The sequence below is a fragment of the Gopherus evgoodei genome, chromosome 4 (assembly GCF_007399415.2).
Source record: "Gopherus evgoodei ecotype Sinaloan lineage chromosome 4, rGopEvg1_v1.p, whole genome shotgun sequence".
NCBI lineage: Eukaryota > Metazoa > Chordata > Testudines > Testudinidae > Gopherus > Gopherus evgoodei.
This window is the reverse complement of record NC_044325.1, coordinates 143,891,029-144,353,969: the sequence shown is the minus strand read 5'-3', so window position 1 is coordinate 144,353,969 and position 462,941 is coordinate 143,891,029. Positions and strand designations below refer to the sequence as shown.

The following is a 462,941-nucleotide window of genomic DNA, read 5'->3' as shown; positions in this document are numbered from 1 at the left end:
ACTGCCTTATACTTTTTGTTGGCTAGTCAATGTAGTGCTGGTTAAAGGGAGGGAAGAATAGCACTGATTAGAGGCAAGTACAGGCAGGCACAAAGCAATCTCACACCCCCGCAACAGGTTTGTCAGCACCTTCAATCTCCTGCTGTTCCTGGCAGGAGCTCCAGAGGGGCTATGCCAGTGCTCTTTAGTTCTATTTTAGAAGACGCTCTTCTATTTAACAGTTAATCCCTCCTTCCACTCCCTGTTTTAGGCAAAGAATGGGATTCTTACCAGCAGTACTCTCTCCTATTTAATCCAGCGCCTCTTGTCTGGAGTAATGTTTTCCCTTGAGTTAAAGCACTGTTTATGAGGTATTTAAATAACACTGGTCTGCAGTTTTTGAGAAGTTGTCTGCTTCAGAGATAAAGTGTGCTATTTATTATGTATTTTGATATGCTGAATTCAAATATGACAATTAAAACAACTGATTGGCTACTGTTTCTAAGATATTTAAGTTTTTACATTTTATGTCTATGTATATTGTGTAGATAGTAGATTTTTAATCATAAATTGTAAACCTAGGTCTTTTCATGTGTTTATGGTTGCTTTACATGATAATATTTCACCTGTCCTGTTTATGTAACACTTTAAAAATCAGCAAAAGGGTTATATAAATAAAATTATTATGAAACAAAAGGCAAAAAACTATTATGTACGTAGTTTAGTCCTATTCAGTGTCTACTTGGCACTTCTTGGCTTGTCTCTTGTATTCATTAAATGTCCAGCAATAGTCTGCAAGCATTGATGGGCTCCATTTGCCCTGACAGCGTTTCTCCATTGTTGCAATGTCCTGGTGAAATCGCTGGCCGTGCTCGTGGCTCACAGCTCCGCAGTTCAGTGGAAAAAAATCTAGATGAGAGTGCAAAAAATGTATCTTTAGTGACATGTTGCAACCAAGGCTTTTGTATGCCTTGAGGAGGTTTTCCACCAACAATCTGTAGTTGTGTGCCTTGTTGTTTCCGAGAAAATTTATTGCCACTAACTGGTAGGCTTTCCATGCCGTCTTTTCCTTTCCATGCAGTGCATGGTCAAATGCATCATCTCGAAGAAGTTCATGAATCTGAGGACCAACAAAGACACCTTCCTTTATCTTAGCTTCACTTAACCTTGGAAATTTTCCACGGAGGTACTTGAAAACTGCTTGTGTTTTGTCAGTGGCCTTGACAAAGTTCTTCATCAGACCCAGTTTGATGTGTAAGGATGGTAACAAAATCTTCCTTGATTCAACAAGTGGTGGATGCTGAAAACTTTTCCTCCCAGGCTCCAATGACTATCGGAGTGGCCAATCTTTCTTGATGTAGTGGGGATCTCTTGCACGACTACCCCATTCGCAGAGAAAACAGCAGTACTTTGTGTATCCAGTCTGCAGACCAAGCAAGAGAGCAACAACCTTCAAATCGCCACAAAGCTGCCACTGATGTTGGTCATAGTTTATGCACCTCAAAAGTTGTTTCATGTTGTCATAGGTTTCCTTCATATGGACTGCATGACCAACTGGAATTGATAGCAAAACATTGCCATTATGCAGCAAAACAGCTTTAAGACTTGTCTTCGATGAATCAATGAACACTCTCCACTCATCTGGATCGTGAACAATGTTGCAGGCTGCCATCACACCATCGACGTTGTTGCAGGCTACAAGATCACCTTCCATGAAGAAGAATGGGACAAGATCCTTCTGACTGTCACGGAACATGGAAACCCTAACATCACCTGCCAGGAGATTCCACTGCTGTAGTCTGGAGCCCAACAGCTCTGCCTTACTCTTGGGTAGTTCCAAATCCCTGACAAGGTCATTCAGTTCGCCTTGTGTTATGAGGTGTGGTTCAGAGGAGGAGGATGGGAGAAAATGTGGGTCCTGTGACATTGATGGTTCAGGACCAAAAGTTTCATCCTCTTCCTCTTCCTCGTCTGACTCAAGTGAGAATGATTCTGGTGCATCAGGAACTGGCAGTCCTTCTCCGTGGGGTACTGGGCGTATAGCTGATGGAATGTTTGGATAATGTACAGTCCACTTTTTCTTCTTTGCCACACCTTTCCCAACTGGAGGCACCATGCAGAAGTAACAATTGCTGGTATGATCTGTTGGCTCTTTCCAAATCATTGGCACTGCAAAAGGCATAGATTTCCTTTTCCTGTTCAACCACTGGCGAAGATTTGTTGCACGAGTGTTGCAGCATATGTGTGGGGCCCACCTCTTGTCCTGATCTCCAATTTTGCAGCCAAAAGAAAGGTGATAGGCTTTCTTAACCATAGTGGTTGTACTGTGCTTTTGTGATGCAAAAGTCAGTTCACCACAAACATAGCAGAAGTTATCTGCACTGTTCACACAAGTATGAGGCATCTCTACTCACTTTGGCTAAACAGAAATGTGTCCCTTTGCAAAATCAAACACTGACAAATAAGAGAGCACGACACTGTATGATTTCTAGAGCTGATATAGGGCAATTTGTTCAGCAGAGTGATGTAAGCTTCGTTATGATTGCATCATCCATGACTTCTAGGAATAACATGATGCAATTCATATCATGTATGACGCAATACCAGCTTCAGATTGCATCATTCATTGTTTTGCCTAAAAAGCAAATACTGTCCAAACCCAGTCATAGATTTATTCATAGATCCAGTCAAAGATGTATTTTAGTCATTTCTGGTTTAAATTGAGATCCCTTCCCTTTATAACTCACTTATCCTCCGCCATTCCCAAGTTAAGGGTCGTATATACTGACCCAATAGCATATCTTGAAAACTAGAGCCAATCAATAATTTTAAGCATCATTTTCGTTCTCAGTGACCCAGAATTAGTAAAGTTGGGCTACATTTATTTCAGAAGCATTTTGGCTGTAGAGCAGTGTAATTAGTTACATGTTTCAAACTACCTCCTAGGAGATGGATATACGGAGTCCCCAAAGAGATGGTTGACATAAGATAAACCCCTGGAGTGCCGTGGGGAGAACAATGGCTTTGTGATTCAGGCAGGGGACTGGGAGTCAGGAAATGAGTGTTTCTTTCCACTCTGCTGTCAGTTCTCCAACAGACTGGTCATGTGGATTTGAGTAAGTCTGACTCTTTCTGTGCCTCAGGTTCCTAGTGTCTAACCCGGATATAAGACCAAAGTACCTTCCTTCCTGGGAGGTGCAGGGATAAGTCTATTAATGTCTGTGTTGCGTTTCAATGGGCACCGGCAATGAACCCAACCCCACTGTGAGTTATAAACTGCTTTCCTGGGAATAGTCAGTTTTACTGGTAGTATTTGTTGCAGGGCCAGCAGGGGAAAGTGCACCTGAGACTCATGTATGAACACAGAAATCACCCTCTCTAGGTTGGGTTTGATCTCAGCTGACACTGATCTGACAAAGGTCTGTAGAGACACATTTCTGCCATGCAGTTAACTCAAAACAATCAAACTAGATGTGTAAACCATGTAGCCTGGTAGCTCAAATGCTTCCCTAGAGCTCCCTGCCCTGGTTTTGGTCAGCACAGCCACCTGCTCGCTCTCTCTTCCCTCTTTGAAGCCTGGTGTATCTAACTGCTGACAATAGGTATCAGCAGTAGATGCAGCTGAACCAATGTTGAGCATGGTTAACTGTAAATATTACTGAGGCAAATTGTGGTTTTGGTACCATTTCAGAAACTATGGTCATTGTCAGCAATGAGTAGCTTTCTTAAATGGCCATGGCCAGAGAGTGACACCTTTCTTTGCAGGGCTTTCAGCCTAAAGAAGCTTCCTGATCTGCCCGGCAGCACTTTAATGTCGGGAGTGAAGACATACCCACAGTCTCTCTCATCTCCAATAAAACACAAAAGCAACAAAAGATCTGAGATACCAAAATCTAACAGCACTGTGGATTTGTTCCTTTGCTGACTGCTTCCTGATAAAAGGTTTTAGCTTTGGAGCATGCAGGTATTTGGCAGAGATGCATACGTTACACAATGTTTGTGTCTGTACTGCAGTGGGAAATGGAATGGCTTCATTTAGATGGGAATGCGTGACACTTGTCCACAGAAATGCCAAAAGAATTGTGATTTTTAAGCAAGATGAAATGGGAAAAATGGGAGGGGAAGTGCAAAGAAGTTTCCTATGTAATGTGAAGATGCTGAAGTTTGAATTTGGGAGGAGACAGAAACCGCATAGTTGGCAAAATTCATGGCCGATATAAATTGGCTTCGCCCTAGTGAAGTTAGAGCTGTGCCTATTTACACCAGCTGAGAATTTGGCCCTGTATTCACAGTATAGCAAAACAGGCCATCATAGGTGTAGTAGGAAGGGAGAGCCTAAAACATGATGCCTGGTATCAGAGCCCTGCGCTAAAGCAGTAGTCAGGCCCTGCTGATATAAAGCAAAATTAACAAAAGTGATCTGGCCCTGTTATAATATATGCCTGCTTGCAAGTTCACAGAACCTCAAAGAACCGGGCTGATATTGCAAAATCACACACATTCCTAAGAAGTGACAGGACACTCACAGAAACACATTCCAGAAGGGTGGTACCAGAACACCTCATATCAAGTATGCTACAAATGCACTCCCCAAAGATAAAAGGAACATACTGACCCCTCCTAGACGGATAAGGAGATAAGGTCAGGATGACACTGATGGAAAGACGTGTTTGATTGAACCAGCACATACAAGGTAAAGGGTGGTAACTAACCATGTCAGAGGAGCAATACTTAATGTGTTTCTATCGGTGTACAAAGAAGGGTCTCAGAGGGAGTGTCTTTGTCTGGCCAAGGAGGAAATGGAAAGTCATAAGAATGGCCATAAGGGGTCAGACCAAAGATCCATCTGGGCCACTATCCTGTCTTCCAACAATGGCCAATGCCAGGTGCCCCAGAAGGAATTAACAGAACAGGTCATCATCAAGTGATCTAAACCCTGTCTCCCATTCCCAGCTTCTGGCGAACAGGCTAGAGACACCATCCCTATCCATCCTGTCTAATAGTCATTGATAGACCTATCCTCCATGAACTTATCTAGTTATTTTGAATCAACATCTTCTGGCAAGGTGTTCCACAGGAGATAGCTTGGTGGTTTGCGCATTGGCCTGCTAAACCCAGGGTTGTGAGTTCAATCCTAGAAGGGGCCATTTAGGGATCTGGGGCAAAAATCTGTGTGGGGATTGGTCCTGCTTTGAGCAGAGGGTTGGACTAAATGACCTCCTGAGGTCCCTTGCAACTCTGATATTCTAGGTTGACTGTGCATTGTGTGAAAAAATACTTCCCTTTGTCTGTTTTAAATCTCCTGCCTATTGAAGTCCTGCCATTCACTGAGCCGGTCTATTGTTATAGGCATAAATATGCTAGCGTAACTGTAGACATTGATCTGGGGAGCTAGGACCATGCTTTGTCAACAATAAACCTGGCTAAATGCCTTTGCTACTGAAATGGGGCTGTGGTTTTATTGGGGAATTTGATCGAGGTCTGCTGTGTCCCCTCGCTGCACAGAGCTGGGACAACACACTGAAAGAAACACACAGCCAACAATAGGCAGCCTACCCTGCCATAAGTGGGTAAAGCCCACTTTGATCACAGCAGCCAACAGCATGTGCTTTATGGTAGCTCCTTTCAGAAAGAGTCCCTGCCCTCCCTTGCTTGGCTGTGTTCTCCTTGCATGGCAGGCCTTCTCCCCCAGCACCTGTCATCAACGCTGTCTTACATTCTGTTCAACTCCCCCAAACCCACTGCCTCAGGACTTGGCCATGCTAGAGTTGCACCATGAGCTGGCTCTTTCCTGCTCCTCCATTGTGCATTTAAAACAAAGCAGCACTGATCTGCACGTTTTCTTCCCCTGGGTACTTGGCCAGTTTTAATTCTGGCCTCTCCTGCCCCTGGCTCTCTCCCATTGGCATTACTCCTGCACCAGCCTGCAGTACAGGCAATGCCCATGGACCCATCCCAGTCAAGGTTCACAAGGGATCCATCAAGACAAGCTCAGGTAGGATCCACTGCACCTGACCCAAATAAGTTCACATACACAGAATGGAAGCAGGGCCTCAGATAAGCCATCGCTACCGGACACTGGGTGAGGCTACTTAGATTTTTGGTCGGACACAAGGCATTTGGTGTAGCATTGGGGTAGGTACCAATGCACCACATAGGATACTTCTCCCCACCCTCATTAGCAAAGGAACTGAAATATCAAAACCAAAAATCTTCAGGCTGTATTTTCCAAAAAAGCGCAGCATGCGGAGTGGTGTATATGGGATGCTGAGCACTTTTGAAAAACTGACCCTTACTTTGGTGCTTAAACAGGAGCCAAATTCTTTTGAAAAATCAATTGCAGGGGCTGAGATTTTAGTCTGGCTGGCCCCCAGGTGGTGATGAATTTTCAGAGTAGCTCTTCTTGATATAACATTTAGCTCTGCAGCACGCAGACCTTTGGCAGAGACCTGGACAATGAAAGCCTTACATAAGGTTTCTGTATGCTCAGAAATGGAATGATCTCATTTAGCAGGGGACAGCAATGGATAAATATCTGCCCTCCTACACGGTGTTTCCTTTGGCAAAAGTGCAAACTGGAAGAAAAGCTGAGGTCACTGCAGACTGCATCTGCGGACACAATTGTCAGCTCGGGAGGTCCAAAAGGTTGTGGGTTTTTTTGCATTTGGGTGCTGGCAGCGTTTACCAAGCCAAGATCAGAGAAAAGCTATAACCTTGGGAGTTTAATACAAGCCTGGACTGGCAAGTATTAGTTTTTAAAAACCTTGCAGGCCCCGACTTCCTGCACTCACGGTGCCAGAGCGGGGATTCAGTCTTGACAATTGTGGTATGGAAAGTGCTATGCTAAAGAAGTAGGTGCTTGGGAGGGCCAATATCAAGGGGTGGCACTTCGGCCACTACTGGGGAGGCACGTCCGGGTCTTTGGTGGCAATTTGGCGGCGGGTCCCTCAGTCTCTGTTGGAATGAAGGACCTGCCGACAAAGGGTGGAGTGGTGCGATCGTGCTGCCATGGATTTTTTTTTTTTTTTTGTCGCTTGGGGCAACAGAAAACCTGGAGCCGGCCCTGCTACTGTTTTAAGTATTGTGAAACATGAAGGGGAGGCAGAGTTTCAAACACTCCATAGGATTCATTTGCAAATCATAACCTTGTACTCTATGCAAACCTAGTTATGTACATAGCTCATTGTGCGGAGACGACTCAAAGAGCCACCCTTAGCACTGACGCAAACAAGACACGATTGTGATGGAAATAGTGTGTAAGGCTTTCATTTTCCATGTCTCTGCCAGAGGTCTGTATGCTGGCTATCCTACCTTGTGCAGGGCTGTGTTTGTGACCAAGAAGATGGGAAGAAGCATAGTGCGGCACAGGTCCAACCACATGTTCCTGCCCCTGGAAATGCCCCCAAGAGACACTATACAGGAAATCCCTGCAGGGATGCATCAGAGTGATCAGATCCATGGACTGTTTGGCTGAGAAGCAGAGAGATGAATTTGGTCCCGCCTAGGGTGACCAGATGTCCCAATTTTATAGAGACAGTCCCAATTTTGGGGTCTTTTTCTTATATAGGCTCCTATTACTTCCCCCCATCATTCTGATTTTTCACACTTGCTGTCTGGTCACCTTAGTCCAGCCTCATGAATCCAGCCATCCACACACAGGTGCTACACCACTATTTGACTCTGGCTGTAGGGATAATAACTGAGCCCTTAGGTTTCACATCTGAGGTTGGGCCATAAGTGCAGATTGAAACAAAGAACAAGTAACTGACATGAATAGGGTGACTGAGCACCAGCATCCTCAAAGTGTTATATCAGGGCAATAAAAGACTCTTGGGTTAATCAGTGATGACACAGGAGGAAGATGAGTGCAACAAAGTGTGGAATCGCAATGAAATGTGCTATTGGTTGAACAATAGAAAATGTTGCTGAATTTCTCATTAGATCTTTAAGGAAAATTAAACTTAGTTCACTACAATGTATTGCAGTGAGCAAGACACTAAAAGGGCTCTGTTGTCCCATGATTTTTAGCAAGTCATTTTGCTCCTTCAAAGAGTTTTTCTTGAATATGGGGAGAGCAGTTCTAGAAAAGCTCCACGGCAAGCTCGAAGGACCGTACACTCACAGAAGCCAGGAGCCATACTCCTCTATTACTGAAGGAACCAGATTCATATGAGCAACTGACCAGGCCTAGTAGGTTGTCATATCCCATTCATCCCCTGCAGTGAGTACAGGCTTGTTTTAGGAAATCCTCCAGTATCCTGTTGTTATAAATAGAAAGCTGTGTCAAGTACAGTCACAATCGAAATGTGTTGTGACTTGTTATGTAAACATTAGCAGAATTCTATGCTGGGAAGAGTTGGAGGGTCTGCTGTAAAAAGTCAAAATAAAGGGGTCCCTGAATTGAAAAAGTAATTCCTGGGGCGGTTCTTCCCACAACCGCTAGATTTCTCCACTTCTGGCAAAGATGCTCAGATATTGGAACTATTTCACAGGTAACAAAGGGATAAGGCCAGAGCACAGAGACAGGCCCTCTGCTACCTGCCTTACACATAGTCACACCAAGCTCTATGTATGTATGTGCACCAATAACCAAAACTTCTGTTAGCCCAAAGGATCAGTACAGTCTTATCTCCACCAGACTGCGATTATACAGGCTTCCAGGGCGAGTTTGTAAGATGATGAATGCACTCTCATAGCATACACAGTATAACCTTCCAAACTCATTTCAGGTGCTAATTAGACACAAAACCAAGAACTGAGACCCAATCCTGCTGCCCTTACTCACATGAATCATCCTAGTGACAAACCTTCTCTTGTTTGTGTCAGTGCTAGGTGTGGCTCTAAGTCATCGCCACACAATGAGCTATGTACATAACTAGTTTTGCATAGTTAGAGTATTAGGTTACGATTTGCACAAATGAATCCTAGGGAGTGTTTGAATCTCTGCCTCCCTTTTATGTTTCACAATACTTAAGACAATAGCCAGCCCTCAAGCAAAGTACCCGGAAATTAGTTGTTTTCCTGAGATTTTTTTCCCATTCAAAACTGTCATTTTCCAGACTGGACTATGACAAACCACACACGCTGCCTGAAATAAAGCATTCTTCCATGGTAACAAATGCTTTGCAGACCACAACCCACTGATTTCTTTTTAATTCTCCCAGATCAACTGACATACACAAACAGGAAACTGTCCCTGCCTATATGATCTCAAACAGACCAAAAACAATGACGAGTCTGGTGGCACCTTAAAGACTAAGATTTATTTGAGAATAAGCTTTCCTAGGTAAAAACCCAACTTCTTCAGATGCATGACAAACACTTATTCACAGTTGAAAACGTCAGCTTCTCTGCGAGGTGTGTCTGGCTCAGATAGTGATGACGTTTTCAAACTCAGTTTCTCAGAACAGGCACAGCAGGAAGTATGAACTCATTTGTTATCAATGGGAAACAGCTTATCTATGCATTCCTAATGGCTTATTTTCACTTGAAGTATAGCAGGGACTAGCTAGAGCTTCATAATAAAACTACCCTGTAGATGTTAAAATGGCAACATTAATGCCAGTAACTCTTGTGTGGTTCTAGGGGAAGTTTCAATTTGCAAAACAAAAACAAAACTCACAGCTGGTAGTCCCAGCAGTAACCAGGGACTGGATGGGCCATGGACATGGAGCTCCCATCTCACTTAAGGTCATCCCTACAGGGCAGGATTTAGGACATGTTGCCAGGGGCAGCGTGGGGAAGCTTATGGTGATGCTACCTCTACTGTACTTGTGTTGAGAATAACGAACTTCCCTCTCCAGGCCAGGCCATGTAACATTTCAATAGTAATGAACAAGTCACCTACTTCACTTCCCTCCCCATCTGTTCAGCTCCAGCCTGCTTCTGAACCTTGACCCAGTAGTTATATGCCACCATGATGAATGATGAATAAATACCTGACAGATATGAAAGCTCTTTGGGGCTGGGACAGACTCTTGATTTTCATCATGTACAACACTGAGCAAATAGTTGACAAAAAATCCACCTTGCTGCCATTCTGGACCCTGAGTCTGATTAATTAGTGATGTTTATACTACCAGGATTCAGCCCAGTTCACACAAGCATACATCAACGTCAAACAATGAGGAGTCCTTGTGGCACCTTAAAGACAAACACATTTATTTGGACATAAACTTTTGTGGGCTATAACCCACTTCATCAGATGCATGGAGTGGAAAATCACTAGGCATGTAAAAGAAAAGATGAGAGTTGCCTTACCAAGCGTGGGGGTCAGTGCTAACAAGGCCAATGCAGTTAGGGGGATGTGGCCCATTCCCAACAGTTGACAAGAAGGGGTGAATATCAACAGAGGGAAAATTACTTTTTGTAGAGCTATAGCAGACTGTAGTCATAGAATGTGCCACACACTCTCAAAGAAACTGTGGAACTACCTGATCGACATCCTGTGCAGCAAACAGGAGAAGGTCAAGAATGAGCTCTCAAAACTGGAGACTCTCATAAAAAAACAACCTTCCACACAAACTTCCTCGTGGCTGGACTTTACAAAAACTAGACAAGCCATTTACAACACACACTTTGCTTCTCTACAGAGGAAAAAGGACACTATCTAAGCTCCTACATGCCACAAGGGGCCACAGCAGAGGTACCCTTAACTCACTCAACAGTATTGTTAATCTATCCAGCTATACTCTTAGCCCGGCAGAAGAATCGGTCCTATCTTGAGGCCTCTCCTTCTGCCTCACCACTTCCAAGAACATGATACTGTTCTGTGGTGACCTGGAATCCTACTTTCACCGTCTCTGACTGAAGGAATATTTCCACCACACTACTGAATAGGGTGACCAGATCGCAAGAGTGAAATATCAGGACACATTGGGCGAGTGGGGGAGAGACGATGATGACAACAGACACAGGTGCACAGAGCCATGAGAGGGCTCTAGGAAGCTGCAAGAGGGGTTGTACGGCCCCTGCTGCAGCCCGCACTACAAGCCACAGGGCAAGGACTCATGGCCCCAGCTCCAGCCCCCAGTAGAACCACAGGGTCAGGGGCACAAGGCTCCGGCTCCAGCTCCCGGCTGAAGCTGCAGGACAGGGGCGCAGGATTCTGGTTGCAAAGTCAGATCCAGTTGCATGGCAGGGGAGTGAAGGGTCCCAGTTCTAGCTCTGGCTCCAGCTGCAGTCACAGAGGGGAGGCCCCCAGTCCTGCCTTCAGCCCCAGCTTCAGCCACTGACAGCTGAAGCAAACTACATCACAGAGGTCTGGAATCAGTGAGTCTAAATTATAGACTTAGTCATAATACATATTTAAACATACAGATTTATTTATACACTAAACAAACAACAGGGGTAAAGGGCAGGGTTTTTTATTTAGTCAATAAATCAGCTTCCCAATTTGCATATCTCTCAGATATGCCAGAAGTCTAGTACTTTTTGGCTGACTTTGCCATAGACATAACTTGCTTCTGGGCAATCACAAAGCTGTAGAAGTCCTAGCAACTCATCCGGAAATTCATTTTGACAAAGTTCACGCCGCACCAAGTCTATGCTGCTTTGGTTCCGGACATCAGTCCATGCACTTTTCATGACTGAAAATACATGTTCTTAGTATGCATTGCTTATGAGTATACTGAGCACGTATGACACCAGCTTTGCCATGTTCAGGAATTCAGTGCTACTGTCCTTGTTTCTCAGCACTTGAGACCAGAGTTCCCCAACTGAATAGTTTCCAGGCTCCAACTTGGAGTTAATGTCTTTGATGATACAGTATTCATCATAGAGTTGATCAAGATCCACTGTTTTCTGAAGGTTTACAGCTGTCATGGCTGCAGACAGATCCTTGAATTCGAATACCCAATTAACTTTGATGTTCAAGCACTGGGTATTGAACAAGTAGCCAGCTGTTGAAAAATCAAACCATTTCTCCAAATATAGGATCAACACATTGTAAAATTTCATGAAGTCTTTCTGGAGACATGCAGCATCTCAGTTAATGCACTTTCAACTCTGGCGCCAAATAATATGTTGTTTTTCCATTGCTGAAGTTTAATTCTCAGAGTATTCATTATGGCATACAGTTCACCTGCTATCATACTCTCATTTTGCAAACAGAGCACAGTATCATTGAAGATTTTTCAGGACATTCTGCAGGAAAAACAGATGAACCTCAACTTTGCTTGGCCCCTCACCTTGTTCACCATTTTCCCTGTCCGAGAACACCATCCATAGAAATTTTGGACACTTCCCACTGCCCAGAGAAACAAAGTAGCACTTAACAGCCTGCCACATATTTACAAGCCTGTTTACAGCTGGGAAAAGACTCAACCAGCTTGTAAAGTGGCATATTTCATATGCACAAAGTCAAACATATCCTTCAATGCTGCTATTCTCTTAGCAGAACTGCTGAAATGATTGAACATCTTAATTACCAGAGTCTCAATGTCAGTTTGTAGGGTATTGCTGCCATGTTTCACGGTGTTGTGCACAACATGAGCAGGGCAGTTTGCTGACAAGATATTTTCATTTTGTTTTTTTAAATTCTGGTACACTGATTGTCGCTTTTCATAATTCACATTTGCATTATCAGCACAGTAGGAAGACACTTTGTTTAGGTCTAGTTTGTGTGTCTCAAGTTTTTCAAGTAATGCATTGCTTATTGCCTCTGTGGTCTCTTCGCTTTGCTCATAGAAGTCTAACAGTTTATCCTGGACCCCATGTTCAGGTGTCCAGTATCTCAATGATAAGGGGAAAGTTTTCACATTGCCCTTGTTAGATGCGTCTGTGGCAACAGAGAAATAGGGACTATTTGGCTTGCTGAGGTCTTTTAAAAATTTTGTTGAGAACGGTGACAGCACATTTTTGATCAATGCCTCCGCTTTAGTCCAGCCACAGCTGACGTGCTTTGCAATCGTTGAATCTGGATACAAGGTAGGTGCGAGTTTAAGTTCACAATCACATGAGCGATAGGAGTGTTGATGGACTACTGTGTGGTAAACTTGAGTTAGCTCAGTAGCGATAACCTTGTTATTGAAGGATTCATTTGGCTTGCTGAAAAAATGTGAGACCAGGGTATTGCTCTTGTCAGTCTGGGTGTTTTGTCCATGATTTTTTGATTCAGCATGATGCTTAACATCAGACTCACCACCATGGCAAATGGTAAATTCCTTCCTGCATGCTTTACAAAAGGCTTTTGAATCATACTCATAGGATTTCCAAATCCAGGTGTAAGTGGCTTCCCATTCTGTCCTGTATCTGCACTGTCTTTTTTGTTTTTTGGTAGTTGGCTCCTCCCTTGCTGTTGCCATTTCAGGTGGGGGTTTTGGCTGAAGACCGTTGGCTAGATAGCTAGCCATTGAAAAGAACTGTATAGTCTCTGTGCTTCTTACATGTTATTACATGCCCACTGTAGTTTGTCTTACGGTATGCACTGTGGTTCAGGACTGTAAACTACCGTAAATTTGCGGTACACTGGAAAACAACCTGAAAAAACAAAAATGCCAGTAGATAACCGATCACAGTCAGTTTTAATGGGACATTACCAATCAACTAATTTTCTATTTCACTACCAAATGCAAAATTTTACCTGAATATTGGGACAATGGTGTCCCAATTGTACACAGGAGTGGCGCCAGGGTTTTTGGTGCCCTAGGCAGGGGTCCTTCTGCGCTCCCGGTCTTTGGGGCACTTCAGTGGCGGGTCCCGGAGCGAGTGAAGGACCCATAGCAGAATTGCCGCCGAAGACCCGGAGCGTGGAAGGACCTCCCGCCACCGAATTGCCGCCGAAGACATAGAGCGCGGAAGGACCCCCCGCCGCCGAATTGCCGCCGAGGGCCGCAAAATGCCACCCTCCCAAATCCTGGCACCCTAGGCGACAGCCTAGGTCACCTAAATGGAAGCGCCGGCCCTGTTTATACATTAAGCAGATGTGCGCTGCCAAGCGCAATCCCTGCTTGCTAATGTGGGTAAGTGAACTGGGCAGCAGTCTAGCAGTGCTCAGCCCCAGCCTGCCCTGTGTAGAATCAATATGTGCAGAGGCAGGTGCCTCCTTTCCTTGGATCTGCCATGAACAAGGTGGACTGGTCTGCACACACTCTGCTGGGGAGGAGGATGCAGCCTTTGACACTTACCTCAGGGTCCTGCCAGCTGCTTCCTGGGAGCCACCTCAAGTAAGCATTGCTGGGAGTGGTGCTACAGCTACATAGCTGCAGCTCTGCTGCTGCAGCAGCACCATAGTGTAGACACTTTCTACATCAACGGAAGGGGGCTTTCCAGCACTCTAGTAAACCACTTCCCAGTGTGGGGACAGCTAGGTTACTGGAAGAATTCTTCTGTCGACCTAGTTGTGTCTACACCAGGGTCTAGGTTGGCTTAATTACAGTGCTATGTGGTGTGAAAAATTCACACCTCTAAGAGATCTAAGTCAAACTACATTTTAAATGTAGACCAGGGCTATGCCAGAGAAAAGAGCATAAGAATGACCATACTGGGTCAGACCAAAGGTCCATCTAGCCCAGTATCCTGTCTTCCAACAGTGGCCAATGCTAGGTGCTTCAGACGGAATGAACAGAACAGGTAAACATCAAGTGATCCATCCCCTGTTGCCCATTCCCAGCTTCTGGCAAACAGAGTCTAGAGACATCACCTCTGCCCATCCTGGCTAATAGCCATTGATGGACCTGTCCTCCATGAACTTAGCTAGTTCTTTTTTGAACCCTGTTATAGTCTTGGCCTTCACAACATCCTCTGGCAAGGAGTTCCACAGGTTGATTGTGCATTGTGCACAACAGGATATTTTGCCATTGTGCCTTTAATACTGTCTCCTTGAGAAACCCTCAGCTTTTCTGAACTCCTACTTCTCTTAAGGTTTCCTCCCACCCCATTTTATTCCCTACACATTCTGAGTTTGTTGAAATCTGCTTTTTTTTGAAGTGCACTGTCCTTATTCTGCTGGTGTCATTCTTTCCTTTCTTTAGTCTTCACCTTCACAGCATCCCATGGCAAAGAGTTCCACAGATTGATTGTGTGAAGAAATCCTTCCTTTTGTTTGTTTTAAACCTGCTGCCTATTCATTTCATTTGGTGACCTCTAGTTCTAAAACTAGACAGAATAGCTAGTCCTTTCACCACTAAAGTCTGGAGTGACTATCTGGAAGGCTCAGGCTTATGACCCACTTAGGACATTATAGTGACTAAAACCTAGAGGCAGAGTGCTTAGTACTGTGAGTGGGTCCACTGACTTTCAGTGGGACTACTCACAGGAGTAAAGTTACTCACATGTGCATTTGCAGGATCAGGCCTTCAATTATTACCAGTCACTGAACACAAGTTTGTCCAATTAACAGCTTTGCTTAAGATCAGATTGCAACTTGCCCTTGTGGAAGGATGCTGGTGGAGGCAGAAAACCTTTCCCCAATGAAGCCCTGCCAAATGGCCAGCCATAGTCACTGCATTTGAGGGACCACAGGGACTGATCCCTCTGTGCACAGCCCAGGAAGATAAATCTCCTCAAAGGAAGAGAAGAAGAAGGACTAGAGCAGGCTAAGCACAGGACTAGGGCTAGCAGGTTTATCTGCTAGTTCACAGATGGATTGTGTCTCTCCATGGTGAAATCCCTTGCTGAGCTCCCATAGGGGTGTTTCAGCTCTATGTATCTACTCAGAACTGAGTTATAAAGGCACAAACTAGCCCTTCATAGCCAAGTATTGTAAATTAATAGATTACATATCTGTTGCCCTTTCATCAATCTGAGCAACATTTCATTCGATGAGAAGAGTGACATGGCGCCTGTAGAAATCATTAGCAGAGAGAACAGGAGTACATGTGGCACCTTAGAGACTAACTGAAATAAATTTGTTAGTCTCTAAGGTGCCACAAGTACTCCTGTTCTTTTTGCGGATACGGACTAACATGGCTGCTACTCTGAAACCTGTCATTAGCAGAGAGTGTGTTGTTAAAAAGAGAGGTGGCAGTTATTTCACTGCACTGCGCTACTACAATCTTATTTAGAAGAATATTACATTAATGACAGACAATGAAAGTATGGAGAGTCGCAGATTAGGATGAAACATAAAAGAGAGTCGAGGGTGCAGTGGTTAAGGTGCTAGCATAGGACTTGGGAGACCCAGCTTCCCTGCTCCATCACAGACCTTGGGTAAACCATTTAAGGCTCAGATCTATCAGCATTTTCTTGAGCCTGAAGTGCAGTGCATCTGTAGTCATCCACACCTATTTACAACAAAGCTACTCTATTAGTTTTAATTATTCAGATACATTCCTCTCCCATGCTCCCTAAACAGTCACATCTTGGTACAGTCAGTAACAAAGAAACTGCTCAGTTCCCTATTGTGATACACAGATGTTTTTTGTTTCTCTCTCCTCCTGTTATTTCCTTAGGAAGGATACTTTAATATTATACAGCGCGTGTTTACTCTGACCAGCGAATCTATGGCGCTGGACACAATTTGTATGAAATAAACTTGGCTCTTAATTATTATTAGTTAGATATCACCAGTGCATGCAGTACACGAGGAAAGACCAACTAACTGAATAACATTATTCCTCAAAATCCACTTATGGATTCCTAGCAAGAGTAAAGAATTTTTGTCCTACTGAAAGCCTCATTTTCTGTTGCTAGTTCAGATTCTCTGCTGACCTGTGTCAGAACAGAAAAAAATATTTTTATTTGCCTTCTGGTTTTGTAGCCTTTAGGGATTAGATCTTAAAGATTTTGTTTGTTTGTTTCTTGTTTTTCATCCAACAAACAAAAAGGCTGGAAACTTACTTTTAAAAAAAATGCAAATTAAGATTGTCCTGTAGTCCAAGGAGGACCCATAACAAATCAGAACTTAAGCACAATACCAAATATCACAAGGCTTATGATAAAACTTCATCTCCTGTGCTATTAGGACAATTTAAACCAGTGAGATTTGACTATTTCTAATGTAAATTTTAATACTAGGATCTTCATATTCTGATTCCTGCATTCGGTTTCAAACTTGAGAAATGGTTTGTTTTGTTTTCACAAGCTCTAAGGGAAAGCATAAGGCAAACCCTCACCCCCAATAGTGGCTGTTGTGCTTAGAAAAGGGAAATTTGAATCAGGGCTCCTCAAATCCATTTCTGGTTCTGCCACTGATTTATTATGTGGTCTTGGAGAAATTACTTTACCTTTCCCCATCTGTATAATTATGATTTATTCTTTGTAATATAGCAGTAATACAGAGCCTCTAACTAGCCCCTGTGTGCTTGGGATACTGGATCTAATAATGCTTAGCTACTTCTCAGGCATACTGTGAGGATATAAACCTTGTAAAATGTTTTGAGATTCTTTGAAGAAAAATGCTATACATGTTTAAAGATATAGTGATGAGTGTGATGTAACTGTCTGGACATATAGTGATGCAAACCATTATTACTGTTCCAATACATGCACTAAGACGGTTAGATGATCTTAAAAATACTTACTCAAATACAATTTGATGAATTTTATGCCACTTAACTTTTTATAAATATTTTAAAAAAATCTATGTGAAATCTTTTACAAAATGTTTACTGTAAAAATCTGATGTATTTTTGTAATTTATTTCTGAGGTGAAACAAAAATATTGCTGGAATCCAGAGACTGAATCAACATATTACTACTTGGATGACTTTTTTGGCCATGGGGTAGTTGAGAGGATTCCTGAAACCTCCTAGCCACAAAGTGACCAACATTTTGCATTCAAAATTCATCAAAACCAATCAGGAAGAAAAGTTTTATTCAATCTTTTTAGGTGTCATTAATATCAGAGCTGTAAAGCCAAGGAAAGAATGGTAGTTATTTCTGAAGAAAAGTAATTTTGATATATTCTTGTCTAATAAATATTTATATAGCTATCCAAGGTGTTGGAACTAATCACTCTAGTTTTCCTGTAAAAGGGCAAATTTATCGTGGTTTTATTTCAAGCTCAGAAATGTAGCATACACAGTACTGCGATATTTCAGTTCAAGAGACAGATTCAAATAGACATTTTCATAAGGTCACAGTAAAACTTCATAGCATAGTACTACTCCAAGAAGTGATGATATAAAATGTTTCATGTTCTTACTCAGGAGTTGTGCTCACTGCAGACTGAGTTGGAGTGTGACTCGCCCCTTAATATAAAGATAAACCCAAATCTGTTGCAGGCAGAGACAAAGGCAAGTGGCTTGGTGCTGGTCTCCCCTTCCTGAGCCCGCCCTGCCCAGCTCCCTTCTCCGCAGCTTTGCCCCAAACTCTTCCCCCCTGAGAGTCCTCCCCTTTGGCCACTAGGTTTCACACCTGCTTGGCCAGGAGCCCCCCCAGAGGGACCTGCCAGAGGGGACCAGGTGAGTCCCAGCAGTGCTTACCTGGAGCGGCTCCCAGGAAGCATCCAGAAGGCAGGTCCCTCTGGCTCCTAGGGTCGAGCGGGTTGGGTCAGGTTGAGGGGAGCGGTGGGGGCAGGGGTGGGGAGGGCTCTCTGCCCCCCCGTCACCACTGATGGCATCTACAAGCCCTCTCCCCGCTGCAGGATGCAGCGGAGTGGAGACCTCTTCGCCATCTCTGTGTGCCTGTGCCCGGCTGCACTGCCCCAAGGCCCCCCAGGAGGAGAGGTGAGTGGTGCCAGCTTGCCATGGTCCCCCCAATATCAGGACAAAGTGCGTCCCAACCAATGTAAGGTTGGGACGCGGGACAAGTCCCCTAAAATCGGGGGAGGAAAGTGGACGGTGGAAGCATGTGACTAAGAGAACCAGGCAGAGGAAAAGACGGGCCAGTGAAGGAGAAATAGAACTCAGGAACAGGTTTGCAGAGTTGAAAAATGAAGAAGGGGCACAGCAGGAGGTTGCTGAAGGAGAGAGGGCAAGGAAAAAGAGAAGAGCTGTTAGTCCTACAGGAGGAGGGGAGGAGTCAATGGAGGCAACACCAAATATAAGTCCCAGGAGGATTGCAAGGGTGAATAGGAATCGAGAGGACTTGCAGCCAGTGGGTGCAAGGGATAGACTGGAGAATCACACTGTCACCAGGAAAAGGCAGGTCTACGTGATTGGAGGCTCCTTACTGAGATGAATAGACAGGCCTGTAACTAGAGAGGATCAGGAGAACAGAAGGGTGTGCTGTCTGCCGGGTGCTAAGATACAGGATGTGGACCTGAGGCTGAAAAGGATCCTAGCGGGAGCGGGAAAGAATCCATTGATTGTCCTTCATGTGGGAAAGAACGATATGGCTAGATTCTCGCTGGAATGTATCAAGGGAGACTATGCCAGACTAGAGAAGACGCTTAAGGAAATCGAGGCTCAGGTGATCTTCAGTGGGATTCTGCCAGTTCCTAGAGAAGGGCAACAAAGGTGTGACAAGATTATGGCGATCAACAGATGGCTCAGGCAGTGGTGCTATAAGGAGGGCTTTGGGATGTACGGCCATTGGGAAGCATTTATGGACAGAAGACTGTTCTCTCAGGATGGACTTCACTTGAGTAAGGAGGGAAATAGACTTCTAGGATGGAGGCTCGCTCAACTGATTAAGAGAGCTTTAAACTAGGAATTTGAGGGAGATGGTTGGGAGATGTCCAGGAGATCTCCATGCCGGAATTTAACCTTGAGAGGGAAGTAAACAAAGTAAGAGGGGATGCAGCCATGGACAGAAGAATTGACATAAGGAGGAAGGGTAGTGTAGATACCAGACTAACAGGTGATGCTGGTGGTAGAATGTCTGTGCCTAACAGGGTAAAGAATGTCAGTGAAGCCAAACAGCAAAAATTAAGATGTCTGTACACTAATGCGAAGAGCCTAGGTAACAAAATGGAGGAACTAGAGCTACTGGTGCAGGAAGTGAAACCGGATATTATAAGGATAACAGAAACATGGTGGAATTGTAGTCATGACTGGAGTACAGGTATTGAAGGCTATGTGCTGTTTAGGAAAGACAGAAATAAAGGCAAAGGTGGTGGAGTAGCATTGTACATCAATGAGGAGGTTAACTGTAAAGAAATAAGAAGTGAAGGAATGGACAAGACAGAGTCTGTCTGGGCAAAAATCACACTAGGAAAGAAAGCTATTAGAGCCTCCCCTGAGATAGTACTTGGGGTGTGCTACAGACCGCCGGGATCTGATTTGGATATGGATAGAGACCTCTTTAATGTTTTTAATGAAGTAAACAGTAATGGGAAATGTGTGATCATGGGAGACTTTAACTTCCCAGATATAGACTGGAGGACAAGTGCTAGCAAGAATTATAGGGCTCAGATTTTTCTGGATGTGATAGCAGATGGATTTCTTCACCAAGTAGTTGAAGAACCAACAAGAGAGGATGCCATTTTAGATTTGGTTTTGGTGAGAAGTGAGGACCTCATAGAAGAAATGGTTGTAGGGGACAACTTTGGTTCGAGTGATCATGAACTAATTCAGTTCAAACTAGATGGAAGGATAAACAAAAATAGATCTGGGACTAGGGTTTTTGACTTCTCAAGGGCTAACTTTAAAGAATTAAGGAAATTAGTTAGGGAAGTGGATTGGACTGAAGAACTTGTGGATCTAAATGCGGAGGAGGCCTGGAATTACTTTAAGTAGCAGCTGCAGAAACTGTCAGAAGCCTGCATCCCAAGAAAGGGGGAAAAAACCATAGGCAGGAGTTGTAGACCAAGCTGGATGAGCAAGCATCTCAGAGAGGTGATTAAGAAAAAGCAGAAAGCCTACAAGGAGTGGAAGAAGGGTGGGATTAGCAAGGAAAGCTACCTTAGTGAGGTCAGAACACGAAGGGATAAAGTGAGAAAGGCTAAAAGCCATGTAGAGTTGGACCTTGCAAAGGGAATTAAAACCAATAGTAAAAGGTTCTATAGCCATATAAATAAGAAGAAAACAAAGAAAGAAGAAGTGGGACCACTAAACACTGAGGATGGAATGGAGGTTAAGGATAACCTAGGCATGGCCCAATATCTAAAGAAGTACTTTGCCTCAGTCTTTAATAAGGCTAATGAGGAGATTAGGGATAATGGAAGGATGACAAACGGGAATGAGGATATGGAGGTGGATATTACCACATCTGAGGTAGAAGCCAAACTTGAACAGCTTAATGGGACAAAATCGGAGGGCCCAGACAATCTTCATCCAAGAATATTAAAGGAACTGGTGCATGAAATTGCAAGCCCATTAGCAAGAATATTTAATGAATCGATAAACTCAGGGGTTGTACCGTACTACTGGAGAATTGCTAACATAGTTCCTATCTTTAAGAAAGGGAAAAAAGTGATCCGAGTAACTATAGGCCTGTTAGTTTGACATCTGTAGTATGTAAGGTCTTGGAAAAAATTTTGAAGGAAAAAGTAGTTAAGGACATTGAGGTCAATGGTAATTGGGACAAATTACAACATGGTTTTACTAAAGGTAGATCGTGCCAAACCAACCTGATCTCTTTCTTTGAGAAGGTGACAGATTATTTAGACAAAGGAAATGCAGTAGACCTAATTTACCTCGATTTCAGTAAGGCATTTGACACGGTTTCACATGAGGAATTATTAGTTAAATTGGAAAAGATGGGGATCAATATGAAAATTGAAAGGTGGATAAGGAACTGGTTAAAGGGGAGACTCCAATGGGTGGTACTGAAGGGTAAACTGTCAGGCTGGAAGGAGGTTACTAGTGGAGTTCCTCAAGGATCAGTTTTGGGACCAATCTTATTTAACCTTTTTATTACTGACCTTGGCACAAAAAGCGGGAATGTGCTAATAAAGTTTGCGGATGACACAAAGCTGGGGGGTATTGCTAACACAGAGAAGGACCGGGATATCATACAGGAAGATCTGGATGACCTTGTAAACTGGAGCAATAGTAATAGGATGAAATTTAATAGTGAAAAGTGCAAGGTCATACACTTAGGGATTAATAATAAGAATTTTAGATATACATTGGAGACATATCAGTTGGAAGCAACAGAGGAGGAGAAGGACCTTGGAGTATTGGTTGATCACAGGATGACTATGAGCCACCAATGTGATACGGCCATTAAAAGAGCTAATGCAGTTTTAGGATGCATCAGGCGAGGTATTTCCAGCAAAGATAAGGAGGTGTTAGTACTGTTATATAAGGCACTGGTGAGACCTCATCTGGAATACTGTGTGCAGTTCTGGTCTCCCATGTTTAAGAAGGATGAATTCAAACTGGAACAGTTTCAGAGACGGGCTACTAGGATGATCCGAGGAATGGAAAACCTGTCATATGAAAGGAAACTCAAAGAGCTTGGCTTGTTTAGCCTAGCGAAAAGAAGGCTGAGGGGGGACATGCTTGCTCTTTATAAATATATCAGAGGGATTAATATTAGGGAGGGAGAGGAATTATTTAAGCTTAGTACCAATGTAGACACAAGAACAAATGGGTATAAACTGGACACTAGGAAGTTTAGACTTGAAATTAGACGAAGGTTTCTAACCATTAGAGGAGTGAAGTTCTGGAACAGCCTTCCAAGGGGAGTAGGGGGGGCAAAAGACATATCTGGCTTTAAGACTAAGCTGGATAGCTAAATTTTGGCAATTGATCTTTGATTATCAGCAGATAAGTATGCCCAGTGGTCTATGATGGGATGTTAGATAGGATGGGATTTGAGTTACTGCAAAGAATTCTTTCCTGAGTGCTGGCTGGTGAGTCTTGCCCACGTGCTCAGGGTTTAGCTGATCGCCATATTTGGGGTTGGGAAGGAATTTTCCTCCAGGGCAGATTGGCAGAGGCCCTGGAGGTTTTTCACCTTCCTCTGCAGCGTGGGGCATGGGTCACCTGCTGGTGGATTCTCTGCAGCTTGAGGTCTTCAAACCACAATTTGAAGATTTCAATAACTCGGACATAGGTTAGGGGGTTGTTATAGAAGTGGATGGGTAGGGTTCTGTGGCCTGCTTTGTGCAGGAGGTCAGACTAGATGACCATATTGGTCCCTTCTGACCCTAAAGTCTATGAGTCTATGAGTCTGGTCACCCTACCACTGAACAGCACACTAACCCACAGAAACCTTCCTACCAACTCTACAAGATGAAGGATTCTGCATGGACTCCTGACAGTTGAAACAATAGACTGGACTTCTACATGGAGTGCTTCCGTCGACGTGCATGAGCTGAAATTGTGGAAAAGCAACATCACTTGCCCCATAACCTCAGCTGTGTAGAACACAACACCATCCACAGCCTCAGAAACAACTCTGACGTTATAATAAAAAAGGCTGACAAAGACAGTGCTGTCATCATGAATAGGTCGGAGTATGAATGAGAGGCTGCTAGGCAGCTCTCTGACACCATATTCTACAGGCTTTTACCCTCTGATCCCACTGAGAAGTACTAAAAGAAACTGCATCTTTTGCTCAAGAAACTTCCTGAAGCAGCACAGGAAAAAATCTACACAGACACACCCCTAGAGCCCCAACCAGGGGTATTCTATCTGCTACCCAAAATCCATAAACCTGGGAATCCTGGACACCCCATCATCTCAGGCACTGGCACCCTAACAGCAGGATTGTCTGGCTATGTGGACTTTCTCCTCAGGCCCTGTGCTACCAGCACTCCCAGCTGTCTTCAAGACACCATTAAATTCTGAGGAAACTACAATCAATTGATGATCTTCCAGAAAACACCATCATAGCCACTATGGATGTAGAAGCCCTCTACACCAACATTCCACACAAAGATGGATTACAAGCCATCAGGAACAGCATTCCCAATACTATCACAGCAAATCTGGTGGCTGAACTTTGTGACTTTGTCCTCACCCACAACTATTTCAGATTTGGGGACGATTTGTACCTTAAAGTCAGCGGCACTGCTATTGGTACCCGCATGGCCCCATAGTATGTCAACATTTTTACGGCTGACTTAGAACAACACTTCCTCAGCTCTCGTCCCCTCGCACCCCTACTTGCACTACACTGATGACATCTTCTTCATCTGGGAAGGAGGCCATGGGAAGGAGGCCCTGGAAGAATTCCACCAGGACTTCAACAATTTCCACCCCATCATTAACCTCAGCCTGGACCAGTCCACATAAGAGATCCACTTTCTGGACACTACAGTACAAATAAGCGATGGCCAAATAAACACCACCCTATACTGGAAACCTGCTGACTGCTATACTTACCTATATGCTTCCAGTTTTTATCCAGACCACATCACACAATCCATTGTCTACAGCCAAGCCTTCAGACACCTACAGGATCTCTATCAAGCTTTCTTAAAACTACAGTACCCACCTGGGGAAGTGAAGAAATAGATTGGCAGAGCCAGAAGGGTATCCAGAAGTCACTTACTACAGGACAGGCCCAGCAAAGAAAGTAAGAGAACACCACTAGCCATCACCTACAGCCCCCAACTAAAACCTTTCCAGTGCATCATCACCTCCCACTTGGTAAGGCAACTCCCATCTTTTCATTGCTGTATATTTATAGCTGCTTCCTGTATTTTTCACTCTATGTGTCTGATGAAGTGTGTTTTAGCCTAATAAAGCTTATGCCCAAATAAATTTCTTAGTCTCTAAGGTGCAACAAGGACTCCCCATAGTTTTTACTGATACAGACTAACATGGCTACTCCTCTGAAACCTATCAATGTCAAACACATTTAGAATATTCCATTGATATCACAGATGGCAGTGAATGGTCAGTCAGGAAAGGTAACAGTGACAAACCATTTTAAACAGGAACAGCAAAGTGAAATGGGCTAGAGATTGTATCCCTCTATTTAACCACATTTATTTCTTACACTTCAGAGGCGTAGAAAAATTAGCACATGGGGCTGCTTGTGGAGTGAAGTATTATTCAATACCAGTAAGGGGGACGGGATTGGATCCGGAAGAGTGGGGTGGGTAGTGCACAAAATGATTCTCAGAGCGGCCTCTAGTGGTAGATGGGCACACAGAGAAGATCACATTGCCTACCTTCATCCAGGATAGCACAGGAAAGCAGCTGTGATGAGAAGTAAGAGGCTGTGGGTCAAATTCAACTCAGTCTCTGCAATTAGAGAGACTGCCTTGGTGTGTGCGCATGTTGCAATGTGATGCTGCAGAGTACAGGTGAGACAAGCAGCCAGAACTCCCTAAGCACAGCTAACAGCCAGAGACACAGCTTGGATGTGCTGAATCACTAACTTCTGGGCTGAGCTCCTAAGGATCCCCGGGGTGGATTTAAATTCCTGCTTCTTGACACTACCAGCTCTCCCAACAGCAAGTCACCCCCCGCCCCGCTTTGTGAGCTCAGTAGTCCTCCCAGGTTCAAGGAAATAGAAGCTTCCCCCGCCTATAAAGGCTGAGTCTGCATGTTATTTCTCTGCTGCTGTTCTTTTTCCATTAGGTGCTCCTGGCTTTATACAGCTAAGGTTTCTCACTGGAGGAGACTACAGCACCGTTACATTTCTGGCGTAGGGACAATCATAAGTGATGTTATTCTCAGATTTCAGATTAGCAGCCGTGTTAGTCTGTATTGGCAAAAAGAACAGGAGTACTTGTGGCATCTGAGAGACTAACAAATTTATTTGAGCATAAGCTCTCGTGGGCTACAGCCCACTTCATCAGATGCATGTAGTGGAAAATACAGTAGGAAGATATATATATACACACACAGAGAACATGAAACAATGGTGGGTGTTACCATACATACACTAAAGAGAGTGATCAGTTAAGGTGAGCTATTATCAGCAGGAGAGAAAAAGAACTGTTTGTAGTGGTAATGAAAATGGCCCTTTTCCAGCAAGTGTCAAGGAGATGTAAGGAACTGGGGTGGGGGGAGGAGATAAGTATTAGGATATAGATATTCAGGCCTGTCTGCAAAGGCCTATCCTTTAAGAATTTAGGTGTATTCTTGTCACTTAGCTAGTTATAGAGGTATAAAAGAAAGAATCAAAATCACTGTCTGTGTAATGGCCTTCTCTTACTGTGACAGGCTAAGGCCTTCAGCTAAGATGTAGTTAGGCAGGCATATGCTGGGAAGTGTATGGTCCCATCCTCACATTTCAAACTAGTCACATTGAAATAAGGTGCTATTGGGAATATAATCCTGTCCTGATATTCCTATCACCTCCAGGCCACGTCCAGACTAGGGTATTAAAATTGGTTTTAGATACGCAACTTCAGCTACAGGAATAACGTAGCTGAAGTCGAATTTCTAAAATCAAGGTACTCACCCGTCTGGACGGCGCGGCATCGATGTCCGCGGCTCTCCGTGTCGATTCCAGAACTCCGTTCGGGTTGATGGAGTTCTGGAATCGATGTAAGTGCGCTCGGGGATCGATACATCGCGTCCAGACTAGACGCGATATATCGATCCCTGAGCAATCGATTTTAACCTGCCGATGCCGCGGGTTAGTCTGGACGTGAGCCCAGAGAAAGAGAAGAGCCTAGAAGATGTAAAAGGAAACTTAGTTTGATCGCATCCTGTCTGGCAAGAACTCACTTATCAATAGACACAGCTGGAAAACCTTTATGTCTGTATAGATGTAGTTGTGAAATCCTCACTTCTGTATTGTTTTGTATGTTTATTTGCATGGTCTCTGTCTGGTTCAGTAATTGTTTCTGTCTGCTGTATAATTCATTTGTTGGGTGTAAACCAATTAAGGTGGTGGAATATAATTGGTTAAATAACCATGTTACAATATGTTAGGATTGGTTAGTTAATTTTCAGTAAAATGATTGGTTAAAGAATAGCTAAGCAAAACTCAGGTTTTGCTATAAAGTCTGCAGTCAATCAGGAAGTGGAGGGGGGAATGGGAACTGGGACTGGGACTGGGACTGGAGGAATTGGGATCATGTTTTACTAAAGGGGGAAATGGGAACAGGGGATGAGAACAGGAACAGGGATGCAGGCAAGACTCTGTGGTGTCAGAGCTGGGAAGGGAGACACTAAGGAAGGAAACTGGAATCATGCTTGCTGAAAGTTCACCCCAATAAACATCGAATTGTTTGCGCCTTTGGACTTTGGGTATTGTTGCTCTCTGTTCATGCGAGAAGGCCCAGGGAAGTGGGAGGGTGAAGGAATAAGCCCCCTAACAATAAGCCTGGGGAATTTTTTAGTCTCTAAGGTGCCACAAGTACTCTTGTTATTTTCAGAGCAGCACTATGCTAACCCTTCCTGATCAAAGCCTCCACTGCAGCAATGATTTCTGCAACAGAAGCATTTACCAACCATCTTTCCTACTTATCCTGTTGGCCAAATTAATCCCTGCTGTCCCCCCAGGAATGTAGCTGAATCCGTGACACCTCTGGGTCCATCAACAGTGGTAAAAAAAAATTAGAAACTGGCAGGCTCCCCTTATTCCACAGGACAAGCTTCCCTTCCACTACCTTGCCAGTTCAATTCAACCCTGAGCACCCTAGGTGTGAGGGGAAGGGTCAGTCTCCCTGGGCTCTCTCAGACTAATCATTGGGCTGTAGAAGAAGGAGGAATTAGTTCTTCACTCTCAGTGAAACGATCCTTTAAACCCTCTGGGCATCTCCCTGCCTTACAGCCAAAGGGACAAAGTTATAAAAACAGACAAGTGGCAGTTATTATAATTTTATTGTAGCCCTGCAGGGCAGGAATAGTCACTTGATCACAAAGGCATAGGTTAGAGAACAGCCCTATCATTTATTGGGGCAATGGCTCAGACCATTGCTTCTCTACATTTGAGATTGTATCATCTACTCCTAATGTGTGTGTGGCTGAGTACAGCTATAAAAGTGCCATGGGTGATAACAAATTTCAAAAATAGCTCTGTTTAGTTTGGCAAGGCTGACTGTCCCTAAAAGGAAGCATCCTGCTGACTTTGTAATTGAGCAGACAAGGCAGAGAATAGGCTTTTTTTAGCCTCTGCACATTTTTAGAGTGGTGCAGGAATTTATTAAGATCACTGTTCTTAAGGTGTGTGGAAATCGGGCAGTTAAATACCCATTCACCACTTTGAATGTGTATATTGGTGCACTGAAGTTAAATGTAAGCAGCAATTGTGGGATGTCTGCAAAGTTGAAGTTACTTTTCAGTTTCCTTTTGCATAGGATCTGAAACTCGTATCAACTGACAGTTTGCTTCCATGCTACTTGGTTAACTTACCCTAAGTAAAACCAAATCTCAGTTCAATCCTTCACTATAACCCCTAAAACCTGAGGACCTGAAATCCCTACTTTATCATCAAGTGGAAAATGAAATTTGTGAAATTCAAGGGGAAAGAACAAAAAATCCTAAAAAACAGTGCCCAAGAAGGATTTACTGCCTATTAGCTATATTAGCAAGTTCTATGAAATCAGTAAGAATCATCCTTTGTGTAATGTAATTATATGAACTGCATCCAAAGGGGAGACAGTTTGTCACAATATGGCTCACAGGTCTCAGCTATTCTTTCTGACTTTAGCTCCTGCTTCAGCGTCTCACTCTCCAGATACACAGGTTTCGCACTTCCAGCAGAGTTTTCAGTTTCTCCAGAGGCACACCGCACTCTGTTAACTCTTAGCTCTCAGGAACCATCTCACACACAGCAGAAGTGCTTCACTTTTTCTGTAAATCAAAGCGGGAAAATGCTTATGCGGCAGAAGAGAAGGACTTGTCCTATCAAGTATGCTTGGTCCTTTTTGAGTCTGAACCATCATCCAGTGTGTTACATGGATCTGCCTCAGGGCCTGAACATGCTGCACACCTTCACATTCTATTCAATTCTACAGAAACTGACACTGCTAAGCAACAGTGATGACATTTTGAGCAACATAAGGTTGGGGCACATAGATTATAAACACATTGGGCAGGAACCAGCCTTCTTTTACATAGAGCTGAGCACGCTGCAATATCTCACTAATTAGTAACACATACTTGAATTGCCTAGAAAACCTGACTGTTTGTAATAGGGAAGTTTTCCTCCAGTTGTGGTTTTTACCCACCAAATTTTACTTTTTTGCATGGAGCAGCTGCTATCAAAGGAAGAAAGCTTTTTTAAAAATAGGAGATGGGTGTAGTGAGAGATGATTTGTTTTGTTTTCAGATAAATATGTTTTTTCACCATATGGTATATCAATGGCACATGTCCCAACCCAATCACAAAGACCTCATGAAGTTAAGTCTATGCTTCATTAAATCAAAGCATGGTTACTACTATTCTTTATATTAGAAATTGGGCAGGGTGCATCAAGCAACCCAACTTGACAGTGATACTTACACTTTGGTAATGCCGTCCAGCTGCCATCCGATAAACAAGTAATACTAAATCTGTCTGTTGCAGGCAGGAGGGAATGGCTTGAAAACTGGTACCCAGGAGAGCATTTGAAAGAAATGGTTTCATTAACAGTGTACGACATTTTTTCATCCAATGCATTGACCATGCTTCCATTTTGCACCTCTGGCTTCACACACCCAACTGAAAAGAAAATGCAGAAGAGAAGGCAGTTCATTGAGAGGAGCAGATGCACTGTGAATGCTGGTTATTGCTCGAAATGGAGGAGAACAGATACACCCAAGACCCTTTACCAACAGTTTATTTCACTGCAGTTGTTTTGGTTTATGAACAACCCATAAAACCAGCTACCCTGTGAATCTCTCTCTCAATGGAGAAAAAGGGTCCATGATTGAGTGTGGAGCCAACACTGAAGTGAATTGGAATAGCAGGTGTTCAGCACCTTTCAGGATTCAGCTCAGAGTGACTATCAAGTGATCCAATCAACACCTTCAATGAGGCATTAGATTCCAGTCCCAACATTTGAGTTAAACATAGAAATCCCATCCAGTGTTTTACACGACTGGCATTTCATGGAGGTGTCACCAGCTGGGCCAGCAGAGCACAGATGCTTTCTTGGGATCGCTAACATGCAGTTTGTTCTGTGCACACTTGTGGTAAAAACCTCTTCCTTTTATTGCAGTCGGGCTCCTCTGCAGCAAGGGACAAGTGCAATGGAAGTCACCTGGGCTTCTCACTGGTGGAATGAAGAGCAGAACTTGCTCCTTAACACTGTCTTACACTCCTATAGTGACTTTCATCTTGAAGGATCCCAGAGGGCTTTTCCAGATACTATACGGATTTGCACTTTACAGAGCCCCTTTCCCACTGAAATGCAGCCTCTTCTAGGGCAAGGGACAGTATCCAAGCAGACAGAGGTTCATGTTAAGTCTGAGACAAGGAACAACCAAAGCTAGTGCACTTATGGCAGCTGACCTATTTGACAGGCAACTCACACTGAAAACTGTGCCACACAGGGACACCAGACTAAAGCTTAACCTCTTCCTAGAATTTTTTTTAAAGGAAATAGTCTCCAGGGGCATTTGTAGCAAATAGTTTCTTCCTGCACTGGATTTTCAGTTACAATGGGACTACTGCCAGGTTATTGCCACTTTTTGGAGTCAGGCTGTTCCACAAACTCCCTGATGTCACATCCAGACGGCGCCACATATCTAAAGGGATGATACTAGGAGAGCTGAGTTGGGAAACCAGAAACCTGGAGATGGATGACAGGCTGACAATATCCTGAACAAACCATGTGGAATTAAGATTAATTTAATTCAATGAAGTTTCATCTTATTGAATCAGGGTTAATACCTTTGGCGTCCATTGAATTAAAACGCAGTTGTGAATGTGTAGTGGCATTGCATGTACCTTCTCTAGAGGGAGGAGGATGCTCGTGTACTTCCTCCCTTATCAGCCTTTGAAGCCAGCCCCCAGAGAGGTGCATATACCAGTTCAAACTGGAGTCTCCAGGGACCAACAAAGAAAGTATTTTTGGATAATTAGCTTGGTTTTTTTAACAGCCTCAGGGTTTTCTTCCTGATCCAGCAAATGGATAGGACTCCATGTCCATGGAGGACCCCAATCCTTTGGAAAGGCTTGGAAAGATCAGGTGCTTCTTCTGAGCTAGAGCTGTGATGAATTAATAACCAGAAGGAATCCCCCTTGGGTGGCAGGTGAAGGACTATGCCTACCAGAATCCAGAGATGTGATGGGGTTAAATATTGGAAAGTTTTAGCATGCATGTTGTTCTCTCTATAATGCTTTTTAAACTTAAAAATAAGGTAGACCTGCATAGAAGAACTGTGTGGTATGTATAACTGTAGCAATTATACCTAATTATACCTATATTAAAAATCTTCTGAAGAGAAAATAAGCAGGTGTCCCTGGGCAACCTGTCTGTGATGGGAAATACATGGTGAAAGGAGGGTACTGTGCTGCCTGGATATCTCCAGTCAGAAGGGACAGAGACATGGGTCTTCATCCAATAAGCAACAGCTGAGGGGCTCTGACCTTTATACCTTCACCTACATGGAGCTAGGGTAATCAGGGAACAGACACTGCCCTAGTGAAAAGAACAGGAATACCAGTGGACACTGCTATTCAAAAGATCCTGTCTTGCATACATGGGGCTCATACATTCCACAAGTGCAATCTGTGTAGACAATCATGCAAAGAACATTTAACACCAGTTACACTGCAGCATCTCCAGTCATGGACTGCTCTTAAAACAATTAAAGTGAGCTTACATTCACATTCCTGCTTTTGAGGTCTTTATATTACGCAGTGAAGTTAGCAACCCACCAAACCATGCCTCTGAAAGCCTCAATCCTAGTTGTTAAACAGATGCTACTAACCTCTGCATTCAGGGGCAGGTACACTCCACTCTCCATTGACATTATCTTTCATTGTACAATGAATAGAGGCCTTTCCAGTAAGGGAGAAGCCCTGGTCACATCTGTAAATTACTGCTGAGCTAATGGAAAACTCTTGTTCATCCTGACCAGTATGGGATCCATAGGTGATATCAGGAGGTGGAAGACAAGGTATTGCTGAAGCAAAGAATGTCAACATGAAAATTAAAGGTTAAGTTGAAGGTGAACTGAAGAGAGTTTCACTAAGAAAGTTGTCTCAGATCCTCCCAGAAAGTTATTTAGCCATATGGAAGGGTACTTAATGTTGCATTTTAACATTTGAAGCAATGTCCCTTTCAGATTCTGAAGGTTTTTCTGCTTTTAGGCTTGACCCAATCCAGTACGTCCATTGCTCAAGGAGGATGCTCCATAAAACATAAGCTCTGGAAGATGACCTTACCAGAGCGTGCCCGCTCCCAACATTAGCCTCAGGGAGCCAGAACCTCCTCCCCAGCATCTCTAGAGGTCATGTTGTTCCACTAGCAAAAAACTAAGCTAGGACATTGCTTGTAGCAGCAGCTGATTCTAGAAACTGGACATCAGCAGCATGATTGACAGACCAAGCCCAGAAAGCATCCAATAAATCAAATTAAGGTAGAGACAAATTAATTGGGATTCATTCCAAAAGAGCCTCAGATTTTAAGTGAATGGTCAGATTTGGGAAGGGTCAAAACTTCTTGAAGTCATTATCATGCCTTTCACTTAGCGAACAGCAGGATTACACAGATACAATAGTGAAGAGGTGCCATGAGGCCTGTTGGATTATGAATATTAAACAGTGGCAGGTGAACAATCTAGAGGGGACTTTGTTTGTAAGCATTGATTCTGTAGGAGTCATCCAAACACCATGGTGAACCACAGTATGATTTCATTCTCTCCCTAACCAAACATACATCCTCAAGTTTTAACTCTTATTTAGATTAAAAGATGTAAGAACAGACTCCTCTGTAGCACCAACTATGCTGCATCATCTCCAGAGGTGAACTGTTCTTAAAATAGTTTACCTTGGCAAACTGGAACCTCCTTATCCCAATCAACTCCATCTCCCGCAAGCACACATTGGGTGGAAATCGGTCCAATTAATCTGTAACTAAAGAAAGAAAAAAGGTTCAGGTTTGTTACTGAAGTAAGCAAAGAACTAGGTTATAGATCAGAAAGATGGAAAACGGTTTCTTTATGCCAGTAGATGGAGACAAATGATTGATCAGGATCATTTCTGCTATAAAACATGATATGTCTAACACCATGAGACCAAGGAACACCAAGTAATTAAAGGCAATCTAGAGCTATATACTGTTAGCAAGAGAGTGCCCTCACGTCTCGTCTACACTAGGGAACGCTTGTTAATTCTCTGCAAAGGGGAACACGTGATCCTTCTTCTAAACTGGAGATACAAGTAGTAAGGAGTGCAAATATCTCTAACGGGGAAGAGGGCTCTAATCATCCCTGCTATAGAACTTAATAAATGCCCAGGAAATCATGTTATTTTAGACACGACTGGTCTGCTCACAGTGCTTTCATGTGGAAAAAGGGTTTGGCCTTGCTGGGTAGGAGGCTGTGCCTCATCTGATGTTTCTAAGATGTAGGAGAGTGAAATGAGAGCTGCCGCCATTCTACACCTTAGAATTACTATGTTTTTATCTGCAACAGTACTACACACCTCTTCTTGGAATGCCCAGGTGTTACCCCAGTTGTCAATGACTCAGCTTAAGGAGCTCCCCTTACCTTTCCACCCCAGCAATGTTTTGTAAAATAAAAATCAGACCTAAAAACAACTCATCCTGACAGAAGTGATGGGGAGAAGTCAGCTGCCCTAAGTTATCACCCACCTGACCCCATCACCCTTCCATATTCAAACCAGAGCATCTTAACTGTCCAAGACCTACCAGTACCCTTAAACCCAGGGAACTCATGGGCCTGCATAAATTCAAGGCCTTCAGTCCATGTAGGCTACTGCAAAGAAACCCTACCTCCACAAATCCTTCAACTGTGGATCATCCTACTTCACCCAGAAGGCAGGCTGACAACCAGTCCACAGAAAAAGGCATTTAACTTGCACGGGGTTTGGTGAGCCAGCCACCATCAGGGAGTTAGCTCCCCCACCATCTCTCCTCACTCAGACTGGGGGTCACCTTCCATCCAGAGCCATCTGACTCCTCTTCCCAAAGGACTTAACCCCTGCTGCCAGGCCAAGCCCTCTAAAGTTTTGATATAGAGAAAAAACACCTGCACTTGTTGGTTGTGTTTTTTAGTCCCCATACAATGCAATCTATTCAGTTATCTCAACACCCAGAAAGCACCTGCTCAGTGAAATGAGGCTGCAACCCATTTATGATTCCCCAAGGCTTGTCAGATAACCCATATGGACAAAAGCAACAACTGAACCTGACACTGCCCTGGTAACTATTGATGAATAGGAAGAAGGCTCCTTCTAGCTGGTGCTACCTTTTATGGGCAATATTCTGTCCCACAATCCCAGCACCAATTCAAGATGCTAGGACTGACCAATAACCATCCGTGTAACGCAACATAGATGGTACTGATCAGCAAGTGTCACATTGCCCTTCAGGTCAGGCTTTCCCTTATGACTCATGATCCAGCAGCTGCTGGGATGACTCGCTGAAGGTTTGGGCTGGAATTTCCAAAAGCATCTGAGTGAGTTAGGTGCCCATCTCCCACCAAAGGACAGTCATAAATAGGTAGCTAGCATCCTTCAACTCCTTTGAAAGTCATAGGTGTAATTCTTAACAAGGGCCCAGCCTATAGCCACAGATGTATAGCACATGACTCACTTATGTTCTTGAAGTTAAGCAGCCTTTCTAGTCTCATTTTGCCAGACTTCACCAGTAGTTTTACAGCAGTCTAGGTTCTGTTAATTAGTTAAAAGAAGCAACTTGCCACTCACTCTTCATTACAGGAGGAGTTTGCTGTTGCACCAAACCAGAGACTGATTAAATCAGCTCTGCCATTTTTTAGTTCTAGTGGTTTACATGGTCTTCCTAGAAGGAAACAAGACTAATATTAGTGTCATCTCATGTGACCTTAATGGGATAAAGAAAAAGGGATATGGTAACTTGCTCCCCCTAACATAGCAAATACTATGGCAGAACAAGCCAATGGTCTAATCCAGTGGTTAACCTTTTCTGAGTTAAGAACCCATTTGTAAATCGGTATGGCCTGTCATGACTCAGTAAATAGTGTATGCATGGAGGCCCTGAGATGGTTTTAGTCAGGTCCTATATCTCAGGAGGGTTAGGCCCTGCCTGGCACTCACCCCACAGTTTCTGTGCCAAGGGGTTTGATGAGCTGGTGTCTGCTTCAGTTGTTGCAACCTCCAGGATTGTAACATCACTACAGTTTGGCCCCCGCCTCTCGACTGGATCAAATTTGTCTGAGTGGAGTTGTGACCTGGCTCCTGGGGTTGCAGTGCCACTCAGATTTGACCTATCCATAATGGCACTTTAGCCACTGACCCAACAGGGCCCTTGCCCGGGGATCCTGGCCCATTGGGTGCCTCCCAGAAAATGAGTGTCCCTGTACCCCAACCCACTACATGCACCCACCCAGCGCTCCTGCTGGGGAGTGGGTGCAGGGGCTTGCAGGAGTGCCGGGTGGGCAGGGCAAGTCTCCATGCCCTGACCCCGCTCTCTGGCTGGAGTGCCCGAGGAGGAAGATGGGGATACTGCAGGGTAGAAGGAGTGGGAAGGGACTCCACCCCCCGTTGCTCTGGCCCATGGCTCCACAAACCCCGAATTTGCCTCTGCGTACCCAGGCTGCTATCATGACGGCTGGGCCAAACCTGAGTGGCACTGGAATCCTGGTGGTTGTAGCATCCAGAGCAGGGCGGTGAGCCACAGGAGCTGCCATGTGACCCTTGGAAACAAAGCTTCTGGCAACCCTATTTTATGTCCCAACCCACAGGCTGAGAAATCCTCATCTAGTCTTATCTCCTTTCTGACAACGGCCAGCCACAGAAGTTACAGATAAACCTGTAAAACCTACATTATGGATAATTATGCCCACAGGTGGCCAGGGGGAAGATTTCTCCTAATCCCACAGTTAATAGTTCCCCTCATATCCTAAAGAGGAGTAAAACTATAAGCCAATGAAATTATCCTAAATGCATTTATTTATATTGCCAAATTAAGACCCAGATCCTGAAACAATCACATGCATAACTATATTCAGCTGGGTAAATCCATTGATTTATATGGGATAGTTTATAAGTGACATTAAAAACAGTTTTAAGTGTTTGCATGTCAAAAGTTTGAGTCTCTCATCCTTCTTTGAATTCTACCAAGCTCCTTACTTCAAAGTCTCATGGCAATGAGTTCCATAGATTAATTATGCATTTTGTCAAGCAATTTCCTGTTATCAGTCCCACTGAATCCTGAGTTTAGGCAAATAAAAATTGCCTTTTCCTCATTTAAGCTCAATGACAGATATTCTCCTTGCCCCCTACGACAAGAATATCCTGAAAATTATTTGTGATGCTTTCTTCCTTTGTAGAAATAAGCTTTCATTAGTGATGAACACTATCAGAAATTCACCATTGCTACATGGAATTCAAAACAGAATGACTGTATCCATGTAAAGTTAGAACTTCTCTCTTGATTCAGGGAAGGCACAAAAGTTGCCTTCTGTCTATTAAGGAGCTGACTCTGCAGAACACTACTGCACATGCTAACGGCCCAATGACTTCTTGCAATTAGTCACATGCTTAAGTCTCCTGAAGGAGAGAGTACAAGTGCCAAAGGCTATGCAAGTAATTCCCATCAGTGTTATATAATAGTATATGGCTCGATAGTATTCATCACCATGTATTTCTGGCAGGTTTCCACACCCCATTTAGGGCTTATGTCCTACCCTGCGGTCCTGATTCCTTTGGTGTCAAGGTTTGGCACCATCAGCCATTTTGAATTTTTTTTATTACAGTATTTTTTACATATGAATGGGGGAATGTTGCATGCTTGTGCTTTGATACATTTAGTTGATTGTTTAGAGAAAAAGGTTGAAAGAATAGAGTAAGAAAGCGTAGGTCAGGTTTAGAGGAAAAAAGAAAAAAGGTTATTAAAGAGAAGAAAGATTGTTTGGTTAGGTTTAGTATGGAGCAATGACTTTTAAATAATAGAAAGAGGGAAAAATAAGCACAGGGCAAAGAAAAAAGGTTTTAGAAAATACAAAAAACAAAGCAATAAGAGGCTGTGTTACTGAACACATGAAGAGCGAAACATCCTACTCCAGCGACTGTCGGTAGTGAAATGTTAGCTGTTCTGTGTGGCGAACCTTGGGAGCTAGCCCCATCTTTCAGTGTTTTACAGCTATGTCACAGAATGCACTATTTGAACCAATCCTTTCATACCAAGATTCTAAAACGAGCCTTTCAGGAAATGATATTGCGAGGTGTACTATTTGAAAATTCTCTAGCCATTGAGCATTTGACCGTGTGTATAAAACCACATATTTTTGCGAATGGCATTTTTAAAACTAGTAGCCTAGACACAACAGCCATGTCCTTTTACAAGATGCCTACAGATGCCAAGAAGCTGGAATTGCCCATGGGTGTACCAGTTCACGTTCAGAAGAGAAGACTCATTTACACTTATTTTGCTAAAGAGGCAGACCAGCTGGTGAACCCTGCATCTCATTGAAATTGAATCCAACAGGAAGACTTTGTGGTCACGGCTAGTTGTAAAAGAGGAAAAGGAGTGCGTGTGAAAAATGTGTCGCCGCTTTGGAAGAAGTTGACTTGAAAGTAGAGGTAAGGCCCTTTTTATAACAAATTGATGAAAAATTACAAATGTTTTATAAATAATTTATGGTTAAATATTGTTTTTTATAGGTAGGAATGGAAGAAGAGTCTTTATATGAGGCCATGTCAACTGAGGGACTGTTGGAGGATAGCAATGTCGAGAACCAACCAATAGATGCAGAGTCATGGAAAGACAGCAACATTGTTACAGTAAAAGTGAAAGCTTTACCAATTGTGAAAAAATTACATTTATGTGTTTTTAAAATGATCTCACACACATGTGCACACAGCTGCAGCTCTGGGTGACGAGCAAGATGGGAGATAATGAGCCTCATACAGCACCTACTGCCTGCAGAAACTTTAGTCTAAGCACACATCACTGCCAGGCTGAACTAGTACTATTTTACTTCACCATTCCAGTCTCTCACTAACCTTTACCAAATTTGGTGCATTTCTACATATTGTATGAAAAAAAGTTTACTATTTTCCTCCAGTTGAGAGGCCTCAACTCCACCTTAAAATGGTTTTTCAACAATTTCCATTTCATAACCTCATTGTATGGAAAGTTGTGGGTAGAATCACTGCGTCGATGGAAACACTCTTCTGTCAACACAGCTTCTGCCTCTCAGGAAGACGGAGTAGATATTGGGTATGGCTACACTTACATTTGTACAGTGCTGGGAGTTACAGCTGTCTTCGTACAGGTGCGTAGGGAAAGCGCTGCAGTGTGGCCAAACCAACAGCTACCAGCGCTGCAGTGTGGCCACATTTGCAGTGCTGTTGGGAGTGGTGCATTGTGGGCAGCTATCCCACAGAGCACCTCGTCCCATTTTGGCGCTGTGGGTTGTGGGAAGGGGACGGAAGGGTGTGGGTCATTCTGCTTCCTGTCCCAACACCCTGTGGTGCATCACTACACATCCCAGCAGTTTGGCACCATTGTGAGTCTGCAGTGAGATTTCTGTTAGAAATGGAGCCCGAGCTGCTGAGCACTTTGCTGATGAATGTCGCCAGCACATCACGTTTGGCAGTTGAGCTATTCCTTCAGCTCCAAAGTGACAGTAAGGAGTCTGATGATATCAATTTGCCTGACGCGCGTGACAATAAATTGTTTGTGGTAGTAATGGACATGCTCAGCAGCGTGGAACGCCACCTTTGGGCTTGGGAAACAAGCACTGAGTGGTGGGATCACATCGTCCTGCAAGTCTGGGATGACGAGCAATGGCTGCAGAACTTTCGGATGAGAAAAGCCACTTTCATGGGACTGTGTGCTGAGCTCGCCCCAACCCTGCGGTGCAAGGACACGAGATTGAGAGCTGCCCTGTCAGTGGAGAAGCGGGTGGCTATTGCAATCTGGAAGATGGCAACTCCAGACAGCTACCGACCGGTCGCGAACCAGTTTGGAGTGGGAAAGTCGACTGTTGGAATAGTGTTGATGCAAGTTTGCAGGATCATTAATCGCATCCTGCTAAGAAGAACCGTGACTCTGGGGAACGTGTAGGACATTATGGATGGCTTTGCACAAATGGGTTTCCCTAACTGTGGAGGGGCGATAGATGGGATGCATATTCCTATTCTGGCACCACCCCACCTGGCATCCGAGTACATTAATTGGAAGGGGTATTTCTCTGTGGTTCTCCAAGCGCTTGTGGATCACCGTGGGCGTTTCATTGACATTTACACAGGATGGCCTAGAAAGGTGCATGATGCACGCATCTTTTGGAACAGTGCCCTGTTCAGGAAGCTGCAGGCTGGGACTTTTTTCCCAGATCACAAGATCACAGTAAGGGACATCGAAACGCCCATTGTGATCCTTGGACACCCCACTTACCTGTTAATGCCATGGCTCATGAAACCGTATACAGGGAAGCCTGACAGGAGCAAGGACCGGTTCAACTACAGGCTGAGCCGGTGAAGAATGACTGTGGAGTGTGCTTTTGGCTGTTTAAAAGGGTGCTGGAGATGTCTTTACGGGAAGCTAGACTTGGGGGAAAGCAGCATCCCTGCAGTTATATCCGCGTGCTGTACCCTCCATAATATTTGTGAAGGGAAGGGTGAAACATTCAGTGAGGAATGGACCTCCGAGGTTCAATTCCTGGAGGCTGAATTTGCACAGCCAGAGAGCAGGGCTACTAGAGAGGCCCAGCACAGGGCTACAAGGATTAGGGATGCCTTAAGGGAGCAATTTGAGGTTGAAAGCCAACAGTAATGTTTGGTGCCTTGCACGGGAGTGAAGTGAAGTGGTTACAATGATTTGCAGTGCCTGTTTTTCCCCTTGGGGTACAGTATGTTTCACTTTCTGCAATAATAAAAACTGTTTTAAAGGCCAAGAAATCATTTATTCAAAATCCAGTACATAAAAGGGCAGGGGGGTAGGGTGCTGACCTGTACATTCAGAGGTTTGAATATGTCCTGCCTGGATTGCTGTGCAATGCCTGCACACTTCAGGATTAATATGCTGCATGGTGATAGGGGTTGAGTGCATAGGGTAAGGGTCGTAGTTTTCAGGGCTGGTAAGTGAACATACAGGTGTTGGGGGGCAGCTGGCGGTGGCAAGAACCAGGATGCTGGAGAAGGGGGTTTTGAGCAAACACTGGGGCACAAGGGAAAGAGCTTTTGGCGGAGGGGGTTAGCGCGGTAGTGATCTGCCTGCATGGCTACGAGTGACTGCATACAGTCTGTTTGGAGCGCCAGGAGGCTTATCAGCTGCTTTGTGCTTTTCTTGGAAGCCAATTCCTTTCTTCTGCTTTGTGTTTCCCTCCACTGATGCTTTCTCTCTCTCCAGTCCTGCAGCCTCTTATTCTCTCTGGCACACTGATTCATAATTGCTTTCACCAAATCTTCTTTGCTTTTCCTTGGTTTCCTCCTCAAGTTCTGTAGTCTTTCAGCAGGCTGTGATAGGGCCGGAGGATTCAAGGACACTTAAAAAAAACAGAAATAGAAACATTTAAAACAGAGGCTGCATTGTTTATAACCACAGTGAAGGAGTTTGTAGACTATTTGTAGCATCATTTACACATAGCAAACATAGAAAGGCCAGAGCAGTGAAGACGTGGTGAGTAATGGGGAATGAGTGATTAATGAATCAATGTTTCTGCCACGACTCACCTGGGAAGGGGAGCTGCTTGAGTCAGGGCTCACTGGGGTTTCTGTGCATTGGGGAAAGCAGAGAGCAGTTGGGGGGGACCTGCACTGAACACTATCCCTAAATTCTCAACAGGGTTTCCTACTGCCAGATATATCACTGCTGCGTGTTACCTGGGAAGAGAGGGAGGGTCTTCTACAGCAATGTGGATTCCACCCTGGTCCCTATACAGCTTGCCTGTGTGCAGCAATGGTCCCCCCCCCCACCCCTCATGGCACAGTGGCGCAGATGTGTTAGCCTGACTGGGACAAGGACCACGGTGGCTCTCCCTATAAACTTGCGCAAGCACATTGCCCACGCTCTGGCTGAAACTTTTGAAGGGATTACCGAGGCCGATTACCACGACGTGATAGACCAAATCAATGGGCTATTCCACATCTAGGCATGCATGCTTGCAGCCATAAACCCCGCCCTCCTCCTCTCCCAAAACATTTCCATCCTTAAAATAAAAGCTGCTTACCAGGAACCCGCTCCTCTGCTTCTTCTTCACCAACAAGTTATAGCTGCTGCAACTGGCTAGCTTCCTCCTGGCTTGAGAAGAGCTCCTGGCTGCATGCCTCCTGGGACTCCGGGGTGTCTCCCACCACCTCAGTAGCCTCACTCTCAAGTTTCCTCTACACTCTCCCCCTCCTCTCCCTGCTCTGAACTCTCCATCGTGGTCCTTGGATTGGCAGTGGAGTCACACCCAGGTATCGCATCCAGCTCCTTGTAAAAACGGCAGGTCATGGGGGCAGCTCCTGAGCAGCAGTTTCCCTCACGGGCTTTGCAATAGGCACTCCACAGCTCCTTTACTTTAACCCTGCACTGCAACGCTTCCCGTTCATGGCCCCTTTGCAGCATGGACTTTGATATCTGGCCATAGGTATCAGAATTTCTACAGTTGGAGCACAGCTGTGACTGCACAGCTTCCTCACCCCAAACACTGATGAGGTCCTGCAGCTCGGAAGTGTTCCATGCTGGGGCTCATTTGGGGCATGGAGGCATGGTCAGTGATTGATTGATTGCACTCTACACCTGGCTGAGCAAACAGAAAGGGAATTTTTAAAATTCCCAGGGCATTTAAAGTGCAGGTCACCTGAGCCCAGGGCAGTGGAGTGCGAAACGATGAGCAGAGTGGCTGAAAAGGTATGCTGGTATACCTCCTAATACCCTGGAGGCCAACAACAGTGCTTTTGGTGGCCACACTTGATGAGCAGTGCTGCATCACCAGCGCTGGAATCGTTACAATCCAAGCAGACCAGGTGTACAAGTGTGGACACAGAGTGAGTTGCAAGTGTGCTTTGCAAGTGTGGACAGAGTGAGTTGCAGCGCTGTAACCGCATCACCAGTGCTGCAACTCTCCAGTGTAGCCAAGCCCATCAACAGGAAAGTCCTCTCCCATCGACTTAATGTCTTTACCAGACCCACTAAAATTGACACCGCTGCATCAATTGCAACCTTTGTCCTGCTTTCAGCCACTAGTGGTCTGACACCAACATAGCTCCATCAAGAGCTCAGCCGTAGACAGGAAAACTGCTATAAACTGCAGTTTGCACTAGTGCATTTTACACCTACCCATGCTTGAAAACATTAACCGCAGTAGTGCGAAACAAGGCTTAATTGGGCAAACCTGATGCTATCCTGGGGATTTGAACTGCTAACTGAAAATCAGGACACATCCCCACTGTAGCTGTGACCTTAGCCACAATGGGAAATTAAAACATCTAAATCCAGACACATCCTTCAGGTAATCTGAGCAAAGGCAAAGCTTCATTAGATTAAACATCTTCGCAGTTTCTAATGAGTATCAGAAATCTGTTTCTATCACATAGGGTATGTCTACACTATAGGATTATTCCAATTTTACAGAAATCTGTTTTGTAAAACACATTGTATAAAGTTGAGTGCACGTGGCCACGCTAAGCACATTAATTCGGTGGTGTGCGTTCATGTACTGAGGCTAGGATCGATTTCCAGAGCATTGCACTGTGGGTAGCTATCCCATAGTTCCTGCAGTCTCCCTTGCCCATTGGAATTATGAATTGAGATCCAAATGCATGATGAGGCCAAAACAGTGTCGCAGGTGATTCTAGGTAAATGTCGTCACTCAATCCGTCCTCCGTGAAAGCAATGGCAGACAATCATTTCCTGTCCTTTTCCCCTGGATTGCCCTGGCAGACGCCATAGCAACCATAGAGCCTGTTTGGCCATTTGTCACTGTCACGGTATGTTTACTGGATGCTGCTGACAGAGGCGGTACTGTAGCGCTACACAGCAGCACTCATTTGCCTTTGCAAGGTAGCAGAGACAGTTACCAGCCCTATATCACCATCTGCAATTGGAAATTGGCAATGACCATTACCAATCCTTTTGTACCGTCTGCTGCTGTCATGGATGCTCCTGGCTGGCCTCGCTGGCCAGGGGACATGGACAAAAATGAAAATGACTCCCCAGGTCATTCCTGTTTTTATGTTTTTGTCTAAATATAGAGTCAGTTCTGCCTAGAATATGGGGCAAGTCTACTAGAGAACCAGAAAGCACAGCCTCTCTGGGTCAGAGCGCCAGAGATCCCGCAGAAATGATGAGCTGCATGCCATTCTAGGGGGTGCCCCCGCAACAACCCCACCATTGCTTCCCTCCTTCCACACCCCTCCTGGGCAACTGTGGCAGTGTCCCCCTATCTGTGTGATGAAATAAGAAATACTGACTTTTTAGTGAGATAAAATGAGGGGGAGGTAGCCTCCCACTGCTATGATAGTCCAGGCAGTACAGAATCTTCATTAGACATGAAAGTGGGAGGGGGAGGAGCTCAGCCCCCAGTTGCTATGAGGAGGATGGTTTATAACCCTTTTGCACTGTCTGCTGGGAATGACCAGGAGTCATTCCCATTGTTGCCCAGGTGCCCCCGGCCAACCTCACCAAGGCCAGCCAGGAGCACTCACAGGATGATGAGGACGGTTTTCCGCCACTTTGTACTGTCTGCCATCAGGAAGGGAAGGGATGCTGCTGTTCAGCGCCGCAACACCGTGTCTACTAGCAACATGCAGTAGACATATGTTGACATTGAAAAAGGCGAGAAACGATTTTTTCCCCTTTTCTTTCATGGGGAGCGGGGGAGGAGGGGTAAATTGACAAGATATACCCCGAACTATCCGGACAATGTTTTTGACCCTTCAGGCATTGGGAGCTCAGCCAAGAATGCAAATGTTTTCTGGAGACTGCGGGATAGCTGGAGTCCTCAGTCCCCCCCTCCCTGAGTTTCCATTTGATTCTTTGGCTTCCTGTTAGGCTTGTCACGCAGCACTGTGTTGAGTCCCTGCTGTGGCCTCTGTCTGGAGATTTTTTCAAATGCTTTGGTGTTTCATCTTCTTGAACGGAGCTCTGATAGAACAGATTTGTCTCCCCATAAAGCAATCAGATCCAGTATCTCCTGTACAGTCCATGCTGATCAGTGCTCCACACTGGGCAAATAGGAAATGAAAGTCAAAAGTTCGCAGGGCTTTTCCTGTCTACCTGGCCAGTGTATCCGACTCCAGATTGCTGTCCAGAGTGGTCACAATGGTGCACTGTGGGATAGCTCCCGGAAGCCAATACCATCAAATTGCGGCCACACTAACCCTATTCCGAAATGGCAATACCAATTTGAGCACTACTCCCCTTGTCAGGGAGGAGTACAGATATTGATATTAAGAGCCCTTTATATCAATATAAAGGGCTTCATTGTGTGGACGAGTGCAGGGTTAATTCCGTTTAACACTGCTAAATTTGGTATAATCCCGTAGTGTAGACCAGGCCATAGATCCTAATCCTACTGTAACACAGGCAGGATTGAACCAACTGGCTGCTAGTGAAGGCTGTAGAGCAGATTCATTTTATGTCTCTAAATCGTCTTGGTGCCACTAGATGGGACAGACCACCACACCCTGGTGGTGTGTGGGTTACACTATCATGCTTGCATTCAGTTTGGATTGTATCTTGTAGTTTCCTGGCAGTGCATTGTTACAAGGCTGACAAAGCGCTACCCCTTGCTAGAAAAATCCATACCCTAGGAAATCATGAATTTTTTGCGGTGGGGGGAAGGGGTCCAAAAAGAACTACTAGTTTCATCTGCTCTGGAAAGCAGTGACCAGATCACAGTAGAGGGGTAGATTTCAAACACATTTTTACATTGCTATTGAGAGTCAGGATGCTATAGTCTTTGTACCATATTCCTTTTATTCAGAGAAAAAAAGATTTAAGTACAACCGAAATTCCAATTTTTTCCATTTGATAAATATGGAAGTTACCAAGTAAAAGTCTATACAAATAATTTATGTTTTCAATCCTACTGACAACACATCATTTGGTTATAAACACCTTTTCACAGCAGAGAATTATTTCATGAATGTAATAAGCTTGCTGTAAATGCTACCGAACTCGTTTTCAGCTACTGAAATGTTAAAATAAAGACATTTTGTTTAGGCACAGAATTACTGAAGAATTTGCTCACAAGTATAACCATTTTACTGATTACTTATCAGAAATGGCTCTTAAGGAAACAGGTCATTTATTTTGGCTCTCAATACAAACTTAAACAATTTGATAGCGTGGACTCTGAACACTTGAGTCTTACACACATCCATGCACTTCACTCTGGGATGCTACACTGAGGACATCCTGAACATAAGACTTGGGGTGAGAATAGTTTGAGGTTTCTGTTGTTTTTGGAGTTTCCTGGACACGAGAGCAAAGGAACACTGATTATTCTGGAGATTTTTTTTTTTTTTTTAATCAAAACAACTGAGGATAAATGTGAATTAACAAAAGCCTACAGCAGTTCTATGAGTATCTTTGGCATCATTAAATCTGTATTTTAAAAGGGATAATAAGTACTTCAAGACAGAAACCTCCAAATAGAAATCTCAACAGGCTCTTGCTTGCAACAGCAAAATCCACAATGCTGAATACAACCGTAGGAATCTGGGATCACAAGAGAAGTTTATTGCAATCATAGGAGGCTTCCCTCCGTTTTCTTCCAATTTCATCTTCACTGTCTGATGACTAAGTTAGTAGTCAGCACTGCCAGAATGATAGGCATCTTCCCTGCAAACCCAAAATAAAGACAGTTATAACCAAATAAAAAATGAATATTTGATTTCACTCCAGATGTTTATGAGTTTTTTCATTTTATGTTCTGTCTGAAAGATGTGTTTTGTTGATTTTAGAGTTATATTAACACAATTATAAACTAATTTCCAATTAAAGCAGAGTTCATGCTATTTCTTCTCTGAGGCCATGTCCAAAACTGAAAAGAGGCAGAAAAATCATGTAATCAAAGTTGGCAAACAGTGATAAGTTAGCTATTACATATCCTAAATACAGGAGAACTGGACTATCTATGCTCCCTTCTAGTGACGCTCAACCATTTAGAGCACTGGAAAGGCGAGGGGATCATCTGTAACATAACATGGTTTTAGGACATTAGTTTCTTCCACTGACTACTCACATTATACAAGAATCGTATTCAACTGTACACCCCAAGAATACCACATAGAGTACTGCTGAAAAGTCAGTAATCTGGTATGCTGACAGGACAGAAATTGATTTATATTATCTTAGAAATAAGATTGAAGTATACAGTATGAAAAGAAGCATGAGCAAAGGATGTTGATTCCCTACATTATTGCCGGGAACAGAGGGAAATGAGGTAGTGGTGTAGAACCTTTTTGTACAGTGCTTTTGGGCTGCCTGTGCAGAATTTTGGATCATTTATTCATTTTTATATCTGTACTGATTTTAAGTAATATTCTGAAAATTTAGTCTAATTGCTGAATTTACTAAGTTGTGCAAGAGTGACTATATGCAGTGAACCTCTGCCATGTTTCCACTCATTAGGCTGCTGAGGAGATGGGCTGAGGGTTAGATGGATATTTAAGGGCAACTCTTCATAGTATTACACACAAGTGCTACATTAAACATCCTTTGTTAAAGGAACATCAGGTCTGCAAAGTCAAGCACTCAGTTACAAAAGGCAATAATTAAGGGTGTCTGTACAACCTGAGTAGAGCCCTGTTATCCATAAGCATGGTGATCAGTCTTTAGTTATATGATCACTTGCTGTTTTCTCCCAACAGGACCCTTGCCTCACTCAGTGCATATGACAGATATTGCTCACTTAAGGAGCAGCTTATATTTTGTTTAGAAATATGCTTAGAAAAATAGATGACTAACAGGGGATATGATAGAAGTCTCCAAAAATCAAACGGTATGAACAAAGTGTTATTTACCTCCCCTCCCATAACACAAGAATCAGGAGTCACCCAATGAAATTAACAGGCAGCAGGTTTAGCACGAACACAGAGTCAACCTGTGGAACTTGTTGACAGGTCAAAAAAGTCTGACTGAGATCACAAAACAATTAGTTATGTCCATGGAGGATAGTTCCATCAATGGTCATTAGCCAAGATGCTTAGGGATGCAACCCCATGCTCTGGGTGTCAGCACACCTGCCAGCAGCTGAGACTGGGCAACAGGGGATCAGTCTCTTGATAATTGCCCTGTTCTGTTCATTACCTCTGAATCTACTCCCAGTGGCCACTGTCGAAAGACAGAATATTAGACTAGATGGACCATTGGTGTGACCCAGTATGGCCACTCTTATGTTTTCTCCTTGTTGTTCAGCTGTGACCCCAGCCTTATTTACTGCACACTCTTCAAACCCTGCTCTGAAGACAAACATATTAATTCTGTTTCTGAATCACTTGGCTAAACAGTTGTCACAGAACCCCTGTAAGATGAGAGTGTGGAAGTGCTGACAGGATTGGGGCTTGAGTTTCCACAGCTGCAGTGCTGGGTTTTGGGGAGGGTGGGGGGGGAAAGAAATGGTTCAGGCAATTAAGCATGTGCTAGTTTTGCTTTATGTAAGGTCAGGTTACTCAGCTTAGCAACACATTTGGCTGTAAAGATATAAAACAAAACAAAAGTAAAAAAAAAAAATTGTTCTATCCTGAACTTTCAGCATCCAGTACCAATCTCTGCACAACACAAGATGTCTTCCAGAAAAAGTAAGTACAACAAATATGGTATTCAGCAGCACACTTAGCATTTTTCTTAAAGCAGAATACATTTTCCTGGAATAGCAAAGTAGCATTACATGAAGCATGGTAGAGTTACAGAAAATAGTCCATTTAAATCACTTACAAGCTTCTACACTTTGCTGCTGGTAAAAAAGTTGAGATGGGATTCTAGAAAAGCCTCTATGTATAGTTAGCAAGTATCATTGCTTCAGAGCTGCACGAGTGCAGTTTTGGAGAGCCATGCCTTTGCTTTTTCCTGGCATCCAGGTATAAGAAAAGATGCAGGCTACTAAACTAAATAAAAATCAGGTAAAACCTCAGGATATATTAGTGCAGGCAGCAACGAACGACTATAGGAAAGAAAAGGTGGTGAACTACTCTGAAGAATTAGTGAGACATCAGGAGCTATTTTGGTAGAGTGAATCTTGAGAAAACTGAGGGAGGAGCAGGTCAGAGTATAACAGCCATTAACATCTGAAGGGTAAGGCTGTGTTTATTTTAGATAAAATGTGGTTTACAGGGTGCTTATGCATAGGGAAGCATGCTGCAGCTCACCGGCCTAGGAACATTCAGGAGAAGGCCATGGGGAGCGGTGTGAGCTCAGCATGTGGACTGGAGCACTATGAGCATGTGATAAACAAACCCATATATGGGTTTGTTTAACTCTAAATTGGTTAGAGGTTCATGTTATGTAAGTTGTTATATAAATTTCTTATATAAGCACCATGTGCTATAAAGTAGCAAGGGGAGGGGCTCCTTGCTGGAGGGACTCTGCCCAGTTCTTTGTACCAGGGGCTCTCTGTGCACATGTTGAATAAAGCTTTATTGAATTGAATCGAATCGCATTGGAGCGAAGTCCCATGATTTCTACTCAGCAGACTCACTGGGAACCACCAAATCCCAATACATCTTTGAATAAAGAGAACAAGGATCAATTGGTTCCCAACGTCCACTGGAAGGCAGGACAAAAAGTAATGGGCTTAACCTGCAGCAGGGATGATCTAGATTACATATTAGGAGAAACTGTAACGGAAGTTAAAGCACTGATTAAGCTTCCAAAAAAGGCTGTGGAATCCCCAACACGGGAATATTTTAAGAACAGATTGGACAAATATCTGTCAGGGAAGGTCTAGGTGTACTTGGTCCTGCCACAGCACAGGGGCTGGACTTAATGACCTCTTGAAGTCCCTTCCAGCCCTATATTTCTTTGATTCTTTAAGTCAAGCATCTGCCTCATAAGCTTTTATATGGCACTACTGCACAGAACATAATATGACAAGAGAAAAACTAGCTGCCTGGAGCAAATTCCTCACATACTGAAGCAGAGGGGAAAAAATGGTATGAGATTAAGAAAGTGGAACATTAAATATCTTACGCTATTACTGCATCTTACTATGTAAAATCTGTGCATTGAATTATTTTTAAAATTTAAGTTACTTACCTATAGCAATTATAGTACCAGTGTTCTGCTCTAGAAAGAAAAAAATGTAAGGTGAGCTGAAGTATGAAGTTATATGAATGCAAGCTAACTATAGGAATCCATTGATTCATATTGGTGCAACATTTAGTACCTTAAGCCACACAAATAAATAGATTCAAATTAATATCATGCAAATTACAGAACTGATAAACATATTGGAAACCACGATCTGATCCCCAGATAATCCAATATTGAAAGAAGAAAGGCAGCTTTTCCAGATATTCTATTACTTGTACATTGTAACAGAGGTATGACAGTCCTGAGAATTGATAGAGAAAAATCTTTAGAGGATTTTCCCTATTTTGAATGAATGCTCTCATTTGCAGAATTCTTATGCATACTCCTCAGACCAAAGCACCCTCCCCTCCAGATACTGCTGCATCTCATCTGCCAAATTCTGCACCAACCTGAAGAACACCCCTGGGGAACCTTGAAAGCTTGTCTGTCTCACCAACAGAAGTTGGTCCAATAAAAGATCTCACCCAGCTTGTCTCTCTAATATCCTGGGACCAACATGGCTACAACAAAACACTGCACACAAATTCTGCACTGGTCAGCCACATTTTTACCTACAGCAAAAGTCACTAGAGGTGGAGTGTCTGGATCAGCTACCATAAAACATGTAACCACAGGATTAGTGACATCAAGTTATCTGCCAACCTGTACTTACTTGGGAGTAGAGAAGCAGAAACAAGAGAAAAGTGGTATTTTTATTTTGATGCTCCTGCTGCGATTACCAGAGGATCAGTCAACTCAAACCTAACCATTACTTACTTACAGAACAAAAAGTGAACTGAGTAGACATCTCATCGGAGTGCAGTTTGACACCTGACTATCAGTTAAGTCTGTAGTTGCTTGTGCCATTATTGTGCAGAATTCAGATTGACAGTTTCATACACCTGGCATTTTATATAGATATATTGAGTGAGTGGGCATCAGCAGGTGGGTATTACCACACACAGAGCAGTGGGGGGAAAAAAGTAATGAAGGAAGAGATAGTTCTGGGTGGGAGACAAGACTACTACAGGGGTACAGAAATGTAATTCCAGCCTCAGGCTTATAATTTACACCTGAGCATATGAAGCATTCGGGTGACCACTACCGTACTTTATGAAGCACTGCATACACCTCTGCCCCGATACAACACGACCCGATATAACACGAATCCAGACATAACGTTGTAACGCAGTGCTCCGGAGGGGTGGGGCTGCGCACGCCAGTGGATCAAAGCAAGTTCGATATAACGTGTTTTCACCTATAATGCAGTAAGATTTTTTGGCTCCTGAGGACTGCGTTATATCAAGATAGAGGTGTGTTATGAAGTGAAGTGCAGTGCAATAATTGAATGTCCCATTTTGTAAATCAAAGCCTCTGCTATCCACCATGAGGATTCTAGGTATCTGAGCATAGTGGTTATTTTGCTCCCTTTATAGTCATCAGGTTTATTTGGGCTTTCTTTAGGGCCATTTGGGGTTCTGTTTAGAGTAGGTTCTGCATAAAAAGGAGACTTACAAGAGGATACGGAGCAACCCACTTATCTGAACCTGTGCTGGACAACGCCATGCCATGCATGGACAGATCTCAAAGGCAACAAGACAGCTAGAGCGATTTTATAATGTTAGCATGTTTTGTTGCAAACTAAAAAGCAGTCCGAAGATTGCTCTTTTCTTTCCCATTGAAGGATCAAGCACTACCTCCCCTAACACACTACTGAACTATGAAACACAGACAAGCTATTTTACCCATTTCATTTTCCTTAAGATTTCTGTTGAGTGTGCACAGTGACAAGTGTCCTCGTGCATTAGGTTTATTACTCTTACAGCCATGCCAACAACTAAGCCTTTGAACCATAAGCCATCTACTCCTACACAAAATAAATATCGTAGTAAAGTTTTCAAGATTGATTCTCTTTGGCCAAGTCACCATGCCTGGAGTGCCACACCCCCTTGGAGCCTGTGTCTATTCCCTTGCTTGGTATATGGTCCCCCCATTCTCTGACGCCATTCTCTAATCCCACCTCTCTCTCTCTAAACCTCCCTTCATTTGGGAGAGTGTACAACAAACCCCTGCCTCATGTTTCTTCACTCCAACACCATCCTTCACTCCCTCCAACCTGGTTTATCCCCTTCATTCCATCCCAACTTCTCTAACCAAGCTCTTTCATTGCTCCTTTCCAGACCAGTCTCAGGCCTGTACTTCACTCGATCCTCTCAAGACTGTTTAACCTGGGCATTTACAAGACTGTCACTCCTGGCTCTTTTTCCCTCTGGCTGCCTTGGCAGAGTCTCTTGCAGGTTCCATCTCTTCCTCTTGACTTTGGGTTCGCTCTGGACTCGTGCCCACAATGCTACGCAATGACCGGAGAAGCATATCAGCTGCCACTGGACGTGGTGTGAGGAACGCCAGGAGCTGGGAGTCCTGGTGCCACAGGTGACAAATACAGATCACACTATCATCAGAGAGCTAGAACCATACTGGAGAGGACCCTGAAGGATGCCATCTGCTGCCAATACGTGGAAAAAGCTGAAACAGAACCCAGACCAGGGCAAGACATTCGAGATGACGTGCAAGTGGGACCCCAGCAACCACTTCCTCCCTGGGGGCACAGGGCCCACCTCAACTGCATCCTTCTGAACGGGGCTGTCCAGCACGGGAATTGGGATAAGCGATGCAGGAAGTGTGGCTACGCCAACGAGATGCTACCCCACATCCTGTGTAGCAGTAAGACCCATTCAAGAGTTTAGCAGCTGTGATAATGCCATCCAAGATCGCCTGGCCAGGGCTACCCCACCACCCCTGGGGAAGGTTGCCGTGAACTCTGCCATCCCCGGAACAAACAGCCAACTGCGACTGGACATTGTCATTACCAACGAGGACTGGAAGAAGAAGATCATCATGGTGGACATCACAGCGCCCTTCAAGAACAGGACCCAGGCCTTCCACAATGCTTGAGTCCGAAAGGTACAGAAACACACCTCTCTGGCTGAAACCTTCAGCGCTAAGGGTTACCAGGTCCAGACACATGCACTGATCGTTGGAGCCACAGGCATCTGGGACACTAGTAATGAGTGAGTGCTAAGAGAATGCAGAATCGGTCAACGCATTCAGCTGATGTGGCAACTCAGTGTCAGATGCCATCAGGTGGTTGAGGGACATCTACATAGAATGCAACACTAGACATAGGCAATACCGGGAGAGATGAGCTGGAGTGCTCATGAGAAGTGCAGTCAGGAAAGTAACACATCCTTTCCTCATGGACTGTATTTTCTGAATGACCAACCAACTTAATTCTCAATTACTGAGGGACAATCACCACTCATTGATAAGTTTTGCTTTACACAACCAAATCTCTGTGCAACTTTTCATGAGTTATGTACTTGAGGATACGGATTCTAATATCTAAACTGTATTAAATCTATTCACCTAAATTTGGGTTATTGGTGACTTTGTGCTCGATGTATATATGAGTTTTAAAAACTGACTTTATATTTGTGGATAATCTAAGCACTATACCCAGATGATCACCCAGATGAGGTATTAGGAGTATTGTAAGCTAGACACGAGAAATAATTCTGCTCTAAACTGTGCTGATTAGACCTCAACTGGAGTATTGTGTTCAGTTCTGGGCACCACATTTCAGGAAATGTGGACAAACTGGAGAAAGTCCAGAGAAGAGAGACAAAAATGACTGAAGCTCTAGAAAACATGACCTATGAGGGAAGATTGATAAAATGGAGTGTGTTTAGTCTGGAGAAGAGAAGACAGAGGGAACATAACAGTTTTCAAGTACATAAAAAGGTTGTTACAAGGAGGAGGGAGAAAAATTGTTGTTCTTAACCTCTGAGGATAGGGCAAGAAGCAATGGGCTTAAATTGCAGCAAGGGCAGTTTATGTTGGACATCAGGAAAAAACTTCCTATCAGAGTGGTTAAGCACAGGAATAAATTGCGTAGGGAGGTTGTGAAATCTCCATCATGAGGGATTTTTAAGAGCAGGTTGGACAAACACCTGTCAGAGATGGTCTAGATAATACTTAATCCTGCCATGAATGCAGAGGACTAGACGAGACGACCTCTCGAGGTCCCTTCCAGTCTATGATTCTATATAGAGACACTTTTCCCAAACTATGTATAATAATTTTTTTTAACGTTAGCATTAATTTTTTGTGTGTATGCCTATGACAAAAATGGGACAGAAACACAAACTTTACATCATTCTAACATGGCTACTCTAAAGCAATAAGCTTCCTAAGTATTAGCATATAAAACGTTCAACACAACTGCTCATACTTACTGACACAGGTGGGCAAAGATGGAACCCATGAATTGTTAGCTTCACATTTAACTGAACTGCTACCAGTCAGAGTGTAGCCAGAATCACATTCAAATATTACGACATTTCCATATGAATAGTCAAGTCCAAACCCAGATTGCTTTTTTCCATTTTTGACTTCAGGCTCTCGACACCTGACCACTGAAAATTAAAAGTACCAGCATAAGATTGTATTGCAGAGGAAGCATCTTTTTTTGGGGGAGGGGAGTGGGGGGGGGGGGGGGCAAGAAGAGAAGAGGAGAGGAGAGGGGTAGAGGAAAGAAGAAAAAGCCCTGATACTTGACTACAAACAGGTAAGATATTTTAAAAAACACACAGTTTTACTACTTTGGATCTTTCCCTTTAAAAATATATGTTAGTCCATATACAGCACAGCACCTAACTGTATGGGTATCAGCTCTCCCCAGTAAACTGCATGAGTTCATCATCATTTTATGAAGCCATCAGGAATTTGGGTCAAGCTAGAAGAAACGTACATACAATGACATGCTGGAACTGAACTTCCCTGCTTTTGGGGGAGTTAATATTGAGTAGCGAGGTGACTAACCTGTCTAATGCCTCTGAAAAAGCCTCCATGAAAGCTGTTAGGCTGGGTAACTCAGCAAGAATAAAAACAAGTTGTTGCAGCTGCTTGAATACCAAGTACATAAAACGCATTGTTAACTAAATGCAATAGTGTGCATGAGCACTGCCATCGCCCAAATGAGGATTGTACAATGACTTTTATTTCCCCCTCCTAAGAACTCTATGGCTGTGATATGAACTCATAGAAGCCTGAGCCTTCACAGCCAGGGAGCCCTCCCAGAGAATTCTGAAAAATATGGTTCCCAAACAAACGATCCTGCTTGTAAGCCCCTCTCCCCATCCCCTTTAGCACTGAGTAGTAGGGTACTGGTATAAAAGCAAAACCTTAGTTGAAGAATTTATCTCCACCTAAAAAAAATATCAACTGTTTGTTACGTGAGAATTAACTGTGGTCTTGGAACACTGAAGGGAGACAAAAAATACAGGCTTGATTAGAGGCAAAATGGTTTCCAGGAATGATTTATGAAGTGTCCGTCATTCTTTACTTTTCCAACAGAAACTAGTTTTCATGATTATGTATTTAGTGGGACTAAGCACTAACTAAATTTCCTCAGGTTTATGGGTTTACTTAGCAATCAAAATATAGTTTTTCCTGGGAGGAGATAGTAGAATAAAAAGATAAAAAACAGATGCTACTAACCTTTGCATTCAGGGGCAGGCCCACTCCACTGTCCATTGACATTATCTTTTGTTGTACAATAAATGGAGGCCGCTCCAATAAGAGAGACGCCCTTCTCACATTTGTAAGTTACCGCTGAGCCATAGTAAAACTCTTGTTCACTCTGACCAGTATGGGATCCACGGATGATACCAGGAGGTGGAGGACAAGGTATTGCTGAAGCAAAGAATGTCAACATGAAAATTAAAGTTTCCATTGAAGGTGAACTGAAGAGAGTGTTTTCACTAAGAAAGTTGTCTCAGATCCCCCTAGAAAGCTATTTAGCCATTTGGAAAGGGACTTAACATTGCATTTTAACATTTGAAGCGAGACCCCTTTCAGATTCTGAAGATTTTTCTGCTTTTAGGCTTGACCCAACCCAGTACGTCCATTGCTCAAGGAGGATGATCCATAAAACACCAGCTCAGGAAGATATTAACAGAGCGTGCCCCTTCCCAACATTAGCCTCAGGGAGCCAGAACCTCTTCCCCACCATCTCTAGAGGTGGCGTTGTTCCGCCAACAGAAAACTAAGCTAGGACATTTCTTGCAGGAGCAGCTGATTCTAGACTGGATATCAGCAGAATGATTGACAGACCAAGCCCAGAAAGCATCCAAGAGATCAAAGTAAGTTAGAGGCAAATTGTGATTCACTCCAAAAGAGCCCCAGATTTTAATGGGCAGTCAGATTGGGGAAGGATCAAAACTTCTTAAAGTTGTTATCATGCCTTTTACTTAGGGCTTGGTTACCCTTGAAGATGTAGAGTGCCAGGAGTTAAACCGCCCTCAGAGACAGCAGCAGGGAAAGCGCTGCTGTGTGTGCACACTGTCAGCTGCAAGTGCAGAGGCGTGGCCACATTAGCAGCTCCTGCAATGCCACAGAGAGCTGTGAATTGTGGTAGCTATCCCAGTGTGCAAGTGGCTGCAGCGTACTTTTCAAGTGTGTGTGTGGGGAGCGTGACAGAGTATGTTGTGTGTATGTGGAGGGAGAGACTGTTTTGGAGGACAGAGTGTGTCAGCCTTCTGTCTTTAAATTCAGACAACAGCAGCAGGGGGATGGGGGAACCCTGATATCAGCCCCCACCCCCTGCCTCTCTCACATGCACACACCTGCCTCTGCAGCAGGAGCATTCCACAGTAATGTTTTGCTGTGAGTCCCGGAGCAGATATGCATGCTGGCTGTCAAAAATGGAGCTTTGAAAGGGAATATGCGCTTGCCTGCTGCCGAGTTCAAAACAAGGGATTATGGGATGTTTCTGGAGGCCAAGCACAGCACAGTAATGCAACATGTCTTCCACACTGACACCTTGGTGTTTCAGCCAGGATGCGGCAAGCTCTACGCTTCTCGTGGAGGTGGATTACCAGGGGTGCTCCAGCTGCAGAGTCCAGGCGCTCTAAATGCCTTGCCGGTGTGAATACCTCAGGCGTTAGGGTGCCAGGGACTAATTTAATGCTCTGTAACTTGCAAGTGGAGACAGGGCCTACACGATCAGCAGGATTACACAGATACAACAGCAAAGAGGAGCCATGAGGCCTGTTGGATTATGCATATTAAACAGTGCCAGGTGAACAATCTAAAAGGAACTTCTAAAAAAAAAAAAATTCTGTAGGAGTCATCCAAACACCATGGTGACCCACAGTATAATTTAATTCCTCCCTGCAACAAAACTTGTCCTTTGGATTAAATGCCAAAGTAAAAAGAGAGAGTCTCTTCTCAAGCACCAGCTATGCTGCATCATCTCCAGACATGAACTGTTCTTAAAACCATTAAATTAGTTTACCTTCACAATGTGGAAGCTCCTTATTCCAATCAACTTCATTTCCTACAGTCAAACATTGGGCAGAAGTCGTTCCAATTAATCTGTACCTAAAGAAAAAAATGTTAAAGTTTGTTACTCATGTAAGCAAAGAACCAGGTTACAGTCCAGAAATATGGAACATGGTTTCTTTCTGCCAGTAGGTGGAGACAAAACATTGGAAAAAGGTACACATTTAACACCATAGGACCAAGGAACACTAAGGCCAGGTCTACGCTACATATCTATATCAGCATATATACACATGGTTTCTGTCTGCCATCTTCCTGTGAGGAACAGTCACCCAACAGCAGTCATTGGGGCAACTAATGTAGTTTGAGAGAGAGCCAGGCAAGTTTATGAGTGCAATTATACGATGGCAGGGCTCAGCAACTCTGGGTTTTGTTTGTGTATGTGTTATGTTCCTAAAGGCTCATGTTTCAGGATTTCAGCCAGTCCCCTGCACCAGTCAGGAAGGGACTCCTTGACCCAATGTATTCTGAGCCAGAGATGGCCATGGCTGACAATGGGACAGTGGATGAGGAAGACCAGGAATCTGAAGTGGCATCAAGGACTCTCACTTCAGTGCTTGGCTTGCTGGTTCTTGCTCTCATGCTTAGGCTCTAGTATGTGGGGTTGTTAAGTAACTTCCCCCAGGTCAGTGGCAGTGTCATTGGGTTTTTTTTTGGCCTTCCTCTGTAGCATGTTAAGTGCACGTCACTTGCCAGGATTATCTCATCTCTCACTTCAACATCTCCCTGCCATGACAGAGGCACAAAGAATTTGTACATCTAAGGCCTCCTATTCTCTGCCCATGGCACATAATGGTGTAAGCTCCTGTGGGCTGTAGTATTTTAGACTGATTTTGGTTGAGTTTAGTATGTGGGTCCCTGGGGAGTGATGGTGGCCTGTGATATACAAGAGGTCAGACTGGAGGATCTGGTGGTCCCTTCTGGCCTTATGAGACCTCAAAAATCCAAAAAATGCAATGGAGCCACAAGTTCTTTTTGATTCCCCAAGGCTTGGCACATTAACCCATAGGGACAAAAGCAACAACTGCACTCTAGGCTATCCTGGGTAATACTGGCATCTACAAAGAAGGGATAAACAAATATTTGCTATTGGGGAGCAGGAAGAGGTCTGCTCCTACCTGGTGCTGCATTTTATGGGCAATATTCTGCCATTAGCTCCCAGTACCCAAACAGAAACCCCTGTAAAAAGGGAATGACGACACGGGTCAGTAAGTGCCACATGACCCCTGAGGTGGGACTCATGTCTCATGACCCACAACCCAACCCCTGCTGGATGATCCCCTGAGGGCACTAGGCTGGGATCTTCAAAAGCATCTGAGTGAGTTTGGTGCTCATCTCCCACTGAATGACAACTGTAGCTGGGTCGTTATCTTCCTTCAACTCCTTTGAAAAAAATCACAGGTTTTATAAAAGTCTACAGATTTATAGCACACCACTTGTGTTCTTGAAGTTAAGCAGGCTTTCCACTTTCATTTTCCCAGACTTTAGCAGCACTTTTATACCAGTCTAGGTTCTGTTAATTAGTCAAAAGAAGCAACTTCCACTCACCCTTCATTACAGGAGAAGGTTGCTGTTGCACCTAACCGGAGATCAGTTAAATCAACCCTGCCATTTTCTAGTTCCAGTGGTTTACATTGTTTTCCTAGAAGAGAAGAAGACTAATATTAGCGTTACCTCTTATAACCTTAATGGGAAAAAGCAGATATGCTAACTGGCACTCGCTAACATAGCAAATACCATGGGATATCAAAGCCAATGGTCTCGGAGTCCAGTATCTGTCCCAGATGACAGCAGGCAGCACCAAAGGCTACAGACGAAATCTTACAACTCACATTATGGGTAATTTTGTAATATGCCCATGAGCAGTGGAAGTGGGATGACGCTTCCTAATCCCACATGGACAGTGGTTGCCTTATATCCTGAATCAAGAGAGTTAAGATCCCCTTGCAGATTTAGTATAAGTGCAAATATTCATATTGTACATGTTAACACCCAGATCTCGAAAATTCACATGCAGAACCATATTCATGTGGTTAGATCCATTGACTTTAACTAGCAGCAATTACAAATAAAAAGCAACATAATACAGGGAAAAAATGGCATAAATTATGAAAGGTAAAAATTGATATGGGGAGCTAAAGACATCAGTGAAGGAGTCACAACTGGCATGGTTACAGACAATAAGAAGGTGGTTTTGACGTTCATTAGGAACAAAAGAAATCCTACTGTAAGAGAATGTACCCGTATCCATACCCTAGAGACTGCTGTAATAATCTCTGTACCAAGTATGCCTTGTGAGGTATCTGAAAGTTTATAATTTACTGGTCAATATTGTTCTGATAAAAGGTATGACAATAGTGTATGTGAAGTTATAAAATTTCCTTGTATGATAACTCATTTTGCAAACCACAGTACAAGTTGGCAAACAGCTCTGTCTCAAAGGAATGTGTGCTCTGCTTATTTTGCATATAAGCAGTCATCAAGCAGGAAGAAAAAACTGAAGAAAAGTAGCAGGGAAGATCTTTCCCTATAGACTTTTTGTCAGCTGGGAATGGTTTTCCAGGGGGCAAGACAGAAAATGAGGGATAAACACTCCGAGGCCTGGTCTACAATACGTATTTAAACCTATTTTAGCAGCGTTAAACCGATTTAACGCTGTACCCGTCCACACTACGAGGCCCTTTATATTGATATAAAGGGCTCTTTAAATCGGTTTCTGTACTCCTCCCCGAGACGAGTAGTGCTAAAATCGATATTACCATATCAGATTAGGGTTAGTGTGGCCGCAAATCGATGGTATTTGCCTCCGGGCGGTAAGCCACAGTGCACCACTGTGACTGCTCTGGACAGCACTCTCAACTCGGATGCAGTGGCCAGGTAAACAGGAAAAGCCCCGCGAAATTTTGATTTTCGTTTCCTGTTTGCCCAGCGTGGAGCTCTGATCAGCACAGGTGGTAATGCAGTCCCAAATCCAAAAAGAGCTCCAGCATGGACCATATGGGAGATACTGGATCTGATCACTGTATGGGGAAACAAATCTGTTCTATCAGAGCTCCGTTACAGAAGACGAAAAGCTAAAGCGTTTGAAAAAAAAAATCTACAGGCTACACAGTGCTGCGTGACAAGCGTAACGGGAAGCCAGAGACTCAAATGGACGCTCCTGGAGGGAGGGACAAGGTACTGAGGACTCCAGCTATCCCACAGTCCACAGCAGTCTCCGAAAGTATTTGCATTCTTGGCTGAGCACCCAATGCCTGTAGGTTCAAACACATTGTCCAGCGTGGTTCAGGGAATAGCTCCTCAATTTACTCCCCCTCACACGTGAAAGAAAACAGAAAGAAATCGTTTGACTTCTTTCAATGTCACCCTATGTCTACTGAATGCTGCTGGTAGACACGATGCTGCAGCAGTGGAAAGCAGTATCCGCTCCTCTCCCCTCCCTGGTGGCAGACGGTGCAGTAAGACTGGTAACTGTCCTTTTTAATCAATCCATGAGTGCTCCTGGCTGGCTTCAGGTGAGGCTGGCCGGGGGCGCCTGGGTGAAAATAGGAATGATTCTCGGTCATTCCCAGTAGATGGTACAGAACGGCTGGCAACTGTCTTCATCATAGTCACTGGGGGCTGAGCTCCATTGGCCCCCTCCCTTTCCTGTGTAAAGAAAAGATTCTGTACTGCCTGGACTATCATAGCAGCGGCATGCTGGGCTTCTCCCCCCGCCCCCCGCATGGCTTAATGTCCTGCCTGGACTGTCATAGCACAGGGAGGCTGCCTCCCCCATCATTTTATCTCACTAACAAGTCACTTTCTTATTCCTGCATTCTTTATAACTACATGACAGAAATGGGGGGGACACTGCCACGATAGCCCAGGAAGGTTGGGGGAGGAGGGGAGCAACAGGTGGGGTTGTTGCAGGGGCACCCCCCCGTGAATGGCATGTAGCTCATCATTTCTGCAGGATCTGACACAGAGCAGCTGTGCTCTGATACACTGCTTCTCTAGTACATTTGCCCCATATTCTAGGCAAGACTGATTCTATTTTTAGAAACCATAAAGGAGGGATTGACTCGAGGAGTCATTCCCAGTTTTGCTTTTGTGTCCCCAGCCGATCTCAGCCAAGGGCACCCATGATAGCAGCAGACAGCACAGAAGGACAGATAACGGTCATCTCATTGCCAAATTACACTGGCAGCAGACGGTACAGAATGACTGGTAACCATCTCTGCTATCATGCAAAAGCAAACGAATGCTGCTGCGTAGCGCTGGAGTGTCGCCTCTGTCTGTGGCATCCAATACACACATGGTGACTGTAAAAAAAAAAAAAAGCTGAACGGGCTCCATGGTTGCCATGCTATGGCATCTGCCAGGGCAATCCAGGGAAAAAGGGCGCAAAATGATTGTCTGCTGTTGCTTTCCCGGAGAAAGGAATGACTGATGACATTTACCCGGAACCATCCGCGACAATGATTTTTGCCCCATCAGCCACTGGGCTCTCAACCCAGAATTCTAAGGGGCGAGGGAGACTGCGGGAACTATGGGATAGCTATGGAATAGCTACCCACAGTGCAACACTCCGGAAATCGACGCTAGCCTCGGACCATGGATGCACACTGCTGAATTAATGCGCTTAGTGTGGCTGCGTGCACTCGACTTCATACAAACTGTTTTATAAAACCGGTTTATGTAAAGTCGGAATTATCCCGTAGTGTAGACGTACCCTCAGGAACCTCTCCTCCCTCTCACTCCGTCCATCAAATCACCATACTAGATGAGACAAAGGAAGCAGCCACTAATCTGAAGATGGGGTCCTCACTTAAGTTTGGTCACTAAGACTGCTGAGAGCATGTGGTAAGAAAACCTTTATTTTGAACTTAACATAGTTCATTAACTTGGTTACAAGAGAAGTCAAGATAAAACACAACTGGTGCCCATTTTGGACTTAAGCCTCATTACTTGCATTCACTTAAAATCTCTTTGTTATTAATAAACTAGTTTGATCCAATCCAGTGTGTTTAAATTGAAGTGTCTGTGAAACACTATTTGAGTAACAAGATGTGAGCATATTACTTCTACTGTAGAAATACAAACTTTATATACATTGTATTGCCCAGCCCTCTCCTGGACATTACAAGACACTCTTTTGGAGGGGAAAAAAATGCAATGAATACTAGGAGTTTGTTGGGGTCAACCTGCAGTATAACCAAGGCTGGTGAGAGCCAAGGTATGGCTGGCTGAGACATAGCTGGGAATGACTTGCACACTGGAGGCTGTTTGTGAGCAGTCCAGACTGGAGGCTACTGCAGCAAACCATTGTAAAGGGCACTCCAGATTAGAGGGAAGGGGTGACATTCTCATTAATCTGGATGATATATACACCTAGTAATGGTACAAACCTGTTTCTAAATGGAGATGGTAAAACAATTATGATGCAGGAAAGGCAGCAGTGTTCAATCAATATTTCCCTTTTGGAAAGAAGAATGACAACGTAGTCTCATCACAAGAGTACTATGAAGTACTTTCATGTCTATTAATAATTAAGTTGGAAGTTAAACTACATCTGCTAGGGATAAACATTGTTAAATCAAACTCTTGGGATAACTTGCATCCAAGCATCCTAAACAGTTGGCCAACAGATCTCTAGCCCACTGATTAACTCCTAATAAATCTTAGAATACCAGGAAATTCAAGAAGAATGGAAGAGCCCTGATCTTGAGCCAGTATTCAAAAAGAGCAAGCAGAAGTACCTAGGTAAACTATACACTAGTTAACATGATCTCACTCACAGGCATAATCATTTAAAAGGTATTCGTCAATTCCAAGGTCAAATCTATTCTGACCTCTTGTGCAATGCAGGGCAAAATTTTCCCAATTCATAAAGAATTAAGAACAGAAATATAATTCATATCAATCAATATGGTTTTATGGACAGTCAGGTTTGTTTGATAAACCTGACCTTGTTCTTTGAAGTTACAAATTTGTTTGATAAATGTAACTGATAATATACTTGGACTTAGTACCACACAACATTTTAATTAATAAATTAACACTTCAGTATCAATAGCGCACAAGTTAAATGGACTAAGAATTGGCTAAGACGGTGTGGTAATATCTTTTATTGAACCAACTTCTGCTGGTGAGACTTTCAACCTTGCACAGTGCTCTTCTTCAGGTTTGGAATACATTTCCCAGACCAAGAAGAGTAGTGCGTAAGCTCAAAAGCTTGCCAACAGAAGCTGGTCCAATAAACGATATTATCTCACCCACTTTGCCTCTCTAATATTCTGGGACTGACAATGGCTACACCACCACTGGATACAACTGACGTCTCAAAAAGCAGTCACCAACGGGAATCATCATCAAACAAGCATGTTTCTAGTAGGATTCTGCAGGGATCGGTACTAAACCTGATGCTAGTCAACATTTTAATCCGTTGTCTGGAAGTATACAAAATCACTTGTGATAAAATTCACAGATTACACACAGATTGAGGGAGTGATAAATGATGACAGGACAGTCCTGCAAAGCAATCTGGATCCCGTGGGACCGTTCAAACAAAAAGCATTCCAGTACCGTATAATGCAAAATTATACATATAAGCACAAGAAATGCAGGCCGTTGCTAGAGAATGGGGAAACTATATCCTGGGAAGCAGCAAGTCTGAAAAGAATTGAGGTCACAGCAGACAACCAGCTGAACATGAGCTCCCAGTGCGATCCTATGGCAAAGGACTAATGCGCTCCTTGATGAATTAACAGGGGAGCAGGAGTAGGAAGGTAATAGCAATGCTGTATACAGCACTGTTGAAACTCATACTGGAATACTGTACCCAGTTGTGGTGTCCACATTTTCAAAAAAGAGCCACAAAAAAAATATTCATGGGCCTGAGAAAATGCTGTCCAGTGAGAGACTTAAAGAGCTCAGTCTGTTTTAGCTTGTCAAGAGAGACTGAGGCAACGTGATTACAGCATCTGATGACCTTGTTGAGGAGAAGATACCAGGTACTAGAGGGCTCATCAATCTAGCAGAGAAAAGCAGATCAAGAACCAAGAGCTGGAAAGTGAAGCCAGACAAAATCAAAGTGAAAATAAGGCAAAAAAGCATTTAATAGTGAGGGTGACTAACCATTGGAACAAATTACCAGAGGAGGAAATGGCAGATTCTCAGTCTCTGCAAGTCTACAAATCAAGACTGAATGTCCTTCTAGAAGATATACTTTAGTCAAATACAAGTTTTTTGTATCAATAAAGGGTTAACTTGGTGAAATGTAAATAACTTGTGATGTAACAATCCCTTCTAACATTAAACACTATGAAGCAGCGGACTATTCACACGATCAACATCAAACACATTTGTGTTTGTCGGACCAGGTTCTTAATTCATCTTTTTTTTTAAATCTTACCATGTTCTTTGCTTCCATTTTGTGGCAGTATGTTCCACAGGCTCGTTATACATTCTGTAAATATTTGTTATTAATTTTCTTGATACGTGAATCCTGAATTTAGACACCTAAAACTTCATGTTCCTCGGTCAAGCTCTGTGGAAGAGCTTTTCTTTGCCCCTACAAGAGTTACTTGCAATGCTTTCTCCCACAGTAGACTTATTTCCACAAAGAGTGAACTGCATAAAAAAATTCACAATTATCTATATTGAACTCCATACAGAAAGTTATCTTTACATGGATACAGTATAACACTTTTTATGACTGTACTGGGAAAAAAAACCTCTCTCAAAACAGACAAAGCACGTAAAAATTGTGACCTATTTACAAAGGCCTGATCAATTCAGCAAAACAAGCCCTGCTGAAGTCACTCAGACTTAAGAACACACTAAGTGCTTTGCTGAATCAGGGCCTATATATAAAGTATTTTCTAAAAAGAGCAGGTCAGAGTAGGTGAGTCTAAGGTAAGGGTTGGCAACCTTTCAGAAGTGGTGTGCCAAGTCTTCATTTATTCACTCTAATTGAAGGTTTCAAATGCCAGTAATACATTTTAATGTTTTTAGAAGGCCTCTTTCTATGTCTATAATATATAACTAAACTATTGTTCTATGTAAAGTAAATAAGATTTTAAAAAGTTTAAGAAGCTTCAATTAAATTAAAATGCAGAGCCCCCCAGACTGGGCCAGGACCTGGACAGTGAGTGTGCCACTGAAAATCAGCTCAAGAGCCACATTTGGCATGCATGCCATAAAAGTTACCTACCCCTGGTATAAGACTATTCAGGAAAGGCCTATCAGTATGCAAAACTGAAAATTAAATCATAGTTTAAAACATATGCACAAGAAGGTAGAGTTACAGTTCATCAGCATCCAACTGTATATATCCTTACTAGTTACTGTAGTACTGCTTTTACTAGGCACTTCTAAAGACTATATATGCTACATTCCATGCAGATGAGGAAGCATGCAAAAGTTTTATTGTACTCTTAGCAATGAGACCAAGAGAAGTATTCTCTAAGTTTCATTATGAATTAGTATTTTGACCAAGTTTGTAACAACATTATTTAGTACTAGGTTTACTTTTAGTACAGTGAATTCAGTGTATTTCATTATCAGGGATAAAGCAACTAAAACTTTTCAAAGAAAGGCAGACACTTGCACAGTAAAGTTTTCTACTTATTGTAACAGGTTTTAGAGGAGTAGCCGTGTTAGTTTCTATCAGCTAAAACAACTAGGACTCCTTAGGGCACCTCAGAGACTAATAACTTTATTTGGGCATAAGCCTTCATGGGCTAAAACCCACTTCATCAGATGCATGGAGTAGAAAATACAGTAGAGAGGTATAAATACACAACATATGAAAAGATGGGAGTTGCCAATAGAAGAGAGATTCTTAACTGTGTCAAGATGGCTTGCACATCAATTGAAACGGAAAAGCAACAAAACTCATGGTCTTCTGACCATGTTGAGTTTGCAAGACATGTAACAAAAAGGAGACTTTCCAGAGCCCAAAATGTATCCTGGGCGACTGGAGTACTTCAGTGGGGTCCCAGCAGGATAGGAATCGTTCACTGCCCCAGGCAGCAGAGCGAAATTCAGCCGAGAAGAACAAACACAAACGCCCAGCACAAGGCTCTCGGAAGCGGGGGGGGGGGGGGGGGGGACGTGTCGCTGCGGAGCGGCTCAGGCCCTGCTCGCCCGCTCCTATCCACCGCGGGCGAGTCCGGCGCATCCCGGGTTGAGGGCTGGATAGGGCAGAGCCCAGCGCCAGGGATGCTGCAGTGGCAGCCCCACTTGAGCAATAGGACGGGGAGGCCCGGGGGAACCGCTGCGGCTCCGCTTCCCGCCTGGCACCGGTGGGGGGGAGGGGGATTGACAGGATTCTGTGTCTGGGCAGAGCCCACCCGCCGCCAGGCCCCCACTCACCGCGAGCCCCGGGCAGGGGCGGCAGCAGCAGCAGCAGCAGCAGCGCCAGGAGCCCGCGGGCGCCGGGCGGGCAGCGCGGAGCCGAGACCATGGCGGGGCCGATGGGAGAAGTCGCGGGGCTAAGGCGGCAGCGGCGAAGAAGCGGACCCACGATGATACAGTATCAGCTATATACCCGCAGCGTGTGACCCGGGACCTGGGGGCGGGGCTAATATTTGAAGGGGCGGGGTCTTCAGGCTGCGGGGCGGGGCCTTATAGCGGCCTGAGCCGGGGGGCGGGGCTGCGGTTTTAGCGCGGCGATCGGTGCCTGCTAGGTTCCGGGCTCCGCCGCTGCCGGTGTAACGTCAGTTTGAGCAACCCTCCCGTTTTGCAACTAGCTTCAGTTTCTGTCGCATAAGAAAAGTTACACCGGCAGCACCCGCCGCTCCCCGGGCTGCCCCGCCGCGTCGCTTCTCACGGGCAGACACGTCCCGGCTCTGTCCCCTGGCGGCCCGGCGCCACTTTTCCTGGCCCGGCGCTAGGGCCGAGGAGCCACGGGGATAAGCGCTGGGCACCAAGAACCCCACCCGGCCCGCTTTGTTTTCATAGCGGAGGAATCCGGCAGCCCGGACGAAATGCTGTTTGTTTAACTACGTATTTGCTCGCTTTGGCAGACTGGGCACACGCTATTTAATCCCGTACAGACATTGATGCCGCACCTGGAGACTGCGGTTGGCCAATACAAGGAAGCAGATAGCTAAGAATTTTTTTAATATAAATAAGCTACTTCCCCCTCTGCTTCTAGCGAATTTAACGCCCAGGTTACAACAACAGAGAGCTAGTGGAAGAAAGGGAACCCCCCGGGTGGTGGTGATTGAAGCAGCACTGGCATTTTCCCAGCATCTCAGTGTCTGTCATGGAGGAATCAGGCTCTAATCTCCGCGTACTGGGGCATTCCAAAGTGCTGTGTTTGCTGCTGATCCCACAAAAGGGGCTAAATCAGTGGTTCCCAAACTTTTGTATTGGTGACCCCCTTTCACACAGCAAGCCTCTGAGTGCAACTCCTCTTATACATTAATTATAATATAATATATATATGAATGAAACACTATTATAAATGATGTAGGAAACCAGGGTTTGGAGGCTGACAGCTCACAACCCCCGTGTAATGACCTTGTGACTCCCTGAGGGGTTATGACCCCACCCCCCAGTCTGAGAACCTCTGTGCTAAATCTGGAAATCATGCCTCAGTTTTTATTTGGGCAAGAATCATTGACTGCAATGGGTGTATAAAGAAGGATTGAGTGAAAAGCAAATGTAACCCACACACTTCTTGGGTGTGGTGTTCTCACCCCTCTAGTAGTACTGAGAAGACTTGGCCATGGCTACACTCACACTTTACAGCACTGCAACTTTCGCACTCAGGGGTGTGAAAAAACACCCCCCCCTGAGCGCTGCAAGATACAGTGCTGTAAAGCATCAGTGTAATCAGCGCTGCACGCTACACCCGTAAGAGATGTGGTTTACATGCAGCGCTGGGAGAGCTCTCTTCCAGCGCTGCCGCTTCGACTAACTCACACTTCACACTCACACTGGGGCAGTGCTTTGAAATTCCAAATGTAGCCATACCCACACTGAGTCTCTTCTACCACCTTAGCTAATAAGCTTTTAGCTCATGCAGTAGAGGCTTGTGAATTAGTAAACTCCACAGGTCCCAGGTTCAATCCTGCTTACCAACAATCGGGGTCTGTTGGTGTTACACAAAGACAGGAAGATTTGCCCCCAAAGTGTTTATTTACTGGGTCTCTGCAAATGGAAAACACATTGTCACTGAGAACATGATATTTATGCCATCCACATGTGGGTTAGGTGCTTGTCTAAGGGCTGGTCTACACTACGGGGGAAAATCGATCTTAGATACGCAACTTCAGCTCACGGCGTGGGATCGATGTCTGCGGCTCCCCCTGTCGATTCCGCAACTCCGTTCGGGTTGGTGGAGTTACGGAATCGATATAAGCGCATTCGGGGTTCGATATATCACGTCTAGATGAGACGCGATATATTGATCCCCGAGCAATTGATTGTAACCGGCCAATAGGGCAGGTAGTGAAGACGTACCCTAAGATGCACAAGCCGTCTGCTGCCAGAGGCTTGAGCCTGTGCAGCACTGCCGTTGCTTTCAGTGGGGCTCCATGCAACTACAGGGTCTGCTCACACAGTACAGTTTGCAGGAATTGTGCTCACATTTGTTTTGTTTTAAATAAAACAAACAAACAAACAAACCATATTTTATATGTCTCTTTTCTGCAGAACTCAGAGGAGGGTCATTACTGTGATCTGGCCACAAAGGCTAGCCACATTTAGTCAGGCAGAGTGTAACCTTGTAATTGTGAAATAAGGGGATATGGTGTCTGTTCACAGTTAGGGCACCTGTTCCCTTTATTTCTCACAGAGGGAGCTGCTGGTGACCCCTGTATGAGGGTGGCGATGTCTTTCTATTACAAAAGAGTCTTGTGAAGTTAGATTTTCTCAAACATTGCCATTGTTTGCAGAAGCCCTTTGAAATTCAGCAGGCAGAAAGCACTCAGGGTAGAGACGTGCCTTTTTTTGTGCCCCCTCCCAGGCAAGTCCATTCATGGTTGGCTGAGATAAAAATCACCACCAGTTCCCTTCGCTCACTTGCATCTCAAGAAAAACGTTTGCAGCCTGCCAAAAAAACCCTCCACAAATCTCTTAAGTCCTATACTATGCCACTACATCAGCAAGACACTTAACTAGGAATGCCTGGGAGCTGCAATGGGGTTGTGGCAAACACTGGATCTGGAGCCCCAACCAGCTCCCAGTTAGCACATGGGCCGTAGTAGAGCATCTCCCACTCTAGGGGCACCACACTAGGCAGGAGTAGGTATAAATGAGGAAGCCAGGCTTGGGCTATTCCCTAATCCTGCTGATGAGATGTATAAGGAGTTGTTATAGTTGTAAGCAATAAAATTTTCAAAAATACTAGGAAATTGTATACAGTAAGAAGTCCTGCAGCATATAGGGAGTGGAAGGGGAGTGGTATGGTCCCCAGAGGAATTCTTCCAGTGCAGGGAAAGCATATGCTGGCATATGCATCCCGAAAGCTGCCTCTCATGAAGCCCTTGGTGTAGGGTAGTGCCAAAGGCATGAAGAGAAGTGGCCAGAGCACTTCATACTTTGGAATTCTTGGCTGCAGGGAAACCCATTGGCAGCAGCAGTGGGAAAGCTGCTGAGGGTTATGCGGTGTTGTGACTATTCCAGGAACAGATGGGACCTGTGTGGGTGCGTAGTGCTTGAACATACACAGAAGGATGCACAGGCCCTCAAGTTTGAGGAGCCTGGAATCGGAGAGGTATAAAAAGGGCTTAAAGCCCTGACATCCTGGTCAGAGCCTTGTGTGCCACGCCTCTTGTGAGCGGCAGCACACAGCCTTGCTCCTATCTTTCAGTTGCAGCACTTCCTGTCAGTGAAGATTTGAACTGTTAGCGGTCATGACAAGGCATTTCTGTTCCACCTCTGAACACTCACCTTCTACATTAGTGGCTCTCATCCTTTCCAGACAACTGTACCCCTTTCAGGAGTCTGATTTTGTCATACATATCCCCAAGTTTCACCTCACTTAACTACTTGTTTAAAAAATCAGACAAAAATATAAGGCTGTCACAGCACACTACTACTGAAAAGTTGCTGACTTTCTCATTGTAACCATATAATTGTAAAATAAATCAATTAGAATATAAATATTTTATTTACATATCAGTGTATAGAATACAGAGCAATATCAACAAGTCATTGTCTGTATGAAATTTTAGTTTGTACCAACTGTGCTTGTGCTTTTTATGCAGCCTGTTGTAAAATTAGGCAACTATCTAGATGAGTTCATGTACTCGCTAGAAGACCTTTGTATACCCCAGGGGTATGCATACCCCTGGCTGAGAACCACTGTTCTACATCATCTAAGAGAAAACATACATTGAGGTTCCAAAGTAGCTTTTAGTTTTCCACAAAGGTATGTACACAGTCTGCTCCCTCCCCTCTCACACATTCCTAACACAGCTAAGTTCATGAAGGAGAATTCCATGTGTAAAATATTCACCAATCAGTCATTTTGAGCACCAGGTAGTTGATACTTTTTCTTTATATTTCTAGTTAGTTTTAATAAGGAACTTGGAATTCCATTGGCATTGAGGGCGTTCGGGGTCAGACTCTCAGGGATTGTCTATATTAGAAAGTTGTGCCAATTTAACTATACCAGCACAGATAGAGTCCCATAGTGTGGACTCAGTTATATCAATACAAAGCTGCTTATAGCCGTATAGCAAATCTCGTAAGGGAAGCGAATAAGTTATGTCACTATAACAGCATCCATATTAGAGATTTTACCAGTGTAATTATTCTGCTAAAACATCACACATCTAATGGAAATAGATATACCCGTCAAACTTTGGACGAAGCTGTAGTGCAATGTACACCTAGGGATTGGTGATGAGGTCAGTTGCCCTGAGTGCCAATTTCCAGGCAGTTTCCCACCTATCTCTCTCCTTAAATTTGTATCTTTGGCCTTTCACATAAAAATACATATTCCCAAAGCCACCATGTAAAAGGGAGATACTTGGACCATAATGCCCTTAGTTTACTGACCACTAGGGCAGACTGCAAGGCTCTTTTCCCCTATTTAGAAGAAGTTTTGGGACGGTTTTCAGAGTTCCAACCTTCTTAACATTTGTTTTTGCCACTGCACAGCAAAGAAACACCTGGAAGCAGGAGAGAAATTCATCTTACTTCACTGAACTCCCCCTAGCTGCAGTCTAGTGCACAGGACCAAAATTTAGTTGTTTAAAACAAACACACGGATAGGCCCCTGGTCTGCCCCATTATGTGGGGAGCCCTGTCGGGAGCAGGGATGTTGTGTGAGGGCCAAGGGAATAGGTGGAGATGTGGAGGAAACCAGGGTGGGGAGCATGTATATTCCTTCACTGATGTCTCCCCTGCTGTAGGGGGAGAGCTGCCTCTGTCTGACAAAGCCTGTATTATGAATGCCAGGATCTTCTGCAGAAGTCGCTCTGTGGCATCTCGCCTTGCCCGTTCACACCCTAACGGGAAGTGAGGGTGGGGAAAGGACTGCAGCTGCAGTCGATGCCATAGCACTGATCTCAGCTCTGAGCAGTGGGGATCTCCTTCCTCTGACAGCAATCCTGCAGGAGCCTGGCTAAACAGAACTGAGTCAACTTCTGACACATCATGTTACAAAAATCTCTCCACACTCGTAAAGATACTTATCTGCAAGAGGAAAGGAGAGAACTTCTTTCTGCTCTGTAAGCCGAGGTGAAAGTAAGCCGGTACGGGCTGGGACGGAGGACCGTTAAGACTGGCTGAGGGAGAGAGAAGCCTTCCCCCTGCATAAGAATACTTTAAACTCAGCTGTTCCCTGAGTGGTTCAGCCCTCAGGGTTAGGAGTGGTTTCTGGCATCCTTGTTAATTTCACGCACAGTAGCTGGGGGGAGTGGGGAGGGTGTGTTTGACCATGGCAGGGGCAGTCCTTATGTGCCCCCGGGGATGAGGAGATCTTGTCTCCAATACTAATATACACAACAAATACAAGCATTTGGCACAGCTTAAATCCAGAGCTAATAAAAGCAGGTGGAAGGGGAAAACTCACTGTCACATTGGTTTCTTGTCTCCTCCCTCCCCTTCCTCCAGCCAGGCTGCAGACAAGGCTCTGCATTCCTCCCCTCTACCCCCACAGGGGTTCTCCTCTAGGCTCTAGCTTGCAGCAGGGACACTGGCTGAGATGCCTGCTGTTGCTGCCTGCATAAGAACAGTTTAAACTCAGTTGTTCCCTCGACAGTTCAGCCCCCAGAGTTAGAAGTCGTTTCTGGCATCCTTGTTAATTTCACTCCCAGTTGTTTTTGGGGAAGGGGGGAGGGGAGGGTGTGTGTGACCATGGCAGGGGCAGTTCTTTTCTGCCCCCAGGATCAGGGGATCTCCTATACACAAAAAAAACCAATCAAAATCAGGAACCATTTTCAAGTTCAAATCTATCCCACTTCCTCCCCAGCAGAGGATCATGGTTCTGATGTCCAAACTGCTTGCAGATCTCTTTGAAATGTTACTGAACCGTGCAGGGAACAGCTGAGTTTAAACTGTTCTTATGCAGGAGGCAGGCTTCTCCCTCTCTCAGCTAGTCCCCCTGCTCCCTGCTGCAAGCTAGAGGGAAGCCCCTGCAGCTGCTGCTCAGTGCCAGGCAGGGAGAAAGCATGGAGCCTAGTGTCCGCAGTCTGGCTGGAGGAGGAGGAAAGACACGGAGAAAAATGTGACAGAGAGTTTTCACTTTTTCAGGCTTATTCCAATAGTAAAAAGTTTTATTACAGACAGTACTGGTAGTAATAGTAGCTTTATTTTCTCTATCTATGCCATGCAATGGGCGGGATCCATGAAGTACATAGGAGAGGTGGGTTGCTTGCGATTGGACCATATGGGAAAGAAATGTAAATTACTTTCACCCCTGCCCAAACCCCAGGGCTCCCAGCCACCTCTGCAGCTGGTAGCTCCAGGGGTGATTTAAAGGGCTCGGCTCCTAGCTTCAGCCAAATCCCTGAGCCCTTTAAATCCTGATTTAAAAGCCCCAGGATTTAAAGGCTCCACCTCTTCCGATAAGAGGCCATGCCTCTTCCGGTTGAGGCCACTCCCCCTCTGCAGGACTCTGGAGTACTGGCAAGTCCTTTAAGTTACTTTCACCCCTCTCTGTAAGCAGATAGTGATTAGATGAGAGCACAGGGCTAGATCTCAGCATCACTTTTAAACAGTTAATGAGACAGTTTGTTATTGCTAAATGAAACTCAATGCAGCTTGCAGTCACAAAAAAGGGTGTAAATAACATTTTAAATCTTTAAATCTTATAAGACACATAATAAAGTGTTTGATTATAAACACTTCCTCTCAGCAGCAGTGTGAGACATTTTCTGAACATAAAAAAAGCTTATTTTAAGATCTACAAAGACAGTTTTTGACAACTAAAATATAAAAAGGATGTAGGCACTAAACCACTGGGGAACTTATCAGGAGGACACTTTTGATCTTACTGCTTACTACTTATAAGAAAGTGCTGGAGGACTGTAAGGAAACAAACGTTATTTCTTATTCTCATATTGAGATAATTTTTAGCAATACAGTAGTGAATATTCTGAGTATCTTGGAACAACATGTAAATTCACATTACTTTTAATTTTCTCTTAGGGGAGACACACTAGATATCAAGCTTGTGCTAAGAATACACATTGTGGAGCAAGTAATAAAAGTTGGCTTTTTCCTGTAGTAACACTTCAAATTTACTCTCCATCTACAGATTTTTTTTTTTAAGAAAGGTCACATGAAAGCCAAAAATTTAACTGGGTTCAAAAAAAGAATGAGAAGTTCATGGAGGACAGCCAAGATGGCTAGGGATACAAACCCATGCTCTGAGTGTCTTTACTCTCTGACTGCTGACAGGGGATGATGGATCACTTGATAACGGCCCTGTTCTGTTCATTCCCTTTAAAGCACCTGGCTAGATGGGCCACTGATCTGACCCAGGATGGATGTTTTTATGAAGAATCTACGACATTCCACTTAGTGTCTGTCATCTTTACATTTGTGTTTAAAGAGTAATACGCACTCCATGATGGAAGCTTGTAAGTAGGGATCTGAAGAGGCTCTCGTGCTGTTCACTGTTAAAGCCACAACTCACAATCCAAACCATGCCACGCTCTGATGGTGACTATGTTCTTTAAGGGGAAATATTTAGTACTATGGAGGTGCCGAATAAGGAACAAGCTGCACGTTCAGAAGACCAAGCAATTTTCATGCTGCCAACTGCCTTGCTTGCTTCAGAAGCCATTTTCAAGGGCAACAGCAATGATCCACCTCTGGTCTTTCTGCTTTACTCAAATGCAGTGGATTCCTACCACAATTCCAGCTCAACAGAGGAATGAAGTTGTAGTGAAAGTAACAGTAGTTACCTGAGAGTGGGTCTATTTTCACTACAGAAATTTCAGTACAAATATACGACATTTATCTCCTAATTTTTCCATGATGTTCTTCCAGTGTCTGTTAATGTGTAAACCTCAGCCATCAGCCAGCATCGATCACTTATACTGCAAAAGGAAGATAAACAATCAAAATACTTATATACTTCAGTCTTACACGCATCTTTCTTTAGACTTCAAAGTATTCATTTGGACTAAACTTTTCATTGGTTGTACTTTTCAGTATTGTCAGGAACAAGTACTTGTTTTTGCATTATGTGTAACTGCATAGAACAAGAAACATTTTTAACTTATTTCAGGTTAAAGCAAACTTATGGTATTTTTTCTCAGTGCAAAATCCTAGAAAAAGCAGGACAAAACATGCATTCTGGATGTCACAGGGTTAGGGTTAATTTGTCAGCAGAGGTAGTAACTGCAAGGGACAAACAACAAAAAGTGACTGGTGACAAGTGTTGATAATTACACAAGCTAACTAAGGGATAACTAGGCTATCCATGAATCTGCTCTTCTCCCCATTGTAAAATAAAGCTGAGCTGAAACATTCCTCTAAACAGGGGCGGCTCCAGGCCCCAGCATGCCAAGCGTGCCCTTGGGGCGGCAAGCCGTGGGGGGCGCTCTCCCGGCGCCGCTGCCTTCAGAGGCTTCCCTGCCGAGGATCCACTGGTCCCATGGCTTTGGTGGACCTCCTGCAGGCGTGCCTACGGAGGGTCCGCTGGTCCCGTGGCTTTGGACCTCCCGCAGGCATGCCTGCAGGAGGTCCACCTAAGCCGTGGGACCAGTGGACCCTCTGCAGGCAAGCTGCCGAAGGCAGCCTGCCTGCCGTGCTTGGGGCAGCAAAATCCCTAGAGCCGCCCCTGCCTCTAGAAGTTCTGCTTTTCACCAGGAATGGACACCTACACAGATGTATATAGACAACATTTTTATAGTGGGATATTAGTTTCTTCAGTGTCTAGTCACATTGAATATTCTTATTTAACAATGGACCATGTGAATGCTAAGTAAAATACTGCATAGTCCTTATGAAGTCCACATGAGCTTCTTTATGATATATACTAAACACAATTAAGCAATTACTTTAGTTTACATACCTGTTTTAAAGGATCATTTACTGTAACTACATACTCAGAGCACCATATAATTCATTTGAGGAACTAGCACATGCAATGCTGCCTCCTTATAGATGAAATCTTGTATTTGCTTATAATCTTTCTGGTTTTATATATTTATTTTTCACCCAAAGAACAATATATGATTTTCTCCTTCATTCTTAATAGGGGACTATGGAAAGCTACTTGGAGCACATCACACCTGTTCTCTGCTCTCCACACTGGCTCAAAAGCAGTATAAGCTTGACTTGAAAAGCTAGAGGCCGAGGTCTGGGCGGGGGAGGGGTGCACCAAGGAGTGCAAGGCTCAGAGGGTTCATCTACACAGGGATAGAGGGCTTCTAGCATGGCCATGGCTGGCTCATGTCAGCTGACTCAGGCTTGGGGGGCTCAGGCTGCAGCCCAAGCTCTAGGACCTTCCCCCTTCACAGGGTCCGAGCCCAAGCCCAAACATCTATACAGCAATTTTTCAGCTCCAGAGCCTGAGCCCTGAGAACCCCAGTCAGCTTACCCAGGCTAGCCACCGGGTTTTTTTATTCTTTTGTAGACATTCCCAGAGAGAGCTTGGGAAGCAGGGCAGGCACTCACCTTGGCATGGCAGGCTAAGGAAATGGTCAGGGCAGTGTCCCTGGTCCTGATTCCCTACCCTGGGGACCCTGAGCAACCGCTTGCCCAGCTCCCAGCCTCTTGCTCTGGAGAGGAAATGCCGGCCCCCCTCACAATGATGTGGCTTTGCCCAGCCCAGTTCCATTCCCTGCCTCCAGGTACGTCCTCACCCTAATGCCCAGGGGGTGGGGACGCAGGAAGAGCAAACTCTGGGCTGCCCTATTTCACACTCTCCCCAGGCACTGAGGAAGTATTGTCTGTGGGGGGGAGGACATAGATCAGCCCCCACAATATTTCCACTGCAGAGGTGCGAGCCCTCACTTGCCCTCCAGTTTCATCACCCTAGTACTGCTTTCCTATAGAATACTGGATCACATTCAAGGTTTCTGTCCTTATCTTCAAGGCACTCCATGGCCTGAGCCCAGGATATCTACAGCACTGCCTAAGGCCCCAGGACAAAAATCATGTTTGACAATTACGCTCCTCTCTACAATAAACATCAAGCTCCTTTGCATGGGAGACGTAACTTTCTCTGGGGCCGGGCTGAGACTGCGCAATGAACTCCCCCAGAAACAACACAAACCTTATCACCTTCCACTCCAAGTGAAAGATGCATTTCTTTGACCTGCCCTCTCTAACAGATACATAACAGAATGCACGTTAAAAAGCCACCACATATGCTCCCCGCCCTCCAGCGAAAACCAACCAAAAAAAGACTGGACTTGTTTCTCCCCTTGGGGAGAGGATCAGAGAATAAAAACCACATGACAGACATTAGTCATGATGCTTAACGTGCTAGCGGAAGGTGCTCAGATATGATGTTGATAAGCATGGTATAAGAACCTATATCATAACAGAAGTAATGAAATGGAAATAATGTTTATATTAGACAAATACCTGTTTTCAACATACTGCATTTAACAGACAAAGCACACAAAGCATTCAAGTTTGTTGTGGTTGCAGAAAAAACATAGAATGCAGTGTTTTAGTAGATAATCAAATAATATTACATGAAATATTTTTGCATGCAGTGTAGTTGTAGCTCTCTTAGTCCCAGGATATTAGAGAGACAAGGTAGGGAAGGTAATATCTTTTATCGGACCTACTTCTGTTGATGAGAGAGACAAGCTTTCCAGCCACACAGCGCTCATCCACCTTCTCTCTCTAATGAAATATTTTGGAAGAAAAAGAAATAACCCATAGAAGTAATTTATATTCTCAATTTATATTTAATATTGTAAACTTCTACCCTACTCTCTCAGATGACATTTAAACAGAAGACCACCACACCACTTGCATAGTTTTGGGTACAGGAAAATATTTTTCTATAAAAATACATACCTTTGAAGATCAAATTACTTTCTGTTTTACTCATCTGCAAATCATGTTCTGTTGTAATGTGATGATTTCGGGAATCCAGATTTACACTGTAAGAACTAAATAGCAAGAAAGGAGACAACATTTGCTGATTAAATATTTTCACATAACAAGCAAATTGAATTTAAAGTTGTTGTTTTTTAAAAATATGGAGCCTTTTTATAAAACTAGAACTGTATAAAGAAAAAATTGGAGGCTGAATATTAGGAAAATATTTTGATTCTAAAATGTATTAACCAGTGGAATTCTCTACCAAGCGCTGTGGTAGAAGCATTGCTGTTTTGGAATTTTACAGCTAGCAAGAACAAGATACTTAAACATTGTTTCCTTCTGTAAAATGCTGCTCAAAATAAAACAAACCATATTTGCAAAATCTTATGTCCCTTATACTTTCAAGAACATAAAAAATTCTCACAAGGCTTAAGTTTTAACAATGCAGAAAAACAATATTCAGCATCAGGCATTTAATTTTTAGGTGCATGTGTGTACCCTTTATCATTGTCCTTCACCAAGAAGGGTAAGTAAATTTCACAAAACAAGCAATATTCCCACAGAGAGTCACTTCTGTATAATTTATCTTGCAGACTCAACAGCTCAAAGAAAGCAAGAACAGATTAGTATTTAATTTTCTTTTTTTGTCTGATGAGCATATGTTTTGCTGCCTATATTCTGCCAGCAATATACAAACAAGACTGCAGTAATCACATATAAGTTGGTCCTCTTTCAATACTGTTCACAGTGAAATTCTAGCACCCACTAGATTTCATAGCATGGAACAAATTGCACATGTCAACGTGATACATGTGAGTCAACAACATTGGATCACTTCTACTACAGTAAAAGCCCATTTCTGCGGGTGAGTATCTTCACTTATGAACTGCCAGCACTGGATATTTTATTCAAATAACATTGCAAACTGGGCTTCTGAATATAAAGCTTATCTTAACCAAGCTACCTGCTTGATGATTATGACAAAATGGATCAGGATTGCATGAACGTAAACTTCACTCCCATGGGATAAAGTCCAATAGTCCACACTATTAAATAAGCCTCCTTAAAAACACTTACTCACATCCAGGTACATGCAAGAAAAGAAACTCTTCTGCAGTAATGAAATGCCATGAGAAGAAGTTGAAAATTAGTAAAGAATAAAAAAAAAATCTTTGGCTAGCTTACCAGTGTTTCTTTTTGTATATTCCAATACAAATAAAAACGACAACAAAACCTTGAAGGAAAAAAAGAGCAGGTATCAGGCAACGAAGTTATATTTTATTTAACATTTTGGTAAACACAACTAGCAAACTTCACAGATACGTAGAAGGGAAAAGCCCCTCTTGTATCCCAGATCAAAAATCATGAGAAGCCCTTATTTATCCAGGAACTGGTTCTGATGTTAGATCTCCCAATTTATCACATCTTGAATTTGTTGATACACGGTTAATGTTTACATTTTTAGCTTATTCAGAATAATGTTTAGTACTCAGTCTATTTTATATTCAAGATGTTCAAGCTTTACATTATTTGTTTCCCTTCAAGCGCTTCCAGCTATTTAAGGAATTTTCTCGACCAAATAGTCATAGGATATATGCTTATGTCCAAGTTTTAGTCTGGCTTACTTAATTTCTTCCTTGACTGATGAAATATTTTAAAAGAATAAATAAAAATTAGAAAATGAATCCATCCACATGTGTCAGATTCTCAATTTTGAACTTGCAAATGAAAACCTCTAATCAGATTGGGCCAGTTAAAACTACATTTAAATTCTGCTCTTAAGATTTCAGCACAGTTTTCCCTGATTAGCACACAGGGATTGTTACACCTTAGAACCAATCAACAGGAATACAGACTGCACAGTAATTTGGGTTTGCATATTCTCAGTCCACATGGATCAGGAAAACTGCTAGAAACCTGCTTCTAACAGCCGCCTCTAGCATGGCTGTGCTCCAATCACACAGGGACTATATCCACTGCTTGACAAAGCTGTTCTATGGCGCCAATTTAACAAGTCACTTAAACACAAACTTAAAGCACATACTTAATTCTGATTGACTTCAGTGGGATTTATATATACGCTTAAGTGTTTTGATGAATGGGGGCCTATACAGTTGAAAAACCGTTCACAAGGTGAAGCTACTACAGCCTTTGTGGGTATTCTCTAGGAAAGGGTTGCACATGTGTTCAGAATTTGCTAACATGACGACTAAACACCCACGCTCTGGTAAGTGGAGCCCTTTGCACTGCAGACTGACTAACTGAATGGTCGGAACTTCATTTATATAAGTAACAACTTTCTTATTCCCACAATGCTAGACTGTCAAATCCAACCTAGAAAGGGCTTGCTTGGATCTTCTGACAATTTCCCTTCCTGGCTTCTATCCTTTCCATTGTTGCTGAGCACCAGACAAATACACAGTCCTAAGCATGGAGGAAGTATTCTCACCCAAGACAGAACTACTGAAGTGAAACTTTTCTTGAGGGAGCAGGGGGAAATGTGATTCTTCACATCCCTTCTGTTCCCAAATATTGTGCACACAAAATTAAGACAGAAATCACAGCAGGTTTCTTAGCTCAGGAAAATATTGTGAATAAATTACAAGCCTACGCACAAACAAAATAACTAAGAGTATTAATACAGGCATCTCTCCAGGGAATGGCAGTGCAATCTCAATCATGGGAATAAATTTTACATGGCACCAGAGGGAGAAAAAGTTAATCAGTGGCAGAGAAATTCAAGAATCCTAAATTCAAGGACCTTTAGGAGTTAAGCAGGGGAAAAAATGAGATAGAGGAAATATAATACTAAAATAGCTTGGACTGTGGACCTCAAAACACAGTCATAGCTTTACCATATCTAATTATTTTTTCAGTATTAAGTTACTTACCAATACCAATACCAATGGCAATGCCGTTGCTGATGCCGATGCCGATGGCAATGCCAATGCCAATGCCGATGGCAATGCTGATAGCAATGGCGATGGTGATGGCAATAACAATAGCGATGGCGATGGCGGTGCCGATGACTAAGCTGATGACTAAGCCGATGACTAAGCTGATGACTAAGCCGATGACTAAGCCGATGCTGATGCGTATATCAACGCCAGGCGCTAAAGAGAACAAAAATGTGAGCTAAAATATGAAACCATATTCATGTCAATAACCTACAGGAACTCATCCACAATCCATGCATATGAAGCCATACTTAGTACCCTAAGGCCTGGTCTACACTACACGTTCAGGTCGAATTCATCAGCGCTAAATCAAAGTAAGCCTGCACTCTGCCACACAATGAAGACATTTACTTCAACATATAGGGCTCTTAATATCGATATCTGTACTCCTCCCCAATGAGGGAAGCAGGGCTGAAATCGACATTGCTGGTTCGCATTAGGGTTAGTGTGGACGCAATTTGATGGTATTGGCCTCCGGGAGCTATCCCACAGTGCACCATTGTGACCGGTCTGGACAGCAATCTGAACTCGGATGCACTGGGCAGGTAGACAAGAAAAGCCCTGGGAACTTCTGAATTTCATTTCCTGTTTGCCCAGCGTGGAGACCTGATCAGCACAGGTAACCATGCTGTTCGAGAATCGAAAAAGAGCTCCAGCATGGACTGTACAGGAGATACTTGATCTGATCGCTGTATGGGGAGAAGATTCCATGTTAGCAGAACTACATTCCAAAAGACGGAATGCCAAAACATTTGAAAAAGTCTCCAAGGGCATGATAGAGAGAGGACACAATAGGGACTCGTTACAGTGCCGCATGAAAGTTAAGGAGCTCAGGCAAGCGTACCAGAAAACCAAAGAAGCAAACGGATGGTCTGGTGCAGAGCTGCATGCAATTCTAGGGGAGGCCACTATCCCACCCCTGACCATGGATTCCGAGGAGAGGGTACTCTCAGGCTATGTCTTCACTACCCGCCGTATCGGCGGGTAGCGATCAATTTCTCGGGGATCGATATATCGCTTCTCATCTACACATGATATATCGATCCCCGAACGCGCTCCTGTCTACTCCAGAACTCCACCAATGTGAACGGCGGTAGCGGAGTCGACAGGGGGAGCCGCAGATGCTAATCCCGTGCCGTGAGGACGGTAGGTAAATCGATCTAAGATACTTTGACTTCAGCTATGTTATTCACATAGCTGAAGTTGCGTATCTTAGATCGATCCCCTCCCCTAGTGTAGACCAGCCCTCAGACATGCCTGAGGATTTTGCGGACGGGGAAGATGATGATGATGAGGACGACGAGCTTGTGGAGGGCACACAGCACACCATTCTCCTCAACAGCCAGGATCTTTTTCTCAGTCTGACTGAAGTAGCCTTCCAACCCTCACAAAGAGGTATCCCATGAAGCCATGGAAGGGACCTCTGGTGAGTGTACCTTTGTAAATATTACACATGGTTTAAAAGCAAACTTTTTTAAAGATTAATTTGCCCTGAGGACTTGGGATGCATTCACGACCAGTACAGCTACTGGAAAAGTCTGTTAACTTGTCTGGGGACGGAGTGGAAATCCTCCAGGGACATCTGCATGAAGCTCTCCTGGAGGTACTCCAAAAGCCTGTGCAGAAGGTTTCTGGGTAGGGCAGCCTTATTCCATCCTCCATGGTACTACACCATACTAATAGCAAGTAATCCAGTATCATTGCATGACAAAGCATGGCAGCGTAAGGTCCCGGTACTTGCTGGCATTCAAGCAACATCAGTTCTTTATCTTGCTGTGTTTTCCTCAGGAGAGTGATATCATTCATGGTAACCTGGTTGAAATACAGGAATTTTAATTAAGGGGACAGAGGTGGCTGTTCCTATAGGGCTGTTTGCCTGTGGCTGAAAAGAAATCCTTCTTTGCAGTTAGCCAAGCAGGGGGTGGGGCTGTGGGGCGGGGATGGGGTATTGGCACTGAGCTGTTTGCGTTTGGCTAGCAGGGATCTTCCCTGATACCAGCCTCGCGGTGGGGGGAGGGGTAAAGTGATCATCCCAGGGAATTAGTTGGGTTTCTGCTGCTGCACATTAACACAAAAACCACAGCACTCAACAGGCTTTGCTTGGTATGGGAAAGGAGGGCACTGCTTTTACGAAGATTGCAGAAGCCGAAAGACAATGGCTTACAATGGCCGCATGCAAGCTGAATTCTGTTGCCCAGCCCTGCTTCCGTGATCTCCAACACCAAAGCCACAGGAACTCAATATTAAGATGCAAAATGCGACCTTGTACCGAAATCACATGTGCTATGTAATGTGAATAGTGTTGTCCACCGTGAAAGAGTACACAGACTGTTCTGTAAAATGTATCTTTTTAAATACTTCTCTCCCTTTTTTCCCTCCTGCAGCTGCAAATTTTTCAAGCCTCCCTCCTCCGTCCCAAAGGCTATCTCAGATAAGGCGGTGAAAAAAACACACGTGAGATGAAATGTTCTCTGAAATCACGAAATCGACTCGCAGTGAAAGAGCTCATTTGAATGAGCGGAAGGACACAGTATCACAGTACAGGAAAGCGGCCAACAAACGCGAGGACAGAAGGGACGAACGCGAGGACAGAAGGGACGAACGCGAGGACAGAAGGGACGAACGCGATGAGAGGTGGTGGAAGGAAGATCAGAGGAGGCAGATACAATGCTGCAACTACTGTGGGATTAAACGGACATGCTCCAGCATCTGGTGGAGCTTCAGGAATGGCAGCATGATCACAGACTGCTGCTGCAGCCCCTCTATAACCGCCCTCCCCTCTTCCCATGTTCCATAGCCTCCTTGTCCAGATGCTCAAGAACGCAGTGGGGGCGGGAGTGAGGAGGGAGGAGAGGCTCCATGCACCCTGCCACTCCATCCCAGTGGGCAGCCCAAGCAAAAGGCTGTCATTCAACAAGTTTTGAAGTGGTTTTTTCCTTTCTTCCCTCCTTCCCTCCTCCGACACCCCACCCAGGCTACCTTGTCAGTTCTCTCCCTATTTTTACAAACAATTAATAAAGAATACATGGTTTTTAAATGATAGTGACTTTATTTCCTTTGAAAGCAAGCTGTGATTGAAGCGGGGAGGGTGCATGGCTTACAGGGAATGAGTCAATCAAGGGGGCAGGTTTTCATCAAGGAGAAACAAACAGAACTCTCACACCATAGCCTGGCCAGTCATGAAACTGGTTTCAAAGCTTCTCTGACGCACAGCGCTTCCTGGTGTGCTCTTCTAACTGCCCTGGTGTCTGGCTGCATGTAATCAGAAGCCAGGTGATTTGCCTCAACCTCTCACCCCATCATAAACGTCTCCCCCTTCCTCTCACAGAGATTGTGGAGCACACAGCAAGCAACAATAACAATGGGAATATAGGCTTGGCTGAGGTCTGAGCGAGTCAGTAAAGTGCACCAGCAACTCTTTAAATGTCCAAATGTACATTCTACCAGCATTCTGCACTTGCTCAGCCTATAGTTGAACAGTTCCTGACTACTGTCCAGGCCGCCTGTGTATGGCTTCATGAGCCATGGCATTAAGGGGTAGGCTGGGTCCCCAAGGATAACTATAGGCATTTCAACATCCCCAATGGTTATTTTCTGGTCTGGGAAGTAAATCCCTTGCTGCAGCCATTTAAACAGAGTAATGTTCTTGAAGATGCGAGCATCATGAACCCTTCCCAGCCATCCCACATTGATGTTGGTGAAATGTCCCTTGTGATCCACCAGTGGTTGCAGCACCATTGAAAAGTACCCCTTGTGGTTTACGTACTGGCTGCCCTGGTGCTCTGGTGTCAAGGAGAGATCTGGAATCCATCTATCACCTCGCCACAGTTAGGGAACCCCATTGCAGCAAAGCCATCCACTATGACCTGCACATTTCCCAGAGTCACTACCTTTGGTAGCAGCAGCTCAGTGATTGCTTTGGCTACTTGCAACACAGCAGCTCCCACAGTAGATTTGCCCACTCTAAATTGATTCCTGACTGACCAGTAGCTGTCTGGCATTGCAAGCTTCCACAGGGCTGTCGCCATTCGCTTCTCAACTGTGAAGGCTGCTCTCATTTTGGTGTCTTTGCACTTCAGGGCAGGGGAAAGCAAGTCACAAAGTTCCATGAAAGTGGCCCTATGCATACGAAAGTTTTGCAGCCCCTGGGAATTGTCCCACACCTGCAATACTATGCGGTCCCACCTGTCTGTGCTTGTTTCCTGGGCCCAGAATTGGCATTCCATGGCATGAACCTGCCCCTTTAACACCATGATCTCCAAAGTGCCAGTGCACATGGTTTGAGAGAATTCTGTGTCCACGTCCTCATCACTCTCGTCGCCGCGCTGCCGCCTCCTCCTCGCCTGGTTTTGCAGGTTCTGGTTCAGCATAAACTGCACGATCGTGTGCGAGGTGTTCACAATGTTCGTGGCTGCTGTGTTGAGCTGAGCGGGCTCCATCCTTGCCGTGGTATGGCATCTGCACAGGTAACCCAGGAAAAGAGGCGCGAAACAGTTGTCTGCCATTGCTTTCACAGAGGGAGGGGGGAAAGGAAGAGGGGGCCTGATGACATGTACCCAGAACCATCCGCAACAATGTTTTTTGCCCCATCAGGCATTGGGATCTCAACCCAGAATTCCAGTGGTTGGAGGAGACTGCGGGAACTATGGGATAGCTATGGGATGTCTACTTCCAGTTCAATGCTCTGGAAGTCAGCGCTAGCCTCGGTACTATGGAGGCACACCGCCGAATTAGTGTGCTTAGTGTGGCTGCATGCACTCGACTTTATACAATCTGTTTCCAAAAATCGATTTCTGTAAAATCGGAGTAATCCCGTAGTGTAGACATACCCTAAATAATAGCAGATATGAATGAAAAATTAATGCAGTCACATAAAACACCACATTGTAAAATGAATAATAATTAGCTACTGAAAACCATGATCTGACCCCTCGAGAACCTCACAAAGAAGAAAAGCTGCTTTTCAAGGGACTGCGTAAGTATGCATCTTGTAATACAGGCAGGAAAATCGTTGCAAAAATGGATGAATCAATTTCATTTTAAAGGCTTTCTACAATATAAAGGGATATTAACTATTCTCTCACACAGGCTCTCATTTTCCAAGCCTGCACTGGTCAGCCATGTGTTTGCCAAAACACCAAGTAGGCAAAGAATCATTACACGTGGGCTGTCTAGATAGGGTATCTTAATATTTACCCTAGCACATCATCATAGGTAAGTGTCAGGGTATTTCTACAGTACAATTATACACCTGGAGCTGGCCCATGCCTGCTTTCTTGGGCTAAGGGGCTGTTTAATGGTAATGCAGATATTTGGGCTTGGGCCTATGACCTTCCCACCTTGCAAGGTCCTACAACCCCGGCCCGAGCCTGAGTCCAAACGTCTACACCACAGTTAAACAATCTCTTAGTCCGAGCCCCGGGAGCCTGGATCAGCTGGGATGGGCCAGCCACAGATTTGAATTGCACTGTAGACATATGTCAAAAGCACTGTAATCACTATTTCAAATTATCCAAATAGATTGTTTCAAATAGCCTGACCTTGACAGGTTGGAAGTTGACTCCATTCAACCTGATCTCCCTTCAGCACACATTGGATGAAAGTTGGCCCATGTAATGTGACCCTAAAGAAAAGAGAAAAAGTTTCTTACTTAACTCTCCAGTTGGTCCTATAATAGTCCAGAACTTTGGAAAAGGGGTTCTTTCTGCCAGTAAGTGATGCTCTAGGGTCATTTCTGCTGTAAGTACCAACATGATCCCTAGGATGAAGGAATGCTGAGAAGTTAAAGTCAATGTAGAACAAGAAAATAGGTGGGTGTAAGACTGCAGAGACCATGTTAGCAGGTGAAATCCTTCCCCTTCGAGTCTACACTAGCTAGATGCTTGGGAATTTCTCGGCAATACTTTTGTTAAACGTTAGCAAAGGGAAACAAGTAGGTCTCTCTTCTCCACATTTTTTAATGCTTTGTATTTCTTACATCTCCAGAAGGTGGAAGAAGTCTCTAAATAAGTTTTAGAATTTGAAAAACACTAAGGAAATTAGTAATTTTCCAGACCGTTAATCTTCTCAAAGTGTTCGCGTGTGAAAGGTTTGGATTTGCAGTGTGGAGGCTGCGTCACACCTCCCTCGTTCCAATCTGCAGAACAGTGCTTGGGATGTGTGCTGTTGGCATTCAACACCTTGGATTACTGTCCCAGATAAATGGGAAGCAAAAGGGTATTTCTGTCATGCTGGAAGTCAGTAGCTCCGCCTGCTTAGGTCCATCATTCCTCTTCCTATTTTAACTCTGCTCTTCTACCAAAGAGTTGGTGACAGTCCACATCCAAGACCCACTTAGCCAGACCTCTAGCTAATTCTTGCACACAAAGTACTGCATACCGGCAATGCAGTCACTTAGCCTTCAGTACTTCCTTTAACACTACAGGCCAAACGTCGTGGCCTTATTTATTTGGCAAGGAGGTTTAGAGAAACAGATGAGACGTGCACCTAGTAAAGCTGGTCTCTGCAGGGTCTTTCACTGGTCTGCTGAAATGACAGGGACCAACAAGGATAGACATGAACATCATTTGTAGCCAGGTGGCTACTGCTTTTCTTTCAACTTAAAACATAACACCCAAAGGCCACTTGTGCTGACAGCAGCAACAGGGAGAGAAGACAGCTGTCCAAGGGCTGTCCTGCTGCTGCCACTCTTTCAAAACCTGAACATCTCAATGTCCAACCCTAATCAGCCCATTTAAACCCAAAGCTTTTATTGGCGGACACAATTCCAAGGTGTGCAGCTCCTGTACACTTCTACATAGGAAAATGTGAAGTATCACAACAATAGCTTGGACATTCTTGTGAGTGTAACTCAGATGCAGTATTGCCTAGAGGAAAAACCACTGGACTGGGACTCAGGAAGCTTGGATTCTGTTCTCATTTCTGCATCTGGCCTGTGGGTAACCTTGGGAAGTCACTTCCCCTCTGTGCTTCAGTTTCCCCATCTGTAAAATGGGGTAAAGAATACTGCCCTCCCTTGTAAAGTGAGTTGGTATCTGATAACAGCTAGTTGTTATTATATCACTTGAGAAGTAGGCTGATGGCTCAGCTACAGGAAAAGACATTCTCAGTGTCTCCCAATCTCTGTGGGGTTTGAAGACAGAGAATCATAGGACTGGAGGGAACCTTGAGAGGTTTTCTAGTCCAGTCCCCTGCACTCAGGCAGGACTAAGTATTATCTAGACCATCCCTGACAGGCTTTTGTCTAACCTGCTCTAAAAAATCTCTGATGACAGATTCCACAACTTCCCTACGCAGTTTAGTACATAGCCAGCCCCTCTTTATCGTTCTGATCCCAGCACAGGAAATCTAACCCTTGTTGCCTGCATGGACTACTAAAATGGGCGATACAGTGACAAACAAAATGATATCAATCAAAACGAAGGCATCCATGCTCATGCCATGTGCTTCCCTGTTCAGTTACTCTGATGTCCAGAAAGAACCTGCACAGTCCAATGAAACCAGAATCCAATCACATATTATGGGAGTTTTTTCCAACAGAAGCTTGAACAAATTGAAGTGCACCCTATGATACCGTAGCTGCACCTGCTTCCTCCCAAGTTAATCTTCAACTGGAGGATGGAGGGATCATGAGCCACACCTGGCCAAATTCAGCTGGAAGATTATACTTTTTAAATATGGCCCTGAAGCCAAGGCAGCACATCTATAGCACCTGCTCAGATTGTGTTTTTAAATTAGATCGGAATTTCTATTATTAATTCTCCACTGTTCACCAAACTAAGCTCTGTGAATTAATCAGCACCAGTTTCCCAACACTCACCCGTCATCACAAATGATGTTTGCTCTTGCACCATACAGGTCATTGGTTATAACAACAGCTCTGCCATGCTCTGGTCCTTTTGGAACACCACAAGATCTCCCTAGCATAGAACAAGATCAGTGTTAGCATGTTATGTTGATGCAACAAGCTAAAGACTTAGAAGAGACTATGGCCGGGGTGGCCAAACTGTGGCTCGCGAGCTGCATGTGGCTCTTTTACAGTTAAAGTGCAGCTCACAGAGCCCTCTTACCAAACTTGGAGGGGGAAGTGGGGGGAGAACGGGAGCTTGGGACCTCTGCCTTGGAGCAGGGTGGTGGGCTAGGGGCTTCTGCCCAGCAGGGAGGCAGGTCTCACAGCTTCAGCAGGAGCCTCCTGCTCCAGCTCTTCAACTTCTGAAGATTGTTGTATGCGGCTTGAAGGGTCAGTAAGTTTGGCCACCCCTGGACTATGGCAACGGCAGACTAGCAGTCCAGTTAGTTCACTTGCCTTTCTGGCATTTTTATCTCCTACTTAACTGTGGATATTCTTATTGTCCATATTAAGTGTTTAATTATATCGCTCTGTCAACTTCAATGGCAGAGACTCCTACTTATTACCATAAAGAACACACTATCAGAAATTCACCGTGTCCACATTCAAAACAGAAGAGACATGCTGCATTCATGGAGCCCAAGAGAAAACTACAAATAGCACTAATGAGTATATTGGGAAAACACTTCTGTCCTTGATGTGGACAAGGATTTTTGCACATAAAAACATATGGCCTATTATATACATCAAGTATTTTCCTAATCAGGCATGCCAGACTACTTGAGTCTAAGACTACACAAGAAATTCACATCAGTATTAAGATACAGCCTATGTTTCTCAAACAGAATATAATACATACATGCAAGGAGCTGCGGTTAAGGGTGACACTCAGTTAGCTCCTTTCACTCACCCTGTATTAATGAGGGTTTTGCATGGAATACAACAGATATAGACTCAATATAGGTAGCTTTGCCAAAACTTATGGTATTCTTCACAATGCAAGCCGCTTGTCATTAAAGTTTTGTTATGCATTTTGGTATTTGAACATCTTTGCCATACATATAGTTATTACATATTGCATTTATTTTTAAAACTGTGATTCAGTTTGGTTGACCCCTATGCTGAATGAGTGGTCTTTGAGGCTAGAATTTTTAAGCGTGCGAATTTTAACAGCAGCAAAAATAATACTATTATTCTCCTTTACATAGTTTCCAGGAGTACTGTGCTCACCATTTTAAAATGAATATTTACCACAGTATATTAACTTTACTGCATTATTTGTCATCTCCTATTGCTGCTGGGAAGCACATTGCAGATAATGAAAACCTAAACTACTGCAAGTGCTGCCTAATGTTCAATAGTACTCACTTTGCTTTCTCTGTCTCTCTCTCTCGCTATTTAAAGATTAATTGAAAATAACCGTCAAAACCCGACAACAAGGTTTTTCAAACTAAAATTGACAAGCCGGTGCTGAAATGTGAACCCCAGTTGCTTAACACAAAACGCTCCTATCTGCTCACATGGGGCCACTCCCTCAATGGAGAGAGAAAAGTGACAAAAAAAAAGACACCCACCTCTACAGAACTCAGGGGCTTCTGACCATGTTAAATTCTCAAGACAAGTAATGGCAGGTCTCAGTTCGGTGCTCTCATATCCTGGATGACAGACATAACTCACAGTGGTTCCACTAGGAAGGTAATTCTTCGTCACATCTTCCGTACTTAAGGCAGCAGATTTTAACCTTGGTGGGGCACCACAGGCAGCTAGCAAAAAGACATGATCTGAAAGATTTAGCTATAAAGATAGGCATAAAATTTGTACTTTTAGCTTTCTATATATATATATAAACACACATGTACATATAAACATATATACACGCACATACATTTTTAAAAAACACAAACACTAAGTATGCACAGCTCTGTAACATAAGTGAAGGGTACCAAACAAGTAACAGGTACCCTGCCCCAAAAGTTTATGATTTAGAGGCAGCAGCAGCTGTTACAGTACAGCTACAGAACAGCATATGAGCATTAGAGCAGGATGCTTTACAAAATATGTAGAGGAAGGGAGATTTTTAAGGAAGAGAAGCAAGCAACTTGGACAAAGTTAACTGGGTGCTGCTCCAAGCTGCAAGTGATAGGAACTAAGGAGTAAAAAAGAAAAGGAAGGAGCTGAGAGAGAGAAAGGCATTAGCGGACTGAAGCATGTAGAAAGAGAAAGACAGATTTCCCCCCTGCTGCTCATCTCCAATTCAAAAGGAACATTCTGTTTACAACCACTGCACAGTTGTCTTCTTCAACTCTAACCTTGTGACCCTCTCCAGTCTATGTCCATCCTCTCCACTTTATTGAAGTCTCACACAATTCCAAGGGCCTCTACCCCACCCCATTCTCCTTGATCTCTTAGTGCCTTAAACCATTTTTACTTCTTTAAATCCTATCATCTACTGGCTTTTGTCACTCAATCCTCTCACAGTTTTTCTCCTGACTCTTCAATCTCGTACTTTCAGGTCTAGTTTGGTGGATCCTACAACTCTCCCACACTCCACTGCTCCATCAGCAAGAATATGCCAGGATTCTCTCCTCGGCCCACCCTCTTTTCCTTGTGCACCCTGTCTCTGGGATCCTATCTGCTCTCACAAATTTGGATGCAATCATTATATTGACAACTCACAAAACTCCCGTTTTGATTCCCTGCCAGTAGCTTAAACTGCACATGGCAAAAATAGAGATTGTGTTCCCTCACAAATCTTTCCTTCTCCACGTCCTCAGACGCCACTGATTGAACAAAATCCTCCTCCTCTCAGCCTCTCATGCCTGTAATCTGGGCATCAGTTTTGACTCAGCTCTTTCTATTGGCACTCATGTCCTGGCTATATCCAAATCTTGCCATTTTCCCTTCTGAAGTTCTCCAAGATCCAGCTTTTCTCAGTGCAGACTGCCAAAGCTCTTGTCCAGGCCCTTATGTTCTTCTCTATGGACTTGGCTTTTTTTCAGGTTCTCTCAACTCCTATTCTGTGCATCCCTCCACCAGGACTTTTCTTTACCATATCAAAAATAAGCTTCATGTCATCTCTTTCAAAGTTCATCTCATCACAGCCCTGCCTTACCTACCATATCTCTCATCTCATGATATCAACTACCAGCTTAGCTCTACCAACATACCATACCTTCATCACCTCTTAATTCACTTCTCCTACAGAACCTCCAGGCTTTCTTCCTTACCTATCAGATGGGCTCCCTGAAAAAAATCACAGCCACTACCTTAACCTCTAAACCCCCCGTATTTCTGCTGTAGTGCTTGTAGAACCCTGATATTTTATACAAGCCAGAAACGAGGCAAGCTGCACTGCACGCACAGCTAACCTACATGAAAACATGCTGCCCTCCCACCCCGCCACCTTCACCCATTTGTTGCATCTTCTTGTTAATCTGGATTTAGAGTTCTTTAGGGGACAAACTGTCTCTTTATTACATTTGTACAGAGCCTAGCACAAGGGGCCCATGATACTCAATACTTTATGCAGTACTGTAATATAAGTGGTACTATGCAGGTAATCATTTCTGAAACAAGTTTATTTCATATTTTCCAGGTGATACAGCGAAACTGTCTGAGCATTCTGAGGATGGAGGCATCCTCATCTATTTCTGTGTGGTCAAAATTTAAATATAAAATTACTTCCCATTCCTGTCAATCTAAACCGCTCATTGCTGAATCAAGTTGTCTCACTGATGAATGCTCCCAGATTGCTTTGCAGTGAGATTCTTGAAGAAGCAGGTTCATTGTATATTGTCACTGATCCAGCAAGAAACTTGAAACTAGTTATTAAAACTAATTTTGAGTAGACCTATTCAGTGGGGGAAAATCTGACATTTCCATCAGCGAAGGGTGGCCTGAGCAAATTTGTTCCAGAGAAAATAAAATACTTACGACCACAAAACTCTCCAATGGTTGACCACTTGGAGTTTGAAAGGCAAACGACAGTGTCTGACTTTCCAGGGATTTTAACGAAGCTATCGTTGCACCTGTACGTAACTTGTGTGCCAATAGGGAAGCCCTCTGTGCGATCAGTATCATGGGGGACGGCATGACTGAACCTTGGCAGGGCCCCACACAGACCTATCAGAAAAACAGAAGAACATACTCATGTTAATAGGAGAGAGATTTATTGTAAATAATTTCACACAGCAGCCTTCATTGAAAAGGATCCTGACATACCTTAGATGCTACAGGGACCTGCCACAAGCCAGGTGAGCCCCGTTGTGGGGGGTTCCTCAGGTTTTCCAGTAGCCTATGAGAACATACAAGCTTCCCACAGCAAGGGGTTAAAACTAAAGGAGTCTTCACTGCTATGCTAGGTCAAGTTATTGAAACAGGAATTAGCCTAGCGAGAGCAACCCCACTGCAAAAGAATGGTGGAGGTACAGAGAGCGATTGGATTAGCAGCACAGAATAGCTGAGTCCCCACTGCATGATGAGCTCCAGCCTAAGCAACTCTCTAGCTCCCACCCACACTCCAAGTGGGCTAGCTAGGGGGCCAACTCAAACTGGAGAGATTCATCTTTAAACAAAAGCTTCTTTTGACCACCATGAATTCTGTGCTCAGAGCTGGAAGGGATATTTCTCCCCCTTACAATCACCAGTTTTATTTGTGGGGGGTCGGAGTTTCAGGGGTGCTTGGTATTGTTTTCAGCATAGACACTGTATGAAAAGGAATTTTGTGAAAGGAAGGATCATCAGTTCACTCATCTGACTGTTCTGAAAATCATATAAACAGCCAGGCCACACACGGAAAGACATCAGATGCCGCAAGATGACTTTTCAAGTGTTCGTATCTGTCAAAACAGGCTAAAAGAAAAGAGGCCCAATCCCAGAATTGCTCCTTCTCTCTCCTACAAATATGTCAAAGCTCTGCCTCCTAACACACAAGTGAATGTACCACTGAACAACATCGCTAAGACACATAAGAAAAAACGCAAATAATTTTACTCATTTCTTTTTCCTTAATATTTCTGAGACTGCACAGTGCGAGATGTCCACATGCATTAGGCATACTGCCCTTGTAGCCACACCACCAATTAATTCTTTGAACTGTAAACAATCCATTCCTATGCACAACAGTGAAGATTATAGAACAATTTTGGAGACGGATAATCTTTGGCCTAGCCAACATGCCTGGAGTGCCATTCACTCTGGGCTGAGGGTGCAGTCTCTGGGCTGGGGCCGGGGATGAGGGGTTTGCGGTGCAGGGATGGGATCTGGGTTGTGAGGGGCACAGAGCTGAGGCAGGGGATTGGGACATGGGCTTGAGATGTGGGTTTACTTCAGGTGGCTCCCTGTCAGTGGCACAGCAGCGTTGGCCCCCATCAACCAGCTCATACAATAACATTCCTTACCCACCGTATTGGCCACTCCTCATTCTCCTTTTGAGAGGAATCAGAGGAATGAGCCAAGGTCAGAGCTTAGTGGGAATCCTTTGGAAAGTGGAAGGGGGAGAAGGACCCACCAAAAGGCTTTGATAACCAAAAGAAATGGTGCAGGAACAATGAGGGGGGTAGGAAAACCAGGAGAGCATGGAGCGTGCACATGAACAACAAGCTCTCTATCAAGTTTTTAGGCAAGCGCTAAGTAAGCATCATCATATTTGCATTTGTGAATAGCAGAATTATAGAAATTAAAATGACTTTCACACTGTACATTTCATTTTTATTCAAGTGGCAATTTGAACCCAAAATTCTAGACTTTTAGCAAATCAAAGTTCTTCCAATTTACCTGAGGAAGCGCCAGTTACTTCTGCTCCTTTGGGAAGGACAGCTGTGGGTTTGTCCTGGGTAATTATGACTAAGGCAAAAAGAAGAGGAAAAAGCAGTTATGAACATTACATCAGTCTCCCATCACCAGCTGGCCACTCAGAGTCAGGAGTCTGCCAAACTAATGTTTAGGAATCTGCATCTTTAGAGAGAAGACACACTTATCCCACTTACATGTTGTCACAGTGAGAGCCCATGTACTGTCAGTTGGGCAACACTGCTGCTGGGATCCCACTCATATATTCGAGAGAAAGCCCATAGCAACCCTTACATTGAGCTTCCAACCACTTCCCTTTCCAAATTTCTCTCTCTCTCTTTTTTTTTTCTTTAAGAGCTCTAACAGTTCCGTGTTTTGTAGAAGGGATGTGAAAGGCTCAGTGTGGTGTCTCTTGTTGCCACCATGAGTTACGAACTGTCAAAATCTGTCATTTCCCTTCAGTTTTACTCATCAAAACTTCCAAACCAGATTTCTCAACCCCCTGACGTGCTGTTCTCACTCAGCATTCTCTGCAAGGTGTTGCCATGTGCAACTCAGAAGTGTGCATCTCCAGCCCTCACATGAAAATATTTTTTGGCCTAGGAGAACGAGAACCGTGTTGGGAACCAGGAGATGATGAGTTCAACTCTCATCATTTCTACCGACTGATGTTAACACCACTGTGCTCTTCAAAACCCAAGTTATCACTGAACAACCCATCCTTCCTGAATGAAAGTTACACAAGCTAGGAAGAGAACCCAGATCTCTAATATGGCAGACCCAAGTCTCATCCACTTAGCCTAACGGAAAGAATTTGCCAAATCTAAATACTTGGTTATGCGATGTGTACAATGAGGTTATTCAATCATATATAATCTATTGTCTTAGTGTGTTGTGCAGCCTCCTCTAGTGGTTGATCCATATAACAATTTACTCCTTCTGCCACCTATTATAATTACTTATTTAACTTGATAGACGTTTATGCTGTAGTACCTTAGGCCCAAGTGTCAAACGTCTATGACACACAGAGGTGGGGGACGGGACATTAGTTTCACATAGATTTCTTTTTTCTTTATAAAAAGCCCAGAACTTACATAAAGCCCATGGTGTTGGCCACGTCACTCTCCTTTTGAGAGGAATCAGAGGAATGGGTCAAGGTCAGAGCTCCGTGGGAATCCTCTGGAAAGTGGAAGGGGGAGAAGGACCCACCAAAAGGCTTTGATAACCAAAAGAAATGGTGCATGAACAATGAGAGGGGTAGGAAAACCAGGAGAGCATGGAGCGTGCACATGAACAACAAGCTCTCTATCAAGTTTTTAGGCAAGTGCTAAGTGAGCATCATCATATTTGCATCTGTGAATAGCAGAATTAAAGAAATTAAAATGACTTTCACACTGTACATTTCATTTTTATTCAAGTGGAAATTTGAACCCACAATTCTAGACTTTAAGCAAATCAAAGTTCTTCCAATTTACCAGAGGCAGTCCCAGCTACTTCTGTTCCTCTGGGAAGGACAGTTGTGGGTTTGTCCTGGGTAATTATGACTAAGGTAAAAAGAAGAGGAAAAAGCAGTTATGAACATTACATCAGTCTCCCATCACCAGATGGCCACACAGAGCCAAACTAATGTTTAGGAATCTGAATCATTAGAGAGAAGACACACTTATCCCACTTACATGTTGTCACGGCGAGATCCGTTGGACTACCCTGCAGCCTACTGCTGGGATTCCATTCATATATTCTAGGGGAAGCCCATAGCAACCCCTACATTAAGCTGCCTACCACTCCCCTTTATAAAATTTCTCTCTCTCTCTCTTTTTTTTTTAAAGCGCTCTAACAGTTCCGTGGCTTGCAGCAGGGATGCGAAAGGCTCAGTGTGGTGTCTCTTGCTGCCACCGTGAGTTACAAACTGCCAAAATCTGTCATTTCCCTTTAGTTTTACTCATCAATACTTTCGAGAGTGACTTCTAAAACCCCTGAACATGCTGTTTTCACTCAACATTCTCTGCAAAGAATTGCCATGTGCAGCTCAGAACTATGCATCTTTATCCCTCAAATCAAAATATCCTTTGGTCAAGGAGAAGGTGCACCGTGTTAGGAACCAGGACATGATGAATTCAACTCTCATTATTTCTACTGACTGGTGTTAATAATCCTGTGCCCTTCAAAACCCAAGTTATCACTGAGCAACCCATCCTCCCTGAATGAAAGTTACACAAGCTAGGAAGAGAACTCAGATATCTAATACGGCAGACTCAAGTCTCATCCACTTAGCTTAACTGAAAGAATTTGCCAAATCTAAATGCTTGGCTTCGCAGTGTGTACAATAAGGCTATCCGTGCATATATAATTCAAAAATATCTATATGATTGACAATCTAAATTGAGTGAATATAAAAAATACACATGAAAGGTCTGTAACAGTTCCTCTGCAACAGCTCCAATCATAAATTCTACTTAAAGCCATAAAAATAGCCTGACCTTGACAAGCTGGAAGTTGACTCCATTCAACTTGATCTCCCTTCAGCACACATTGGATGAAAGTCCGTCCATGTAATCTGAACCTAAAAAAAAAAAAGAAAAAATTTCTTACCTAACTCTCCAGTTGCTCCTGGAATAGTCCAGAACTTTGGAAAAGGGGTTCTTTCTGCCAGTAAGTGACCCTGTAGGGTCATTCCTGCTCTAAGTACTAACATGATCCCTAGGACGAAGGAATGCTGAGTCATTAAAGCCAACGTAGAACAAGCAAATAGGTGAGTATAAGACTGCAGAGACCATATTAACAGGTGAAATCCTTCCCCTTCAAGTCTATAATACCTAGATGCTTGGGAATTTCTGGGCAATACCTTTGTTAAACCTTAGGAAAGGGAAACAAGTAAGTCTCTCTTCTCCACATTTTTTAATGCTTCTTATTTCTTACATCTTGAGAAGGTGGAAGAAGTCCCTAAATAAGTTCCAGAATTTGAAACACACTAAGGAAATTAGTAATTTTTCAGACTGTTAATCTTCTCAGAGTGTTCGCATGTGAAAGAGGTTTGGATTTGCAGAGTAGAGGCTGCGTCACACCTCCCTTGTTCCAATCTGCACAACAGTGCTCAGGATGTGTGTTGTTGGCATTCAACACCTTGGATTACTGTCCCAGAGAAATGGGGAGCAAAGTACTAAAATGGTTATCTCTGTCACTCTGGAAATCAGTAGCTCAGCCTGCTCAGTGCCATCATTCCTCTTCCTCTTTTAACTCTGCTCTTCTACCAAAGAGTTGGCAACAGTCCACACTCAAGACCCACGTAGCCAGACCTCTAGCTAATTCTTGCACACAAAGTACTGCATACTGGCAAAGCAGTCACTTAGCCTTCACTACTTCCTTTAACACTACATGCCAAACATCGTGGCCTTATTTATTTGGCAAGGAGGTTTAGAGAAACAGATGAGAGGTGCACCTAGTAAAGCTGGTCTCTACAGGTTCTTTCACCAGTCTCCTGAAACGGCAGGGACCAATAAGGAAAGACATGAACATCATTTGTAGCCAGGTGGCTACTGCTTTTCTTCCAACTTAAAACATTACACCCAAAGGCCACTTGTGCTGACAGCAACGACCGGGGGAGAAGACAGCTGTCCAAGGGCTGTCCCGCTGCTGCCACTCTTTCAAAACCTGAACATCTCAATGTCCAACCCTAATCAGCCCATTTAAACCCCAAGCTTTTGCTGGTGGACACAGTTCCAAGTTGTGCAGCTCCTGTACATTCTGCATAGGAAAATGTTAAGTATCACAACAATAGCTTAAACACTAGGACTCCTTGTGGCAACTTAGAGACTAACACATTTATTTGGGCACAATCTTTTGTAGGATAATGATGATGATGAAGTGGGTTTTAGGCCATGAAAGCTTATGCCCAAATGTGTTAAGTCTCTAAGGTGCTATACTGACTCTTTGTTGTTGTTTTTTTTGATACAGACTATCACAGCTACCTCTCTGAAACAATAGCTTGGACATTCTTGTGGATGCAACTCGGATGCAGTATTGCCTAGAGGAAAAACCACTGGACTGGGACTCAGGAAACTTGGATTTCATTGTCATTTCTGCCTCTGGCCTGTGAGTGACCTTGGGAAGTCACTTCCCCTCTGTGCTTCAGTTTCCCCATCTGTAAAATGGGGTAAAGAATACTGCCCTCCTTGGTAAAGTGATTTGATATCTGATAACTGTGAGTTGTTATTACATCACCTGAGAAGAACATAAGAATGGCCATACTGGGTCAGACCAAAGGTCCTTTGAGCCCAGCATCCTGTCCTATGACAGTGACCAATGTCAGGTGCTCCAAAGGAAATGAACAGACAGGTTATCATCAAGTGATCCATGCCCTGTCACCCAATCCCAGCTTCTGGCAAACAGAGGCTAGGGACACCATTCCTGCCCATCCTGGCTAATAGCCATTAATGGACTTATCTTCCATGAATCTATCTAGCTCCCTTTTGAACCTTGTTATAGTATTGGCCCTCACAACACCCTCTGGCAAGGAATTCCAGAGGCTGACAGCGTGTTGCATGAAAAAATATTTTCTTGTGTTTGTTTTAAACCTGCTACTTATTAATTTCATTCGGTGGCCTCTTGTTCTTGTACTATGAGAAGGAGTAAATGACACTTCCGTATTTACTTTTTATAGACCTCTATCATATCCCTCCTTAGCTGCCTCTTTTCCAAGCTGAAAAGTCCCAGTCTTACTAATCTCTCCTCATATGGAAGCCACTCTATAACCCTAATCATTTTGTTACCCTTTTCTGAACCTTTTCCAATTCCAATATATCTTTTTAGAGATGGGGTGACCACATCTGCATGCAGTATTCAAGGTGCAGGCATGACATGGACTTATATATAGGCAATATGATATTTTCTGTCTTATTATCTATCCCTGAGGGCTCAGCTACAGGAAAAGGTATTCTCTTTGTCTCCCAATCTCTGTGGGGCTTGAAGACAGAGAATCATAGGACTGGAAGGAACCTTGAGAGGTTTTCTAGTCCAGTGCCCTGCACTCAGGCAGGGCTAAGTATTATCTCAACCATCCCTGACAGGTGTTTGCCTAACCTGCTCTTAAAAATCTCCACAACTCCCTAGGCAATTTATTCCATAACCAGCCCCTCACAATCATCCTGATCCTGGCACAGGGAATCTAATCCTTGTTGCCTGCACAGACCACCTAAATGGGTGATACAGTGAAAAACAAAATGGTATATTAATTAAAACAAAGGCATTCATGCTCATGCTATGTGCTTCCCTGTTCAATTACTCTGATGTCCAGAAAGTACCTGCACAATCCAATGAAACTAGAAGCCAATCGCATATTATGGTAGTTTTTTGCTACAGTAGCTTGATGAAATTGAAGTGCACCCATGATACCGTAGCTGCACCTGCTTCCTCCCAACTTAATCTTTTAAATTATATTGGAATTTCTATTATTAATTTTCCACTGTACACCAAACTAAGCACTGCGAATTAATCAATACTGGTTGCCCAACACTCACCCGTCATCACAAACGATGTTTGCTTTTGCACCATACAAGTCATTGGTTATAACAAGAGCTCTGCCATGCTCTGGTCCTTTTGGAACACCACACGATTTCCCTAGCACAGAACAAGATCAGTGTTAGTGTGTTATGTTGATACAACAAACTCTAACAGACTTATAAGAGATTATGGCCAGGGTGGCCAAACTCTGCCTTGTGAGTCTCATGTGGCTCTTTACAGTGAAAGTGCAGCTCACAGAGCCCTCCTACCAGATTTGGTCGGGGGGAAGCTTGGGACCTCTGGCTTGGAGCAGGGTGGTGGGCTAGGGGCTTCTGCCCAGCATGGAGGCGGGTCTCAGGGCTTCAGAAGGAGCGGGGCTGAAGCCATGAGCCCCAGCAGGTGCCTCCTGCTCCGGCTCTTGAACTTCTGAAGATTGTTGTATGGGGCTTGAAGGGTCAGTAAGTTTGGCCTCCCCTGGACTATGACAATGGCAGACCAGCAGTCCAATTAGTTCACTCTCCTCTCTGCGTTTTTTTCCTACTTAATTGTGGATATTCTTATTGTCCATATTAAGTGATTGATTCTATCACTGTGTCAGCTTCAGTGGCAGAGACTCCTCCGACCTGGTACACAGAGTTATTTGTGATGCTTTGTCTGCTGCCAGGCACTTATTACCATAAAGAACACACTACCAGACATTCACCATGTCCACACGCAAACAGAAGAGACATGCTGCATTCAGGGAGCCACAGAGAAAGCTATAAATAGCACTAATGATTGTATTGGGAAAACATCCTTGATGTGGACAAGGATTTTTGCACATAAAAATACATGGCCTGTTATATACATCATGTATTTTCCTAATCCTGCAAGCCAGACTACCTGAGTCCAAGCCCTGGTCCGCACTATGAGTTTAGGTTGAATTTAGCAGCATTAGGTCGATTTAACCCTGCATCCATCCACACGACCAAGCCTGTTTTGTCGACTTAAAGGGCTCTTGAAATCGATTTCTGTACTCCTCCCCGGCGAGGGGTTTAGCACTAAAATTGACCTTGCTGGGTCAAATCTGGGGGAGTGTGGACGCAATTCGATGGTATACGCCTCCAGGAGCTATTGCAGATTGCTCCATAGTGACTGCTCTCGACAGCACTCTCAATTCAGATGCACTGACCAGGTAGACAGGAAAAGTCCCGGGAACTTTTGAATTTCATTTCTTGTTTGGCCCGCATGGTGAGCTGATCAGCACAGGTGACCACGGAGTCCCAGAATCGTAAAAGAGCTCTAGCATAGACTGGACTGGAGGTACTAGATCAGATCGCTGTATGGGAAGAAGAATCTGTGCAGGCAGAACTCCATTTCAAAAGACAAAATGCCAATATATCTGCCAAAATCTCCAAGGGCATAATGGACAGAGGCTACAACAGGGACACACAGCACTGCCCCATGAAAGTTAAGGAGCCCAGGCCAGCCTACCAAAAAACAAAAGATACAAACTGTCACTCCGGGTCAGAGCCCCATACATGCCGGTTCTATGATGAGCTGCATGAAATTCTAGAGGTGGCCCCTACCACTACCCCACCACTGTCCGTGGACACCTGCAAGGGGGGAGTCTCAGGCAACAGGGATGAGGAGTTTGAAGATGAGAAGGAGGTGGTTCAGGATAGCGCACAGCAGGCAAGCAGAGAATCCCTCCTCCCTGGCAGCCAGGAACTGTTCATCTCTCTGGAGTTAATACCCTCCCAATCCTCCCAAGGCGGGCTCCTGGACCATGAAGTCAGAGAAGGAACCTCTGGTGAGTGTACCTTTGCAAATATAATACAGAGCTTAAAAGCAAGCATGTTTAATGATTAATTTACCACGCCAAGCCAGTAGCAAGTAATCTGGAATCATTGCAGAACAAACCCTTGCAGTGAATGGGCCTGGGCTTTGGCTGTTTGCCTTTGGCTGAAAATAAATCATCCCCATTGTTAGCCACGTGGTCGGGGGGAGGCCAGTTCATGCTGAGCTGTTAGCATTTGGCTGACCAGGATCTTCCGATACTAGCCATGAGGTTTGGAGGGGGGAGGGGATGTGAAGCAATCATCCCAGAGAATTGGGGCGGGGGGGGGGTTGGACTGTTCAGCACATACACCCTAAAACCACAGCCCCTCCTTTTAAATGGCCAACCCAACAGGCTTTGCTTGGTATGGGAAAGGAGGGCGCTGCTGTTTGAAACCGTTCCCACATGTTATGAAGGTGGAAGAAGCCGAAACCCTTTGCCTTACCATGGCTGCCTGCAAGCCGAATTCTGTTGCCCAGCCGAGTTTGTGTGACGTCTCACACCAAACCGGCAGGCACTCAATATAAGAGGCAAAATACGACCTTGTACCAAAAGCACATGTGCTATGTAATATGAATCGCTTGATTCAGTGCAAAATAGTCTTCCCTTTGTTCTCTGAAAGGTATCTTTTTAATTACTATTCTCCCTTTTTCTCCTCCTGCAGCTGCAAATGTTTCTACGCTCCCCCTACCATCTCCATCCCAGAGGCTAGCACAGATTAGAAGGCAAAAAAAAAAAAACGCATTCACAACAAGATGTTCTCAGAGCTCAAGCAGTGCTCCCGCACTGAAAGAGCTCAGCAGACTGCGTGGAGGCAAACAATGGCAGAGTCCAGAAAAGCATTAAATGAACACGATGAGAGGAGGGAGGAGCACACTGAGAGGAGGCAAGATGGGGGAGAAAACTGACATGCTCAGAAATCTGGTGGAGCTGCAGGAAAGGCAGCAGGAGCACAGGCTGCTGCTGCAATCCCTGTATAACCATCTGCCCGTCTCCTCAAGTTCCATATCCTCCTCACCCAGATTCCCAAGAACGTGAGGGGGAGGCTACGGGCACCCAACCGCTCCTCCCCAGAGGATTACCCAAGCAACAGAAGGCTGGCATTCAATAAGTTTTGAACTGTAGTGTGGCCTTGTTCTTCTTGGGCTACTTTGTAAGTTTTCCCCGCATCTGTGTGATGAATTAATGAAGAATGCATGATTTTGGAACAATAATGACTTCATTGCCTCTGAAAGCGGTGATCGAAGGGGGGAGGTCAGTTAGCTTACAGGGAAGTTAAGTCAACAAAGGGGGTCGGTTTTCATCAAGGAGAAACAGAGAACTGTCACACTATAGCCTGGCCAGTCATGAAACTGGTTTTCAAAGCTTCTCTGATGCGCAGGGTGCCCAGCTGTGCTCTTCTAATCACCCTGGTGTCTGGCTGCGTGTAATCGGCCATCAGACGGTTTGCCTCAACCTCCCATCCCACCATAAATGTCTCCCCTTTACTTTCACAGGTATTGTGGAGCACACAGCAAGCAGCAATAACAATGGGAATATTGGTTTTGCTGAGGTCTAACCTAGTCAGTAATCTGAGCCAGCGAGCTTTTAAACATCCAAAAGCACATTCTATCACCATTCTGCACTTGCTCAGCCTATAGTTGAACAGCTCCTTACTACTGTCCAGGCTGCCTGTGTATGGCTTCATGAGCCATGGCATTAAGGGGTAGGCTGGGTCCCCAAGGATAACTGTAGGCATTTCAACACCCCCAACAGTAATTTTCTGGTCTGGGATGTAAGTTTCTTCCTGCAGCTCTTCCAACAGACCAGAGTTCCTCAAGATGTGAGCATCATGCACCTTTCCCGGCCATCCCATGTTGATGTCGGTGAAACGTCCCTTGTGATCCACTAGTCTTTGCAGCACCATTGAAAAGTGCCCCTTGCGGTTTACGTACTGGCTGCCAAGGTGGTCCGGTCCCAAGATGGGGATATGGGTTCCATCTATCGCCCCACCACAGTTAGGGAACCCCATAGCAGCAAAGCCATCCACTATGACCTGCACATTTCCCAAAGTCACTACCCTTGATAGCAGCAGCTCAGTCATTGCGTTGGCTACTTGGATCACAGCAGCCCACACAGTAGATTTGCCCACTCCAAACTGATTACTGACTGACCGGTAGCTGTCTGGCGTTGCAAGCTTCCAGAGGGCTATCGCCACTTGCTTCTCAACTGTGAGGGCTGCTCTCATCTTGGTATTCTTGCACTTCAGGGCAGGGGAAAGCAAGTCACGAAGTTCCATGAAAGTGCCTTACGCATGCGAAAGTTTCGCAGCCACTGGGAATCGTCCCAGATCCGTATCACTATGTGGTCCCACCAGTCTGTGCTTGTTTACTGGGCCCAGAATCGGTGTTCAATGGCACGAACATGGCCCATTACCACCATGATGTCCAAATTGCCAGGGCCCACGCCTTGAAAGAAGTCTGTGTCCATGTCCTCAACGCTATGCGATCGCGCTGTTGTCGCCTCCTCGCCTGCTTTTGCAGGTTCTGCACATACTGCAGGATAACGAGTGAGGTGTTTACAATGCTCACGACAGCTGCGGTGAGCTTAGTGGGCTCCATGCTTGCCATAGTATGGCGTCTGCAGGAGAGCAGGAAAGCAGAGTTGCGCAGAAGCAGTGGAGGACGATGGTTAGCACCGCGCACATTTCTCAAGGAAGAACACATGTACCCGAGAGCCCATGACAGAAGACATGGAGAAATTCGCTATCGAGGCAATAACAGCAGAGTGGCAGCAGAAGCGGTGTACGATGATGGTTTGCAGACCTACTGCACTGTCTGCTGCCAGCAGCACCCAGGACACAACAGCAGCGGTGTCGGTGAGCTGAGCTGAGTGGGCTGCACGCTTGCCGTGGTATGGCATCTGTGCAGAAAAAAGGCATGAAACGATTGTCTGCCATTGCTTTCACGGAGGGAGGGGAGACTGACGACATGTACCCAAAACCACCTGCAACAATGTTTTTGTCCCATCGGGCATTGGGAGCTTAACCCAGAATTCCAATGGGCAGTGGAGATTGTGGGAACTTTGGGATAGCTACCCACAGTGCACCACTCTGTAAGTTGATGCTAGCCACGGTAGTGAGGACGCACTCCGCCAACTCAATGAGCTTAGTGTGGACATATGCAATCGACTGTATAAAATCGATTTCTAAAAATCGACTTCTATAAAATCGACCTAATTTCGTAGTGTAGACATACCCTAAGACTGCACAAGAAATTCAAATCAGTATTAAGATATAGCCTATGCTTGTCAAACAGAATATAACACATACATGCAATGAGCTGCGGTTAAAGGTGATCACTCAGTTGGCTCCTTCCTCTCATCCCGTATTAATGTAGAGTTTTGCATGGAATACAATAGATATAGACTCAGTATAGGAAGTCTTGCCAAAACTTATGCTATTCTTCACAATGCAGGCCATTCATCATTTAAATTTTGTTATGTATTTTGTGGTATTTGAATAACTTTGCCATACATGTAGTTATTAAATATTGCATTTATTTTTAATATGGTGATTCTGTTTGGTTGAACTGTATGCTGAATGAGTGATCTCGGAGGCTAGAATTTTTAAATGTGTGAATTTTAACAACAGAAATAATACTATTATTCTCCTTCACACAGTTTCCAGGGATACTGTGCTTGCCATCTTTAAATGGATATTTACCACAGTATGATATTAACTTTACTGCCTTGTTTGTGATTTCCTATTGCTGCTGGGAAGCACAACGAACACAATGAAAAGTTTAACTACTGCAGGCGCTACCTAACGTTCAATAGCACTCACTTTGCTTTCTCCATTTAAAGCTTAATTGAAATTTAACATCAAAATCTGACAAAAGGGTTTTTCAAACTAAAATTGACAAGCCAGTGCTGAAATGTGAACCAGCTGCTTAACACAAAACACTCCTATCTGCTCACAGAGGGCCACTTGCTCAATGGAGAGAGAAAAGTGACAAAAAAAGACACCTACCTCTACAGAACTCAGGGGCTTCTGACCATGTTAAATTCTCAAGACAAGTAATGACAGGTCTCAGTTCGGTGCTCTCATATCCTGGGCGACAGACGTAACTCACAGTGGTCCCATTAGGAAAGTAATTCTTCTTCTCATCTTCCTCACTTAAGACAGCAGATCTGATCCTTGGTGGGGCACCACAGCTAGCTAGCAAGCAAAAAAGACACAGGGTCTGAAAGATTTAGCTATAAAGATAGACATAAAAATTGTACTTTAAACTTTCTATTTATATATAAATACACATACATATAGATATTAAAAAATAACTTAAGTGTGCACAACTCTGTAACATAAGTGAAAGGTACCAAACAGGTAACAGGTACCCTGCCACAAAAGTTTATGATTTAGAGGCTGCAGCAGCTGTTACAGTACAGCCACAGAACAGCATATGAGCATTAGAGCAGGACGCTTTACAAAATATGTAGAGGAAGGGAGATTTTTTTTAAATTACTTTTAAGGAACAAAGGCAAACAACTTCGACAAAGTTAACTGGGTGCTGCTCCAAGCAGTGGGTGATATGAACTAAGGAGTAAAAAAGAAAAGGAAGGAGCTAAGAGAGAGAAAGGCATTAGCGGACTGAAGCATGTAGAAAGGGAGAGACAGATTTCCCCCCTGCTCCTCATCTCCAGTTCTAACTGAACATTCTGTTTACACCACGGCATTGTTGTCTTCTTCAACTCTAACCTTGTGACCCTTTCCAGTCTGTGTCCATCCTCTCCACTTTATTGAAGTCTCACATAATTCCCAGGGCCTCTACCCCACCCCATTCTCCTTGACTGCTTAGTGCCTTGGACACAGGGATGGCTCTATGTATTTCGCCACCCCAAGCACGGTGGTCAGGCAGCCTTTGGCGGCACGCCTGCAGGAGGTCCGCTGGTCCCGTGGCTTCGGCGTACCTGCCGCCGAATTACTGCTGAAGCCGTGGGACCGTCGGACCTCCCGCAGGCATGCCGCTGAAGGCTGCCTGACTCTTCCGCCCTCACGGGGACTGGTGCCTGGAGCCATGAGGGACGCAATCGGCTCTGCGCAACTCTCCCCCGCAGGCCTTTGGGTGTTGGTGCCTGGAGCCGCCCCTGCTTGGACAACATCAACCATTTCTACTTCAATCCCATCATCTACTGGCTATTGTCACTCCAGTCTCTCACGGTTTTTCTCCTGACTCTTCCATCTCATACTTTCAGGTCTAGTTTGGTGGATCTTTCAACTCCCCCCACTCCCACCCCACCAGCGAGAATCTGCCAGGATTCTCTCCTTGGCCCACCCTCTTTTCCTTGTGCACCCTGTCTTTGGGATCCTATCTGCTCTCACAGCTTTGGATGCAATTGTTATATTGACAACTCACAAAACTCCCGTTTTGATTCCCTGCCAGTAGCTTAAACTCCACATAGCAAATACAGAGCTTGTGTTCCCTCGCAAATCTTTCCCTCTCCATGACCTCAGTCGCCACTGATTGAACAAAATCATCCTCCTCTCAGCCGCTCATGCCTGACAGGGGACTGGGGCATGAGCTTACCTTGGGCGGCTCTCTGTCAGCGGTGCAGTAGGGATGCTAAGGCAGGCTTCCTGCCTGTCCTAGCACCGCAAACCATTCTGAGCCTTGGAAGCAGCCAGAAGCAGGTCCAGCTCCTAGGTGGAGGTACACAAGCAGCTCCACATGACTCTCTCGCACAGGCACCGTGCCCCCAGCTCCCATTGGCCACGACACTTATGCAACTTTGTAATGTAAGTGGTACTGTGCAGGTAAATCATTTCTGAAACAGTTTTATTTCATATTTGCCAGATGATGCAGCAAAACTGTCTGTGCATCCCAAGGATGGAGGCATCCCCACTTATTTCTGGGCAATCAAAACTCAAATAGAAAATTACTTCCCATTCCTGTCGCTTTAAACCGCACATTCCTGAATCAAGCACAAGTTGTCTCACTGACGGATGTTCACAGATTGCTTTGCAACAAGATTCTTGAATAAGTAGGTTAATTGTATATTGTCACTGATCCAGAAAGGAACTTGAAATCAGTTATTAAAGCTAATTTTGAGTAGGTCTATTCAGTGGGGAAAAGTCTGACATTTCCATCAGTGAAGGATGGCCCGAGCAAATTTGTTCCAGAGAAAATAAAATACTTACCACCACAAAATTCTCCAAAGGTTGACCACTCTGAGTTTGAAAGGCAAACGACAGTGTCTGACTTTCCAGGGATTTTAACAAAGTCATTAAGGCACCTGTAGGTCACTTCTGTGCCAATAGGGAAGCCCTCTGTGCGATTAGTATCACGGGGGATAGCACGACTGAGCCTTGGCGCGGCCCCACACAGACCTATCAGAAAAACAGAAGAACATACTCTAATATTAACAGGAGAGAGACTTATTTTAAATAATTTCACACAGTTGCCTTTGTTGAAAAGGATCCTGACATGCCTTAGGGTACGTCTACACTATGAGATTATTCCGATTTTACATAAACCGGTTTTGGAAAACAGATTGTATAAAGTCAAGTGCACGCGGCCACACTATGCACATTAATTCGGTGGTGTGTGTCCATGTACAGAGGCTAGCATCGATTTCTGAAGCGTTGCACTGTGGGTAGCTATCCCGTAGCTATCCCATAGTTCCCGCAGTCTCCTCCGCCCATTGGAATTCTGAGTTGACATCCCAATGCATGATGGTGCAAAAATAGTGTCGCAGGTGATTCTGGGTAAATGTCGTCACTCATTCCTTCCTCTGTGAAAGCAACAGCTGCCAATCATTTTGAGCCCTTTTTCCTTGGATTGCCCTGGCAGATGCCATAGCATGGCAACCATGGAGCCCATTTTGCCTTTTGTCACTGTCACCGTATGTGTACTGGATGCCGTGGACAGAGGCGGTACTGCAGCACTACACAGCAGCATTCATTTGCCATTGCAAAATAGCAAAGATGGTTATCAGTTGTTCTGTACCATCTGTCATGCCACTGTAAATTGGCGATGAGATGATGGTTATCAGTCGTTCTGTACCATCTGCTGCTGTCATGGGTGCTCCTGGCTGAGGTCAGCCGGGGGCGCAAAGATAAAAATGGGAATGACCCCCCAGGTCATTCCCCGCTTTATGGTTTATCTAAAAAGAGTCAGTCCTGCCTAGAATATGGGGCAAGTCTGCTAGAGAACCAGTGTACCAGAGAGCACAGCTGCTCCGTGTCAGATCCTGCAGAAATGATGAGCTACATGCCATTCTAGGGGGTGCCCCTGCAACAACCTTACCCGTTGCTTCCCTCCTCCCCCAATCCTCCTGGGCTACCATTGCAGTGTCCCTCCCATTTGTGTGATGAAGTAATAAAGAATGCAGGAATAAGAAACACTGACTTGTTAGTGAGATAAAATGAGGGGGAGGCAGCCTCCAGCTGCTATGATAGTCCAGGCAGGACATTAAGCAGTGCGGAGGAGAGGAGCCCAGCATCCCACAGCTATGATAGTCCAGGCAGTACAGAATCTTTTCTTTACACATGAAAGGAGGGGGCTGATGGAGCTCAGCCCCCAGTTGCTATGATGAAGACAGTTACCAGCCGTTCTGTACCATCTACTGGGAATGACCGGGAGTCATTCCTATTTTTACCCAGGCGTCCCCGGCCGACCTCACCTGAGGCCAGCCAGAAGCACTCACGTGCTGATGATGACGATGGATAGCAGTCATATTGTAGCGTCTGCCACCAGGGAGGGGAGGGGAGAGGGTGCTGCTGTTCATTGCCCCAGCACTGTGTCTACCAGCAGCACGCAGTAGACATAGGGTGACATATAAAAAAGTAAATAAACAATTTTTTTCCCCTTTTCTTTCATGGGGGGAGGGGAGTAAATTGACAAGCTATACTCTGAACCACCCCGGACAATGTGTTTAACCCTACAGGCATTTGGAGCTCAGCCAAGAATGCAAATGATTTTCGGGGACTGTGGGATAGCTGGAGTCCTCAGTCCCCCCTCCCTCCATGAGCGTCCATTTGATTCTTTGGCTTTCCATTACGCTTGTCACGCAGCACTATGCCAAGTCCCTGCTGTGGCCTCTGTCTGGAGATTTTTTCAAATGCTTTGGCATTTCGTCTTCTGGAACGGAGCTCTGATAGAACAGATTTGCCTCCCCATACAGCAATCAGATCCAGTATCTCCCATACGGTCCATGCTGGAACTCTCTTTGGATTTGGGACTGCATCGCCACTCGTGGTGATCAGAGCTCTACGCTGGGCAAACAGGAAATGAAATTCAAAAGTTTGCGGGGCTTTTCCTGTTTACCTGGTCAGTGCATCTGAGTTCAGATTGCTGTCCAGAGCAGTCACAATGGCGCACTGTGGGATACCGCCCAGAGGCCAAAACTGTTGATCTGCGGCCACACTAACCCTAATCCGATATGGTAATATCGATTTCAGCGCTATGTCTTTCATCGGGGAGAAGTACAGAAACCGGTTTAAAGAGCCCTTTATATCGATATAAAGGGCCTCGTTGTGTGGATGAGTGCAGCTTTAAATCGGTTTAACATTGCTTAAATTGGTATAAATGCGTAGTATAGACCAGGCCTTAGATGCTACAGGGACCTGCCACAGGCAGGTGAGCCCCGTTGTGGGGGTTCCTCAGGTTTTCCAATAGCCTGTGAGAACAGACCACCTCTCACAGCCAGGGGTTGAAGCTAAAGGCATCTTCATTGCTGTGCTAGGTCAAGTTATCTAAACAGGAATTAGCCTAGCGAGAGCAACCTCGCTGCAAAAGAAAGGTTGAGATGCACAGTGTGATTGGATTAGCAGCTGAGTCCCCACTGCATGACAAGCTCCAGCCTAAGCAACCCTCCAGCTCCCACCCACACTCCAAGTGAGCCAGCTATGGGGCCAGGTCAAGCTGGAGAGATTTGTCCCTGAAACTAAAGCTTTTACCACCATGAATCCTGTGCTCAGTGCTAGAATGGATATTTCTCCCCCTTACAATCACCAGTTTTATTTGGGGGTTTTTCAGGATTGTTTTCGGCATAGACACTGTATAAAAATCGTCAGTTTACTCATCCGACTGTTCTGAAAATCATATAAACAGCCAGACCACTCACAGAAAGACATCAGATGCCACAAGATGGCTAGAGTGACTTTTACAGTGTTAGTATCTCACAAAACAGGCTAAAAGAAAAGAGGCCCAGTCCCAGATTTCCTCCTTCACTCTCCTAAAAATATGTCAAAGCTCTGCCTCCTCGCACACAAGTGAAAGTACACTGAACAACATCACTAAGGCAAACAAGAAAAAATGCAACTAATTTTACTCATTTCATTTTCCTTAATATTTCTGAGACTGCACAGTGCGAGATATCCACATGCATTAGGTGTCCCGCCCTTGTAGCCACACCATCAATTAAGTCTTTGAACTGTAAACAATCTAGTCCTGCGCACAACTGTGAGGATTATAATACAGTTTCAGAGATGGATAATCTTTGGCCCAGTAAACACGCCTAGAGTGCCATTCACAGTAGAAGATCTCCTGACACGTTGCCAGCTCACTAGAATCAAATGCGAACAAGTTCTGGTCTCTCCCAATCTCAAAAGTCCTCCTCTGATCCCACCTACCCCTTCAACTATTGCCCCATATCCCTGCCTCCCTTCCCTTCTAACATCATTGAACATGATGCTGTGAAGGCCAAAAGTATAACTGAGTTGAAAAGAGAATTAGTTAAATTCATGGAGGGCAGGTCCATCAACGGCTATTAACCATGATGGTCGGGGCGCAACCACATGCTCTGGGTGTCCTTTAACCTCTGACTACCAGACTCTGGCACTGGACGACAGGGGACGGATCACTCTATAATCACCCTGTTCTGTTCATTCCCTGTGAAGCATCTGGCACCGACTACCGAGGTAGATGGACCATTGATCAAACCCACTGTGGCCATTCTTATGTTCACTGCCCTGTGTTTCTGCCTTCTAACAGCATCCTTGATCCTCTCCAGTTCGATAACTGCTCCTTCCCATGCAAGTCTCATCTTCCTCCTCCTTGTGTCTGAGCTCACTGATCAAATTCTTTTTCTTAATCCTGTCTGATCTGGGCTTCCATTAGCCTGCACCCCCCTACTGTTCCTATCCTCTCTTGGGACCATCTCATCAGCTCACAAGACTTCAGCTACCAGCCCTGCCCTGATTCCTTACAACACATCCAGGTGCTGGGGCATCATCCCTAGAGCCAACAACTTATTCTCCCCACTTCGCAGCGAGACGGTTAAAGGGTTAATTACACTAAAACCGGGCTGAGAGGCCGCATCCCCAATAGAGGACCCAGCACAGCCGCAGTAAAGCCAGAAGCCGGGTGAGCAAAGGGCTCCAGGCACAGTTATCTGGTATCCCAGCCAGACCCGGCCCCACCCAGCCACAATGCAGACGGTGAGTTGGTTCCCAGGCCGCGGACGGGCTCTGGGTAGCTCCGGGCTTGTCTCTCCCGGGCAGAAGCGGGGCCAAGACAAGACATCGCCCGGCGGGTCTGGGGCAGTGGAAACACCCGCCCCGACGGGCCGTAGGGCCGAGCCCGCTGCCCGCCCGCTCACACCTGTCACTCGGCCCGGGCTGCCCCGCGGCCGCTCGCTCCCCAGGGCCCGACTAGCCGGGCCGAGCCCCTGCGCCCGGCAGCCAGTGGGGCGGAGCCGAGGCGGGGCTCGCCGGCCCCCGCTCCGCACCCCGCGCGGGGCAGCAGCAGGTCCCCGCTCGCCGGCCCAGCACAGACCGGGGCAGCGCCCGCTGCTGGGGCCGCCGCGACTCACCGCGAGCCCCGGGCAGGGGCAGCAGCAGCAGCGCCAGGAGCGAGCAGCGCGGAGCCGAGACCATGGCGGGGACGGCAGCGGAGCCTCTGGGGCGCGACCGCTCGCTCCGGCTCTGCCCGCACCGTCGGGGCCGGAGCTCCCGGACAGCGAGGGAAGGGCGCGGGAGCAGGGGAGTGGCCAGGAGAGGATGGGGCGGAGCCTGAGAGGTGGGGGCTGGGTGCGTTCAAAAGGGGCGGGGCTTGTGTCCCTGCTTTGCACCCAGGCGCTGTCCGGAAAGCCAGTGCTGGGGTGGGGGGCGGGGAGAAGAGGCTGCTCTGTGCCTTGAGTTATTGGTTCGCCCCAGGGATCAGCATCGAGCCTGTGTCCCAGGAGGCTGGGGGACCTGCCCAGGCACATACATGGAGGGGGCCGGCTCACCCCGCTGCACGTGTGTCTTTGTGGGTGCAGCCGTGGGCACAGGAGCGGCGCCAGGGTTTTTGGCACCCTAGGCAGGGGTCCTTCCATGCTCCTGGTCTTTGGAGCGAGTGAAGGCCCGCTGCAGAATTGCTGCCGAAGACCGGGAGCGCAGAAGGACCCCCCGCTGCCGAATTGCTGCCGAGAGCGGCAAAATTCCGCCTCCCCAAATCCTGCTGCCCTAGGTTGCCTAAATGGAAGCACCAGCCCTGCGTGGGCACATTACACAGAGGGGCAGCTGCTGATGGAACCACCCACCAGATCTACCCCTTGTTTGCTTATGTTCATTAAGGTGTAACATTGGGCTGGTCCACACTATGGGGGGAAATCGATCTTAGATACGTGAATAACATAGCTGAAGTCGAATATCTAAGATCGGATTACTCACCTATCCTCACCGCGCGGGATCGATGTTCGCGGCTCCCCCTGTCGATTGCGCAACTCCGTTGGGGTTGATGGCGTTCCGGAATCGATATAAGCGCGCTCAGGGATCAATATATCGCGTCTAGATGAGACGCGATATATCGATCCCCGAGCAATCGATTTTAACCCGCCGATACGGCGGGTAGTCTGGACATAGCCATTGAAACATTTAAAGCCCTCCACCGGTTTCCCTTCCAGTCTGTATCTCTGGGTGCAACGGCCATCCCCGGCACTGCTGCCAGGAGCAGGCTTCCTGCAGCTGTCAGGAACAGTTTCTTTCAAAAGATATAAAACCCACTGTTTGTACTAACTAATTCTGTTTACTTTTTTCCTTTTGGGAACAAGCTGTATGTCACTGTTGTTATGTTAGGCTAAAAGAGGCTCAGACAGGGCGCTTAGACAGGGACTGTGTTATTTTTAAATAATTTCTAAACAACTTCCTCTTTCTTTGAGGAAATTCAACCATCAGACATGGCTGGTATTTAAGCTGAATATTGATGTATTTCCCGCACAGTCTCAGTGTTGGGGGGTGGGGGGGAGAGAAAGGAAACAGCCCCATAATGCAGAGAGCTGGCCCATTCCACACTGCTCTATTCAGTTTCTGATCCAAAACTGTAGGACACACGTTGTGACATTCTGGCAAGAGTCACTGACTGAAAGGGGTGTTTAAAGAGGAACCAAGTAAGTACTCAGTAAGGACTGCAGGACTTAGCTAAAGTTTTTATTAGTTTTTTTTTAAATGATTCTCTGTAAAATCAATATAAACGGTGAGTCACTACAATTGATGAAAATGTTGTATAGCATTGAAAACATGTAGTTCTTCGTAGCTAAGAGGCATGGTCTTTGTCCCACAAAGTTTACAGTCTAAGGCCCTCTTTCTGTACACTGTTCTGTGCGGAACGCCACCCATATCTCTAGGAAAGTGGCCTTTATCATCCTGAAATTCTTCCTCAAATGTCTGTCACCACCCACCATTCTATCTCACCAGTCAGACCTGGTTTGCCGCGCACAGAGAGGGTGCTCAGGGAAGCAAAGCTGCTCCAGGAAAGCTTTATATACAATTACCTTCTCACCGTTACCCTTCTTTATGGCACTTGCCCCACAGTGCAGTGACTGGCTTCTGAGCCACCCCATGTGTAATTCCCAATACATGTTGTGACATGGCAAGGTGAGGGCTCTGTCACCCCTGTCCTGCAACCTAAGATGCCTTACAATGCCTTGTGGAAGTAGCTCCCACCTGGGCCATCCCCAGACAGCCTTCCTTCATGCAAGTCACAACCTGCTAGCCACATTGGGTTACACTCTGGCTTTTATCAGCCTTGGTTACTTTTTCAGGGTAAACCCAAGACACTCCCATTCCCAGATTTCCCTCCTTCCCCCCCCCAAATGTTCTGGGCCATACAGAGAGAGAATTCTGTTATCCCTTTAAGGCAGGGGTGGGCAAACTACCTCCAGGAGCCATTTTAAGCCAACCCCTGAGCTCCTGCTGGGGATCAGGGGCTGGAGCTTGCCCCCCTCTGGCGCTCCAGCTGGGGTGCTGGGTCAGGGGGCCTGTCATAAACAGATAAGTAAGAGTTAATGGAACAGAATTACTTCATATCTCTTTTGCCTGTAAAGGGTTAACAAGTTCAGTGAGCCTGGCTGTCACTTGACCAGAGAACCAATCAGGGGACAGGATACTTTCAAATCTTGAGGGAGGGAAGTTTTTGTGTGTGCTGTTAGAATTTGTTTGTTGTTCTCTCTGAGTTCTGAGAGCGACCAGACATGCAACCAGGTTTCTCTCCAATCTCCCTGATACAGGTTCTTACAGATTCAAAATAGTAAGTACTAGGTGATAAGGCGAGTTAGGCTTATGTTTGTTTTCTTTATTTGCAAATGTGTATTTGGCTGGAAGGAGTTCAAATGTGTAGTTTGCTGAAAGGATTTTAATTTGTACTTGTATACTTAGGCTGGGAGAGTATTCCTAGTGTCTATAGCTGAAAGACCCTGTACCTATTCCATTTTAAATTTACAAAGATAATTTTTACTGTTTTTTCTTTCTTTAATTAAAAGCTTTTCTTGTTTAAGAACCTGATTGTTTTTTTATTCTGGTGTGAGACCCCAGGGGACTGGGTCTGGATCCACCAGGGAATTGGTGGGGAGGGAAGGGGGAGAGAAAGGTTATTTTCTCTCTGTGTTAGGATTACTTTCTCTCTCAAGGAGATTCTGGGAGCGGGATAGAGAAGGAGGGGGGAAGGTGGATTTTCCTCTCTGTTTTAAGATTCAAGGAGTTTGAATCACAGTGATCTTCCAGGGTTAACCGAGGGAGGGGAAGCCTGGGAGAGGCAACGGTGAGGGAAAGGGTTTACTTTCCTTGTGTTAAGATCCAGAGGGACTGGGTCTTGGGGGTCCCCGGGCAAGGTTTTGGGGGGACCAGAGTGTACCAGGCATTGGAATTCCTGGTTGGTGGCAGCACTACAAGTACTAAGCTGGTAATTGAGCTTAGAGGAATTCATGCTGGTACCCCATTTTTTTGGACGCTAAGGTTCAGAGTAGGGAATTATACCATGACAGGGCCACAGCAAGCATGGCCCCACTCTGGCTCCTATGTGCTCCAATGACCCACTCCAGGGCTCCAATGGGAGCTGTAGGGGCGGTGCCTGTGGATGGGGCAGTGTGCAGATCCATCTGGCTATGCTTCCATGTAGGAGTCAGAAAAGGGACATGCCACTGCTTCTGGGCTGCTCAGAGCCTTCAACCCTGATCCTCTCCCATGCATCCCAAGCCCCTGTCCCAGTTCTCATCCCCTTCCTGCTCTCCAAACCTGTCGATCCCAGCCCAGAGCACCCTCCTTCACCCCATACCCCTCATCTCCATTCCTATCCCAGAGCCCACACACTAACCAGAACCTGCCCCCCTTCTCGCACCCCAACCCCAATTTTGTGAGAATTCATGGCCTGCCATACAATTTCTATTCCCCGATGTGGCCTCTGAGTCAAAATGTTTGCCCACCCCTCCTTTAAGGGAACAATACACAATCAATTTGTCACCTCAAATTGAGTTACCCATACAATTTAACTTAATTTCAATAAAAGAATAAGAACTATTTTTGTACTTAAAATAAATCTGATTTTAAGGAAATAGCAGTAATGACGCATGAAAGTTAGAAATGGTTACATGAAAAATAAAGATAAAAAGCTTCCTGGTGCTTAACTGGAACTATACTTGATTCAAAAGTGAAGTCATTACCAGATTCTATCAGCATTACAGACTGAACTTTTCCAGTCAGGACACCTCCCTCAAGTCTAGCAGCTGTTTCTCCTCGTCTTCTCACGTACAAAGAGGGAGATGGACAGGGAGAGAGGAGTTGCTTGGGGTGTTTGCCCCTCACTTTTATATTTCATTTCCCTCTTGGAAATGCAAGTCTTTCAGAGCATTTTCTAGTACAAATTCCTTCCATGTGAGAGTCAGGCAGCAAAATCTCCTGGTAAAATGTCCCATGCTGTTTTTTCCTCACCCCGTTTGCTGAAATGCAGACCTCTTTTGTCCTCTGCCTTCCCCCATTCACTGTCCGAAGACTCTGTTTACATGTAAATTTGAGGTAAACCCACATCCTTTTAAAACCTGCTTGACCAGTTTTGCCTAATTGTGGAGTTTGAACATGCCCCACCAATGTCATGCAGGGGGGAATTCATAACTTTAAATATAATGCCACACACATTTTACCATGATATTGACCAGTGAATTGGGAGTTTTCAAATTATACCTTACAAGGCATCCTTTGTGCAAAGATTATTACAATAGCATGTAGGGGGTGAATACAAGGTACATTCGGTCACACGTGCATTAGCCTCTATGCATTAAGAAGCGCTTGGCCCCCAGTGCCCAGCTATGCCTCCTTCATGCTGTTTGAGTCTATGCGCTGACTCAAACAGCTGAAAGATGGGGTGCGATCCGAGGAATCATGGGACTTTGGCTGATTTATCAACTGCTAAAAAGGTCAATGAAACATGCCCAGGAAAACATTTAACCAGCCACAACAATTGAACAGGACTATTCTAAGACTCAGCCCATGGATTGGGAATGACTGGGAGCTGCCACAGGGCAGAGAAGAAAAGAAGCAGGCTGAGCTCCATTCAATCACTCTTTAAGTCTGTACATGACCACCTCCTCCTCCTCCCCCAGAACATCCCTCAAGCTGGGGGAACCCACCCAGGCAGGTGCAGCCCCATTCCACGAGGGAAGTGATGGTGGCTGAAGTCCACCCAAATCAGCACAGGAACCCAGTGACTGATGAGCTAATAGAGTGAGTTCTGTAGATGAAGTGGTAGCCGTCTGTGGCAGTGTGTGCAGGGGAGAGGCTTGCAGTTGTACATAAGAGAATTAGTTAGCTGTTTAAAAAAATACTAGGAAATTGTATTCAGTAAAAATTGATTTAGGTTGCAAAGTCAAGCACCAAGGAGTTAAATCCAGCATGTCTTAAGGTTGCTCATGCAGAACACCAGACTGGAAGCTGTATTTAAACAGCACTTAGGACACTGAGGTCCTGCTCCATGACTAAGGCTCCTTGGTCCTCTACTAATACAAATAAAGAATGCAATGAATCTGTGGTAGACCAAAAGCAGAGCTGAAAACAGAACCCACAACTTCTGACTCTTTTGCTGATGCTTTAACCATGTAACCACCTTCCTCCCTCACATCCACTCATTTCATCCTCTGCGGGTCCTGGATGTGAAGGTCTTATCTGCAATGGCAAGTTGTCAAGTTTAAAACAAGTTTAACTACCTCAAAAGGAGTAATATCTTAATCACAAGGAACTGTGATTCAAAACCTCTATGCACTCACTGCCTATCCCTTCTTACATTTTCCATTATGGCCTTTCAGTTAAAAATATCTTTTAAATATCTGGTAGCTTTGGAAATATGTATCATAATTGCCTGTTTACTGACCTCTGGTCCACAATAGAGTGCCTGTATTTTCCCTATTTAGAAAAAGTGGCATTGTTTTCACAGTGCCAACCTTCTTAAAATTTCTGTTCATAATGTAACATGTGGTAAGGAAAGGAGGAGAGTGGCAGCTGAAGGCAGTAGGGGTCTGAGCTCATTTTCACTGGGTTCTTCTTCCAGTATCCTGTGGGACATGGACCAAACAGGAATACTCATCCAGATTACATCCTTTCAGACTGGTTAGGAAATCCGTGCACCCTAGTAAAGCTGCTTACCTGCAACAGCAAAGAGGCAAACTTATTGGATCAGGGCAGAGAGCTAGATTTCAACTTCACTTTTAAATAGTTAACCAGACAATTTCTAGTAACAATTATGAAAACAGAGTCAGGATCTTTATTCAGTATTCCTTTTATTTTTTTAAAAAAAGGACATCCCAAATAAGACATTGTAAATCCCACAGATTTCTTCAACTATAGTTTCTTAACCTGCAGAAAGAATATTGCTAAACAAAACTCAATGAAGTTTGTGGTTGCCCAAAAAAAGAGAAACAAACATGTTTTAAATCTTACAAGAAAAATGCACCTTTATAACAAGCATCTTGTCAGTAGCACAGATAATCATTTCCTGAATTTAAAAAGCGTGTTAAGATCTACAAAGAGTTTTTAACCACCAAAATATGAAAATAATATCACTATAATCATACATACATAGTCTCTATACGGAGAATTTGCTCTGGAGCAGTACACTTTTGATCTTACTGTACTTCTTATAAGGAAGTGCTTGTTGATTGTATGGATTGTAGTTTTGATGCTGCACACTGAAAAACTAGCTTCTGAAGCAAGCATGGCAAAGAACAGGAAGTTTTATACCACACAAAGGGTATGTCTGCCCTATGGAATTATTCCTCTTTTACATAAACTGGTTTTGGAAAACAGATTGTATAAAGTCGAGTGCACGCGGCCACACTAAGCACATTAATTCAGTGGTGTGCGTCCATGTACCGAGGCTAGCGTCAATTTCTGAAGCGTTGCACTGTGGGTAGCTATCCCGTAGCTATCCCATAGTTCCTGCAGTTTCCCCTGCCCATTGGAATTCTGGGTTGAGATCCCAATGCATGATGGTGCAAAAACAGTGTCGTGGGTGATTCTGGGTAAACGTTGTCACTCAATCCTTCCTCTGTGAAAGCAGCAGCAGACAATCATTTTGCGCCCTTTTTCCCTGGATTGCCCTGGCAGACGCCATAGCACGGCAACCATAGAGCCCGTTTTGCCTTTTGTCACTGTCACCGTATGTGTACTGGATGCTGCTGACAGAGGCGGTACTGCAGTGCTACACAGCAGCATTCATTTGCCTTTGCAAGGTAGCAGAGATGGTTACTATCCCTATTGCACAGCCTGCTATTGTAAATTGGTGATGAGATGACGGTTATCAATCATTTTGCACCGTCTGCTGCTGTCATGGGTGTTCCTGGCTGGCCTCGCTGGGGTCAGCCGGGGGCGCATGGACAAAAATGGGAATGACTCCCTGGGTCATTCCCTTCTTTATATTTTGTCTAAAAATAGAGTCAGTCCTGCCTAGAATATGGGGCAAGTCTACTAGAGAGCCAGAGAGCACAGCCACTCCAGGTCAGAGCCCCCACAGAAATGATGAGCTGCATGCCATTCTAAGGGGTGCCCCTGCAACAACCCCACCCGTTGCTTCCCTCCTCCCACACCCCTCCTGGGCTACCATGGAAGTGTCCCTCCATTTGTGCGATGAAGTAAAAAAGAATGCAGGAATAAGAAACACTGACTTTTTAGGGAGATAAAATGAGGGGGAGGCAGCCTCCTGCTGCTATGATAGTCCAGGGAGTACAGAATCTTTTCTTTAGACACGAAAAGCGGGGGGTGGGGGCTGATGGAGCTCAGGCTCCAGCTGCTATGATGAGGACGGTTACCCAGCATTTTGCACCGTCTGCCAGGATGACAGGGAGTCATTCCCATTTTTACCCAGGCGCTACCAGCCGACCTCACCGAGGCCAACCAGGAGCACTCACAGGATAATGAAGGTTTTCCACCATTTTGTACCATCTGCCATCAGGAAAGGAAGCGGAGGGGATGCTGCTGTTCAGAGCCGCAGCACCACGTCTACCAGCAGCATGCAGTAGACGTATGGTGACATTGAAAAATGACAAGAAATAATTTTTTCCCTTTTCTTTCATGGGGGGGTGTGTGCATGTGTAACTTGACGAGATATACCCTGAACCACCTGGGACAATGTTTTTGACCCTACAGGCATTGGGAGCTCAACAAAGAATGCAAATGCTTTTCGGAGACTGCGGGGACTGTGGGATAGCTGGAGTCCTCAGTCCCCCCTCCCTCCCTCCATGTGCATCCATTTGATTCTTTGGCTTTCCGTTACGCTTGTCACGCAGCGCTGTGCTAAGTTCCTGCTATGGCCTCTGTCTATCATAGCCTGGAGATTTTTTAAAAATGCTTTGTTATTTCGTCTTCTATAATGGAGCTCTGATAGAACAGATTTGTCTCCCCATACAGCGATCAGATCCAGTATCTCCTGTACTCCATGCTGGAGCTCTTTTTGGACTTGGGACTGCATCGTCACCCATGCTGATCAGAGCTCCATGCTGGGCAAACAGGAAATGAAATTCAAAAGTTCGCTAGTGCATCTGAGTTCAGATTGCTTCCCAGAGCAGTCACAATGGTGCACTGTGGGATACCGCCTGGAGGCCAATACCATCGATTTGCGGCCACACCAACCCTAATCCGACAAGGCAATACCAATTTCAGCGCTACTCCTCTCGTCGGGGAGGAGTACAGAAACCGGTTTAAAGAGCCCTTTATACCGATATAAATGGCCTCGTTGTGTGGACGGATGCAGCGTTAAATCGGTTTAATGCTGCTAAATTCGGTATAAACGCGTAGTGTAGACCAGGCCAAACATGCACTAGGTGCTTGTCTAAAGAGGTCTTGGCCCTGTGCTGCCAGACCCTTGAGCCTTTGCAGAACTTTTGTTGATTTCAGGAGGGCTCCACACAACTGCGAGGTCTGTTCACACAGTACAGCTTGCAGGAGTAGAGCTCAGATCTGTTTTACATTTTAACTAAAAATTGCATCTTATTCTGGACTTGTGCTTTCTGTAAAACTCAGGGTGGGGTCATTACTTTAACTGACCGCAAATGCTAAGCACATTTAGTAAGAAGGGTGTAACCTGATAGTTATGAGATATGGGGAAATGGTGTCTTTACGGTTTAACAGCCTGTTCCCTTTATTTCTAACTCACAGGGAGTTGGTAGTGACCCCTGTATCAGGGTGGCGAAGTCTTTCTATTACAAAAGAGAGTCTTGTGAAGTTAGATTTTCTCAAACATCACCATTGTTTGCAGCAGCCCTTTGAAATTCAGTAGGCAGAAAGCGCTCAGGTTAGAGATGTGCCTCTTTTTTTGGGCCCCCTCCCAGGCAATTCCATTCAGGGTTGGCTGAGATATCAACTTCTAAATAAATAAATAAAATAAAACCACCATTTCCCTTCTCACTCACAGTTCCAAAAAATGTTGGCAGCCTGCCAAAACCCAACACAAATATCTTAAGTCCTACACTCTGCCACTACAGCAGCAAGACACTGCACTAGGAGCTGCAACAGGGCTATGACAAATGCTGGGTCAGGAGTCCCAACAGCCCTCTTAGGTAGCACATGGGCCCCTATAGCTCATCTCCCACTCTGAGGGCACCACGGGAGGCAGGAGCTAGAGGCCAGTGAGGAAGTCCTGGAGCCCATCAGTGAAAAAACTGTCAACCTGAACTGTTCGTAGCCGAGGTGCTGGAACATTGTTTCTAATGGTGGTGCGGTGAGCCATTGAACGAAACTGTAAAAAACTCTGCATACAATGGAAACTACTTCAAGCCAGGGGGTGCGGCAGCACCCCTAGTTAGTAGAGAGAATCCCTTCTTAATGTTTTTCCCACTTATTGTCGCTAATATTTCTCTTTTGTAGGGCTGCCAACCCTTCCGGTTTCACTGGGAGTCTCCTGGAATCAGGCCCTACTTCCCAGAGGCTACTGCAGCCAAACCAGGAGATTTGGGGTGCTAGCAGTCCAGCAGCTCAGCAGGGCTAAGGAAGGTTTCCTGCCTGCCCTCGCTCTGTGCTGCTCCTGGAAGCAGCTGGCACCATCCCTGCAGCCCCTGGTGGATCAGGGAGGGGAGAAGAAGAGGGAGAGAGGCAGGGGTCTCTGCTCATTGCCACTGCCCCAAGTGCTGACTCTGCAGCTCTCATTGACCAGGAAGTGCGGCCAATGGGAGCTGTGGGGGCAATGCCTGCAGGCAGAGGCAGCATGCAAAACTCCCTGCCCCCCCCCCACACCTAGAAGCCTCTGCCAGAATGATGTGTCAGTGGCTTTTGGGAGCTGTCTAAGGTAAGTGCCTCCCCCCTCACGACCTCCTGCACCCCACCTCCTGCCCCAGCCCAGAGCCTGCATCCTGCACCCAAACTCCCTCCCAGAGCCTGAACTCTCACCCTCACCCTCTCCCTCACCCAAACTCCCTTTCAGAGCCCACACCCTCTCCTGCACCCCACTGTGCTAAGCAGCGCAGAACTACACAACAAAAAGCTAGTCCCTGCCACCGTTAGTTCTCATTAGAGATGCAAGGGTGGACAGCTTCGTAAAGAGCTGTATGACAGGGTTTGGTTCCAAAGATTCCAGCATTCAAAAACTGTCCTTTTGTCTCACATTTGAGTGCAACACAACAGAAAGGAGGAAGTTCACGAAGGGTCAGGTGCAGGCCAGCTTTGTCAGCTCAAGGGCCACATGAGGCAAGATGAACACTGAAGCTGATCACCTAAATTAAGCAGGTAGAGAGTACAGGGATAACGAAAGCTTCAAGAAGTTAACAGCTTCCATGTGGGAGGAGCACATTACACAAAAAGACAAACCCACTGAAAATCCTCTCTGACTGCTGCCTGCACGTGACAGACACAGCAGCTCTGTAATGTGGTCACAAAGCTCACAAGGACAAAACAGGTTTTTTTTTTTAACTCATATCATTTTTACTGGTTTCTTCTGTTTACAGTTGGTTCTGTACAGAGAGAAATACTTTCACATGCTCCTATTAAACATTAAAGTTGGACTAAAAAAAATTAAGAGTTTATTCCTCAGCATCATTCATTCCTTTTCTTTCTACCCCTGCATCCAAATCTCTCATCCAAGTCCTCACTTCCCATCTCAACTATGGCAAAACTCTCCTCTCAGGCCTGCCTGACACCTACCTTACCCCTCTCTAGTTTATTCAAAAAGCAGCCACTAAGATAGTGTTCCTTGCCCACGTACGGACTATGTCACCTGCCATCAGCTCCACAGCATCAAGTTCAAGCTTCTACCAACCAACTACAGAGGCCTGCCTAACTCAGCCCCTTCCTACTTCTCTGACCTGGTTTTGCATTGCTCTCTGCCCTCTCAAAACCAGTCTGTGCCTTTCCCCAAAGACCCTCAATGAGCTCATTTGCAAGGCCATTCCCCAATTTCTCCCTATTCATGATCTATTTCTGCCATGATGCCTACAGGGAACTAGCTAGCTCAGGGATAGGCAACGTTTCAGAAGTGCTGTGCCAAGTCTTCATTTATTCACTCTGATTTAAGGTTTTGCATGCCAGTCATACAATTTAATGTTTTCAGAAGGTCTTTGTCTATAAGTCTTTCTATAAGTCCCAAAGTCAAAGTGCTGTGGGAATCTTGAGGACAGTGAAGGTGAGAGAAGGACTCACTTCCCCCCACTCAAAAAAAAATAGTGAAGGCACAAAAAGAAAGGTAGAAAAATCATGAGTGAACCCCAAGGGAGGCCATGTTTTAAGAAGAGCATGTTTTAGAGTGTCAAAAGCAAATAAGAACTAGTTAGCTGATAACGGCAAGTACAAGGAATTATTAGCACTACGTGGCATCCAGGGCTCTCCTTTGGCCACGTTAAGTTTAAACTATTAAACTACATGAAAAACTAATATCCACGAGGAAGCGTCAGAAAGAAGAGCTGAAATGCAGAATTTGGAGGAGGGAGACAGGTCACAATTGGCAAAATAGATCTGAGAGTCATCAGGATAAAGATGGTAGCCAACACCAACCATATCAACAAATGAGATCATTTCGCTAAGAGCCACAGAGAGAAAAGAGAAGTGGGCCAAAGTCAGAGTGCTGTGGGAAAGCGAGAGAAGGACCCACTCCCCCTATTAAAAAAAAAAAACCTATACTAATAGGGGAGTAAGCACAGGCCCTGCAGCTTCCTAATATTACTGGACTGAAGACCAACATCCAGTTTGCATTGTCGTTGCAGGGGGTGACACAGTCCCAGCCTGGGAGGTGAGATTGTGGGAGTGCACAGGTCTTTTGTGCACATCCAGCTGTAGCCCAGTGGGCCAGCTTACCTGTATTACATTTATTGCTTTGTTATCCTGCTTTATTATATTTAGTAGTAATGCAAGGTAATGATGATTAAAAACTCGAGTTCAGTGCACCTTTCTTTGATGTTTGTCTGTGTTACTGCTTTCCCTTCCTTACTGAGAAAAGCAGATCTAATAGACTAAAGGTAAAGAACCAGAGAAGAAGAAAAAGAGCTGCGTGGAAAAAGAGGAAGTTCCCTGCTGAGTTACAGTGCGTGTTTCTGACAGACACCAATGTCTGACTGAGAGGTTGCCTGGAATTTTCATTTAGATTCTGATTTAGAATTTTCAAAGGTGAGTTACCAATCCCAGGTAGGCTGGTTACCCCCTGTGTGCCCCTCAGAGTCCCATCTGGGGTGCCAGCTGTAGCCTGACCCAAAGTTAGGTATATATCATTGTAACTCAAGGATAAACAGGTTTTTGTTCCAAGATTAGGCCCAATAAGATTATTGTAAAATCATCACATAATTTGGGAACCCTGATGCGCACTGGTGCAACACTCACACTATAAGAGCTTTTTCGATATATAAATGGATGATTAAATAATTTAGCAAAGATTATACGCACACTTAAACTTAATAAGGCAGATAGAGATAATACAGAAAGTACATTTGAACATCCATACTTACACCCTTATCTTTTATACTTAACCATTTTCTCTCTTATTACCGTCATCGTCCTCATCTTCCCCGGTGGCCGTTATTTTGGCCCCTCCCAAGGCCTTCATCTCTCCAACCTATTTGCTTCCCCTGGGATGTTACTTTTATAGTAGGTTATGCTGAAGCTGCCATGGCCAATGCCTACTTAATAGAGGTTCTTATTTGTATTTCCTCCCCTTAAGGTGTCCCTTTTTTATAGGTTAGTATATGTATGGTGTTACCCTGTTAGCATACATGTTAATTTGCTGCCACAACACCTTTGTGGTCGGAGGTTCTGTTTGGAACCTTCTGGATGCTGGTGTCAGCGATGTTCTGTGCCAGTGTCAGCTATGTTTTATGGGTGGCTGAGGTTAGTATTTTGGACAAAATTCCCCCTCTGGCATGCCACTTTTAATTCCCTATAACTTATGAGTTACTTAATAGAATCATAGACTTTAAGGTCAGAAGGGACCATTGCGATCATCTAATCTGACCTTCTGCATGATGCAGGCCACAGAATCTCACCCACCCACTCCTGTATGAAACTTGAGTCTGAGCCATTGAAGTCCTCAAATCATGGTTTAAAGACTTCAATGTGCAGAGAATCTTTCAGACAGTGACCCGAGCCCCACGCTGCAGGGGAAGGCAAAACCGCCCTAGGGCTTCTGCCAATCTGCCCTGGAGGAAAAAATTCCTTCCCAACCCCAAATATGGCGATCAGCTAAACCCTGAGCATGTGGGCAAGACTCACTAGCCAGACACCCAGGAAAGAATTATCTGCAGTAACTCAGATCCCGCCACATCTAACATCCCATTACAAGCCATTGGGCATATAAATTTATCTATACCAAACAATATAGGCCTCAAGCCTCACACTATCTACTAAAGCCAAACCTTACAGGATAAAAGCCTGTAGGTTCTTTGCATTACTACTAAATATAATAAAGCAGGATAACAAAGCCATGAATATAATATAGGTAGGCTGGCTCACTAGGCTACAGTCCCCCTCACGCTCTTGATAGGGTGATTGCCAATGAACCCTATCACATAAATCAAGGCCTTACTGTATGTTTAAAGCCTGTGTCTTACATACACTAGATGACTGATGGAAACACCACCTGCACAATTAAGATGTGGGTAAAAATGCCTGTAGGGGTGTAACAAAATTAATGTGACTGGACACTTTAATTGACCATAATTTTTTTTTTTTTTTTTTTTAATATTTGGTCATTGCGATACTCGCCACTTTCAATAAATGTTACCCTCTATATACTTGGTTAACCAGGCGGGTTACCACTGATGAAGATGACGAGTGATTTCATTGGTACTTTCCTTCTGGCCTCACCGTGGTGCGTTCACCTCAAACATTACTCTGATGTAGTGATTCCCTTGTTACACCACCAGACCATCAATTAAACTTTTTACGCTGGGAGGAATACTACCAGAGGATGTATGTTGCTGTGATAGCAGTAGACATTATTTTTCAGGTGACCTACTGAGTGAAGCTGCCAAGTGACCAAATACATCTTCATCTGGATTGGACCCAGTTAAGGAGGTACCATAATTCCATCTTAGTTAAACAAGGGTTTTAATTAGGGTGTAGTGTTACAGACCCCATATTTGACCTGCCCTCCCTAGAAAGCAGTGGCATTTTTCAATAAGGATTAGAGCAAGTGGCTCTTCCTGTTTTATGTTTAAAACCAACTTTAATACTATGATATTGCAATTACATATTTTTGATTAAATGTGGGGCTTTTGCAACCCATAATTATGCTATATGTGTACACTGTATGCAGAAATTTGAAATATGACGTATGGTTTTTGTAATATCTTTGATATCAGTGTAGACACCTCCCACCCTGGAGTTATTGATGAAAGGATGATTTTTTTTCAGGTTGCTACATGTGACATGGTTACATTTGGTAGCGGAGGGTTATACTTTACCTGGTATACTCTTTTACCATATGTTTAGTTTTTATACATCTTGTATTTCAATACATATATTTACACACATTGATATTATTAGTTTAGGCAATGAACTTAATACTGTCAGTTCTGATTATTAATTTTTCCCAAGTTTGATATCCTGGGGATGAAATGATATGGCTTCAAGGAAGGCACCAATATACCAAAGCATGTTCATGCACCAGAGCAACAAAAATGTTCTTATATGAATCCCTAAGCAAAACCACCAAAATATTTTACAAGGGCAAACTCAAAAATAACAAACAGTTATTTGAGATAACTATTCAACAGATGGCATAATACTAACAGGATGACTTTTTACTAGACAGGTACTAAAACCAACCTCCTTTTGTAACAATGGATATTGCTCTACACCTTCTCATCCCATGGGATTCCAAAACACCAAGGTGCCCTAAAGCTCCTGCAGGCTAGTGGGTCAAGCTCATCAGCCCTACTACAGAATATGAGAAGGTGGCCAGATACTAAATGCCATTGGGAAGTGTGGGGTCTTGCCTCATACTAGGAAGGATTATAGCATTTGATTCCTCCTTGGCTCTGTTCCCTTAGGACACAACCACCTCCCCTTTGCATCTCTGTGCTCTAAAGCAGCCTTCCTATGTTCCTCTTTATCACATTCCTTTCCATTTCCTTCCAAATGGCCAAGTAAACACACAGAACTACTGAGCTCCACCAAGACAAATACGTAACTGGCAACTGTGCCTTTGGATAGCAGCACTGGGTCTGTTCTGATAAAAAAGTCTATGTTTTAGCCTGCTTGGAAACACCTTTGTCCAGCCCAGATGCTCCCCCAGAGATACGCTGAGTAAAACAGATCAGGCCAGACAGATGTTAAGGGGACAAAAATGAAAGCAAGTGCAACACAAACAGAACTCCTTTCTGAACTACATGCCTGATCTCCAGTCTACCACGCCTAAGAGCATTATCAGATGCCAACTAGCATAATAACCTGATGAACAAAAGCTTTGGAGTCCCTGAATTCTGCTATTAATTATTGACCTCACCCTCCTTGCTGAGGGTCAGATGGTGGTCTCATCTTCAGGAGTGTAACAATGGGGTTATTCCGTAGATTTCACTGGAGTTATCACCAGCTTTACGCCAGTGTAAACATAATCAGAATCTGTCTCTTGGCATATAATGGGTAAGGCTGGACTATTAGGCCAGATTTCAGGCTGCTTTGTGCCACTTCTGCAGCATATAGGGACTGCAAAGGGAGCGGTATGGTCCCCAGAGGAATTCCTCCAGTGCAGGGAAAGCATATGCTGGCATATGCATCCCAAAAACTGCCTCTCATGCAGCCCCTGGTGTAGGGTACTGCCAAAGGCATGAAAAGAAGTGGCCAGAGCACTTCATGCTTTGAAATTCTTGGCTGCAGGGGAACCCATTGGCAGCGGCAGTGGGAAAGCTGCTGAGGGTTATGTGGGGTTGTGACTATTCCAGGAACAGATGGGACCTGTGTGGGCACGTAGTGCTCGAATGTGCACAGGAGGCCTCATAGGCCCTCAGAGCCTGAGAAGCCCAGAATCGGAGAGGTAGAAAAGGGGCTTAAAGCCCCGATATCCTGGTCAGTGCCTTGTGTGCCACGCCTCTTGTGAGCGGCAGCACACAGCCTTGCTCCTATCTTTCAGTTGCAGCACTTCCTGTCAGTGAAGGTTTGAACTGTTAGCGGTCATGACAAAGCATTTCTGTTCCACCTCTGAACACTCACCTTCTACATTAGTGGCTCTCATCCTTTCCAGACAACTGTACCCCTTTCAGGAGTCTGATTTTGTCATACATATCCCCAAGTTTCACCTCACTTAACTACTGGCTTACAAAAATCAGACATAAAAATAAAAAAAAGTGTCACAGCACACTTACTGAAAAATTGATGACTTCCTCATTTTTGCCATATAATTGTAAAATAAATCAATTAATATAAATATTTTATTTATACATCAGTGTAAAATATACAGAGCAATATAAACAAGTAATTGTCCATATGAAATTTAAGTTTGTACTGACTTCGCTAGTGCTTTTTATGTAGCCTGTTGTAAAATTAGGCGACTATCTAGATGAGTTGATGTACCCCCTGGAAGTCCTCTGCATACCCCCAGGCGTACCCATACCTCTGGTTGAGAATCACTGTTCTACATCATCCAAGAGAAAACGTACTTGAGGTGCCAAAGTAGCTTTTAGCTTTCCACAAAGGTATGTACACAGTCTGCTGCCTCCCCTCTCACACATTCCTGTCCTGGGCCTTAAAATAACACAGACAAGTTTATGAAAGAGTATTCCATGTGTAAAATATTCACTAATCAGTCATTTTGATACTTTTTCTTTATATTTCTAACTAGTTCTATTAGGGAACTTGAAAATTCCATAGGTGTTGAGGATGTTCAGGATCAGAGACTCTCAGGGATGGTCTTTATTAGAAAGTTGTGCCAATTTAACTATATCAGCATAGATAGTCCACACTACGGGACTCAGTTATATCAGTACAAAGGTGCTTATAGCAGTAGAGCAAATCTCTTATGGGCAAGGAAATAATTTACACCACTCTAACTGCATCCACGTTAGAGCTTTTAGCAGTGTAACTATTCTGCTAAAACATTACACATCTAATGGAAATAGATATACCAGTCAAACTTTGAATCAAGCTGTAGTGCAATGTACACTTAGGGACGGATCATGAGGCCAGTTGAACTGAGTGCCAATTTCCAGCACATGCAAATCAATATCCAGGTTATGCCCACTCATTAATCAAGGCTTTAATTTTGCTCATCCATTTGCAGGGGACCAGAAAACAAAACACCTAGGGCCAGCTATAGGAATGAACCATTATTTAAACACCTCTTTCTTGGTTATGGTATCACTAGCTGTATATCTCAACTAAATCTAGTGTGACAAAGTTCCTCCTCTACCTTGGTGGGTCCTGCGCTTATTGGCAGATTTGCTCACCTCAGAGATCTTCCCCACAGTCTGGGTCAACTCCTCCTATATCTGATCAGGAGTTGGGAGGTTTGGGGGAACCTGGGCCCACCCTCTACTCCAGATTCCAGCCCAGGGCCCTGTGGCTTGCAGCTGACTATCGTGCCCCCTGTAACAGCTGCATGACAGCTACAACTCCCTGGGCTACTTTCCCATGGCCTCCTCCAAACACCTTCTTTATCCTCACCACAGGACCTTCCTCCTGGTGTCTGATAATGCTTGTACTCCTTAGTCCTCCAGCAGCACACCCTCTTCCTCTCAGCTCCTTTTGCCTCTTGCTCCCAGCTCCTCACACACACTTCCTCTCCTCTGGCCTGACTGGAGTGAGCTCCTTTTTAAACCCAGGTACCTTGATTGGCTGCAGGTGTTCTAATCAGCCTGTCTGCCTTAATTGGTTCTAGCAAGTTCCTGATTACTCTACTCTAGTACAGCCCCGCTCTGGTCACTCAGGAAACAGAAAACTACTCATTCAGTGACCAGTATATTTGCCCTCCACCAGACTCCTGTACCCCACTGATTTGGGTCTGCCACACTAGTTGTAAAATATAATGTAACTGGAATATGCTGTATGCAAAAGGTCTTTTGTAAGGTATCATTACAAAGCTTATAATCTAAGAAGTATGTTCATCCTGTTTGTATGAATGTGTCATTTTTGCATCTGAAGCTAGAAATATGAAATATTACTCTGATGTCCTATTGTAACTATGCAAAGTGTGGGCTATTAATGGTGGCTTGGAATCTTGATGGCTCCCATTAACTGAGACAGTTGGTTGTGAATAGCTCTGTTTACGTATAAACCTTCCTGGGCACATGCAGATCAGCCCTGAAAGAATGGAGAATAAGGTCTTACAGTGACATGTGATCATGTTACCTGGTCGTGAAATCCATCTTAAACCTGGTGCTTTTCCATTTTGAAGGAGGGATGGGAGGGGTCAGAGAGACTAAAGATTCCTGCCTTGTGCCAAAGCTATAGAAAGGGGATGAAACAAAACAAAGGGGGCTCCCAGTCATGTGAAATCCCCTGCTTTTCACCTAAGATGCCTGCTGGAACTAACAAGGTCTGCACTGGGGAAAGGATTGGGCCCAGACTAGGAAGGAGTCTAGTCCGTGAAAGAAGTTTATTGGAACATCTCTGCGGGTGAGATTCACCTGTATTCAGTTGCATAATGGATTAGGCTTAGACTTGTGTGTTTCCTTTTATTTTGCTTGGTAACTTACTTTGTTCTATCTGTTATTACTTGAAACCACTTAAATCCTACTTTTTAATACTTAATAAAATCACTTTTGTTTATTAATTAACCCAGAGTAAGTGATTAATACATGGGGGAACAAAACAACTGTTCATCTCTCTGTAGCAGCGTTATAGAGGGCAGACAATTTATGAGTTTACGCTGTATAAGCTTTATACAGAGTAAAAGGGATTTATTTGGGGTTTGGATCCCATTGGGAGCTGGACACAGGAGTACTTGCTGAGCTGTTTTCAGTTAAGTTTGCAGCTTTGGGGGCGTGGTTCAGACCCTGGGTCTCTGTTGCAGCAAGCTTGCATGTCTGGCTCAACAAGACAGGTTTCTGGAGACCCTAGTTGGCAGGGAAGATGGGCTCAAAGGTAGTTTCAAGACATCAGGTGACAGTCCCAAGGGGGTCTCTATGATCAAACCCATCACAATCTGTAGGTCAGATTTTCACTAGACGCTGAGTGCAGTGTAGTGACTACAGACTGTTACCACTATTGCTAACTATATTGCAAAACATAAGCCAAAACACATCAGTTGAGGAAGCAAAATACTTGTTGAAAGAAAAACCCTGTGATCAAGCACTGGCCAATTGTTTGACCTACTAAGCATGGGAGAATTAGCTGCAATGAGCATTAAAAAGTATATGATAGAGGGAAACAAAATTGCAGCACCATGAGATATTCAAAAATAATTGTTTGGGTAATCTGAAAATTCTATATTTTTCTGTGTGTATTTCTGCAAGGCTTCCAAGTACAATTGACAAAAAAAAGAAGAATAAATGCATCCACAATATAATTTTAGCTATAATTTCAGTGTAGCAATTTCTAGGCAAACAGAAGAATTCCTCTGCTATTGTAAAGGCTTCAAGGAATCAATCAACTAATAGCATGTAGAGTTAAATGCTATTACAGGATTTAATTTGAAAGGAAAGTGCTATGAAGATTTCATGAAACTTATCTAGCCAGTTAAAATAATTTAGAGTGAAACAGTCTCTTTATCATAGCAGAAAGACAAACTTTTGTCACACGTACCACCTTTCTTCATGAGGGACTTTAACACGCTTTAGAAATTTATTAAACACACCATTACCATATAGAACATGGAGAATTCTAATGACATGTCGACACCTCTAGAGTGGAATGCAGCAATGGATACATCAGGCTTCAAAGAGGGAGGAGAGAGCGAGTAGGTGGCTGTGCTGACCAAAACCAGGGCAGGGAGCTCTAGGGAAGCATTTGAGCTACCAGGCTACATGGTTTATACATCTGGTTTGGTTGTTGTGAGTTAACTGCATGGCAGAAATGTGCCTCTACAGACCTTTGTCAGATCAGTGTCAGTTGAGATCAAATCCAACCCAGAGAGGGTGATTTCTGTGTTCATACATGAGCCTCAGGTGCACTTTCCCTTGCTGGCCCTGCAATAAATACTACCAGTAAAATTGACTGTTCCCAGGAAAGCAGTTTATAACCCGCAGTGGAGTTGGGTTCATTGCCAGTGCCCATTGGAAGGCAACATGAACATTAATAGACTTATCCCTGCACCTCCCAGGAAGAAAGGTACTTTGGTCTTATATCCAGGTTAGAAACTAGGAACCTGAGGCAGAAAAAGATTCAGACTTACTCAAGTCCACATGGCGAGTCTGTTGGAGAATTGACAGCAGAGTGGAAAGAAACACTCATCTCCTGACTTTCAGTCCACTACCTGAATCACAAAGCCATTGTTCTCCTCATGGCACTCCAGGAGTCTATCTTGTGTCATCCTTCTCTTTGGAGAATCTGTATGACCGTCTCCTAGGAGATACAGGTTTCAAATTAACTAATTATTTAAATACCTCAATAAAAGGAACAGTGCTTTAACTCAAGGGAAAACTTCAATAAAGGCTTTGAGTAAATCAGTTTCTATCCATCTCCCTGACTTTGTCTCTTTCTGGGAAAGAGTTTAAGTTTTAAAGTAAAAAAGGACCATTGTGTGTCACCTCTAACATGGGCCACAGAACCTCATCCAAGACCAGTTAAATATTTACACAGTATTTCTACTCTGACTTTAGCCTTATTCCATGTCCAGCTTCTCACTGGTCCTTCTCAGAAGCCATTAGCTTCTCATTAGTCTGATGTGCATAACAGTGCCCCTTAGACGATACACAGAGGAATAAGTGTTGGTAAACAATGGTGTTTGGCAGCACATTTGTTTATTTGTTTTAAGTGTCAGACTGCCCAGATAATTTTGAACACTTTGGCACAACCCTGGTTAGAACCTAATAGATCAAAGGTGGCACAATTAAAAGTGATCAGTCTCATTAAACAACCATTATTTGTACCACATTCAGCCCTAGCGAGAGATTCATCACTGTAAAAGCAAGTTCTCTCTTCGATGGAAAAAAAGGAAGCAAATAACTACGTAGCTATCTAGTTTAACTCTGAGGGAATTTAATCAAAGACACAAATGATGAGTCATTTGCAGCATGGGCCACAGGGGCTAAATGCAACTCCCCTTGACAACCATGGGAGAACATGTAGCAGCCTACTCAACTTGTTAAAAATACAGCTCAGTTTGGCACCTTACGTGCTTTGCTTACCAGAGAAATAAGTCTGATGATGTGCTCATTGAAGTTAATAGCAAAAATACCTATGACTTCAGGATTGGGCCTTTGGAAAAGAAAAGCCAAGGAATAATAAAGCCATTAATTAGATAGTCACAAATAAATGCCCATGAAGGGACAGATGCTCAGAGGTGATGAGCAGCTGCATTTTCCATAGATGGTGATGGGAGTTGTGGTACTTAGTAACTAATCATTTCAATCCTGCTCCCATTAACATCAGTGGCAAAACTCCTATTTGATGTGAGACACTCAGATTTTTAAGGTGTTGGGGATGGGGAGCCCCACTCCAAATTTGCATTGCTCAGCATATGTTGGTACAAGCCACAGGCTCACCTATAGCATATGAATCACTTAAAAAAAAACAAAAACACAAACCAACCCAAAACATCCATGTTATTACTCGCTCAATGAGAAGGAAAACCAAGAGGCCTCTGCAGTAGGCACAGACTGACACCAATCAGAACATTTAGTTGGTGAGAGTTATCAGTGGCCCTGAATCACGTCAATAGTTTTGATAGCTGCCTTTAGTCTCCCCCTTCCCAGGAAGGGCTCAGTTTTGTTCCTGTGACCATAGTGCTCTTCCTTAGGGCTTCTGCATCGGGGGATTAAGGAGTCAGAGTACCTTCCACACTGTTCCCATCACAACTTTGTCTTGTTTGCATCAGTGCTAAGGGTGGCTCTAAGTCATCTCCCCACAACGAGGTATGTACATAACTAGTTTTGCATAGCTAGAGTACAAGATTGCCATTTGCACAAATTAATCCTTGGAGTGTTTGAATCTCTGCCTCCCCTTCATGTTTCACAATATTTAAGACAATAGCCTTCCCTCAAGCAAGGTTCCTGAGAGTCCCTCCCTTTCCCCCCTCTCCTCCCATTCAAACCTGTCATTTTCTGGATTGGACTACAACAAACCACACTGCCTGAAATTAAACATACTTCCATGGTAACAGATGCTTTGCAGACCACAACCCACTGACATACACAAACAAACAGGAAACTGTCCCTACCTATATGAGCTCAAACAGACCAAGTTATTGATAGTTGAAAACTTCAGCTTCTCTGCTAGGTGTCATGTGTCTGGTGCAGAAAGTGATGCAATGTTTTCAAACTCAGATTCTCAGAACAGGCACAGCAGGAAGTATGGACTCATTTGTTATCAGCATTGAAACATGATGAGTACTGTATTACAAATGGGAAATAGCTTATCTATGCATTTCTAATGGCTTATTTTTACTTGAAATATATAGCAGGGACTAGCTAGAGCTTCATGATAAAACTAGTCTGCAGATGTTAAAATGGCAACATTAATTCCAGTAACTCTTGTATAGTTTAGAGGAAGTTTCAATTTGCAAAACACAAACAAAACCCACAACTGGTAGTTCCAGCAGTAACCAGGGGCTGATTGGGCTATGGACATGGAGCTCCCATCTCATTGAAGGTAATCCCTAGACATCCTAAATCCTGCCATGTTGCCAGGGGCCACGTGGGGAAGCTTACAGTGCTGCTACCTCTACTGTACTTATGCCGAGAATAATGAACTTCCCTCTCCAGGCCTGGCCATGTAACATTTCAATAGCAATGAACGGGTAACCTAGTTCACTTCCCTCCTCATCTGCTCTGCTCCAAGCTGCTTCTGAACCTTGACCCAATGGTTAGATGCCACCGTGATGAATGCCGAATAAATACCTGACAGATATGAAAGCTCTTTGGGGCTGGGACAGACTCTCGATTTACATCATGTACAACACTGAGCAAACAGTTGACAGATTTTTATTTTTTTTAAAAAATCCACCTTGCTGCCATTCTGGAACTTGAGTTTGGTTAATTAGTGATGTTTATACTGCCAATATTCAACCCAGTTCACACAAGCATACATCAATGTCAAACACATTCAGTATAGTCCATTGATATCACAGAGGGCAGCGAATGATCAGTCTGGAAAGGTAACAGGAACAGCAAACTGAAATGGGTTAGAGGTTGTATCTCTCTATTTAACAACATCTATTTCTTAAACTTCAGAGGCACAGAAAAATTAGCACATGAGGATGTTTGTGAAGTGTTACTCAATATGAGTAAGGGTGACAGGATTGGACCAAGAAGAGTGAGGTAGGTAGTGCACAAAATGACTGCTAAAGAGTGCCCTCTAGTGGTAGATGGGCACATAGAGAAGATCACATTGACTACTTTCATCCAGGAAAGCCCAGGAAAGGAGCTGTGATGAGAAGTCAGAGGTTGTGGGTCAAATTCAACTCAGTCTCTGCAATTGGAGAGACTGCCTGGGTGTGCTGGCACGTTGCAATGTGATGCTGCAGAGTACAGGTGAGACAAGCAGCAGAACCTCCCAAAGCACAGCTAGCAACCAGAGACGCAGAATGTGCTGAATCAGTAACTTCTGGGCTGAGCTACTAAGGATCCCCAGGGCGGATTTAAATTGCTCCCTGTTCCCTGACACCACTAGCTCTCCCAACAGCAACTGCCCCGCTCTGTGAGCTCAGTCAGGGCCGTAGCAACAAAGAACGTGGCCCCCTCCGAACATATGTCTGGGGCCCCTTACAATGCAGAAACTGGAACGCGGTATTTATTTATACAATATACAGGGTTCATATTATGTATACATAGGCCTACAGTGTACATGTATTCCATATTTATGCAAAGCGCTTCTTTCGAGCCTTGTTCTCTGCAAATTGGTTAATCAATGCGTCATAGTCCAGAGATCTGGCAATCTTGTTTTTGATTGAGATAACTGCAAGTGCAGAAAGCCTGTCATCTGTCATGGTTGAGTGCAGGATATTCTTGATCAGTTTCATTCTGCTGAAGCTCCTTTCAGCACCAGCAGCGACAGTAACTGGTGTGGTCAGAAGAATTCTGATGCAAATGCAAAGATTCGGATATATCTCCTGAAGGCTGTTCTTGTATATGTACGTTAAAAAATTGTTTGCCGTGACAAGTCCTCTCTCTTTCTCGATGACATAAATAAAACGATTCAATTCCATTATGAGCTCGTTGGCATCAATGTCTCCCATTTTTCTTTCAACATTTTTGCTGTGATTCTCCAGTTCATTTTCTCTGTGACACTGCTTCAGGCTGTTAGCGTTGTACAGAAATCCAAACAACTTATACCACTCCACGAGTTGGTCAAATCGCAACGAAACAGAAGATATGGCCTGATCAGTGAGAACAAGAAAGAACTGCGATTTGAATTTTTCTTCGGCAGAAAGACTACTCGAATCATCAGCACATTCGTAATCAAACATTCTCTTCTTACGTAGTACCCTGGTTTCTGGAAACACCTGCTCAATACCCATATGCTCTGCTATTTCACGTGCATTTGTGACCACAGAGTTATATCCTGTATTTCGATAGTCTTCCAAAAACTTCATTGTAGCACCGACTTCTGCCTGCAGTACGTCAATTAACACATCTGGTGACTGAATTAATTTGCTGGTTTTATTGATGTGAAATAGTATATCGTACCACGTGTACACAGTCAGAACAAAAGGCCACGTAGTAACATGGTCTAAAAGTGCACTGGCTTCTGTTGCTGTATTGCCATCTTTCTTTTCGAGCGCATATTCTTGCAAAGATGACAAAGCGTTGCACAATTCTTCAAGGTGATAACGCAATGGCTTCACAGCATCAATTCTCGACTCCCAACGAGTGTCCGATAACCCTTTAACAGATATTGGCATATGTTCTTGAAGTATATCCCAACGTGAAGGTGAAGAAGAAAAGATAAAGTATATTCTGTTAATCAGACCGAAAAAGTCAAAGGCATATTTCGATGACTTTGCCGCATCTGAGATCACAAGATTCCAAGTGTGAGCTCCACATGGTACATACAAGGCACGGTCATTTATTTCTAGCATGCGGGCTTGAACTCCTTTATTCTTTCCTCTCATATTTGCGCCATTATCATAAGCTTGGCCTCTCATGTCGGCAATGTCTATTCCTAAGTTGTTTGCCTTTTCAAGAAACGCTTCCAATAAGCCCTCGCCAGTTGTACCATGAACATTAAGAAAACCAACAAACGCTTCACAAATATTGACACCATCTTCACCATTGCATTCAACAAAGCGTAACACCACAGACATCTGTTCTTCATGTGACACGTCAGGAGTACAGTCCAAAATAACTGAATAATATTTTGCTTTTTTAAGCTGCGCTATGTTGGCCTCTTGAATGTTACTGGCAACAAGTTGAATCAGCTCGTTTTGGATCTGTGGACCGAGGTACTGAACATGTGTCTCTGCCTTCTTAATCCTCTGTAAAAGTTCGCTGAGGACAGTATCATACTTTGCAAGCAATTCAAACAGTCCCAAAAAGTTGCCATTCGAAAGATCGCCGAGCTTTTCATTACGTCCTCGAAATGCCAAGTTTCTTTCGGACAAGAAAATAACGACATCAACCATGCGTTTGACAACATTTCTCCAGAAATCTCTTTCTTTCAGAAAAGCCTGCAATTCGAATTGGTCAATAGATGTACGGTTTATTATGCCTGACCGAAGGTCAAACCATTTCACCATACAGTCTTGATGACCTTTGCCTGTTTCATGCTGCTGAAGTCTTTTTGACAGTGCTTTCCAAGCAGAAGTTCCACGACCTAGCGGTATGTTGCCAGTGCCAAATAATTTACAACAAAAACAAAAAATGGCATCTTTCTGAACTGAGTACATTAACCATGAACGTCTTATTTTCTCGCCATTTGCCATGGTTCGATAGAAATGAGTACTTGTGAACCTCCATCTTTCCTCATTAAATGGAAATTCGTAACTTTCATTCTGCTGTGGTGGGCCACGTGCAACAATGTCACACACTTGCCTGTCCGATATTATAGACGGCCAATCTCCTGGATCATCGGTCAGTGGTTCAGATTCAGATACTTCTTTCCCGGCAGCAGCTGTAATATCTGTCACAGTTTGGTAGAACAACTGGCTTCACCTTCGACCTCACTTGAAGCACTTCTGGATGTTTCTGGATACGATTCGTCGCTGCTAGCGCTGTCCGTTTCATGTGCCTGTACCTGTATGTTGGATTGCAGCGCAAAATACGTTGACAACTTTGGAATTTTCTCAAGTTCCTTCTCGGCATCTTTTGCTGCCTTTAGTTTACTAGCTCCGCTCTTATACATTCTCTTAGACATCACAAAGCACGCTTCTGCATTGGAAATGATAAAAAACTAAACAACTAAATTAATAACATTTATCCGCCGACTGCCATTATGAATGCAAATACACATTCTTTGAATGGGTCCAACTAAAATTTGAAACTGACCGACAGACAACTGATGTAGCCAATAGCATTATGATGTATCATAATGACTTCATGGTTTTGTCAGTAAAACCGACATGGATTGTGCAATAGCATCAATAAATGTCACTTACCTAGTTATACCTTACATTTTTTTTGCCACTTTTAGGGGCCCCCTTCCTTGCGGGGCCCTCTCTGGTCAGAGGGTACGGAGGGCTCTCGCTACACCTCTGAGCTCAGTAGTGATCACGGGTCTGAGGAGACAGAAGCTTCACCCACCCGCAAAGGCTGAGGCTGCAGGTTATTTCTCTGCTGTTCCAAGTGTCCCCCCCACCCCTGTCTGCCTCCAGCTCCAGGCCCTGGGCATTAACACTCTCACCAGCGGGGCAGAGTTCAGCCTCCAAGGCAGAAGCGCTCCAGGGGGCTCGAGGCTCACAGAGGGGCAGGACCCGCCCAGGGGCCGGGCTGGGGCAGCGGGGACCTGTCGCTGCAGCGGGCTCTGACTCAGCAACCGACCCTGGCGTCTGCCCCCAGGTGAGCCAACGGGGCCGGGGCCAGTAGTGGGGGGCGGGGCCTGTATCCCCGCTGGGTGCTCGCGCTCTGTCTGGCAGCAGGTGCTGCATGAGCCGCGGGGCTGCGAGTTCATTCACTAACATGAGCATAATTCTCCATTTCCCTTTGTGTTTGCAGGGCTATCGGCGGGAGGTGCACTACACCCTGCAGGGCTGACCCTGCACTTATCCCCTCACTGCAGCTTACACCATCCATACAGGCACTGATATCATGCCTGTTCCACCTGAAGAAGTGGATTTAACCTCCCAGGCGTCTGAGAGTGTGAAAGGTTTATCCCCATTCGAGAGATGAGGAACTGGAGACCCAGGAAGGGTGAGACCTGGCTGCACAAAAGGAGTTAGGCATTGTGATGCTGGGCACCTGGAAACATTTAGGCTCCTTGAAAATCACTGTGATCCACAAAGCCCGAGTTAGGCACCTGAGGGTCTATCAAAGGAACAGAGGGCGACAGGCACCTTAGCCTGTGATCCACCAAAGCCAGCGCGCAAAGCGGGGAGCAACCTAAGCTGGCCAATGGGCGATATTGAGCAGAAATGGCTCCTCAGCCCCACCTCTCACAGAGATGGGCAGGTAGCTCTGGGGACTCCTCCTCTGAAGTCAGGCAACTTCAGTTTCTTGCCAGAATGAGTTAGGTACCTACCTCACTCTGTATAAAGTGGCTGGAGGTGGCATTAGCTGTACCTACCTAACAACATTTAGCCCCCTAGTGAGCTCCTGGGATGTGGGGAGACCCAGGTTCAATTCCTCCATCAGGCACAGTGGGAGAAAGGATTTGAACACAGGTCTCCTTCCTCTCTCAGCAGAGTGCTGTAAGCACTGGCTTGGAGATAGTCTGATGGGGGCTCCCTCGGTCTATCCACTTGAAGCTGCTGCACTCCAGGGAAACAATAATGAAAGTGACTGTAGCTAGTGTCTCCCACTGCCCACTTGACCATCTGCTCCACCTGACTACAGAGTCTCTCAGTCTCTATGACTGTTGATGTATGTACCCAGAGTGGAACGCTGAGGTAAAAGTGATAAGAGAGGCACTGGCACCACCACCTTCTCCTCCTTCCGAGGTTTAGGCAGAATAGTTTGGGCATCACAGATGCTGAAACCAGAACTTAGACACATACAATAGGGCATTGGGCACTTAACTCCTTTTGTGCATTCTGGCCCATGTGACTTACCCGAGGCAGTACAAAGAAGCTGTGGGAGAGACAAAAACAGCTGAAAACAGGACCCACATAGCTTCTGACTGTCAGTCCTGTGCTTTAAGCACATGACCTTTCTTCACCCCCTTCCTTTTGCTAGCTCTTACTGTGGAACCTGTATTTGAAGGTTTCATCTGTGACAGAAAGTGGGGGTATTTTATAACTATTTAAATGCCCCAAAGGAGTAGCACACTACTCAAGGGAAATGACTCATAACCTTTTTTACGATCTCTGCCTATCCCTCTCCTTAAATTTGTATCTATGGCCTTTCACATAAAAATACATATTCCCAAAACCACTGTATAAGAGAGAGATACTTGGACCATAATGGCCTTAGTTTATTGACCACTGAGGCAGACGGCAAGACTCTTTTTCCCTATCTAGAAGAAGTTTGGGGACTGTTTTCAGAGTTCCAACCTTCTTAACATTTGTTTTTGCCACTTCATAGCAAAGAAACACCTGGAAGCAGAAGAGAAATTCATCTTAGTTCACTGCACTCCCCCTAGCTGCAGTCTAGTGCACAGGACCAAAATTTAGTTGAAAACAAATACACAGATGGGCCCCTGATCTGCCCCATTACGTGGGGAGCCCTGTCAGGAGCAGGGATGTTGTGTGAGAGCCAGGGGAATAGGTGGGGATGTGGAGGAAACCAGGGTGGGGTGCATGTATATTCCTTCATTGATGTCTCCCCTGCTCTAGGAGGAGAGCTGCCTCTGTCTGATAAAGCCTGTGTTATGCATGCCAGGATCTTCTGCAGAAGTAGCTCTGTGGCATCTCACCTTGCCCGTTCGCACCCTAACGGGAAGTGAGGGTGGGGGAAGAACTGCAGCCGTAGTTAACGCCATAGCACTGATCTCAGCTCTGAGCAGTGGGGATCTCCTTCTACTGACAGCGATCCCGCGGGAGCCTGGCTAAACAGAACTGAGTCAGCTTCTGACACGTTACAAAAATACCTCCACACTAGTAAAGATACTTGTCTGCAAGAGGAAAGGAGAGAACTTTCTGTTCTATAAGCAGCTAGTGATTAGATGAGAGCACAGGGCTAGATCTCAATATCACTTTTAAATAGTTAATGAGACAGTTTCTATTAACAGATATGGAAAAAATATCAGGATGCTGGAGTCTTTATTCAGTATCCCTTTTAAGAAAAAGGCCTATTCCAAATAAGACATTGTAAATAACACAAATATCTTCAATTATAGTTTCTTCATTAGTGGAAAAGATTTCTTCTTACTGCTAAATAAAACTCAATGCAGCTTGCAGTCATAAAAAAGGTGTAAATAACTTTTTAAATCTTTAAATCTTATGAGACAGATGATAAAGTGTTGGATTACAAACACCCCCGCTCAGCAGCAGCGTGAGACATTTCCTGAACATAAAAAGCTTATTATTAAGATCTACAAAGACAGTTTTTGACAACTAACATATAAAAAGGATGTAGGCACTAAATCACTGGAGAACTTCTCAGGAGGACACTTTTGATCTTGCTTACTTCTTATAAGAAAGTGCTAGTGGATTGCAAGGAAAAAAAAACATGATAGTCAAGATAAGTTCATGGAGGATAGCCAAGATGGTTAGGAATACAAGCCCATGCTCTGAGTGTCTCTAGTCTCTGATTGTCAGAAGCTGGGACTGGCTGATAGGGGATGATGGTTCACTCGATAACTACCCTGTTCTGTTCATTTCCTTTGATTCACCTGGTTAGATGGACCATTGGTCTGACCCAGGATGGATGTTTTTTAGAAGAGGTAGTAATTGCAAGGGACAAACAACAAAAAAGTGACTGATGAATGTTGATAATTACATAAGCGAACTAAAGGAGAACTAGGGTATCCGTGAATCTGCTCTTCTCCCCACTATGAAACAAAGCTGAGGTGGAACATTCCCCTAGAAGTTCCACTCTGCACCAGGAATGGCACCATGGTAGATTTACATAAACATTTTATAGTGGGATATTAGTTTCTTCAATGTCTAGACACACTAAATATTCTTATTTAATACTGGACCATGTGAATGCTATGTAAAATACTGCATAGTCCTTATGAAGTCCATGTGAGCTTCTTTATGATATATATTAAACACAATTAAGCACTTCATGATATATACTAAATGCAATTAAGCAATTACTTTAGTTCACATGCCTGTTTTAAAGCACCATGAACTGTAACTACACACTCAGAGTGCCATATGATCCATTTGGGGAACTAGCACATGCAATGCTGCCTCCTTATAGATGAAATCTTGTATTTGCTTATAATCTTTCTGGTATTATATATTTATTTTTCACTCAAAGAACAACATATGATTTTCTCCTTCATTCTTAATAGGGGACTATGGAAGGCTTTTGGGACCATATCAAACCTGTCCTCTGCTCTCTACGTTGGCTCAAAAGTAGCAGAAGTTTGACTTGAAAAGCTGAGGGGGCTGAGGTGTGGGCAGGGGGATGCACCAAGGAGTCCAAGGCTCAGAGGGTTTGTCTACACAGGGCAAAGGGCTTCTGGCATGGCCATGGCGGGCCCATGTCAACTGACTCAGGCTTGGAGGGACCTAGGACCTTCCCCCTTCGCAGGGCATCAGAGCTCGGGCCCCAGCCCGAGTCCAAACATCTACACAGCAATTTTTCAACTCTGGAACCTGAGCCCTGCGAGCCCCAGTCAGCTGACCCAGACCAGTCACTAAGTTTTTTTATTCCTGTGTAGACATTCCCAGAGAGAGCCTGGGCAGCAGGGCAGGCACTCACTTTGGCATGGCAGGCTAAGGAAATGGTCCGGGCAGTGTCCCTGGTCCTGATTCCCTACTCTGGGCACCCTGAGCAACCGCTCGTCCAGCTCCCAGTCTCCTGGAGAGGAAATGCTGGCCCCATTCGCAATGATGTGGCTTCACCCAGCCCAGTTCCGTTCCCTGCCTCCAGGTACATCCTCTGCCCAGTGCCCAGGGGTCTGGGACAAAGGAAGAGCAAACCCTGGCTGCCTCATTTCACACTCTCCCCAGGCACTGAGGAAGTATTGTCTGTGAGGGGGACAACATAGATCAGCCCCCACAATATTTCCACTGCAAAGGTGCTAGCCCCCACTGGCTCTTCAGTTCCACCACCCCAGTACTGCTTTCCTATAGAATACTGGATCACATTCAAGGTTTCTGTCCTTATCTTCAAGGCACTATAGGTGAGGATGAATAACTGCTAGAGTTAACTCCTTCCTAGTGTTTTCCCACTTCATTCTATCTAATTTTCCCTCAAGTCTGCACAAAGCAGAAGATCCACATGCACTAAGTGCATTATTCCGATCACCATTCCAAGAGCTCATTTTTTCAGCTCTAAATTATCTACTCCTGAATTCTCATCCTTGGATAACCATAGGGATTTGGAGACTAACTGTATTTGGTCCAGCAAAATCTACACCTAAGAATTAGAGTTTGTGCCACAGAAGTGATCTGTGCTTGGATGCCATAGAGCGACAGATTTTCACACGCCACCCCCTACTGCAGCCAATAGTGTTATTATTAGTTGTGTCGCAATAGCGCGTGAGGGCTCAAGTCATGACTCAGGGCCCCACTGTGCTAAGCGCTGTAGAACCACACAACAAAAAGGAGGTCCCTGCCCCCATCCCTCTCATTAGAGCTGCCATCAATCAGCCCAGACAATAATATTCCTTATTCACGGTATTGGCCACGTCACTCTCCTTTTGAGAGGTTTCAGAGGGATGGGCCAAGGTCAGCGCACTGTGTGAATCCTTTGGAAAGTGGAAGGGGGAGAAGAACCCACCAAAAGGCTTTGATAACGAAAAGAAATGATGCAGGAACAATGAGAGAGGTAGGAAAACCAGGAGAGCATGGAGTGTGACATGAACAACAAGCTCTCTAGCAAGTCTTTAGGCAAGCGCTAAGTGAGCATCATTATATTTGTACCTGTGAATAGCAGAATTATAGAAATTAAAATGATTTTCACACTGTACATTTCATTTTTATTCAAGTGGCAATTTGAACCCAAAATTCTAGACTTTTAGCAAATCAAAATTCTTCCAATTTACCTGAGGAAGTTCCAGCTACTTCTGTTCCTTTGGGAAGGACAGTTGTGGGTTTGTCCTGGGTAATTATGACTAAGGCAAAAAGAAGAGGAAAAAGCAGTTATGAACATTACATCAGTCTCCCATCACCAGCTGGCCACTCAGAGTCAGGAGGTTGCCAAACTAATGTTTAGGAATCTGCATCTTTAGAGAGAAGACACACTTTTCCCACTTACACATTGTCACAGCGAGAGCGCAGGTACTATCAGTTGGGCTACCCTGCAGACTGCTGCTGGGATCCCATTCATATATTCTAGGGGAAGCCCATAGCAACCCCTACACTGAGCTGCCTACCACTTCCCTTTACAAAAGTTCTCTCTCTCTCTCCTTTTTTTTTTTTAAGAGCTCTAACACTTCCATGGTTTGCAGCAGGGATGTGAAAGGCTCAATGTGGAGCCTCTTGCTACCACCATGAGTTACAAACTGCCAAAATCTGTCATTTCCCTTCAGTTTTACTCATCAAAACTTCCTAGAGTGACTTCTAAACCCCTGAACATGCTGTTCTCACTGAACATTCTTTGCAAGATGTTTCCATGTGCAGCTCAGAACTATGCATCTCCTAGCCCAAAGGATATTTTGACTTGAGGGATTGACAGGGTGGGAAAACTACAGCCCGGCGGCCACATCCGGACCTCCAGACATTTTAATCTGGCCCTCGAGCTCCCGAAAAACAGTGGCATGTGCCTCCTCTGGCTCCTAAGCGTAGGGACAGACAGGGGGCTTCGCACGCTGCGCCCACCCCAAGTGCCACCCCTACAGCTCCCATTGGCTGGGAACCACAGCTAGTGGGAGCTACAGGGATGGTGCCTGCAGACGAGGCAGTGCCTAGGGCTGTCTGGCTGCGCCTCCACATAGGAGCCAGACGAATGACATGCTGCTGTTTCTGGGAGCTGCTTGAGGTAAGCACTGCCTGGAGCCTGCACCACTGATGCCCTCCCGCACCCCGACTGTCTGCCCCAGCATTGATCCCCCTCCTGTCCTCCAAAACCCTCAGTCCCAGCCCAGAACACCCTCCTGCACCCCCAACCCTGAGCCTGCACCCCCAGCCAGAGCCCTCACTGCCTCCTGCTCACCAACCCCCAATTTCATGAGCATTCATGGCCAGTCATACAATTTCCATATCCAGATGTGGCAATTGGACCAAAAGGTTTGCCCACTCCTGGCCTACGAGAAGTTGCACCTTGTTCGGAACGAGGAGATGATGAGTTCAATTCTCGTTATTTGTACTGACTGATGATAACAATCCTGTGCCCGTCAAAACCGAAGTTAGCACTGAGCAACCCACCCTTCCTGAAAGAAAGTTACACAAGCTAGGAAGAGATCCCAGATCTCTAATATGGCAGACCCAAGTCTCATCCACTTAATCTAACTGAAAGATACTTGGCTACAGGGTGTGTGCAATGAGGCTATTTGTGCATATATAATCCGAAAACATCTATATGATTGACATAATCAAAATTGAATGAATATAAAACACACATGAAAGGTCTGTAACAGTTACTCTGCAACAGCTCCAATCATGAGTTCTTTTTAAAACCATAAAAATAGCCTGAGCTTGACAGTTTGGAAGTTGACTCCATTCAACTTGATCTCCATTCAGCAAACATTGGATGAAAGTCCGTCCACGTAATCTGAAGTAAAGAAAAGGAAAAAAAAATCTTACCTAACTCTGTAAATACTCCTGTGATAGTCCAGAACTTTGGAAAAGGGGTTCTTTCTGCCAGTAAGTGATGCTCTAGGGTCATTCCTGCTCGAAGTACCAACATGACCCCTAGGACCAAGGAATGCTGAGCAGTTAAAGCCAATGTAGAACAAGCAAATAGGTGGGTATAAGATTGCAGAGACCATGTTAGCAGGTGAATCCTTCCCCTTAAAGCCTACACTGGCTAGATGCTTGGGAATTTCTGGGCAATATCTTGGTTAAACCTTAGCAAAGAGAAACAAGTAAGTCTCTCTTCTCCACATTCTTGAATGCTTCTTATTTGTTACATCTCCAAAAGGTGGAAGAAATCCCTAAATACATTCCAGAATTTGAAAAACACTAAGGAAATTAGTAATTTTTCAGACTGCTCATCTTCTTGGAGTTTTCACATGTGAAAGGGATTTGGATTAGCAGAGTAGGAGGCTGCATCACACCTCCCTTGTTCCAATCTGGAGAACAGTGCTCGGAATGTGTGCTGTTGGCATTCAACACCTTGGACTACTGTCCCAGATAAAAGGGGAGCAAAGTACTAAAATGGGTATCTCTGTCACTCTGGAAATCAATAGCTCAGCCTACTTAGTGCCATCATTCCTCTTCCTATTTTAACTCTGCTCTTCCACCAAAGAGTTGGCAACAGTCCACACCCAAGACCCACTTAGCTAGACCTCTAGCTAATTCTTGCACAGGAAGTACTGCATACTGGCATTGCAGTCACTTATGCTTCACTACTTCCTTTAACACTACAGGCTAAAGGTCGTGGCCTTATTTATTTGGCAAGGAGGTTTAGAGAAACAGATGAGAGGTGCACCTAGTAAAGCTGGTCTCTGCAGGTTCTTTCACCAGTCTCCTGAAACTGCAGGGACCAACAAGGATAGACATGAACATCATTTGTGGCCAGGTGGCTACTGCTTTTCTTCCAACTTAAAACATTACGCCCAAAGGCCACTTGTGCTGACAGCAGCAACAGGGAGAGAAGACAGCTGTGCAAGGGCTGTCCCGCTGCGGCCACGCTTTCAAAAGCTGAACATCTCAATGTCCAAACCTAATCAGCCCATTTAAACCCAAAGGTTTCGTTGGTGGACACAATTCTGAGGTGTGCAGCTCCTCTACATGTATGCACAGAAAAATGTGAAGTATCAGAATAACTAGAGCTTGGACATTCTTGTGGGTGCAACTCAGATGCAGTATTGCCTAGAGGAAAAACCACTGGACAGGGACTCAAGCAACCTGGATTCCATTCTCATTTCTGCCTCTGGCCTGTGGGTGACCTTGGGAAGTCACTTCCCCTTCTGTAAAATGGGGTAAACAATACTGCCCTCCTTTGTAAAGTGATTTGATATCTGATAACAGCTAGCTGTTATTACAGCACCTGAGAGGTAGGCTGATGGTTCAGCTACAGGAAAAGGCATTCTCTGTGTCTCCCAATCCTTATGGGGTTTGAAGACAGAGAATCATACGACTGGAAAGAATCTCGAGAGGTTTTCCAATCCAGACCCCTTCACTCAGGCAGAACTAAGTATTATCTAGACCATCCCTGATAGGCATTTGTCTAACCTGCTCTAAAAAATCTCTGATGACAGAGATTCCACAACTTCCCTAGGCAATTTATTCCATAACCAGCCTTTCCCAGTCATCCTGGTCCCAGAACAGAAAATTTAACCCTGCACATACCACTGAAATGGGTGATACAGTGAAAAACAAAATGATATGAATTAAAATGAAGACATCCATGCTCATGCCATTTGCTTCCCTGTTCAGTTACTCTGATGTCCAGAAAGTACCTGCACAGTCCAATGGAACTAGAATCCAATCACATATTATGGTAGTTTTTTCCAACAGCAGCTTGAACAAACTGAATCACACCCCATGATACTGTAGCTGCACCTGCTTCCTCCCAAGTTAATCTTTCAGCTGGAGGACTGAGGGATCATGAGCCACACCTGGCCAAATTCAGTTTGAAGGTTATACTTTTTCAATAGGGCCCTGAAGCCGGGACAACAGATTTGTAGCACCTGCTCAGATTGTGTTTTTAAATTAGATTGGAATTTCTATTATTAATTTTCCACTGTTCACCAAATTAAGCTCTGTGAATTAATCAGCACCGGTTGCCCATCACAGATGATGTTTACTTTTGCACCATACAGGTCATTGGCTATAACAACAGCTCTGCCATGCTCTGGTCCTTTTGGAACACCACACGATTTCCCTAGCACAGAACAAGATCAGTGTTAGTGTGTTATGTTGATGAAACAAACTCTAACAGACTTAGAAGAGACTATGGCCGGGATGGCCAACCGTGGATCACGAACCACACGTGGCCCTTTTACAGTGAAAGTGCAGCTCACGGAGCCCTCCGACCAGATTTGGGGCATGGGGAAGCTTGGGACCTCTGCCTTGGAGCAGGGTGATGGGCTAGGGGCTTCTACTCAACATGGAGGGGGGTCTCAGGGCTTCAGAAGGAGCAGGGCTGAAGCCCCGAGCCCCAGCAGGTGCCTCCTGCTCTGGCTCTTGAACTTCTGAAGATTGTCGTATGTGGCTTGAAGGGTCAGTAAGTTTGGCCTCCCCTGGACTATGACAGACTAGCAGTCCAGTTAGTTCACTCTCCTCTCTGCGTTTTTTCCTACTTAACTGTGGATATTCTTATTGTCCAGATTAAGTGTTTAATTCTATTACTTTGTCAACTTCAACGGCAGAGACTCCCGCTACCTGGTACAGGGAGTTATTTGTGATGCTTCCTCTGGCGTCAGGCACTTATTACCATAAAGACCACACTATCAGACATTCACCATGTCCACATGCAAAGCAGAAGAGACATGCTGTATTCAGGGAGCCACAGAGAAAGCTACAAACAGTACTAATGAATATATTGGGAAAATATCTCTGTCCTTGATGTGGAGAAGGAATTTTGCACATAAAAATATATGGTCTATTATATACATCAAGTATTTTCCTAATCAGGCATGCCAGACTACTGGAGTTTAAGACTGCACAAGAAATTCACATCTGTGTTACAATATAGCCTATGTTTCTCAAACGGAATATAATACATACATGCAAGGAGCTGCAGTTAAGAGTGATCACTCAGTTGGCTCCTTCCTCTCATGTAGAATTTTGCACTGAATACAACAATACAGACTCAATATAAGTAGCTTTGTCAAAAGGCATTGGTAGATTAAAGCATGCAGTAAGAGAAAGACAGATTTTCCCTGCTTCTCATCTCCAATTCTAACTGAACATTCTGTTTACACCATGGCATGTTTCTCTTCTTCAACTCTAACTTTGTGACCCTCTCCAGTCTGCGTCCATCCTCTCCACTTTATTGAAGTCTCACACAATCCCAGGGCTTCTACCCCACCCCATTCTCCTTGACCGCTTGGCGCCTTGGACACCATCAAGCATTTCCACTTCTTTCAATCCCAGCATCTACTGGCTTTTGTCACACCAGCATCTCAGTTTTTCTCTTGACTCTTCCATCTTGTACTTTCAGGTCTAGTTTGGTGGATCTTCCAACAACCCCCCACCGCCCCATCAGCAAGAATCTGCCAGGGATTCTCTCTTCAGCCCACCCTCTTTTCCTTGTGCACCCGTCTTTGGGATCCTATCTGCTCTCACAGCTTTAGATGTGATTGTTATATTGACAACTCACAAAACTCCCATCTGGATTCCCTGCCAGTAGCTTAAACTGCACATGGCAAAAACAGAGCTTGTGTTCCCTTGAAAATCTTTCCTTCTCCACGTCCTCAATCACCACTGATTGAATAAAACCATCCTCCTCTCAGCTGTTCAGGCCTGTAATCTGGGTCTTATTTTTGACTCAGTCCTTTCTACGGACCCTCATGTCCTGGCTACATCCAAATCTTGCCATTTTCCCTTCTGAAGTTCTCCCAGATGCAGCTTTTCTCAGTGCAGACTGCCAAAGCTCTCATCCAGGCCCTTCTAATTTTCTCTGTGGACTTGGCTTTTTTTCAGGTTATGTCAACCCCTATTCTGTGCATCTCTCCACCGGGACTCCCTTCTTTACCCACATCAGAAAAGAAGCTTCATAGCCTCTCTTTCAAAGCACATCTCATCACAGCCCTGCCTCACCTACCAGATGTCTCATCTCATGATGTCAGCTAGCAGCTGAGCTCTACCAACATACCCCACCTTCATCGCCTCTTGATCCACGTCTCCTAGAGAATCTTCAGGCTTTCTTCCTTACCTGTCAGATGGGCTCCCTGAAAAAAATCACAGCCACTACCTTAACCTTAAAAAAAACCCTATTTCTGCTGTAGTGCCTACAGAACCCTACTATTTTATACAAGCTTGAAACGAGACAAGCCACACTGCATGCACAGCTAATCTACATGAAAAGATGCTGCCTTCCCTCCCTGCCACCTTCACCAATTTGTTTCATCCATTTGTTGCATCTTGTTGTTAATCTGGATTTAGAGTTCTTTAGGGCAATGGTTTTCAAACTTTTTCTGCGTGGGGCAGGGGATTGGGGTGCAGGATTACCTCAGGCAGCTCCCTGTCAGTGGTGCAGTGGGAGTGCAAAGGCAGGTTTTCTGCCTGTCCAGGCATGGCGAACCATGCTGCACCCAGGAAGCGGCCAGCAGCAGGTCCAACATCTAGTCGGAGGTGCATAAGCAGCTCTGCGTGGCTCTCACCTGCAGGAACCACCCCTCAGCTTCCATTGGCTAGGACCTGTATGCAATATTGTAATATAAGTGGCACTGTGCAGGTAAATCATTTCTGAAACAGCTTTTTTTCATATTTGCCAGGTGATGCAGCAAAACTGTCTGAGCATCCCGAGGATGGAGGCATCCCCAACTATTTCTGTGCAGTCAAAACTCAAAATTACTTCCCATTCCTGTCGATCTAATCCGCACATTCCTGAATCCAGCACAAGTCATCTCACTGATGGATGTTCCCAGACTGCTTTGCAATGAGATTCTTGAATAAGAAGCTTAATTATATATTGTCAATGATCAGCAAGGAACTTGAAACTAGTTATTAAAGCTAATTTTGAGTAGACCTATTCAGTGGAGGAAAGTCTGACATTTCCATCAGCACAGAATGGCCCCAGCAAATTTGTTTCAGAGAAAATAAAATACTTACAACCACAAAGCTCTCCAATGGTTGACCACTCTGAGGTGTCCAGGGATTTTAACAAAGCCATCATGGCACTATATGTCACTTCTGTGCCGATAGGGAAGCCCTCTGTGCGACTAGTATCACTGGGACTGCATGCCTGAGTCTTGGCAGGGTCCCAGACTGACCTTTCAGAAAAACATAAGATCATTCTCTCATTTAATAGGAGAGAGATTTATTTTAAATAATTTCACAAAGCCGCCTTCGTTGAAAAGGATCCTGACACGCCTTAGATGCTACAGGGACCTGCCACAGATCAGGTGAGCCCCGTTGTGGGGGTTCCTCAGGTTTTCCAGTAGCCTATGAGAACAGACAAGCTTCCCACAGCCAGAAGTTGAAACTGAAGGCGTCTTCACTGCTGTGCTAGGTCAAATTATCTAAACTGGAATTAGCCTAGTGAGAGCAACCCCACTGCAAAAGAATGGTGGAGGTGCGGAGAGCGATTGGATTAGCAGCACAGAGTAGCTGAGTCCCCACTGCATGATGAGGTCCAGCCTAAGCAGCTCTCCCGCTCCCACCCACACTACAAGTGGGCCAGGTAGTGGCCAACTCGAGCCTGAGAGATTCATCCCTTAAACAAAAGCTTCTTTTCACCACCATGAATCCTGTGCTCAAAGCTAGAAGAGATATTTCTCCCCCTTACAATTACCGGTTTATTTGTTTTGTTTTCTTTAGGGGTGCCTGGGATTGTTTCAGCACAGACACTGTATAAAAAGGAATTTTGCAAAAGGAAAGATCATCAGTTCACTCATCTGACTGTTCTGAAAATCATATAAAGAGCCAGGCCACTCATAGACAAACATCAGATGCCACAAGATGACTAGAGTGACTTTTATAGTGTTAGTATCTGACAAAACAGGCTAAAAGAAAAAAGAGGCCCAGTCCCAGATTTCCTCCTTCACTCTCCTAAAAATATTTCCAATCTCTGCCTCCTAACACATGTGAAAGTACTACTGAACAACATCACTAAGACAAACAAGAAAAAATGCAACTAATTTTACTCATTTCATTTTCCTTAATATTTCTGAGACTGCACAGTGCAGTATCAGAGGGGTAGCTGTGTTAGTCTGGATCTGTAAAAGCAGCAAAGAATCCTGTGGCACTTGGCTGCTTTTACAGATCCAGACTAACACGGCTACCCCTCTGATACTTGACACCATGCAAGGCACTGCATTTAGCCGTATGCGTGGAAATCTATCAACCTGAAGTGCCACAGGATTCTTTGCTGCTTGCACAGTGCAAGATGGCCATATACATTAGGTGTACTGCCCTTGTAGCCACACCATCAATTAACTCTTTGAATCGTAAACAATCTATTCCTGCGCACAAGAGTGAGGATTATAGTACTGTTTTAGAAATGGATAATCTTTGGCCCAGTCAACATGCCTGGAGTGCCACTGACAATAGAAGATCCCCTAACACGTTGCCATCTGACTAGTATCAAATGCGAACAAGCTCTGGTCTCCCCCAATTTCGAAAGTCCTCCTCTGATCCCACCTACCCCTTCAACTATTGCCCCAAACCCCTTCCTCCCTTCCCTTCTAATATCAGTGAACAGGTTGTTGTCAAGGCCAAAAGTATAACTGATCTCAAAAGAGAATTAGTTAAATTCATGGAGGGCAGGTCCAACAATAGCTATTAGCCACGATGGTCGGGGCACAACCACATGCTCTGGGTGTCCTTAAACCTCTGACTGCCAGACTCTGGCACTGGCTGACAGGGGATGGTCACTCAATAATTGCCCTGTTCTGTCTCCTGCAGTGGAAAGACAGTGGGTCTGTGGTAGTGGAAACACCCACTCCGACAGGCCATGGGGCCCAGCCCGCTGCCCGCCTGTTCACACTGTCACCCGGCCCGGGCTGACCCGTGGCTGCTCGCTTCCCAGGACCCGACTGGCCGGATCAAGCCCCTGCACCTGGCAGCCAGTGGGGCGGTGCCGCTCGGGTGGGGCTCACCGCCCCCTGCTCCGCACCCCACGCAGCCAGTGTGGCGCAGCAGCAGGTCTCTGTCCACCGGCCCTATGCAGCCAGAGCTCGGGGACAGTGAGGGAAGGGAGCAGGAAGGAGGGGCGTGGCCAGGAGAGGATGGGACGGGGCCTGAAAAGTGGGGGTAGGACACATTCAAAAGGGGCAGGGCTGTGTCACTGCTTTGCCCTAGGCTCTGTCCAGGGAGGCCAGTGCTGGGTGGGGGGAGGGGAGAAGAGGCTGCTCTGGGCCCTGAGTATTGGCTCGCCCCAGGATCAGCATCAAGCCTGTGTCCCAGGAGGACCTGCCCAGGCACATACACAGAGGGGGATGGCTCCCCCACTGCACATGTGTCTTTGTGGTGCAGGCCATGGGCACATTACAGGAGGGGGCAGATGCTCATGGAATCACCCACCAGAACTATCCCGTTTGCTTTTGTTCATTAGGGTGTAAAATTGAAACATTTAAAGCCCTCCAGGGGTTTCCCTTCCAGTCTGTATCCCTGAGTGCAACAGCCTTTCCCAGAGCTGCTGTCAGGAGTGGGCTTCCTGCACTGGCCAGAGCTGTTCTTTCAAAAGATAAAACAACCGTTGTTTTTAATTAAGCTAGTGCTTTTAATTAGGTACCTTCTGCATGTTCAGTCTTCACCTTCTGGTATGCAATGGGAAAGAAATCATAGAAGAGTGTTTTTTTCAAATGTCAGTTGTTTCATTTGGGTTCAGGAATTTGGCTGGAGGGGGTGATCAGGGAGCGGAAGGAAGAGAGAAGGAGACAGTGGGGAGAGGGTGGGGAGGGGGGCAGGGCCGAGGGACAGAACAGGGGAGGAGTATGGGCAGGGCCACAGTTGGGCTGGGGCGCTAACCTCCCCAAGTAGCTGCTTCACCCACTGCTCATAACAGCAGGTAAGAGCAGTTTGTCTCCCACACACCCTGCAGTCTCCTTGGGCGGGGGCTGTCCCACACCGCACATTCTGCATGAGGGGGAGGGTATGGGGGTCTCTGCAGGGAACTGAGACTTTCTGCCACGGTGAAGCAGGCCGGGTGGTTCTGTATCCTTTGCTGCCTCGTCTGTCCCCCCCACCCTCCCGCGCTGCAAGCCCAGGCTGCCATCAGGCATAGGGGCACCAGTTTAATAATACTGTGCTGGGTCCCATAAATCCCAAGGATGACCTGCCTGCCAACCACACTTGGGTTACATGCTGGCTTTTATCAGCCTTGGTTACTTCTTCAGGGTAAACCCAAGACATTACCACTCCCTCTCCTTCCCCTCCCCCCAAATGTTCCAGGCTGTCCAGGATATCTCTGTTGTCCCTTTAAGGCAGGGATGGGCAAACTATGGCCCATGAGCTGTTTTAAGCTGGCCTCTGAGTCCCGCTGGGGAACAGGGGCTAGAGATTGCCACCGCTCTGGCGCTCCCCAGATGCCATGCAATGGCTCCTACGTGCTTCACTGACCCCCTTCAGGGCTCCAATGGGAGCTGTAGGGGCAGTGCCTGCAGACGGAGCAGTGTGTAGAGCCACCTGTCTGTGCTTCCGCATAGAAACCAGAGAGAGATATGCCGGTGCTTCTGGGAGATATTGAGTTAGACAATTTATCGTAATCAGACTGGATTAGTTTCAATTAAAGAATAAAAACAGGTTTATTTAAACTGCAGGTAGATTTTAAGCAAGTACCAGTAACGATGCATGAAAGTTAGAAATGGTTACATGAAAAATAAAGATAAAAAGCTTCTTGGTGCTGAACTTAAACTATATGTGAATCAAATTGAAGAAGTCTTACCCCATCGTATCAGCATTACAGACTGAACTTTTCCTGTCAGGACACCTCCCTCATGTCCAGCAGCTGTTTCTTTTGGTCTTCTCAGGTACAAAGAGGAAGATGGACAGGGAGAGAAGAGTGGGTTGGGTGTTTGCCCCTCACTGAATAAATACTGGAAGTGGATGGGTCACTACAAAACATAAATTTTCCCTTTCTTGATATTCACCTCTTCTTGTCAACTATTGAGAATAGGGTTGATTGCATTGGCCTCATTAGCACTGACACTCTTCCCCCCCTTGCTGTGTATGTGTACACACACACACACACTGCTTATTGTATTTTTCACTCCATGCATCTGATGAAGTGGGTTTAGCCCATGAAAGCTTATGTCCAAATAAATTCGTTAGCCTCTAAGGTGCCACAGGACTCCTCCTGTTTTTGTTGATACAGACTAGCATGTCTACCACCACTCTAAAGGCTATAGAACCTCATCCAAGACTTTGCATCAAGTGCATAACTTATTAGAGCTACAGCATCTCTTTAAAAAGATGTCCAGTCTTGATTTTTACAAAATGTGAGGTGATGGAAAAATCTGCCCCATCCATAAGTAGATTGGTCCACTGGCTATTTACCCTCAGTAAATATTTACATCTTATTTCCACTCCGAATTAAGCCTTACTTCATGTCCAGCTTCTAACTTGTCCTTTTCAGAAGCACTTAGCTTTTCATTAGCCTCTTCTGCTTTTGTAGTTAGATATGCCCAAAGTATCAATTTTTTAAAAATAAAATACTTCAATGTGCATGACAGTGCCCCTTAGATATTACACAGAGGGATAAGCATTGATAAACAATGATGTTTGACAGCACATTTGTTTATTTGCTTTAAGTGTCAGACTTCCCAGATAATTTCAAACACTGTGGTACAACCGTAGCTAGAATCTAATAGCTCAAAGGTGGCACAATTAAAAGTGATCAGTCTCGTTAAACAACCATTCTTTGTACCATGTTCAGCCCTTGGACTAGAGAAAGATTCATCACTGTAAAAGAAAGTTCCTTCGATGGAAAAATAAGCAGCAAATAACTGTGTAGCCATCTAGTTTAACTCAAAGGGAATTTAATCAAAGCTACAAATGATGGGCCATTTGCAGCATGGGTCTGTCAATAACCTAATCCCAGATTTGGACCTTAGCGTCCAAAATATGGGGGTTAGCATGAAAACCTCCAAGCTTAGTTACCAGCTGGACCTGGTACTGCTGCCACCACCCAAAAATTAGAGTGTTTTGGGGCACTCTGAGTCCCCCAAAAACCTTCCTGGGGACCCCAAGACCCAAATCCCTTGAGTCTCACAAACAAAGGGAAATAAACCTTTTCCCTCCCCCACCCCCTCCAGGTGTTCCTGGAGAGATACACAGAAGCAACCTCCGTGAATCTAAACAGAGGGATTCCACCCTCCCCGTTCCCAGCCTGGAGAACAGAATTACCGAGAGTCAATCTCTCTTCCCCCCTCACCCAGAGTGAATGCAAAGTCAGGCTAGTACATCTAACACGCACAGGTTTTCCCCTGACTTCTTCCTCCCACCAATTCCCTGGTGAGCTGCAGACCCAATTCCCTGGAGTTCCTCACTAAGAAAAACTCCAACAGGTCTTAAAGAAAGGCTTTATATAAAAAGAAAGAAAAATACATACAAATGGTCCTCTCTGTATTAAGGTGACAAATACAGGGTCAATTGCTTAAAGAATATGAATAAACAGCCTTATTCAAAAGAATACAATTTAAAGCACTTCAGCAACTATAGACATGTAAATACAAAACAAAAAAACCAACTTTGTACCACAACTTGGAAACAGAAGATTAGAAAGCAGGAAATAGAAAAATCCTTCTCTAGCTGAGAGAGATTCAGGCAGAAGACAAAGAACTCAGACACAAACCTTCCCTCCACCCAGAGTTGAAAAAAGTCCCTGTTCCTGATTGGGTCCTCTTGTCAGGTGCTTCAGGTTACTTTTTTTTTCCAGGTGAAAGAGACATTAACCCTTAGCTATCTGTTTATGACAGGGTCACTGAGGCTAAAGCGACTCCCCTTGATACCATGGCAGAACACATAGCAACCTACTCAACTTGTTAAAAATACAGCTCAGTTTGGCACCTTACATGCTTTGTTTACCAGAGAAATAAGTCTGACCTTGTACTCCTTGAGGTCAATAGCAAAAATACCTATGACTTCTGCAGAGCAGTTCAGAGATAGGCATTTGGCAGGAGCTAGTACTGTGATCAAGGCCTCCCAGAAGGTTAAATGAAACAGACTCACTAGCTTAGCCTGGCAGAGAGTAATAATTGGCACACAAGGGAAGGAGCTGTCTTGGGCTCCTACACAGAAAGTCCGGCTGATGAAAGGAGGTTGCTTATAGAGAGAGTTCTAAGGTAACTATCTTCATTTAAACCTACCCACATTCTGTAGAAAACAGGGATAATAAAAAGTGTAATGCAAGCATTGACTAAGCTAATACTTGATCTCGGAGGCTGTGTGTAGAGAAAGACAAGTGCGAGCATTAAAAAAAAACCTGGTTGCCAGAGCAACCTTGGTTGGAAGGATCACACTTTGAAAAGGAGAGCTAAGGGTTAGCTCTACATAGCTTGGAGGAGACAGCTGGTGTTCCAGACTAACAAATTGCATTTTGATTCATCTGCTGAAATTTAGATCAAGGTCCAAGCTGTGAATTGTTCCTGAGTGACTTAACTTTACCATCATACAGAGTCTTTCATCCAACTGGATCCAAAGTGATTATACAAACTACACATGTAAGAATAATTTTGCCATGAACCCCAGTCCAGAAAGCAGCCATCTCTGGGAAGCAAAGTGATTCCTGTTAAATAGCACACAGCAACTTCACATAAGTAGTTTAGGGCAGGGACTGAAGACACCTGATTTAATGCTTTTAATTTTGCACAAAGGGCCTTAGGATTTGTAATGGCCACTAGCAGTGAAGATCTTGGCTTTACCTATCATCTGAAACATAGCACCAGCCAGCATCATGCAAGGATTCATGGGCCACATCCAGAGGGAAGAGCACTACATTATTTCTTGCATTTCCAGGTCCCCCATCCAAGTAAGAACCCAGATCCAACATTATGTAGTTAGTGAGATCTGGCAAGCTCTTTAGTATCCGAGAATGCAATAAAATAATTGTGACTATATCGATTGCTAACTGTTGCATGTGTCCATCAAGAAGTTATTGGTGCAGACATTTCCCAATAATCACAATCTCTAGATGAATCTGAGTGCTATTCAGAAGGGTAAGAGGAATCTGTGAGCAAATGTATTTTATACAATGCAGGAGAACCACATCTGACCTTGGCAAGTTAGCCAGCAACAGTGACAAACAAGCTGAGAAATGTCTTTTATACATGCAAGTGAAATTTTCTTCATTAAAATTAGATGCATTTCAAGTGATTTCCCAATTCTAAGTTGATCCTGGGAGGTAGAAGCCAACCAGGACAGCAAATAGAACTGTTGGAAGAGTTATGGCAACAGGTCTGTGTTGCTAAACAAGCAGGGAGAGGGACAGTGGAAACTCCCTGGTAGAGCTGCTAGTGATACTGTAAAGCCCTTTTGGAATCTTTGAAGCCAGCCTGAAGGCTTCTGATGTAACAGCTGTTTACCCCCACCTCCCCACACTGAGTTCCATCCTCGGGAGAGGCTATTATACACCAAGGACTACATCCATTTAACACACATGGATCACACTGGATCAACACCTTGTGCATGTTCATCTGTTGGCTATAACCACAAAACTACAGATCAAAACCACCTCACTTGTACAATTAATACGTATGTTAGGTACTCAAGGAACTCGGGGACTGGAGCATTTTCCTTACATTTTTTGTGGAAATCTTGGTTCTAAAGCCAACCCACCCATCCCTACCCCCCAAAAATCTTGTGTGTTTCATCCCAGTCCCCATTTATGCATCCAGCAGAAACACTACAAAAATCAGCATGGCTGGTAGTTTCTCCAGAAAAGAGGCCCTGGATTAATAGGAGAGAGTAGTGCTGGTAAAAATCTCATTCTTTGGATAAAACAGGGAGTGGAAGGAGGGATTTACTGTTAAATAGAAGGGCGTGTTCTAGATAGAACTAAGGAGTGCTGACACAGCCCTGCAGGAGCTCCTGCTAGGAACGCAGGGGAATGAAGGTGCTGACAATGCTGTATGGGGGAAGATTGCACTGTGCCTGCCTGTACTTGCCTCTGGTCAGTGCGATTCTTCCCCCCTTTACCAGCACTAAATTGACTAGCCAACAAAAAGTAAAAGACAGTTGGTTGCTTACGCATCAGGAGTGCAATTCTATCAAGCCTCCCCTGCTTTGAGCAGAAACAGCATTTTGCCACGTTTTGTGCCAGTTGAGGCACATTTTCAAACTCTTGGTACAAAGATACTGAAGACTTGAATTATTTAGTACTCATAAATTAGAGATACAAATTGGGTTGCTTGAAATACTCAGAATTGCTAAGCCTAATGTCGCTTGTGGGCAACTAACTGAGTATGAGAATACAGTTTTATTCCTTAGCCTGAGCCACTAGCCTTGCAAGGTGGTTTACCTTGAGGAGAAGAAACTGATAGGAGTTGGATATATTCTTTGGTGAAGTCCTGTTTACAAAGACCGTACACCAAGTGCTTTTTCCCTGAACACAGTACAAACAGAAGGAGGTTTCTCATTATTTCCAAGTCTGCCTCTCCAGGATGTTCTCTGCCCAGGATGCTCGGTGTCTCAGCTCCTTCTCAGACCCCTTTCTGCCTTTAACACATACAGTTTACTAAACACAGTCCCCTTCCCCTGCATTTGCAACCATTCCCAAGAGAAACCCTTCTTAATTTCCTGAGGTTATATTTTTATTTGATCTGGCCCATTGCCTGGGGCAGTAGTTTCTGTTTTTCCAGCTACCTCACTACATAAAAGGAACATTTAATTGTTCTTTCCATTTAGCCTGAAAAAAAAGCTTTTACCACAAACATTTTAACCAGATCTGTGTTTGATTTATAGACAAAGACCCTTGCACCGCCAATACCTTCCAGCATGACAGCATCGCCACACTGGTAAATATGCAGATCGTCTTCTCCATCAGAGCAAGTGCACCTGCTGACAAAGTGAGCCCCATAGTTCTAAATGCACCACTTTGAAGCTGAATTTGTCTGTTATGAGGAACACAGGTGGAGACTTGGTCTCTCATCTCCAGCAAAACACAAAAGCAACAAAAGAACTGACATACCAAAACCAAACAGCACTGTGGATTTTGTCCCTTTGCTGATTGCTTCTGATAAAAGGTTTTAGCTTTGGAGCATGCAGGTATTTGGCAGAGATGCATACGTTACACAATGTTTGTGTCTGTACTGAAACAGGAAATAGAATGGCTTCATTTAGATGGGGATGGGTGGGACTTGTCCAGAGAAATGCCAAAAGAATTGTTATTTTTACACAAGATGAAAAATGGGAGGGGAAGTGCAAAGAAGGTTCCTAGGTAACGTGAAGACGTCAAAGTCTGAATTTGGGAGGAGACGGAAACTACAGTGCAAAGAGTGTTGCCTAAATTCATGGCTGATATAAATTGGCCTTGCCCTAGTGAAGTTAGAGCTGTGCCTGTTCACACCAGCTGAGAATCTGGCCCTGTATTCACAGCATAGGAAGACAGGCCATCAGAGGTGTAGTAGGAAGGGAGAGCCTGAAACATGAGGCCTGGTATCAGAGCCCTGAGCTAAAGCAATAGTCAGGTCCTGCTGATAGAAAGCAAAGTTAACAAAAGTGACCTGGCCCTGTTATAGCATATGCCTGCTTGCAAGTTCACAGAACCTGAAAGAACAGGGCTGGTATTGCAAAACCATACACATTCCTAAGAAGTGCTAGGCACAGGACACTCACAGAAACAAAACACTCCATATCAAGTATGCTACAAACACACTCCCCAAAGATAAAAGGAACATGTTGACTCCTCCTAGAGATAAGGTAAGGATGACACTGATGGAAAGAGGTGTTTGACTGAACCAGCACATACAAGGTAAAGGGTGGTAACTAACCAGGTCAGAGGGGCAATACTCAACGTGTTTCTATCAGTGTATAAAGAAAGGTCGCAGAGGGAGTATCTTTGTCTGGCCGAGGAAGGAACAGAAAGTCATAATAACATAAGAATGGCCAAACAGGATCAGACTAAAGGTCCGTCTAGCCCAGTATCCTGTCTTCTAACAATGACCAATGCCAGGTGCCCCAGAGGGAATGAACAGAACAAGTCATCATCAAGTGATCCATACCCTGTCTCCCATTCCCAGCTTCTGGCAAACAGAGGCTAGGAACACCATCCCTGCCCATCCTGGCTAATAGTCATTGATAGACCTATTCTCAATGAACTTATCTAGTTTCTTTGACAATGAGTTCCACAGGTTGACTGTGCATTGTGTGAAAAAATACTTCCTTTTGTTTTAAATCTGCTACCTATTAAAGTCCCGCCATTCACTGAGCTGGTCTATTGTTACGGGCATAAATATGCTACCATAAATGTATACATTGATCTGGGGAGCTAGATTGTTGCTTTGGCAACAATAAAACTAGCTAGGTGCCTTTGCCACTGAAACGGGGCTGTGGTTTTATTGGGCAAGTCGATTGAGGTCTGCTGTGTCCCCTCGCTGCACAGAGCTGGGAAACACCACAAACACAGCCAACAACAGGCAGCCTATCCTGCCATAAGTCAGTAAAGCCCACTTTGATCACAGCAGCCAACAGCATGTGTTTTATTGTAGCTTGTCTCAGAATGAGTCGCTGACCCTTACTTTGGTGCCTAAACAGGAGCCAAGTTCTTCTGAAAATCAATAACAGGGACTGAGATTTTTAAAGTCTGGCTTGCCCCAGGATGGTGATGAATTTTCAGACTAGCTCTTCTTGATAAGCTTTTAGCTCTGCAGCATGCAGACCTCTGGCAGAGACCTGGACAATGAAAGCCTTACAAAAGATTTCTGTATGCTCAGAAAGGGAACAAGTTAATTTAGTAGGGGACAGTGATGGACAAATATCTTCCCTTTTACACAGTGTTTCCTTTGGCAAAAGGGAACTGGAAGAAAAGCTGAGACCCTCACTACAGACTGCATATGCAGACACAACTGTGAGCTCTGGAGGGGGATGGGCTAAAAACTGCAGTTCAATACTCTGTTCACAGCATAGGAAGGAGATGGGTTAATGTGAGCAAAACTCAGTGGAACATTTCACCAATTGTAATCATTAAGTGGAAGAGGTTGGGAAGCTCAGGGAATCTTTTCCAGGTGAGGGAAGGACAGATTTAGCAGACTAGCTCCTAGTTCTTGCCAGGAAGGGAGCATACCTGGGGCTGGCCTTGTAAAGACAAGGACAATGGGGGCTAATTCATCCCCATGCCAGACACTGCCTTTGTGCCTCCCCTGTTTTGAGTCCAGCTGCAACTGGCTCAGCCTCAGCGCAGGTTAGAGCAGCGTTCTGGCTACCCTATCTTGTGCAGGGCTGTGTTTGTGACCAAGAAGCTGGGAATAAGCATAGTGCAGCACAGGTCCAACCACATGTCCATGCTCCTGGAAATGCCCCCAAGACACTGTACTGGAAGTCCTTGGTGGGATGCATCAGAGCTGCCAGATCCATGAACTGTTTGGCTGAGAAGCTGTCCTAAACAGATAGTTAAGGGTTAATGTCTCTTTTACCTGTAAAGGGTTATAAACAGTGAACCTGGAACACCTGACCAAAGGGCCAATCAGGAGACAAGATACTTTCAAATCTCGGTGGAGGGAAGTCTTTGTTTGTGTGTTCTTTGTCTGTGTTCTCTCTGGCTTCTGAGAGGGTAACCAGACATACCTACAGGCTCTCTAATTTTCCTATTCAAATAGAAACTAACAGTAGAAGGCGGTTTAGTCTTTGATTGTTTTCTTTATTTGCAAATGTGTATTTTGCTGAAATGATTTTAATGTGTATTTGTGCTGGGGGGAAGGCTCCTCTCTAGTGTCTCTAAGCTGAAAGACCCTGTAACGTTTACCATCTAAATTACAGAAACAACTTTTATTCTCTTTTATTAAAAGTTTTCTTTTTAAGACCTGATTGATTTTTTCCCCTTGTTGAGGCTCAAGGGAATTGAGTCTGTACTCACCAGGAAACTGATGGGAGATAGGGAGAGAGAAGGGAGGGGGGGAAAGGTAGAATCCCTTTGTTTTAGATTCACGGAGCTTGAATCTGTATTACCTCTTGAGGAGGGGGAAAAGATGCATTCCTCTCTGTTTTTAGATTCAAGGAGTTTGAATCACAGTGATCTTCCAGGATAACCCAGGGAGGGGAAGCTTGGGAGAGGCAACGGTGGGGGGAAAGAGTTTACTTTCCTTGTGTTAAGATCCAGTGGATCTGGGTCTTAGGGTCCCCAGGGAAGGTTTTGTTGGGGGGGACCAGAGTGTACCGGGCACTCCAAGTCCTGGTTGGTGGCAGAACTACAGGATCTAAGCTGGTAATTAAGCTTAGAGGAATTCATACTGGTACCCCATCTTTGGACTCTAAGGTTCAGAGTGGGGATTTATGCCATGACAGAAGCAGAGAAATGATTTGGACACCATCCCATGATTCCAGCCACCCTCACTCAGGCACTACATCATTAGGTGGCCCTGGAGGCAATAACTGAGCCCTTAGGTTTCACATCTAAGGTTGGGCAATAGAAGTACACAAAGAATGGGTAACTGACATGAATATGGTGACTGAGCAGCAACATCCTCAGTTTCATATCCGGGCAAGAAAGGCTCTTTGGTTAGTCAGTGATGACACAGGAGGAAGACGAGTGCAACAAAAGGGTGGAATCGCAATGAAATGTGCTATTGTTTGAACTATAGAAAATGCTGCTGAAGGTCTCCTTAGATCTTTGAGAATTAAACTTAGCTCACTACACTATATAGTGCAGTTGGCAATACCCTAAAGGGCTCTTTTCCCCAGGAATCTGACTTTTAGCAAGTCATTTTGCTCCTTCCAGAGTTTTTCTATACTCAGACATTGGAACTATTTCACAGGTAACAAAGAGATAAGGCCAGACTGCAGAAACAGGCCCTCTGCTACCCACCTTACACATACTCACACCAAGCTCTATGTATATATGTGCACCAATAACCAAAACTTCTGTTAGCCCACCAGATCAGAACAGTCTTATCTCCACCAGACTGCGTTTATACAGGCTTCCAGGGTGAGTCTGTAGATGAACGTACTTTCATAGCATACACAGTATAACTTTCCAAACTCATTTCAGGTGCTAATTAGACACAAAACCAAGAGTGATCTCCAGGGGTAGATGAGCACATAGAGAAGATCACATTGCCTACCTTCCTCCAGGATAGCACAGGAAAGCAGCCGTGATGAGAAGCAAGAGGCTGTGGGTCAAATTCAACTCAGTCTCTCTAATTGCAGAGACTGCCTGGGTGTGTGGGCATGTTGCAATGTGATGATGCAGAGTACAGGTAAGAGGCAGCCAGGACCCCACAAAAGCACAGCTAAGAGCCAAAGACACAGCTTGGATGTGCTGAGTCACTAACTTCTGGCCCGAGCTCCTAAGGATCCCCACGGTGGATTTAAATTGATTCCAGCTCCCTGACAGCGCTAGCTCTCCTAATAGAGTCACCCCTTACCATGCTCTGTAAGCTCAGTAGTGACCACAGGTCCAAAGAGACAGAAGCTTCCCACACCTGCAAAGGCTGAGGCTGCATGTTATTTCTCTGCTTCTGTTTTTTCCATTAGCTGCATCTGGCTTTATACAGTTAAGGTTTCTCACTGGAAGAGATTGCGACACTGTTACATTTCTGGCACAGGGACAATCACAAGTGACATTCTCAGAGCAGTGCTATGTTAACCCTTCCTGATCAAAGCCTCCACTGCAGTAACGATTTCTGAAACAGAAGCATTTACCAACCATCTTTCCTACTTAACCTATTGGTCAAATCAATCCCTGCTGTTCCGCAGGAAAGTAGCTGAATCTGTGATCCCTCTGGGTCCACCAGTGGTAAAATCATCAACAGTGGTAATAAAAACGCTAAAAACTGGCATGCCCCCTTTATTCCGCAGTACAAGTTTCCCTTCCACTACCTTGCCAATTCAATTCAACCCTGAGCACTCTAGGTGCGATGGGAAGGGTCAGTCTCCAGGGGCTCACTCAGATTAATCATTGGGCTGAAGGATGAGGAGGAGGAGGAATTAGTTCTTCATTCTCAGTAAAATGATCCTTTAAACATGCTGGGCATCTCCCTGCCTTACAGCCAAAGGGACAGTTATAAAAACAAAGAATCAGCCATTATTACAATTGCATTTTATTCCTGCCCTGCAGGGCAGGAACAATTACATGATCACAAGGTGCAAGTTAGAGAACACCCCTATTATTTATTGGGCAATGGCTCAGATGGTTGCTTATCTACACTTGAGACTGCTATCATCTACTCCTAGTGTGTGTGGATTTTTAAAGAGGTGCAGGAATTTATTAACATCACTGCTCTTAAGGTGTGTGGAAATTGAGCAGTTAAATACCCATTCACCACTTTGTGTATATTTTGGTGCATTAAACATAAGCAGCAATTGTGGGATGTCCACAAAGCTGAAAATACTCTTCAGTTTCCTTTTGCATAGCATCTAAAGCTCGTATCAACTGATAATTTGCTTCCACGCTACTTAGTTAACCTACCCAAGTAAAACCAAATCTCAATTCAATCCTTCACTATAACCCCTAAAACCTGTACAAGGACCTGAAATCTCTAGTTCATCAAATGGAAACTCAAATTTGTGAAATTCAAGGGGAAAGAACAAGAAATCCTAAAAAACTGCACCCACTAAGGAAATCTGATCCCTGATTTATTACCTATTCTGAGTTATTAGCTGTATCATCAAGTTCTATAAAATCAGTAAAAATCATCCTGTGTGTAGTGTAATTAAATGAACTGCATCCAAAGGGGAGACAGTTTATCACAATATGGATTACAGGTCTCAGCTATTCATTGTGACTTTAGCTCCTGCTTCAGTTTCTCAATCTCCAGATACAGTTTCTGCACTTCCAGCAGAAGTCTCAGATTCTCCAGAGGCACACCACACTCTTTGAGCTCTTTGTTGTCAGGAACCATCTCACACACATCAGAAGTGCTTTGCTTTTTCTGTAAAACAAAAAGGGAACATGCTTATGCTCAGGGCCGGCGCTTCCATTTAGGCGACCGCCAGGATTTGGGAGGGCGGCAGACTGCTCTGGTGGACCTCCCGCAGGCGTGCCTGCGAATGGTCCGCTGGTCCCGCAGCAAGCCGGTCCTGCGCCTAGGGCACCAAAAACCCTGGCGCCATGCCTGCTTATGCAGTCAAAGAGAAGGACTCACCCTCTTAAGTATGCTTGCTCCTTTGAGTCTACAATGTGGTAGGGCAGTTGCCCCACCCCCATGAGTGGGGGCCAGGACAGGCCAGTGTGGCTGCACAGACAGGCAGCCAATCAGGAAAGGGCCTATTGGAAGCCAGTCAGGGCCAAGATTAGAACAAGCCAATCAGGGCTAGGCTACACCCTATATAAAGGCTGCCCAGAAAGGGAACAGTCTATCCCAGACCTTCAGAGGGAGAGGGTCAGGCTCCTGGGCTAAGGAGTAGCTCCACAGACAGCACAGTGCTGGGTAGGCTTGCAGGAGCAGAGAAGGGCTCCAGCCTGAAACCTGTCAGACTGCTCGCCCTGAATAGAAGAGCCTAATGGGTGCAATGGAGTCAGAGGGGAAGTGACCCAGGAAAGACTGAGGGACAAGGGGAGAGAAGGGCAGGGAGGCTGCCATTAGAGGGTCCCTCAGTTGGGACCCAGAGCAGTAGACAGGCCTGGTCCCCCCCTTCCCCTTTGTGCTGGACCAGGCCATGGAGCAGTAGCCATGTTAGGCTGCCACCTGCCTCTGATATAAGAGGCTAGACTTGGGGGTTGTGGTTAGCCCCTGAAGCTGGTGCAAAGACTGCTGTAAACCCCCCCATCCCAAAGGGGGCGAGTGCAGACTTGGGGGCACTGAGCAAGGAGCAATGTGGGCCGAGATGCCAGCGGGGCGAGAGGACAGATGGGACACCGCCAGCAAGGGCACTCTGCATAGACTAAGCTAATTCTCAGACTTGCCAGCAGGAGGTGCCTGTGGTGGCAAGTCCCAGCCCCATCACACATATCTGCCTCAGGATGCTGTGGATCCTCACATCCTATTCAATTCTACAGAAACTGACACTACTAAGCCACAGTAATGAGGTTTTGAGAAACATAAGGTTCTTGGACAGATGATAAACACATTGGGGAGGAACCAGCCTTCCTTCTACATAGAGCTGAGCACACTGCAATATCTTGCTAATTAATGCACTTGAATTACCTAGAAAACTCGACTATTTGTAATAGGGAAGTTTTCCTCCTATTGTGATTTTTTACGCACTGAATTTAACTTTTTCCATGGAGCAGCTGCTATCCAAAAGAAGCAAGCTTTTTTAAAATAGAGATGTAGTGAGGGATGGTTTTGTTTTGTTTTCAGATAAAACATGTTTTTTTCACCATATGGTATATCAATGGCACATTTGCCTACCTGATCACAAAGACCTCATGAAGCTAAGTCTGCTTCATTAAATCCAAGCATGGTTTACTACTATCTTTACCTTAGAAGCTGGGGAAGGTGCATCAAGAAAACCCAACTTGACAGTGATACTTACACACTTTGGTAATGCCGTCCAGCTTGCCATCCACTAACAAGTAATACTAAATCTGTCTGTTGCAGGCAGGTGGGAATGGCTTGAGAACTGGTACCCAGGAGAGCATTGAAAGAATGGTTTCATTCACACTGTACCACATTTTTTCATCCACTGCATTGAACAGGTTTTCCATTTTGCACCTTGGCTTCAGGAACCCCAACTGAAAAAGAAAATGCAAAGAAGACAGGCAGTTCATTGAGAGGAGCACTGCACTGTGAATGCTGGTTATTGCTCCAAAGTGGGAGAGAGCAGATTAAACTGTGGGTTAAAGGATCTTGAGTGTATAAACCCAGAAATACACTGAAATAAACACGCCTGTAAACCAGCTACCCTGTGAATCTCTCTCTCTATATATAGAGGAAAGAGGGTCCATGATGAGAGGGAGCCAACATGAAGTGAATGGAATAGCAGGTGTTCAGCACCTTTCAGGATCAGCTCAGAGTGACTATCAAGAGATCCAATCAACACCTTCAATGAGGCATTAGATTCCAAATCCACCATTCTACAAAACTAAGACCTAAAAGAAAGCATTTGAGTTAAAAAAGAAATCCCATCTAGTTATTTTACTGACTGGCATTCATGGAGTATCACCAGCTGTGTTTTTGGAATAGTTAACCGTTTGTTCCTGTGCACACTTGTGGAAAAACCTCTTCCCCTTTATTGCAGTCAGTCTCCTTTGCAGCAAGGGACAAATTCACAGAAGTCGTGGAGTCACATGGGCTTCTCACTGGTGGAATGAAGAGCAGGACTTGCTCCTTAACCATGTCTCTTACCACTTTAGTGACTTTCATCTCGAAGGATCCCAGAGGGCTTTTTCTAGATACTACACAGATTTGCCTCTTCCCCACTGAAATGGCAGCCTCTTCTAGGGCAGGGCCAGAATCCAAGCAGACAGAGGTTCATGTTAAATCTGAGACAAGGAACAAAACCAAAGCTAATGTCAGCTGCCATAAGTGCACTTTTCCCAGGCAACTCACACTGAAAACCAGGTACATAGGAACATCAGATATTTCCTTTAAAAAAAAATTCTAGGAAGAGGGTAAGCTTTAGTCTCAGGGGCATTTGCAGCAAATAGTTCTTCCCACACTGGATATTTCAGTGATGTTGGGACTACTGGCAGGTTCTTCTCACCTTTTTGGGTCAGGCTGTTTCACAAACTCTGATGTCAACATCCAAGAGTGCACCACTACCTAAAAGGGATGATACCAGGACGCGCGGTAGTTGGAAAAACCAGAACCTTGAGATGGATGACAATACTATATGGTTTGTCAGGATATTGTCAGTTTAAGATTAATTAATTGAATAAAGTTTCATTGTACTGAATTAGGGTTAATACCTTTGGGGTCCATGTATTAAAATTGCAATTGTGAATGTTGTAGTGGCATTGTAGGTACCTTCCCTAGAGGGTAGGGGATGCTAGTGTACTTCTTCCCTTATCAGCCTTTGAAGCTAGCCCCAGAGAGGTGCATATACAAGTTCAAACTGGAGTCTCCAGGGACTGACAAAAAGCATTTTTGGATAATTAGCTTGGGTTTTTTGTTTTTGTTTTTTTTTTTTAAACAGCCTCAGGATTTTCTTCCTGATCCAGCAAATGGATAGGACCCCTTGTCCATGGAGGGCCCCAATCCTTCAGAAAGGCTTTAAGGATCAGGTGCTTGTTCTGAGCTAAAGCTGTGATGAAATTAATAACCAGAAGGAATCCTCCTTGGGTGGCAGGATGAAGGACTATGCCTGCCAGAATCCAGAGATGTGGTCGGGTTTAAATATGGGAAGCTTATTAGCATGCATGTTGTTCTCTCTGTAATGGCTTTTTAACTTAAAAATAAACGTTGACCTGCATAGGAAGAACTGCGTGGGATGTATAACTGTAGCAATTATACCGTTTTAAAAACCCTCTGAAGAGAAAGCAAGCATGTGTCCTTGGGCAACCTGTCTGTGCTAGGAATTTATGGTGAAAAGAGGGTATGGTGCAGCCTGGAGATACTCAAGTCAGAAGGGACAAAGACACAGGTTTTCACCCAATAGACAATAGCTGAGGTGCTCTGCCTATTATGCCTCAAGGTGAGATGGCATCCCATGGGATAGACACTACCCCAGTGAACATGGCTATTCAAAAGACCCTGTCTTGCACACAGGGGGCTCATGCACTCCGACTGATTGTCTACACAGATGCACTTGTGAAGGACACCAGTACACTGCAGCGTTTCCAGTCATGGACTGTTCTCAACACCATTAAAGTTAGCTTACATTCACATTTCTGCTTTGGGAGCTTTATATTCTGTAGTGAAAGTCAGCAACCCACCAAGCCATGCCTCTAAAAACCTCACAATCCCTGTAAGATGGGGACAACCCATCAAGAATAAGCCCAAGGTGGTGGAGCTGCTTGGATACCAAAGTATATAAAACACGTTGTTAGATTAAATGCAATGTGTTGTGTCTGAACACTGCACTGCAGTCACCAACCATGAGAATTGTACAATGACCTTTATTTCTCCTCCCCCCCCCCCCCACCAAAAAAGGCATGAGCCTTCATTGCCAAGGAGCCCCTCCCAGAGAGTTCTGAAAAAGAGGATTGCCAAAGAATCCTGCTTGTACATCTTCCCCTGCCCTCTTTAGCACTTGAATAGTAGGGTTACTGGCCTAAAAGCAAAAACCATAGTTTAAAGAGTTTCTCTCTACATAAAGAGAACTGTTTCTGACACGAGTAATTAACTGCAGTCTTGGAACAGTGAAGGGAGACAAGATGACCACAAGATATACAAGAGGCAAAATGGTTTCCAGAAATTAGAGAAATGGGTTTCCTTCTTTAGAGATGGGTTTCCAACAGTAACTAGTTTTCAAGATATGTATTACAGGAAATAAATATGGACCTCCCTCTGGTTTATGGGTTTGCTTAGTAATCAAAATATAGTTTTTCCTGGAAGGCAATAGTAGAATAAGAGGAGGATGAAAACAGATGCTACTAACCTTCACATTTAGGGGCAGGCCCACTCCACTCTCCATTGACATTATCTTTGTTGTACAATGAATTGAGGCCTCTCCAATAAGAGAAAAGCCATGGTCACATTTGTAAGTTACTGCTGAGTCAAAGGAAAACACGTCTCCAATCAGAGCATTATGGGATCCATGGGTGATATCAGCAGGTGGACGACAAGTTATTGCTGAAACAAAGAATTTTAATTTCATGTTGACATTCACATTGAAGGTGACTGAAGAGAGAGAGAGTTTTCAGTAAGAAAGTTGCCTCAGATCCTCCCCCCTGACCTCCAGAGAGCTACTTAGCCATTTGGAAGTGTACTTAAATACTTTAACATTTGACGCAATACCCCTTTTCCGATTTCTGAAGGTTCTTCTGCTTTTAGGCTTGTCCCAACCAGTACATCCGTTGTTCAATGAGAATGCTCCATAAAACACCAGCTCTGGAAGATGACCTTACCAGAGCATGTCCCTCTCCCCAGTATTAACCTCAGTGAGCCAGACACTTTTTGCCCAGCATCTCTGGAGGTAGTGTTGTTCCCAGCAGAAAAACTAAGGACATTTCTTGTAGCAGCAGCTGTTTCTAGGACTGGACCATCAGCAGGATGATTGATGGATGCTTTCTGGGCTTGGTCTAAGATCAAATTAAGTAGAGGCAAATTGTGATTCACTCCAAAGAGCCTCAGATTTTAAGTGGACAGTCAGATTTGGAAGGGTCAAAACTTCTTGAAGTCATTATCATGCCTTTTACTTAGCGAGCAGCAGGATTATACCACATACAATAGGAAAGAGGTGCCATGAGTCCTGCTGGATCATCAATATTAAACAGTGTCAGGTGAACAATGTAGAAGGGACTTTGTCTTACATCTTTTAATCCAAATAAGAGTAAAACTTGAGGATGCATGTTTGGTTGGGGAGAGAATGAAATCATACTGTGGTTTGCCATTGGTATTTGGATGACTCCTATAGAATTAATGCTTTAAAACAGAGATTCTCTGCAGCACCAGCTATGCTGCATCATCTCCAGATGTGAGCTGTTCCTAAAATCATTAAATTAGTTTACCTTGGCAAAGTGGAACCTCCTTATCCCAATCAACTCCATTTTCTCACAAGCACACACTGGGTGGAAGTTGGTCCAATCAATCTGTAACTAAAGAAAGAAAAAAAAGATTCAGGTTTGTTACTGAAGCAAGCAAAGAACTAGGTTACAGTTCAGAAAGATGGAACCTTGTTACTTGATGCCAGTAGATGAAGACAAATAAAACATGTGTCTAATGCCATGGGACCAAGGAACACCAAGTAATTAAAAGTATCAGAGGGGTAGCCGTTTTAGTCTAGATCTGTAAAGCAGCAAAGAATCCTGTGGCACCTTATAGACTAACAGACCTTTTGGAGCATGAGCTTTCGTGGGTGAATACCCACTTCCTCAGATGCATGACGTCATGCATCTGAGGAAGTGGGTATTCACCCACGAAAGCTCATGCTCCAAAAGGTCTGTTAGTCTATAAGGTGCCACAGGATTCTTTGCTGCTTTTACAAGTAATTAAAGGCAATCTAGAGCTATAAACTATTAGCAAGCGAGTGCCCTCACTTCTTGTCTACACTAGTCAGATGCTTGGGAATGCTTGTTAATTCTCTGCAAAGGGGAGATACAAGTAGTAAGGAGTGCAAATATCTCTAACAGGTGGAACAGGGCTCTAATCATCCCTGCTATAGAACTTAATAAATGCCCAGGAAATCAGACCAGATGTTTAAAATAACATGCTCATTGTGCTGTCATGTGGAAAAAGGGTTTGACTTGCTGGGTAGGAGGCTGTGCCTCATCTGATGTTTCTAAGATGTAGGAGAGGGTTTGAAATGCAAGCTGCCGCCATTCTACACCTTAGAATTACTATGTGTTTATCTGCAACACTACTAGACCCCTCTTCTCAGAATGCCCAGGTGCTACCCCAGTTGTCAATGACTCAGCTTAAGCAGCTCCCCTTACCTTTCCCTCCCCAGCAATGTTTTGTTAAATAAAAATCAGACCCAAAGACAACCCATCCTGACAGAAGCAATGGAGAGAAGTCAGCTGCCCTGAGCTGTCACCCACCTGACCCCATCCCCCTTCCATATTCAAAACCTGAGCATCTTAACTGTCCAAGACTTAACCAGTACCAGTACCCAGGGAACTGCACAAATCCATGGCCTTCAGTCCATGTAGGCTACTGGAAGGAAACCCAACCTCCACAAATCCTTCACCCTGGATCAACCTATTTCACCCAAAAGCCAGGCTGACAACCAATCCACAGAAAAAGGCATTTAACTTGCATGGGGTTTGGCAAGCCAGCCACCATCAGGGAGTTACCTCCCCCACCATCTCTCCTCACTCAGACTGGGGGTCAGCTTCCACCCAGAGCCATCTGACTCCTCTTCCTAGAGGACTAGACCTGGCAGCAGGGGCTGTGATACAGTGAAAACACCTGCACTTGTTGGTTGTGTTTTTTGGTCCCCATACAATGCAATCTCAACACCCAGAAAGCATCTGCTCAGTGAAATGAGGCCACAACCCATTTATGATTCCCCAAGGCTTGTCACATAACCCATATGGACAAAAACAACTGACCCTGACACTGCCCTGATAACTATCAACAGCTATAACAAAGGGACAGGCAAATATTTGCTGTGGTAGGAGGAAGAAGGCTGCTTCTAGAGGGTGCTGCCTTTTATGGGCCTCACAATACCAGCACTGATTCAGATACTAGGACTGACCAATAACAGCCCCTGTAACATGGCAGAGATTGGCACCAACCAGTGAGTGCCACAGTACCCTTCAAATGGGGCTTTCCCTTAGGACTCATGATCCAGCAGCTGCTGGGATGACCTATTGAAGGTTTAGGCTGGGATTTCCATAAGCACCTGAGTGAGATATGTGCCCATCTCCCTCTGAAGAATAACCACAAAGGATGCTAGCCACCCATTTAACTCCTTTGAAAGTCACAGGAATAATTCTAAACAAGGGCCCAGCCCATAGCTAGAGATTTATAGCACAACACTCACTTATGTTCTTGAAGTTAAGCAGGCTTTTAGTCTCATTTTGCCAGACTTCACCAGCAGTTTTACACCAGTCTAGGTTCTGTTAGTCAAAAGCAGCAACTTGCCACTCACCCTTCACTACAGAAGAAGTTTGCTGTTGCACCAAACTGGAGATCGGTCAAATCAACTCTGCCATTTTCTAGTTCTAGTGCTTTACATGGTTTTCCTAGAAGAAAAACAAGACTAATATTAGTGTTAGCTCATATTACCTTAATGGGAAAAAGAAAAAGGGATATGCTAACTTGCTCCCCCTAACAAAGCAAATACTATGGCAGATCAAGCCAATGGTCTAATCCAGTGGTTAACCTTTTTGAGGCTGAGGACCCATTTGTAAATATTTGTGGGCTGTCATGACCCAGTAAAGAGTCTTGGCATGGAGGCCTTGGGGTGGTTTCACTCAGGTCTTGCATCCCAGGAGGGTTGGGCCCTACCTGGCACTCCCCCCACAGTGGCAGTTCCTGTGTCAAGGGGCTGCCTGGTCTGGTCTCTGTTTCAGTTATTGCAACCTCTAGGACTGTAACATCACGACAGTGTGGCCCCCACCCCTTGACTGTTTGAGTGGAGTTGTGACCTGGCTCATGGGATTGCAGTGCCACTCAGATTTGGCCAACTCACAGTGTCACATAGTCACTGACCCAACCGGGCTCTTGCCCAGGGGCCCGGCCAATTGGGGGCCCCCCAGAAAAATGGGTGCCCCTGTACTCCAACCCACTCCATGCACCTGCCCAGCACTCCTGATAGGGAGCAGGGTTGGGGCATAGGGTCTTGCAGGAGTGCCAGGTGCATAGGGCAAGCTTCCGCACCCTGATCCCATTCCCCAGCTGGAGCAACTGGGGAGGAAGACAGGGGACTGCAGGTTGAAAGGGTGGGAAGAGGCCCCCCACTTGCTCTGGCCCAGGGCCCTACAAACCCTTAATCTGCCTCTGCCTACACAGGCTGCTGTCATCATGATGGCTCTGCCAAACCTGAGCGGTGCTGGAATCCAGGAGTTTTATTATGAATTAGTACAGGGATAAGCAACCTATGGCTCACAAGCCAAAGGCAGTACACAAGGTGATTTTCAGTGGCACTCACACTGCCCGGGTCCTGGCCACCAGTCCAGGAGGCTCCGCATTTTAATTTAATTTTAAATGCACCTTAAACATTTTAAAAACCTTATTTACTTTACACACAACAATAGCTTAGTTATATATTATAGACTTATAGAAAGAGTTAAACCTTCTAAAAATGTTAAAATGTATTACTGGCATGTGAAACCTTAAATTAGAGTGACTAAAAGACAACTCAGCACACCACTGAATTTGTATTTTTACCAAGTTTGTAATATATTGTTATTCAATACTGGGTTTACTTTTAGTAAAGTGATTTTACTATGGCTGAATTCTATATTCATTAGTTTTCTAAGGTAATATCCAATAATAAATAAAAATAGTGCCTCCTCACATGGGCATTAGGGAATAGAGTGACTGCAATTTTTCAAAAAAAGTACACACCAAGGTTTTTTGCTTGGTTGCAAAATTTGTGATGTTCCCTAAACCAGGAATGGGAAATACTATGAACAGGATGAATTTAACTGCTCCAAGTTGTAGCTATATTTGAGTATTTGCATAGAACACTGGACAAGCTGTGATGTGGCAAGAACCAAGATCCTTAAGGAAATTAAAGCAGATTAAGATTTAAATGTCCTTTATTTTATACCTTCATTTAAAGCAGAGATAAAGTACTAGCATAAAGTACCAAATTTCAGTAACTCCACTGGTGGGCACTGAATACCTCTCAACAGTTACATGGACAGTGGGGTCTCTGGTAGACAAGAAATGCATTATTCTGAAGTTGCCGTCTAGGATCTAACATTTTGACGCATAAAAAGGGTCAAGAAAGGTGGTAAATCTATCCCTCCTCTTAAGCTTGAGAGCATTTGACTCAGAAAACAGAAATGACTGAAAGTTGGTAGGTCAGCTGCTCTTAAAAGTGACCTGCCAAGACACAAGTGTTTGGAATTTGAACTAAACATGTCATTAAAAAAGCCAACTATTAATCTAAGCAAGAACTGACTAAAGGGAATTTAGAAAGTATTTACAGCAGCCAGTGGTTAACAGCGAACCAGTTACTGAATTGGGACTCCCTTGTTTTGGGGAAAAAGCTGGCTAGTAAATCAAAAGCAACAAAGCCACTCACCTACACAAAACTCAGGGTCTATTAACCATGTTGAATCTGCACCACACGTAGCTACAGGAGACTTTCGAAGGTCCAAAGTGTATCCTGGGCTACAGGAGTAGCTCACATGGTATCCAACAGGATAACTAATCCTCACTCCCCTGGGTACCTCAGCAAAACTGAACCTCGGAGGAGAGCCACACCGGCCTAGCCAGAGAGACAGACAGAAGCAGGGGGGAAGCAAGTCAGCTATAAGAGATACAGGATGTTAAACAGAACTCTAGGAACTGGGCAATCCCCGTAACTCGTTTCCTTGGGGGCAACGTGGATGGTTCGTTCCCATCGCCGCTTTGCAGCTGGTTTGCTGGTGGGGTTGATACAAGAGTGTCACAGTGACACCCCGGCAGGAGCGCGCACCGCCGTGCAAGCCCCCAGGCAGACGCTGCACGGCCCGGGCGTTACAGTCCATCCGGCTCTACCGATCCCAGCCGGCCACGAGCCGGTTCCGCTCCAACGGCAAGTGACGGGTTCTAGAACCGGGAACAGCCTGAAGCGGGACAGGGAAGGCTCCAAAACCGGCGAGCCCTGGGGGAGGCGAGCCCCGCCCCGCCCCACTCACCGCGAGCCCCGGGCAGAGGCAGCAGCAGCAGCAGCGCCAGGAGCCCCTGGGCGGCGGGCGGGCAGCGCGGAGCCGAGACCATGGCAGCGGCAGCAGCTGGGGGGCACTCGCGGGGCAAAGGCTGCGGAGCTTCTGCGGCAGCCCCGGGGCCGCCCCGGCTCAGGGCTAAGGGGGCGGGGCCATGCGGGTGAGGGGCGGAGCGGGGCTGGTGTCATTGCCTGGCACCCACGTGCTGTCCGGGCAGCAGGTACCTGACCCGTGGGGTGGGGCTGCCCTTGGCCGGGGTCACTGGTTCGCCCCCGGGCTCAGCGCCCAGCCTGCACCGTGGGAGGCCCTGCCCGAGCCCACGCGCGGCCGTGGGCCCGTTACACGGAGCGCGGGCAGCTGCTCGTGGGCGGCGGATCTAACCCGCGCCGGCTGTTCAAGCGTCACGTCCCTCAGCCCCTTTCACCCGCCTCCAGCCCCCGGGCCCCCAGCGCGGAGCTCTCACAACCCCGCAGTGCAACCGCGCCGGGCCGCCCCCGGGCTCGGAGCAACTGCGGGGCGTGTGCGCACCAGGCTGAGTGTAAGTGACGTGTCCAGCCGGCCGGGGGTTTCCCTCCGCTCTGTGACCCCCGCCGAGCGCAACAGCCTCCCCCGCCTGTGCAGCCAGCGACCCCCTACGTCTCCCACGCCGGGCTCCGCCCTCTAGAGACAAACACCTGTCCGGGCTAGTTCAATCCTCGCTCTCTCTCCCCCCGCCCCAGGGCCATTGCCCGCTAACCGCGTTAGAGCCAAGGGTGCAGCGTAAGGGGGAGTAGGAATAAAGCCACTTGAAATGGGGCGTATTCAGTTCCCTGAGTAGCACAACTGAATAGTGAATATAGACAAGACCTGGATCCTTGGGTTATACATCCCTATAAAACATTCGTGGATCAGCTAAGTAGAAGGAAGTGGTTACCAAGGAATGTAAAAAACAAACACACCTGGCTCTTGCTTTCTGGGGAATTCAACCCTCAGATAATGCCAGCCCTGTGCTCATGGAAGAGAAAGGGCAGGGAGCATGATTGGTATCTAGTAGACAGTCTGAATACTGATGCATTTCCCCCAGGATCACATTAGCTTTTCTGGGGTGAAAAGTGTTACCAATCTTTTGCCCTGACAATCATATCTTGTTTTGAAGAAGCTGCTTCTGCATCACTGCAAATGGTTGGCATCTACAAGAACCCAAAGGGAAACTCTTGCAGTTGCTAAACTGGTTACCCTGCTGGTGACCGTGGGCAATCAGCAGGGTATAACATAATAATTTAGTTGGAAAATCATGGGATTGTTGCATTTACTGAGGGGACCACAAAAGGGTACCAGGAGGGACTGAGAGAGCTTATCAAGGGGTAAGCTCACCTCTAGTGGTGCCTCCTCCAAGCCATTCCATGTATTAGCTGTGGCCAGGTATTGCACCAGCCCATAGCAGTGTCTCTTCCATCATCATCTCACTCCTGAGTCCTTTCCACTCCAAGAACCCCAGCCTCCTCTTCATGACTCAGCCTCCTGGCTGGAGTTACCATTTGTTTCCCCCATGTAGGTTTGCAAACTCTCATGAGAGATGGTCTTAGACAGGCTTACCACTCACTGCCCAGCTGATACCACTGCCTCAGTAGCAAGTACCTAGGCATACCCTCTATTCCAGGGTCTGGTTCAGGGGTCCTCTCATCAGCAGCCAAGGTTTGACCTACTCCATACCTTGTTGCTTCTCCTCTGGGCCTTACCTGCCTCTCCCCCTTCTCTGGGCTCACCAAGCCACACATCCTTCTCCCCAAGAATAACCATAAACTACTGATATCTAGTTCTCAATACACTTCCCTTCTTCTAGAAAACAACTGAAGACTCCCTTCTTCCAACCACTTATGTTGCTAGCTTCCTGGTTTATATGGGCCCTGCCTGTTCCTGCCCAGCTGTGCTTGATCTACTTAAATCTCAGTCTCCTCCAGGTGCAGACTGGGCAGTTAATTGGCCCAATTAGCCATATTCACCCCTTCAGCCTTGTGTGAGGGTGAACACAGCTGAAAATATTGATTGAAATGACTACTTTCCCTTTTGTTTCTGGGGAATTCAACAGTCAGTTAACACCAGTAATGAGCCCCTGGGAGAAGAGAGGGGCATGGGTGATAATTAACAAAGAAGCTGAATACAAGTGTGTTTTGCTCAGTGTGTTTTCCCCAGACTCTGGGTATCCTTCCCAGGGTAAAGCAGGCCCTTAGCCCAGACACCTGTTCCTCAATCCAAACAATAGGCCAACACCTGAAATCATTCCTCAATCCTTAAATTAAGCCAGAGTGGTTGACTTTGATAGCTGTTTAGTCAGTACATATCCAGTCTTTATTTAAAGAATGCACGATTCGCCCCAAAATCTTTACTAATTTTTCCTGACTCTATGCAAAATGAATATAAATGTAGTCATGAAGAGTGAAGACAATGGTATTTTATAACAACCAAAGAGGCTAGGTGCTTGACAGATGACTAAGGCCTGGTCTACACTACAAAGTTAGGTTGGCATAGGCCGCTTTAGGTCGATTTAATAATGTGTCTACACTGCTAAGTCCCTTCCACCGACTTAAGTGGCCTGTAACGTCAACTTCTGTACTCTGCTTTCGTGAGAGGCATTGCGCTTGATTCAAAATCTACTGGTTGACATGGGAATAGTGTAAACAGTGCGCTGTGTAATTCAAATGAATTGGTCTCCAGGAGGTGTCCCACAGTGCTCTGCTGTGACTGCTCTGGAGAGCACTTTCAATTCACTGCATGTCAGCCAGGTACACAGGAAACAGCCACTTCCCTGTTAAAGTCCTGGGAACTTCATTTTCTGTTTGATCAGCATGGAGAGCGCACCAGCACAGCTGATCATGGACACTCAAGGCCGCAAACGCACTACAGCATGGAGTACACAGGAGGTGCTGGATCTTATTGCTGTGAGGGGAGAAGACATAGGCGTCGGCTTCCTTTGGGCCTGGGGGTTGCTCAATCCCCTGCTCTGCCCCCATCCTGCCTCTTCTCACTTAGTTCCTCCACCTTCCCCAAGTGCGCCCTGTCTCAGCTCCTCCACCTTTCTCCCAGAGCCTCCTGCACACCACAAAATAGCTGATTGCTGCAGAGAGTAGGTGCTGGGAGGGAGGGAGAGAAGGGGAAGAGTTGATCAGCAGGGCTTGGCGCTGGTGTGCAGGAGGTGCTGGGGGGAAGAGGGGAGCTGGCTGCTGGTGGGTGCTAAGCACCCACTAATTTTTTTCCATGGGTGCTTCAGCTCTGCAGCACCCACACAGTTGGCACCTATGGGAGAAGAGTCTGTGCGGGCAGAGCTCTGATCCAGCAGAAGAAACGCTGACATCTATGCCAAGATTGCGCTGGCCATAGGGGAGAAGGTCTACATCAGGGACATGCAGCAATGCCACGTGAAAATAAAGGAGCTTCGACAGGCATACCAGAAGACAAGGTGAACAGTCGTTCTGGTTCTGCCCCATAGACATGCCGCTTTTATGGGAGCTGCATGCAATTCTCGGCAGCGACTCCACCACTACCCCAAAATGCTCTGTGGATACCTCCCAGGAGCCCCAGGCGACCTCGAGCAACAACAAGGAGGACATTGTTGATGAGGAAGAGGAGGAGAAGGGGGAGGAGGAGGAGAATGCAAGGCAGGCAAGCAGAGGATCCATTCTCCCCAACAGCCAAGAACTTTTTTTAACCTGGGAGCCTATTCCCTCATGGGACCAATTGCCGGTGCAGCGTGACGCCAGGGAGGGCACCTCTGGTGAGTACACATTTCCAGTCAAACCATAGGGGTTATATGCTATAATTTTTAATATTTAATTTGAACAAAAAGGTAGGTGTAGTGGGTATTGGTGGCCATTCCAGCTATGCAGAGGGCGCTCTCTGAAAAACTCTGTTTATGTGCATGAGGATGGCCCTGGAATCCTCCATGGAGATCTCTAGGAAGCTTTCAGGGAGGTACTCTGCAATCTTTTGCAGAAGGTTTCTGGGAAGGGCTGCTTTGTTTCATCCACCACGGTAGAACACTTTCGCACACCACTCCAGTATTAACTCATCTGGCATCATTGCAGCACACAGCACTGCAGCATAAAGACTAGGTTTGTACTCAGACGCTTGCAGCATCTGCTCCCTTTCCGCCTCTGTTACCCTCAGAAGAGTGATATCGCATATTGCCACCTAGGGGATACAGGGTAAGTTTTCAATGTGAGCCCTTAAACTGCAAACAATTCAACAAGTAATGCTAGCCCTTCACTGTTTGGTGAAATCTGGGACACACAACCGTGATTCCCAAAGGATCACCGTTTATTGCAGGGGTGGGCAAACTACAGCCTGTGGGACGCATCCAGCCTGCCAGACCTTTTAATCTGGCCCTGGAGCTCTCACCAGGGGGTGGGGTTGGGGGCTTGTCCTGGTCTGTCACTCCAGCTGGGAAGCGGGGTCTGGGGCTTGCTCCTCTATGCACAGCTCCCAGGAAGCAGCCGGCATACCCCCCCCTCCAGCTCCTATGGGTAGGGGCAGCCAGGGGACTCTGCATGCTGTCCCTCTGCCCCAAGCCCCATCCCCGCAGCTCCTGGACCCCAAACCCATCATTCCCAGCCCACTCCAGAGCTCGCACCCCCAGCCAGAGCCCTCACTTCCCCCCATGCCCCAACCCCCTGCCCCAGCCCTGATCCCCCTCCTGCCCTCCAAACCCCTCGGTCCCAGCCTGGAGCACCTTCTTGCGCCCCAAACTCCTCATTCCCAGCCCCACCTCAGAGCCCAGCTCTAGCTGGAGCCCTTACCCTCCCCCTTACCCTGCCCCAGCCTGGAGCCCCCTCAACTAGTCCTTTCTGGCCCCACCCCAGAGCCCACATCCCCAGATGGAGACCTCACCCCCACCCCCGCACTGCTATCCCCAATATTTTTGAGCATTCATGGCCCTCCATACAATTTCCATACCCTGATGTGGCCTTCAGGCCAAAAAGTTTGCCCACCCCTGGTGTACTGCAACTAGCATTGTTTTAAAAAAAGGGGTGGCTTCCTGTTTGTCTCCTTCCCCCCCCCCAACCTGTTGCCATTTTTGTAAAAATCAAACTATTTGTGGGGGGCTTTACACTGGTGCCTGTCCTCAAGCATCATCCAGGTTGCTAGGGGACAGGGGGCTTTTCTGAAGTTGTAACCAGTGATCCCAAAGATGTCTTCACAAAAGCTGCAACACAAAACCTCTCGCCCATGCCTCATGGCCTTAGTCACTGCGCAGAACAATGTAATGCCACACAAGCAACTCTGCTGGAAGACATAGAGTGGAGCAATTCGCAGCTGCTGGCAACAGTCACGCATTACCTTGACATGGAGCTCTTTGAGGCACTCTTCTTATTGCTCTGGTGTCTGGCTGCTCAAAATTGGTTGCCAGGCAATCTGCCTCAACCCCCTACCCTGACGGAAACTTTTCTTCTTTTGTTTCACAGATATTACGGAACACATAGCATGCAGCAATAACAATGGGGATATTGCTTTAATTGAGGTCTAACCTAGTAAACAAACAACGTCAGCAGCCTTTTAAACATCCAAAAGCACACGCTACCACCATTTTGCACTTGTTCAGCCTATAGCTGAATCGGTCCTTACTGCTATCCAGGCTGCCTGTGCACAGCTTCATGAGCATGGGAGCAAGGGGTAGGCTGGCTCTTCTGGGATCACAATTGGCATTTCGACATCACCATCACCGGATATTTTGCAGTCTGGAAAAAAAGTCCCTGCTTGCAGCTTTCTGAACAGACCGGAGTCCCTAAGATGCATGTGTCATGCACCTTTCCTGACCATCCCACGTTGATGTCTGTGAAACAGACTCTGTGATCCACCACCACTTGCAACACCATTGAGAAGTACTCCTTTCAGTTTATGTACTCTTTAGCAAGGTGGTCTGGTGCCAAGGTAGGTATATGCATTCCATCTGTAGCCCCACCACAGTTAGGGAACTCCATTGTGGCAAAACCATCCATTATATCCTGCATGTTTCCCAGAGTCACTAACTTTAGAAGAAGTCTGTTGATTGCTCTGCAAAATTGGATCACAACAGATTCCATGTTAGATTTACTCACTCTGAATTGATTTCCCACTGACTGATAGCAGTCTGGGGCTTCAGGGGCTGGGGAAAGCTCTTCACACAGTTCCTGGAAAGTGGCCCTACCCATTCGAAAGTTCTGCAGCCACTGTTCATCATCCTGTAGCTGCATAACAATGCGGTCTCATGAGTCAGTGCTTGTTTTCTGGGCCCAGAAGAGGCACTCAGCCGTGTCAAGGTGATGTGTGACTGTTGCCAGCAACTGCAAATTGCTCCACTCTGTGTTTTCTAGCAGGGCTGCTTGTGTGGCATCACATTGTTCAGTGTGGCGACTCCTGTATCTGCTGTGTGAATACCGCAGGATAAGGTGTGAGGTGTTTGTAATGTTCACAACAGTGTACAGCTGAGCGGGGTCCATGCTTTCCGTGCTATGGCATCTGTGCAGGTAACCCAGGCTTATGAAAAAAAGGTGCGAAAAAGGCTTGGTTTGTTTGCTGTTGATTTCAGGGAGGGAGGGAAGTGCATCATGGGAGTCTAATGCCATGTTCCCATGACCACCCATGCAAACGTTTTGGTCCCATCAGGCATTGCAAGCCCAACCCAAAATTCCACTTGACTCCATGCACAGTTCAGCTCTCTGTGCATTCGTGCAAGCCCTGCTCTTGAGGATGCACTCCGCCGACACAGTGAGCATAGTAGGGATATGCAAGCTCAACTTGCTTAAATTGTAGGCTCGATGTCGACTTATATAAACTCAACTTAACTTTGTAGTGTAGACATGGCCTAAGAAAGGCATGGTCCCATAGACTGAGTTTGCAATCTCAGGTTCTGTTCCTGTAAACTGTTGTACTCTGCCAGGGTCATGAACTTTCACAAACCTCCACTGGCACTCCATAGGGGTGCAGGACTTTGCTCGCACAGCACAACCTGCAGATGTGAAGCCCAAATTTTTATTTACAATATAAAATAGATAATGCAGCTAGTGTTCTAGACTTCTGCTTTCAGTGGAACGGAATAGCCAGATCACAGCAATGGCCACATGTTCTAAGAGGATGTGGGCCAGTATTTATCAAACTGTGACCAGACTTATTTTCTCCTTAACAGGCTATTTTATTTATTTTTAAGTCACGGAGCTGGCAGTGATTCATATTTAGGTTGCCGAACATGTGCCAATATGTATAAAAATTATTGTGAACGTCTTTGGGAAATTCTAACATCTCCATTGCTTATAGCAGACCTTTGAGGTGTGACAAGAAGAAAGCCCTCAGATCATGGGAGCACCTTTTCCTTTCAGCTTTGAAATTCCATTTACCTCTGGCTGAGTTATTAACTGTTAGAAGTTACTATTTCCCTTCTCTCACGAGCATCTCCAGGAAAAATGCTGACAGCCTGCCAAAGTAATAATTGAAGCAAACACTGCAGTGGGAACTGCAAGAGGGCAGGAGAGAAGAGAGAACCAGGGCACGGTCTACACTACCATCCTCCTCTTGTCAGTTGGGGTGCATGTGTGCTCTGTACGCTGTCTTGGCTCTGCGCTGGTACCTGGCTCAGCAGACCTTGATAGAACTGCCCAGAAAAACCACAGACTCGGTTCAGAGGCAAAAGTGCTAGACCAGCTTTATTGTCAACGAGGCACGGTCCTAGCACCCAGAAGAGGGCACAGGGATACTAACACAGGTATGTCCGGGATCTTCTGCTGCCCTGTAGACTGGACAAAGATGCCGATCCTATAACTCTTTTATACATTGATACAATTAAGTTACGTGTTGCACTCCTGATGTGTGACCAATGTGTTACTGACACTACACCCCGTACCTGCTGGTTCGAACAAAACATCTCTAGCTATTGTCCTGTCATCCCATCCTTATCTTTGGAGGGATCAGTGTGTTCCTATCTTCAAGGAGTAGGTTTATGCTATAAATCTATGTTGGGGTGTATCTGTGCAAGCCTTCTGGAATGTGGTTACATGAATACCTAGCGCCTAGTACTTAGGAGTGTCTGTGTTTTAGCAGTGTCAGCCCAATTTTGCCAAGTTCATGTACTGGACAAGGAACCTGTAACAGGGCCTGACTTTTGCTTAGCATATGGCTTTTGCTGAGTTTGATTCAGGCCTTGTACCAGGCCCTGGGCTCCAGGCTCTCTCTTACTACCACACCTCCCAGAGCCAGGGGGCAGAAGCAGCAGCTGTCCGTGGGGAAGATGATGGCGGACAGAGAGGCAGCTGAGCCATGCTCCCCCCATCCCAGGGTAACTCCAGTGACTCATGCCCTATTTGGCGATGATAACCTTCCACTGCTATGAGTTAATGTAGTTAGTTCTGTAGCTTAAGTGGTAGCAGCCTATGTAGTGGGGTGAGAGTTCAGAGGGAGTGGGTGTTAGTTATAAAATAAAATGCCTTACATTTAAGAAAAACACACTAGGACACTTCATACAATGAGAGCTCTGCTCATATTGATTTTGGTTGCTAAATCAAGCTGCTAAAGGTTAGGACATAGCAGAGATAAGGCTACTCATGCACAACAGCAGAGCTCAGAGAACCACCCCCACAGCCGCAGTGCCAGTCCTGTGCTGCACCCATGACATGCAACTCTGGAATCTAGTGCAATAGGAAGAGTAATTCCAGAATAGTACAGACCCGGGTTCAGTTTTTCTCTGGGCCTCATGGGAAGGGCTCTGAACAGTGACAATGCTGAGGCATTCATGTTGTGCCACTTGAATTTTCTGTTCATTGGGCCAAAGCAAGAACTCAGCATGGGGAGCCCTCTATAGGGCAGTGGTTAGGGTGCTTTCCTGGGCTGTTAGCAGTCCTTGTTCATGTTGCCTGTCTGCTAGTCAGTGCAGCAGGCTTTGAAGAGGGAACTGCTCTGGCTTGCCTGTTGAAGCTGTGTTCTCCTTTACTTCACTAGGAATTGGGGCAGGCAAAGGTTTAGGATTGCTCTATAGTCCAGCAGTTGGGTGCTTATTTAAGAAATGAGATCTCCTTGGATTTCCTGGTTCTAAACCTCCCTGTGCACCTTTAGAAGAGGTTTGATTGGGGAAATCCCATCTGGGAGGTGGCAGGTTCCTGTTTAAGTCCCCTCTGCTTTTCTCCCTCTGAGGGGAGAAAAGCCCTGTTCCAGTCCCTTCTCAGAGGAGGGATTGGAACTGGGATCTTCCACTGCCTGGGCAGGTAGCTGGCTGCAGGGGGCAAAAGAGTGATTTGCATTTTATTAAGAGTGCCCAGAAGTGGCAAATACTTTTCCAAAACTCTTCACCTCAGCAGGCACAGAGGGGGATAGAACTCACAAGTTTGACATCCCAGGTGAACACCCAAAGCACTATGGTGTAGAGGGGACTTCCTACTCTTAATACTTGCTAGGGCCTAATCAATAGTTAATTAGGGGGGCTCAGTTTCAACAGGAAAGGTTAAGGACATAGGCTATTCTAAGCTGCCCCATAGAAGAATTGAACCAGCGTCTCCACTGTTCAAAGTACTTACCCTAGCCCCTATGCTGGAGGGGACTCCTTGTTTTGGACTCCTGGACACTTTGACTCAATCACTAGTTAAAGAGGAAGGAGTGAGGTGCTTACTGTTTTAATCCAGCCCACAGAAGACTTGAACCAGGTCGTTAACAACCCATGGTGCTTAACCTAGCTACTGTGAGCTCTTGACTTGTGCTTGGGCCCAATCAATAGTTAATTAAAGTGGAACAACTTCAACAGGCAACACTAAGGTAGCCCCACCTGAGACTACCTCAAAGTCCAGCACTTAGCACACTCACTTGAGATGTAGAACTCTGCTTCAGTCTCTTCGCAGCAAAGGGGAGGTAGATTGAACCAAACTCCCCCATAGTTTGGGACAGGGAACTTTGGTCTGCAGGGCTGGTAACCTGGCATCATTCAGTAACACTGAACTCTGATTACAAGAGTTAAGGCTCCCCTTTGAGATATCACATGATTTCCTTGATAACTAAACTGAAACTAGATCCATAAAGGAAACATCTAGCGAGTAAACAGCCTACAGCCGCACTCGCTCAGGCCCCAGGAAATACTCCATTCATGTTATAGACATACAAAATTTGAACAAGTTTATAGGAAAACATGCCAGAGATATTTAAGAAATAGAGTGACTGGTGTGAACATGTCCAAATACAAAATGATGGGGAGTAGTACTGCTGTGTCTCTTTTCTATTGTAAAGTTTTAGTGACCTTGGTTTTGAGTCAATATTATTATCTTGTTTGACCTGAGCCGTTAGCCAAAATTTGGGGTCCTGTAGGTTGTTCCAAATGGGAGGAGAAAATGACGATGGAAGTCTGGTACCTTTGTAAATAAACAAGATTGCACCAAAGAAATTACAAAGTCCTGTTTCCTTCAACCTAGGAGGAAGCTAACTGTGTGCATCTTTCCTTTCTCGCAGAACCAAACCTATTTCAGCTAGCAGAGTACCCCCAAAACCTCCATTTTCTAGGCTTTTCCTCAGTGTTGTGTTACCAGCTGATGCTGCTTGTACAGGCTGTCTTGTTTTCTGCTCTCTTTCTGTCTCTTCCTTTCTGCTGTGTTTCTCATACACATCCATAGACAAAACAGTATGTAGTAAAGTCCCTAGGTCCAGAACATCAACATTCCTGATGTGTAGCTCTTCATTTTCAGCAGTGAGATGCGCTTACCTGCTTCACAGCTGTCTTAAGTGAAGGGTGGTGGTGAATTCGAGAACAGTATAATTTCACAATAACCCCAGCTGAACAAGAAAATACTTTTGTAGAATCTCATCCCGCAAGGTACTAAGCACTGTTCACTCCTTGTTGTGAAGGGTGCTCAGCACACTTGCAGGATGCAGCCCTTCAAGAAACATCTACCACCATTTAAAACAAGCAGCTGCTTCTCAGGTGTGCAGTCCATAAGGAGCCATTTGAACCAAATCCAGCTTTAAAATGGGATGTGAAGTGCAGTGAAACAAGCATACACCAAATACACTAGTGGAAAATACAGCAACACAATGACCTAGACCAGTGAAACCTTTTTTTCCATGTGCAGACCCCTAAATAATTTTGAATAGAGATGCAGCCTCCTTTAGAAATCCTAGACAGTCTGTGGACCCACAGGGTCTGCAGATCACTGGCTGAAAACCTTTGACCTAGACTCACTGGACAGTGGGTATTGACGTAGCTACAACAGACTGGTGGTTGTTCGGTGTTTGTGCTGCACCTCGCACAATGGAATCCTGGTACACAAATGGAGCTCTTCGGTGCTACTGCAGTACTAATCAATAACGCAATGTGCGGTAGAGCTACAAGCAGAGTTGGAAACACCCGGGGGTGGAGGCAGGGAATACTCTGGACTCAGGGAACTGGGATGGGAAGCATGCATATTCTCTCCCTTCCCTCCCATATTGCTCCAGAGCAGGAGATGCATCCCCAGCAAGAGACTCTTGTCCCTGTGACCCTGTGATGAACATCAGGGATTTTAGTCAGAAGGAATGCACCACAGCACCACTTCCGGCTGCTCCTCACAGTATGAACAGTCACTGTAACAGGAGGCAGGGTCCAGGGGGAAGTTGTGGCTGCAGGTGATGCCAGAGCATTTCTTGCTCAGCTGCAGTGGGATCTCCTCCTGACAGAGATCCTGTGGGACCTCAGACAAAGAGGAATTATTCAACAAAATGACATCCCTGTTACATTTGTCAGGAAAAATCCCTGTACCCTAGAAAAAAAGAGATGCTTCTTTGCAAGAGGAAAAGGTCAAACTTTCTTCTGTTCTGCTAGCAGCTAGTGACTGGATCAGGACAGAGGGCTAGATTTCATCACCTGTAAATAATCAGTTTATAGTAATAAGTATGGAAAAAACACAGGACACTAGAGTCTTCATTCAGTATTCCTTTTATTTAAGAAAAATACATTAAAAAGATGACAAATCCCACAAATTCCTTCGGTTACAGTTTCACTACCCGTGGAAAGATTTATGCATATTGCTAAACAAAACTCAACATAGTTGTGATTGTAAAAAAGAATATAAACAACGTGTTTTAAAAGATAAAATAAATTATGATATATTGGATTGCACTCACCGCCATCTTACCAGCAGAGAGTGCCATTTCCTGAATTTAAAAAAGTTGTTTTCAGACCTCCAAAGACATTTTTTGATGATTAAAACATAAAATTAAATTTAGTCACCAAACCACTGAAGAACTTGCTATGGAGTACACTTTTGATCTCATTGCTTACTTCTTACAAAGTGCTAGTTGATTCAGGCTGCCTTATTTTCAGTACATTTTATTAAAAACTCAGCAATGAGTATTTTGAACATCTCTGGAACTTCATGTAAATTCACACACTTCACTCTTTTCTCTTAGGGGAGACACTATATATCAAATTTGTAAAAATAAACCGAAGTTAGAGAGCTGGGAACAAAAGGTAGATTTATCTGAAGAGAGTCTCACTTCAACAAACATCTGTAGCTGAAGACTAAATCTGAAGAAAGGTCACATCAAGAATCCACAACATTCCATTTAGAGTCTGGCACCTTTACATTTGGGTTTAAAGACTAATATTATGCACATCATGATGGAAGCCTGTACGCAGGCATCTAAACAGGCTCTCTTGCCACCTGCAGCTAAAACCCACAATCCAAACTATGCCACACTCAGATGGCCAACATGTTCTTTAAAAGGTGAAGCATTTAGCACTATGGAAAGGCAGAATAAAGAGCCAGCTGCGTGTACAGAACAGCAAGCAATTCTGATGCTGCCAACTGCCTTTGCTTGCTTCAGAAACCAGTTTTTAAAGACAAAAGGGATGATCCACTTCCCTTTTGCTTTTTTCAAATGCAGTGGATTCCAATTACAAGTCCAGTTCAAAGGAGAAAAGTTGTAGTGAAAGTGCCTGAGAGGGGTCTATTTTCACTACCAAAATTCAGTGCAAATGTATGAAGCTTATTTCCTAACTTTTCCATTCTTTTCTTCCAATATTATATCTGTTAATTTGTAAGCCATTAGCTAGCATTGACCTTGATCCTGAAAAAAAAAAAGATAACAATTAAAATCAAAGTAGTTATATATTTTAGTCTTCTACAGCTTTAGACTTCAGTCTATATGATAATTTAAACTTTTCAGATGTTAAAGCAGCAAAGAGTCCTGTGGCACCTTATAGACTAACAGACGTTTTGGAGCATGAGCTTTCGTGGGCGAATACCCACTTCGTCAGATGCATATCCATGCTCCAAAATGTCTGTTAGTCTATAAGGTGCCACAGGACTCTTTGCTGCTTTTACAGATCCAGACTAACACGGCTACCCCTCTGATACTTTTCAGATGTTGTACTTTATAGTACCTTCAGGAACAAATATTAGTTTTTGTATTAAAAGGTCAGTAGATGTTAGATAACTTTTTAAATTAAAAAGTTATCTGATGTGTAACAATAGCACACAATATAAATATATTTTCAACTGATTTCATTTTAAAGCAGAATTCGTAATATTTCCCTAATGATAGAAAAAGTAGGAGAACACATGCATTATGGATACAACAGGGGTTAGGGCTAATTAGTAAGCAGCGTTAGTAACTACAAGGACAAATAATGAAAAGCATTATTTACATAAAAGAGCTAAACTATTCCTGGGTGCTCCATGCCCCTCTCCTCACTGTAAAATAAAGCTGAGCTGAGGAATTCCTTTGGAAGTGCCTCACTGTGTCAGGAGTGGACATTTAGATAGATTTATGTAAATACATTTTTAAAGAGGGATATTAGTTTCAGTGACTAGTCATACTAAATATCAACAATCTCATTTAACAATGGCTAGTGCAAATACCATGTAAAGTACTAAAGTCCTCATGAAATCAACTTCTGAACCTCTTTGAGATATATACGAAAGAGAGCAAAGCTCTTCGGGGAGGAATTTGACTAGCTTACCTATCGGTATAATTCATTTGATGAACTACTAGTACATGTCCCCATATGGGATAAAATCTTAAATTTGCTTAGAGTCTTTATGGTTTTATGCATTTATTTTTCACCCAAACAACACAATATGATTTGCTTCTTCAATCTTAAAATGGACATATGGAAGTAATAAATAGAGATGACATGTTAGATATCAGTTTTCAAATCAACTTCATTTAGAAAGAACACAATGTTCGAGTCTGTTGTGTTTGCAGAAAAACCATTATATAGGATAAATCTAGTATATTAGTGGTTAACCCAACAATGATGTCACATGCAACATTTCAATTCACGTCAAGAAAGAAAAGGTTAGAAGAAATAAGAACCTATAGATTATAGTCTCAATTTGAATTTAATATGGTATAATTCTACTCTGTTCTCTCAAACAACATAGAATCAGAATACACCATCTACATATTTTTAGGTGGAGGAAGATATTTTTCTATTACAAAATATGCCTTTCAAGCCCCAATTTAGATTTTGTTTCACCTGCTAGTAGTTCTTATTTTCTTGGAAATTGGAGCTTCAGGTATCTAGTTTTTTAATATAAGAACTTAACAGCAAGAAAGGAGAGAATGCTAATTGAATGAAATATGTTTGCAGAAATAAAAGCCAGAAAAAAATTAATAGTTTCTAAAAGGAGAGCTTTTATAAAACTAGAATTTATAAAAGGAACTAAGATTAAATTTAGGCTATTTGGAAGCTATTTTGATGGCAACATGCATTAAACTGTGATATTCTCTACCAGGGAAGTGGTGGAACCCTTACTATTTGGAAATTTTAACAGGAGCAAGAGCAAGATATTATAAAACAATGTTTTTCTTTGTAAAACTTCCTCCAAAATACACCAAAAATGTATGTCCCACACTTTCCTGAAATTAAAGTATTCACTTGGATTGTGTGGTGTGTGTGAGAAACTTGCTAATATCAACAGGGAAAGCTTTGGACTTCACCTTGTTTGGGATCAAATCAAGTACTGCTGTTTTATTGATACTCAGAGGAAGCAACCAACAATGGCAAATTTGGGGGGACATCGTATAATATGAAAACAACTTCTCGTCTGTAAGTTTTTCTCTTTAGACATGAGGGATAAGGTGTTGCTGAGGGCGAAGGAGTTGTACAACTCCACAACCTTGTTTTTGTAAAGTGTTTGTGGGCTGATTTTCCAGAATTCTGTGCTGCTGTTTTAAAAATAAATATTTTTTTCAAGGTTTCTGTTTTCAGGAATTCTTTTCTACAGTTGCTGAATATACCAAGTAGTGAGAAACATGCATAACGTGTAGGGAACTTGTGAATTCACTGCTGCAGGAGGTTATTGAAGTAATAGTACAGATACATTTCAAGAAAAAGACAATTATAAGCTACACCATTTGTTACTTAGGAATTCTAAGAGAAGGGACAATGAGCTATGATACGTCAGATGTAATATGACAACCTCAGGAGTCAAATTTTCCTCCTGTTTCCCTCCCCACATCCATGTATACTTTTGCACAACTCAACAGTGGTATTACAGGATGCAAAAACATCTGCATGGTAACTAGTCCATTCCCCCACAAGTCAATGTGAAGCATAGGTTAAACTTCCCTATTATATTGCATAGTAGTGTTATTATTTTGTTTAGCAAATGAATTAAGCTGTAAGTGTATAAAGCATTTGACATAGTTCTATTCTAAATACTTACTATTCAACAGACTGATTTTCTCACAATACATTACTGATTTCTGTAGAACAACAAAATGCATATTCCCGCAAATGCAATAGACAAACATAGTTATCTATTAAACATTCAGGACAAACGCAAGCCGCCCTTTTAATACTAGTGTTCTTTAATACAGAATAGATTTTCCTGGAAGTTTCCAACAAGCATTAGGTGAAGTAACAGGGTCAGTGGAGAAAGCAGTCCTTTTAAGTTGCTTTATAAAAACGTCTACATTTTTGCTCATGATACATTTTAGAAAAGTAATTCTAAACACCATATTCATTTAATGACTCAATGCCATCCCTTTAGTGCTGCATGTTATTGCAATTTTCAGAGTACCATACACAGTATTTTTTCTGACATCAGCTACATGCAAGAAAAGTCTCAGTCATCTAAACAGAGTAAATCTCAAAAAAAGGAAATACTTATATCTTGGGCTTGCTTACCTATTTTTCTTCAAAACTGCCAATGGTATAATTGCAGCAACTGCACCAAGAACTACTTTAAAAACAAAACAAAAAAACAAAAAAGAGCAATTTAGTAACAAAGTTAAATAAAAAACATAACATTTTGATTTCCCTGGGGATAAAGAAATGAGATTCTTCCCTCCCCTTTTGTTCCCCAATATTGTGCAAGGCACATTTCAGATAGAATCACAACTGACTGCCTAGCTCAGACAAATATTGTGAAGAGAAAACAGCTAAGAGCAGGAATATAGGCTTCTCTCCAGAGAATGGCAGTGCTTTTACATGGCACCACAGCACGTAAGAAATGGCAGACAAGTTCAAGAATTTCTAAATACCCTGGGATTTAGGGTATTTAGTAATTAAGTAGGGGGAAAACATTATGAGATGGAGAAAGGGCAATATTAAGATAGCCTTGACTCCAGATCTTAAAACCGTCATAGCTTTAATGCACTGAATGATTTTTTTCAGTTTTAAGTTACTTACCGATGCCAATACTGGTGCCAATGCCTATGTCAATGAGTATGCCAAGCCCTAAAGAGAGAAACAAAAAATGTGAGCTAAAATATGAAACCAAATTCATGTCAGTAACCCACAGGAACTCATCCACAATCCATGCATATGAAGCTACACTTAGTACCCTAGATTATATCACATCTTAAGGAACAATTAACATAGTCATGTAAACATCACATTCTAAAATGGATAATCATTAGCTTTTGGAAACCATGATCTCACCCTTAGAGAACCTCGTAATGAAGCAAAGCAGCTTTTCAAGGGATTGTACACATTTGTACCTTGTAGTACCAACAGGAAAACCACTGTGTAAATGGAGGACCCAATCTGGGTTTAAAGGTTTTCTATAATATGAACCACTGGATGTTAAGGGTTACTCTTGCACATGCTTCTAGGCTCTCATTTACCAAGACTGCACTGGCCAGTCATACGTTTCCCAAAATGCCTAGAAAGGCCAGAATCTTTATACTCAGGTTGTCTAGACCAGGTACCACAATTTTTGCCCCAGCGTAACATAACACTAAACTATGATGATATCTGGTACCACAGATATGAAGAGTGCTGTAATCTGTATTTCTAATTACCCAAATCGATGGTTTCAAGGGACAGACTTTTGCTGTTCTTACTAGAATAAGATCATTTATCGTCTAACCACTGGCTGTGGAAGATACTGAATGGGTAATTAATTCCTTGTCACAGACTGCATAGAAGTACAATCACTGATGTCAATGAGTTTTGCATTTAAAAATCAGACTCCTGTTAAAGGAATGCTCAGACTAACATATTAAGGGAAACATACGAAAGATTAAAATAGCATTCTGACCTTCATTGATGCTTTGAAGTGGCCTTTCAATGGCTCCTGGAAATTTTGAAGCCTATTTACCCTCAAAAAATACATCTATAGCCTTTAATGTTAATAATTTTAATATGAAAAATGGAGTGTACATATTCATTTATGCCCATATTGCTCATCATTACTGTAGGTTTCATAGTGTTGGCAGAAATATGCAGTTTGGTCAATAAAGTTTTGTTGTTGTTTTTGTGGTTTAAATAAAGTCCAATGAAGAACATTTTAAAAACCATTCAGGAAACTGTTTGTTGGGGAAAAAAGGAGGTAGAAAAACACCACCCCCACATAAAAAGAAATCCAGTTGAGTCAGAAACGAATTTGTAGTTGTGGTCCCCCTAAATTACTGACTAGAAGCAAGGACTTTTTAGTTTGCTTTTGGCAGAAATTCCATGATTCCAATCTCATGCACATAATTCTGTCACGTGGATCAGCAACATTCAGGGGTTCTTTAGTGTAATAGATTTGAAAAACAATTGAAAGTATGTGGCCAGCTCCAGTTCTGAAGCTCCCTACAGCCAGGCTTCCCTGCTCACCACACGCATTGCGCTACCCAGTCTAACAGCTCAAGTGTTTTTTCTCTCCCCTCAGTACCTCACCTCCACCTTCAAGTGCAGTAGAGTTGCCAGCTGTATTTAGCGCAGAACCTGTAGAGAAAAGAAAGTTTTAATACTTGAGGTGCTCTCCACACAACTGACTATTTTGAATACCAAAAAGCCAGCAGAGATTCCAGGCATGTAAAGACATCAACTCCCACAAGCAGACTGGAGTGAGATTTACATTGCCAAAACATACTGAATTTGAAAGAACCAAATCCACAACTGCTCATATTCTCCCCCAAGACATTTGAAGAAAAGCCCCCAAGCATGCCAGTGAAAGCACTGTCAGGCTGAATAACTGCTAGAGTCAACCTCCTCCCAATGTATTATCCACTTCATTGTATCTATTTTTTGCTCTGTGGGATATGCTGTCAAGTCTGTAGAAAGCAGAAGATCCAGACGCATTAGGCGCTTTACCCGTATCGTCATTCCAAGCATTAATTCTCAGCTGTAAATTATCTACTCCTGAATTCTCATCCTTGGGATAACCATATGGATTTGGAGACTGTCTTTGTCCCAGGAAAATCTACACCTAAGAAATAGAGTTTGTGCCACTGAAATGATACGAGCTTGGGTGCCATAGCGCGATAGAAGATTTTCCACACACCACCTCCTACTGCAGCCAATATTGTTATTAGTTGTGTCACAATAGCGCATGAGGGCTCAAGTCATGACTCAGGGCCCCACTGTGCTAAGCGCTGTAGAACCAAACAACAAAAAGGAGGTCCCTGCCCCCATCCCTCTCATTAGATCTGCCATCAATCAGCCCAGGCAATAATATTCCTGATCCACTGTATTGGCCACGTCACTCTCCTTTTGAGAGGAATCAGAGGGATGGGCCAAGGTCAGAGTGTTGTGGGAATCCTTTGGAAATTGGAAAGGTGAGAAGGATCCACTGAAAGAAATGGTGCAGGAACAATGAAGTAGGAAATCCAGGAGAAGACTGAGTCAACAATGCCAAAGGAGGACACTGGTTTATGAATGGCATAATTGAGAGAAAGAGGACGGATTAGAAGCCCTAAAATTCAGCCATAAAGACGTCATGGAAGACTAAAAGCATCAAAGAGCTTGAAATCCCAACTGCAGTTTGCCCCTGGCAGTGAAACGTGGGTCATAGAGCTTTGCTTTAAGCTTCCCAGATGCAAACCTGTCAATATTTATGAAGTTCCCTCCCTTCTTCCCCACACACACAAATCATTTTTAGCAGTTTGTTCTGTTGGTTTACATCTGCTTCTGTACTCATGGGTATGACTCTTGCCAGACATGTAAATACACTAAAAACAAAGACATGCCATAGAATTAATCCAAATAACCCAAAGCTGAGCAGCACCTCTTCTCTATTCTCTCTGCCACTGAACTAAAACCAGAGAACAAAAGCTCTATTCCTGAGTCACACGGAACCTACCCAAAACAAGCACACTAAAAATACATGTTTATACTTTGTTGGGGGTAAAAATTGTGAAATCTGCACTCTTGATAGGCAACAGTGTCCATTAGTGATTACTTTAAATATCCTTAGTCTGTTTCCAGTGCAATTTCTTTCAGCCTTTAAAGAAACATCTCTACCAAAAAAACAGGAGTACTTGTTGCACCTTAGAGACTAACAAATTTATTTCAGCATAAGCTTTCGTGGGTTACAGCTCACTTCTTCGGATGCATAGAAGTGAACACACAGAAAGGAGATATTTATACATATAGAGAACATGAAAAGGTGGAAGTATGCATACCAACTGGAAGAGTCCAATCACTTCAAAGGTTTTTCTTCTCCTGCTGACTATAGCTCATCTCAATTGATTGAGCTCTTCCAGTTGGTATGCATACTTCCATCTTTTCATGCTCTCTGTATGTATAAATATCTCCTGTTTGTGTGTTCACTTCAATGCATCTGAAGAAGTGAGCTGTAGCCCACAAAAGTTTATGCTGAAATGAATTTGTTAGTCTCTAAGGTGCCACAAGTACTGCTGTTCTTTCTGCGGATACAGGCTAACGTGGCTGCTACTCTGAAACCCAACTCTACCAAGTGACCAATTTTTGCATGGACACTTATGACTCATTTCACTTAGGACGCCAGCATCCAAACCCGCCAACAGCTAGTGACGGGACATGATTTTGGTTATGGTTAAGCTGTACATTCACTGGGGTAAGTAAATTTCTTTTTTAGACTGTTCTTTCCTCTCTTATTACTGCAGGTGGAGAGCTTTTAGGATTCTGGACCCATTTATTTGGTGGCAGGTATGCATCACTACCTATGCTGTCAGTTGCTAAACTCTTCTTCTGACGTGCCTATCTGAGTAAACATACAATGCTCACAAACCAAGAAAGGTAGTACGCTATCATGGAAAAAAGACAATCAGTGCCGGGATGAATGTGCAAATGAACAACAAGCTCTCTGTCAAGTTTTTAGGCAAGTATAAGTGAGTATCAACATATTTGCATCTGTGAATAGCAGAATTATAGAAATTAAAATGACTTTCACACTGTACATTTCATTTTTATTCAAATGGAAATTTGAACCTAAAATCCTAGACTTTTAGCAAATCCAAGTTCTTCCAATTTACCTGAGGAAATGCCAGTTACTTCTGTTCCTTTGGGAGGGACAGTTGTGGGTTTGTCCTGGGTAATTATGACTAAGGCAAAAAAGAGAAAAAAGCAGTTATGAACATTACATCAGTCTCCCATCACCAGCTGGCCACTCAGTCAGGAGCTTGCCAAACTAAGGTTTGCAAATCTGCATCTTTAGCGACAAGACACACTTATCCCAGTTACACGTTGTCACAGAGAGGGGCCATGTACCATCAGTTGGGCTACCCTGCAGACTGCTGTTGTGATCCCATTCATACATTCTAGGGGAAGCCCATAGCAACCCCTACATTGAGCTGCCTTCCACTTCCCTTTACAAAAGTGTTCTCTCTCTCTCTCTTCCACTCCCCCCACCCTTTTTAAAGAGCTCTAACACTTCCATGGTTTGCAGCAGGGATGTGAAAGGATCAGCGTGGTGCCTCTTGCTGTTACCATGAGTTAGATTTTGACAGTTTGTGTCATTTCCCTTCAGTTTTACTCATCAGAATTTGCTAGTCCCTTCTAAAGTCCCTGAACATGCAGAGAATTCTCAGTGAGAACAGCAAGTTCTTGCTGTGGGCAACTCAGCACTATGCCTCATTCTGTCTCACATCAAAATACCTTTTGGCCTAGGAAAGGGTGCACTGTGTTGGGAACCAGGAGACGAAGAGTTTTCCACTGACTGATGTTAATAATCCTGTGCCCTTGAAACCCCAAGTTATCACTGAAAAAGGCATCCTCCCTGAATCTAAGTTACACAAGGTAAGAAGAGAACCAAGATCTCATAAAATAAGGCTACTCGTTCGTATAAAACCCATTGTTTGAGTGTGTTGTGCATCCTCCTCTAGTGGTTGGTATTCAGCTAACAGTTTACTCCTGCTGCCACCTATTAAAATTTGTTCATTAGCTTATGTGATATGCTGCAGTGCTGTAGGTTCAAGAGTCAAACCTTGATGACACATGGAGTCAGAGGACAGTGTATTACATTTACCTGTAGATTTTTTTTTATAAAAATCTCAGAAGTTGAATAACGTTTTTCTACTGTGGGTTTTATGTAAGTTGTAAAGTGAGCACTCAGAAGTTAGAAAATGATTAAATTAAGGTTACATATGCAATCTTAGCTCTTCCTCCTTGGGTTTATGTGAATTGTCAGCATTCTTTAGGATTAAGTTTCTAACAGTAACTAGGTTTCCCACAAGTTATATATTTAAATGATTAATGTTTAATTGAATTTCCTCCTGTTTATGGGTTTGCCTAGCAATCAAATTATTGTTTTATCTGGTGGGAGAAAGTAGAGCAAGACGACGACAAAAACAGACAGTCACGTTTGCATTCAGGGGCAGACCCATTCTAGACTCCATTGATGTTATCTTTAGTTGTACACTAAAGGAGGCCTCTCCAGTAAGTGAGAAATTATAGTCACATTTGTAAGTTACCAAGGAGTTATCGACAAAGATTTCCAAGTTGCTGCCATTGTGCATCCCATTGGTAATATTAGGAGGAGGAGAACAAGTAATCACTGAAGGAAAAGAGAATGGCATCATGAATATTAAGGCACATTTCAGTTAGAGGTGAATTGAAAATATTAAGTAAACCTTTGTCCATGATCTCCCCTAAAAGAGAAAAACCATTTAGTTATTTGAAAATGTAATTAGCACTGTATTGCAACACAATGCGAGGCATTATCTGCCCCAGAGTCTGGGGCTTTCTGCTTGCAAGCTTTTCTCCAAACCAACTCCTTTCTTCTAGCAGATTTTGACCCTCTGAAACAAACCCCAGGAGACAGCCTTAACAGAACACGTACCCCTCTAACAGACAGAAGGAGCGGGGGCTCCTTGACTGACATCCTTGAAGGACAATGTTGTGCTCCTACAAGTTCCAGAAGCAGAAAACTTAAATTAGGACATTTCTTCTAGCTCCATGTGGTTCTAGACCAGATGGCAATAGTTAGATTGACAGACCCACCTCAGGTAGTGTCCAAAAGGACAAAAACAGTTAAAGCAAATAAACTGGGAAGAGGTTTTAATATTGAGTTTCAGCACCAAATAGCCTCAGATTATGAATGTGGAGTCCAGGTTTTCTGGACAGGAAAAGATGAGAACAGAACAAGGAGGATTTACACTAAATTAAAAAGAAGTAGGATGACAGACTTCAAAGGATGAAGAGATGGGCTTAAACTGCAGCAAGGGAGATTTAGGTTGGACATTAGGAAAAAGTTCCTAACTGTCAGGGTAGTTAAACACTGGAATAGATTGCCTAGGGAAGTTGTGGAATCTCCATCTCTGGAGATATTTAAGAGTAGGTTAGATAAATGTCTATTAGGGATGGTCTAGACTGTATTTGGTCCTGCCATGAGGGCAGGGGACTGGACTCGATGACCTCTCGAGGTCCCTTCCAATCCTAGAGTCTATGAGATTACTTAATGAAGAATGAGCAACTAACCAAATCTCACCACTCTAGTGGTGACATTAGACCAGCTAAATTCTATACAGAATATGTGCCAGGAGAACCATTTGAAGGGAAAGAGGGGACCTATGGGGTTGCGTTTGTTTGAAGTGTTAATTCTACAAAAGACATCAGCACCATGATGGATCCTCAGACATTTTCAGCCTGTCTTGCACTCCCAGCAATTTCTACAAGACTCTCTTATAATCCAAATTAAATAAAATGAAAGCATCATCATCCAGTCATGAGCTCTTCTTAAAACCATGGTGATTGTCTTACATTCACAAGTTGGAGGTTCACTCCATTCAACTTGATCTCCTTTAAGCAAACACTGGATGAAAGTTCTCCCCTTTACTCGGTATCTAAAGAAAAGAAAAAAAGTTTCTTAGTTCTCTAACTGCTCCTGTAATAGTCCAGAAATTTGGGAAATGGGTTCTTTCTGCCAGTAAAAGAAGGCATTAACTACTGAGTAGGGTGATTCCTGCTCTAGAAGAACCAGCATGATCACTGTAACCCAGCAAGCAATGCTGAGTAGCAATCCAGAGTTATTAAAGCCAATTTAGAACAAGCAAATCGGTGCATAAGATTGCAAAGACCAAGTTTACAGGAGCAATTTTTCACCTTAAAGTCTATACTAACCAGATGCTTGGAATTTCTGGGTGATATCTTTGCTAAACCTTTAACAAGTGAAACAAATAGGTCTCCCCTCTCGGTATCATTTTAGTGCTTCTTATTTCTTGCATCTCCAGCAGGTGAAGAAGTCCTTAAACCTGTTCCTGGATTTGAAGCATGTCAAATGAACTAGCAGTTTTTAGACTGTTCATCATCTCAAAAAGCTTTCACATGGGTCAAAGGGGTTTGGACTTGTGAGTAGGATAATGTCTCACCTCCTAGTTCCAATCTGTAGTACAGTGTTGAAGAGGTGTGCCATTAGCATGCTATACCTTTTCACCATATAAATGGAGGTGGGAGTTCTTGGCTCAGACTGCTAAATTCCACCGCTCCCCCTATTTTACATAGAATCATAAAATATTAGGGTTGGAAGAGACCTCAGGAGGTCATCTAGTCCAACACCCTGCTCAAGGCAGGACCAATCCCCAGATAGATTTTTGCCCCAAATGCCTAAATGGGTCCTCAAGGACTGAACTCACAATCCTGGGTTTAGCAGGCCAATGCTCAAACCACTAAACTATCCCTCCCCCCATCTGGTATTCTGCCACAGTCAACAGCATTCCATCGCCAACACCGTTGAGCTAGATGTCTAGCTTATTCCTGGCCAGGAAGTATTGAATATTGGCAATCAAGTCACTTGGTTTTCACTACGTTTTACCTTTTAATACTACAGGCTAATGGTCATAGCCTTCTATGTTAGAGTTTTAGAAAGAAGATTTAGAGGACCAGATGAGGGTTTACCTATTAAAGCTGGTTTCTTTTGGTTCTTTTGCCAGTCTGGTATGAAGGCAGGGACCAAAAAGGATGGACACGGACATCATTTTATGGCCAAGTGGCCACTACTTTTCTTCTAACTTAAAATGTAACCACCAAAGACAATCTTTTCTGACAGCAATGACTGGGCAAGGAGACAGCTGGCCAAGGGCTGTCCCCCTGCTGCCACTCTTATACAACCTGAGCATTTTAAAAGGTCCAAAGCCTAATCAGACCATTTAAACCCAAAGCCTTCACTGGCAGACAATTCCCACAGCGCGCAGTCCCTGTATGCTACTGTATAGGAAAATGATGAACATAACAATAGTTTGGATGTTCTTGTGGGTGAAATTCAGATGAAGTATTGCCTAGAGGCTAAAGAACTGGACTGGGACTCAGGAAATTTGGATTCCATTCTTGGTTCTGCCTCTGGCCTGTGCATGACGTTGGGCAAGTTATTTCCCCTCTGTGCTTCAATAGCTTCAGCTGTAAAACAGGTATAATGATAGTGACCTTCTTTGATAGCTGATAAAAGCACTATTAAACAGCTATTGTCATCATTATATCAGCAGGAAGGAAGGTTGATGGATAACCTATGGGGAAGGGCATTCTCTGTCTCTCAATCTGTGGGGTTTGAAGAGATAACTCTGATCCCATCACAGAGAATCTAACAAAACCATATTAATTTTACCATAAAAGCAGCAAAGAGTCCTGTGGCACCTTATAGACTAACAGACGTTTTGGAGCATGAGCTTTCGTGGGTGAATACCCACTTCCTTAGATGCATGTAGTGGAAATTTCCAGGGGCAGGTGTATATATATGCTAGCAAGCAAGCTAGAGATAACGAGGTCAGTTCAATCAGGGAGGATGAGGCCCTGTTCTAGCAGTTGAGGTATGAAAACCAAGAGAGGAGAAACTGGTTCTGTAGTTGGCAAGCCATTCACAGTCTTTGTTCAATCCTGAGCTGATGGTGTCAAATTTGCAGATGAACTGAAGCTCAGCAGTTTCTCTTTGAAGTCTGGTCCTGAAGTTTTTTTGCTGCAGGATGGCCACCTTAAGGTCTGCTATAGTGTGGCCAGGGAGGTTGAAGTGCTCTCCTACAGGTTTTTGTATATTGCCATTCCTAATGTCTGATTTGTGTCCATTTATCCTTTTCTGTAGAGACTGTCCAGTTTGGCCGATGTACATAGCAGAAGGGCATTGCTGGCATATGATGGCGTATATTACATTGGTGGATGTGCAGGTGAATGAACCAGTGATGGTGTAGCTGATCTGGTTAAGTCCTGTGATGGTGTCGCTGGTGTAGATATGTGGGCAGAGTTGGCATCGAGGTTTGTTGCATGGATTGGTTCCTGAGCTACAGTTATTATGGTGCGGTGTGCAGTTACTGGTGAGAATATGTTTCAGGTTGGCAGGTTGTCTGTGGGCAAGGACTGGCCTGCCACCCAAGGCCTGTGAAAGTGTGGGATCATTGTCCAGGATGGGTTGTAGATCCTTGATGATGCGTTAGAGGGGTTTTAGCTGGGGGCTGTATGTGATGGCCCGTGGAGTCCTGTTGGTTTCTTTCTTGGGTTTGTCTTGCAGTAGGAGGCTTCTGGGTACACGTCTGGCTCTGTTGATCTGTTTCCTTATTTCCTCGTGCGGGTATTGTAGTTTTGAGAATGCTTGGTGGAGATTTTGTAGGTGTTGGTCTCTGTCTGAGGGGTTAGAGCAGATGCGGTTGTACCTCAGTGCTTGACTGTAGACAATGGATCGTGTGATGTGTCCGGGATGGAAGCTGGAGGCATGAAGGTAGGCATAGCGGTCGATAGGTTTTCGATATAGGGTGGTGTTAATGTGACCATCACTTATTTGCACCGTGGTGTCAAGAAAGTGGACCTCCAGTGTAGATTGGTCCAGGCTGAGGTTGATGGTGGGGTGGAAGCTGTTGAAATCGTGGTGGAATTTTTCCAGAGTCTCCTTCCCATGGGTCCAGATGATGCAGATGTCATCAATGTAGCGTAGGTAGAGAAGGGGCGTGAGTGGACGAGAGCTGAGGAAGCGTTGTTCCAGGTTGGCCATAAAGATATTGGCATATTGTGGGGCCATGCGGGTGCCCATAGCAGTGCCACTGATCTGGAGATATATATTGTCATCAAATTTGAAATAGTTGTGTGTAAGTATAAAGGCACAGAGCTCAGCAGCCAGTTGTGCTGTGGCATCATCAGGGATACTGTTCCTGACAGCTTGTTTTCCATCTGTGTGTGGGATGTTTGTGTAGAGAGCCTCTACATCCATGGTGGCTAGGATGGTGTTTTCTGGGAGGTGACCAATGCATTGTAGTTTCCTAAGGAAATCAGTGGTGTCACGGAGATAGCTGGGAGTGCTGGTGGCATAGGGTCTGAGTAGAGAGTCCATATATCCAGACAGTCCTTCAGTGAGAGTGCCAATTCCCAAGATGATGGGGCGTCCAGGATTTCCGGGTTTGTGGTTTCCACTACATGCATCTGAGGAAGTGGGTATTCACCCACAAAAGCTCATGCTCCAAAACGTCTGTTAGTCTATAAGGTGCCTCAGGATTATTTGCTGCTTTTACAGATCCAGACTAACACGGCTACCCCTCTGATACTAATTTTACCATGATACTCATGCTTGTATCATGTATTTCATGCCAGTAAGAGACAATCTGTTCAACTGTTTCAAGTCCAGAAAGTTGTTCCACAATCTAATGATGCTACTACTCACCATATACCACAGTAGCTTCTTAAAATAACTACTTGAACAAACTGAAGTAAAACTCATGATACTCTATGTCACAATGCCAGGTTTCCTACCCCCTGGGCTTGGATAACTGCTGCTACCACTAAACTTTGCACATGGAAGTTTTAGACTGGGTCACTTCTCACTCTGCTCCCATATTCCAAGGATCCAGTTCCCAGGAACTGATAAATATAGTAGACGCTTTTTGAAGGCCACAGCAGGAATAACCAATCACCATTGTTAAACAAGTCTGGAGTGGAACTAACTTTTACTTTATTAATTACAGGTAAACCCATGAACTCATTTACTGTTCAACTAGAGGTGCCCTCTCAAGCACGGGGGATTTTTTTTTTTAATATAGATGACATCTCAGACTTTAGAGAAGAAAGCTTTGGGTCCCTTGTCCTTCGAACACAGTCTCAACTACTCGTTCTCAATAGCCTGGACTCCTATCGTCTCCCAAGGATTAGTCTCTGGCATCTTCAGAATCCTCTCCTACCACCTCCTGCAAAGTCCTAGAAAAAACCTACTTCTATCCAGCACATCTCAATTCTCCCTTTCAAAGGGCCTCACTCAATTTCTGGAAATTGAATCAACATTCCATGATGGCTCCTAGCAACCAAATGGGCCTTGACAGAGTCATCAGCTGTTAAATCACTGATATGTTCAGTCATGTCTTACTTCCCACAACCCCATACGTAGAACATTAACTGAGCAAGTTACCCAATATTTTCCACACCATAGCTGTTCCTTTTTTCTCTCAACTTAATCTTTCAAGAGGAGGCAGGGATCACAAACCACATTTGGCTAACTTAGTTTGAAGGTTCTACTTTTTAAGCAGGTACCCCAGGCCAGGCTTGCACAACTGTAGCACTGGTTCAGAAAAAGTTTTGAAAGTTACCCCTTGCTTTCTAGTCTTAATTTTCCAGAAGTCACCAGAAATTCTACACCAAGATAGGGTCTGTAAATTAATCAGCATTGGTTGTCCAATACTCACCCATCATCACAAAGTATGTTTACTTTTGCACCAAACCGGTTATTTGTTGCATCAACAAGTCTGCCATGTTCTGGGCTTTTTGGAACACTACAAGATTTTCCTAGTAAAGAACATGATTGATATTAGCACGTTATGATGTTGGAAAAATTCCTAACATATTTAGAAGAGAATAGGGCAATGTCAGACCAATGATCTGCCTAGTTCAGTATCATGTCTTTTTTTTTCAATCCTATTTCATTTAACTGTGGATATTCTATTCACATTAAATGTCTAATCATATAACCTTATCAACTTCAGTGGCGGAGATTCCCACTGCCTCTGACAACAAATTACTTGTGATGCTCTCCTCCAGCAGAAGAAACTTACTACCATAAAGAACACACTATCAGAAATTCAGCACCTCCACATACAGATCAACACAGACATGATATGTTCAGGAAGCCACAAAGAAAGATGCAAGGAAAGCTTCTGATTATACTGGTAAACATCTCAGCTGTGATGCCCAAAAAGTTTTTTTACACAGAAAAACATATGGCCTATTATGGGGGTCAGCAACCTTTCAGAAGTGGTGTGCTGAGTCTTCATTTATTCACTCTAATATAAGGTTTCACATGCCAGTAATATATTAACATTTTTAGAAGGTGTCTTTCTACAAATCTATAATATATACCTAAACTATTGTTGAATGTAAAGTAAATAAGGCTTTTAAAATATTTAAGAAGCTTTATTTAAAATTAAATTAAAATGCAGAGCCCCTGACCGGTGACCAGGACCTGGGCAGTGTGAGTGCCACTGAAAATCAGCTTGTGTGCCACCTTCAGCACCCATGCCATAGGTTGCCTACCCCTGGCCTATTAGGTACATGAAGTATTCTCTTTATCGGGTAGGCCAGAGTATTTGTGTTGAAGGCTACACAAGAAATTCCCATAGTATTATGTTCCGTTTGACAAACAATAAGCCATAATCCAACACTTAAACATGAGGAGACAAAGCTAAGGATAATTATTCAGTTGGCTAGGTCCTCTAACCCTGTATTAATAATGTAGGTTTTTGTACTGAATTTAACAGATGCAGTCTTGACATAGGCAGATTTGAAAAAATTTACAGTATTCTTCCCAATGAAACATATTTTCCTTTACGTTACTATGTATTTTAGTATCTGATCAGCATTGCCCTACATATTGTTACTGAATACTGGATTTAGTTTTAATACTATGATTCAAGTTTGGTTGAATTGTACGCTGCATTAATTGTTTCTGAGGGTAGAATTTTTCAATGTGTGAAATCTAACAAAAACATAGTTTTACTTAGTCTACTTCACACATAGGTTTCTGGGATACAATGTTTACCATTTTAAAATGGACATTTACCACAGCACGGTGTTAATTTAACTGCATTATCTGTGATATTCTACTCCCATTACAGAACGAGGAATGGAAAACACCACAAATACAATGAAAAGTTTAACTATAGGAAGTACTAACTGTCTAGTGCTCAGTGGTACCCATTTCACTTTTTACTTCCATTTAAAGTTCAATTTAAATTTACAATCAACTGACAAAAACAAAAACACATTTCAAACTACAAGTCACAGAAGCCAGGGCTGAAATGCGAACCAGCTGCTTAACATAAGACAGTCCTAACTGCCCAAAGGTGGCTAGTAGATCAATGGAGACAGAAAAGTAACAAAAGATACTCACCTAGACAAAACTCAGGGGCTTCCCCCCATGTTAAATTTTCAAGACAAGTAATGACAGGACTCAGTTCAGTTCTCTCATACCCTGGGCGACAGACATAACTCACACTGGTCCCAACAGGGTAGTAATTCTTCCTCAAATCCTCAGCACTTAACACAGCAGACTTTAACCTTGGCGGGGCAAGACAGCTGCCTAGCAATAAAGCAAACAAAACAAAAAACAAAGACTGAAATATTTAGCTCTAAAAAGCAGGTAAAAATAAAATCTGTACTTTTAGCTTTCTGTGTATATGTAAAGCACACACAACACTCAGTGCGCATGAGTGAAGGGAGCCAAACAGGTAACAGGTACCCAGCCAAAAAGTTTATAAGCTGGTGGCGTCAGCTGTTCAGTTACAGAACAGCGTATGATCATTGTGCCTGTGAAAGCTACTGTTGGCCCCCCTTAATAGTTTACAAGCAGCCAGTAGGGAGAAGCAGAAGCCTCACACAGTACCCTGAACTTTTGAACTGTCTCCCCTTATCAGTTTTGAGGTAGTTGAAGCTGGTTCTTAGCTGGTTTTTGCTGAGCAGATTGCAGAAGTGCAGGGTTTGTTAACCACCAATCAAATGCTAGCACGACCGAAGCCTGTGTGTGAGTGTGTATAAAAGATTCTTGATTTTTGTACTAAGTAGAGTTTTTTATACCAAGGTACAAGGCTCTCCTTTCTTTGGCAGGATAAGGCAACCTTTTCTTATCCCTGTCTGGCTGTCATTGGCTCTCAGCTAGGCAGATTCGACATTTCGGTAACAATTGTGCCTGAGACATGTCAGACAATGTGTCTGTGTGGAGAGGGGACTTTAATTTATTTAAGGAAAAGAGGCAAGCACCTTGGGCAAAGTTACTGGGGGCTGTTCCAAGCACAGTGGATGGCACACAATAGAGAAGAAGAAGAAGAAGAAAAAGAAAGCAGTCAAGAGAAAGAAGGTATGGGTGGAATGTAGCATGAAGACAGACAAGGAGAGATTTCTCTTCTCCCCTTCATCTCCAAACTAACTGATTATTCTGTTTACAACCGCTGCACAGTCTTCTTTTCCCAGCTCTAACCCGTAGACCTCTGCCAGTCTGAATCCATGCTCTCCAGTCTACTGAAGCATCTCTCACTGAAGTGTCCTGCATCTTCTTTCTGCCTCAGTTCTAGAATTTCTATTCCATTCTCATCCTCTTGTTGACAACATTAGCCATCCCTATTATTGGCTGTCATCATAATCATCTATTGTTTTTTTCATTCATCCCCTCACAGTTTTCCTATGATTTCTTCAATCTCATACCGTGACGTCCAGTTTCGTGGATCCTCCCCATACCACTTCAGCAAAACTTTGATTGGGTGTACAAGAAAAAGAGGGTGGGCTGAGGAAAGAATCCTCTCTCTCTGTGTGATCTTATCTGCTCTCACAGTTTTGGATGCTGTCATTTATACCAACGACTCTCAAATCTCCCTTTTGGATGCCCTGCCAGCAGCTTAAATGATGCATGGGGGCGGGGGGAAAGGAGGAAAAAGTCCTTGTTCCCTCCCAAACTTTTCTCCTCTCTACACTTGTAGTCACCACTGATTAAAAAAATCACCACATCAGCTGCTCAGCTGTAATGTGGTCATCACTTTTGACTCAGATCTTTCTATGAACTCTCACATCAAGGTTGTATCCAAATCTTGTCCCCTCTGTAGAGATGTGGACTCACCCCTGCGGCACCTCCTGCTGGTGACTTCTGGCAATTAGCTCAATTTAGCTCTAGAGTGCCCTCTGCAGGCCTGTGATCTGCCTGTCCTCTGGACCCCGTGTCCCTCCTGGACCCGGTGCCCTTTTATCTAGGGTGCTGCTTCCTGGCAGTAACCTCTCAGTCTTAGGGTCTTCCCTAAGGGAACCCCCACCCACTATCCCCATCTCACCTCAGGATAAGGCTACTGCCAGTCATTGTCTAGCCCCCACACCCTGGGGCAGACTGCAGTATCAGCCTACTCATCACTGGCAAGGAGGGTTTGGACCTGCTGCCTTGGCCTACCCCTGGGCTGCCCTCTGCAACCCCCAGTACCTTTTAGCCCAATGCCAGGCCACAGCCTGGGGCTTTCCAGGCTGGAGCTCCCTGGCTCCTCAGCCTTTCCCCAGCCCTGCTTCACTCAGGTAGCCTGTATCTAGCTTCCTGCAGCCAGGCCCTTCTCCCTCTACAGACAGAGGAAGACTCTTTGCTCCTGGCTTCCCTAACCTTCTCATAAGGCCCTTTTGCTCAGTTTGGGATGTGGCCCCAGCTGCAACCACTTCCCCCAATCAGCCAGGGTTTTACCTTGCCCTCTGCAGGGCTTTTCCAACCCCTTCTAGGCTGGAGCGGGTGGTCACCCCGCTACACCCTCCCACTTGCAACTTCTCCAAGATTCCAGCTTTTCTTTGTCCAGACCACCCACAGCTGTCAGCCAGGCCTAGCTTGGATTCTCTTCTTTGGACTTGGCACTGGATTTGTTAAAGCAATTTTGAATAGACCTATTCAATGGGACATGACTTGACATTTCATAAACAAGAGGTAGCCTAAGCAAAGAAAAGAAAATACTTACGACTACAAAACTCTTCTATGTTTGACCACTGTGAGTTTGAAAGGCAAACGACAGTGTCTGACTTTCCTGGGATTTTAACAAAGCCAGCACTGCACTTGTATGTCACTTCTGTGCCGATAGGGAAGCCCTCTTTGTGATTAGTACTAGAAGGGATGGCATGACTCAGGCTTGGCAGGGCCCCACACTGACCTGTAAGAAAAACAAAATCATTTTAATAGGAGATATTTATTTTAAATAATTTCACACCACTGCCTCCAACTGTGCCTTAAACCCTCTAGGGACCTGCCACAGGCCTGATGAGCCCCAGCTGGGGGCGGGAGATGTTCCCCAGTACCCTGTGAGAACAGACTGGCTGGATTCCCACAGCCAGGGGTTTAAACTAGGAAGGGGTGCAGAGCCCCTCAAGAGAAATCTGGGGCCCAGCCCATCATGTCTGCTGGGCCCTGCCCCACCATGTCTGCTGGGCCCCATCCCATTCAAGTCAGTTACTGAGGTTTTGGCCCTGATCCAGACAAGTGCCCCCCTTCCCCCTGACAGCCCGGGGATCCCCACAAGGTCCCAGTGACAGCTGGAGACAAACCAAGGGCCAAAGCCAGCCCATGGGGAGCGGATCCCTGTGTGGTCCAGCAAAGTCCTGGTGAGGGCAGCCCCTGGGGGGCTCAGGCTGGGATTGTCCACAGCCCCCAGACTGCAGGAAGCCCTGCCCTGCATGCTGGGGTCTCTTGGTCCCTCAGGGATCTTAGCACAGCTGCCCCTGTCCCAGACACTCACTGCAAGCCCCAGGCAGCAGCAGCAGCAGGACAAATCCTAGGAGCCAGAATGGGTGGCAGCAGGCTGGCCTCGCAGCAGTGGCGACAAACACCATGAGAGGCCCAATCCTCCAAGCCGATACCAACTGGCTGCCAAGCTAGCAACAGAGCAGGGCCACTTCAGGGAGCATGAGAGCTGCACTGGTGCCCCCTCTCTCCACTCCTCTGGTGAGGTGCCCGTGGGCAGCGCTGTAATTACACAGCAGACTGCACTGGCCCTCAGAGGAATCCAGCAGCCAGATGGTGCAAAGGGAGCCGAAAATCTCCCCCTTCCCTGCCAGTGCCTTCAGTGTTACGCTGCTTGGCAACTGCAGCCTTGCCCAGCTCTCCTGAAGTTGCGGAACTTCTGGGTGGCTGAGGCTCAAAGTATGTGTTTGTGCTCATGAGTAACGTGTTCCTGCCTCACACAAGGACCCTCCCTCTCCTAGCACTGGGTCACTGCATCCTCACCTAGGTGAGGTGGCAAAGCAGCGTTTACCTTACCCTGAAGGAATGCACAGTACCCTCGCCCTGCTCTCTCCTCTCATTCCTGTCCCGATGGCATGAAGGGGGGACAGGCAGGGGTTGCTCTAGTGTGGGAGACAGGCAGGGCCATAAAGCAATGCAGCCAAGTGCACAAAAGAGAATTTCATGTGGAAAACATACAGTCACTCTAAGCACTACATCGCTGATTTTAGTTTCATCTATGCTTTGTGCCTATTGTTTGTTCTGTTACTGAGTTTGACAGTCCCTGAGCAGTGAGGGTGTTCAGCACAGCACAGGATCAGACTCTCAGGAGCTGTTTACGGTAGAAACGTTTTACTCCCTTAAACTACAGCAGTAGAGCGAATGTTTTACGGTCCCCCTTACTGTGGGCTCAGCCATATCAGAAAGATGCTTATAGGATTCTAGTGATTCCTGTAGGGGCAGGGCAATACGTTAAACCAGCAGAAGTCACCTTTTGTCCACTATAACTACATCCATAGAAGGGCTTTTTACCAGTATAACTTTTTTTTTTTAAAGTGAAAATCACTCCCCTACCAGAAATAGTTATACTTGTCGTGCTTTTAAGTGTACATCAAGTCTTAGTGAAACATTCACCATTGTTTAAGCAATGTCATGGTTGTCCACTCGCTAAGTGGCCCTTTAACTCCAGTTGTAAAATGTGATGGAAAGTGGACTGTAACTACGCATTCACTGTAAATGCAGCAACACAATTACTCTGTGATCAGGCTTTCACCAAACAGCGAGTACAGTGCAGCCGCAACAGACATACCACTATGGTGAAATACACTGTAAAGTACGCAAATCAGTTAAGGAAATATTTACCTGTTAAATAGAAAACAAACAAACCCTATGAGGAAGCACTTGATAATTCTGTGACACACTGAGCATAGGATATTAGCTGCAGTGAGCATTCAATTTTCTTGGACAGAAACCAAATCATAGCAGCACAACCTAAGCTATGAAGTAAGTGGCTGGGTAATGTGAAGTACCATATATTTGTATGAATGCATTTCACAGCATAGCACAAGGTGCAAAACACGCAAACAGTGGTCTCAGCCTGGGACCAATCTCTTCAGTTCAAGTCTTTGTCTTCCCAATGTTCTTGATACCGTCAGTGTAGGTGAGGGAGGAGAGAGGTAATCGCATGATGTCACTGTCCCCCACTTTATACCCTCAGCCCATGACCCTGGAAAATGGAAAAGACTAGCTCAGCTGTGTCCTGGTGGGCTTTGCTGAGTCCCAGAGTTGGGCAAAGTGCATTGTGTAGTGCCTGAGCAACGCTCCTACAGAACTGTAAATCACAACTCCACTGCTGATCAGTGGTCATCCAGCCCCCGCCTGGATGTGGATCACCTTCCTCACTGTCACTGGAGAAACAGCAGTGGTGACTCCCAAACTCACAATATGTTTTAAAAAAACCAAAACCATAGCAGAATCTCATCACTTCATACAGACCAATGATATACATACCTTGACAGAACAATGGGCTTCAGCAGATCACTACCTTTCATATGATCTCTCACCTGGCATGCCTTGTATGAAATATCACCACCATATATAAAAGATGAATATGGGGGTTATAGGGTGCTACTTTAAGGTAGCATGTGTCATAGTGGGGGTTTCAGAGAAGCTATATTGCCCATAAACTAAAACAAATGAATGGCAGGAGTTTATGAAAAATGAATTCTCTTTTTCTGAGCCAGAGCAATGAGTTGTCATGCAGCAATACACAAGCCAGGTATTGCGGCACATACATCTTCCTTCTTGGGGTTTGTTGGATGGTTCTCCACCTACCAGGGGAACTGAGATTTTAATCATGGCACAGCTCATGTTTTAGAGGGTCTGAGAGATTTTTTAGGATCTGGTCAGAACAGCTAAAAGATGGTTGGTTAGGAGTTAACATTTCAGGTCTGTCAATATTGCTGATGTGTCATTTAGCGCTGGACTTCAGGCACAACCCTCCAAGGTGTAGGGCACCTTATGGGAGCTGCTGAGTGTCCTCAACTCCTATTGACTTCAATGGGAGTGGAGAGCACTGAGCCCCCTGCAGGATTGCACCAGAACCAGTTCCACCAAGTCTCAGAGCCCAGGTCAGCCTGACTCTCCCCCACATCCCGGGGCCTCTGAGTCCAGGCTTCAGTACAAACTCAAATGTTTACAACGCAATTTCATAGCCTCACAGCCCGCATCCGAACCAACTGACCTGGGCCAGCCACAGCTGTGCTGTGGGTCTTTTATACCCCTCCCCCAGTGCAGCCACCTGTGGGAAGCAAAGTAACTCCTGTCTAACAGCACACAGCAACTTTACATAAGTTTAGGGCAGGAACTGAGGACACCAGGGTGAATGCTTTGACTCTTGCAGGAGTGGTCTTAGGATTTTTAATGGCCACTAGCAGTCAAAATCTTGGTTTTACCTCTCATCTGAAACAGAGCACCCACCATTCGACAGCATGCTCGATTCATTGCTACATCCAGAGAGAAGAGCACCACCTACTGAAGCATTAGCATCATTTCTTGCAGCAAGTGATTTTTCTAGATCCCCCATCCAACCCAGATCCAGCACTCTCTAGTTCATGAAGTTTGAGGCGTTCACAGCTTGCATTGTCACAGATACTAAAGAGAATTAATCAAATAATGGTGAGTAATATTGGTTGCTAACTTTTGGAGCCCTTTTGGAGTCTTTGAAGCCAGCCTAAAGGCTTGTAAGGAAATAGACCTCAAATCCCCCATTGATCTCCAATCCCAGGGTGAAGCAGTTATTACACGTCAAGGACTATGTCCAATTCATAGAAATCACACTGGAACATTTCTTACACATGGTGATCTGTTGGCTAGAGCCACAAACTGAAGACCAAACCATGTTGGTGCTAATTAACATTTGTGTTAAGGACTCTCAAGAAACTCAGAGGACCAGTGGATTACACCCTTTTTCCTTTATGCTTTTGGAGATCCGGATTCAGGGTCTAGAACAAAGTGACTATTAGTGGGTTTCATCCCAGTCCCTATTTATGCAATTCACCAAGCCACTGCAAAATTCAGCTGGACTGGCCGAAGTGAAAAACTACTTTGGAGGGGAGGAATAGCTCAGTGGGTTGTGCATTGGCCTGCTAAACTCAGGGTTGTGAGTTCAATTTCTGAGGGGGCCATTTGGGGATTGGTTCTGCTTTGAGCAGGGGGTTGGAGTAGATGATCTCCTGAGGTCCCTAATAACCTATGAGAGCATCACAGGCAAGAGTCACTTTTTATTTTGCCTGAGCTGGGGAGTGAAAGGAGGGATTCATTGTTAAGGCAAAGTGTATAATCAAGATAGAATTAAGGGTCACCAGCAGCACTATGGGGAAGCTCCTGCCAATCAAAGTGGGGGAATACTGCAGCTTAGGAGCAAAGAGGCTGACAAAGCTGGGTGAGGGGAGTGTGCATTGAACATATGTGTAGCTGTCCTGGCTCTGTACTATTCTTTCCTCACTTTGACAAGCACTCAATTGACTCGAACAACAAACAAAAAACCCCAAAAATTCAAAGCTAGACGTTTATTACAGCAGGAGCGAAATTCTACAAACTTTCTCCTGCTGCAAGTGGAAACAGTATTTTGCCATTTTGTGTGTCAGTTCACGTACATTTTCCAACAAATATATATACTTAAAGGCAGCCTTAATACCTTCCAGCACAACAGCTGGATCACACGGGTGAATATGGCGATTACTTTCACCATCAGAGCAAGTGCACCTACTGACAGCGTGACTCTCACTGTACTAAAAGTGACCCTGCAAGGTTGAATTAGTCAATTACAAAGAAAACTGTTCCGGGGGTTGATCTTTAATGTTTCCAGGAACAGACAAAAGCAGCTGAAGAACTGAAGTGCCAAAACCAAAGAGCACAGCAGATTTTTCTTCCTGGGCTGATGCTTCGTGGGAAAGGGTTTAGCACTGGAGCACAAAAGAACTGACACAAAAGGTATTAGCAGAGATGTGTACTTTACACAACATTTGTGTCTGTACTTGGATATGGGAAATGGACCAGCTTAATTTAGAAGGAGAGAGGGAAGATAGCTGTCCAGAGAAGCATGAATCATGTTGCTTTTGGTGTAAAGTGAAAATGGGATGGGAGGGGTGTGACTGTCCCTGTGTAATGTGAAGATGCTGAAGTCCAAGCTTAGGAGGAAATAGAATCAAAATACAGTGCAAAGACTGTGTCTCAAATTCGCTGTTGGGGTAAAACTGGCCCTACTATATGAAGTCAGGTTTATGCCCATTTACACCAGCTGAGAATTTGGCCCTGCATTCACAATATAAGAGGGAAGGCCATTATAAGCAGCCTACCCTGCTCTCAGCGGGAAATGTCCGCTTTGAATAATTCACCCAGTCTCAGCTCTACGTGAGCCATCAGAACAACCAACAGAACTTGCTTCTCATTAGCTCCTCTCAGAAAGACTCCCAGGCCCTGCCTTGCCTGACTGTGTTCTCCAGTACCTGTCTGTTCATCTATTCCAGTCCCACTGCCTTAGGGCTGGCCCTTTCCGGCTCCTCCATTGTGCATTCAAAACACAGCTGCACTGTTCTGCACATTATCTCCCCCCAGGTACTTGGTCCATTTTAATTCTGGGCTCTGCTGCCCTCTGGCCCATTCTCCTTTCTCTTACTGCAGCACCAAAGCAGATATGTACAGTAAGAGGCATCCTATCCCCTAACAAGGCTCTTTTCTCTATCTTCCACCCGATGGCAAAGGCCCTGGGGAAAGCTGTGCACGCATCTGACTCCAGTCGTATTGCTCAGCGCTGAGCTTTGTTGTGTTAAGTATGGAGTCCTGCATATAAAACCTGGCCTCTCGACCCTGGTTAAAGCTCTGTCCACAGAATGTGTTGGACATTCCTGCGGCACAGCCTAGCTTCACTAACGTATTATAGCATCATAGAATTAGGGCTGGAATTTGCCTCAGGAGCTCATGTTCTCACACGGAAAGCAAGCTTGACAATAGAAGTCAGGGTCATACCAAGCATAGTTGTGGACTTAGTGAGCTATTATTGACCTCTATTTATCACTGTAGCGGAGCACTTATTTGTTCTCACTGTTAAACTATAAAACATCAAAGTTTGTCTTTTTACACCTGTTGAAAGCAAGCCCATAACTGATGCAACTGAGAACCCCTCAAAACAATTTAAAGGAATGGTCTACATCGCCCCCCTTCAATTTTGCAATTTGGCTTTTTGGATTTAGAGAAATTAGAACTTCCCTTGCCCCATTCTTTTCCTTATTTTAAGCACAGGCAGAATAGTGTGTCGAGCTGGAGTGAGATTGTGTGATTGACATAGCAAAACAAAAATCAGTGGAGCCTTGCATTTTGTCATGAAGGCAGTCGGGCTCATTCTTCTTGTCGGTGGTGGCCTGGGCCAGTCACTGACTGGGATGTGTTTCCTACTTGCATTCGTCTTGCCCTACCCAGTGAAGGTCTCATTTTGCTCAAGGATAGCCACTGCCGGGGGAGGTTGTGCAGGCATAACTAAAGAATTATCTTCCTTAGCAACCTCTGATTAGAACAGAAGAGTTCTTATACTTCAATTCCCTGTACAATCATCTTTGCTTAGGCTACCCAGCCTCTTACGTGTCCACCCAAAGTTAACTGTAAAACAGAAAACTTGAAGGAAATTAAAAGGAACCATAACTTTAAAAAATCCTCCCATTGTTATCCAGGGCTTTCCAAACCCAAACCTGTAGTAACTTAACCTGTTTTCTCCAGGTAGAGTCAGGAATCAATGAGGGGACAGCACCTCCCTCTGATAAATGACTGATACAAACAAGAGTGCTTTCCCCCGAAGCTCCTTCTTTACTGAATCTCAAACACACACATATGTGCAAGAGCAATAGGTTTAGAGCAGGGGTCCCCAACGTGGTTTAGAGCATCCCAAACATAGTTACCCAAAGTCAGAAAGGGTTTCAAGTGATCAACAGCCGTGCTTCAGGGGCGGGGGGCGCTCCTTCCATCCAGCTGCTGGGGAGAAGATGTCAGTCTCTCTTCAAATAAAAGCTCCTCTGAACTGCTCCAAAGTGTATTTCTTTAAAGTTTTGTTGCTAACTCCTACCAGTCACCGTAGTAACGACTAGTGGGCCACCAATTCCCCTAGCTTCAGCAAATTGTTCCTTATCAGCAAAGCATTTCTAGTCATAATTCAATTTATGCCGGGGGCACTCAAAGCCAAGGTCGCCTATCCCCACACTCCCTTCCATTCTCATGCTCCATTAACAGTTCCATCCTCCCATTTGGATTAGCCAACCTGCAACCATGCAGCTATTTGGCCTAGGCTCTCAGAGTCCTAACAATATGGTATTTGCTTTTCTGCCAACAGTGGCTGGATACAAAATGGTTGCAGTAATGTCGAGTTTCATTCTCCCACAACACTACTTCTATCTGATTTTAATCCTACTACTGTTACTTGTAGCATAAATTATTGAGGGTGAAATTAAAGAAGACAGCTCAATACTTGCTTAATTTACTTTGTCATCTTTGTGGGTTCTCCCCTATCACAAGAACCAAATGCATTTAGATATCTGACAAAGAAATTCCACAGATACTCAGACTGTAAAACCACAGACCTTGGAAGTGGGACTCCAGAACCCATGTAACAACTGAAACTACTCTACATCTCTGCACATCCCTCTCTCATTGGCTAGATTTACACACACACACACACACACACACACACACTGAGGATCCTTCATTTGTTTTGCTCTTACTAAATCTTTCCATGGCATTATAGGTAAATAATGACTTCAGCTTCACAGAAATTCAAGTATCTTACAGTGGCTTTCTACAATTAAGGCAATATTGGTTTGAGATAGAGAAAGTGAAATATTAAGCTGAAAGCTTAAAAATGTTTTTATTTGCTCACCAAGATAATGGCTATTCTCAATATAAAGAGAAGAAATTAAAAGTCACCTGAAATAGAACACTCATGAATATCAGTTAACAGATCCCAGGAACAAGCCATACATATGGAAGCAGCAATTAATATCTTAGTTTATACCAAATATTATATTTGGAAATTAGCAGTAAGTGTACAGCATGGATGAGGCAACTGAGCTGCTCCCAGATTATCTAACATTGAAGGCAGGCAGGTTTTTCGGGGCTCTTTCATGTTTCAGACATGAAGAGAAAGGTGCTCTGATGAGATAAGTCCTTTGTAAAAATTTCATGGGAGCATCAGAATATCTGTTTGCATAGTTCTTCTGCAATCTTCAGGGATCTTAAGGGCTCTCTCATACGTGTCTAGGCTCCCCTCTAGTAAGCTGTACTGTCCAGTTTACCAGAAGACGACTAAGCCCATTTCAACTTCAAAGTGGAGGTGCAGCACACACTGGAAATAAGCATTAAATAGATAACATTGGAGTATTGTCATTCACAAATCAAAAGGTTGTACATAGTGAATAATGGGTCAGATATACCTTCTCACGGCATGGACTGTCATTTAACACCACCTAGCATAAAAGGACCCAACTTGGTTGTTGCCTTCAGGAGCTACTACAATTTAAAATGTTAAGCAAGGATTATCCTTGTGTATTAATCCACAGGACATTAGGTGCTTTTTGACCCAAGGACTAGTGGGAAGATGGAAAGGAAAGAAAGGTCCAGAAATAAGAGGTATGCCAGAAGAGATCCATTTAAAACATAAAGGTTAGGCATGTGTCCAAATTCAATTGAAGTCAGTCCACTAGATAATCTGTAAGAGCTTGGTGTGTATCTTAACTCAGCAGTTTACTAACTATGGGTCATGACCCCACTTGAGGTCATACCATCAGCAGTTGGGTCACAATCCCATGTGCGGAGGACTCCATTTACTCTACTAAATAGCATCCCCTATGCTGTCTGGGATCACTGGAGCAATCAAGTCTGAAAATGGGGTCATGCAGGCAACACAGTTTGGGGACCACCAAATTAACTCAGTGATTTTTTCTTTAACTTTGATTTCCATCCATTACAAAATTTACTTTACACAAATTTCATGGAGGCAGTAAACATGCCTTTTAGTTTTATCAAGGGAAAGGATGATCATGTGACAAATCAGGGTTTTATAATTCAGGACCACATCCATGGTCTTCATACTAACAAATCTAAGTAACAGGATTACAACTCCACACATCAAATAATCTGGATGACACTCAAAGAATGCATTAGAAGTGCATGGTTTGCCCACTATGCTACACAACTGGTAGTGAGTTTAGACCTTTACAGTCTACAAACCCATGAGCTCTGTGGCTAGGACCTAACATATGATGCAGCTTCTCTAAGCAGGGCTAAAAATATAGGCCCTCTCTGAAAATCTACTCAAGCCACTCCTAACTTGTTTCGTTTACTCTGGGAATTTGCTTTCAGATGTGTAGAGAGAGAAAACAAATTGCTCTTGGAGGATGAATAAAGATAACCCAGAACGTTTGGGGAAAATACTGGTGTGACCAAAATCGGCAAGAGGTCTCAACATCCGCCTGTGCATGGAGCAAGATCAAAGAACGTTTTACTGTTTTCCCCCCAGGAAGTTGGGGGGCTGGTATTTCCAGATTGGCATAACCGTTGAGCTAGGCTTTGCAAAGGAGAAACATATCAAGTATATGGTGAAAGCGTGGTCCTGAGGCTGGCCCACATTAGGAATTTACACCAGCAGAGCTATGTTTCAGGGCCACGGATTTCTCACACTTGAGACACGCAGCTGGGCTGACCTAACCCCTGGTGTGGATAGTAGTAAACTGATGGAAGAGTTCTCCTGCTGACCTAGCTACTGCCTCCTGCAGAGTTGGATTACCTACGTGGATGGGAGAACCTCTCTCGTCGGCATAAGTAGCGTCTACACTAAGCGGCGCGCTTGCAGACCTTCAGCCGTGCCACTGTAGCAGTTTATATAGTGTAGTCATACCCTGGTCTGAGATGTGTCTTAGAACTTTAAAGTATGGAAGGCAAAAAAATGCAGGCACTAGGAGAGGCAGAATTGCTCCCAAGAAGTTATTTATGGCGGATCAGCTGTTCTATAAAGCTTAAGCTTCCAACAAGGTCAGTTTTAAAAAGATATTTATTGAGCTGTTTAAGCTAAAAGAACCAATTTCCTCACATTTAGGTGCTTGCCTAGTAATTAATACTTTTCCTGGTGCATGACAGTAGAATGAGAGGCAAATACTAAATGCTAGTCGCCTTTGCATTCAGGCCAGGCCAACTCCGCAGTACATTGTTTTTTTCATGGAACAATAAATGGATCCTCTTCAAAGAAAGACAAAGCACGGTCACATCTATGTTGCTGCAGAGGCACAGGCAAAGCTTTCGACATTTCTGCCATCTATTCCATTAAGGATAGCAGGAGTCTAAAGTAAAAGAGGAATTATTATATTTAATATTAAACAAAAAAGTTTCAGTTAAAAAGTAAATTACTTAAAAGGCTTGTTGTTATTTGTCCCAAATACCAAGAGGGAAAGGTACTTAGCAATTTGTTAGTGTAATTACCACTGTATTTTAGAAAGATCTGAGGCATTAACTCTGCCAGATATTGGACACAGTTCTCAAGTTTTGCCTCAACCTTTCTCCAGCACTGCTCATTGCCTCAGTCTCCAGGCTGACAGCACAAACCTTGAGACACTGCCTCCAAGCACATACCTCCCTTACATGAGACACAGGTCAATACAGCTGCTTGACCTGCATCCTCGGGGGACAGCATTAAGCTCCTCAAGTGTTCCAGCAGCATAAAGCTAAGCTGGAACTTTTCCAATAGCACAACTGGTACTAGACCAGACACCAGGCTGTGAATTTTTACAGATCCTCCCTCCTCAAGAAGGGTCCAAAAGTTTTTGTTTGTTTGGGTTTTTTTGGAAGTTTACAGAGAGCTCACTGGGAAAATAAATTTAAGATTTTTTTCATTCCAAAGGAACTTAGATTTCAAGCATGTAGTCAGAGTTAGGGGAAGGAAGGACTTTACCCATAAGGGTTACTAGTCTTTCACTCCTTGAAAAACAAACAAACAATCTATGCTACTTCTAATCTCAGCTCCATACCAAAGCCAACATCTCTGGGCACCAGCTTGTTTTAAAGCCATTAGATTGGCAAGCTGAAAGCACCTTATTCCACACAACTTTTGCTTCCAGACACATTTGGGAAGAAATGGTCCAATTAACTTATACCTGAATAAAGAAGAATAAAAATCATATTTATCTGCTTCCTTGATTACTTGTCCAATAGTCCAGAAATTTGGACTGCATTTCTGGCCATAAAAAGTAACTGTTGGCCTATCAGTACTAGCATGACTGGGGAACATTACATAGCAAGAAACAACTCACGCTACAGCAGTAGGCAAAATCCTTCATCATTGTTCTATTGAGCTCAGCGGAGCTATGACTGTTTACATCAACTCAGGACTGGGCCCCAAGAAGCTTTGGAATCCCTTTTAGTATCTTTCTTGTTTCCTTGTATAAATAAGATTCTCTATGATCTTTTTCAACTCGAGAGCTAGGCAGTACAGATTCTCCCATCAAGCCAAGATTTTAGCAACCTAAACTTCAGTAGACCCAAAATCCAGAAACCCTGCACTAAAACTTGGGACAGAGCTGGGTTCTTGTTTGAAGTGTGGAAGGCCGGGAATCACAGCCCATCCTTGGTCAAGTTCAGTTTCAAAGTTCTGCCTATGAGCATTTGGTTCTGTAGCACAAACCTTGAGTAAGTTTGAAATTACCCTTTGATGCTCAGTTTCCAGAGTCAGCCAGCAGCTCTTAGTCATTCGCCACAGCCTGATACTCTCCCTTCTTCATGGGTGAAATCCACTCTTGCACCGAATTGGAAATCTGTTATAGCAGCAGTTCTGCCATGCTCTTGTTCTCCTGGATAGCAAAGATCTCGCTAGTATAGAAGGAGATTAATATTAGGCCATAGCCTCATTGTCCATGGAGAAAAACAGGTTTTTGATGTGTATCGTATAAAGTTCTCTTGCTTTTGGATCATTATAAGGGGTCAATTGGGCTCTCCTTTTTATCCTCTTATAATAGAATAAGGAGACATCCAGTGAATTGAAGACAAAACATTTAAAACAGAAAGATATTTCAAGATGTTAAGATCAGTGCAGCCAGGACTGAACTCTGACCCAGCTGCTAAATGGAAGACTATATTAACTGCACAAGAATGTCTTGTAGAGATCAATTGAAACAGAAAAGGAAAAAGACTCACTTCCACAGAACCCTGGGACTTCTGACCATTTTAAGTTTTGAAAGCACGTGGCGCTGGGTAATACTCCAGAGATTCCCATGTAACTTTGGCGGCAAATAGATCTTTCATTTGTTCTGACAGAACAATAGTTCCGATTAACGTACAGGGGTACAGCAAATCTGAACAGTGGTGGAGTAATCCAATTATCTAACAATAAAGAAAAACATGTGAGAACCAAAAGCTTTAGCTGTAAGCCAAGGCATGAAAATTCACTTCCTCCCTCTAGTCTGCCAGAACCCAGATTTAGTGACCTTCAAGATATGGCACAAGACTCACCTCGCGTCCTCAGGTCACCACTGGGAAATGAGGAAGAACGGGAGGAAGTGATGGTGAAATATTTGTTTTGAAATTGTGATACATAATATGGTCTGCTTTTTATTTTCTTTTTCAGATGCTGCTCGGGTACCATGTTACTGGATGTATTATAAGAACCTAAATAGAATAAAATGGACTAAAGTTGGTATTTTTAATCTCTGCTCAGTTTTGATAGGAACAATCACAGATACAAATTTATTTGAGCATAAGCTTTCATGGGCTACAGCCCACTTCATTGGATGCAAGGTTAATGCATCGGATGCATCCGATGAAGTGAGCTGTAGCCCAGAAAGCTTATCCTCAAGTAAATGTGTTAGTCTCTAAAGTGCCACAAGTACTCCTGTTCTTTTTGCGGATACAGACTAACACGGCTGCTACTCTGAAATATATCAAAGAAGATTACGTCTAATCAAAGTACATTATAGGATTCCTAACAAAAAATAATTAATTTTCTAGCAGTTAAACAGCTACCACCAAATCACACTCTTCTTTATTCTTATTCAACTATTGAGGGAATGTTACTGTGTATTGATAGCAATATAGTTCTGCAGCATGTGTAGGGTATCAGCTCTACTGGCTTCAGTGAAGCTACAATCATTTATACTAGCTAAGAATCTGTCCCAAAGCAAATATCTTCTCTTAAAAACTGTTCTAACCTCTGTCCTTGCACTTCCAGACCTTATCTCATTCTGAACCCATTTATCAGCATATTACTGACCCCCAACAGCACCAGTTAAACCCCTCCTATATTCTTTACCCATCATCTTATGTTCAAAGCCATACATTTGGTAAACTACCAGAAAATACAACTGTAAGACATGCTTAGGAGTCAGATAACCAAGTTCTCTCCCAAAATTTCACAGCAGTGTTACCACTAACATTTTCAAAAATTATACAAGTTAGATCATGGAAATAATGAATAAAAATGTAGTGTACAGTGTGAAATTGTGGAAACTACATCTTTAAACAAACCAATTTTCTTTCAACTCACCTGAGAAAGTACCACTTGTTTCATTTCCTTTTAATAGGACACGTGCAGTTGTGTCTACAGCAAAAGGAGGGATAAAAAAAAATTCAAAAGTGTTACATTATTCTTTTATGAACAGCCCCTCAGTGATGGTTTCCTAAATATCAGTGCATATTAAGATGAAACATTTAAAAATACATTAACAAAGTTGGCCATGCAACTTAAACTTAAGTTATTTTGTGCCTAGCAATAATAGTTTTACCTGGTGCAAAAAAGTAGCAGAGGAAGACACTAAACACACATTACTCACCTTTGCATTTAGGAGCAGGTCCACTCCAGATTCCACTTGTTTTATCTTTTGTTGTACAATAAATGGAGGCAGCTCCAATAAGCTGGAACCCACGGTCACATCTGTAAGTTACTGTTGAGTTATAAGCAAAATTTTCTACACCCCTGCCATCATACATTCCATTGGCAATGTAAGGAGGGGAAGAACAAGTAATCGCTGTAGGAAAACAAAAGGTCATGACTATGAATGTTTGAGTGTTGTTGTAGTTGTGTTAGTCTCAGGATATGGGAGAGACGAGATGGGTGAGAGAATATTGAGAGCCCTATGTGGCTTGAAAGCTTATCTTTCACCAACAGAAGTTGGTCCTAAAGAGATGATCTCACCAACCTGGTCTCATTAAAATTAATACAAAGTTTCAGTTAAGAGTGCAAACATTAACTTAACAAAAAGTTTATCTAAGATCCCTAAAAGAAGAAAAACATTTAGCCATTTGAAAATGTAGTTAGTACTGTATGTTAACCAAATCTGAGAGAGTTTCCTCCCTCCGATTTGGAAGTCTTCCCTTCTTTCAAGCTTTACTCCACCCTCTTCTAAATGTTATGATGCAAACTGGCACTGGTCCTCATGACATAGGACCCTGGCAAACTCTCTCACCAGAGCACATCCAGTCCCAAACATTACTCATAGGAAAGGATGGTTTTGTGATCTTGGGAAAACAGTGGTAAGGTCTTCAAGTATTCCACAATAGGAAAATGAAAACATTTCTCATAGCAACAGCATGGCTGACACACCCTCCACATAAGTGTCCAAAGCAGGAGAGAGGCAAACTGTGAGAGGTTTTAGATTGAGTTCGACTCCAAAGAAACCTCAGACTTAGGTGTATAGGGAAAGTTGGATGAATATTACCTCGGCAAGCTGGAAGTTCACTCCATTCAACTTCATCTCCCTTAAGCACACAATGAATGAAAGGCCGCCCAATTAATTTGTACCTAAACAAAACATAAAAAAGAAAAACAAACAAACAAAAAAAAAAGAGTATCAAGTTTCTTACCTAGTTCATTGATTGCTTGTGTAACTGTCTGGCAATTTGGAATATTGATTCTTTCAGCTTACAGGTGGCGACTTATGACCTGGGTGAAGCCTTGTTATGGGTTGAGTTAAAACCTCATTGAGAGATTGATGGGTATCAATGTACCCTTCCGTTAATAAAAAGAACGAGGGGTACTTGTGGCACCTTAGAGACTAACAAATTTATTTGGGCATAAGCTTCTAAGGTGCCACAAGTACTCCTCGTTCTTTTTGCTGATACAGATTAACAGGACTAACACTCTGAAACCTTCCCAAAATAATTGTGAGAAGTCCATCACAATGCCCCACCTGAAAACAGAGATAACGTGAACCCACTCAGGAGTTGTGCACTCTGTGGGTGGAAGGGATTTTGCTGAAAGATGTTTTTGTTTTTGTTTTCCTGTCAAGGGTCACAAGGCAGAATAGAACCAGGGAGACTGAGAGAACCTGAACAAAGCCAAGCAGAAGCTTGTAAGCATGGTGTGACCTTGAAAGAAACTTAGAGATTGTGGGTCAAGGGTGCTGGATGAAAAGAAGCTTGGGCATGTAAGCTAAAAAAATCTACTCCTTTGCCTTTGGTTTCTTCTGCATTTGGAGAAGCGGGACTTTCTACATTCCTTGCAAATAAGCAAGGCTACATCAAAGAAAATACCAGATTCCACGATCAATTCCTACTCCCAACTGGAATATCACCAGGGCCCTGAACTTTGACTAGCCACTTGGTCAAAAAGGGGCAACAGACATTGAATAAGATCATTCCTGCTGTGAAAATACCAGCAGGATCAAGGCACATGGAGTAGTAAAAGGCAATTGAAGCAAGCAAATAGGTGGATACAACATGCTCTCTGCAAGCTTAATAGGTCCATACTGAATCAGACACTTGGGAAAAGTCATTAATCCTCTGCACAGCAAAATGGGGGATTCTCTCCCCTCTAACTCACACATTGTAGTGATCCTTACTTCTTCCATTGCTAGAGAAGGCAGAAAGAGTCCTTAAACCAGTCCCAGTTACTCAGTGTGATGAATCCCCAAAGGGCTAGGAATTTTAGATACTGTCAGACTGTTCAGAGTGCTTTCACACATGAAAGGATTTAGACTTGCATGCTACAAGCCGACAACTACCGTTGTGGTCCCATCCGGTGGAACCGTTCTGAAATGGAACAACCTGGCATTCTACACCTTTGGTAACTGCCTTCTTATCCGGGGTAGTCAAGAATTAAAAATAAATACTGTCCACTCTGACCATACACTTCACTCTGAAAGTCAGTGGTTCAGCCTAAGCATCTCTAGGCTGCCACAGGGGGAGTCAAGAGAGGCAGTTTTCCCCAGGCCCCCCCCTTAAGAGGGCCCCCAAACTGCAGGATGTTGCAAGCTCAGCACACCAGGTTGCAGTGCAATGACAGAGAGGCAACAGGGCCAAACCTGAGCAGTGCTGCAACGTCATGTGCCAGGTCTCAATACCCAGAGCTGGTCCCAGCCTGACAGGACAGGAGCCACTCCAGTGGGCTCACTCCTGCCTCATTCCCCACCACGGCAGTAATTTATTTTTGGAAGGGTGGGAAGCCTCAGTTCCAGATTTTGCCCCAGGCCGTCCAACGTCTGTGCAGCCCTGGCTACCCCTCCTCTGTCAGCAGCATTCCATTTCCAAGAGTGTGTGACCTTTAAAAGATGCTTGCATAGAAATTAGTGAATGGGGTATGCGGCCACACAGCCTTCCCTACCATCTTTCCTCTAGCACTATGGGAAAAGGCAATATCTATACTACAGGGACTATACAAACGTAGCTACACCTGCAGAACACTACAGCGTACATGCAGCCTACTGCCTTTCTGTCACTGTAGAAACACCGCATCCCAGAGGGACAGTCCTAGGTTGACTGACACATTCTTCTATGGATCTAGCTGCATTTACACCAGGGGTTATGTCAGCATAGCTATGGTGCTCAGAGGGGTGGATTTTTCACACCCTGAGTGCCATACCTATGTCAATCTATATTAAGCTGAGACCAGGCCTAACCATGTGTGTTTGGAGTTAGGGAGTGTTAAGGTTTTAATAGGAAAGAGACAAAGAACAGTTTTTGGTACAGAATTGTTTTTCGTTTCGCAACTAAAGATCTTTTCCAGTTCTCTAAACCCTGATTAAAACCATGCATGCAAAATTTGAACCAAGTTACAGACTGATGGAAAGCGTGGTTCATACAAGTGCTTTGTAGCTGCAAAGACAACTGACAGACCAGGGCTGGTGCTTCCACTAGGTAACCCCAGGCAGTCGCCTAGGGCACCAGCATTCGGGGGGCGGCATTTTGTGCGCGCCCCACGGGAGCTTGCGGTTCCGCTCCCGTCACGCCACCAAAGAATGACCTTCTGCCGACGTGCCGCGGAAAACAGAGGCAGGCAGTTGAGCAGCTAAATGACTGCCGCTGTCACCTGCAGCATTTCGGCGGAAGGTCCTTCTTCGGCAGCGCGATGGGAGTGGAACCAGAAGCTCCTGCGTGCCCCGTGGGGAGTGCACAGAATGCTGCCCCCCGAATTCTGTCTTGGGTGCCAGACCAATTTTACTGGGGTAGTTTTTTCAAACAGAAACTTGAACACCCTACACCTTCTATGCAGTACTTCCTTAAAAAAAAAAAAAAAATGAAAAAACCCAATCATTTTATGCTCACCTATTTGTCTAGACACATACCATAATTTGGATCTACTTTCTACTGTGTATAAAAGCTTAAAAATATTTGTGCCAATTTTAGTTTGTGATAGAAGTTACACGTAGGCCTGAATCACATCCAGGGCCCATGCGACAAAATTTAGGGCATCCCACAAATATTTCAACCAGGTAATGTTCTTCCCACCAGAAGCCAGGCCACTGAGAATCTACCTCACCACTTACTGGACAACTCCACCTGAGAACATTTGCATTCCATGTGGAAAGATAAGGGGTGGTTCTTGGCATTTTGCCGCCCCAAGCACGGCAGGTAGGCAGCCTTCGGCGACTTGCCTGCCGAGAGTCCGCTGATCCCGCAGCTTCAGTGGACCTCCCGCAGGCATGCCGGAGGCTCCACCAAAGCTGCGGGACCAGCAGACCCTCCGCAGGCAAGCCGCCGAAGGCAGCCTGCCTGCTGCCCTCGCAGCGACTGGCAGAGCGCCCCCCGTGGCTTGCCGCCCCAAGCACGCTCTTGGCGTGCTGTGGCCTGGAGCCACCCCGGGAAAGATTTAAGTTCAAGCCCAGCTGCATGTGAACTGGGACATACTGGGCCTGATTTTATACTTGTTATAGACTGTGGCACTACATAACACATCTGGACAGGATCTGGTGTTCACTGAACTATACTGGGTGCAAAAAGTAAAGACACCACAGCAAATTTCTATTCTCCTTCCTCTACACACAGCTGGGACTTCTTCCCATTTCTACTTCATCTTCAAAATGGGGAGGGTGGAGTCAGAATCCATACTACTAAACTATCTGAAAGCTCTACTTCCAAATGAGAGCTCACCCCAAAGCTGCAGTTGATACCACTACCTCTAAGTATGGTTTTGAAGTTAGACCATGCCTTATTTTGCAGTTAGCCAGCAATTGTACAACAAAGTTCTGTGAAATAACTACCAGAGGCACCTTGACACTCACCCATCTTCACAGAGGAAGTCTATTTTTGCACCATACAGAAATTCTGTTTTATGAACAGCTCTGCCATGGAATACTTCTCCTGGATGACCACATGATTTCCCTAATAGAGACCAAGGCTAGTATTTAGCATTAACTTGTGTTGTCATGAGGGAAACAGAAGAGCTAACAACAACATACTTAGGAAGGCTATAGCTGCATGCCCACTCAGATCACTTTATATAGTAAGTGTCACACCAAACCAGATCACAGGATCTTTTAGTCCAGTACCGTCTCTCTGACAGCGGCTTCGGACACATGTGTAAAACCCACACAGGGCTCAGTCGTACCCCAGTAGCAACTGAAGGTGCTCAACCCCTGGCAGGCTGTACCCTGCACAGATGTCCAGACCAAAAGGGGTAATTATGCAATAAATTGCCCACTGGAGCCAGGGGTGGAGAGTGGGAAGGACAGTTTTATCAAAACCCCCACAGTTAATGGTTGACTTATGTTCCAAAAATATAATACCCATGATGTCTTTTTATCCTTATTTATGCATGTTAAGTGTGCAACCCCCTTTGTGTTTAATCCCACAGAATTCTTTGATTTACTCTTTAGTGGCAGTAAGTTCCACAGGTTACCAAGCATTGTGGAAAAAAATACTCCATTCATGTCATCCATTTTAATGAAGACAGACAAGAAACCTCTCATAATCCTCAGGGAAGTTCAATGGCAGAAATTTCTCCTTCCCCCTACAATAAGTCATTTACCAGGGTTATTCTAGTCGAAATGTACTGTATTAGAAATTTACTTTCATATGAAATTCAAATCAGACATAATGTATTCATATAGCCAGTGATACCCTGGTACTCGATCTTCACCAGTCAGTTTTAAGAACAACTAAATATTCCATGGAAATACAGCTATTGCAATTTATCCTAGGCAAAAACATGGCTAAACAGCCCTTCAAACTAAATATCAATTAAGCTAGCAAACTGGGAACCAGCTGCCTACTAGTCCTAATTGTGAAAGATGTTTTCAGATCAAGTGAGACAGAAAAGTAACAAAAAAAGATACTCACTTCTACAAAACTCAGGGGCTTCTGACCATGTTAAGTTGTCAAGACAAGTACTAACAAGAAGCATTTCTGTGATGTTCTCATACCCTGGGCGACAAGTATATCTCACAGTGATCCCAGCAGGATAGTAATTCTTCATCTCATCTTCCTTATTTAAGGCAGCAAACTTTAACCTTGTTGGGACATCACAGCTACCTAGCAGTAGAGACATGCATTAGATCTGAAAGGTTTGGCTATGAAGACAGGTATAGAAACAGTCTGTTGTAACAACAGACCAAAACTCAATGTTTGGAAAACAAATTATTCCCTTAGCAGTACTTTAAGGAGGTTACTAACAATCACATTTGGATACCCTTTGTTAAATAGACCCTATGCTGAATGGGCCCTCAATGGAAAACTTTTTATTGTATTCTAATTTTTGAAAATTGGTATTCCATTGGTAAGTATAATACTTAATTAACTGCAATATTTGATTAACTGGTACCCCCCATACCCCCAACATGCTGGATAGCAAAGCTTTTACTGTATTATAAATCCAGGAAATTCAGAGTTAAGGTTACTCTACCCTAGGGTGACCAGATGTCCCGATTTTATAGGGACAGTCCCGATTTTGAGGTCTTTTTCTTGTATAGGCTACTATTACCTCCCACCCCCCGTCCCGATTTTTCACACTTGCTGTCTGGTCACTCTACTCTTACCATCTCCCCAAAAGCATGTTAGGCCACCCAAACAACCCCAGTAGTGATGCCAAGAAATAAGCATATAACTAGGATTCATGCATTTCAATGTTTGTAGGCCCAGACTAGAAGAAAGCCGTTAAACATAATATAAATGTTTTCCCTTCCCTTTAGGTATCATTACAGGGCAGAGCTAATTTTGACTATACTACTACATAGGAAAGGTCTTATCTTTTCATAAGTGAAAGGCAGCCCAAGGAACTTCAGTCCAGAGAAATAAAATACTTACGACCACAAAACTCATTGATGTTTGACCATTGCGAGTTTGAAAGGCACACTACAGTGTCTGACTTTCCAGGGATTTTTAAAAAGCCATCACGGCACTTGTATGTAACTTGTGTGTTAACAGGGAAGCCCTCTATCCAATCCATATCAGAGGGGATAGCATAATTCAGCTTTGGCAGGGGTCCACAGTCACCTGTGGACAGAACAAAAGCCCGTTTTAACCGAACATATTTATTCTAGTAGCTTTGCACACCAGAAGGATCCTGAAGCCACCAGATGCATGTGAGAAGAGAGAGCTGCGACAGACCAGGTGAGCCCACCAGGGAGATTACTCCGATTTCCCAGACCCACCCACCTCGGGGGTTTAAATTGGGAACTGAAGACGGTGGCCGGCAGCAATAGCCACACAGCTGGGAAACACAGGAGGCATAAATCACGGCCAAACCTCCCAGGCATTTTCCCCATGGTAGGAACTCCGGAGAACGAGGGAACCCCGGGGGCAGGCGGCAGTCCCCGGGCTGAGTGCACCGGGGAAGGGGCTCGGGGGGACCCAGCGCACAGAGCAGGCAGAGAGACTCCCCTTTGCCTGGAAGGGACCCCCCCAGTGACAGGAGGGGCCAACCCACGGGCTGAAGCGCAGCCCTGGACCCGGGCGGCCCCTCGCTCTTGCCCTGCCTCCCCCCACCGGCACTATCCGCAGTCCCCGGCCCCGGGAAGCCCCGCCCTGCACGGCGCATGGAGGCGCTTTGCCGAGCCCCCTCGCAACTCACTGCGAGTCCCAGGCAGCAGCAGAGCCAGAAGCCCCAGGGCCAGCGCGGGGCCGGGGAGCCCCGGGGACATGGCGAGGACAGGCACGGAGCTCCGAGCCGCAGCCGGCGCCGTGCTGAGCACAAGTGAGAAAGAAGGGGGCGGGGTCAGGATACAAGGGGCGGGGCCTGAACAATGCCAGGACTGGTTGGAGGCGGGGTCAGGAGATAAGGGGCGGGGCCTGAATAGCGCTGAGAATGGTTGGAGGCGGGGTCAGGAGACAAGGGGCGGGGCCTGAACAATGCCAGGACTGGTTGGAGGCGGGGTCAGGAGAGAAGGGGCGGGGCCTGAACAATGCCAGGACCGGTTGGAGGCGGGGTCTGGAGACAAGGGGCGGGGCTGGCTCAGTCTGAAGCCAGTTGCTCACAGCAAACACAAACGGGAGGTTATGCCTAAAGTCACCGTTAACACAAGCGGCAAAGGAACTGAAATACCAAAACACACACCCTTGGGCTTTATTTTCGAAAGAGCTCAGCATGGTGAATAGCATTGTGAAGACTTGAACATCTGTCCTCACTGCAGATTTTTTTTTTCCATTGGAGCATGCAAACATTTGGCAGAGATATGAGAAAAGAAGCTTTATATAATGTGTGTGTTACAGGCTCAGAAACTGGATTATCTAATTTAGCAAGGGACAGGGATGGGCAATAAACATTCATGTTTTGATATTGTGTTTCCTTTGGCAAAATTGCAAATTGGCAAAATAAACTGAGAACTCAGCAACGTGGCCACAGACACACAAGCAGGGCTGGCTTTAGGAAGTGCGGGGTCCAATTTGAACAGTTTCGACAGGGCCCCAGCAGGGATGACTATGAAAAAAAAAACTACATGTAATAAAACATGTGGGGCTTGTGCTCACCAGGTGGTGCTCTGAGTCTTCAGCGGCGGGTCTTTCACTCTCTCCAGGTCTTCGACGGCACTGAAGGACTCACCGCCGAAGTGCTACTGAAGACCCGGAGTGCCGCCAGGTGAGTAAAAGTTAAAAAGGCACCTCTAGCCAAGGAAGAGATTCTCACTGGGCGCGGGGCCCTCTTAGGCTCAGGGCCCAATTCTGGGGAATTGGTGGAATAGGCCTAAAGCTGGCCCTGCTGCTACCTGTGCTGTATTGGTGTTGAGGATAAATGAAGAACTTCACTCTCCAGAGTTGTCTGTGCACATTTCAATAGCGAGGAACAGATCGCCCACTTTGCATTCCTCTCCATCTCTTCTGTTCCAGGCTGCTTCCTAACCATGACCCAATGGCTAGATACCACAGTGATGAGAGTTGTATAAATATCCAGGACAGATGAACAGAAAAGCTCTCTTTTCACATATTGCTCAGTGGAAGATGCTCTCTAAAACATCCAGGTGGCTGCCATTCAGGGTCATGCATTTGGTCAGTGATGTTACTACTACTACTAAATATTCAAACCAATTTACATAAGCATGCACATTTTAAATTTCAGAGCACACACAGTATGTTATTTTCATCAGAGATAACTTTTAACCCTCTCTTTTCTCACTGATCTTTCACTGCCAAGAGTGCAAGTAGCACAATTTTTAACAGGAATAAACCCTAGTAATCAACCCCAGCTGTGTTATAGGCTAGACATTGAATCCCTCTGTATAACCACATTCACTCTTTAAATTAAAAGGTCTAGAAGATTAGTCTCTGGAGTTGCTCACAGTGTAATTGTAACACTAACAGACACCGAATGTCAGCAGACAGAATTGAATATGGGACCTTAGTGCAGGAGCTGCCTACTGTATGAGCTAAAGGCCAACTGGCTGTTACGTAAGGCTGTAGAGCACATGCATTTTATCTCTCTTTAAGTGGTCTTGGTACCACTAGATAGGACAGAACACCACACCCAGAAAGTGTGTGGGTTACATAATGTATTACTCACCTTGAGAAATGGTGATTAGAGGCCCAGGCTGACTTGGTTCATGCCACCTAAATGGATCGCTAGTGAATGGCCTCAACTGGTCCTTGTCTACAGACAAAAGCTCAGGTTAGAGGAGTAACAGAGAGAGATGCAATAGATTAAGTCAAATTAAATCCTAAGTCCCTTCCTGGTGGCAGAGACTGGTTTGGGGCAGAGAGGGCTTCTCCAGAGTATGGGGGGAACAGGCAGCTAGTGTCACCCAAAAGTAGGCTAGGCAGCCAGAGTTGCACTGATTCAGCACAGCCAAGCACCAGCTTCTAAGGAGCTCCTAATGCAGAGTTCAGCTGCTTTCTGTCCCTTGTCCCCATCTGACACCTTCCTGGAAATACAATTTGCTGTACCCTGTGAGAGTATGATGCCCCCTTAGAGCTCAGTAGCTCACAAAGCTACAATTTTGAGGTGGAGGGAACTTCTGGACCTATATGTTACTTCTCTGCAGCTTTCTTTCAATCGGCGCCTTTATACAGCCACCGATTCTCAGTGGAAGGGGATGTAGCACTTACTTTTCTGGCCAACACAGCGTTGGCAGTTACCAAAGGATCCTTTCTACTCAGGCGCGGCTCCAGGTCCCAGCACGCCAAGTGCGTGCTTGAGGCGGCAAGCGGCGGGGGGCGCTCTGCCGGCGCCGCAAGGGCGGCAGGCAGGCTGCCTTCGGCGGCTTGCCTATGGAGGGTCTGCTGGTCCCACGGCTTCGGTGGACCTCCCGCAGTCCGCTGAAGCCACGGGACCAGTGGATCCTCCGCAGGCAAACCGCTGGAGGCAGCCTGCCTGCCGTGCTTGGGGTGACAAAATCCCTAGAGCTGCCCATGTTTCTACTCATTCTCTGGGTGAAACTCATCTTTTTGGGGAGGAATAGCTCAGTGGTTTAAGCACTGGCATGCTACACCCAGGGTTGTAAGTTCAATCCTTGAGGGGGCCATTAGGGGCAAAAATCAGTACTTGGTCCTGCTAGTGAAAGCAGGGGGCTGGACTCAATGACCTTTCAAGGTCCCCTCCAGTTCTAGGAGATTGGTATATCTCCAATTATTATTAAATTCATCTTTGTTATTTTGGGGATCTGACTCTACTCACCAGCTCCATAAACAGGAGTAGATATCAGCCTAACAGTGCTGTAGACAGATGTTTCCTGATATTCCACAGAACGGGTACAGCAAGCTGCTGTCTCCTATGCTACTTCCCCAGTATGCTTCAACCATGAGCTTCTCCACATGAGAGGAAAAGCCAGTCTTCACTGCTTGCTCTGTTCTTGCAGTCCCTGCTGAGACTGTTCACTAGATCGAGACGGTTTTTCACTCCTAAGAAAAGGAGCCTTTAAACACATTGAGGATTTTTAGGTCTTGTAGCCAGTGGGATAAAGATATAAAAAACAAACAAACCAAAAAACCACACACACAATCAATCAGCAGTTGTAACAATTGCATTTTATTGTAGCCGTGGAATGCAGGAATAATTACTTGATCTCAAAAGGTACAGGTCCATTTATCGGGCAATGGGAAAATGGCTTAGCAGGTTGTTTCTCTACAGTTAAATTTCTACCATCTACTCTTAAGTGTGATTAGATATAAAAATGCCTCAGGTGATAACACTGGTATCAATCAAAACTAGATCTGGTCAGATTGAGAAGAAAGTCTGCTGAGCTGAGTTTAAATCAAGAGGACAGGGAAGATTGCTTTGCTATCCCTTAGATTTTCAATGGTGCACGGGCAGCTATGAACATCACTGCCCTTAAGATTAATGTAAATCAGACAGCAGAAGAGCCATACACCCACTGTGAATGTATGTGTTATAATGCATAAAAGCTAAATGTAAGCAGCAATTATGGCAAAGCTGAAGGTTGTTGCCGTAAATTTCCAGCTGCATAGGGTCTGAAGCTTGTATGAAAATAAACCTCCAGTTCATACAGTTCAATCTAGTTCCTCTACTTGCTTGCCTTTCCTAACACAATTAGGATCACAGATTTCAGCTAGTCATTACAATTTTTTAATCTCCCGCTTCAGTTTCTGAATCTCCAGATACAGTTTCTTCAGTTCCAGCAGGGTTCTCAGTTCTGTCAGAGGCACATCACAATGGAGAAACTCTTTACTTTCACGTGCTCCTGTGCATTCTTCAGTATTGCTTTGCTTTTTCTATTAAACAGAGAACGAGGGAATGGGATTATGCTGGAGAAGAGAAGAATTTACCTTTGAAGTATGCTTGCTCCTTTTTGGGTTTGAACCCTCAGTCAGCGTGTTACACATATCTGTATCATACAGTCTGTCTGACACAGACCTGATACTGAAAAGGCCTTCACACTTACAATTTTATTGACGTCTATAGGGGCTGATAGTTCTAAGAAACTTTGAGAAAGTTCTGAACAACTTGCAGAATCAGGCACCTGGATTGTCAACTCCTTGAGCCAGAACCAGGCCTCCATTTACAGTTTCACAGTACTAAGCACACTGGCAACTACTCATTAAAACAGTCATAAATTTGCTTTATACTGTGCCCTAGCCCAGCAGAAGATATGCCAGGTCTCATACCCTAGACTGCATTGGAAGCCATTCTATTTTATAATATGTCCAAGTTTCCATCCTGTGTGATTTTTACCTACCACATTTTACGAATTTTTTCTTTTTTTTGGCATGGAATAGGTGCTACAAAGAGAGAAAATCTCCTACTTCAAAGCACAAGAAAGGATGGGATGGAGGAAGGACATTCTTTTGCTTTCAGATCAATTCATTTTCCCCTTCTATTGTATCAATGGCACATCTCCCTACTTGGTCCCATTGAGTCATTAAAAGAATGAGGACTAAGACTTTAGAAATGCAAAACATTGTTTTGTTATTACTTCAACAAAACCCTCTGGAGTGTCATACTTACACATTTGGGTAATGCTGTCCAGTTGCCGCTGGCAGAGCAAGTAATGCTCAAGCTGTCTGTTGTAGGCAGGTACCAATGGTCTGAAAAATGGTACCCGGGAGAGCATTTGAAAGTAATGCTTTCATTTACATTGTACCACATTTTCTCATCTAATGCATTGACCATTCTTCCATTCTGCACATCTGGCTTTGAACACTGAACTGAAAGGAAAAAGCAGACGAGGAGGCAGTTCAGTGAGAGGAGATGCACTGTGAGTTCTGCTTATTGCCTGTAATGGAAAGCGGCAGCTCTACTTAAGGCCCCGTGCCCTTGGTTTACTTCACTCCAGCTGTTCTGGTTTAATCAGAGGAATAAACTACTTTTAACATCACACTCATAGTGACTCACTGGAAAAAACCAAACATCATGAGTTCAACAAGAAAAGGGCATGAATGAAATCCCGCCCAGTACTGTGTATCATGGCCATTTCATGGAGTCATCGGCAGCTGAAACACCACACTTGGGACAGCAGAGCACAGGTGCTTTGTTGGTTCATTTAAGGAAGTTTTACTGGCAGCCTTGGGACAATTGTGAATGTGAAGTTCACTCCCTTGCACACTTGTGGCCGCCTTCTAAATAGCCTCTTTGGTGTACTGCAGAATTAGCCCCCCACCCCTGTTGCAGTGAGGGACAATTGCAAGTCAGTGGAGTTGCCTTGGATTTACACAGGTGGAGCCAAGGGCAGAACTTGGTCCTTAACAGTGTCTTAAGCTTCTGTAGTGACACTCATCCTGCAGGATGCCAAAGGCTTTGATTAGAGACCCCAGTGACTGGCTCTGTACAGACCCCTTAGATAACAGTAAGGAACCCCTTCCCCAGTGAAACAACCACCTCTGGGGGTAGTAAGCATGAAGGGCTATTTGAGGACTGTCTACAGAATGCAGACCTGAATGAAGAACCTGATTTTCATGCACACTAAGGCCTCTGGCAACAGAGAGGGGCTTAGTTTAAATGAGACTCAGTCCCTGAGTCCTTAAAGTTTCATCTGGAAATCAGCCCCCACCACTCCTTTATCTCACCTCCAACCCCCACACAGCAATCTCTACAGAACTGAATGTGTCTACCTCCAAAGGAAGAAAGGCTGAGTCTGCCTTGGTGAGCTTCAAGTCTGTGACTCTATGGAGCCAGACTTGTCATACTTGAGGATTCGCACACTCAGCCACTCCGGCCAAGGAAGGGCTAGTCAATATCAAATTGATTAAGGGGCAGTCAGAGGCTGTTGGTTGTTTTTTTTTTTTGCAGGCTCAGATGTCATTGCTGTTCATTGGCATTGACTCAGTTGAGGAGTACAAGGCCTCACTTTTTCAGATTTTGGTACAAGCAGCCTGGGGTCCTTGATAAGCACCTTTTCTAAACTGGAAAAATCCATCATTAAAGCTGATCCACTCCTGAAGAAAGCTTCTTGGACCTAAACACCGGGGTTGCTTGGTCCTTATCCTATTAAATATATATTCCATTGATAAATATTTGATTTTTTGGGTTCCCTTCCACGATACAGCCAGGAGAGTTTCAGCAATGTGTGATTAGTCATAATTAGCATCGTTCTTTCAAGTACTTTCCTAACTAGTCCTCATAACACCTCTTCAAGGTAGCTTGGATCCATGATCTCCATTTTTACAGATGGGAAATGGAGGCAGAGAGGAGAAATCCCTTGCTCAAGTCACCCAGGGAGACTGGCCTGGGGCAGGAAGAGGGTAAGAACTTAAGGGCCTTGGTTTTCAGTGCTGCGCTCAGACCACCTCTCCCCCTATGGTGCTGTTACTAGGGCTCAGTGTACACGTGCCAGACTAATCGCCATACCTCAGTTTATCATTTACACTTACCTGGCTGACAACTTGGCACAGGAGGATTCCAGGTGTTGTCATCCTGACACTGACTCACTCTACTGCCATGGAGCAGGTAGCCTTCCTTGCAAGAGAACCGAACAGTGACATTGTATGTGAACGCTTGTCTTGTACTCATCATTTTTCCATTTTCAACCTCTGGCCTCGGACAGCGAACCACTGAAGGAAAATAACTAAATGGTTAGTTCTACATCTGAGACAGGGAACAAATCAAGGCCAATACACTTAAATAGCAACTGATCTGTTTCGAAGCATGCTAGAAATGGAGGGTAAAAAAACAAAACAAAACAAAAGCTACATAAGAATATCAGATTCTTGACCTTTTAGCAGACAATTCACAATGATATTGAGACTATTGGGAGGGGATAACTTTATATGGCAGGTTCGGTATGTGGGTGAATGCTTTCAATGCTGGTCTCTTTTTTCCCAGCCTCCTATCGCCAAATCAAGGCACCAGGGTTATTCCATTTTTTGGAATCAGGCTGTTCCCTCAAACACTCCCTGATGTTGCATCCAGAGGGACCCATACCTAAAGGGATGATTCCAGGACAACTGGGTTGGGAACTAGATCCAGGAGATGGGTCATTGGGTAGGGGGGAAAAGTCACTGGGAGTGAGACTCATGCATCAGCTGGGACAAAGGTCCATTGGCTGGTGACACTGGCGAGTGACAAAATCAGTAGGGGGTAATTTTTATATGTTTGACAACAGCGGTCTGTGGCAGAGGAGGTTCAGTGGTGGTTCCAGGCCAACAGTTTAGGTGGGGCACCATAACCCTCCTTAGCTGCTTTCTAGCTCTGCCTGGGGCTAGTAGCTCAGAGCCCATTCGCAAATCCTCTGATGCACCTGCCAGGCTGTACGTGTTAAGCATCTCCTGCACGCAGGGGAATCCTGCTGCTCCTACTGCACTCATTATTCCATGTGGGTTGCAAGAACAGCTGTCCCTGCTGAGCTCCTTCACATGGAAATTGGAAGATTTACCTGGTTATTTTAACAGCTGTGGGATCTATTCGGCTCTGGCAGTTTGCAGCCAGCACAGCAGTGGAGCCATCTGCACTCCAGGGTGAGATTTGCCACCAGACCAGGAGGGATAATGCTCCACCCAAAGCTTTAGTTTCCACCCAGGGAGCCATACGGATGAGGATACCTTGGGTCAGTGCAGCCTGAGTGCCGTAGCCACCCCCCACCCCCGCACCCCAGCTTTTCACCACCCACGTCAGCGGTAATCCTGGACTTCAAAGATGATTGTGGGAGGGATTAGGAGTGGCAGACAGCTCTGCTCATTTTCAGCCCCACTTACAAAAAGGGTTGGGATGTTATACCTGGGTCTCCTGAAAGTACCCTCTACTCTTTGTAATTTAGAGTTATGGAGAACGACTTACCTTTGCACTGCGGGGCAGGCCCGCTCCACATCATATTTACCCCATCAGATGTGCAATAAATGGAGGACTCTCCAATCAGTGATAAACCTTGTCCGCAGCTATAGGTCACTTGTGAGTCATAGGGGAAATATTCCTTCATCCCACCATTGTGCAGCCCGTTCATGAGAGTTGGAGGTCGGCCACAGGCTACACATGGATAGAAACAATGTAAGACCTGATGCTCCTCTCACTGACTCAGCAACAACTAGGGCAGCCCATGAAGTTACAGGGGAATCCAGCATTTGGTATTTAGACCATAGGTAAATTCTCTTTAACGGGGGCAGTTGATGGTCAGCTGCTTGAAAGATCAGTATAGTGGTCTGACCCCCCTCCATAGTGCTTAATCCTTCCAGAATCTCCTAGACAAACATCCCAACCCTCCTGCAACCTACCAACCCTCCCTGCTTCCCCCAACAAGTGTCTCAGTCTCACTGCCCATAACATCTCCCTCAGTGTAAGAACTATCTCACTCCTGCCACCCATCCACACTGAATGAAGAAGGGGAGTGATTGTAGAGGATGTTACAAGGGGGCTGAGCCAGGACTAATAGGAGGAAATTAAGAAAAGGAAAATTTAGGCTGAACATTAGGCAGTGCTTAATTTGTAATTAAAGAGGTGCCGGGGCTCAAACAAATTTTTTTTTAACTTTCATAACTGATGCAGCAAGACAAGAGGGGCTGGGGCTCTGAACTGCCAAGCCCAGAGGGGCCAGGGCTCAGCCCTGGCACAAATTAAGCAAAGTCATTATGAAAAAACTTACGGAAAGAGAGATCTAAGACTCTTCAATAATCTATGCAAAGGGGTGGGAGTTCCTTCAGCTGGCACATTTAACCTTCAGCCAGAAGCAGGCTTGGAGTTTAGACTGTAGGGAATACTTAGATGTTGATTCCCCCTCCCCCAGAATTGGACGAGGTCATTTATTTGGTATTTATTAATAACCTCTCATGATCCTTCTAATAATCCCCCTAGAAGTTGAGAGGTAAGGAGGCAGCCTTCCCGTTGTTGTTATTACGATCAATGGCAGCACATTTCTTCTGAACGGTAGGCTCTCTTCCCGTTTATACTCACTTTTATCACAAAATGGTACTGGAGGGTGCCACATCCCATCGCTCCGGCACACAATCCCCTCACTGCCTCTGAGGATGTAGTCAGGATCACATTGAAACACAACACGGTTGGCATACGTATATTCAGTTTCCACTGGAGAGATCTGTTTTCCATTTTCAACCACGGGCTTTGGACAACGAGTCTCTGAGCAACACCAACAGAGTTTTAGATATTTTTTTCAGAATAAGATAGAAGAAAAAAGTCACATTTGCCACAGTATTTAATGTTATGTATGTAATATACGTGTGTGAGTGTGATGTTTGGGGCTGCTTATAAAATTAAGGTGTTCAAAGTTCTCCTATCTGATTAGGGCTAGTGGGCAGAGAACAGCTGAGCAGGTGAAAAGTTGTACAGTAAATGCAGTTCATCACATCACACTGGTATCACCATGTCTACGGTACAGACACATTCACACAGCCAATTGCTCAATGTGTCCTGATTTTCAGAGGTGCTGAGCACCCACAACTCCAGCTGTAGTCAGATCTGCAAGTGCTCAGCACCTCGGGGCCAGCCAGGTGCCAAAGTGTTCCCTCCCTCCCCGCCACAAGAAGGTATTAATTGCTCTTCAATCTGTATATCAACTAAAGCAAAGAAAATTCAGGCAAAAATTGAGTTACTTACTCTGACATAGTTCTGAGACTTTAGACCAGGTAAAATTTGTAAAACAAGTGACATGAGAAGATACTCCAGGGATGCGTGTGTAACCTGGTCTGCAGGAGTAGGTCACTACAGTACCAACTAGAAACTCTCTCTGATCGCTTCTGTCAGCGTATGCAAGCACTGGCGGGTAGGAACATCTCCCTAACAATCCAAAACAAGACAGGGACCTGTAAAAGTCATTTAACCCTGAAACCTATGGAGAGTGAAGCATCCTTCTAAGAATGTGGCATGTGAGACCCAGCTGTGGAAATCAGTGGCCTACATTCTGCTCACCACTGCACTGAGAGCAGAACTTGGTTCAGTAACCGCAAAACCAAGTAGGGCAGAATTGTGGGCTGCGGTACGTGACAATGCAAAGTTACGAGGGGAGGGGACACAAACTGCAATGACTACCTGCTTCACAGGGGATAACAACAGCAAGCAATGAGAAGCATGAATAGCAGTAATCTGTAGTGAAGTGGTGTGATGCTAGCCCCTGCATGGAATTAAAAGGAGAACCGTTACACTGTTAAACACATCACCTTCCTTGAAAACAGTAAGTTTTCCCTTATGAAAAGATGGAATAAAGAGTTAGGATCTTATAGCAAATTTCCATTTGTATAGCAGCTTTTCTGAGGAGCTTTATAAACATCGGTGAGTGAATTCTCATCATACCCTTCTAGAGGTAGACACTGGAAAATAAGGAATCTCCATCTTCTATGCTGTCACAGGGACACCACAGGTGGTGTGTTTAGCTTATGTAAAATGAAAGTCACAGGCACTTTCTTGCTCTCTTGCAGGAAAGGTCATTTCTTTGTCTTCCTCTGAGCTGGGAAAGGACAGGCACCAAAACATTCCATGAATAAAACCCCCCAAAGTCAAAATCCAGCTTTTCCACTCTGCAGTCTTCCCAGTTTAGTGCCGCAGATGAAGATTAACTGCCCCAGCATTTGAATTACCTCCCAAACTCAGAGCTGTTTTTATCTGGTGTTGACTGGCCTCAGACTCTACTTTCCACAGCAAGCTGCACCTGGTCTTTCAGTATTAAACCCGGGCAATTACCCGCTGTCTTTTCTCATCATTTGCTTTTCCCAGAGGTCTGATCTCTCTGGCACTCAACTGAAAGTGAGAAAGGAACTTCAACAGAAAAAGGCTGCAGCCTAGATAGACATAAAATGGAAGAAAGAAAGCCTTGGGGGAAAAGACAGACAGATAATCACATTCACTCAATGATACAACATGCAACATCATGAGTTTTATAGACTATAGAAAGTTGCCCCAATATAGACACCCCACAAAGCATCACTCTACTCTGTCACACACTTACCTAGGTCACAAACAGGTAGCTGCGGATACCACTTGCCATCAGCTTGGCATTGAATCCTATCAGAGCCCCTGAGGATGTAACCAGGATCACACTGAAACGTTACACTGGTTCTGTACGTATAGCTATGTGGAAGTGGAGATTTCAGGCTTCCATGTGGAATATGTGGGACTGGACACTGAGTCTCTGCAAAACACCAAACAATGCTTTCCAGATTCTTTCATTACTTAGTGCACATCTTTTTAAAGTGTTGATTAATCCTCCCCACACTTCTGCAAGGCAAATAAGGAAGGAAACTATTTTACAAACAGAGAAACGGAAGCAGAGAAGCAAAGAGACTTGCCCAGAGCCTTTGAGGAAGACAATGGCAGAACCAGGATCAGAACTCTGAGTTCTCCATTGCCCAGGCATGTGCTGGCACCACATTATCTCTCCATGTGTTGTAATTATTCAGAATCTGAGTGTGTGTGTCAGAGAAGTGGTCAGAGCATAGCCCATCATTATATATATTCCACTCACAAATTGATCCAGGCAAATTTCATCTACTGTCACCTACACACTGGCTTTCTTTGCTGCCGTTGACTAGGTAGCTTTTGCTACAAGAAAACTCAAGAGTGACACTATATGTAAATACAAATTTTTTTGTAGTCATCCTTCCATTTTCAACCACTGAGGGAAATCAGCAAAGATGTCGGTGCTCAGTCTAAGACAGGGAACAATGAAAGCCAAGACACGTAGAAGACTGCTGCATCTATCTTCCAAACAATCTGAACTTTGTGAAAACGCATGGTCACAAGAGAACATCATATCTTCTTAATCTTGCTCTTGACCTTTGTGTTTAAGAAAAGTTCTTATTTCCACAGGTAGTCGCAACAGATCATTTCTTATTGCACTGGATTTGTGACGAAATTTGACTATTAGCAGGTCTCCTGGTGGGGAATATGGGAATACTGGAGATGGGATAATGTAGTATTCAATACATGAACATCTTCCATGCTGCCCACTTTTCCCTGCAGCTTCCTGCTGCTAAATCAAGCCACCAGAGTCAGTTCAACATTTTGGATTCAGACTATTCCTGCAAACGTACTGCTATTGCAGATTGGGAGGATTATAGGCTTAAGGGGATGCAGTCAGGACACCTGTACTGGGAACCAGTAGCCAGAATAAGGGTCAGGCACAGGTGGTGGAGAAATCAGTGTGAAAGGAGGACAAGTATTAGCTTGGATGTGGGTCAAACACCAGATCACATACACCTCTATCCTGATATAACGCTGTCATGGGAGCCAAAAAATCTTACCGCTTTATAGGTGAAACCTCATTATATTGAACTTACTTTGATCCGCCGGTGCACGCAGCCCCCCGCCCACGAGCACTGCTTTACCACATTATACCCAAATTCGTGTTATATCGAGTCGCGTTATAGCGGGGTGGAGGTGTATATGGGTGCTGGGTGACAGAGGAAACCTACAGTGTGCATCTCAGGGAGTAGGTTGTTGGGAACATTTAAGGCACTGGAAAGGAGTGGTCAGCAATGGGATGGCAGAGGGTGCATGGGTTATGGGGACACATAACACCAAATCATTCAAAAATCTTTTCTACCTTTTCCCAATATGAGTCATTTTAGTATAATGCAGAATGAGTTACCTTCACAACGAGGGGTAGGCTCGCTCCAGGTTGGAGTGACCTCATCACCAGCGACACACTGAATGGAGGCTTTTCCAATAAGTGAGAAGCCTCTGTCACATTTGTAAGTTACCGATGAGCCAACAACAAAAACTCTCTTGCCCCAGTCATTGTACTGGCCGTGGGAGATGTTCGGGGGTTGGGCACAAACTAGAATTGAAGAGAGAAAAATATACATTATTTATACAGTAGATAAAAATCTCTAAAAAGAAAAGGAGGTGACAGATTTCCAGCATTTCCTGATGCCATTACAGCAAAAAGCAGTCTTTCCAGAATACCTGAAAGAACACACCAGGTATGGCCAACAACCTGCTATCTTGGTGTTCATCTCTTGCTGTGCATGGCATCAGGACAGCACACACAAAAATGATGAAAAGATGGTTAAGTGTTTATGCGGCCATTTGGCTGCTGTGACAGTCATTCACATGCTCCGTGAACAGCACTGAAACAGGGATGATGATGATGATCCAGAGAGATGCTGAATGCTTGCAGCTTCCATTGACTAGAAGGTCAGGCCTTGACTCAGTAAATTGGCCCTGTTATACTTCCACTCCTCCAAATCCAGATCTGAACCTCCTCCAGCTGCTCAAAAGTTCTCCCAGCTTCCCAATCTTCCTCCAAGCTACCAAACCCTCGAGTCCCCCAACAAACACCTCAGCCCACTCCCACAACTGAACCTTCCTTGTAGATACACAGAGACATCCTTATCCCCAGCTGACCATCTCTTCCAAACTAGCAAAGAGAGAGGTTAGTTAGGGTGAAACAAGGGGATAGCACTAGGTCTGAGGGGTATGTAGCAGGGTGGTCCCCTGCTCCTGTCCTGAAGGGCTTAAAACAGCCCAGAAGAGGGCTGGGATGGGCAAAGTAAAACCCTGGCTGATTAGGGGAAGTGGCTGCTACTGGGGCCACGCCCCAAACTGAGCAACAGGGCCTTATCAGAAGGCCAAGGAAGCCAGGAGAAATAAGTCTCTCTCTGCCTGTAGAGGGAGAAGGGCCTGGCTGCAGGGAGTTAGATACAAGGTACCTGCGTGAAGCAGGGCTGGGGAAAGGCAGAGGAGCTTGGGAGCTCCAGCCTGGAAAGCCCTCTGGCTGCAGCCTAGCATTGGGCTAAAAGATACTGGGGCTTACAGGGAGCAGCCCAGGGGTAGGACAAGGCAGCAGGTCCAAACCCTCCTTGCCAGTGATGAGTAGGCTGATACCGCAGTCTGCCCCAGGGTGTGGGGCTAGACAATGACTGTCAGTAGCCATCTACTGAAGCAAGGTGGGGATAGAAGATGGGGGTTTCCCAGGGAGGAGAGACCCTGAAAGAAAAGGGTTACTGCCAGGGGGCAGAACCCCATGTAAAAGGGCACTGGGTCCAGGGAGGGACGTGGGGACCAGAGGACAGGCAGATCACAGGCCTGCAGAGGGCGCTCCAGAGCTGGAACTGAGCTAATTCCCAGAAGTCACCAGCAGGAGGCGCTGCAGGAGTGAGTCTGCACATCCACAGGATAATATTGTTTTTATTAGTGGATGATTTTAGTCATTGGAGGTGACCCATGGAATTAATACACATTTTCATAGCATGATAATAAATTAGTCCCAGGGAAGCTCCTATACATATACCCACAGCTTGGAAAATGCCTTTGAGTGACTAAAATCCTCAAAAGGCCCTTTGAAAATAATTGGATGCCTAAAACTCTGAGGACCTTTCTGAGGAGCTTTATAAACATCGGTGAGTGAATTCCCATCATACCCTTCTAGAGGTAAACACATGAAAATAAGGAAATCTCCATCTTCTATGCTGTCACAGGGATACCTCAGGTGGCATGTCTAGTTTTTGTAAAATGAAAGTCACAGGCACTTTCTTGCTCTCTTGCATAAAAGGTGTTTTCCTTGTCCTCCCCTGAGCTGGGAAAGAACAGGCATCAAAACAGTCCATGAATAAAAACTCAGAAATCAAAATCCAGCTTTTCTACTCTGCAGTCTTCCCAGTTTAGTGCCGCAAATGAAGATTAACTACCCTAGCATTCGAATTATCTCCCAAACTCAGAGCTGTTTTTATCTGGTGTTGACTGGCCTCAGACTCTGCTCTCCGCAGCAAACTGCACCTGGTCTTCAGTATTAAACCCAGGCAATTAGCCCCTGTCTTTTCTCACCAATTGCTTTCCCCTGAGATCTGAACTCTCTGGTGCTCATTTGATTCCCAAAAGAAAGTGAGAAAGGAACTTCAACAGAAAAAGGCTGCACCCTAGATAGACATAAAATGGAAGAAAGGAAGCCTTGAGGGAAAAGACAAACAGACAATCACATTCACTCAGTGATACAACATGCAACATCATGAGTTTTATAGACTATAGAAAGTTGCCCCAATATAGACACCCCACAAAGCATCACCCTACTCTGTCACACACTTACCTAGGTCACAAACGGGTAGCTGCGGATACCACTTCCCATCAGCTTGGCATTGAATCCTATCAGAGCCCCTGAGGATGTAACCAGGATCACACTGAAACGTTACACTGGTTCTGTACGTGTAGTTATGTGGAAGTGGAGATTTCAGGCTTCCATGTTGAATACGTGGGACTGGACACTGAGTCTCTGTAAAATACCAAACAAGAGTTTCCAGATCCTTTAATTACTTAGTGCGTGTCTTTTTAAAGTGCCGATTAACCCTCCCCACACCTTTGCAAGGCAAATAAGGAAGGAAACTATTTAACAAACAGAGAAACTGAGGCAGAGAAGCAAAGAGACTTGCCCAAAGCCTGAGAGAAAGGCAATGGCAGAACCAGGATTAGAACTCTGAGTTCTCCATTGCCCAGGCATGTGCTGGCACCGCATCACCTCTCTATACATTGTAATTATTCAGGATCTGAGTGTGTGTGTCAGAGAAGTGGTCAGAGCATAGCCCATCATTATATACATCCCACTCACAAGTTGATACAGGAAAATTTCATCTACTGTCACCTAGGCACTGGCTTTCTTTGCTGCCATTGACTAGGTAGCTTTTGTTACAAAAAAAAAATCAAGAGTGACACGATATGTAAATAGAAATATTTTTGTAGTCATCCTTCCATTTTCAACCACTGAGGGAAAAACAGCAAAGATGTTGGTGCTCAGTCTCAGACAGGGAACAATGAAAGCCAAGATACATAGAGGACTGCTGCTTCTATCTTCCAAGCAATTTGAACATTGTGAAAACAGATGGCCACAAAAGAACATCAGATTTTCTTAATCTTGCTCTTGACCTTTGTGTTTAAGGAAAGTTCTTATTTCCACAGGCAGTCGCAACAGATCATTTTTTATTGCACTGGATTTGTGATGAAATTTGACTATTAGCAGGTCTCCTGGTGGGGATTATGGGAATACTGGAGATGGGACAATGCACCATTCAATACATGAACACCTTCCATGCTGCCTGCTCCTCCCTGCAGCTTCCTGCTGCTAAGTCAAGCCACCGGGGTCATTTCAACTTTTTGGATTCAGACTGTTCCTGCAAACGTACTGCTGTTGCAGACATGAAGGATTATAGATTTAGGGGATGCTATAAGGATAGTTGTACTGGGAACCAATTGCTAGAATAGGGGTCAGGCACAGGTGGTTGAGAAATCAGTGTGAAAGGAGGACTAGCATTAGCTTGGATGTGAGTCAAACAGCAGATCAAATATATGGCCGCTGGGTGAGAGAGGAAACTGGCAGCACACATCTCAGGGAGTAGGTTGTTGGGAACATTATGGGATGGCAAAGGGTGCATGGGTTATGGGGACACATAACACCAAGTCATTCAAAAATCTTTTCTACTCTTTCCCAATACGAGTCCTTGTAGTGTAATACAGAATGAGTTACCTTCACACTGAGGGGTAGGCTCACTCCAGGTTGGAGTGACCTCATCACCAGCGACACACTGAATGGAGGCTTTTTCAACAAGTGAGAAGCCTCTGTCACATTTGTAAGTTACCGATGAGCCAACAACAAAAACTCTCTTGCCCCAGTCATTGTGCTGGCCATGGGAGATGTTCGGGGGTTGGGAACAAACTAGAATTGAAGAGAGAAATATACATTATTTATACAGTAGATAAAAATCTCTAAAAAGAAAAGGAGATGACAGAATTCCAGCATTTCCTGATGCCATTACAGCAAAAAGCAGTCTTTCCAGAATACCTGAAAGAACACACCAGGTATGGCCAACAACCTGCTATCTTGGTGTTCATCTCTTGCTGTGTGTGGCATCAGGACAGCACACACAAAAATGATGAAAAGATAGTTAAGTGTTTATGTGACCATTCAGCTGCTGAGACAGTCATTCACATGCTCCGTGAACAGCACTGAAACAGGGATGATGATGATGATCCAGAGAGATGCTGAATGCTTGCAGCTTCCATTGACTAGAAGGTCAGGCCTTGACTCAGTAAATTGGCCCTGTTATACTTCTACTGCTCCAAATCCAGATCTGAACCTCCTCCAGCTGCTCAAAAGTTCTCCCAACTTCCCAATCTTCCTCCAAGCTACCAAACCCTCTGAGCCCCCCAACAAACACCTCAGCCCACCCCCACAACTGAACCTTCCCTGTAGATACACAGAGACATCCTTATCCCCAGCTGCCCATCTCTTCCAAACTAGCGAAGGGGGAGGTTAGTTAGGGTGACACAAGGGGGTAGCACTAGGTCTGAACGGTAATGTAGCTGTTCTTAGTGGATGGTTTTAGTCATTGGAGGTGACCCATGGAATTAATACACATTTGACAGCATGATGGTAAACTAATCCCAGGGCTGCTCATGTACATACACCCACAGCTTGGAAAATGCCTTTGAGTGACTAAAATCCTCACAAGGCCTTTGGAAAATAATTGGATGCCTAAAACTCTTTTCAGGTGCTGAGCATTTTGAGACCTGATCCCCTCCACTACTCAGACACAGAGCTGCAGTTTGCATTTGCACCACTATCCTCCCTTAAGAGGAGCATAGGGGGATAGGATCTTTAATCTGTACCAGGAGCTCCATACTACCCCCAGTAACAAAGGCTGCTATGAGATGCACTGAATCTCAGGGTCCCAGCCTGTAGGGAACTGGGACATACTCAGGCTGGCCTAGCAGTCAGAGCCGGGCTGACGATTGCCCACCAGGGACAGGAGCCACCAGGCCAGAGTTGGAAGAATCACAGTTCTCCGCCATTTACACTGACCTGGTTCGCAAACTGGTACGGCAGGATCCCATGTGCCATCATGTTTACAGTGAATCTGAGCATTTCCGTTGTTATTGCCTTTGATACCATACCCCAAATCACATTCAATTGTAACGTTGTCCCCAAGTGCATAGGTCTCCTCTCCAGGTCTAGGCATTGGTGTCTGTGTTCCGTTGTTAACATCTGGAGCTGGACAACGAACTTCTGAGAAACAACAAGAACAGCAACAGCGTTAAATCACAGCAAAGACAATTGTGTGGCCGCAGATTCATTTTACCAGATGAACCCGAAAGCTTTGGAAGCTATGGAAAATTGGCATTTCCTTGACATTGCTGAAGAGGGTTGGTTTTAGAGAAAGTTTTCTCTCCTGGGCAGAAACAGCATGTGGGTCAAGGGCCTTCATTTTCATTGTTCTTATGGGCAGTTGTTCTGATTGCAGCTGGCAGAGTATTTTTGGCCTTCACCACAGATAGACTCAGGCCTGGTCTACACTACGCGTTTAAACCGATTTTAGCAGCGTTAAACCGATTTAACGCTGTACCCGTCCACACTACGAGGCCCTTTATATCACTATAAAGGGCTCTTTAAATCAGTTTCTGTACTCCTCCCCGACAAGAGAAGTAGCGCTAAAATCGGTATTACCATATTGGATTAGGGTTAGTGTGGCCGCAAATTGACGGTATTGGCCTCCAGGCGGTATCCCACAGTGCACCACTGTGACCACTCTGGACAGCAATCTCAGCTCGGATGCAGTGGCCAGGTAAACAGGAAAAGTCCCGCGAAATTTTGATTTTCATTTCCTGTTTGCCCAGCGTGGAGCTCTGATCAGCACGGGTGGCAATGCAGTCCTAAATTCAAAAAGAGCTCCAGCATGGACCGTATGGGAGATACTGGATCTGACCGCTGTATGGGGAGACAAATCTGTTCTATCAGAGCTCCGTTACAGAAAACGAAATGCCAAAGTATTTGAAAAAAAAATCTACAGGCTACACAGTGCTGCGTGACAAGCGTAACGGGAAGCCAGAGACTCAAACGGACGCTCATGGAGGGAGAGAGGGGATACTGAGGACTCCAGCTATCCCACAGTCCACAGCAGTCTCCGAAAAGTATTTGCATTCTTGGCTGAGCTCCCAATGCCTGTAGATTTAAACACATTGTCCAGCGTGGTTCAGGGAATAGCTCGTCAATTTACTCCCTCCCCCCCACCGTGAAAGAAAAGGGAAAGAAATCGTTTCTTGACTTCTTTCAATGTCACCCTATGTCTACTGAATGCTGCTGGTAGACGCGATACTGCAGCAGTGAAGAGAGTATCTGCTCCTCTTCTTCCCCTGGTGGCAGATGGTGTAGTAGGACTGGTAACCGTCCTTCTTATGAACCCGTGAGTGCTCCTGGCTGGCTTCAGGTGAGGCTGGCCGGGGGCGCCTGGGTGAAAATAGGAATGACTCCCGGTCATTCCCAGTAGATGGTACAGAACAGCTAGTAACCGTCTTCATCATAGGAACTGGGGGCTGAGCTCCATCAGCCCCCTCCCTTTCCTGTATAAAGAAAAGATTCTGTACTGCCTGGACTGTCATAGCAGTGGGATGCTGGGCTCCTCTCCCTCACACCGCTTAATGTCCTGCCTGGACTATCATAGCACCAGAAGGCTGTCTTCCCCCTCATTTTATGTCACTAAAAACTCAGTGTTTCTTATTCCTGCATTCTTTATTGCTTCATGACACAAATGGGGGGGGGCACTGCCACAGTAGCCCAGGAAGGTTGGGGGAGGAGGGAAGCAACGGGTGGGGTTGTTGCAGGGGCACCCCCCATGAATGGCATGCAGCTCATTATTTCTGCAGGATCTGACACAGAGCAGCTGTATTCTCTAATACACTGCTTCTCTAGTATATTTGCCCCATATTCTAGGCAGGACTGACTCTATTTTTTGAAACCATAAAGGAGGGATTGACTCGGAGAGTCATTCCCAGTTTTGCTTTTGCGCCCGTGGCCGATCTCAGCCAGGGGCTCCCATAATAGCAGCAGACAGCACAGAAGGACAGATAACCATCATCTCATTGCCAAATTACACTAGCAGCAGACGGTACAGAACAACTGGTAACCATCTCTGCTATCATGCAAAACCAAATGAATGCTGTTGTGTAGCGCTGGAGTATCGCCTCTGTCCGCGGCATCCAGTACACACACGGTGACTGTAAAAAAAAAAAGCTGAACGGGCTCCACAGTTGCCGTGCTATGGCGTCTGCCAGGGCAATCCAGGGGAAAAGGGCGCGAAATGATTGTCTGCCGTTGCTTTCCCAGAGAAAGGAATGACTGATGACATTTACCCAGAACTACCTGTGACAATGATTTTTGCCCCATCAGCCACTGGGCCCTCAACCCAGAATTCTAAGGGGTGGGGGAGACTGCTGGAACTATGGGATAGCTATGGAATAGCTACCCACAGTGCAACGCTCTGGAAATCGACGCTAGCCTTGGACCATGGATGCACACCGCCGAATTAATGTGCTTAGTGTGGCCGCGTGCACACGACTTTATACAATCTGTTTTATAAAACCGGTTTATGTAAAATCGGAATAATCCCGTACTGTAGACGAACCCTCAGTGATTAGCACCTGCTGTGTTATGACCATACTATGTATAAGAAGGCAGATGATATGCTGTGATCTATCTTGATCACTATCTACTTTAGGTGCAGGTGGAGATGGTGGATGGGGGCAACAGATCTGTCTGTAAGCATAGAAAGGTGGCAGATTTTAAGAAGTATAACATGGAATTCATAGCCCAGGGGTAGATGCAAACTTTAAGCTACCGTTTTACCTTCCCAGTACTGAACTGCTCCACGCAGACAGCCCTGGGGACCTGTGTCAAGCTGCCTATGGGTTTGGCTTCAGCTTTATCCAGAATCTCTACAGTGCTGTGTGCTGTGAAATGCCCCAACACATCCCTCCCATTGGCACACCACTTGCCCCAAGCCTTGAAAGAGGATCCTGGGAAGACAGCCCTACTGTTGGCTTTGGATGGAGTCCTCTTCTGGATGGATCCGGGGCATTTAAAGACCTGTTCTGTCACTTTGGACCTTTTCCTTGGCATAAAGGGGCCAGACTGGATCGCTCTTCAAATTGCTAACCGCAATCCCCAGTGTTAACAGGAAGAGAAGACCCTGACTATCCTTCCTTCTCTCTCACCCCCATCTCTACACTTTGAACCATACACAAGCTGGCTATAAACACAGTCTCCCCATTGGTGTTAAATTTGCTCAATTAAAACAAAGATAATTTGGCCAAATACTTACTTTGACAAAAGTTCAGAGCTGAAGACCAGGTCGAATTTTGAAGACAAGTAACATGCCCTTGCCTAATTCCAGCAATCAGCTGATAACCTGGGCGGCAGCTATATTTAATCACCATCCCGGCTGGAATCAATGTGCCAACATCAGTCTTCCGAACAGCATTGGGAATGTTAGGTGGATCAACACAATAACCTGTGAAAGTAGAATGAATTATATTGTGAAAATAGAAAGGATTAAAGAAAACTTGTCTGTACCTTTAAGCAAAACTGCTGGAATGCTGCAATCCAGGTGTCAGGAATACAGACATTAACATAGTACAATTGCACCGTTTAAGGGCTATTGGTGAAGTATTAGCCTTAGATCAATAAGAGTTAGTAAGGAAGTAGGATATGCATGCTGTGCCCCAGGTGAATTTTACTGTTTTGCTTTCTTTGTCCCTTTGTCTAATTCCTGCTCTTTAATCTGTATAAATAAGACAGTTTGGGTCTTGCATGGCCACTCACATTATCTGGGTGTTATTGGCAGAGCGCTGCGCTAATAAAACAGAGTGGTCTGACAAATTGTGAGTCCTGATTCTAACTTTGACAAACCTAAGGATAAAACATGAAGAATATAAGGACATACTTGGCTAGGAAAACCTATTGAGATGAAATCTCCTCTACAAGAATGTGATGTGAGAGACATAGCTGGGGAAAATTAGAGGTCCATATTCTACTCTCCCTAGCTCAGATCCATACAATCCTATTGCCCAGAATTTAGCTCAGTCATTGCAAGGAAACTGCATGGAAAATACAAGAAAAACAAATGGGAATGTGGGTGGCCGTCACTATACGATTCTAGCCTGCGTTTGGAATTAGAAAGGGAAATGCAAAGCCCTGACCTAAACCAGATGGTGTTTCTGTTTGTCTGTAACATGCAGCATTGTTGTAGTCGTCATGGTCCCAGGATATTAGAAAGAGACCAGGTGGGTGAGGGAATATTTTATTGGTGAAAGTCACAAGCTTAGGGCTTGCACAGAGCTCTTCTGCATGTTGGTAACATGCTAACTTCTGAACACCACATCCAATCAATTGCACAATTTCAGGGAGCTTTCTAGGCATCAGTAGGCAGAAGCCTATTGGTTTTGGTGGAATGTGGACAATTGGAAGATGGATGAGGAACAAACAGAGCTTTTGCATCTGGTAATTGTCAATAGATCAAAGAACTGGTTGATCTCAGCCATTAACACCTTCTAGCATAATACCTGCCATCTCAACACTGCCTGTTCTCCCAGTACCATTTAAAACAGGGGAGGGCAAACTGTGGCCCTTCAGGGCTTTGAGTCCGGCCCGTGGGAAACAGAGCGGGGTGGGAGGTGGCTCACAGGGATCTCATGGTGGAGAATGGAGGAACGAAAGAAGCCCAGTGGTGTGTGCAATGAGCTCAGCCTACAGACATAACCAAGTGTCCAAATCTCTAATTAATTTCAAACTATAGAATGGTTTAAACCAGAATCCCTGTTTTCAATGGTAAAGTCATTTAACAGCAGCATCATGGGGCTGTCTCAGCTCAGTGAGAATCAGGCTGCTGTGACAATTTCCTCTTTTTCTAAAAATAAAACATGACACTGGTTGCACAACTGCAATAGGTGTCAGTTCAGTGCACATCCCCACAGGCAAGCCAGAAGCACGCCTGTTCCTGAGCCAGCTTGTATATCTAGCCTCAGTCAGGCTGGGCAGACTGCGCACTGCAGATCCCGCATGGAGATTGTCTCACCAAGTCAGTTATGCTCAGTAGCAATTACATTAGCAGTGGTCTTATTCCGGTCACAATCACACTGATCAGGCACCAGGGAAATGCTGATCACTATTAGACGTTAGAACCCCTATTCATATCCCCTCTTAGTCTCCTCTTTTCCAAGCTGAAAAGTCCTAGCCTCTTTAATCTCTCCTCATATGGAACCTGTTCCAATCCCCTAGTCATATTAGTTGCCCTTTTCTGAACTTTTTCTAATGCCAGTATATCTTTTTTGAGATGAGGAGACCACTTCTGTACACAGTATTCAAGATGTGGGTCTAGCATGTATTTGTATAAGGGCAATAAAATATTCTCTGTCTTATACTCTATCCCTTTTTGAATGATTCCTAACATCCTGTTTGCTTTTTTGACCACCACCTCACACTGCATGGACCTCTTCAGAGAATTATCCATGATGATTCCAAGATTAATGTCCTGATTAGTTGTAGCTAAATTAGCCCCCATTGTGTTGTAGGTATAGATGGGATTATTTTTTCCAATGTGTATTACTTTACGTTTATCCACATTACATTTCATTTGCCATTTTATTGCCCAATCACTTAGTTTTGTGAGATCTTTTTGAAGTTCTTCACAGTCTGCTTTGGTCTTAACTATCTTGAGCAGTTTAGTATCATCTGCAAACTTTGCCACCTCACTGTTTACCCCTTTCTCCAGATTATTTATGAATAAATTAAATAGGATTGGTCCTAGCACTGACCTTTGGGGAGCATCATTAGTTACCCCCTCCATTTTGAAAATTTACCATTTATTCTTACCCTTTGTTCCCTGTCTTTTAACCAGTTCTCAATCCATGAAAGGATCTTCCCTCTTATCCCATAACAACTCAATTTACCTAAGAGCCTTTGGTGAGGGATCTTGTCAAAGGCTTTCTGGAAATTTAAGTACATTATGTCCACTGGATCCTCTTTGTCCACGTGTTTGTTGACCCCTTCAAAGAACTTTAATAGATCAGTAAGACATGATTTCCCTTTACAGAAGCCTTGTTGACTTTTGCCCAACAATTTATGTTCTTCTATATGTCTGACAATTTTATTCTTTATTATTGTTTCAACTAATTTGTCCGGTACTGACGTTAGACTTCTCCGTCTGTAATTGCTGGGATCACCTCTAGAGCCCTTTTTAAATATTGGCGGTACATTAGCTATTTTCCAGTCATTGGGTACAGAAGCTGATTTAAAGGACAGGTTGCAAACCATAATTAATAGTTCCACAATTTCACATTTGAGTTGTTTCAGAACTCCTGGATGATTGCCATCTGGTCCTAGTGACCTGTTACTGTAAAATTTATCGATTAATTCCAAAACCTCCTCTAGTGACACTTCAATCTGTGACAATTCCTCAGGTTTGTCACCTACAAAGGATGGCTCAGGTTTGGGAATCTCCCTAACATCCTCAGCCATGAAAACTGAAGCAAAGAATTCATTTCGTTTCTTGGCAGTGACTTTATTGTCTTTAAGCGCTCCTTTTGTGTCTCGATCATCAAGGGGCCCCACTGGTTGTTTAACAGGCTTCCCGCTTCTGAGGTACTTAAAAAACATTTTGGTACTACCTTTTGAGTTTTTGGCTCGCCATTCTTTAAATTCCTCTTTGGCTTTTCTTATTATATTTTTACACTTAATTGGGCAGTGTATATGCTCCTTTCTATTTACCTCGCTAGGATTTGACTTCCGCTTTTTAAAAGATGCTTTTTTATCTCTCACTGCTTTTTTTACATGGTTGTTAAGCCACAGTGGCTCTTTTTTAGTTCTTTTACTGTGTTTTTTAATTTGTGGTACACATTTAAGTTGGGCCATTATGGTGTCTTTGAAAAAATCATAGAATCATAGAATATCAAGGTTGGAAGGGACCTCAGGAGGTCATCTAGTCCAACCCCCTGCTCAAAGCAGGACTAATCCCCTGTCAGATTTTTACCCCAGTTACCTAAATGAACCCCTCAAGGATTGAACTCACAACCCTGGGTTTAGCAAGCCAAAAAGTGTCTATGCAGCTTGCCACTGCTATGCAGGAGTCACTGCCCAAACACAGGCTGCATGCAAGGCTGGCCAGTTTTGTATGAAGGCTCTGTGCATGTATGTCCGTGAACAGAGGCACTCAGGGAACAGGCAGAGAGAACCTGCCCAGGCAGCCAGAAGCAGACAGAGAAGGAGCAGGAAAGCCAAGGAGATGGCAAGAAATGCACTGGTAATGTGGTCTGAGAGAAAACAGAGAGCAGAAGCTTTTCAGTAGTGTGCTGGCAGGAACGAGGCTTGGAACGGTGAGCAAGAAACCTGTCTCTGGTGTGATTCCTACTGTTTCGGGGAATCAGGACTTTTGTCTACTTTCTCTTTAAATAAACAGGATTGCATCAGAGAAATACCGAGCTTCATCATCAATTTCTCCTCCTAACAGAAACAGCCTGCAAGACCCTGCATACTGGCTAACCATTCAGGCCAAACAGTTCTTTTCAACCTGTCGCATCCAAGCATTTACAGTGCGCGCTCAGCTTGAAACATGGGAGTCGTCCCATGGAAGTCAACACCACCTGTGTGCTTAAAGTTAAGCACGTGCTCAAGAGCTTTGTGGAACAGGGTCTTAAGGAAAGAAAAGCACCATCTCCATTTGGAACTGCAGGAGAAACGTAGCAAGGCAGAGCTGGAATTTGGCCAGGAAACCAGGATCAGAGCGGTAAGAACGGCATGGGATCTTCAGCGACCACAAGCGCCCAGGAGCTTGCCAGAGAGAAGCAAAGGGAGAGTCAAGGGGTGCGAGCGTAGGGGAAAGCCAGGAGAGGGGAGAAGGTGGGGATGGGATTGAAGGGAGAGGCTCATCCTCCTACTCACTGAGAACTTCCCCAGGCTGCAGCATGAGTACCAGGGTCCCCAGGAGCCGCAGGATCCAGCCAGAGGGAAGTGACATCATGGTGCCAGGTGAGTTCCCAGAGAATGGTGGTGACAGCGCAGTCCAGGCAGGGCTGAAGTTGCTCCTCACCCTGCGCACTGTGCAACACGGACCCCAGGCATGGCCACCCTAGGCACATGAGGCAAGGGGAAGTGGGAGTCCATGCTCTGCTGCTGCAGGGGCCCAGGAAGGGGATGGGCAGAGGGTGCACATGCTGCCCAGCCCCCTCTGTAGTGTTGTTCTCATGGCATAGTGCAAGTGATAGAGCCGGATACAGCTGCAGTTAGTACCGTAACAGAGGCAGGCTGTGGTCACCCCCTCAGCATAGGAAACACCTGGGGGTGACAGCATTTCCTCCCCCTGCCTCCTTCCAAAGGCCGGCTGGCATCAGAAGAACAAGACAGAGGAGTATTAATGTCTAGCATCCCCTGCAGGCTGCACATGATTGTTCCTCCTTTACAGAGGGAGCTGCTGGTTGGTGTAAAGTTTGCAGAGAGAAGCACCTGCCATTGCAGCACTGTACAGCTAAGGTGTCTCAGTGGAAGGGAAACACAGCACTGTTATCTTTCTGGTCTGGGGACAACCACAAAGTTATTCTAATTCAGCAGCACTACACCACCGTGTGCTGATCAGCACCCCCAAACAGGGATGATTGCTGAAACACAAGAGGCAGTCCAGTTACCAAAGGATCCTTTCTACTCATCCTGTGGGTCAAATTCATCCCTCTTGTTACTCCATCCACCTCCACTAATGTCATTACACTGGGGAAGTATCTGACTCAAGCTCCCCCTGGCTTACAGATACAAACTGAACCACACTGGAGACTGACCTTCCCCTGTAATTCCACAGAACAGGTACCACCCTGGCAGCAGCAGGACAAGCTTTCTCTTAAGCTACCTGGCCAAATAAGTTTCAACTCTAACCATCTCTAGGTGTGAGAGGAGGGGCCATCCCATGCCCCTTTGAGTCCCTGATGTGAGGGCTCACTGGCCTGGGTGAGATATTGGTGCTTCACTCCTCAGCAGGAAAAGGAGCCTTTAAACCTGCTGGCCATCTTCCTGTTGTACAGCCAAAGGAAGAAAATTATAAAAACAAAGACAATCAGCAGTTTTTACATTGCACTTTATTGTAGCCCTGCAGGGCAGAAATAATTGCTTGATCACAACGGCGTAGGTTAGAGGACACCCCTATCATTCACTGGGCAATGGAGAAATGCTTAGTGAGTTGCTGTCTACAGTTAAATTTTCACCATTGATTCGTGGGAGTGTGTGAGAGGATATAGAAATGCTACAGATGAGATCAGCACTGTCAACCAAAAATAGATTTGTTCAGTTTGGGAAGGAAAAAACTGCCGACTTTTTAAATAAGAGGATAGGGCAGAAATTGGCTTTTTTAACCTTTACATCTTCAGTGGGGCAGAGGGATTTCTGAACAGAGATGCCCTTAAGGTTCATGGAAATCAGGCAGTTAAATAGTCATTCGCTACTTTAAATATGTTTGGGTTATAATGCATTAAGGTTAAATATATGCAACAGTTGGATGATTTCTGAAAGCTCAAGGCTGTTGGCATATTCTGCATAGGGTCTGAAGCTTGCATCAACTGAAGATTTACTTCCGTACATTTTAATTTAGTTTCTGTCAACTTGCTTTCCCTTTCCGAACCGAAAGGAGTCTGAATTCAATCCTTTTATTATAGCCCCCACAAACATATAAGAGGATCATATCCCTAGTTTATCAAGTAGGGACTTACATTTGAGAGATTGAAAGGAAAGAACAAAAAAACCCAAACTTAATCACTAGCACACAGCATGAAAAATATCTGATTCCTGAGGTACTGGCTAATCTCTTCCTGGATCACTAGAGGTACTAGCAAATTCTCTGCAAATAGTAACAATCATCATATGTACAAAGTAATCATACAAACTGAATCCAAAGGAGACAGTTTGTCACAGTAACGGGTCACAGATTTCAGCTATTCCTTGTATTTTTGTAGGCCTCGCTTAAATTTCTGAATCTCCAGATACAGTTTCTGTGTTTCCAGATGAGTTCTCAGTTCTGCCAGAGATAGACCGCAGTGGAGAAACTTTACACTTTCGCGAACCATGTTACACAGAGGAGAATTGATTTGCTTCTCCTGTAAATCAGAAACAGAGGGAATGTGATTACGTTGAAGAAGATAAGGACCTATCCTCACAAGCATGCTTAGTCCTTTATTATCTGAACCATTATCCAGTGTGTTACATGTGTCTGTCTCATCCAGTCTATGTCTGATATATTATATGATCCCAAAAGGTGTTGGACATTCTCAAATAGAGCTGGCCAGAAAATGAAAAATTCATGTGAAATATATTGTGTTTTTAAAATCAGTTTCATCCTGAACCAGGGCAAAGACAAAAACAACCCTGAAATTTTTTCATGGGAAGGGATTTTAAGAAAAATTCTACTTTAAGAGATCCCAAAATAGAATTTTTTTGGCTTCATGGCTGATCACACCAGCCAGCAGGCAGAGACCCTGGCCACACAGAGTCCATCCAAGCTCCAGCAGCTAGAGAGCCTGGCCACTCAGACTCCTCCTGACTCCAGGGGCCAGGGAAACAGAGCAACTGGGCTCTCTCCCTCTTTGGCCCTGGGGACAGCAGGCGTGGGTGAAAATGGCTGAGAGGCAGAGAGACAGGGCGCTCAGCTTTGGCAGCCATCTTGGGAAGGCTTTGGTCATTTACAGTTTCTGCACATACACGTATTACATGTGTCTGTCGCATGCTGTCTGTGCCTGACTTAGGGTCTGATCCTGATAAATGCTGAGCACACTCAATTGTTGACTTTTAGAGGCTCTGATACTGCTAAGCAAAGTTGAGGAAGTTCTGAGCAACTTCCAGCATCAGGCACTGGACTGTAAACTCCTGGGACAGGAACCAGGCCTCCATTTACACTTGTACAATGCTGAACACACTGGCAGTTGCTCTCTAAAGCAGTCAGTCATGGTATTTGCTTTATACTGTGCCCCAGATCAACAGAAAATACATCACGTATCACACCACTGACTGCTTTGAAAACATCTCTCTATACTTCATAATAGAGCATAAAATTTTCTTCCTGTTGTGATTTTTAACCACCACATTTTACCTATTTTATATTATTTTGGGCATGGAGCAGCCACTGCAAAGGAGGAAAACCTCCTCCCTTAAAACACAAGAAATAGATGTGGTGGGGGAGTGATGGGATTTGTTTGCTTTCAGGTCAACTTATTTTTTCCACTGAAGTTGTATCAATGGCAGATCTATCTCTCTCGCCAAACAGACCTGATTATTTTAAAGCAGCAAAGATACATTCAGACAGTGTTATGTTTTACACTAGAAATTGGACAGGTTGCACCAAGAAACCCAAATGGACTGTGATGCTTACACACTTGGGTAACATCGTCCAGGTGCCATCAGTTGAACATGTAATAGCCAAACTGTCTGTTGTAGACTGATACCAAAGGTCTGAAAATTGGTACCCAGGAAAGCATTTGAAAGTAACGTTTTCATTCATGTCGTACCACTCTTTTTCATCTAACGCAATGACCATTCCTCCATTTTGCACATCTGGCTTTGGACACCCAACTGAAAGGAAAAGGCAGAAGAGAAGACAGTTCAGTGCCAAGGGGAGACGCATGGTGAATGGGGCTTATTGCCCGTAAATCATGAGCTTAGTTCACTTCATTGCAGCTGTTTTGGTTTTGTAGAGAAATAAACTGCTTGTAACACCAAACCCACAGTGCATCTCTCTCTCTGGAGAAACAAACATCATGAGTTCAACAAGAAAAGGGCGCGAGTCAAATCCCACCCAGTACTGTGTATCATGGGCATTTCCTGGAGTCATCGGCAGCTGAAAGTCCACATGTGGAGCAGCAGAGCACAGGCCCTCTGTTGGTTCATTTAAGGGAGTCTTATTGGCAGTCTTGGGACAACTGTGAACGTGCAGTTCACTCCCAGGCACATTTGTGGCCTTTTTTAAAATAGCCTCTTTGGTCTATTACAGAATTAGCCTCCTCTGCAGTGAGGGAGAAGTACATGGAAGTCAGTGGAATTACCTTGAATTTATACTAGTGGAACCAAGAGCAGAACTTGGTCCTCAACAGCGTCTTACACTTCTACAGTGACTTTCATCCTACAGGATGCCAAAGATACCACAGTGACTGGCACAGTACCAACACCTTAGACAGACAAATGTAAGGCCTGATTGCCCTGGTTCTCAGTGGAGTAAGTGAGAGCAGTGGCTTCAGGGAAGCCAGAGAAGTTACAGAAGAATCCAGCACTTGCTCTTTAAAGTGTAGTAGGTAAATTCTCTTTAAGGGGAGCTGCTGATGGATCAAACCCCATGTCAGTAAATTAGCCAAACCACCCTCCTCTAGTGCTTAGTCCTTCCAGAATCACTGAGGCAAACAGCCCAACCTTCCTGCAACCTACCCACCCTTCCCGAGTCCCACAACAAGTGCATCAGTCCCACTATTGAACCATCCCACAATGTCTCTCTCACAGTGTAATCGTTATCCCACCGCCGCTGCTCACCTGTGCCTGTGAAGAAGGGGGAGAATTGTTGAGGATGTTACAAGAGGGCTGAGCTGGGACTAATAGGAGGAGATTAAGAAAAGGAAATTTTAGGCTGAATGCTAGGAAGAAGCTTCTTGAGAGTGAGATCTAAGAGACTCTTGCATAGTCTCCTAAGAAAAGGGATGTGAAGCTCTATTGATTGACAGATTTAAACCTTGATTAGAAAAAGCCCTGGGGATTACTCTATAAGCAACAGATCCATCTCCCTCAGATATGGGCGAGGTCATTTGATAGAAGGCAGGGAGGGATAAGGCCTTTGTGGATCAATGCCCCATGGGGATCTTTCTAACAGACCCCACCTAGAAACAGATCTGATGGGCTTGCATCTTCTCTGATGCCGTTTCTAGGTTTTACAGGAGTCTATTTTTTTCTCAGCAGGATGCTTTAGTTGTGTTCATATTTACCCTTAATACAAGATGGCACTGGGGGATCCCACTTCCCATTTGTCTGGCATTTGATCGACTTGCTGCCTTCAAGGATGTAGCCAGATTCACATTGAAACTCAACACGGTTTCCAACTGTATATTCAGTTTCACGTATAGAGATCTGTTTTCCATTTTCAATCACTGGGTTTGGACAACGAGGAATCTCTGAGAAACACCAATAAACAAAGGGTTTTAAATGTTTTTGTTCAGACAAAGGGTGTGTCTGCATGGGAAATTCATGGGAAAATTAGGGTGAAATAGCAAGGCTGTGAATTGAAAGTGCAATAGCTAACTCCACACTAACTCATCTCATGGACACTCTTACTCCACACTAAGAGGGCTTTTTTGTGAGTTATGTAAATTGTCTTCCGAAGTCACAGTAGAGACAGTTTCCGTGGGGGAGACTTGTTCACTGGGAGAGTCGTTATTATTCCATTTCAAACCATAGGTCCGTGACAGCAAACTCATGAGGAGAAATGACAAACATCTAAAATTTTAGTTTTAAGTCTAACGCATTCAAAGCCACAACATTTATATGGCTGCTGATCCATTTTCTCTGCAATCCCAACACTTGGGGAACCCATGGCCATGGCTATAGAAAAGCAGCAGATTTTCTCAACCTTGCATTCCAAGAAAGTTCTATTTCCACAGGCAGATATGGCAAATAATTTCTCCCTGCACTCGAGTCACAGTGATTATGGGATTACAGGGATTATGGGAATACTTCAGATGGGGCAATGAAGTGGCCAGTGCATTAACTTGCTGCTAGCTGCCTTCACCCCAGCTTCCTGCTGCTAAATCAAGTCACTGGGGTCTTTCCAACTTGGACTCAAATTGTCACCGCAAACATACTGACACCACACACATGTTAACAGTGCCACTATCAGAACAGGTGGATTGAGAACCACAAACCAAGACATGGGTCAAGTGAGGGGTGTGTCTGAGGGAGGAATTCAGGAAGCTTGGAATGGGAGGATCAAGCATAAGTTAGGGCATAGGTCAGGGCAGATCATGTGTACGAGTGCCAGGGCAGAGAGGACGCTGGCAGGGGGCATCTCAGCTGGGAGTGTTTGGTCTGCTGCAAAGGAGGAATCTGCAATGAGTTGGCCCATGACTCCACATATATTCAATACTTAAGGACTAAGATCTTAAGCAGCCCCCAAGTCATTGCAATGCGCCCTCCACCCTTTTCTAAACTCAGTCATTCTAGTGTGATGAAGAAATGAATCACCTTTGCACTCAGGGACAGGTGCATCCCAGCGCGGAGTTCCCCCATCACCAGCTGTACATCGAATGGAGGATACTCCAACAAGCAACCAACCACGGTTACAGGAGTAGCTCACACTTGAGCCAATAAGGAAAACATTTTTCCAGCCGCGGTTGTCCTGTCCATTAGCGATGTGTGCAGGTGGCTCACAAGCTAGAATAAAAGGGAAAAATAGAGCATTGATACAGAATGGGAAATCTCCTTAAAGAAGGGAGGCAGCATAACTACTGTGGGAGTTTCCTGGCACTACATTTCCAAAAAAAATTCTTAGAGGGGCACCAGCCTCGAATACCTCTGACAACCTGCCAGCGCTTTCTGTTAATTTCTGGCTGTGAATTTGCATCATACTCATGGCTTTGGGAGAGCAAAGAAAAACAGCAACATGTAAAACACTCTTAAAATGGTTCTGAGACCTGTAGAGACCCCAGGGATTGTTGTTCACATGCTCATGACACTGAATAACTGCACTGAATTACTGAGAATTGCAGCCAGATGCTGGGAAGTCCTGAAGGCCTGCAGCTCCCATCAACTTCAACAGTAGGGTCTTCCTGCATGGCTCCCTGAGTCATTAAACTGGCCCTGTTACATATGCACCACCAAATTCTGCATCTGAACCCCTTCTATAGCCACTGAGTCTGCAGTGAGTTGGCCCATGGCTCTACATATTTTCAGTATTTAAGGGCTAAGATGTTAACTAGCCCCCAGGTCATGTGCCCTCCACCCTTTTCTAATCTCAGTCATTCTAGTGTGATGAAGAAATGAATCACCTTTGCACTCAGGGACAGGTGCATCCCAGCGCGGAGTTCCCCCATCACCAGCTGTACATCGAATGGAGGATTCTCCAACAAGCAACCAACCACGGTTACAGGAGTAGCTCACACTTGAGCCAACAAGGAAAACATTTTTCCAGCCGCGGTTGTCCTGTCCATTAGCGATGTGTGCAGGTGGCTCACAAGCTAGAATAAAAGGGAAAAATAGAGCATTGATACAGAATGGGAAATCTCCTTAAAGAAGGGAGGCAGCATAACTACTGTGGGAGTTTCCTGGCACTACATTTCCAAAAAAAAGTTCTTAGAGAGGCACCAGCCTCGAATACCTCTGACAATCTGCCAGCGCTTTCTGTTAGTTTCTGGCTGTGAATTTGCATCATACCCAAGACATTGGGAGAGCAAAGATAAAAACAGCAACATGCAGAACACTCTTAAAATGTCTCTTTGACCTGTAGGGACCCCATAGACTTCAACAGTAGGGTCCTTCTGCATGACTCCCTGAGTCCTTAAACTGGCCTGCTACATCTGCATCACCAAATTCCAAATCTGAACCCCTTCTGTAGCCAAAGAGTTCTGCTAGAACCCCCTGAACAAGCATGCCAAGCCTCCTCCAAGTTATGAAACTCTTCTGGAGTCCCCCGAGTTCCTCACCAATCCTCACTAGCTACTGAACTTTCCCACCACACCATCCTCCCAGTATAACGAGCCATCCTTTCCCCATATGTCCATCCCTCTCAAACTGGTGAGGAGGAGGACTGCTTAGGGTGAAAGAAGGGGACAGAGCTGGTTCTAGCAGGCTATGTAATTTTCCATAGTGGTTAGTTTTAGTCTGACACTGTTCTGGGATCGTCAAACTTTTCCGACGGCAGCTAGAGTGACGTGAAAAGCAAGTCCCAGTGCTGCCTGTTGAAATAGGTTTAGAGCTCTGAAAATGCTCGAGTAACTAATAACTCCAATAACAGATATTACCTTATCCCCCGGTCTCTCTAATCCCTCCTCTGGATTTTTGAAAATTCATGGATGCTTAAAATTCTCTTTTCATGTGGCTCAGTGTTTTGAGAATTGACCCAACACTGATGTGAGTGCCAGAAGCATTTGTGCCACTGCTCCCACTCAATGGTTGAGTTGGGGGATGGCAACTTTAATCTGTGACGGGATCTTTATAATGGTCACAGTGAAGCTAGCTGCTAAGGGAGAGACAGAATCATTGTATCCTCTGGGCATTCCAGCCACCTTCTGCTTCACCCAGCATCATCGACGCTTGGGACAATGTTGTCTGATCTCTGGACCACTGGGGGCACAGGGCACTGTGGAGACCATCTCCCATCATAGCTCCCTTAATCCGGGCTGGCTCCAGGGTTTTTACCCACCTCAAGCGGTGGAAAAAAAAAAAAAGCCATGATCGTGTTCAGCAGCAGCTCCATCACTCCGTTTTCTTCTTCGGCGGCAATTTGGTGGCAGGTCCTTCCCTCCGAGAGGGACCGAGGGACCCACCACCGAATTGCTGCCAAAGAGCCTGACTTGTCACCCCTTCCCCTTGGCCACATCAAGCACCTGCTTGCTGAGCTGGTGCCTGGAGATGGCCTGTCCTTAATCCAGGGCAATTTTTCTGCAGAAGTCTTTTTAAGACAGGGCTAGTCCTTAAAGGTATAGAGCATATTTAGCTTCAAGAAATCTTAACTGCAAACGGCATTTATTAGTACGGACATATAGTCCAGGCACTAACTCCAATAAACAGCATTTTTTAAAATGCTGGCTAATGAAGAACATAGGTCTGGCGCATCTTACGCTGGGGTTATGTTCCGCAGTCAGCGCATAAAGCGAAAACCGCGTATAGTCAAAATGACACTTGAAAATCCCTTAAATCACCCATAAAGTACAATTTTGTGTATACAACCCTGTACAGTACTATGTATTGTATACAGCAATGTACAGTATAGTATATAATAAAGACTACATATGCAAAATATAATTTTACAGTATTTTAATAACTTAACAGAGACAGAAGAATGAAAGAATAAAAAATGAAAACAGTACAGTGCAGTACTGTAAACTTGAACAGTCACCAGTCATCCTGGATATTCTTGCTAGTCTTGTACTGTACACACTCCAATTATTAATCTTCCTCTTCCCCTGACAAAACTATTATTGAGTCACCAGAGCTTGATGTCGATCCAGGAGACGATGGGCCAGGCTTGGATGATGGAGAGCGAGTCGCAGAGGAACTGCATGGTTCTGGTTCAGCTCGAGAAGTTGATTGTGTAGGCTCTGCTGCTGGTGGTTGTTTTTTCTTTAAAAACATGGTGATTGGCAACTGTCACTGTTGTCTTTTGAGCTCCTCAAACATTTCTTGGTACGGTCTCAAATCATCCGTAACACTACGTGTGATTTTGAGGCTTCATTCCTTAGAGGGATCATATTCAGAAATTAAATCATTCACATGTTTCGCTGCCTGGAACACTTCAGCAAATGTATGAAGATTCCCACTTGCTGGCTCTTCCTGTTCGTCGTCGTCATCTTTGTCTTCTGTAGACGATTTTATCAGTTCCTCTAACTCTTCGTTAGTCAATGTTTCTCTATGGCCCTCAATTAATTCCTCAACTTCTTCCTCGAGGATGTCAACAAAGCCATCATCACCCACTTGCCTGGCCACCTGAACAATGAGTTGCACTTCTTTATCAATGGTCGGGAAACCCTTAAAATCACTCACACAGTCTTCCCTTAGGTTTCGCCAACATGCATTGACTGTTTCAGGCTTGATTGAATCTATTGCCTGTTTAATATAAGTGATGCAATCAGCAATGTTGAAGGACTTCCAACACTCTATTACATTAAGATTGGGATCAGCATCCATAGCTGTAAGGATCTGTGAGAATGTAAGCCTCGTGTACGTGGCCTTGAAACAGCTAATGACACCTTGGTCAAGAGGTTGGAGGTGGTATTGGGGGGGAGAAGGACGATTTCAACATCATTATGCGCAAACCAGAGTGTTGCAGGGTGGCCAGGAGCATTGTCTATGATCAGCAACACTTTAAAGTCAAGTCCATTTTCTTCAAGGTACTGCTTGACCTCCAGAATGAAACACTTGTGGAACCAAACCAGAAATAATGCTGCCGTCACTCAAGCCCTTTTATTTGATTGCCAGAACACAGGCAGGAGATTTTTGTTCTTGCCTTTTAGGGCACGGGGATTTGCAGCCCTGTAGAGCAAGCCCGGCTTTATTAAATGCCCAGCCGCATTGCCACAAAGCAATACAGTTACACAGTCTTTAGCTGCTTTGAAGCCAGGGGCTTGTCTTTCTGATTTCGAAATGTAAGTGTGGGTAGGCATTTTTTTCCAGAAGAGCCCAGTCTCGTCAGCATTAAAAACTTGTTCTGGAAGCTAGCCCCTTTCCTCTATGATTTTCTTTAATTGTTTGGGGTAGGCTTTTGCTGCGTCCTCAGATGCAGCTTCACCAATAGTCTGCACGTTTTTGAGGTTGAACCGGTTCCTAAAACTGTTAAGCCAACCTTGGCTGGCTTTGAATTCCTTCTTATCAGAAGGCTGTACCTCTTCGGCAGGAGGTTTGAATAGTGCATAGATGCTAAGAGCCTTTTCTCGCAACATGTTGCCATTGATAGGCACACGTTTACGGTTTATGTCTTCCAGCCATAAGTTTAATGCCTTTTCAGTCTTCACTGAAGTCTTATCACGCACTTGGCTTGTCACCTTAGCAGTTACTGGAGCACTTGATGCCGCGGCTTGACGAACTTCTGTCTCTCAAATCTTGATGGCATGGATGCTAGATTTGTTGCGGCCGTATTTGCGCCATGTTGGCGATCGACCTACTGTCTCTCAATAAGTCCAACACAGCCAGTTTTTCCTCTAGCGCTGGAACATATCACTGTTTCTTTGGTTGAGCACCAGATGAAGTAGGTGCCTTGCATTTAGGGGCCATGTTATACAGTACGAAAAATACGTACTGTCTCTTTAAACAGTACAGGCACAGTAGAGTCTCGCTCAGCATGGGGAGATGCACACAGTATGAGAGGCACAGGGGGACTGAGTACTGTAGTGAGAACAGCAGATTCGCTTCTCCCATCTCACACTCACTCCAGGGCAGACACATTATTTAAACTTTTTTTTTCTTTTTTTTTTTTGCTAACGCTCCAGATTTATTATAGGGGAGAACCTTATCACAGGCCTAAAAACATGCTGTTGCTGTCAAGTCCCTTCCCATAAAATACTTCAGTGGGAACAGCAGGTTCACATCTTATGCTGGTGGAATCGCTCGTTTTTTTGTTTGTTTTTTTCTTTCTCCCAACTGCGCAAAGCTGAAATCACGCATGTTAAGCATGCGTAAGATGCGACAGACCTGTATTTATAAAGTACTGGGAGACTTTATGGGAGACTGAAAATTCTCCCAAGACAGTTTAATAAATCAATTGCTGACAAGCAGATACTCTTGATGGGGTAAACACTAATGTGCAGGAAAGACAAAAGGACCTTCCTCAGCTATAGTCGCTAGTTAAAGGATTGGTATGTAATTGTGCTAAGAATAATGCAATGGGAGAGACCCCATATTTTCTATGTTTGGCAGGCATCCTTTGCTCTCAACTGATCTGTACTTTGAAATCCAACAACAAAGGCAAGCTGTGGTAACCTATCAGCAGCATGTGAAGGACATTAGATGCAGACTTCGCTGTGCATATAATTTAGCTAATAAGAAAAGAGAGAAAAATCATTTGGCAAACAAGTGGTGATGGTGTGCCAAAGTAATCATGTCTTCTATAGAACTGGGAGATAGAGACGTATTACCCAATCTTAGTCCCACAGTAAATGAGAAAATTGCAGATAGGTGGGAGTCTGTTTTCATAGATTCATAGACTCTAGGACTGGAAGGGACCTCAAGAGGTCCTCGAGTCCAGTCCATGGCCCTCAGGACTGGACTCGAGGACCTCTCGAGGTCCCTTCTAGTCCTAGAGTCTATGAATCTATCATTAGTCTATATGGTACCACAGCAACTGGAAAGTGAATTACATATCTACAAGGTACAGGCACAGTTGGGAGAAGGTTCCATCCAACCCTGCACCGGGATATGCTTTGTCCTTGTGGATTAATTTCTGCCTCCAAAGCTATGGAGGTAGAATTGTGGAAGACACTCCAGTAATCTGGAAAATTTGATTAAAAAGTAGCTAATGCAAGTGTACAGATTGAAGAAGGAGTTGAATCTTCATATGATTCCATTCTACAATCAAACTAAATCCTGTAGCAGGGGAATACTTCATTCCATGACGATCAAAGTGAAGAAGCAAACAGCAGGAAATTCACCAGATGAGCTCAGCACTGGAGCTGGGATGAATTTGCCTAATTCTATCAACAACATCTGAGAGAAGTTCTGTAGAGGTGCCTAGCAGAAGAAGTAAAACTAGAAGTCAATCTGCGGACCATGTTCTTAATTTTGCTACTTTCATTAGGGAGTAAAAGCCCACAGGCAATAGTTGGTTATTATGTGTACCTTTTGGTACTACTTGTGCATGCCGATAGACACAGAAGATAAAATTGCCCATCACAGTTATCAAAGTGCCAGGACATCAGTCATTTAGGTAGGGTAGAATGTGCCCCACATAGACTCATAGAATTGTAGGACTGGAAGGGACCTTGAGAGATCGTCTAGTCCAGTCCCCTGCACTCAAGGCAGGATTAAGTATTATCTAGACAAACCCTCGGAGGTGTTTGTCTAAACTGCTCTTAAAAATCTCCAGTAGAGATTTCACACCCTCTCTAGTCAATTTATTCTGGTGCTTAACCACCCTAAGAGTTAGGAAGTTTTTCCTAATGTCATGTCCAACCTAAACCGCCCTTGCTGCAATTTAAGCCCATTGCTTCTTGTCCTGTCCTCAAAGGTTAACAAGAACATTTTTTCTCCTTTCTCCTTGTAACAATCTTTTATGTACTTGAAAACTGTTATGTACCCCCTCAGTCTTCTCTTCTCCAGACTAAACAAACCCAATAATTTCAATCTTTCCGTAAATCATGTTTTCTAGACCTTTAATCATTTTTGTTGATCTTCTCTGGACTTTCTCCAATTAGTCTTTCCTGAAATGTGGTGCCCAGAACTGGACACAATACTCCAGTTTAGACCTGATCAGCATGGAATAGAGCAGAAGAAATACTTTTCCCAAGGTTTCACACCCAGCACAATGGGACCTTGGATCCTGACTGAGTCCTCTGTGTGCTACCATAATATAAATATATAAGTATGCAGCAATTACACTCTGTGAGTATTAGATGTTCCTTTCAAAATCAGGATGGGAGGTCACTGTATCAGAGTTCTTCACTATTCATACAAACTGGTTTGCAAACTGTAACAACAGCCCCTTAAAATAGAGATGAACCTATAATGTGAGATTCAGTCAATCAGATTAAAAACTAAAGTCATTCAAAGAAGAGTAATGGATCAGATGGACACCAAAAAAAAGTGCGTGTGTGAAATTGGAGCTGGCTAATAGCAGTGTGCGGTCATGCCTTCTTTGCGTGGAAGGAAAATACTACCTCGATATAACGCTGTCCTCGGGAACCAAAAAATCTTACTGCGTTATAGGTGAAAATGCGTTATATCAAACTTGCTTTGATCCACGGGAGTGCACAGCCCTGCCCCCCTGCAGCGCTGCTTTACCATGTTATATCCGAATTTGTGTTATATCGGGTCACGTTATGTCGTGGTAGAGGTGTAGTGATATCCTCCAACCACTTTTTGAAATGGGATGGAGTCAGGGGATCACAAAGCCAGTTCAGCTACCAGTACAGGGATCTTGTTTTCTGTGTGTTTACAGAGTGCTGCGTGTACTTAACACAACTGGGGTCTGTCATGGTCACTCATACATCTACTCTCTCTGCAGATTTCTTCAGAAGAAACTCAGCCTGCCCACTGCAGACCCCAACTTTCACCAGTTCCTTTTCTCCTCTTTTAGCACAAATCTCCTGACACCCCACTATAAATAAAAGGAGATACACCTATCTCCTGGAACTGGAAGGGACCCCCAAGGGTCATTGAGTCCATCCCCCTGCCTTCACTAGCAGGACCAAGTACTGATTTTGCCCCAGATCCCTAAGCGGCCCCCTCAAGGGCTGAACTCACAACCCTGGGTTTAGCAAGCCTATGCTCAAACCACTGCACTATCCCTCCCCCCATGAGTACCCTGGAATGAACCAAAGTCTTACAACGCCACCATCACCCCACTAGTGAGCTCATGCAGTGCCATTCACTAACTTTGTTCCTTCTGTGCAGCTAACAACATACATTGACTCCCTTTGTGTGTCCTCACCTCATGGCGGAAGAACAGTAGAGAAAGGGAGCAGAAAGAATGTTTGTGAAATATCTCTGCGCCAGTAGCATTTGGCTTGCCTGTCAGTCATTGTAATGACCCTGCATTTCCATCACAGTGTTCAACCTGTTATACCCAGAGCTACTTCATCCACCAGATAAATGCGGCTACTTCTCCGAGGTCCCAATTCAGCAAAGCACTTAAACATATGCTTAATGTTAAGCATGGAAGTGGCTCCACTGAAAGCAACACTACATCTGTGCTTAGAGTAAAGCATGTGCTCGTGGACTTTGTGGAATGAGGGCCTAAGTGAAGAAAAACACCACATCCTTTTGAAACCGCAGGAGAAACAGAAGAAGGCAGAGGGCAATGGCAGAGCTGGAATTTGGCCAAGAATCCAGGGTCAGTGTTCTAAGAAGGACACGGGATCCTCAGGACCTTTCAAGAGAGGACTGAAGTGGAAGACAGAGGTTCAGGGTGATAGAGGCAGAAGAGGGAAAGCAAGAAGGGAGGAGGTGGGGGTGGGAGCGAAGGGAGAGGCCCTCTTTCACCCCTGGGGCCTCCGTGTGCTACCATAATATAAATATATAATTATGCAGCAATTACACTGGTCAGGGATAGCAGGTCGCCATGTCAAAGTTCTTTATCATTCATACATGCCTGGTTCGCAAACTGGTAATGGAGGATGCCATGCACCATTACGTTCACACTTCATCAATCCATAGTTGTCTTTGAGGGCGTAACCGCGATCACATTCAATGCGAATCTTGTCCTCATACACGTAGAGTTCTTTTCTAGGTCTTGCTGTTCCATTGCGAATGTCTGGAGATGGACATCTAATTCCTGTGAAACACCGCCACCAACAGCATTAAATCAGAGCAAAAACATTTCTACAGATTCATTTACAAGGAGCAGCTGAACATTTTGCTAGCTATAGAAAGTAAGCATTTCCTTCACATTTTTGAAGAGGCTGGTTTTCAGTGGAAGTTTTATATCATCGACAGACCCAGCAAATGATTTCTTCTTGCCATGAGGGTTAGTGGGTGTGCCTCGTGGATTGAGGAGTACCCTTTCCAGTTTTCTTCTGGGTAACTATTTGAATTGAAGTTGGCAGGAAATTTTGATTTTCAGCAGGGTTCTAAACAACACCAATTGCTGTGTTACAATAAATTTTGTGTAGAATCCACCATGGTTATAATCTGCCTAAGGTAGTATGGAGATCATGGGTGGGAGCAACAGATTTGTTCATGAACGTGTAAACTATTAACTATGACCCTGCTTCCTACTGTTAAAGTAAGAATTCCCGGAAGATACACACTCACACTCTCTCTCACACACACACTTTGAACCACATATCGACTGTAGAGTAGAGCTTCTTAAATCTGTGTTAATTTTGTAGCTTAATTAAAACAAAGAAAGCTAAACCAAAGACTAATATGCTTACTTCGACAAAATTCTTGCTGTTCAGACCATGTAAAATCTTTTTGACAGGTAACACTTGCAGAGGATATTCCAGGGATTAACTCATAACCTCCCATACAGTTATATTTCACTACAGTCCCAGCCGGAAACAAGTTGCTGTTAGAATGATCTCGAAAAGTATTACTAATGTAAGGTGGATCATCACAGCTACCTAAGAGTAAAAATAAAAGTTTAAGGACATACACAACCAGGAAATCTTATTGAGAAATAATTCTTCTCTACAAGAATGTGACATGAAAGACATGTATATTAAAAAAAACACAACCCCAAAACCTAAAACCCTATCACAACACAAGAAACTCCACTGCACATGCTTCTCTCCCAAGGAGAGGATGAGAGGAAAAACAAAACAAAACAAAAAATAGGTGCATAGTTACATTATTTAGTGCAATACTGGATGGCACTGAGATATTATGGTGATGAGTGCAGTATAAGAACTTACACAATAAATACATAACTCTTCTTCAGTAGATCTCAAAGCACTTTACAAAGAACCACAGTATCATTATTCTCATTTTACAGGGGAAACTGGGCCACAGAATGAGGAAGTGACTTGCCCAAGGTCACCCAGCAGGGATAAAGCCCAGGCCTCCTGAGTCCCACTTTAGTGCTCTATCCACTCGGCAACACTGCCTGCAATAAAATAAAACTAGAATCCCTGTTTTCAGCATACAAGTCATTTAACCAAAATATCATGGAGCTGCGTCAGCACAGTGGCATGCAAGTTTGCACAGCAGTCACTATTTCCTCTCTTAAAACAAAGGGGACATCAAACTGGCTGTCCCCGAATCTTGGGTGACCAAGGGCTGCAGGGTCAGTCTGAAGGAAGTGGTAGTCACCATATGACACTTACTTAGCTCACAAACTGGTGACTGAGGATCCCATTCACCATTTTCATTGCAATGAAGTATGTTACTGCCTTTGAGGGTGTAGCGGTGTTCACACTCAAACAGAACGGAGGCTCTGTAGGTGTATACAGGACTATATCCAGTCATCTGTTTTCCATAGGCAACTTTTGGCTGGTTACAGAGAACAACTGTATAAGAAAAACAGTGTCAGCTTGGGAGGTTTACTGTTAAATCAAAAATTGGGAAATAAAGTGAAGATACTTCAGTGGAATCAGATCTATTTACCAGGAGGATATGAACAGATTTGAAAGCACATACACATGGCCCTGCAGAGATATCATGACATGTCTGAACACTCCTGCCTCTGCCCGCCCCGCCAGTGCACCCCAGAAACCACCTATTTATTTATTGGAAACATCGTGTTAAGGAAAAGCAGAAAAAGTATCAGTGGGTCTGGTGCCATGTTCTCAAATTCCTTGGGGCATCGGTTTTGATAGAACATGGTAGGCAAGTTTTAGTCTTTGTCTAGCCTTTTCTTAACTCAAGTAAAGCATCAAACTACACCTGCTGAACTAGTGACCACCTGCAATGGCAGTTCTGTCACAGGCAATTGTGGGGACCTGGGGTTGGGAGGTTGGAAGGAGGATGGGAGACAGCATGCACACACATAATTACAGTCTTTGACAAGAGAGGTCTCATTAGGCAGCAGGAGCTATTGGAACTGCCCCATCTTGTTGCTTATCATCTGTGAACATTATAAAGTCATTTCTCCAATCAGAGTTCCAGCTGTGCTTATAGCTGACAGACACTCAGATCTGGTCTCCTGTGAAGAAGATAGGCAGATATGCTCCTGGCTTACCTGCAGAAACCTCAACAGGAATAGTTTCTAGAGTGAGCAAAAAATTAGATGCGTTTCCCACATATGTCTTATCAAACATATGCTCAATTAAAAAAAAAAACACTGACAAAATGGGTTTTTCAGTAAGTTTCATGGCCACTTCAATAACATTTTATATGAGTTGGGGGGGATATTAAAAACAGTAACATGAAAAATAAAACATTTTCAGTAAAGTTGACAGTTTTTCACAAAACAATTTGCTTTTTTTTCTAAAAAGGACTTTTTTGACATAAAAACTTTGTTGAAAAAATTTCGATCAGCTCCAGTATTCTTCTTCTGAGGACTTTAAGTGAAAACAGTTGTTGAATAAACTCCCTTCTTCTCCTCTCCTTTCCCACCCAGCTCCAAGCCCTGCTCCATCCCCTGTCTTGGCCCAGCTTCTCCTCTGAGAAGCAGAAGACCTTGTCCGGTTCTCTCCTGCATGTGAGTAGTCAGTCTCATGTTGCCAGCCTGTCTCCCCACATGGAGCTTTTCCAGGATTCCATGTCACTTCCTCCTCCTATACTGACACCAACTGCCTCTTCGAGCTTCCTGGCTCCTTGCCTGAGGGAGGGGCTGGAACACAGAGTGTGGGCAGACCAAGGAAGCAGGCAGCAATTCTTGGCAGGGTGTGTGGGAACTGAGATCAATCTGGACACAATAAGTGCAATTCCCTGCACCCCTTAGTGTCTCTGCAAATCTCAAACTGGGCTCTATTCTCCAATGGGTGTTACTAAGAACATGTGCTGAGGAGTGGGAATAAGATTAGGAGTCCTGGGGACAATCTATTAAGCAGTGGCACTGTTACAACTTACATGGTTAATGTGTACGCGCACATTACCACTTGTTTTACAGTTAATGGATTCCGTTACCTTTACATTCTGGGGCAGGCCCGCTCCAGTCTCCATTTACATTATCCGTGGATGTACAGTGAATGGAGGACTCTCCAATAAGTGAGAAAGGAACCTGTCCCCTTTCTACAGTGTCACACTGGTAAGTGACAGATGACCCATAGTTGAATTCCTCCATCGTTGTCCCAGTATGTGTCCCGTGCTCTATTTTTGGAGGAGGCAGGCAAGGTATCACTGAAGAGAGGGAAAAAGGAAAGAAAGGAAGCAAGAGAGAATTTAATGTATGTCATATCCAAAGTCTTATGAGAGAAGAAGAGGCTGAAACACAATGGACCAAAACCTTAGATTGTTTAAAATCAATGTAGCGCCATTGACATCAAGGGAGGAGCACTGATTCACCAGCAGAGGACCGAGCCTATTGAGTACAATGGAGTTATGCCCAGGAGCGGCACCAGGGTTTTTGGCGCCGTAGGTGGGGGTCCTTCCACGCTCCCAGTCATTGGCGGCAATTCTGCGGCGGGGGGGATCCTTCCGCGCTCCCGATCTTCAGGACACTTCAGTGGCGGGTCCCGGAGTGAGTGAAGGACCCGCCGCAGAATTACTGCCGACGACCCAGAGCGCAGAAGGACCCCCCCACCGCCGAATTGCCGCCCTCCCAAATCCTGGTGCCCTAGGCAACCGCCTAGGTCGCCTAAATGGAAGCGCTGGCCTTGGTTATGCCCATTTACACCAGCTGGGGCTCTGGCCCTGTAGGAGACAAGATTTTTAAGACTAGAAAACGGGGAACGTTTCCTAATGTAGTTATGCCGTCGGGATGTGGATGCACAGACTGAAGCATCATGTAGGCCAAAGAAGGGAAGAGAAATCAAATCAAGGTCTTGCCCGTTCATGCATATTAAGGATTCTCTGGCACTTCCTCCAAAGGGAGGAGTTAGCTATTTTGGTAATTAATTCTGCATCCTTAAACTCTGCCTGCAGTTTCAGCGGAGTCCAGAATGCTTCACTCCCTGTCCTAAACAGTTACTGCTCTTTACTGTGAAACGCACCTGTCACTTTCCATCCTAGGGATAGCTGCATATGAGTGACAGACAAAGTGATCCCTAAATATAAAGATATCTGTAAAGTGCTTAGAGATTGTGCTATAAGCATGTTAATACTATATCTGAAGAGCAAGGGTCTGATTCAATTTACACCAGCTGGGGATCTGGTCCAAGCTCTGTCAACCAAGAATCTGAGTCTTTTGTGCTTCTACCCAGGGCCAGCTCCAAGGGTTTTGCCATCCCAAGCAGCCAAAACAACAACAAAAAAAAACCCACGATCACGATCTGCGGCAATTCAGCGGGAGGTCCTTTGCTCTGAGCGGGAGTGAGGGATCCTCCACCGAATTGCCTCTGAATACCTGAACATGCCACCCCTCTTGGGAGTGGCCATACCAAGCACCTGCTTACTAAGCTGGTGCCTGGAGCTGGCCCTGCTTCTACCCCACAAACAGACAGATTCAGACGCTAACAAGGTTTTCTACAACATGGTGCAAGAGGAAAACAAAACTGAAGTGTTCAAGAATTTAGTATGCAGTGAAATGATAAAGGAGTTGTATTTCAGAATCCATCCAGCAGGAGAAAGTATGCTTTTCATTGTCTAACCCTGATTACACTTTCCCCATAGAGCTATTAAGAGTCTCTACTCACCTTGACAGTATGGAATATCTCTGTCCCATGTAACCTGTGATCCTTCAAGCACACATTTTATTTCTGCATGTCCAATTCGTCTGTACCTGAATAAAACAGGGGGGAATGGAATTTATATGATACAAACTGAGATTGGATGTTTTGCCTAGTCCATCATCAATAAGGCTTTGATTCTCTTACATCATCATTAGTAGGGTTGGTCAACAACTTTTCATCAAAACTATTTTTCAACAGTAAATTGGATTTTCAATTAAATGGTTTGTTTTTTTAAAGCATCTGCTTTCTGCGGAAATTTTCCATGTTTCATGGAAAAACAGAATGCCCCCAAACGGAAATATTTTAATCTCAAAATACTGCCATGGTGCCACATTGGAGCTGTAGCTTGGATGCCCCATTCTCCTATATAGGTTGGTCTCCCAAGTGAGGCTACATCTCCCATGATTCATCGTGGCCTTTGCAAGAGGAGGTAAGATCATGGGAATCTGTGACTGGGTTGCGTCTGGGCCCAGGACAAACTATTGCCAGGTCCCTAGTTAGGTGTAAGGAAACAGAAGGTATTTTATTTATTTGTCACCCCCTTCTGGCAGACCACCAGCTGCAGCAGACTTCCTCAGCACCAGCAGGTAGGTCACTGGTGACAAATCAAACAGAGTCCTGTGTCACGCCTACATTCCTTCAGGGAAGTCCTGGAAGGCAGCTGTCTGTCAAGCCATTCCTGGCCTTATCCAAGCCTCTCTCAGAGTAAGAGCTGGAGGTCTGCTCTCCCCTTCCCAGTCTGCCCCCAGCTGAGCTGTGCATTCTACTTTTAACTCCTCCCACCAAACCTGATGCCTACAGCAGGTGTAGCAGGGTGGGGCTGACTGAGCCTACATCAGGTCATTAGCTTTTTCCTGGGGTTTGTATGCCCCATCCCAGAGTCCCTTACTGGTTAGGCTGACAATGATTGCAGGCAGTCATGGAATGGCTGATATGGGATGTGATCAGTAAAGAACGAAAGGATGGCAGCTTTCATGGTTTCATGGAAAATAAATTTTATGGAACAAACTTGATATTGTTTTTTTTCATTAGATTAGAAGTTTGGTTGATGACGATAACTCATTGATATAATAATATATTTAGACTTCAGTAAGGCACTAGATTTAATATTGCATGCTGTTCTAACTAAAAAACTAGCACTATACAAAATAATCAAATAGATTAAAACTGGTTTAACTGATGTATCTCAAAAGAAGAGAGAGTGTGGGAGTGGGAGTATCCTTAAACTGGTCATTTCTACTGGGATCTTCCAGGAATCTGTTCTTGGCCCAGTGCTATTCAATATTTGCATCCAATATCTGGAAGAAGGTATCAAACCATTGCTATTGAAGTCTGCAGATGACAGATTGGTGCAATGGTAAATTATGATACATCCAGTTTAGTTTTACAGTTATCTGGATTGCTTGGTAAACTGGGCTCATCTGAACACCATGCATTTTAATATAGCTAAATACAAAGGTATAAGTCTAGGGGGAAAAAATGCCAGTCACACAGAATGGGAAAACTATCCTGGAAAGCAGTCATTCTGAAAAAGGACTTGGGGGTCATGGTGGATAAACAAGTGAACATGAGCTCCTAGTGAGATGCTGTGTCTAAGAGGGCTAATGCAATACATGGATACGCAAGCAGGGGACAATTCAGTATGAGTCGGGAGGTGGTATTACCTTTATATACAGCAGCCATGCAGCTACCCCAAAAATACTGAATCCAATTCTGGTGTTTGCACTTCAAGAAAAGATATTCAATTGGGAAGAGTGCAGAAAAAGGCAACAAGAATGATTTGAGGCTGGGAAAATCTGCCTCACTAGAGTGGAAGAAACTCAATCCATTTAAGCTTTTCAAAGAGAAGGTTAAGAGGTAACTTGATCATGGACAGCCTGTAAGTACCTACACAGCTAGAAGGTTTGAAAATAGAGGCCTCTTTAATTTAGCAGAAAAAGGTATAAAAAGATCCAACGGCTGGAAGCTGAAACGAGATAACAGTTTGTGCCTTGTATGAAGCCTGAATTTAACAATGGATGTAATTAACTATTCGAGCAACATACCTAGGGACCTGGTGAAATCTCCAAATCAAGATTGGAATTCTGTCTAAAAATATGTTCTAGATCAAATACAAATATAGGTTTGATCATCAGTAGGTGAAATGTTCTGGGCTCTCTTATACAGTAGGTCAGACTAGATCAGGGGTCGGCAATCCATGGCACACGTGCCAAAGATGGCACCCGAGCCGATTTTTAATGGCACACTGGAGCCTTCCGGGACTCCAGTGTGCCATTAAAAATCCTGATGATGCAGCAAGCTGCAGGGTCCGCGCTGCCTGGCCGGAGCGCCAGGCCCAGCGCAGCAAGCCGCCAACCCCTCCCCCGCCTTCCCCTGGAGCCCTGCTGTGGCGCATGCAGTGCTCTGGAGGCCAGGGGTGCACGCTCCCGCAGGGCAACATTTGGCTCCCTAGGGAGGGAAAACCGCTCCCCGCTCATCCGGAGCAACGCCGCGGCGCGGGGCTGCATGCGTGCACAGCGGCACAAAACTCCAGATGAGCGGGGAGCCTCATGATAAGGGGGCCGGGTTGGGGGGGGTTAGTTAAGGGGTGGGGGCAGTCAGGGGACAGGGAGCAAGGTGGGTTGGATGGGGGGGGTGATTAGAGGCAGGGAATCTCTGGAGGAGGCAGTTAGGGAGCAGCGGGAGTGCATGGGAGTCCTGGGGTCTGTTAGGGGGTGAGGGGTGGATAGAGGTCAGGGTACAGGGAGCAAGGAGGGTCCTGGGGGGCAGTTAGTGTGGGGAGGGTCTCTGGAGGAGGTGGTCATGGGACAAGGAGCTGTAGAGGGGATCGGATGAGTTGGCATTCTGGTGGGAGTGTCAGGAGGTAGGGGTGTGCAGAGGGGTTGGGGCAGGCAGGGAGCAGGGGGGGTTGTATGGGTCCAGAGTTCTGGGGGTCCTGTCAGGAGGCGGGGAGCGATTAGATAGGCATGGGAGTCCAGGGGGTTCTGTCTGGGAGCAGGGGTGTGGATAAGGGTTGGAGCAGTCGGGACAGGTAGGGGGTAGAGTCCTAGGGGGGCAGTCAGGGGACAAGGGGCAGGGAGGCTTAGATAGGGGGTGGGGTCCCAGGAGGGAGTAGTCAGGACAAGGAGCAGGGGGGTTGGGGCTTCTGAGGGGGTGCAGTGACTCAGCCCTCTGCCCTGAGCCCTAACCCACTCCACACACACACATACACCCAGCCCTTTGCCCTGAGCCCTGCACCCCCACACACACCCCAGGCCTCTGCCCTGAGCCCTGTACCTCACAGCCCTCTGACTCCTTCACCCGCCCCCCCCATGACCCCAGCCCTGACTCTGGCACCCCCACACATACCAGCCCCCCTACCCTGACATCTGCACTCCCCTCACATGTCCCAAGCCCTCTGCCCTGACTCTTGCACCCCACACATCCCCAGCCCCCTCATCCGATGGACCCCGCAGATCCCCACCCCCACCCTGAGGACCAAACGGGAGCTCCTGCACCCCCACTCACATTCCCACCTGCACCCTCACACCAAATGGGAGCTGACCAGGTAAGTGCCTCTACACTCAAACCTCCTACCCCAACCCTGAGCCCCCTCCCTCATTCTAGCTCCTGGCCAGACCCTCCATCCCCAGCCCTGTGCTCAGTCCACTCCCACCCTCAGGTCAGTGCAGAGAGAGGAAGAGAATGGGCCAGAACCAGGGAGAAGGTAGGAACCCATTGTATGTGGGGAGGGCCAGGACCCCAGACTGGCAGCGGGCTGAGTGGATCTGGCAGCCGGGATGCCAGCTGGCAGGAGCCAGCGGATGGAACCTCTGAGCGGCAGTGGGCTGAGCCACTCAGCCCACTGTCGGTTTGCGGTCCCGGCTGCTGGCCCCGCACAAACCACTGCCAGTCTGGGGTTCTGGCTGCCAGACCCTTCCCAGCTGGGTCCTGGCCGCAGGCCCCACTCAGCCCACTGCCGGCCTAGATGAACAGAACCTCAGACCAGCAGCGGGCTGAGCGGGCTGGCGGCGTAAGATCAACATTTTAATTTAATTTTAAATGAAGCTTCTTAAATATTTTGAAAACCTTGTTTATTTTACAATACAACACTAGTTTAGTTATATAATATATAGACTTGTAGAGAGATAGAGACCTTCTAAAAAACATTAAAATGTATTACCGGCACACAAAACCTTAAATTAGAGTGAATAAATGAAGATTCGACACACCACTTCTGAAAGGTTGCCGACCCCTGGACTAGATAATCATAATGGTCCCTTTGGAAATTAATAACCTATAAATCTATGAGCACAAGCTGCCCATTACTCACCCCTCTTCACAGATGAAGTTTACTGTTGCACCAAACGTGAGATCTGATAGAATAACAAGTCTGCCATTTTCTGGCTCTCCAGGGTGACGGCATGATTTTGCTAGAAAGAAATAAGACTGGAATTAGTCTTTATTTGTGTGTCTTATGGTTACATTTTACTGAGTCAAAAGATTCTGTCTCTATCAAAACTCTACTCACTTTTTGCCAGCTCAGGATACAGAAGCAGTCTTAACTTGGAATTTGTGTATGTGCTTGTTTAAATCAAACTCTGTTCCATTACCATGTGTCATAAACAGATAGTTAAGGGTTAATGTCTCTCTTACCTGGGAATGTTTTGGGGGGACCAGAGGGTATCAGGCCCTAAAAATTCCTGATTGGTGGCAGCCTATCAGATCTAAGCTGGTAATTAAGCTTAGGGGAATTCATGTCTTACCAGCTTAGGTCTGATAGGCTGCCACCAATCAGGAATTTTTAGGGCCTGATACCCTCTGGTCCCCCCAAAACCTTCCCAGGGGACCCCAAGACCCAGATTCCTTGAATCTCACAACAAAGGGAAATAAGCCATTCCCTCCTCCCTCCCTTCTTCCTCCCAGCTCCTTCCCACCCTGGGAACACTAGGAGATCACCTGATTCAACTTTTTGAATCACCACACCGAGAGGAATGTTACCTTCCCCCTCACCCAGAGGCAATACAAGCTGCGTGAATATAACACAAAGAGAAAATTTATCCTTCCCTTCTCCCCACCAATTCCCTTGAACCTTAACTAGGAGAAAAAAATTAAACAGGTCTTAAAAGCAAAACTTTTAATAAAAAAGAAAGAAAAAGTAAAAGGTTTATCTCTGCACTTTAGATGGTAAAAAGTTATAGGGTCTTTCAACTTATGAACAATAGAAAGAAACTTTCTCCAGCAGAAACACAATTTAAGCTACTTCCAGCAAGTACACATATGTAAATAAAAAAAAAAACAAATTAAAAGACTATGACCGCTTTTTCTCACTTACAATTCTGAATAGATAAGAGACTGTAGCAGGGAGATTGGCAGAAACCTGGTTGCACTTCTAGTCCCATCCAGGACCCAGAGAGAACAAAGCCAAACCCAAAACCAACAAATAAAGGCTTCCCTCCCATGAGATTTGAAAGTATCTTGTCTTCTGATTGGTCCTCTGGTCAGGTGTTTTGGGTCCCTGTTTGTTGACCCTTTACAGGTAAGAGAGACATTAACCCTTAACTATCTGTTTATGATACCATGTTTTTGTGCATGTGAATATTTCACCTGTGACAGTTAGAATGTCTTCCAGCCTGGAGTAGTCTACTATTTAAGGTTCAAAATCCATTTTTAGCGTGTGTTTTAAAGCTTCAGAGCAAAAGGAAATCTTTGTAGACATCTTTGGAGTTGCCCAAGATCAAGGAGCAGCAGTGGTGATTTAGTGGTGATTTAGTGGTGAAGGAGTGGTCATTTAGTGGTGAAAGCCTTCATATCATATCATGAACTTAACCCCTCCCTCCAGGCATGCAGTCCCTCTCATTATGCTCTTTAATCAAAAAGGGTTGATGAAAATAAATTAGTTTAAAAAAAGAAAAGTAAAAAAACAAAATACTCACCCCTACAAAACTCTGTGGCGTCTGACCATTGAGAATATGACATGCAACGAAGAATGGACTTCTGTACCTTGGAATAACCTGAGCGACAGCTGTACTCCACTTTGCTATTAACAGCAAACTTACTCCGATTTCTATACTCTTCCTTTAGCTCAGCAAAATGAAAACGCGGTGGCTCATCACAATCACCTAGTTACAAAACAGAGGTGTCAAAAATATGTAACTATGAAAATGTGCTATAGTCCAGACCTCATTCAGTGAAGTGTCCTTTCTTGGAATACCAGAAGGGTTGTAAACAAAATACCTAAGCTCTCCCTCCTAACTGACCCCTGCTACTCCATCTGGTTCTCCCAAAGATTTGTCTTAAAAAATTTTTGGCATCAAACAAATCTAAGTTCTCCTTAAAGTCAGGAAAACAATCTTCCCATCTGTAAGGGGAGGATAAGGATGCAAAAATTATTTTCTCTGCAGCTTGTCTGGACAGAACATAATATGTCCTTCCTCATCATCACTGTGATGGTTGTTGCATCTCCAGCTGTGACACAAAACACTGCAGGCTAGGTCTTAGAAGATGGATAAGCAGCTGGACTGGAGCTGCTAAGGTCGAAACAAAGCTAGTATCCTTGTACTCAGTTTATTCTACACTTTGAAACCAGCTGGGAAAGGGTAAGTTATTGGAGATGACGCAGACCTGGTGCATGTTATGCTATTGGCACAAGCTGATGGACAAAGAGGAAAGGAATGGCCAAAAGGTGTGTGTGTGGGGTGGGGGGAGTGCTAGAATCAACTCAAGAAGAAATCATTGTCGTCCTGCTTATATCCTTAAAAGATGAGGAAAACTTTGTGGCCTACTCTTGCCATCAGTCATCCCCCCAGTTATAAGCACCCATGGTGAGGGAGGCCTCAAGAGTCCTGTGATCTTGGATGCAACCTGAGAAATCCTGAACGTCAAGCCACCAGCCTGATGTTAAGCACAGATTGTTCACCACCCCAAAATATGCACATTTATCCAAGCCTCTTATGTCTCAAGAGCTTGAGGAGGGTCTCCAATTAACTGTTGCCTTACACCTTGTGCACTCATTTACACCAGTGCAAAGTGGATGTATTGCACTACAATTCTCATTTGGAAGCACTTTACACCCACTTTGCACTTATGTAAATGAATGCACAAGGTGCCAGGAGTGGAAAAAACATCAAGCCCTAAGGGTATTGGGAAGACAGATTCTCGTCTCTTGCAAGACTGCTGATAATTGTCTAGTGGAATTTTAGACTGTCCAGAAGCGCAGAGGCAGCAAGAAAAACTATCAGAGGGAAACAACAAAATTATATGAACCTCCAAAAAGAGGTTCCTCACACTGAGATTTCACTGGATGTTCAGGCTGGTTCTTATTTTACCCAGCTGGATTTGCCGGATACTCATGTTTACTCACTGTGTACAGCAACAATGAAGGCAGCAGCAAGTAACAGTGGAATGGTGGCTATGTAAGAACGCTGTTTTCCAGGGGTTAGAGATACCATCTTCCTTTATGTCACGTGCTCTTCTTGCAGACCTAACAAGGAAGTTAGCACATCTCTTTCCAGGCTAAAGATCTGTAAAAATATGGAGATGGGGGGAGTAAAGTGTTTCATTTACATTTAGAATGAACATACATTGTAAGCTCCTTGGGGAAGGGACCATCTCTTTGTCCTGTGTTTGTACAACGGCTAGCCCCTAAGGTCCTGGTCCATGACTGTGGCTCATAGGAGCTCGGTCATAGAAGTAATGATAAACATCATACAATACCTAGCTCCTGTATAGCGCTGTTCATCAGTAGCTCTCAAAGCATTTTACAACAGAGGTCAGTGAGCCACATCCTCAGCAGGTGTAGGTTGGGGTCATTCCATCGAAGCCGGTGGAGCCACCTGGAGTTACACATGCTGAGGGTGTACCATAGGCTATTAAAAACAGAAGCAAGGTGGGGAAAGTTGAGAGGTAAAGTCAAACATCCCTGCAATAACAAGGGTTTTAAATGATCTGGAGAAAGGGGTAAACAGTGAGGTGGCAAAGTTTGCAGATGATACTAAACTGCTTGAGATAGTTAAGACCAAAGCAGACTGTGAAGAACTTCAGAAAGATCTCACAAAACTAAGTAATCAAGCAACAAAATGGCAAATGAAATTTAATGTGGATAAATGTAAAGTAATGCACATTGGAAAAAATAACCCCAGCTATACATACAACACAATGGGGGCTAATATAGCTACAACTAATCAGGAGAGAGATCTTGGCGTCATCGTGGATAGTTCTCTGAAGACATCCACGCAGTGTGCAGTGGCAGTTAAAAAAGCAAACAGGATGTTAGGAATCATTTAAAAAAAAGGATAGAGAATAAGAAGGAGACTATATTACTGCCTTTATATAGATCCGTGGTACGCCAACATTGAATAATGTGTACAGATGTGGTCGCCTCATCTCAAAAAAGGTATTCTGGCACTCGAAAAGGTTCAGAGAAGGGCAACTAAAATGATTAGGGGTTTGGAACAGGCCCAGTATGAGGAAAGATTAAAGAGGCTAGGACTTCTCAGCTTGGAAAAGAGGAAATTAAGGGGGGATATGATAGAGGTATACAAAAACATGAGTGATGTGTAGAAAGTGAATACGGAAAGTTATTTACTTGTTCCCATAATACAAGAACTAGGGGCCACCAAATGAAATTAATGGGCAGCATGTTTAAAAGAAATAAAAGGAAGTTCTTCTTCACACAGCGCACAGTCAACCTGTGGAACTCCTTGCCAGAGGAGGTTGTGAAGTCTAGGACTATAACAGGGTTTAAAAGAGAACTAGATAAATTCATGGAGGTTAAGTCCATTAATGGCTATTAGCCAGGATGGGTAAGGAATGGTGTCCCTAGCCTCTGTTTGTCAGAGGGTGGGGATGGATGGCAGGAGAGAGATCACTTGATCATTACCTGTTAGATTCACTCCCTCTGGGGCACCTGGCATTGGCCACTGTCGGTAGAAAGGATACTGGGCTGGCTGGATCTTTGCTCTGACCCAGTATGGCCATTCTTATGACTGCAAGTTTCACATAACACCTGCAGGCTTTAATCAAACACATTTCTTTGCCTTTTTTTGAAGTCATATTTTTTCTTTAAATGAAAACTAAAATCCCAAATGAACAGGAAGTTATTTAATTTTTCAATCTACTGAAACCTGCCTCACATCTCAGTTTCCCAGGGCACATTTATAGCACGGTAAATAGAAATGCCTGAGTCTTGGCACACTTCAGGGTTCAACAACACGCCCCACATTAACCTTGTAAATAATGTGATTAACATGGCTGAAGTCCTAATACTTCTAATAATGGAGGCCAGGGTGGCTTAAAGGCGCTAGCCATAGCCTAGGACTCAAGCGATTTGGGTTCTATTCCTGGTTGTGCTGCTGGCCAAATGTAACAACCTTAAGCAAGTAACATCACTGCTCTGTGCCTTAGTTTCCCTATCAGTAACCATTGAAACAGTCATGAATAGATAAAGAACAAACTGTCAAAGCCATTTGTATTGTGACAGATATTGCAACTGCATGAATTATCTTTGGGGATCAGATAGTGTTCATTTTATGTATGGGTTATGTATCACTCTGGGCCATGGATTGTTTGCCACTTTGGTGTGGGGGAAAGTTACTATAGCTCCTCCAGGAACCAAAAATGTGCGGGGGGGGGGAGGTGATGCAGGTGAATCACTCAGGATGAGGACACCTCCCTGAAGAGCTTCATATATCCTAGGTCAAACTGGATTTTCCACAGACAAAGTGATTCTGGTATAAAAAGGCTGAGTTTAAAGTGACTCATGTGGCTTCCTTTTGTCACCAAATGGACAGGACCCTCTGTCCAAGGGGGGACCTCAACCCTTATGAAAGGGCTCATAAGACTGATGGACCTCTGGATCCTTTCAGCATATGTATTGGAACTTTTATTTTTGTATGTTTACTCTGTAGTGCTTTTACCCTAAGAATAAATGCATTTGGCTTTGTGAAGGTTGGTTGGTAGCTGGTATAGACTGTAGTAGCCCCTGGGAAAAGGTTAATTACAGGCAATCTGAGCAAGGTGCAGAGGGACAGCAAGCCTGAACTCCTCGCCTGGAGGGAAAGAGATGCAGGTCTCCACAGGAGAGAGGTGATGGCAGGGAGCCTGAAACCTTAAGAGGCAGTTAACTCTGAAACTGCAACACCACAGTCTCTCACCCCCGGATGGGGCTAATGAAGCACTCAAACTAGATGAGTGAGAGCATGAACGCTAGCTAAATGTCATTGGTCTCTTATTGGTGATTAATGGAAAGACTTATGTTAATTTCTACTCCCCTATTAAACAATTAAATCCGCTAGCTACATATAACCATTGTACAACACATAGCTGATAACTGCAGTAACAAAATAACGTAAAACATACCTGAAATAAGGATTCAGAGTTAAGAGCGATTGCAAATTGTTTGATAAGAATGTGACTTGCTGTGTCTGTTCGGAAGTTTTATTATATCTCTTCAGACCCTTTTTGTTCTTTGCATAAAGCTATTTGACTCCTCGGATAACAACTGAGCTTTCCGCATGATAAAAGGTAACAAATTCACTGCCCAAAGCACAAACTTGTCCCAAAATACATGCCAACTGCTTATCAGTTTGTCAGGCTCTCTTTAAAACCTTTGTTATTGCCAGGACATTGGCACTTTCCAGTCAGGTAGCCAAATTAATGCCTACAGGGACATAAAAACAGCAAAGAATCCTGTGGCACCTTATAGACTAACAGACGTTTTGGAGCATGAGCTTTCGTGGGTGAATACCCACTTCCTCAGATGCATGTCACGTCTGTTAGTCTATAAGGTGCCACAGGATTCTTTGCTGCTTTTACAGATCCAGACTAACACGGCTACCCTCTGATACAGGGACATAAGTTGATCTGCACTTTCCAGAGAATTTATATAGTCCTCTACGTCCATTAGAATACTCTGACAGAAAGAAAACAATTGTTCTATTTGTAAATCTCTATGGAACAAACCCTTCCATTCACGGGCAGGTAAAGCTCCCACTGGAGTCAGCACAACTGCTGCGCAATGTATTATGCCCATATGTAAGTACAGGTGTGTGAAAAATATGTAGAGTCAATTGAAGTTTTGTACAAGTCAGTAGTGATTGGGGCGAAAATTTCAGAAGTGCCTAAGTCCCATTTTCAAAAGTGCCTTAGGCATTTATGGGCTTGAACCTGCTCCCCTGGAAGTCAACAGCAAAACTCCACTTGATTTTAATGATTCAGGATCATACCCTAAGTGCCAAAGTCACTTTTGAAAATTAGCTTTAGTCCCTTGGGAGCCTTTGAAAAAAATCTTACCCCATGACTACAAGATGTGCTCCATACAGACAACTGCAAGAGACTCTTGTTCAAGTTATTAGCTTGCAACCACTACAGTACTTCTTTTTTAAAATCACCTAAAGTCACTTTCTCTGTCTCCCTCTCCCCTGGTTCCTTAAACCTAATACTTCTTTCTGTTCTGCTTTGCTAGCTACCCCGCTTCTGCTAGGGCTGGCTTTGTTTACTAATATCTGTGCACATGGGCATACTTGCTAGAATCGATTATATTGAGGTTTAATAAATGGTTCTGGATTTCCTGCTTCCCCCAGCCCATTTCCCCTGGGCTTCTCTCAGAGCAATGTTGCCTTAAGTAGCTGGCTGCAATCACAGTCAACTTACCGGTAGGTTTGTCAGCAGGAGGCAGAGTGCGCTCAGGTCTATTTGGTTACTGAAGGATGAAATGGTATCTCTGACTTTTCCAGTCTAGCCTGTCCTGCACCCAGGGATCACCATGCTAAACAAGAAGCTAGCACAATATGCTTACACATACAGAAGTGCTGCGATGTGGTGAAATTGAGACAAGGTTTCGATCTGGGGCAACAGGGAGAAGGGTGGTCCACCAGCTTATCTATAAATGATTAACTCCTCCTCTAAAATGACAAGGAAGTAAATTATTCAACCTGCAATCAAATGTTAGATAATTCATTTCACCGCAGGCAGATGTCGAAATTGTTTATTTACTGCGCTAGTCTGCCAACTCTTTACTGAAAATGACATGAATAAAGAGTTCTCTGGAATTTGGTTGAATAGTTCATTGTTCCAAGAGCAAACAGACTGATGGACACACCAGCTGGGATATAACTACTGTATTACAAAGGGCTATCTATTTTGCATTTACAAAAGGGACCGTTTCAGTGGAAAACCCACAACAGTTTGTGTATATCATATGAGTAGATGCCTCCTGACCCTGACGGTATTTTATGATAGAGGTTTTTCGATAGTTTTTCCAAGTGTCTCTGAACTCATTCAAAAACCATACAGGCTGGAATTTTCAAAGGCATGCAGGGGAAATGGGCCCCCAAATCTCACTGAATTTCAGTGGGAGCTGAGCACCTCCCTCCCTTTGGCCTTTCTGAAAATACCAGCCATGCTGCCTACAATGTCAAATGCTGTATTTTGTCTCCTGAATCAACTGTGTGATGCTGTTGCAAAAAAAAGGCAAACAACTTTTTGTGGTGTATTAACAGGAGTTTGCTATGTAAGATAGAGGAGGGAATTGTTCCACTCTACTCGGCACTGGATCCTGTTTTGGGCACCATGCTCCAAGAAAGAAGTGAATAAGTTGGAAAGAGTCCAGAGGAGAGCAACAAAAATGAGAGGTTTAGAAAACATGCATCTATGAGGGGAAGTTGAAAGAACGGGACATGCTTAGAGTAGAGAAGAGATGGCTTGGTGGTGGGGGGAATGACATGAGACCAGTCTTCAAATATATAAAAGGTTGCTATAAGAGGATGATCAATTGTCAACTCAGGGTAGGACAAGAAGAAATCAACTTAGTTTACAGCAACAGAAAAATTAGGTTAGATATTAGGAAAAGCAATTCTTGGAACAGATTACTAAGTGAGGTTGGGGAATCCCTGTCATAGGAGGTTTTTAAGAATATATTAGGCACACCCCTGCCAGGGATGATTCGGGTATACATAATCCTGCCTCAGCACGGAGGGATGGACTAAGTGGTCTCCTAAAGTGTCTTCTAGCCCCCAGATTTCTATGATTCTCTGATTCTAGGTCAAATTCCTGAGTCCTGACTTGGTTCTTAGTTGATCTGTACTTGGGCAAACGCTCACTGACATCCGTGGGTGTTTTGACTGAGTAACATCTTCAGCATTTGGTGCTTCTGTGCCTGTTTCTTCCGCCTCAGACTAGTTTCATTTTGGGCATGGCTGAGTTTTTAAATGGGCAGTTCATTTTCTTACCCGTTCAATCCTGGCATCTTAAGACAACATAAGAATTGTCAAAACTGAATAAATAATAGCCCTGGATCCTGTCTCCAGCAAGGAAACAGTTTATTCAGCCAATGCTAGGTTAACCAGCAGACATTAACCCATCCACAGTGCAATGTTATACCACAGGGGCTAAGGATTCACCTTCATGGTTGTGCTTCTGCGGGTCCAGAGAACTTGTTAAAATATGCATGTGCAATGGTCTAGTTATTTCTTAGTCCTGTCTTGAGTGCAGGGGACTGGACTAGATGACCCATTGAGAAGTGTAGGATTGAAAGGGACCTATAATTTTATGGTGGTATCTGCTTGTTCCTTTCACTGCTATTCAGGAAAAGGTCAGAATACCCAACTACCATCAGCATTTACACCGCAGGGCTTAGACTGACCACTAGGTCACCTGGTTCCACACTGGAACTATGTTACTGATGATGAAGAGTTATTAGCAGAGGATAGCTGTTGGAGTAGCCTCGCTGAACTGAGTTGTGGGTGCCTTTCTAGCTCCCAGTGGACTGGGATCACCATTATACAAACAAAATTCAAACGGATACTGACTCCCCTTTTCCCCCTGTTTGTCAGTATCAGCCAAGATGTTAGGGACAAAACAGGCCACAGAGACAGTACAACCCTCCTGCCCCTTGAGATGGTCCTTGCAAAGAAGGGTTGAAGCACCTTGGGGCCGTGTTGAAGAAGTTTGCTCTGCAGCTGCTCACGCTGGTCCTGTCTTATCTAGCGCCTTTCACTGGCACCAGATTTGCATAAAAACTTAAAAAGGAGACAAACCAAACCAACAAGTGGGGCAAGTCATTTATTTAGGTCTCTTTTGCATACATAAGTTGGTTACCTTGCCTTCCCTCCAGCTGGAATTTTGGCTTTTCCAAGCAGAGTTTCTCCATTTCCATCATAGATTTGGTTTCAATCCAGTTCGTCCCACATGACAGGGACTCTGCCATCTTACGCATGTCCTCATAGACAGCAGCACACAGGCTTTGACTTTTCTAAGAGACACGCAACAGAAGGCACATCACTAAGCTAGAGAGAACTCAGACTTGATTGTGTTTTTAAATGTTATGGAAGTGCCAAAAAGCCCCTAGCAGGGTTTTAACCCATGACCTCTGACTCTAAGAGCATGAGCCTCTGTTGCCAAAGCTGAAGGACCAGATCCATTAATCCAGAGAGTACAGCAGATCCATGAGCCTCTACATGACATCTACCAATGGGGCTGGGGTATGAACAAAGAACCACATTGTATTGGTGTAGGTACATACTCTCCTTGGCCAGGGAAGCGCCTCCAGAGCATCAAAGGTTCGCAGTAGCTCAAATTCCCATATGGGCCATCACATTACAAGTTGTAGCCTATGTGAGGAATTGAACTACTGTGAACCACTGACCCTTACGGTACACAAACACAACAATGGACTACATCAATGCAATTATGCTGGAGGAAAAGTCCTAATATTCATACAATGCACCAGGAAAAATAGGGCTTGTACAAGTGCAATTTACCAGGGATGGTCATACTGGTGCAAGTTTCATCTTATACCAGTGCAGCACATCTCCAGGGGAAATTTCCATTGGTGTAGCTACCTTGATTTAGATACTTGAATGGAAACAAACCTATTTGTACTGCATCATACAGTTGATTCAGGGCCTTAGGTGATGCCAATAATGTGGAATTTTCAACCCAAAGTTAAAAACTTTTCATCTGTTGTTTTTTTCCCCACCTGGGGTGAGGGAGATGCAGCAGCAGCAGAATTTGCTGCTTATCTCCTCCGCTCTCTTATATGCTTACTAAGCAGTTGATAACTCCAGCAGCACAGACATTGTTGCCTTTTACCACAGCTGTAGAAATAGTGTTATTTTCCCCATTACTAATGCTTCACTTTCTTTATTTTTTTGCCTGGTTCCGAAGCTCTGGAACTCACAGCTGGAAGGACCATGTACAGTGTTGACAGAAATTAAACAATGTTTTACAAACATGAATTAAGTCTTGCAACATCCCTATGGCAAATATTGATCTGACCCTTTCACAGAATGGGGGAACTGAAGGGCAGAGAAATGAAGTGACTTGCCCAAGGGCACCCAGTGAGTCTACAGCAGAACTGGGAATAGAAGATTTCAAATCTTGTGACTTAAAATCTACCCTTTATCTTCCACAAAACTATTCTTTCTCCCATCCAACCTACAGACACAGATACAAAGGAGGCCCAAGTGTATATAGTGTTCCAGGTACAACTCAGGTGCTGTGGTGAATTGGGTGTCTGGATTGTGACTCGTGCAGCTTTGGTCACCTCCTGTCAAGAGACCCTGAAGAAAGAGGACTGTGCCAGGGTTATACAACTGAATAATGGCCTACACCCAAGGTGTCCCAAAGTGACTCAGTGCCCAGCTTGTGAAACTTTAAAAGGGGCCTGGTTTGGTTTGGCTTTTATTTAAAAAAAATTAGACTTCTACAAGACATCTCCATTTGGATCACTAAAAACACTGTAAAAGCAGCAAAGAATCCTGTGGTACCTTATAGACTAACAGACGTTTTGGAGCATGAGCTTTCGTGGGTGAATACCCACCTTCGTCAGATGCATGTAGTGGAAATTTCCAGGGGCAGGTATATATATGCAAGCAAGCTAGAGATAACGAGGTTAGTTCAGTCAGGGAGGATGAGGCCCTGTTCTAGCAGTTAAGGTGCAAAAACCAAGGGAGGAGAAACTGGCTTTGTAGTTGGCAAGCCATTCACAGTCTTTGTTTAATCTTGAGCTGATGGTGTCAAATTTGCAGATGAACTGAAGCTCAGCAGTTTCTCTTTGAAGTCTGGTCCTGAAGTTTTTTTGCTGCAGGATGGCCACCTTAAGGTCTGCAATAGTGTGGCCAAGGAGGTTGAAGTGTTCTCCTACAGGTTTTTGTATATTGCCATTCCCAATATCTGATTTGTGTCCATTTATTCTTTTCTGTAGAGACTGTCCAGTTCGGCCGATGTACATAGCAGAGGGGCATTGCTGGCATATGATGGCGTATATTACATTGGTGGATGTGCAGGTGAATGAACTGGTGATGGTGTGGCTGATCTGGTTAGGTCCTGTGATGGTGTCGCTGGTGTAGATATGTGCGCAGAGTTGGCATCGAGGTTTGTTGCATGGATTGGTTCCTGAGCTAGAGTTACTATGCTGCGGTGTGCAGTTACTGGTGAGAATATGTTTCAGGTTGGCAGGCTGTCTGTGGGCGACTGGCCTGCCACCCAAGGCCTGTGAAAGTGTGGGATCATTGTCCAGGATGGGTTGTAGATCCCTGATGACGCGTTGGAGGGGTTTTAGCTGGGGACTGTATGTGATGGCCAGTGGAGTCCTGTTGGTTTCTTTCTAAGGTTTGTCTTGCAGTAGGAGGCTTCTGGGTACACGTCTGGCTCTGTTGATCTGTTTCCTTATTTCCTTGTGCGGGTATTGTAGTTTTGAGAATGCTTGGTGGAGATTTTGTATGTGTTGGTCTCTGTCTGAGGGGTTAGAGCAGATGTGGTTGTACCTCAGTGCATGGCTGTAGATAATGGATCGTGTGATTTGCCCGGGATGAAAGCTGAGGCATGAAGGTAGGCATAGCAGTCGGTAGGTTTTCGGTATGGGGGGGTGTTAATGTGACCATCACTTATTTGCACCATGGTGTCTAGGAAGTGGAGCTCCCGTGTAGATTGGTCCAGGCTGAGGTTGATGGTGGGATGGAAGCTGTTGAAATCGTGGTGGAATTTTTCCAGAGTCTCCTTCCCATGGGTCCAGATGATGAAGATGTCATCAATGTAGCGTAGGTAGAGAACACTAAACACTAAAAACACTGGTCACTTTTTAAACTCTTGCCTAATGATTCTGCTGGGGTAATAAGTGTCACAGGATCAGGCCTAGCCCTTCAAAAGACTAAACATACCTGGATGTGATTCTCAAAAAAACAAAGAGGGAGGGACAGATGGTGAGTTACCTTTACAGACGGGTGCAGGTGTATGCCACTTCTGGGAAGGCATACTATAAAGATTTTTTTCCTCCAAAAAGTCGGTAACCATTGGCACAAGTGTATGTGACTTGTTTTCCCTCATCAGCTCCCCAACTAGACGCAGTGCTGTTGTCAACCTTAGGACTATCTCCACAACTTTCAGCTTAAAAAGAAAACCAAAACCCAGCACAACTGGAAAACAATCAGTTTTCTCCTGTGCAGAGACAGAAGAGATTGTTGGCAAAAAAAAAAATACCACCCTGCAAGAAGGAACATGCCCCTTTAATGTGCAATATTAGCATAGGATCTGTGCTGTAGAAAAATAATTATGCAGTGCCGATCAGGTTTCTTTTGCAAGTGGGAATAACTCAAGGCTTTGCAGAAGCAGCCATGCCAAAGGACAGGCTGCCAAGGACTTATTGCTGAAGTTAGAATGGCTGCTCACTATAGCATCCATATTTAACACTAGCCCCTGCACCATTATATGTAACCCAGTTACAACTGCAGAGTGATTAGAGATATCGCTCGTCTACTTAACTGGATTTCTCAACTCGTATACTAGAGCAGATGGAGCACAGATCTCTGAGCGCGGGGCAACTAGCCATTTGAGGGTTCTTGTGTATATCAAAATGATGAGCTTAGCTCTGGTTATAGTGAGTTGCACCCTTTTTTTTTTTAAGCCCGCCACTGTGGGAGCCGTTCCTTTATAGTCAGCTAAGTGCTCTTGCAGGGTGGTGGGCTGGGGACTGAACTCCTCTTCATCCAAAGAACAGAAAAAGCCTGCAGTGCTGCTGCCTGTGCCTACCAAACCCTTACTCCTTAGGTGCTGCATCTTAACCTAAAAAGACCTACTCCTATAGGCAAGATAGGATCTCACTGGCCTCTTTGCTTAGCTACTTCCTGTACCAAGACCAGCCACAACTAATTATGGTGGTTACTATGGTATGGTCACCTGTCCACTGAGAACTAGCCAAAGGCAACCATTTGACTCTGACCATCTATCACATGGTAACTACTCTGGGACCAGATCTGGATTTCAATCAGCCACCTACAGAGGAAAAGCTCCCTATCCCATTACAAAATCCCTGAGTCACATTTACACAATCAATTTTTTTGTAGACCTCAAAATAAGATCTAGGTCCTGTTTGATTTGGAGATTGGGATGGTTCAGACTGGGGCGCTTGTTTTTTTCTCACCCCTTTGTTCATCATATCCATTGTGCAGGAACATTTAGCAAACAAGGCAAAAAACAAAACTTGTAATAGGGTTTGAAATGCCAAAAAAAATTACTAAGTTTGAGCTCCCTGAAGGCTTCTTTACAAAGCTCCTCACTGTCGGTCCCATCTTCTGCGTTACAGTTTTCTTCCGCATTTCTGGTATTACTCAGCAAGTAGATTTAATGGACTTACCAAACAGAATAGGAAGCCAGGTGACCAGATTGAACAACATTAGCCATGTCGTCATCTTTTAATTCCCTTCTTGTCCAAAGGCTGGATTCCCAGCATATCACACAACAGAGGGAAAAGATCCTGTAAGATCTAGAAACAGGAGACAAAACCAGGAGCAAGAACCAGTGAAAGAAGCAGAGTTTAATTCATGGAAATGGGGTATAAAACACAGGTTAAGGTATCCTTCTCCCATATCCCCTGCTATCCACTGAGAAAATGTTCTTAGAAATTGTGGCTCATGATGAAGGAATTATTTACGCACAGAAACAAAGCAAACTAGGAGCAAAAGAGCTTAGCAGCAAAGGTTTAAAGAAATCAGGAGGGAGATAATTTTAAGTGGAATTGATTTATTTTTTACCTGAGCCCAGGTTAAAAACAAAATAAAATAAGCAGAGAGTCTGTGTTAGTTTTCACTTTGTAGATGCCCTTTTGCATATTGGCTTATTTTGCTGAGCAAGTTTGGGCAAGCTGAGACTCTGCTTTGAACAATAGAGGCATTGACCTCAGTCAATATTTAATCACTAGTCCACTCCAGGAACCAGGTTCATGTCAAGCACAAACCACAGGCGTTCCCCTCAATTTTCAGACAGCACAGAATATAAACCGCTGAAGAATTATGTTGTGCTGCATGTCACCTCTGGGAGTCTGTCCAACAGACAATAGCCTCCATGCACCTACTGCAGGGCCCAGTAGCAGGGAATAAGGTAGGTTCCAAAAACACCTAGACAAAAACATGTCCCTGCTTTGGCAGGCACAGAGCATCATGCAGTTTCCTTAACCCACAGCTCTGCATCAGGCATTTATACAGTGGCTGGTGCGGGGGATGGGGGGTTGGCAGGAAGGGCATGCATCTGAAGAGGTGGTGTTTTTTACCCACAAAAGCTTATGCCCAAATAAATCTGTTAGTCTTTAAGATGCCACCGGACTCCTCATTGTCCCATTTCTTAGAGCTCAACAGCTTCCCAGCCAGGGAACTAGTGTTTCTCCCTGACTCTTTACATGTTGGTCTGCAGTTTGGAGTACCTTTTCTTGGATGTTATGATGGACTATTTACTGCAGCCTACAGCTTCAAGATCCCTTGCTGCCCCCTTGCATTTCTTCAGGAATTTCACAAGTAAGTCGCTGCAGCTGGGCAGCTACCAGACATCTTCAGGGGACTTAACAGAGTTCTCTAAAGATCCCCTCCCATTGAAGAGTTATTGTGTAACTGACACCATGAGGGAGGAGGTAAAGAACACCTAGGATCTGTGTTCCCACTACGCAGGGAAGTAGCGATACTCCTTGGGGTTATAATGCCAAGTCACTCCTTCTACCAAATAAGTTTGCCTGTGCAATGCTGCTTAACTTTCATAACCCTTCCAAACCAAACACAGCATGACATCCACAAACACACCCACACAGGTCTTCCCAGTCTATCCCACTGCCAGAACAGCTCACATGAAAGTTTATTTATTTTTATTTTTTAAAATGTAAAATACACCTTGATATAAATACTCAAGATCAGATTTTACATTTGAAAGAAACAAATATTTTTCAAAACCATTATTAGAAAACCCTCTCTGACTTTCCCTCCAAGCCAACTATCTACCAGCCCACCAGCACCCTCACTCAAATACTGGGAAGAATCTGAGCCTTGGCTTGTGTGTGAATATTAAATAGACTTGGGTTGTCAAACTAATGGGGAAAGTCAATTTCTGAGTCAAAGAACCCTCCACTGAGAGCTCCTGGCTGCCAGCTGCAGATGTTCAAATCTTGGGATTCTCGGTGTTGTCAACTCTCATGATTTTATCACAAGACTTGTGATACTGGTGGTTTTTCTTAAAGTCCCCTCTCCTGGAATCATGTGATTATATGAGACTCTAGGCTTTCCTAAAAAACAGTTTATAATCCTTATAGTTGTAGAGAAAAGCTTGAAAATCTGAACCCTAAATGCTCAAACACCAGAATGCAAGTAAAAAGATCCGACTGTTAATTTTTTTTAAATTATGATTTTAAGACAATTATCATTTGGGGGGAATTATTGCAGCGAGGGTATAAGATGTGGATGCAATAACTACTTAATGTCATTCTCAAACCTAACCAATAATTGATTCTCTTTGCATAGCCCAGCCTTGTCTCCTTTATACATTTTAATTGCTACTCTCTTAATGGTTTCCACAGACTTTATATATTCCCAGACATTATTATGGTGTTATGAAGCCTGCATACGATATGAACCCCAAACTGTCAATGGAGGCTTTGCCCATTACAGAAAATACTGGAGGGAAAAATCACAGAGGAATCAAGATTTGTTGTAGAGACCCTTTATTATAAACAAACATTTGTGAATGTCTGTGTGTAATTGCAACCAGCACACAGAAAATATATCCAGGTAGGTTTGCAAATACTGTACTCTTCAACCTGAACATAAAATTAAAAAGCAATAAAGTGCCAAAATTTCAAGCATTCTTGGAACAAACATCTCATAAGATATGGAAAAAGGACATCAGTGCAACATATATGCTGTTTGCCTGATCCTGCACTTCTGATACAGACAACATTAGGAGGGAGAGCTCAGTGTTTTGAGCATTAGCCTGCTAAACCCAGGGTTGTGAGTTCAGTCCTTGAGGGGGCCATTTAGGGAACTGGGGAAAAAAATCTGTCTGGACATTGGTCCTGCTTTGGGCAGGGGGTTGGACTAGATGACCTCTTGAGGTCTCTTCCAACCCTGATATCCTTTGATTCTATGAAAATTCTGACTGCACAAGGACAGCAGAATTGGGCCTCACAGCACCCTTTCAAAGCCAAATAACTATGCCTGTGACTTCATTCAGGACAGGAACCTCTGATGCACAGCTTGGTGCAACCCCTCCCTCCCATTTATGTATTTGTTGCAAGTATCCAAGACCACATCAAGCACACACAAATGTAAGTTGCCTAGCCTGATTTAATTTGTTTTTATCTCCATAAGCCTTTTTGAACATTCTAATTACCCCTGACACCTCATAGCTAAGATTGAAAAGATTTCACACAAGTGAAAACAAATATTTTTCTTTTTTTAAAACTATCATTAAAAGAAAGACATGAAAAAAAAATGCAGCTCACCAAATGTAAAAGAAGACAGCAATTGCATCTTAATGCAATGTTCTGAGGGATAGACGGTGCTTATTTCATAGTGCAGGATGCAGTGCCTTGTTGTGTATTAACAGCTACTGGACACAAAAGCTAGTGAAAATTAGATGGAAAAAGTCTAGCCTCTGGGATAATACCAGGGAAGTCAATGAACCACTTAGTCCCTGGCTAAGCTGACTCCTGACAGAATATCAAACTGGTGCAAATGTAGCTTACACCTATTTTGCAGGCACTGGCATGAAAATGGTGTAACTTCTTTGCTGCTTGTTTTCTGACAGGCTTACACTGCAAAATGTAACTTTCACCACTAATAAATTTGTTCCTTAGGAACGTACCAAGGCTAGATTCAGCTTCGTTACATCAGTGTGGAGTAACTCAACTGGCTCAACTGACAATGGAGTCACCTCAGACTGAAAATGGTGTAACCAGTGTGCAATGGTCCCCACTCTGGGTTTGGTTGGGAAGTGTTGGCTAGTGGTCATGGCCACAACCCCAGACTGCCAAGGGGGCTGTGGGGAGGGGAGCCCGGGCCCTCCCACTCCACCAGACTCCAACCCAGAGCCCTTTGGACTACCAGTAACCTGGCAACAAAAGCTACTTGCGGCTGTCCTCCCTGGTCCTCTTCCTCTCATCTCCCCCTCTGGAGTCAGCTCAGTCCAGTCAGCCTGGTGAGGAAATCCAAATCAACAGAAACAAGATGGAGTTGCCACTGTCCAGGACCACCGGACACTTCCCTCTTTGTTCGTCTCTGTGGAGGGTCCTCCCTTCCCTCAAGGAGGGCCTCTTTAGTCAGCTGGGTCAGAGCCTTTAGGTTTCCCTCTGTTCTGCTCTGCTGGAGCTATGGGATGCAGGTCTGCTCACCTTCAGTGCTACTCGCCAAATGAGCTAATTCGTTGCCTATTAATTCCTCCAGCAGATGGAGCATTTGCTGCAGGTGTGGCGGGGCAAGGCTGGTGTCATAACTTTCCTACTCAGATCTGAACCTTAGAGTTCAGAACATGAGAAGCTAGCATGAAACCTCCAAACTTAATTACCAGCTTGGATCTGATATCGCTGCCACCAGCCAGAAGATTCCAGTGTCTGGCTCATTCTGGTCTCCCCAAAACCTTCCCTGGGGGACCCTAAGACTCAGATTCCTTGAGTCTCACAACAAAGGGGAATAAACCATTTCCCTTCCCCCTCCTCCCCTCCAGATGTTCCCTCCCTGGGTTCCTGGAGAGATACACAGATTCAAGCTCCGTGAATCTAAACAAAGGGATTCCACCCTCTTTACCTCCTCCCAGATTTCCCCGCCCTGGGTAGTCTGGGAGATTCCCTGCTTCACGTCCTTGAAACACAAGTACCGAGAGATCTAATCTCTCTTCTCCCTCACCCAGAGGGTATGCAAAGTCAGGCTTAGTAAATCTAACACAAAGAGATTTTCCCCCTCCCTTCGTTTCATAGCCTTAACCAGTGAAAAACACTCAAACAGGTCTTAAAAAGAAAGCTTTATATAAAAAGAAAGAAAAAGACATAAAATTGGTCTCTGTATCAAGGTGACAATATACAGGGTCAATTGCTTAAAAGAAAAAATGAATAAACAGCCTTATTAAAAAAGAATACGATTTAAAACATTTCAGCAACTATACACATGTAAATACAAAAAAAAACAATATAAACCTATTGTCTTACTATCCTTGTACTTACAACTTGGAAACAGAAGATTAGAAAGCCTGGAGATTCCTGTGGTCACTCTCAGAGCCCAGAAAGAGAACAGACCAAGAACAAAGGAATCACACCCAAAACTTCCCTCCACCCAGATTTGAAAAGTCTTGTTTCCTGATTGGTCCTCTGGTCAGGTGTTGTTTGTTACCCCTTTCCAGGTGAAAGAGACATTAACCCTTAGCTATTTGTTTATGACAGCTGGCTGAGCCCAAAACAAGCCCTTGTTGCTCAGTGTGGGGTCTGTGCACCCCATTGTGCTTACTCTTTAAGTAGAGCTAAGATTGCACAACCCGTCCTCATGTTGGAGCACCCACTCACATGAGTAGCACTTAGGAATGAAGTGAAAGAGACAACATGAAAAATTATATCGTTGGGTTCACCTCTCAGTTAATAATGACAAAACTCTGAACTTGATCTGCATAACTCTGGCACCAGCCAAATACATACATCAGGAATGGCTTGAAGCAAGAATGCATTTGTAAGTTTAGCTGTGCCAAGAAGTGTTCCTACATCTAAAAGCATATTTTATCACCCATTCTGTTATTCACCTATATCTACATGCCAAATATAAGAATTTTCATTGCAGAAGAAAGCTCAGTACAACGTTGCCAGTACTGATATATTTATCAAATTATACATATCCCTTTTGCAAGCTGAATTTAAGGTCAAACATTGATTGACAAAGATATCGGACTTAATTAAAACACAGGGGACCGCGTTCTGACACATTCTACACATGCTTGTTAGCACCTTACCCTGCAAGCAGGGGGACTACTGGCACAGTAAGGGTACCAGACCCAACTTCCCAAAACACATTTCTATTGTGGAACCAATCATTGGTATTGATTAAAAAGTTACAATGTCAATATATTAGCAGCAACATTCATACATTCTGGCAGGGAAAAAAATACCAGTTATCTAATGATGTAACCACAAGCTCACCCATAATAGAAAAATAATTAACTTCACAATGTTGTGCAAAGTGATTATAGCATATTGTGCATAGTCAAATTACAATACATTGCTGTTTGCCTTCACTTTGCAATGTTATTTTAACCCTATGAAAGCAAGTAAGCAAATGGTAGATTTGGATGAAAGCGCATGTATTTAGACAGGAAGTGACCACGGATGCAAATGTGCGAGAGCCCACAAGTCTCTTCCTCCAACATGCTTTCTCTTCCTCATTTTTGTTACTTGTCTCTAATTCATTAGATATCTTTCATAAATAAAAACAGGGGAGCCTGCTCCCACAGAAGTCAAGGGCAAAACTGCCCTTCAGCGAGAGAAGCCTGTAATGTCAGGCCCATGTCAAATACTAAATGGGAGTGTTTGTTTTAATTCAGAAGGTGTAAGATTATGTTAGGCATCACACACGCACACACAGTTACTTTAAAAGAGTTTTGATAAGTTCCCAAGGTGAGGCTTCTTCTGCCCCAGCTGTGAATCGTTCTAGCATTTGCAGCAAGGAACCACTTTTATCATTTTTAAAGAGAGCTGAAAACAAGTTACTGGGCCATAGTGTGTTGTTAATTGGCTCATTCTACTTCCATGTCTGCAGAGACAGCTCCAGCCAACATGGATTGTTGATGCATTCTAGTTCCACAAGGAGATTTGTCCTTTCAAGTGTCCATTAAGTTTTCAGCCAAGTTCATGATGAAACCAAGACCTCTACCTCTACCTCTAGAAATGAGAAATCAAAAAGGCACAAATTATAACTGTGCAAAGCTGAAAGGAGATAAGCCATTGAAATCACTCTGGACAATGGAGCTGAGACTACCTATTGCTAAGTATAAAGTATGATACTTTAATAGTATGAAATATAGAGCCATAACATCCCAGTAGTTTTTAAGACCATTCCTACTGATTTCAGAGGGGAGTTTTGCTGGCAGCATATGACCCATGACAACAACAGAGGTAACCCATTTTCTCTTCTAGGAACAAATATCTTCCATACCACAATCTTGTGCTCATTAATTCTCTCCTTCAGATACATCTCAGTTTCAAATCATAACATCTCTGCACATGTCCCATAGTGTTCTTCCTCTAAACTTACGACATGTAATTCTCTTCTGGGCTATGACATCACAAATATAGAGTTGGTGCCTTCAAGTGTTACAGTTAAAGGACACAGTTTTACTTGGGAAATGATGGAAGTGAACTTTGGGCATATACAGCTCAAGTCTCCACTAACTCGCACTTCACATAATTCTTTATCACTGTGCAAAGTGGGTATAAATCAGAACATTGGCGTTTCACACATGAAGTGTAGAAAAGTTTACTGGAGCATACAATGAGAAGAAAAGCAATACTGAAGCAGTCCAGAGGTTCAAAGTTACTTCATTTTATTTATCTGATCCACAAGAAAGTTTACAACACAAATATTCAAAAACAACATTACAATATCTATTTTGCAGGCCCATATTTGCAAAAAAAAAAAAAAAATCAACCACGTGAAACACTTTGCTGGTTTTACAACTATGCTCCTTCCATACAGGAAATGTACTAATGACGTTCTGATGCATTTTATAAAGAGAATGCATTCATGTGAGCAAGACTAGCAGGTAACTTTACAGACACGCAGTTATATAAACTAAAATACAAAGGCCAAGATTTTCAAAAGTAACTAATGTATTTAGGTGCCCAACATGAGTCACCTTAAAGGGGCCTGAATTGCAGAAATTGCTGAGCACTTCCCTTCAGACGTAAGGGGCACTTCTGAAGATTGTGGCCCAATCTTGTAAATCAGTCGGTGCCATTTTATTTATGGTATAATCATCAGTGCTTAGCAGTAAAGAGACACGAACTAAGTCATTGACTCAATGACAAAAATCACCAAAACACATTTACTCTTTTAAAAACATTCAGAAAATCAGACATGACATTTTTCCATGTGTGATTTACAAACAAGTCATATTTGATTAAAAATAAAACTTCCCTCACCCCAAGCAACCACAAACCGAAAACACAAGCAACTTTTTATAACAAACCAATACCAGCATAAGATGCTAGTATTCTATAAAGAACATGTCTATAGCAACACATTCACACCGAGTTCTAATGCAAAACAAAACCATTGGGGGGGGGGAAGGATGTTGTAGACTAAATTCTACAAAGTGCTGGACTAAGTTCCATCAGTTTGTTTGCACACACACAGCCCCTCCACCAGCTTCTTCATATAGAGATTCAAGCTTAAAGTGCAATTATGGCTAGAAAATAACATTGTTAAAATGGCATTTGGGGGCGGGGGAGGGCTGCAGGTTTATTTCTTCAGGGTACAATTAATTTCTGTGCAAAGTACCGGCACAGAGGCCAGGCATAAGCAGCACGCAGGCCTTGTTCCTCAGTCCAGTGGTGAATTTCACCCTTGTTGATCAGAAATCCTATTTGCTCAATTTACAAGTGAAAATGACAATTTACCTAGTTGCCAGTGACACAAGCTCCCACCTGGAGACCTAGTTGGCACCCTGCTGTCTCACTTCATTCCCAGCAAAACAGACTCTGCAACTGGACCTTAGCCTGACCATTCTACTGGGGCTTGCTCCTGTGGACGTGTCAAGGCAAAACTCTCACCTACTTTACTGGGAACAGGATCAGCCCCACAGCGAAGGTTAGGGGGGAGGAGAATAAAATCCATCTTGCTCTCCCATGCGTATATGTTTGTGTCAGTAAAGTCCACAGATGAGACACAGAGACACACACAGAGCGAACTGAGAAGGTGCCATTTCTGCATAACACCTTTGCTGATAATACCCAAAACATTCACTCAGTATCTAGCAACATCCATTGACATTTTGTGCGTTATTGCAGCTTGAGTAAAACAGTCATAACATCACTTTATCATTTAAATAAAACTTTTCTGTATCTGTTATTTAAAATCTATGTTAAGATAGAGAGAATAAATGACAAAACAAGGCACGTTATCCTGAAACCCATAACATAGTCATTTATCGTAAGGAATGTATGCCTATAAAATGCTGGTTACGAACAGGGAGGCTACGTAATCACAGTAAAAGTGCTACAGAGATTCACTCTTGTTACAAAGTGCAATTAAATTTAAAATCCTTTTGTTAGCAGATGAGTTACAAGCAGCTCCTGGATAGATCACTGTGTGGTAACTACAAGTTCTGATTGTGCCTGTAGATACATGTTCACAATGACTGTAGACATTCAATGGAAGTTGTTCAACTCTGATCGGAAGTTGTGCTTGTCTTGATTCAACACAAAGTACAGCCCTCCCCACTTGAAAGAGGTGTTTAAGTGACATCTGAAAACAGCAAGATCCATTTCTGGCTGTAGCATTCCTTTTTTTGGTACTATTTTTGAGAATGAAATATGAATGGAGTCTCTTTTATGAAAACCTAATTTTCCATTCTTACTATGTGTGTTAGATGTCTGGAAAATAATTGAACCAGCAATCATTTTCCTTTCCATCTGCAGAACACAGTTCTACATAAAGAGAGAATTGGCATACGATTCATAAGTGGAAACTGTAAGTTAAGGCAGCTCAGCAAATGACAATTAAAAAAAGCAGTTTCAATATAGCTCGAAAATGAAGCTGTCAAATAGGATAAGGCATCTAACTTCAGTGTCACAGGGAAAAAATGCATTTCTCCCTCCCATTTTTTTTTCTACCAGTGAAACTGAAAGACAAGTGCATTGCCTGTAAAATGGAGATGGCCACAGAATATCTGTTCCTCAGAGCATAATGTTGTCAGTATCAAGAAGTCTTTGCAACTCTGATGAATTGCAAACAAATTTCTATAGGCTTAAATTCTGTCTTGGGTGTGTGGGAGGGAATGCATTAGGTCCATGTAATGACTGAACACCCAAGAGGAATAGTCTGGAAGAGTGTAGTCTGCGCTTCCCTCTGCATGGGGTAGTTCCTGGCCACTGGATCCATGAAATGAAAAAAAAAACCTGACGTGTTTTAACAAAGTTAAAAAAAGAATAACTGACCATCACGGTCATCTTAACAGTTTGACATGCAACACCAGATTGAGACGATCCCCATTAGAAAGTCTTGGAAACCAGTTTTTAAAAAGCTGTTTCAAGATCAGTTTTCTAATTTAAAATCAATAGTTAAAATGAGCTCCCTTCAAGTCCACGACAATGATATTTGGCACTTACATAGCACCTTTCATCAGATGATCTCAAAGCGCTTTAGAAACATGGGTGCTATCCCCAGATGGGAAACCAAGGTACAGGGAGATTAAGTGACTTGGTCAATGCCATAAAATTAGTCAATATGGAACCCATGGAATGGAACCCATAACTTTTGACTCCCAGAACCCAATTCTAAAACATTCCTCTGGCTGCCAAGGTGGTCACCAAGGGGAGACAGTTTTTGAAGGCCTTGTTCTAATGCAAACATTTTTCAGCTTCTTTGAGAATATTCCTTTAAAGCAAAGTCACTTATTCAATATAGCAACAGTAACATTGTTGAGTATAGAAGTGCGTTCCAGGCACAGTCAAAAATCACTGGAGAAAGAAAGAGATTTCATGCCAAATGGTTGCAACTGGGCATTTAAATGGAGTTACGACAAATGCATAGGAGAAAATGATATCACTCCCCAGAGGAGAAAGCAAAAATGCTGTGATAACATTAAACACACATGTACAAAACCCAAAGAGACACCTACTAAGAACCACAACTAAATTAAATAGAAACAAATCTCACATTGCACAATCCGTTTCACAAATAAGGTAAATAAAATGCAATGTCAAAGTTATAGAAGTCAATTTCACAGGCAAGGCATAAACTGAAACAGCAAGTACATCAAGAGATATTTGTATTAACATTTGCAGTGACATTCACTCAGCCATTTAAAGCAGGGACAAGAAAGGGACTCGTGGTCAGCAAGGTTGGATCTGAGCAACACAGGCACAAAGGGAAGCACGGGTAATTTCCTGGCCATTCTGTACAGTGTGACACTAAATTCCTCTCACTCGATAGCCTCACTTGGTGGCTGAGATAGAAACCAAGGACTCACAGGTGATGTTGTTTGCTGACTCCCTGGAGAGAAGGGATAATAGACTATTTATGTCCTCTCTCACTGGATGTAAGAAAAAGAGATGCTACAGTATCCTTCAGCCCCATCCAATTCACCCCTCCAGTAGGATTATGGGATCTGATAGTTAGTGAAGATTAATAATTATACTTAACACTAACACAGCACTCTTCACTGTCTAAGCACTTTACAAAGTTCACAATCCTGTGAGGGACCAAGTTGCTCCTGTAAGGTGGGAAATTAATTCAACCCCCACTTGAAGTCAATGGATGTTGAGGGTTTTCAGCAGCATTTGGGACTAGGCTATAATTAAATAACCATCACAAAAACCCTGTGAGATAATACTTGCCTATCACATAGGGGGAACTAAGGCAGATAAGGTAAGAGACGTGCCCAAGGCCTCAGAGAGTTGGTGTCCCAGCAGGAATTAAAGCTCAAGAAGTTCCTGGCTCAGGCTACTAGACTCTGGCAGAACTTTCCCTCCTTCAATTTATTGAAGTCTTCATGTAAATGGTTCTGAAGTCCTGCAGACTAGGGTTGCATCATGCCATCCACCTCTGTGCATAACTCACCCTTTATTCATCTCCGTAGGGAATTCCTAGCATGGATCAACAACAAAACTACAGCTACTAGCATCCTGTGATGTAAACAGACACCTAGGGCCAAAATCTTGCCTGGTGTAATTCCACAGAATGATTTCTACAGAATTACACCCAGAACATATTTGGGGCCTGATACACCATTCATCTATCCCAGTAATCTTGCTGATCTGGGGTGAAATTCACCCCTCTGCAAATGGCCAGCATGAAGTCTATGCACCATTATATTCCATTTCAACCCTTGCACCTGCCTCTGCAGATGATGAATTTCACCTATGATAAATAGATTCTCCACCAACTATGGCCCTTCTTTGATTTGCTGGATTATTATGTGACAAATGATTTCCTTCTGCCCCAAGCATTCACTGTTCCCCCGCTCTCTCCACAATGATTGCCATGCTATTATAATTAAAAGAATTGCTACTTACTAAACAAACCCAGAGAGAATGCATACAAGCTATGCTCAGTGATACTCACAAGCAAGTACTTCCCATTTGAAGCTGCAAAGAAAAAAGAAACAGCACAGGATAGATCATATTGCATTTTAAAATAGACTAAAAAATAATAATATAAAAGCAGAGCAGAAAACAAGGAAAAATTGAAACAACCCCCAGAATCTCATGTGAAGGCAGGACCACTGCAGGCTTGTATAAGAAACAAGTACCTCATACAAGTCAGGGAAACTGCATCCTAAAGCACCAGTGAAGTCCAGCCAGTCAATCAGTTTCTTGGCTGAACACTCATTTAAATGGCTCTGCCCAATTCAGTATATTCCATATTGATAAGCTGCAACATTAATGTCAGTACAGGGAGAAATGGTTTTTAAATACTAAGTTTAAAGGGACGTTTTCAGGTTTTGAAACATACTCTCTATAGCTCAGATTTTCAAAAGTGACTAGATATTTTGGGTGTCTCCATTTTCATCAAGTGCCCTCTGAAAATCAGGCTCCTTTATAGTGTCTTAAAATTGGGTATCCCAAATCTGCCACTTTTGAAAATTTAGACCGGTGTTTTACTATTACCACAGTAGAATTATTAGAACTGAACGGGGGCCCAAATTGTCACATTACCTATTCTTTTTTATTTGTGGAAATCAGCGAAGCAACACCAGTGTGAAAGCAGAGATACACTGGTGAATCAGGACCTCAGCTTTAAAAGTGTTACTTACAATTCAGTATTTATGCAGTGCGAAGTGCAAAAAATTAAGCATTCAGCTTGGAACAACAAAAACAGACTAATCCATTTCAATTTACAAAGAGGCAGAATTACTTCTCCCCGCAACAAAATCATGCGTGCAAAGCTGCTGATCAGTTTCACTGGTAGCAGAGGATCACTTTGTTGCATATACCTTATGACATTCGGGTAAGCAGAGAGTCCCTTAAAAATCAACTTGTCTGTCTGGAAAGGGGAATCGTATTTTAAAACACACAAACCAGAAACTCATTGTTAGTCAATGACATTCACTCTGCAGGGAGCAGGGCATTTTATGCTTACATGATTGCAGTTGCACCGCAATTTGCTGACTCTTAAGGAATTTGTAATCTGAAGCTATTTTAAAGCAGGAATGATGATAAGGCATCTAAACTTCAAGACATTTCATTTGTGCATTGCACAGGACCATTGGAAAACAGGAGTAATTGTTTGGCCATTAGTTCTGTGTTTGACCAGGGAGAGAGGGATAAGATAGAAAAGTTACCACTTGAACACTGACTTGTAGCTTCCGCTTATCAGCCCCATCTCGAGTCTCTGGGAATAGCGGAGACCCCACTGGGTTGAGAGGTCTGCTCCCAACACTGTAATTTCGTGTGCGCTTTATTGTGTCCGAACTGGCCAGAGGTGTAAAGCTGTTTCTTCTCATCCTTACAGGGGTTTGGCTCTTTGGAAAGTTGTTCTGATTGAAAATGGAGCATATTACAAGAAATGAATAGCAGAACCACAATCTGAGGCCTGGTCTACACTACGCGTTTAAACCGAATTTAGCAGCGTTAAATTGACTTAACCCTGCACTCGTCCACACAACGAGGCCCTTTATATCGATATAAAGGGCTCTTTAAACCGGTTTCTGTACTCCTCCCTGACGAGAGGAGTAGCACTGAAATCGGTATTGCCATATCGGATTAGAGTTAGTATGGCCGCAAATCGACGGTATTGGCCTCCGGGCGGTATCCCACAGTGCATCATTGTGACTGCTCTGGAAAGCAATCTGAACTCAGATGCACTGGCCAGGTAGACAGGAAAAGCCCCGTGAACTTTTGAATTTCATTTCCTGTTTGCCCAGCGTGGAGCTCTGATCACCACAGGTGGCGATGCAGTCCCAAATCCAAAAGGAGCTCGAGCATGAACTGTACGGGAGATACTGGATCTGATCGCTGTATGGGGAGACAAATCTGTTCTATCAGAGCTCCGTTACAGAAGATGAAATGACAAAGCATTTGAAAAAATCTCCAGGCTATGACAGACAGAGGCCACAGCAGGGATTCAACACAGTGCTGTGTGACAAGAGTAACGGAAAGCCAAAAAATCAAATGGACGCTCATGGAGGGAGGGAGGAGATACTGAGGACTCCAGCTATCCCACAGTCCCCACAGTCTCCGAAAAGTATTTGCATTCTTGGCTGAGCTCCCAATGCCTGTAGGGTCAAACACATTGTCCGGGGTGGTTCAGGGTATATCTCGTCAATTTACCCCCCGTGAAAGAAAAGGAAAAAAAATAGTTTCTTGACTTTTTTCAATGTCACCCTATGTCTACTGCATGCTGCTGGTAGACACAGTGCTGCAGCACTGAACAGCAGCATCCTCTCCCCTCCCCTCCCCGTAGGGAATTATTAGCATGGATCAACAACAAAACTACAGCTACTAGCATCCTGTGCTGTAAACAGACACCTAGGGCCAGATGGTATAGTACAAAATGACTGATAGCCGTCCTCATCATCCTGTGAGTGCTCCTGTCTGGCCTTGGTGAGGTCGGCAGGGGGCGCCTGGGTAAAAATAGGAATGACTCCCGGTCATTCCCGGCAGATGGTACAGAACGGCTGGTAACCGCCTTCATCATAGCAACTGGTGGCTGAGCTCCATCAGCCCCCCCTCCCCCGACCCCTTCATATCTAAAGAAAAGATTCTGTACTGCCTGGACTATCATAGCAGCAGAAGGCTGGTCTCCTCTCCCTCGCCACCGTTTAATGTCCTGCCTGGACTATCATAGCAGCTGGAGGCTGCCTCCCCCTCAATTAATCTTACTAAAAAGTCAGTGTTTCTTATTCCTGCATTCTTTATTACTTCATCACACAAATGGGGGGACACTGCAACGGTAGCCCAGGAGGGTTGGGGGAGGAGGGAAGCAACAGCTGGGGTTGTTGCAGGGGCACCCCCTAGAATGGCATGCAGCTCATCATTTCTGCGGGATCTGACACAGAGCGGCTGTGCTCTTGGTTTTCTGGTACACTGGTTCTCTAGTACTCTTGCCCATATTCTAGGTACGACTGACTGTATTTTTAAATAAAACATAAAGGAGGGAATGACCCAGGGAGTCATTCCCATTTTTGTCTTTGCGCCCCCGGCAGACCTCAGCAAAGGCCAACCAGGAGCACCCACGACAGCAGCAGATGGTACAGAATGACTGATAACTGTCATCTCATCACCAATTTACAATGGCATGGCAGACGTTACAATAGGGATAGTAACTGTCTCTGCTAACTTGCAATGGCAAATGAATGCTGCGGTGTAGCACTGCAGTACCGCCTCTGTCAGCAGCATCCAGTACACATACAGTGACAGTGACAAAAGGCAAAACGGGCTCCATGGTTGCCATGCTATGGCGTCTGCCAGGGCAATCCAGGGAAAAAGGGAGCGAAATGATTGTCTGCCATTGCTTTCACGGAGGAAGGAATGAGTGACGACATTTACTCAGAATCACCCGCAACACTGTTTTTGCACCATCATGCATTGGGATCTCAATCCAGAATTCCAAGGGGCGGGGGAGACTGCGGGAACTATGGGATAGTTACCCACAGTGCAACGCTCCAGAAATCGACACTAGCCTCGGTACATGGACGCACACCGCCGAATTATTGTGCTTTGTGTAGCCGCGTGCACTCGACTTTACACAATCTGTTTTACAAAACCGGTTTAAGTAAAATCGGAATAATCCTGTAGTGTACACGTACCCTGAAATCAAAGTTCATGCCAAGATATTCCTGATGCCAGAGACACTTTCCACTTGCCATAACCAGAAGCCTAATCCTGCTTCTGCTCTGCAGGCAGACCTCCTATTCAAACCAACTGAGGCCTAATGCAAAGTCCGTGGAAGTCAATGGAAAAATTCCTCTGTGCAGAGGACCAGCACAAACTGTATGCACCACTGAAGTCCTATTCTGAGAGTTCACAAGGTGCATAGGTCTTGTGCTAGCCCTCTGCATAGGAGTAAATTTAAACTTCTGGGTGGCTACAGAATCAGGCCCCCCAACTATCAAATTTCACCTGTCACCTTCTTCAAAGTTATCCATTTCTAACCATTCCCTTTACCTTAGACCCATTGCACACAGAACAGAGATACTGCTTTTGTCCAGAAACTGCTGTTAAAATGCACTTGTCACTGCACTGTAACAGCTTTATTTCCCTTATCTCTGTGGGTTCAAGATTTTTTTAAACAGGATGCAGATAAAAAAATTATTGATAGTAAAATTTCCCCAAGCACTTGGATTTATTTTCAGACCTGCTGCATCTTGCCAGGAAAGCAAAGAATCAAATAGTAACAGCTCCTACTGTTTTCATGGAGGCACTGCTGAGTATCACACAGGAACAAGGTGGCAGTGCTAGTGCAATTTGAGTACAAATTATAAAATACCAAAATTGAACTAGCAGCTGAAATTTTGCTGAATCTCCTCAGAGTGGCCATTTCAATGCAGGTGTTGCCTTTGCAAGACACCTTCAAAACTTTCTGCCCGTCTACAAATTCCAAATTTGTCAATCTATTATTCTCTTGTCATCCTGTAGTTCAATAATAAGACAATTTAGATGCCACAAAAAATTCAGCACAATTAGAAATAGGTATTAATGACAATCATCTTCACAGCACTTTACATACATTTTGCAAAGCACAGAGAGATAAAGGTCCAAGTTCTCAAAAGTGTGTCTAAATGTAATGGAATCACTTGCAATATACACCAGTCTAACCCAGCAGGGTTTGGCAGATGGCCTTTAACAATAAGTGCTGCTGTTTTTGAGTGCTCAACGTGAACACGCAGAGCCTGATTATTAAAAGATGGCGAACACCTGGACCCTAGCAGTTGCAAATGATCAGCACCTCTGAACTACCAGGCCCTGTGTCAGCATGTAAAGGTGGACACTCAATAACTGATGCAACCTCTGAAAACTTGGCCGTAAGGCCTCAATTCAGCAGATAATTTAAGCGCGTGTTTAAGTGCTTTGCTGGACAAGGGTAAGATGCTGAATGTAGGCCTTGCGGCATGCTTACATAACCTGTGGAAGGGAGCTTCCCAGCCTAGGTCGACAGACATGGGATAGCGGGGCTCATGCTAGCACTCTAAAAATAGCTGTATAGACAGCACTTTGGAGCTATGGCTGAGGCTAGAGCTTGGGCTCTGAAGCCTAGGGAAGAGTTGGGGATAGCAGCAGAGTCCATTACACATTAACTGCTGTTCCAACATCTGCATTTCAGCAGAGATGCAATCGCCCACACCAGGGCTGAATTTGGCTCTCACATTGCCACAATCTTCTGTTCCCTAACATACTGATGGCCAAGGTCAGTGTTCATATTCACCTTGTAGTCCTAAAGAGTCATTCCCCACTATGTGTGCCTAAATTTCCGTGTCAGAATGTCCTTATTTGCATAGAATACGTAGATGTGTCTTTACTAAATTTAAGAGTATCAGTATGAAGAGACCAGGGTACAAAAGACCTTTCTAGTTGCCTCAGATAACTATATATATCTGGATCAACAGCAACAGAACAAATGCACTGATGGTGCCTTGAAGGTTTAGCTTTCCAGGGAGACCAGTTACAGCACTGATCTTGACCTTTCCACCACTTTTTAGATCTTGTGAACCAGAGTTAAAGCCAACCAAGAAGTTTATTTATGATTTTTGTCCAATGCTATTTATAACTTTAGAAATATGAGCGAGAGCTCACGTTAAAGAATTATAGAATGAGCACCTTAAAATGACAGATCATAGCAATAACAATGGGGAAATGCATCATTACACATCGGGATGATCACCCTAAAGCTTAAAAAGGCTGTATTGATAAACTTTGCATTCAGTTGTCCTAACAGGGTTATTGAAATAATTTTTAAAATAAACTCTCCCATTCATGTTTGGAAACAACAAACTAAAGATCTGAAAAATTTAAACCTGCAATAGTTGTGCTCAAAGAAGTTAATTATCCTTATAGGGGCAATACTTCAAAAGCAGTTTTTGTGACGGCTGAAATGAATGGAAAATTTCTAGCAGGCACTCCATAGTGACTGTTCAGATTTGCAATATTATCTTTGATGCAGGCTCTAGTTGTGTAATTTGCCAATTCCGAATCAAGGGCAGGGATTTTCAGTAAAGACTTACAGTACTCCCAGAAGGCTTGTCTCGATGGGTATTCACTGCTTCAACATTCAAGGTAATTGTTTCCACTTTACACCCTTCACCAAATGAAAAGAGAAACTTCAAAAGAGGAACTAGATTTTCTTTTAAAAGCAATTATTCTCAGTTAAATTACTGGCAACTGGACTCGGATGTTTGCAGAGACAATAAATAATTCAGTTTCTTTTTTTGTAAAGAACTTGTATATATACAGTACTTTAAATTTAACATTAATCACTGATTCTACGTGTGTGTGTGATATACAATATTGTAATTACTTTCTCTGTAGATTTTGCTGCAGAAGTGGAGCTAGTAAACAAGAGCAGCCTTCACACAAAGATACATGCTGTATGGATTACATTTATTGACATGAAAACTAGTTCCAGTTCAGTTCATTCCCAGGTACGAGTTAAAGTCTGGAGGGAAAAACCAGTTTCCTGGTCAATAAATATAATCCAGAGATAATGGGTCTCCTTTAGAAGAAACTGGTTGTTACTCATTTTTATATATATAAAACGTTCTCTCTCATTTTGCCGCCTTATTTTCTTTTAATTTTTATAATAAATATAGCACTTAAATGTTTAACAGGACATAATTTTGCATGTATATTTTGATATCAAATTGCCCAGCAAATTCACAAACATTCAGCTAAGTGAGAAAAAGGGAAATATTTACCGTAAGCAACTGGTGTGAGCTTGAATATGGTGTGAAGGGGGCACTTCAGATATGGCAACTCGTCTGAAACCAGACAAGGAGAAGTTAAACACAGCATGTACTGGGCACAGTTTGGAGCTATGCAGGAATTTTGTGGTTCCTCAGTTTGGCCCGGATCTTGCAAGGACTTACACACACGCTTAGCTTTAAGCACATGGGGTTCAAGAGGATGGCTCACTTGTTTAAAGTTAAAATGTGTGTGTAAGTCTTTGAAGGATCAGAGCCTTTGTTTTCTGAAAAGCTGATGTAGAAGGTAATCGCCTCTTAATTTATTTGACATCCCCTTATCTCTCCTGGAGTCTACTGCTGCAGTCCTGAGGGATACCCTAGAATCAACTTTGTGCACTTCCCTCCTGCTTCAACTCTTCCCCTCCTTGAGCCACCAAGTCACAGGTCCAGTAATTCCATCTAAGGGCACATTACTGCTGCTACTCAGTCTGCCAGCAGAGTTCCTCCCACCACAAGTGCTGATCACACTGCCTTCGCAAACATCAGTCCCTGCCTGCCAGCTTTGGGACCAAGAGACCAGGAGCTGAACATAAGGGCTTAAATCCCAGCTCCACTGAAATCAATGGGAGTTTTACCACTGATTTCAGTGGGGCCAGGATTCCTCCCAAGGTCCCTCCCACATGGCCAGCAACAGTCCCAATAGACAGGTTTTGTACTTAGATAGGGATTTTTGTTTTGTTTTGTTTTGTTCCTAACCTTCCACCCAGTGGAAGTAGCTTTCAATAGCAGATACAGACATCCCTGAAAATGGAGGCTTATAGCAAAATTCCTCAGAGACCCACCCACGTAGGGTATGTCTATACTCCAATGTCTACACTGTGCCAGCTGACGTGGGCTCACAGGGCTCGGGCTAAGGGGCTGTTTCACTGCGGTGTGGACATTTGGGTTTGGGCTGCAATGTCTACACTGCAGTTAAAGAGTCTCTTAGCCATAGCCCCGCGAGCCAGAGTCAGCTGGCATGGTCCAGTCGTGGGTGTCTAATTGCAGTGTAGACATAGCTTCTTGCAGCCACAGGTCTCTAAGGATATCTGTCTGGTGGATCTTAAAGATCGTGGCAAACACTTCAGGAGTTTAAGAGTTCACTTCCGTGTCCTTGGACATAATTTCCCTTCTCTGTGCCATTTAGCCCCACTGCTGTCCAGAAATTGGCTGGGTGATGCTTTCTCTCTAAGTACTTACATGACCCTCATCACAGCTGTATCTGAGCACTTCACAATCATTAATGGATTTTATCCTCCTCGCACCCATCAGGTAAAGTGGTATCACCCCCCATTTCCAGATGGGAAACTGAAGCATGAAATTGATTAAGTGACTTGCCCAATGTCATAGAAGTATCTGTGGCAGAGACAGGAACTGAAACCCACATCTCTCGAGTCCCAATAACGGGGCCAATCCAGACTAACCTTCCTAAACTCACACACCCGAAGTGGCTGCATTTCAGTGGCACTGTAAGGAGAACTGTTGGTGAAGCACTTACAGATACTCTGGGCTAAAAGAGGCTTGAGAATTGTAAAGTACTATATTACCAAATTTTTTTTTCCAAAAAATTCTGTTTTTTTTTTAATTAAATGAATAATGCAAGTCTCCCTTCCAGAAGCTCTGTCATGTAACTGGCAAACCCCAACCTAACACAGAGAATTTGCTTTCACACCTGCGCTCTTGTCAAGGAAGTAGGCCAACAGGCACCGCATAACAGCCTGGTGAGCAATAACCAGAACACTGCCCTGACGCTCCAGCTCCATAATCACAGCCTCCAAACGCTGGACCAAGTCTTGGTACGACTAGAAATCAAGGGAAAGACTCAACAGCATAAAGATGTTTAGGGGTTTCACAAGCATGGGGAGATGCCAGAACCAAGAGCATTGCTATGAATCAAAACACAGGTTACAAATCTTAAAATATGGAAGATATAGAAGAACTGATAGCACTGGTGGGGGGAAGCAAGATATATTTTTGGATTGGTAACTGGCCCCTAAATTTGTGGAAATAGTCAGATTTTGAGCAACATTTTCAATAGATGTAAATAAAACTAATAAACTAAATTAAATAATTATGTCTATGGCTCTCTCCCTGCAATGAGCTCCACGCAGAAGGACCCTAATGTCTGCCCACAACCCCAAGGAACTAATACAATAACCCTCATACCACTTGATCATATCTGTAAAATGTATCATTTGCATGGCACCATAAAGGAAATAGTCACTGATCAGTAACCCACTGTATTACAGCTAAATTTGGGATACTACCATTAGGTCTATTGCCATTTCCCACATAAATCTAACTTCGTTTTAATTATTCCCTTCTTTCCTACCTACACATACTCAGCTACGTTATTATTTTAAACCTACTCACCTCTCCTCCAGGATAACGATAAAGATATTTCTCTTGATCCCTCAGAGCAAACTCATCTGGGTACTGAGTTTCAATCTCTTCATATGTCATCTCTTCACACACTCCCTGGTGGAAGAGGAGTTTGTTACGAGGGAATTCATTTCAATAGATTTAAGCACTGGAGGGGAAAGGACTGAACACAGAAGATTACATGCCTACGTGGCGAGTGTTTTACATTTCGTAACAGACAGGAATAATTCTAACACAGCACTTTACACCTGAGAACCATGGAGTGGGCTTGCAAACATTAATTCCTTAAGCCTCCCACCCCTCCTGAGAGGTAGGCAAGCATTAACATCCTCATTATACAGATGCAGGCAGGCAAGATCAGTTGGATGAACAGGAGACTCAACCTTTGCACTGTGGAAACTAGTTTCTTGAGAGAGGTTTTTTTGGTCTGTATTACGTGAGATATCAGACCAAGTGATCATAATGGTCCCTTCTGGCTTTGGAATCTATGAATACAACAGAAACGACCTTCGAAAAGGAGCAAAAGTCTCCCCCGCCTCCCAATAACTGCAATGTGTTTTCTAGTTTGAATTTTAAACCCAAACCTTTATGTTCTATGGCTGTGGTTTTGGTTTGTTGGTTTTTAAATCTGCAAATAATGAAAACAAATATTTATTTCCATGTTATTATCTTTACAGCGTATTTACATGAAAGAATTACAGTGGGAACCACTGAAAGCCCAACATATGCCCGTTGTGCTGTAGCTGATTGTTGCAAGTACATGGGACCTTGAATATTGAGTTTTTAATGGTATGTGCTGTAAAGAGCATTGGGATACTTAGACAGGTAAAAATCCATCGGCATTTTCAATTTTACACCAAGCAGTCCCATAGCTCAGAGGTGAGGGGTGCAATATAAACACATAGTGTTGTGAAGCGTAATTAATGCTCAGAAAATGTTTAGATGGGAGGGGAAAGACTTTATTTCATGTTCACTGTTCTTATTTACAAGCCCCCAGAAGTTCAGTGTACAGCTTTGGATCATTTCCCCACTGTACTCACAGCATCAAGCTCATTCAGAATCTTCCACTGCTCGTAGGGGACCCCTAAGAACTCAGCTGTCTGGATGGTCCTCTTCAGCTGGCTCGTCCAAACCTTCAAATCCACAATCTCCTGCTCAGCAATGAATTTTTTAAGGGCTTGCGCGAACTGGAGAAATTGAAGCAAGTTGGGAGATGAGAAAAGTAACCATTGCGAATTCACTCTTCATTATGAAAGAACATGCTAAATAAACTTCTCACCAGACTGGCATTAACTGATGCCATCCAGAGCCAATTTCTGCCACTCTGGGTCTACAGTTAATATGTTCACAGTTGTGAACTGTATAAATGTCAAACATGCCTTGAATACATGTTAGCAATAAGTTACCATAGCTCCCTCTCAGGCCCCTTTTAATCCAGAAGCTAAACATAGCAACTAGGATTACAAGTAATCACTGCATGCGGGCTCTCAGCTTTAGCTTCCTCTCAGGACTAAAGACAATGGGAATCAATCTGCACATCCAAATGTATAGGACATCTTGTCTGGGAAGCATCAGTTAACCTAGAGCTGAAATACACTTTCCTCAGGAAAGGAAAGCTCCAATGCTTGTTAAGGAGTCTTCCAGCTATTGCTAGACTCTCAAACCAAAGACTCCCATAATTTGCTTGTGGACGAGACTTCCATCTCTCTTGGTCTAGCTAAAGAGAGCCCCTACCAGATGACAGACAAGAATTTCTTGTTTTCCTGTGCAGAGTACTCTGCTGCTTCCTATAAAGAACCAGAGCTGTTTGTAGAAAGTTATACCAGTTAAGAATGCTTGCTAGATGACCTATAGAAATATGAATAACATATATAGGTCAAGCTTCCTGATACCCCAAGAAATATAAACCAACAATTTTTATCCCAAATTAGAAACTGCACATTTATCTGCTTTATGAATTAAAGGTACCATCTCTCTAGATCTGATTACCCTGTCTGTCTTTTCAAAATTATGTTTCTTGTTCCACTACAAGCCCTGAAAGACGTGAAATAAAAGGTATTTGATATAATCAAAGAATGTATGGACTAAGTCCACTAAATTTACATGAGTTGTAAAGAGATTTTGTTTGCTTTCTTTCTAAAGAATTGCTGCATTAACTGGTATGAACTGTATGACACTAAAAGGAAAAACAACATTGAAAGATAAATGCAGTGTTGCTGGTCCCAGGATATTAGAGAGACAAGGTGAGTGAGGGAATATTTTTTATTGGAACAACTTCTGTTGGTGAGAGAGACAAGCCTGTGAGCTACAGGCCAGGACCTGAAGAAGAGCTCTGTGTAAGCTCAAAGCTGGTCTCTCTCATCAACTGAAGTTGGTCCAATAAGAGATATTACTTCACCCACCTTGTCTCACTGAAAGATATAAGCAGCTAACCAAGGCATAACTTTGAAACTGAGCAGATTCCAATTCGCAGTATAGATAATACAGAAAAAAAAAACAGATAAAAAAGTATTTGAAATGAATGAAACCTTGAAGTCTTCTAGGAATTGAAGAAATTTGTTATACGCCAGCACCATCTACTGTATATCAATGGAAACAATGGAGCCAAATGGCTTTCGGCTCTCGTTCAAGTGGTCAATAGAAACTGCAGCGTTTCTCAAATGTGGCCACCAGAGGCTTTTCTTACAGCCACAGCCTCCTGGGCAGTGACTGGGGGGGCGCCAGGGGAGGGAACCAGCAGGGCGTGGGCCTTGCCCCCCTGAGGATCCACAAACACCAGAGGAGCAGGCAGCCACTGAGTTTCCCATCTTCCTGGGAGCAGTGAGTCTCAAATTTCAGGCCTCAGCCCTGGAGTAGTGGGTAGCAGACTCCAGTCGTGGGGCTTTGAGCTCTGGCCCTGGACCCCAGCCACAGGTGCAAACCCTCAGCTCACCCTCATCCACCCTGCATCTTGGGTTGCCAACTTTCTAGTTGCACAAAACCGAACACCCTAGTCTTGCCCTTCCCTGAGACCCCGCCTCCACTCACTATATTCCCTTTCCCTCAGTGGCTCGCTCCGACCAGGGCCAGCTCCAGGCCCCAGAGCGCCAACTGCGTGCTTGGGGCGGCACGCCGCGGGGGGCGCTCTGCCAGTTGCCGGGAGGGCAGCAGGCGGCTCCGGTGGACCTCCCGCAGAAACGCCTGTGGCAGGTCCACCGGAGCCGCGGGACCGGCTGACCGCCTACAGAAACGCCTGCGGCAGGTCCACCGGAGCCGCGGGACCGGCTGACCGCCTGCAGAAATACCTGCGGCAGGTCCACCGGAGCCGCGGGACCGGCTGACCGCCCGCAGAAACGCCTGCGGCAGGTCCACTGGGGCCGCGGGACCGGCTGACCGCCTGCAGAAACGCCTGCGGCAGGTCCATGGGAGCCGCGGGACCGGATGACCGCCCGCAGAAACGCCTGCGGCAGGTCCATGGGAGCCGCGGGACCGGATGACCGCCCGCAGAAACGCCTGCGGCAGGTCCACCGGAGCCTCGGGACCGGCAAGCGGCAGAGTGCCCCTCACGGCGTGCCGCCGTGCTTGGGGTGGCGAAATGGCTAGAGCCGGCCCTGGCTCTGACCCATCCTCACTCTTTTTCACTGAGCTGGGACAGGAGATTAGGTGTATGGGAGGGGGTGAGGGCTGTAACTGGGGGGTGCAGGCTCCAAGGTGGGGCCAGAAATGAGCAATTCAGAGAGCAGGAGGGGGCTGCAGGTTGAAGCAGGGAACTGGAATGTGGGAGGGGGTAAGGGCTCTGGGCTGGGGGACTCTCTTTCTGGGGTTGACTCTTTTCCCAGGGCTAGCATCCCAGGGCTTACTGTCCAGTTCCCTCTCGCCCCCGTTTCCTCCTCCCTACTTCTCTGCTTCCAACAAGTGACTGCAGGCTCTCCTCTACAAATACAAATTTCCTTTCTTTAGATTCCCTACCCAGCTTCTCCTCCAATGAGGCTTCATCAGCCATTAGGCCTCATCAGTCCCTGGCTCTCCTCCAGGTGTAGCCTATAAGGTTAATTGGCCTATTTTACCTGTTCAGACATTGTGAGGGGTGGACAGCCTGTCACACTGCTAAGTAACCAAACTGTGGATTTTAACTAAGTAATGCTATATATGTGTTTCTCCTTTGTAAATCCAAGCACACTGCCCTCAGAACTTCAAAAAAAGAAATGTAAGCAATTGCTTTTGATGTTTCAAACTAGATCCTATCAAACCAAACACAAGAAATAGCAAGGACCAAACTCATAAGAGAGAGTACCCTAAGGCAGGGCAGTCTTATTACTTGAGAGAATTACCTGAAGGGTGATAAATGCATTAGAGATACTAAAGAACTTAAAACTGGTGACAATCAGTAAATGTAATAAGATTTAGGGTGATTTGTTTTGTTCCTCGGAATAGTTGCTGGATCCCAACAACTAGTTGCTGGGTCTGTGTTACTCACACAGAAGACTACATGTGTATTTTGCATTCAGCATAAGTCTAGAAGATTTGTCGTATCTGCACTTGAACCCTGCGAGGGCAGCAGTCAGGCAGCCTTCGGTGGCGCTCCTGCAGGAAGTCTGCCAGTCCCATGAATTCAGCAGCAAGCCGTGGGACTGGCGGACCTCTCGCAGGCAAGCCACTGAAGGCTGCCTGACTGCTGTGCTTGGGGCGGCAAAAAAGCTAGAGCCGCCCCTGACGTGATCAATCAACTGTTGTTTATATACCAATGAGGTTCTAGGTGAATTAATAAACTGCTGATTGGTTAAGAATAACAAAATGTCTCTGATCTCAGAAATACTGTCTAAGATAAAAGTAAACCGGCAAAGAACCTAGTATTAAAATTAGTAAACTAGCACTCCCTGGATTCATTAAAGAGGCGTTATCCTAATTAAACTGCATCCCAATGTTGGCAGTAACATTTCTCATATTGGCAAATTTAGTCTATTACATGTCAGCTTTACAGTCTAACTGGCAGCTTGGCAAAACCATAAAAACGTATGCCCATTCTTGTTTGTGCAGTAAAGAATGAATCCTTTGCAGGATGAACACCCCTCATTGGCCGGGAGCATTGCTTCATGGGGGCAGGGAGAGTGACGGCTGAAGATGAATGTGGGGACTTCAACTCCAGGCCAAAGAGAAATCACACACCCCTGACAGTCAGATGCAGGCCAATTTCTCGTCTGGCATAAATGAGCAAAACTCTGTTGAAGTCCATGGAACTGAGCCCATTTACACCAGCAGACAATCTGACCTAAATCCAGGTCCCTATTATACTGACACACTTTAAAAGGATGTCAATCCTGACATTGTCAAGAACATACCTGCTTCCCACGTGGCGACAGGCCAGAATCCCCACCAATCTTGCCAACAAGATTAAACTCACTCTCGCCATGCCGGCAAAGGTAGATGGTGCGCGGCTGGACATGAATGTTCATTAGGTAATAGACGATTTTACTCTGGATGTAATCCCGGACACGGTTTACCAGGAACCGCTGTCCCACATTAATCACTTTAATGAAGGAAAGATCTCTAGGGTCAACACAAAACAAGGACACTCGTCAGCATCTTTAAAGCAAAATATGTGTGTATTCTTGTAATACTGATACTGCTACTACCGCTTGGCATTGAGATGCCTTAGAAAACTCTTAGAGATAAAAGACAGACTACTACAATATATCAGGGGGTAGCCGTGTTAGTCTGGATCTGTAAAAGCAGCAAAGAGTTCTGTGGCACCTTAAAGACTAACAGACGTATTGAAGCATGAGCTTTCGTGGGTGAATACCCACTTTGTCAGATGCCTCCGACGAAGTGGGTATTCACCAACGAAAGCTCATGCTCCAATACGTCTATTACATTGTAATGTAATTTTCTATTTAAACATTCCCATTTTATACACTAGAGAGAAATCCTTGCAAATCATGTTGGACATAATCCTGCACACTTCACACAAGCAAATCTCCCATATTGCAAAGTCAATGAGAGTTTCACCAGTATAGGGACTGCAGCATGTTAGGTTAGGGAACGAAACTGGCAAAAGAAAGCAGCCCATGTGTCTGAATCCACAGCATATCCAGTATGCAACATGCTCCTAATCTTGCCTCTTACTGGTCATAATTATCTGGATCAAGGGGCTGATATGTGACTTTATAGCACTCTATCCTCTTCAGGAAATCATCCATCACACACTCTCGATTTCTCTCTGGGTAGTCAGGGCTGGAGACCTTCACTTCCTGAACAAGAGAGAGAGATTTTAGAAAAGTTAAGCAAACTTTCTATAAATCAGAATAAGTGACATTATTCTTCAATTTTCAAACAAACAAACAAGCAAACACTGTTTACTTTTCCCCTTCCCATCTGCCCTGTGAAGAACCTGCTCCTGGAGAGGAAACAAAGAACACTTCCAAATGTCACAGGGTGGCATTTGGTCAAGGGACAGAGACAGATGGCTTGACTTTTGCCTCTCCACACAAACCACCTACTGCAGATCTTCCCATGAAAATAAAATCAAGCTCCGAGATAAAATGCTTCATGGCTTTACTTTGGTTTCCAAGGTCCCACATAAATAACCCATCTGTCTTGGTTGCCATACATCTGCAAATATTAACCACTTATTTCAGAACTGAAACATCAAAACAAGGCTATCAGAACTGCATACAGTATTGCAAAGGGCACCCCACTCCAGGCAGTTTACACAGGGATAGCACTGCACCAGAATAAGAACTGCAGAGTTACACTTATTAGAAGCAGTTCAGTTTCAATCTCTTTCTGCCTGGTGAGATAACAAAGCCCAGTTTTTCTGATCCTGGCATAAGCTGCACTAAAGCAGGGTAAGAGAATATTGGATGAGTTTAACCAAGGATGCCATTCGTGATTGCAGAAAGGAAAATCAGAATGAAAGTTAGAATTCAGTCTTTGAGCCAGACTCTGATCTCTCTTAGGACAGCATAAATCCAGAGTGACTCATCTTACTCCGACTGGGTTATTCTGAATTTACATGGGTGTAACAGAGATTAACACCAGGTCTAAACAGACACCTCAGTGTAGAACACTCAGGGTATGGCTACACTTGCACTTCAAAGTGCTGCCGCGGCAGCGCTTTGAAGTTTTGTGTGTGGTCGCAGCGCCAGCGCTGGGAGAGAGCTCTCCCAGCGCTGCACTTACTCCACATCCTCTACGGGTGTAGCTTGCAGCGCTGATTACACTGAGGCTTTACAGCGCTGTATCTTGCAGCGCTCAGGGGGGTGTTTTTTTCACACCCCTGAGGGCGAAAGTTGCAGCGCTGTAAAGTGCCAGTGTAGACATGGCCTCAGTACGACTTTACAGAATCACCTGCCCACAGACAGGTACAACAGAATGAGAGAGAGTAAAAGCCTTTAAACCCAGAATCCCCTGAGTTCTGTGGATTAGGTTTAACTTTACTGTAGGGCTCTCTAATAATAATGAATCTCAGCTGTTACTGTGAGCCACTATCATAGTCTGTGACCTTCCCTGACAAACATCAAGTCTTCTAGAGAAGGCTGCTATAGACTGCACCTATGAACATTCAGCACCCACCAGGATATTGGCAGCAATGACTTCTGGATCATCACAGACAGACTCCACAAAAAACACCTAGAGAGGAGACAATGAAGCATGTTTAGTAGAATTAAGAGCCTCTAGAATAATGTAAATAGGCCATATTAATTCCCAGTATAGCCACAAATGAAGTCAGCAGAGTTACTCCAGGGACAGATTTAGCTACATATGCTTTGTGAGAAACTAACCTTGCCCCTCACAGTGGGTTCCTATTATCTGTCTATTTAGGAATGTGTGCCACACTCATCCTCGTGATCTCTGGGCTCCAGAGAGATAAGGGCTGCTGAGGGCAGAATATTTTGTTTGGGATATCCCAACAGCCAATTCACTAAAACAGGGTACTTCCCAAATCAGACATATGCATAGAAGGGTGCTGATTCTCCCCTACCGTGCACCTTAAGTATTCATTGACATCGGAGCAGAGTGGATAAAAAACAACACCAGAACGGCATTTCAAACCAGCTTTGGAGAGGTGGACATGATGACACAAACCCTGAAACTACAACGGCACTGTACAAAGATAAGGGCCCAAATCTGCCATCCAATGCACTGACGCTAATGGCAATGGGATACACCCAAAGGAGGCATTCACTCCTACAGTCCTTATTCCAGATCAATGAAAGTCACCTTATAAGCATTCTCCTTAGCAAAATTTAAGATCAAGTCCCTCCTCTCTCGAGTCGTGTTGGTTGCATCGAACACCTAACAGAAAAAAAAATCCCAATAACATTAGCTATGTTTTTTAAAGCTGCCAGAAGAGTTTGGATGAATATCTCAGGCTTTGATTTAATACTCTCTTGATTTAAACTCAGTATAATGAAGTGTTATCTTACAGCAATCTGCCCGCCATCCTCTGTGACATAAGCTTTCACATCTTCCAGAGCCACCAAGGCACACTGTCTGTAAGGAGAGAAATTGGCAGCATTGCAGACAGTGCAAAGTGTTCAGATTCCAAGCCTCATGAATCACAACTCCAAAGCTTACAGTGGGATAAGTTACAGAGCCAACTCTGTTTAAATCCCTTTTGCACCTCCATGCCTCTGTTCTGAGCACTCTGTCTTTCCAGCTCAGGAGTCTGTTGCCATCTCTCCTTAAAGGAACAAATGGGTCTCTGTGGAGTCATAGTCTTTGGGGACAGATGCACTGCCCACCAGGGAAGATAGATTCTGGGAGCCGAAGCTGAATCTAGGTCTCCTAACTGGTCACTAAATGGGACAATAAGGACTTTTTAATCCATCTGCTTTTTATTTGTTTTACATACCTCTCTTATCATCTGAGTTTTGTCCCTTGGGCCCCATTCTGCATCCCTGGAAGTACATGTCCAGATTCCCTCTGACTTCAATAGGAGCAGGTTTAGCCCCTTTATTAGATTTATTGTTTTAGTATCATTTGACATCTCTCCCCAAGACGTCTCGTCATTAAACAGCCACTACTGTACACCTGGGAGGTAATTCTTCCCTCTACCCCATGAAAGTCAATGGAAGTTTTGCCATGGACTTCAGCAGAGCAAGGATTTCACCCTTGGCAATCATCTGTAAGGATAAACTTTCCTTAAGAGAACATATCTATGCTCCAGTCAAGGGGGTGAGAGAGCACAGCAGCTTGTAAACATGCCTGAACAAGGACCAAAGGGCACTTTCTTGGAGGGATAGTTATATCTCTGCCAACTTGCTAAAGAGGATCTGAAGTTTGTTACCTACTCATGAACAGGAGGCCTCATGCCCACCCTGAAGACCCAGCTTCTAGGGCAGCTGTTTTAATGGTGTGCACAGGATACTCTTCAAAACACACAGATATGTGTGTTCCCCAGCCCTGATATGTGAATTTTATGGAACAAGCCTGCTTGTCACCTTGAATTCATACTACAGTGCTGGTGTCCTGCTGTGTGCAAATGTCTATAAGAAAAGTGATCTGGAGTCTGAAGCTGGCAATTGTTTATTCTGGTGGAGAAGTGCAAAAACAAAGCAGAACCCTGGAACGGCATGACTTTTAGACTGACCTAGAGGTAACCTGAGTTTAGAAGCAAATTCCAGAGCAATGCAGAATTCAGAAAAATTATCAGCCACTAAGCTTTGATCTCAATAGCTACAGAAAAAACATAATCCTGCTGCTATTATAATCAGTGGGGGTTTTGCCACAAATACTCGTGGGAGGATGAAGCCCTAAATATTTTATCCTATTGGAAGGTATAGAGAAATACACAGAGATTGTAGGGGCTATAAAATGGTATAGTCAAGCATGCCGGAGACCATACAAAAGTCCAAATTACTAGAGAGTTTAACAACATCTCTCTCTTTTGTAAGAGCCACAAGCAAGTTCACATGCTTGGAAATCTCCCCATGCACTGTCTGCAAAATTAACTTACTGGGTAGGGTTAGTTTACTTTCTCCCTATATAATTCCAGGTATTCATTTAAAGATGTTCTTGTAGTTTCTAGTACCCCAAAACCTGTATAATGACAGCAGAATCATCAACTGGGCAAGGGTCAACTACCTTTTTTTCCTCCTTCTCAAAGTGCCAGCAACCAGGAGAATGGAGGTGGGAATATGAGGATTTAATGAAAAAAATATATATTTTTGAAGTGCACTAGTCTACACAAAATTCAATTCTGCCCCCAATGCAGTTTTTAAAACTTGTAAAATAATCTGGAATTTCCTCAGGTAGAACAAATTATTAATCCACTCCACAAAACATGCACTTCAGGCCCAAATCTGCCATCTTTACACACACAGTGTAACACCTTACTCTGTGAGTAGTCTCTGTTGAAATCAATGGGAGGTCTGATGCAATAAAGTCCTCCTCAACCTAAAGAATGGTGGCAGAATTTAACCCCATATTTGTCTATTGATATTAAATGTCACTTCCTACAATCAGAGGCATAGTCTAAACCCAGCTGCACAGACTTTAGAATGACATGAACTTTTTCCTCTACCATTCAAGTTGGGTTGCACCCTCTGACACAGACTTACTTCCGAATCTTCATAGCTTCTTTGTTATCATGCCTGAAAAAATCATAGGACTTGTACGACTGCACTGCTTCACGACGATATACTCCTAGATTAAACACTTCACAAAAAACAAAGACGTGTGATTTGCAGCATTTCACAAATATGTGTTACCTGGCTGTGAACCAAGAGGAGAATCACATCCTTATCTTGATTACAGTAATTTATGAGCTCTCTCTCCAACTAAAATCTTCCAGCAATTTTACTTCAAATTAACTTTCGCAAACACCACCAGAGTTCCTTATGACTGAAATCTGAAACACAAACTGCACCATAGAATTTCAGAATCCCTGATTTTCCGTGTGTATCTTTTCCCAGATCTCCTCAAGTTAATCCACATTTGTATAACTATCCTCCTAGCTATCAGTATGTTCATGTGCAATCCCTATGCCCATTAAGCAAGATTATATGCACTCACTGAAAGGAGAAGAGGCCCAAATCAAGCAGAAGGGGCTTTATAATATCTCATGCACTTTGCTAAAGAAGAATTTAGTTCTCAGAAAACATAAGAATGGCCGTACTGGGTCAGACCTAAGGTCCATCTAGCCCAGTATCCTGTCTGCCGACAGTGGCCAATGTCAGGTGCCCAGAGAGTGAACCTAACAGGCAATGATCAAGTGATCTCTCTCCTGCCATCCATCTCCACCCTCTGACAAACAGAGGCTAGGGACACCATTCCTTACCCATCCTAGCTAACAGACATTAATGGACTTAACCTCCATGAATTTATCTAGTTCTCTTTTAGACACTGTTATAGTCCTAGCCTTCACAACCTCCTCAGGAAAGGAGCTCCACAGGTTGACTGTGCGCTGTGTGAAGAAGAACTTCCTTTTATTTGTTTTAAACCTGCTGCCCATGAATTTCATTTGTTGGCCCCTAATTCTTATATTACGGGAACAAGTACATAACTTTTCTTTATTCACTTTCTCCACATCACTCATGATTTTATATACCTCTGTCATAACCCCCCTTAGTCTCCTTTTTTCCAAGCTGAAAAGACACCAAATTTGGCAGCCCTGGAAACCAAAGGCCTCTGTCTGACTGAAATTCACCCCTATGCAGAGGGCCAGCACAATGGTCTATGAAGCACTTAAGACCTCCTTTGAGGACTTAAGTAATGCACAGATTTTGTGCTGGCCCTCTGCACCGGAATGATGCTTCCTCTCTAAGCACAGAATACATACAGCTTGAGTAACACTAGTTAAGCTTCCCTGACATACTTACCCTTGCCAATCTGCCTGTAGAAACCACCTCTAAGGGTTCAAGTGGAATTCAGTTGCTATGGATAATTGAATCTTAGGGCTCTTTGCTGGCACTGCCAATAAGGTTTTATGCCATAGACGCTTGTTCACCGGGGACAACACTGAAGCTAGCACCCCATAAAGTAGCTACCAAGTTATGACAACTTTCAGTGAGTATAAACCTGGGCTGGATTAAAACAAATGTCTCATTGCCAGCTCCACGACCCATCCATCACTTTAAGCTACCATTCAGCTTAAAGTGATGGATGGGTCGTGGAGCTGGCAATGAAACATTTGTTTTAATCCAGCCCAGGTTTATACTCACTGAAAGTTGTCATAAAGTGATGGATGGGTCGTGGAGCTGGCAATGAGACATTTGTTTTACATGTACAAAAATCCGTACAGACCTTTCGTAGGCACACCAATCCAGTTGAGGTAGCGTGTTAATTTCTTGGACATATAAGTCTTGCCCCGGGCAGGAAGGCCAATCATTACAATCAAGGTAGGGGAGTTGGTCATATAGGAAGCCCATGCTGCAAAGAGGAGGCAAAATCATTAAACTAATTAAAACAGCTTAGAACAAAAACCAAGTCAGAAGCCAAATTCATCTCTGGCATAATTCACTGCCTCTGCCCATCTACCAGCCACACAAAAGGTTACTTACTATATGAAACACAAAGGTGATTCATTATCATGCCCTTCCATCCAATTAAACATTAATAGCAATCACTGGACAACAGCATGGCTCTCTCGGCGGTTAGCTAATGAAGTAGGTTAACGATTGATCAGTCACCGGGAACAGGGAAAATAACGTGTGACTAATGTGTCAGCCAAAATACGTCAGCCAGAGTTAAATATATTTAACTATTAAGCAGTAACTGTCAAGGACATAGGAAAAAATTCTTTAATGAAAGAGATCATATTTCTCTACTGACAGCAGACAGGAATCTAATTTCCTTCCTTAACATACTCAATAAATGATCTGAGAAACTAAATTAGTAATGTTTAGCCTGTTGCTGAGAAGTAGGATTTTTTTTTTTTACCATTATTGGTTTTGCATAAAATTTCTTGTTTCTTAAAAAAAAAAAAAAAAAGTTACATAATTTCCCAAAAGCAACAGATTAACTAATCCACTAATTAAGTAAAACTGAGTTTTATAAAACTACCGTATATGAAAGACACTGATTATAGACAGGGATATGGGAGTATGTGTTGCCATAATTAAACTGATCAAAGCAAGTGAATATAAACTGAATGGAACATGGAATGGACAAAATGTCTATATGGCCAGTTGAGATGGTTTCGCCACACAAGATAAAATGCAAATCTAACTGGAATACTGACGGGGCTTTGTCAGCTGTAAATCTAATCAGTTGCAAAGACTTTGTTAAAGGTATATCTGTGCACTACACCTGCCCCTAAACCACCATGCCAATTTTTTTTATAGTTTTATAGCCATACTTGTCTATTATTAGAACTGTTCTTCTCTCACTTGTTGCAGTGCACAAAAACCCACACAAACAATAGGTAAACTGACTTTGGAGAAGCCATCTGTACCAAGTGCTGTCAAATGCACAAAGTAAACAAATGGGAAAAAAATAAATATTTTTCCCCACAGTCTCTTCCAGTCATAGTCATTTTAAGGATTATTTGCAACAATTGTAGGTAAAACATTGTTAAACACAAGCATAACCTTTAAATTGATAATGTCGCTTTAAATAGTTTTATAAAAAAACTGGAGGAAGAGGCAAACAAGATGTTAATTTTTAATTCCCAGAGTGACCTAGATTGAGAGGTTTTGAAAAATCTGTAAACACACTGTGTTATGAGATCCATAATGGTTAGATATATAAGCAGGAAATAACAAAATGAGTGTAATCTACATAAGGGCAACTAGTACATGTGAAGAAAAAGTAATCCCTAATAAAGCTATTCAATGGGGGAGAGAGACTTGGAAAGCAGTAAAAATCAAAACAGACCTCCGGCGATTATGCAGCCCTAATCATAGTATTGTGTGTGTGCATCCTTCCTACTGAGCAAATACCTTTGGGATTCTTTGCTGAAATCTGTTCCTGGCCTATGTCAACAGAAGATTGTAAGAGCTAGGTTAAAAGACTTCAATGGAGATTGGTAGACACTAGGTTTGGCATCCGCTCAACATATCGGGAAAATGGGTAGGGATAGGGTGCAGAGTGACCTAGACAAATTGGAGGACTGGGCCACAAGAAATCTGGTGAGGTTCAACAAGGACAAGTACAGAGTCCTGCATTTAGGAAGGAAGAAACCCATGCACCGTTACAGGCTGGGGACGTACTGGATAAGCAGCAGTTCTGCAGAAAAGGACCTGGGGATTACAGTGGATGAGAAGCTGATATGAATCAGCAGTGTGCCCTTGTTGCCAAGAAGGACAACGGCATATTGGGCTGTATTAGTAGGAGCATTGCCAGCAGATCAAGGGAAGTGATTATTCCCCTCTATTTGGCACTAGTGAGGAGTATTGCATCCAGTTTTGGTCCCCCACCACAGAAGGGATGTGGACAAACTGGAAAGTCCAGCAGAGGGCAATAAAAATGATTAGGGGCTGGGACACATGACTTATGAGGAGAGGCTGAGGGAACTGGGGTTATTTAGGTTGCAGAAGAGAAGAGTGACAGGGGATTTGATAGCAGCCTTCAACTACCTGAAGTGGGGTTCCAAAGAAGATGGAGTTCAGCTGTTCTCAGTGGTGGCAGGTGACAGAACAAGAAGCAAGGGTCTCAAGTTGCTGTGAGGGAGATCTAGGTTGGATATTAGGAAACACTATTTCACTAGGAGGGTGGTGAAGCACTGGAATGGGTTACCTAAGGAGGTGGTGGAATCTCCATCATTAGGGGTTTTTAAGGCCTGGCTTGACAAAGCCCTGGCTGGGATGATTTAGTTGGTGTTGGTCCTGCTTTGAGCAGGGGACTGGACTAGATGACCTCCTGAGGTCTCTTCCAACCCTAATCTTCTATGATTCTATGATTCTTTCACAGATGTAACATGCCCAGATCATTGCCTGATGAAGCACATTAGACAGAAATATGAAACAACATTTCATGATGGGCTATTTTAAACCACTGTTCAGTACAGTTGTGCTACTTATTGCCTAGTACATGTGGGTGGCTTTCAGGAACAGAGATTACATTAAAACTCTAATCTACATTAAAACAGAGTTCCTTTTTAAACAGCTAAATTGCAAAACATTATTAACTCGAAAGGTAAACATTTGTCCAGAAGAGCAAAACATGTAACAAATATCATTAGAAGTGATACAAACAAGAATTGTAAACAGCTATAAACTCGAGTACTACTTTAGGAGCCTACATGAAATTATTTCTGGCTATCTCAGTTCCAAGTGGACATCATAAAAACACATCACAATTGTTCCCCTTGTTGGCAGCCTCAACAGAGAAGTCAAGAAGTGATTGAGACCTACAAGAGGAACAACCCTCCAGATCAGAGCTGAAGCACTTTGGGGAGGTGACATGGGGAAAGCCAACACTACCACTGTTGTACTAAGGATTGCATGGGGGACATAATTCAGCTATCGAGTCAGAAAAAGTAAAATAATTCAAGATGTTTATGTTAAAGACTTAAAAACAAAAGTTGTACATGCTAAGATGATTTTATTTAAAAGATCCTGATCCTGCACTCATGTGCAGCTCATTTCAGGATTCTAGATAGGCCTAAATTCATTCCTGGTGTAATGCCATTGAAGTCTGTAGAATTGTACTAAGGATTAAATTGTATTTGTATACAACTGCACTGAGCTAGAAAGAATAAAGCACAACTGACTTACCTGTTTATAAAAAGAAGTAGTCAGTCAAAGAGAAATTCATTACAAGATACAACATCTATTTTCCCAAGACTGTCACAAATACTTACAGCACTTTTTTTCTGAGACTCGCATATTTGAAGTTTTGTTTTCCTGGTTGCTGTTGTTGTTCTGCTCTGGGACTAATGCTGTATGTCCCGACATTGCTAATTGCACACCTGGTCAGTGTTGGACCTTTAGGCTCTTGGAAAAGAAAAGAAGAACCAAGAAACAAATCCTTGTGAAATCCAGTAGGCAGAATAAAATAAGATGCATAGCAACTTATCTGTGCTGTTCTGGGTGGGAGGGAAAGGAAATCATAGAACAGTCTCAGAGCTACAGTACAAGGTCAACAGCAGGTCGCAACATACGTAGGTGGTAACAAATGTAGTTGGCACAAGATAAGGCAAAGCACAGAAAAATGAAGCAGAGGAGGAAAAAAATACCTCCCTCACCTGGGACATTAATGAAACATCTCAGCCAAGAAACAGAAGGATTAAGGGGGAGAGTACCTACTTTTGCCCCTTCCCTGTAAGTCACTAAAAATATAAAGGAACAGCCTTCCCCAACCTCCCAAAGTCATTATGCAGCTGCTAGGCACTGTTTTAGGGGGGCAGTCCCCGAGATGCCAAGGCTGGGAAAGAATCCCAGCTGGTTTGACAGCATCCTCTGAGCAGGGGACTGGGCAGGTCTCTCAGCCAGGCACTCCCAAGCCTCGCTCCAAGATTTCTGCCATCCATCGGGTGCCGACCTGCAGAGCGCCTCCGCCCACCCGACACACCGCTGGGGAACTGAGGCGCAGAACCCCCAAACCTTCAGCCCGAGCCCGAGACCGGGTTCCGCGCTGAGACGTACCGGGAAAGGGTGGGCAGCCGGGCGGCTGCTGCACCTGTCAAGCGCTGCGAGCAGACACCACCCAGGAGCCTCTCGCAGCAGCCAGGACTTGGCTGAACCGGCCGACTCGCGCGACCCCGCACTGCAGCAGCAAATCAGCCGGCGCGGAACCCGCTCACCCGCTGCGCGCTGCCCGGGTGGCACCAGCTGAGGCTGGCGGGACGGGAACGAGATGCAAATAGTATGCTAATATGGCGCCCACGTGACGAAGACGCAGCCGTGCAGGCAGGAGACCCGCGGAACCAGAGGAGCGGGACCAAACCGGGCAAATGAACGGGAACAATCAGAATAGGCCTAGACATGCAAACGGGGTGTAAACGCGCCCATTGGCAAAGGGTGCAACTGAGATGCAAATACGTCCATAGATAAATGGCATGTAAATGAGCTCAGAACGCTCAATTATTTTCCACTGAACTGCGAAGGAGTAAAAGAACAGGCAGTTCGACTATGCAAATAAGATGAAATTATGCAAATGAGGTTATAATAGAGCTCCGCCCCCACCAGCTCCTATTCCACCTGGACCGCGGGGAGGCGGAACGCGGTGACGTCTCCCCCCTCTACTGTGAGAGTCCCCGTGTGCGTGTGACGGCACCAAGGGCAACTAGAGCGTTCCGCCCCAAGCCGCGGATTGGCTGCGCCGCGGGCACGCGGGAAGAGATGCGGGTTGGGGCGTGGGCCCAGCGAACCAATAGTGAGGCACGGCGGAAGCATCGCGAGACTTGGCGGGGCAGTCGCCCCTGCCATTTTGCTGGGGGAGCAGATGCGGGAACCCCGGCCTCGAGGAGGAGGATGTTGCGGCTGCGCTGCAAGGCCCGGAGCGGTTCTCACCCGCTGCCCGGCCTCACGGCGCATTCCCGCCTCCGGGAGCTGCAGGCCGCCCTGGCTGCCCTCACTGGGGTGTCGGCCCCGGCCCAGCGCCTCCTGCTCGGCTTCCCCCCGCGGAGCCTGGACCTGAGCGACGGGGAGCGGCGGCTGGGGGAGCTCGGCATCCACTCAGGTGAGGAGCGTGGGGACACCGCCCCCCTTCCCTGGCGGGCGGGCCCGGCGGGCTGCCCTTGCCCAGGTGACAGGCCTGAGCCTGGGGAGCTCTGGGCTGCCTCCATCATGGGCAGGGCAGCTCCCCTGGACAGCGCTTGCTGGGGGCCCAGGCTGCGGGGCAGCGTCTCTTCCCCTCACCCTAGGGCGGCGGGGGAGGGGGTGTAGTCTAAAGGCTGAACCCAGTGGGGGGAGGGGAATCCCGCTGACCCCAGTGAGATCCAAAGTGCAGGGAGGTTGCTGGGTGCCCCACCGGGCAAGGCTGGTCTAAGAAGTTAGTATTTGCCCTCGAGTGCTCAAGATGCAGAGGGAACAGACACAGGACAAAATGGATGGAGGCAAGAGGATCATGCATAGAAATATGCATTTTTTGACACTAATTCTAGAATGAATGTTGTAGAGGCTACTGGGTTAAGAATATGTTCAGGGTGCCCCTATAAACTCCTCTGATCATGCGCATGGCTCACAAATTGTTATGGATTAGTATGAATTTCCTTTCTGGAGCTTATTTCATTCTCTCTGCAAATATTAAAGCCTTATGGGCCTGCTTCAACACAGTGTAAAGAACATGTAGCAAAAGCTTTAGTTCTCTCTGGCGTAAAAGGCACAACATTAATATTCTGCTGCGTACAGCATTGTTCCACAGCTCAAGATGGGAAGAGCAAAAGAATGCCATACCTAATCGAAACTGCATTTCAGCAGATTATAATTACCTGACCTGAAACTTGGTTGGGACATTGGGGGTACCACCCTTTAATAAAAAATTGATTGCAAAATAGTGCTGTCAGTGACTGTCCAACCTGTTTATCAGTTTCTGTAAATGTAAACATCTTCTATTTCACTGTCTCTAAAGTGGGTTTTCGAGAGACTAAAACAAAAAGCAGCAAAGAATCCTGTGGCACCTTATAGACTAACAGACGTTTTGGAGCATGAGCTTTCGTGGGTGAATACCCACGTGGGTGAATACCCACTTCCTCAGATGCATGTCATCTATAAGGTGCCACAGGATTCTTTGCTGCTTTTACAGATCCAGACTAACACGGCTACCCTCTGATACTTAAAACAAAAAGAACTGCATATCACTGCTGTTCCAGATTTGGACAGTAAACTTGAAAACATTAACTACTGTGCTAATTTGGAGACTTCAGTACAAACCCTGTGTCTTTATCTGAACTAGCAATATACAGTGAGAGCCCAAAGCTACAATCATCTGCTGCATCATGCTGTGGCTTCTTATGTACTTTATTTAATTGGTAATGCTTTCTGTTGTGCTGATCTGAGTGTCAGAGAAGGCATGATATACTGGAGGCTTTAAATGATTTGCTTCTCTGTTTTTGTAGTTTTTCCCTTTCTGTTTATAAGCACTTTGGTGAAACAACTCTGCATTTCATCTACCTAATCCTCACCATTCTTGATTCTTTATTTTTGACAGGTGATACTCTAATTGTTGAAGAGGACACAACCAAACCCAAGACTGAGTCACCTGTAGTTGCAAAAAGGAGTGTCCCTACTTTGGTCAGGGAAGCACTGCCTGTACTTGCAAGGAGGGTTGTTCCAGCAGATAACTCCTGTCTCTTCACAAGCATATTCTATGTAGTAGAGGGAGGCATTTATGATCCAGCATGTGCTCCAGAGATGCGCAGTCTTATAGCCCAGATAGTGGCAAGTGATCCAGAGTCCTATTGTGAGGCAGTACTAGGGAAAACCAATGAAGAGTATTGTGAGTGGATCAGAAGAGAAAATACATGGGGAGGAGCCATTGAAATATCCATTTTGTCTAAGTTTTATCAGTGTGAAATCTGTGTAGTGGATACACAGACAGTCAGAATTGACCGTTTTGGGGAAGATGCTGGCTATGCTAGGCGGGTCCTTCTGATTTATGATGGGATTCATTATGATCCACTTGAACGTAAAATCCCTGACTCAGACATCCCTCCCCTGACTATTTTCTCAACAAATGATGACATTGTTCTTGCACAAGCATTGGAATTGGCAGATGAAGCCAGACGAAAGAGGCAGTTTACTGATGTAAATCGCTTTACACTAAGATGCATGGTGTGCCAGAAGGGGTTAACTGGACAAGTGGAAGCCAGAGAACATGCCAAGGAGACTGGGCATGCGAACTTTGGAGAAGTGTGACATCTACATGAGGATGGTTACATCTACTACCTCACTGCTCCAGAATAAGATTCTGGGTTTTCAGATAAGCTATATGTAAGCATAAAAAACTCTCTTCAAAGCTTGAAAAACCCTCTTAACTTAATGATTGAGATGCACAGGTTTGTTACGGTTAGTGTGCAGGTTTACAGATAGGTATGCAGTAGTGACACACTCTTCCCAACTACTTTTGAATAGGTAACTTCGTGCATGCCGATTTTAAAGTAACTGGCAGCTGTTTGTTGTATGTTAGCAGCTAAAAGTCCTGACTCCTGAAGAACCTTATTTTCTGATGGAGAAGCTGCTGTGTGACATGGCTGGACATACATACAATACTGTATCTAAAGTTACATAGACTTAGAATAACAGTTGAAATCTAAACTCTGAATTATTGGGTTTAGTTATAATCTTTCAGTACTTGTAAACTGGTCTTAGTTTGGCATATTCATGTGCCTATCAGCATTTTGTACGAAGAGTTACACAGTAACTCTTATACATTCAAGCAGTTTTTGCAGCAGAGATGCCTATAGTGCATACTTCATATAGAAATGGTAACACCAAAGTTGCCCTCTATTAGGTCACAATGAACAATAGTAGAATGTACAGTCTGATAGTGGCTGTACTGAGAGCCTTTTTAAATTGAGTAGAGTTAAGTACCCAATAAATTTAATAATTTTTCCATAGATACTACTTGAAATGTAGTTTAGTTGCTTGAAAATTAAGTGTCAACCCCTCTGTTTACACTGCATCAGGATGTTGGCATGTTTCTTGAAATACTTGGACTCTTGGTAACAATATGATCTCAATTCCAGCAAGAAGGAATTACAGTAGTTGAGATTCAAATTACAGATTGTATTGGTTAAACATAAAAATATAGTTTTGATTAAGTGTGGCTGATATTGTGGCCACTAAAAGTGTTAATAAGTTGTACCAGGCTCCAGATAGTGTTAGCACTTTTTAATCTTTGGTTCTTGCTCTTTTACAGGTCAAAGGCTTGTTCTTTTTTCAGAAAGTCAGAGCATTTATCCAAAAAGGAAAAACTTGAAGTTCCTTTGTTTGCATGCTGCCAGATGCTCTTTAACTTGCTTGATTTCTCCCCAGTGATTAAGTAGCAAGACCTCTGTTCCAATAAGGAATGGAGCAGTTTTTCACAACAAAATAAGCTAGGTAAAATGCTCTACTTCTGAAATGACAAAAGCAGGGATGTCAAAACTGGTACAATAAAGAAATCTCATCTTTATGGGGGAGTGTGAGGCTTAATGTAGAGTGCTTTGAGATCATCTAAATTAAAGATGCTGTAGATGTGCATATTACTGAAATTATTTCTTAGAATGCCTTAACACATGTGTTAAGGCATTTAAACTCTTTTAGCCATGTTTTAGGTCTGAAATGCCTTCTGAATGCTTGTGCAAATGGGGAACAAAGATATACATCTTCATAATAAAGTAGTAATGTGTTGGCTTCAGGAATGGAAACTTCTAGTTAGTCAAAGACAGCCAATTTACTAAGGCTAGCCTAACTAAAGCCCTGATTCTGGAAAGCCCCCTTAAGCACCTGCTTAAGCAATTTCCTGAATTGGAGCCCTCATGCATATTATAAGTATAGGGATAGTTCTGTGGACCCTCTATGGAACTAGGAATGTGCTTGTAGTTACATGTGTATAGCTTGTCTTGTTCAGGCCTTAATCCAGCAAAGTAGTATAAAAACAGTATAATCACCAACAGTATAATGGACCAGAATTCTTTTACTCAGTATTAAGTTACATTGCACTCATGAGTTTGTTACAGAAATCAAGTTAGCTGCTAGTGTTAAGCCCACTTACCTTTTAGACTTGTTTTAAACTGTTTTTCATGCTCGACTAGAAGCAGATGCTTAAAGCTAGGAACATGAAAGATACTGCATTATAAACACTTGAGATGGAATTTGGTTTACTGGCTAGACCAAGGGACTGTCAGACTCCTACATTATATTCCCAACTTTGTCAGTGAATGGGTGAGACACCCTGGACAAATTGCTACACTTCAGTTTGTATATTCAGCTATAAAATGGGTATAATATCTACCTCACAGAGGTATTGTGAGGCTAATGGATTGATGTTTGTAAAGTGCTTGGATGAAAGGTGCTACATAAGTGCAATTACTGTGTGCCAAGTTAGCAAACTTATTCTTGGCTTTTGGGAACATAACTTCTGTACTGCAAAATCCTTTAGTTTTGTGCTCTGGACTCTGCAATATAAGACTTGATAAATCTTTGCATACGTTGTAACAGAGTCCACACTTTATCTGCAATGGATCTCTAAAGTGGATAGCATGGTCACATGTGTTTGTTTACCCTGTTTTAATACTAAAAAAAGTCTGCTTTATTTAATTGAATCTGCTAGATTGTATTTAATGCAAGTGTCATTCTCATTGCTTGAATGTGCATTTAGTTACCTAGAAAATCAGATGGATTTGGATCTGAAATCACAACTGAACTGCTGTAATACTTGTTCAGATTCTTTTAGTGTAACAATTAACTTTGAAAAATTAAGATGTTGAATTTTAACAGAGTAGAGTAATTTACAGAATCTAAATTAAAAGATGGAGAGTGATCAGTTACCTTCCTCCAGGCAGAAAATCTAAATTGTAGAAATATAATTGTAAAATATATTTGAAACAGCAACTTCACATGTTTTCTCCTTATGGCAAGATCTTATAAATTTGTGCTAGCTTCATTGTCTGATTACTACTAGCATGTGTGTACCCTTTCTTTACAGTACAGACATGGAAATATCATGAGCGATTTCCTTATCTCAGGGGAATCAACCTGTGACTTTTTTTTTCAACACCTCTGTTAATTGACTTGCACTGAAGCATTACTACTTGTAGCTCCAAGATACTAATTGTGGACAGTTTCTAAAATTAGTTGTTCAAGACAGCATGGACCTTAAGCTCAGGTAACTGGATATGATGACGATGTTATCTGTAAATAATGACCCAAAAAAATCATATGGACTGATGTCCTTAAAACTCCCTCTGACTATTATTAGCACTAATTTCCATGCTGAGACTAGAGATTGAATGGGCCATGGAGACTGAACTTCCTACCCCTAGAGGTAGATTCCTTGGTAAAGGTTGAAGCACACTACTATCCTTTTGAAGCTGGCCTGTGCAGGACTAGTTCTCTGATTAATTATAGGACTTCAACTTCCAGATTGCCAGTCTGGCCCTTTTCACCAGCACTCAATTCCTTTTCCTGAAGAAGGGAGGAAAGAAGCTTAACAAACTCTAATCATGTGGCCTTTCACAAACATTTTATATTGCATGAAGAAATGCACATCTCATGATTTTCACAGCACTTTAAAAGCTTGTCAAAGTTTACATGTTTAGCAGTGTTTTGCAGGGACCTAGCCTGATGTAAGTGTGGTGTTGCAGTAAAATAACTGACAGTGAACAATTTCTAAAAATCTTGATACTAAAAACATACCCATGTATTCCAGTGACATAACATCCTGTTTTATGAGCACAGGTTATTTCTTTAAACATATGCCCTATATTGCAAAACTCATTATTGCACCAATAAAAATGCATGCATATTTTTGGTGTAGTGTTCATTTGTGGCTTAAGTCTTGGGGTTTAGGTGGAAATACCTGAATAAGTGACTGGAGCATCAGTTAGTCTTCACAAGCCACTAACAAAAACCTGGCCCCTTGTAGTTAGTTTCAAAGGCAAATAAGCACTTGTAATATAGCTTTTCTGTGTAATTCATGGACAAGCAGAGTTTTCTGAGACAAAGTGAGTCAAAACACTACAGCATTCTTATAAGGTCCATTAAAGTGTATAAGACATTCCACAATGTAAAATAGTCTTTGCAGTGTACAAAAAAGAAAATCACTTCTAAAGGGCAGTGCATTTAATATGGTCTCAACCAGGGGTTTGGAAGTGTAATTAGATGAACTTTTGAAACTTGAAATACTGCATTGTGTTTTTTGTAATGTAAATTGAAAATGCATCTAATTCACTAAGGAGCAATGTAGCTTAGTTGTTAGCACACAGTTAACAGAGGTGGGTGGTTTGTTTTCTTTTAAGCACTTCAGTTCAAAAAGCACTTTGTGCAAAATCACTGCATTCAGTCTCAGTCCAGTTAAACTATTAGCTTTGATACTTCAAAAGGAGGTTGTTTTGGACAATAAGAATCAAAAAAGACATGCACACCAGAAGACTCCACCAGAAGACTGAAAAACTGATGCTACAGTGCAAAAACCATTGGGGTAAGGTCATACCTTCAGCGAAGGCAATGCAAGCTTTGTCTGACTTTAATGGAGGTGTGATTTCACCTACAATTGCTATATTGTGCAGTGGTAAATGCTGCAGACAAAGTAGTCTGAAGCATACTGTACACGAGCATGAAGCACAACACTGGAGCTTCAGTAGTACACAAAGGACAAAGTTGTATAATTGATTCCCACTCTTGATTGCAAGAGTAATATACACTAGTTTAAATTAAAAAAATAGAATACATCTTACCAGCCCAATTAGACAATGTAACCTTTAGCAAATAAATTCACAATACTGTAGAAGGAGGATACTGAACTGAAAGGAGCATAGGATGTAGTTAAGGTAGAAGGGCATGGTTGTCAGAAGTTGGAGAGGAAACCTGTGCAAGATGGCAGAAGACAGAAAAGGAGGCTTTTGGGGTCTCAAAATATAGTGTTAGTAACTTGAGTCTATCTTCTGTGCACACAAGTTCACATCAGAATCCTGTCATTACTTGTGGCATATTTTGTCCAATCATATTTTCCAGCATTCTCATTCAGTAGGGCATTGCTGTAAGGACTATACAGAAGGCAACTTGTATGTCTTCTGAAGCCTTTTGAATTTGCCCTTTTGAACAGTGCATCATTTTACTTTTAAATCTGTATGATTAAGTGATGCTGTATATTAACTTTGCTTATGGGGGGGGAGTGAACAATGTGTCGGTTAAACCATTTGTCTTCTGCATAAGATTTTCACTGGTTGCTTGGTGTACAAAAACCCATGTAATGGTTATACCGGGGTAGGCATACCTATGGCACGTATGCTGAAGGCAGCGCGCGAGCTGATTTTCAGTGGCACTCACATTGCCAGGGTCCTGGCCACCAGTCCAGGGGGCTCTGCATTTTAATTTAATTTTAAATGAAGCTTCCTAAATGTTTTAAAAACCTTATTTACTTTACTTACAACTATAGTTAAGTTAAATAACTATACTATAGTATAGTTTAGTTACATATTATAGACTTATAGAAAGAGACCTTCTAAAAATGTTAAAATGTATTACTGGCACACGAAACCTTAAATTAGAGTGAATAAATGAAGACTTGCCGCACCACTTCTGAAAGGTTGCCAACCTCTGGGCTATACAGTAGTCTATTCAACTTGAGGTCTGTTTGACCAAGTATGCTGATCCTTTAGAAATCTCATGCACTTGATGTATTTCTCATTTCTTAACACCAGAGGGGGGTGTTAACACATCTTCCCAATCAATTTGGGAATTTTATACATATGAATAGTCTTTGTACTCAGTCTATCTGAAGTAATATGTTTGCAAGATGGTTTACCCCAACTGAGTATTGTAGTTTGACAAATAACCCACCCCCCCACCCCCAAGTCAGGATCTGAATGAGTAGATACTGGGCTTAATCGGATTAGTTTTCATGGCCATTTTGTAAGGCTAAACAAGTACTAGAAGGTATTAAATTTTGAACTGCAGCTACACCTCTACTCTGATATAACTCTGTCCTCAGGAACCAAAAAAAACCTCTTACTTTATAGGTGAAAATGTGTTATATCAAACTTGCTTTGATCTGCCGGAGTGCGCAGCCTGCCCCCCCCCGGAGCGCTGCTTTACCGCATTATATCCAAATTCATGTTATAGCGGGTTGTGTTGTATCAGGGTAGAGGTGTGTATTAGGGCACCTGTTCTCCCCTTGGTGCACAGATGGTTTAACACTAATGAGCTTCCAAAACTACGTACGTTCTTATATGGCCTTGTCTTCAGTAGGAAAAAAGGTATGTTTAACCCATGTTAACTAGCCACATATTACAAAGCTTGTGAAGACAAGCCAGTTACAGTTTTAACTCATTTCAGCTGGCTTTGGTAAACCCTATGGAAGAATTTCTCGTTGCCAGGGGGCTTATAAGCAGCCCTATTTTCCTTGGAGCAGAAATCAGTTGAGTGCAGTCTTTCATTGTTGAAAGTGATATTTGCACTAAAACCCATAATCTAGTCAAGAGTCTGTTACTATATTTCTCTAGTTGACTGCCTACATGGTCCTGGAAACAAAGTACATAGACAAAATGGGATGTCTGTGGGGGAGTGAAATACTAGTGATGGTGAAAACATTTCCTCATGCATTACTATGTTTTTGCAGCAAGGATTGTATTGCCCACCAAAATTAAGTCTCTCTTTTGAACAAACATCCTAGGCAGTTAGCTGCCCCACAAAACATTGGGAGCTAGCTGCTACTTCCAGTATAATTGTCATTCCGTGACTTAAATGTTTGTTTTCAGAAACATCTTTTGATTTTTGTACAATATATTAATAAAAGCTGCATTGCCCTGTAACAGGACATAACTGGTTTTGAAAATTGTAGTAACGCCTAAAATGTAAGCAATCTTTCATACTTTCGGTTTTAAATGAGATTGGGCCTCCAGTTTTCACTATTACCTTCCTGTTCTGGCTTGGACCAAGTGAAGTAAAACTACAGTGGAGAGGTGGGGCAAATCACTGCTTTGCTACTCTGATTCCAAGTACCATGAAGCTATTTGTAATGAATGACTGGCAACGAAGCAATTAATAAACACATCTTCCCAGCCTGACAATGGCTGCAGTGTCCTTTGTACTATGGGAAAATAAGAGGGGGAGAGATTGTACTGTAACTGTGCTGGAAGTCAACTCCTGAGTTGTAACTGTATCTCTAATACTCACTACTTCTGACCTTGGGCAAATCACTTAAGATCTCTGCCTTCTTTTATTCCTTCTGTAAAATGGGGAAACTTAACTATCTCACAGCTGTGTTAAGGTTCAATATTATAACGTATTTTGAAAATGTGACATGCTATGTAAATTAGCATTTTGCCTAATTAATTGGTTTGGTGCTGAACTGTACACAGCTGACAGGAGAAAAGTGCCTGACAGTCCTCCACAGCCAAGTGGAAATAGCACTACATTATAGGTGATTAGCCCAGCCTGGTAAGATATCTTATCCACAAGCACATTTTAGTCCTTTCCGCGCCCCCCACAACACACCCTCAGTGTCTATACTGAATTATTTGTATTTATCAATAGGGTGAGGTACATTGAACTTGTTAACACGTCCAAAGTCCTTTTGTGTTGGGAATGGGGTGTTTGTTTATATCATTGTGTGTGCTTCCTACTCTATATATAAAATCACGCACAGTTTAGATTGCCCCTGCCCTATATTGTTGGAAGGACATGAAAAACAACTCAGGTTCTCACTGATGCATTATATCATGGATAGGGTCTTTAGTTTCTGTGCAGTCAAACAGGGACTTTTTATAGGCTGACTCCTTAAAGGTGCTGTGCCTTTGGTACTTTAATGGGAGATAAGAGTGCTATGCCCCTTGCAGATCAGGACTTAAATTAATAGATGCTATGACATGTTTAATTCACGCAGAGGGTATCAGGCTGCGAGGGGTTCTATTTTCAAGTAATTAGAACTATTCTGAGTCCTGCTAAATCAGTAGAGGTGCTGATAGCATAACACATGGCTCAGAATATCTACAAAACAAAATTCTATTTGCACTTGCAATAGACTCGTAGGCTCTAGGACTGGAAGGGACCTCAAGAAGTCATCGAATCCAGTCCCCTGCCCTCATGGCAGGACCAAATACTGTCTAGACCATCCCTAATAGACATTTATCTAACCTTCTCTTAAATATCTCCAGAGATGGAGATTCCACAACTTCCCTAGGCAATCTATTCCAGTGTTTAACTACCCTGACAGTTAGGAACTTTTTCCTAATGTCCAACCTAAATCTCCCTTGCTGCAGTTTAAGCCCATTGCTTCTTGTTCTATCATTGGAGGCTAAGGTGAACAAGTTTTCTCCCTCCTCCTGATGACACCCTTTTAGATACCTGAAAACTGCTATCATGTCCCCTCTCAGTCTTCTCTTTTCCAAACTAAACAAACCCAATTCTTTCAGCCTTCCTTCATAGGTCATGTTCTCAAGACCTTTAATCATTCTTGTTGCTCTTCTCTGGACCCTCTCCAATTTCTGCACATCTTTCTTGAAATGCGGTGCCCAGAACTGGACACAATACTCCAGTTGAGGCCTAACCAGCTCAGAGTAAAGCGGAAGAATGACTTCTCGTGTCTTGTGTAAATACACTTGGGTAAATACACTTTTCTGATTACTTAACTTGCCTGCATAGAGAGGAAAAATAGGCAAGAACCAGCCAGAAGCTTGTCATAGAGCAAATCACCTAAACGGCATGTCCTTTAACTTGTTGAGCCACATATTTGACTATATTGTGGGAGTGCATATCAAGTGTTAAAATAGGTCATGTTTTTATTCAAAGGTAATATCAAACATTTATAGATTTAGTACGGTCAGTGTTTGTGCCTCTCCTCCAAAAGGAACCTTGTTGTTAATTATTAAGCAAAGAGAATGTGTAGCTTGTGGAAAGCTGTTGTGCAAAGCACCAAACCCACAGTAACGGGAAGAAAAATATCAAGTAAAGGACAGAAGAATTGTAAGCAGTTTCTTTTTCCAAATACTATTTTGCTCACAAAGAAACTGCCAAACTACTGAAAGGTAAAATTATTTGAAAAAAAGTTTTCCAAAATTTAAGAGAATTTCCATAAACCACATTCTAATTAAGGGGATTAGGAAGAAACTGTACCCAGGGACAGCTTATTCCATAACCATCACTACAGAGTTTTTTGCATCTTCCTCTAAAGCATTTGGTTCTGGCCTCTTGGAAACAGCAAACTGCACTAAATGAGCACTTATGCAGCTTGGCAATCCCTATTTTCCTAACTAGAAAATGATATAAACAAGAGGGACATAAATCTAATTCATTCATTAGTGAAATGCAAATAAATTTTTAAATATAATTTGCTATCTGATATTAGACCTAGAGTAAAGGGATTTTTTTTAAAATGACTTTAAAACAAGTATGCTATTGCAGATGGAACACTTATATATGTCAGTAGAAGTTTCATGACCCAAGGATTACAAGATTGGACCACAATTAGTGTCCTTTGGCTGTAATGGTGTATATGAATAGTGTGACCTTCAAGTGCCTGTGTATGGAACAACACTGTTGCAGACTATGAATCCTGAGTGTGCATAATGTATATTTACAGCTGTGCTGCATACCACCAAGCATGTGTCCGCCTGAATTTGTTTATGCACTAACATTAAATGTTACATGGTAGTAATTGTAAGAAAAATATCAACTCTGCTACAATCTTCTGCTCCAGATGAAGCAAGATTCTCTCTTTTTTACAGCAAAATAAAATAAACAGCTCAGGACATTTTGAACAGAGACATATTGCCCTTAGCTTTAGGACAAGAGAGAAATGGTAAAATGTATAAACATTTTCAAAAGCACTCAGTGTTGGCTTAATTCTGCTCCCAGTGAAGGCAATGGGAGTCTTATTTATTTCAACAGGAGCAGTGTTCGGTCAATGCTGAGTATTTTTCAAAATCCCACCCCATACTTTTAAAATTTATATTAATTTTCAAGACTATGTTTATGAACTGAGCAAGTGGTAGGTAGATGGGTGAAATCTTAGATTTCTTAAATACAACCACCAATACAACTCTTTCCTCTATGGATCATCTTTATAGAGCATGGATGCATAAAATGCCAATTATATATCAGGGAAGGAACATAAATGTCAAATCCACTCAATTATACAGGCTAGTGGTGTTTTAGGGGTAAAACTGAGGACCAGCAACTCTGACATCCAGCCTGATTCTCTTCCCAGGTATAACCGCATGGATCGCTCACCTGGTTTTAATGCTGAAATGGCATTAATTCCTGCATGTAACTCTCTGCAACTGTCCCTGGGGTCTCAGGCATGTGGCAGCAAGCTGTATCACTTGTGTGTGTCCCCCTTCTCTTCGGATCCATGGCTTTAGGAGACCGCCCCTTCCTTGCTCTAGGACCCCCATACCCTCTGCCATTTGATTGGAGGATGACCTGGAAATGCTGAGAAGCGAATCTCTGTGCCTCTTTGGTCCAGCTGCCTCTTTGCCTTAGTTTTTTCTACATGGCTCTGTATGGCTAAACAACAGTTCCACCTAACTATTCAAGGCAGTGCTAAGGGAATACATGTTGCAATAGGAGCAGCTCCTTTCTTTATAACTGAAGCTTGTACCCCTGAGTGAGCCTGTCAGCTAGTGGATTTGAGTGATGGGAGTTTGCTGCTGGTGTTATTCTGGGATTTTTTTGGTGGCTGGATGTGGGAAACCTCATGGAGCAAATGCGAGCAGCAGAAAAAAGCCCTACACTGCTCACCAACCAGAAGGGGTGTAACTTTAATAGTAGCCTCAGATCCTAAAGTCAGGGAAACAGAAAAGGACAACTCATTCTTTTAACAGCTCCTACTGCACAGCACAGAGTCAGCTGAGTGATCCAAGGGATGGCTCAGTCTGAAAATAATATCTGGACTCTATCTGCCTAATGGAGACAGACTGCAGAGGTGACATGCTTGTTCGTGGAGGTGAAGATGCTACCAAAGGAAATGTCTTTTCACTTCAGATAACAAGTGGCTTTGAATGAGAAGTGGAAGGTGTTCAGGCAGGAGAGGGAGTGAAACCCTCGGAAGTAGAGAAAGTATCATGGGGGGATGGAGCCAGGAGGATTGAGCTTTGCACAGGACCTATGGCTCAACATTCAAACCTTCCTTGTTAGGAAAAATATTTCCATGCTCATCACCATCTGTGAGTGCTGCGAGAGTGCTTTAATGGCATTTGTAAATAGTTTTTTTTTCCCCCCCTTTTGCAGTCTGGGGCAAGTGCTAATGCAAATGGCAGAATCATGATGGAAAGTGTGTGCACTCACACTTACTCTTGTTTCGTCTCCCACAAAAATAAAACATTAACTCTCAGTATGCACTATGCCAGGGCTAACACTGGGCCTCAATCCTGCATGCGCTCTGCCTGTGAATTCTCACTGGGCCAAGGTCCCCCTTGATCTAACAGTTGCAAGTTACACTCGGGAGTTTTGTTAATGAATGGCTTGCACTTAGACTTGAATCTGCAAGCCCTTATGCACGTGAGTAGCTGTTACTCACAGCAATGACACCACTGAGGTTAGGGCTACTCACATGAGCAAGAGTTGGCAGAATCAGACCCTCAGACTCTAATCCTGTTCCTGCTGCAGTCACTGGGAGTTGAAGGCACACGATAGGGTCAATACACAAGGTCAAATTAAAGTCACTGATTTCACTGGCATTACCAGCCTGAGTTGCTTGACTCCAGCAGCAGCTGAAAGCAGCTGTTACAATAGCTTGAGAGAGAGGTGCTATTGTCTAAGAGCAATCAGTTGCTTATATGGCTGAGGGAAAAGATTCCCCTGCTTGATTGGTGTCGAAGTTCACAAAACAGTCAGGAAGCAGGAATGCATATTGCATGAACTCATTGCTGTGGGTGCTAGGTTTGCTACAAAGACTGTTAATGGAGATACAGATGATTGGGATATCTGTAGGGGTGGTCCAGTCTTGGAAGCCTTTCACAGAATATCCGGATTGGAAGGGACCTCAGGAGGTCATCTAGTCCAATCCCCAACTAAATCATCCCAGCCAGGGCTTTGTCAAGACTGACCTTATAAACCTCTAAAGGAAGGAGATTCCACCACCTCCCTAGGTAACCCATTCCGGTACTTAACCACACTCATAGTGAAAAAGTTTTCCCTAATATCCAAGCTAAACCTCCCCCACTGCAACATGAGACCATTACTCCTTGTTCTGTCATCTGTTACCACTGAGAACAGCGGGTCCCCCCCCCCCCTTTCAGGTAGCTGAAAGCAGTTATCAAATCCTCCCTCATTCTTCTCTTTAGTGATACACAGACACAAGCTTGTTTTACTAGCAATGCACATTTTTATAGCTGAGGGGAAAAAAATCATCCTATTAAAGCTCTTCTGCACTGAGCTGTAAAATCTAAGCTACTTAACCACATAAGAGAATAAACTTGCTGAGAACTAATATATTCACTGCCACACACTACTAGACACCTCATAAGAGAGCTAATTATTATGTACACACACAGTTTGGTCAAGGCTACGAGTTTGACTCCTCCAAACGTCACTAAATATGCAGAAGAACAGGATACCAGATTAAGGTGTCTCCTGTGAGACCTATTTAAAATGTTTAAGACAGAGGCAGGAAGTTAGAGGGATGGGGGGCAGCAGAAATGAAAGAGCTGCTCAGTGACCTGTAAGAAGTGACTTGGTTGTCAGTCTAGCTGAGAGAGGACAGGTGATCTTACAATAAGAAACACCACAGCAACTGGCATGCCTGTTCAGTCTCAGCAAAAGTTGGAAAGCAATGGGTCTATTGACAAAAGACAAGGGGCAAGAAGCCAAGGAGTCAGGACTTCAGTTTCTCCAGCTATAAAAGAGTGATGTTAGTACCTTTCTCCCAGGAATAATAAGGGAATGTTCATAAAACACTTTCCCTCAGATGAAAGTTGCTCTAGGCATGCAAAGTATCAGTATTCTGAAAGGATTACATCACCCTGCAACTGACCTCCTTAGGTCCAAGGAAGAGGTATTTTGTTAGCATCAAGAGATGAGGAGCTTGCCCCACCTGTACCTGTTCTGTGGACAGAGGACTAAAGCATTCTGAGTCAGCCAGTCTGCACACCTCAGTTGCACTAAGCCATTGACAAAGGAAAAGGGAGAGAAAATGGCCCCACTTAGGAGCAGCGAAGAAGCTTCTGGTGACAGTTGAGAAATTAGTTTAACTTTCATTTGTTCACCTGTCTCTTTGGCGTTCCCTCAACTAACTATCAGACCCCTTTTTGCTGCACTCACCCTCTCTCCAGCTACCACAAAGGGTACCCCACCCTCTGATCTCATTGGCTATCATGGTATGAGGCCAAGAGCTTTGATTGGTCAAAAAGAGTTCCACCCCACCCCCACATCAAGCCCCTCCCTCCCTCGTTACTTTTGAGAACAGCTGGAGTGAGAAGTTGGGAGGAGGATTTGTGATTGGGTGGTAGTCAACAGCAGGGTGGGTGAGGCATACCTGTCCAGGTAAGTCAGTGATAGGTCATAAGCAGAACAGAATAGGAGGGGTTTCCGTTCCTTGCTTAGAGAAACAGAGACTTTTGATCCTTCGCTCCATTCTAGTTAAGGTGAGTTAATCTCTAACTGAGCTGTATTTGTTTAACATAAAGTGGAGAGATTCTGGGACAGCTGGGGAGGAGTGTGGTGGACTAGGAGTTTGGGAAACAGCCTTTGAGTCTTACTCAGATTTCCTCCCTGCAATTTCAATATCTGTTGCTGCAATCTGCCTGCTCTGCAGGGGCTGTGGACGAAATTTCAGGTAAAGCTTTCTAGATTTCTCACTGTTTCCTTATTAGTGCTGAGAAAAGGTTCCTCTGCAACCAGCTTTAGTGACAGAAATTAAAAGCTTCTAATGAGTGACAAGTAATAGTTTATTTTGCCTGGTTTCTAAGGAGAAGACTAGTGAGAGTGGGAGATAAAACTCACAAGGGTGGAATGTAAATCCCATTGACTCTAAATCAGGATTTTACTCAGGGTCTTTAGCTTCTAGACCCTAAAAATTAAAATGGTTTATGATCAGTAATTTGGGGGGTAGGGGCAGTCTTTTTGATTTCTTCTGATTTAGAAACATGTGATGTTCTTAATACAGTTTCCCATGCTAGTTAGAAGTTAACAAGAAAAACTTAGCAATTAAATCTGCTTATGTAACCAAGAGGAACTGGTATGACAGTAGCTTCCATCTCCTTTCAGCTTGAGCCTTGATGCCTCTGATCCTGTTGTTGTAGAGCTAAAAGGAGTTGCAACTTTAGCTGCCAAGAATTTTAGTTGAACTTTTTTGCGCCTGTGGAAGCGGTCTGTTGAACAAGATTGTGCCCTTTGCACCTGTGTGTAAAGTGTGTTTTGTGTACTTGTTCTGCCCTAGCTAAAAAAAGCTTCATGAATGTGTTGCTCAAATAGCTGCGTCACTAATACTTGTGTTAGTAGCTGCATTAAAAGCTGCCTTGATATACAGAATTAAGTGTTGCCTAGCCCATTGCTGATTGCTGGTCAAAGCTTTGAAGAGCAGTCATAGCAATGCAGATAACTGCATTTATTTGTTTGGGGGTTTTTTGGTTAAACTTGATTATTGCAAAAATGGCTTTTTTTTCTGAAACAAAAAAGTAGAGAAGCTGGGTATTGTTGAAATTTAGTTTCTCAGTTTTAAAAGTCAAAATGGTTACTGAAATGTAGTTTGCCGACTTTTTTCGGGGGGGGGGGGGGGGAGAGTAAATGGGAAAGTGTTTTTATAACTGTTTTGAACCTCGCAAAGGGGGAAAAACTTCACTCAATTTTTCTTGTCACTTTTTGACCAGCTATAGTGGGTTGAAGTTCATGATGTAAGATCAGGAGTGGGTGGGGAGAGAACCTAGAAGGTAAACTCAAATTGTTGTTCTTTCCATTTTTTGACACCTTTATCTACCCCGTAAGCGTGTGTGTGTGTGTGTTGGTAGTCCAGAAGGTTTTTCTTCCCCAGCTTTGTCCTAAAGAACAAATGAGACAGTGTATAGTAATCATGCAACTCTGCATGGTGGTTAGTTGTATATTTTTGTAAATACCACATTTGAGGCTGTGATACGGATCCAGGTGAACTTTTTATTCCTAATAATTAGATGAATTTAGGTCTCTTCACAAAGAGTGACATATCTCTTTATATAGAACCTAAACACTTGTGCTCAAATTTGGAGAGCCTGTATTTTGTTGTTTATGATATGTAACTGGTCACAGGGCATTGTTTCTGTTGTGTGGATGACAAATAGTTGTGAACAGGAAGCTAGCTTGAACTAGCCACTTCAGGTTTCAGCCATCACATAAGTAGGTGTAAGACTTTGACTTCCCACAAACACCAATTCACTCCTAAATGTTTGAGTGGGGAACTAATGAAGAGGTTACGAGTGCCACTGAAGCAAACTTGTGGGTCTCATTCAAACTAATGTTAGCATCTGGCTTCTTGCATTGTTAGCATTACTAAGTCATAGATCCCATAATGTCCTAGGGTCCCTTGCACTCAACCTGGTCCTCCTACTGCCAAACTGTTGGACAGCTGGCTGTAAAAACTACCTGCTATCCTAGACCGCAGGGTGGTACTTTATTTCAAATAATACTTTATTGAACATTAAATTGAGAATTTTTAAGTATTTCCTGAATAAAGATAGAGAATAAATTCCAATACACACTGTAGGAGATATGATCGCTCCATGCATACAGCAGTCTCAGTCTGACTAATCCTGTATTACTAGATGTGGCTTCCTGATGCTGTTAAAAGAAGCCAGCTGCCACATTGCTGAAGGCCACACCAGGTAACACTACAAAGAATTGCTTTGCCTTTCCTTCTGATGGGTAATACTGGCAGTGTTTAGTGGATTAAGTATTTATGGCCCTGCCCTTCTCCTCTCTCTGAAGAATAGGCAGCATGCATCTGGAAAATATGTATCACTTTTTTTTTAAATATGCAGTATCGCTGAGCTGTGTTTCAGAATGTTAATATTTCATGTCTCAGATTTTATGACTATAAATAACTACACCTTTTTTAAGCTAAACTTTTAGCCTTAGTTAACCTGAGTTAATCACACCCCCTAAATCCCTTAGCAATGCATTCTAGTGTTAAGCCTAGGAAAGGCCCTCTCATTCTCAGTCAACATTTGACCTCCATTTCAAACTTCATATCTTCGCTTTTGCTGAAATGCGTAGTTTTTTCTCTGCCTCCATAAAGGGTTGTCACTGGATACTGTACATACAAACTTGTCTAAAAGCAACATGTTTAAAACTACCCACTCGTCTGAACTTGCCACCAGGTGTAAGGAGCTGGAAGTCTCTTGGGAGCTAATTACTGATAACAATACACTTGAGTTTAGCCTCTATCTTAAACATATTAGCCTAGAAACATTCAAATACCTGCTAGTATCAGGGGAAGAAGTGACCTCTAGAAAAGCAGCCATTGCATATGGGCTCTGCATCCATCAGTGACAATTTCCTAGCTATTTCTATTACCTGTGACAATGTCTCTGCAGTGGTCATTTTGGCATGTTGGACTTGAGGGCTTGTCATACAATTATTCATAAAATAGGCAATATTTGTACCACATTGACTTTCATGGTCTTAACATATGTGGGTTAGAAATCTGATTTTAGTCTCAAGACCAGTTGCCCATGATGGGAGGGAATGATACTGATCAGTGGCTGGATGACTTTTAGAATGTGTAGAGGGTGGGGTTGACAATAAGCTTGATGATGCAGGGCTGGTCACAGATTTAACTATGGAGTTTGTGACAGTGTGGTTGCAAGGCAGCATGGTCTAGTGGCTGGAGTAGGGAGAGAAACCAGTGTTCCATTCTCAGCTCTGCTGCTGCCTTGCTGAGGGACTTGGGCAAGTTGCTTAGCCTCTGATCCTTTGTGGGGAAAATGGGGATAATTTACTCCCATTCTGCACAATGCTTTAAATCCTAGGATGAAAGGAGTTCAATGTTTTGTACGTAACTGGAATTTCACTGATTCAAGGAAAAAAAGTACATCTCATGTGTCTCTGAATTCCAACTTTTTTTTTTTTAAATCAAAGCTCTCACAGTCCCATTAAATGAGTCGCTACAGTTTATCTGGGCCTCCTAATCCAGTTTCACAGAGACCCTTGGCAATCTAGCGCTATCTGAAGCAAGATCTTTTCCTCTTGGCATTACAGTGAGAACAAGGAACCTCTGTGAGGTGCTCTTCTTCACACAGGCTATGCTATGAACACACCCACCCAAACTCATGACTTAGGTAAACAAGCACCTCTCCCTGTGGCAGCTGACAAACTTGCATCATTTAGAGGTGTAGGGTGGAAGAAAACTAGCTCCTTGCAAAGAGGAAGCTCATGGCAAAGCAATGTGCTAGCTAGTTCAGTTAGCAGGCTGGTAAGATTTAGCCCCACCTGTTAAACTCTCCAAAATACCTTGGCTATGGGTTTGTTTGTTTTTTTCAGTCTTTGTCTATGCTACAAATTTTACCCTCTTCTGCCAATGGATGCAGTTGAACCAGCACTGAAATGTTCAAACAGCAAGTGCAGACAAGGACAAAGTGGTCAGCACAATTTCAGAAATTGCTTCATCCCATCCCAGCATGTGGACTGAGCCTAGCGGAGCTGAGAACTAACCGTGGCATTACTTTCGCTTTCTGGCTTTCTTTTCCCTTACCCATTAATCACTACCTTACTCATGTAAAAGCAGCAAAGAATCCTGTGGCACCTTATAGACTAACAGACGTTTTGGAGCATGAGCTTTCGTGGGTGAATACCCACTTCCTCAGATGCATGTCCTCACATGCATCTGAGGAAGTGGGTATTCACCCACGAAAGCTCATGCTCCAAAACGTCTGTTAGTCTATAAGGTGCCACAGGATTCTTTGCTGCTTTTACAGATCCAGACTAACACGGCTACCCTCTGATACTTGATACCTTACTCATGTTGCAGAGACCCCTAGACTGTTAGTGGATAGCGATAGCTTGTGATCACTACCAAAAATGGGCTTGATTTGAATTGGTGGTATTTACCCTCTTACAGATCTATTGAGCTTTCAAGTCTTCCAGATGACTTCTATTTTTTTTTTAAGTCATTAACTTATGAAAAGTCTTTCAGAACAGAATGATGGCCAAATCAGACAGGTCTGAAGTCCTCATTACTTCCTTAGAGTTGAATGCTAATATAGCTGATGTGTCTGAATTGGTGTGAGCAAGTTCCGGGCATAATTAATACAACACTTAACACGTCATGCTCTTTCTGCAGCTTGAGTTGGAACTACTCTACACCTGCTCCTGGAAGTTCTTGCCACAGTGATTTGTGATATGCCGAAAGAGGATTTGTGGCTAGGGACAGCTGGTCAAGATTCTGGCAGTTGTGACAGCATGGTTAGCACTAACTCAAGCCACTCTGAATTTGTAAGTAAACATTAAGTAACCTTTTTCTCCATGGCTAGCAGCTGGGTGGCCTATAAGTTCTGAAGGAGGGATTCTAGGTAGGCAGAAAGTGCGCACATGCGCACTCTCTCTCCCTCTCTCTATAGTTTTAAAATACATATTTGTACTACAGTAACATGAAGAGGCCCCTGTCATGGATCAGGACCCCATTGTATTTGTTACTGTATAAACATGGAACAAAAGGATGGTTCCTGCCCCAAAGAGTTAAGTTTTTTTCACTCCATGCATCTGAAGTTTGTTTTGTTTTTTTTTAAACCCACGAAAGCTTATGCCCAAATACATTTTAGTCTAAGGTGCCACTTTACTCCTCAGTTTTTTTCATTGACTCTCTCTCTTGTATAATCCAGCAATCAAACCATTGTGCAGCACAAACACAGGCGATCTCTTAGCCTAAGCAAAGGAAGTGAAGCACAGTCCTATAAAAGACTCATCGCTACAGGCATGAATCAGTACAGCTGAATTGCGATGCCAAACTCCTTCTCTGGCTCCAAAGCAATCTTAACACTTGGCAGTTGAACTGTGGTGATATTGCTTAAGATCTATTGAAGCTCCCAGATGGTAGTACAATGGAAGTGTGTAGTGAGAGATCTATCAGTGGTAAACTTAAGTTTACAAAACAAGCTGATCACCTGCTCCCAACTGGTGCGCTGATTGGCTGTATCTGTGTGTTTGCCAATGTGCTGAGCTTGTGTAGCACAGAATGGCTTGGCTAGTGGGAACTAGCATTTTGCCTCTTCTGAATTGCTAGAGCCTTGAATCTAGATTGAGTTGTGTCAGGGCCCGCACACCCTGTTCATTGGGTAGGAGGAGTCTAGCAGGCTTGATCTCCTGAGAGGGACCAAAGTGTGACTGACTATAACAAACTGACGCCAAGTTTATCTAAAGGAGACATGTATTAAACCACACTCCACTTTGATTTAATTCCAACTAAGTCAGTAATTAAACCAGTGATTAATTTGGCCCATTAGATGGTGAAAATCATGCATTTGCATCCATCCATTAGGGCTAGTTTGTATCAAACACATTCCAGGATTAGGGAGACTAATTACTCCTCTTGGACTTGGAGCATATTCCAATGAAGTCACTGCAGTTCTGTACTGAACAGGCCCTCCATACTACTGCACACCAGAAATAGACCTGTTTATAACTAATAGGGATGGGCAAATTAGTTGCTGTATGATACCAGATCCAGCTTGATGCCTTTTTCTAAAATAAGGGAGTTTTTTCCAAGGTGGAGGTTTGTGTGTCATGCCTAATGCAGTTTTTCCCTTTCATGCCTTCAATTTTATAGGCCTCTGACAATGCATTACAGAGTCAAATAGCATCTTACGTTGGCCTTGACACTAAGGCTTGATGTGACACAGAAGAAGCGTTGCTTACAGTCCAGTGATAACTGAGCCAGATCCTATAGGGCTTGTTTAAAATGGGGGGGAGGGGGTGTGGGAGGTTACAGAGCATGGAGAGAAGCCATCATACTCCTAAGACATCTGAATTTCTGGATGCTTAGCCAAGTTTCCAAAACTCAATATGGCTGATCCATACAAATGTGACCTGTCCAGAGTACAACTAGCCAGCCAAATGTGTTACGGGATTAGCTTCAAAGGAAACTTAGTGGTTGCTGCCAGGGGCATGATTCTAACTGCTTGATTGGGAATGCCAAATCCTCAGAGGCAGCTTGATTATACTGCCAAATGGGGTTGCCCTTAAGTAGTGCTTCTGGTGGTGAGTGGCTGAGTTGTTGTCACTAGGCAGATTGGCAGTTTCTGGATATTCAACAGTTAGATCCAGCAGGAGAGAGCTGTCCTTGGCTTCATTTAAACTATAAATACTATTGTAAGTAGCGTTATGCCTAATTTCCCCATTTGTGGTTTGTTTTTGTTTTTTAAAGAGCGATAACAGCTATGACTACTTATCTGTGGAGGAAAAGGAATGTTTGATGTTCCTAGAAGAAACTATTGATTCTCTGGATACGGAAGCAGACAGTGGGGTTTCTGCTGATGAGATAGATTATGCTGAACGTTCTAAGCTCCCCAGAACATGGCCGAAGAGAGATGTTGTTCCAAAAAGTAAGGTTAAAACTTGTGTTCTGAACCCCAGAGAACTCAGGGCCTGGACTGTGGCCAGGACTGAAAGCCGTGTGATGCAGGAAATCTTAGTGGAGGGACAGAACATTATCCCAGCTTCCCTCATACAGTAAACACCTGGTAGTGCACAATTGACTAGAAAAATCTGTGCTAGGGTAGGGAGAAGTGACTAAAGGTTTATCTCTCTCCAGTGCACCTAGTGTAGGTTACCCTTGGAGAAGAGCCTGCTGGTTGTCCTGGTAAAGGTAAACAGCTAGTCTGCAAAACTGTAGGACAAAATATCTATGTGCTGATTACACTGGAAAATATTGAATGTTAATCTCTAGGACTCATCAGGCAATGTGCGTGTCACTAACTGCAAACTTACTATCTTTGCAATAAGAAAATGTATTAGCCTCCCTATTGCTAACATGCCCCAGTAAGTCTCTTCAGTTGGGTATCTTGGCTCTGTTCTATTGGCAGCCCCATTTAAAAAGGTTAGCTCTGTATGTAACTAGTGGGTGGTCCTGATGCACTGCTCTGCATATAGCTGCATACTTAACACTTTTTTTTTTTTGTCTAGATTTGGACAGTGGGTCTCCCACTGAAAGTTTTGGTCAGCGACATGAAGTAGAACAAAAGGGTGATAAACATGGATCTCTTCTCTCAAGTTCTGCTCCAGTGGGGGTTACAAGCTCAGGCTACCGCAGTCTTCCAAGGAGTGTGAATGCAGGAAGTGCACAAACAACCACCAAGATTTCTGTCAGCAAAGCAGCTGACCTCCCCAATGGTCCAAGTCGAACAGCTCAAGAACCAGGGAAATCTTCATGGAAGATGCCCAAGAAAAGGGGGGTTGAGGACAAGTCAAATCACCAGCCCAGCATGAGTACTCAGATAAAGCCATCAAACTTGGAGTCTGTAATTATCTGTCCTCCTGAACCCTTCCAGGATCCCAGAAGCAAGGGGTCTGGCAATGGCAGTGAAGATGAGCTACTACCTAATAATTTGGAGACAAAGGGAAAAGCTGAGGAAGCAATGGGGAATGAAGCTGAAGTTGCATCACAGCATTCTGCTCTAGAGAATGCAAGGCTGCCACTGAAAGAGGAAAAGAAACCTTGTGAGAAGGGGAGAGAGAGCGCCCCTGATCTTCAAGACAACCAAGAGAAATCACCCTCAAAAGAAGCTTCTCTGGATTCAAACATCAAGCTAGGGCCCCCCACAGCCCCAAAGCCAAGAAAACTGCCACCAAATATTATCCTGAAACCTAGCAAAATCAGCCCAGCACCACTCATAGACCCCAATCACAATAGAAAAGTGCTTTCTCCATCTTCACCCAAGCACAAATCCAACACCAGTGACTCTTCTGTGGAAAAGCAGGAAAGGGCCAGGTGGGAGGCGTTGGAGAAGTTAGGACTCCTACATGATAAAGGAAGGGAATCTAAAGTCCATGTTGTCAGACCACCTACTGCTCCCAAACCAAACCGTGTCCTCATTCCTAGAGCTGGTAGTAGGGATAACTTAAACAGTGATGATGTTCCTGTGAATGGGAAACCTGACCAAAAACATGCTTCAGATTTACATCCAGCAGAGAGCACTGCTCCTAGCTTGAGGCAGACAATCAAATCCAACTCCTTGGAGCGTTCAGGCATAGGTCTGAGCAGCAAAGACCAGAACATGGACAGCAGCTCACTTGGCAAAACATCAGCCCTTAAGATGGCGGCTCCCAGTGATATCAGGAATAACCGAACACGCCCAGCTTCCCTCGGCACAAGGGAAGACTTTATCGAACTCAAAGCATCCAAAACTGATAACGAGGAGCTGGGGAAAAGTGACAATCGCAAATCTTACCCGTTGCTGAAGTTTCCCCGGCCTACTTGTGTCAGTGTAAAAATCACCCCTAAAGGAGCTACAGATGATAACCGGCGGGAGGCTCTGAAAAAACTTGGCCTACTGAAGGAATAAACAATCAAACACTTTGTGCAAATTCACTTATGTTTTTATGCTATGAATACAGGAACTTCTGTCCTTCCTCTTAAGCAAAATGGGACAAAAACTGTGTGGGTGAATACAGCAAAGTTTGTAACAGGGTTCTAGGCACACTTAAATTAATTCTGCACACTCTGAACTGGCAATATGAAAAATGAGCATCTTCACAGTTTGATTTCTACCCCTCCAGGGCCTCAGGAGGGCAGGCCTGAATCAATACGGCCATCAGAATTATTCAAAGTGTCATGCTAAATAGACATCACATGTATATAGTGTATATAATTATTTATATGTAATGGGAATAAGTATATGGATGGGAACATTCCCCTAAATGTTTATTGCATTTGCTCCCCTAAATGTTCGCTGTTTGCAAACCATGAACTCCTGGCATGTGGTGGCTGAATAGGGTTGGGGGAGCCAATTTGGGAAAGACAGGATGGCAGGATTTGGCTCAGGTAGGTCTGTGTGTGTCTCATTAATAGAAAACATTTATTCAAAGCTTTCTGGGACCTGATCATCATGTTGGGCACATGCACGTACCTCTTGAAGCCAAGGGGAGCGATGCATATGCAACTGCCAGTGTGATCAGGACCTGGATATTTTAGCCTAGATAGCAGTGAGGAGTAAGTGTGCCTGATGCTGCTCTGCGTGAAAGATGACTGGCAATAGAACTCGTATAGGTATCCGATTCAGAACTGCTGCCAAATATGAGGAAAAATACAAGTGAGTAGAAATTGGTGGTAGTTGTTGTTTTGTTGGTTGCTTTCATGAACTCTTATCTGACATCTGGTTTATTGTATCCAGCTGTATGAGCAAACTACTGATGCCTTGTCATCAGGTTTTATGTTATGCACCTTTTATCTTAGAGGTTTTTTATTTTGGTAATAAACTATTATAAATGGCCAAATGACAACTGTGTATTTGTGGATTTTCTCTTTAAAAGACAGTATGTTTCAACAATAAAGTGTTGGGGAGAGTGGGAAGAACACGTTTTATTCTTAAATATCTTCTCAACCTGGAGCAGTGAACCAATAAGGAAACTGTTCCCTCTGCACTTGAGTGGCAAAACCTGAAAAGTTGCACTATTTTAATGTGATATTTATTTCCATTTCTATAATATGACAGCAGTTACTGGTCTTGCTGTGATACGAAGTGCAAGCCACTAAAGTAAGCAGAGTTGCATTGAATGGTAACCAGAGCAAAAACTTGATTCAACTTCTGAACTGACCTTGATATGGTCGGTTAGTTATTCTAGCACATTAGACTCTAGAGAAGTGGTAGCTACCACTAAGGCTAAATCTTTCTCTGCTATGGGCTTGGCCTCCTCTCCAAGTTCATCACATACAGACTTTTTAAATTGTATAGGCTAATTTGATTTATTCATGAGCAATGAGCCTGAGCAATGAAGCCTTGCCCCGACTTGGCAAAACTTGCAATGATGCATGTATCCAGGAGCAACATAGTCAACTCTTTAATTAATCATTGGGCACATAACATCCTGCCAGCAATGTCCCATATGGTTATATATCAGTTACTATGGAAGACAATATTTTCCCTTCAGTGGATGTAGCTGCCTGAGGCTCGAGGAGTTGCTCATGCTTCTGAGTGATCACATCAGCGCTACAGAAAATCCTGAGGCCTGAGCTGTGAGCATGACAATTACAGTTTAGGCCTTTCAGATCTCCACTCTACAGCTCGAACCTTTTATACGATCAGAACTGTGTGTTTGTGTTACACTCAGATGACCTTTGTGCTGGAGAGAGGAAACGTGTTACAATGTCACAGTTGAGCCGAGAGCAATGTCTGCCTCTCCAAAATGACTCTAGGTACTGACAGGAGCACAGGGAGGGACCTGTCAGAACCCACATTCTCCTGTGAGGTGGCTGGCCAGTGGCGGGATGCTATGCCACATCTCCTTTAAGTTTCTTGCTCCTAGAAAGTGGAGGTGAAACTTCAACAAAAAGGCAGCTGCAGATTCCCCCCTCCCCCAGCTCTTCTTCAGTTACTCATCACTTATTCTACACAACTAAACTAAATTCTCTGGTGTTACAGTGCATCACCATTTGAACTCTTAACTTTTGAGCTATGACGGCAGTCATGCATCGCCCACATGATTAGAATAGTAAGATCCAGGTACTGTGGCATAGAGATGAGACCCTTTAAAAAGCTGGTGGGCCCTGCCCGCTCCCCTTACCAATTCAGGATTGAACATGATTCTGTACACTTTTATTTAGGAGGACCACCCTGGACTGTCTGAGGAGGTTGCCTGCAATAGGAGGGTGCTGGACTTTAACCCAGGAGTTCTCTTCCACTCTATAACTCATTAGTGCCAACCAATTCCTTGGAAGACTATTCCACATTTTAATGATGTCACCAGGGGAAGATTTTTCTCCCCTTGTCAGCCTTGAGTTAGTTTGTTCTCTTTCCCTGAAGGGTTCTCTCTGATATCTCGCAGTATCTAGCTAGTGCCTGTATGTTCCTTGGGCTTGCCTCTATTATTGTAAGCTCTTCCAATTGCTGGTGCCTGGCTTTTTGTACAGAACATTGCAACTCACTGTAAAAGAACTAAACAGAAATGATTGTAGCAGCAATAAAAAAAAATTGCTTCAGATTTACAGGCTCAGTGAAGCTGATACCATCAATGGATATTTCAACTTTATTACATAAAAAGCATCCTTCTATCATGGCGTTCAAGTTATGGAAATTTGAGACTCCACCTCCCAGATGTAAAAGGGGGATTTAATAAATGTACTCTACTTCTGTCTTTCCCCTGCCATCCTCCCCTCCCCCAAGAAGGGTGGTACAGGGAGAGCATGGTGAACAGGTGTCAGACTACTCTTCAAGCCCCTGAGGCTAATACACATTTCCTCTCAGAGCTGAAAGTCATAAGCTGTAGCTGTCACACTGATCCCCTTAGGCTGCCTGGGATCTTCCACTGCCCTAATGTGAACACTTGTAAGCTTGAGAAGCTCTTCCCATAGCCTTAGGCAGCCACATTCATCTGAGGGAAAATTGCATCTCCCATAGTAACTGATGAGTGACCTTACTCATGCCAGAAATGCAATGTTAAAGATGATGATGGCTGGAATGAGGCCTGTATGCACCTTTTATACCGGATACCACCTCCTTGTCTTCAATGTGCATATCATTTCCTGTGTCTTTTCAGCCACTCACAGATGCTTTGTTGTGTGAGTGCTGCAGACATTTTTGCTCGTATGGTGCGCTGCTCCCTCAAACAACTCTGCTTTTCTCTGCAACCTTTTTGCCCACAGCTCTGCCCTCCTAAAACTTCATCTGAGTCTGTTTGTTCTGCCACCCAGGCTCTGTTTTTTTAGCTAGCCTTCCATCACCAACCTCTACTCTGCCAATCATACTTTCTTGTATGAGTTTATGCCTCAGTCTGCAAGTGTAATTAATGAATTTATTATAAGTATTGAACTAGAAGAACCAAAAAGATACAGATAGCAAGAGTATCTCATCTCATTTTACCATTTGCTTTGCCCATGCTGCTATTGTTGAAAAGGAATTAAATTGTATGGCCCCTTTTGAACATTTTCTCCTTTAAAACATTGGTCCTGATTTTCAAAAGGAGCAAGTGTTGGGTCTAAACTTTTGGTGAACTTTGGGGAGCCAAAACACACCCAGACTGGCTGTCTCTGCATAATCCTTTCTGAACCCTTTATCAAACAAAGCACTGACCTGCAAACTACTCATGACACCCCCCTTTATCAAGTAGCCATTAGCCTTTATCTCTATGCATTTACTTGTTAAACTTGCTTTTCCTGTAAAATCTTGATTGATTATGCATGACCATTATCTTTTGTTAATCACTTTGTTTACTTCTGTGTATAAATATTGATGCTCACCCCTAATAAAGGCGCCACACTTATTCTAAAGCTTTTGGGATAGTGTGAGCCCGTTGATCAACGCATTGGTGTCTGGTCTCTGACAGAATTGTGTGCCCATACCAACTCCGCACGAACTCGGGTGCTGGAGAGGTGAGTGAGGACTTGCTTTATTATCTAACACAAGCTGCTGCATGTCTTATTGGCTTCACCAATCAGGCAGAGTTGGGTACTCACAATCCATGACCACTTTTGCAAAAATTTGTCCAGTAGGAGTCCTGGCATTGGTGCCCTGGGAGTCAGTTAAAATGTTTCTTCTGACAAAAGTAAAAGTGGACCCCAAATGACCAACATTCCTCTTCAGTAAAGGTGGTGTTTTGTGGACACACCACCCAGCAGCAAACAAGTATCTTTCTGCACATTACAATTTGCTCACAGGGAAGTCTTGTTCTCAAGTTTTTGCATTTTTAAGGTTCAGTTAGGTGAATAAATCAAGTGTCCTTATTCCCAGCAGGAAATTTAACAGCTAAAAGTCATGCACCCTACCACTACCTACATCAACTGCTTGCAATATTTACCGAAAGTCACAGGCCAGAGATAAGACAGCTAACCTGGCAGTGAAATTAAGCAATCAACATTCCTTTTAAGGTCAATATTATGCAAATAGGCCCAGATTTTTCAAAGGTATGTAGGCATTGTCAGTTTTGCAAATGATACTTAGGGTCTTAAGTCACAGACCAAGCACTGCTGGTTGGAACATGCTTAAATATTGGTAAACAGCTAGGCCATGGTGTTTTAAAAACATAGAGAAGGGTGCAGGCTACAATATTCAGAGCAAGATTTCTAATCACTCCAAATTGTGTGTGTGTGTTGGAGGGGGGGTGTTAGGAGCTAGGATTTTGAATTGGGACCATCTTTCTTTTAAAAGTGTTTTTCCTGCAAACCTCACCAACAGGTCCAGCTCCCTACCCTTTTAAAACCTTCACAAAATAGAGCAGAAAAAGAAAGCAAACAAAATAATATGAATAAATGAAAAGTTCCACCCCTTGGAAAGAATCCAAACAATGTCAGAGAAAGATGCTTGATAAACTTTGTTTTCATAAGCAGTAGTTTGTTTGCAGGTAAGCTATTATCTTAATTAGCTGTGGGCTGGTCAGCATTAATCCAAACGCACACACCATTGAGAGAAAATGAAGCAGGTGAGTTATACTGAACAGTGCCTAGCTGGAAACCCTTCTGGTTTGTCCAGTATGAAATATCCTACAGACACACTGGATCCCACTGGAGGAGCTTGTGAATTTTCCTAAAGCTCTTTTGCCAGTGTGAAAATCCTGCTACTGAATATTGATCCTGGAGTCAGACCTACTACGGGCCCATTCCAGGCCTAGCAAGTCTAGGGGTCCACATTGCTGTTGCCTTGTGATATGCTGGTCCACAGGGGCTGCAAAGCAGTCACAGAGCCTCCTGCTGTAGCCCTCTGTATCAGATGCATATTGGAGGCAGGCATGGATTCTAAGTGGTAGGGCTGGGACAGCTATTCTCCAGCGGTTACAAGGCCTGTAGGGGACTTGGGCAACTAGGCACAAATTAAGACTGCTTTAAGCTACTAAACTGGCCCATCCCTTTTTCGGTCCCTGCACCAGTACAAGGCTGAGTTTAGCCCTTGGATTCCATTTTCCTACTACAAGTGGGTCATGTGACAAGTTATTTGTATTGGAGACCCACACTGCAACCTCCTAAACTGCCTGCTGATCTTGGCTTGGGGACATGCCTCTGGGCTCATAGTGAGCAGGGATCAAAGGAGGATGTGGTCTGTATTTCTAAACCCTGTATTCACATCAGTCCCACCCCACACCCGTCCTCCTCGTGCCTCTCCTAGGAACAGATCACACCCAGCCATGCTGGTGTGAAAGTAGAATGAATTATATAGTAAGAATAGAAAGAATTAAAGAAATGTTGTCTGTACCTTTAAGCAAAGTTGTTGGAATGTTGCAACCAAGTGTCAGGAATACAGACATTAACATAGAACAATTGCACCGTTTAAGGGCAACTGGTGAAGCATTAGCCTTAGATCGATAACAGTTAGTAAGAAAATAGGATATGCATGCTGTGCCCCAGGTGAATTTTACTGTTTTGATTTCTTTGTCCCTTTGTCTAAATTCCCGCTCTTTTATCTGTATAAATAAGACTGTTTGGGCCTTGCATGGCCACTCACATATTCTGAATGTTATTAGCAGAGCGCTGCGCTAATAAACAGAGTGGTCTGACAAATTGTGAGTCCTGATTCTAACTTTGACAATTTGGAGGTCCCACCGAGATGGCAACCGTCTTCACTGGGGCTGTGTGATTCCTGACTGTTTTTGTAGGATGACCGTGGCAGCCGGCACCTGGGCATTTGGGCCAAGCGGTCCCCCACTAGAGCGGAAAGGTGCACAGCCACAGTGAGGTCTACGCCATCGAACCTGTTGGTTCCCACTCTGTTCTGGTAGGGATCCCGGGATCTGACATCAGGAATCTGGTCAGGTAATTATTTCTGTGTTTTGTCCGGACTGAGGACTGTCCTGTCTCTGTGTCTATCTGTCCTCTTGTGGAGTGTTTGAGTCTGGGTGCAGTCTCTGTTTGGGGATCGGCCGACCAAGGGGTTCCTGTCCCCGCAGTCTGAGTGAGTGGAATCTGCACAATCGCAGCCGCACCGCACTTTGGGTAAAACCCCTGGTGTGAAAGCAAGGGCGATTGAGGCAGTAGTCTGTGGGCTCCTTTTGTGTGTTGCACTGGGCATCTCTCTGAGGAACCCGAATTTCCTTCTTGTGTGATTGGTGTGTGAAGTCCTCCTGTATGGGTAACCAGATGTCTAAGTCAGGACAGTTTCCTAAATGAACGCCGGCTCATTTTATGTATTTAGGATGGGTCCGGACTCCTGTAAAAAGGGTCCAGACTCCTGTAAATTTCTGGGAAAATGGTCTAGGCTAACTCAGGGGGATCCCAAAACTCAATGGCCACTGTTAAAATCTTGGAACAAAGACTAAGTGGACGTCTTAAAGGACAAACTCAGCCAACCTAAAACTAAATTGGCTAAAGGAGAGGTTAATTGTTTCATGCAGTGGTGGAAAGAGGCAAATCATAGGTGGACAAAATCAAAACTCGCCTCTCAATTATTAAAATAATAAGTTAAAAGCTTTATTAAAAGCCTCCTCTCCCACCACCAGACCGAGCGCTCTCCTTTACCCCGTTCTCCAAACCCCGAATCAATCCAACCCCTTTCATACTCCCATCTCATTGTAAAAAGGACAAAAAGCTCCTTGTTCTGCTCCCCTTTGTCTGCCTCAGAAACTGATTCGTTAGTGTTCCACTACCAATTCAGCAAGATGGGGGACTCCTCAGCTAGCCCCCAACCTTCCTGGTCCCTTTCCTTGAACACTTCTTTCAAAATTGTGAAGTGACCACAATAGCACTCACAAATGGTTCATTGGAAAAAAAAAGCAAAATCGGGCCCAGAAAAGCAGGCAAGCAACAGATAAAGAAACTAAAAAACAGGTTGGAAGCCCTAAGGGCATAGTGTCAGGAGTAAAAAAAGCAGTAAGTGCAGGCATGAATCCCTGGAACAATACTTAAAATGGTGAAATCTGAGGTGATAAAGGTGTCATTTTGGGACATAAACAAGTGATTTAAGGAAAAAGAGTGAAAAGTTAACTCTACAGAGGCTGGAAAGAATTAAGCAGTTAAACTTTGTGAAAAATGTTAAAAAGAACCATGTTAAAAAGAAAATTCTTGGTTTCTTTGCAGCCATTCTGAAGGGAAAATGGGCCCTTTTCCAGAAGAATGCCTGTAAATCATCCAAATATATATACAGCTATGTAAAAACAAAGTAATGTAAAAAAATGTTAAGAAGTGACACTGGCGATTAATAATCTTAGTGTCAAAAGGGGGATATATAGGAGCAGGATTTTATAATGTCCAATAAAAATTAAAGTATAATTTGATTTCATCCTGCTAGCCACTTTTTTTAAATAGCAGAAATAAATGACCCCCTGGGACTATAAGATTCTGTTTTCCCATATGCATTACAAATTGGGCCCCCTCTAACTCTTTGTTTTAAAATTTAGATAGTAAAAGACAGGATTCTCTATTGTGTCTATGTTAAGTAAATTAGAGAAACATTGAAGGCCTGGGTCTCAATGTACATTGTCTTAGTTATCAATTGTAAAACTTAGCAAGGTTTAATTTGCAATGCTTTTTTGTTCGATATAAAATACTACTGTTTGTATTCTCAATCTATTTGTGTAAATGAGAAATGTATGCATCAGGAAAAGATAAGGTGTGAAGGCCATTGTTATAGCCAGAGTCAAGGGACGGCTGTTAAACTGTCTGGCATCTCAGAGTGGATACATGCTTCGCAGTGTAAGAATGCACCACCCCCAGTGAACCAACCACCACCTCAGGACCACGCAGAGTCAATTTTTTTGACTCCAGAAGAAGACGTAGAGGAACAGCCTGCAATACCTTACAATCTACGCTCTTGTAAGGGTTGCCAGAAGCAGATAACTACATAAAGCAAGGCCCAAGAAGAAGCAGTAGTGAGCCTAGCGCCTGCTGCCTGGTGGACATAAAACTGTAACTGCAGTTCCCTCAGTTGAGGTTGTCAGAACCAGAAGGGCCCTGCCTCCAACATGCGCCTCTGGTGGTGCCTGTTCTTCGGCTGCTGGTGTCTTAAGGTCTGGGGAGTCCACAATGACAATTCTTTTATCCAGCAGCAAGTGTGGATAGCTCAGACCCTTATTATTTCTAAATGCTGGGTCTGCAGCCACATCCCAGCCCACTCTCAAACCGGTGTTCCTGTCCTGGCTATCCCACTCAATTCCCCAGACCTCACTGGAGGACCTTGTCCGTTTAACACAATATGAAACAGTAATAACACCTGGGAAGAGACTATTGGCAGTTCCTTTATCCCACTTGGGGGAGTAATACACCACGCAAAAAGACTCCTAAGGTTACAAGCAGTGGTTAAAATAATGGCAAATAAAACTGAAAAAAGTTTAAAAATCCTGGCCAAAAAAACAGGGGTGATCAGACAGGTTGCCCTCCAAAACCGTCAAGCATTAAACATAGTGCTGGCGGCCAAAGGAGGAACCTATGCTCTCATTGAAAAAAAATGTTGTGTGTTTATACCTGACAATACCAATAAGGTAATAAATCACGCTAGCCACTTAGAACAAATCGCATGTCTTCCTCATAAAGAGCTGAGTTCTTTATGGAAGTGGCTAAGTAACCTGTTCAATTTCTCTGGCATAGAAAAATGGTTGTTTCAGGGAGCCCTAACTATCCTGTTTGGAATCTTAGTGATTTTTGTATGCTTTCAGTTAATCTCCTGTTGTATCCAAAATTGTGTCACCCAGATGGCTGCCCCAAAACAGAGTGCTAATATAATAATTTTGAATATCGCTGATGAACTAAAAGATAAGAAACGGTTAATTTGTGAAACTCAGTAAGGGTTGGTCATGGCGTACGCCTAACCAAAAGGAGGGATTGTGAAAGTAGAATGAATTATATAGTAAGAATAGAAAGAATTAAAGAAATGTTGTCTGTACCTTTTAAGCAAAGTTGTTGGAATGTTGCAACCAAGTGTCAGGAATACAGACATTAACATAGAACAATTGCACCGTTTAAGGGCAACTGGTGAAGCATTAGCCTTAGATCGATAACAGTTAGTAAGAAAATAGGATATGCATGCTGTGCCCCAGGTGAATTTTACTGTTTTGATTTCTTTGTCCCTTTGTCTAAATTCCCGCTCTTTTATCTGTATAAATAAGACTGTTTGGGCCTTGCATGGCCATTCACATATTCTGAATGTTATTGGCGGAGCGCTGCGCTAATAAACAGAGTGGTCTGACAAATTGTGAGTCCTGATTCTAACTTTGACACTGGTCAGAAGCCACGTATTCTGTTCTGGAGGAGTCACACTGGATCAAACTAAAAGTAGAGGAGGCAGATTGGTCCCGGGGAGCCCTTCCTGGCTGCTGAAGTAACATCACCGGAGTGGCTCAGCTCTACCCTCCCTGCTAAAGAAGAATTCACTTATCAACACAGATTACATGTGAGGGTTTAACTCCAGGTGGCACCATGCAAGAATATGTGACTGTTGTTCCAATGCCCCAGCTCTGGAAGCACTGGCACAGTGGGAATAGGATGACTTGTGAAGATAAATAATTTGGTTGCTAGTGACTCTATAAAATAAACTGGCCTCCAAGTTGCCCTACTTTGTTTGAAGGATAGAGGTAGCAGCTGCTGTCAGGCTGGATGTACAGAACACCCACAGCCACCCACCCATGATAAGAATCGGGATCTAATTTAGACTGTTGACGGCACAGACAGCTAGAGTTAGTGCGGAGGAGAAGCTGGGGCACCCCTTATGTTGGTGTTAAGCGGTCATGCTTTTACTTTATGCAGTTCACTTTCAGTTTACATCCCATGGGCCGGATCCACAGCTGTTGTAAATGGGCATCTCTGCACTCAAGTGTCAGTATAGTAGTGTAAACTTTGGACGTGCAATCTCTCTCTGGAAACTTAACCACTACTTCGCCACACTGCATGACAGATATGATGCCATAATATCCCCCGGGTGTTAGATTAGACTGAACATTTTTCACCTAAGATCTTTCCTTTATCCAAGATCATTTTGGAATGGTGCCTCTGTTTCAAAATCATGCTGATAACCAAGCAAAGGTTTTGTTTGACACAAAAGCTCTTTGAGCAATACTGGCAGACTCCACCTTTTTGCTTAGATAAACAAGATCAAATTGCCTTTAGGTTAAAGCTGCCTACATATCTGTGTTAAAATATGTCTAATAAAACAACACTCTTTTTAAGATACATGACATACAAGTCATGGATGGGTACACACTCCTGTACAGAACCCCAAACAATATTCAACTGTTTTACTGTGCTGGAGGAAGTCTGCATAAGAACTGGACTAACCAGAAAAAAGTTCAGGTCAGCCTCTTTTAGTACAAAGTGGGAGAAGCATAACTCTCAGGGCCTGAATCTCCATTGTCCTGCCCCTTGTGCGATCATTTTCACCGCTGCAGTAAGATGCTACCTTTCTGAGTGGAAGGGGTTTTTATGTCCTCTTTGCACAGGTGCAAATGTCTAGAAAAGGTGCAAGGCAGTGGTGAATTAGGCCCAGAATGATTAAAGAGGGGAGGTTGAGGTGTGTATCTTCTGAGCCCCTCTTAGAGCTGTGAGAATTCTTTTTTCCTTAATAAGTTAGAGCAGGGGCCTGGGATTCCTGACCTAAAGCGTCTGCTCTTTCACTCATGCACTGTGTAATCTTCATCTAGCCACAGCACCTCTGTGCACCTTAGTATGGCCATCGGTAAAGGGCATATCTTATTGGTTACCTGGTGTAGGATGGAACTAATTAATATTAGTAAATGATTTGACACCCTGGGAGGAAGGATGTGGGAGAAATGCCGAGTGTTTTCACTCCATGGGGGAGGTATCGACAATGTTTCTGCTGGAGCCCATCAGCGCTCTCCCACAAATCTGCTGCTGTGTGTCACCAGAGGGCAGAGCAAAGCACTATCGGGCTGTGTCTAATTTTAAGTGACCTTTCTGGTTTACATCCATTGGGCCAAATCCACAGCTTGTGTAAATGGGTGTGGCGCCACTGAAGCATCAGCCCAATAGTGTAACCTTTGGATATGAGATCTCTCCCAGCCCACTGGTAGCCAAGGGAACACCATGCTGATGATAAAACATTAAACCTGCCAGATTTCCCTTATTTACTGGGATTTAAAAGGCAAACGAAAAGAACCATTCTGGTAAGTGCCCTTGTGTGGTCAACCCATCAAGGTGGACACAGCTCTGGGATAGAGAGCTGGATTCTATTCTGCCTTATATTTCCATCACCAAAGATGCCAGCTAAATTCTGCCTGCAGGATCTCTATGACTGGTGATAACATAAGAGACAGGCAGGACCAATCTTGATTTTTCAGATCCCAGGTGAGGAGGGAGCAGATAACATCTTCGGACTTGTAAAGTGAGGAAATTTGCCTGGACACATGGGGAGTCAATACAGATGGAGCCACCCAATATCATCTTGAGAGAGTCACATTTCAGAGCATAACTGTGTGTTAATACAGACTGACAAACGCAGTCTGCACCATCTTGAAATTTCTTCTCCTCTCTCTTGGTTAACTTGCTTCCTTTTCATTTAAGATAACCATTTGCACTTCAAAGTATATGGTGCAAAGAGTTCATAACTGGGTGGAAACTTCTTTTGCTGCTGTTTGTGCCCCAGACTAGTTTAAACCTGCTGGTCAAAAGACAGTTTACACACAAAGCAACAGATATTCTTTCAATGATGTTTACTGTAGGGGCTGGGAAATTTAGCATCTGTCATGACATTCTTTCACTTACATTCATTGATGTAATTGTTCCATAAACGCTGGCAGGATGAGTTGCTGGGAGCCAAAACAGTTTTTTTTATATCCCTTATGCAACTCATAATCCTTAGATATATAGAATGAATTTGCCTTCACTCTTCTAACCTATATATTTGCCTATCTGGCACAGTCTCATTAACTAAATTCATAAATTAATTATTTTTAACTAGAATAGTCCGATCAAATATTAATTCAAACCTTGTTTGATGCCACAGGAGGAAATAAATTGCAGGGTTATAAAGGATAAAGCGCCACTGGTATGAAAAACTACACACTATCATAGAGATATATTTATATCTATCTATGTATTACAGATTAGATTAGATAATGAGATGACATTCCTGTCTAAAAGTGTTTTACAAACTAATGATTCTAGAAGCTACAGGAATCACCTCTATTATTACTGAAATGCAACCACCTCTGTGTTGAAATGCAGCAACACTGCACCACAGCTTAGGACAGAAAGTAAAAAGGGATACTGTTTCCTACTAATAAGAACAATACTTCACATTTCTACAGAACCTTTAGAGATCTCAAAACCCTTCCCAGACATTCTGAAAGTAGCTTCATAACACCTCTGTGAGGTAGGTAAGTATTAGCCCCTTTTTATCGATGGGGAAACTGAGTCACAGAGAGGTTAATTGACTTGCTCAGGTACATTCATGAAACGGACAGCAGCGGCAGGAATAGAAATCAGGAATGTCTCCTTATTCCTGGTTTTGTGTCTTAAGGACAAAACTATGATCAGAGCCAGAATTGGAATTTGGCCAGGTTACCGCGTGAAGGGAGAATGTAATGAAGGATCACCCAAAGAAATGGTGAATGTAACCTCAACAGCTTTAATATACTTGGACAAAGTATGAACATCTCACAGTGGCCAGCAAGGTTCTCCCTACGAATTAGAATAAAGGCTGTTTTGATTTTAATGCCTTGCAGGGATTGTGTACTGTCCCATCAGGATTATATTGGCTCAGGCCTGGTCTACACTATGCTTTTAAACCTTTTTTAGCAGCATTAAACCGATTTAATGCTGTACCCGTCCACACTACGAGGCCCTTTATATCGATATAAAAGGCTCTTTAAATCGGTTTCTGTACTCCTCTCCGACGAGAGGAGTAGCGCTAAAGTCGGTATTACCATATCGGATTAGGGTTAGTGTGGCTGCAAATCGACGGTATTGGCCTCCGGGCGGTATCCCACAGTGCACCACTGTGACCACTCTGGACAGCAATCTGAACTCAGATGCAGTGACCAGGTAAACAGGAAAAGCCCCGCGAAATTTTGATTTTCATTTCCTGTTTGCCCAGCGTGGAGCTCTGATCAGCACAGGTGGCAATGCAGTCCCAAATCCAAAAAAAGCTCCAGCATGGACCGTACGGGAGATACTGAATCTGATCGCTGTATGGGGAGACAAATCTGTTCTATCAGAGCTCCATTACAGAAGACGAAATGCCAAAGCGTTTGAAAAAAATCTCCAGGCTACACAGTGCTGCCTGACAAGCATAACGGAAAGCCAAAGAATCAAATGGACGCTCGTGGAGAGAGGGAGGGAGTACTGAGGACTCCAGCTATCCCACAGTCCACAGCAGTCTCCGAAAAGTATTTGCATTCTTGTCTGAGCTCCCATTGCCTGTAGGATCAAACACATTGTCCAGCATGGCTCAGGGAATTGCTCGTCAATTTACTCCCTCCCCCCCACGTGAAAGAAAAGGGAAAGAAATCGTTTCTTGACTTCGTTCAATGTCACCCTAGGTCTACTGAATGCTGCTGGTAGACGCGATGCTGCAGCAGTGAAGAGAAGTATCTGCTCCTCTTCCCTCCCTGGTGGCAGATGGTACAATATGAATGATATCCGTCAACACCATCAGCCCGTGAGTGCTCCTGGCTTGCCTCAGGTGAGGTCAGCCAGGGGCACCTGGGTAAATATAGGAATGACTCCCGGTCATTCTCAGTAGATGGTACAGAACGGCTGGTAACTGTCTTCATCATAGGAACTGGGGGCTGAGCTTCAATCAGCCCCCTCCCTTTCATATGAAAAGAAAAGATTCTGTACTGCCTGGACTATCATAGCAGTGTGATGCTGAGCTCCTCTCCACCACACTGTTTAATGTCCTGCCTGGACTATCATAGCACCGGGAGGCTGCCTCCCCCTCATTTTATGTCACTAAAAACTCCGTGTTTCTTATTCCTGCATTCTTTATTACTTCATGACACAGATGTGGGGGACACTGCCATGGTAGCCCAGGAACGTTGGGGGAGAAGGGAAGCAACGGGTGGGGTTGTTGCAGGGGCACCCCCCCCCGTGAATGGCATGTAGCTCATCATTTTTGCGGGATCTGACACAGAGCAGCTGTACTCTCTGATACACTGCTTCTCTAGTACATTTGTCCCATATTCTAAGCAGGACTGACTATAGTTAGAAGCCATAAAGGAGGGATTGACTAGAGGAGTCATTCCCAGTTTTGCTTTTGCGCCCGTGGCCGATCTCAGCCAGGGGCATCCATGATAGCAGCAGACAGCACAGAAGGACAGATAACCGTCATCTCATTGCCAAATTACACTAGCAGCACACGGTACAGAACAACTGGTAGCCATCTCTGCTATCATACAAAAGCAAATGAATGCTGCTGTGTAGCGCTGGAGTATCGCCTCTGTCTGCGGCATCCAGTATACATACGGTGACTGTAAAAAAAAAAAAAAGCTGAACGGGCTCCACAGTTGCCGTGCTATGGCGTCTGCCAGGGCAATCCAGGGGAAAAGGACGCGAAATGATTGTTTGCCGTTGCTTTCCCAGAGAAAGGAATGACTGACGACATTTACCCAGAACCACCCGTGACAATGATTTTTGCCCCATCAGCCACTGGGCTCTCAACCCAGAATTCTAAGAGGGGGGGAGACTGCGGGAACTATAGGATAGCTATGGAATAGCTACCCACAGTGCAACACTCCGGAAATCGACGCTAGCCTCGGACCATGGACGCACACCACTGAATTAATGTGCTTAGTGTGGCCGCGTGCCCTCGACTTTATACAATCTGTTTTATAAAACCGGTTTATGTAAAATCGGAATAATCCCGTAGTGTAGACATATCCTCAGACAGGTAGTTTCTGTTTCTTATGTGAATTTACCAAGATTTATCACCCAACTGAACAACCCACCTCAAATCCAGGATAAGTAGTTTATTAAAATTGGATAACATCAAAGATGATACCTTTGTATTGTTTAATCAGGAAGTTAAATCCTGATTCCCTCTTGGTTCCAGATTGCATTAATGGCTATTAGTCAGGATGGGCAGAGATGGTGTCCCTAGCCTCTGTTTGCCAGAAGCTGGGAATGGGAGATGGGATGGATCACTTGATGATTCCATGTTCTGTTCATTCCCTCTGGGCACCTGGCATTGGCTGCTGCCAGAAGACAGAATACTGAGTAGATGGACCTTTGGTCTGACCCAGTATGGCCTTTCTTGTGTTCTTAGTACTTAAGGAATCTCATAAAGCAGCTGGCATCAATAAAAATGCATTGAAATCACCAACCTAGTTGTAACAAGGAGTCTGGTGGCACCTTAAAGACTAACAGATTTATTTCAGCATAAACTTTCGTGGGTAAAAAACCTCACTTCTTTGGATGCATCCATTGGGTTTAATCCCAGCATAGCTGGCATCCTCCAGGGTGAAATGCCATCTGAAGAAGTGAGGTTTTACACCCACAAAAGCTTATGCCCAAATAAATCTGTTAGTCTTTAAAGTGCCACCAAACTCCTTGTTGTTTTTGTGGATTCAGACTAACATAGCTACTCCCTGATACTTGACAACCTAGATGTGCCACAATCTCAATGGGAAACTGTTACAACTTCTACTACTTTGCAGATACATAGCACCTTTTATCTGAGGACATACTGTAGCTCAACCCCAAGATATGGGATAGATGCAGAAATCACTGGGTGGAATTCTTTGCCCTGTGCTATACATGAAGTCAGACTAGATGTTCTGTTGGTCCCGTCTGGCCTGGGAATCTCTGACTCCCAAAGCTCAAGAGCAGAACAGCCCACCCACAGGGTGAAAAGTAAACGTCAACCTTTTAAATGAATGAAATCATTTGAAAACAGACATTTCTCAATCTCGACACTAGACAATGTAATAAATCGGTCCTGTGGGAAAGATGTTTTAGCTGGATTCTCTACAGCTGCTTGCTTTGAATCTGAGACATGGGATAAATGTCTGTGGCTTTTTAATGGGGCATATATTCCAGTATGTATTGAAATATTCTGGTTTAGACATGCTGTTAGTTTATCACACCATGGGGCAGTTCAACAGCTGTTGTGAATTGTTGCAGCTCAGTTGACTTCACTGGATCGGTTGACTTCACTGGAGCCATGACAATATACTAGCAGGGGTTCTGCCCCTTTATATACATGCATGTCAGAAACTGAAAACTGCAGGTCTGAGCCGAAATTATAGATAGGCTCCCCTAGCTTCACTTTCAGATCTGCCATGTCATCCCAACCCAGACACAAAGAGCCATGTGCCTGCTGGGTCGTTAGGTTCACACAGCAGGGAAAGACGCCTACCATCCTCTGACGGGAATTAGAGCACTGATTATCTATTTCAAACCTTGGCCACTTTTTAATTTCACTAAATTCTTCTCTCTCAATGGCCAGGGACTGAGCCTGCAAATGACCTGGAGTTCAGCAAAAGACATAGTCCCTGGTAAGGAAGCCAGCCCCTATACCCGAGTAGAAAGACACGCCCATACCCTTGCCTTAAGAGAGGGAATGTCAGCTGTGGAGTAGATCATGCTATTGATAGTGTTTGCTAATAGTTAGGAATCCAAGTCCTGATTCAGGAAGCACATGTAGAACTTTAAGCACCTGTGTAGTCTCATTTACTTCAATGGAGGTGTCTTCAGTGTGACATTTTGCATGCTTTGAGCACCTTGCTGAATTACACTCCTAAGTTGCAGGACCCCCTGGAATCGGTTTCCCAGTACTGCTCATTATACACCCCTAGGCAAGTTACTCTTTGTGCCTTAACCTACCCCTCTGTAATTATACCTTCCTCCTGGGATAATTGTGAGTCTTACTTAATGCCTTTAAAGAGCTTGGAGATCCTTTGCTGCAAGACGCTGTATAACTAGAGTGTATTATGATGATTAATAATCATTTCCCACTGTGATTGTAGCTCAGGATATTCTAGGACTTCTTTGTATTTGGCCAGTATGGCAAACAGGTACCAGTCATGAGATTCTTTGAGTGGCCACGATATAAACACAGTTTTGAACCAACATGCAATTAGAGCTTTACTCCTCACTTAGCAAGCAGCAGGATCTCATGTTTGATTCTAATAAGCCAGTTGTGCTGGATCTAAGCAAGGTAATACAAGGCCAATGTGGTATATTTTGTTGGGTGGTAAGTCCTAGTAAACTCACACGGATAAAAAAATTACACATTTAAGGCAGTATAGTCCTGATGGAGCAGTAAATAGTGCCTGTGAGACACTGAGATTACATTTCCTTTCGGCCTTGCTGGTAACACAGAGGACTTTGCTGCCCAAAGTGAGATGGCCCCACTAGCAATTTGTCGAAGTGTAACTAGGTGTTGGGGTTACATTCACCACCAATTATTTGGGTGATTGACAAAAGTATGATGCTAGTTTAATGTCAGAGGAGAGGTTAAGGCATAAGCTATCATCTTTGTACAACCTCTAGCAGCAGGGGAACACCATTTCAGTCAGAACATCTCTGTGGTACTGCCATACAAATGGTTAATGATTATATCCATGTTGTTGCTGTTTAAGCCTGCAACTCTCTTGTCAGCTTCCTTACATTAAGTAGGTTTTGCTGGGTCAGCCCTTGAATGAGAGAGCACCCAGGAAAACCCAGGTGGTGTAGGATCAGGACCGGCGCTAGGGTTTCTCGCGCCCTAGGCGCACGGCCATTTTGCCGCCCCCCGCGCTGATCCCGCAGCTCCGCTGGAGCTGCTGCAGTCATTCCTGCGGAGGGTCCATTGGTCCGTGGCTCTGGTGGAGCTGCTGCAGGCATGCCTGCGGGCGGTCCACCAGAGCCGAGCGAGCAGCCCTCCGCCCGCCCGCAGGCATGACAGCGGCAGCTCCACCAGAGCCGAGGACCAACGGACCCTCCACAGGAATGACTGCGGCAGGTCAACCAGAGCCGCCTGCTGCCGCCCCTGCAAAATGCTGCCCCCCGAATAATCCTGGCGCCCTAGGCGATTGCCTAGGCTGCCTAAACGGTAGCACCGGCCCTGTGTAGGATGGTGATTCACAATGTCTGGGTCAGTGCTGGGCCAATGCCTTTTCAGAGTGCTAGGGCAGAGGTGCCATGTTTTAGATTCAACATAAACCAAGGTTTGGGACAACTTATGGTCATTAGGGACCCTATGGCATTTTTCAGAGGAAGGTGCAGCAAACTCTAAAGTGAGCAAGTATGGAAAGACCGTCTCATAAACTAAGTTTTTCCTATCTCTCTTCTAAATGCTCCTCTTCAGAGGCTGACTGATTTCTTCCATTCTTTTCAAAAATGTATTGTAAACATGGATGTTCTAGCCACTCAAGTCTCCACACCTCTTCTAAATCCAGCTATGTTCCTGGTCCTGATAAAGTCTCATGGTAGAGTTCCACATGCTAACTCAGCACAGGAGAGTGCATTGTGGAACTCAGCAAATGTTTGACATTTCTCTCAAACACTTTTTTTTTTCTTGTTCTTTGTTCTAAGTGAGATTCAAAGGTACTAAAGAAAAACAGTCACTTTGAAGTTCCCTTTCTGTTAGCAGTGGGGCACTTGGAAAAAGCAGCTGTCGTTAGGCTAGACTGTAAATGACAAGCTCCATGAAGGACATTGTGGGTTTCAAGACAGACTGTTCCTGATCAAAGGCACTCAAGGTTACAAGTCAAGCCATGGGTTATCAGCCTGGAATCTTAATACCAAGCTGAATTCCTTTGCCCTCATTTCTGGTAACAGAATCCATGTTCTGACCTGGCCCAGCCCTTTTAGATTATGACATCCAATTGGATTATGGCATAAATTGTGAGTTAACTCTGGCAAGCAGAGAACGCACATATATGTCAGTGTATGTTAACTAAATGCAGCTGCATTTAGCTTGTAATGCCCTGTAACTTTGCAGCTCAATAGAGACAGGAGGGGTAGCTGTGGTGTGTTATGCAGGAGACTTTACAGAATGATAACTTATCTGGGTTGTTTTGCAAGAGCACCTCTTTGGCTAGGATTTCATTTTTAACTCTCACTGATTTGCAAAACTGATAGGAGATTGCTTAAAAAACTGCAGAGCACTGAAGATCGGAGGTGGGATGCGTTGATAACATGGCCCTGACAACTACATATCATTAGCAAGTGTTGGGTATAGATTCAGTGTAATGCCCCATGGTGATATTACGGGCCCCATATATTGTACATTATGCCTTGCTGTTTCACTTCTGGTAAAAGAACAGATTTACTTCTCATCAGCTGCTCATTATATGAATGAAGGTAATTTCCATAATGAGGAAGGCCTGTTTGCGCAAATTGTGACTCACCTATAACTTTGCTCTTCTATGACGCACACAGCAAGCTGCAACCAAGTAGTGATCACATTTCCTCACTCTCTAGGCATTGCACACCTCCCATGAGTGTTGTTAGCCTGTCGTCCCCACCTAGCACTCCAACCTATTTGATTGTCTCATAGAAGGCCAGAAGAGACCATCATGATCAGGCCACAGACACTTGTCCACCCACTCCTATAATAGGCCCATATACTCTGGGTGAGTTACTGAAGTCCTTAAATCACAATTAAAATACTTCAAATTACAGAGTCAACCACTGACACTCTCTTAAACCTGCAAGTGACCCAGACCCTATGCTGCAGAGGAAGGCAAAAAAATCCCCATGGTCCCTACTAGCGAAAAATTCCTTCCAGCCCCCAAATATGGTGACTAGCTAGACCCTGAGCATGTAGGCAAGACCCAGCAGCCAGACACCCAGGAAATAATTTTCTATAGTAATTCGCAGCCATCTTCATCAAGAGTCCCATCACCAGCCTTTGGAGATATTTGCTACTAGCAGTCGCATGCCAGTGTCTCATCTACCTGTTACGTCTTATCTTGCAGATTGAACTATTTGGGCCAGGGACTGTCATTTACTATATGTCGGTGCAGTAGGGCCCCGATTTGGTTAACCTCTAGGCGCTCGTGCTCTCTCTCACTGTAAATAGCTACATAGATGAATAGAGTTTAAGGCCAGAAGAAACCGTTAGATCATCTAGTCTGACCTCCTCTTGTTAATTAATAATTGCAATCTTCAGGAAAAATCAGTGTTTCTAAAATGTACGTTGCACCATCCTCTGCAGGATGCTGAAGGCTCCCTAGGCGGTTTGTGGAGTCTCACAGCCAATTACTGTATTAATAACCTTGGTGGAAAACATTCTGTGACACTTTGTCTGCGTAATGCTTTTGTTGCCCCAACCATTCAGAATCTGACCTGCCTGTTTTCACCAGCCCACTACATGATGGAGCAGACAATAAAGGATTCAGGATGTAACATTACACCTGCCCTGCTGTACTTGAGAACATAGGAACTGCCATCCCACTAGCCTAATTTTCTGTCTGCAATGGAGTCAGTCCCAGATTTTTCAGAGCGACATGTAACCCTGCCACAAGATACCTGGTTGTACTATATTATGCCAAGCGGGCAGGTTTGCAGAATAGTGATTAGTATGGTTGACTACAGAATCTGTCTGTGGTTTAAAGGCATATGCTGCTGAATGATCAAAATAAGGCAACAGAGGAAGCTGCTCTCTTTTTATTAGAGATGGGGTGAACCAAAGCCCCAGTGCTGAATGCCCACAGGAAACCAGGTCCTGATTTGAATTTTCTGCCTGGGCCCCATTTCTAACTTTTAAGACTAAGGAAAGAGTCCATTGAACCAATATTAATTTTAGGGACAACTCTTGGCTACAAATAAATATGCTCAAGTCTCTTTGTGCCACATTCCTGTTAGCGCTGGAGCGGCTTTACAAACATCATTGGGAGTATGTCTCATGTTCCTCCCAGTACTACTGCTGCTGGTTGTTTTTAAAGTATTTTAAATATTTGATCATCCTAATTTCTACTCCAAAAGCAATCTGACTCCACCCTAAGGACCTGGCCATATCCATGCATTGACATTGTGTTCTTTTTATGATCAGGCCCGACTGACTTTTGCTAGTCAAGCCAGTTTGACAGCAATCCTTAACTGCAATCTGTCAACACCTGTGGTCCTCTCCCACAGGCAGAAAGTCCTGTTGCAAAACACTGCTTTCATTTGATTCTGCTTTTGGAGGGGATTGTACAACCAGGGGATGTGCAAAGGTCTGCACAGTACATACTTTGCAGCGAAATGAATCTAGATCCCAAAACTCTGAACCTGTGGGAAGTTTGGCTTTAGATCCAGACCTATCCCTGTGTCTGTGTTATGTTTCTTTTGTTGCTATTACACGGCTTTGGGTAGCACAAGCTGCTCTTCTTCTTATCCCAGAGGCAACCATCTGTCTGGATTTCCCCCTCATTTTCCAATGAAGTTGCACTTCTCCTCCTATGTGCTCACTATAGAGGGGGTGGAGGAGGGTAAGAGGTGCTGCTGAGTTTCAAGCCAGCCAGCTTGGGAAGCCAGGATATTTGGCTGTGGACGTAGCACCTCAAGCTGTGCTCTCAGCAGATCTCATACGCAAATCAGAGCTGGACTAGGTCCCTACCTGAATGGGAAGTATCTAGAGAAAACTCAGGAACTGGTGGGCCTGATGCTTTATCTCCTTGCACCCAGTGTGGATCATTCACATGTGCAAAATAAAAATGCAGTCACCCTGAGCTGGCACTGTACAGGTGTAAACAATGATACAGCATCTGAGCCAGTACCTAACCAGTGCTTCAGCATGGTGCTAGTGCCACCTTTCTGTGGAGATGTAAAACCATATGTTGTCACTAAAGTTCCCACCGCACTATTTGCAGGAATAGGAGCATTCACCGCTATGTCCTGGCCAATTTTCAGTAGCATTCTGCTACTCTTAATTCCCCCGCGCAGTTTGAGACAGATACATTATTCTTCACTTCTCCTAAACACTGTTGCTTACTGAGGATAGTGAAGAATCGCTGCTGGGGTCCAGGGGTGGCCGATCCCGCGGATTTGGCGTATCTGCCGCTGAATCTGCGGGACCAGCGGACCTCCCGCAGGCAAGCCGCCGAAGGCAGCCTGACTGCCGCCCTGGCAGGGACAGGCAGGGCAGCCCCTGCGGCTTGCTACCCCAGGCACATGCTTGGAGCGCTGGTGCCTGGAGCCGCTGCTGCTGGAAGTGGATGTGTTTCAGCAGTGAGGTGTTCCATCGTAGCATGTTACGATTCTTTGAGATAGAAAGCTCTGCTCCACCATCATGTGATTCAAAACACACATTGCAGTGGAAACCCAGCTCTCTGTGTCTGGTGCACAGGAAATGTTATTAATTTTGATTTCCTTACCCAGTACCTTTACGTACTGAGAGAAGCAGTGTCGTGTCTATCTTGTGAGGGCAATTCAAATAAATGACTATAGCAAATTATTGATTGCATCCCTGCTAAGGCAGATGGCACTGTGCCTGCCAGCTTTCCTCAAAGTACCAGCACATAGTGGATGTACCTGGCATCACTCCATGAAGTCCACTAGGGACTTTGCTACTGTTATTGATTTTACACAGAAGGCACCCAGATATTACAGTAATGGGTAGCAGTGTAAAACCCAAAGGTTTTATAGATAGAACTTTCAATAGCAGGGCAGGTGTCCAATCTCTTGCGTGTTCCAGATAGGAAATATCTTGGATGTTTTATCATTCTTGCCTTCCACAGACTAAGCACTCCATTGTCAATGTGCAGGAGACACAGAGACAGAGCAAAGTCCAATGCCCCTGATCTGAACTCTCCTGAATTGGAGTGGTTTGGAATCTGGCTCTGAATTTTGCACCTCAACCTCACATGTAAATACAAATCAATGAAACTATATTCTAGAAACAAGCACTGAATCTCAAATACCTGAGCCATGAAGAATGCAGTGTTGTTGTAGCCATGTCAGTCCCAGGACATTAGAAACACAAGGTGGGTGAGGTAATATCTTTTAGTGGACCAACTTCTGTTGGTGAGAGAGGCAAACTTTCAAACTTCAAACACAGAGCTCTGAAGAAGAAGTTGGTCCTTTAAAAATCTGCTCCCCATTATGGGAGCTATATCCTTGGGGAAAAAAAAATCTAACTCCAGGTGTACTTATTCACTGTAAAAAACTGCATCTTAGCCTCCTTTTCTCCAGGCCACATAGGCCAAAATTGTTTATTAACAGCTCAAGATGGAGCCAAGTCAAAGCTTGGCTCCAGCCCCAGAGTTCACCAATGTGCGTGTGTGGAAGGGGTAGGGGCACCAAATTCAGTCCAGTGTATCTTTGTTAAAATTTATTTCTTATTTTTCCAAAGGACCTTTCATCCTGAAGAACTCTGCAGTGCTTTACAATCTTTTATTATTCACTGAGCTCCTGCAATGTGTGACCTCCTCAGTCCATAAAGGAACATGGCCTCTGCCCCCAAAGGCTTGCACTGCAGTCTAACATGCAGCACCACAGGAACGAACCCACTTAGTCAAAGACATTCCCCTTGCAGTCAGAAGGAATTTTCAAGGGCCAGGACGCTCGTTGTTCTGAAGTTGGTCAGAGCATTAACACGGCCTCTCAGCAGTTTTTCACAGCTCTGTTCTGCCAGCTTTGGAATGTGCCAGGAGGTGCAGAGGAGACCTCACTGCCCCAGTCAGAATTCAGTCAGGGGGGAGGGGGGAATAGCAGCTTTGCTACTTAAAAGCAGCTCATTTCCTTCACTGCCCTAACAGGCCCCCCTCCTGTCAGAGTCAAACTCTGACCCTAGAATCTATTACTGTTCACTAGGTCTTTACTCCGAGGGCGCTCTGAGTGTGTCATATACATCAAGAAGCATATTTATTGCACATGCCTAGGGGTAAGAGGCAGCATTAATAACCCTGTGCTTTTCTTCTGCTCCCTCCAGCTGCATTTCCAGCTCATTAGTAATGAAATGCAGAGGGGGCATTTGCCGCAAGATTGGGTTAAGTTCGGCCTTTTCTTAGCCTAAAAAGTTTGCAAGGAAAATTGCATCTTTGCAGCTTATGGATACTTGGTGCTTAGAAACCCAGGTGATGCACAAATCCTCCATGGGATGGAGGGACCCCACAAGAGGCCAAATACAGAGATATCATAAATGGTGATGTAAGGTACGCTCAGGTGGTGGAAGGGGATAGCAAGAAAAGCAGCCATAAAGGGGTGTGATAAAACAGGGAAAGACTCTGCTTTATAAGATACTCTCCTATGATTGTTTTCCTGCCACTTTCCTCTCTTTTGCCCCTTCGCTTGTCAGGTAAAGCAGTTTACACCCCCGCTCTGTGTTGGCCCCAGGTATGGCTCTGATGTAGACTGTGCTCACGTGTCTTGAGATTGCAAAACAAGGTTGGAGATTTCACCAGGGCAGGTTTGCTTGTGAAATTCCCAGTGCTAAGGTCTGCTTCCTTCAAGATTAGCCTTGTGGTGAGTGGATGGCTCAGGAGAGCAGTAATGGGCTGTACAGACGATTTTCTTCTCCGTGCAGCTGTTTCACATCCAGCCCAGGTTAACAGTGGCAAGTATTTGTCATCACTCAAGGTCTATTTTGCTGGCCTGTGTGTCATGAGTTTGGTCAGTCTCAGTCCATCGCAGTAGCCAGGGGCCCACATCCCAGAAGTTACTATTGCTCTGGGCACATTGGCTGGCAGCCTCAGCCCAGAGATCAAGGGCTGAAAGTACCAGAGAGACCAAATTTCCTTGTCACCCCATTGTGTCCAGGAGTCAGACTGGAGTAACGGTATGGGAGGAAGCTTGCCTGCCTTTACCCAAGTTATACCTGTTCTGTAGATAAACATGGGAACTCCAGTACCCAAGCTGTCACTGCAGGACCTGTTACCTAAAATCACATGAAAGTTTAGCTCAGCGGTCAGCAAGTTCTGGTACGCGGCTTGCAGGGTAAGCACCCTGGTGGGCCAGGCCAGTTTGTTTATCTGCTGCTTTGGCAGGTTTGGCGGACTGCGGCTCCCACTGGCCGCAGTTCGCAGCTCCAGGCCAATGGGGGCGGCGGGAAGCCACAGCCAGCACATCCCTTGGCCCACGGCACTTCCCACTGCCCCCATTGGCCTGGGACGGCGAACCGCAGCCAGTGGGAGCCGCGGTCCGCCAAACCTGCCTATTCGGCAGGTAAACAAACTGGCCCAGCCCACTAGGGGGCTTACCCTGGTGATCCACGTGCCAGAGGTTGCAGACCCCTGGTTTAGCTGCAGCACCCAGCTTGTATGAGCAGAGGATCTGGGGCACACACAGATCTTGGTGCACCAGATTGCTATGTCAGGCACCATTTGTTGCATGACAAATAACGGTGACTATCAATAATAACAACATCCATCCTCCCATTCCCTTAGGCGTGCACAGATTCCCTTTGGTCTGAGGATGGTTTACTGGCACCGGTCAGGGGATATGGTGCAGTGAAGAGCTCTGGGAAGACGTGTCTCTTTCTTGGGCCAGAGGGAGGCAGTGTTGTTCCACAATTGAAACAGTGTCCAAAGGACAACGCTATGTTTCAGAGCATGGCTTAGCCAGCCACTTGGAACCCCACAGACCTGTGCAGAACTAGCTTGCACTGATGGACTACTATATGCGCCTGCAGACCTGTACACACGTGCTGCATCTTTAGCTTGCTGTATTGGGGGTTCCTTGTGGAAACAGGAAGGGAAGGCAAGTGGCCTTCAAACAGCCATTCTGGGGTCTTGTCATTTCATTTGGGAGATTATTCTGCACTCCAATAGATATGATTTTTTTCTGCCCACAGTACAATTCAGCCTACATTTGCCTTTGTTCCCTTTATTTCTGCATTTGCTGGCTACACTGACCACATTCTGTGTTATGAGGACAGATCCTTAATTTCAAAGTTCCTGGTTTTGGTCTGTCTCATTCAGACCCAGGGTTACTTCTATGTATTTTTTGCCGTTGGTTACAGATAGTTTAAGCTTTGAATCACACAGTAAATCTTAGTTAGGAATGTCCTCTAGACTGCTTGTTCGGCTTCTGACTGGATGTTTCCAGCTAAACCTTCAACTAAAAATAATTACAGCTAGAGAGGAAAGCGCAGCAAGAGCAGGTAGCCAGCAGAGGACACAAGTCTGCTTTCACCACTTCTTGCTTAGAAACTGCTACTTGATTAAACAAAATGGTGTTGTCTAACCTGAAAACTAAGACATAAAGGCTGATGAGACGGATGATGTTTTTTAAGCCAGGATCCCTGCCCTGTTTTGCATCTGTTGATCCTAATTGATTGTGCCTTGACCCTATTTCTTGGCTCAGGACAAATAAAGTAACCTGCTGGCTGAGGCCACAAGGGTCCCCAGAATGGTGTCCTATATGAATATAATAAAGCCCATGCTTGGAACACAGACAGGCCTAGGCTAACTTAGGGAGCACATCCCCAGTGAAACATGCATAGGGCTTTGGCTTACTTGCCAGCAGGGACTGACCACAGACCTACACTGATGCTTGATGCTATAGAGACCAGCCAGGAGCAGAATCACACAGAAGAGAGAATCCGTTTCTTTAAATGTTTAAATATTCTCCAACTTGAGTTGTGGGGTGTCAGCCACTCGAGAGGCTTGGAAACCCTAGCTGTGAAGAGGTCAGTTCTGCAAATGGAGTTGCTAGCAGGCCATTTCCAGGTAAACATACAGAGTGAGGGTGGCCGGGGGATAAAAGGAAGGGGCAGTTGGATACTGGCAGCGTCAACCCTTGGAACTCCTTGCCTGAAGAGGTTGTGAAGACTAGGGCTATAATAGGGTTTAAAAGAGAACTAGATAAATTCATGGACGTTAAGTCCATTAATGGCTATTAGCCAGGATGGGTAAGGAATGGTGTCCCTAGCCTCTGTTTGTCAGAGGACGGAGATGGATGGCAGGAGAGAGATCACTTGATCATTGCCTGTTAGGTTCATTCCCTCTGGGGCACCTGGCATTGGCCACTGTTAATAGACAGGATACTGAGCTGGATGGACCTTTGCTCTGACCCGGTACGGCCGTTCTTATGTGAACAGAACTTTCTGCCTGTGCTAACACCAGCTGCTCAGACGCAGGAGCAGAACCACCACCCAAACCCACTCAATTACTCACAAAGCTAATACCAGCCCTATCACCACATTGCGGAGGGCATTTCCTTTGTAGTTACACCACCAATGAGGACAATAGGCCATTAAGTGCGGGGATGGGAGAAGCGGGGGGTATTGCACCTTTTGAACAGAAATTTCCCTATTTGCTTCACACAGCTGCAATGAAAAGCTTATGCCCACGTGGAGGCAGCCTGCTTTCCCCTAGCCCATGCTGCACCTGTTCAATGGATGGCTAAAGGATGTCACCCCAGCAGCGTTCCAGCTCTAAATTCAGTCCAATCATAAATGAATGGAGAAGCACTGGAATGGGAAGCCTGGCTGCTAGTTTGGCATCACAATGAAAGTGAACTATTAACAGTATCGAAGACATAATTAGGCTTTGCTTTATCAGAGGCTGTAAGAGAATTATAATAGCAACCTTTGAGCATATCCAATACTCCCCAAGAGGAGTAAATAATAAGGAAAAAGAACAAAGGAGTCCAGTTTGGCAGCAGGTCTCTATGATGGGTCACGGAGGCCGAAAGCTGTTAATTGTAACTTGGCACTTATATGTGACACTTCCATGCCCTCTGTTTCTGTAATATCTTGCACTTCATGATGGTGAATGTATTCATCCTCACAGCACCCCTGTGAGGTAGGAGAATGCTGTTTATTATGGCCACTTGCACAGGGGGGACTGAAGCACAGAAACACTGCGTGACTTGTCCAAGATCATGCAGGCAGCCTGTGACAGCAAGGAACCGAACCTATGTCTCTGGCTAACACCCAGCTCACTGCACCATCCCCCCCCCCAGTGCAACTCATTGAGAGCTCTGGTGAGAATAATGAATTGGTCACAAGTTACAGTCTGTTGAGGGAGCAAACTCACATGTGCTGTGCAGGACAGGCTGGAAACAACAGGGTGGGACAAGGAAATTAGAAAGATTTCACCAGTGGCTCAGTGCCATATGAGGGGTACCATGGGAAGGCTGGAAATGGGACAAAACAATGGGTGTCATAACCTGACATCTCTCAGCAACACCAAACACCAGCTTTCAACTGACTGGGCCTTTGGACACCTACTCCCTTCTCACCACAGGATCCCATCTCCCCTAGGGGCTATGTTGATGCACATTAATAGATATGAGGTAAGCTCCCCCAGCTGCACCACTTGGATGGATAAAGACTACAATTAGTGCAGGCACAGAGATGAGGAGCAAATTGTGGCTCCACTACCCTAGGGCCACACTTGGCTGCAAGATGCAGTCTTCAAGCGTGCTCTACCCTGGCTGCAATGGCATCTGAGGGCCATCATGATCATTATTCCTCATATTTGTATTATCAGAGCTCCCAGGAATCCCAGCCATAGAACAGGATCCCATTGTAGTCAGTGCTGTACACACAGAACAAAAAGACAATTTTGATCCACTGCAGAATAGCCAGGGCATAGGAACAACTTCACCCCCACACCAGGATGCCTCTGGTTCAGGACTGTCAGTCCATTCTTTGGGTTAAGAATTGCTAGGTGCACAAGACAATCGTACTCCACCCCTCTCCCTGATTGCAAGGCCACATTGTTCATTTAAGGCCCAAATTCCCCTACATCCCTACCCAGAACTAGTATTATCTGTAAGTTATTGACACCAGAAATGCTAAATCATGAAACTGAAGTGAAAAGGAATCTTTGTGCGTATTAAAGTAAGGAATCATATATTGTCCCCAGCTTCCTCTTCTGCATTCTGCTGTGGGGTCTCACTGGGAGGTTTAATCAAATATTTCAGGCTCAGCACTATGACTCCCAATGGCAAAATGCAGAAGTCATCCTCAGAATAAATAAAATCTTTGCATCAGTCTTCACTGCAGAGGATATGAGAGAGAATCCCACACCTGAGCCATTTTTTTTTAGGTGACAAATCTGAAGAACTGTTCCAGATTGAGGTGCCAGTAGACGTGGTCTGGGAACAAACTGATAAACTTAATAGTTAAAAGTCACCAGGATCAGATGGTATTCACCCAAGAGTTATGAAGGAACTCAGATATGAAATTGCAGAACTGTAGTATGTAACCTATCACCACTTAAATCAGCCTCTGTAGCAGCTGACTAGTGGATATAGATAATATAACACTGATTTTTTTTTAAAAGGCTCCAAAGGCATTCCTGGCAATTACAGGCCAGTAAGCCTAATTTAAGTATCAGGCAAATTAATCAAAACTATGGTAAAGAACAGAATTATTAGATGTAGATAAACACAATATGTTGGGGAAGAGTCAACGTAGCTTTTGTAAAGAGAAATTATGTCTCACTGATCTATTAAAATTCTTTGAGGGGATCAACCAACATGTGGACTAGAGTGAAACAGGGAATATACTGTGCTTGGACTTTCAGTAAGCCTTTGACAAGGTCCATCACCAAAGGCTCTTAACCAAAGTAGGCACAGGATAAGAGGGAAGGTCATCTCATGAGTCAGTAACTGGTTAAAAGATGGGAAACAAAGGGTAGGAATAAATTATCAGTTTTCAGAATGGAGAGAGGTAAATAGCAGGGTCCCCCAAGGATCTGTACCAGGACCTGTGCTATAGCAAAAGGGGTAAACAGTGAGGTGGCAAAGTTTGCAGATGATACAAAATTACTCAAGCTAGTTAAGTCCAAAAGTGATTGCAAACAGTTACAAAGGGATCTCACAGAACTGGGTGACTGGACAAGAAAATGGTAGCTGAAATTCAATGTTGAAATGTACACAGTAATGCACATTAGAAAACATAATCTAAACTATACCCAAAGTAATGGGTTCTAAATTAGCGGTTATCACTCAAGAAAGAGACCCGAGTCATTGTGGATGGTTCATTGAAAACATTAGCTCATTGTGCAGCATCTATCAAAAAAGCTAACAGAATGTTCGGAGCCGTTATGAATGGGATAGATAATAAGACAGAAAATATCATAAGACCACTATATAAATCCATAGTACACCCACACTGCATGAAGTTCAAGTCTCTCCATCTCAAAAACAAAAAGTAGGAGGGGAGGGGCAACAAAAATGATTAGGGGTATGGAACAGCTACGGTATGAGGAGAGAGTAAAAAGCCTGGGCCTGTTCAGGTTAGAAAAGAAATGGATAAGAGGGGATATGATAAGAGATCTAGAAAATCACATCACTGGATTCATGCCACTCACTGTTGTGTCACCTCCTGGGGATTAGCTCAGTGCTGATTTGATGCCTCCTCTTGTGGTTTCTCAGCCCCTTGTCCCAGTCTCTCACTTTGCAGTCTCTTGCATACACCCCAAGCTGCAGCGCTTCCTCTTCATAGCATGGCCCTTTGACCAGCTCACTATAATTTGCTCCTTTGGGGGTATCAAAATGTCTTTAAACAAACCACTTCAGGCAGTCTTCAAAGTTCACTTCCCTGTCTGTGCCACTTTTCCAGGCCCATTCTCTACACTGGGTTCCAGCCTGGAGACCCTGTACTCAGCAGCTAAGGTCCACACAGTCTCACCCTTGCTGCTGTTTTCTCTAGGTTTCTTCCTATTCCTTATTTTCCCAGACTCCCTCCCCCTGAACCCCCTTACTATTCTTCTCTCCCTGGCTTTATAGAAGCCCTTCCTTCTCATGCCCAGCTGGGCTTCAGGTGCAATTAGGGCTGTAGATCTAGCCTTCATCTCACCCAGGTGCAGCCCATCCTATCAAGTAGCCCTTTCTGTTCCATTTTAACCTCTTCAGGGATGGTGTGGGGTGAACATCCCATCACAAATCGTGAATGGGGTGGAGAAAGTGAATGAGGAAGTGTTATTTACCCCTTCACACAACACAAGAACCAGGGGTCACCCAATTAAATTAACAGGCAGCAGGTTTAAAACAAATAAAAGGAAATATCTCTTCACACAATGCAGAGTTACCCTGTGGAATTCATTGCCAGGGGATGTTGTGAAGGCCAGAAATATAACTCATTTCAGACAACAATTAGATAAGTTCATGGAGGATAGGGCCATCAATGGGTATTAGCCAAAATGGTCAGGAATGCAACTCCATGCTCTGGGTGTCCCAAAACATCTGACTGCCAGTGGCTGGAACTGGATGACAAGGGGTGGATCATGTGATAAATTGCCCTGTTCTGTTCATCTGACATCAGCCACTGCCAGAAGACAGGATTCTGGGGAAGATGCACCATTGATCTGACCCAATATGGCCAATCTTACATTCAGCTCCCAGCTGCTCTCTGTGTCTGTTTCAGGGCATTGATAGCCCATGGAAAGCCATCCACAGATTGTCAGCTAGTTCACCAATATCTCATGTGATTAGTCAGAACCCAAGAATTCCAAATTTCGGAAGTTACTACCGATTTTGGTAGCCCAACTTGAGACCTTAAAGCAGCTTCATTTTCAGAGGGTGGATGCTCCACACTGGAAAAGCAATCCCCTTGAAAGTGGGCCCAGAAACAGACACATTCAGAATCAGTGACCGCATTTGAAAATTTAGGCCTGTATATACGATAAGAGCTTCCACACGAAGGTATAAACCCCAAGGTGAGAGGGAACTGCTTATCATCCCAGAGGACAGAGCTAGGAGTAATGTAGTGAAACTAAGAAAAAAAAAATTCAAGCTGCATACTGGGACATAATCCCTAGAATTTGAGGAAATTCCCCAGTATGCAAAGAGCTAGCACAAAGCACAGGCCCCACTTAAACCCTCAAAATAGGGCTTAAATGTTGCTTACATTCTTCTGCATGGGGCGAATCTTACTCTGAGAGATCTGTTAGACTGGGGAAGATATTCCTAAGGGAAGTAATAGAAGCCACAACTCAACAGCAATTTAAAACCAGATTGAGCAAAAATAAAAATATCTATTTCAAGGCACATCCTGTGCTGCCCAGAGTGTGTCAAGAAGTGAACTGAGCTCTTGTTTGCATCTCTACTTTCAGTGGGGGCAAACTGCTCAGCCAAGGCTTCCATTGAAGATTCAGGACTTTGCCAGTCAGGACCAAGGGAGAACTGAGGCAATGTCCTGAGGATTTGGCCCTTTGGTTCAATGTTTGATTAATCATTTAGCAAATCCCCTCCCCTCACAGATGCTTTCCTCTCCCTTCTGGGTTACTTGCCTGTACAGCAACAGCTGCAGAATGAAATAGGGAACTTCACCCTTTAGGGTAGTCAACTCAGCACTAATTTGGGACAAGAATAGCCTGTGCTTGATTCTCCTTTCAGATACACAGGTTTAATTCCTTTAACTTCCAGTGACCTTAGTGGGACACTCCTTATGTACACTAGTGGAAGGCACCGGGGGCACATAATGAAATGGTATCTGTGGAGTGTTATAACTGAAAAGTATCACTGTAGAAAGAGAGCTGTTGGCCTGGGGAACTCAAAGACCTGCATGTTCCCCATCCAGCTGCCATGTTGGGTTCCCTGTAGGTGTGTTGGAAGAAGTTCCCAAAATGGATACAGTGACTAGGTGGGTCCTACAGAGCCCTGTCAAACTCCCATAGTTTGTTCTGTGTGTATGACATACTAAGGACTGTACTAGGGTTACCAATTTTGGTTGGACATATTCCTGGAGATTTAATCACAACATAATTCTTAATTAAAGGTTAATTTTTAATTTCTGGGGACTTGGCAACCCTAGACTGTACATTTGTCTCTTATTGCTCCACAATTTATAGAGCACTAAATTGTTTGAGGGTGAATAGTTGCTGAGCTGTTTAATCAATTTTGAAAGCTATTCATTGTGCAGATCCAGCACAGAGCAATAGAGATTATTGCTGTAGTAGAACTAATCATAACATGATAAAGAATGCAGATCTGCTTAATGAAGATTTGCCTTCATCTCTCAGGGTTCCAAAGGGCCTCAAAAATGAGGAATGCAAGATCAGGACCTGTAAAGCCCTTTTACCACTGGGGGAGAAAAAAAAAGACAGAACAAACCCTCTAATAGATAGATCATGTTAACTCTTCCATGTGTCTCATGAATTCTGGGCCATTTCTCAAGTAACTGTTGCTACAAACCTCATGAAAATACAAAGTGTCAGGGCCACATTTTACTCTGGAGCAGTCTCAACAATAAGTCTGATTAATTTTTTCTATTACCACATTTTCCCTTGAAGAAATCACAGATGAAAATCTCCAGGGAAAGAATCTCCTGTGCACACACACACACACACCCCTTAACTACTTTTCCCTTCTTTATTAAGGCAATTTATTTAGAGCTAATCAGAAATTATGTGGGTATGAATGACTCAATCTTAATTCTCTCTCCAATTCCCAGTAGGAAATGAGTATTATCATTACTCTAGCTGCAACCGCACATTTAAATGTACCTGTCAAAACCAAATTGAAGTAGTAACCATGTTAACCCTGGCATTACAAATGTCTGAGCTTTGTCAGTGCAGAGCAGTCACAGTTACCTTGGTTTTAATTTTTTAATTAAAAATAACTAAATACATTTTCTTTGTATGGTACCTTTTTACAATGTGAACCCATCTCACAAAACAACATTAAAGCCACCAAACAAGCAACATATAAAATGCACCATGATAAAAATTACACGAATAATTCAAACTCAGTTACTGAGCCAGGCAAAAGATATTTTCAAATGAAGTCCCTGGCACTCTGGGATTACACTCTTTGCTTCTCTTATTTCTTAACCCTGTCTTCTGGCGATTGGTTCAGTTCGGCTATGCTCTAAAATGATTTTATTTCATTAGCATGTCTGTAACTGACTAGCTTGGAATGCACAAGTCTTCGCCACCTGCCATGGGATGGCTGCAGGCAATTGTCTCATGTTGTTGAGATTGTGCGGCTTGCACTTCCCATAATAAATAGAAGTGATTGAAGAACGTTGATTATCTGATATGATTCACCATCAGTCTCTGTCCATCATCAACCATTCCTGGGGGTTTCTTTGGTGGCTGGCTGGCTGAGTTAAATGGTTATTTTAATGCTGCTAGGATTTTATTGTATTATTAATGATGTGATAGGATACCTAGACCCTTGGATAGAGGTCTTTTAAAATTATTATTTAAATCTGAACAAATCTGGAGGTGGGTTGTCTTCTCCCTGGAGATGCCCTTGGAATGCTCACTAAAAATCATAGAAATGAGATGGAAAAGACTTGCTACATCATCATTTTCATCCCTCTGACTTTGCAGGATTGTTCCTTATAGCATTTTATCAATTATTTTATTTTAAATTACTCAAAGACTGGGACTTGCTTTGGGAGACTATTCTACAGTCTAACAGCCCTCTCTGCTAGAAAAAAATTTGGTGACATCTTGACTGAATTTTACTTTGCTTAATTTCATCCAATAATAAAAAAATAACACCTAGCTCTTCTATTTTGCTTTTTGTCAGTAGCTCTCAAAGTACTTCAGTCTTTAATGTATTTATCAAAGGTCCATCAATAGCTATTAGCCAGGATGGGCAGGAATGGTGTCCCTAGCCTCTGTTTGCAAGAAGCTGGGAATGAGTGACAGGGGATGGATCACTTGATTCTTGATCACTTGATGGATTCCCTGTTCTGTTCACTCCCTCTGAAGCACCTTGCGTTGGCCACTGTCACAGACAGGATACTGGGCTAGATGGACCTTTGGTCTGATCCAGTAGGGCCATTCTTATGTTCTTATCCCCACAACACTCTGGGGAGATAGGTCTAGTATCTCCATTTTTACAGATAAGGAACTGTTAGTCCCTAGGACTTCATCCTATGATTCCCCTGGACCTCTCTAAATAATTTTTGTCTCCTTGGTATTTAGACAATGCTGTTGCTGACTCCCTGTGAGCAGATGGCAGCTCTGCGGAGGGACTAGCAGCACAGGGGGAGGGGGAATGGTTTTTACCAGCAGTACAAACACTGGTTGCACATGAATCTAATAGTCAATACTTATACTACTGCATGGGTTACAATGTCAGGAGGATACCCTCTTGTTGGATAAGACTGACATGTTAAACCCTAATCACTCATTGGTTTCAATTTAAGGATTTCACTCAATATTCTTCTGGGTGTGCATTAAAATTCCTTTAAAGATTACTCTCCAGGAGATCACATGAATTTACCAGGAATTTCAGTTTTGATCTGCGGGGCATTTGCATTTGGTTTAAATTGGAAACCTGGACTTCGATGCTAGACATGCTTAAAAATGGGCTCATATTGCTCAGTAAAAGGGATTGTTTCCAGATACTTGTGTTTGTTATGCAGCATCTGTGATATCAAGAGGCAATATTCATGCTCTGCTCTTAATGTAGCAGTCACTCTACTTAGATTGTGAGCTCTTTGGGGCAGGGACCATCTTTTTGTGCTGTGCTTGTACAGCACCTAGCACAGTGGAATCTTGGTTCATGACTAGGGCTCCTAAATGCTACCACAATAACAATAATAATGGTGCACTTTAAGAAGTTAATATGTTCTCTTTCATTTGAACTGCAGATTTGGGGGAGAGGGCAGAGAAAAGATGCTGAAAGGTTCCATTAAAAGAAGTTAATGAATGAATTCACATTAGAATCTTGGTTGGTAATATATGATCAGATGTAAAAGGATATTAGACTCTGTGCTATGGAGAAGAACAGGCTGCTTTGTGTTAAAACATCTGTTAGTCACCCAGAAAGCAGGGGAATTCCTCTCCTTCATCCTAGCTGTTTCTGATCATAACTTCTCTTTTTAAAAAAAAATTTACCTCATTAACACTTGTGAACAAAGGAGCCAAATACATAAGAAGAAGTTTGGGGTTCCATATTCCATGCGCTGATGGCACTTCTCGCATTCCTGTCAAGTTCTTCAATCAGTTCTGATACCTTCTTGGTGGCAAATCTGTGATAGCAGCCTGGAAGGGAAACTATTCCAGGGGCCTGGATGTGAGAAGAAGAAAAGTTTAACAGGTCCATGTGCAAGTTTTGGACATTTATAAAAAATTGGAACAAACATCAAGATCTGAACACATACTAACCAGGCTGCCAGGTGGGAGAGCCCTCAGGTGTCTAAATCCATCTTGAATGGATTTAGAAGAAAGTCTACAGTAAAGATTCACTGTAATTTAAGGTAGGTAAAATCATTTTGCTCTTGGAGAAGAGTGTTAATCTACTGCCAATCTGTGCAGAAGAGCGTTTCCTTAGGGTAGAATGGTAGGTGCAGTCTATTGTATTCAATGCACTATTTCTAGCTACCACTATAAATTGGCACTCCACATGTCACTTTCACCTACACACCTTTGGGTCTGACCAGCCATCACTAACTAACTGTAGTTATACAATATGAATTGAATATGAAACTAATGACGATACTGCAGTGATGTGTATAATATATAGACAGATAGATCATTGTAAACTCTAGTAATGGCACTGTTGTGATTTTTAATGCAGTTTGCTCCATTTTGCTAAAAATTACCCTGATACTGGAAGTTCTTGTGCAAAGCATCATTCCGAATTACTAAATGTCCCTGGTGCTGTGCAATAAAAAGAAGAAATGGCTTATTTTGGATGGTAACGTGATACACATTTTTCAGGAAGACCAAGTAGGGTGTGTCTCTCTACCTGTAAACTCATCCTTTTTCTTCCTTTCTTGGTAAAGGACCTTCCCCTTTCTGGACCCCAAGATTGGTGATCATCATGGCATGGGATAAAATTAACACTTTTAATTAATTAGCCGGCTACTCCTGTAGCAAGGGGTTTCTGACGATGTTGATTTTTTCTTAGTCACCCATTTTGCTGAGCCGTACTAGTTTAAACTTGTTTATTTATAAGTCAGTTGTGAGGTGCCCAGCTGCTATGGCAATAGGCACCATATCTGAACTTTAACATACAGACGATGCCAGTATGTAATAGCTTCATAACATGAACAACATACCAGTGACTACTCTCATGAGATTTTGCAGCAAATCTCAACAGATCTTCAGTTGCAGTTGGGCCCAAACCAGAATCTTGCACCTGAAGCCGCTGAACTTTGGGTGCCTTTGAAATCTGGATATGAATTGGGTGTCCTTGGTCTCACTCTATTTGAAATACGCTTTGTGCTAACTACCAAGTGACTCCTGCAGCGATACTGCCAGATCAGCTTTGCAATGTCCATTGTTAGGGACCAAAGGCTAATGCCTGGTCCTGTTGAAGTCAATGTGAGTTGACATCCGTTGGACCACAATTTGGCCCATGGTGTTTTATGCATGGCTCTGGCTTACTCACAAAACAGCCTTTTGATGCTGATTGGTATCATAGATTTCAATATCAGAAGGTACCATTATCATCATCTGCTTTGACTTCCTGCTTAATGCAGGCCAAAGAAACTCACCCAGTAGGATTCATTTCTATTAAAATCGGTGCCCCTTCCCTCCCCCCCCAGGCTACTACAAAGTTGGATCTTAAGGCCGTTGAATAACTCGGCAGCTCAGACAGCCTCTTGGGCAGCCATGCAATTGTGTTTGGAGGAAAATGAGGTTGATTTTTGCCTCTTGTACTGAAAGCTCCCCGGGGCTATTTACCTTTGTACTGAAGGCAGCATTGGCCCAGGGGAGAAACAGAGAGAGATGAGATGAGATGAAATGAAGAAGTAGGTGGCCAGTGGAGTTGTATTTGCTGTCCCATGAACTGCGAACAAGGGGTTAAGTGAGGATAATTCTTACTCCCTGTTCCAGCTGCGTCGTCACAACCAATTCAGCATGTGGCCTAAAAAGGAGAAGAACACATTTCCCCAGCCCCATTGCACATGGTTCATTGGTTTATTCCAGTGTAGCAAGAGCTAAGTTCACATGACTGAGCAGGAGTAACATGCATGGAAAGCAGCACTTATTGCTGGTGGCAGTATAGCAACTGCTTGGCTTGGTGGGGACATGCATCCTACCCTGTAGACCATGTGGCATAGAATATGGTAACAGGTGCCTCAGACTGGCTCAGCCCTTTGCATTCTCCTACAGACCAAGGACCCTGCTCTGCTGCTTTTGTGTGGGGGTCAGACTCCCTATAGTATGTCCCTTCCCATATCTTGTTGCCATTATAGGGAGGAAGTTGGTTTGGGCCCGAGCACAGCAGAGGGCAGGACTGAATCCACACCGTCATAAGAGAAGAGAACAAGACATAAAAATCTCATATGAGTTTCCAAGTTCAGTGGTGTTCAGACCCAGAGTTTTGGCTGAGTCCCATCTTTATCTGTAATACCCCTTCATCATCACCACCACGTCCCGTTCTGCTCTCTTTTTGAACCTGCCTAAGGATCTCAGAAGAAGAGAGGTTAATTTTGCTGTTGTATTATACCTGAATTTTTAGCTAAGTGATGCTAACTGATAAATATTTTTAATCTGCCTGCATTCTAACAACTTGCACCCTCCCTAACATTGGTTGTTGCAGGAAATTCCATGGGCAGAGAGGCAGCAAAGTCTAATGGTTAGAGCATAGACTTGGGAGTCAGAATTCCTGGGTTCTATTCTCCATTCTGCAAGAGGCTCTAGGCAAGTCATTTTACTTCTCTGTGCCTCAGTTTCCCCCTTTGTTAAGGGGCACGATAATACTTAGCCACTTTACTGCTGTGTTCCAGTCCTGTACAGGAACATGTGGTGGAGTTCCTTTATGGCACTGATATTCCATTCATGTTTCAAAGAGACATGCCTAGAACACAAGCAGATACCTGCCATGAACAATAAGAAGATCCATGAGCCTTTAGAACTTTTCACGACAACTGCTTTACAGAAGTGGCTAAATACTCTTGCAGTAGCCCAAACCCATAGTTGGTTTCAACTATGGATTTAACAACCTTTTCATTTCCCTTTTCTTGCCTCCAGAAATGCTTTGAGGTGACCTAACTAACCTCACAACTACAAATGTTCACCTTCATTGTGTGCCTGTAGGAAGCAGTGTTTTTAACCGCACTGATTGAGCAACTCCTGAGCCAAGAACTGTAACAAAGCCTGTTCGGAATGAAACATCGAAGAGTGAATTTTTAACTCAAATGGGGAAGTAACTCCAAACGCTGTCTGCCCCAAAGTGGGGAGTTGGATTCATGAACCTTGCCTTGATTCAGAGCTAAAAGTGGCAGCAAAGCTTCCAAAAAATTCCAACAAGAAGTGAAGGGGAGGAAGAGAGTTATTTTTTTGCAGATCATAAATAAAAGACAATCTCCCCTTGGTACGGAACTTTTGGGGAATCCCAAAGCACCACCTGCTGTTTCTACTGGAGTTTGCTGAGCTGATAATCTTTAATTTCTTCTCCACAGCTTTGGCTGGTCACGGACCCAGAAAGGCCAGTTAGAGCCCTTATTTAGGCAGATTTGTGCTTCCCTGAGAAACTGAACATCACTCAATGCCAGGAACATACAAGTTCAACCTGTTTGCCTCTCACTGTTCTCTCTTCCTGTCCTAAAACAGCCTCCCATCCCAAGGTGGTCAAGTGGTTACACCACTGGACTGAGACTCATGAAATCTGGGGGCTAGTCTGGGCTCTACCACTGATCTGCTGGATAATGCCCCCTTGTGCCTCAGTATCCCCATCTGGAAAATGGGGATAATGATACTTTGGTCACTCTCTGGATGAAAAGCATTGTATAAGAGCTAAGTATTATTATCTTTCAATATTCGCCAGGCCTCTTGTCTTCAGAACAATACTGAAAGCTCTCTGATTCTACACCGCCATGCTGCTTTGTTCAGTATGTGTGCTACTGTGAAAGGCAGTACCAGCTCGTACCCTCACTTTGTAAATCCTCCGCCATGGGTTTAGTTCCTGGTTGGTGTTGTTTGCATATTGTCCATGTCCATCATTGTACAAATAATAAAAGTTGTTTATTTTCTGAACTGAGCATGCAATAAGACTTAGAATCTGGTCTAGTGATTACAGCTACTAGGGCACAGGTCAAGGCTAGGGCCTGGGTTGGAGAGGACTTGAGAATGGGGTCCAAATTCAGTCTAGAGGTTCAAGCCCAGATGCAGCAATACATATCACTTTCATGCCATAAAATCAGGTCTGAGTTGAGGTTGATGAGCTGGGTCAGAGCCAGGTGAGCCTGCCGAAGCTGTGTTAGTGGAACAGGGAGACGGTGAGGGGTCAGGTGCAGAGCAAGGGACCGGGGACCGAGGCTAGGTATCAGGAACCAGGAGCAAGGCAAGGGATCAGGAGCATGCAGTAAGGTCTGTTGCAGCTGCAAGCCAGGAAGCCCGCTAGCTGCACAGAGAGTCTCCAGGTGTTTTCCCTAAACCTAAAATAGTGTGCCTGGGCCAATCAAAGAACACAGTAGGCTCCACCAGTCATGACTGCCATGGGTGGGATAGCTGGTGGTGCTTGAAACTGTAGGGTTCATAGGCTGTTGTTCCCTATTTCACTGCAGGTGGCAGTGTGGACACACAGCTGTCCAGGAGCTAGCAGACTCATGGAGCCTCAGCTGCCCAGGAGCTAGCAGACCCATGGAGCCTCAGAGACTGGCATGCAAGACACTTAATTTCTAGTCCCAGCTCTGCAACTGGCTTATGGTATGACTTTGGGCAAGTTGCTTCTCTATGCGAAAAAGGCTCCGAGATCCTTGGATGCAAGTGCAAAAGCAGTATTATCCTCAACAAACATTCTCCCATTGGGTCTGTGACATTTCACGCTGGTTTGGATTTTCAGATCCCTGTCGGGGAGTTAGATGTCTGGCTCCCATTGAAATTTCAGTGCAGTTTGGGTGCCTCACTTCCATACATTCCCCGGAAAATCCCAGTAACACTTATCTGTTTTTCCTTATGGTTGATGACAGGTAAAAGGAAAAAGTCAGAGCTTCAGATTTCCACCTGAATCTGAAAGGGCATCTTTTGAGTTAACCATCCAGAGTCAAATTCAGATGTCTGCCTTGTGAACGCTTTTTGGGGATTAAACATGGTTGTCTTCATTGTTTTATTAACTTTGCTACAAGGTGAGTAGCTGGGAACTACATTCCTTTTGCAAATCACCATAATAAAAGTGAGAGAATGCCAGTCTTGCAGGGGACAAAGGTAAATCTGGCTTTAAAATGAGGGAACATTAAGCCTTATGCAGGGCTGCTGGAGTCATATGTCCCCATTGCACAATGGATAAAAGACACACCTACCTGTCCAACAAGGGTGTTGTATGCAGTGTTGTTGTAGCTGTGTCAGTCCCAGGATATTAGGGAGACAAGGTGGGTGAGGTAATATCTTTTCCTGGACCAACTGCTGTTGGTGAGAGAGAGAGACAAGCTTTGGAGCTACACAGAGCTCTGGAGAAGAAGTTGGTCCAATACAAGATATTACCTCGCCCACCTTGTCTCTCTAACAGGGGTGTCATGAAAATTAGTGAATTGTAAAGTGCTTTCAGGATTAAATGCCTGATTCTCCACTGCCCTGCACCTCGTGCAGCCATTAATATCAGTGCCAAGTAAGTGCAGAGGGGTATGAAAAGATTTTAGATGAGGACAGTGTTTCCCGCCCATGTTACACTGGTATAAATGACTACACAAGATGTGGGGTAACCGGGCAGCAAGTCCTGTATCTCCATTTGAGGCTTGATCAAAAGCCCACAAGCCAATGGAAAGATACATTTGCAAAGTAGGTGTAAAATGTTACTACTGCCATGAATGGAGAATTCAGATTTGGAAGCATTTTATACAGATGTCGATGACAACACAGGCTGCAAGGCAGGGACACAACAGGCCTTGTAAATACTAACTATTCATGATTATTTTGGGGATTGCTCATCACTAAATGTAGCCCATAATCTGCATGGACAAAATACTGCATGCATCACTCAGCTTTTAACTCAGGCAAAATTCCTGTTGGCATTAATAGTTTTACCTTGCTAAAGACTGTGCATTATTTGAGTAGGAGCTCAGAGTTTTTGGCTATGTGCTGATACATAACGCCAACAAGGGGTTTTATCCAATCTTTTATCCTCTAAAGCAAAGTTTAATATAAATATGAGATTTGAGAGACCTGGATCTCTTCTACAGTAACATACATTATCCAGAATAACTATGACACTTTCTGGGCCAGATCTTCACCTGGTGAAAATCAGTAAGACTCCACTGACTTTCGTGCTGTCTTACACCAGCTGAGTCTCTGTCCCTCTAATTGGCTAATGCATGTTCTACATTTTTTTACAACAGTTTCAAGTGCCTTATATGGACCAAAGCTTTTGACAGGTGAGGTTGGAGGATCAGTCACTATCAAATGTTTCTATCGACCGACTAAAACCAACAGACATGACAGAAAATATTGGTGTAAAATATCAAGAGCCAGGAGAGTTTGCAACACCATCATTTCTACCAGTTTTTTCATCTCTGAAGACTACAGAGACAGAGCATCCATCACTGACTTCCCTAAGAATGGCACGTTCACAATACAAATAACACAGTTGGAGCAGAATGATGCCGGGGCGTACAGATGTGGCATAGGCAACAGCAACAAAGCCTTATTCTTCAGCATGAATCTAACAGTTTTGGAAAGTACAGTAGCTGGGGATCTTCACAACAGGCTGATTGCAAAAGGTACAGATCCAAATCTCTCTTCTGAGTCTGCAACACCAGACTCGAAATATTCTGGTGCCACATTTACAGAGTCCTTTGGAACCACTGTCCTAAGTGTTGACTCATGAGCATTTCAACCTAAGATAGTGGTTGTTGCACCAACTTTGACTTCTTATTCATACCTTCCCATCCCCTTGCTAAGACCTTGTTATTTACCTGTAGGATTAGAACTTTTTTTTTTCTGTAAAGCACTCAGATTTTACTGAAACCGCTGTTAAGAAATTTAAGATGAAGAAAGAGGGAAATGGTTCCACATGAAATAGGAGTTGCATTAAGATGTTTTGGTATGTTCTCTTCAAACAGGTTCTAATGTATCTGAATCACCAGAGCTTGTGCTTGGGAAGCTCAGAGGGTCAGTAACAATACAATGCCAACCTGAAAATGTCAAACGCGGTGGAAAGAAATTCTGGTGCAAACTGGGAAAAACTGGCTGTTCTATCATAGCGGACTCAGATGGTTATGTGGCCACGAAGTATGAGAGAAGGATCTCTATTACCTCTGAAGAAAGCTCTGGTACTTTCAAAATCTTGATAAACAGACTAAAAAAAGAGGACTCTGGACTGTACAAGTGTGGGATGGCCATGCTTGGTGACTCTGGAAGTGCAAGAACCATAGATCTACAAGTGACTGAAGGTAAGTCTTGAAAGAAAGATCAATTAATTTTTAGAAGGTGCTGTAGATAGAGATTTGCTAGCAGTACTGTATTTGCATTCATGGTCCCCAAAACTGACGTGTTTGTTGGGAATTCAGAGCAGTATCAGTTAAAGAGTCTGTAAAGCTAACCCAGTATATTCTTAACCTGTAGAGTCAACCCTTCCCAGGGAACCCAGGCTCCTGAATGGATGTGAGGGAGGCTTGGTGTTTGTCAAGTGCCACTATGATCCACAACGGAATTATGAGATGAAATACTGGTGCAGCTGGAAGGAAGCTGGATGCTCCCTTGTGTCAGATACCAGTGGATTTGTACAGGATGCATTTGAAGGAAGAATTCGGATAATCAGTGATGACCAGGAAAATGGGACTTTCATAGTAGTGATGAGCCATCTGGAAGAAAAGGATGCAGGATGGTACTGGTGTGGGACTAAAGATGGAGACCCAGAGCAAACATCCTCCATGAAGTTACACGTTCAAAAGGGTATGTGATTTGAGGGGTTTTGCTCATTGGGATTAAAACCTCCTTCTCTCTCTCTATCTTTTATTCTCACCTATCATAGCCCATGTGTCCCTCTCAGCCACAGGTGATAAGAAAAGTCATCACACGGATTAATAAGCTTTGCTCACCTTAATTCTTATCCTATTGTTGATCAAAGAATAGCATCCTAACAACAGACAATTAATGGACAGAAATGGAGATGTTTGGTAAAGTCAAGACTAAGGGGGAGATTTTCAAATGCACAGACTAAAGTTTGATGCCCAGTTCCCTCTGGCTTTCAATGGAAGATGGATATTTATTTATACTTTATGCCTTTGAAAAGCTCTCCCTAAAGAGAAATCATATTAAATATTGTTGTTATTATTTACTTCTTATATTACTGTAGTGCCCAGTCAGGATCAGGGTTCCACTGTGGCAGGTACCAGACAAACACAGAGATAGACAGAGCTCTTGCTTTGAAGAGCACCTCACAAACTTATTTCTCAACCTCAATTTTTTAATAATTCCCCTATTGGGTCAGTGAGTTAGTTTTTTTTCACCTCCACACCCCCAGTTAAAGGCAAAAATAACGCAAGTTTTGTCAGAAAAACACTTTTCAGTCTTTAGACCCTTAATGTAGAAAAAAGATAGGGACGTTTCCCAGCAGTAAAAAAACCCCAAACAACCAATAACTGAGGTCGCTACTTCAGCAATAGGGATGTTGTATCCATTTTACATTTCTACGTAATAGATAGTGACCTTTAGCAAAAGTGTCTGACTTGCCAAAAGTGATCATGGATTTCATTAATACTTATACATAATATTCTGTACAGCCAAAGGCCACAGTGGAAAAAGACGTCGTCCCTTGTGTGCTACATGTTTGTCCATGAAACAGATTGCAAGGTGAAATGAAAGGGGTGGGAAAATGTTACCAGGAAGGATGCACTGTGCATTTCACAGGTAAAAAATGTTAGACTCGCAAAGGGTAAATATTCAAGCCCTGAAATTATTTATTTTCTTTGTTAGAATCATTCTCTTCACTAGCTCCAATACCATCTGCATCTGTGAGCCCAGTATCACCACCGTCTGCTCTCCACAGCATCCCCAGTCGTGTAAATGTCATAAGTCAGACATATCCCACCAGCAGAGTCCCGGAGGAAGTATTGGAAAAAACAACCCCTGAAGACAGATTTGTAACTTTTAGCAATGCAGTTTATGAAAGGTAAGTTAACAAACATGTTTCTTACCCCAATCACCATTGACAATGTCAACTTACCCCAAGTCTATTCAGATTCTTTGGATTCACTTCATTTAAAATATTTTTGTCAACATCTGCTCTCCATAGCATCCCCACTCATGAAAATGTCATAAATCAGACATATCCCACAAGCAGAGTCATGGAGAGAATATTGGAAAAAACAACCCCTGAAGACAGATTTGTAACCTTTAGCAATGCAATCTATGAAAGGTAAGTTAACAAACATGTTTCTTACCCCAATCACCATTGACAATGTCAACTTACACCAAGTCTATTCAGATTCTTTGGATTCACTTCATTTAAAATACTTTACATGCAGAAAATAGAAAAATATTTGATCCTGCAGCAATTCCATCTTGTGCTAGGAGATCTGATGGAATAAGAAACTAAGCCGGGCTGGACTGGAAAAGAAATGGCTAATAAGGGATATAATAAAAGTCTATAAAAACAACAAATGTTCAGAGGAGAGAGATGGGGAGCTTCTATTCTCCTTGTCTCAGAACACAAGAACCAGGGGGTCTTCAATTAAACTAAAAGGTGGCAAATTCAAAATTGATAAAAGGAAAAACACATTGTGTGAAAAAGTAATTAGACTGTGGCACATCTCAAGACAGGATGTTGTTAAGGCCAAATAAGTTAGCAAAATATAAAAAAGGGATTGGACATTTATACAGATAATTATAAAATAATTAATGTGAACCAATTTTAAAAGAGAGATAAAACCTCATACTTGAGGGCCTAAGCCAATCTCTATAATGGATTAAGAGGAGACCTAATATGGGAGGCAGATTATCCCATGTCCTCCTACTGCAAGGTTCTTGCATCTTCCTCTGAAACATCTGCAGAGGACCATAGACAGGAGAGTGAATTGGATGGACCACAGAGTTAGATCAAGTCTGGTCATTCGTATGTTCCTATGATTAGTACTGGGAGAGGAAATCTACAGGGAAACTTCAGTGCTTCAGGAAGTGATGTGGGTGATTCAGTAGATGCCACGCCTCCCTTTGAGTCAGTAACCAATCAATTCCCCAGTGGGCTGCTGGGGGAGGCTGTGCTTTGGCAAGCACTGGTTTTGGAGGAGGTGCCGCTGTGGTCAGCAGTGATTCCATGTCACTTTTCTGCAGTTGCTAAACCCAGTATCCAGGCTAAGTTTCTGCTTCCTTATATCCTCCCAATAATTTTAACTGGGAGTAAATATTTTTCTTCACTTCCTGTCCCAAACTGTTTATGTAATGTTGCTGTGAGCAGCTGTTACATTTCAGTGGTGAGTGAACGGATTTCCCTTCTGTAGTTTGTTTACCTGTTTGTAAGGAGCTTTGAGGATTCGCCAGGGAGAAAATATATGGTAGCATTACGTACGCAGTAACCAAAAGGATTGAGGCAAGGCCACATTGTATAATAAATCCCATAAAACGTAACACAGACCCTAGAGCTGAATACACGCAGCACCATCTTCCAAAAGAACACTCTTGCCATTCCCACACCCCCTGTGTGATTGGGGGTTGTCCATTATAATCTATAGGCAAGATGTCATTCTGATGGATTGAAATCCCAGATTTCTATTTAGCGGCAAACATCATTTACTCTGTGCATATGGAGCTCTTGAGATTTCCAGTCTGACAGTACCTGTGTAGATTTTTCACAGTGACAGTAGTCAGAGGGTCTCTGATACCACGGTGATGGGAATGGTGTAAGAACCTATACAGAGAGAGCTGTAACCAAACCTGGGAACTTGCAAAATGGGAGCAGTGAGATTTCATTCTGCAGGGGGTAATTCAGCCAGCACTATAATTTCCACTGAGTGGGGCACAGCCACGAGTAGCTACAGATAGGCTTGCTCAGAATCAAACTCCAGATCTAATGGCTTATTCGCCACTTGGCCTTGTTAACTATTCTCCTTTGATTCGGGTTGAGCATTTACCACTTTTTTGGTTCACGTTTCAGCCTGCAGCAAGCAACTATGCTACATGCAAACCCAGCCAATGTTAAGGCTCCATAATGCACACAATCCCTGTCACTAAATCACATTTAATCCTGGTGCTTTATCTTTCCAGCTCATCAGCCAGTAAACTGCAACTGCTTCCAATAGTGATACCAGTCATCATTGTGATGCTGCTTCTTGTTGCTATTATTATTCTTACATTTATTAAAGTCAAGCTTCACAAGAAGAAGGGTAAGTCAAAGCAGCAACCCTCTGCTGATGGTTTTTGTGTTGTGTTTAGCCATGTGCCTTGGTTTTCTGTGTTCAACACCTCTAAATCTCTCAAAACTGCCCTCTGCAGAAACAGGCATTTTGTATTCAGCTCAATGCAGCCAGTCACAGCAGTCGCATACACAATGAACTCTCCCAAGGAGACTTCGCTTTTGTTCTTTCTTCTTTTTAATCTAAAGTAAAAATCATTCAAACAGGAAGCAAAGCCTGATCTTCATGCAGGGAACAAACATCACAGCTTTATTGTTCCACTGGAAAATTAGGAGTATCAAGGGCTCGATCCTTCACTTATAGGAGTCAATGACAAAAGCCCCCATTGTCTTTAATGGTGCAGGATAAGGGGCACACCACTTGCTCTTTGATTCAAACCCACAGCACAGCAGCTCCTTTCCAAATGGTGCAAAGATTTACTAGAATAATCATTACCTGCAGATGTTCTGTGTTGGTATCCTTCACCAGGACCTGAAAATGCTGTTAAATCTCACCGAAGAATATATTGTCTTATAAGAGATGAATTTAGAAACTGAAAGAGAACTTTAATTACTGCAGTGTCTGGCAGCTATATCTTATTCATTCACAAGGAACATAATAAGAAACTATAGCCCTGAACATATGTCTACTGAAGTCAACAGGCATCTTTGTATCTCTTTTTAGAGATGAACAGAAGTGCTGTGAGAAACCTTGAAGCAACAGTAAAGTGCTTAGAAGAACAAATGATGGAGGAAAACATGGATCCAGCAAAGCAATGTGAACCTGAGCGAGACCATGACAAAGGTAGACACATATTCTGGATTCTGTGCTCAAATAGCATCTCCTTGGTTAGAGGACACTGAAAAACAAAGCTAAAGTCTGTGCAAAAGGCACGGTCAGCGAGAGCCAGGGAGAGCTGGTCAAAAAATGTAGAAACATTGTCACATACACACACTCATGCGCACACGTACACAAACACAAGACTACAAACCCACCCACAAAATTTTTCAGGAAATTTTTCATTGAAATTTCAGGGTTTTTTTTAAATGTGGACCACTCCATAGTTAGAACAGTGAGTTGGAAAAAAAATGAACATTTTCTTGCAAAATTTTTTATTGAAATATAAAAAGCTTAACATTTTTTACCACTTTGAGTATCTTGGAATTTATTCTACTTTTTGCCTGATCATATTTGCCTGATTCCACTTCTGATTATTGATATATATTTTAATTTATCCCCACATTTACTGGTTAGGTTGAGGTTTTTTTTTTAAGGACCCTACAGGCACTCAAATCCCATTAATTTCAGTGGGAACTAAATGAAGTCACCTGAACTCTTTCCCCCGACCTTAGTATCTGTCTAGCTATTTTAGGATTTTCTATAACACCATGTATGTAGTGTTCCATACTATATTGTGAGTGTTTTCCCCAGTTTATAGACAAGAAATATATCTAAGGGTAAAATTCTCCTGGAAGAATAGGAGTAATGGGAGTTCCATGCTGAGGGTTTGCCAGATTAGACCTTAATTGAATATCCTATATTCGTCCTCATACAGCAGGTAGAGTGCTGGTCAAGGAATGTAATTTTGTATCGTGAATAGAACAAAAAAGACTCCCTCATTTCTTTGCCTAATTATATGGCTTTAAGCCATTGACTTTAAAAGGCTTTGGATCAGGCTGCTTGTTAAGATTATAAATGTATTGTTGGATTGCTTACTCAAAGCCAGTGAGTTGCCTCTTTTCCTGTTTGCAGTCAATTAAAAATATTTGATTGCTCATGACCTATAACAGGGCTACACAGAAACTCTTTTTGTTCATTATGTTGCAATCATTGCAACTCTTCTGTTCCGTGTGCACAGAACATTCTTCACGGCTGTTGAAAGATCCGGGTGGCCCAGATGAAATCTCTAAGTTTTTCTAACAAGGTAACAAACAGCGGGGTTCTCTCAGATTGTTAGTGGTCTTGGGTGAGGAACTCCTGTAAGAAGCAGCTGGGATAATTGAAAAACCTTAAGAGATCCCTATTTTGTGGCATCTGATATCAGTAAAATTTACTCTACTCCATTGAGGAATGGTTAAAACAGGAAGAAAGTTATAGTGCTTTGATGACATTTTGTGAAAATATAGAGGGCCCAATTCCATACTACTGTAAATGGGTAAAACACCAAAAGAGTTGTACCATTTATACCAGCAGAGAATTTGGCCCAGAGAGTACAAAATGTCATTAGATTGACCCAACCATAAACTTCAGGCAAACCATAGAGGCCTGTTCATGCTTGTGCTCCTAATGAAGCCAATAGCAAAACTTCCACTGACTTCAATAGAAGTAGGTAACACATCTTCTATTGATGTGTGCTGAGATTTTCAAAGCTGTTTAGGGAGTCTGGATACATAATTCCTGTTATTTTCAGTGGGAATTAGCCATCCAAATCCTTTGAAAATTGCTTTGGAAAATGTCAGTCATAATGTTGGAAATCTAGAAAATACTGCAGATGGTAACATAAACCTGAACAGATATGTACAAATTACAATAGTTTGTGGGCCCTTATTTTAGAATGATATAGTTTTTACAAGGGATTTTTATTCAATCTAATGTTTGAGGTTTCTAATATTCAAGACAGAGAATTTATTTGCTTCAAATCTAGGGCTTTGGGGAGGCAGGAAAGCAATCAGTAGCAAAATCAATGATGACATTTTACAGTTTGAGAGTCAAAAAAAGTATGACCAGAGGCCAAGAATTTTAAAAGTTCTCATTGATTTTTGATTTCCGACATTATGACTGACATTTTCCAAAGCAATTTTCAAAGGGTTTGGATGGCTAATTCCCACTGAAAGTAATAGGAATTATGTATCCAGACTCCCTAAACAGCTTTGAAAATAACTTAGAAGGGTCTGATTTTTAGAGGGTGGGTGCTTAGTACTTTCTGAAAAATCAGGCCCCATTAATAATAAATAATAAATAATAATAATAATACCCAGCTCTTGTACAAGTGCTTTGTAAAAGATTTCTCAGGTTGGGCACCCACAGATAGAAGCACCCAAAATCTTTTCTGAAAAAATTAGCCAGAGACAATAGCAGCTAATATTTTTTCCTCTGTTTTTTGCAGGGATCCAATGGAAAATGTTGCTCTCCCACTTACATCTGCCACCTACACACAACGAAGTACCAGTTGCTGAAGTCTCAAGGGAAATAAGGCAGGATTCCCTATCTTCCAAATCAGAGTGTTCACAAACTCAGTAGCTGACTTACAAGATAGACGTCATTATAAATTGCAGATCGCACAGCTGAACTTTTAGTTTATTTCCATCCGCAACAGGATGCATTTCATTTAACTGCATGTTATATAAAGTGCAGAAGAACTACAGACTGCACATTTAGTTGGACACTTTGCTAAACAGAGAATAAAATGTCTATTTTACAGCCAAGATATTTATGTAACTCTTATTGAGCAACGTGTCTCTTATATGCATACTACAGGCAAAACATTAATGACTGAAGGCTATCAGTAGGGACTGCAAGGGGAACACAGAAGCATCCATGTGGCACATTAGCCTGAACAAAGGACAGACCGAAACACTGTTTATTTATCTTGGAGATGGGCAAAAACTGAGGAGTGGTTTTGGCTTTTGAAAATCCTCACCCGTCAGGTTTTGTTTTGCAAAACTAAAACCAGAGGCGGTTAAGAACTGAGATTCATTATAACCAAGCTACGCAAGTGCAGGGGATCTGGATAACCGGCCCTGGTTTTAATCTGTCTCTACCTCAGAGCTACTCATTATCAAACCATTTTAGCCTGATTTTAGCTCAGACCTAAATAATATCCTTGGCTGTAACGGGTGAACCAGGTGCTATGTTATACACCATACTTGGGACTGAGAAGTAACAGCTAAGGTTTGTTGTCTGAGAAACCAGAATGCATTGGAAGCCTGTAGCTTGGCAGGAGGATGCTTCCTTGTCAGTTAAAGCCATGTAAATATGCTCATGTAATTCCAGCTCAGTTAGAGTCACCAGGCCAGTTTCTGGGTTGGTTTCCAAGCAACAACCCTTTAATACCCCCCGCTGTGTGCATTGCATTCATTTTGCACACTCTTCAAATGCCAACCTGGTGCCAGTTACAAACTATTCAATCACAGAGGCTCTTAAAAACTATATTCTTCAGGGAAAACAACGACAAGAAGGAAAGACAGCACAAGGCAGCGGCATGTAGACATTCAAAACAAAAGAGACTGATTGGCTAATGGAAGGTGCTAATGAGGGCAGATGTAAACAAGTAAATTGTGGCCAAGTAAATGCAACATTATTAACAATTTTTGTCTGAGGACAAAACAGAATAAACCTAAAGGCAATCTCTGTCCTGGCAATAGTGACATGAGGATGGGATGGCTGCTGTGAACGGTCACCAATCTGTCCCTGTTCTGATACTCAAATCCTGAACATTTTACCTTTCTATGCTTAACTGGCCCATTTAGACCCCCCTGGGTCTGGATAGCTGCTAATCCTGTGTTTTGCATAGGCCATGTAGAACTACTTAACAAGGGATTGAATGTTCCTTGCAGATGCAACCCTATTGCATGGAAGGTGAGTTGATACCCAATCCACAGTAAAAGAAATTTCATCCTTTCCCTACCTCTTTGAGGTTGGGAGACCTAACGCCCCCTGCAAAACTCTTGCCTCCAACAGGGAACTCTAATTTCCGCTGCCAGGACAAGCATGCTTGAAGCTGAGATACTACGAAAACAAATTATAAGCGGAGAACAAAATCCATCTGCTCCCTAACTGTCACCAAAGCAGTCTGCAGCACTTACAGCTGCCAGCCTTTGTTAGGGGTTCAATCAGAGCCCAGGGAGCAAAATCTTCATGTGTCTTTTGCCCCCCTTTAATACCTCCAGATCATTTCACAATCACAGAGAATTAATAGATTCATTGATTTTTGGGGGACCAGAAAGGACCATGATGACTGCCCCGTCTGACCTCCTGCATAACAAAGGCCAGAGAATCCCATTCAGTGATTCGTGCCTCAAGCCTGTAACTGCCGGGCTGAGCTATTTTATTATCTTAAAGAGCCCCAAATTTTCTAATAGCAACTCCAGCAAATTCTTATATAAAAGACAAAACCACCTAAAAATCAGGTATTTTAGTGGAAATAAGGATAGGCCTTTAACTATCACAAAGAACATGATAAATAGATTAAGATGTTTTGAAATTCTTCCCTACACATGGTGCCCTCCAGCTCATAGCTGAGACACATTGGTAGAGCAGCATGGGTATAAGCTACATTACTAAGGTGAGTCTGTTTTGAGCTACCTATAAATCACAGAATCATGGGACTGGAAGGGACCTCGAGAGGTCATCTAGTCCAGTCCCCTCAATGGGCAAATGCTCTTAAGCTTGGCACTTTTCAGGAGGTTTTATGCACAGTTTGTACCTCTTGTAGATAGCTCTTTGGAAACCTGAAATTTCCTTATGCTTTATAGATAAAAATAAGAAGCCAGCTGTTTATGCCTCTTGTACATTAGCCTTCACACCACAGGATAGCTTGGCCTGCAAAACTGAAAATAAAGTGCCACGGTAGACCACAGCCTATAAAAATCCAGCAGTCTAGTTCATGGCCACAGAGAAATAATGAACCCAGATTTTGGTAGGACTGAAACCAAACAAGATTGCCTAGATGTTGTTTAAAAATTAAATAGCACTCCCATTGTGTGGTGACAATTCCTCTGCTACATCTGGGCAACTTTCTGCTCATAGCTCTCTGGGAAGGAATAGTGAAAGTTTAGGGTTGCATTTCAGCTTAAATGAAATCATGGTTTAAAAACAATTAGTCCATACTGAGAGCAAATTAATGATTGATCCCTCATAAAGGGATACTTTATCATTTTAGTTTGTCATGTGGTTGGGTTTCCGATAGCACCTTACTTAACAAGATATCTTTGCCTAATCCCTCCCTCTCACAGAGGAGCAGTAAAGACTCCATAGTTAAGATGGCAGCAGAGTTTTTGTTTATTTCTTTTCAGTTGTTAAGAGCTCATAAGGTGCTCAGCACTGTATACAATGCAAGTAAGGACAATCTCTGCCTGCTTACATGGCATGGCCCTATCAAGGCTATGTGGGTGGGTAGCCTTGTATCCCTGCAGAGCCTTGCTGATTTGGAAGGGCCATCTACATGGGTCTTCTTGGAAAAGACTGAAAGACATTGTTTTCTGAAGAGCTGAAAAACTTGATCCCTAGCAAATTTAAATCTCATAATTTTCTCAGCACTGAGCAGTGGGGCTGGAAATGACCAAATGTGACTAAGCAGTATGAGCTCCATCAAATGCACTTCATACAAACTGCAAGTAACTTGTCTTCATGAAAAAAATAACCTGCTGGCACAGGTTAATTCCCCCCCTCTCTTCTTCCCTGTCTCTCTCCCCTCTATTTTCATCTCGTCTTGTTGTTCTTTGAGGCTGTTCTGCCACCATTGCTGAATTGCAGCACCATGACACCAAAGGTGAGTCATGAAGATCTCAGCTCTATGAGCTTCCACGCAGTATACGAGGGCTGAGGTGTGAGGGTGCAAGTTCTCTGGATGTAGAGCGTGAAATGTATTTGATTGAACAGCTAGCAGCGCATCAATTCAGGACTGCACCTCCCCCATCTCCAGATGGGCCCATGTTGTGAAGATGTGTGACATTGCAAATACCTAGGCCCACCAGGAGGAGGGGACTGGCTGCTTCCCAAAATTGGAATAAAAGAGCACCATACCATTGATCTGATCCAGCTCCCATAGAAGTCTTTGGGAATCTCTGTACCTAGGATTTCAACTGAGCCTTTTAGGACCTGATCTTTAGATCAGGGAATCTCAGACTTTTTTCACAGCATGGGCCACTATGGAAAGTCGGATCCCTGGACACATCCTATCCCATTCATGATGAGGAATCCACTTGCCTTCTCATGGCTAATCAATTAACAGGCCCCTGGGTACTTCAGCGGTTGCTTACATGTGACTGTAACATTAGGAAAGTACGTAAGTACTTTTTAAAAAGGCTCCAAAGGTGATTCTGGCAATTATAGGATGGTAAGCTAATTTCTGTACCAGGCAAATTGGTTGAAACTATAGTAAAGAACAGAATTTTCAGACACAGATGCACACAATTTGTTGGGAAAGAGTCAACATGGCTTTTGTAAAGGGAAATGTCCCATCAATCTGTTAGAACTCTCTGAGGGGAACAATAAATATGTGGCCAAGGGTGATCCATTTGATATAGTGTCCTTAGACTTTCAGAAAGCCTTTGACAAGGTCCCTCACCAAGAAAAGTAAGCACTCATGGGGTGCTTGGGGAAGGAAGGTCCTTTCATGGGTCAGTAAAGGGTTAAAAGACAGAAAACAGGGGGCAGTAATAAATGGCCAGTTTTCAAAATGGAGAGAAGTAAACAGCAGCGTCCCCCAGGGGACCTCTCTGGGTTTAAGGGCTATGGAAAGGGATCTTGGAAAGTTCAGATGCTCAGGTTTTGAATATGGAAGGGGGATGGAAAGGTAGGTCCATCAATGGCTATTAGCCAATATGGTCAGGGGTGCAACCCCATGCTTGGAGTATCCCTAGCTCCTTATTGCCAGAAGCTAGGAATGGGCGACAGGGGATGGATCATCTGATGATGACCTGTTCTGCTCAGTCCCTCTGAAGCTCCAGGCATTGGCCACTGTTGGAACACAGGATACTGAGTTAAATGGACCATTGGTCTGACCTGCTATGCTCTTAATGTATTTTTAAGCTTCTTTTAATCCAGTTTAGCAGCTTGAAATGAGAAAGAGGAACCACACACACCATGTGATCAGTCAGCTCTCTGCAGACCACCAGCATGTGCTCCATGGGCCCCCATAGTGGCAGATGAAAGAAGGCAAGCCATTTTCCTGCAGCTGGCCCAGAAAAACCTGCACTGTGGAAATCTATGGGGGAAAGAAGGTGGCTGGACAATGTTGTGTGGGTGGCCCAGTTAACTCCACGCTTTGGGAATCTATCCAGCAAGCAGCCAGCAAGAGGAGAGACCTAGGAATTTCTTTAAGTCAGGATCAAAAACCACTCCAAGATTCTCTCCTAATCATGGGTGTTAAGAGAGGGCTGGTCACAAACATGCACTCTCCCACACCTGGAGTAATCACGTAGTCCAATAATAACTGCATTGCCACCAGAGTACTATTGCACCATTTAATCAAAAAGTAAACGACAATGTAAATAAACAAACACCACATCAGCAAAACTAAAATGAGACTCGAACAAACAGTCACATGGAATACGCCTACCTGCCTGCATTTTTGGAGGCTATTCCTTTAAGAAGGCTCAACAGGTAGAAGTTCAGGGCTAGAGTTGAGAGGAGTATTTAAATCACTTTCAATTCTTACAGAATTCAGTGTCCTGTTGACTGCACAGAGGGAGGCAGGACATACCCACACACACAGGATCCTCAGAGGTTCGGTTGCTAAGATGGAAGCAGAGTTAAAGTGACCAGACTAGAAGAGAAAAGAAGTCACCCAAATAGTCTGCAGAACCAACAGTGAGTGTGAGTAATGTTTATTATTTGTCTCCCTAAAATATGAAATCCCTTGTAAGCTACATGTGGGGTATGGAGAAGCAGAATAATTTAAAGCATGATTTCCAGTGTGAATAAATTCAGAGAGCCTTATTCATATATAAACCTAGACAGACAGACAGACAGACAGACACACTGTGGATTTCAATGGGGTTTTTTGGTTTGTTTTACAGAAGTCAGGGCAGCAGGATTGGCCCCAAGATTTTTATTGTTTCTTGTCTGCAGGGAAATGTACAAAATACTTCTTTATTTAAAAAGTGCTACTGTATTCTACAGTAATGATCTAAACCACTGCAGATCATTATCAGATTATTAAAGCATTTTGTATCATTAGTGTAGGAAGTTGTTGTATATTTTTTATAAGGGCCAAGATTTTAAAGCCAACTAGGGAGTTTAGCTACCCAGCTCTTGCTGATTGCAGTGGGAGCTGTGTAGCTAATTCCCTTGGTGGACTGTAAAAAACAACCATGTTTGCACAATAGACAGAGATATGGGAAGTGGTGGAAACAGTCAATGAATGGGTAATATGTTATTACCCCTAAGCCATTCAAATGGAAAGTTTACTGCACCCTCTACCATCACATATCCCATTTATACCACAACAGAGAAGGGCTTTTTCTGCACAACAACATTTTGACTTTGCCCAGCATATATGCTAATAAAATTACTAGTCCGCATTATCATGTAGAGTATGTAGAAACAATGTCTATCTTTATTTAATCCTAAAATATAGGCACTGGTGCAATATCTACTTTTGTTAATCTTTGTATTGTGCAATCAGCAGCAACAAAGCAAGTATTTTTGCATTAAAAGAACTTCTTGCTTGACATTTTAATGGCATTCAACTATCATTCTATTCCCTTTGCAAGGAAGGTGGCTCAAATACAACAAACAGAAAACTAGAGATATGTGAACTGTAAGAATCCCAAATATCTGAAACATGGCAAAATGGTATATTGCAGTGTGACACATTTTAGATTAAACCTGAGAGCAAGTCATCTGAGAGCTTGCCCTCCTGATACTGTAAATTTCAGTCTGTCTGACGTTAGTCACTTGATATTCTATTGTGAAAATCTTCTGAGTGTAATTCCTAAAACATGCTATGATGATTATACATGTTACAATGATTCCAAATATTAAGGTGTGTATTTTAGCATGTAGTGTGTAGATACTAAGGTCCCGGGTGCTATAAAAAACCCCAAAACAGGCAAATAGTCAATTTTATCATAAATCCTGGAACACTTTCTGTTTAGCACATCACAATGTCATGATGATTATTTTCTACTTATTCAACACCATAAAGGGACATATTCAGAACCCGAAGTATTTCCTCATTTTCAAAGGTGCTCAGGATGGCTGTGATTGCTCAGGATGGCAATGATGAATTGCTCATTCAGAGTGCCATAAAATGCATTAGAAATGTTCTATCCCTGTGGACTTGCTGCATTTCCTTTTCCAGCCAATAAAAGTTCATCATTCTAAATGCACATGGTGGTTGTCCCACTGAAATATCTGCTACATTAATATCTGTTTTACTTTAATACATTACATTAATACACTAATATCTGCTACATTAATATCTGAATATTGCCAATGCAGCCTATTGGCTGAATTCTCACAACCTAAGAATGTAACATTGCATGGGATGTGGTCTAGTAATTATAATCCAGAAACGGGAATCAAGTTTCTTGGGTGATCTACCAGTGGCTTCCAATGCAACCATGAGAAAGTTACTACCCACTTTGTGCTTCAGTTTTCCTATCTGTAAAATGGCTGTAATATTTACTTTCAGAGGGGTGCAGATATTCTTCATGTGTGCATAAGAAACCCGTTGAGATCCTCCAAAGAATAGGCACTACCAAATACAGAAGTGCTAGATGTTAGTCACATTGTAAAAAGAGACAGAATGAAATGCTGCTGTTGCTTTACCGGGTTCTCATTGTCTTGTTTCTGCGTACAGCTTTACTGTCTCACCATCAACAAACTTACCCTCCTACCCTCTTCTTATTACTTATTCTCCTGACCCTGAGGTCCCTTCTTATTTAGTCAGTTTTCTCATTATCTCTTTTGTGAAGTGGCTCTGCTGGAATACTCTAATTCTTAGTAAATTCAAGGGAACCACTAAATCTTACAGTTGTTACTAAGGCAAAATCCCATTGACTTCAATGAATATTTTACCTAAGCGAACTCTGCTAAGGTGTGACTAAGGCATTCAGCATTTAGTTTTGGGTTTTTAGCCCCTATTCTCCTGCAGGGCAGACAAATTTGAGTCTTAGATAATCAGTTATTTGTTATAAATCCATTGTAAGGGCAAAATTTTGTTTGCTAAATATAAAATTAAACTTGTGGTGAAGTCAAAGCCTCTCTTGGAGGCTGATTTGGGTCAAGAATGTTTCCTTATCGCATTTCAATCTTCTTTTTAGTTTGCTCGCAAACAGATCAGTTGTATCCACTGAATTTGGCTACCCACCCAAGTAAAATCTACTTGTGCTAGTAAAGATTTGTGGGGTCAGACCCTCAGCTTGGGTTTTCTTCCTTAATTATCCTACTTCCTTTTTTCTTTTGCAGCGAAAGGACTCTACAAGGCAGCTAAGTAATCAAAATCCTTCTGTACAGAAGAAAAGTCTAGATCTGACCACTTCTGGTGACTTTCCATGAGCAAAGCAAAGAGCAACTTTCAAAAAAAGGGTAGGGAATAGCCACTCAATATCCCTACTCATGATTAAGGTTATGATTTTGTCACAGAGGTCGTGAAAGTCACGGCATCCGTGATTTTCAGAGACCTCTGTGGCTCCCCGTTGGATATTTTGAGTAAAAGTTAGGGACAGGTCACGGGCTTCTGTGAATTTTTCTTTATTGCCCGTGACTTTTCCTAAAAATGCCCATGACAAAATCTTAGCCTTACTCATGATAGAACAGATTCTAACCTCTGAGGATGCAGATAGACTATGGCTCAGCAAAAGAGGTCACTATCTGTGTTTGTACCAGGTAACTGCATTGCTGTGTCTTACTCATTGCTTTGTGGTACACAATGGTTTAAAAGGTGGTGGGGCAGGAGGGAGAGGGGAGAACGGGACATTCATATTCTATTGTATCTGTTATCTCAACCATTTTGAGTTACACTGAAGGAGCCTACAAACTCAAGACTGTCTAGAAGTAGCATTATCCATTACATTTATAAAATAATATTAGACTGACTTTGTCTGGTACAGGTCTTGTTTTGGAAAAAAAGAGTGAAAGACCAAGGGATGCTAATATTTTGTGATGCACCCAAAAATTCATTTTTCCTCATACTTTTTCAAGGTGCAATACAGCACAACTTCCATTTTCACCTGAGGCAAAAGTGAGGGAAGGGAAACAGCCTGATTTAGAAAATGCTCAACAAAATCAGCAAAACGTGATGAACTTTCCCACTAATAATTATACAAAACTCAGGGAAGTTGCCACCATCATCGTTAGCTACTCAATGCTAGGAAGCTTTGTTGCAGCCATTAATGTCTCCTTCCAACTCATGCGTCTCAATGCTTTAGAGCAGATACAAAAAGTCCCTTCCAAATGACAATAAAGAAAACCCTTCCTCTGCATGGAGGTGACTAATTCTGGTCATGTTCCTGGTGAATGTGACCAGCTTGACTGCAGCATTCTTTTTTTTAAAAAGTGCATCTGGTAAAATTACAAACTGTACACTGGATTTTTATGCTTTAATGATCAAGTCATGTTCCCTTGACATTAGCCATTGTTAAGAGCAATAGTTAATGACTAATGGATTAGACTGCTGGCCCCAGGCTATCTGTACTGCTAGCATATACCAGTCCCTTAGGATTCATTCACAGAGCTGAGTCAATGGAATTTGTAAGGGAGCTCTGGCACTTTCCTCTGCAGCAAGAGCAGTTCTTATGAAATCCTGGGGCTAGATCTTGATCTCAGTTGCATCAGTGCAAATCCTGAGCTTTTCCAATGGTGTCAACAGAGTAATAATGGTATAATTGAGATCAGGAGATCAGGCCCTGGGAGAAACTTTTTTAAAAAGGTTTCTTACTGTTTTACTTAAACAAGAAGAAAAATACAAAGCTAGAAAGGACTACAAAGTTAAAATCAAAGAAAGATTCATATTCCCACTTCTACAGTATTTTTAAACTGAGAATCTGAAAGCACTTAAAAATATTAGTGAATTCAGACTTGCTACATGCCCTGAATGAAGGCAGTCTATTCTTAGGAGCCCTTTCAGATTCTTATACTACCTACATCAAGTATGCATTACTGTTCCCATGTTACAGATGAGGAAACTGAGGGACACAGATATATCCACAGTTGCACACAAAGGCAGTGGCAGAGCTGAGAAAAGACAGGACTCCTGACATCCAATCCCTTGCTCTAAGCACAGAAACACACTCTTCCTAAATCTCTAATCAGATCTAGTGAGCAGGGTTACCTTCCATGCAGCTCTTCTTTCCAGTTAAAAGCTGCACTGCTGCTTTGCAAGTGCTGCCTTCACATTTTTCTTTCATCCAGTTTTCTCCACTGGCTCCATTTATTGTATTGTCTGGAAGAGGTGACATAAAAACATAAGAATGGCCACACTGGGTCAGACCAAAGATCTATCCAGCCCAGTGTCCTGTCTTCTGACAGTGGCCAATGCCAGGTGCCCCAGAGGGAATGAACAGAACAGGTAATCATCAAGTGATCCATCCCCTGTCGCCCATTCCCAGTTTCAGACAAGTCTATTTCTCGTGTCCAACAATCTGCCACATAGGGGACGTCGGCCTAAAGCAATTGTAGCGTTCTTGGGGTCATGGAGACCTCACTTGCCACAAAGATTCCAGGAATGATGCAGCTGGACTGTGGGCAGTAGACCATCTTCAGTTGCTTTAAACATACCTGCAATTCAAAAGATACAAACTTCGGTGGGGGGAGGGTGTCTGAAAAGTGGCATCTCACACTTGGAGACCTTGAGTCACACATCAAGTTGCTAGTAAATATTATGTCCCACTGGTACTAAAAAAGCCTTGAAGATAGTGCTTCTAATAGCGCTGCTGATAGAACCTATAATTTTAGTGGCTTATATGGGCCACTAACGTTTTAATGAGGGAATTAGCCTTTTTTTGGCTAATATAAAAATGAGTGGTTTTAATGCAAACACATATCTAGAGGTTGTTCTCACAGGTGGTCAGCATCTACAGGGATGGACACCCTACAAGAGCCTAGATAGATTAATTCTTTGTCAGCAGCAGTGGTGAAATCCCTGAGTTTCACACAAGGCTGGTTTAATATGGGGGGAGGGGTCATGATTAGGTCCCAGGCCTACATAGGGATTTTCTTTTTATGCTATATTTGTAGAGTGCCTAGCACAATGGGGAGCTGGTCCATGAATGGGCTTGGACGCACTAATGCAATGTAAATAATAATTAACAACCAGAACATGGACAATAACCGGAAACAAAGATTTCCAGATGATTAATATATGTTTCATGCAAATGTAAATTCTGTTTTGCCTAAGGGGGAATTCAGTGACAGATTCTCCCAGGTGAACAATCACTGGAAGGTAGAAGCACACAGTGTGCAGGTACAAATGTACACCATGAGAACCCAGTGAAAGGTAGCAAAATTCTTCACAAAAACTGCTCTTGTATCTCCACGTCATGGATAATGCATTTTTCACTATTAAGAAACTTTCTGGACTGGAGTCCAAATTCTTGCCCTTAACCAGGAAGAGATCAGAAAGTTTTGTATGCAAATATCTAATTGGCTTTTTGCCTTCTTGCAGAGTAGAATAAACTTCAGTCTAATCCAAGTAAAACAGTGCAAAGAGGTATATTACAGGCCATTATAACCAAGGCTCATGCCAATGGTCTAGTCTGTTTAACAAGAGTGACTCATTCTCCTTATGATAGCGTTTATGCGTCCTTGGTGAGGTCTATATTGGCTGGCCATGGGAGTGAAGCTGTTAACATTCTTGTTTGAATTTTTGCTTGATTTCCTCTGGAGATCTCAGGATGGTGACAATTAGAAATCCTCCCAGAGCATTAAGAAAGGGATAATGGAGGATGAATATCAGAATAAATCTATTACCTTGTGGAACAGAGGCATATTAGAAGCTATTTCCAAAGGAGGCGGTGGAGAGGTCATTGCTTGGTGTGTTTAAAACTAGATTGGTCAAAGCAATAGAAAATACACTGTCCGGAACAATCCTGCACTGGCCAGGAGGGTGAGCTCGATGGACTAGATGACCCAAGGGTCTGGTTCTTGTTCTTAATATTACAATAAAGTCCAGAAGCTTCAATCAGGATCAGAGCCTCATTGTGTTGGGTGCTTCTCTCACACACACACACACACAGATGGTGCCTGTCTCATCCTGTAGCAAGAATCCAAAGCTTTGGAATTTTGGACTTGGACATGCACAGTTCTGAGGTGCTGCCATGGTTGTAATGCAATTAATTCATTAAAAGCGCAATCAGATTCTCTCCTCCACCTTAATAGCAAAACACCAGCTATATCCTTTAACAAAAATTATGGGCCACATCTTTAGCTGATGTAAATGAGTAGATGATTTACTTCAATGAAGCTTTGTCAATTTAGATCAGCTGAGAATTTTGACCTTTGAATTTTATAGAGGGGAATTTACAGACAGGGCCAGCACACACCTGTGCCTTGCTAGATAAAACAAGCCTACCCATATGTGTTTTCCCATGCCAGTTATTTGCTGAGAGGCAGAGAGTATCAGCTGGAACTGACACAGCTTGTTTTTTCTTCAAACATTTTGCTTTCTGTTTAGAGAGAGAGAGAGAGAAGAAAGCAGCTTCAATCAGCTGCACATCCAGGCAGTGCAAACCAGAAGAAAACACTAGAGAATGCAGACAGACCTGCAGGAGAGTGGACCCGGAGCTGATGCTTTCTATGCCACAGCTTCCTCCTGCTGCATTGTGCATATATTGATCACATTTCCCTGCACAATGGCAGTCCTGCTGTCTCCTACCACAGTAGGGATACAAGATCTTTTCATTTCATCCCTTCCTTACCAGCCTCTTTCACTCCCTCCATGCAGATTCCCTCTGTGATTTTAATATTTCTATTTTTAAGTGCATTTTGACAAGTGATTTTTAATGCTGGTGGAAGATTCTTGGATTGGCAGCCCTGGAGACTGATATCCTCAGTCCATATGCATAGATACAGCACAAGCAGTGGCAGTCCAAGCTTCCCCCCAACATACCACCCCCCTGACATTTCTCACACCTGGCCTAGAGTGAGCCCATCAGTGGTGACAGCACAGTCCAGCCTCCAGGGTCCATTCAATCCTGGGCCTCTTTACTGAAATAGTCCACAAAAGGGGGCAGGGTATGGCAGGTGGGCTGCATGCTTTTCTCCACCAATAATGGACTGAGCCCTTCCCCCAGCTCATTGCACACGAGCCACCAAACTTTTGGCCAGTCCCAGCCTAAGATGTATTTGACCTGATGACCCATGGGTGAAGGGGTCTATCCCATTCACAATTCCTTGGGCCACCCTGGTCTGCCAAGTGGTACTCTTCCTTATCTGAGAAGGAAGAATTCCTCTGGAGAAGTGGTCTGTCTGGACAGGGTTGTTATCTGTAAGGAGGAGCTGGGGTAAGAATGAGAAAAATAAAGGGATATCTCATTTAATTACACAGCACCACTGGCAACCATCAGTCTATTGCAACTAAACTCACATAAAATGTAAATAGAAATAATTGAAGTTTGCGGAGTACCTTGAGACCTTTGGATCAGAGTGCAAAGTAGAGTTGTTAATGATATGTATAACCATTTCCAAATCTCAACACAATCAAGGTCATCTTTCACCAGAAACATTTGGAAAGGATATAAGCTCTCATGCTTCAGGGTATAGGCCAACCTCTAATGAGGGGTTAAGCAGAAACTTGCCCTGTGGGCAGGTGATCCCATCCCTGTCTACTGCAGGGTTTCTTGCCCCTGCCTCTGAAACAGCTGGTGCTGGTGACTGTCAGAGACAGGATATTGGATTGGATGGGCCTGGGTCTGATCCAGTCTGGCAATTCCTATGTTCACAACAGAGATGCAGATGACACTATTTTGGAGACTTGAAATCCGGGCTCTAATGAAGTCAGTGGGCTTTTTACTATTGATCTGAGTGGGGCCAAGATTTCATCCTGATATGTACTAACAAGGAAAGGCTATTTTATTCCTCTTGTACTCCTAAAAACCTATGATAAAAACTTTTACAAGATACCTATGCAAATAGGCTGTAGTGCACAAACTGGGCTCAAACACCCACCTCACTAGACGGAAACCAGTCTCAATACTCTACCACCATGTTCATTAGGATTAGTCGAGTGTTCGAGTTGGTGCACTTCTCAATAGACGTCAAATGTATGTAAGTGCTGCGGCAGCAGCAAGAACAAAAATGTAGAGCATACTCATCGTTCTAAACCAAATGTGCACCATGAATGTTATAAACCCTCTTCATCACTGGTCAGAATGCAATATATATGGCATATCACTTTGCTTTTAGTCCTCTTAAGTCCCTTTGACACTGCCCGGTAAACAGTAACTGATTGCCTCATCTTCCGACGCTCTCTCCCCTTCAAGGGCCTCTTGTCTGGACAAGCAGTAAAGTTTAATGAATTTTAATGGTACTTACTTGCATTCTCCTTCACACCAGTACTATATTAATTTCCATTCTGTGGGTGGCTAGATGTTCAGTCTCACACTGTACCTGCAAATCCAGCAGCAAATGGTCTTCGGAAGTAACATGAAGCAAGAGCCCTGTCAGCAACAAAGGGTTGATAAAATTCTCTTCCAGCGTCTTGGATAGTGCCTGGGTCTTTCAGACATAGCAGCAAAGCTTGTTTGTGCCATTTGTCTGTGCCTGAGTAATGGCATTCTTCCTGGGCGCAGTGCATAATACGCAGCAGGAGAAAAGGGGCTTTCCAGTGAGATTAATCCTTACACCTATCTTCACTCTTGCCATGGAGGTACCAGACAAAGAGCAATTTACGCAACAGCTGATTGTACTTGCTTGGGCTTGTTACTTGGGGGAAATTTTCTCCATAAATGCCATGTTTGCAGTGAAGGAATCGAACTAAGTCTCTGACAGGATTTGACTGCCAGTAACCCATTGGATGGTGTCAGTGATCACAAATGTGTTTGCCTACATATGTGAATACAGTTGTGCTCATACATGAACACACAGACGTGCACTTGTGTTGATATGGACGCATGGATGCTTGCATGGTCTTATGCACACACATGCAATTTAACACACATGCACAAACCAGAACATGTTCCTACATTCTAGCTGTCCTTGAACAAAGCTACAGCTGTGTTCCAAGGAGCTCACAGACCACAGCTGATGTTCATTTATTACCTAACAACAAATATCAACCAAAAAGAGCCACAGAATGATTGACTATTTGCAATGACGCCGACCTAACTGCTGACTCCACAGAGGTTTTTCACCTCTCCCACTACCTCTCCCTTGGGCTGTTTAATCTTCTTGTAAAAGGAGGAGGAGTAAGGGTGTGGGGTCCTGGCCTTTCCCCACCTCTCCCAGGCTGGCAAGGCAGAGACAAGCTCGTCCTTAGGCAACGAGGCCAGCTCCAATTAAACACAGCAACTGTTGCAAAAAGCAGGGCCAATTTTTGTGTTGATTTGGTTTTCTGCATCTGAGTGGGTCATGTTTATCTTGCCAACTTCTTCTGGGGTGGCTAGTTAAGGGAATTTTTCATGCTCCAGGAGTTAATTATTAGCTACAGACAAGTAGCCATTGAGCAATTAGATATCAAGGCAAGAGAAAGAAAGCACAACAGAACACTTTTTATCTGAAGGAGGAAATAAAACCCTCTCTTTGCTGGGAAATACCCCTTATAAAAATAAAACCTGTAACCTGGTGCCCAGAAAACAAACCAGTCTGCCTATTTGCACAAACTTTTCTTGGCATCCATCATATTCTTGGTAACTGAACAAGGAACCACCACTGCTCTCTGGATTAGTTGATGGGTCATTGATCATGCGTTGCGCGCACACACACACACACACGCACGCACACACGCACTCTCCAGTGCACTCAATAATTCAGTGATAGGCAAGCAGGTTTGAAATATTAAGAACCCCAGTTCCCACCAGCCCATCATTCAAAACCATTAAAAGTTTGGGACATCTGAAGGTTTGAGAAGCATATGAATATCTGAAGGTTTGAGAAGCATATGAATTATAGACAGACTCAGATTAAGATATCAGAGGAGTAGCCGTGTTAGTCTAGATCTGTAAAAGCAGCAAACAGTCCTGTGGCACCTTATAGACTAACAGATGTATTAGAGCATGAGCTTTCTTGGGTGAATACCCACTTCATCAGATGCATGTGATTAAGATGTGCACAGTTTGATTAGGAGCATTTTAATGTCCTAAGGTTTGGAATTTTGATCCTTGACATCTGGTTTCATTTTTGGGGCCCTACTCTGTCTTCTCCTGGCTGGATGCTGTGTAGCAGTGAACACAGTATTATAGTTGGGGTATGACAAGTACTCTGCAGTTTAAACCTAATTCTCAGAAATGTTCAGCACCTGCATCTCCCATTGACTTATCAGAAGTTGAGGAAGGAGGGGTGGGGAAAAAGAGGAAACCCTTTTTGTTTAGATCTGCACCTGTAATTGAAAAATGAAGATGACCAATGGTCAGAAATCTAATATAATCCTACGGGAGAAGAAGGTTTTTAAGGCATGGTTTTGGCAACCAATGTGATGCCAAGTGAACAATCTTTCTTCCTGCTGGGTGAATAATGTTAAAAAGCAAAAGGGAGAAACTGAGGCACCAAACTCTTGAAAAGGGGCTTTGTTCCAAAATGGGCCCAAGTTGAAGAGTTTGGATCCAGATCCCAATCTGGCTACCCTACTCTCACCTCCCCCTGCCCCTTCAAAGTTCAGAGGTGTTTGGATCTAAGTTTGCGTTCAGCCCATAATAAGGTTAGGAGCCATCTGAAAAGTGTGGGTCCAGATTTTGCTTTGGATTTTTAAAACCTAAAACTTGGGGGAGGGGGTTAGACCTGGCCCATTTCTCCTTTGGAGAAGACTGAGTCCTGGTATACCCTACAAACCACTGTCAGTATAAGTCCATCGGTGAGGGTTGTGGAAAATAGACATTCCTGAGTGATGCAGTTATCCTGACTCACCTCCTGCTCCGGTCAGTGCTATGTGGACAGGAGGCCTTCTCCTGTTGATATAGCTACTGCCTCTCAGGGAGGCGGAATACTTGTGCTGATAGGAGAAGCTCTCCCATTGGTGTAGGTAACATCTTCTTCACTAAGTGCTACAGCTGTACCTCTGTAAGTGTCGACAGGCCCTAATTCTTTGCTCTGAGCAATGGTTTAGCATAATGATGTCTACACACACACACACACACACAGGAGGTTTGAGGTGATTTTCATAACAAAAGAACTAGAGGGGCAGAAGGGAACATGAAGCAAGGTAATTCCATAGTGCAGGCTGCCATCCTGAATACAAGACTATGCCTTATACTGAACTGTTGTAGAAAAGTATTGGCTTTTACAGGCTGTTTGGGGTTACAGAATCCAGGTGTCTCACTCATTCTCTGTACAGAGAGTGTCTCCAGAACAGAAACCACCACCAGATGAATCCATTCTCCAAACAAATATTGTACCAAGAGTAAAAAATAATTTACATCACATTGTGGAATGCTGTGGTCCAAGCCTTGTCCTCCAGAGTAAATTATCCATGGGAACCTTCAACTGGGCAGAGCTCTACAATACATTTTTTCTCATAGAAACTCATGTGCTAACATTGCCCAACCTGGATTGTTTTAGCATGCCATTGCACTGTAGATAGGAATATACACTAGACGGTACTTTCTGTATGATATCACTGCCCTCTAATGGATGGAAGTCAGACCTTTGCAAGCAATCTTTCTTGTAGTAGGTCTACAAACTATAGTGACTTTCATGCAAAGATAATAAAGAATTTAACACATTAAATCATTTAGCATAGCAATACCTCACAGGAGGCAGGTAAATATGATTATCCCCACATGACTGTAAGAACATCCAGATGCCAGATGGCTAGAGGCCTAATGTATCAAGCTAGATGTTTCAGCTGGCCTGATCAATTCAGTGTACCCTGACTCAACCATGGTTACAATCTATATCTAAAAACGTGTCAGGCAAGGTCTCATTGGAAAACCAATAACTCACTGAGCATTAATATTCTTGCATGATTGTAGACACAGGGTTTGTGCAAAACGTTATGAATATGTGCTAAAATTGTATCCTTAAAATGTGTGTGGCTAGCAATGCATAAGCACAGTGTACCTTAGACAAAGGAATGGCCACTCGAGTCTCTGACCAGCCCTGTTTTCAGGCAGAGACAATGAAGGCCCATTTTTACATATCAGTTTGTGATGGGGCACTCCACTCACCGCAGGTCTGGCACCTCGTCCTGGCTGTTCTAGGGAATAGCACACCAGGTCAATGCCACTTCCTCAGTTGTATGCCATCACTCCCTCTCTCAGTCTGGTCTGCAGCCCCTTTCTTGCTCTCCATGTCTCGGCCCTCCAGCCAGGTCATTCAGTGTTCGCCCCTTCAAGGAGTTAGTTCTTCAAAATCTCTGTCACTCGCACAGTGACCCAGGCAGTCTTCCATTCACTGCCCCTCCAGTGCCATTTCCCCAGTGATTAGTAAGGGAACCCAAGCCCACCCTCTACTCCGGGTCCCAGCCCAGGGACCCTACCACACACAACCAAGGTCAGTTCAGTCACCTTGCTGCTTATTCACTAGGCTGCTTCTTACCCCAGCTCTCCTCCATCTCTAGGGTTTACCAGCCTCTCTATTCCCTTCTCCAAGGGAGTCACCATTGGCTACTTGTCTCTATAGCCCCCAAATCCAAGGGACTGACTGCAGACCACCTCCCTACAGTCCCCTGCCTGCTCTCAGCTCCTTAGCTTTATAGAAGCCCCTCCTATTCCCACACAGTTGAGCATCCCCTAATTAGAACTTTCCTCTCAGCCTTCAGCCTAATAGGTTAATTGGCCTATCTGGCCTCCATTAACCCCTTCACGGCACGTGTGTGTGGGGGACACCCCATCACACAAGTAAACAAAGCTAACAAGCGGGCAAAGAGACAGCAGAACATCTATGCCCACCCCCAGCAGGAGAGAGAAGCTTGGGCTGGGTTTTGACTTTCCAGAGACCACATTGTGAAGGTTCACTGGGCTATACTGGGGGGGCTGAACCTCAAGTGATAAGCAACTGAATCAACTGATTGTGTACAATATTATTGTATTATTAAAGCGTATCAAGTAGGCGTTTATGAAAACTAATGACACACTGGTGTTTAATATTGTCATAAAATGTAAGTAGTAAAACTATATAACAGGGGTAGGCAACTATGGCACAGGTGCCGAAGGCAGCACGCAAGCTGATTTTCAGTGGCACTCACACTGCCAGGGTCCTGGCCACCAATCCGGGGGGCTCTGCATTTTAATTTAATTTTAAATTAAGCTTCTTTAACATTTTAAAAGCCTTATTTACTTTACATACAACAATAGTTTAGTTATATATTATAGACTTATAGAAAGATACCTTCTAAAAACGTTAAAATGTATTCCTGGCACATGAAACCTTAAATTAGAGTGAATAAATGGAGACTCGGCACAGCACTTCTGAAAGGTTGCCGACCCCTGCTTTATAAGGAATTATGAATACTCATTGATTTAAGGCTTTACAGTCTATGTCTAAACAAAGGGAAAAACAGGTCTCTCCTAGACAGGAGGGAACATAATAGCTATTTACCTGTTTCCTATGTAAAGTACACTTGGTGGAATCAAGACAATGGAACTTCTGTTTACATACAGAGAGATGGAAAGCCCACAAGAAGGGAAGAATGAAGTCATCCTGCCTCTTGAAGCATGTCATTAAATTTTGGGAGATATAAGCAGAGATATGCAGACAAAAGGGAACAGAGCTCTTGCAAACTGAGAAGGATGGGTCCTTCAACCGGGGGGGTTAGGGTTGAAGTCTTCAGGAACTGAATTCCGCTTAGGCAAAGATCCTTCACCTAGGAAGACAAGGGAAGCCAGCCTCTTGTACTTCTGTAGAAGGTCCTGATAGAGGGGAAAAAAGCCTTGGCTGGGAAGGAGAATGATTGGTGAGACAAAACATTTTAAACAAAGCATGTACCTCGATAGATTAAGTTTGTCTTTTAGATATGTATTTTCTCACTTGTGTTTGTTGGTAACCCTTTCTAACCTTATTCCTTTTACTTGGCATCACTTAACCTATGTCCTATTGTTAATACAGTTGGGTTTTTTATACTATAAACTAACTCGATGCTGTGTTTAAATGGAAGGGTGTATTTGCCCCAGTGAAGTTAATAAGCTATGATGTTCTTATGTGACTTTAGAGGGAAAAAATAAACATTTTTTCTGAGCTGCCCAGGAGAGGACTGGACATTACAGAGCACATGATTTTGGACAATTCAGGACTGGGAATATGCTGGGGTCACTCTACAAGTAGCAAGGCTGACAGAGACCAGGAGTGTGATTGCTGTGTTGCTGGCAGACTGTTGGGTTCAGAGTTTCTGGATCAGAGCTGCTGCTAGAGAGTCACTCAGGGTGATACCTGCATGCTTACTGCTGACTGTGAACATCACAGGCAGGCAGTTACAGTAGCATAGCATTTGAGGCACCTACGATTACAGGGCAGGTAGTGACTCAACCCCTCACTGGTCTGGATTGCACCCCTCACAACCTGACACCCAATTTTACTAAGAAGGAAAATAGGGTCCAGGAATATTAGGTGACCTATTTCTAGTCACATAATGAGTCAACGGTAGAGTCAAGAACACAAGTACCCGGAGTTCCACTTACCCGCTGTGAACCCTAGATCATACTGTTTTTCCTTTAGTACAAATGGCTATAGGCCTACATTTCTGGTAACACTCCATGCATGTGGCTTAACTCATGACTCAAAGTGTTTGTATCATGGATCAGTTCAATGGGTGGTTTTAAAAAATTTTTAATATCCAACTAAGTAAATAATGTGACCTTCTGAATGTGGTTCTTTACAGATTTCAGGAGAGGTTGGGGAACCAGGCATTTGAAAGGAACATGACTTTCTTGGTGTTCGTCTTCTTGCTCTCCTTCCTCCACGCTGAGTCTGCAAGTAGTAAGTACCTAACCAAAAAGTGACTAAGTTAAGAATGTGAGACCTGCCGACATTTAGCACAGTCAGTGTAAGGCTAATCTTATATAGTAGATATCAGTGAAGACATAGTTATGACCAAATAGATAAATGTTCTTTATAGCCCTGGCTGATCTCTTGAGACCATTCAGATTAGAGGCAAGTCAGCTGATATATAGGATTTCCTGGCTTTCTCGTTCCTTGGTCTTTCTCTCTTTGGTGTGGTATTTGGTCTGAAATCTCCTGGGAACAAGAGCTGTGTGATGCACTGCAATTTTTGTCCATGGGGTTCACAGAAACTTTTCTACCATTTTGTTGTTTGGATTCCACACCCCGAGTTTCATTTTGAGTTTGGGATTCAAATGGACCTAAAATTTCAATTTAAAGCTCAGCCCAATCAATTTGCCATGGTTTGGCCCAAAATAATATAATATCCATCATGTTTAGCATTGTTTCTCTTAAAAGATAAAATCAGCCCCAGGTATCTCTGCAAATTCAGGGCCCCTCTGACTCCTCAAAGGTTCTTGAACCTCAGCGAAACTATGGGCAAAACCTGAGTTTTGGGTTTCAACAAAACTATCAGATGAAACCATCATTAAGGAAGAGTTGCCTAGCTCTGACAGGGAACCACTGCTTTGCAAGATTTCAGATATACGCTGCTTTGAGCCAGGATGGAATAATCTGAGCAGTGACTATTTTCACAACTACTTAGTATTTCTGCCTATGACTGAAAACCAAGGTTGCAAGAAAATTAAAAGAATGTTAAAAAGCCAAGTGAGCTAAAACAGTGAGGTTCACTTCAAGTTTGCATGAAAGTTTGAACTGGTTCTTACTTCATCCAAACCAGTTTAACCATCACAAGTAACTACCACTCTATATTGCTATAGAAATTTCATAGCATTTTCAGAAACAAAGAGGAGTTTGTGGCTAAGGCACTAGACTGGAACACAGGAGATTAATTTTTGGCTCTGCCATAGACTCCTTGTGTTACCTTGGGCAAGTCATTTAATTTTTCTTTTATCTGTCCTGGCTATTTTGACTGAAAACTCTTTGAGACAAGGATTGTCTCTTACTTTGTGTTTGTGGCTATGTGCCTAGCTCTGTGAAGCCCTGATCTCCACTGGGGCCTGAAGGTGCTAGTGTAATAATGACTTGACTTGTGGTGAATAACATGAAACGTGTTTCCTCTTGCCAGTTTCAAGTTCAAACCCCATATTCGGACCAAGGCAGGTGACCGGTTTGCTGGGAGGATCAGTTACTGTGAAATGCTACTACCCTCGCACCAGTGTGAACCGACATGACAGAAAGTACTGGTGCAAGGAATCAAGATCGCAATGTGTGACCATCATTTCTTCCAGTGGCTACACTGCTCAAGACTTCTCTGGCAGAGCAACAATCACAGACTTCCCAGAGCAAGGCATCTTCACCATTGAGATCTCGAAGCTAGTGGAAAAGGACACCAGCTTTTATAAATGTGGCATTGGTCTCAATGATAGAGGACTTTCCTTCAAAGTCAAGCTGGATGTTTCAAAGGGTAGCTCAGCCTGGAGGCTTCTTATATTATTATTTTTCTGTTGTAATAATGGTGTTTGGGAAATCTATCCATCGACAATATCCAAGAGAGCAAGGTGATTGGTACCTTGAGTAATAGCCAAGATCTCTGCATTTCTAGCACCCCCATCACTGTAATGTAAAGGTACCATATAAAAAAGGAGATATACACTAATTCTGTTCAAGACAGCCAAAATTCTCCACCGTTCCTTGATTTATCTACGCTTTGTTAACAGCAAAAATAAAGGTTGTTTGTAATTTACACCACCATATGTGATCATGTGGTGCAGCATAGTACAGGACATTACAGTATGGTCTACTGTAGTATGGGAGAGTAAACAGTGCCATATGACATAGGGTAGAAGCATATGATATGGTGCACAGTAGCATGGTGCATTAAGATATCCTGCAATGCAGTGCATATGGGGTGGCCTGGTCCAAAATGATGCAGGGTTGAAAAATATGGGAATGTGTATAGAGGTAGGGTGCAGTAAGGTATACTATACTGGATTAGCAAGGGTACAGTCTGGGGTAATATAGAGAAGTATAGAAGAGTAGGATTACAGCAGTGCAATCGGGAATGGCATAGAAGAGTTTTGTAAACTGCAGTACAGTCTGAGTTCTGGATACTGACTTGGACTATCATTCACACAGGTCCAAATGTGCCCGAAGAAGCTGAACTCTATTACATTGAGCTGGGAGGTTCTGTGACCATCAACTGCGTGTTTGGCACGGAATATGGTAGTGAGAGGAAGTACATGTGCAGAATGGGGAAAACAGGCTGCTCTAATGTCATCGACACCTACGGGAATGTTAACGAAAACTACAAAGGGAGAGTTTTGCTGAGCCTTCAGGAGCCTGCTGGGTCATTCAGCCTCTATATGACTCAGCTGAGGAAGGAAGATTCAGGTGTATATTTGTGTGGGGCTGGGATTTACGGAGAGAAAGGAGAATCCAAGGAACTGGATATTCATGTCTACCAAGGTGAGCAACTGGCAGGGTGTGTAGATTTCAGCCATTCCAAGTCTGAAGAGATTAACATTTTATTTCCTAAGGATCTGAGTTTCCCTTGAAAATCTTGCTGATACAAGTCTTATTCCCTCTAGATAAAATTAATAGTACTTGTTATTCTTTTATGTTTTCATCTATTTAGCTACCAGCGGTGTCCTATATGTATCACAGACAAAGAAGACATAAGTCCTTTTCCCAAAGACTCTATGTTGTAATCTCCACTGCGTGTTGACAGCAGGGGTTTAAACCTGAGCCTTCATCAGAAAAGCTATCCCTTGAGTTGAAGGAGTAACTCCACTGGTAGGCAGCAGCAATAGGCTGTAATCCTCTCTGTAAACCAGCCTTTAGAGAAGATCATGATGACACAGGCAAAAGGCAAATTCTCTTTACAAATTTGGGATGGGCAAACTTCTATTTGACCCATTTAACTGGCTTATTTTAAATGCAGACTATAGAAGAAAAAAAACCAGACACTTTTTCCTGACCACTAGGCTGCCTGCCTAAGCAATTTTTAGAAATATTGATCCAATATGAAGAGAAAGAACTACAGGATTTAGAAAAGGTTAGAGCATGTTAGAGCCCATACAGTTTAGCCCCTCAGCCATCCTAGGATAGCTCCCGACAATCTAGTTTCCAGTCTAGTTTTAAACATCTCCCATGATGGGGCTGCCACCACTTTCTTTGGGAGACTCCTGCATGTTAGAATAGGTCTCCCTTTGCACAATCTGCGAATTAGCCTCATTGCTTCATTCTGGATTAATTTCTGAAGCACAAGTGCAAAGAGCGGATGCTATAGGCAATAAGTCAAAGGTATTTTTATGCTCAGTTGGATGCACTAACAGTCTTAGGGCAGGTCTACATTACCATTTAAGTCGATCTAACTTTTGACACTCAGAGGTGTGAGAAAGTCCCCCCCACCTTACTCCACCCCCGAGTGACACTAGTTTCGCACTGTTCACATCAGGTATGTCTGCAGGAGACACTCTCCTGCAGACATAGTTTATGCCACTCACCAAGGTGGAGTAATTATGCCGATGGGAGAGCACGTCTTCTGTCTTCACTTGACGAGCTACAGTGGCACAGCTAAACCAATGCAGAGCTTGTGTAAACTTGCCGTTAGTTGCTGCTGCTCCTCTTGAGCTATGTGTGGCTCTGATTGCTCCACTTGTGTTTGGATTCCTGGATGTTTGGAGAAGACATTGTTTGGCCTGATGCCAAGCCATTGTGCCCCAGGTTTCTCCACAGGTTCCTAGAGAAGGGGACACCAAAACTTCTCATGCGCCATTCATACTAAACCTTAATCAACAGGGAAATGCCCATTATCGTTGGTGTCCTTGCTGGCTTTCTTGACAGAACGACAGGTCTGTAGAGGACTGAACTACTTTCTGGCTTCTAGAGGGGGTCCCTCCAGTTCAGGATTGAGGCACAAGGGCCAGATCCAAAGTCCATGGAAGTCAGGGGAAAGACTCCCATTATTCCGCTGTGGGCTGGCAGGAGGCAGTGTGTGAGGGAAACTTGAGCTCTCACTGGTCAGGCTGTGATTGTTCCATTCTGTCAGTCTGTTCTATTTCATCCCTGCAATTAACTTTACTTTAAAATGTTTTTTATAAGGAACAGACCGAACCAAACAAGGCACATGCAGCATGCATGTTAGCCCAGCCTGAAATGTGTGAGAGGAGCCTAAGAGCAAGTGTTCAATTTTGTATCTCCAGAAACATCTGTCCCCCAGGGACCACACGTAATAAATGGTGTCATAGGAGGTTCGGTATCTGTCGAATGCCACTATGATCCACGAGGGAATTACACACTCAAGTACTGGTGCAAATGGAGGAAGAATGGGTGCAATCAGTTAATAACCAACCTTGCGACTATGATAGATTCATATGAAGGAAGGATAGTCCTGCATGATAACCCAGAAAACGGAACATTCACAGTAATAATGAACCAGCTGACAGCAGAGGATGCAGGATATTACTGGTGTATAACGGATGGCGAAACGGAAAGGAAATCTACGAAGGAGCTGAAGATTATAGATGGTATGAAAGCGCATGTAGTGATTAGTGTCTCTGCCAGCACAAGCTATACGGGTATTTGATCGTTGTTCCTCCCAAAGCAGCATAAAAGAGCAGCGCCTTGTTTCCCTGAGGAGAACTATTTTCTAATTCTTATCTTCATAATCTTTATTGATAAAGCTTGACATTTCAAGGTACAAATTAGAGCTGGTGGAAATTTTTCAAAAAGTACAAAATTTCAACAAAAACTTTTTTTGGACAACATTTGAAATTTTTGTGCAAAGATTTCACTAATTTCCCATCAACCATTTTCACTATTTTTCAGGCTTTTCTGACACAAATCCTATTTAAATGCCATATATACACAATGAAGTACATAGGGATATATGTATCCATACACATATATAGTACATTTAAGTGTTATGAAAGCAATATAAGGTGCATTTACACTCATAGATGTATTCTGTACCTTGTAGTTACATAGTAATTACATATTTCTGTTAACACCTTATTAATAACAGTACTTCTGCATATTAATTGTTCAAGTCATAAAAATCAGCCTCACTGTTTTGTTTCCCTTCTAACAGGGCAACCTGGTTTAACAGGAGCAAAAGAGATTGATGCAGTCATTGGTACACGGGTCACTATACCTTGCTCTTATCCATGCAAATATTATTCTTACCAGAAATATTGGTGCAAGTGGCATAACACTGGCTGCCAAAGTCTCATCTCCTCTGAGCAAAACCAGACCGGCCTGGTTGTCAACTGTGACAAGGAGAAGAGAACACTCTACCTAACTTTCGACCAAGTAATACAGACAGACCAAGGGTGGTATTGGTGTGGAGTGAGCCATTCTGGTCACTATGGGGAAACCATGGCAGTGTACCTGACAGTAAATGGAGGTGAGCTTCAGCATTTATTGCAGGACAAAACAGGGAAGGTTTTTCCTGTAGCCATGATGGTGTCATTCCATTGAGAGGCACTATCTCAAAACAACAACCAAGTGGTGGCATTTCAGAACATCATAATCTCCTCTGTCTAGGACAGGTCCCACTTTCTGTTTCACTAAGGATCTCATGGTATTCACAACATTTATCGCTGTAACTCTCATTCACACATTGGTTACAGAATTCTTCCTTTTTCCAGTCACTGTAACAAGTCTGGAAAAAGAATTGCGTCTGTACCACTTTTATATTTCAGCCCCTATTATTTATTAATTGTTATTATTATTTATATTACAGCAGCACTGAGAAGGCTTGGCCAAGACCAGGGTCCCTTTGAGCTCATAAGAGAGACTCCTTGCCCCCCAAAACTTACAGTTCACATAGAGAAGAGCACAGGGAACAAGCAAATAAGGACTATTGTGCTATTTAATAGATGGGGAACTCGATTGCTCAACTCCATCTCAGTACATTTAAAATAAAGATGATTTTTTTCTTGAGATAGAGGGTTGGAGGAAGTTGGGGACAAACACAACCATGTGGCGTTGGAAACCCAAACCAAATATCCTTGTGTTAACTCATGCATGAGAACCAGGAAGAGCAACTGTCTAGAAACCAAAGGGAAGCAGTGTCCTTGCTGAGTGAAATGCAAAAAGTAACATGCAATATAAATGGTGATACGCATATCAAATATTTGAGTCGTATTCTGGAGCATACTAGTAACACAGCTAGGGATTAAAAACAATATTTTTAATACATGGCTAGGAAGACCACTTAAGATTTTCTTATAGGATCATTTGGTAAAAGTGACTCCTGTTTTAAAAAGTCACTTAGGAATCAAAGTCTCGTTGAAAATCAATGGGAACATTTTGAAAATGGTCTTATTTATGAAACAAGTGCTGACAATATATTGGTCTCTCTCTCTCTCTCTCTCTTTCTCTTTGTGGTGATGCTGGATGCAAATATCCCACCACTCCAATCTATTACTGTTTGAAACTAAAGATGCAATCCCTCTCGATGCAAAATCTGAAGATGCTTCTATGTCCAACACAGGCTCTGAAAATGGTATTGTTCCCCGAAACAAAGACGGGGTCATAGATGACAACTCTTCACCAAGGTCAGTTCCTCAAAGACTTTGTTCCAAAGTGGTTTGGAAAAGAATAAGAATTAACCTGCCCCATCCAACCTGTCCATTTTTACAACCAAACTTTTTTTTTATAGTTTTCATGTATTCTGATATGTTCAATTCCAATGAGTACTAATTACTGTCAGAAATTGTCCATTCATGTTTCCCAGCAAAATTTTGCCCATATCAAAATTTTGGCTCAGCTTTGGGTAATCATCCAAACTCTGAATGTTTATCCACTCTGAACTCCAATTTTTTGACTTTTGTCCATCATTTCTCATAATGCCATTTGGCAAATACTCATTCTTCTAAGACTTCTGTTGGTACAAAGGTTGCAACATGTTCTAGTAGCTAGAACAGCACACTGGGGTCCAGGAAGCTGGAATGCTCATTCCCTTTGGGATCAGGAGAAGCCAATTCACCCATGGGTGTCTGAGCTATTGCATCTGCAAAATGAGGATAAAGATATTTATCTGCCTCATTGAGATGTCAGGATGCTTTATTAATTGTTTATTAATAGCTCTGAAATCTGTAGATGAATATCACTATGTGAATGCAATGATGATTTTGTTCTAAAAAATCTCACTTGATTCTGAATTTTGAATTCGGCCATCCATGATTTTGCTATTGTGAAGCATTTCTGTGTATATAACTGTGCACAAGCTTTCTATATAGATCTTCTAGCCTATGCGGGTTCATCTGTGTTATACAGTCCTGTATAGAGCAATATAAAGTCACAAGGATCACACATGTGTATTGCTCAATTGCTCCCTTTCCAGCTCTCAGGAACATGACAGCTCTAAGGTGATTCTCTCAGTCCTGCTCCCCATTGCTGTTGTGTGTCTGCTCCTTGCTACAGTCTTTGTGGTTGTTAAATTTAGGCTCCTGAAGCGCACAGGTGAGTCCTAACTTTCTTTATTGGCCTCCCAGGGGGCGTAGAGAATACTGTAGATTTGGAGGTAGAGGGTATATGACATGTACAACAGTCTCTGTATTGGTTTGGGCTGCGCCTATGAGCCTCGTATACGAATGGTGGGAACAGCATCCCAGCCTTTTGTCCCAGAACAAAGCAACTCCATATAAAACATTGTTGGCAAAGTACAATATGTGTGGCCTGGACTCAATAATATTATTGTACTTCAGAGCACTTTACATCTAGCTGATTGACCCTCCTACCACCCCATTTTACAGACAGGCAAAATGAGGCTGCAATGGGAGGCGTGTTTTCCTGGCATTAGAGCTTCTGCTCCGCCAGCCCTGTGCTCAGATCTACTGCCTTCTCTCTCTGAAAATCAGGCAGTAGTAGGAAACTTGAAGAAAGCCTGTCCTCCTGAGACATCTAGCCTGGTTTCCGTACCAAAGAGACTCAGATAAATATCTGAGTGCTACTAGCACCAGAATTTTTTGTAGGTCATCCATACTAATAGATGTGTGCGTGGCTGGGGAGGGAGAGGGTCTGGCTACTAGTGAGACATTTACCTTGAAAGTATAAAACAAAGGAGCTCATTGCATTAAATAATGTTGTGTGTCTATGTCTGCTCCCTGCCTCCCTTTTAACAGATTTGGTTTCGGTTGGAAGCTACAGAACAAATATTAGCATGTCAGAGTTTGAGAATTCTAGAGATTATGGAGCAAAGGACAACATGGGCATAAATGATGCTCAGGAGACCCAGCTAGGAGGAGTGGATGGTAAGTTCCATATTAACCACCCATAACTTATCTTGAGGTAAATAAATGACTGGCCTAGGGGATAGTACATGTAAAGAGGATTCTGCATTGAGGCTGCTGGCTACAGAAAAGATACTGGGATCTTTTCTCACTTTGTTGTGCAAAAGCAAAACTTTAAAAAAAATGTATCTAGCAAGCAACTGCAAACTGGATGGTTTCTACAATGGACTAAATGTATTACATATAAAACAGATTCTCCCAGAAGTGCTTACAATATTAAATGCAAAGTAATGCATATTGGAAAAAATAATCTCAACTACACACACAAAACTAGCTAAATTAGCTGCTAATACTCAAGAAAGATCTTGCATTCATCATGAATAGTTCTCTGAAAACATCTGCTTTTTTTTGACTGGAGTGGCAGTCAAAAAAAAGCTAACAGACTGCTAGGAACCATTAGAAAAGGAATAGATAGTGAAAAAGAAAATATCATAATGCCACTATACAAATGCTTGGTACGTCCACACCTTGAATACCGTGGGCAGTTCTGCTTGAATAAGGATGTGTTATTTACCCCTTCACATAACACACTAGAATTAAGGGTCACCCAAAGAAATTAATAGCAGGGTTAAAACAAACCAAAAGACAAACATAGTCACACAATACATAGTCAACTGGGAGAACTTGTTGACATGGGATGTGGTGAAGGCCAAAAGTATAATTAGGTTCAAAAGATAATTAAATAAGTTCATGGAGGATAGGGCCATCAATGGCTATTAGCCAAGATGGTTAGGGATGCAACCTCATGCTCCAGGTGTCCCTAAACCTCCAACAGCCGGAAGCTGGGATTGGATAACAGAGTGCATCACTTGAAATTACCCTGTTCTGTTCATTCACTCTGAAGCATCTGGCACCAGCCACTGTCAGAAGACAGGATACTGGGCTAGATGGACCATTGATCTGACCCCCTATAGACATTCTTATATAAAAGCACAAATAGGAACAATAGAGACTTGGTCTCTGATCTCAGCATCTTTCACAAGTACTAAAGTCACAGGAAATAGTTAAAATCTCTTATCTTTTTGGTAGTTGGGGTTATTGTTTGAATGACAAGCCTATAAGCTCCAGTACCTAGACCATCAAACTCAGTGTGGGGGCAACAGAGTCATTGGTCATCTTTGGAAACAGAAAATAAAACCTTTTTAAAGAAACATCAAAGATGTTTGTTCTCCCCTAGACATCTAGAGGTTTCCCTGGCTCAATACGCAGGGATGCTTAGCATGTAATGCAGGTGCAGCACAGTTGGTTCATGGGAAAGGTGGTGTCGTGGGTGCATTTGCAAAAGCTTTACAGTGCCAGTGCTTCAGCCTGACATCAACCCAGAGAAGAAGTTGTGCCCTGAACATCAGCAACAGTTTAGTGCATGTAGGAACTACTGAATAAGTGGGGCTTGGCCTACACTGCATGATCTCCTATGCACAGTAGCCTAACATCTCCTATGCTTTTCAGAATTTATAACTACCCCTGGCAATGCTGAAGGTGCAGAAGAACCACGGAAGGTGAAAAGGGTAAGAACAGCTAGAATATATAACTCAAGGTACTGCATGGGGCCTAGTCTTTCTTTCAGGCAGCAGAGCTTCAGCAGCAAAAGCTCCTCTTTCCCCCTCTATGCCCTATTTATGGTCAACTATTTCTCAATTAGCAGCCTATTAAGAATCACACCTGCAGCCTCTTCACTGGAGTTTCTAACCCTTTACTGCACCTACATAATAGAACTTAACAGTAGTCACTTAGCTTTGATTTATGGTTTCAGTTCAGCTGGAAATATTAGCAGGTGTTATTGTTCTGGAAGCCTGAGTCTAGGTGAGGAGACTGAGAAATCTAAAACTGCCAGATTTACTGGATCAATAGAAGCTGTGAGCCTGCCACGGTGATCCTGCTGCTTTCAAGTTCTTCCCTGTTAAACCAAGTAGTTCTCTAACGCCAGGCAGCAGTGCTGTATGGTGGTTTTAGTAGGAGAACTAAAAGCCTGGATTCCTGTGTTTTATTCAAAGTCTACTGTTGACTGCGTGTGTGATTGCTGGCAAGTCACTTTAACCAACTGTAAAATGAAATGAAGATATTCTCACATCCCGCAGGAGTGCTATAAGGCTTCATTACGTATTAGTGTTCCTTAAGCTGTCAGCAACTATTAAAACAAAGTCCACAACAAATAGTTCTAGGTGCCCTAACAATTAATGGTGCCAGGAGCCCAACCAGTAAATCAAAGCATCAGAAAAGCCACTTATACCTTTAGGAACTTGCCCCTCAAATCATTAGAGCATAAATAGGCTTTTGCAGCATTGCCAGAAGGCCCCGTTTGGGCTATTTTGGACCAAGAAGGTGAGAATAGGGAACAAGTTCCAAAGTTCTCACGAAGAATGCCCTTCTAGTATCTTTGTTGGACTGGTTTGTAAGTTTCTTTGAGATCCTTAGCTGAAAGTCACTCGAGAAGTGCAAAGTGTCTTTGTGATATGAGACAATTTGAGAAATACAGCAGCTTATGACACTTCCTTTAGAACAGGCAAATCTTATGCCAGTTTCAACAGAACTAAAACAAGGATGCAGTGAAGGGTACCTTGCAAAGAATTCCAGGTTCCAAAACTTGGGACACTTCTCTGAAGTTGATCCAAAGGACCTGAACCTTTTGAGTAGACAACAGTATGACAAAAGGATGCTCTCAGTGGTAGCAATGTGGGGGACCTTGTTCACATTGGATACACTAGTCTCTATACACATTAGCTCTGCATAGCACCTTCAGTGTCTGTAGGGTGAGCAGACAGCAAGTGTGAAAAATCAGGATGGGAGTGGGAGGTAATAGACATCTAGATAAGAAAAAGCCCCAAATATTGGGACTGTCCCTATAAAATCGGGACATCTGGTCACCCTAAGTGTCTGCTGCCTCATTGGTTCTTCTGGGGAAGTCTGAATAATGTCATTCCTCTCCTTTTATTCAGGGCTCCAAGGAGGAAGCGGATATTGCTTACAGCACATTCCTGCTTCAAGCCAACAAAGTAGCCCAGGGAGAGGCTTAGCAAGTTCCTCGACTGTCCCAGTACAATTGCTTCTGAAGATGGTACAAGGAAAAAACAATAATGATTGAAAACGCTCCTGTGTTCGGAATCAGTGAACAACAGATCTGCAAGTTGCACTATTTCTTACTGTCAAACAAACGTTTTGCTGCATCTAGATCTTTCAGTTCCTCAAAAGATTTTTAATGAGGTTGTGAGTGGTGATATAATAAGAATCTTCTGGCCAAAAATAAGTTGCCTTGGGGAAGTTGAACCCTCAGAAGTTTGATTTTTTTCTTTTTTTAGGGCAAAGGATCTCATTTCAAGCATATTTGACGTGAAATATCAATAAAACTCTAATGCCTTTGCTTTCCTGCAGGCTGAGCTCACACCTTTTAGAGTTCACCAAGCCCCAAGGATGGCCATTACCTAAGGATCATTTAAGATTCACCTCTCATTTGATTTTAAAGCACCAGAAAATATTTTAGAACAATGTGAGTGTCTCTTTTGATTCCTGTGACCTTTTTAATCTATAAGGCAGTACCTGTAAGGCAGACAAGTAGCCTGAAATTGTTTTTTCGTCACAGACAATAAAGAATCTGATTGTATTTTAGCAAATCAGTAATTCTGTTCAATTTCTGATACCACATGGAGTGAATGCCATGGGGAGAGGCACATTTTTGCAAGGAGCTGGCCAGGGATAAAAAAAGCCACTTGAGATTATCTCCTAATTTTTGTCACTCAAAACCAGAAACCTCTGGAGATATCAGGTACATTTATACCATATTGTAACACATACAGTTAGGGCTAGATTCTCTCCTGTGCTGGGATCTGCTCATTATAGCGGAGTAAGGATGCAGGTTGTCTGGGAGCCAGTCAAGATCTCAGTGTAAATTACAGCAGCACAGGGGGATTAGGAAGATTGGCATCTAACTCTTATATCTTGCTGGCCTGTCTTCTAGGTACCAAGAACGCTCAGATCAAGCCCTTCTATGTCCCTTCCAGGGGCTGCACTAACATAACTCAAAACCAGCTGGCTATGGTCCTCAAGGAACCGTACACCAACTGAGAATTGGCAGAACACAACCGTGCTCAGCTGCCCATCCTCTCCTGTCCCCAGCACTTCCCCTATGCCAGGGATGGGTGATTACTGGCACAGGAAATGGAGGTGCCTGACTTTTCACGAAGGGGGTTCTCATCTGGCCCAGTTCTGGCTTCTTTATGCCCCTTACACAATGCAAAGGAGCTGGTTCGAGGAAGAAAATCTGACCCAGATTAAACCCTTATCTCTTGCCATCCTGACTTCTAGGTGCCAGGATCCCCTCTGGTTGGACCTTCATGTCTCCCTTCTGAGATCATCAGGGTAACAGGCCACCGGCACTCACTGTCAGTTGAACTCCAGTGGCTGTCTCAGATATGGAGGTGGGTTAAAGCAGAGGGAACAAACAGCTTCACACCCGCTATCAGTAGAATCCTGCATCCACAGAACCGAAAGATCTGGTAGGGATACTGACCTTCCTCATTCCACAGCATCTGGTACAGAAAAACATACCTCACCAGCCAGCAATCTATTGACACAAGCTCCTGTCTCATCTCAGTGAAGGGTAGCTGGGGCGGCAGCAAGTTTAGAGCAAAAAGACCTTGTGTTTGAGACACTTCGAATTACTTCATGCTCACTGCAGCATCTGGGGCCCTGGTTGCTGGTTTCTGTGAGGCTTCTGAGACTTTGAAAAGCCATGGGAGAAATTAATAAAAAATAGCACAACACACAAACAAGGCTGAGTCCTTTGGTTAGTGCCAGATCCTTGTACTTCTATAACCAACCTGTTCTCATGCTGCCTTATTTGTGAACTATTAAAAGTTTTATACATTAACTATTATTTCTATGACAGTACTCCTAAGGACCACAGTGATGGGTCCCTCAAAGAGCTTACGGTCTGAGTATAAGAAGAGACACAAGAAGGTGGAGACAGATAGCGGAACAAAGTAACTACGAGACAAAACTGGTCAGCGTGAAAAGCAGGTGGTTTCAGCAAATCAGCTGCTTAAGCATTCTCCTTACGCAGAGCGGTGAATAAACACATTGCACTTTGCTGAAGACATTAGACAGGGCCTTTGCCATAACAAGGTTCCAACCAAACATAGACAAATACAAAATATGGGACAGTGGTTCACGTGTGAGAGGGTACAAGGGAAAATGTTGGAAAGTTTCATGGAGGGTTTTCAGAAGGGGGGTGCCTGATACATGGAAAGTGGGAGGCTGTTTCAAGAAGAGGAGGCATAAGAGATTGGGAGAAAAAGGAGAAGTGAAGAGCTTAAAACCCCACTCAGATGTTTAGAACATGGGTCCTGATCCAAAGTCCATTAGAGTCAATGGGAGTCTTTCCAGTGACTTTGATGGGCTTTGATTCAGGTCTATTGGGTCTGACTCTCCTCTCAGCAACACCAGTATAAACAAGGGGACATCACTGCCCTGAATTCAGTGGCATTGCCACGATGTGAAACTGGTGTAAACAGGAAGAAAATCAGACCCATAGTCTTTATGTTCAAGAAAATGTTTTGACAAGTTCTCGGTTCCACAGGGTTCCATGACGACACCCGCAGTGCAAGCAGTGTTATTTCCTGACCTCGCCATCTGCCTACTTCAAAGAAAGCCATTGTGGTTTGTCATCAGAGCTGGGAGGAAGCATGAGAGCTTTGTTCAGCTACTAGGAGGGGACGATGGTAGCGATAACACTGAAGCTAGCAAAAGGGGCAGACCCTGCCTCACACCACCTGCTCGGAGAAGCATGAACGCTTCCTATATTACTGTACCACACACTATAAGCAAAAATAGGCTGGGTTTTTTTAAAGTAATACTGACTGGGTTCTCACAACCTATAAAAGGGATATAAATACATATTGGCCAAAGGAAGGGTGTGCCTGTTATCAGATAACAAGGGTGAAAAATTGGGACAGGGTTGGGGGGGTAATAGGCACCTATATAAGACAAAGCCCCAGATATCAGGCCTGTCCCTATAAAATCGGGACATCTGGTCACCCTACCCTATTAATTCCTTCAGTGAAAGCACTGGTTGGAGGTCAGTGCTGCTACATGTCTTTATTTTAATAATGTGTGGCTGAAAGACAGCCCTGGAGACCGGGAACCATGGAAGAGTTCCAAGAAGGACAGCATGAAAATGAGGCTGCCCCCCTCCACAAGCCTCATGTACCTCAGCCCGAAGGACCAGGGGAAAGGGAGAGTTTGCTCTCTGTATCTAGGCTCCTTCCCCAGCTTTACTCATTATTTTTTCCCACCGGATTGTCTCTCTCACTTCCCCTTGGTGCTCCCTTTCCCACACTCTTGCTCACACAGAACATGAAAGCAGGAACATCCAAGGTCAGCCTGAACTCTGGGACTCCAGTAGTTCACCTAGGGTTGAAATAACCTCATGCCATATTGGTTATGCTAAGCATAATTGGCCTGAGTCTACGGGCATGTCTACACTGCAGAGGTAGATATCTAGCTAGCTCCAAAAACAATAGCAGTGAAGTCATGGCAGAACAGGGTGCAGCTTGGGCTAGTCACTCGAATACATATCCAGAGTCCTGGATGGGCTTTCAGAACCCATGCTGCCACCTGTGCTTTTGTGGGTGTTACTGGAGCTAGCTAGATCAAAGCTAGCTCAGGTATGTGTACACATGCTGCAGCTTCCTTTGACTCAGAGTGCCTTTCTGTGCATTAGCTTAACTTTGGGCATGCTGAGGGCACTGGGTTTTTTGGGGGTTTGTTTTTTTTTGTGAAAAACTGATCTTTATTTTCCAGAAATATACAAACTTATTCTTTCATTTCTCCATCTTCTTCTTCTACTCCTCTGATGTACAGGATGTTGTTACATCTTATCAAAACTTCATCAAGGTGTCCTGACAATGCACCATCTATGTATTCTTCTGTGTTTGCAAGCTGCATGTTCATGTAGCCGTCGACAGACACCAGATAGCCCTTGTACTCCACCCCCCACTTCAGCTTCACCATCACCGGCTTCCCCGTCAGCCCATTCAGCAAGGGCTTGGGGTTCAGGGGCAAGCTCACAGTAACGTGGCCTGGCCCAAGGCAGCAGTAAAAACAAAAATTACTTGCAGCACTGTTAGCAGGCAGGTAGAGCATCCACACAGAGTTAGCACAGAGTAGCTAGTGAACACTAGCTAGTGCATAGTAGCTACTCTGGGCTTTTCCCCCATGTAGACAAGCCCAGGGTGTAAAGGAAGGTTTATGCTGCATTGATCACAGGACTGAGGATCAGATGACATACGTTAAGTGGAACAAATGCTGCTGCTTTGGGTTGGTTTTTACTTTGCATCTCCTGTGTTTTTAACCGTATGTCTGAAGCACCCAGAGCTTTGGATGGTGAAGGCGGATGCCCTTTGATGTGGGGCTCACATAAGACAGAAATCTAAAGAAAGAAAGAAAATCATTCAGTCCAGGTGCAACCTCACAACAGGGTTACACCTGGGATGAATTTGGTCCAATATGTTTTGAAGCCTCCTATAAAACTTCCTCTATGGTTTGCATGCCATTTGTAGCGCGAGAAAGGATCTGATAGAGGACCTCAAGCATAGCGAGTTCTTTTTGTTGCTTTCCTCCTCTCTGTTACTGGAAATACGTGCTACAGGAAGCAAGCAGCCATCACTGAGTGTGCTCTAACTCCTGTTTTACAAAGGGAGAAGATGGAGTTCATCAGTATGTTACTTTTCTTGCTACAAGGTAAGAGTTGTATAGATTAAAAAAAAGCGCATCAGGGAGTCCAAATGGAAATAGCAGGTAAGAACAAAGAAGATGTTTGAGCTTTGTTTTTAGACTTGGGGCATCTACAGTTAAACAGTTTACTGGGCCTGTTTGCTTTTATCATAAATTGCAGAGGGTTTTTACCCTCCAAGAATGTCCAATGTGATTTTTAAAACTTTGTACATTTCTTGAGGGGAAAAAATGAAGGGTCTGGCAGGTGGGTAAACCTGAAATGTCAGGAATTGTTTGACGCTGGACCATGAAATTTTTCTATGTCTTTCCAAGAACATTGAATAGCAGGAGATGCTTTAATTCTGCAGAACAAAAGAACATTTTCATTTTAGAGACGTTTATCATGTGAGCCTTGTTTCTAATGCAGAGTGATTTACAAACCTAAGTTAGTAAATTGGGCACACAACGTTAACTTAATGTTAGCTAAGTTGGGATACTAGGCACCTAAAAGCTTTCAAGTGAACTCATGTTTGTAAATTGAATCCAGTATGTTAAAGATATAGGGGTGAAATCCTGAATCCATTGAAGTCAGTGAGAGTTTTGGCATCGACGTCAAAGAAGCCAGGATTTTACCCATAGGTTCAAGTCCAGCCAGCCATGCTTACTCAAGCAAAACTCATACTGCAATCAAGGTTTCTATCTGGAAGCAACTCTCTCCCATACTGCATCAGAGATTGCTAGATTTTGTGGATAATCATACAGCATGTTGTTTTGTGGTTAGCAAGCCATTAGCTTCCTCACTGTAGTAATGCATGGAATTTATCCCGCTATTTTTACCAAGCGAGGCCCAGGAAAATAGATCACTGCAAGGGATTACTGCACAGATAGATGGATGGGAAACCCTGCCCATATCCAGATGCTTTACTTTATTGAACTATTGACTGATTTATAAACTGTGCCCTCCCTTACTTAGCTCAGGACACATGAATAACATACAATAAAAACATGGAGCCTGATCTTACATGAAGCCTGTTGGGACTTTGTGCTCCAGAAAAATCAGTCTTTACTCCCAAAAAGCCAACAGAAAAGGGCATTACCAAACCAGAAAATCTCTGCCCATTCAGATCTACCCTCCCTCAGGCAAACATTAAACTGAAGGACACTGTGTTATATGCTGAAGGTCGACAGACCTGGGCACTGTTACACTAGAGGGGGATTGAATTCCAGAGTTGGGAACCTTCATGTTTAAATACAAGGAGAATTCAAACAAGTGCCCTAGCAGAACTCAGACACTGCAGTGACTGAGTGGAAGGATCAGGACCCTAGCCATTCAGAGACATATAATGTTGATCAAGTGAATTCTGCGAACCGCGGCCACTGAGAGCTGTGGGCGACCATGCCTGCGGATGGTCAATGTAAACAAACTGTTTTGCAGCCCGCCGCAGATTGCCCACCACTCTTGTAGACTCTCTGTCACTGGAGTTTTTTAAGAACAGCCATTAGACAAACACCTGTCAGGAATGGTCTGGTTATTTTGTAGTCCTGCCTTGAGCGCAGGGGACTGGACTAACTGACCTACTGAGGTCCCTTCCAGTCCTACACGTCTATGATTCTATAAAGGGGCCTAAGGCCTAGTCTTCACTCACATTTTACCTTGTGTGAGTTATCACATGGTCAGGACCCACCTTTTTGCCTAGTGAAGACAACGCCTTGGTGTGACGCCCCTTTAGAATAAATACAACTTAGGCCCCGTGACTTCTTTCTCTGTGTCATCAGTTTCAAGTGCAGCAAGACGACGCATTCAAGTGACTGGTGAGGCTGGAGGATCCATCACCATAAAGTGTCCTGTGAAGGGCATTTCCAGTCGAAAATTCTGGTGCAGGGAGCTCGAGACAGGGATCTGTGGCACCATCATCTCCACCTCACCATACATCAGTGAGAATTACAGGAATAGAATCTCCATCACTGAGGAGCCTCAGGAAGGAATATTTCAAATTACAATCACAGGACTGGAAGAGGATGACACTGGGCTGTACACGTGTGGGACAGGATATCTAAATGACAGAGGCAGTGGAAGGACCCTCCAAGTGGAGCTGAATGTTTCTAACGGTACGGGATCACGCCATAGTCACTCTGTACAGTGCAGTATCATGTAGGGGTACCATGTCACTAATGCTGCAGTATCACTCTGACGGAACGGCGTCACTGCTAGTCCAATATCACTCTGTACAGTTTCATTGCAGACACAGTGCCACTGAGGCTATGTGATCACTCTGTACAGTATCATTCCGGTTGTACAGTGTCATTAGTGACGCATCATCACTCTGTGCAGTGCCTCTTACAGTCTAGCTTTAGTAACGAAAATTGGATTGTGACTTTTTAGCATGAGCTCTAGGAACACATCTGGTTCTGTTCCATGCAGGGAATGTTCCACCCAGAACGGGCATGTTGTCTGCTGAACCTCTGAGACGTGACAGACCTATTGTGGTACCAGCAGAGTCTGGCAACAAAGGTGCTGACGCTCAAGGTGAGGTTTGCTGCATCCCTCTCTATAGCCCCAGGGGAGGAGAGGGAAGGGAATTGGCACTAACTGGTCCCCATTTCTCCCTTAGGGTAGGGGAGGTCTCTCAAGTTCACACTAATTAAGTGATGCATGTGGGAATCATATGCCACAGCTGCCTGGGCTGTGCCTGTTTGGTAGCTTTCAGGGCACCTTTTACCAGCACTGGATTCACTAATGTATAATTGTCTCTCTAATCTAGGAATTTATCTGCTTCCCCCTCATCATTGCACTATCAGAGCGCCTCACGATTGTTAATGGGTTTTATCCTCACAGTCTCCCTGCGAGGTGGATGTATCCTCCCTACTTTACAGATGAGGATCTGAGCCCCAAGGTAGTCTAAGTGACTTGCCCACACTCACACAGGAAGTCTGTGGCAGACTAAAATCTCCTGAGCCCATCTGCTGATTTCCCTGAGAGATTTTCTTTCCTCTCTAAAAGAAAATCATCAACAAATCCTAAATAGTGAGGAATTTATTTTTTAATGTTCCCATCAAGATTAAGCCTCTTAGGACTCAACAAGTTGTTTGTAGTTTTTTGTTACTCTCTCTGACTAAATTTATAAACACGTGGCAGTTGCCACTGCTAATATATTCAGAATACCAAGTTCCTGGATCATTGTTAATAGGGCTTTATATCTTCCCTTGTGTGAGTGCACAGGCACGAAGGCCAGACAAAGCTGCGTAACACACATCCCTTCTTCTCGTTCTTTTAGGACTGAGGCTTGTTTCCTCAATTCCTTTCTCTGGGGCTGTTGGCTTGTATTGCCAGAACTAGGACAATATGGACCTGGTTGTGCTGTAACGGTTAATATTCAGTATGAGTCTTGATTTGGCTCTCATTTAGACTGGAGTGTGGAGTGACTGCATTAAAATCAATGGAGTCATATTTGTGGACAAAGGGTGTAAAGGAGAGGCCGTGCAGCCTAATGAATAGGGCACTGGATTGGGGCTCTGGAAACTTGAGGCAGGTCTTCAGCTGGTGCATAATAATTTATGCCAGCTGTGGATCTGCCCCTCTGGTTCTCTTCTCAGCTCTACCACAGGCTTGCTGGGTGACTTTGGACAAGTCACTTCATCTGTGCCTCAACTTCCCCAGCTGTAAAATGGGGATAATAATGACTTATTTTCTAAGATGTTCTCAGCTTTAAAGAATGCATTTTTAATGAGGTAGGTATGTTTATTATTATTATTATTATTATTATTAATTATCCCTCCATATTAACAATGGGGATGGTTGGTTTTTTTAAACAAACAGCCTTCAAAAACATAAAAGATCTTAAAGCTTAAAAGGGGAAAGCTGCTGTCTAAAATTTATCCTGACCACAAACTGACTCTGTTGGCTTGAGTAGTCAGGAGTTTTGTTAAACTTTCTGCAGAATTCCTGTATTTTAGGTGCTCAGATGCACTGGTTCTCCTATGACTTGCCTTAAAATTCTCATAGTGCCTAAGAGCACTGACTTCTGGAGGTCACTGATCGGGATGAATTGCACTCCTAATGTATTCCAGAGCTGCTCATTCATACTCTTAGGAATTGCTCCAATAATCCATGAGAGCTTCTTTGTTCTAGTTTCCCATAATCATTCCACTTCATGGGAAAGTTCTTCAAACCTCGCTATCTTCTCTTCTTGTTTCTTTTGCATGTTTTTTTTTTTGCTGGTATGATCATATCAATTATCTTCGCCTTATTTGTCTTCTTTTCTACAACATCTATGTTCAGCCCGTTTGCCTGCTCTTTTCTGTCTGTGCCAATGGCCTGAGTCCATAAAGTCTTAGCCTCTTCATTCTCTAGAGGGTTTTCAATTTGGTAGTCATAATACTGCACAGGGCATTTAAATCTGTACTTGCCACAGAGGCTCCAACGCAGACACTTGTCAAGGTCATTGTGTCTGTCCATATATTCTCTCCCAGCCAGTCTCCAGCTTATAATATTATTAATTAATGATGAATGATTAATTACTCTTATATGAGAGCAGAACCATGTCCGCCGTGTTCTAGAATCTAGATTTTTTGCAGTAAATGTCTATTTATCATGGATCATCAGTAATATCCTTCAAAGACAGTGACTGGCTCCCATCTTACAATTAGCATCTTTGATCCTCAAGGACAAACAAGACTAAATCCTAACCTCAGTTATGCCCAACTACCGAATACAGTATGAGGAAATGAGAGCAGAATATTGCTCAAGAGCTTTACAGTTTAAAAAACAAAAAGCCCAAGACCAAATTTGGGTCTCACTCATATTGGCATAAATCAGTGATTCTCAAACTTCTGTACTGGTGACCCCTGTCACACAGCAAATCTCTGAGTGCGACCCTCCTTTATGAATTAAAAACACTTTTTTATATATTTAACAACATTATCAATGCTGGAGGCAAAGAGGGGGTTGGGGTGGAAGTTGACAGCTCGTGACCCCCCACATAACCACCTCATGACCCCCTGAGGGATCCTAATCCCCAGTTTGAGAACCCATAGTGAAAATCCACATAACTCCACTGAAGTCAATGGAGTGTCTCCAGATTGATATAGGTGTGAGATCAGCATTTGCCCCTTGCATTCATCCCTAGTTTTGACTATGAAATTTGCTTTATTGAAAAAGATACAGATGTTCAAGAATGGGAAATGTAGCAACAGTTCATTTTAATATGCTTTCCTCCAGGAGTCACACAACCACAGATGATTAATGGAGCATGGGCAAAATATACCTCCTATGCTGTGCCTGGCATCAAATTCCCCCAAAGTATGATAATCACACCTGCAGACATAATTGGCAGCACTGTTACCAATGCAGTGTCTGGAAGTACAACAAAGGGGATTCCAAAGAATTCCAGGACAATCAGCTATGCACATCCCAGGCATACAAAGCGGTGAGTTCCACACTTTCCCTCATCTGTGATTTTCCAGCATGAACTCTCCCCTAGATTATTTCATTTACTCTCAAGCTTACAAATATTACCTGGTCAACCACGCTGTTTGAGGAGTGGATCTGCATGTCAGAACTGGCAGTAAAACCACTTCCCCCTTTGACTCAATATTTTCCAGACTCTTGAGAAGCAATTATGGGAATGATGTCTTTCAAATCCTGATACCAGTTCTCCTGATAATGCTGCTGCTTGTGCCATCTATGATAATTATTAGAAAACAGCTACGAGGGAAGAAAGGTAAGAAAAAGGTCACATACTTCTTATGTGTCTGTGGTACCTGCCACTCTGTGGTAAAAAGAAAGGACAAGACAGTTTCCACAGTTGGAGAATTACAAGTTCTCTTCGAAAAGGATTGATTTCTACTTTGGATAAATTCACATAATTCCTTGCCTCTTGCAGAAAATAATGTTTTTATTTTTCACTATGAAAACTGCAGGTAGCTGCAAAAGCAAAACGGTAACATGGATCAAATTCACAAATACTCGTGAAGATAGCTGATGTTTGTGCCGATATTTTATTCTATTCTATTTTGGTTCTTGTAACATATTCACCACACTTGTACCTATCCCATCAAGGGAAAAATTACCAGTCAGCTGGCTTCATTTCCAGGGGAAAAACCATACAAACCAAACAGCTAGATAGGCAATAAAACAATTTCAGCTGAAACATAAAACCTATGTTGTGAACATCCATATCTGATGACTGAGAGTTACTTGCCATGTCCTGGCCAAATTTTAATTTGACTAATTACTTTCTGCCTATAGTTTCAATTCACAATTTTTCATTTACTTAACCTTCTTCATTTGCTCACCTGAACCGTTGTGTTATGTGGCTGTACACCTGCCTTCCATCTCAGAAGGGGCTGCATTTCAGTGAAGACAGTGTAAGCAACTTGTCATCCATTTTGTAAAGTCTGATGAGCAGAATCTTTGGCGGTAAATTGCTATAGAAGCACCATTATTATAACTGCTCTAGAGTCTGATTGACAGAGGTGCTAACATGGCACGTTTCCACAGGTGGGAGGTGTATACGCTCTCAAAATCCAGCCGTTAGTTTATTTCAGGGCGACTATAACAAATCACGAATGCTAAATGTACTGAGCCTGTAGACCTGCTGACTGCCGTTGGTTTATGGGCATTACAATCTACATGTTTGGATGTTTTGGAGAAGCAGCTTCCAGTGAAACCTATGGAATAAATCTGAGGCTGAGTGCACTCGAACATGGCCACGGGCACGTTCCAATGGAAAATATCTACAGCGTGTTACCCCGCAGGCTTCAGGGAGCTGACAGGAACAGTAAGTTCACCCACAACAATTCAATCCCTAATTCTCCACCTATGGTCTTCCCAATCAACAGCAGATGCTCACTAATGTCAGAGGGCAAGATTCTACTCTCATTTACAATAGTCTAATGTTAGTGTAAACCCACTGAAGTCCCTTGAGTTACTTTGGATTTTTACCAGTGCAACTATTCTATTCTATGCAGGTTCTCATACTGGGCTAACATATCTGAGTGCCTCCCAGTAGTGCATTAAACATCCTGACCAACATATCACCTATTGTTTGTTCTGTCATCCTCTCCCCGGGGTGGGGAAGCCTATGCAGCACAGTGTCTTGTTTTGGTAGGGTTTTAGGTTTGTTTGTTGTTTGTTTTTAAATATACACATTGCTGTGCATTTATGTTAGAGAAAGCAAGGTCAAAGAAACGCACTTTGCACTTGGAGTGAAAAGTGATGAGGTTTGTGATGGCCCTTAGTTCCCAGAGGATTTTGTTCCGCAGTATTGGACCAGTCCCCAAGAAAGTTCCATCTCCCACACAGCCCAGCTTTACCCTTATCGTGCTGAAAGCAGAACTGGCCTCATGTCTAACGTTAATCATGTTACATGCACCACTGACTGAGGACAGTTCCGTAACCATATCCTGAAAGCTCTCAACCCACACGCCCATCAGGCACCCCTGACAATCCCATTCCCTTTTACGTAACACACTCCTCCATTGTGCTAGTAACGCACTTGGCCGCAGTGCAAGATGCTCCCAGGCAGGGCTGGCTTTAAGCCAATTCACCCAATTCCCTGGAATCAGGTCCCGCGCTGAAGAGGTCCCCGCGCCAGCACCTAAGGGGGCCCTGCTCCGGGGGTCTTTGGCAGCATTTTGGCAGTGGGGGGTCCGTCCGGGGGTCTTTGACGGCATTTCAGCAGCGGGGGGTCCTTCGGTGCCGCGGAAAACCCGGAGTGGATCACCTAGCAGCCAAAATGCTGCTGAAGACCCCCGGAGTGGGGCCCCCTTCCAATCGGGCCCCATGGGTCAAAAAGCCGACCCTGCTTCCAGGTTCAGCACGAGCCTTGTGAATCCTGTCTTGCTCCTTTTCTTCCCTGCTTTTTGTTTGCGGGGGGGGGGAGATTTACAAAAATTGCTGAAACAAAGTTGCACAGCTGGACAAATAAGCATCAGTGCAGTGCTAAGAAAAACAAAAATGGCGAGTCTAGTGATACCAATGTGTTTATACAGACTGTAGGAACATCCAGATCCAGCAGTTCTCAAACGGTGGGAGGGGACCCCAAAGTGGGTCATGATCCTGTTTTAATGGGGTCACCAGGGCAGAAGTTAGACTACCTGGGACCCAGGGATGAAGCCAAAGCCAAAGACTGAGCCTCCCCGTCCGAGGCCAAAGCCCAAGCACTTCTGTCATGGTATAATTCCCCACTCTGAACTTTAGCGTCCAAAAGATGGGGTACCAGCATGAATTCCTCTAAGCTCAATTACCGGCTTAGTACTTATACTGCTGCCACCAACCAGGAATTCCAGTGCCTGGTACACTCTGGTCTCCCCAAAACCTTGCCCGGGGACCCCCAAGACCCAGTCCCTCTGGATCTTAACACAAGGAAAGTAAACCCTTTCCCTCACTGTTGCCTCTCCCAGGCTTCCCCTCCCTGGGTTACCCTGGAAGATCACTGTGTGATTCAAACTCCTTGAATCTTAAAACAGAGAGGAAAATTCACCTTCCCCCCTCCTTCTCTCTCCCCCTCCCAGATTCTCCTTGAGAGAGAAAGCAATCCTAACACAGAGAGAAAATAACCTTTCTCCCCACCAGTTCCCTGGTGGATCCAGACCCAGCCCCCTGGGGTCTCACCAGAATAAAAAAAACAATCAGGTTCTTAAACAAGTAAAGCTTTTAATTAAAGACAGAAAAAACAGTAACAATTATCTTTGTAAATTTAAGATGGAATATGTTACAGGGTCTTTCAGCTATAGACACTGGGAATACCCTCCCAGCCTAAGTATACAAGTACAAATGAAATCCTTTCAGCAAAATACAAATTTGAACTCCTTCCAGCCAAATACACATTTGCAAATAAAGAAAACAAACATAAGCCTAACTCGCCTTATCTACCTAGTACTTACTATTCTGGACATATAAGAGACTGTATCAGAGAGATTGGGGAGAAACCTGGTTGCACATCTGGTCCCTCTGAGCCCCCAGAGTGAACAACAACCAAACATTAACAGCACACTCAAAAACTTCCCTCCCTCAAGATTTGAAAGTATCCTGTCCCCTAATTGGTCCTCTGGTCAGGTGACAGCCAGGCTCACTGATCTTGTTAACCCTTTACAGGCAAAAGAGATATGAAGTACTTCTGTTCTATTAACTCTTACTTATCTGTTTATGACAGCTTCAGCACTGGGTGGCGGGGCTCAGGTTACAGGCTCCCCACCCAGGGCCGGCTTTAGGACCTGTGGGGCCCGATTCCACAGTCCAGGTCTTTGGTGGAACTTCGGTGGCAGGGGGTCCACTCCGCATCTTCCGTGGCACTGAAGGACCCCATACCGCCAAAATGCCACCAAAGACCCCGGAGTGGAGCCCCCTGCCGCCTCTGAAATGCCACCGGAGTGGGTTGCCGCTAGGTGAGCCTAAGGCTCAGGGCCCTCTTACCCGCGGGGCTTGATTCCAGGGAATCAGAGGGCTCAGTCAGGCTCAGGCTTCAGTCTCCCCTCTTGAGGTCATGTAGTGATTTTTGTTGTCAGGAGGGGGTCGTGGCGACCCCCTGAGATAGGCTATAAAGGGCTAGATACCATACCCAGCTTACCCAGGCCATGTAACCGTGCAGAGCACAAACAATTCGGACAGTGGATCAGCCTCTGCAACAGATTCAAATCCAAAAAGCCTCTGTGGGGTAATCCTGGGAAATGAAGCCTAGTCTCCCGCATGTTAGGGCAGAGCATTAACCAATAGGCTACTGCAGCCCAGGATGTTGATCTTAAATTAAGGGGGCACATGTATACACTGTTCACTAGCAATACACATGCTAACAAGCACAGACCCAGACTGACTTCTGCTCCTTCTTACATTATCTAATCACTTCCTTAGGCAAAGTTCTATGCAAATGGTCAAGCCTTGCATCAGACTCTGAAGGGCAGCAAACTCAGGCTCTGTTTGATCAGCAGAGGGAATAAATTCCAGGACTCACAACTGAGAATTTCAGATCTGGGGGCTGACAGTAAAACCAGCCCAGCTAATGTCACCTGTCTGGATGATGCACAGGGAGGCAGGCTGTTAGTCAGGCAGGCAAACCATCTTCATAGATCAGTTACAGCAGTTGGAAACACACAAGAAGCCAGTGAAGTCTTTGTAGAGCTGGGCTAATGTGTTCTAAATGGCACACTACTCTGGAACTGGGCAGACTTGATCTGCACCAGCTATGGCTTGTGTGCACAGGCTAGACGTGTGAGCAAGAGACCATCCAGGGCCGGCCCTAGGGAAAACGGCACCCTGGTCAAACTTGTATTTTGGTGCCCCTGACCCCCTACCCATTGCTCCCAGGCCCAACTGCCTCCTCTCACACATTGTTCCAAGCTCCCTTCTGCCGCTTTGCACCCCAGGCCTGCCTCACTCCTTGCTTCTTGACCATGGCATTCCCCTAACCACAGCGTTCACCCATAAGGCCAACACTGAGACCATCAAATACTGAAAACATTCCTGATGTGACCCTACTGTGGCAGCAAGCTGGATGAGACAATCTTGTTGGTGATAGCCCAAACTAAAAACCTTGGGTGTTCATGTTGACTGAAAGAGCTGCTGCAGGGGGTGAAAAGGGAAACAGAGTGAAATGTGTTAACAGTCAGGTTGGACTCTCAACTCAGCCATTATAGCAAGTTGCTGCTTACTACAGGGTTGCTTTGTTCAGCAAGACTTCAGTACTAAGCCTCATACTTGAGCTGAGAGCTATCAAGCAAGGACTATGAGCATGGGGTGCTAGGAAATTCAGTTATTAGATAGCTGAGCTTAGATCACCAAGCCATCTCTCTTGACCGATCCACCCACCACAAGAAAGAAATAAAGTGGACACTGCAGGAGATGTATAAATAGGGGAGCTGTCTATTTTAAGGCCTTTCTCTCCTACCACTCCCTCTCCTCTCAGTAGGAATTTCTCTCTGATATATAATTAGGCTGATAAAATCATCCACAATTACCTGAGCTGTCAGTTCCAGCTGCCTGATGATATCCAGATGTTTTGGCCTTTCATCAAAGCCATCCCTGTGTCTGAAGCTTTTCCAACAAGGTATGCAGCAGTTTCTGCATCGCATCACCCACACTGTTCCTCTAGATGAGAATGACATTTCATCACGCAGCTCAGAAGCTGCAGAGATGTTAGGAACCTGGCAATCCTTTCCACACATAAAAGAGGTTGGAATGAAGGACACTGCAGTCTGCTATCACTGCAGCAGCTATTCCATTCCATCCCATCCAGGGAGATGGAGATTAGAGCTACAGAAGTTGCTGTGCATTATGGGACTTTGCATGGTGAATCAGACAGCAAATTCACAGAGAACAGAGTCCTGGCTTAGTCAAGTGAAACTCCATTGATTCCAGTGATGTTATAGCCACTTATACTGGCTCTGGATTTGGCCCCAGATATCCAATTAACTGGGAGTCAACAAACCATTCACTGGGCTAAATATACAGTTCATCCAATTGACTACGTCCAGCCTCTCGTTAGCTAAAATGTATATTACATTGTTCATACTTTGGGCCCAATCCATCCCTGATATAACTCCACTTAAGTTACACTAGAGGTGAATTTGATCCAACAATGCTAAATTAACAATCAGTTGAAAAAGTTGGGTTAATTTTATTCCCCCTCACCTCTCCCTTTAATTTTCATGTCTTCTCCTGCCTCTGCACTGATTCCAACTGGAAGCAGCAATGGAAAAGCTGAAGTACAGCATGAGATTCTTGTGAGATTTCTAGCCCTGACTTCAGACCCAAAGGGTTTGGCCACTTATCTAACTAGAATCTGCAAATATTTGGGGGGTTCACCCAACAGTACATGCAACTTAAATCCATGCCTATTAACCTCACCTTTTAATACTGATGTCAAGATTACGTCCACCTGCAGCAGACAATTATTAACTCCTGAGGATCCTTCTGAGGGCATGTCTGCTTAATAAAAGGGATAAGCAACACTTTGCATTCATATATCCAGGAAACAGTGCTTTATAAAAGCCAGTTACATAAGGCTCCCCTTTCAGTGTGTGTTATTAGCCCCTTTGTGCAGTTGGAGAAACTGGAGCACAGAGAGGCGAAGTGATTTGCCCAAGATCACACAGAGATCATGGCAGCATTCAGAATAGAATCTAGGGGTGACATTTGGTGCTGTGTCACTAGGAAGCACAGCACAGAACTCCCAGCCAGAAGGGAGTGGGGCTAAAGAAGCTTTTGGCAGGTTTAGTACCTTCCCAGGCTGCTCTGAGGGCTGGAGAGGCCTGTCTAGGTTACAACCTCCTCAGGCTGTCCTATGAGCTACAGCACTGCCCCAAATCTCCCACTGCAACATACCTCTCCGGCCCTCTGCATGTCCCCTACAATAGTGCTTATGACAGGGTCCTCAGAAGGCAGGCTTATGGCTGTGTTTTGCAGTGCTGCCTGTCCTGGAGCAAGCATATGTCTGTCTATGGGTATCAAGGCTTTTAGAACTGCTTTCCATTATACCTAACATGAAGGGGCTGGAGAGACAGGCTCTAATTCCAGATCTTTTGTTCCAAGCGCTAACCACCACATACGTTCCCTCTTGTTGATGTGCTAGGGTTAATCTGTATTTCAGGCCCATGGAGAGGGTTCAAGAGAGGGAGAAACAGAGAGACAAAAACCCTCAAAGGGCTCTTTCTTTCCTTTATTACTGCAAACAATCCATTAGTAATTCCAACTGCACCTTCCCCTCCCCAGTCATCTCTGTGCAACCAGCCCCACAAATCTAAGACCTAACACATCTCATCTCTCGGCAATAACAGAACAGAAGGAAGCCAGGTTTCATGCTTATACCTCCTTCCTCTCTAGGGGATGACTAGTTCCATTATCCTCTTCTAGAGAAAAGTTCACCAGGCATCAATAATAACAAAAAAAGAAATAATTTTGTCATGATATATGGCTTCCCAGTGGAGAGTTCAGTTTACGCAATAAACAGCAACACTAGGAAGTAACTTGCAAGACGTGTGACTTAACTGACTGTTTATTTTTGTCTGACAGGTTTAACCTTTATAATGCTGCCATTTTTCAGGCTGCTAGTCAGAGCAATGTCTGAATGAGTATAATACCTAACCCTTACATAGGGCTTTTCCTCTGTAGATCTCAATGCACTTTACAAAGGAACTTGGTGGGCAAACTGAGGCACAAATCTGTATCTTGGAAATTAGGGATAGCTTGGTTACCTAGTTCTGGCACAGGCTGCATATTGGCTAGCACACGGTATATTTTTAAAGATTTTTTCTAGTCTTGTTTAAATATCCCCAATGACAAGAATGTTACATTTTCTTAGGCTATTCCACTGCCTACTAGATCTCCCAGTGAGGCCATTTTCCCAATACTCAGACTCAATTTCTCTTTTGAAATGGCATCTTCTTCATATAGCCCCTTGGAATGCCCGAAATAGGCATCCATGTGTTTTTAACTATTAAATAACAAAGCTAGAAAATTATAATAAAATAATGACCTCAATTAATATAACTGATCCACAAATATAGGCGTGCTACATTAGCGCCGAAAGACATAGTGGCATGGCTAGATAATGATCAACATAAAGCTTGTGACCATGGATATTTTCAGTGTTAGTTTACAGGAAGGGGTATAATAATCTCTACTCAGCAGGGCAGGCTCTGTATTACACACCCTACTCCTTTATTGTTTTGTCCGAGTCAAGCTGGATACATGTTCAGGTAGTGATGCTATGAGCAGACACAGCAGGAAATGCTTTCATTTGGGAAATGCACAGCCCTTGCATAATGTACAAGACTCAGCATTTTTTTGTTGGCAATAATTGAAAGAAGGTGCCAGTAACTGGATGTTCAACAAGGCTTTTTAGGCATCGATTAACCAGGTGAGAGACCTCCTTTTCAGAAAAATTCTCTTGGGGAGTTGTAATTTGTGTCATCATTTTTTTTTCTTTGCAGGCTTGGCTATTCAGAGGATATTTCCAAGTTTCCAAAACCCTGTAATAGTTACATCATCTTGGCAGGAAGGCAACATGCCTGTGGGTTAGAGCACTGGATTGGGATGCAGGATACTTTTGTTCTATTCCCAGCTCTGTCACTGGTCTACTGGGTGACCTTGGGCAAGTCACCTCCTCTATCAGTACCTCAGTTGCCCCAGCTGTAAAATAGGGCTAATGAATGCCTCGTTTGTAAAGTGCTTTGAGCTCTACTGTATAAACGTTATGATGCTGCTGATTATGTGTTTCCAACCACCAAGGCACACTACTGCCAGGAATCTTTACTGAGAGCCAAGAGTTGCTTCAGATGAACTCATTAGACTGTGTTCCCGCTACAATACAAAGTTGTTCTGGCTCTCTTAGACCACTTTAAAAAACAACAACTAGAGAATAAGCTCAGGCTCCATCAACCCTAAAGGCAGGATTTTCAGAAGCACCCAGGTCACTTAGGTACACCGGTTCCACTGGATGTCAGTGGGATTGTGTGAGGAAGATTTTTCAAAGCCACACACAGCAGTAAGATGTTGTGCTCCCTAACAATGCCTTTTAAAATAGTGTCAGTGGCCATCTCTGCCTGTGGTACTAAGGCCTGTGCTACATTTATACTTTTTATGACATAACTACATTGACGAGAGGTGTGATTTTTTTTTTTTTTGCCAAAATAGTTTTATCTCATAACCCTGCTCAGGGGCAGTGGAAACTGGCAGGGATCCATTCCTGCGTAAACTCACACTCAGAGTGGGGCACAGAGATTAGAGCAGGACCCAGAGGGGCTGGAGCAGCTGCTTTGGGACCCGGGAAGAAGCTGTGGAGCAGAGAGTAGGATTTGGAGGGGGCTGGAGCAGCTGTCGTGGAGACTGGGACTGGGACTGGGACTGGGTTGGGACGAAGGGCATGGGATACAAAGGAGCTGGAGCAGGTACCTTGGCACCTTGGATCAGTCCAGGGAGCAACCCCCGGGATTCTCCTGCCCATCCTGGATCATCTCCTCCCCTGCCCTGCTGAATCTCACTACCTCTCCTCATACCCCCTTCTGTCCATGCAACCCCTTTTGTGGGCAGTTATTTCAGTATAAGGTAACTTTACCAGTATAACCCTTTCCTGTTTATAGGACTCTGCAGTGCAAAAGGCTGAGAATCTATTCCACTCCATCTAGTCATAACGGAGCTGTGTAGGTAGTCACAGTATTTCTCTCTGCCTCATATCACTGCATTACCCTAGACCCATTGCTAGATTTAATGTTTTATAAGAAGACACTTGTCTCATTACCACCTACTGTCTATGATTTTTTCCTAGGTTCTCATGTACCTTGTGACTCATATCACTGCAGAGTTGACTTATAAGAGCTGCTGTGACTGCACATTGGTCACCAGTCACAGCTGAGGAAGGACTTGAGGCACACGCAAAGCCGTAACCAATCAGCACCTGAACCCTACATATCAAAGCATTACTTTGATGCTGAGACCACACTGCTCTGCAGAAGCTGGTCTACATGCTTTCTCTGCACAAAGGTCTAATGCTAAGTTTACAAAGGTACAGTGGATTTGCTGTGGTTGTTTAAAGGTGATTTTTTCTAGTTTGCTCTGCAGTTCTTGGGCTTGTTCTGCAGAGCTTGGTCTGTACAGATGGTTGCCAAAACACGCAGGTTCAGGTAAACAATTATAAGCAGAGGTAAACTTTTCCCCTCAATATTTATTGACTATGGATGATGATTTCTGTTATGCAGAGGGCCAGTGCAGGACCTACACACCACTTAAATCCTCAAATTAGGTTAAGAGACTGGAGTGTTGTCCTGGTTTTGTGCTTTTTGCACACAAATGGATTTCACCCTATGAGCTCATTGGCATTTTGATATAGCGTTAAAGCTCATCTTCATTGTCAGCTTGAACTAGGTGAATATAGTTGGCAATCCAGTGCCCAGAAAAAGAAGAAGGAGAATTGTTTTGCAAAAATTTCTCATGTTTCATCAAATGCATTTTTTGTGCTAAATTTCTGATCAGCTGTGAAACTGGCTGGAAAACAGAGGGTTTGGGTTTTTTTCCCCTTTCCAAATACTTTATACACATTTTTCATTCAAATAAATAAAAATGTTTTGGAGAAATTTTTGGGCGAGTGCTTATTGTTATTGAGACTATGGGCCTGATCCCAATTTAACACTGATGTAAATCCATAGATATTAGTGAAGTTACATTTAATTCCAACGTGTTACCCTTTCTGCTTAACAATCTGTCCCAATTGAGATTCAGTTCCAACACTCCGCTTCCTTCCCCAGGTCTAAAGAAGAACTTGATGTAGCTTGTACCTTCTACCAGCAGAAATTGGTCCAATAGAAGATATTACCTTACTCAGGGTGTCTCACTTTTAATTTATAGCAGTATAAGTGAATTCAGATTCAGACCCTAAACTACTATCAGAGACCTAGAGAGGTCCCTCCGTGTATACCCCTACTAGTGAGGTGGGGTGGGGGAGCTTATACTGCTACAGTCCAGGGAGAAGGTATCATCCCAGACTACTTCACAGTGACCTTCAGCGTGGTTCTGGATCCTGTTCTTTAGTCACCATTCCCTTCCATGACTTTGGATTCCTGGCCAGGACTTACTATGACCCCCATGTGGGTACACTGGACAGAATGGGCTGTGTTTGTCTGGGAGTGAAAGACAACCACAGGCCCATCTGTGTAGCTTCAAGAAGGAATCCTCTTTATATTGCTCATGGCTAAATCCTGTCTATTCTGCAGACCGGAGGACAATACAGACCCTCTCCCCCTTCTCAGATGATGCCCTTCCCCTAACATCTGTAAGAAAGAAATGTCCAACATCTATTTTGAAATGAACTGTTAAACTTTTATTAGCTGCAAAAAAGTAAAGAATTTTGACCATACATCTTAAATACAGTTAGACATTTAAAATATTGCAAGAACAAATATTGTCATTACACCTGATGTCAGTTTCTCAATGACATTATTCACTGTTAGTGGTTTGTACAATATGATCATGACATATTAGTTATATAAGAACAGATACACCTTAAATACATTTTACTATAAATACATCTTAAATAAAACAGATTATTTAAATAGAGCTTATTTAGAATAAATAACATTTGGAACTTGCAAAGCACCTTTCATTAGAGATCTCAAATGAGTGTTATGATGGAAATGTAGTTTTATTTCTAAGACATTTTCCAAGTTAGTGTCTGATAAGCTCTTGTCACTTATACCTGT

At 43.9% G+C, this 462,941-nt stretch overlaps 12 protein-coding genes across 42 annotated transcripts; 4 read left to right on the top strand and 8 right to left on the bottom strand.

Annotated features, from left to right (window-relative positions):
- Positions 1-44,654: 44,654 nt before the first annotated feature.
- Positions 44,655-111,678, bottom strand: LOC115651276 (complement receptor type 1-like). The gene is made up of 22 exons (XM_030562214.1): positions 111,558-111,678; positions 106,942-107,130; positions 104,776-104,964; positions 98,965-99,064; positions 95,929-96,011; positions 94,924-94,992; positions 93,434-93,502; positions 91,592-91,780; positions 89,233-89,439; positions 87,629-87,728; positions 85,350-85,432; positions 79,744-79,965; positions 78,038-78,086; positions 76,826-76,920; positions 66,157-66,266; positions 65,750-65,909; positions 57,938-58,031; positions 56,343-56,428; positions 54,545-54,739; positions 53,281-53,460; positions 48,950-48,979; positions 44,655-45,535 (listed from the first exon to the last, which is right to left on the bottom strand). The coding sequence occupies exons 1-22, from the start codon at positions 111,619-111,621 to the stop codon at positions 45,480-45,482; spliced, it is 2,619 nt and encodes an 872-aa protein (XP_030418074.1). The 5' UTR covers positions 111,622-111,678; the 3' UTR covers positions 44,655-45,479.
- Positions 111,679-170,545: 58,867 nt separating this feature from the next.
- On the bottom strand, positions 170,546-176,547 carry LOC115650956 (complement component receptor 1-like protein). The gene is made up of 5 exons (XM_030561682.1): positions 176,406-176,547; positions 175,808-175,993; positions 173,702-173,795; positions 171,618-171,704; positions 170,546-170,739 (listed from the first exon to the last, which is right to left on the bottom strand). Exons 1-4 carry the CDS (start codon positions 176,485-176,487, stop codon positions 171,647-171,649), a joined length of 420 nt encoding a protein of 139 aa, XP_030417542.1. The 5' UTR covers positions 176,488-176,547; the 3' UTR covers positions 170,546-170,739; positions 171,618-171,646.
- Positions 176,548-188,306: 11,759 nt separating this feature from the next.
- Positions 188,307-210,122, bottom strand: LOC115650955 (complement decay-accelerating factor-like). The gene is made up of 10 exons (XM_030561681.1): positions 209,724-210,122; positions 208,953-209,141; positions 206,372-206,560; positions 204,672-204,771; positions 199,789-199,871; positions 197,064-197,132; positions 194,506-194,553; positions 193,030-193,077; positions 192,526-192,580; positions 188,307-189,455 (listed from the first exon to the last, which is right to left on the bottom strand). Exons 1-10 carry the CDS (start codon positions 209,815-209,817, stop codon positions 189,434-189,436), a joined length of 897 nt encoding a protein of 298 aa, XP_030417541.1. The 5' UTR covers positions 209,818-210,122; the 3' UTR covers positions 188,307-189,433.
- Positions 210,123-217,131: 7,009 nt separating this feature from the next.
- On the bottom strand, positions 217,132-230,583 carry LOC115651275 (complement decay-accelerating factor-like). The gene is made up of 10 exons (XM_030562213.1): positions 230,514-230,583; positions 229,748-229,936; positions 228,785-228,976; positions 227,728-227,827; positions 223,948-224,030; positions 223,063-223,257; positions 222,777-222,830; positions 221,747-221,902; positions 221,432-221,617; positions 217,132-217,595 (listed from the first exon to the last, which is right to left on the bottom strand). The coding sequence occupies exons 1-10, from the start codon at positions 230,581-230,583 to the stop codon at positions 217,573-217,575; spliced, it is 1,248 nt and encodes a 415-aa protein (XP_030418073.1). The 3' UTR covers positions 217,132-217,572.
- A 3,294-nt stretch (positions 230,584-233,877) lies between these two features.
- Positions 233,878-256,738, bottom strand: LOC115650944 (C4b-binding protein alpha chain-like). 3 transcript variants are annotated; one of them, XM_030561637.1, is made up of 13 exons: positions 256,456-256,736; positions 251,843-252,031; positions 248,551-248,754; positions 247,216-247,404; positions 245,788-245,970; positions 243,352-243,540; positions 241,711-241,893; positions 240,366-240,545; positions 239,706-239,888; positions 238,599-238,784; positions 237,197-237,376; positions 235,335-235,534; positions 233,878-234,601 (listed from the first exon to the last, which is right to left on the bottom strand). In XM_030561637.1, the coding sequence occupies exons 1-13, from the start codon at positions 256,532-256,534 to the stop codon at positions 234,446-234,448; spliced, it is 2,301 nt and encodes a 766-aa protein (XP_030417497.1). In that variant the 5' UTR covers positions 256,535-256,736; the 3' UTR covers positions 233,878-234,445. The 3 variants fall into 3 exon arrangements, with proteins under 3 accessions (XP_030417497.1, XP_030417499.1, XP_030417498.1); XM_030561639.1 differs by lacking the exons at positions 241,711-241,893; positions 243,352-243,540 and having other exon boundaries at positions 256,456-256,738; XM_030561638.1 differs by lacking the exons at positions 245,788-245,970; positions 247,216-247,404 and having other exon boundaries at positions 256,456-256,737.
- Positions 256,739-257,618: 880 nt separating this feature from the next.
- Positions 257,619-292,401, bottom strand: LOC115650945 (complement receptor type 2-like). 4 transcript variants are annotated; one of them, XM_030561642.1, is made up of 14 exons: positions 290,733-292,401; positions 283,999-284,158; positions 282,572-282,757; positions 280,969-281,068; positions 276,621-276,706; positions 274,954-275,166; positions 273,210-273,392; positions 272,319-272,507; positions 271,535-271,717; positions 263,565-263,753; positions 262,762-262,950; positions 261,510-261,695; positions 259,916-260,115; positions 257,619-258,647 (listed from the first exon to the last, which is right to left on the bottom strand). In XM_030561642.1, the coding sequence occupies exons 2-14, from the start codon at positions 284,084-284,086 to the stop codon at positions 258,486-258,488; spliced, it is 2,154 nt and encodes a 717-aa protein (XP_030417502.1). In that variant the 5' UTR covers positions 284,087-284,158; positions 290,733-292,401; the 3' UTR covers positions 257,619-258,485. The 4 variants fall into 4 exon arrangements, with proteins under 4 accessions (XP_030417502.1, XP_030417501.1, XP_030417504.1 ...); XM_030561641.1 differs by lacking the exon at positions 290,733-292,401 and adding an exon at positions 288,288-288,541; XM_030561643.1 differs by lacking the exon at positions 290,733-292,401 and adding an exon at positions 288,288-288,543 and having other exon boundaries at positions 258,502-258,647; positions 259,920-260,115.
- A 1,241-nt stretch (positions 292,402-293,642) lies between these two features.
- On the bottom strand, positions 293,643-423,402 carry PFKFB2 (6-phosphofructo-2-kinase/fructose-2,6-biphosphatase 2). Of its 13 annotated transcripts, none has more exons than XM_030561656.1 (19): positions 423,133-423,402; positions 418,934-419,044; positions 394,553-394,724; positions 332,125-332,257; positions 328,626-328,751; positions 326,942-327,038; positions 324,806-324,872; positions 324,600-324,674; positions 323,952-324,008; positions 322,503-322,627; positions 321,719-321,926; positions 317,441-317,587; positions 316,392-316,496; positions 315,691-315,820; positions 313,992-314,054; positions 313,302-313,375; positions 308,439-308,618; positions 307,205-307,227; positions 301,179-301,800 (listed from the first exon to the last, which is right to left on the bottom strand). In XM_030561656.1, the coding sequence occupies exons 4-19, from the start codon at positions 332,216-332,218 to the stop codon at positions 301,740-301,742; spliced, it is 1,632 nt and encodes a 543-aa protein (XP_030417516.1). In that variant the 5' UTR covers positions 332,219-332,257; positions 394,553-394,724; positions 418,934-419,044; positions 423,133-423,402; the 3' UTR covers positions 301,179-301,739. The 13 variants fall into 13 exon arrangements, with proteins under 13 accessions (XP_030417527.1, XP_030417516.1, XP_030417518.1 ...); XM_030561658.1 differs by having other exon boundaries at positions 423,208-423,402; XM_030561660.1 differs by lacking the exon at positions 423,133-423,402 and adding an exon at positions 421,172-421,191.
- Positions 333,685-339,716, top strand: YOD1 (YOD1 deubiquitinase). 2 transcript variants are annotated; one of them, XR_004000266.1, is made up of 3 exons: positions 333,685-333,944; positions 335,415-336,196; positions 337,125-339,716. XR_004000266.1 is itself a non-coding variant. In XM_030561680.1 (2 exons), exons 1-2 carry the CDS (start codon positions 333,737-333,739, stop codon positions 336,119-336,121), a joined length of 915 nt encoding a protein of 304 aa, XP_030417540.1. In that variant the 5' UTR covers positions 333,685-333,736; the 3' UTR covers positions 336,122-339,716. The 2 variants fall into 2 exon arrangements, 1 of the variants encoding a protein (XP_030417540.1); XM_030561680.1 differs by having other exon boundaries at positions 335,415-339,716.
- C4H1orf116 (chromosome 4 C1orf116 homolog) lies at positions 346,815-359,386 on the top strand. Of its 7 annotated transcripts, none has more exons than XM_030561651.1 (5): positions 349,431-349,491; positions 351,640-351,699; positions 354,156-354,307; positions 356,235-356,412; positions 356,993-359,386. In XM_030561651.1, exons 3-5 carry the CDS (start codon positions 354,215-354,217, stop codon positions 358,369-358,371), a joined length of 1,650 nt encoding a protein of 549 aa, XP_030417511.1. In that variant the 5' UTR covers positions 349,431-349,491; positions 351,640-351,699; positions 354,156-354,214; the 3' UTR covers positions 358,372-359,386. The 7 variants fall into 7 exon arrangements, with proteins under 7 accessions (XP_030417515.1, XP_030417513.1, XP_030417512.1 ...); XM_030561650.1 differs by lacking the exon at positions 349,431-349,491 and adding an exon at positions 349,502-349,682; XM_030561655.1 differs by lacking the exons at positions 349,431-349,491; positions 351,640-351,699 and adding an exon at positions 346,815-346,832.
- PIGR (polymeric immunoglobulin receptor) lies at positions 414,322-441,645 on the top strand. 3 transcript variants are annotated; one of them, XM_030561646.1, is made up of 11 exons: positions 414,322-414,465; positions 429,566-429,663; positions 430,874-431,212; positions 431,884-432,213; positions 433,953-434,276; positions 434,840-435,154; positions 436,196-436,310; positions 437,099-437,217; positions 437,880-438,008; positions 439,497-439,555; positions 440,984-441,645. In XM_030561646.1, the coding sequence occupies exons 2-11, from the start codon at positions 429,606-429,608 to the stop codon at positions 441,059-441,061; spliced, it is 1,866 nt and encodes a 621-aa protein (XP_030417506.1). In that variant the 5' UTR covers positions 414,322-414,465; positions 429,566-429,605; the 3' UTR covers positions 441,062-441,645. The 3 variants fall into 3 exon arrangements, with proteins under 3 accessions (XP_030417506.1, XP_030417507.1, XP_030417505.1); XM_030561647.1 differs by having other exon boundaries at positions 414,322-414,471; positions 429,566-429,660; XM_030561645.1 differs by having other exon boundaries at positions 414,322-414,471.
- A 148-nt stretch (positions 441,646-441,793) lies between these two features.
- LOC115650958 (small nuclear ribonucleoprotein F-like) lies at positions 441,794-445,443 on the bottom strand. Its single transcript, XM_030561683.1, has one exon. It carries the CDS (start codon positions 445,182-445,184, stop codon positions 444,855-444,857), a length of 330 nt encoding a protein of 109 aa, XP_030417543.1. The 5' UTR covers positions 445,185-445,443; the 3' UTR covers positions 441,794-444,854.
- Positions 445,444-445,589: 146 nt separating this feature from the next.
- FCMR (Fc fragment of IgM receptor) lies at positions 445,590-462,473 on the top strand. 5 transcript variants are annotated; one of them, XR_004000265.1, is made up of 8 exons: positions 445,591-445,781; positions 447,531-447,863; positions 448,177-448,281; positions 450,973-451,180; positions 451,356-451,474; positions 452,408-452,533; positions 459,681-460,889; positions 461,015-462,473. XR_004000265.1 is itself a non-coding variant. In XM_030561675.1 (7 exons), the coding sequence occupies exons 1-7, from the start codon at positions 445,745-445,747 to the stop codon at positions 459,767-459,769; spliced, it is 1,014 nt and encodes a 337-aa protein (XP_030417535.1). In that variant the 5' UTR covers positions 445,590-445,744; the 3' UTR covers positions 459,770-461,008. The 5 variants fall into 5 exon arrangements, 4 of the variants coding, with proteins under 4 accessions (XP_030417535.1, XP_030417534.1, XP_030417537.1 ...); XM_030561675.1 differs by lacking the exon at positions 461,015-462,473 and having other exon boundaries at positions 445,590-445,781; positions 452,411-452,533; positions 459,681-461,008; XM_030561674.1 differs by lacking the exon at positions 461,015-462,473 and having other exon boundaries at positions 459,681-461,008.
- The last annotated feature ends 468 nt before the right edge of the window (positions 462,474-462,941 follow it).

Excerpts from the sequence above, each read along its gene's own strand:
- LOC115651276 (XM_030562214.1), bottom strand. The coding sequence starts at position 111,621 with ATGGTCTCGGCTCCGCGCTGCTCGCTCCTGGCGCTGCTGCTGCTGCCC. Across the intron at positions 76,921-78,037 it reads ATATACAAAAAGAAACACTG|TTCTTACAGTGTAAATCTGG; the intron begins GTAAGCTAGCCA and ends CTTGCTATTTAG. Across the intron at positions 65,910-66,156 it reads GAGCGGCGGGTGCTGCCGGT|TGTATCATCGTGGGTCCGCT; the intron begins GTAACTTTTCTT and ends TATAGCTGATAC.
- LOC115650956 (XM_030561682.1), bottom strand. The coding sequence starts at position 176,487 with ATGGTCTCGGCTCCGCGCTGCCCGCCCGCCGCCCAGGGGCTCCTGGCG. Across the intron at positions 173,796-175,807 it reads AGACCCTGAGTTTTGTGTAG|GAAAACCATGTAAAGCACTA; the intron begins GTGAGTGGCTTT and ends TTTTTCTTCTAG. Across the intron at positions 171,705-173,701 it reads AACTTCTTCTGTAGTGAAGG|TTACAGATTGATTGGACCAA; the intron begins GTGAGTGGCAAG and ends TTCTTTCTTTAG.
- LOC115650955 (XM_030561681.1), bottom strand. The coding sequence starts at position 209,817 with ATGGTGTTTGTCGCCACTGCTGCGAGGCCAGCCTGCTGCCACCCATTC. Across the intron at positions 209,142-209,723 it reads GCTGCTGCCTGGGGCTTGCA|GTCAGTGTGGGGCCCTGCCA; the intron begins GTGAGTGTCTGG and ends TTTTTCTTACAG. Across the intron at positions 206,561-208,952 it reads CATAGAAGAGTTTTGTAGTC|GCAGCTGTCTTGCCCCGCCA; the intron begins GTAAGTATTTTC and ends CTTTATTGCTAG.
- LOC115651275 (XM_030562213.1), bottom strand. The coding sequence starts at position 230,583 with ATGTCCCCGGGGCTCCCCGGCCCCGCGCTGGCCCTGGGGCTTCTGGCT. Across the intron at positions 223,258-223,947 it reads TGAACTTCCAGCTTGCCGAG|CGATTACTTGTTCTTCCCCT; the intron begins GTAATATTCATC and ends GTTTTCCTACAG. Across the intron at positions 217,596-221,431 it reads AGTCCCAGGGTTCTGTGGAA|TGTGTGCTGCACCTCCACTT; the intron begins GTGAGTCTTTTT and ends GCTTATTTCCAG.
- LOC115650944 (XM_030561637.1), bottom strand. The coding sequence starts at position 256,534 with ATGATGTCACTTCCCTCTGGCTGGATCCTGCGGCTCCTGGGGACCCTG. Across the intron at positions 252,032-256,455 it reads GCAGCCTGGGGAAGTTCTCA|GTTATTGTGTTGATCCACCT; the intron begins GTGAGTAGGAGG and ends CTACTTTCACAG. Across the intron at positions 248,755-251,842 it reads AGCTCTGAACTTTTGTCAAA|AAGTTCGTTGTCCAGCTCCA; the intron begins GTAAGTATTTGG and ends GTTGTTTCTCAG.
- LOC115650945 (XM_030561642.1), bottom strand. The coding sequence starts at position 284,086 with ATGGTATCTCTAACCCCTGGAAAACAGCGTTCTTACATAGCCACCATT. Across the intron at positions 262,951-263,564 it reads ACCTGTCCCTGAGTGCAAAG|CTTGTGAGCCACCTGCACAC; the intron begins GTGATTCATTTC and ends CTTTTATTCTAG. Across the intron at positions 260,116-261,509 it reads AGTGCCATCTTGTATTAAGG|TTGGGTGTCCAAAGCCAGAT; the intron begins GTAAATATGAAC and ends TTTTCCTTTCAG.
- PFKFB2 (XM_030561656.1), bottom strand. The coding sequence starts at position 332,218 with ATGTCGGGACATACAGCATTAGTCCCAGAGCAGAACAACAACAGCAAC. Across the intron at positions 316,497-317,440 it reads TTCTGAATGAGCTTGATGCT|GGAGTGTGTGAAGAGATGAC; the intron begins GTGAGTACAGTG and ends CTCTTCCACCAG. Across the intron at positions 301,801-307,204 it reads CAAATGGGAAGTACTTGCTT|AGGTAGAGGTAGAGGTCTTG; the intron begins GTGAGTATCACT and ends TCTCATTTCTAG.
- YOD1 (XM_030561680.1), top strand. The coding sequence starts at position 333,737 with ATGTTGCGGCTGCGCTGCAAGGCCCGGAGCGGTTCTCACCCGCTGCCC. Across the intron at positions 333,945-335,414 it reads GGAGCTCGGCATCCACTCAG|GTGATACTCTAATTGTTGAA; the intron begins GTGAGGAGCGTG and ends TATTTTTGACAG.
- C4H1orf116 (XM_030561655.1), top strand. The coding sequence starts at position 354,215 with ATGCCGAAAGAGGATTTGTGGCTAGGGACAGCTGGTCAAGATTCTGGC. Across the intron at positions 354,308-356,234 it reads ACTCAAGCCACTCTGAATTT|AGCGATAACAGCTATGACTA; the intron begins GTAAGTAAACAT and ends TGTTTTTTAAAG. Across the intron at positions 356,413-356,992 it reads GAGAGATGTTGTTCCAAAAA|ATTTGGACAGTGGGTCTCCC; the intron begins GTAAGGTTAAAA and ends TTTTTTGTCTAG.
- PIGR (XM_030561646.1), top strand. The coding sequence starts at position 429,606 with ATGACTTTCTTGGTGTTCGTCTTCTTGCTCTCCTTCCTCCACGCTGAG. Across the intron at positions 438,009-439,496 it reads CCAGCTAGGAGGAGTGGATG|AATTTATAACTACCCCTGGC; the intron begins GTAAGTTCCATA and ends TATGCTTTTCAG. Across the intron at positions 439,556-440,983 it reads AACCACGGAAGGTGAAAAGG|GGCTCCAAGGAGGAAGCGGA; the intron begins GTAAGAACAGCT and ends CCTTTTATTCAG.
- LOC115650958 (XM_030561683.1), bottom strand. The coding sequence starts at position 445,184 with ATGCTCTACCTGCCTGCTAACAGTGCTGCAAGTAATTTTTGTTTTTAC.
- FCMR (XM_030561674.1), top strand. The coding sequence starts at position 445,745 with ATGGAGTTCATCAGTATGTTACTTTTCTTGCTACAAG. Across the intron at positions 448,282-450,972 it reads CAAAGGTGCTGACGCTCAAG|GAGTCACACAACCACAGATG; the intron begins GTGAGGTTTGCT and ends GCTTTCCTCCAG. Across the intron at positions 451,181-451,355 it reads CATCCCAGGCATACAAAGCG|ACTCTTGAGAAGCAATTATG; the intron begins GTGAGTTCCACA and ends AATATTTTCCAG.